This window comes from Brachyistius frenatus, unplaced genomic scaffold (genome assembly GCF_029030835.1).
Source record: "Brachyistius frenatus isolate BFR_SWC_R1_liver_20210118 unplaced genomic scaffold, ASM2903083v1 Contig_16, whole genome shotgun sequence".
Taxonomy (NCBI): Eukaryota; Metazoa; Chordata; class Actinopteri; family Embiotocidae; genus Brachyistius; species Brachyistius frenatus.
Genome location: NW_027210615.1, coordinates 4163125 through 4739840, shown reverse-complemented (window position 1 = coordinate 4739840; position 576716 = coordinate 4163125). Strand labels below are relative to the sequence as shown.

At 40.6% G+C, this 576716-nt stretch overlaps 8 protein-coding genes across 14 annotated transcripts; 4 read left to right on the top strand and 4 right to left on the bottom strand.

Moving 5' to 3' along the window:
* Positions 1-47056: 47056 nt before the first annotated feature.
* Positions 47057-131872, bottom strand: chchd6a (coiled-coil-helix-coiled-coil-helix domain containing 6a). Of its 2 annotated transcripts, XM_069694101.1 has the most exons (9): positions 131692-131872; positions 129889-129982; positions 128845-128950; positions 127947-128091; positions 104527-104550; positions 101257-101340; positions 86063-86133; positions 73695-73830; positions 47057-47727 (listed from the first exon to the last, which is right to left on the bottom strand). In XM_069694101.1, the coding sequence occupies exons 1-9, from the start codon at positions 131773-131775 to the stop codon at positions 47704-47706; spliced, it is 768 nt and encodes a 255-aa protein (XP_069550202.1). In that variant the 5' UTR covers positions 131776-131872; the 3' UTR covers positions 47057-47703. The 2 variants fall into 2 exon arrangements, with proteins under 2 accessions (XP_069550202.1, XP_069550203.1); XM_069694102.1 differs by lacking the exon at positions 104527-104550.
* Positions 131873-132892: 1020 nt separating this feature from the next.
* Positions 132893-139105, bottom strand: LOC138618351 (E3 ubiquitin/ISG15 ligase TRIM25-like). The gene is made up of 4 exons (XM_069694055.1): positions 138479-139105; positions 137442-137581; positions 135338-135505; positions 132893-134397 (listed from the first exon to the last, which is right to left on the bottom strand). The coding sequence occupies exons 1-4, from the start codon at positions 139103-139105 to the stop codon at positions 133689-133691; spliced, it is 1644 nt and encodes a 547-aa protein (XP_069550156.1). The 3' UTR covers positions 132893-133688.
* A 7990-nt stretch (positions 139106-147095) lies between these two features.
* Positions 147096-155777, top strand: LOC138618359 (NLR family CARD domain-containing protein 3-like). Its single transcript, XM_069694071.1, has 11 exons — positions 147096-147477; positions 148383-148485; positions 148598-148792; positions 149352-149465; positions 150022-150076; positions 150221-150443; positions 150717-152493; positions 152582-152755; positions 152880-153053; positions 153957-154003; positions 154160-155777. Exons 2-11 carry the CDS (start codon positions 148397-148399, stop codon positions 154690-154692), a joined length of 3381 nt encoding a protein of 1126 aa, XP_069550172.1. The 5' UTR covers positions 147096-147477; positions 148383-148396; the 3' UTR covers positions 154693-155777.
* Positions 155778-156492: 715 nt separating this feature from the next.
* cep104 (centrosomal protein 104) lies at positions 156493-189161 on the top strand. Its single transcript, XM_069694073.1, has 22 exons — positions 156493-156543; positions 157418-157544; positions 157934-158107; positions 158516-158654; positions 159702-159764; positions 162605-162681; positions 163100-163268; positions 165512-165667; positions 165865-166092; positions 166905-167120; positions 167545-167712; positions 168477-168650; positions 172688-172864; positions 177236-177436; positions 178396-178491; positions 178765-178852; positions 179514-179586; positions 179846-179954; positions 180069-180207; positions 182537-182604; positions 186021-186108; positions 187138-189161. Exons 2-22 carry the CDS (start codon positions 157432-157434, stop codon positions 187266-187268), a joined length of 2847 nt encoding a protein of 948 aa, XP_069550174.1. The 5' UTR covers positions 156493-156543; positions 157418-157431; the 3' UTR covers positions 187269-189161.
* A 223-nt stretch (positions 189162-189384) lies between these two features.
* On the bottom strand, positions 189385-191638 carry b3gnt7l (UDP-GlcNAc:betaGal beta-1,3-N-acetylglucosaminyltransferase 7, like). The gene has a single exon (XM_069694092.1). The coding sequence runs from the start codon at positions 191364-191366 to the stop codon at positions 190131-190133; it is 1236 nt and encodes a 411-aa protein (XP_069550193.1). The 5' UTR covers positions 191367-191638; the 3' UTR covers positions 189385-190130.
* A 1232-nt stretch (positions 191639-192870) lies between these two features.
* On the top strand, positions 192871-198110 carry cunh1orf174 (chromosome unknown C1orf174 homolog). The gene is made up of 4 exons (XM_069694054.1): positions 192871-193181; positions 194453-194521; positions 194665-195036; positions 196282-198110. Exons 2-4 carry the CDS (start codon positions 194453-194455, stop codon positions 196426-196428), a joined length of 588 nt encoding a protein of 195 aa, XP_069550155.1. The 5' UTR covers positions 192871-193181; the 3' UTR covers positions 196429-198110.
* dffb (DNA fragmentation factor, beta polypeptide (caspase-activated DNase)) lies at positions 197388-202546 on the bottom strand. Its single transcript, XM_069694053.1, has 7 exons — positions 202358-202546; positions 201301-201427; positions 201003-201188; positions 200415-200494; positions 200134-200307; positions 199822-199922; positions 197388-198573 (listed from the first exon to the last, which is right to left on the bottom strand). The coding sequence occupies exons 1-7, from the start codon at positions 202478-202480 to the stop codon at positions 198333-198335; spliced, it is 1032 nt and encodes a 343-aa protein (XP_069550154.1). The 5' UTR covers positions 202481-202546; the 3' UTR covers positions 197388-198332.
* A 1886-nt stretch (positions 202547-204432) lies between these two features.
* Positions 204433-386492, top strand: nphp4 (nephronophthisis 4). Of its 6 annotated transcripts, none has more exons than XM_069694067.1 (29): positions 204433-204731; positions 205258-205383; positions 231338-231507; positions 231910-231974; positions 244602-244751; positions 249143-249279; positions 268589-268767; positions 272321-272456; positions 295695-295913; positions 297462-297585; positions 302963-303015; positions 317905-318042; positions 324068-324225; positions 326639-326830; positions 332014-332201; positions 342865-343025; positions 343879-344062; positions 355180-355314; positions 358492-358709; positions 360438-360649; positions 367902-368091; positions 368780-368863; positions 373131-373287; positions 373901-373965; positions 374252-374337; positions 376111-376282; positions 378774-378953; positions 381184-381327; positions 385037-386492. In XM_069694067.1, the coding sequence occupies exons 1-29, from the start codon at positions 204555-204557 to the stop codon at positions 385175-385177; spliced, it is 4341 nt and encodes a 1446-aa protein (XP_069550168.1). In that variant the 5' UTR covers positions 204433-204554; the 3' UTR covers positions 385178-386492. The 6 variants fall into 6 exon arrangements, with proteins under 6 accessions (XP_069550168.1, XP_069550167.1, XP_069550169.1 ...); XM_069694066.1 differs by having other exon boundaries at positions 268586-268767; XM_069694068.1 differs by having other exon boundaries at positions 268583-268767; positions 358510-358709.
* The last annotated feature ends 190224 nt before the right edge of the window (positions 386493-576716 follow it).

The window sequence follows — 576716 nt, the reverse complement described above, 5'->3', positions numbered from 1 at the left end:
CAGCAATGACATTTATGTATTGGCTCATAGAATGAACGCCACTCATAATATGTCACACACAATTCTGTTTCCAGCTCAAATGAAGAAGACGATCAGGATACACAAACATGAGGAGAAGCATACATACTTCCTAAATGCTAAATGTTCATCATCCAAACTTTATTCAAGGTTTTACCATTTTAACTGCACGACTACCACAACCATGTTCAATGAGATCTCGATCATTTCTGATGCTGAAATCTAATTGATTAATGCTGTGCTTTCAAGTTATTGATTGTGCCCACACTACAGGCTATTTTATAAGATTCTGCTTTTTTCTTTCCTGTTAACATTTAATAGAGATTTTTTTCAAGTCAGTTAATTCTTAAATACTAGATTGTTCAAAATGTATATGGAAATCTTTGAAGTGTCGGTGCTTGTTTGTACCATTGTGCTCGACCACGGAATAGTTCCTTTCACATAGTTTTCAAGCTCTTTTCAACTGAGATACAGACTCTGAGGTCTCTAAACTGGAGTTTCTCTGAATATAAAGGGTCAAGGTTGCATAGAAAGAACCAAGACCTTTAGTTTATAAAGCTTTTCTGTATACTTTTGTACTGCTTTCAAACCCTTTTTACTTCTGTCCACAGAGGTTCACAATAATGTGGCTTCACTTATAATGGCAGCCCTTACTCAATGGAGGAGTCATTTTATTGAGATGGAATTCACAGTCCGTGTGTGTATGTATTTGTCTGCCTACACAGAACAAGTGCTCTTAGTGAGATGGAGAATGTCAGGGTAAAACGGACAAAAATATTTGTTTTCTGAAAGAAAAATAATACGTATCGCAAATGACTGCACATTAAAAGCTGCCACTCAGGCCGAGGTTGCCCTCACATCATTTCTCATCAACCTCACACCTGGGGCAGAAAACTGAATTTTTAATCTTGGTAGCTTGTATTTGCTACGATGTTCTTTACTCTAGCTCCAAAGTTTGGAGGGTAGCAGCCATGTCTGACATTTGTGTTTACAGGTTACATTCAAGAAGAAACTACATGTCACTCAAGTTGAACATGCTGTGCTAGAAATGTTTACGATACAGGATGTTAATGATCAGAATAAACTCCAAAAGACAGATATCAGACCTTTACTGCAGACTCCAACTAAGAGTTTAATCAACTTTTTCTCTTTCAAAAGTTTCTTACAGTTTTTCAAAAGACCAAGGACAAATAAACAAACACTCTGGTATTGATGGTCCACTCAAGTCTTTGACTACTCCATTCAGCCCATAAACAAAAAGGAATGTGTTTCTAAAGAAACGAAAGGACAAGTACAGAGGAAGGTGATGCAAATTAAGGTCAAAGAAAGTGGATGAGCAGCAACATCAAATTGCAAAGATAGAACTGTTGAGTCCAAAAATCTGATCACGAAGCATTTAAAATCCTGCATTGTTACTGTAAAGGCCCAGTACTCCACCGTACAAAGCTTACAACCACTGAACCACAAACTAAATATTTGTGTCTTATTGAGTTTGCGATGATGTTTTAGTCCTGAACGGTTCCACGCCAACCTGCCGCTGCTGTACACGCATATCCCTGCTGTGTACTTCAATGTTCAAGGTTGCAACATGTTAGGACAGAAAACACAGCTTAGGTTGATGTATAGCAGCAAAAATATATAATTATCTGATGATCTATAAAAGAAAAACTAGTTCCTACCAACTAAACACATACTTCAGATTACATATGAACAGCAGTGAGCTGTGTATGATGTGATGAAATGGAGATGAAAGAAAGGGGGAGAGACTGAGTCTAATGTGTTCAAATGGAGGTGAGGTATTGTACAGCTCGACTCTGCCCCTTTGTGCAGATTCATAACATGACATATTATTATAAGGCAGCCTGGACAACTGTTAAGCCCGAATATTACTCTATTACCAGACAACAATGTTGATAATTGACAGTTCTTTAAGTCTAGATTCTGTCCGCTGCCAGTGATTTTATAATTCTTGTTTTCTAGAACACTTAGCAAAAGATTGCAGCTACTGTAAATATGGTTTGGGTTAAACATTGAGTTCACATTGTAAAATCCATGTTATATTTGAGATGCAAAGTCGGATGAAGATCAGACACAACCCAACTGCTACTCTGACCTCCACACCTTTAGTTTCTCAATAGCTACATGAGAGGCAGCACTATTTGTTGCAGTGGCACTGAATATTGGCTTTGGATGCAAGTTGTAAGGTGTGACTTTGCTCTATGTGGACCTCATTGAAAAGTAGACAAGTTTAGTAATACAAAAGGATCTGGGGCCTCATTTATAAAACATTGCGTGGGATCCATACTATATGTGTAAGTGCGCACAAAAGCAGAAGGCGTGCGCATAGAAATATTCAGATTTATAAAACCGTGCTCACTCACACCTGCAGGCAACGTTGCCTTTATAAATCATAATCCACGTTGAAATGTGCGCACGTAGGTCAGCCTCGCATCCCGCCTTCAACACGCCCACACTTAACCATGAATGGTCAATGCAAAGCATATTATAAAGGTGGATACATCAAAAAATTAGCCATGTGGATCAGTGGTTCTTTGGTGAATCGTGTAAACAACGGAGAGGAAAACCCGGAAACAGAATTTTTCCGACACATAACTCGAGGTGTTTGTGGAAGAGGTGGAGGATATGAAGCTCATATTTGTTCTGTGGTCACAGCTGTGAGTTCACAAACTAAAGAAAATGCAGCGAGTGGTAACGTGTTGCTGCTACAGTGATAGAAGTTTCACCGCGATGTCTCCATTACGCTGCGCTCTGTGCGCCTGAGGAGCACAACAATTGCAATTTTTCTTTTTTAAACTGACGCTCTGTTTTGCAGTTATTTAACCTAATGCTGTTTGATGTTATCTTGGATTTTTTTTTTTTTTTTCACAAAGGATGATGATTAGTTTGGAATCTAAATGCGGTGAAAAGGAAAGTGTTGGGGTGACCGCGCGTATTAAAAATATTGAGCAGAATTAAATGAGATATAGATTTGCTTCTATCCTTTACAGTTCAAAGTTGCTTATGGAATGACTATAGGTCACGAGCAAAACTGACCCTGCTGGTTAGAGTATTCATGATAAAGTGGACCCATGTCCAAATAAAATGTGATATGAAGTGAAATTAAATGAGTGAGAGACTTCGTTATACGTATCAAATTGTCTGTCAAATTTAATTTCTACAATCTGGCTTTAATTCACCACCTGTGTCGCCAATTGTCCCCGTCTCCTAAACGCGCATACGGATGGGTCAGAGTTTGCTTACAGGTGCGCACTATTTACCGTCAAGTTTATTTGAATAAATCCCGACTTTTGCTTGGGGAGTGGAGTACGCCTTTTTCAGGCCCTGATCACACAACTACCAGAGCAAAACTACCAGGAAAACACAATGCAAAACAACCATCGAAAATCAATCTACAAGTCAAGAAAATAAAGGTCCTTTATTTTACACATTTATGGTGTTTTATTTGCAGTCTTGATGTCTATAAGAGGACATTTTTGTGGTTTTAAGTATCAAAAACCTTCTCAGTCCAGTCTTTTCTCTGAAGCTTCTCTCTGAAGCTCTAGCAAGAACAGGCTGTGTTGTGTCTGTGACTTCAAAAGTGCGTTGATATCAATTACCCTCTATTCTGATTGACTGACTCTTTTGAGTGACACAGGCTGAGGACAACCACAGGTTTTTATTTTTGTCTTGTTGCTTGCTAGCTCCCCAACAGAATGACAACTTGATATTTTGGGCTAAGGGTTGACACAAGTGTGAGTTTGTGACATCCCAAACTTACGCTCAATTGCTGAATACAGGCTGAGCGCACTTCTCCACAAACTAGAACCTTGACCTATATAATCAGAAAAGAAATGGAAATCTGAATTTATAGAACATGGAACTTTTAAACAACAAGATTTTCTGTGTTTAAAATTGACTATCCATGTACATCCATACATGGATATTAAGATGTAGCTGACGACATTGTGGGAAGCATACTGATTCTGAAAACCCCTGATGCTCAATTAAATCAGGTAGTACAGCTCTTCAAATAATTCAAAAAATGGTTTATGTTAAAAATGTTCTGCCCATGCGTACTTTAAAATCACGACTAGGCAGAAGGATTACATGTTTCTCTTATATAATTAAACTACTCTTATAACAACACTGAACAAGTTACTGTATGTTGTCACCTAGGCTTGACAATTGGCACGCTGAACTCCCAGTGTCAGGTGTCCGTGCTGTGCTTTGTACACATCCCCCTCAGCCTCTCGTGACTTATAATACAGCGAATGTGCCAGTGAATAGTACCCAGGCAGCAACTACCTTTCCTACCAAATTTGGCAGATATATAATCTATTCAGAATTTGTATGAGACAGGTGAAAACAGAAGTTAACGAAAAGAGCAGACACATCCAGGGATGTGAAGAATAAAACTTTTACTTTGTGACCTAAAGCTGACTCCATCTGACTAAGTACTTCTGCTAACACTACCTGCCTATTTAAAGCTTGATGAAGGAAGAAAGTTAATGAACCTGGAAACTCTCTCGCTCTGCTTTTACGTTCCTCTTTTATTCTCTCTCTGCTTTTCTCTGGACATGCAGTGAATGAAAGTGAGTCATGAGATTTTGGCCATTAAAAAAAAAATCTCTCAGGGCGTAAAAAAAAAAAAAAGAAAAAAAGAAATCCCCTCCTGGGCAGCCCCCTGAATGGTTGCACAAATTAATCCCCCCTTCCCAATTCCATCATTTGCCCCCAGCTCCCCTTTCGGAATTATCCCTTTTCAATTATTTCTCCCTCCTTTTCTAATTTCTAGTCACCATTGGAAATATCACTGGTGATGAGAGAAGAGGAGTGAGTGCTTTATTAATTGCTCTGATGTGGATTAGATGTGAGCTTCGTGGCCACCCCTCCACCCCCTATCCTCCAATCACATTTCAATTAATAACAGTCAGCCAGGCATCGCCTCGAGATGTGCTTGCAAGATGATTGGCCTGTCAGTCAGAGCTGCTAGGGAGCATTTGCAATTTGTCACCAGTTTCCTCTTTTTTCATCTCTTTTCACGATCGCTCACTCTTGTTTTTTATCTCAATGTTTTTCACTCTTCCCCTCTCCTGCTCCTCTCATCTGCCTCTTCACTCGGGTATTTTTTTCTGTCTTCAAAATCATGCCACCTGTCATCCATTTATTCATTTTATCTTTGATAGCTTGGTCAGCATTGAAAGGAACTGTCTAGAGGTATGTGTGTGTGTGTGTGTGTGTGTGTGTGTGTGTGTGTGTGTGTGTGTGTGTGTGTGTGTGTGTGTGCGCGTGTGTGCGCGCGCGCGTGTGTCTGCTAAGAGGTTTTATCCTGCCTGAAATGGCATGCAACTTTAAAAACTGTCGTCCTGCACCACATTTCAAATGCGATGGAAGACAACACAGCCATTTTCTATTACGTCCCGCATGCTCTCATGATAACCTGCTTTCTACCACAAGCTTCCACTGATATCTACTGTACACAAACACTAACACACTTCAGTCATTTGTCTTGTATAAATGTCCTGCAGCTGTCTTCTTTTGTTACCTGCTCCTGAATGCGTTACAGTTACACGTTATTATACTTTGGTCTGTGTTTTTGAATTAACCTTTGTAATCCTCTTTAACCATCCTAGTTTATATGGACACGGACATACTTCATGTATGAAATATAATGCTTCATTGGTAATAAGCATAAAACACAGTAAGGCTTGTCCAGGCTGTTTGTGGAGAAATAGGAAATGAGTGTTGCAGGTGGCTGACAGTTTGGATGTATTTACTCAAAGGTAACTTTGCCCCTCTGATGCAGCTGTCCAGAAATCCCATCCTTATAGTTGAGCTCAGTCTGATAGCTGTATCAGTAGTGGAAGAAGTATACAAGCAAAAGTCATCCATGAACAATTCTACTTCAGTAAAAGTACAGAAGTATTAACAGTTAAATGTAGTTAAACTATTCAAGTTAAAGTACTTGTTTGGTGCCTTTGGCTTTATATAATAACTATATTATATTTGTATGACATCATTAGCCTGTTAATACTGAAGCATCAGTGTGTAAGCGCATGTTAATGTTGTAGCTGCTGTTGGTGGAGCTGGTTTGAACTACTTTATATCCACTTTTATATCCAGGGACAGCAGATAAATCGGAAGGACTGAATTTTAGTGAGACATTTTATCATTTGAACATTTACTGAAATGAAACCATGTTAGAAATGTAGAGGGAAGATTCACTATTTGTTGGAGCTGTTCTACCACTGACAATAGCTAGCAGCTAATAAAGCTCAAGATGTAAAAAAGACAACCTTGTTACAGCATCTCACTGTTTGCCCCTTCATCAAGCTAACATGTCCTGAACCAGTATACACAGTAATGGAATTTATTGGAGCAAGAAAAGTAAGTGAACCACTTGGAATTATCTGCTTTTACGAATAAATGCGTCTACAAATGGTCAGATTTTCAGTTAGGTTACAATTATGAACAAACAACCTACTAAGCAATAAATAACACGCAACTCATTTTATTGTTCTTGCCCTGAATACATGAAACCTTCACAGTTTAGGTTGAAAAAAAGTACTTGCTGCCTCTGGACAGTCGGCCACTTTCAAGGGGAAAAATAATTCCCAGCTTTCACGTTGCTGAATAAAAAGAACCACAATCCCAATTAACAACTCCAATGATCATGAGCAAGTCACTTCAAAAATGTTGAAAAAAAATGACACTCAGACATTTAATGAAAACTGTCAAATAAGTTCATCACGTTACACGTCTTAGTACAAGTAGACTGCTCGTTGTTCTGAGACATTTACTCTCCAACAACCTCCAGCTTCACGTGAGCCCCGGTGACTGCATGCCCCATTTCAGAGATCCAAACAGAACATTAAAGCTGCAGGGCTCACACACTCAGAGTCTGATAAACCAAGAGATTCCTGAATGTAGGCTCACCAGTGGTGAACCTCAGCGAGCCAGCTCAAAGGCACAACAAGTACATCAGACAACTTACTATTGGTGCATTTCTCATTACTGGGAGTCAGATTTCTGCTTTTATTTGGCAGAGACTAACAACCTTCCCCCAACTCAACTCTCCCCACTGAACTCAATGGAATCCAAATATCAACACCTGTCAATCAAAATCCCAATAAGATGCCAAACACTCCAAAACGGTTACAGTGGCAAGCAAACACTGGTATTTATAACAATTTAATTACTGAATTCTTAATTGTAAAAACTTTTTATAAAATAAAGCAATCCCATCACTGTGATAAATATCCACCACTGCATACCAACATCTAGCCACAGGATGGATCACAATTGTGCAGTATATTTCGGCCCAACAAAGAGATTCCAATGACATGCATTCATATGGAAATGTTGCAGATCATACCTCCAAATAGACAGGTAGTGTTGACGGATGCCTTCAGCCAAGCACCACAAGACTGTGTGTTAGCCTTTGTCTATTTGTTTTGCATCCTGATATTTTTCCCTAACTCCCTCATTCATTGCTCTCTCTCCACAACTGTGTTTTCTTTCTTCCTACACAGCATGCTTTGACTCAAATTCAGTAATTCCCCTCGGTCTTCCATCCGTGAGGTTTAAACAGAATGACTGGAGAAAATAACCAGAAGAGCTTTCAGCCCACTTTCCTATTGTAGATGTGATGTTCTTCTGACAACATTTCGAATTGAGTTGCTTGTTACTGGTGTCTCTGCAGATGGTTGGGAAAGCCTTCAAAGTGTTTTATTAACTATTGTATCTCCTCGTGTGATGTTCTGCTTTGTTTGTGCCTCGTTTGATATGTTAGGGCAGCTCCTGCAGGAATAACAGCCAGACTAAAGCTTGCGTTTCTTGACCGGTGTGTCAGAGGCCAAGCAGCACTATGGTGCAGTAATCTCAGGTCATATATGTTAAGAAAATCAACACCGGGTCAGTTACGAGGCGCCGAGGTCAATATTATGTTTTTAAAGTCATATTTAAGCTATTTTTTTCTAATAGAGAAGCGGGTTCTCAAAGGTTTGACTTCTCTTAATTAGTTTAAGTCAGTGAATAGTCATTCAGTTCTACCATCCTTTATCAAAATGAATGCAAACTGACTCCACTGAGCTCCTTGCAATGCTGGCTTGTTCTTGCAATCAGTAATTTGGTGTGACTTGGAGCTATGCTGTTGTTTTTTGCTGAAATTGCATCTGCACCAATACAAGCTTGCAACATTCAACTTTCCATCTGTAAAAGTACAACCACAGTCAGCAGCAGCGTCCACGGAGCTCGAGAACATTTTTGACACATGGTTATCCCACTATACACGGCTGGGAAATGGATTTTTCACAGGTCTCCAAATGGAAATGACAAGACAAATCCGTTTTTTGTTTTTGTTTATTGAAACAATCATCTCCTTTTTCCAGTTGGGACAGATGCTGCATGCCGTCTTGCAGATACTCACAGCACAAAAGTCATCCTGATAAACTTTACTCTCAAACTGTAAAAACACAACATTGTCTCAAACTAAAATTATATTTAAAAAAAAAAAATAAAATAAAATCATTATTGTTAAAGAAGTCGATAGCTTCTAACAGTGGTTGGTAATTGAAGTTTTCAAGTGCAGCCTCAGATGTGCACATCTATGAAAACCATTTGAAACTAAATAGCTGATCCTGTGACTGCAACAATGATTTGAACATTTTCTCCATCTTTGTTTCAGCTTAAGATGAGCTTCTTGTCTGAAAAGCACCATACAGTCACTGCATTGAGATGTTCAACATGAACAAATTAAACCTGTAAAGCCTAGACTGAATCTGTGTCACTCACCAAATCAGTAGCTTTTTCATTGGAGCTCCAATCATTCACAAGACTGCAGAAAAAAAACCTGCCAGTCATGTTACAGACAGGTGGCTTCTGAGCTGCTGACCTACAATCAGTCTCTTTTGTACCGAACTGAACACAAACACACCACAAGAACTTCCTGAAGAACTGAAGGCAGCGGGGAACAGTGCTGTAATGCCTCCGCATTCTGAATAGTATTATTGATACCAGTATCAATGTGTTTTCAGATGGCAGCGTGTTTGCTTTGTTAAGAAAAAAATATCAATAAAAGGAATCAATAGGATTCTTTAAACGAAACAAAGCTTTTCAGAATTTGCACCTCTCCTTTCTGTGACTGCTGAGCAGCGCTGGCTGACACCCCTCCTGCTGACAAAGTTATACCTGTACATATAACCTGAAATGTGAAACTGGGCTATAGCAACATATAAGTTGACTGAATAATGTCTAAAGCCAATCACAACAGAGATATGTATCAATTTAAAGTTTGTGAGACTCATATTGACAGAGAATAAGAGACAAGGAGAGAGGAAACACATCTGTGAGCCAGTTTTTGAAAAGACTGAACGCTCAGCCTCATCTTGAAAAGGTGTGGAATCCTTCTGATTGACAAGCCAGATGTCCCCTCCGGCTCCCCCATGGAACAGCAGGCACACAGCTGAGCTTAAGGAAGCAGGAATGTGAGAAGAAATGAGTAAAGCCTCGGCCTATCTTCTTTTTTGCCGAGACGCCTTTCCGGCTGCTCTCTCTCTCTCCCTCCACTTGCTCCCCTTTCTTTATTTAAAAGAAACACATGTAGTGTCGGGGCGTCCAAGTATGAAATTCAATTCTCATCCCCCAAACGGTGTTTTTATTAAACCCTTTACTATCACGGCGAGCAGGCGGGCCTGGTCGGCTCAGCTTGGCTCGGCTCAGCTATGAGAGAACATACTGTACAAGGAGGGAGGGGACGGAGAGCATTAGCGAAGGAAAGTGTGGGAAGGAGGACGAGAGACAGAGAGAGCCTGCGAGAAAAAAAACAGAAGAGAAAGTGTGAAGAGTGTGAACAAGGCAGCGCAGGATCGGGCCAGTCGGCAGCAGGGCAACAGAGAGGTTTAATTTGCCCAAAAGGCAGCTCAGCCTCTTATGCAATTTAACTAGGACGTGCTTGACTTGAGCTTGGGTTAGTGCCCCGGCACGGCCCGGTGCACAGAATCAATTGCACATTGGACAGAGAATTATGCTGCAGTCTTGTTTGTGCTGTGTATATTATTTTTCATCACTGCAATAACATTGTCCTCAATTATGACAACAGCAGCAGAGCATCATCATCAAACGTGTTCTGGCTTAAAGAAAGTTTTCAGACATTGAATTGACAATTATCATTCTTCATTTGTAACAATTCAGATTCATTTGTGCATGAATTTGCTCTATTCAAAGACAGAAAAAGAAAATGGGTCTTCTCTAGAATTGACAGTCAGACCCTTTTTTTGGTGCTTTGCTCTGAATCAGACTTTTACGTCATGATGAAAAATTATTCCTCAATGTGCCAATGTTCCATAGCAACCGTTAAAATAACTGAAGCCTATTAGCTTGATTACTGGGATTTACACTGTCCTTAGCAACACTGTCCGTGCAGCTCTAGGGAAGGTAGTTTCTGTCAGTTGGCTGGTCAAACATTCGTTCCACCACTTTGAGCCAAAATTAATTCATGGCAGCTATTTCATACATCGCCATTAAACTTTGCGACGCGTCTTTCCGACAATATGAAATAATAGTTCATCCATCATCAGGTGGTTTGTGTTTAGTGCAAATGTTAAATTATGATGGTGAGCGTAGCAATTCTAACTGGTAAACAGCAACATTTTAGCATCATTATTGTAAGCATTTTGCAAAGCTGACATAGCCTGGCTCCGCCCACCTAGTGCTTACAGCTTCAGTTTTCTTTGCTGTGATCATAGTGTTGAAACCATAGACTGTGTAAAAGTAAACACAGCTTCCAGGTCTGAAAAATGAGGCCAATGCGGAAGTGCCTTAAGCTGCAATACCACCGAGTGCCACTAGAGATTGACTCTAAAAAGCCTGCAAGACCACAGACTTCCAGTCAACTACTCAAAAACTTCTCAGCCATGCATTTGTTTTGCAAGTTATTTCAGTTTTGTTAGCTAAAGTCGCTCCTTCTTATTAGTGTTCTGGCCTTCCATTTGAAAATAATCAGGTCATTAATTAGAAAATAAGCTTTGAAAAGCAGAGGGTGACTGGCCTGTGGTGCAGTCAGGTTAAAGCTATCGGTGGGCGGGATGTAGTAGCACCGGGTTTCCAATCAGATGGAGTCAGATCCACCGCTCGCTTTCCCCCAGCTCGCCCAACTTCTAGCTGTAAACCGCTCCGCTCAACTAGCGAGATGGCGCCGGGCAATATCTGAATTCGAGGCTTCATTACGCCGCTCAAAATCCAGTGGGTGTCATCACTGTTGGTTGCTGCTTGGTTAAAACCCTGTGCGCATTATATTTGCCCAGCCACGCTGCAGGGCCGCCCAACCAGTGATCAGTGAGGGTGGCTTTGTGCAATGATGTTGAAGTAGTTCCAACAATGGTGGCGGTGGAGTTCCGGCTCACTCTGTGCCTGAATGCAGCTTTCAGAATGATTGAACGATTCATTTTTAGGCTACCTTGAAGTAGAAACAGAACTGGAGATTTTTCAAGGGTTTTTGGCTGAACAAGAGTTCAATCCTGCTTTGCAAAGTGCAAAATGTTTCTGTTTAAGTCCAGCAGACCAAATCTGCCTGAATGTATTTTGAAAAAAAAAAGAAAATTGTATCCTGAAGCCTCAAGACTGACTCCAATCATCCATCAGAGCAGCAAAAACACAGACCTCATAGTGACACATCATGCCTTCACCATTTATATGTTCCACTTGAATTTAGTCTACTGCAGCTTTTATTCAGTATTATCAATAAAAAAAAAGTATGTTTGTGTTCATTTTAGTCTTGTGTTTTGAGGCGTGATATTATAAAAAAAAAAAAAGAAAAAAAAGAATTAGAATCGTCCAACAGTCAGACACTGTTATATTGTTCTTCCATGAATCGGCCCCGTCTCTTTCCTGACAGTAAATACACAGTTGGGGTCAGTTGACCCTGTCTATGCCTCAGAGAAAACAACGCATTATGGCTAAACTATTCTGACAGGCCTGCCCTTTTTACACGAGGAAGACGAAGAGGAGAAGGGAGGGCTGGGTAGGTGGCTCGGGGTTGGTGGTGGTGGTGGTGGGTGTGTGTGTTGGGGGAGGGGTGGCTGGAGGGGGGTGGTGATATGGGAGCAATGCAAACAAGTGAGAAGAAAGAAAGGCAGAAGAGAAAGAAGAGAGCGTGAGGAGCCGACGATGGAGATCATGGTGGGACTGAGGAATACAAGGAGGGGGCAATGACTGCGAGGCTGGCGGTGTGTCTGTGGCTGGCTGATTAGGTGGGAGGCTGTATCATTGGTTGGCTGAGTTTCAGGCTTGCAGGCTGCATGGCTGACTGACTGGGTTCCTGACCAACAGGCTGGCTTGTTGACTCGGTGGCCAGCTGCGCGGCGGGCTGACGGGCTGACGGGGGCCTTTGACAGGCGCAAAGGTTGGCTGGTTGTCTCTGTGGATGGCTAGTTGGCTTTCTGTGCATTCATTATTCATCTTCTGTTTCTGATGATGTGGGTCAAGCTTAGTTCTAGTCAGCTGGGGCAGCAGACAGACAGGCTCCACAGCAGGCAAAGCCTTCGAGCTACAGCCTGCAGCAATACAGCACAAGCTGCAACATAAGCAGAATCCTAATATACTGTCGTTTACTACTTGTTTGTTTGAACCCAGGACATCACGTAGATGCTGCCAAACTGTGCAGCCATTTCAACCCAGATGAACTATTTGGATTTAAAAGGAATAGCTTAACATTTTACGAAAGTTTCTCAGTATATTCTGTGACAGATGACAAGTCTGAAAATGAAGCTACTGTGAGGAGATAGCTGGCTTACCCAATGATCTCCACGTACGCACATTATGTTATAGTCAGTTTGTGCAGTACAGGCTTCGCTGCTACGATGCAAAGGTAATGTTAATTGTTGCGGTATAGCTGTAGCGATAATTTTTAGGCAACTTAAGCAATTCAAAAGGCGTTCACTGAACCGTGTCCAACCCAATCAACTCTGAGGAGAAATGTCATTCTTATGTAACAGCTGTGACCTAAGGAAGCAGACAGCCTTTGCGTCCCTCTTTTTTTTTTTTTTTTCTATCATTGTCTGTGTCTTGTTCGTTTTCTTTCAGATCAGATCATCATACTGTAGCTGTATTAAATGAAGACATCAGGGCAGCAACATTTTCGAGATTTGCTTTGGCCAAAACAGGGTAGGGTCTACAGTATGTATTCTGTGGATCTAAAGTCCCTTACATCATTTGAAAACTATTTTGTGGGTGTGAGCAGAGAGCAACCACATGGCTGCGGCATCAGATCAATTAAAAAAACATGTTTTAAGTATGCAGAATGGGTTATTGTTTGTGATATGTTACATTTTTCTCATTGAAGGACATTATCCACAATTATTTACTATTACCTATCTGGATGGATGGATCAAAGATGTATTTTTCTGTAGTCATCGTTGCCTGAGCCACAGCCTCAATCATTCCTTAAAACACAAAGTTTCAGCAAGACGGCTTCGTGGCTGCAAGTCCACACTCACAGTGGGCAAAAGTAACATTTACATTTAGTGTTGTACTTAAGTAGAAAGTTGAAGTACTTGTACTTTAGTATTTGATGCTTTAACCTTTCATTCCACTACATTTCAAAGGGAAATATTATACTTTCTACTCCACTATATTTATGTTACTGCTTTCCTTTTAACAGGAAGATCTGACACAGTGAATAATATAACAAGCTTTTAAAATGCGACACTTTGGTCAAGATTAAACTCAGTGATTGCAATGTTTTTGTGTGTAGTCGGGGTCACATTTCAGATGTCTGGGTTGTTAACAGGTCAACTAAAAAGGAGCTTCTCACATGGCTTCATTTCAATAAATGTTCAAATGATCCAATATCTCAGCAAAAATCTGATTTGTGGATCAGAACTTTTCTTCTTTCCTCTCTCAGTAATCATCTGACAACCCATCATATTTATCTGCTGTCCCTGGATATAAAACGGGATATAAAGTGATTCAGACCAGCTCCACCTGCAGCAGCTACATCAGTAACATGCTGCTTAAACACACTGATGCTTCACTATTAATAATCTAATGATGCCATATATAGTAATATTTCAGTCAGAGGGACCAAACAATTTTTTTTAATACTTATAGTTTGCTGCCAAAACAATATGTATTTTCACTTAAGTAGGATTTTCCATGAAGGTCTTTTGTTGGAATGGTTTATTTCTACACTGGTATACTGGTACTTTTACTTGAGTAAAGGATCTGAATAATTCTTCCATGCTGCCCTCTGAGATTTAGCTCCTTGGAAAACATCTTAAGGTTGGGTGCAGGCTGCACGCCAAAACCTTCATTTTCTACCCTAATCTACCTCGACCATCCTTTTTTATTGCACTTATCTACTTGTCATTCACTCTGTTAGCCCTGACTTCACACTATGTAACCAATTTGCTGTGCCTCCTCCCCTCTTCTTTGTACCTGAACTGCCTTTCGTCTGTCCATGCTAGAAGTCAAATTCCTACCAGTGACAGAAAAATACAAACCCAAATAATTGCATTGCTTTATGCACACACTACATGTCATCATGTAAAGGAATGCAATTCTCAAGTTGAATTTGACATTGGTGATTTTGTTCTATAGCACTATACTACCCAGTTATAAATACCTAATGTAAAGAATATATTTACTTCTATCTCTCTGTGTCCTCTTTCCGTGACCTGACTATCCATTCTTGGCAGCTCAGAATCTCCCATCCTTCTCCGACATCTTGCATTAATTCCAGATGAAGTGAAGAGTTGCGATGGAGATTCCCCCCGTGGCGAGATGGAGATGCTGTGATTAATACGAGAGAGACAGTGGGCTGGAAAAGGAAGAGCACCAGAGAGGAGGACAGTGGGTATAAATGAAAGGATAATGTTGGAGAAGAAGACGGGAATGGGAAGGTAGAGCATGAGAGGAGAGAAGGTGAGGGGTGAGGTAAGGACACAGCGCAGACTGCAGGTGAAGAGGAGATGGACGTTGGATTAGGGTGACGAAAAGGTGAAAAGAGGGGAGAAAAAGAAAGGAAACCAAAGTGGACAAATGACTCATACCCCCCCCCTATTATGCAGAATTGAGCAACGAGGGCACCCTGGGAAAAACAAAACATTAAAATGTGAAGTACATGTCAGACCCACACACACAAACCTGTCAAAGCATTTTAAGCCTTATTTTCTTTCTCAATTGACTTTTTAAAATCAAGAAACGAGGTGAAATTAACTACAGAGACACTAACTGTCATGAGGCAGAAAAAGAGGCAATCTGGCTTTTGTTACCATCACTCCAAAACAATGAGTTATTTTTCACTGGTTGGGTCCAGACTGAAATCTTTCACAACCTACTGGATGGATTGGAAAGAAAATTTGGTGCAGACATTCATAGTCCCCCTAATGATCTAAGATATATGCTGATATGCTATGTAGCACCACCACCAGGTCAAAGTTCAACCTTACCCTGTGAAATCTGACTACATCTAACATGGACTGGTACTTAATAAGGTACAGATATTTTATGTTACCTACTAATGATTGATCCCTAGAAATCTCCAGTGTTTTGGTTTATGACATCAAAATGATCCAAAGCACAAAACGTATTAGTTTCCCAATAACAGCTCAAAACATGCAAGATGCCTATTTGATAGAATCAGAATTCAAAGAAGTAAGTTATGCGAGTATAGAGTGGCAAAGTCCACATTAGGAGGAAGTCAGGGTGGTTGGATGGATCAAACACAGAATTTTCACCCAAAAACATCCACATAGATTTGTATTAAGTTACATAAGTGAACTTCCTGTGCAATGGTTAGCACTGTCGCCTCACAGCAATAAGGTTCAGGGTTCGAATCTCACCTGGGGCTTGGTCTGAACCTTAGCTGGGTCCTTTCTGAGTGGAGTTTGTATGTTCTCTCAATGCCTACGTGGGTTCACTCCAGGTACTCACGCTTCCTACCACCATCCAAAAACATACATGTTCGGTGATTCTAAATTGCCCATACGTATGTGTAAATGCGAGCATGCATGTCTTTCTGTGATGGACTTGTGACCTGTCCACGGTGCACCCTGCCTCACGGTGCTCCAGCTCCCCCGTGACCCTGTTCAGGATAAAGTAGGTATTGATAATGGATGGATGGATGATATTTTCTGAAACCTATCCATGGTGTTTGGTGCTAAACCTAAGATACCTTGAGCGCACATGTGAGATTCCAGCAGGCTTTGACAATCATATGACATGGACTCAGACTGATAGAAAAAAAAGGCCAAGAAAAGGCCACCAGGGTGAAACTAATGCATTTTGTACCGTAAACAAACATAACTATTACACATTTTGATGTGTGACGAGGTTGTTTATTACCAAATACATGTATAATTTATGACATTCTCATCAGCCTCAGCTGTACTTTGTGTTTGATGCTAAAAAGCAAACGTCATCATAATAAGATGCTAAACTAAGATGGTAAACATTATCTGCTAAATACCAACCTCGAAGCGTTGTCATTGTGATCATGTAAGCTTGCTTGTTGGTATTTCGACTGGAACATCACTGTGCATTACAACTGTGGTGGCACACTCTTTAACCAGATTCATAATTGACACAACTGGTTCCCAGTGTTGGATTTCTTCTGTTGATAGTGTTGCACCAAAGCTGAAGAAGTGTACTGTGCAGGATCTGGCTATGTTCTCCTTTATCCCAATGGCAACACTGTTAAGAGTGTTTTATTTTCTTTGGGGTACGAGTTATGGTGAAGAACCGCCTGTGATTCATTGCTGAATATGTGACTATTTAGTGCGATTACTGTCGTTTCGGTCATCGTGACAGAGAGCAGTGCTCACAGTAGGCAGGAGGTTTTCATCTTTTTTAGATGTAAGGAGAAGAGAGCTGAGCCACTTTTCAACTTGTTTCATGTCCTACGTATAGTCGGAACATTCACCAACATCTGACTGGCAGGAAAAAACGGTGAATCACAGTTCTTGTGGTATCACCTCATCGCATGCCTGATTTGTATTTACATGCTTTAGGTGGCACACGCATGCAACACCGTGATCTACTGTGTAGCTCCTAATCCCACATGTCTTACACCTGTGGCTTCTGCTGCTGTGGTCTAACCCATTATTACTGAAGTATGAATTCAGCATCTGTTGTCCCTTCCAACAGCCTGCAGGTTTTATTTCAGCATCAAAATCCCAAAAATGATTTCACATAGCTTCAACCAGAATGAAGTTTTTTATTTTTGTATTTTGTGTGAATGAAAACTAACATATCCTCTAATGCTAGGACACCGATGGTTTAGAGAGAAGCAAGAGAATACATTTTGCTGTAATTGTTTCCGAGCAGCATTAACTCCACATGATTTTTACGGCCAGTGGTTTCCTTGATTTGAATGTGTCGTAAGTACGGCTCTGGACCTGCCTGTCAGTGCGAGAGTGCTCCGTCTCCCCCGTCTCCAATCCAGCTCCAGGAAAATGCCAGGTTGAATTTTCAGCCTGAGTGCATGGGATGTGCACGGTGAAACCATCAGTGTCAGCAGAGTACAGTACCTGGAGCAGACCCAGTCAAAACGCTGACAGACTGGAGAGATGGGAAGTGGAATCAACCAGCAGTCGAGCCAGTCACTCAGCAAACTTTAAGTGCACCTAAATTATATTAAAGACTTTTTCTCTATGACATTTTTTCAATATTTCTTTCTTTCAGTTGTTTGATTGGTGGCCACATCTGAAATATGGTCCAAGTTTGGAGGTCAGCTAACTTTTAGCTTTTGACCAAAGGATAGAATCCACCTGTTGAGCAGGTCACTATAATGAAGACAAGGGTGATTGTGGCATCTGATTTCAAATGACCTTCATCATCAAATAAAATTGAGCACGCACACACTGCACTTTAGTAATTTTTTTGGAGCATCATGTTACCTTTCAGCTACCCATGTTCTCCACTGCAGAGAATATTCACCAGCTTCACTCAAATACAGCTCACTGTGGGTTTAGTTTGATGAGCAGCTTTAAGATTGGACAAATTTCCTTTGTTAACATAAAAGAGAAGATGGTGACATCCTACATTAACCTGTTTACGTTCCGCCTTTTAATTTCTACAAAAGAAATCAAGTAAAACACCTTATTTAACATATTTTATTTTGTACATCTATATTGTTGAAAGGGTCTACTATTCATATATTTTGAGAACTATACTGCTACACGTATAGTTTGGGAGGTCTAGTGAGTAAATTTGTGTACGCATATTGCAAAAAAATGTGAGATTAAAAAGGTGAATCCTTAACTAATTCCTACTGATGTCCATATCAGTTTATCAGCCAACCAAAAGTATTGTAAGATGCACAGCCCTCGACATGTTTCTGCTAATTCTAGTTTACCCCTTTTACATATGCCAGAGAGCTGACCTGCATGATGTTGTAAATGGTCTGTACTTGTATAGCGCGTTATCACCTTTCAGTCTCGAAGCACTTTAACATGGTTTTTCCATTCACCCATTCATGAGACAGATCACCATGCAAGGTGCTGCCATCAGAAGCACATTCACACGCTGATGGTACACCATCGGGAGCAACTTAGGGTTCAGTGTCTTGCTCAAGGACACTTAAGCATGTGGACAGAAGGAGCTGGGGATCGAACCACCAACCTTCTGGATTAGTGTGCAACCCGCTCTACCGTCTGAGCCACAGCCTCCCTAATGTTCCCTAATGTTGTGTTTTTTCCCTGCTCTTTTGTTGCTGCTTTGTTCATTTTCAGTGAGATTGTTCTGTGCATTCAGTCTTTAACTTTCATTAACTTTTAAAGAACCATTCCAATTTGCTACCAATTCTGACAGAGACATACTAATCCTGAAATGCAATTTTTGTTGAGTCTGAGATCATTTAGTTCTTGTCTTAGATTAGTTTTCATCATGGCAGGTTATACATTATCACTGTGGATTCAGCACACAGACAGGAGTGTTTTAATGCTTTACAACTGGCTCTAAAATCCAGTAGATAAAGGAACACTAAAAGTAAAACAAACAAAAAAAATTATAACTGCCTATGAATTTAAAATGCATCAAACAGACTAGCAAAGCAGTGCGCACCCTTCTCTCGAATCTGTTCAGATTTACCCATCAATATCTACTGATAATTTGGTGGATATGTAAGTGTTCTTTCTTATAAATTTGTTGTTTGGCGATTCCCTGCAGGCACTTTGAATATGAGTAACTGAAACAAACCGTTCATCGTCACAAAAGGAAGCCAACACAATATGCTGTATAAGGTTCAGCAACATTTTGAACTGAATCAGGTGTCACACAAGAGAAAGATCGCAGAGTCCAGACTCTTTCCAAAGCCTTCCCCCTGCGAGGAGTCATGTTGCTGCCTGTCTGACTGTGTGAGTCCATCTGCTGCTCAGGAGGAGATAACTGAGCTTTTTGCTCAGGTTTCTCATCCCAGTTTTTCCTTGTAGAAAAAGTACATCTCAGCATTTTTGCCTCCTCCCCATTAAAACCTGTGTCCGACAAGAGTTTCTGCAGATGCAGTGATTTTCTATCCTCCTGCCGTTACCCATCATTGTCCTTCCTTATAAATACAGTAAATTATAAAAAAAAAAAAAAATGTAGCCTGGAGTTTGACAATCTTTAAACACTTTCTACATTCATTTTCTATTTTTTTCTCCTTTTCCCTCCTCTCCCTTTTATATCCTCCTTAATTCCTTCCTTCCTCTACTTTCTTCCCCTCAGAACTCTGTCTCCTTCTCCCAAAACAATAACAACAAGCTTAGCGATGCAGCTCACTGACCGGCTCATACGCCAGAAGAAACTGAATCCCACAGCTCAACACCAACATATAATCCTCTCCGCGAAGCCAGCCTTCCCCTTCTGGAACAATGCTCTCATTTACACCAGAATGACCCTCAGCATAGTGCAGGAAGAGGCTGAGCGGAGGGGAAGATGGAGGGACAGACTGTCAGAAGTTCAGCTTGGAGAAGAAACTTGTTAAAAAACTAACTTTTTAGTCACATCTGGTATTTTCTTCTGCTTAAAAGAAAAAGTCATGACTCCAAGACTGAACATGTCTGCCAACCCCGTCACCAATCACACAGCAGTCGGACAAGTCAGAGGTTTCAAATTCACACACACAGAAAAGCACAAAATGTGACTGTGGGACACCGGAAACCTCGCGGCTCCGCATTCGTCCTCAACCTCTGATGACTGCCAAGACAAACAACAGCAGCTGTGAGGCCCAAACAAGAGGAAGCATTATTAGGCTGCTCTTCAAAGCCGTAGCCACGAGCTGGACCGGGTCAGATCACAACAGGGCACAGACGACCCCGGTATCGAGGTTGTTCTGAGGGTTTATCAAACAGAAATGTGTCAAAACCAAGCACGGACAATACAAATCCCCTTATCTCTGACATTACCCTCAGGTACATGTAGTTCCCTGACTTTTATCTAGGTCTAGTAATGAAGTCTCACAGTAGGACAGGCACACAACGAAAGGAATACCACACAAATAAATAATCCAAACAGCCAGCAAACTCTACTTTAAGTGCATCTATCCTCCTGCTTCATGCTGCGGCTCAGTCGCTGCAGGTTTCTGTATTTACTCGTGGCTGTTGTCTCTTAACTGAAGCCTGAAGATATCTTCTTCCTCTGAGTGAGGCTCCTCTCTCCGCTTCAGTCCGAACCCACCCTCACAGCTCCTGCCTGGTAAATAAAAGATGGCCGCTGTTCTTCACATGCCCCTGGAAGGCAGTGTGAAAGAAATGACCTCGCTAGTGCTGCTGTTCTTCTGCAACTCTTAAATCATGTGACCCCAAAGAGCCCAAATAATGTATCAGCTCAGCTCACTGCATTATGAGCATTGAAGCTTGTATTCTGTGTACCCCAGGTAATGTTAACCGAGCAGGCCAAACAGCTACTACTGCACTAGTATAGGTTCAAACTTTCAGTCCTGATGCAGCAGCAGGTCTTCTTCTTCTTCTTTTTCCTCTTCCTCTTGAGGGTTTTGTGGCAGTTGGCAGACCAACTTTAAGGTGCATTATTGCCACCTACTGGACTGGAGTGTGGAGCTTGGCAGAAAAAAAAACAACCTAAATTCTATTAGAGACCAGTTTCATAAACAAAATACATTACATACAGAGCTGTATACTTTTAATGAGCCTTTCCCAAACATATTTTCTCGAGGAATCCTAATTTTGCTGCCCTGAGAACTGAGATAAGTTTTGTCCTTTCTTTATTACATTTATGGCAGTCTGATAACACATGTTGAATTGATTCTGGTTGATCACAATGTGCACATAATCCTGTAAGGTGTTTAATATCTTGTAGAGTATGATTAAGTCCCGTATGTCCGATCCTTAGATGTGTGAAGATGGTCTTTTCCTTTCTGTTCCTGACCATCATTTTCACTGTGCAGATTTGCCTCTGTATATGATGTAAATGCCTTCCTGCTAGGCCCTTGTGTATTAGTTTGAGATTTTTAACTTAATTATATAGTCTGTGAGTAAAGTGATTGTGTAGCAAAAAGCTTATCTACTTTTTCATTGCCTTCTTTGGCTACGTGGCCGGGACCCACAGGACCCACAAGACCCACAATCTCTGACCCCAATCATGCAAATTTAAAAGTTTATGAACTTTTTTTTGCCTACGCTGTATAGGCAAAAATAGTTCATAAGCTGTGTGGCTCATGTTATGTATTTGTCAAATTTTTATACATAGCTGTATTATTATGAGGAAAAAACAAGGCACAGCTTGTTTGTGCAGTTTGAATGATACGTCATCTACAATGTTTTGGTCCATATAACATGATATTTAAAGGAGTCTGTTTTTTTAAGCTTTTGTTGGAGGCTGGCATCAGTGTTAGGTACTATGAAAGCAGAAGGTGTTACGATTGGTTGGTGATAGAAACACCTGCTGGCTGTGAGCTCACTGCTTCAGGTGAGGTCAGAATCTGCAGCATACAAAAAGCAACAGCAGTTTCTTATATACAGAGGCACCCTGGCAGCCTAGTAGGGTGCTCACAACAAAAATCCAACGAGCGCTGTCTGCACATTTTGGCATCCCTGAAACGTTGGATTTTTTTCATTTCATATCATCATATGCCAATTAAAATAATTTGATGACATTTAATTGTTTTAAATGTAACTTTATAAAATATCTGTGTCATTCTATCACCATCATTTTTGTACATTTTTCTTTTATTCATTTAACTTTTATTTGAACCAGGTAAAAAAAACAGTTTCCACAATTTACCTGGCCGAGAGGCAGCAAAGTTACATGTCAAGTGCACGTTGATTAAATACATACAATAAAATACAAAACAAGACATAAGAAGTTTCACCGAGTAAAAACTAATGTTCTTTCATTCCATAAGAAATAAAGAGTACACCGAAAATGTCTGACAAAATGAATAAGCCTCGTTCATAGCATATATTTTGACTTGTCATGGTATGGACTACATAGCTGTAATAATAATGCTCAGTTCCATTAAATGTCCCAGTAAGCCATGACAGTGAACCACATGCACAAAAGCAGGACTTCTCTTAAGTAAAATGCAGCCATCATTAATACACTTGTGCTTTCCATACAGTGACAAATGAAACTGTGTGCTGTGAAAAAGGGCTGTGTTAGATTGTAGCAATAACATTGTGTAATGGTGTTGTGTAAATAACACAGGTGGCATATTTAATCTGAGATTGTAGGTATTTCTGTGTAAATACAAACCATTATGTTTCGATTAAGAGTAGTTTCTGTCTTATCTCTCATGTCTTTCAACCATTTACAAGGGGTGATATAGAATATAACCCAATTATCAACAACCATATATGATTCTAACATTATCAGGTTGCTGTTCAATATGTTCAGTCTCCACATCAACAACAGTCCCTGTCATTTTTGTACCAGTATTTTTGTATTGCTTTTAATTGTGCCTGTCCTGATGATATTTAATAATGCAATAGTCATTTTTATTCTATTTTTTTCCTCACTGAATAAAACTTTCAAGCACAGGAGAGCATGTCAATGTAAATCTTTTGCAGCAGAACTGCCTGGACTGGATTCAGCCACATATTACAGGAGCACCGTAGAAGTGTTCACCTGCTGAAACATGAAAACAACTGCACACTCGCTCCATCTTCTGCTGTTATACAACTGAGCTGCTATTTTTTATATACAGTATTTTGTGTCTGAGCGGGTCAATTGCTCAGAAAGCCTTCAGTGTTTAAATGATCTCAGTGGGTTTAAAAATGGTCATTCCAGGAGCAAACATCTAGATTTATGGCTGTTTTCTCCCTGACAACATCTGTGACATAATAATTAACTTTGGGGTGCAGATTATTGTTTGTCATCATTGGTTTTCTTCAGTTAAACTTACTGAGTCACTGACTTACGTGACTAGACCTGAGAACACACCTGCACACATAAAGTATTATCCATATTACAATGATGATTCATCACGGTGGGTATCATATTTCAACTCCAATACTGGTCCATAATGTTACAGGAAATGCAGAAGTCACAGTTTGTGTTCCTTTAGTTGAGGGGAGCGCACACAGACCTTTCCAAAATCACTAAACAACTTTTATGCATGTTACCTCATTGACATTGCTCTAAAATTGTATCTGTTACAAACTGAAACATCCATAAAACCATAACTTTATTGCGATTAAGACAAAGTGTGTAACAGGTTCCCTAAATAAACTCTAATAATGAATGTACTCCAGGTAGTGACAACATTTTAGCAGGGGTGGAACTTCTGTTTGTAACTTCCAGCTGTTTGTAGGAGCATTTTCACTTAGTTTATTAAATCTGTTCAGCATCAATCAGCAGCACAATGCTGCACAACATCAGGAGAATACGTCCTCTTCTCACTCAGAAGGAGGTGCAAGGTGATGTACTGTAGCTGAGAGTATGGACCGACACCTAAGGACTGCAGGACCAGGGTTCATATAGTCTAGCGAGGTGATTAGTGAGATGAGCAACCTGTAGGTGGTGATCAGCTGGATTGGTGGGAGCTACTCAATGATGAGGGGCGTGGCCATGGGAGGTGACTGGAGGCGGGCAGAGGAGGACACAGAACAAAACACAAGCACATGGCCAAACACAACAAATACACTGGGGAATGACAGAACAATAGGAAAGGAGATCAAAGGTCAAAACACACAGGGTCAGATGGGGATCCTGACAGTACAGCTTTGATGAAGCACAGTAAACCATTAGCTTCCAACAAGTAGGACAACAACAGTGAATTGAATTGACACATTTGTGAATTATAGCTGAGTAGTTGATGCAACATTTAGGTTACAACAACACTTCAACTGAACCTCGTGCTTTTCCGCCACAGTAAAATGAGTGCTGAGCCCCAATAATCAAAGGAGAAATAGGAGACTAAGGACAAATCAGACTAACACCGACCGCTGTCCAAAGTCCAACTCTGCTTCATTTAAATCTGAGGACATTTATGTCGAAGTGCATCAGGCTGCACTTTGACATTACAACTCCCCACCTTCCTCCCCTGACGCTCTCATCTTCTCTCCTCACAACCTGCAGCCACTGACTCCATTAGACAAAGGGTCATACACACACAACACACACAATGACACAAGGCTCTGGGAAAGTGAGTCACAGGGATGGTCAGTGTGTCCCTACCTGTCAATCAAACCTCCATTAGTGGCTACTTGGCTGGGTGGCTCGAGGTCCGCTGCTGTGGATGCGGATTGGAGATGACAGCACTGTGTTTCCTTCTCAATATACACATTTTCCATCGGTGTGTGTGTGTGTGTGTGTGTGTGTGTGTGTGTGTGTGTGTGTGTGTGTGTGTGTGTGTGTGTGTGTGTGTGTGTGTGTGTGTGTGTGTGTGTGTGTGTGTGTGTGTGTGTGTGTGTGTGTGTGTGTGTTAAACCTTGCCATGGCCACACAGACTATGTACGCAGGGGCACAGAGCTAAATTCACACATGTGGTGCACGTGTGACAGTGTTTCAGTGTTTCACTCCTATCAGGAAAGAGAGACACTTTTCCTTGTTTTCCTCTCGGTTCTGTTTGTGTGGTGCGTGCATGAACACGTAATGTTACCCCGAGCAACTCCACATCCCTTCTGAATTTAAATTTTATGTAAAAATTTTAATCTCATTTTGTGGACTCAAAGCATTTAAAGTGTTTGCGAGTGTGCGTGTGTGTGTGTGTGTGTGTGTGTGTGTGTGTGTGTGTGTGTGTGTGTGTGTGTGTGTGTGTGTGTGTGTGTGTGTGTGTGTGTGTGCCCCCCACATCCCCCTCCCCCGCGCTCCCTGCAGGCAGGTCGTCATGAATCACGTCAGAGCAAATCTGTTGTTAAAAGGAACCCTCCGCTCAGTGGAAAACACACACACACACACACACACACACACACACACACACACACACACACACACACACACACACACACACACACACACACACACACACACACACACACACACACACACACACACACACACACACAGTGGCCAGTGGCTGGTTTGTAGCCAGCAGTGGTGAATCACAGCGGTCATCATTCGGTGTTTCATATGCGGAGCATGACAGACACAGATAACTGGCATCTGCTCTGCTCTCCTATATGTTCCCCCTCTTTTCTCTTTCTGCCTCCTTTTTTTCATCCCCTTACGGGACCGTAAGTCTTGTGTCATGCTTCCCTTCATTTTTGTATCTTTTTTTCCTTGCACCTGTTGCTCTGTCTTTAATGACATCCATTCCTGTTGTCTCACTTTCTTTCTCTAGTCCCCTCGGTGCCTCCTTTCTTTGCTCCTGGACATTAGTTTTCCTTTTCTATTTTCTGGTAAGTAATGAAAAGAGGTGCAGAAGACAACAAAGATAACTTCTTTGCTCCTCATTTTTTCCTCCAACCCTCTTCGCTGTAATTTCCTGTTTTACACATTTCTTTGTCTTTGTTATTTGCACCTTATTCCTGTTCTCCTTACTTCTTTGTGCTTGCTGTCTTCTGCATCTCCTGTAGTTAGAACCTAATTTGTTCTGTTCTGCACCTTTTTAATCTACTTTTCACATGATTGCCTCTTCTTCCTCTCTTTTTTTTTTTTACATTTATTACCTCTTTTATGTGTTCTCTTTACATGCCCTTTTCACCTCTGCATTTCCTTTGTTTTCTTTCTTACCAACCTCTTCACTTTGTATCTTTTTTTCAACTGTTTCACTCTCCCCTTCTCAGCTCTTTCTTTCACTTGTCCTGTCGCCCTTTGCCTCTACTTTCCGCCTCTCCTCTCCTTCCATTTTCCCTTTTCCCATCTCCTCTTCACCTCTGTGTCTCTCTGCTGTCATCTCATTTTCATCTTTTCTCTACCTCTTCCACCCTCTCCTTGCCTCCATTGGCAGCCCCAGGCACTACACATCTTAAGTCTATATAAATAATGTGGAGTGGAGTGGTAATTTATGGAGGAATGGTATATCTATATTATATGATGTCATCAGATTCCTGCAGGGTTCAAAGCAGCATCAGCAAATATGGCCAATTTAGGCAAAAATAAATCAATCCTGATGAAAATAACACAATACATGCTCGATAAAAAAATTTAAAAAAGACATTTGTAATTGAAAGTCTTGGTTTGAATCTGAGTAATTTCTTCATCGAATTTAACCTTGTGTGATTAATGAAGTGCCGGGTGCCTCCAGGTTGCCTCGTCGATGCTGCATATGCATGTCTAAGTCGTTCAGAGTGGATCATAATTTCTGTTAATCAGCTTTGGATGAATCCTGATGATTTTTTTCTTGAGGGTAAATTCTATAATTCCTTTTCAAATGTTATTCTCTGTTCGTCCTGTTTTCTGCTGTTTGTTCTGAACGTGAATGTTTCAGGTGTGAAATAAATAAGTACAGAATAATAATAATAATAATAATAATAATAATAATAATAATAAGTGAGTGTTCCACTGCCAGGCTTGGCATGATGTTTCTGTGTGTGAGCTGGAAAGTGAAGCCAAGACTGCCATCTATCGTTCCCACATGATGTCACTGCACTGAACTGGCTTCCACTGTGGAGACACACACGCAGCTACACCATGGTGTTCAGTTTCCTGTTTAACTAGCTCATAGCCGGGGACTCATTCGCTTATGGAACACACATGCAAGCCAGTGATGCCAAAAGTGATAAAGACAGAATACTAAAGGCTTGTATGTGGCTGCGTCACTTCCTCAAACACAATGTCTTGTGGGTGTGCTGTGTGTGTCTTTTCCTCTTTGATCCTGACACCAAAACTTGACATTTGCTTATAACATTCTTTTAAACATTTTATAAAACGTTGGAACTTGAGTCGAAAGTCGAGTTTATTGAATTTTTTTTCACCTTTAAATGATTTGGCTTTGGAGTGTATAAATTACAAGAAAAAAACTACTATTGATTTCCACCTTTCCCCCCACAATTTACAAATCCCTCTCTAAGATGCTTTCTCATTTTCATGAAAGCAGTGGAACTAATGGCTAAAAGCACTAATGATCATGATATTTAAGTGGAGGCCCTTCATGAGCTGAAAAGCCTGAATGTGGTCAATTATTAAACAGCGGACCGGACGATAGACTTTCATACACAATAATTAAAAGTCATAATTTCTCTCTTGGAGGATCCTCTGTGCACAAACACATGAAGAAAAACTTTGTTATTGCTCAGATTCCTTTAAAACTCTGCAGCGAAGCTGTTTGCCTACAGATCCGATATATGCTGCAAGATCTAACTACAAAGTGCAATGTGATGTTTGGTAAGTCTGAGCCTCTGAGTCAAAAACCAATATATTTCTTTACTTCTGATTCAGTAAAGTTCTCCAGGAGAAAATTGCATTCCTCCAACGTGTGTTGAAGCTCAAAATTATCTGGTGAGTTTTGCTTCAATTTTGTTGGATTATGTGATTGGCTTCGTTGTAAGAAGTTGCAGCAGACTAATAGAACCAGTTTCTCCAAATGTGTGTTTGCAGCTTTGAAAAACTACCAGTGTAGAAGCTGCTATTCAGTTCATATCCAAGTTTGTTATTATCACAGATGCTCTGTGCTTTAGCATTGATTGTGATGGTTGAACAGGATGTGCAGATGCTATTTCACAATAAAAGTAATAAACATTTCTAAGTGATCCATAGAAACAGGGTAAATGTTGTTTCACTTTTGTTCACCTGGGACAGATGTTTCTATAACTACAGATGAGATTAACAGAAAAATGCAAAAGTGGTTATTCATAAATATTTTTACAAGCAAGAAAAACATTTCATTCTTATTAAACAGTTTTAGAAGTTGGTCTTGTGTCTCTAGCTTGAAAGATATTTCCTTGTTATTCCGATTGTGTTTTAGACCTCTGTTACCCACTGGTATGTTGCCATAGCAACCTCTCGTTAGGCAAGAAAAATACTACAAGGTTTTGATAAGACTTAGCCCCAATTAAGTCGGCCCACACAAATTTAGAAGGCCAGAGTGGAAATCGCAGAGCCATTCTTCCCAAAGGGCTTTTCATGCCAGAAATCGAATTTTACATATTTGTCTAAAATAGGACTTTAACACAGTAAAGCCTAATATGATTAACTATTTGACTAGATCAAGGCAGAATTTGAAAAAATGTATCCATACCTAGTGTGTGTGTGTGTGTGTGTGTGTGTGTGTGTGTGTGTGTGTGTGTGTGTGTGTGTGTGTGTGTGTGTGTGTGTGTGTGTGTGTGTGTGTGTGTGTGTGTGTGTGTGTGTGTGTGTGTGTGTGTGTGTTAGTGAATGTGTGTGTTCATGATATCTTAGACAATAAGAGAAAACATACTGTATAAACCCCAAACACATAGACACACGCTTTTCCATCCATTTCCCTGTGATCACATTAAAAAAAAAAATCTGTCGGGACATAGATAACATAAAAACATACCAAAACAAACAAACAAAAACGGTGTAAAAACTGGGGGATTGACTTGGAAAACATAAACAGGAGTGTTTTTCCTCAGTGTTGTGTCAAGTGCCCATCTGCCAATCAAGAGACCATAGGGGGAGGCAAACCAGACACTTGGTCATACATCATTAAATAGGGCTTGCTTCGAAAAGCTGTGGATATAGCATTATAAAAAATGCAGTCTTGTTATAATTGGGTAAATAATGACATGTCCAGGGGGCAGTTTGAGGGAGCATAAGACTGGCTGGTAGCAAATAAATAGATGTTTTGGCTCCTGGCTCCTTGTTAATAATTGATTTTTTTTTTAGGGTGCAGGTAAGCAGAAACTGCATTCCACTATCCTCTTGTTAAATTTGACACAGCTATTCAAGTCATCATATAGAATAATAACTACAGTTTTTCTGTTAATAAATACATTATATACAGTATCCCCCAATTTAGTGAAGCTACATTAAATTCATTTTAAAAAAAAAATCAATAATTATGAGATGTCTGTCGCAGCAGTACAAGGGCTCAGGATACAAATGTACAATCAGTTAAATAATTATATGACATTTAAGCACATTCCATAAAGAAAACCAAATGCATACTATATAAAACATTACAAAAAATATATGTTGGGTAGATGAAATATATTACTGTATGTCTGTTTCAGCTCTGAGAAACTCTTCATCTCCTCCCACCTGCACCACTGACTTCATCACTTTTTAATAAGAGTTGATGACTAAAGATGCCAAGATTTCTTGTTGACACTTCTTTAATACATGTGGTTGCTGGTAGCAACAGGTTACCCGCTACCCTCTGTTGGCTACAAAACATCAGAACATTGCATTAAACTCGTCCTTAATGGCTCCGATTGAATAAGAAGTGATATTGTACATGCAGTCTCGCTGACAGAGTCACTGTAGCTCTGGGTTTTAAACATGAACACCTCGACAGAGTTCTCATTAAAAGGAAAAAGGAAAGAAGAGCTAAAGACATATTTTAAGATCAAAAGGTAACATCATTAAAACTGTGGACATCAAGCCTTTGACCCTGTGTTCATAATGAGAGTTGTGTTCCAATGTGGCTTTTCAGTCCAACCGACACAGTCTTCATTATTAATGCTCAGTCTCTTCATGATACACCTGCTTTTTATTTCCTCACCTCATGCTGTCTTGCACATCCTCAAACGCTGCCTATTTCTCATTCAAGAGGTAGTGATCAAGGGCCGTTTGGAAGTACTTTTATAGCATTGTAACGGATGGACACTTCACTATAGAGTGACAACCAAAAGCTGACAACACAACTGAGGTCATCAATATCACTGAAAGGTTGACTTTTTTAAAACATAGACAGTCCAAACAGCCCTGGAGAGTCATAGCCGAATTATCGGACCGTGTCTGAACATCTTTCGGAGAATGCAGTTCACAAGGATAAAGTGCACGCAGTGATGATCAGCTGTCCCAAGTGGACGCAGGGTCACGCATTCACAGTATGAGCCTCTCTGACAGAAACATTGTGCAAGTCAAGGATTTTGTTGTGCCTAGTGGGGCGAGAGGCACAATGATGAAAATTTCTGGGCGTTTTTGACATTGAGCATTTGTTTAGTCTCCATAATGGGGACCAAACGTACAAATTGTTTTGTTCGTGTTACCTCGGAAAAAAAAAAAAAAAGTGATATCCGTGAGCCTCATAAAGCATTAAAACAAATAACAGAGGCACATCTGCAGGGCTGAAAGACAGCGGCGCTATATCTTTAACCCAATCTGATCAGCCTTGATGGGGAGAGTGTGAATGTTTTAATACCTTCATTTAAGTGGCGACCATCTTCTATTGATCGGGGGGGAATCCATGTGTCACAGAGCATGACTAAAGGTACGTTCCCCCTTTCAATTATTGTATCTGAGTCCCTCCCAGCCAAGCATACAGTATCTACGAAGGCTCAAATGCCTGTATTTGTGAGTTTGTGATTATAGTGCACATACAGTGAGGCTTATTTTTAAAAGTTCTCCCATCTTAGCCTTTTTCCTGACCTTCTCACTCCCCACAATGCGTCCTACTTTTGTAGAAAAAAACCATCTGACAAAGATGTTTCGAGACTGACACAGCAAAGCATTGAACAGCAATACAAACACAGATTTCACATTATACCAAATCTAACAAAAACTTAAGATAGGACAAAATTTGACAAGATTGCAAGAAAGAAGACTCATACTTGCAAACAATTCAGAGAAAAGCGGTTCAAACGTAACAAGTTAAGACTGTTAGTCCGAAGGAGACAAAATGATCAATTTACTGTTAGGGCTGACATCACGAAACACTAGGCTCTGCTGATTGCTCTTCAACATAACTGTCTACAGCCGGGATACAGTTGTTACGATAACAACGTTTTGGTAGCGGGTACCAATACCACCTAAAATCAAGTTCCAAAATCACAGCAACAGAATTAAACAAGGAAATTTGTGTTTTACCCTGAACTCTTTTATTTGAAAAGAATGTTCCAGGCGCAAGAGGATGAAGCCTTCAAGTGATAAAATTATATCACTGTTATTTGAAGCAAAAATAAAATATTATGGAAAAAACTAAAACGTAACTGTCTTTTTTAATGGCAACAGATCAACAGTACTGCAAAGCCCAGCAGCCTGAAATATGAAAGAAATAATGCAACTAATAAATAGCCTTGGTGTATTAAAAAACAAGAAAATAGCAGTGGCACATAGTCTTCAAGTATTACAAAATTACTACTTATGGCACTTATGATACAGCATTTTAAGTGTGATACCGAGCTAAAACATCACACACAAGTAAACATGTTGATGAGAACAAAAAGTCTCACACGGTTCCAGGATCAACTTCAATTCCAGCAGTGGCAAATGACCTTTACATAATAATGCACTGCACACAAGTACAAGGACCTGAACGCCAGCCGCTCCTAATGTCATGAGCTATCGCTTCGTTAGCCTAAACAAGCCAACGGTAGCCTCTGTGAACATTATCTGTGCAGCATTGCTCCAACATAAGCAGCAGTCACATTTCACCAACAATAACAGTACCATTTTATGAGGTGAGCATTGTGACTGACGACATGTTAATATACAGTTAGCAAATAAAAGTCTCTCAACTTGAATTCTGTGCACAGATCCGGATGTCTATCTTTGAGCCGTTCAGATCCACTCTTCTTTCCGTCAATACCTTTAATACCACAGGGACTACTTCACATGTTCAGAATTTTGTTACTGAATTGGTTCAAAGAATCAGTTCTCATGACAACCCTATTCAACTCACTGGCCAATTAACAGGCTGAAAAGAACCGAGATTCTTTGTTTTTGAGCTTTTGTTTGCTTTCTTGAGATGCTGAGTCTGTTTTGAGTTCCATTATTTTTTATAAACTGACAACATATTAAAAATCTGAATGGTTTAATTTGATCTGCAAAAAAAAAAAAAAAAAAAAGTTATTCAAAATCCTGTTTTGGGCCACAGTAACAGCTGTAGAATTAAATTCATGGCAGTCTGGCTGACATCCTCCACCAACTGCCACTGTTTGAGGCTAAATGCAAGCTGAGAAGTCCACACAAGTCAGCTCCCAAAGTATCCAAGATAAAATACTTCCTGACATTTGGACTGCACTTGGCTGGAAGCTGACTTTGGACTGGGACACAAATGGAGAGCAGCTTCTGGTCAGTCACAACAAGTGAAAACACTTCCCGTGTGATTTTAATTTGAGTTTTTCTTTGACAATAGGCCGCCCTGCTCAGCTAACATTTCTAATTTAACCCCACGCAGTGTTCGGCATCCAATGGCACTGGCCAAATACACCAACTCATCAGACGCCGTTACATCATTGACCAACTCGCTCTTTTATGTCTCCTGGTATTTCATGAGCTAATTATATGTTTCTTTCTTCTCTGAAAGTCGTGCAGTCAATCAGAACATGTTTCATGAAGTGTCTCCTTCTCCGTGTCACTACACGATGATTATATACTATACTAGGGGGAAAAGATTAAAAAGAAAAAAGTTAATTTGCAATCTCTAATTAGTGGGAATTTAAATAATTGCATGTGATTCTTTGAAAGTTTGTATTGTTTAATCAGTCCAATATCAACACCTACATACAGTATAAAACTAACGCCACTAACAGTGCATCATCTTCAATTATAATATGAGCTTTCACTGCTAATGACCATGAAGAACAGCCATTATTTACAACATGACCTATTCTTCATTCTTTTTTCTTTCTTTAGTACCAAGGTGTTGAATGTCTCTTCCACACATATCCAAAAATACACATCCAACACGCGTATAATCACATGATGCAACAGAAGGCAAGAGGTGGCTCTATATTGAGGTGTGTATGGGTCATTGTAGTAGACATTAACCACAGTCATTATCACCCTTCCTGTGTGCTCTTGTATGATTATTCCCTTTAAATCTGATCATACCGGTAGATGTAGAAGATACAGGCATACAATTTTTACACCAAAACACACACACACACACACACACACACACACACACACACACACACACACACACACACACACACACACACACACACACACACACACACATAAAAAAATATCACAGTAGTTTGAACTACTATGATACTCTGGATCCAGTTAGCCTTTTTAGAGGTGCACACACATCCATGCACACGTACAATAACCAAGTATACCACAACTCCTGCTGAGGAAGGAATAATATAATATCTGCATTAAACAGTAATGCATATAAATGATGGGTGGCAGGTGTTACAACAACAATAGTCTTCATCCTAGTCCAGCACGTTCACAAACAATTTTTAAATAGCATTAAATACAAACTACACGAGGCTGATGGAATGTCAAAAGTTTTGCAGAAATTTGGTCAGAAGAAGTAGAATCTTTATTTTATGCCAGTATGTTAGACACACACACAAGCACACAAACACATGTAAACACACACATACACAGGGCAATTGGCAGTCGCAGCTGAAGTACCCAGAGCAGTTGATGATTTTGTAACTTGCTCAAGGGCACATCCACCATGGAATTTCAAGGAAGAGGACACTAAAACTTGCTGTAACCAATATTTTACACTATTAATGTATTAACATGAGAATGTGGAAACAATGGCACAGTGTGAAAGGGGAAGCTGTTAATGATGTATGTACCTGTTATTAAGATAATATGCGGCTTCTCTCAGCATTACCAAGCTTTACGGTAAGTATCAGCTCATTGTTTGTGTGTCTGGACAATAACTTCACTGATATGGTTCACTATTAGTGCTTTCACAGTGCTTTTCAGCCTCATGGCAGCTCTTGTCAGGGAAAAAGCTTTTGTACGGTACCTGCTCAGGACCAAAAGACAAACACTGAGAAAAGCAGGTCAGTATAGTAGAGCTTTCAGCAGCTGAAGAGTCACATATTTCCCTTCATACCAAAAGTGGGCAAAAAGGGAATATTGTTCTACGATAATGTTGCTCTGTAACTTCTGGATGCATAAATACGCAACTGTTTGCTAATAAGTTAAACACTTCCTCTTAAAAGGTCTTGACAGCCATATTTGTGTTAACAGCATACACTTTATATAAAAATAGATGGAGTCTCTGTAAAGTAGTCAGTGCAGAAATGCCTATATATGCAATACCGCTGAGGGCCACTCGGGGCTGGCTCCAAAAAAGCATCTGGTTCCAACAGACTCCCATTCAAAAGTCCTCAACTTTTTCCCGTGAAATAAAAAGTCAATACTTCTTTTCTACAAGTGGTCATGCTATCAATAGCTTGATTAACACCTGATCAGTGTTTTGGAGGTTCTTTTGAAAATAATCCCATAATTAATGAGATATTAGAGCTCAAAGAACGGTATGTTTTTGGGGTGTACCTGGTTGGATTGACATGGCTGAGGTTCAGTGACATTGCAGGTACAGGTGTGTGTCCCTAAACACCTCTGATTCCCTACCTTGTACAAATATGGTCACTTTGGCTCCAAAAAAAAAACAAGAAAGCAACAGTCAAAATGCGTCAAGGCTTCAAAACAGCCGTTCACAAACTTCACAGTGAAGTTACTACGTACCTGTTCTTTGTGAATGAAATCTCCAGAACAGCCACCAAATAGTCCTTGTGAAGAGATTTTTGTGTCATGTCGTTTAGGATCCTCCTCCAGCACTCACCTCGACGTTCTGTGATTTGGCCAATCACTGGCGTATTATGCTTTGCTGCACAATGAAAGCAACATACATTTTTCTACACATTTGATATTTGTTGCAGTAGACTTTTCAAAATTGAATTACAACCAAGAAAGTGCTGCAGTGTTTCTTTATGTTCTCCATTATCTTCTGCAACACTTTTCTTTGCTGCCAATGAGTAAACAAGCAGAAAGGAAAAAAAAAATGTTTTTATTAGCAGAAAATATAAAAATTCCCTTTAACAATTTCAAAACAGCAGTTTTTGCAGTAACACCACACAATCTGTGCTCCTCTTAATTAACTGAATACAATCCCTTTTATTCTGCATGTGGCCCCGGTGGGAATCGCCCCTCAACCCAGAAGTGCTCCGCAGAAAGACATTTGTTCAGGTTTAACAAGGCTGGTGGACACTATATGTGTCATTTCCCTTTTCGCTTTTCTACCTGGAAAAATAAAACTGCATTTAATAAGGAAGCAGCAAGTCTGAAATGCCTAACAAGGCAGATGCCATTTAATGTGAGCCACCTGACAGCAGCTGGGAGAGCAAATATTTTGACAGCAGGTATGTGGTAGTCAGTTTGTTAAAATTTAACAAGGATGGTGGACTGAGGACTTTGTTGATTCATCAGTCCATCCGTCTGTCAGTCTGTCACACACGCCATCTCAGATGCCCCTGATCAGACTCTGGGAGCCTGGACGGATGATGAATGTCACTGGGGCTCCAGGAATTTCAGAAATTGTACTGCCCAGGAAGTGATCTCTAATTAGAGGTCAAACCTAACTGTCACATGGGTCCCTGTTGCTCCATTTGGCTCAGATTAGTGCTGCATAATTTCTCTTGATTGGTTGACTCAACATTCACATGTGTTCTCTTCTTCATGTTAATGTGTTAATTACTGGGCAGCAACCAGGATATGAATAGCCTATCTTAAATAAGGTCAGGATGGCCAGTTTAAAAATGTATCTTCCAACTGTTCCAGCCCTGAATTATGTTGGGTTGTTTTTTTTTTTTTTTACGTACATTGAGACAGCTATCTATGGTTTTGGGTCGAGTTAAATGGAGTCCTTCCTAGTTAAACTACAATGTAAAATTATTTCCTCGCAGTTATATATGAGCCTGTCCAGACATCCAGATATAATATATGTAGTGAAGACTTTGAAGGAATCTTAATAATATGTGTTCAGTTTGGCTAATAAAGCTCATTAATGAAAAAGCAATGCTTCAAATATAGATCTTCTCCAAAGATGCAACAAATTCTAAAACATGGATGCTTCACAACAGCACAGAGCACACAAGTTTAGTGTCACCAATTCAGTACCTGACCAAATGTTGAATATGGTCACAATCTCCCCTTCTGTTCCTGACTTATGGTGCTGAATAATGGCAGGAAACCTGCTTTTGCTGACCCTTTTTATGTTACATAAAACTAGACTTTTTTGATTTAAAATGGGTGGGTGTTGTCCTCCGCCAGGGCTGTCCTTTGTCACCGATCCTGTTTGTGACCTTCATGGACAGGACATCTAGATGCAGCCGGAGGGAGGAGCACGTCAGGTTTGGGGGTCTCGGGATCGCCTCTCTGCTGTTTGCAGACGATGTGGTCCTGTTGGCCTCTTTGGACCGCGACCTCCAGCACTCACTGGGGCGGTTTGCAGCCGAGTGTGAAGCGGTGGGGATGAGGGTTAGTACCTCCAAATCTGAGGCCATGGTTCTCTGCTGGAAACCGGTGGCTTGCTCCCTCCAGGTGGGGACGGAGTGCCTGCCTCAAGCGAAGGAGTTTAAGTATCTCATGGTTTTGTTCACGAGTGAGGGGAGGATGGAGCGGGAGATCAACAGGAGGATCCGGGCGGCTACAGCAATAAAACAGGCGCTGCACCGGACCGTGTTGGTGAAGAGGGAGCTGAGCCGGAAGGCGAAGCTTTCAGTTTACCGGTCGATTTACGTTCTGACCCTCACTTATGGTCACGAGCTCTGGGTCATGACCGAAAGAATGAGATCGTGACTACAAGCAGCTGAAATGAGTTTCCTCTGTAGGGTGGCCGGGCTCAGCCTTAGAGATCGGGAGGTAAGGAGTTCGGACATCAGGAGGGACCTCGGACTAGAGCCGCTGATCCTTCACGTCGAAAGGAGTCAACTGAGGTGGTGCATCTGATCAGGACTGGAGGTTTTGCCCAACTGACAGGAGACCCCGGGGAAGACCCAGAACTCCTGGAGTGATTATATCTCCCAGCTGCCTTGTGAATGCCTCGGGATCCCCCAGGATGAGCTGAAAAATGTTGCAGGGAAGAGGGAAGTCTGGGCCAACTTGTTTGGCCTGTTGCCACCGTCACCTGACCCCGGATAAGCGGAAGACGATGGATGGATGGATTTAATATGTCATCACTTCATCATAATGAAAGTATTGTATTAGACATTCATGTAAAAATGTCAAAATTAGTAAATTAACTATTGACTTATGATCAGAAATGTGTGTTGTGAGGTCACTGATCTTTGGTCACCAAAATCTGATCAGTTCATCTTTAAGTCAGAGTGAACATTTGTACCAAAATTTGAGGAAATTCCCTCACATTTCTGAGATATCACATTCGCAAAAATGGGGCAGATGGACAGACGAACAGAACTATCGCCGGTGCAAAGGCATAAAAATGCAGAGTGTAGTGACGTGAACAACTTACAGACCAAAAACAGTGCTCACTGACTATATACCGATATATCTAGGTCTGCGTAGTGATGCAGATAGATTAATGTTTGCGGATCAAGAAAAAGTTCACTTCACGTTCCGCAAAATCAAAAATGGTAATTTTTTTATTCCTGTCATTCTATGGTTTAATTGAATTTGCCTAAGACTGGTGTCAGGATCCCTGTCTGACCCTGTGTATTTTGATCTTTGTTTCCCCAGATCTCCTTTCTTCCTGTGCGCTGTCATTCCCCATTGTTGTTGTTTGCCATGTGCTTTGTGTTTTGTTCTGTGTCCTCCTCTGCCCGCCTCCAGTCACCTCCCATGGCCACGACCCTCATCAATGAGCAGCTGCTAATCCAGCTGATCACCACCTGCAGGTTGCTCATCACACTAATTACCTCCCTAGACTATATCAACCCTGGTCCTGCATTCCTGAGGAGTCGGTCCATACTATCAGCTCCGTCCACTCACCAGCAACCTGTCGCCAGTGCTAGCAGCCATCTGTCCTTTCCTGTCCGGTCCTGTTCCCGTTCCTGTTCCTGTTCCGTTCTGTGCTGAAATCACCTGCTCCTGAACGTGGCCAAGACCAGAGAGATGGTGGTCGACTTCAGGAGGAAGACGAGGGCTCCACAACCGCTGAGAGTTCTGGGAGAGGAGGTGGACATGGTTGAGGAGTACAAGTACCTCGGTGTCTCCATGACAACAGACTGAACTGGAAGACCAACATCAACGCTGTCTACAAGAAGGGGATGAGTCGACTCTTTTTCTTGAGGAAACTTCGATCCTTCAATGTGTGCAGCAAGATGTTGGAGATGTTCTACCATCTGTTGTGGCCAGTGAACTGTACTTCGCTGTGGTCTGCTGGGGGAGAGATGGGGGGGGGGGGGAGCAGCATTGGAGCCGGCGACACCAACAGACTTAACAAACTGGTTAAGAAGGCCGGCTCCATCATTGGCTGCAATCTGGACAGCCTGGAAAAGGTGGTGGAGAGGAGGACGTTGAGGAAACTGTTATCCATATTGGATAATCCTGACCACCCTCTCCACCACCTGCTGCAGGGACAGCGGAGCACTTTCTCTAAAAGATTCCTCCAGCTCCGCTGTCACAAGGACAGATACAGGAGATCATTCCAGATACAGGAGATCATTCCTGCCCACTGCAATAAGACTGGACAATAACTCACCTCTGGCAAAATCCATCACATAACAATAACACTGCTGACTGTGTTCCTTGGTTGTTTGTATATAATATATACTGTACTGTATATACTGTGCATTTTCTATTTTATATTTTTTACAGCTATTTTACTGCTATTTTATTGCTTTTCTATTATTATCTTATTACTTCTGTATGCTGCTGTAGCGAAAAAAAATTTCCCCTCGGGAATTAATAAAGTAACTACCTAACCTAACCCAAACCTGACGACTTGCCGTGGACAACCTCTACCCTGCCTGCTACCCTGTGTCGGACCTCGGGAAACCACGCAAGTTGATCCAGTCTGTTGCCCTCTTGTGTCGGACCTCGGGAGACCACACAGTGAACCTGCTCCTCGTCCTCGTTAGGACTCCTGGGGCCCGCCAGCCTGCCTGCCTGCCCCGCCCGCCTGATCCTGCCCGGACCAGAGCTGAGTGCGTTGCTGCACCAGCTAGCCCCGCCCCCCGGTGAGAGTTCGGTGGAGTTTCCCTCCCGACTCGGGAAGAGGAGAGAGAGCAGGGAAGAGCCATTGGGCTCCTGGCCACCAGTCAATACAAACTGTTTTTGTACCTGAACTTGAGTCTATGTCTGTGTTTGGGTCCAGTCCAGCCACACCTCATAACAACTGGAGCTTCCCCCCACTCCTAACTGCTTACTAACCACGCAGACATAAAACTGATCTCGATGTTCTCATCTCAAGATATCTGCATATTTTCCCCAAATGTTTAAAGTGGCTAAAGGGCTCTCTGCAATATCAGGCTGTCATTAAGTCTATAAATGTCTCACAACTCTGACAGACTAAATGTTAACGTTCTCTACACTACTACAGATGTTAATATGATAAAAAGCTGAACTAAAATGTTTAACATGAAAAACATTACCCGCTCATCAGCATGTTAGTGATGTCATTGTGAATTTGTATTTCGCCAAAATTACCACTGTACCTGCTTTCAGCCTCCTAGTGCAAAGTCTTGATTACCCACAACAACAACAACACACACACACACCAATGTCAGAACCATTTTAACTCCATGGAAGCCTCACTATAGGAGCCCTTTGTCCCTAAGAGAGAATAATGACAATGGGCAGATAAAGGGAAGTCACCACATTAAACAGCATTAAGCCACTCCGTGCCAGACGCATTACAGAGACAGAAAGAGTGGATGAATAAAGGGATGAGAGGGGAGAGAAAATGACAGCGAGGCCCTGAGAAAAGAGCAAGGCAGTGATAAATCGGAGGATTAATCCGGGCTACTACAGAGGGATTAAATCATTCTCTCGCTGAACGTTTGCCTGCTCCGTCAGACGGCAGAGGTTAAGCAGACCGCTCGCTCCCTACACTGTTTTGCTGCTTTCCTCTCATCCCCTCAACCACGTTTTCTCATCCTTTTAATGGCATTAGAGGGGTGGAAGTCTTTAATCGGGGGAGCAATGTAGCAGGGAATGCCTCACACACACACACACACACACACACACACACACACACACACACACACACACACACACACACACACACACACACACACACACACACACACACACACACGAGTGCAGAGCAGATGGAGTGTTGGGCTAATAGATGTCAGTGTTTCTGATAATCTGATGGAGGGGAAAGATAACAGAAAGACTCATTGATTTCCCTTGTGGCAGGCGTGTATAAGTGAGTGTGTATGCCTGTGTGTGTGTGTGTGTGTGTGTGTGTGTGTGTGTGTGTGTGTGTGTGTGTGTGTGTGTGTGTGTGTGTGTGTGTGTGTGTGTGTGTGTGTGTTTGAATTGGATGGGGGTTGGAGATGGCTTGCATTTCAAATGGGTGGAAAAACAAATGGCCTCAGAAATGAAATGATAAAATATTATCCTGAATCAAAATCAAAATGATGAATTCCAAAGATTGTTTTTCAAAATGATCCTGTTAAAGAATTTCATGCAACTATGTATATTTCTATGTAACTGTTGTAGATTCAGGTTTGTACAGTGTAATGGTGACAGGGGCCATGTGTGATAGTGGGTTAAGGGTAGGATAATTCAGATTTCGATATGCTACGAGTTACGTTACGAACAAACAGTTTAATAACAAAGATGTCATCTCCTTGTTGTTCTTATCCTAGTTCCATTCATCATTCCTATGTCCTTATCACTATCAAAGATAGTTATTCTTTACCCATTGAGTTCATTGCTGTAATCAAGCCTTGATTACCAACAATTTTGGGTTCAGTGTTCATCTCAACAACATTAAACTGAGAGCAGGAGGAGCTTCAAACCAACAGCCCGAGTGGTTATTTAATACACCGCAAATTGGAACCACTTAAGGATATTATAAACTGAAATGATCAGGTCTGTAAAACAACACCTGTATTATTATGTAATCTTCAGGCCTTGATGATCCCTGAGAAAATAGTGACATGGCTAAAAAAAAAAAGAAGAAACACAATCAGTTGTATGATCTAACGGGTTTTAAAAAACCTTCAGGTTAGCCAGACAAAAGACAATATGATGGGAAAAAAAAATCTGATTTCAGACAGTCATTTATTATCAGTATCACCTCAAAATAGGAAGGTGGATAAAAAATAAAAAAAAAAACTCCCCACATTGCTCCTGATAAGCACAAACAGAAAAGTGGACGGAGTAGGGGAAGAGAACACCTTAGAGAGAAAGTATTTCAAATGACATTGCTTGATCAACATCAGAACCAAGTGTGACAAAAAAAAAAATTCAATGTCACCATGAATTCAAGCAAAGCGCACATCAAATTTTGTTTTAAACTCTGAAAATTGGCAACAAAGACCCGTAAAATCCTTCAGAAAATCTACAGCAACAAAGCAATGAACCGGGCACGGTGTTTAAAATGACATTTGCATTTCAAGAGGGGCAAAAAGTCACTGTCCAATCCTGAAAAAGGCTTATCAGATCAGGAGCAAAACCCGGTGGGTTGTCTTCTTCTAACATTCGCAGGGTTGTGCACCGTGAGTTCATCCCCCAGGATCAGACTGCAAAAACAGAGCTGTACTGTTATGTTCTGATAGCCTGGCTGCATCGACTCATGCGGAGAAAACTTTAAGTTGTGAGCCACTCACGACTTCAGTTTTCTCCGCCGTCAATAACAGTCTGGCAACTCAGCTCGTATTAGCTTTTGCACAGACCGGGCGGAACAATCAGCAACCAGTGTCGGTGGTTAACCGCACGTGTCCCTCCCCTCCCTCACTGTGATTGGACGGCTTGTAACAGTGATGAGCGCGGCGTTAATGTTTCAACTCTCGCCGACCGGAAAAAAACATCGGTTAATGTTCAGGGTGAGGCGCAGAATAAACCCTCAGCACCTCTTTAATCTGCTTACGTTCATTAAAACAATGTTATTTTTAAAATGCCGTACTCGGGTAATAACGCTTTGGTGGACACAGGCCATAGGTAGTTGCAGCGGTGGCAGAGTGTCGGCTTCTTTCGACGCATGCTGATTGGTTCAAATGAATCCAAGGTCTAAGCCTAATACGATGGAACAACTGGTGATTGGAAATGAGTGGAGTATTGGCCAGACCCATATTCACGCAATGAAAATCACATAGTGACAATTGGTCTGGATCGCACAAGGCTAATGTTCTGAGGCTTCTGAGTGAAAACATTTGGAGCAAACGACCTGAACTGTGGCGCGGTGGCACTTTGGTCCTCCAACCTGACATGAAAACCGATGAGTTTCTTGCCCGCAACAACACAATTGTAGATTGATCAGGTTTGTCTCCCTGCCCCAAAACCTTTGATGTGTGCTCTCTGTTCCAGGTTCAAGTCTACAGTGAAATCGCTGACGTGTTGGGACCAGTGGTGACAAAAACATGTGTAACAAAGGTGCTGATGTAAACCAAGTGACGTAACTTGGAATAGTTAGTCACGGGGGTTTTAGCGTCTTCTGAGGTGTGCGCATCATGGTGCTGTGCTTAGTTTGCGCGCAACTGGAGCAATCTGTTTTTGTATACACATCATCTCATTATTTCCCTGTGACTTTGCTGTGACTCTGTGTTCCACGGTCTCGTTAATCACTTTTGTGAGGGAAATATGAGGAAAGAAATGGCCAGAACTTTGATAATAAGACCCAATATACAGCAAATGTTATGTTGCCACTTTTTGGAGCACTGTCATTAAAAGAAAAACATCCCAAAGCTGTATTCACCCTCACAACACTAACATATTATTACAGCACAAAACACACACACACACACACACACACACAGAAACTTGTTTCAACATTATACAGAGACAAATATGTTGTGTGTCTTGTCCATACACTTTCCACACACTCCTACGTTTCACAGAGAAGTCCAGCCTCCCTAAAACCTTCAGCTGCCTCACAGAGATCTCTTGAAGCTGCAGATAAAGAAGGATGTTTGCCACAACCTTCCGAATGTAAACGTGTAATGACAGGCGTGGGTGTTTACCTCGGCACGTGCAGCATCCCTCTGAAAGGTTTGAGCAGACACCCGAACCCTCCTCCTCCTCCCCCTCCTCCTCTCTTTCCTCCTCCTCCTCCTCCTCCTCCTCTCTGTATTCTCCATACAACCCCCACCCCTGCATCCCCTCGCGCCGCTGCTCCCTCCTTCCCCTCGCTGCAGTGGTAATTGGGTATGACACGGGATCAACAGGGAGAGAGCGAGGACGCATTTGAATGCGTCGGCTGTCGTCTTCCTCACTTCTCTTTCCTAACCTGCTGCCTTGCAGCTCCCAGCCCTCGCTCACCGCTGTTACCATAGCAACATCTGCGTGACCGCATCCTCCTGCCTCCCTCCTCCACCTTCGTGTCATTTCTTTTATTAAGATTGGCCGTCGGTGCCTAAGTGTGTGTGTGTGTGTGTGTGTGTGTGTGTGTGTGTGTGTGTGTGTGTGTGTGTGTGTGTGTGTGTGTGTGTGTGTGTGTGTGTGTGTGTGTGTGTGTGTGTGTGTGTGTGTGTGTGTTATAGCTCAACTGTGAGGTGCATAGCAGCAGAGCATTGCCAGCCTAACCCTGCGCTCCAAGCCAATTACCGCAGCCTCACTACACATTTTAAAGCTACAACTCGGGAAGAATTACCCCGAGCGCAGAAAATGTGGCCACTTGTGTCAAACGTGTTACGTTAAGTCAATCAAGTACATTATTGCACACCTGGGTCCATCTCACTGTTGCTCAAAAGGGATATCTCCAGCTGAACAAGTGACGCCGCTGCTGCAAATCAGTCCAGCTTCCCATCCCCACATTTCTTCTTCTTCTGTCATCTTTTTTTACAGGGGAATTACTGCATGTTGGAAAACCCTTTTTCTTCTTCCAGTCTAAAACATTTTCATTACATTTCAGGTCAGGCCTAAGGACTATGGTTCCTGTCATCCTAATTACTGCCATGTTTCCCACAAGATGAGGAGGTGTTTTTAAGGATCGTGCAAAAAGGGAATCTTTTATTTCAAAATGAACTTCATGACAATTTACTAACTTTTAAGGGGCTCTGGTTCAATATTCATTGCCAGACATCGCTTGATTTTTGCTTCAGACTTTCTGATGAGATTTCTTCTTTGGTTCAGAAACATGAAATAGCTAAAAGCTGTGCTTTATTTTATATGCGCGTCTTTTTGTGATTATCAGTTTGAATTATTTCCACAAAGTTCTGCCACTGAGTTCTGAAATATTCCATTTTTGTTAGCTGTTTTTAATTACGTATAAGAGCCTACTCATAACCAATGTTCTCTTCTTGTACCTATTAAATAATTTCATGTCTTCTTTCTTGTTGCTGACATAAAACAGGATCTGTTGATCCTCAGAGATAAACAGTTTTAACAATGTTTGTTTGTCTGTACTTAATGTTGTTCCTTCTGTGAGTGGAAGCAGTCCCTCACCACGGTTGAATAATGACGTGTCAAGCTGTGAAGCAATTTTGGAAAAGCATCAGTCATATCAAGGAAGTCAACATGATGTGGTTTGAGCCCAGAAAACAATAACACTTCACTCACATATAAAAACTTGTGGATCATAATTTCAAGTTTTAATGCCTGATTCCAGTGCTGGTTGATTTGGTGATAACTGTAGTAACACCAGGTGCAGTTTAATACAACAAGTCCCTTTATTTTGGCAGCAACAAGAGAAAAAGCTGGTATGTCTGCACCGCCAAAACAAACACCTCATTTCAATCAAGAAGTCAGCTGAAATACTTGTTTTCTGTGATCAGATTTCATGCTGCACACGTCATTTATTTTCTGCAGAACAGTAGGGCAGAGTACAGATACCTTACTTAGGAGTTGCAGCTCATGTAGTTCCACATACAGTATAATGACTCAATGGCTGCTCTCCTTCTTGTTACTTTACTCCCTAGCAACATGAAGATGCAAATGCACAGCATTTGTTTGAACTGTTTCATTATAAAAGCCATTCGGTTTTGTCTTTGTTTGTTCTTTGTCTTCTGTCCCTAACTGTACATAAAAGTGGACGTAGCTTTCGGGTCTAAAAAATGAGGCCAATGTCGAGGTGCCATAAAGTGCAATACCACTGAGTGCCAATAGAGGCTGACTCCAAAAGGTATCCGGCGCCATGGACTCCCATTAAATCTGTCACATGAAATACAAAGTTAATCATTTTTTTCCACAAGTTCTTCTGGTGTCGTTATCTAACGTCACTCTTTATTATTAGTTCCATCTGAAAAATTGGCCACAAAAAGAGTTGTTTTTGGGGGGGTGTCTGTTTGATTGACATGCCTGTAGACCAGTCAGGTTTCCGTTATTGGGGGTGGGACATTGTGTTGTTAGGTTTCCTCCTCCCCAGCTCGATGAAATATGGTAACATCTGGCTCCAAACCACTCCGAAACCAGCAAGATGCTGACGGCTGTAAAGTCAAGCTTGAGGTGGATCATGTGCATCGTTTCCTTTGAATCCTTTGCAACCCAGTGTGGACAAGGTGGACTCCGGCACTGACATCAAAAGCAACTATATAGAGATGTAATGGTAGATTGTACGTTATTCTTGAGCCATTCATGTTTTGCCTCATTCAGTACCATGTCCAGAACCATCAGTTTTTTGTCTCTTCGTTTGCTGACTGAAAACATTTTCAAGTGTCTTCCGTATCATCGTACTTCTTCTCCTCCAGCTCCCTTCTTTCTGAATCTTAATGCTCCTGCGTTTCCATCCACGTATTCATATGCACTTCTGCACACAAAGCCACCATTTAAAATGCCCCCCCCAAAAAATGTTTAAACCCTGAAAAATGGTTTTCTGCTTGGCTGAAGTTGAGAAATTGGTGTATCAATAAAAATAAAATTAAAAAAAAAAAGTCCAGCAAAGTGCAGTGGAGAGACTTGTTGAATAGAGAAGCTTCTATAGAAGAGACAAAAACTGCAACACATGAAAACACCAGATCTATGCAGAGCAGTGAGGAGACTGAGATGCTCTTCACATTAATACATAAAGCAAACAGAAATGCTTTTTTACCAGAATGTTTTTTACTGTTTGAGGTTAGATATCAATCTTGTTGTGCTCTCTTTTTCAGCAATAGTTTAATGGCACTGACTGGAGAGTTCATCTCAACAAACCAACCTCTAATATTTGCACAGCAGTAGTTTATGAAAAATGAGCATTAATATACATTTCTCTTGGAAATTTCTCGAAGTTCGAGCTCTATTTGAATGGAAACCTGGTTACTGACACTTTATGGCCCCCTGCACAAGTCCCCCTGATTGACTTTTTTCATAACCCAGGAATAAATCCAGGTGATCCACATGATCGGCAGCTTCCTTTTCTAATTCCTTTTATAACATGTTTTCCACAGTCCCAAAAACAAATGCAGTATGTTTTTGATTGTCCCCATTTCATAGTAAAAACAAGTTTGACTTGAGTTGTAGTCTGACATGACTAACTGCAGGACGCCCACGTGTTGGTTTGTTCTTTGTCCTTCGAAGGTTCAACAGTGTTTGGTAGTACGTGTTGCTCACTAATCTTCTCGGGAACCAAGGTTTTATTTTCTTCTTTTCATTATTGTTCTGTGAAGTACATTCTCGTCATTCATTTGGAATGTGGCTTGCAAAGAAAAATGATGAATTTCTTTAAGGAAATGAGTAATTCACTTAATTGACATGAAGTGTACTTGGCTTTTAAAAGTGAAAAATAGGCATACATCGCATATAAAACTGACTGTGTGGGTTGGAGAGGGAAACTGAAGACCCAAAGAAGAGACACAGGATATGAATGCTTTAATAAAATCATAATACATCACAGGTCTGATGAATTAAAGTCATGGCCAGGATTACCTGAGCTTACTCCTGCGTAATGCAAAAATGGCAAAACCATGAAACTCAAAGAAATACAACTGAATCAGTTCTTTCAGTCAGAGATTAAAACAAGGACGGTCCCTCTGCACTCCGTAAACCTCACTTCTAATACTCTTTTCATCGCTTCAAAAGCAGCAGAGGTTTGGACGTAAACTGAATTTCACATTCAGCAAATGGAGGAGTGATGTAAAGAAAGCATCTTTACATCTCAGATCTTAAAAAGACTATATGCTGATCTTGTTCATGACTGAATAAAAGTGAGTTAGTGAAAGTCCATTGATTCAGACGGTGAACCTAACACACACACTCCTTTATTATTTTCGTTTTCTCAAAAGCTTCCCTGTAGGATGTAGCAGTGCAGAGTAATAGAGCAACTTAATCGGATGATACCGCGGATAAATAATATGATAAGAAAGTCTTAAAAACAAGGCATGCTAACAGCAAATCAACTCTCTCGTAAAACAAAACAGGAATGCAACCAGTGCCACTCTTAGTGCCTATGTACGTAGAAGCCTTCGGCAAATAACGGATTTACCCTTTTCCTCCCACTCTTCATCCGTGGTTGACCAGCAGGTTCTAAGAGAAAAACATTTAAAAAAAAAAAACAGGAGAGAATCAGTCCATTTGTGCACCTGTGACATCTTGTGACATTTGAGATGCTCTTAGTTGCAATAAGTGTTCCTGCCCCTGCACAGTCTGTCACCTTTAACTGGTCACAACTGATAGGTCAGACCTGCTAATAGTAGGAATTAACTCGACTTAACATCCCCACGCTTTTTCATTGGGCAACATTATTTTGTCTACCAGATATATACTTGCTATTTGTACGACCAGCACAATACAAAATAAATGAGGGGTAATACGTTAACAGATGATTGGCTCTCAATAGGCGCTTTCGGACCGGAGGGACTATTTCACCGTCCTAAGAACGGTGGGCGGGGTTTCCCCCTTTTTTGTGTGTCGCACCGGGGCAACTTAGAACCTTTTCGTTCCTATTACTACATTTTGTGGGGACTTTTTTTTTTAGCTCCTAACTCTGACTAGGTACTCCCCCGTTTCAATAGCAACTGTCGTGACACACACAGGAACAGAGACAACCGCCGGGTTTAAAACACACAGTTAGCAGATAAACTACAGCTACGAACGAAGCCTTTTAAAACAGCAGAAGAAAGTTTAAACTGGAGGCACGCAATACTGAGAAGTGGGCCGACAACAAATGTGCCGGCTTTATTAAGCCGATACACATCAGGGGAAATACAGCGTGACTTCGATTCAACAAGGAGAAATAAAAAAGCCACTCCGTTTATGTGCTGCTGCAGCGGTGTGATGCTGTTTGAAGCACCAGAGGATGTTGTGGATTATTCATGTAAAGTGTGATCGTCTGACTTCAGGCACAACACATTCCTGCAAATGTTTCACAATGAAGGCCGTTTTATGGGGAGTCTCCTTCTTATAAAAGGCTGGAGGGCTTTCAGTTAAAAAAATACAGGAAGTGTTGCATATCTATTGACCCGTAACACAAAACTGAATACGCAATCATAAACAAGGTTTCAAGTGAATCAGTTAATACATTTTAAATGTAACTGAGTACTGTGACTGCTCCATTTTTATTTTTTTTTATTGGCCCTCTTGAATAAAACACTCTTTGGATCTTCAAACTGATAAAATATGTACATGAATTTCAACCGGGTGAAGTAAACTGTCATTTCACAGTTCCCATTGGCAACCCTTTTCATTCTGGGGGAAACGGAGTGGGGGGAGCTCCTCCCAGAAAGTCCCTGGAACTGTTTGGTCCGAAAACACCTAAACATTCTCAAAAAGATATTCTCATACTCATTCTAACAATGGGAAGAACAGACAAGCCGGAGTTACAAGGTACAAATCAATCACTTCACAGTCTCAGGCAGAGAAGATGTTCTTTTTTTTTAGCCAAATACAAACTATTTTACAAAAGTCCTGAAAATGAATGAGGTGCAAGTTTTATTCTATAAAACAGTCTTGTGTAATTTTAGACAATTTTAATAGACCCTGACTGACACAACTGATACTTTATAATTAAATACGGGTAACAATGTATTGGAAAAAAATTGGTTTATCATTACTAATCCAAGCAATTTTTACTTCACAGTTACAGAAATGTGTCCATGCTCTATGGTGAACAACTTATTTAAATATGAAACCATGTCTAAAATATTGCTGGTGTGTGTTTAGCATTTCTCTTGAATGCATTCTGTTCCTCTGAGAAACAAGATGAACCCCAATATACAGTGACATCAATGAGGTCCTTGAAACCGGAGCAGCACATCATCCCGGCAAGAAGACAACAGCTCTGACACCACGACTCTAAGCTGTAAGACCTTATCAAATGTACCGTGAGAGGGGTTCACTCGGATCGTGTGCTCTGCCATGCAATGCCTATGATCAATTAACTCCTTGAAAAGTTGAGAATGTGATACAGAGAGACACCACTGACAATTTAAGGTGATAACAAGCCACTTTGACTGAAGCTGTGCCACCACGCAGACTAATTCCTACAACTTCGGAGGGAGACCTTTTAAAATGTTAAATAAAAGCTACTATTAAGTTATGGAGTACGGAAAGATTGGTCACCTAAAAGATGATTGGGCTTCCAAGTAAAGGTCAGTAATATATCTTAGAACTAATGCGTTCAAATTGAGACAATACCTAACAAGCTGGTTATTAACTACTATATAATCGCTAACTAATACACTGTATAAGCAATTTTAGTGTGTTCAAGACATTTTTCTCACAAGACTGCATATTGTTTTAAGGGAAATCATGCACATTTTTGGACAACCTTAACAGTGTGATTATTACTCCACTGGATTTAGTAAGATCTGCAACAATCAATTTAGAAAAGAAAATGCTCCATCTCTGAAACACAGGCTTTTACAGATGACATTTCCACAAGCTGCAAGAAATGTTGTGATGGAAAAGTAGAACAAGTGTTAACCTTTATTCTGTTGAGAATTAAGTATCATATTTAGGGTGATAATCGACTGGTGAGACCTAAATTCAAAGTGTGAATATATGGGTCTGCGCATGCTCCATTTGAAAATCATCTCCAGCATTCAACTGGACGTAGACCTCAGGTTAATGGAGCATTAACACTGCAGGACACTGGAGCAGCGTTTAACCAATCAGCACTGACCACTACATGTGCTGAAACTGCCAACGCTGCAAATACATTTAGAGAAAAGGTTTAGACTTCAACATCATCGCACTTCGTCACCCCCAACGGTCCCTGAATGGTCCACCCTTCAAAGAGGCTGAGCAAACCTTGATGTGAACAGGGTTTCCAGACTATAATCACAGCAAAGAAAACTGAAGCTGTGAGCAGTAGTGAGGGTATGGTGAGAACCTCATTGAAAATATCTAGAAATATGAACTATAGCAGTTACCCAGCATGATTAAGAGTCCATGCTAGCTGCTCTGTGAGGCTGTATTTTGTGCTATTGTTGGGCGTGGTTACCAGTTAGCAGATCATGTTAACCCAGAACCAGTTTTGAGAATATGTTCTAATTATTTTGATCCAAAGATTATTTATAACACCCCAAATCAGTTTGGTGTTTTTGGTTTTGAAATGATTACTGGAACAATTGGATGACATTCATGTCCCCTCCCCAATAAATTGTAAAGACTGATCCTGTTTCTCTGATATTTCTCAGTTTAAATTATCCATTACTTTGAGTTACGACCAATAATTAATGCAATAGTTACATCTATTATTAATCCAAGGCTCTTTATCATAAAATCAAACAAACACCAAAATCTCGAGCAAATTTGCTTTGGTTTTCTGGTCAGAAATTGATCGAGCTCAGCCCTGCTTGGCCTCAAAGGCTGGGGAGTCTCAGGGAGGACGGAGTGCCCATGTGGAACGATGCAATGAGCCCAATTGACTAAAGGCCGGGGGAGCATTGACCCTGAAGGCAGCTCATAGAGAGACACAGATTGTGTGTATGTCCTGTATATACAGTATGTGTACGCGTGTGGAGAACATGTGCTCCCGGTTCTAAGCACTGCACTGTTCACTCCAGCTGTGAAACTCAAACCATTAAAACCACAGAGAGACTTACAGAGCAGGGTGATCGATACGACTCCCCTCGTCTGTCCTCTCATCTGATCCCGCCGGTTTCCTCTCCTCACCTCCCATCCTCCTGCTCCCTTTTGACATATGTTCACTTCTCTTATTCACTGCTTTATCCTCTGTCTATCTATTGTCCTCCGTGCCTCCCTTCAACAGCTTTCCTCTCTGCTCTATTCACTTCATTTAGCACAGTATAGAAGTCACTGTTTATTCTTAGTAGCGATCACTTCTAAGAATAAACAGTTTTGCGAGAATGTACCTTTTGGCGGGTTATAAACACAACTGCTTGCTTAAAAGAGAAGCCGCAAAAAAGCAACAGATGCAGGACTGAGACCCCTCAAAGCAAAAGGGAAAGAGGGAGCTGCTTCCATACATGTACAAAAACACTTACCAATAGAAGGTTTTGACTTTTTACCAATGCAATCACAATTCATCTGTTCAAAAGTAAACTCTCTGATGTGGTTGGGGACTTATCTAACTTTCAAAATTAAGGATTGTAAAGCCACTTCCAAAACCAATTTAAAAACTATTCATTCTTTGCAAAAAATAAAAAACAAAAACCTCCTTTGATATCTAGAATGAAGAAATTAGATTGACTTTTAAATAATTAATTTTGAAGACTACTTTGAAGATCTTTAAAAACGTAAAATGTACATAGATTATTGACTAAATACAACAGTCCCCCTCTCTAAAAGACAGTGCTACTCTGTCCATCAGTTTAGACTGTTGTTCTTATATTTATGTCTACCATTGTTACATACAAAAGTAAACCTCCTCTTCTAAGGCACACCTTATCTAAAATGGTCTTTGCAGCAAAAAGTGAGGAGCTTTTAAATTAACATGGACGAAAAAGGGGATCAGACAAAAAGACATTTCAACAATTCTCCCATGTTCTAAGTTCACCTGCTAACACAATTCTTAATATGATTGAAAGTCAAGAAAAGCATTGAAACGGGCCTCGTAGTGTGATTCTTCTGTGTGATTGAGGGATACGGCTGGATTTTGTCTATAGTTTTCTTTCTGTCAATAAATCTCATGAAAATACCAGTAATGTGTTACTGCACTTTATAACACTTTCTGACTTCTGTTGTTGGACTGGGTCATGATGAAGATTGAATCATTAAAAACTGTAACAAATATTATGTTTCATCATGTTTAGGATAGCCTACTGTCTGACTACATTTAACTCACAGAAGCAAGAATACAATGGGTTAATGGTGTACTGACAATAACATTAGCAGTCAAAGTAACAACCACTCCAACTGGTTTTGAAGATGGTATCTACTTCTACTGCATTAAAAAAATGTTATAACGCCTCAAAACTTCACAAACCTCACAAACAAACTAATGGATTCGCACCTGTTGTTTAAATTGGAGATTCCTCCTGAGTTAGTCTTTAGGACTTGCTGCAGTTACACTGCCTACCATGTTGGTATTAGTATGGACTTTTAAAATAAGCTTGTTTCAGTTCATGTGGCTCTGAACAGCAGATCGCAGAGACAGTTAAGGGACTGGAGAGAGACAAAGAGGGATCGGGGCCAAACGCTGTAGGAGATAGAAAGAGAAAAACAAATAACAAACAAAAAGTCAGGAGAGGTTTAAGAGAAAAAGAAGTCAGCCTGCTCCCCCTTCGGCAGAACCCAGCCTAGGAGCCTTGACTCAATTGGAAATCCATTTTATCTGATGACTGGCAGGCAATTGGGGCTCCCGGGTGATAGGCTGAGGCTCTGCGGTTGATAGGCCTGACCACTCCACTGCTGAGGGATGGGGGGATGGAGATCGAGAGGAATGTGAAGAAGAAAATGTACGATAAAGATTGGCTCCACTAACAAAGTTCATTTCAGGCTACCGAGATCTTCAGCTGCGCTCCACTTCTATCAATAATACAGCAACTAGAGTGGCAACTGGCAAATATTTGCAATGAGTCCAAAACCCAAAGATATTCCATTTACAGAAGTGTTTCCTGCACATGGACTTTACATGGTTTAGCCGCCCAAATATATCAACAGTCACCCAAATATACAGTGGGTACGGAAAGTAGTCAGACCCCTTTAAATTTTTCACTCTTTGTTTCATTGCAGCCATTTGCTAAAATCAAAAAAGTTCATTTTATTTCTCATTAATGTACACTCAGTACCCCATGTTGACAGAAAACAACAGAAATGTATAAATTTGTGCAAATTTATTAAAAAAGAAAAACTGAAATATCACATGGTCATAAGTATTCAGACCCTTTGCTGTGACACTCATATTTAACTCACATGCTGTCCATTTCTTCTGATCCTCCTTGAGATGGTTCTACTCCTTCATTGGAGTCCAGCTGTGTTTAATTAAACTGATTGGACTTGATTAGGAAAGGCACACACCTGTCTATATAAGACCTTACAGCTCACAGTGCATGTCAGAGCAAATGAGAATCATGAGGTCGAAGGAACTGTCCAAGGAGCTCAGAGACAGAATTGTGGCAAGGCACAGATCTGGCCAAGGTTACAAAATAATTTCTGCAGCACTCAAGGTTCCTAAGAGCACAGTGGCCTCCATAATCCTTAAATGGAAGAAGTTTGGGACGACCAGAACTCTTCCTAGACCTGGCCGTCCAGCCAAACTGAGCAATCGTGGGAGAAGAGCCTTGGTGAGAGAGGTAAAGAAGAACCCAAAGATCACTGTGGCTGAGCTCCAGAGATGCAGTAGGGAGATGGGAGAAAGTTCCACAAAGTCAACTATCACTGCAGCCCTCCACCAGTCGGGGCTTTATGGCAGAGTGGCCCGACGGAAGCCTCTCCTCAGTGCAAGACATATGAAAGCCTGCATAGAGTTTGACAAAAAACACATGAAGGACTCCCAGACTATGAGAAATAAGATTCTCTGGTCTGATGAGACCAAGATTGAACTTTTTGGCGTTAATTCTAAGCGGTATGTGTGGAGAAAACCAGGCACTGCTCATCACCTGCCCAATACAATCCCAACAGTGAAACATGGTGGTGGCAGCATCATGCTATGGGGGTGTTTTTCAGCTGCAGGGACAGGACGACTGGTTGCAATTGAAGGAAAGATGAATGCGGCCAAGTACAGAGATATCCTGGAAGAAAACCTCTTCCAGAGTGCTCTGGACCTCAGACTGGGCCGAAGGTTCACCTTCCAACAAGACAATGACCCTAAGCACACAGCTAAAATAACAAAGGAGTGGCTTCGGAACAACTCTGTGACCATTCTTGACTGGCCCAGCCAGAGCCCTGACCTAAACCCAATTGAGCATCTCTGGAGAGACCTGAAAATGGCTGTCCACCAACGTTCACCATCCAACCTGACCGAACTGGAGAGGATCTGCAAGGAAGAATGGCAGAGGATCCCCAAATCCAGGTGTGAAAAGCTTGTTGCATCATTCCCAAGAAGACTCATGGCTGTATGAGCTCAAAAGGGTGCTTCTACTCAATACTGAGCAAAGGGTCTGAATACTTATGACCATGTGATATTTCAGTTTTTCTTTTTTAATAAATTTGCACAAATTTCTACATTTGTTTTTTTCTGTCAACATGGGGTGCTGAGTGTACATTAATGAGAAATAAAATGAACTTTTTTGATTTTAGCAAATGGCTGCAATGAAACAAAGAGTGAAACATTTAAAGGGGTCAGAATACTTTCCGTACCCACTGTATTTGCCCTCATTGATAACTCTGAAACTGGGAGAAGTTTGATATTTGGGTTCAATGTCAGTCCACTTGTTGTCTTTTACTACACTTTTATTGCACTAACAGTAACGTAACGAGTCTAGACGTAGTCAGTTTTAATGGGGCCCGAAGGTAAAGGAAACACTGGGTTTCAGCTTAAGGAAATATTATTTTGGAAGACCACGGGTTACTTTTTTCAAACAATTGTTTTGCCACACACGTGTTGCGTGCACTTCAATAACTAAGTGAGGACTACAGAGACTTCCCTGTTTGCAGCCGCTATAACGTCTACTGTGAGCTGCATGTGAGGTGTTGAGGGACTTTTACAGGGATTCTGGATCATTTAGATGGGAAAATATAGCAAATACTGATAGTAAGTATGTAAGGTGTTTCGGGAACGTCTGTAAGTTGTAGCTATAAAAAAAAAAAAAAAAACTACAATTACACTTACCCCTCCAAAACTGCAAGAGTCTTTGCGTGCATATAAGTTACACACACAACACTGAACCACAACAATTCAACTTCATTGGCTCACACACATCAGTGAAGAAAATTGTGCTCTGCAGATGAGCTACAATCAAAATACACCGTGCAAATTTTTTAAGTTGAGCTTTAACATTGTAACATTAAACATCCACATCTCACCAGGATGCAAGTCATTCTCCTTTGGGAAACTGAGCAATCAGAGTTATGTACAGCTGACTGGAAACAGCCCCTCTAATCTGATTTTGAAAAGGTGTTCTGAAGCTATTAAAGTGCAAAATCCAGAAAAGTAGCGACAGCACACATATGAACTACTACAACAGAAAATATCCCATAAAAGGGTGACAAGCCTGGATGAGATGGCACATCAATCAAAATAATAACTGTTAAATGCAGATTCTTGGACTGTTATAAAATTAAATTACTAGCAGCTTCTAACAACGCTAGATCCCACCAGACACGGGCTAACATGAATACAATATCTGACTAAATAGTAAAACCAAATGAAAGACTAACGAGTCAAAACACTGTGTAACCCACTGAAAAGCCAGGTGCTATAAAACACTGGTTATCAGGGTGAACAACTCCATATTAATTGCTATACAAAGTTGCACTTCCAGCTGTTACCTTGAGTGCCTTAATAACTCTGCTATGAAATGTATGACATAGTGAGTTGCTAAAGTTGAAGTGTTACCTGTTTCAAATGTGATCAAATCCCATTTTATAACAAATACAAAAAAACAGGTAATTTGACAGGCCCTTTTCCTTTTTTTGCCACTGTATCAAATGCTACACTCAGTACAGCAAAACTTTAAATTACATCAGTTAAAGCCAAAGACAAAGATGTAAAACTTACTGGACAACAAAAAAACAATAAATGATAAGTTCACAGGTCATTGTTTGGTCCAATACAAATAATAAACTGCCTTTGGTACATCCATAAGACAAAGTACTTTAAATGCCTGCAATACAAATATAGAAAAAGCAATTTTTCAAGTTTCACATGAAAGTGAACTCGTCAACATAGCTCTGCGAGCAAACAATAACACATTGGCATTTATTATTTACAAAAAGGCTGGAGAAAAAAAAATCAATCTCTTTAGGAATACAGGGTGTGAAGTGGAGAGCAATCACAAAAGGAAAGGCAGTCTTCAAATCATAAAGGAAAAAAAAATGAGGAAGTGGTGAGACAGACAGATTGAGTGACATCGGGACACAAAAGAGAAGCTGGTAGAACTGTTCCAATAATGTTGTGGCTGTTTGTCGGTGGCAAAACCCAGTGAAAAACCCACCTAAAAGCCCTGCTGTTGTCCTCTCTTATCCCAGCTGGGGGTCTTGGTTCCACAAAACCCTTTTCCTAACCATGCGCGAGAGAGTGGGGAGGGAGAGAGAGAGAGAGAGAGAGAGAGGGGGTATAAAATGCTGACCAGAATATCGGTGTAGTGCACGCCCAGAAAAAAAACAACTAAGTGTGTCAATTGCTTATGGAGCCGAGATGGCTTTCAACAGAACACAATACACGGCTGTGTTGAATTATTATTGGGACCCCCCATTGGAGAATACAGAAAGAGGCAGTGCGAGTAGGGGGTCTGGTGGCGCGAGCCGACAGGAGCGGTGGCGCTCAGAAAGGTCAGGGTACAGCGAACGAGGGTTATAAAAGCTGCTGAAAATGCCTCACAGGAGGCAGTGGTGAGTAGCCTCAAATGTACCCCCTCCCGCCATGTCTCCACACCTCTGACTTTTCCCTCGTTTGAAAGCTTTGACGCGTCTGAGGGCAACACCGGGGGCCACGAGACAGATGAAAGGGGAAAAACAGAGGATCAAGATTTGGCTTGATGTGGCGTTCGATTGCACATTGCTGCGCCACAAAATACATGGAGTGAGAAATACGGCGAAGGGGGGGAGAGAGGGGAAGTGTAGGAATTGAAAGAGATGCGGCAGATAAGAGACGAGTGTCACGTCTCTCAAAGAAAAAGGCAAAGTGTGAGGAAGTTCAATGTGTAAAAAAATGGCTAGGAGTAGTGCAAGTATGTACTGTTATTGTCCTGAGAGACGTCGTGCTGAGCAGCAACCATGTAAAAAAAAAAAATGTACAAATGGAAAAAACACAAAGAGGAAAAACTCAGTGGTGGTAAATAGCTTGACATGCATTGTTGCACCAGGTTACAGTAAAAGCACCAACCGTCAAATTATGTTTGATCATGACTTTAAATGCAATTTACTGTATATCCAACAACAAATACTCATTGGTCATTTAATTTGTCAGCACTAAAAATATGAAATAACACAGGAGTAAAGTTTCCATCTTGTTCCTAAATTTAATTCAACCCCTTTTCCACTGCCACTACTGCCTCTACTTTACTCGCTTATGGCACCACGTACTTTTCAGTATTTAGTTTTAGCAGTAGGTAGCCCTTCAATGTGGAATCGTTACTATAGCTACATCACATGAAATAGCCATGATTAAATGTAACAGTCGCTGGATCCTTTTGTTGGCAAAAAACACAAACATCTGTCCCTCCTCAATTGACCACAGCATAGTTTTACAGTTTGCCATGAGTGGCTTGGCTCGTTAAAAACGGCAGGTTTGTGTTCTTGTCACGCGATGATGACACAGAGATGCAATGACATAACTCATGAAATGAGTGATTCTCGCGAAAAAAGTTGTAATCTTTATGTTTCATTTTAATATTGGCTAAGCTAGCCTGGAACCTGAACGATGGTGATACCAAAAAAAGTACCAGGTACTAGGAACTATCTACAACTTTTGCCCAATGGAAAAACTAAAAAAGAGTGAGTAGTGTCAAGACAAGACGAGCTGGAACAGGTAGTGGAAAAGAGGCAAACGTGTGACTTCTCTTTAACCTGATTTAGTCTCATAACGACTGAACTAAACGGTATCGTCATTAAAAATATTACATTGGTACATAACTACATTCAAATGCCATAAATGTCAATTCAATCTAACCACCTATTTACATGAAATATTTTACACAAACAGGCACTTGCATGGGCGGTAAAAGTTGAATTTGTTTGTAACAAAAGAATTAAGGGATTGATCAATTATAAAAGTTATGTGATGCAGTTTCCTTTGAAAGTCCTCTGTTTTACATAAGTGATGTGTTTTTTTCACAATACTTAAGAACCTGAGGAGGGTGGGGGGGGGATTAAGTCACTACTTAGATACCTAAATGCACGGGGCTGTTATTTCACCAGGGTACTGAATAGCTAGATTAAAAAAGACAACCCACGGAGCACACAATACACGACAGACGAACAACAAAAGAGAAAGAGCGAGAGAAGATAATGATGCTCGGTGGAGATTGGTTGTGATCGGCTGTACAATGATCAATGCCGGCTTGAAAGGAGGCAACGCTCATGGTTTATGACGGAGAGAACAACTGCCAACAGTATGAAAATGAAATCAATAAGTCAACTGTGGAGCAGGGAGAGAAAAATGAAGGAAGCGGGCGAGAAAAAGAAGAGAGGGGTTCAGAAAAAGACAAAGAGATTGGAGACAAGATGGAATAAAACAAGAGAGACAAAGAGATTGGAGCAGACAGAGAAAAAGAGAAAGCAGAGCTGCAGACAGACGAAAAAGCTAGATGAAAGGTGTTGGTTTAAAGGAAGCACAGGCAGAGAAACATCAATGACAGATGAAGGAAAATTCTTTCAAGATACATAAAGGCAAAAACAAACTGACGAACATTCAGATAAACCGAGTGACAAAAAGCGCTGTATAAACTGTGGATGCTGATGTAAATATACTTGGCCCTGTGTGTTGTGTATGCGAGTGTGTACAGTACGTGTGAATGTGTTAGGGTAAGCACAGACATAAACGGTGCTGCTCAGCATCATGCCAAAATGTATAATAGACCCCATCAGTCCGCCATAAGACAAGTTTCACGTTTTGCCCCGTCTAGGCGTGAAAAGTACACGTATGTACGACGAGCATACTGCCATTCCCAGAAGTACAAAGAGTGACAAGCCCGTGTACGGAGGACAAACACGGGACTTACACCCAGGAGACTGGTGTTCGAGTCCATGAGAAAGCAAAAGTTAATGTAGCATAATTAAGTTACATATACAACTTAAATAAACGAACATACATTAAGTAACGTTACTTAATTTTACCCAAACCATGATCTTTTTCTCACCCTGACCAAGAACTTTAGGTGACTGAACCAAACCCCGGCTGCAAATGTTTCTCATGTTTTCCTAAACCGACCCCAAACTGAAGGCACTTTTCACTTTTCACGCCCAGGTGATGCAAAATGTGACGCAGAACCGTCTCCCTCGCTGGGCTGACGGATGTGTCACACTGTGGTGTGATACTGGGTTGTATGGTGGGTTGCTTGACAAACATATTTCCTCTATGCCCTTTATTGTGGACATTTTAACAGGTCGATAAAAAAATACTTCCTGCCCTGAAAGTCTGCACCGCCAACCCTGATAACCAAGTTGCCTGTTTTTTGGTGACTCAGACATTTATGACTCAAGTGTCAAAGAGTCTCAGTGGAACCCAAATATTTACACACAGATACACAAAAACACTGTAAGTCACAGAGCCAAAGAGAAATCACCGGTTTGTTGTTACCCGAGTCACATTTGGTACATTTGTATAAGATTGTGTTAGCAAAAAGTCCAAAAAGAAAAAAAAAAAGAAAGAAAAATGCAATGCCGGAGTACGGAAAAACTAGGAGTGAGAAATTCTACTTTATTTGTAGAACATACATGATTACGTTACTGTAACAAATCCAACTAAACACAGAGGACTTTCTTTTCCAATTTCTGTTTTATTCTGCAAGAGAAAGAAGAACACAGAAACTTTCTCCAGCTATCAGCAGCCTTCATTATGTTTGGAGTCAAAACTTGTACAAAGTCAGCTTGTAAAAATCAACCATGCTTGAAATAAACCATGACAGCTATGACTAGATTGGAAAGTAAAATATTACCCTTCTGCACGGTGCATCGTCTGTACAGAGCTTCGGTAGCAACTTCCCAAAACTTTAAGGCTGCCTGGTTCTACAGTGAAAATCAGTCACTGTGGCTAAGTTGCCACATAATCCATTGTTTATAGTCACCTGCAGGCTGAGTGTGGAAATGTCTGGACAATACTTGGCTAATAGTTTTGATTTGATTTGTGTGTCCTTGCTGGTCATCATTGTGTAGAAGCAAATTGCTGAGCAGAAATGGACGCTTTTCATAATGATTAATTACTACACTTCATGAATACAGAGATGAAAGGACAAGTAGAGTAACGGGAAAAAAAATGTCTCGAAGAAACTAACACACACATGCAGTGTGTGTATTGCTAGCTGGCTGTGGCTTACATCTGTACAGTCACTCCAATGACTTTCGAGGCACATAAACCTGAATGGTACAAACAGTCCAGCAGTCAAATTAGTCCTAATGTGAAAATTGGCCATTTGGCCGACTTGTGGTGGTGCCAAGGGGTGCATCAAAACATCCTCACTCTAGTTTTTTTACTACCAGTCAAACATAGGAAACAAATATAAAAGGCGAGGAGGACATTTGAAAAAAGAAAACACTGTCACTGATAAATATTTTTTTCTGTTGGCTTATCCGTAAACTGGCCAACTGTTCTCTTCGCAACCTCTCCATTGTTTCCCCTACCATTGTCTTGCCCCCAACGGGACCTCCCGCCCCTGAAAGAAACCAAATACGAACTTCCTCAAAGAACTATACTATGTACTATATATGTACTTAGTTCTTGTGCACTCGCTCATTTCAGCTCAGTGTGAGATTTGCTCATGAATTTTCCTGGTACTGAAGGTTGCACTAACTTATCTGTGTCTCTGCTCTGCGGTGTGTCTGGGTTTCATGAAGGACGAGGCGGAGCCTCACAGACACGCAGCGCAGCAGAGCAGAAGGTGGACACAGGTGAACGTTTCTCGAGTTGATGACAGCTACAGTTGTGTCGTGATTGAAAAAAAACCATTAAAAGATCTGGGACAAAGGTAAAACAGGATTAAGGAGGCAGAGTACTCTGTCTAAAGGGCTTGTTGAATGGTTGGATGGCTTCAAAAATCGCCTCTTAACTAATTTCCAATGTCAGATAAACATGACTGTGTCCAACCGTTTCTATAATTTCCTGAATTTGACAATCCGACAGATCCACCCAACTGTGATTGGTCAGCTGTGCAGAGGTGAAAAAGAACACTGGTTTAGGACGTCTTCAATCTTCAATTTGTTTCATGAATATTTGTTCAACTTTTTATGTGAACAACAGAATTCAAACTACTGAAGGTCTTATTAAAGAGAAACAGTAGGAAAATGTGTGCTGCTGTCCAACATCTAGTTTTCACTGGGCATTTGAGTGTGGCAACTATAAATATGCTTGATTTTTTTGAAATGGTCAGACAACACAAGGTAGATAACCAAGTTCTGACAGTAAATAGTCTTACTTTACATTATTTAAGCTGCAGTTTATGCCTTTGATAAATAACAATAGTTGACAGATAAGAGAAATAAGGAAAAAGAGATGCAACACAGGTCCTCGGTTGGACCTTAGAGGGGACTTCGGGGTTTATGGTGTGTGTCTTAACCTCCAAGCCACCGGGGCGCATCACATTCATTGTTCTGCATGGGAGCTCACACTTTAGCAGCATTTTGACGCATGTCAATATGTCAGACTGTGTCACTGCAGTACTTCCTATGGATGTCAAAGGTCCAGGAAAGCAGCAACTTTATCCTTCAGACCCATCAACCGTATGCTCTTCTGTCCGCAGGATTTATCCAGTTTTTGCCGCAGGAGTCAAATGATGCAATGCAGCTAGTGAGAGTTAAAAATCTCCAGATCCACTGTTTGTTAGATTTACAGCTTATTTAAAAATGTAATAACAGGAATTGTATTCGAGATAAATATATTACACACTATATATACCATTTTATACTGCTGTGTTATGTCTACATAAACTTTTATTCTGAGTCGGAGAGAAACAAAGTTCATTCCGTAAGACTTTTTTTTTCAACTTGTCTGGAGGCAGTCACAGCTAATGAGGCACAAACAGACCTTCAACTGAGATCATAAGAGAAACAAGAATCTAAGAAAATGTGCTCCAGAAGAATGTCACCTTTTTTTCTAAATGAATTGAAACTACTACAGTACATTTTGTTACAATTACAATATTTGATTTGTAAGTTTTATATGATTTTCTCTAGTGGGCCGGAAGTCTTAATGGTTAAGCAACAAAGTCACAAATAGACAGTCAAAGGATGAAAAGTAGTATGTGCTCCACGGTGCGCCAACTTTGTAGAAAAGTTCTGCATTTTGAAAGAGGATATAAAAATTTAAAAAAAAAAACACTGCAGAGACTTTATCCCCAATTAAAGTAACCTAAACTCATTTAGAAGCTTGGCGTGAAACGCCTATGCCTGAGTTTTTAATCTGAGATGATTTCTTTCTGAATAAATATAAAAACTGAGAGAAACTTGAGTTGTTAATTAGGTCTAGTTTAAAGAAAGCTGCAATACACTTTGTAATATTTATTCACGCATAGCAATGAGGGGAATAAAATTCAACTACTTGTTCGCTTCATAAATTTTGTGTCAGAATTTGAAGAGTACATACTTAGATGAAAATATGTGAGACGTTTTCCGTTCGAGTGGTCAGCGCGTCCAGCTCGCAGCTGAAGCCCCTCGTTCTTCTTCATTAGTGTTGACTGCTGTGGGGCCTACTGTCTCTCCCTTTCTCTCTCTGTGCATCTCTTCATCCTCTGTCCATCTGTCCATCCCGTCCTCCAAACACACTTATCTCCTCGTGGTATCTACCCATCGTTCCCTTCTCGCTCTTTACCACCCTGCTACTCTCCTATTTCTCTCACCACCGTCTCCCTTCTCGCCTCATGCCTCCTCCTCCACCCGACTCTTTCTCCACCATCTTTCTCTCTCACCAGCTCTGCTTCCCCATTGTCTGCCACCAGCTCTGTTCTTTAACCATCCACCTCCCCCTCTCCATCATTTTCTCCTCCCTTGTGTGCATCTATTTTCTCCCTTTGTTTCTTCAGTTGCTGCATTTGTCATCTTTTTTTTTTTTTTTCTGTCCTTGACTACTGATATTTTCTCAGGTCTCTTCTTAATTTGCTTCACATTCCTACAAGGTGCGGTGAAAAGTTCTGAGGCTGTTTCTATAGCGTAGGAACGGAATGCAGCACAGTGATGTGCTCAGAGCAGAGGGAGGCAATAACTTTCATGAGTAAGTAATCCAAGTTGATCAAGTTGGTCTGTGACAGACGTTTATTGACCACTGGGTTGTGCACATGGTTTTGAGCAAAGAGGGTACATCAAATGTTGTGTCTTTCATAAATGTTCACAAAATAAAAAATATTATTTCATACCCTAGTCATGTGATTGTTAGAAATGTAAAGTCTGTCTCCTCACGTATTGAGGGCCGTCCAGTGTTCCCAACTTTGTCGCAAGATTTTCCCGCCCTTCAGAACAATTCAGCCATTTTCTTTTTTCAAACAGGCACCTCATGATAAATCAAGCAACTACTTTCCATAGAAGAGAGAGGCTGACGTTGCACCTCTCTGCGTCTGACCTGAGTGGAACAGAGGCTGTGCGCAACGTGAGAGACCCAATAAGAAAGACATTGTATCGCTTCTAACTTTCTTTCTGAGATCATCTTACATGTAAATGTGGCCAAAATCTGTGTCAACATTTCATCTCAGCTTTTACTTTACACCTAATTGTTTCGTCTTCCATTGTGCTCTTTGGCAGGCCTTAATGCTCTGCTCCTTTTCTTCCTTTCTATTTCTCTTTTTCTTTGTCCATTGTTTCGCAAGGCTTGTCTGTTTATTTCTCCTCGGCCTTTCACATCTGCCGCTCTTACTTAACAGTCATCAAATCTATCTCTGTGTATCTACAAAGTGGGGTTTTTTTTGTTCTTCAATACAATGTTTTGTCCGCAACCTCATCTTTTTATTTTTCTTCTTTTTGTTTGTCTGTATTGTTATCTACCAGCAGAGTGACTGAGCTGCTGTGATCTTTGTACCGGCATGACTCCTGTTCTTTCAACAATACAACTGAAAGATGAAAGAAAAACAGAAATCAATATTAGGTTTTATCCTGCTGTGATTCACTGGCTTTGTGAAAGTCAGCGTGCATTCAGATCAGCAATAGATACAAACGTATTATCAGTATTGTCAATAGGGTGAATCTCTGAGAATAGACTTATCCAAAGTTGATGAAACAATTTTGTCTTTCCTCTTATCTTCTGGTGTGCTGCCCACGGGGAATCATACTAGCAGACTAAGCACGGTGCAGAAACACTGCACAGGCTGGGCCATTATGAATCCCAAATATCTTCCTAAAAATGCCATATACCATCACTCTCCAGGTCCACGGGAAGTTCCCCTGCATTGACTACGACACAGCCCTACTCAAATGTTCCCTTCAGTTCCCAAATTAGAGGGACTGAATATTTGCACTTTCTACTCAAGTCCATGATGAAATTACAAATGCAATTTTTTTACAAAATCGTGTACGTCAGGAGCTGATTTTTTTCAAGTGACTTATCTTGGAGTACTTGCACATGAAGGATATAGCTTCCCACTGCTCTGTGCACGTCACGATGCTGCGCTTCGTTTGGGCGTAATAGGAGTGGCCTCTTAACACACACTTTAAAAAATGTTGTTGGGTAGATGTAGGATTTTGCCACAATGAGAAAGGCTCAATTGTAACTTACCGCCTAATAATCCTCTAAACTGGTGTGTGACGGACAACAGCCATGATTTATCATCACTTAAACGTCTTACCTGCTATTTTACTTACATGTAACCCTGGATGGCCTGACTGTTGGTGGCAGTCCAACACCCTATTGTTGGATATTGGATTGAATTGTTATCTATGTTCAACAGAGGGGGACTTAAGGTATAAATGAATGCCCTCCCACAAGACAAGGACAGTCAATCTTAATGTGCTTAGTAATTTCAGACATTGTCTTACAAAATGGTAGCTGACAATTCTGACATCTCATCACCAAGTCCTCCTACTCCGTACTGTACCTCATCATGTCTGTCTGTCAGGGACTAGGGACTCCAACAGCTTGGACAGGTGACACAGCACATAGGAAAGGCATGATTCCAAAAGACAAATGGAATTAAGTAAAACTGTGTATGTTAGGTAAAATACATGGAATGCGCATTTCAGTATCATTTATCATTTGCCACAACTGTGCACATAGCAAGCAAAAAAAGTACTCAGTCAGTTTTCTGTTTAAAAGTTGTAAATCTGGGTCCTTTAACCAGCAGTGAAGCTATTCAGACACACTAGCCATAGTTCAGTTGGAAAGGAGCACACGAGGGAGTGGGTTCCCAGCTCCTCTCCAGACAGCACAGTCAGCCGACATGTTGATCACAGTGGACGGCAGGAGACAAAGTGGTGGTTTAAAGGTAGTTTAACCAAGCTCGCTTGCATTCAGCAAGCAAAGTCTCACTAGTCTCTCCCACCGTTGCTGTTCCAGGTCCCCTGTCACTCTGCCCTACCTTTCATTCATTTCTTTTAGTCTGTATTATCAGTATTTCTGCAGTTATTTGACTTTAAGATATTACAAATTCAACAAGTGTATTTCTTTCCATGCTGTTCATAAAGGGCTTTTCCCTAAACTTACTAGGAACATTAACAGTCACCCCTTTCTGTCACTAAAGAAGACGAGAAGCTTGGAACCATTTTGCTTGTTTGACTCTTATGAGGAAAATAGTGTGGAGCACACAGTGATTCAACAAGTATGTACCCCTGTTCATGACAGAAAAGGTAAGAAACGTCCCCTTTGCTGTGTACACACTCTTAAAATGGTTTACTCTGTTTTAAACACCGCAGGAACATTTTCACTTGGCTCAAACACCTGAATTAAAGAAATACAGAATTTTGTTTTTGGTAACTCATTTGGCCAACTCGAGATGTTGACGCTTCATACTAGCTTTGGCTGAACTTTCTCTATCCGACTCCCTCTCTCCCTCGCTGTTTCTATCTCTTCTGATAGGCAGCTTTTAACTTTCAGCGTAACTCATTGGGGAATTAGACCCAAAGCCTGCTATGTCTGTACTCCCCAGCAGGGCTTCGGATGTATAAGTGAGTGTGTGTGTGTGTGTGTGTGTGTGTGTGTGTGTGTGTGTGTGTGTGTGTGTGTGTGTGTGCGTGCGTGCGTGCGTGCGTGCGTGCGTGTGTGTGTGCGGCATTTAAAGTTTTAGAGGTCCTAACTTGCAGTCGACCAGATGCCGGCCTTGCTCGTAGCTCCACATGTATCTATGATCAGAAACAGTGTAGTAACAGTCATCTTTCTGTGTCCTTTAAAATCTGGTTTTCTATTTAGACTACTCACAGTATCTGTCCTTCATCAGCCCTTATTCCAATTCATGTATTTCCATTCCTTATCTGCTGCCTGTTCTGGAATTCTCTGCTGAGGTTTTCAAAATGAGTTTTACAAATCTCTTTTCAATCCCTTTTACACCGTCTCTTATGTCTGTCTCTCACCTTCCCTTTCCTCTCTTCTCTCCATCGTGAGCCGACCCTCTGACGGTGATCAGAACTTGGCTGTCTCTGATTGGCGTAAATGACTCGGGAATCCCACCAGGCGTACAGACACTGTGTGTGTGCGCTGTGTATGTAGTCACATCTGAGGGTGCAGATAAATGACCAGAGAATCCCACAGAGTGCCTGGACAGTGTGCATGCCTCACATGTAGCGGCGCTCACGTCAGGCTCTGTCTCCGAGAATAATGACTGGAGGTTGTTTGCTCCGTCGCTACAGGCTCTGTGGGATCCTCCCCTCATTTGCCATCAGACGCACATGCTACTATACACGCACACACATGAAGACGGTGGCATAACACAGCAGGAAGACTGGGATGTGTCGGCCCGTCAACTGACCCACAGTGACACTGATCAAAACACATCGCAGTCACTTCTGTGGAAAGACAAAACGAGAACAGGACCAGCTTCTGTTCCAATGAAGTCCTTTATCTTTCATTTAATAACTAAAGAATGACAAGTCATTATTTGTTTGCTTTCCCCTCTTCCTTATTTAACTTCTTTAATAATTCTGATTAACTAAATAAGTAGCTGTTATGTAATCACTCTTGCTTAGTGAAGGCCACTCCAAAAATGTTTACAGGATTAAAATGTACGTTTGCAGCACAGAAGGCATTACTCATCAGCTCTGCTTATAAACACGATAAAAACAGAAATGAAAACAAATTTTCCCCAGGCTCACAGCTCTCTAACTTTCCTTAAGATCCAGTCATTTAATATGCATTACACAGAAGAGAAGGAAACGATGTTTGGCTATATTAAATGAACACAGAAGAATCCTCACAGCATCAACATTTTGCACCAGTTTGTTGGACTCCAACATTTACATTTTAAATAACTAATATGAATCATTCACGTTTTCGCTTCAATTCTAAATTTTGACAGGCAGAAAGCAAAAAGTAGGAAAAGGAGTGAAGCAAAGATGATGAAGTACGTAGTGTTGTTGTTCTTCACTAGAAAGGTCAGTAGTGTGAAGTGTTCAGGACTGGAATAAATTAATCATTTACAGATAAGTGCTGATAACTTGGAGAAACTGCAAATTAAAAACACCTGTGTGCAGTTTAAAAGAGAAGCTGCAGGCCACAAAATAAGCCACTTATAAAGGTTTTGTTAGTTATGCCAAGAAGATTATGTTTTTGATGCAGTTTGCTACAGGTAGCTCCTCAGCTACTGGTTGACTATGTAAGTTGAGTGTGTGCGTGTTTGTTATCTATTTGTTATTGTAAGGTGGAGCTCAGCTATGTGAATAAATGCTACAGTATCCGAGAGCTACATGAGGAGCTCTTAGACACCCCTGTCCTGGTGTATCGGTACGGCCACTGGCATCAGACAGCCTTGTTATAGGAATAAAAACCACCATTCAACCTTCTCTACTTCTATATTTTCTAACCTATGGCCTTTTTATTTATCTTTGTTTGTCCATGTTTTATTAAATATTACTTCAGTAAATATTTGGATCCATTACTTAGACCTATTTAATTTTGTATCTCATTTTTAAAAATTAAGTAGGAAGAAGGCATGATGGGAAATGTTAATTTATGGGGCCAATCACATTATGCTGCTGCTTCCTGGTAGTTAAAAAAAAAAAAAAAAAAAATAGTCCACTAAATAAAATTAGGAAACTGCGAGAAGAAAGAAAGGCTTTCTTCTTTTGTGGGAGCAACTATAGTCCTGGGTGAAAAACTGCAACTCTGGTATGTTTTGTACACTTTGCTGGGGATTTCCTACAAAGAAAGACTTCAGAGCCATTAAACATATCAAGACAGACTGAAGAAGAATCCTCAGAGGAAACACACTGACAAGGCTGCTCTTCATCTTCGGTAAGTCTTACATTAGAGGAACTTACGTCACTTCTTTAATTTTTTGACCACACATCTGTCTGAGTTGAACTGCAGTGATGACAAGATACATCGATATGCGCAGCTGCCAAACTACCGAGGCATTTCAGGTCCATCGGTAAACTGTATCATCTACCAATAGTTTGAATGTGAGGCGTTTCTGGGACATCTGTGAATGCAGTGCCACCCACTACTGAAAGTACATTTTCAACCAGTGGGAAACATTGAGATCTCTCTATCTGTTTATTGAAGTTTATTATTAAGGTCACTGATACTTGTTGAAATGTTATCATCATAAATTCTGTTCCTACATCATAAACAACCAAATCTGAAGGAAAATATAATGTTGAATGTATTTTGCATAATAAACGAACAAATTATGGAACAAGTTTTTTTTTTGTGTGTGTGGGGGTGGGAGTGAAAGCGGGGGGGGGGGGGTCATTTCACCTTAAAACACAATAAGTTCAGCATAAACTAAAAATGGTATCTTGCCAACGACTGTTTTCACTGTGCTTTATGCCATCTATTGCGTTTAGTGAGTTGACAATCTACGCTGCTTTTCCTCCACAGTAAGTTATCAGTGATACCCAAACTAAGTGTGACGGCATTTAAAGACACAAAATGGAGGATGAACTTTTTTAAACTTTGAATTTGACAGGGTGAAAGTCACGGAGATGCCTCGGGGGCCAATCAAGAGGAAGGACCTTGATGTGTAGGTTAAAGCAGGCTGCAATGTAGCAAGCTATTCACGCACCACAAACACGCACACAGACACGTATTGTGTATGATCTGCTGTAGTCTTTTAAAGACCGTCTTCAAAGAGTCTTCACTTCACTCCTCGTTATCTCACACCAGCTAATATGGGGAAGAAACTTTCTCACACATGTGTGCGCGCTCACCAACGCACGCACCCACGCACCCACGCCAGTCCTTGTAAGGTCATTTGCATCTCATAAGTGTTCAAATACTGTATCAGAACACAGACATAATGTGTGTTTGTGTCTGCACAACAGCATACAAAGCACAAACAAATGTTCACAAAGGGAAAGTGCCCACACATACATATGGCCATGCACACACATTAGTACAACAGCAGAGGAATTCATGTTGAGCAAGCTGGCTATCACATGTTACATTACTTTATTCCAGGAGAGACCTCAGTGCCCCTGAGCGATGCAGAGATGTGAGCACAGACTAGCATGAGGCAGACTAACACGTTGTTTGGGTGCATGATGAGCAGCTACACCTTCAAAAGCCTCGACTGCACAAACTTTGGAAGTGCAAGCTTCCAGTATTCTGTCCTCCAGCTCCTCCTCCTCCTCCTCACATTCTCTCTCTAACTTTCAGTGAATTTGTTACTGCTGCAGTGAAGCACATAGGAACTCGTCTGTGCTTTTGAATAATAAAACAGCAGGTCCGATTGAGCATCAGGGAATACCGAAAAGTCAAGTACAAAGGCTAAATCTTACTGAGTGCATGCATAATTACTGGTTCTTCTGTTTTTGTTGTGGATATAATAAAAGACAATGCTGTATATTCAAAGACAATATTTCTTGACTCAGGAAATACATACTTTATAAGCCAAGTCGACTGCTCAAAGACAAAGACTGTTCTACTGAAAGGATGAAGGCATTTGATCAGTTGTCTGTGGTGCTCCAGCTAAATATATATATATCAGACAATTAATGATACATGTATTAATTCAGAAACAAATGATAGTTTGTTAATTCATTAAAACAGGTTGCTTTACAATTCTCCTTTAACCTCCAAACAGTTGGCTCAAACAGAGAATGATTTTTGTTTTTCCTTGTACCTCAAATTAGTTGCTAAAATGGTGAAATGGTTATTTTCTTCCTGGTTATTTAGCTTTTACAAGCTCCGTCTATTTAGAGCGCATTTTTTCTGTGTTTTGAAGTTCAGCTTGGAAGCTTCCAAGTAACAGACCACTGCTTAAGACCAACACACACATAAAATAAGAGTTTGGAAAACATAAGCAGCTCAACAAAAGAAGAGAGACTAATAAAGTCTTAGTTTCATTGACTTATTGGAAGAACAGTAACGGAGAAAATATAGCCTGTTTTCTTCTTTTTACCAACTAATTGGAGCTTAAATAAAAGTTATTAACTTTATATTTCTTTTTTTTCCTTTTTTTAATTATTCAACTAAATGCATTAGTCTGTTATGTAGTCTGTGATAAACTTGTTTGATAACCATTAACCCCCTTTTGTAAATTGTAATGCTTTGTATTAGCAGCATCTCTTTACATCTATCTCATTATACCAGCGCTGCAGACCTTAATTGATTATTAGGTCTGCCTTGCAATTTCATATCACTGTGTTACGCTATATAGAAGTGACATCATTCAGCAGTGCAACAGAAAAAAAAATCTCAAAAAAACAAACATCATTTGCATTTCGGCTGATTTATATCACTCGCTTCACATACAGCAGGCCAATTCAATCAGCGGCTTGCGGGCCCAATATGGCCCTTTTGGATTCTATTTTATAGCCAGCAAGAGGCTGACGTGAGTTATGTGATAAATATATATACTAAAGTATACATTTCTAAGCTTCTTCATGTGAACCACAGTCATATAAGGATGTAAGTCAGTAGGAGTATGCATCTTGATTGATACACAATCTATGATGGTAACCTGGGGTGACTGGATAGTTTTGTGGACGGGGAGGGGAAACCCCGTGTGTGTGTGTGTGTGTGTGTGTGTGTGTGTGTGTGTGTGTGTGTGTGTGTGTGTGTGTGTGTGTGTGTGTGTGTGTGTGTGTGTGTGTGTGTGTGTGTGTGTGTGTGTGTGTGTGTGTGTCAGGAAATGGGATGACACTTGCATTGCATCAGCTAAACAAGAGACTTATCTTTGCTAAACTAAAAGCCTCATCTATCAAAACGTGCCTTTCACTGACAGAGAAAATCTTTGAAAAGCAGAGGTTATGTCTATTGCTGTGGACGAATCAGCTTATTGTATCGACATGACCCAGATATGCATCCATGTCAGGTTTTTAGATGGCGTGCCCTTTGGGGAAGAACTTCTGGGGTGTATTTCACTGGAAGGGCATACTGCAGGTGATGTGATTTTACAAAAGAGCTTGATTTTGTAAACTTGATTTACAAGAGGTTTGCCAGTTGGTTATTGATGATGCTCCAGGTATGCTCGGGAGAGTGCAAGGGCTCGTGGTGAAGCTACAAGCAGTAGCCCACATATGCAGAGCTTTGTACACAACGCAGACTGAATGTGTCTGAAAAGCCCCATTGCACGGCAATGAACTTGGTCAATTTAATTTTTCGCTAAACCTGCAGCCTTCACATTTGACTTTTCCGTCGGCTGCTTGCTGAAAAGTTTGAAAACACACTGACTTACCTAAATCACTAACAACGTCAGATTGCTCAGTGAAGGAAATGTTCCGGGCCGATTCAGTGAAATCCGCCAGGAGATTGTGTCTTTGCTTTGCATGTATAAACACAAACAAGCAACAGACCTCTGAGAGCACATCTTTGACAAACGGTTCATGTCATAAGTCAATTTCCTGTTTGACGTTTTTAGATACTTGAACACTCTAAATGTTGAAGTGCTGGGGCTTAAAATGACAGAAGTCATGTGTGATAGTTCTTTAGTGGTTACAGTTATTTGTAGTCATTAATCAGCAAAGTATTCTGTGCAGCCCTTATGCCTCCAGTGATTTTCATATTTGGTTTCTTCCTATTAAGTCGAGCAGCCGCGACACACAGTACATCCTCCTCTTGGCTGTGATGAAAGACTGCGTTAAAAGATGAGGTTCTGAGCTTAAAAACACGCAAACATTATGCAAATAAACATAAAGCCTTTAAAAAGGCCTCAATATTATATAATCCTATTTAATGTCAAACGCAGTCTACAGTGCAAGCATTTCGCCTTCATACCCTCCCAGAATTCTAATGATGAGAATGCAGACATTACTGCTGCATCAGAGTGGATAACCCCGTCTTGTTTACTTGGAATTAAGTGAACCACCTCCGTTTCATTTTCTTCAGATCAAAAGCAGATGTTTATCCATGGCAATGTTAATGTGTTTCAGTACATAATCATATACAGAAAATATCAAAAATGTAAGCAGTGTTGTTTGGGAAATCATTTAGTTTTACAGCTTGTTTCTTTTAGACTTCTTCTTCCTTTTCTTCACTCAGTTAAAATAATGTTGTGCCTGTAAATTACCTAAATTTAGATCCAAAACAGTGAAGGCTGCAGTGACAAGGTGAACTATGACTTATTTTACAGCATCCAAAACTGTGTTTGCCTTTGAAAAGGTGTCATTTTCAGAATTGTTAGGAAAACAAGTTTGAGAGAGCAGCAGAACTCGGATTTCGTACTTTTACAACACATACTAACTCTGAAAGCCAGTTTTAATGACAAGCTGTCTTTGTGTAAAAATCTAAAGTGACAGCAATCAAAATCCTATCAATGTGATTTTGTTCTCTTTTGGTCCTCAACTCCCCCAGAATAATCTTGAGAACATGAGGAAAAATATTATTTATTTCTTTTACATCACACATGACACAGTACTGCTCTAAAAAAAAATAACAACATCTCTCTCCATGGAAAACTTCAAAAGCCACCATTCAGACTGGAACGCCGCATCCCAAACTTCCCAAAATTCTTCCTTTTTTGAGTAGTCATGTGAAGTAGGCTGTTGGTCTCTTATTGTTGGCAGAAAGTTATTAGTAAAGCTATTGATATATCTTTAGAAAGCAATGTTCAAAATGAAAAGGTAAAATCTCTCAGCTGAATAGGTGTGCTGACACAACAATCACAGTACATGGTAGCACTTTTGTTCCTGATATTTCAACCCTTCAGATCTGCCCTGATATTTCAAAGTATGTCCCTTCCAGGTTTGACAAAAGCTCTCACCGTCTTTGCAGCGTTGATACACTGCATGTATTCTTTGGCCAGGTCTGAACACTTTAAGGTCTGGTCTCCGTTATCCTTGTAACATGATATAATCTGAGCCTGTAGACCAGGACACACCGGGCTGGTATTGCGAGACCTGAAAGAAACACAGAGATACAGAAAGATATAATTATGAACAGGGTTAATGTTTTCTCCCCTTTTTCTTACTGATAGTGAGTTTGGGCTTGTAGAGAAAACAAGAAAAAATTATATTGTTAATATTTAAGTTTATGTAAACTTAAAATTACCTGAGAGCAGATTTTGTGACAAAAAGGCAGTAAAATGAAACATCTCTAATATATGTTAGTGTGTGGAAGTTCACAAAAAAGTCGGTCTTAGAGATTTATCATCTAATCCTGCTGCTCTCCTCTGCTTTTCAGAATTTTATACGGACTATCAGCTCAGTGTTTTGACTTTCAGGCGTGCGACTTTACTATTTTTGGTTCTCTCTCAACACTCTCATAATATTGTTTTTGACGGCAGCAAAGTTTTGTTCAGCACCAAATGACTAGGAAACTAGTGGCGCAATTAGCAGGACTTGGTGGAGATCAGATCAGAAAGGGGGAATCAGAGTGAATATTAGATGAACATTCAACAGGTCATCGGGCAAGGGGCCTGTTTTGGTTGTCTCAAAGAACCAAAAAAAAAGGTGGAGGAAATGCACCTTAAATTGTTTTGCCAACTGGCATTAAGCAAAAAAAAAGAATAAGGAGAAGAACAGGAGATTTAGAAGAAGTTTGATGTTAGATGTGCAGAGCAAATGGCAGCCCACATCTCAAAGATGAAGCGAAAGACGTGCTTCTCATCTGGGTTTTGGATGTCGAATTGCATTTGTTGAGGCCAGAGTTTATGGCGTGAGTGAGTCTCTCTCTTTATACGTGTGTGTGTGTGTGTGTGTGTGTGTGTGTGTGTGTGTGTGTGTGTGTGTGTGTGTGTGTGTGTGTGTGTGTGTGTGTGTGTGTGTGTGTGTGTGTGTGTGTGTGTGTGTGTGTGTGTGTGTGTTTGAGGGTGGACTTATATATTCTCAAAAATTACTGAATAGTATTATTCCTTGAAATACCCATTAAAAACTGTCAAAAAATTTACACTTGTGAAAGTATAATAAATGTTACTGTCTGAATCATTAGATTTTCAAATTTCAGTAATATGGAAGTAGACAGTCTTAACACGGCATTAAATAAGTGTAAAATATTTTTCTTGACATGACAATACCTAAAACCTAACTGATTTAACAACAGCTTTTGCCATGTGTATTAATATACAACATGAACGTTTGTATCCTACTTCACGTGTCTTATCCACAGTGAAACAAAATTAGAAAAAAATGAAAGAAAAAACATTCACAAGAATGACAAGGTCTGATTAAACAAGGCAAGACAAAGATGAAAAACAATTCCCATCTACATTCACGCCAACCTGCTTAGCAACTTATGGGGTGGATGGTACGTGCTTCATTGCAAATCATACAATTAGCGCTAAATCACATCTAATTGAGTGGGTAGGATCATTCTGATCAAATACAGCAGAAAAGTCTGCTTTGAGAGATTGAATTAGCCTTGCTTAATTTGATATGTGGGCTGTATTATAATTTGTCTTTGCCTGTCTATCTGTGTGATTGTTAACTATGACAGGCTTGTTGCCTGGGATCCTCACTGTAATGGATTCTGACTGATTGAATCAGAGACATGCGAGTTGTGGACACCCACGCAGGTGGAGACAGGCACGTGCAACAGTGTACACACCCACACGCACTTTGTAGTAGACAGTAAACATCCAAAAACCGTCAGTGCGCGCGCGCGCACACACACACACACGCACGCACACACATTTCCCTACACGCCAACACAACTGTATCCCTGCATGCACACTTTCTCTATAAGCAGCATTTAACACCATATTTATTTAATTGGAAGCCAAATTAAAGGCTCTTTCTGGCTTTGACTCATGGTGGGGACATGGCCCCATCGTTTCAATTACAGCATATCCGGATCCACATAGGCGCACACGCACTTTATCATCAGCAACAGGATCATAGATGCAATGACTGAGTTTATCTGAGCATTGGTGGGGGGGAGGGGGGGGTAAAGAGGAAAAGGAACAGGGACGGGGAGAAAAAGCCCATAAAGGAAGGAAGTGAGATAAAACGATGAAAGGAGTGGAATGAAGCATCCATTGGCGTTCTTTCAGAAGCCCATTTTAAAAAGATGACGGCCTATCAGATTACTCTGTTCCCCCCCACACAACCTCCAATGCTTTATCTCGCCTGTTTAATCTGTCTTCTTCCACTTTTCGTCTTCTTTCCAACTCTCTCCTTTTTTTTTTTTCCTTTCTTACTCCCTCCCTCCTTTTCTGTCACCACATTAACAACACAGAGAGTACGACACCAAAGCGCGCCATCTTTATCGCTCTCTCCGTTTGAGGCCGCTGAAGATAAGGAACTCTCCTTTAATTTGAAATAAATGGCCTTCATCAGGGAAGCCAAAGCCTCCTGATAGTGCTACGTGGTTTATTAAAGGCGCTTGAAGCAGAAAATTGGTTCAGCTGCAGCAAAAGCTAAAGCTCTGTCCACATGCTCCACCAAATTGAAGGTGAGGTCTTAAATCAACAATATTAACTGAGCCGCTTACAAAAATAAATAAATAAAAATAGTGTGCTTCGTTTTTAACTGGAAACGGGTAAAGCAGAGTCCCCGTCAGCTGGCTGAGCCATGTATGAGGTTGTTGTTGCTGTTAATGTGCGTGTGCTGTAAAAAATATTTGAGTGTGTGGATGCGGACGTTTTTTGGGGAGTTCTCCACGCATCTGTGAGCGGCAAATATGACAAAACACAAACAGTCAGATTAGTTGCTTAATTAATGGTGCTGCCCATTATTTTTAATCTCCGGCAGCGAAGGCGGAGGCGGGCACAACACAGAGGCCTCAGACTTCTGGACCACACAGCTTACCAAGACAAAGGGAAAGAGGGAAATGAAAAGGGGAGAAATTGGAAAACGGAAAAAGACACAAAACACACCAGCAACTACAAAAGCCTCTGGCAAAGCTCCGAGACCGATAAGGAAGATGCTTTTATCGCCTCTAAACCACGCTTCTCTCAGAGTTAAGAGTGATGTTTTTGTGTTTTCCTTAATGGCTTTGGCCATACATATGAAGCATTGTTTGTCCTATGCGCTATTTTATTCCTATCCTGTCAACTACAAAGTATTGGTATCTCTTCAGTGTTTCAGGCAACTAATTAGAAAATCTTGTTAAGCGCTCACAGGAAGTAGCACCCAAAGAGGAAAAACATTTTTAAATTCAATATTGAACTGACGTGAGGAAGTCTGCAACATCTTTTATTCGCCATTATTTTTACAGTGGGCAACTCTTATGGGTCACAACACTGGCTGCATATTTTAATATCAAATTGCAACAGCTGCATTTTCCAATGAAAAGACTGTTAAATATTTATATAGAAATGCAAGGAAATTGTGTAAGTGTTGTACAAAACACCCTTAATCACAATTCAGATGGCTTCTCACGTGGCAGCCAGTTAGCTAACAACATTATCCAACCAACTTTTCTTTACGAGAGGGAATCAAAATTTCAGGCAGCTGCTGTCGCGCTCGTGATCTCCAAAGGGAAGCTTTAACCTTTGTTAAAAAATATTCCAAGTTACGTAGCTTGATAAAAAAAAAACAGCCCTTGTGTTACACATGGTTTTGTGAGCAGTGCCACTCTCGCAATCACAATTTGATCATGGTCTTCAGCAGTGAGCGCACATGCGATTTTGTATCATATTCAGAAAATATAGAAAAATCTTTGACATTCGAGGGGTTGTGCACTGTGAATTCAAGGATCAGATTGTCAACGCCGAGTTTAATCGCGGCGTTCTGAGGTTAGGTAAAAACTTTCGGTGCGAACAACCTGAACTGTGCCGCGATGGCACTTTTGTATTTCAACATGCCCGCTCACCGCGCATTAACATTTCTCGTCCTCAATAACACAATCGTCACTCCCCACCACTCTTAATCACTGGATTTTCCCAAAAATTTGACACAAAATCTGAATTCCACTCTCTGCTCAAGTTTCAGGTCCAGGGTGAAAAAATGAAGGGACAAATCATTTTTTTAATAAGAATCTACTGGAGCCAGGTTTTTTTTTTTTTTTTTTTTTTAAAGCCAGCCCCTCTGTGTTATTCCACTTTAAGCCATTTCCACATTGGCTTTACTTTTCAGATCCAGAGAATATATACATTTTTATATAAACTATGGGTGCTCCTAAATTAACTTATATCCTTAACTGCTGCGAAATGTGCTGTGACCCAAAAGGTTTGATGACTGTTATGAGATTGAGCTGTTAGAACATCGTAGTATTTAGAAAATTAAGGTATTAATTATTGATTATTTTTAAGTGGAAGTGTCATGTCCAATCCAGCCACATTTTTCTGCTAAAATGAATTGCATGTGGGTTTGTTCGTGGATGATTAGTTTCAGCTTTTTTGAAACCTTCAAGTTTCAAGAGGTTCTAGTTCAAGTTTGCCATTTCAGCATACACATACAACTGACAAAACATAAAAAGTAGTAAAGTTGATGGTTGCACCAAAAGCTGAAAACTGAGCAATGACAAAAATAATTTAGCAAGAGACATCAGTTTATTATGGAATTATGAAAGCCCAAGAGCAAATGTCTCCATATTCAAATACTGCACGTCTTTTGCCAACTATATCATGCCTATGTTACCAACCATGTATATGCATACGCACGTTGTTTTTAAAACATTTATACTGTAGTTTGTATATGTGTGCATATCGGCCAACATATCCGCCAATGCCTATATATCTGTTGTAGGCAAATATCGATGGATAAAATCAGCCGGACAATTTATGGGTCAGGCTCTTATACAGAAAATGATTTTGCAAGCTCTAGAATTTGCTAAGCATAGCTGATAGGTCCACTAATGAGAAAACCTGAAGGGCAGCAGGAGACTGAGAAGTGAACACGTCCATCCTTATCTACTAAGGCCGGAAATGACGTTTGACATGTTCGAGGGTCCGAATGCCTAAACAGACTCCTTAACCATTACTGCTTTGATTAATATTAGTGCAGTGGTGAAAAAGTGGAAAAGGGAGATGATAACGACTGGGGTATCAGGAGTGGAGGGTGGAGGGGGGGGGCAGGATAGGTGATTAGGAACAGCTAGAGAGAAAGGGCTGCATGCCTCTTATCTCTAGCTTGTAGCTTGTATGCACCTGCACCCTGACAGCTTTTCAATTGACCAAGGGCACACATCCTCTTCTGCCTTATCTTGTGTCTCTACACCCCTCACTCATCCTCTCCCATCTCTCCTTCCCTATCACACCTACAACCAGGAGGAGAGGGTCCTCTTTAGACGAGTACTCAGACTTGACTTTGTCTCTCGTAAACACTGGACTGAAGGCAGAGTACCACATTCCTCTTAATGCCTCTCACTGTTACCAGTCCTTTGTCAATGTACTGGTGAACATATTTTCTTTCAAGCTGCCACAGCGGCTCCGATGAATGTGCATAGCTTTTACAATACAAAACTCTTCCATAACCTCATGCTGTTTTGCTGCCCAGAAAAGTAGCTTTGTACCACTGTCTGACAAATTGGAAAACAAAATACTGTAAAGCAACCCTGGTTGTAAAAGTGTAAAGTGAAAGATCCAATCCCATTAAAAATAAATGTCCCAATTCATGTCCAACTATATACTAGTACTAAAAATGAAAAATATTCATTAGATATGCATTTATTTTTCTTAATTCTATGCTTGCTCTTTATTTCTCAAACTGTCACCTTATCTTGTAATTACCCACTTGTAAGTCATGTGCTCATACCAGTGGTTCTAAACCAGTGGGTCACTACTTGGAACCATTTTGATTGGATCACTAATAAATAAAAGTCAAACTAAATTTTAGGGATGAACATTTCCCATGATGCACTGGGTATACAGCAGCCATTTCCTGCCAAAGTCTTCCTGACTGTAACAACCAAAATTAATGTTGCCACATTAGTAGTTAGCTCTAAATCAAGCTTTTGCTGACAGGTTTAGGATTAGATAAATCAACCTTTGGTTTCATATTTCATACCGTTCCATTTAAATTATTTACACTTCATGAGGACCACTTAAACTTGGTTGAAAAGCATATGCGCCTTGAATTCAAGATGAATCCAACTTTATATTTTATTGGGTTTTTAGCCTGAGTTTCATGTTTGCTTATTTGTTTGCTTTTGTTGTTATTTGCTTCATGTTTTTAACAATGTCTTATGTATTACTGCACTATTTTTTGTGAAGTAAATTTGAGTGGCTCAAAAATGACAAAAATCTGGATTGCGACTTGATAATGAACTAAAAGAAGTATAACGTTGAATGTATTTTGTGGTGGCAGGATTGCACAGTTTTCACAACATTGTTAATAGAGGTCCTGATACTGATGAGAGTCACTTTTGTATAAATGTAGCCAAAGTTTTAAAACCAAAATTTGTTAGTTTTAATGTAGCCTTGGAATTGAAATTCAGAAAAGAATGATGAGACATTTTTCATAGTAGATAGCCTGGTCTCGAAGAATTTCGGTTGGTGCCATAAAAGCATCAACGTTTTGTACCCAGCCCTAAATCTCACTATAAGAAATGTAAAAACACATTTCTATTCATCAGGTGAATGTATGACGCAAATGTCTGCTAAAACAGGAAATAAAATGTAATTAGCTTACAAGTCTGTCAGTTGTAAATCAAAGCAGGGTGAAGCTCCACGTGAGGGTGATGTGGGACTAGTTTTAGAAACTGATTCCAGTTGACAACCTTCAGGACATACTCACTTTAACACTGTTCTCTTTTCAGTTCAAAATCAAGTTGCTCCAAGTGTTTTCTGCAGCCAGTTGAAAGTTAGGGAGCATGTAATGTACACATTTTATATGTAGCTAGGTCGAAATTCACTGAACCACACCTCGTGTTTTTGATTGGCTTTTTTCTTACAGCACAGCAACAATTGCCAAGTAGTCTGCTTTTTAACTTGGACCCTGGACTTGTCAATGTTTCCAACCTTATCACCGAGTGATCTCTGTAAGCTGATATCCGCTGACACAGGCTGGGAGAATCTGACAAAGGGTGGCTATTAAGGCTAGTTCGACTCCTACTGTAACAGACAGCTGGCCTTGTTAAAAAGCCTTAGAAACTGACCTGAGCGGTCTGATGTGGGTATCTGTCTTGTCTGTCTCCATCTCACACTCATTCCAACACTTTAAACTGTGAAGAGGAGGCTGTCTTCCTCACACTCACACACACAAAATCTATCTGGACTGAAAAGACAACGGTTTCCATCCTCATGTCTTTTTCTCTTCATCTGTATTTCCACAGCTAGCTAGAATTTAGCAAGTGAGCAAATGCATAATGCCATTGCTAAGTACATATTGTTTAAGTGTCGCAATTGCCACATCCAAGTATGCCAGTTCCAAAAAAGTTTTGTTACAACAGAAAATTGAAGGGAGGTATCCTACTTGTTGTGGCAGCTGATAAATAGAAGACACACGTGTGACGCACCGATCGTAAAGCTGAGCTATTGCAGAGATCTGTTTTGGTTGGTTTGAGAGCTATTAAATGGTTCCCCGTACATCCTATCTTAGGTTGGCTTTCAATGTAAGACATAGTAAGTAATGACCGGCCACCACCAGAGCTTGTCTGTCTTCACCTACGTCCACAGCGAGCTTCACAGTAATACCACAAACCAGGCAATCATGCAGCAAACAGGCTATTTTGAACGGGCACAAGTAGTAAATAATCCCCTGCCACCACTTGAGCTTAAGGCTGATCATATATGGACTACCATATATATAGAGAATTATTATTGTAGATTTAAAGGTTTTTCAGTTTTGGTGGTGCAAACCTGAGTCACATGTTCAAATCAATCCGTCATCTGGCAAATCCTACGGTTCCTGCAAGAGTCTTGTGAGATTTTAAAACATGTATGTGGTGTCAATCAAGATGGGCCATCTTGATTGACACTCCATCCTTCAGCCTCCCAGGTACCTGGGCTATCCAGAGCTTCCATCATTTGATATGATAATATTTTCACATTTTTAATATTTATGATGGAAAAAGAATTTGAGCATAATGAAATTGTATAGTTTTTACAGGAATCTGCTGGTGGTAGAGATATCTTTTCATAACTGTGTGTGGGAGATTCTTTGAAATCGTGACCAAATAAATGTCAATGTTTTATTCACTGAAGCCTTGCACATATTTTGACCACAGCTTTGAAAGAATTGTTATGAATACATTATTCATTTATTATTTTACAGGTAATGTTCATGGGCATTTTACGCCTTTTTTTTTTTAACAGTGGCAGTGGAGACTGAAAGAAGATAAGTGGGTGGAGATCAGTGGAATGAAATGCAGCAAAGATACGGCTGAGAGCTTACTGCACTCAAAATACTCTATCTGATAATATAATACAGAAAAAACATTTACTTTAAGATTTTCTTTCCTCTTTATGGGCTTTATACATTCTAATTTGTGGGGTGTATAGCTATTCAGTTATGTACAATTGATGCATTTTATACATTTTTGCCTTTTTATTTGTATATGTATTTGCATAATTGATATATATATATTGATAACTGATATTTAAAGTTTCTTTTTAGATATTAACTAAATTATTCCTAAATTGAGCCTTTTGTTGTTTCTATGGGTTATAACACTGCAACTTTGATAGACATGTAATTGCACTATTTATATATGGCACTTCTGATACTGTTGGCAATATGACAAGCTATTTACTCCCAAATTGTCTTGTTATCACATTCAGGCACAGTGGTGAGACATAGTAACACTAAGAAGTCTGAACGCATTGAAAATCTATAATGAAAAAAAACAAAAAACATCCATTTGTAATTGGCAAGTTTGAAGGGTTTGGACGAAGATGGAAATGCAAATAGAGAGCAGCACACAGAGTCAAAGAGAATGATGGGAAAGTTGCTGAGGCTGTTCTGTTATGCTCCATTGAGTTCGACATATTACAGTGCTACAGGTTGCAGACTTTTTTGCTCTTTTCTCTGGTGCACACGCATGCGCACACACACACACACACACACACACACACACACACACACACACACACACACACACACACACACACACACACACACACAGGGCAACAACACACTGGCCCTGTGCTCTCTGGCTTCCTCAAACCCCAGAGTGCTGCCAGCCAAAACCCAGTTTTTTTTGCTCCAAGGATTAAACTGTGGATTAACACGTCACACACATGCACACGCATACACGCACGTCTATACACATACTTACACAAAGCACACAATAACATGGACAGTGGAGCCTAGCGGAGGGTTAGAAGTCATGCCCACATCTTATTTTAGCGTAGCTTTGTTCTGCACTGAAAGAAACTTCACTCAAATGGTTTCTCACATAAAGCCAAGTTCTGTCGAAAGTTTGTGAAGTGAAGTTCTTAAAGTGTTTTCAAAAGTACACTGTTTAGTTCTGTTAAAGTGGAATGATTCCTTTGTATCATTGTGTAGAATTAATTTGTGTTACAACACGAAGTTCCGCAGCGGAGGCGGGCGACCTCGCCTCTAATAAAGACAATGTCCTTTAAATAATAACAAATGTGTACAATTTCCGGGGCGCCCCTTCTGAAAGTCTCCAGCCTCTGCGGGCACCCCAACGCCCAGTCCATCAGCCCCTGGAGCAGGCTGCCAGGAGTGTGTCGCTTACAGGTGGAGGTGATGGAGGTCAAAGGATTGTCTGGCCTTGTGCGAGGCTCAGTCTAAGGGGTGTTCCCTGCTAGCCGCAGCTTCCGCCAGGGGAGGTCTGCAGGTTTGGACCAGAGGCCAAGGCAGTGAGGCACTCGCAAACCTCAGGTTATCCATACGAAGGCCACAGGTTAAGCAACGCAGGGTGACACCTCCGCTGCACGCCGCCGACAGCGTACTGGGCAAATCTTAAGAAGAAAAGAGTGTCCCGTTGATTTTGTGACATAGTTCTGTACATCAAAAAGGAATAAAGTATCTTGTATAGTCATCTCTGTTGTTGAAGCCATTACAAGTCAAGATGGGTCAAGATCCAGGTGACTCTGAACCTCTGCAGTTTCTTGCGGGTCTTGTTACGTATAAAAAACTCTTCAGAAACTTCTCTCGCGAAGACTTGAGTAAAAGAAGTCTGATGACTTTAGTTGATTACCTGGTCAAAAACAAAATTCGCATTCATCTAAAAAGCACTGTGGACAATGGGTTTAATGTGATAAGCCAAAATGAGAGACCACACAGCTAAGGTGAAGCCAGGCACTCACTCGTTTTCATTGCAATCTAACAAACAACAAGAAAGTGCACACTCGCTACAGCAAGTGACAACTTACAGTTTGTTTGTAATAAATAGCAGCAAAAAACATTTAAACTAAAAGTCCCTAAAATAGTTCTCCTGACTTATGTGATTTACCAGTTACATACTTACATGCACACCAGCAGGCGTCTTATAGCAAACAATGTTATTCAAAGTCAGAGGCATTTTTTTAAAGCAGACATTTTGACTTTTCAAATAACATTAACCACGACTCCACTCCATTGAACCATTGTACTTCCTGATGTATACAGGTCGACGTTGAATACACCCCATTTATTTAGGATATTTCAACACCACACGTACAGATATGCCTTTTCCCCTCAGACCTTAATCCACTCATTAAAGTAACACTCCTGAATCCCCCGGAGGTCAGGGTTAGATTTGATTATGGAATGAATGAGAGCATAATCCTCTCTCAAATACATGTAAGAGTAACATATAATTGACCACAAAGGTAGTTCCATACAGGAAGCTGGGATTACTTTATCTTCTCTGATAAAATACTCATGGATTTACAATATCTTTCTTCCCCCTCCACACATACGCACATGCACACACATGCGCGCGCGCACACACACACACACACACACACACACACACACACACACACACACACACACACACACACACACACACACACACACACACACACAAAACATCTCAACGAGCTGTGGATTAGTGGTATTACTGAACAGTATTCCCCAGAGGTAACATCACCTGGTCCTCAGTATCAACACAGATCAAAAAGAAGCCGGTGTTCCTTGAAATCTGTAGAATGTATATATATATATATATATATATATATATCTATATATACATATATGTGCAGGGACAGGGGCAAGACTAGACTGGAATCAGGGCTTTGGTTTGAAAGTGTAGTCAGAAAGTGATCCTCTAAGTAAAAACCTACTTAAAAATAAGCAGGTTTTTGTTTTCAGTTCATTTGCTACTCATCCAGAATGAACTGACCATGCAAGTGCAGCAAATTCAGACTCTTTTGTACAATACCAGTTGTCTTCTCGTTGTATTCAGGCAATGAACAAGTGTTAATCATCCCTTTTTCCAGTTGCAAGAACTCTTCTTAATAAGTGAGCATAAAATGGGATGCAATATTAGCACAGCATAAGCAATAACTGTACAGGACAGCTATGCTCACACAACTGCTGTGCCAAAGGTAGGTCAAAGCCAAAGTCTGTAAATCTGTGATGAATTTAACAGCAAGTTGTTCCCTTAATATTTCTGCCATTTTATTTGACACTTTTATGATCCTCTGACTTCATTCCTTGCCCTGTTAAGAATTCCTTTTAACAAAGTTGTCTCACTTGTTGAGTATGACGTTCTAATTACCATTAGATGAGGCAAAATAACATTTTAGTCATTAGTAATCATTTGCAATTGAAATATGTTAAGATTCATGCCCACATAAGAAAAACAAAGATTTCACAAACATAAAGCAAATCACAAGCGAAAACCTGCCCTCAGAAATAATAACACTCATTATTTTGTCCTCAGCTGTACATACAATACCTGCATCCTGCATTGTGAAAGGTTCTTGACAAAAACAAATTGCAGTGGCAATAATTAGCTCCCTTTTGCCTTTTCCCGACTCATACCAAGATGGGGAAATAGGGCATTGTTAAATTCAGCTAAATTCAAGCAGTCAAAACATTTGCTTCATTTGTTAATTTGCCATAAAGAATGCATTCATTTAACTGAAAAAAAGGAAAAGAGAAGATCAGTTTCTACTATAAGTCTGCGGTGTCCATGCTCATGTGTGTTCGTGTTTGAGTTGTAAGTTGGTGAGAGCGTGTAAAGGGCTCGAGGGAAAGATATCATCTTACTTCGGACTGCAAATTAATTTCCGTGTGTGTGTGTGGTGTGTGTGTGTGTGTGTGTGTGTGTGTGTGTGTGTGTGTGTGTGTGTGTGTGTGTGTGTGTGTGTGTGTGTGTGTGTGTGTGTGTGTGTGTGTGTGTGTGTCTCACCTGACGTTTGCTTCGGTCTCAGAGGCAGCTTGGTGGAATTGCTCTTTGCTCTGTTCGTATCTTTCCAAATTCTACAGACATTCACACAAACAACAACACAGACGGACACAAACAAAAAGCATTAGTAACTTTTACTTTTAACTATAACAAAATTTAAAAAGATGTAATCACTTTTTAAATAATTACCGGTGAGAAATGAGCCCGATACAATTTTGGTTACAAACACTCACAGCAGCTTTCTGTGTAAATGTTTCAATAGATCAGTGAAAGGAAAAAATCAAGTGTGTCCGGTTTTGACGGTTTGGGAAGTCAGATAACAAAACACTGCACTCATCTGTAAAGCCACAACTTGCTCTTTTAACACGCAGGTTTCCATGTGGATTACACAAAAGAAATGTAACATGCTGATTAAGGAGGAAACAGAGGGGCGGCAGAAAGCTCAATGGTTCGAGCGCATTATTCCTTGATTCCCAGCGGGCCAGACCACTACTCAAAATGCCCGAAAACTTCCTGACAGCGTTAAACTGGTCATCCTCCTGTTTCTATTGTTTATGTATAGTCATTTAATATATCCTCAATGGAGACTTCCTGCTGCACTATGAACTGTGCATACGGAGCGCTGCACAGTAAGGCGCATGGAGCAGGGGGAAGCTAAAGCTTCCGTGAGTACGAATTTCAAGTTACATTGCTTGATCAACATCAGCACCTGTGTTACACACATTTTTATAACAACTGGTATGTGTGCATTTGCGATTTCACCATGGACCTGAAACTTGAGCAGAGACCGCACATAAAATGTTGTTTTGAACTCAGGTAAATGGTCAATGGGGACTCTTCAAATGTTTAAGAAAGCCGGGTCAGGTGTTACGAGTGGCATTCACATTATAATTGGAGCATAACGTCACTATTCAAGACAAAAGAAGGCGCGTCATGTCAGGAGCGCAGCCAGGTGGGTTTCTTTGACATGCAGGGTTGTGCACCATTTATTCTTTTCCCAGGGTCAGACTGTCAACAAAGACTATTGAGACTATCTGTGGAGCAAAGGCACTTGAGCTCTCCAACATGACAACGCAGCCACTCGCAGTGCATTGAAAACACAAGTTTTATGTTGCTCCCCACCAAACCTACTTGCCAAATTTGGTCCCGTGGGACTTCGTTCTGTTCCCCAAATTAGGTTCAAGCACAGGGGTTGCTGTTTTGGCACCGTGAAGAAGATCCAGCCTGAATGACAGATGGTGCTTGAGGCACTTACAGAACGGGACTTCCAGAAAGCGTTCCGAGCATGGCAGGAGCGCTGGGGACGGTTTATCACTACACAAGGGGACTACTTTGAAGGGGACGGCAGCCAGAGTTAAATGAGGTACACTTTTTGGTTGTTATAGGCACAGTCTTGGAACTTTTTGATTCCACCTCATCCAACATACTAATCACTAAATGAATCGCGATCTTTCTCAGTCTTAGCTATCACATCAAATTGCCCTTCTTTGCTTAACTGGTGTCATTTCACTTTAGAATATTCCCATGTGCGACCCAAGAATTTATTTTCTATACTTAATTTCTTCACTTTTATTTTTCCCTCATGTGCACCAGCTTCCCTTTCACCTTTGTCTCTCCCACTTCTATTTTGTGCCTTCCAGTCTTTGTAAACACTTTGTGAATTCAAAGTCAAATCTCAGACTTTCACTAAAATTCTCACAACATCAAAATAATGAAAAGAAAAGTTGTGGCATAGTACGATATGCATCCTGAGGAAGGTTTTTCCGTTCCAGCCTCTTTCAGTAAAAATAAAGCTCGGCAGTGATGAGCTGCATTGCTCAAACATCGTGATTTCTGACTTTGTAGCCTGCTTGGTGAGCACCAAAACCCAAGCAAGCAGGCAGTGGTATTATGATAAAACAAGCAGCTAATCCAGAACAACTGCAGCCTCTCCTCTGCTGATCCTCCTAGCTTAGGCCTTTCAGCACCCGGTATCCCACCCAAATATTTAACCAGCAAAGTGTACCAGCTTGGGGAGGAAGTATAGGAGGGAAGAAAAGAGAGAAAAGGCTAGAATTGAGGTAAAAGAAGAAGAAGAATAAATAATAGAGGGAGGAAACCTTTTGCTCGGGCTACTTGGGGTTGGATCGGGCTCTATGTGTTTGAAGTGTGGGCATGTGTATACGTGTAATAAAACAACCTAACCCGCTAGCTAAACCCTTTTATGGAAAAATCACATCAGAAATAATCACAAATTATTATTTAGTGAACAAAGCTGTCATATGTGACCCCAGGTGACTCTCTAACACACAGCTGCATTACAACCAACACTGAACCAGAATAAGCTTTGCGACTGTGCCGTTTATAATACAAATTGGATGCCTACCAGAGTGAACTAATTTAGACTAAGACTATAAGACAGACCATTTGCTCTTAATATTGTTAAGTGCGTGTTTAGAAAGGAACTTTTAAATAGAGCACTGATACTCAGGGTCTCATTTTAAGAAAGTGGTACAAGAGTTGGGTGTAAACAAATCTTGGTGTCTCCATGTACCACTTATGCTTATATTTCACGTATCACTTTTAAGACATCCCTGTTTTTAAAGTATTGACTTTCAAGAGTAAAACATGAGCTGCTGAAATTTGATATAAAGGTTGAATTATTAAACTCTAGTTCCGACCTCTCTCACAAGTGTTTTTCCAGAGAATGTTTTTTCAGTGCTGTTGTACAGAGCCCACAAAGACAGTGTTTGAGAGCATCAGCTGTGGACTAAACTAAAACTAGTTGACAACTAGCTTTTGACAGCAAAAGGGTCTCAATATGGTCCGGGGGGAACATATTTTATCTATTTTTTTAATAAATAAGAAAAATAAATAACAGGTTGTGGTTTTTCAACATACACTCACACATTAGTGAGTAAAGAGTGAAACAAACATGCTCATTGATGAAGTAAGTGCCATGAGGTAAACCTAATTCAGAACTGGGTTGGAATTCATTTATATCTTAAATAGAAGTAAATACTGTTTCTACAACAACAACAGAATTGTTTACAACAGCAAATGCACTATTCAAAGTCAATAATATCTCAGTGGATACAAATCTAAAATGTCAACAATGTAAATAATATGAGATCAACAGTTTGATTACAGCTTTTGTTTAGCTCAGCGTGCTGTGGTTGTGTAAAATATACCGTTGGTGGATGGGACACTAGTGCCACAGCTGATGCTTTTTGACATGTTTCTGCTTTCTGAACAGGCGGTTTGATAAAGTGCTTATTGGGTTTTTAAATCACAAAGGTTTTGTGCAGTTGTCGTGGACTCGACACTTCAGCTGGTTGACTGTCTCCATCGCAGAGGCTGCAGCACCACGGGCTGCAGTCAGCTGCTCTAAGAGCAGAATGTGCACGTTGTTTGTGTTCATTATTAATTACAGTACGTACAAAAGGAAATCTCTGCGGTGGTCATAATTTAGCAGCGACACTGCACAGTTGTTGAAAGCATGCAGGGGAAATGCTGCACATGCAGGCACAACATCCATCTTAAGTGTATAAAGGAGTGTGTGATTATTTTGTAGCAGCCTGGTGGCATTTGATTGTGATTTAAGCAAGATAAACACTGTGGACATTCATGCATAACGGCGCTGTGCTCCGGTGTGGAATCTAGAATCAGAGGCTGCAGATTTATCAACACATCCATCCCGCGGCTTCAGATGGCTGCCGGGATTTAATGCATTGGATTAGAAGCTTTCCATTCGATGTAAACTAGCTCTGGGCAGCGGACACTTTAAGAAACACCTATTATAATTCATAGATTAATGATTGGAGTGTGTCTAATTAAATCGCTTGGTTTTTTTACATTCCAAGTATCATTGTGCCATTTTTGCTCCAAGAACTTAGTTTGCTGTTGCTGACCAAGCAGAAATGGTCATAAATATTTTAAACACCAAACTATTTGTTTGCTGACACCAAAATAAGGCCTCAACCTTATCTGCTCTTCATAGGCCCTTAGGGAGGAAGAGAACAAATTAAATGAGGAAGTAAAGCATCATATGTTCGAGACTCTGCCTCGGTGTACCCTCATTAGTGCTTTTTGGTAGGAATATTAGAAAATCTGGGACCAGGTGCTTCAAAAAATGTCTCTTGACAATTTCTACAGGTATAATGTATGTGTATTCATGTTTTCCGCTATTTTCATAAAACTGCATATTGCCGTTTTATAAACTCTATTCGATGTGAAACTTTCCACTTACACTTTAGGCCATTAATCAACATAAACATGCCCTTATTCATTTGTATATCAATACGTCTGCCAGCTGGGAAAAGTGGAGCGAGCTCATCGCAGGGGAGCTGTCCTTACAAGCAACCTTTCGGTATGTCTGTGGCAACTACAACACCTGTAGCAATAATATATCCCATCATCCTGTACCAAGTGATATCTCTTTCACCGTCATTAAATGTCAAAAAGTTGATTAAAAATGTATTGAAAAAGATCAAATACATTATTAACACATACTCAATGCATAGACAAAAGGTTGATTCAAATTGCAATGTTAAGTAATGTATGTAATGAAATGCATATTTTTCAACCTTTTCCAGGAATTTTTAAACCCAATTCAGACTACACATTTGTGAAAAGACTAAACTGTTTTAGAAAGTTGCAGGGAAACATTGAAGCAGTGTGAATTGGTCGGTCATAGCTCGACTCAGGCCAGCTGATAGTGTCGCCTGGGCCTCACCTCGTTAAGTCAGGAGTGGGCAGTTGTAGAACGTAAGACACGACAATTCATATTTTTTCTTATTATTAGAGGAGACACCAACTCCTCTAAATGTTGGAACTGCTCTGGAAAAAGAGCAGCTCCAAATTCCTTTCTGTCCTTGCAACTGTCGCAAGTAACTCACTATCACGATATTCATTAATGATTTAAGATGCTATAGATTATATTCAGCTATGAAAAAGCCTGAAAAGCCCACAGTTGAAATGGAAGTACAGAGAGTTTTTGTTGTGGAGATTTTACACAGTCCAATCTAGTTGCGTTGGTGCAAACTGGCAGGTTTAAGAATGTTGCAGACTGATGAATTGCAAGAATAAAATCATCCAGTTGTAAATCTTCGGTCTGTACTGGCCCTGACAAATCTCACATTTAGTAAACTTAGAGAACAAATCATTTTTGTTGTGTAGATTTCTCACTATGTTTTCATCTCCAACCATTTTCCCTCCCCAACATTAACTGTCTTCAAAACCATTTGTAGTACCCTGCACATCCTATTTCTATAAGCACGACAGTGTGTGTGGTAAAATACCATGTGCCTGGTTTTTGTCTCTACACGCAGTACGTCAAGCCTCAGACATATTCGTAAACATTTTGCCAAAAGCCCTAAAAACAGAAAGAGACCTAACAAGGAGAGGAGATGTTGCTTGCTGAGATCAGGCTGTAAACCCTGTTATTTATATTTTCTAGATATGACCTGGTTTATATAATTTTTGGTATTTTAGCCAAGTATTGCCCACACACACCAGGATCAGTTTCAGTATGTATATTTTAAGTATCACTCTTACATAAAAAAAAAAACTGTAAAAAGTAACTTTCATTTATATGATGAATTATCATGTTGTATTCCTCAATGAAAAAAAACAAAGGGAAAATGAAGTGACATTATTGGTTGCCATGGTGACACTACTAAATTAAGCGTTGTTTACTGGATTTCTGATCCAGCAGCTGTCATCTTCAGTATATCTTACTTTATACACTGGCGCTGAACTGTCTCCATCCCCCTCTTCCTTCTGTTCAACATATTTCCTCCAATCCGTCTTTTCTTCTATTTTAAAAAAAACAGCTTCTTAACATCTTTACACAGACAACATTCTGTAAAGTCCTAAAGTCATTTTCCAACATTCATCTTTATTATAATTACTTAAGCATACACATGAATTATACTTGCAACTACGGATGAAGGAATGCACTGCAAAATCATCCTAAAAATTAAGTTAAAAATAAAATTTGAACACATTTACATTACCATTCATAGCTTTAGTCCAATATTACATTTAAATCCATATTTTGCCGAACCATATTTGTCAAACCATACTTGCCAACATTCCTGACGGTTTTTGTGTTTCCTCATATCTGCACTTATATAATGGCCTTTCAAAATTCTTAATTCTAATTGACTGGAAGGCATGGATTAATTCTTCTGACTGGTACAGCAATCTCCCAGTTGTAGCTTTTAAGACATTATAACATTATTTTAATATGTTCAAATTAACATTTTTCTTTCAAGACCCAAATAATTTGGGGTGCTCTTAAACTATACATAAATTTAGAGCAAGGGTTATTTTTGTAACCAACAGAACAAAGCCAATAATTAGCTCTTCAGAGAGAACTACGCAATTTACACTTGAAATGTTTTTGATATTTGCCTGAATCTGTACATCCAAATTAATGAACCGTAGAAAATACAGGCGTATGTCTCTCCACCCCCTTGTACTCCCTGCTTCTCTGTTCCTATTATTGTTTAAATCTTTCAACTTACTTTCCTTTTAAATGCTATGCCATCCGAGAGAACATAAAAGTGCTGAGGAATCTTGTTCAAGAAAAAAGCTGCAGCATTTAACACATGCTCACCTGATGGACAGCATTTGGTGCAGCTTAACCTGTGTCACTCCGTTGTCAGGGATTAGACGACAACTAAGAGGCCACCAGCAGTTTCTTAATTGCCGATTACCCTTTTTACTGCCTGATCATTATGTTCACTCGCTCTTCGCCCTGTAGACCTTTCTCCCTCTGACGGTCCCTGCAGGCTCTTGTTGTCAATGTTGCATTGTTTTCCTACAATGTCAATCTAGTCTTCAGTCAGAATAGGTGGACTGAACATCTTGGTAGCACCACAGGTTACTCAGGCATCTCTCTGTTTTCCTTGTGTTTTTCAAGGGAATACTCAGGCGAGGATGAGAGATGTTTATATTTTAAGAGAATTGATAAAGACAAGGTCACAACAACACCACTGCGCTCTGAAACCCATCATTTGCAGTGGCTTGCGCTGCGCCCGATAGCTTTTTGGCTGCGCCGAGCAAAGCGTAGGTTGAGCGCTGTGCAAATATACCCGTGGCATGATGGAAACGAGGCAGATATAAAAGCACAAAAGCAAAATTGAAAAGTGTATATTGTACGTGTCTGAATCTCTGAAATTGTACAACATAAGTTTGTGTTTGTATTGAAATCTAACACGTTTTTTGTATACACTGGGCAATATGTGTAGTGTAGCCTCTGAATGCTTTTCTTAGTTTTCCCTTAACAATTCCTACAATCTAGGCGTTTTGAAAAAACTCTTCCTATTTGGTTTTATACTTTGCAACTTCCCTGAACACCTAACCAGATGTGCGCCAAGCCAAGCGGTGAGCATAGCACAAATTGAGTTGCTTCTGAAAGGGCCTTAATTGTTGGTCTAGGTTAGAGATAAAAGAGAGGAGAAAACTCGAATGCATAACATAGAAAAAAGAATGAATAATGGTTCATTATTTTGAATGCCTGTCTAAACTTAGAAAGTATTAACAGAATTGTATGAAGCCAGGAAAACGCAGCCAATGTGTGGAGAGCCAGCAAGCTTATAAGCTTTGAAAAGGTGGCAACAGCTGTACTTGCAGTCATCACTCATCAATAGCCAAACAGATTCTGCTTCCCTGCTGATGATGATTGCAGCCATTTTCCCCTGCTGTATACACTTGTTTACAACTACTCTTTAACTATGGAAATACATTTCTTAAATTTAGTGCTTGAAGAACATTGGAGTCAATAGCAAGCTCAAAAGCAATTAGGTAGCTTTCTTTTCTCTGTTTATTTCCATTGTTGCTGACTCATTAAAACATTGTAATTTTGTTAAAAGGTAAAACTGAGCTCGAAGAACCGAACTTGCAAACTGCAGTTTAGGACATAAAGGCTATAGTTGGTCAGATTAGAGCACAGATAAGGTTGTTCTGTTCTGACTAAAAGTTTGTGCCATAGCTTAAGCAAACTTTTGCGCACTGCATGATAAGAGAATCACTGACACTTGGCAAAGCTGCAAAAAATAAGTCTAATATTTGCAGATATCACAAACATTGGTTTAAAGGTAGGCGGCACACATGGACACACACAAAAAACACACGCACGCACGCACGCTCTTTGATCCACCTGTAAAAAGAGCAGTCTTTTAACCCACACACACTCCCACTTTATCCAACTCTGACCTGACAATGGCAACAGCATTCACCGAACAACACAAAAGAGATTTCTATGGTGGCACACTATTGACCCTGGGCTCCGTGTGTGTGTGTGTGTGTGTGTGTGTGTGTGTGTGTGTGTGTGTGTGTGTGTGTGTGTGTGTGTGTGTGTGTGTGTGTGTGTGTGTGTGTGTGTGTGTGTGTGTGTGTGTGTGTGTGTGTGTGTGTTTATGTGTGAGTTTTGAAGCACATGTCATTGTGTCTGATTCTATGTGCTATATGCTGAAATGTATGTACTTTCATCTACCTCGGCATTGTTTCTTATTGTCTCATTCACATTTTGTGATATAACCATTGAAGGGTCAATGAAGGTCACTAATGGAATACCTAGTCAGCTCATCATTCTAACTGTCAACTCTGTTAGCGAATTATACCATATTACCTTGGAAAATATTCAATGACTTTGCATTTCATGAGAGAAGTTTATAGGCCAGAAGCTTTTCGGTGCCACCCCCTTTATAGCATAGACCGTATATATAAGTGTAGCTGCCGGGTCTGAAAAATGAGGCCGATGTAGAAGTGCTTTAAGCTGCAATACCACCGAGTGCTACTACTAGTTTGCCTCAAAAAGCTTCCGGCTTGATAGACTCTTATTCAAGTAAATAATTTTTTTTCACATGCTATTTTTGTTTTGCTAGCTAAAGTCGCTTCTTGTTATTCAACCACCATTTCTGAAAAAGTTCGGACTCTGTGTAAAATGTAAATAAAACAGAATGCAATAATTTGCATATCCCCCAAAAACATATTTAAATTGCAAATAGACCAAAGACACAAATCGTATTGTTTTATGAAAAATATATGCTTATTTTGAATTTGATCCCAGCAACGTGTCTCAAAAAAGTTGGGACAGGGGCAACAAAAGACTGGAAAAGTTTGTATAGATTAAAAAAACACCTGGTCGACCATCTCACAAGAGCATTTCAGAGAGGCAGCAGTGAAGATGGTGAAAAGTTCACCACTTTGTGAAAGACTGCATGGGAAAATAGTGCAATTTAAGAATAATTTTCCTCAATGTCAAATTGTAAAGAATTTGGGGATTTCATCATTTACGGTCCATAAAATCAATCTCCGTACACAAGGGAAAAGGCCAAAAAACATTTTTGGATGGCTCTGATCTTCGGGCCCTCAGGTGGCACTGCACTAAAAACAGACATGATTCTGTAGCAGAAAACATTGCGTGTAAACAAAGTTCATCGCTGCATCCACATATGCTGGTTAAAACTCTACAATGCAGAGAAGAAATCATAATATAAACATGATCCAGAAATACAGACTCAGCTCATTTAAGATGGACTGAGGCAAAGTGGAAAACTGTCCTGTGGTCTGACAAATCAAAATTTGAGATTCTTTTGAGGAAATCATGGATGCTGCAACCTCCACGCTAAAGAGGAGATAGGACCATGTAGTTTGTTATCAGCGCTCAGTTAAAAAGCCAACATCCGTGACGGTACAGGGATGCATTAGTGCACATGGCACGGGTGGCTTGCACATCGGGGAAGGAACCATGAATGGTAAACGATATAAACAGGTTGTGGAGCAGCATATGCTGCCATCCAGACAACATCTCTTTGAGGGAAGGCCTTGCTTATCTCAGCAAAACAATGCTAAATCACATTCTGCACGCATCATAACAACATGTTGTTATAATGTATAATTCTATAGTAAAACAGTCCAGGTGCTAAATTGGCCTGCCTGCAGTCCTGACCTGTTTACAATTAAAAAATTTGGCACATTAACTAAAATGAAAAATATGACAAAAGAGACCCTGAACTGTTGAAAAGCTAAAATGATATCTTAAGCAATAATAGGATAATGTTTCACTTCCAAAACTCCAGAAACTGGTCTCTTTAGTTCCCAAACATTTCCAGAGTGTTGTAAAAAGAATAATTGATGTAAAACAGTGGCAAACATGCCCTCTCTCCCAACTTGTTGGGACAGAAATGTTGTGGCTGGCATCAAATTCAAAATAAGCATTTCTTTATTATAAAACAATAACTTTTCTCAGTTTCAACATTTTATATATTGTCTTTGGTCTATCTGCAATAAAATATTGGTTTATGGGATTTGCAAATCATTGTATTCTGTTTTTTATTTACATTTTACACAGCGTCCCAACTTTTTGGGAATTGGAGTTGTAGTTTATTGGCGGTCCATCTGAAAATAATCCCGTCATTAATTAGAAAATAATTCTAATTATTTCTGCAGTAAAGCAGTCTAGACTTATTTGTATACAGTCTATGATTTTGGCTTACTTAGATGTGGGTTAGCCAACAGCACCAAGAGTGAAGTCAAACATAAATTACACTGCATGGTGTATTTCATGAACGACAGGTCCTGTTCTCATAAAAGTTAGCACCAAGGCTAAGTCACAAAATAGAAACAATACATTTGACAATCACTTCAATTGTGATTTTTACCACAAAATAAAAATAAATCTAAAACGATTGTTTTATTCAGTGACAGGCAAGCAATTGATATATAATGTACGTGTCTGCAGGTATGTTATCCCAATATGCAAGGTTATATGTAGAATACAGGCACAGTACATTAGACATTGTCAACAACAAAAGTTTCTCGACATCATTTATCGCTACACCTTTATTGATGTGTCCATATAATTTTTATATTTTTCAGTCTCATTTTTCTAATCTTTCATCTGAAAACTGCATACTTAAATTAAATATTGTCGTTTGAACTCATGGTGAGTGTTCGCCCCTGTTAAAGAATGTACACAAGTACTTCTTTTGCCCAGGAAAAAAATAATGAGGAATGTTAGCCACAACTCTGGAGTATTTAGTAATGTTAACTTATGAAATTCATATCTTCATCTCCAGATGAGTGCAGCCTCAGTGGAAATACTGCTAACAAGCTAAACTAATAAGCAGATCCGAAGCCCGCGCTGCAGCATATTGAGCAGATAGCTTTTCACAGGATGAAAGCGTTAAACTTTGACTTGGTCTCCATGAGGCCCAGAGCGTTTGCATTTCCATAAGAAAGTGCAACACAGCAAAAAAAAAGTGGAGTTTTTTTAATACGGTACTTAAAAAATAAAAAAAAAAAAAAGTTCTGATTAGAACACCAGCCCACAACACAACACCCATCGTGGAGGGAACACACAATCACAAACAGTGTGTTGACAATGCGGGTGCACACGGTCATAAATGTATACACAGGTATGTTTGTGTGTGCTTGTAATGTTGTTGTGTGGGGACAAAAATCTGTTTACAGTCACACTTTGGGAACAACATGATGGAAATCCTTATCATGTAAATCATTACATTTCAGTCTGAAGAGACAGTTTAAAGTTAGCATGAGGTTAGGTTTCGGTTAATTCAATGTAATGTCCTCTAAAGTGCTGGACACAACTGTGTGTGATGTCTTTGAGTGTGTCTGTGGACTTCTTTTTATATCCTGGTGAGAATTTAAACCTGAATGTGGACTAACTCATGGGCACTTGTATCGCTGTGGGGAGAAAAAATGGAGGTCTCCTCGGATAAAGTCTGTTTCTTGAGGGTTAAGTCTTGGTTTAAGGGTTCAGGTTAGTGTGAGGTTAGGGTTCGGCATTTAATTGTAATGGTTAAAGGTTAGGGGCTAAAGGGAACGCCTTGTGTCAATGAGTGTCTCCAGAGGGATACTGAAACAATTGTGTGTGTGTGTGTGTGTGTGTGTGTGTGTGTGTGTGTGTGTGTGTGTGTGTGTGTGTGTGTGTGTGTGTGTGTGTGTGTGTGTGTGTGTGTGTGTGTGTGTGTGTGAACACTAATCTTAAGTAAGTCCTCTGCCTCTCTGTTTGGCCAGGAATAAAGGTATTGCCTTTGGCATTATTTGGAGAAAAGCAGTAGTGTGTGTGTGTGTGTGTGTGTGTGTGTGTGTGTGTGTGTGTGTGTGTGTGTGTGTGTGTGTGTGTGTGTGTGTGTGTGTGTGTGTGTGTGTGTGTGTGTGTGTGTGTGTGTGTGTGTGTGTGTGTGTGTGTGTGTGAGAGAGAGAGAGAGTGTGTGTGAGTGTGTGTTTAGTGTGCAGATATTTCTGGTGCACTACATAAAGGCCCCTGCTGACAGCCTGTCAAGCAACCTGTCAGACTTGCAGGAGGATTATTATCTCCTTCTGTACGCTCTATTTCCACCAGCTTCAAACTGCACTCCTCTATGACAGGAGTGTGTGTGCGAGAGAGAGCAAGACCACCGGTGAGAGGAAAAGACAAAGGAGGAATTAAGCAGATGTTAAGAGGTGCTTGTGGAACTGACAAAAAAATATGCTTCCATATCAAATACATGTTTCTGGTGATTTTCTTGCATGCTGTTGAAATTTTGCAGCAAATGGAAAGACACGTGTGCTTCTTATCCCACAGGTAGACCTCCAAACTAAACTTCATTAATATTAAGCAAAAGTTTTAGTTGGGTTTTGAGTGTCGGCTCACGTTCGTATTTCATTTTTTTTTTACTAGAAAAGCAAAACAAATGCTCAGTAACATAGCAATAAAGTATAAATTGAACAACATCTGACGCTGTCTCATTCTGTATTTTACAAATGTATTCTAAATATTTGCAACCAAAAACATATATTTTTGTAGATGTGTTTGTTTACAAGTGGGCTCGATCCAGCCTGTTTGGTCTGTTGATTCTCAGGTGTTACATTGCAGAGGAAATCACAAGCCTTTCTTTTAATTCCAAATGTTTAATGACAGGATGCTTTGCTACATCCAAATCCGTGCTGGGTTTGGATGTAGCAAAGCATCCCGTCATTGAACACTTGTATGTTAATGCAAAGGGTGAGATAACATTAACATAAGCCTGGCTAAGTTTGGCTCGGCTCATCATGGGTGTAGTTCAGTTGAAAACTAAACCTCAAGCACTGCGAACATTTTGAGCAGTCAAACAGACCTGGGTATTATGTGGCTCCTGGTGCAGTCTGCAAACACAGCGAGCCAGCAGATAGACACAGACATTTACATATACTGTACACGTGCACCTGAATATACAGTATGCATGCAGAACCTCTCCCCACTCTGTGTTGTCGCTCACGCACGCACTCATAGCCACACATAGAGGTCTGTCCACAAACATCCTAAGCTCAACAGTAAACACAGCTTGTGCCACCCGTATGCCCGCCTGCCAGCCTCCGACTCCCTCTGCAAACCCAACCTGATACTAATGAGACGAGCACAAATAGCCAGGCATCTGACACCAAGACCTGTGTGTGCGAGTCTTTCAGATATGTGTAGAGACTATTCATCGAGGTAATAAGTGTTTATTTAGTCTGACTGCATGGTAATTAAAATACAGACTTTGTGCGGAGGTGATTTAAGCCTGCTTGTGTTTGTCCGTCTGTTATTTAAACTAGACAGCCACAGATTTACAGAAAGAAAGAAAGAAAGAAAGAAAGAAAGAAAGAAAGAAAGAAAGAAAGAAAGAAAGAAAGAAAGAAAGAAAGAAAGAAAGAAAGAAAGAAAGAAAGAAAGAAAGAAAGAAAGAAAGAAAGAAAGAAAGAAAGAAAGGTTGTGTTCTTGTCTTAAGCAGAAAGTCTTGAAGGACAGGATTGGACATTCCTAGTGTGGAAAATCCCAAACTTCAGATTTAACCAAATAGAAAAAAGCCTATTGCTTGAGCCACTGACTCTATCCACTTATTGTAGCTTATGGCAGAAACTAAATATACTGTAGCCTTTACTTACATCCACACAAGTACACACTCCAAATCGATGGGACAACTATTGAAGATTTGTTACTTGTTGAAACACTCCGATTTTTACAGAATTTTCTCATAGCAATTAGAAATAAACAAAAGATGAACTAACAAAAGATGAACTAAATGTAACAACAGCAAAGGGAAGAAATAAAAAGCTGAGTCAGTGAGCGAGTGTGAAGTCTGTCCTCAGCTGAGATGGACTGTAATAATGACGGCTGCCCCATGCGGCTCCATCTACTCCCATCACTCCCCGAGAAGGACAGGCTTGAATTAGCTACGGTAAACACAACATAATACTTCGATTTTACACATTATGTTCTGTAAAGGTCTTCTCCATCTCAGAGAAAGAGAAGTGCTTCCCCCCAGAGAGCCCGTGTAAAGGTCCTTCTTGTGTGGCGCCTGGCGAGGCTGAGACTTAACTTGAAGCCACACCTTTTCTGCCTGGCAAATGTCAGACAGAAAAAGATGAAGGGCTTGTAAGGGCTCTCTGGAGATGCTCAGGCTGGATGAAATCGGTGTTCCCTTTTGAAGCACATTCATGGATACACCAAGTGCACTGCTTTTTCTACAGATTTGTGTGAACGATGCACTTGCTGTCTTTTTCTGCAATTTCAGCCAAGTTAAATTCACTGAAGACATGTTTGTACACTTCAACACATAAAATTGACTTTTTTATTTAGCTGAATGAACGTTCCTGTTATGGATGGTATCCAGTGTATTGCCACTGTACACAAATAATGGTATTAATATATTAAAATCCTTAATGGCATTAACATGTGCCCCATTTGAAAAGATTTCAGCAGTCGTACATTAACAGTAGAGGACACCAAACCTTGCTGGCCAACCACCATGCTAATGGGACAGTCACAGTCATTTTGCATGGTACTCGATTGAGACTGAACATTCCCACAATGAGAGTTAGAACATTTAAGTCCAAACCTTTCTGTCACAGTGTTGCAGCCGAGTCAATATGTGCAAGCATGGGTGTGATTGCATGGAAAAGTGAAAGTGTATCTGTGTGTATACACACATATATCTGCAGCAGTTTTCACAGTACGAAGTATGTATGCGTATGCGTGGCCTTGTCCTCAGTACTGCAACTTTGTAAGTCCTGGAAAGTCAGAAATGAAGTCTTTGCAGGCCTCTGTTTCCATGTGTGTGTGTGTGTGTGTGTGTGTGTGTGTGTGTGTGTGTGTGTGTGTGTGTGTGTGTGTGTGTGTGTGTGTGTGTGTGTGTGTGTGTGTGTGTGTGTGTGTGTGTGTGTGTGTGTAAATGTTGTACCCTTTTCTCCAATTGTGCCAACTGCTCCTTGTAGAAGGCATCCAGCGCTTTCAGCTGTGAGTCTTTCTTCTGTAGCTGCTGAGCCTGCAAGAGGACACACACACACACACACACACACACACACACACACACACACACACACACACACACACACACACACACACACACACACACACACACACACACACACACACACACACACACACACACACACACACACACACACACACAGCCGTTGATTAAAAACTGTGTATTGCAGTGTTTTCTTACAGGGTCAGAGATTGCTGAATAAAACTAGGTTTTTGTGTTTTGTGTGCTTTTTTTTTTTAATAAGAAGTCATTGTCATGTGCTATGATAAGATACACTCAAGTCAGTGGTTTTCAACAGTCTGAAGGGTTACAAGATCATTGACAGGATAGTAGAAAAAAGGGTAAAGTTGTAGGAAGTGCTGCTCGATCTAAAAATGGTCTTCCCTGTTCTTTATTCCCATTTAAAATGATTTGTGAAGTGATACAACCAATGTTACGTAACATGAGTCCTCTATTTCTGTAGGTGTATGTTATGATGATGATGATAGGGTATGCTTTGAATGATGTGATGTTATGACCAGTTTTTGTTTGTTCATCTATATTTCGGTGAAGCCATGTCTTATCTGTCAGTTTGACATAGCAGATGCCTTAAAATGCTCCCGTACCCAGGACTTCTTTTCCTGTTTTTTTCAAGTAAATTGATTTAACTAGAAGATTGTACTTTTTAGTTTTCAGGTAACGTGTTTTGCGTTTGGAAGTGAATTTGAAGCTTGGTGATTGGATGTTTCTTGCCAAAGTGCAGCCTGGTTGTTGTGCTCTTGTGAATTTCTCCTGTTTTTACGTGCACATGGTTGTACATTTTAACCTTTTATTAAAAGAGCGGGTATTTTCTAGTCATTTAATTGTTTGCTCCAATTATTCAAATGTTTTTTTTTGTCTATAAAAGCTGTTGAAGTGCTCCACACAATACTGTTAATTCTTAAAATAAACAGCATCTTAATTTCCAGAAGTCCTGGAAGTATTTTTTTCAACCTAAATTATAAAACCTCCCCTCATTATGACACATTTCACATAGCAAACTGAATATGGTGAACAACAGGTCATAGAAGGCTACAAGTTGATTTGTCAGCTTGATGAATCATTCAATCCACCTGAATGACATCTGAACTCTACTTCAATAAAAGAGTTACAACTCAAGGAAGCCTGACCTGAACATACCATGAATCTGCTTCCCTTTGATTACTGACTTTTCAGTGTCTTTATGTCCTCAAAAATTCTGGTTATTTCGAGGTTTTAAAAGAAAATATGACATACTTTTGATGTGTTGTCAGATCTTTGGACCCCCATACACACCACTGGTAAATACATGCAGTGCAGATTAGTGTAGGACTCTGTTAAAACAGTGCTGTAAGATAATGCACTATTTTTATTCCATCTAAAACTAAATATAAGCATTTAGGGGCCAAGTCCAAAACACATCATGTATCACCGTTAGTCCTTTTAAGAGCTTGATGATTGCACATTATACATGTGAATACTAGAATGAGACTGGTCATATTTCCATTACTTTAGAGAACGTTACAATGACTTATATTACTTCCTTAAATAGTATAGCCAGAACTTACCCAACACTAACCTTAACACCAACCTAAACCTGACCTCACTCATAAACCCAATCTTTAACATAAAAGGTAATGATTTATATTATTGGGACTCACTACTTGTCCCGAGAAGGAAGCCAAGTCCCCACAATGTGACTGCGTGAACAGACTTCCCCCACAACATGAGTGATGCAAGTACACACATACAGACGTGCATGCAAACACTCTCCATCTGTCTGTCTTTTGCTCTCGATGGTGCTGTGTAAAGTCTAGTATATGGGAACCCTATGGTATTATTAATAATAACAATAATAATACAAACAATTTCTAAATGCCACAATCAGAAAGCCACAACCCTCATATTAGGCCTTGGCTTTTCACAGCTTTTTACCTGCCTCTCTATATTCACCCACCCACCTATTCATCCATATCCATCCATTGTGCTTATGTTTGTGCAAGCACAGAAAAATCACACCATCACGCCGCAGATTATATGTTATTTTCAAGTAGTTATGAAGCTCTGAAAGATGACAAACATACACATATTATCACGACAAATATGCACATCCGCATTTGGGTGAAAGCATGCTGGAAAACTGATTTCCAATACATACACGCAAACATGCTCCACACCGAGTGAGTGAGAGGAGAAAAAAAATGTGTGAGGGAGTCACAGAGCGAGAGAGGAATGGAAAAAGATGGGAACAAAGGTAGCGGAGGCAAAGTGCATTTAAAAAAATGTAATTTACATTTTAAATGAAACCAACTTATTGGCCATAATTTTTTTGTTTTCTCAACAGCATTTCATTTAATAACTGAAGGACGCAATTCTAGACATGCACAGCTTTGTGGAAAAAATACTTTCCATCTCGACTTGTTAAAAAGTGTGGTAATAGATATCTAATGGAGAGAAAAAGGATGCATGGAAATGATGGACAGATGGATGAATAACAAGGATTTACTGTATACAGAATGGGTAAACAGGTGGGAAGATGGGAAGGGAATATTTGAATGAAGGGGCTGGAGGGATCATGGGACGGAGAAAGATGAAGAACTGAGGACAGAGAGGAGTGGACAGAAAATAAATAAAGAAGAAGGAAGGAAGCAAAGGGGTTCAATTTGTTTGAAATACAATCTAATAAAAGTGGATTTTTATCTCAAAGATATTGCAATTTAGAGATATCTTAGTTTTCCAAGGTAAAGGTTTAGTGTGTAGCATTTAGGGGGATCTGTTAGCAGAAATACAATACAATATGTATAATTATGTGTTTATTAGTGTATAATCACCTGAAACTAGAAACTGCTGTGTTTTCTTTACCTTAGAGTGCGATAAAGGTAATTGGTCCCCCTCCATGGAGTCCATCATGTTGCAAAACCATGTCTCTAGAGTAACCCAGTGAAACAGTGTTTCTTGTTTAGATGCCACTGAACCCTACACACTGCTCCTTTCAAAGATATGCTTAAGAATGACCATGCTGATGTGAATTTTACTTATTTCTTTCTTAGTGTTAAATTGACCCTCATAGTGACCCTTAGTCTGTTCAAGAGGGCAATGGGACACAGAGTTAGAGAGAGAAAACAGCAGAATAGATGGAAAGGACAATGAAGGGGAATTTTTGAAGGTTATAGGGAAGCTTACCATCACTTCTATCTCATCTGCAGACTAGAGAGGTTGGGGAGTAGCGACAAAGAAAAAGAGAAGAGGAGGTAGAGAAACAAAGGAGGATAAGAAAGAAAGATGAAGGAGAGAGAGCGAAGCACAAACAGTAAGGATACAGCAACCACTGGGTTTGAGTGTTAAAATATCATAATATGTACGAGATTTTTTATTTTATTTTTCTTCCACAAAAAAAGTTAAATTACCCTGTAAGGAATTCTTAAAATTACACCCTTCACTGTCTCATTGAAAATTCTGAATTTATTGTTTTCATTCATTTCAAAGGTTGAACTGGTGAAGAAGATGTCCCTGACTCCTACTTCTCTGAAAAGTACATTTTTCAGAGAAGTAAAATGGACTTTTAATAGTGTGTACTACAAGTTTTAAGTTTACAAACTTGTATAAATTGCTTATATAACTATGATTGGTTTCCAAACTAGTTATAATGTCACAAATAAGACTTTAATGCAAACTGGCATGTATGGTGAGCACAGGGAACCCCCCCCCCCTTTTCCCAGAAAGGGAAATGGTGTCAACCTCTACACAGTGAAGCTCAAACATCCGAGTCAAGTTATGATACAGTCAACAGTTGACTGAGACCAAAGCCAAAACCAAAACCCAAGTCCAAGGGATAATTAAAATGTAGCACCCAGACGGATCGCAGCACTGATGTACATTTGCAGGTGAAAGCAATAATCTGAGTAAGTATTCCAAGTTACGTCACTTGATCAACATCCAGCACCAGTGTTACGCGTGCATTTGCAATTTAATATCAGCAACAGAGACCAAAATGCATCAGAAAGCATACAGTAATGATGCGTCCAAGGCTGAAGAAGGTTCATCAAGTCAGGAGCGCAACCAGGGTTTTGTTTACTTTGACATTCGTGCAGTTGTGCGTAATGAATTTGTTCCACAGGGTCAGACTGTCAACTGTGACGTTCAGAGGCATCTGAAGGAAAACATTCAGTGCAAACGACCTGAACTGTGCCGCGATGCCATGTAGGTTCTCCAACATGACAATGTTCCTGCTCACAGCATGCAGCAACACAATTGTCGCTCCCCGTTCCACCTTCTCACTGGATTTGGCTCCCTGTGACTTATTTTTGTTCCCCAAAAATTTGGCACAAGCATTTTGTGCGCTCCCTGCTGAAGTTTCAGGTCAATAGTGAAATCCCAAATGCACACGTATTCGTGGTGTCAGAAGGACGTGTAACACACGTTCTGATGTTGATCAAGTTACTAATTTGAATACTTTTCAAAAGTTTTTGCTCCTGCTCCATGCATGGTAATGTACTGCACATCCATTTGCACCAACAGGATCAGTCTCAGAACTTTTTGATTACCCCTTGTTGTATCAACATTAGGCAAGCTTCATGTAGTTCGCTGCAGACACTACAGGAGCACATAGCTCATAAAGCTTATTTTGACACCAGATGGGTGCATTTGTCACACTGGCAATTTCAATATGCATAAAAAATATAATGGCTACAAAGCAGCTCCGAAAGTGACATGTTGTCACTATTTGAAGTTCCCTAATGTGGGAAATCTTACACATCTGGTGCTCCGAGCAAATTAATGCCAATCAATATCTTTAAAGCTGTGGTGTCGCAGGTCTCACTGAGAGCACAGTGGCTCTGAAAAGAAGCAGCGGCGCCGAGTTACTGAGGGGAAGAGCGTCTGCACGCACACATGCACACACATACAGAGGGGAGGAAGATTCATCATAATTATCAGGGCTGCTGAACGCCAAATCAAATCAGAGCCAATCGTCTGTGTTTCATAAACAGACCTTAACTGAGGAGAGACAAAGAGCGAGAGGGCTTCTGATGTGAGATACTTCTACTGTCGGGTGAAAAGCTGCAGCTGGTGCGTGTTAATGCAGGTGAAAAGATAGACTGAAATTGCTCATGTGTTCATTTTATGTTAGACAAGTATCAGTTTGGCGAGGATTAAGCAGAAACAGAACGGATTTTAATTAAAAAAAAAAAAACACAGCTCTCCTTCCTATCTGTGTCTCTCTGTGTTGGTCCTGTTTTAATTTGCAGTCAAGAGAAGAAACTGCAAGTGAATCAGATGACTCCTCTGGTGTCCCTCCAGGGACCTGCAAGTCTATGGTAGATAAGAGCCAGTGAGGCGTGATTTTCCACACAACACACCGCCACACCACACGAACACATCCAGACACACATACACAGGGTGGCTGAAGCTTACAGGCTCATATTTGTTTAGTCTGTCTCCCTTCTGGGACACCTGACACTGTTTATATCTGCCACTCGTTTTTTGCCGACAGTAATATGTGTCAATGAGTCTGTCAGCAGTTCTGTCTCACTGCCTCTAACTGTGTTTAGACCGACATTAGCGCCGCAAACTCCCCTTCATTTTCTCTATTGACGCAGTGGAGGCGCTAAATCAGAGTGCTCAGTACACAGAGTCACACTTCAAAAAAGAGGCAGAAACTGGCTCTGGTTTTTGTCACAACACGATGACACCTAGTACCGTGGACTAGCCAGTCAAATCCATTAAAGCAAACATTATTTTGAAACATAAGCAGATAATGATACCATCTACCTCATGATTGTTAGAAAAAAGGACTGCTGATAGTCGTATTGAAGGTAACTGATATTACATTTTGAACGAAAGGGTTAGCATACTGTATGTCTTGTATTGTACTTTAACGCTTTGGCTGGTCCGGAGAGTGATAACCCGAAGGTTATGAAATGTGATCTGTGCGACATGTTTATCATCGTTCCTGAAGAAGATTTTACCACTAGTGCTTTTATCTGCTCCAAATGTACCAAGATCAACCACTTACAAGACCTCCTTATCGAACTGAAAGGCCACATCAAGCTGCTAACCTCAGCGAAATGCCATTTTAAAGGACCAATCCAAATTGCAGGACAATTTTAACAGCACTGTTCTAGTTGGTTCTCCTGGGCTCGGACCTCTTCATTCTGCTCTGTTTGCTGCTACCTTGCCACTTCTGGACCCTCCTGCCATCGCTACCAGCACCACCTCTCACGCTGCTCTACATGGTCCTCCTGCCATCACCGCTGCTCCCCCACATCTCCCTTGTTCACCTACCCTGACTGGTCCCACAAATTTCACCCCCCGGTCCCCTCCTGGAAGATGGTACCATGGCGCCACGGAAGAAGTTCACAAGGACAACATTCGTCACATCACCCTTCTCTCCAGCTCTCAAACCGGTTCAAAGTACTGACCTCAGATGAGGACCGGTGCTCTCTGTCCCACTCCCCTCACCCTGCTCCTGGCCCCCGTGCATCCAGACAGCCTGGACCCTCCAGACCCCACCCGACCCCCTCTCACCCATCTCAGTCCCCTCGGCCCAGACTGTCTGACCCAGATGGCCCTCTTCCACCCTCTGTGGATTCTACCACCTCCACCCTGGTCATCGGCAGCTCCATGGGACACTCGCCTTCACCCCTCATCCGGCCCCTCTGAGACCCTATGTTTCCCTGGTGCCCGCATTCTTGACATTCAGCGCAGACTCCCCACCATCCTACCTAAATATCCCAACATCAGCACCATAATCACCCACATCGGAGCTAATGACATCAGAGCTGGACAGTCAGAGGTTTTAAAACGAGACTTTCAGGCACTCCTCAATTCACTGTTGGACACTGGCAGCAAGATCATTGTCTCAGGCCCCATCCCCGCCCACAACAGGGGAATCCAGAGGTGGTCCAGACTTTTTTCTCTACACACCTGGCTGAAGGACTACTGTGCCGCCACTGGGATCCCCTACATCAACAACTTCGACCTGTTCTGGGCGAGGCCCATCCTCATGAAGCGCGATGGCCTCCACCCGAACAGAAGGGGATCCCAGATGCTGTCTGAGAACGCGGACTCTGCACTGAAGAAATGACACGGCGGCACGGTAGGAAATGTTGCAGCACCCCCTACTCCTGTTGCCGAGTCCACTCTCCAAAACAGGACTGGTGCACCTTCTTTTATTACCACCATCATTCCCTACCACAGATCCACTGCAGCACGCCCAGTATCACACCCAGCTGCTGCTAATTATAATAATTTGAGTTCCTCTGTAACGTCCCTTACTATCTGCAAATAATAGTAATCTGGCAAACTTTGGTCTTTTAAATATCAGATCCCTCAATAATAAGTCTTTTTTATGCCATGATTTTATTACCGATAACAAACTGGACTTTTTTTTATTATCACTAAGACATGGTTATCTGAGGGAGACTGCAGTCCTCTGATAGAGGAAACCCCCCCTGATTTAACACACCTTCATCAACCCCGGCTGTCAGGCAGGGGAGGGGGGTGGGGGGTTGCTGTTATTCACAGAAAAGATTTTAAATGCGCTTCCATCTTACGTAGTAACTTCACATCTTTTGAACATCTTGGTTTTATGGTCAACTCGAAAGCACGTGTCATCATTTTAATAATCTACAGACCGCCAAAGCCGAACATAATTTTTATCCACGAGTTTGCCGAACTTTTAGCTTATTTTATGTCACAGTATGACAAAATTCTTATTCTAGGTGATTTTAACATACATGTCTGCTGCCCATCTCAGACTCTTGTCAAAGATTTTATGGATACTTTGGAATCTTTTAACCTCACTCAGGCAAAACAACAACCCAAACATTCAAAGGGTCACATCCTTGACCTCGTCCTGTATAATGGTCTCAGCCCTGAAAACTTTAAAATTAAGGATATCTGTGTGTCTGATCACAAAGCAGTTTTATTCAACGTGGTTTTATCCCAACCTCCCACAAATCTCAGTTCACCTGCCCGTTGCCGGGTTTTTAACTCCATGTCTGCTAGCAAATTCTCAGAGCATTTTACTGCTGCTTCTTTAACTGCTTTTAATCCACATTCTGATACAGAGGAGCTGGTCTCCCTTTTTAATCACACCTGTCAGACTGTCCTGGACTCTGTTGACCCCTACAAGGTCAAAAAGTCAAATAGAACACCACAGCCCTGGCTAAATGAATCCACCCAAGAACTCAAGAGAGACTGTAGGAGAAAGGAAAGAAAATGGAAAAAACTAGCCTACATGTATTTTATGAGATCTGGAAAGATGCAATGAAGAATTATCAAAAGGCAGTTAAAGAAGCAAGAGTTTCCTTCTTCTCCAGTTTAATCTTAGATAATCACTCGAACCCCAGAGTTTTATTCAAGGTCATAGACTCGGTCATAAACCCCTCCCCCTGTCATTTTACTGATGCCTCACAAGAGATGTGTGAGAAGTTTTTAAATTATTTTATTAATAAGGTAAAGGAAAGTGCAGCTTTTGACACCATAGATCACACCATTTTAATCGATCACCTCAAAACCTGGGTGGCATCAAGGACGCTGCACTTAGCTGGTTTTATTCTTACCTTTTAGAAAGAAACTACTCGGTCACCATAGGTAATTACTCGTCTTCCACGACACACATTACCTGTGGTGTACCACAAGGTTCAATTTTAGGTCCAATTTTATTTTCTATCTACATGCTTCCTCTCGGCCAAATCCTCCAACGACACGATGTATCTTTTCATTGCTATGCAGACGACACACAGATATACCTTCCGCTGAGACCTGGTGACCCAAAGAGCCTGGATGCTGTCTTAGATTGTCTCTCTGACATTAACTGTTGGATGGCTCAAAACTTTCTTCAGCTCAACAACTCAAAATCAGAAGTCATATTGTTCAATTCCCCAAACAATAACACCAGTCTCATTAAAAGTCAACTTGGTCCCCTGTCTGCTTATTTAAAACCTGTTGCCAGAAACTTGGGAGTAATGTTTGACTCTGAGTTAAGCTTTGAAACACAGATAAAAAAAATTTTTTTTAAAAATAGTCCAGTCCAGTCCAGTCCTGCTTCCTTCAATTAAGAACCATCTCCAGAATCAAACCCATACTGTCACACTCTGACCTGGAAAAAGTAATTCACGCACTCATTTTCTCTCGACTCAACTACTGCAACTCCCTCCTTTCTGGCATAAACCAAAAATCGATCTCCCGCCTCCAACTAGTCCAGAATGCAGCAGCTCGGCTTCTTGCTGGTTTTAACAGACGACATCACATTACTCCAGTTCTGGCCTCTCTCCACTGGCTCCCGGTTGGTTTTAGAATTGATTTTAAGATTTTGTTGACCACTTTTAAGGCCCGCCTGGGTCTGGCCCCGAGCTACATTACTGAAATGTTAGCCCCATATGAGCCAACTCGCAGCCTTAGATCCTCCGGTGGGGCCCTTCTGGCCGTTCCAAAGTCGAGACTTAAATCAAAGGGTGACCGTGCTTTTGCCATTAGAGCCCCTCATCTTTGGAACGACCTACCTGAGGAGATAAGGCTCGCAGAATCATTAACTTCTTTTAAATCACTTCTTAAAACACATTTTTATAGAATTGCTTTTAAGTGATGTCGTCCTTTTATGTCCTTTTATGCAATTATTTTGTTCCCCTGTTTTTGTTTGTTTATTTTATTCATTTATTTATTTGTGTGTTTTCTATTCCATTTGCTCGTTTTGGTTATTTGTTTGGTTTTCTTGTATTCATTACCTTAATGGTATGGTCTTTTTTGCCTCCTGTTTTCTTAAATATTGTTTACCGGTATTGACGTTATGTATGACTATGCTTTGCTTCTCTGTAGAGCACTTTGTGAACTCTGTTTTTAAAGGTGCTATATAAATAAAGTTATTATTATTTAAATTTTCTATTGTAAGTTGCTAAATCTAATTTTGTTCAACACGTTACTTTTTGTAAAGCCAGCAACACTCCCATCAGCCTCAGCTGGACTTTGTGTTTGGTGTTAATTAGCAGATATTAGCATTGACACTGCATAACTTAAAGTCCTATTACATTAAATAAAATAAGTTACATGTCTCAGTATATAATCGAAATCATCATCTAAATACAAGAACTAGGACAAGAATTACAATCTGTAACTAAATACTGTATATTCAGTCTTTCCACTGCTGTTGCCTGGTGGGGCAGCCCGCCCATGAGACAAACCAATGATTTCATCTACGTTAGTTACCGAAGTTATGTGCAAAAATTTGCAATATACAGTAAACCAGCAAGATAAATGTGTTCATGGAAAGACTCCAAAATCCAGAAGTGAAGGTCACGTCTTTTAAATATATCCATCCTGAATCTGCAACATTGGCGAGGATGTTAATGTTAGAGCTCTGCTGCAGATCATGCTAGTGTTTCTGCCCAGAGGGCCACCACCTCTACCGCTGATACATCTTCACACACCGACAAGCACAGGAGGACAGGGTTTGATCCATCGTGGCTCGGAGAGGAAAAACTCCCGGATCTAAAACATCCATATTGGTAAGGTGAGGAGCAAAATTAAATAAAAATGTACACTTAGGCAAACTCAACTCAATGTAATATTGTTGCACTCAGGCCGTGATCATCCAAACCAAAGGAAAAGAACATTCATTGAACAATGTAATATTTGACTGTATTTCTACCACAGCGACATTAGTTTTGGCGGTGGTAGACAACGTTTTTTGTTACTGCCAAAGCTACAAATCAAAGAAACCGTTTTCACCAGCACAACCAAGGACTCCAATGATTTTCCCAACCAAGTGATTTCAAACTAACTTTCAAAATGAGTGCTCGGGCTGTGTGTTTGTTCATTTTGAAATATGGTATCTGAGTCCCACTCAGCTTATTTGTGTAAAACCAACAACAAAAGGAATTCAATTTCATGAGATGCTCAGTCACAAAGACGTGTAAAATTACAGCGATATTAAGCACTGTGCTTCCAGACGAGCATCAAAAAAATGTATCCCCAGAAAAAGGTGTTTCATTTTATTCGGAATTTGGGTAAAATAGATGTTACGCATATAGAGTAAAGAAATATATGCACCTGTAAAAGCACCATTAAGTTTACAATTAAAAAAAAATATATATATATATATATATATATATATATATATTTGTGCTTAAGATGACAATGTCGTAATAATGGGTATCAAATTCATGTTAAAAATAATAAAACCTCACATAGGAAGAAACGAGAAGAAGGAACTGAAAAAAACAGGATATAGGATGTAAACAAGAGCAGAAAAGTAACTTCAGTTAACAAGGTGCATAATTGAATATGGCAGCTACTAGCCAGGAGCTAAACAGGAGATTATCTTACAAACGTATTATCGTATGTTCTTCCCTCTCCCGGCACCTTCTGCATATAAATCAGTTCAGTACACAGCTAGATGTGTGAAGCATCCACTTCGAAGCTACAAGCTGAGAGAAATAAATGTGAGACAGATAAAACAGGCGAGAGTGAGTGAGGGAAAGTTGAGCTGAAAATGATGAGACAAAGTAGGAGACAGGTCTAACATATTACAATTATGAAATTATAAAAAATGACACAGGAAGACCAACCAAAGTCACAGCAAGAATGAGAGTGAAGCTGTTGTGGAAACATCTGACAGACGCACTAAGCCTAAAGAGAAGTTTAGGGCATGTTACCTTTTTTTTTTTTTTGATAAATGAAAACATGCCTAACAGGCTAAAAGCTCCAATTGCTGGGCCATGAGACTGAACCTAACCATGCATACCAAATCGATTAAAGGGATGCGATCCAGGCAAACAACTAAAACAGTCAAGTCATTAAACAGCAGGCCTCCCCAGCCCCAACCTTACAGGCTAAAGCCGTTACAAGTGAACTGAAGCCTAAAGTACGAGTTGTTTTTTTTGAACACGCTGATGACTCACTCAGCATGTTATTAAAATGACGTGAATTTGCGGCAGAGCTCGATAAAATAATACAAAGAGTTGCAGCAGATATCAAAGAATTGAAGCCGGAGGAAGAACAATGCCCAATTTAAAAAAGAAAAGTGTGAAATGGTCATTTGTTAAAATGGCATGGCAATCTGCTTACATTGAGGTCTCTGTTGTTCACAGCTTGGTGAGTTTCGGCGGAGAGAATACGTCATATGGTGGTCAGTGCTGATTGGTTAAATGTTACTCGAGAAAATAACCCTAAGTCTGCGCCCATCTGGGATGACAAAAATACCCAATGGAGCGTAGCCAGAACGAATCTATTCACACAGTGAAATCGGGTCTGCTTATAGCGAGATAAAACAAAGTGATAACTGAAATTGTTTGTGGGTGTCCAGTCAACAGTTTTACACGTCTCTTTTATATACTGGAGGCCTATGGGGAAAATGATTTTTGGTCACAGCTCATCTGCTCGTTGTAGTACCATAAGTGGCATATATCCATATCTTTTAACGCATCAATGAGTCTAACCCTAAGCACTTGCCAATTTGCCAATTTTGGACTGGTATTGAGGTTCAGTCTCGTGGGAGTGTGAACAGAACATGTGAAATTTCGCTTCAAAAAAAAAGATTTCATAGAAAGAAAATTATACTATTCACAGGCAAAAAAAATATGTTTTTTGAATCAGTATAGACACTCGGGTGTCATATTGGTACCAGCCAATAGCTGACAGAGGCAAAGATTCGCACCAATGCTTAAATTCAAACTAAGCATACAAATATCAGACATGAAAAACTGCCACCTCTCAAAGAAAACCGAAAAAAAAAAGCATCTTTTTACAGCACTGCATGTCTGCTCTACAACAGTCATACCATACTGCAGGTTTTGAGGTTAAGCTTTAGGGACAACAGATGGTGGCTGGTTGAGCTGTTAGTCAGTGTGTCTGCTGGGTAAACGCCACAGTGATATCAGCTATGGAGGGCCAACTCCCTAATCCAGTATAGAAGGAACACATGAAGACCGCCTCAGCGCACCAACGTTAACAGTCCAATGGATCATCAGCACACCACATGGGCACGGAACACAAGTGTTTGGGCGAGCAAGTATGTCTGGGACAGACACGAATATACACTCACGCATCTCCCTCTCCCCCTGTGGGAAATGTGTGTGCTACGTTGCCATCTGATAGCAGCAGCAGCAGTCTGTTCTCTCGTTCCCTCTTTCTCCCCCTCTCTTTATTTACTCCGCTGCGTTTATTTAACACATAGCTCCCAGCGAGGCAATAAATTAGCACTCAATAATAATCTGACTGATAATTACAGTCAGGCAACTATGCAGAAGGAGGAGTGGGACAAAATGGGCCACTGGCCCTTCTCCGCCACCTCTACGCTCCGCCTCCTCTCCTCCATCCACCGCCTTTACTCTGACTGCTCCTTCTTTCATTTCACACTGGATCTTTAATGTATTTATGTGTCATCACACTGTAATCGTGAAATGTGGTCTCATGTAGCTCAGTTCAGCAAATGAGCAATAAGAGAGAGAGAGAGGGCTTTTTAACACAAAAAAAACATGCAGTATTAAGACAGTATTTAAAATGATCATGTAAATGTGCTATCTGCAACAACAACAAAAAATAAACTCCATAGAATCTATTGAGTTATTTTTGTTTTCTATTTTGTGCTTAAGCACTTATTGAACAAGTATCTAAATCATTATAATATTCTAGATTAGCAACGGATGACAAGTGAGAGCATCCCTGAGATGCTGGTGCAATGTTCTGGTATCAGGACTACATAGTTTTAAGTGTCAAAGTACACCTTGCATTACACATGCTTTGCAAATTTGCCAAATATAATCATTTTAGACAAGCGTATAAGTGCTTTATGTCTCAGAAACCCAACTTTCCGTCTGTCTTCCTTCTTATTTGGCTCATCTTCCCTCACTATCTGACATTGCAGTTGGGGGAAGCTAGCTTTTGAGCCAAACAGCTTTACATGCAGAACCATGTCAGTTCCTGCAGATTACAATTACTGATACAACTGCAGGCTTATCTGTACCTCCTCCACCACCTCCTCCTCCTCCTCCTCTATCCAGTCCGTCACCCACCTCTTTCACGGCATTTCCTTCAATGCCACTCCAGCCAGCTCCCCGTTTCCTCAGCACTCTCCTCACCCTTTACTGCTCTTACTGGTTTTTTTTTCCCTCTTTTTTTCTGAACTAACAATGGAACAAGATCTGTGATTACCTGTGTGTAGGTTTCTAAAGTAATCTTATACAATATGCAATGCCATCACGGAAGCGGCTGATCTTCAGCGACAAGACGAAAAAGAAGTCCTGCAACAGACGGCGTGAACTCCACAGAGCCCCGATCTCAAAGTCAGAGTCAGTGTGGGATTACATGAAGAGACAGAAGACAATGAGACAAATACATTCACAGATGAACTGTGGCAAGTTATCAAAAATGCTTCGAAACAAGCACCTTGAAAAACTGAGTGCAAGTGTACATCAGACAGCTGGTGCTGTTTTAAAGGCCTGTGTCCTGTACTTGTATGAAAATGATTGATACTTTTGTTAGAGTTTGTAAGTTAGAGGAGACCGTTCTGAGTGACAGCAGTGATGTTTAGTTGGTTCTAGTTTTCATTTAAGTATAATCAAGACTCATCTTGGACAGTTAGTTCATGAGGTTGGGGCGACTTTTCTGTACCTTTACCGCACATCCAGGGAATCAGAGGAGTCTCAGAGTATGTCAGGCCTGAGCAATAGAAACTTCCCTGGCAAATTTGATCAAATCCATTTTAAGAAAAATGGAATTACATTGCACGCTATGGTACAGATACTTTTCACGCAATTTAGACGGTGAGAGTGTAACCCGGGGTTTTTTTCTGCACGTACAATTAGGAGATTTCCCCTTAACGCCTCCCATGCAATCAATAGATGCTAACCTGGTGGCTGTGCAAAGACAAGCTTCTGGTTATTGCAGCTCACACAACTTAGGAGATATTGTATGTGGCCAGAAATTTGTTTGAAAAGAGTGAAATGAGGGATTTCACCTGTGAGCAGGCCGCCCAACTAGATCCAATTTATGAGAAGTGCTGCGGCTCACTGACACAGATGAGATTTACTCCCGCATAAACAGGGCAAAATGTATGCGTTTTAAAACAAAAACGTGTTGCTGTGAATGTAGCCTTGATATCAAATTTGGTACTGCACGACAAGACGTTTTTTTGATAGGAGATAGTAACGAAGCAATTCAGCCCGTACCATGAAGGCATCCGAGCTTGGTGCACAGCCCGATAAGTATCTATATGTAGAATATGTCTAAGTGCATTTCTATATTTATAAAACCTTTTGCATGGTACATGTACCCATGAAAGATCAATACATTCTGTATTCATTCAGTAATCATGTTCAAATTGCTTAAGGGACGTAAAAGCATTGAAATTCAAGACAAAACATGTGCACTGAGCAACTCATTGAACCTTTTTTTCACTCATCTAAATGGCATAATAGCTGTGTTACCATATGTCTGACTAAATAAGCAGTCAGAGGGGTACATGATAAAACATCAAGCAATTCAGCAGCTCATATGCACTGCTATAATGAAGCATGTCCCATCTGCCTCAGTCTGTTTCACTCCTATACACGCGTGTGTGTGTGTGTGTGTGTGTGTGTGTGTGTGTGTGTGTGTGTGTGTGTGTGTGTGTGTGTGTGTGTGTGTGTGTGTGTGTGTGTGTGTGTGTGTGTGTGTGTGTGTGTGTGTGTGTGTGTGTGTGTGTGTGTGTGTGTGTGTGTGTGCATAAACACAGCTGTTTCTCTCACACCCATTACCAAAGTCTGAATGAGTTTCCTGAGTGTGCAAGAGAGAGACAGCACTGTCGCTCCATCAGCAGAGAATCGCCAACTGATTACATGGTTTTAGGTATAAACAAGAGAGGAAGGTTTGTCCAATCAGAGCCAACATCTGGCTCATTCCAGCACCGTTTCCTGACAAACACACAGACAGGAAAGAGGGATCCCAGCGCCATCGTGCTCTGAAGATGCCTCGCCACCTCAGAGAACTGTCTATAATTAAATACTAGAAACATTTGGCCCTGTGGTCATGGCTGTAAAGGACTTCATAGTATCGTCAAAGGGAGGACTCTTGAGCAAGATGGATCAAGCAGAGACTGTGTACAGTCCCAAAACACATTTCTTAAGCCTGCAATAACTGATGCACATCATCGCCTTCCCAATTGACATGGCAAACATGTTAACAGGCAGTTTCATATTTCATCATTTAATTTTTCATCATTCATTTGGACTCATGTTTCTGGGCACCTGGCAAACATAATATTCACTTGCCTTTACCTCTGTTTTTGGTTCTTACTGTGGATTGCACAAACTCAAGAGGGAAATATCTCTTTTTGCTGAAAACAACTGCCTGTTGAAGCTGAAAAAGATGATGTCAGCAGTTAGATTGAACCGAAGCAGTAAATCTATGGACGACAGCCTGACTGATATTGGCCTATTACAGATATATTGGCATCGGTAAATAAGTTGGCCAATATAAAAAAAAGTTTTTTAAAGAACATAATACGAAAATGTATTCAGAAGGTTGCCCAATTATTGCATTTTTTTTTTTACTCCCTTGTATCGGTAACAGCCCCAAAAATCCATTATCGGTGGGGCTCTAGTTTAAACCCAGAGTTTTAGCAAAGAAAAACTTTAGATATTCTGTAGACCCGCATGAGACCGAAAGTGCATCACCACTTTTCCAATATCTGCAATTCATTAATAAACATAACATGGCAAATAATTTAATAAAATAACAAAATAACCCTTCTGATGTGATTGTGAATTCAACAGGGTTACCTTGGCTTAGACTTAAAATCTCTAACAAAAGGCCTGATTACGAGGCTGAAGTCTACTGCAAGACGCAAATGGGTTTCATTATTGGGAATTCAGTCTCTACAGCCTGACCCACGCTATTGACTTAAAAAATTGGCCTCAACTGCTTAGATTTTAATAATTCTTTCAGTGCAATATTAAATAATTGGAGCCTTAAAAAATAAGACATGAGGAACCGACAGTACTTTGTCTGTTCCAAAGTGTAATATCTTTGGTTTGTCAGTATGAACATTCTCCACGCTGGAGTATCCCACAGCATTTTAGAGTGGAGACGTGTCACCTCGCCTGAAACAAAGAGTTCCACCACTAAATCATAAGAAATTATTACACTTTTTTATGAAATGCTTACCAATGGAGAATCCCGATTGGTGCTACATTAAACAGCAAAGGGCACATAATTAGAGCTCAACCGATACTGGATTCTTTAAGCCGATGCCAAATACTTTACACAAAGGTATGTAATGAAGGAGAAATGTTTTACAGTTTAACAATATTACGCAATTGTTCAAAATAACATCTGTGCATTTAAACACTGAATCTCAAACCACTCTTAATTACCCCAAGCAGCTTTTTCTACAGTATATTCTACAACAAAAAATACGTTTTTATATTGGTGCATTTCAGGCAACATACGTTGATACTAATATATCTGTCATATATATATATATATATATATATGTATGTAACCATAATTATCAAAGCCGGGGAGGAAAGGGCCCAGATAGGCAAGCTTTTAGCGTGTTAAATAAAAGGTAGGGGCCGGGAAAGCCAGGCAGGTCTGGGGGGAAAGCTTGAGATTCCACAGGAAAAGTTGTACCAGGCTGAGACCAGACATTGTATTGTGGTCGGGTAGACGGCGAATAGTTTATTTCATTAACCTGACAGTGCCATGAGAAGATAATATTGATGAGGCCAATGAGTGGAAAAGAGAAAGATATCACAAACTAGCGGCTGAAGTAGAGTGGCGGAGGTGGAGCACAAGGGTGAGTCCAGCAGAGGAAGGTTGTCGAGGGTTCACTGCGTGGTCAATATCAGCACTATTGTGTGAGCTTGGAATCCGGCGATGACAGAGATGGCAGAAGCAGCTGAACAGGGCAGTCTTTGGATGTTGTGGAAAAGGAATGGTATTGTTGGTCATGTACAGCATGTTTGATCTTGCTGCTTTGAGCAAAGATTATGTTGCAAAAGTATGTAGGCACAAGTCAACCAAGAAAGGTCATCTCTGGTTTGGCAGATAAGGAATAGTAGTAGGGGTCAAGTGTTGCAGGTACGAACTTGTAGTTTTGAGGGAAGATAATGTTGCGGAAGTATGTAGGCACAAGTCGTTCTAGTTTAGATGTTGAATCAGTTGAGCCATGCAGTGTTTTTATGTGTTCCTTATGTGTACTTGTAAACACAGGCTCTACACTTATCCAATGAGTCAGGCAATAATTTGAGATGAGATTTGTCCAATCAAGCTCAGCAGCACTTGATCAACTTAGGAGAGGAGGTGATTCAAAAGTTGTGCATTCATGTTGCAGTGGCTGATAAGAACAGCATGTTGCAGTGTCGATTGGGTTGTTGAATTGAAAAGTAGTAAACAAACAGCCCAGTTAAACACAATCAAGTGTACAACACAGTCTGCAGAGAGTTGAAGTTAGTTTTGTATTGTTTTGAATTTGTATCGCTGGACTTGTATAATCTGTGATTTCTCTGCTAACCAATATCATGGAAGAAATTTGCTGAGGAGCTTTAAAGAATAAAATGCCGTATCTGTGGCATCACTTCCAAACACCGAGAAGAGAGCTTTTTGTGATTGAGGACAAGATCAGCTTCATTTTTTTTTTTTGTCTTTTACTAAACTGTCTATAACCATATATGGGAAATTGTGTTGTAACTGCAAATGTGATCAATACATTTGAGAGTGACCTGCTCAATACAGGAGAATGTTGGAGTTTAATTTATTGAATTTTTGTGACTTTTTGGGGTGCGACTTTTTAGCTGATTTAGTCTGTACGACGAAAGAAAATGGAAATGAAACTGATGTTTGAACAACTCGACAGAAGCGCTGGGTTTAAATTACAGGTAACTAGAGCCCAACTGATTTATTGGCATATTTGGCTTGTTACAGATATATCTGTATCGTGTATATGTTGTCCAATATAACACTTTTTTTTTTAACGGAACGTGATATAGAAAAAGTTGCTTGGGGTAATTTAGAAATTGTTCTTTGTTTGTGTTTTTAATTGATTTTCTTATTGTTTTTTTATTTACAATTATTATAGGTTCACTGTTTCAATGTACTCATTTCATTTTGGACAATAAAGTTCATCGTAAAAAATATCCTGCCTCCAATAGATGTCTTTTTCACAAGTGTTTGATAACCACATTTCTGTCAATATGTCAATAACAAAATGTCTTTGTTTCTTTATATCTGTATCAGCCCCCCAAAAAAATCTGTTTTGATGAAGCTCTACTGGTAACATGCATTTTTATGACATTAAACGTGTTGTTCAGCCAGCAAAGAAATCCAAGTGTACACAAAGGTGTGGATATTCACAAGTACTGAAAAACTCCCTCAGTTAACTGTTGCAAATTTAAATGAGGCTAATTACTTTCTGTGCAACACCACAGCAATAATCTTACAATCCATTTAAAGCAGCCGAGACAAAGAACATCAAAAGCTTTTGGAACATGACAACTTCTTCAGGGCTAAAGTGAACTGAACATTACAATAAAATGTTCCCTGACACTGTGACGCTCTTCAGACAATTTTGATGCAATAAAAATAATGGGAGAGATGAAAGGGCATTGTACAATGAGAGATTAGGAAGAATAGATTAATACGAAGGGACTTGTGCAATAACATTTGGAACTGGTTTTCCAATGAGAGAATTTCAGACTTGAAATTTACCTTGATAACATGCATGATGGGCGCAGAGACAAAGCAGCAGACTGAATAAGAGAGACATAAAGAGGGAGAGCCCCTACTTGAAGCCCATGAAACATGAGATGTGGTTTTGTTGCCATCTAGTGTCAATTTGATAAACTGTTTAACCCCAAATTTAAAAATTGTAACTGACTGAACACATAGTATATCTTTGTAATTCATGTCACTATTAATGATTTACACTGAACTAGACGACCTTTTGACCTTCAACTCTTCACTTTTATCTTTAGTTCTACCGCTGCCATTACAATCCCTCTGTGGTTTACATGAAATCTCGATTTTCAGTTCCTGGAAGTCTTCAGTCTTCTTTAATATAAAACTAGGAACCAGTGGTGGAGCTGAAATTGGCCACCTGAAATATTCACATCTAAAAGTTAGACCACTGGGATCTAGTGGTCAGAGGCAGCTGAGCTTTTGTGTCTTTTTATCCTTTCTACCCATATTGTTTCAATAAGGGGAAGAAAATCAAATGCTCTACAGTCAGCATTAAAGCAAAATCCTACAACTTCCTCTCAAAAAGTATGTTTAATATGAGTTTGTGTTATGGTATTTGTGTTAAGGGGTATTGCATTGATCTGTAAAGTTGAGGGAAACCAGATTAAAAAAAAGAACAGTCAAAATTGGAGCTGCAGTGGCTTTGATATGGCTGGATTTTAGTTCCCACTGTGGGGAGAGCCCAAAAACCACTGGATCCTACATTTCCCATGATCCAACCTGACAGTATCTCTTTCAGGGAATTAACAGGGTGCGAAATCAGTACCAGCCACAAGCCAAAAGTTGATTAAATATAAAAGTGGCTGGTAGTGACACAAAATATGATTTATTATTGAGTGGCTAGTGAATTTGAACTTCTTCTTTTTTTTCTCAGTGGCTGGTAAATGTTCACAGTTTATTTTCCAACCTGGTAAATGGCCACACCTGTAGAAACCCCTCAGTTGGTGATTAAGGCTTTATGCTAAAAATCTTTAGGGTACAAGAAAGAATCCTGATCATCATAAAGCTCATGTGCCACCTAAGATATACATTTTACAGCCTGCATACAACTCCTCATGACGAGTGAACCTAACCTGATCTGTGAAAACTGGTGCCCCTTTAATCTTGTTCCCTGAGGCCCTTTAGGTTTCTTATTGGGCAGTAGTTGGGTAATTGGATGCACGACATTGATACCTGATGGCACCAATTTCCCCCCAAAAAAAGGTTCATTAATCAACAGAACCCAAAGCTATCAGATCAATTTTAAAATTACTACAGCTTAACCACATGAAAAATTCAACACAATTCATCTCAATGTCACATTAAGTCCACGTAAGATGCAACAAATTCACCTGTGCATCAAAGGAGTGTTCCAAGAGCGAGGAAAGCATGGCTGGCATTTTGTATTAGCTGAAGCTCCATCAGAGGAAGTTAAAGGGCAGCTAATAAAATAGGTTTCCTAATTGTTCTTGTGAACAGAGAGACAGAGAGAGGAATTTACCATATGCTAATGTGACTTATAACCTTTTTTTGCTTTCAACTGGTGCCAAAAGGCCATTAATACATTATAAAAAGAGAAAATCCCTTTCAGCCCTTTAGTTCAACTTGCTTCCTTTCTTTCTATTCTCCCATTCCCCTTTCTCATTTTGAAATTAATCTGCAGAAGATTTGCTATTAACAAAGACTATTCAAAGAGTGCGGCACAGTGGGCGAGGGTCTTGGCTGAGAGAAGGAAGAAAGGGTCGAAGGAATGGACGGATCAGGCGGTTCACTGGGAAGAGGACCAACGACAGGAGCAAACGAATGAGGGAGTGAAAGGCGGAGAAAAGATAGAGGCAACTAAATAGCAGATGCCACACATTTGTGTGTCTCTCTCCGACGTGTCACCGTGTGCTGCATAAAGGACCAGAATCACCGAGTAACCTGGAGCATCTTCTCTCCACTTTCCTCACATCTTTGTTCCACACTCAAGGCTAAACTCAGAGCTTTGTTACTGGCTGCAAAGTTATTAGTCACACATTTAAGTAATAACTCTCACCTCCTCTCTTATATCTCCTCCTACTTTCCCTTGGTATCCAAATTCTGCAGGCCACCGGTTACATCCTCTTTCCGTCTCATCCTCACATCTTTCTTGCGCCAACAATTTTCCATGCAATAGTTCTGAACTTTGTGGGGCATTCGTCATACGAGGGGCAATTTGAAAGTTTAGAAACTGTTCCAAGTTACGTCACTTGAACAACGTCAGCACCAATGTTACACTCATTTTTTGTGACCACTGGAAATGAAAATTTGCAATTTCACAAACGATCTGAAACTTGACCAGAGAGCGCACATCAAATCTTCGTCACATTTTTGGGAAACAGAAAGAGGTACCGGGGAGCCAAATGAACTCTGTGTTGACAGTCTGATCCTGGAGGTCAAATTCATGGTTCACAACCCCACAAATGTCCGAGTTGTCCTGGAACCCACCTGGTTGCTCTCCTGACATGACTCGTCTCCTTCGGTCTCGGACAGTGACGTTCTGCCCCTCTTGAAACGCGAATGCCATTTAAAAGAAAAATCCCAACCGGCTCATTGCTTCATTGCCATAAACTTCCTGAAGCATTTCAGGGGTGTCCGTTGCCAATCTTCCAGAGTTTGACAAAAAATCGGGTGTGCACTCCCTGCTCAAGTCAAGTCAGTGATCACACAAACGTGTGCAACAGGTGCTGATGTTAATTAATGGACGTAACTTTGAATATTCACGAACTAAGCTCGTAGTTTTCCCGAGTTCCCTGCACATCTCAGTGCTGCCTTCCATTCGTGCAACAGGAGTGGTTGGAACTATTCAGTACCGTCTTTCAGTCTTTACCCGTTTGCCTTCCAGTAATCATGTACTAAATAATCAGGTACGTCCTTTTATTCTCCTCCTCTACCTTCATTGCCAGCCCCTCACCAAGTGTTTACTTGTCTGTGAAACGTCACCTGTTTTTCCACTCTTCCTTCTCATCCTTTTGTCCTAATTTCAAGGTAATGGCTGGTTATGTATCACTCCTGTGTCTTCTCTCTTTGACCGATGCTGAGGCATGTGTCATTATCATTCTTCCTCCTCGCATCGTTTCTTCTCTTTCCTCCTTGTCCTTCCTGTCCTACTCGTCTAACTTCTCCGATAATTGTTCAAAATGTTAAGTCATCTGTTAACGCTCTTTTTAATCATACTACACTGACCTTTTTCTTCTGAAATACATTCTCATAAAGCAACAAAGCAGCATTACAAATAGTCGCTGCTTCCGTCTCATCCTCCCATTGTTGCTCCTCTCCTCCACCTCCTCATGACCCTTCAGGAAATGTTAAATCACTTTTGAGGACTTCTTTTTCACCATCTGGTTCATTCCCTTCTTTTCTGTTCAGTTCCACAGGAAATGTGTTTCATCTTCTCTCTCGCTCCCATTCACTCCCAGCTCCTCTTCATTCTTCATCCTAACTCTTCACAAAATGTTCCGTCACTTCTTTTTCCTCCTCATCCTTCCTGCTCCCAATTACTTCGTAAATGCTTAATCAGCAGGCAGCGCCATCTTTCATCTTCTCATATGTTCAGTCTTCCTCATCTTTTTTTTTTTTTTAGGGAATATTGCATCACAGTCATCTCTTTAAACATTTCCCTGTGAAATTTTACATAGGCCAGCTGCCAAATGTAGGTTGGTTCTGACCATATAGGAGCCGACTAACGTTGTTGCCATACTGGAAGAGACTCTAAAATCCATGTGAATTCTTGGACAAATATCTTTACAATACGAGTGAATGGCTGCTCTATTGCGCAGGCGTTTATAATGTCTTGAGAAGAAAGTCATTTAATTGATAATAAATCAAATATATGAAATGTACTTTTGAACAATAACGAATATGTTCGCTGTCAATGACCATTGCTATGTGTTTAAACAGACTTTTATTCATGGTGTTCTTTTAAAGCTGCACTAAACTCCTTTATTACATACTATAGCTCACATATGTGTAACATGAATTAAATCATTTGTTGTGATGAAATGTGAGTCATTTAGCTCTGCAGTTCACTTTAGCTTTATACAGCCTTTTAGGTTCTTTTAGCAAATGTTTTGACTTCATGGCCCTCAAACTTGAAGTCCTACTTTTGCTTTCAGTGTCATTTTACATTAAAACTGAAACCGTTAACATAAACAACGACTGGATAGGAAATGTAAAGCCACACATACCTCAATTAAAACATGAAACTAGATCAATAATATTGTCTCGAAACATACTCTATAGAGCTTTCAAATAGAACTTGTAAGCTCGCCGTTGTGACATGGGAAGTTGTGCGCACCAATGAGGGACAAAGGCAACACGGATGGTATCTTGCGTCACCGAGCTAATAAACATCACAATCACTTTAATTTGCTCGGCTCCACAGTGATTCTGCAGAAGCTGCGGAGGACAATGAGCTGTAGATGACGGGTGATCATGCCCTCTGATTCCACAGCAAATCTCATTTGAGTTAAGAATGTGAGCAAAAATCGAGCCACACTTCATGTATATATGGGTATATGTATTCATAGCACAGAAATCAGTAATTACAAGGAGCCCTGAGCATCAGGAGGTCCAGTCCTGCTCAAGCGGTCATTCTGCTCACGACGTCCCTCCAGCAGCTTTCTATTAGTGGTGGGAGTATGTTGGAGTGGAGATAAGACAGACGCTACAGCACGTCTCAACACGGGCGGAGAGGCAGGTGGAAGAGGAGGTGAAGGGGGAGGAGGAGTCACGTGAAACGGGCACCGGCCAGCGTTTACAACAAGCGCTCCCCTTCCCACGCCTATATCTCCAACCCCTGCACCACTCCTATCTGCAGCTCCAGGAAACTCTCAGGGAGCAATTTACCGCTTGCACTACGCTGATAATACTGTCTCCAGGGCAGGAAGGAGAGTGATGGGCTGGGATAGAAAAGAGAGGAAGACAGAGGGAGATAGATGGTGGGGGTCGGAGAGAAGAAATAAAGAAAAGCAAGGAAATGAGGGAGCGAAAACATGGTCAAGAGGAGGAGATAGGGAAAAGAACAGGCGTGTAATAGGTGAAAAGAGGATAAGGAGGAGGAGGCGGCAGGAGGAGGCAGAGGGAGTATCAACATGGAAATTACAAACGCAATCCCAAGAACCAATTTGTGTCTGTGCAAAATTCTCCAACATGTAATTCAACCAGAGAAAAACTCACCAGACTGAATCATGACTTGACCCAACACAAACTTATCTCTTCCCACTGAGAGACACTCAAATTAATCCGCTTTTACACAGCTTTATCACTGAACTCCTGTTAAGGCTTCAGTCAAAAAGTACGAGGATGACTGCTGACCAAAACTCTAAAGGTAGGGGATCAGTGCACACAGACGACAACAGCTCCCCCAGCAGGTCACAAGTGGTCACTGCAGAGGGAGGATGATTTTCTTTTTTTTTCACCAGATCCACCACATCAACTACTAAACAAATTTAAGTGACAAAAATGGCACATTAGGATTCTGTAAACTGTGAATGGCATTCAAAGGTAAAGTAATTTAAGCTTGTAAACTGTAATCAGCCAAACCCGAAGTAGGGATATTTAAATTAAAGATCAGACTAGTCATCTCATGGCATTAAAGTCTTTATGAAGCGGTGTATAGTGTGCTGTTCGATATTGTAAAGGCAGCATTGCACCAAGGAACAAACAGGAAATAGATGCACCACAAAACCTACAACAACAAAGTGCGATGATGACCACATTCACACACACAAAAAAATACTAATTTCAAATTTAATAAGTACAGTATTTTAAATGAGGCCAACTAGAGACCATAAGTATGCCTCTTCCCTCCATTTGAATTGTCTGTAAAACTTAGCTGAAAAAACCTTCCCACTTCCAGCATAGGCATCAGAAAACAGTGTTATTAGATTAAAACTGTGATCATACATCATCCTGCAGAATAAAGCTCAAAAATCATAATTCAGAGAGAAGTAACAAATATTGGCTTGCAAGTACTTCATGTGGTTAAAACTGCAATCAACCCAAAAGTTAGTTGTCAATGCACAAAACGTGTCCTCCACAGGGCACATTTAATGTGCTCAGTGCAAAGCATACCATTGACAAAAGAAATGCTAAAAACCGCATCTATTGTTTCAGGACAAAGAACATACAGACGACGGTAGCAAGTGCATATACGTGTGGGCACCCCTATGTGACGCAGACGTAACTCTCTGGACTATCAGAGTTCAGATGACACACTGATGTGTCTCTGTGCTGCATGGCTGGTGTGTTTTGACTTGACACATATGGGTTTTTACTGCTTTCACCAGTTCAATTTCACATCTTTAGGTGTGATGGGTTTTCTTCAAGGTGACCAGAAGGACAATGTCCAAGTTAAAAAAAAAAAAAAAAAAAAAAAGCAGTTGACCTTCTGACAGTGAGACTCACACTAAACCTTAAACAAATTCAAATTTCTGGATTTGGATTTGCTGCTACTCTGCAGATGAGTAGCATGTTTTAGACGGCCACCGCTTCACGTACTTATGAACTGAAGAATCAGAAAACTGATACTCGTAGGAAAATTGCTTCCCATGCAAAACATGTCCAAAGAATGATTTGTTCTGTAGCGTGACTGGCTTGTGTTTTTGATATTGATCAACTTTAATGTAAATAACATTCTAATTGATTAGTGATTAGCTGCTGGTTGTGCTGATCAACAGTCACATATGAATGTTACCGTGTAAATGAAAAGCTGAAAAACAGAACAGTTAGCTAATTGACGTTGAGACGCATTGCAAGCTTCTCTGCTTTTACTGCTGAAGTTGCAATTGTTTATCAAAACTATTACTGTGGAAGAATTGGCAGCATGTGTGACAGGAAACAAGAGAAAAGCATGAAAATGAGTGCATGTGTGTGTTTGCATGTACCAGTTCTTTGGCCTTCCAAGCCTCCTGGCGTGTGTGTTGTCTTTCCCGGCTCAAGGTTTTCGTCATGTTCTCCCTCACTGCCTCCTTCTCCTTTTGTGCCACCTTGGACAACTCGTCCTTCAGTATTGTCTGCTGGCGTTCATACCTTCAGCACATAAATGAAAAACCAATACTAACATTCATTGCATAATGCCATTAATTTATGCTTTCCACAGTCTTGATCCCAGTTAAATGCCTTAAACATGTTTGTCCACAAGGGGGCAAGGTTAAACCAAATTTCAGACCTGAACCATTTTCAATTCATGAAAGTTGTAACCAAATGTTCATCCTTGTATATAGAACTTATTTTTATTTAATTTTTTTCCTCAATCTAAACCTCAACCTCTTAAATGTCAAGTGATGCCTACCATATTTTTGAGTATTGAGCAGTGCTGGAGAAGTATTTATGATGTACTTAAATATCGATAAATATTTGATGAATTACAAGTAAAAGTTCCGCTTGAAACATATAACTTAAGTACATACTGTATGCGTTAGCAGAAAAATGAAGTTCAGATATGCAGGTTTGGTCTCTCTGACGGATTTATTGTACAAGACATAATTAGATTATTAATAGTGAGTAGCCTGTTAGTGTTGTAGCTGGAGCTAATTTGAACAACTTGATATCTAGTTTTATATATTGGGGGAGGAGATATATCTGAGTTGAGATGATTACTGGAAGAGGAAAGAAGAAAAAGCTCAAATCTGGTTTTAAGTATTGGACTTTTCCTCTAATCTTTGATTTTTGCAGAGACATCAGAGCATTTGAACATTTGAATTTACAGTGTAATGTAGCTATTAATACCCAAAGTTACTTATATCATCCAAGGTGTATGTATGCACATTTCCTTTAACCCACCTCTTCTGTTCCTCTTTAGCGTAGGAGGCTGGTTTGCTACTGGGCTGGGCTCGGTGATGTGGGCTCTGCTGAGGTGGAGAGCCTGGGCTGGCACTGCGAGAGGCACCTGTATGAGGACAAAGTGAAGTCAAGCAATTATAAACTACACCAGTTTGTTTCCATTCATCTGTATAAAAACAGCTAGATGAAAGTAACTGTTTATTTTCTTTTTTTAGTCACTATTTCCACGTTGTTTTCAACTATTTGAGGTTTGACTGGCTTTTTTTTTTAATTGCCTCATCTTGCCAGTTTCTTTTGTTGTAGTTTAATGGAACATAAGTGGAGAAATAGCACCATCAGCTGTTTATCTTGAGGTTTTTAAATTCTTATATTCAATTAACCGTGTTTGGATTGAATGAGCAGAAAAAGATGTTCAGATCACCATTTTTTTTAACGACAATAATTGTCAGCTAAAATTCAATGATGGTGACAATCCTAATGACATGAATTGCTGGCCAAATGGAAATGAATGCCTCATGACTGAAAATGAGTAAAAAAAAAAATCCACCAATGTGACTAATTTATCTTGTGTTTCAACCAATGCATTGTATTCATCAATAAGGTTGAACTGTTTTAAGTCTACTGATTACTATTGATTATTTATGGGATTGATTAGGATTGGTGGGTAAGTAAGACATTACAAACATAGTTTTCAAAACAAAAACTTTATATGAATCAAGCTTCAAAAATGGTGGATTCTACAAAATTAATGCTCATGTTTTTTTTAGCCACTTGCATCTTACAGAAGCAGCTGCTCTCATCTTTCAATCTGACTCCCCCAGTTTGTGACACAGGCTTTCCGCTACAACCCTGTAGTCTCCAGGCTGAGAGAAGATTAACTACTAAGACACGTTATTTTTTTAATTTCCTTTCCAGGACACACACTGCGTTCCCTTGACAATATATAAAAGCACATTCAGCAGCAGCCAGCAGCAGCCTTTGTGTTCAAAGTTTTGTCTTGAGGAAAAGTTGTTGTCATGGAAACAGTGGAAAGGTGCATGATACCTGTGTCTTTCTGAGGACTTGAGGTTGATGATGCTGTACGTTCTGGAGCAATGTTGGCAACTCCTCTCATCCTCTGGAGAACATCTTCGGACAGCTGGACAGAGGGAGAAAGAGCAAAGACAAAAAACCAAAGACTATTACAAATTTAAATCAGTATTAATTGCCTCCAATATAGGCATCTAGTCTGATTAATACATGTATTATTTGATATTGAAACAGTAGTCTTATGTTGTTGTTGTTGTTTAGCCTTTCGGAGGCTATTAAATTGTTAAACCAGCGATATCTATTTTATTAAAAAGAACGGTGAGTATACTGTTGGGAAGTGGTACCTGCTGCATAATCTGAAAAGTTTATGAAAAGAAGAACTTCTGAAAAAGTATGGAAAAAAACAAAAAACAAAGGGTAATTGAAGCTCCACTTTATTTGTGCATGTCTGTCTGTGTGTGTGTGTGTGTGTGTGTGTGTGTGTGTGTGTGTGTGTGTGTGTGTGTGTGTGTGTGTGTGTGTGTGTGTGTGTGTGTGTGTGTGTGTGTGTGTGTGTGTGTGTCCAGGATAATGGTTAAACACAGCTACGCCCAAAACCACAAGAGGCAGCACCATCCTCTGACTCGCTGTTTCTATGATTCACAACATTTGAATGTGGGTCTTCAAAAATGATTCTCTGTAAAACTTTTTGTTTTTACAAAAAAATTCTCAAACTGCTCACAAGTCATTGCATGGAAGTACAAACTCTTAACTTCACTTAGTTGATCTCTTATATTTAAATTGGTGTTATATTTAAAGGTACCTTGAATTTGCTGGAGTGTAAGGGGTTTAATGGTGCATTCAGGTCCGATAGGAGATTTGGAAATTATATACAACAATTGTAAATTTCAAAAAGTAGGAATGTAATGGATGTAGTCATACTACATGCTTACATTTCCAGATGTGTGTGTGTGTGTGTGTGTGTGTGTGTGTGTGTGTGTGTGTGTGTGTGTGTGTGTGTGTGTGTGTGTGTGTGTGTGTGTGTGTGTGTGTGTGTGTGTGTGTGTGTGTGTGTGTGTGTGCAGCATTACCATTGCATTGGTTTGTCATATTACAAAATGCAGACGTGTGTGATAGCACGGGAAGGCAACAGTGTCAAGAGGCAGCGAACAGCGTACCAAACCTCATTCAAAATATGCTCATTTAAAGCCACCATGATATAAAGAAAAGTATCCTCTGCTGCAAACAGCATTTGAGGCACGTAAAACATGAATGCAAATGTCTCTTTGATTTTGTGATACATCCATCGTGCAGCTGACGTGTTTAAATGGAGCAGGAAGTCCAATTTAGCGTTTGGTTCGCATCTTAACAGCGGGCTGAAAGGATTATCGCTCACTGTTAGCAAAAGCCAGACAGTGGCGAGTACGTTTTGAAACGTGTTATTTCTACTAAAGTTTCAACTGCTGGGTAGATGATATGTACGCCGAATTTCTTAGACGACCCTGGGGTTTCTAAATTCAGTTGACTAAGTGCCAATTTGTTTTTTTTATTTGCTGATAAACTAGGCGAGCTTCGGTCTGCACCTTTTTACGAGTGGAGTTTGGCGTAATGAGAGGGGAGGGGAGGGGGGGGGGGCATCGCGTCTTGTTCATCACCTGCCCCGGCTTCCTGCACCCCTTCACACCTTCATCACCTTCACCACCTCAGCTGTTGCTTCACGGTTTGTGGACATGCTGTCCGCGAAGCTCAGAAACGAACTGGCCACACGGTGTTCAGTGTGGCACCGTGCTAACAGTGACGTTAGCACGGCTGGTCAAACGCTCGGCGCGTTAGCATTACCTTGACTCCACGGAGGATCCTGACTCTGTCCTCATCGTCGACACCGAAAGACACTTTTCTGGTCCTACTGTCTCCCGAGCCCATGTCTTCTGGTGTTCAGTGACAGCTGTGCACAGAATAATGTCACTGGCGTGAACTGGTGTTCGTGTCCTGCCCAATGACAGAATGTGTGACAGATGGGTTATTGGTTGCCAGAGTCTTCTGACAGCATCCCCCTCTCGCGGGTTTTTGTGTCCAATTCAGAGCACATTTTCCTCAAAATAGATGAATAAAACGGAGATAGTAACTGAAAATATTCATACGCAATGTATCTGCATGTGCTTTAAAGGTGCATTTGGGTACATTTAAAATGGTTAAATCACTGTTTGTTTACCGTTTTATAGTCAAACCTGGCAACCCGTGTAGTACACTGACGGGAAGCACCCTTGAATGAATGAATGAATGAATGAATGAATGAATGAATGAATGAATGAATGAACTGTCCAGAGCCAATCATCGATCGTATCCTTCCACACATAATACATAATAATAAATAGAAATAAAATAGTTTTATATTTCTGTTTTCATTTACTGCTGTATATTTGTATTAATTTTCATATTTAATACTTTCACTCTAATTTTCTATTGTATTTAATAACTTATTTAAAAATATATATTTATTTAATGTCTTTATTCTGCTTTATTTTGCCTTTGCATTCTGTGCACATAAATTCCCCTAAATCTTTTTATTTCTGTATTTTATTTTCACGTGTCTATGTATTCATGCTCCATTATGCAAAGGACAGGGGCTGTCATTCAAAGTGTGTCATGGGGGTCAACTTTTCACCTGTTGGTTTATCGTTGTTTAGAGATTGACTATACATGTCTTGCTCCCACACCCTTGCCCGGACTAGGGTAGAAGTGTTTGCTTTGCCCCTAAAGCATTCACATGAAAGAGTAAATAGTCCTGACTGACACTTGAAATGACAGCCCCCTCATTTGCATAATGAAGCAGACATTCGGAAGGAAATGTAAAAAAAAAAAAGACAAATATAGCCTAAATAGATAACCTTAGAGAAATAAATAGGGGTGATGCAAAGTAAATATGCAAATAAATACAGAAATGAATAAATTATATGAAAAATTTATAAACAGAGTCACGAAGAATTTAAGGCGAAATTAAATAATGCACATTAAAACAAAAATATGAATTTATGTCCCATTCCATCGGTTAATGAATGTCCACATTTATTATTAAAATTATTTTTTAACATATAACATCTAATGGTATAATGATTTATCAATTGAGTTATTCATTTATTTATTTACATTTGATATTGACATTTTTGGTCCTCCTTAAACAACCATGGATACACTGACATTTTGTCAACAGATACACAAACATTAGCACCAATGTTTATTTGTTAGCAAAAACACAAAGCATGTCTCAGGTTCAGCCTAAATGTCAGTGTTCACACACATCAATGTTTACCGCAGGCTACATGAAGAAAATATAAATGCAACACATAACATCCAAGACATTAAGGTAACATTCAATAAGCTTACAAAATGGAAACATACTAAGTGTTAGCCTCCCACAAAGCCTTTTATTTTATGGAACACTTGTATTAATCTTTATGCTCCACAAAATCCCCCAGATTGTGTTCTGTGTTTTGTAAACACAATCCTATGATTATAATTGACATAATTGCACAAAAACATCATGAAGCATTATTTTCCAGTCATTTAGAATTCATGAGTGGTAGCCAAAGCTCAGAATTTTGGGACTGAACAGCTACACAACATTACATACATACCTACATTTTCAAACTACTTTTTGAGAAATAAATGACACCTTTTGTCAGAATTCTTGCGAGAAACAAACTGAAAGACTTTTTAGTGTTCCTTGAAAGCAAACAATAAATACAAAAGTACAAAGAAAAAACAGCTGGAGGCCTATTTTCTTGGTTGGATACCTAAACAAGTTTTATGTATGGGAGACATTAAGCAGAATTTGTTCATATTCCGCTGTGCAGTGTGAGCCAGGACTCTGGTGTGTTTGAATGAATACTGAATGCTGGGTAAACTGTCTCCTTGAACACAGCCCTGAAGGTGTGCAGGTGCTCTCTGCGCCCTTTGATACTGTGGAACGTTAACGTCCCCGCCTCATAGTCCAGCGCTATCTCAATTCTGTTCGGGTGAGTGATCGTTTCCCGCAGGGCCACATTACTGGAGGACTGGCACACTGTCAGCTTGCCGTTTTTCCACTGCAATCTCCAGGATACCGAGTTGTGCCCCAAACGACTGTGGTCCCCACGACGAGGGATGCTCTTGTAGCACACACCCAGTGACCACATGCTGTTGGGCCCAACTTCCACCACCCATATGTGCTCGCCACTCGAGAAACCCTGACTGCACAGGGCCTGCGGGGCCGTTGTGAAACGCTCTGGGTGCTCCCCGTACGACTGCTTGATGGAGCTGTATTTGACTGTGCGCAGGTCGTTGGACACCAACAGGCTGGGATGGGCGGTGCAGAGGTTGAAGGTGAGCTCCAGCGGGTTAAGGACGACTTGGAGAGAATCCAGCAGGTGGGTCATTTCTAAGCGGAAGTCTTGGGTTTGGAGACCTGCATGGAGACGCTTGGTGTTCAGTGAAGCCTCGGAGGGCATCTTGAAGGGAACATCGCCTGAGACGACTTCTCTCAGCTTATGTTCAATCAGAATGAACCTGGAGAGAAAGGAGTTTCTTTTGTTTTTACGTATGTATAGTAAGCTACATGAAAACCAGAAACCATCTTTATGGCTTACTTTTTTTTGGATGTGTTTCGACTTATCAGCACCCTTCAATTTTCACTAGCCATAATAGCTAATAGGGCACTTCTATTGTTAGGTTCTAGCATGATATATTACCTGAGGTTGTGTCACATCAAAGCAGTACACCCACCAGTCCAGTGGTTCCTGTGTCAGTGTCACAGTTGCATGTATGACAAGAGTCTAAAGAAGAGGTCATGTGATGAAAGGCAGCTGACGAATTACAAAGTGATGAAGTCAGAGTATGGAAGAGGATGGAGATGATGAGATGGAACAAACACAGGACATTCACGCAAGAGACTAGTGGTCCAGTCCGTGAGAAAGCAGAAGTCAACATGGATTTCTTATAAGTGAAGTAATCAGGTACCTTACATAATGTTATGTATTCAACTTAAGTGATGTATGTTAAGTAACTTAAGTGGTTTACATGGTATTACTTTTGTAAAATTACTTATTTTTAGCCCAAACCATGATCTTTAACTCTAACTCTATTCAACTAGTTTAATGCCTAAACTTTGGGTATCTTACTTTTCACGCCCAAGCGAGGCAAAACGTGACACTGACACGGTATCCTCCAGTGGACTGACAGGTGTATTACACGCTAAAGCAGGATGCTGGGAGGCCGTTTGTGAAACTTCACATATATTTTTGTGGTGTGGACTAATCTCTTTATCTTTAGTCTCATCTATCAATATTCCATGAGATAGTATAAATAAATAAATGCGTATTGTTAATTTATCAGGGAGTATACAGAATTATCCCCTCTATTTTCAGATACTGTTTCTTTCACCAGATTTGAAGTTAATTTATGCATCTATTCATTTTCGTTGTAAAAGCAGTGCAGGCTTCTGTTGTACCTTTTTATGAACATGCATGTGTCTGTCTCGCCGAGGGCCTGTGTGAAGCTCCTCTGGGCCTCCAGCAGCTGATGCTGTTGCTCTTCCAGCACGCTCACTCCAAGCTGCCAGCTCTTTCTGCGCTGCCCTCTCTCCTCCTCCAACAGCACACTCAGACGATCCCTGTACCTGAACACAGCACACAGGGGGAACTGATCACTTTCCATTTCCTTCTCCTATCTTTACTAGCTTTGCCAGTATATAAGACTAATATGTGGGTTGATACATCCAAGTTTAATTAAGTTGGAGCTGTTTGCTTGAAATATGGTGTCATTTTCAAATTTTGTACATATTTATTTCCTTGTTGGATAACTGCGTGACTGGATAAATTTTACAATGTTTAAGTTCAGTTGTGTAAATTTTGGTTTAACTATCACCTTGCTTTTCTGTCCTTGCCGAGTGCCACCGTGAGGTTCACGTTTGTGTTTTTCAGTGAAATGTCCAAACAACTTGCCATGAAATTTGTTGCAGACATTAAGGCCTCCTCACAATAAATGATAATAGCCCTGGTGATCAAATTCCTTTCATTTGGTGTCATAATCAGGCGGGTTTTTTTTTCTTTTTTTCTTTGTTCAATAGTTTAATTTATTACAAAAATCAGCAAAGCAAATGACATTTCCATCAGCCTCAGGTACTTTATATTCTGTGCTTATTGGAAAATGTTACCATGCTAACACACCAAACAAAAATGGTGAACATGATAAATCTTATACATGCTAAAAATCTGCATGTTAGTACTGTAATGTCATTGTGATCGTGTTAGCAGGCTGTTAGCTTTTAGCTCAAAGCACTGCTGCGTTCAACATACAGGCCCACACAGCTCTTAGCTTAGCTGTAAAATCTTAATCTTGTTGGCACATTTTTCAAAGACAAGGTTGTGCAAAAATATTGGGTACATGTTTTTGTACATAAAATGTAATGTTATTTGTATTTTAGTTTTATAGATGGCCATGAACAACCAGTAACAACATTAAACAAAATGTTTTAAAATGCGGATTAACTTGAATCATTACATACTATCATTGGTGTGCTGAGTTTTGACCTGAATTTGACCTCCATTACAGGATGTTCCTGCTCTTCAAGCCTTTAGGAGGAGGTGATGTTGAAAATTAAATCTGATGCACAAATTATGTTATTCTATTGAGAAATTATTTCCTCATTATTATATATTTTAGCTATAATACCGAGATATAATACTTGAAATGAAAATGAATGGAGTTTAATAACTTTACTGCCATCCTCTGTATTGTATATAGTCTCTAAATCTAAACTGTGAAATATTCATGTCTGAATTTAGATTTAGATTTTAGACTTTATTGATCCCACAGTGGAGAAATTCGGTCGTCACAGCAGAAAGAACACAAAGGTGCACAAAATGTGAAAAAGAGCAATTCATGAGCTAGGACCCCGCCTCGGCTGGGGGAGAACCTTCATTGATTGGGGGAGATTGAGCCAGGGTGAGAGTTTCGCGGTTTGGGGGAAGGCTTAGTCAAGGATCCACTGCGGCTCCCGGGCCTTGCAGATCCCCGAGATCTCCATGTGGGACGGAAGGATGAAGGCTATGAAACATGATAACCATAAGTGAAACGGTTTAACAAGAGGGAGGGAGGGTGGGATGCAGAAAACGTGAACAAAACAATAAAATAAAATAAATAAAAATTGAAAAAGTGACCAGTGCAATAAATTTAAATGAAATGAATATGAATAGTGCCACGTTATTTTATGGTGGTGTTGAAAAGTCTAAATAAGTCTGTTAATGTAATCTGCCTCATCAGGAATGTGTGGGTTGGTTTTTTTTTTTTTAGATTAGAATGATAAAGTAATTCTAGTCTAGTTCTCACAGCTCTCTTCAGATCCTGACTTCCAACCAGCACAGAGAGAAAACAGCACAGACAGATTTCACATGTGAATTATGGGACCTGTGTGGCAGAGATTTGTGTCTCCACACTGATTTAGCTCATAGGAAGACACTGATTGAGAAACTCTATTTTCAGGGACACTGAAAGGGATCTTTGATCTGGGTTTGAGGACATAAGTGACTACCAGCACTTGTGCAGTATGTTACCTGTCCACTAGTCCAGCCATGCTGTCCATGAGTGTAACAGCCTTGTTGACCAGTTTGTCTCCAATAGCTTCAGAGGCTCCCTGCTCCTCGGCTGTCTTCTGCAGGAGACTCTCCGTCATCTGCAGTCTGCTGGAAACCACCTGCAACCACACATTTAATATGTTCCAGATCGTTTGTGTTTCAAACAAAAGGAAAAAAAATCTGGACTAACTGGATTTCCTTTTCTTCTAACTGACATTTGGAAAATATGCAGCACATGTTTTCATGCCATAATCCGTCGGGTGTCCTTCCATTTAATTTATGTAACTAAAATAAGATGGAGAGGTTGACAATATGCTCATTTTCCGATCCTAAATATAACATTTTCAGTGATGACTTGGCACTTCTGCTCAGCACAGAAGTGTTTAAATCGGTCACCTAAAATTAAAAACTCTCCTCAACCATCAGAAGTCACTACACTGTTCTCAGTTTTTGCTTTTGCATTTTGTCTTTTACCAGTTTTCAAAACAGAGTGGCAATGAGCCGGTCACTTAATTCAAATCTAACGTGTCATGTTTCTATTGTTTTCCCCCGTGGGAAGAAAATGCAGCCTTGTCATTGTTACACAACAACCTGTTTTCTAATGATTTATTTTAAAGGTATATGATTGCTGAGTAATAGGTTTTCTGCATACAACAATGTATATTTATGACTCTACAATTGTATTATTATGACAGAGAATGCATTTTCCATGAATGTCCAAATGTATTCTTTGCTTGCAGACATATTTCACATTTTTCAATGTTCAACTGACCCTGCTGTGTACACTTTGTATTTCTTGGTTGCCAATCTAATTTAAATCTCCATTTTACCCAAAAGAATTATTTAAAAAAAATAATACATTTGACCTGTAAAATGAAATGTTACCCTGTGTTTTACTTGACCAGAAATTGCCCACAGTGTGCATGATTGCAAGACCTTGTGTTGAATTAATGTAACAACATGTCTATGGCATGAAAGTCAGGTTGATTTCAATGACACCATCAAAACGCCTCTACCTTGGTGCGGCTCGCCAGTGCCCGTCTCATCTCCTCCTCAGCGACACTGAAGGTGAGAACATCGTGGTCCTGGTGGTGGCCTTCTATGAAGCAGGTGCTGCACAGAGAGGTCATGTCATTGGAACAAAAGTACTCAAGGGGACGCCGATGGACGGCACAGCATTTAACTCCCAGCTCACTCTGGGGCTCCACCAGCATGTGTGTCCTGAATGACTCCCTCTCATGGTGTCTCTGAAAGTGCCTGGAGCACAGGGACACCTCACACATCAGGCAGATCTTCACAGCCACCGTCTGCTCGTCTATACAGTGGTCACAGAAAACCTCCATCTTCTCCTGCTGAGTCTCAGGCTGCCTGTCCATCAGGGATGCGGCCGCTCGGTAACCCTCAATGATGCAGCAAAGTTTGAAGTTTTTCTGCAGGGAATCCACACCCGGATACTCCTCGCGACACTCTGGGCAACGTGGAAGCACTTTGCCACCTTGGTCTGTGGTGTCAGTGGCCTTGCAGATACAAGTGCGACAGTAGTTGTGTCCACAGGGGAGAACCACAGGATCACAGTAGAACTGAAGGCAGATGGGACAGCTCAGCTCGTGCTCCAGCTGCTCCTCTTGTTTGAACAAAGACATTATGCAAAGTGATGGAATTGACCGCCTCTTTTGTTATTTCTCTTCTCTCGTCACGCCTCTTGTCAAATACTTCTGCCTATCTTACTTCATCAACCGTCTCTTTTTCCCACTTGGCAACCTTGCAGGTCAGTCTGCAGTGACAGCAGGTGACATACAAAGCAAACAAGGAAGTACACAGCCCTTACTTATCAGAGAGGATGGAGGTGTAGCCTGTCTATAAATGTGTGCAGGACAACATTCCTCTCCCAGTGGCCTAGTTGTGTATGCTGCCAGGAATTCACACCAGCATAGTGGTAGCTGTGGACAGTAAAAATATGCAACACAGCTCCTCAGAACTCATTTTAAAAAATTAGTCAAGAGTCCACGACAAAGCAAAACCCAACATTGGTCTCTTTTGTAAGTAAGTTGCTTGCATTACATAATAAATTTAACTTGCAAACATAATGAATTTAACTTACTCATCACTTCTGTGACGTATGAAACGTTACCTCAGTAAAATTATCAAATTTGACTGCAACCATGATCTGTTCCTAACTCTAACCAGGTAGTTTTTGTCCATAAACTAAACCCAATTATCTCATTAAAACATCATCTTTTTGTAAACGTAAGCATATTGGTGGCCGAACCTTAGGCACCTTACTTTTTACACCTAGGCGAGACAAAACATGACGCTGACATAGTAGAGTGAAAGGTGTATTACACATTTTGGTCTGATACCAGGTTGTTCTAGAACCAGTGTTTGGTTTGTCCCTGTGGAGGAGAACCTGCTACCTGTGTAGATATGAAGAGCTCATTCTAAAGACAGTGTGTGTATTTGGTTTCTGAGTGTGCTTGCATGTACAGTAAATGAGGGCAGCTGCTATCGTATACATACACTCACATGCACTGAAATCTCCTGCTGGCTGTAAACACTGAAAGGGGAAACTCACACAGCTTACACCTCCTGTTCTTGTGTTGTTACAGTTTACTAAAGAAACTAGAGGAGGCATTCAAGAGACTTTCTAAATGAGGTCAACATCACAGAAAAAAGGTCAAATGGGGAAAAAGTCAAATGAATTTAAGTAAAACTATCATAAACTGTCAGTGTGTCAACAATGAACTCTCGCCCACTACATGGGGAGCAGGTAAAGACACATGATAGGAGTGATAATGCCCGGACTATAAACCAAATGCAGCTATAAATAAAAAAAATCTCTAAATCGTTTAACATTTAACCATTAAGTGACAAATAGCATTTAAACTGACACAGTTGTCCAAAGAGAAAAAACAATACACAAAGGAACATTTACCAAAATGGAGACAAGTCAAGTTCTCCATTCAAATGTAAGTGACAGTTAAAAGGAGAAAGCTCTAATTAGCCATTTAACCTTTTCAAAATGGCTGCTCCGACTGTTTCCAAAATAGCCAACAACTGCAGGTATTGTATCCATTACCTGTACCCTTATTTGACAAAAACACAACACACAGGACCTCATCAGTGAATTGAAACACAAAATTCATTTCCAGGTTGTTCAAACATTGATAAGAGACATTTTCTTGTTATCAACATATATGTTACTGTATTATCTCATTACTGGATTTTGTCTTTCCCTTATTGTTTAAGTTGAGACGGTTGTAATGTGTCATTGCTGATGAGTGTCACTACAATCCTCTGACGTGTTTGCCAGCATATGTATGAGTGCTGTTTTGGACAACAAACATATCACGATAAGGCTATCATGAAGAACATCTGGAATCGGAGCGGGGAAGGAATTCAAAAAGTATGAAACATTACGCAACAATAATAAAATCAAACAATTAATTATGTGAAATTGAGCTTAAAAGTTCAATTTTTTTTAAATTTGGTAACAGTTGATGACAATAAAAAATCTAAACTTGCTTACTTGCTCTGGACATTTGTCTCACATGGTTTTCATCACCAGATTGACTTGTGTTTCAACTGTCAATGATGAATCCTCTTTGGCTTAAATCATTACACAGCACACGCTGTCCAAAAGCCTCAGCAAAAGCAAGTGGACCTCAAATACAGTATATTGTCATAAATATTGTCAAATAAAAAATTGGTCAATAATTATTTGACATAAATGATGACACAAGACTCTAGAAATGAGATTGTGTAACAAAAATCGATTCAAAGCAATGCAGAATTCAACAGATGATAAGTTACAGATAATGAAATATCCCCAAAAGGTTAGTAAGACTTCGAAATTAACTTGAAAAGGGAGTTTTTGAAAGCAACTAAAAAGTCCATTTAAATTAAACATTTTGCAAGTCATTTTGCCGTCCATGTTGACAGGCCAAAGTAGTCACACAGACCGCGTATGACATGCACCATTACAAAATCGACCCGACGCCTATTTCTCAGTAAAAAAAAAAAACAGACAGTTGCACAATCTAAACATAGCAAAAAATCTGTGAAAAACATTTAAAAGTTCATGCTACACTTTTCTGTTTCATACATGGGGTGAAATAGATTTAATCAACTAAGCTAATAAAATATCACTAACCCAATAGAATGAATCACTCAGGGTAGTTTGTTAAGTATTACTGAATGTTACTCAACCAATTTTTAAACACAGGCCTGTTTCAATAAAATGCCTCTCCGAGAATACATAAAGACAGTTTTGTCTCCTTGTATTTCCCAGCTGCAGTGAAATGATCCAGTTTTGTGAATACATAGCTCGTGACAAAAATAAAACAAAACATTCAAGTACATGCTTCTTCAATATCCTGAGAGGTGGCAGACAGGATGCCGCTGATATCTGATAAAATGTGTGTTTGCTGGCACAATAAGAATGTTGACAATCAGGTTCTGTGCTTGTTGATCAAGAAGTATAGTTACACATATAACTTCCAGTAATCTGCACACAGGGGCTGTACTTTACAGGAAGAACAATGAGAGCAGTAAAAGAATGCATTTGCAAAAGGTTTAGTACATTTTGTTCAGATGGCTATAAAACCTGAAACACCAGTCCGTGGCACGAAACGATGATATGACATGTTAAGTGTCTGACATATCGATGGACTGCTTGCTGGATGAAATATGTGGCTATGCTGGATGCATAAAGAGCAGCTTTTAAGGAAATGAAATGCACTGATTTATTGTCATCGTTATTCTTACACAGAAAATACAGTAGAAAACAGAATTAATAAAAATAACACCAAAGTCACACAATAACACAAACTAACTAACTGATCAAGGCAGCGGTAGAACAGCAACTCGTGCGTGTTCTTTCTAAAAAATATATATATATATATATATTTTTTTTTTTTTTATTGTCAGCATCACAGATAATAAAGGTACATGCCTATTGCCAGACACCTTTGACCAATGCGTAGTGTGACAGACTTGGCTTCAATGAGTGTGCTGTGTGATATACATTTTAGAAAGACTACACAGATAAAGCAGTCCCTCAGCAGCACATCACTTTGGCAAGATTTCATCAGCCAGACTAAAACATTTTTTAGCAGTCTTTAAACACTTTCTCTGTTTGGAACTTTCAATCTGCACTCATGTCCTCAATATTATGAATGAATGATGATGTCATTTTTTTTCACAGAGAAATGTTTGGTCAGGGGGCAAGCTATTTAACCAGTTTGATCCAGTCTTGGACACTTTTCCTGCAGCATAGGCTACCATGGTGACCCACTATGACTAAATATGAGCCAGCGACTTGACACTAGAAAACCTGTTGAAATAACTCATCATCCATCATGACACAGGGCTGGTTCTATGTTTAATTCTAGATTAATTGGTGAATCTAAATTAACTGTAGGGGTGAATTTAAATCAGAGGTATGAATTCTATATGTGATTGTGGTGAGAACAGGGTGTGGTTAGAGTTTTGAGGACATTAATCATTATTATTAATAAGAGTACGACAACGCCACCTTAGGAATTTCACCTAAAGAATAAGTTTTGCCCCACAAGTATCAAGAACTCTGAAGGCACTCAGGTTCATTATACTGATGAGGAAGAGACATGGTTCCATTACAAACAATTATTCTTTATTATGACAAAATTAATATTCAACACTGGTTCAATAAAATATAATTTTAAGCAGTAACTCCTAATAAAAGAGCCTAAACCTATTCAATTATTTAAAGAGATGATCAGGGCTGCGGCTTATCAGTGGAGAGGTGCACCATTAAAGATGAGGATCCCAAAAAGAGGAGGCACAAAAGAGAAAACAAACCCCAACAAAATTATTCACTGGCTGGTCATCCAGGTGGGAAGATCAGATACCCAATTTACTTAAACAAAATTACCGGTGGGCCTAAACCTCCCTTGTCAGAGTACACGCAGTTAAAAACGGCTTAAGCTCCAAGTAGTTTTCTCCATTAAATCAACAGCATTGACATGAAACAGCACTAAGCAGGGCCGCAGTGCTGTGGAGAGTCAGAAAAGCCAGTAGATGAGCAGCGTCAGGCACCGGATACAAAGCAGGGCAGGGTCAGATGAAGCCCAGCAGGCAAAGCAGCAGCTCCTTAAGAGTGAGCAGGGTTAGCTGGAGACACTTTCTGGCAAAGCTACGCACCGACCCCGCCAAAAGTCCCCTGTGATACAGAATGAACATTAAGTTAACAGAATAATAATAGTTACCACTAAAGTTTATAAAACTAACATAATGAAATCACATGCCGATCAGGCAACGTTTGTCCGATCCAGAAGGGGAGAGGAGGGCATGTAGGGCTGCTGACGGCAGCGACAGTGATCTGTGGGTGTCACCTGTGCAGGATGGGGGGAGCCAAAGAGATCGTCTGCAACTGCAGTGGAAGTCAGGTAGACCGGAAACGGGACATGCGTTTGATGTCAGGGGAGAGCTAATGGAATCCCCACCAGCATTTATATGCTGCCCGCCTACAGGGCTTGGCTAGTGATTGCCCTGTGATTAAAGATGCTGTAAAGTAGAAATGAAAATGAGTTTTAAGTTCATCACACCACAGAAGTATGGGTTGTTAACTACCCATCCAAATTTGAATGAAAAAAAACACAGACAAGTTTGTTAAATTGGGCTTTGAAATCGTGAGAAAATCATCAGTCTTCTCTGCTCTGAGACTGGGGGGGCGTGTCCTGAAGGAGCTGAAGCTCCGCCCACTCGCTGGAAGGTGTTCAGTGTTGTGTATGACAGTCCTGTGGCTGCAGTTCTTTTCCCCACTGAGCGGTCCGTCTGACATCCAACCTCTCGGTGACTTTATGCGTGATGTCCCACTGGTCCTCTGTCTCTCTGGTGGACGGAGCAGCCTGCTTTGGGAAAACACTATAGAATCAGAATTTATTTGTCCAATGAGTGAAACATACAGATGCATATAAATGAAGCTTGTCCCCCTGAGCTGTAACACAGGAGTCAAACTGGACACATCAATTCATTACATCACATCAATTCATTACATCACATCAATTCACTACATCACATCAATTCATTACATCACATGTCAATTCAAACTTTGAACCTGCTCAGGTCGAGCCGAAAGTCTTTCTCTTTCACTGATGTCCCTCCACCTCCACCTCCACCTCCACCTGCTCTTTGCACATGTAGTCGGGCTTGTTTATCCGGACCGGTACCGGTACATGTAACCGAGAGGGTCGGTGATTGTAACATTACACCGGAGCACAAAAACAACAACCCTCATTAATCGGGAGGATTAGATCTCTTCTGGTCCACGTCACCTCGACATGTAAAATAAAGTTACATGTGTTATAGTTCCTTATCGTAGCTATATTGAGACGCATAAAAAATCAGCGGTTAACGAAGCATTTTCCTCTGAAAAGGTTATCTAGTATAATTATAACAAGGACACAGAACTTACGCTGAGTGGTGAACTGGCGGTGGCGGCGGACACTCTGCCGGCGGACACACTGTCGGCAAAGGGGCCGAAGGGGCACAAAGCTACTCATAGGGTACCAGGGCCACGAAGCTCCTCTTAGGATACCAGGGGAAAGATGCTCCTCATAAGGCACCAGGGGCACGAGACTCCTTTTAGGTATACCTAATACTCCAGGTACCCTAGGTAACAAAAATTGTTGAATTTAAATGTTTTTCTGCTGTGTGGACACCGAGTCTACAGTTTGTTTCCAGCTGAAAATAGCTCCTAATGAACAAAAACTGAAGTCTGTATCAAACAAATGCAGCTTTCAGAATTATTGACAACTTTGTTGATAAAGTTTATAATAGCTGCTGTTGGTTTTTTATTTATTAAAATAAAATAAAAATCTATATTTTAGACCTGCGTCAGTCCGTCCGATCACCTCACCTGATACCTGGGAGGTGTCTGGAGGCGGGCAGGGGAGGACATAGACCAAAACACAAAGCACATGGGAAACAACAACAAACAGGGGAATGACAGAACACATCAGGAGAGGAGATCGGGGAACCAAGAGGTTAACACACAGGGTTAGACAGAGATCCTGACAGTCTCACTGATGAATGTTTTGCTGTAGATGATGTGGTATTTATAGAAAAAAAATTAAAAAAGAAAAGCAAGATTCAAAGTTCTTTTAATGCAGCTATAAAGTGTTAAAACCTGCTGTGATGACATCGTTATCATCCATCACTGATTAAACAAGCAAAGACATCAAATACGACACGACTACAGAAACGGTTTAAAAAGATGTTTTACGCCGATGTCATATTTCAACATCAGTGACTCTTAGAAACTACAGCTGTGTTGAATGTTTTCACGGATCTGTTCAGACTCTCTCAGCTCTTTGTTGAGGTTCAACTCAGATGGAGGCGTCACTGAAAAACAGCCTCAGCTCCTCCAAATGTAACAGATTTGACAAATAAAAGGAAATCTTAACTTTTATCGAAAAGTTAAAGACTGTTTAGGTTTAATATTTTTACGGACTCTCTGTACTTTGCTTCTTTCATGTAGCAGATAGAAATATTGACATTTATCTTTGGACTGATAAACAGTGGAAACAGATTTTACACTGAGATATTTTATTTTTTTGTGATCAGAGTTGAACTCTGGTTTTCTGTCATCTTGAAGTTTCCAGTCTTTGACATTGAGGTTCTGAGAGGATGATGAAGGCGTCAGACTGATGATGAAGCAGAATCAGCAGCAGCTTCTCTCCCCGTGTTTCCTCTGCAGGTGAACTCTGTGATGGGATCTGAATTGACCTGGTGAGGATTTCATTCACTTCTGCCTGAATTCATCACATCACCTCCCTTTAAACAAGTGAAACATAACTTTTACCAAATAGATCAGAAAACACACCTGGATAGAAATGAAGAGAGTTCATAACATCCTAACATCCATCCTCAGTGGAAATCTGAACGTGATCTGAACTGTATTTACTTTGGCGTCCTCTGGTGGTGGAATCCAGAGTGACACTTGTAGTGTGAATGTTGTTGTACGTACTGAGCAGGTTGTTGTGTTTGTGTGAAGCTGTGGGCTCTGCTATGGATCAGTGGAAGGACAGAGAGGAGGGAGTCCGTCCCTCTAAAACCACTCTGTGTGGGGAACATGAGAGCCGGACCGAAGCTCAGAGGTGAGATGACCGTCTCTAACTGTCCACGACTCTTCTCCACGTCACAGCTCAGCACTCACATCACCGCACCATCATTATTCTCACTCAGAGCTCTGTGTGTGTTCTGTTGAAGAACAAAGCAGCAGCTCAGACCTGCTGGACCTGGACCTGGACCTGGACCTGGACCTGTTCCCAGCTGTGTGTCCATGAAAAGTGACCGGTCGATGGCTAGACCTATCTTCTTCAAAGATGGAGACTGTTAAACAAAGGTAATCATGTGAAATATTTGTTATTTGGTAGCAAACCCTCCTGATGTCCTCACATCTTTGTGTTGAACTTATTATTCACCTCGATAGAAGATTGGAGACATCTGGAGAGACAGTTGGCAGCTTTATATACAGTCTCTTTCTGGAGACAAATGAATAAAAAAAAGTGTTAAAGAAAAGTGTTTGGGATTAAAAGTCCATTTAAAGCAGAGACACCTGGAACCAGGACTGAGGACCAGATTTCAGGTCCCTGGCAGGAAGCTCAGGCTGCTTTCTGCCTCATAACAAACCAACATGTCCAACATACAGTCCTGTATGTGGTCCAAACTGCTGCTGCTTCATCTCATGTCTCTGTGCTGATCTTTGGTTGGTTTGTCAGCTCCATCTAGTGGACAGACAGCAGAGCTGCATCATGTGATGTTGGATTTCTCTGCCACAGGTTAGACTGGTTCTGACGTCACTCTGATGCTTTTAGACTCGGACTCTGAAGTTATGAGGAAGTGACGGCGTCCTCAGATCAAACGCTCTCAGACACCAGGACTGACGAGGGACAACGAGCAGCTTCTTCTCTCCGAATCTTTCCTCCACACACGAAGGTGGAAAGTGTCTGGAAGTGGACCTGAAGTCGAGCAGGTGAGAATCCTCCCAGAGAAATCTGTACATGTCTGATGAACTCTGACCTCACCGTGTTGGATCACTGACTGGACCCTAGAAATGTTTCCTGATGTCAGATCGATTTTTCAAAAGGTCCAAAATTCCTTTCAAGGAAAAGTCTCCTGGAGCTGTCAGGGTCCCACAGAGGAAATCAAAAAGAGGAATTATCCTGGTTCATGTCATCATATTTAAAGACATGTTTCTCCATGGGGGTACCTTGGAGACAGACGACAACACGCCGAGTCACAAAGATTGGTTTATGATTACCTGGTTCAATCCACATCAGTCTGACTGTAATCTGATCTGGAGTCTTCAGTGAAAACATTCAGAGAAAGTCAGAACTGGTTGGACAGCTTTGATCAACTGTAAACAGAAGAACATTTATTTTAACCTTTTAATACCTGCAGTGTTCAAACCACTCCCTCACTCTCTCCCCCCCTGCAGCTGAGCTAACCATGTCTGCCACCACACAGGCTTTTATTTCCTCTTCACACCCAGATTTTCCCTGAATGCCTTTTGTTTTTCAGCACATTGGACAAACTAGAATCACACATTTCATTCCTTTAGTGACCAAAACAAATACCAAGTTTGTTAGAAAATGTGAAAAAAAAATATGGAGCAAGAGGAACAAATTTATCATATTTCTGGTTGCTGAAATGAAATTTAGGATTTTACATTTTATGCCACACCAAATGTTGTGACTGTGACATGTTTATGCAGCACTGAGAGAAGAACAGTGACGACAGGATTATAATGTGTTTGCAGCAAAGGTGTCTGTCAGTCCTGAGTTTTAGAGCCATGTTACAGACAGTGATGAGAACTAATGTGTCCTGTGCTGTGAATGTTGTTGTACGTACTGAGCAGGTTGTTGTGTTTGTGTGAAGCTGTGGGCTCTGCTATGGATCAGTGGGAGGACAGAGAGGACGGAGTCCGTCCCTCTAAAACCACTCTGTGTGGGGAACATGAGAGCCGGACCGAAGCTCAGAGGTGAGACGACCGTCTCTAACTGTCCACGACTCTTCTCCACGTCACAGCTCAGCACTCACATCACTGCACCATCATTATTCTCACTCAGAGCTCTGTGTGTGTTCTGTTGAAGAACAAAGCAGCAGCTCAGACCTGCTGGACCTGGACCTGGACCTGGACCTGGACCTGGACCTGGACCTGGACCTGGACCTGGACCTGGACCTGGACCTGGACCTGAACCTGGACCTGGACCTGTTCCCAGCTGTGTGTCCATGAAGAGAGCCGGGTCTATTGACTTCAAAGATGGACACGACTCTGTTAAACAAAGGTAATAATGTTTAAAGTTTGTCTTTTGGTTTCAAACCCTCCTGATGTCATAACGTCTTTGTGTTGAACTTATTATTCACCTCGATAGAAGATTGGAGACATCTGGAGAGACAGTTGGCAGCTTGGACAGATGATCTCAGGCAGTTGAGTCTGTATGTTCGTTGAAAGGAACCCAACTGTCTTCACACAGAGATTCAGAAGGAAATCTCTTCAGGGAGCTGGAGAGGAGGAAGAATTGTCTGTAACAAGTAACCCTGCGTGACGTGGTCCTACAGTCAGAAACCTCAGAGCAGGCCATCATGTTTGACCTGACAGTGAAGATTAAATTAAAGAGACCCACAAGAAGAAAATGGTCAAAGGTCACAGGGGTGGGATCACCTCAGCTCAGAGTATCAAAGGATGTCAGACTCAGATTCTTTAGTCTCTTTAGTTCAGCAATGCCAGTTTGTTGGAACTGCAGGTTCATGGAAACACACTGTATTCATGTTTCTGTTAGCGTCCAACAAAACACACAATCTGCAGGGTTAAAACTGAAAGCTACACATCTCTGTTTCCATCAGGATCCTTCAGCAGGAACCAGATTCTCCTGCACCGAGCTGTGTGTCCATGAAGAGTGACTGGTCTAGGGACCAACCTCTTGCATTCAAAGATGGACGCCAGTCTGTTCAACAAAGGTAATAATGTAAAAAACAATGAAGATTTCTACCCGGACCTGTATTCAGGCAGCTGCTTGTTAAGCTGATTGAACCAGCTCTCTCTACATTTCAGAAATGATTTCAAGATTTTATTACTCATTTTTAAAGCACGTTCACACTTGACATTTTATCCTGAGTTGTAACTATTGAGCATCTGATCCACATCACACATTCTGAGAGTCTGGAGAGTCGATGACGTTCCAATAACTAAACTCCAGACATCACCATTATTGACAGGCTGAGCTTTGAGTGAGTTTTTCTGAATCATAAAGTAGCAACAGAGAATCTCCTGCACATCACCTGCAGGATTTAAACCCACTGAATCCGAAGGTTGATAAAAGTCTGCTGATCAAAGGTAAGAATGAGAAATACTGGCGTCTGATTGGATTAGCAATTTAAAATGGATGTTTTGTCTTTCTGTTCAGCTTCTGTCAGGTGTTGGATATCTTGGTAACTAAAAACATGAAGTCTCTTTACTTTATGTTCATGGATTAATTCTGACCAAACATCTTCTGTTTTGATGTTGACTTTACAGAGTTTGTCAGCAGGACTCAGACGTTCCTGAAACAAACCTGGACTCCACATTTCTGGTGTGTAAACACACAAACTAAATAGTGAATTACCAATACGTACATTTTCCCTGCTGCACTCTGTAGACCAGCAGGATTTCAGTCCATATTTAAAATGATCTGATACCTTCTGTGCATTAAAGTTGATATATTTCTCTGTTTCAGCTGCTGGAGGAGAACATGATCAGTTTTGTAAAGAATGAGCTGAAGAAGATGCATAAAATTCTGAGTCCAGACTACCCAGAATGCTTAGAGAGTCAGGGTGAGGATGAGGTGTTGGAGGGTGAGGATGAAGAGCAGAGGAGGAGCAGAGAGTCATTTTTGAAGATCACACTACACTTCCTGAGGAGACTGAAGCAGGAGGAGGTGGCTGACTGTCTGCAGAGCAGTAAGAGGATTTTAACAGCTGGAACATGATGGAAAGAGGGAACATGGGAGAAACTTAGATTTCCAAACTCTGCTGTTAATATGATGCAAACATCTTCATCACATCTGTGAATTCTTGTGGACTGAAAATAGTCAGAAACTGTTTGTCCACAACTGATGTGCAGAATTGATTTCATGGTGACAAAATATTTACAATGTTAAAAGGTTTATTTTCAGGTTTACGAAGACATTCACTTGTTTGTTTGTTTGTTTGTTTGTTTGTTTGTTTGTTTAGGAAGGAATGCTGCAGTGTGTCAACAACATCTTAAAACAAACCTGAGGAAGAAGTTCCAGAGTGTGTTTGAGGGGATTTCTAAAGCAGGAAACCAAACCCTTCTGAATGAGATGTACACAGAGCTGTACATCACAGAAGGAGGGACCGCAGAGGTCAATGATGAACATGAGGTCAGACAGATTGAAACAACATCCAGGAAACCAGACAGACCAGAAACAACCATCAGACAAGAACACATCTTTAAAGGCCCACCTGGAAGACATGAACCAATCAGAACAGTGCTGACAAAGGGAGTGGCTGGCATCGGGAAGACAGTGTTAACACAGAAGTTCAGTCTGGACTGGGCTGAAGACAAAACCAACCAGAACATCCAGTTCATGTTTCCGTTCACTTTCAGAGAGCTGAATGTGCTGAAAGAGAGAAAGTTTAGTTTGGTGGAACTGGTTCATCTCTTCTTCACTGAAACCAAAGCAGCAGGAATCTGCAGCTTTGAACACTTCCAGGTTGTGTTCATCTTTGACGGTCTGGATGAGTGTCGACTTCCTCTGGACTTCCACAACAATGAGATCCTGACTGATGTTGCGGAGTCCACCTCAGTGGATGTGCTGCTGACCAACCTCATCAGGGGGAAACTGCTTCCCTCCGCTCGCCTCTGGATAACCACACGACCTGCAGCGGCCAATCAGATCCCTGCTGAGTGTGTCGGCATGGTGACAGAGGTCAGAGGGTTCATTGACCGGCAGAAGGAGGAATACTTCAGGAAGCGGTTCAGAGATGAGGAGCAGGCCAGCAGCATCATCTCCCACATCAAGACATCCCGAAGCCTCCACATCATGTGCCACATCCCGGTCTTCTGCTGGATCACTGCTACAGTTCTGGAGGACGTGTTGAAAAGCAGAGATGGAGGAGAGCTGCCCAAGACCCTGACGGAGATGTTCATCCACTTCCTGGTGGTTCAGGCCAAAGTGAAGCAGGTCAAGTTTGATAGAGGAGCTGAGACAGATCCACACTGGAATGAAAAGAGCAGGAAGATGATGGAGTCTCTGGGAAAACTGGCTTTTGAGCAGCTGCAGAAAGGAAACCTGATTTTCTATGAATCCGACCTGACAGAGTGTGACATCGATATCAGAGCAGCCTCAGTGTACTCAGGAGTGTTCACCCAGATCTTTAAAGAGGAGAGCGGGCTATACCAGAACCAGGTGTTCTGCTTCGTCCATCTGAGTGTTCAAGAGTTTCTGGCTGCTCTTCACGTCCATCTGACCTTCATCAACTCTGCTGTCAACCTTCTGGAAGAACAAAGAGAAGAGAAACCTGATCCAACATTTTTCTATCAGAGTGCTGTGGACAAAGCTTTAAAGAGCCCAAATGGACACCTGGACTTGTTCCTCCGCTTCCTTCTGGGTCTTTCACTGCCGACCAATCAGATTCTCCTACGAGGCTTGCTGACACAGACAAGAAGTAGCTCACTGACCAATCAGGAAACAGTCCAGTACATCAAGAAAAAGATCAGTGATAATCTGTCTGCAGAGAGAAGCATCAACCTGTTCCACTGTCTGAATGAACTGAATGATCATTCTCTATTGGAGGAGCTCCAACAGTCCCTGAGTTCAGGTCGTCTCGCCAAAGATAAATTGTCTCCTGCTCAGTGGTCAGCTCTGGGCTTCATCTTACTGTCATCAGAAGAACATCTGGATGTGTTTGACCTGAAAAAATACTCTGTTTCAGAAGAGGCTTTTCTGAGGCTGCTGCCAGTGGTCAAAGCCTCCAACAAAGCTCTGTACGAGGATTTATGAACCATTTCAAACATGTTTCATTTTGTAAATGACAAATCAAACAGTTTGTGTTCATTGTTAATTCTTCTCTAGGCTGGCTGGCTGTAAGCTGTCAGAGAGAAGCTGTGAAGCTCTGTCCTCAGTTCTCAGCTCCCAGTCCTCCTGTCTGAGAGAGCTGGACCTGAGTAACAACGACCTGCAGGATTCAGGAGTGAAGCTGCTGTCTGCTGGTCTGGAGAGTCCTCACTGTAAACTGGAGACTCTCAGGTCAGGAAACAGCTGGTTGTTGATCACTTAAATTATCCGTAAGGTTCATGTTGGTGCAGCTGTTCAACATCTGTAGGATTTTCCTTCTTGTTTCTGGTGTTCATGATATTTTTCTTGACTCCAGTCTGTCAGGTTGTCTGATCTCAGAGGAAGGCTGTGCTTCTCTGGCCTCAGCTCTGAGCTCCAACCCCTCCCATCTGAGAGAGCTGGACCTGAGCTACAATCATCCGGGAGACTCAGGAGTGAAGCTGCTGTCTGCTGGTCTGGAGGATCCTCACTGGAGACTGGACACTCTCAGGTATGGACAGACAACCAGAGCTCACACAGTGCAGGTTTGTCTCATTGATTTGACTTCATGTGTTGTTGCTCAGGCCCATCATCATGAAGGATGGCTTGTTTCTCTTGTTTCTGTTCAGAGGAGTGAGGAGGTCTGAGTTAGGAAACATGTGGATCCTCAGAAGCCTTTTATCAAATGGAAACAGCTATTCATTAGAAACACTGTGAAGTATGTGTCAGATCCTTCTCACCTTGAACCATGTTATCAGCTTGGCTGTAGGGATGACAGTGCTCATCAGTCGATCACCACTTTGGTCCAAACTGATTCATCTCAACAACTAATAAACATAATGAGATTAACTTCTGTTCAGACAAATTTTTGAAGTTCAGGACTCAAAGTTCGGCCTCAGCCTTCACTCTGAAATACAGTCGTTTGTATATGAAGTTCTAAAATCAAGTCAGTTTTATTTTTCAGTCCAGAGTTACAACTTTTCCTCCCTTAGCTTCAGTCTCTACAGCTGACTCCCTCCATCGATTCTGAACATGTAAATTATACAAACCAACTGAATGTGGTGGTTGGACTGATCTGTGAACAGTCTGAAAACAGTTCAGCTGTTCATGTGAATGTTGGTCAAACTGTTCATTTTAAGGGACAACATGCAGAGACCAATATTTCACATGTGGGAGGACATCATTAAAAACAGAGCAGATCAGTGGAGACCGAGTTCTCCGATTATTCCTACATCACTCCTTCTTCAGGTGTTTTCCTCACAGACAGCAGTGAAACCATCAGAGAGACAGTTGACACTGAGTTTCAGCCTGTTTCTGTGTCTCACTGACAAACTGAGGAACTCTGCTTCATGTTGGACAGCAGTTAGGACTCCTGTTGGATAGAAAGTCATTGTGACTGTGTTTCTTCCTCCAGGGTGGACCATGGTGGAGAGCAGTGGTTAAAACCTAGTCTGAGGAAGTGTAAGTTTGACTGATACACAAGAGAAGCCTGACAAAAAGTATCATCATTAAACTTTCTATGAATGAACAACAAGTCAGTAAGTAAAGAAAGAAAAAAGCCATCAGATGTGTCAGATGATAAACTGCAGCTGTGTCGTGTCTTTTTCTCTCCATCAGATTTCTGTGAACTTGAACTGGACACAAACTCAGTAAACAGAAACCTTAAACTGTCTGACAACAACAGGAAGGTGACGCTGGTGGCAGAAGATCAGTCATATCCTGATCATCCAGACAGATTTGACTACTGGTGGCAGCTGCTCTGTAGAACTGGTCTGACTGGTCGCTGTTGCTGGGAGGTCGAGAGGAGAGGAGATGTTAATATAACAGTGAGTTACAGAGGAATCAGAAGGAGACAAGTCAGTGATGACCTCAGGTTTGGAAGGAACGATCAGTCCTGGAGTCTGTTCTGCTCCAATAGTGGTCGTTACGCTGCCTGGCACAATAACAGAGTAACATTAATCTCCTCCTCCTCTGTCTCTAACAGAGTAGCAGTGTATGTGGACTGTCCTGCTGGCACTCTGTCCTTCTACAGCATCTCCTCTGACACTCTGATCCACCTCCACACCTTCAACACCACGTTCACTGAACCTCTGTATCCTGGATTTGGGTTCTTGTCAGATGGTTCCTCAGTGTCTCTGTGTTCTCTGTAGGACGAAGAGTCTGTGGAAGTGACAGCAGCTTTAAATGTTGACTGTGGACAAAGTTTCTCTTTGGTTCACCGTTGAATCACTGATTGTGATGTCAGAATATGTTTTGTGTCAGAAGTAGTGAAATGATCTCCTCACCTCTGAACTTTGACCTTCACTTCCATCTGGACAGATGAAGGTCAAACTGAACTCTTTGGCTGCTAAACATCAGCAGATTCTAGAAACCTGCTGCAAGACGGCCTAAAAATAACTTTTACACTCGTCATGAATCCTGTTGAGATGTTTTCTGTGTTTGAGTTGATGAAATAGAACGTGAATATTTGAAGAAAGTTTCATTAAATGTGTGTTTGCTACCAGGTTGTGTTTAATATGTTGTTTGAACAAACTGAGTCCACTCCTGTGTGATCTCCCTGAAAGGTTCTGCTTCTGTTCTGCTTCTTAATATGAGAAAACCAACAGCGACGTCATCCGTCGGTTTGTGAACGGACGTTTTAAACCCTCCGTTATGACATTCAGCCGTCGCCATCTCGGCCAGAAGTGACCATATTTGGACGAGCTGCGGAGGAGTGAGGGGCCTAACGGAGACAGAAGACACTATGCTCCGCCCACCTATACCGGAAACATGACTTCCTCCCAGGCCTGTCAATCAAATAGACACGCCCCCAAACATAGCAATGTTCAAGGTATGAACTACTGCCCGTTCTGTCATCATCAGCTACAACACGAGGTCATCACTTGCCGTCGTCTACGTCCAGTCGTCCTTTCTTTAGTCTTGTCGTCGTCTACGTCCTGTCGACTGAAGAGGGAGCGCTACACAACACGCAGCATGCAGCACTTTATAGAAGTCACAACACACGTGAACCAAACAAAGCTTGTAGACTGCTTCTCATGGAGAGCTGCCAAATCCTCATCACCTCATTCTTGTCCTTGTCTTTCTCTTCTTTCCATATACAGTTGTTTTTAAATAATTAAACTTAGCAAAAGAGTTCACTTTATTCTATCTATCTATCTATCTATCTATCTATCTATCTATCTATCTATCTATCTATCTATCTATCTATCTATCTATCTATCTATCTATCTATCTATCTATCTATCTATCTATCTATCTATCTATCTATCTATCTATCTATCTATCTATCTATCTATCTATCTATCAGAACTATCAATATGTCAGGTTGATGCTGTTTCATTGAAAATATACAGTATTATTAGAAGTGAACAACTATACAGGGCATTTCTGTGGACGCTTTAACTTCGCCGCTGTTGCTTTAACCAGGAATGTCGTGAAGTAAGTCTTCACGGTTAAAGTGTAAAGACCTTGAAGAAACACATTACAGTACTAGTGAAGGGTATTTTTGTTGGAGTTGTAACTTGCAGTTTTTACATTCTAAATCCTGCTTGTTTGTATTTTGTACATGTCAAGTTGATACCGCTACATATTTTGTTTGCTCTTGTTCCGAATACCAGGTATTACTTCCTGTTGTGGCATCGCTCTGGTCCACGCTGGAGCATGCACCGGAGTACCAGGAAGAAGTTGTGAAAACGTACTGCAAAACGTTTTTGAATGTTCATTTTTTTTTTTATTCCAATCGTTTTCAAATATATAAATAAACATATACAACCTAATGTGTGCCTCGAAGTAAGACTGCTGAAAAAGAAAGCCTAAATGTTGATGTTAAAAAAAACAACAACAACAAAAAAAACCTAACTGTTAATAAAACTACACAGACCACAATGCATTGGGACTGACTGAGAGTCTTACGACTGCGCATGTCTGCGCTGGTTGTTGTCAGCGGTGGTTATGGAGATGCGATGGGACTACGAGCTGTCAACACGGCGGTAATGTTCTCGGTAAGATCTCTGAAATAAACGCAACGCAACGTCTATTTAATCCAAACTGAACACTAAGAAACCACAAGACATAAATAATGATAGTTGTCAGGATATACGTTGGATTTTAACTCGTCAAAATCCCTTTTTAAAACTAGACCGTTGAGACGTGAGGTTAGCTATGGTGGCTGATTGAGTACTTAGTTAACGGCTAGCTAAAGCCCCCACTTGAACACGTTCAAGTCAACAAGAGGTTTTCTGTTCGACCCAAGAAGATTGTGAATGTCACGTACACGAGATTTCATGTTCCTCAAGAGAACCATTAGAGAAAACATGCCGTTGATATGTTCTGTTTTTCTGTTTTACGGTAGGTAGAAAGGTAGAAGTCAACCCTTCTGCAAATTATTAAGCCTTTTGTATTCGGCACACTTACAGCTACTGGAATATGTACTTTTATTACACATAAAGCACAACTGCTACCCAATCAAAGGTTATTTGCCTTAATATTATTCTTTTTTGTTGTTGAAATAATCTTTTCCTATTCTGTTTTTATTAAAAGTAATAATTAGTGGTATTTAGTAAGTTAGTAAAGCATCATTTGGTCAAAATAAGTGGAGGGACGTTAATCAACTGTCTTCTTGAATTCTCTTTAAACGTGTTTGGAGGATGTAGTTTTGTGGTTTAAATTAGACAAACAATACAAATATGTAGTTCATTTTTCACTCATTATATAAAAAAAAGCAGGTCCAGATGTCCCTAAACACAATTTGGACGGTTCAGGCCTGTAATATAAATCGATCGACCCTTCACATCCTCTGTATCTGAACTTTGCACTTTTGAATACCAGATATAGGAAGAAAAAAAAAATCAAATTTGTTGTTTGTGATTTTATCAGCGTCCATCAGAGGGATGCCCAGGAAGATAGGATTCATTGTGGTCAACTCTTCAAGTCATGAGGACAACTTCAATGCCAAGGAGCTCATGGTCCACGCGCCCACAGTCAACGGCTGGAGATCCAGCAGGTACATTAACACAGCGCCTTACATTCAAGAGCATGTCAGAGATCATTTCTGGTAGGTTCATGATTTTAAGTTTAAGATTTTGACGCATAAGATTTAATGATTTAAAAATACAGTATAGAGGGGAGGCATAGATTAACGACAGCTGAAGGTTTCCACCACTGACTACTATCAGAATGTACTTCAGAGAAAATAACCTGTGAATTTCAAAATCTTTATGATGGAATCTGCTATTCCTTCTCCTCCCTTTCTTAAAACAATGACACTGTAGTATCAGTTTTCAGTTTTAAATACATTATACTTGATATCTCGTTTTCTTAGATTACTTTCAAATGTGTCCTTTGCTCATTAAAGAACAAAACTCAACTGTCTGTGAATCACATGTTGTGCAGGCTGTGCTCCTACCCTCAGCATGTCACCCTCCAGCTGGTGGAGAGAAGTAGGGTGAGGAAGCTGCAGCTGCTGGCTCACCAGTACCTGATCCCGGCCAAGGTTGAGTTCCACATTGGAGACACTCTCCCTGAAACCAGCCCTCCGGGGTTCCCTGGGCAGCTTCGCACACTTGGGTGAGACTCGACTCGCACTGCACTTTAGGTTAATACAAGATGGTTTAGGAAATTGAGATTTTTCAGGATACGCAAACAAAAGTAGTTTTAAAGTGTTCAAGTGATCAGTGCTGGCAGTCAAAGCTTTATAATGTAAAAGCCATCTGTTGCAGTGAGGTAGCCAACAAAAAACATCAGGTAGACATCAGAAGGTACAGTAGATAGTAAATTGAATGCTGAGGTTCTCTTCACTTCTATTAAATATCTACACTAGTATAAATGACCAGACAGGGATAAATCAAGTTCCTGTATCGTGTATAATCACCACCTTGAAAAGTAGTATTGGATTTTTAGCCTTTTACATCTCAGTTACTTGAATTCAACAGCAGAGAAGTTGATCTAAAATAACAACTCTGTTCTCTCACTCAGGTATGTGTCTTTGTCGGAAAATGAGAGGACAGGTTTCAAAGCACGGGAGCTGAAGTCGGTCCATGTGGACGCCATTGGGACGTACCTGAGAATCACCTTCCATAGGAATCATGTCAACTGTTACAATCACTACAATCAGGTACTCGACGCACCAAGATCCGTTGTTTTCTGGTGCAGTCAGGTACTGCTCTGAATTTGGGAGCAGTTTGATTGATCTGTTTTTGTATTCAGATTGTGTTTTGTAGAAGATTATTTTGGTTGCTTTGCTGCGCTCCAAATCCAATTAGGCTGCATCAATGAGAAAATACCAACAAAACCTAAATAAAGTATTACATTTAACTTTTAACAGCAGCAAACACTGTGTTGTAGGTCATGTTGGTCCAGTGTATGAACACAGTTATTATTTGGTCCTGATTTCTGCTGCGTGAGGCTCTTCTGCCATCAGCCAGGTTTCCAGTGGCAACGCAGGCTGAAGTGTGGCCCTCTCAGATGCTATTTTAATGTCTTTAAAATAGTTTGATATCACCACAAGACATAAAAAGACATTAGAGACGACTGTAAATTAGGCTGATTGCTAGACTGTTAAAAATATGTTTTAGGGTAGTTGAAGAACGATGTGGTGTGTTTAATGACTAATGCTGTGTGTGATTTATTAGACACGCTTTAGAAATAATTTGCTGATATCATGTCGCCAGGTATATTCTCAACTTCATAAGCTTCATTTGTATTTTCATTAATGCTGAAATAATTCATCACAAAACTGTTTAGTGGACAGAAACAGAAAATATATTAATTCCAATTTTGATTACAATCAGAGGACATTTGCTGGTTGCAGCTTCTAAAATATGACGATAGCTTCTTTGTCTTTATTTCATATTGTTGTAAAACCAAATACATTTGACCTTTACACTCAGAATAAACTGCTGCATGGTTATGATGAAGGAACCAGTGTGTTTGCTCTTCCTGTCAATGTTAATCAGTTCTTTGTTGATTTTTAGTTTTTTTATGATTGACAATGAAAAATAAGAGTCTATCTCCTGCTTATTTCCTCGAGCTTTAATCAAACACATCCACTATTAACTTCTCAGCACTCGCCCACCATTTATCACATGCATTGATTTTTGATTTACTGCCGCTGTTCTGTTTCGTTCAACTCACCATCATCAACATCTCTTTATGATTTCAGGTTGCTTTGGTTGCCATTAATGTTCTGGGAGATTCTTTGGATGGCAATGCTTTTAACACAATAGTAAGTGAGCGCTCTCTTCACCCATCAGCCATTGTGAACTTGCGTGTGCACAGCAGTAGGTGGCGATGTTGTGCTGTGAGACATTGCTCTGTCAGTCACCCGGAGGAGGGTTGATTGATGTTTCATCTTCCACTCACACTGAGGGGGAATTCAAATTAAAAAGGGAAACAAGTCGATTAAAGAAACGTGGTAAAGAGAGTATTCCTCCCATGTCGTGTACCATCATCATCATCCATAAAGCAATAAACGGAGGTCTGGGCTTCTGGTTTTCCTGTTATGGTGATTTTTGCTCTTGTTACTTGTTAGAATACAAAATAACTACTACTGGGCATTGACAAACAATTGAATGCTGACACAATATACTGCAAACTGAGTTGTCCATTAACTTATTCATAGGACTTTCTGAAGTATTTGATCATGTTGTATTACATACATTTTTGGCGAGTATATACTATATTTACCAATACAAATACACTGTCTAAACATGTCTCTATGTACACGTGTTTACCTGAATGGTGTGCGTGTGTGTAGGTGTGTATATATGTGTCAGGCATGTAGTAATGAGACACAAAGGGAGGGCAGTATGTAAATCAAACAGGAGGCCTTTAGTTAGTGAGTGTAATCAGATAGTCCTGCGGATGGACAGCTCTTGGAGGAGTGAGAGCACCTTAAAAACACACACACACACACACACACACACACACACACACACACACACACACACACACACACACACACACACACACACACACACACACACACACACACACACACAGAAGCAGAGACACGGAAAGACACGGGCACACCGCCGCACAGATTCCAGTGAACAAGCTGTGCATTGTTGGTCCACTAATCCGACTCTGAGCACCTCCATCACAGCGGTGATCTTGCCTGGAGGGTCGGCGAGATCTTGTTCTCCTGTATCTGCTCCATGGGTGGAAGTTGAGTTTGTTCTGTGGAGGGACATGCTGGTGTGAATACAGAGAGAAAGCTTAATTATTTGCTGCTATAAAGGGTTGGTTTACCCAAACTATGACAAAAAAAAAAAAACCATCTCCACTTACTGTACCCGCGTTTAAATTACTCTCCTTGTAGTACTGTCAATGTCCACACATACTGAGATGACACGGACAAATCTTTTGGTGTTTACACGTTAATGTCGTCAATGGCATTGTTATCAACCTTTATCGAACCATTTTTACGTGACACAGCAGGAAAAGCACAGGTGTTACTAATAACATTAATGATGGCTCTGTTTGAAACAATAGTCCCTGTATGCGATAACCAGTGAGCCAGCGTTCACAATACCAGCACCCTGATTGTGTAAGCTGCCAAGTGGAGTTAAGCCATTTCATGTTTTACACCTGTGCTTTTCTGTTGTGAAGTGTCACAATGACTTGTGGGAAAAAGGCCTTTACTGAGCGGCATAATGATGACGTCAAGTTTAATCTCTCTGCTTGTTTGATTGTTGACTACTAATCCTCAGTTGTTCTTTTTAACTTTTTATTAGCATTATTGACAAATTTCGGCTTTTCTTGTTGAATCCAGTTCTTACTTGATAGTTCAACTGCAGGTATTATTACAGTTTGTACAGTTTGTTCTCATTGGGAGCATGAGTGGTCTCTTTCATAGAGACGTGCCCGTCTGGGAAATTTTAAATGATAATTTACAGAATACACTTTCACCCTTTTTGATTGGGGCTTTTTCTTTGGTTCACTGCATTTTCTGTGGATCTAAAATCAACAAGGACCGACATTGTTTCTGGAAATCTGTGTCACTTTTGAATTTCTGGACATATATTTAAATGCTCTGCACTCTGCACACTTGATACCAATCACCTTTCTCATATTGGGACAAGACAGATATTTTCAAATCTGGACAAATAAACCAAAAATGATCTGCGTGACTTTACCTCAAGGTGTATTTGTTCTTTCTTTTTTGGGGTTTGGGTGAACTGACCCTTTAAGAAGTAACACTAGAAGGGTAGTTTGTTGTCATGACATGCAAATATGCTTCTGGCATTAACAAAAACAACAGTTTTAATCTGTGTCTTTGACTAATGAAGATGACGGGACAGCTACTAACATTAATCCATCACATAGATTAACCAAGGGACTATCAATCTCATTTTTTTAATTTCTTGTTAGAAATGTTTCACTATATGAGAGTGACTTATGTGGCTTTTCACTCTTGTATTATTTTCTATTTTCTCACCGAAGCCAGAATAACAACACACTGTACGGTTAGTGTGTTCGGTATTGTTCTCGTTCCTACTTATTACAACAGGAAGTCATTCTCTACTCTACAGGGAAGTTTGTAGTTTGTCCTTCGTCATGTGAAATGTGGTACTGAAGTTTGGTGTCATCAGTACAGATGACACCATCAGCACTGTTTCCTGTCCTGTGATTAGCATTTGAGGTAATAGCAGTGTGCGCAGTGGATTGCAAGTCTCCGTGTGTATCCGTAGACTGAAGGGGTTGATTAAGGGGTGGGTTTGGGGCTGTGTGTGTGTGTGTGTGTGTGTGTGTGTGTGTGTGTGTGTGTGTGTGTGTGTGTGTGTGTGTGTGTGTGTGTGTGTGAGAGAGAGAGAGAGAGAGAGTGAGAGAGTGTTCTTGTCTTACTGCCATTGGAAGGTCCAGAGAGTTTGTGGTAAAGTCATCCTGTCTGATCCACACTTTTAAAAATGTTACAGTAATGGTTAGTTTCAGGTTAAGTTACAGACTGGAGTTGAGGGTCACCTCAAAGATAAAGTAATTAAGAAACGAATATGTCTTCCTGAGAACAGTAACACGAGAGTATATATGCCTGTGTGTGTAATTTGTCCATCTGTTTACCCCCAGCCAAGCAGAGAGCAGCTGATCGAACACTACCTCAACAGTACCCAGCTGGAAGCCGCCTTGGACACGACCTTTGCGGGGTGAGGCTAGGCCAATGAACCCTGGTTTCTTTGTCTTGTGACAATAACATTGTTCAACAAAGCCATTTAGTCTGGAAGACAACCAAAAAGGCATTTAAGGTCACATGCATTTGAAGAAAATGCAGGTGGCGGCCCCTTGCAAAGAAAAAACATATTTCAAAATATATTTTTTTTGATGTGTCAACCCCCAAGGGATGCGTCGCCTCAGGGTATCACTCCTTGGGGGGGTTGTTTTTCCCCTTTAGTCAGAAATTGCACAACAACCAACCCATTTAACTGATAATGACGCATGTATTTCACACTGGCACTGGCTCAAATTATTAAACTGTTTTCTATATTCAGGTGATTCGACAATGTAACGATCCCAGACATTAATGTTTCAAAAATTTATCGTCTTTTTGTCCTGTCTTGCATCCAGCAAATGTGAGTCCATCTCCCCCTTGGACGACCTGGCCTTCGATATGTACCAGGACCCTGAAGTTGCCCACATCATTCGTGTCCTGGACCAAAACAAGCAGGACATGGTCCGGCAGGAGAAATATGAACAGGCCAAGAATCTGAAGCAGGCCATCGCTGACCTACAAAAGGTGGCTGCCCCGGAGGCACACCGGCTAGCTACAATATAATTATGCCAAAAAATGTTGTATTGTTAGGTTAGGTTAGGTTAGGTAGTTACTTACTTTATTAATCCCCAAGGGGACATTTTTTCGCTACAGCGGCATACAGAAGCAACAAGAAGATTAAGAATTATTGTTAAGAAGATTTACCACACCAGAGCAGCATTTTAGGTTGCGCAATCGTATTCAGCCGTGACGGTTGTATTGTCATCTTAATTGGATTTGGATATGATTGGATTAACAAGTAGTACGTGAGCGCACAGGTGCCCAGATGCTTAAACTAATACACGCTAACTACCCCCCGTTAACGGAGGCGCATTTTACACCAACAGGCAGTCGATTTTGGCAAAAAATATCCAGGAAAATACCAGAACCTTTTAATCTCGGTAACCAACTCTATTTGGGCTCCCGTTAGTTTTCTTTTCTCTACTTATGACTGCTGTTTTTACTCCACAAGTACTCGCTAAATGTCGTCCCAGCTCCAGTTTTCCAGCAGCAGACTTCCAGAAGACCCCCTCTGAATACGTAGTGATTATTTTGGATGTCTGGCACTGCCTCACAGTGGCACAGGGGGCAACAACAGATGCATACCACGTGCAGTAAACTAGTGCATTGAAAAATACAAAATGCTTTTATTGACATAAAGAAATTCTTTAAATCCGGTTATGGTCATCCAGCCCTGGCCACTGCTACTTATAATGGGTTTTTTTTGTTTTCCTGCAAATCTCAACTTTGTTTTATTGAACAAATATTTGGTGTATGTTCACCACTGTTTGTGACAGTAGTTGTTAAACATTGTTCAGATTCCTGTTACTGACCTCCTTTGTATAGAGCGTTGCCATGCCAACCATGAATTCTTAATAAGCTCGACAGCTGCACTTTGGGTAGTATCTCTCTGACTCCCAGCCACAAACCCCTCTGTAACCAGATAACACACACACACACATATGCTAGCACCTTGTTAGCATGGCACATTAGCATTGTCGTAAAAGCAGTTGCCAAGGTAGTCAAGCTGAAAATCCCTTGTCATCGCACCCCCAGGATGTCAGAGGATGGTTTGTGGTGTTACATGATATTTAGAAATACATGACAGCAACAAGACAGCACTGAGGGCAGAGTATTGGCCTGCTGTAGTGCTTCTGCTATTTTAATAATGGACTCCGAAATCAGAAAGAACTACATGCGGTCAATCCGCCACATGCCATGTATGCTGCATTAGTGAATTTGTCCACAAAAGAAGACTCATAAGGCTTTGCAAGTGAGACAGTGTCAGTTGGCATCTGGTTTGCTATATAATTCAACTTCATGGAATTTCCTCGCAGAGAAATTCCGTGTCTGACTTACTGGAAGCTGTCGTCGAATTTCCATCTTGTAAATCTCAATGATTCACCGTGTGGCACTTTAAATTTTTGTTGCACCGGAGCTCAACTGTCGTTGGAAACCAGCTGATGGTTTAAGTCACTTCTTTGGAGGTGAAACTGAAAGTGAGGGCACAGAAATGCTGGTAGTAATGGGAAACTGAACAACGACAGAAAGCAGGGTTGGTAAATGTTGCACCTGTAAGCTTTGATGGATGTTCACCTTAGTTTTGCTTTTAAATAAGTTTGGCAAACAGATTGTTCGTGTGAAACCTATTTGATTGTCCCACTACTTGCATCTCATGCCCATCAAACTTCTTTTTAGTGAGGCTGTATTTTTTTTTCTTTGGCGACACCACCACGTTTCCAGATCAGAGTTAGCGGTAACATGGTCACTATGACGTTATTACAAACTGGTAGATAAGAAAAAGGTTTAAAAGTTGTGACGAATTGGAATCGTCCAGTAAAAACAAAACACATCACAAAGCAAGAAACAAAACCAAAGCATATAGAATTCTATAAAAAGCTCTTGAATAGTTTACAGAAACTTTTTAAAGGTAAATATATTGATTTATAGGTTCTAAGTGCAGTAAATCAGCTCAACTCTCCCCCACAAGATGGAAAATGAACAAAAAAAATCCTTTAAGCTGTCAGCTGCGCTCGAGAAAAACAGTAAATGTCAAATTGCATTTATTCAATACAGGCACAAACTTGCATAAATGAAAGACGGCGTGGGCTCCGTGACATTATGAGCCTCATAAACTGCTCTGCTGTTTATCTGTTGAAACATGCAGCGTAGGTTCAGCGTGTACCTGCAAGGCTGGTTTTATCTCTCCTTATCGCCGGCTCTTCCAGGTGGGGGAGCGTTTGGCTCGATATGATGTGGAGAAGCGATGTGCCATCGAAAAGGAGGACTACGACCTGGCCAAGAAGAAGAAGGACCTGATGGAGGAGTACAGGAAGAGTGTCTACCAGCAGCTGGAAGTCCACAACCTGCTGGACATGACAACGGTCAGTCACCAACACCTGATGACGCTGCACCTACATACCAACAGCTGGAGGATTGTTTGTGTGTGATGGAAAAGATGTATCATTTTTCGAAGGCGTCAGTGTTAAACAAGATGATGAATCATGAGATATGGAAAAGCATCATGACTCCTTCGTGACTTATTCTGCCTAAACTAAATTCTATTCCGTCTGTCGACCAGATCACCAGGGCAGCAGATTCATCCCCGGCCCAGTATCATCCCCCTCTTCTGCCTTCTCCAGGTCATCGGTCAGTCCCCACCAAGCCCCCTCTGTCCACAGACACCTTCAGGAAGGGGAGGAATACTAACACTCAGCAAAATCAACAGCCAGCTGCTGAAACTGTTGCCCCCAAACTCAGCAGCCAGCCTGACACACCGTGCACCCCGGCTACGATACCCAAGATTGACGTAAGCATCGCACACGTGGCCACATCGTTACTCAGTTTGAAACATGTTTGATGTCTGTAGACACTTAAAGGAAAAACAACTCCTCCAGTACTCATTTGATTACGCCTCCGTGGTTGGTCGGTCATGACAAACTCAGTGTTTTATCGTTATTGATCCAGATGTGGACAGCTGTTCTTGGAGCGTGTCCTGCGTATATACAATCTAGCCCACTGAAGCACATTGGGAACACGTCTCCTGCCTAAACCTTTGTTAAGGCCTGCAGCACACAGGGAGATTAAGACCAGCGGGGGCTTTTATGCTTTACTCACCACCTGCTAAGACCGGCCCCGCTACAGGTTTGGGTTTCACTATTTAATTAAAAGCGTGCAACAGTTGGTTGACTCCAGCGGCTGCCAACCTGGCCTCAAGGCAGGGCTTTGAGCCTCGCACCAGGCAGCAGGGTGCCAGTTGGCCCAGCGGCGCAGGAGACAGTGCTCACTGGCTGGAACTTTGGTTTGTATAGAGGGGGTTAAACGTTCATTGTCAACCTGATGTTGAATGATCGACCTATTACGTGATCAAATGCTAGTGAGAGTTAGTGAAAAGACCGAGGGGCGGAGGTGATCAATTTTTCAAAAGAATGGACGTCTTTTTCAGCCTTGAAAATGGAGAAACATTTTCTTTGAGTTTTTGAACTGTGAGACCTTTAGGACATACTTTATTTTCTCAGCTGAAACATACATATACTAATAGTAAATGTAAAACTGGCACTTTATTCTGCACGTCTATATATTCTATGTTTAAACGCCAGTGTTTTTGCCCTCTGGTGGCAGGTAAACAGTGTGCCTTATGACGAGAGGCCGCTGCCAGCCCTTCAGAGGAAAGATCCGCCAGCGGAGGCCATCCAGAGCCCAGCAGGGGAGCTCTCCCCCAAATCTGACGTGCAAGGGACTCTACACAGCCCTGACATGAGTGGAGGGCCAGAGCCCCTGACAGAGAAAGCCCAGAGAGAGGCTGGCCTTCCCGTGGAGGTCTTTGGAGAAAGTCTGGTAAGAAAAAGCAAGCGTGGAACATGTGGCCTGCTGAGCTAACTGCAGGATTTACTCTCTCCTAACTTTCTATTTCAACATATGAAAATCATTTTTGTTTGTCCCTTGGGGATGTTTTCTAGCATGCACCACAGTATATCTTAAAATTGAAGCCTTATTAGTGAAGTCAAGTTGTCATTCCAGCTGCTTTAAATAACCTGTTCCATGGTAATATACGGTAGATATAAAAAGTCTGTTACCCTTAAGTTCACACACATGCCTCTTCAAAAGTACCCACAGGTGATGTTCATTACAGTAATGATCAACATATCTCATTGCCATTTAAGCGAATCTCTCGTCCTATTTGCTGTAATACACATTTCATTAATGTGTGCAGTATCTTTCCATTCCCTTAGCCACTCGTCTGCCTGACATTCACTTCCAGGTCGCTGGGGCATATTCTAAAAGCTGGTGCCACAGAGAGAACGCTCTGCTGTCTGTGTACAAGAAGCTCCAGGAGGTATCACCCAGCACCCCCAAGGAGGAGCTGAGAAACATGATAAGAGCCGCAGTCTTCCTGGTCAGGAGGGCCCTCCTGGATAAAGTCACATCTGTGAGTCATTTCTTCAAAAGGAAATTGTCTCCGTGTGAAAAGCAGCCGAATTAAGGCACATTAGATATGTTTACTTCGTCACTGTTAAAGTCATGTTCTCTGAATTCCTGTTTCAAAGAGAACTGACATCCATGTTGTCAAAACACAAGCGCACCCTCACACATGCACACCCTCAACAATGTTGCCCCTGTATCACATGCAACTCCAGTTCTCTCTCGCAAAGCTGGCTTCTTTAAACAAACAGTTTTGACAAGGACGGCCTTGTAATCCCTCTCTGGAAGGTAATGAAAGGGTAGAGCTGCAGTAATTCTGGTGATTTCTTTTCCAAGCCACATTGATACGCAGAATGCTGCATTAATATGTTTGCTGGTTAATTTGCAGCTGCAGAAATATGCTTTGTCAGTTAGTCACGTTAAATACACCCTATTAAATACACTATTTACACCCTGGGTCTCTTTTAAATGCACTCATCATATCCCGAGCCTGAATGTAGCCCCGGGTGTTTGTTATATACTTTTACAATCTAAATCTAGGAAACACAAAATTACACAAATATTGACCTTGCATTGTTAATTTAGTCTAGTGGATATGTCTGAGCTTAGCTTGAAATGAGTCAAATAGAAATGATAAAAGATGCTCCAACATCCTCGATTTACAATTACTGATTGCCACACTCAATATAACACCTGAAGCTAAATATTGCCAGCTTGTGTGTGTAAAAAAAAAGAAGGGTAATGTGACATTATCCTCAACTCTCCCCCGAGGTTTTCAACGCCTCCCTGAAGCTGCTACGGCTAATGCTGAGCGAGCTGGTCCCAGGTCTGGGGCTGGGCCGGGCCGAGGTGACCCACTGCTTGGAGCACACCTGTCCCAACCTGCTGGCCAGGACCGGGGACTCCGCTAGCCGCGTTCGGGCCACAGTCGTCGCCTTCATACAGGTATTGTAGCCAAATGGACTGACGTGTTTGTTTGGCACCAGCGATAGTGCTGCTGCTGGTGTTGGACGCCACGTTTTCCAGCCTGCTCTCTGCCACCTTTGCAGCTTTTCTTTGTTTTGTTGTGTTTTGGAAGAGAAAAAGATGCAATAAAGCTTTCCATCTGCATTCACTGCTCTGCCAACTTCTTTCTAGAGCTATGTGAAAAAGCTTTTGTGTGCTAGTTTTGGAAAATCAGAACCTCTGTCATTTTTAAAACATCGTCACTTCAGCTTCAGGCGGTTTTTAATGTATCGTTGACTTCCTGTTTGATCATGGAGCTTTTTCTGAGTCCTGAGGCTGAATTTTCTTTCTTCTGAGTAATTATTTAAAGACACTGATGCTGCAAATATGAGCAAACTTCAGTTCAGTATTATTGTGGTTTTAAGAGTGTCATTAGTCATGACTAAAATTGCCAGAGGTTATGAACACATAAAACTGAAGGGAATTCAATGGCAGCAACTGTGTTTACATGGAAGACACATTGATTATTTGCATATTTATATAAACTGTGTTTCTTATGTGCATGCAAACATGAAAACAGTTGCTGTAGTTTCACAGAGGAGGGTTTTCTTTTTATAAAATCAATCTTTTGGACACTATCCACAAAGAGATTTGGGGATTTAATTACAATGAGCTGAAGCTTAATTTATATAAGACCTACATTGGGACCAGCTCCAACATGTGCAACAGTTAATCCAAACTTCCACCAACGGCAGGCTTCGGACGAAACATTCTTGGTAGTGTTACGGATTGAAGCAGTGGAATATTATTGCCACTGATGTCGCTTGTCGTTTGTTAAGCGGAGTAGTTACAAAGCGAATTTATAACCCCGTTTCCAAAAACGTTGTGCGCTGTGTAAAATGTAAATAAAAACGGAACGCGATAATTCGCAAATCATATAAATCCATATTTGATTGCAAAGAGACCAAAGAAGACATATCAAATGTGGAAACTGGGAAATTTTAGTGTTTTATGAATTTAGAATTTGATGTCAGCAACACGTCTCAAAAACGTTGTGACAGGGACCTGTTGACCACAGAGTTGCATCACCTCTTCTTTTAACAACACTCTTTAAACGTATGTGAACTGAGGAGACCAGTTGCTGGAGTTTTGAAAGTGAAATGTTGTCCCATTCTTGCCTGATATAGGAATTTAGCTGCTCAACAGTTCTGGGTCTACTTTGTCGTACATCTCATGCACCAAATGTCTCACCGGGGGACAGGTCTGGACTGCATCAGGCCACTGTAGCTCCCAGACTCTTCTGCTACGTAGCCATGCTGTTGTAAAACGTGCAGAACGCTGTTTGTCGTAGGTTGTAAACATGCATTTGTGGATGCAGCGATGAACTGTGTTCAGAGACAATGTTTTTCAGAAGTGTTTCTCAGCCCGTCCAATAGTTTCCACACCTGAACTGTGTCAGTTTTTAATTCAGGGCCGCCTGAAGGTCAGACGATCACGACCATCCATTATTGGTTTTCAGCCTTGTCCCTTGCGTACAGAGAGTTCTCCAGATTTCCCGATTTTTGTAATGATGCGATGTACCGTAGATGATGAAATCTCCAAATTCTTTGCAATTTTACGTTGAGAACTTTAATTGTTGCACTATTTGCCCACGCAGAGTGGTGAACCTCTCATCATCTTCACTACTGAGAGACTCTGCCTCTCTGAGATGCTCTTTTTACACCCAATACTGTTACTGATCTGTTGCCAGTTAACCTAGTTAGTTGAGATGTTCCATCAGGTGTTTAAAAAAAAAAAAAAAAAAATTACACAACTTCTCCAGTCTTTTGTTGCCCCTGTCCCAACTATTTTGGTGTTTCAAAGTGAGCATATATTTTTCATAAAACAATAACAGTTCACTAATTCAACATTGTTTTCTTTGGTCTATTTTCAACTAAATATGGGTTTATGTGATTTGCAAATTATTGGATTCTGTTTTTATTTACATTTTACACAGGATCCCAACTTTTTGGGGAAATGGGATTGTAAAACACTTTATAATCACACTAGACGATGTGTTTTAGCTGTAAACATGTTGGTTTGTCTTTGATTGATAACAACAATAGTCTGTTCCAAACCGATTGTCCTCAGGGCCAGCTCGTTTTCTATCAACCCTGATTATTAGTAATTAGTAATTAGTAGTAAGTCATTGGTATGATTAATATTTACTTAAGATAAGTACACTTAAAACACTTAACAGGCACTGATTGTGGATACCTGCAACTGTAGGATGCAGTGATTATATAACTTTTTATGCTTATCTGGGCTTTCATGTGCATGTTCACACAGATAATGGCTGCGGTTAAATGTTTTGTTCCCTGCATGTTACAAGAGTCAAATGGACAATGATCAGATCTTTGCTTTATGGACACACCCCACGGTAGGCAAACAGAATGAAACAGATGCAAACATACATCTAACTATCCTCCAAAGGAAAACAATAAAGATGACCACGTTTGCTTTGTAATTTCATTGGTCTCTCTCAGGAATTTTGGATTGGGGCGAGTATGTGCAAAGAGAGGACAAATATTTATGAGGTCTAGATTGTAAAAATAAAAATATTGACCAACCTTGACCAAATGTCCTTCTTTGATAAGAACAGGAAACGAGCATTAAGTGTGAATCAGAACGCTGTCAGTAGTTAATCTTTTGCAATCCTATCCCTCCTCTTGACACTTTATATAATAATTCTTCAAATGAGAAAACATTTGTTGCTCAAGTTGACACATTTTCACCTTCTAAATACCCCATCTGTTTATTTTTTATTAGTAATAGGATTTTTTTTTTTCTTTATTTTATCGAATATACTGTAGTTTGGAGGCAGACTAGAAATGTGACGAGACGAGGATGACAAACAGCAGCTGTCCCGTGGCAGGATTTGAAATGGAGGCGTTGCTGTTTAAGTGGCATGGATCTTAGTCAGAAAGCCATTTTTTGTGTTTGAGTGTCCACGGCTCATCTGCTTGAGAGACTCGGAGGACATCCATCCATCATTCATTATCTATACCCGCCTTATCCTGAACAGGGTTACGGGAGGGGAGGAGGGTGGGGCTGGAGCCTCTCCCTATACACCCTGGATAGGTCGCCAGACTATCACAGGGCCATTTTAACCAACTTGAACGTTCAGAGTTCATGTGTGAAAGTTTTTGTTTATAAAAACGGAGCTTAACATAAAGCGAGTTCCCTTTTTATCACCTGAGCGTACATGCTGTGCTATAGCTTGATGTACATGGTGAGTAAGTAGGTGTCTTAGTGTCGTCACGCTCTGCAACAACCTTCAGACAGGCCTCATGTTGTCATCGCCCAGGCTGAACTGAACTGGTGTTCTCACACTCTTTACTGCTGGGAGAGACCAGAACGTGTTACTGGGCTGATGAATGGAGAGATGACGTACCGTGTATGTGTGCGGCTGGTTCGGGGAGCCTGTCATAGTCTGCTCATGCATGGGTGTGTGTGTGTGTGTGTGTGTGTGTGTGTGTGTGTGTGTGTGTGTGTGTGTGTGTGTGTGTGTGTGTGTGTGTGTGTGTGTGTGTGTGTGTGTGTGTGTGTGTGTGTGTGTGTGTGTAGAAAGGGAGGATGTCCATTAGCTCAGTACCTCACAGACATACAACCCAGCCCTTCTGGGTTGTGTTCAGAGCTCCTGTGAAGGAATCACTGAATCCCTCTTTGTGTCAAGGACAAGTTACACTTTTTTTTTTGTGTCCCATATTTGTGACCCGCATTCCATTCACCTGATGTGGTTAAAATGGCAAACAGAGAGTTTTTTTAAGGACCTTCTTCCGTCTTCCGTTAATAATACACTTGCATTATCTGTCATGACTTCTTTCTTTGCCAGATGCTTGTGTTGAATGATAAATTACAGTGTGTCGCATCACTCAGATTGAGTTTGTCACGGTTACAGCAAACACATGAATTTAAAGGTGCAAGTCAAACATATCGCATGATTTCAACACTGTACATTTTAAAGTCATTGTCTCTTTCTCACGTGCTTCGTTTAGGAAATTGCTGTTTTGAAGGATGTCCGGGCCTTGCAGGTAATCTCCAGTGAGCTGGTGAAGCCCTTCAAATCCAACTTCCCCACTCGTCTGGCTCAGAGTCAAGCCGAGCTGCTCGAGAAACTACTCTCCGAACTGGGCACAGAGAACTCTGGCTTCAGCCTGGACAATGTCATGACGGTAAAGTACCTAAAACATACTGATGCATCTAGCCATTCTTGTTTTGTATTTTTTTTTGTATTTTTTTTTTTTTTTAGCAATTTTTACATCTTTACATTATTTGATGTCTCTGACTAAGCAAAGATTGGCTGTGGTTCAAACCTATTTGCTCAATATCACAAGTTCATTTCATTATCTTCAGAATTCAATGTTTTGTTTGCCTGAGAAACCAAATTGTATGACAACTTTTTCAAAAGTAATCCATTCAATCTTGTTTTTTTTTTTTCTTCTTCTTCTTCTGCCATGTCAGAAATATTCAGGAGCTTGAATTTAACATTTTATTGGATTTTTCGGCTGTAAAATAAAAAATATGTAAAAACTCTGTTTTTTCCCCCCCTATATTATCAGTAATAGCCCAATAATCCCTTCTGTGTATCAAATATTTCTGTTCTTAAAGGAGCTCTGCTACATTGATACACTGGAAATCCTACAGATCTTGTGGCATGTTGCTGTGAGGTTGCAGATTTCCATCCAATGTACAACCGTCCCCTTATATTACATTTACGCCCTTCCAAGCTTGCCGGGAAATCTATGATGGCAGAGACACAAGATGTGAAACGCCCTCCCTCAGGAGCCGGTCTCTGGTTTGTCCCTTCCGGGTTACTGTAGAAACTTGTGGAAGAGGATCCGCCCTGATGTAGATCTGAGGGGCTCATTCTAAGGAAATAAAACACATGATTCTTAGTTTCAGGTGATTACACACTAATGAAAACATAAATATTATATTCCATTTCATTCCAATAGATCCCCCTTAATCCTACAGACTGGACCTTCAAGCTGTTGAATGCTGCTTCTTAGCAGTGCCTCAAACCCTATTTACCCTCTTTCTAATTTGGATGTAGAAAGCACAACATCCCTTCTATAACATGACAGAACAAGAACTGTACAAGACACATGCAGTATCACGTCAATTATACTTTAAGCATTGGCATCCGTTGAGCAGATTTTCCGTTACATTTGACTGAGTAATTACAGTGTGACCAACTGGAAGGCAGCAGTCCCCCGCTGGCTTTCTGTGGCCAACTCAGTTCACTGAAACAGCCTGTCGGTAAGCTCCAGTCAGCTGAGTCAATGTTGTCACCACTGGCACCCACTCTAACATCCCCTGCACTCTGTTGGTTTCCAGCAGTGACCTAATATCTACGTGCAAACTCTCCAACTGTGGACCTGGCGGGGCAGGCCAACAAGCTGTCCTGTCCTCCCCTCTCTAGTTTACAACCGCTCCTCCTCCCTATTCAGCACTCCTCTTGACTCTGTTCGGCTTTTATCAGTGAGAGCAAATTGTTAGGTTTGTCCTCTTTGAGTTTCTCCACCTTCTGAAGCCAAAGCCACACAGGTGGCACTGTGTGGCCTGTGTTTGCACGTTTGGGCCTGCTTGCTCAGCGTCTGACCCCTTTGTGTTGGCGGCCACGCGTGTTTGCTTGGAAAACATTTCCAGTCTGGATTGAGATGTGACAGGACGGCGGGGCTTTATCCCACAGCTTGTTTTCCCTCCTGACTGCCACTGAATCATTTGATGAGGAGCATGGAAGAGACACCAGGTTGAAACTTAAAAGTCAGTTTCAGTATGGAGCTGTTTGTCAATGAATTGACATGTCTGCATATCACAACGGATATACGATAACGCTGGCTATCGAAATGAGGACAGACATCCCCAAGATTCTGAAAATGTTTTGGATCCTTGATTTTTCTCTATATGGATGTTTGTAACCAGACAAATAGAAATGGTCAGACCTGGTCTCATTTTGTTACACGGCAACAAGCAATATATTCTCTTATTACATATGAACTGATTCAAGTGTTGAGGATGTTGACTTGATTCCTCCAGTAAAGGTTATTGTGCAGACACATTACAGATAGCTCTTCCCTTCATCGCGGCACAAAGCATGAATGAGCCAAACACCCCTATCGTATCGACAGCAAGAACAAACAAAAACCCACTACCCATGTGTTTCTACTGTATATATGTCCCTGTATACATGCAGTATGTCCCTCAGCTATTCTTTCTCTGCCGCAGCTGCTCTGCCGGCTGATGGGATATGTGCTGTACAGTGTGTTCTGGCCAGACAGGTTCAATCAGACATTCACTTTCATTTCTGTGCTAGTGTGTGTATGTGGAGAGAGAAAGTACTCCTCTAAGGTAGTGCATAGAGGCAGATACAGTATGCATGTAACATTAGGTTGGTGGGGGAAGGGAGTTAGATTTGACCATAAAATCTTTGTCCAAATGTGAATAAAAACAGGCACATCTTTACAGATTTAATTCCACCAATAAGTGTAAAAAGCTGCATATGTCTTTCCTGTGCATTTGGTACAGTAGCCTCTAAAGAGGTTGCTAATCAGACTCAGGTCGTATTGGTTTAATATGCTCAAACAACCGTTTAAATTACAGGCTAAATCCTGAAATTCACAGCTGAAATCTTCACTGGTATGTTTTTTTTTTTTTTTTTTTTTTATTGGCTCCTTGAGCTCATGTGACTACCCCTCTTGACAGCTCTACAGTGTTAGCTCAGCTATGGTTGAAACATTTTTCCTTTTCCTGTGCTGTTACCTGGGTGATCTGCTCAGAGGTGGGAGCCAGAGTGAGAAAAGGGGGTGATTGAATTTCCTGTAATTAAAATGAGAAGTGGTCGACAGAGACAACAGAGAATGTTCCTGAGCCTGTTGAGAGAGGGATGGGTGGCCTTTGTACTCAGTTTACTTCTGGACGTTAATGTTCTCCACTTGCCATTGTGTTGTGACTCTTTTCACATAGATTATGTCGGATAATGGGTTCTCTCTACGTCATGATACGCACTTCTCTCAAAGGACTTTCTCAGCAATATTGTTTTGCTCATGAAACTAGACTTCAAATGTAGCAAATACTGCTTCATGAAATCTGGACTTTTTTATGTAAAAGCAAAATATCTTCTGTGTTAGGGATTCATTTTATGGCAACTTTCAAACGCAGAAGGAGCTGCAGAGTGCAAAAGTGCGACGAGCTTTTGGGGTTCATTTAAAATCATGAGGCAGTTGGGTCCTTCTGTTTTGTTGACTGTTTCCTCGAGAGCTAACCATGTAGTAATAAAGTCTTCAAGCATGTCAGAAATGTACTTTGGTCCGAGGCTGTGAGGGGTTTTGTATTTTAGTTGAAGAGCAGCAGCACTGAAGAATCTGTTCTCTGACTGACTGGAGATCAGTATAAAGGTTAGAGAACAGGGCTAAAGTGCTCAGTCCCGCTGCTTCTTTTTAGCAAACAAGCTGAATTTGAAAGGTAGTGGCTCTACAATGGACCCCTGTGGACTCCCACGTGTCATGTCGTACGGTTATATGCACCCAGTAAATCATTTCCTTCCAGCCTGCATGTGGATTTACAAATATTAAAATGTTTACTTTGAAAATAAATTAATAATTAAGAAAATTGTAGATGCAAGGGGGGTGTAATAATGTCCTCTCTTCATCAGTCAACTTGCCGTAATGTTCAGGGTTTAGACAAAAAGGTAAACATTTTGGTTAATTAGTGTAACTAAGATCATCTTAATAGATTCAGGGTTTATACATTAAGGTAAAAAAAAACAGGAAGAAAGATACAAAAGCTGAAGCATTTTCAACTTTTATCTTATTTATCAAATCAATCATTATTTAATTTGGTTAATTAGTGTTTCAGGAAGGATATCTTTTGGAACAAATGTAATGGTTAATCAGACCATGGGCATCCAGTTTTTTGTGAGCGTGAAGGTGAAGGAGGAAGTTTCCATGTTACGCTGACAAACAAGTTTCCAGATTCACAATAGACGAGATGAACTGCTTCTCCGCATCAGATGAAAACTATCAACTGTAGTTTCCAGTTTTTACGGCTGCTGTTCAGCTGAACATCTGTTGGGTTAGCGACTAGAAATGGAACCAAAGTGAAAAGTCCTTCACAACCAAAAAACAAAGGTTTAACTGGACCAGTGTTGATATGAAAAATGGGTTTAGACCTGGGAAAAAAAAGGCAAAACTTCACACCAGCGTATTTAAATATTTCAGACTGAAATACATTTTTTTTTAATAGAATCATTGTTGTTATTATTTGACTTTTTGGAGGTCAAACTAAATTAGTTGTGAATGAAGGGTTCAACTTAATTGAACTTTGAAATACAAAGTTGTGAGGCTGATTAGGTGAAATCATCTGGACAGTGCTGACCTTTGAAAAAATGGTGAGCGAGTGGAGAGAGGGTATTGATCACCGATTGTAACTTATAGGTTGATTTCAATTTATTCCTGTATTTAAAATTGTTGTATTTGAGCTGTGTGTTGTAATAGTAACATGTCGTCATTCATGTTCATAGAAGGCCTTTTGTCGTCTGTCAGTTCTGTGCAGCAGCGATGGAGCACGGTGCATCAACGGTTCGAGAACTGGCGGTGCGCATCATCTTATCCATGTACCAGCAGCACAGAAGTGCTGTTCTCAGCTTCCTTCCACCCAACGACGCCGCCGCACGGAAGCACTTCCTCTACAGAACCCTCTTTGACGGTTTCGCCAAGATTGATGGAAAACTGGTGGACACTCAGGCAAGTGTTTTTTTTTTTTTTTTCCTTTCGGCAATTTAATTTATTTTTGATACTTGATGTTTTCCTCACTAAGGAAAGAAAATGAGCAATTTTCATTTTCTGTACATAGAGTGTAACATTGTAATAAATAAATTTAATAAATAAATAAACATTCATAACATTGGCATCAAATTGCCGGGCCAAGGGTGTGTTCACGATGTGCATATCTTTCAAACAGATTGTAGTCAGGGAGGAGCAGGTGGTAGGTGGATGTTGAAGCTGTCAGACACAGCAGATGGGTGCACTCTCTCAAACTGAAACGGGCAGTTCAGCTTTTTAGATGACAATTTATGTCTTTTTCTTTCTTCAAGCTGACAGTTAAATGGAGAAGGAAGCTGGTTCATGTTGCACGGACAACAATTTGCCTTTTCCAAAGCCAGCACAGTCTTTTCTTTCTTTTTATCTCCTGTTTCAACAAATGACCAACGCCACATCCACACATGTAATTGTTTGTGGTATAATGTTGCTGGTGTTTTTTCATCACCACCACTTGTAGGGTTTGTTTGCAATAAACTCGACATTTGCATATTAACCAGACAAAATGTCATAAAGTTTAAGCTTGTTGTCAACGAGTGGAATTACAAAGTAAAGAAAGTGTGATATTGTGTACTGAATTGTTTATGACTCACTCAGGGACCGAGCTTTCTTACTACCTTATTAGAGGCCTAGCTTTCCCATTACGTAATGGCAAAGCTTTTGAGTAGCACTCATTCATGCTGAGTTGAGTTGAGTTATTGCCAACGCAACCACAGCACCTGAATGTATCTACAACAATCTGCAGAGCTTCAACTTAAATAAAGAAACAAAAAATGGTGTGGGAAGCAAGACATAATATGATGATAAAATGTTGTTAACAAGTGAAAGAACTGGATAAAAAGGAACTCTGACAAATAGACTTATGGGTGGCACTCTTCACTCAGACTTTGAGGAAGGACGGTGTTCAGCTGGAGGGGCAAAAGGAGAAGGAGGAGATCCACTCCCTACAGGAGCAGCTGGCCGCCCTAAAAGAGATCACAGTAGGTGGAGCTGTCTGCAATTACACCACTTCTCCTACAACTGCTAATTTCAATTTATGACTCCAAACACACTTGGTAAAATCTTGACTGTATAGGTGGTCAAACAACACAACACAACACAAATATATATTTGACAACACTGGCAGATTATTTCTCCATAGGTAATGTGTCATTTATCCTGACTTAACTGTCTGCGTGTGTCATTGTTGACGTTGTGTGGTTGGATCTGTGCTTTCTTGACATCTGATCATATTTGTCGGTCTGATTGTCCAGGAGAGAGGGGATGAACGTACCAAAGGACAAACGGCCAAAAAGGAACCTCACAAAGTTGAGAAAGAGTCCCAAAAAGCTGGAAAAGCAAGTATGTCCACATGTTCACGTGGAAATTGAATGAAAAAAGTGCACTTTAGTCCCTTTTCATATCATCATATACGGATGGCTTTAAAGTAAGAAGAGATACATCTTTATGGTACAAAACAACCATGGTGTGCTGATGTACTTTTCAGAGGTGAAAGCATTTTTTTTTTTTTTTGGTTCTTCAGCATGGAACTGACATATAAAAGAAAAAAAAAAGAAAATCATTGACTATATTTACAGGGATAAGTAGCCTTACACATCTACTTTTGTTGTCAGTTGCATAGCAACAGCGCTTTCCTTGAACTACAAGCATGGCGATTGTCGTAACATGCCAGCAGCAGAAAACTCCAGTTGAAGGCAATATAACGGTGTAAGACTTATAACAAAATGTAGAAATTAGATTTGCTGCTACTTTAGTTTTAGTGATACATCTTACTCTTGCTTATATATCTTTAAAGCTTGACATGTTGGCATCATTTATTACTCAGCTATCAAAGTCTATACATAAAAAAAACTCTTGTTAACTGAATGATGTACCCAATGTGATTTTTAAGTTCTGTAAAGTCTGTTATTTGATTTTATTTGTCATTTGGTGCATTCTTGAAAAGGTGACCTCCAATTTTGTGCAGTTTTGACAAATAACAAACTGTCTTGTTCATTTTCAGCTATTACAAAAGGACCCCAGAGCAAGATAAGAGACAGTGTAGATGTCCAACAATCTATCAACTATTTGGACAAGTAAGTAACTCAAAACCCGACGCAGACCTTTAAAAAGTCGGTGCAGTAATATGAATGTGTATCGACAGGCTTTGGCTTATTAGTCTCACGCCGTGTTCCCAGGTTTAATGTTTGGTGTGTAGTGTCACACAGTCAATTCTCTTTCCAACTGAGGTGTTACATTAACTTTCACTTAATGTATTACTTTTTATGTTATTAGTGTTCCAGTAATAAGCTGTGACAGGATGTGATCTAATAGGATCTCCACTTTCTGTTTCAGCTTGTGTATATTCTGCAGTAAAAAGGATGAGTCATTCACAGAGGATGGATTGGACCTGCACTACTGGAAACACTGTCCGATGCTGCGGCGCTGCGACGAATGCAGACAGGTAGATTGTTCCAGACTAAACGGTTTGGCGCTTTAATCAAGTTGAAAAACATAATCACCACGTCAGTAATACGGCGACGGAGACTTTATGTCCGGCTCTGCTTTGTGTTCACAGGTAGTCGAGATAGCCAGCCTCACAGAGCACTTACTGGGTGAATGTGAAAACAGGTCCATGTTCAGCCAGTGCCATCGCTGCTCAGAGGCCGTGGCCACCGACGACCTGACTTGTCATGTTCAGAGTCCCGCCTGCAACCGTGAGTTCTCTCTCACATTTTGCATCCATTAAAACAAAAAGGTTTAACGTAATTGAAATAAGGCGGTTTGTTGGTATTGTTTGAAAACAGTATTATTATTTTTTTTTGTCCTCTCTTATATTTTAGTATTTTGGATGGTGAAAGTGTAGATACAGACAGGAATAATTGGGAGGAAAGATGGAGGAATGAACCCAAAGTCTCCAGGCAGAATTATGGACACAGCCAGGATGTGTCATTTATTATGTGACAGAAAATTGACAAGAAACATTTCAGCCTATCTGACAAAATAACTGCTTTACTGTTTACTGCAGTAGTGCAGAGTTTTACCTACAGCACTCATCAATCCACAGGACGTGAGCAGAAATAGTTAATTCAAATTCTAACTCTGCAAATGTCCAAACAAAATCTCGTCAGACATGACCTCACTCAAAAAATGTATTACCGATTTAACAAACTGGTGTTTTCCCTTTAACTTTGAACTTTTCCGCCTTCCAGCGTACGGGGCTTACATTTGAATACGCTGTTGACATATTAATGGGTACAGCAAGCGCAATATTACAGTGACTAAAGTTTTGTGCTACCTCTCTGCACGTCAGCTAATTAGGTGGGAAACTTCACAACTTTCTTGTTTTGATTGTGTTTTGTATTTAACAGGAAAAACGCATGGTCATTTGCACAGAGGTCGGGTCTCTGAGTCTGCCAATTAAAGAACAAGAAAAAATGGGTTGCTTTGATGCATGATCAGGTGAACAGTCAGTGTTAGCTCGCCACGATAGCCCACAAAGCCAGCTGGCTTCCTGACTAACTTGCTACGATAGCTAGTTTGGTCACAAACCAAATGTAAAGTAAACAGTTTATTTGAGAAAGATCATGTAATACAAACAATCACTCCTCCTCACGACCGATTGCAAACCATGTCTTTTATTGAGCTATAAATATTAAAAGTAGAAAGTGCACCAAAACTAATGTCATAGGTCTTTCTGTCTTCGACTCTGCAGTTCACCATTTTTTTTAAAGGTCAGCACTGTCCAGATGATTTCACCTAATCAGCCTCACAACTTTGTATTTCAAAGTTCAATTAAGTTGAACCCTTCATTCACAACTAATTTAGTTTGACCTCCAAAAAGTCAAATAATAACAACAATGATTCTATTAAAAAAAAATGTATTTCAGTCTGAAATATTTAAATACGCTGGTGTGAAGTTTTGCCTTTTTTTTCCCAGGTCTAAACCCATTTTTCATATCAACACTGGTCCAGTTAAACCTTTGTTTTTTTGGTTGTGAAGGACTTTTCACTTTGGTTCCATTTCTAGTCGCTAACCCAACAGATGTTCAGCTGAACAGCAGCCGTAAAAACTGGAAACTACAGTTGATAGTTTTCATCTGATGCGGAGAAGCAGTTCATCTCGTCTATTGTGAATCTGGAAACTTGTTTGTCAGCGTAACATGGAAACTTCCTCCTTCCCCTTCACGCTCACAAAAAACTGGATGCCCACGGTCTGATTAACCATTACATTTGTTCCAAAAGATATCCTTCCTGAAACACTAATTAACCAAATTAAATAATGATTGATTTGATAAATAAGATGACAGATGAAAATGCTTCAGCTTTTGTATCTTTCTTCCTGTTTTTTTTTTACCTTAATATCTAAACACCTGAATCTAAGAAGACAATCTAAGTTTGGCACCCATGACCATTGACATGTCCATTTCTTTCCATATATTTTGCTCATTTTATTGAATATTTAAGTCTTGACTGGTAAAAACAATTTAGATCCTAAACATATTCTCTATGTTCACAGTATTACTCCGAACCTTTTCTGTAGTGCTGTCTTCAGTACATTTGTGATAGAGTACAAAGCCCTGTTACCAGTATTTACTAAACTAAGGTCAGATTTTCTTATAAGATCTTCAGTTTTGTTTTTCACGTGTTGGATTCTTAGAAAGAGGCTCTCAACATCGGTGCTCGCCACGTTTCGAGAACCTGCGACTTCAATATTCCTAAAATATAAAGCCAGATAATGCAAGGCTTACGCTTCGTCCCCAACACCAGCCATATGTTCCATAAATAATTTACACCAGTGAGCCTTTTGTATTACCGTAAACTTAAAGTCTCTCTTGCTCTGATCATTACAAGTGATAAAACGGACGCTTGATTCGTGAGCTATGATAGATTTATGTTGACCAGAATATTCCCGATGCTCAAAGGTGTGTCGTGTTCAACGCTGTTCTCCCTCAGTGGTGCAATTTCATCATTTTGTCTGGTGTTTCGGGACCTTTTCTGTAATTGTACGACAGGCAGCTTAAAGGTGTCGTGTTTCTGTTTCAGCCTCCGTCTCGGGTAAAGGCTCCAACCACTGTCCTTTGTGTCACAACAACTTCATGCCTGGAGAGGAGGTGAGATTCTGCACATTCAAGTCACAAATATTTAGTTATGAACTGATAAATAGGCAAAAAAAAACTGGAACATGTATGTCCCAAATCAAACATCTAGAGATGCTTCCCAGGTAATAAAATAGTCAAATCTGTGAGAAGAAGAAGAAGAAAAAAAAAAAAAAAAAAAACCCGTCTGAATGTGGATTTGTTTCACTGACCTCCGAACTGAACGTCACTCAGGAAGCTTTTCTATCTCTTTCATATCAACACAGAAACTAAAAGCATCTAATATGAGGCTTAAGGAGCAAACAGGTGTTGAGGTAAAACACAACTGTTGTTGGCCTTTAGGGACTTCAAAAGAGGCGAAGCCTTTGTCCTGAATGGGCTGCATCGTTTGTCTCTAGATGAAGAAAATAGCATCACATGCTTCACATTCCTTTTAGTTTCAGGAGAAGTAAAGACCACAGCGCTCTGATCACATGTTCATAGATACAAAGTTTGATATTTTTTGATAGCTGTGTTTTCCTTCACTTGTTAGCAGTCTTTGTGGTTAACGATAATGTTGTGCTTTTGAAACTATTCACAAACTCTGGAAAAAAAAGTGCTCCTGCTGATTTGTATGTTGGCAACTGTTCATCTGTTGCAATAAAAAGTTGCCAGTCAAGATTTACTGTTTATCTAAGCTCAGTATTAATCAGCAGATTGTTTCAAAGAGGAAATGTAATCAAACTGCAAACTCCAAAACATGAACATGCATTGGCTACAACCTGAGTGTTGAATATTACATAATATAACTTCAGGGAAAAGCCATCGTTCAAATGTATTTTTTTTGAATATACAATAGTCATGTTTCCTTGCAGTTGCATACCCAACGCTAATCCTTCGGGTCTTTGGGAAGTACAAGATTCTCTGCTTCACAAACAGACCTAACAATGGTGTCCCCTTTCATTTCCCCTTTCCGTTCTGACTTCTGTCTTTGTCGAGCCTAATGAATCATGCAAGTCGTCTTTCAAGGAGGCACTCTTCAAATCAGACTCAGCCTGAGCAGCACACGTCCTGCCGGCCTGGCACCGATGTAGGGACAGGGACCTGATGTAGAGACGGGGACCTGATGTAGGGACGGGGACCTGATGTAGAGACGGGGACCTGATGTAGGGACGGGGACCTGATGTAGGGACGGGGACCTGATGTAGAGATGGGGACCTGATGTAGAGACAGGGACCTGATGTAGGGACAGGGACCTGATGTAGAGACAGGGACCTGATGTAGGGACAGGGACCTGATGTAGAGACAGGGACCTGATGTAGAGACAGGGACCTGGTGTAGGGAAAGGGACCTGGTGTAGGGACAGGGACCTGATGTAGAGACAGGGACCTGGTGTAGGGAAAGGGACCTGGTGTAGGGACAGGGACCTGATGTAGAGACAGGGACCTGGTGTAGGGAAAGGGACCTGGTGTAGGGACAGGGACCTGATGTAGAGACAGGGACCTGGTGTAGGGACAGCGAAGAGAGCAGCAGAAAAGGCAGATTTTTCCTTGATAAGTTCATGGAGTTCATCTATTCCGTAATGCCTCTAAGACAGTGGTTCTCAACTGGTGGGTCACGATCCGAAAGTGGGTCACATTTTAAATCGTCCACAAATGTGTGCGTGAAAGAACGAGTTGAGGGAAAAGTCAAACTTTTACTTTGAAGTAATCCAAATTTTTGAAGCAGCTTTTTTTTAAATTTATTTTATGTTTAGCGTGATGTAGCTGTTTGCTGCCAGCGTTGTCATGACTACAAATGTCACATCAGTCTTTAGGTCCCATTTGCGCATTTGTAAACAATGTAAGGAATAGATCTTGAATTCAATAAGCAGTCTGACTTTTTATTGAATTCAAGATAAGTTTGCCTTTTATTTTGATGTAGGTGAGTGTGGATTCTTGAAACTTAATGAGGAGCACCAGTTCAAACTTGTTTGAAAAGCTTATCTGCCTGTATTTTAAGATAAGTCTGGCTTTTCTTTCATTGGAGTTTTAGCCCCAGTTTCACTTGTGTTGTGTTTATTTAATGTTTTAACGAGCATAAAGGCAGTTCATATTATTGCTCTATTTTCTTAAAAAAAAAAACATTTGCATGGTTAAAAAAAAAAAAAAAGTCAAAAAAATTGGCTCGTGATTTCATGACTAAAAAAATAATAATATGCGTCACAAGGCTTGATCACTTGAGAACCACTAGTCATGTTAGGTGTTGTTTTCATTTTTGTAATGTAAAGGTGTGCTGGCAGAATTTGTAGACAAGACTGTTGCTCCTGATTTCCAGTTGGCCAATCTGGATGGAAAGAAACGACCTGCTAAACAAAAAGTAGTGAACATAAAGTAATCGTCCTTTTTTTAAAACGCAAAACAAAGTTCAGTTTTGCTCACTTCTACCAAATAGTGATGGTTTGCCTTGAAATCAGTTCATTACTATAAGCGGTGAATTTGATGTTAACACAAGCAGTAGCAGCGGTTGGTTTGGAAAAATATGTAAAAAGCTGAAGGACTGTAAGAAGTCGCAGCCTCCACCCAGTAAAACGTTGAACAACCAGTCACTTATGTCATTTATTGGAGTGTTGCCAAATACTTAACTGTCAAAATATCTACAGAGAAATCAGCCTTCTTTCACAGAAAACATTTATAAGTAAAGGCTCAGTTGTAACTAACATCGATCTTAATTTGTCTTCCATAATGATCTTTGTGTTGTTCTGCTACAGTATGACATAAAGTTTGATGTTAAAATGTTGATTAGCCTTGTTAATCTTCATAAACACAAGTTTGTGTGTCTTTTTCAACATTGCTGTTGGTCTACGAAAACATTAAAAGCAAACCAATAATAATAATAATAAAAAAAAACATAAAACAAAACTCAGAGAATAATTATGATTAAACTTAAAAATGTAATCATATTAAATTTGTTCTTTTTTTTTACCAGCCATTTTCAAACCCTGTAAAGCACCTACTGTCCAGACTCGGCAACAGATGAGAAACAGATTGTGAAGATTACGTCCAACTGTAAAGTGGCACATGCTGCTCGGCTTTAGCTGTAACACATCTGTGTTCTCATTAAATCTGAATCACAATCTGGAGTTTCTCACCTCACACACACACACACACACGCACACACACACACACACACACACACACACACACACACACCCTCACAGATGGGTGACAACAAACATGTACAGAAAGTTGCGCTCTCTTAGCCAGAGCTCTGAGTGTGAACCCGATGAAAGACGGCAGTGTTGATGTGAAGGGGGGGAGGGGGGATATAGGAGGAGGAGGAGTGGGGCTGGGGGGGGGGGGGGCGGCCAGTCGGGGCCCTGACTGGACCCACAGTCACCCGCGGTCGTCCCAGTCGAGAAAGTACCCGCGGAGAGGAACGCGCTCACTGAGCTACTTTTGTCCCTGTTCCAGGCCTGGAAGACTCACCTCATGGGCAGGGAGGGCTGTAAACAAAACTCACGCAGGACTGCGGTGTCCCACAGAACCCAGCCAGCACAAGGTAAAGCATTCATACACCCCCGGCCTCCGCCTTACCTCCCCAACGCTGACTGTGGGAGCTGCAGAAAGTGGCCACGCTCGTTGGTGAAACGTCAGGTTGTAACTTTTCCACTACAGCTTTCTTGTCTGAGCAGAAAGGGGCACGTAAAAATAGTGACAGATCAAATTGGGAGTGTCGTGTCGCGGACATTGCTGTTTCCATTTTTAGTGACGTTTCGCAAGAATGCGGCTTTTTGTACGTGCGGTTGATTTTTATTAAGCCAACGGTTGTTTTATTGTTAGTTTTTTTTGATGCCGGACTTGACCGTCGGTGTCGTGCAGTCACACCAGCAGACCGATGCTGAAAATATTGAAGGTCACATCCTGAAGGTTGTTATTTACATGTAACCCAGGTTTTTGTTTCACGGTTTATGGTGAGCATGTTTTTAGCAACGACCGTTTTACATAGTCACAATCTGTAACTGTCTCTCCGTAGCACGTCTCATTTTTACTGACCACCTTTGAAATCTCTTCAAATTTCACACGGCCAAAACCCCTTTAAGATGACACCAGTTCCTCTACTGGTGAAACACATCTGCCGTTGCTACCGGCAACCACGGGTGCCTCCAAATCAAGTAGTCTATTTAAGTAAAATGTTAAATGCCGGACCTTTTTTTTTTTTTTTTACTTGTAATTAAGTATTTCAGAGGGGCATTACGACTTCAGTAATGGATCTGTACACTTTTTCTATGGTAGATTTTGAGTGATAATTGACTGATAATAAACTAGTAAACTAATAAACAGTAGTTCACCGTCTGATGAAAGAAAGCCTTGTGACAGCAGCACACACTCAGTCACCTCACAGTCCCTAATCAAAGGGCACGATCTCTCCCAGTGTGTGGTCACATCACCTCGAGCTGCTGACATCGAGGAACCTTCCTGTTTACGCTCGCAGGTGATGCAGGCAGTTTGTTTAGTGGAAAACAGTAGAGGAGAACACGCAGGTCCGATGGCGGCTCACCGGACGGATGCCGTCTGCTCGTGTGTCCAGGCAGGTCCGTCGGCGGAGCCGGGCTGAAGCGGGCCTGGTCGGTCGGGGCCAGAGCCAGGCCCGGGGGCCGAGGCAGCCGGATCCCAGCGCTGGCACCGCCGGCCAGAGGGTGTACACCGGGGAAACGTTGAAGTCGGGCTCGAAGCACCCAGGAGACGCCCCCTCCACCCACCCCACCCACCTAAAGGAGAAAGCCATCATCAACAAACAACCCCACCCTCTCCCATGTTTCCTGCATTTCGTCACTTTTAGAAAACGCAACTGGTAGGTTTCACATGTATCCACTTACATATGCAATATATCAAAACAAATATAGTTTTTGACTGAAGCCATCAATATATTTGACATCTTTTAAGATGACCAAAAAGGGACCACGCCAGTTTTATCAGCTTGTGTACAAACTGGACACGGATGGTGGTCATTAAGATTCACCGTGTTAAAGGATATTGCCGTCCTGTTGTGGTCAGTCAGACTCGCGGGGCTCGTAAACACGAGTTCACCGTGTGCTCATTACTGACTAATCCTTCCAGGATTTCTGGGTTTTGAGGTTCTCCTTTTTCATAACGCTCACTGCCGTTCGGGGCCTCTGTTTACAGCTAAAAGTAGTAGTTCAGCAATTTTATACTTCCCTTGAGGTTGGTTTACTCACCTTTTAAACAGAAAGGGATTGCTAAAAGATACAGCTTAATTAGCAGAAATATTCAGACTTTCAGTCCCTTGTAAAAGTGCTTGATCCTACATTTCCCATCATGCAACCAGTGGCATCTTCTCATTAAACTCTTATCTGTTTGGTAAATACCAAGAATTTATTAACTCCATATCCTCAGATAGCTCTTCAGGCTCTACAGTATGTTATAAACGTGTTGCCTCCGAACCCGAGCTGAGACAGCCGTGATGACATCACTCTGACATCATCAGGGCTATGTTCTCACACTCCCAGTATACAGATGTTTTTAAAGGCTAGAGAAACCTGACGTTTTCTGTCACTGCTGCACAAGCTATCCAATGCTGCTATAAATGTGAGCATTTATTTTCTTTTTCACCGTTTTCATAAAAATGGGCAATTTTATATTTATAAATAAAAGCGAGCGATCACTTGTGCAGAATCAGCCTACACAGGATGAATCAGTTGAAGAAGGATAACCAGTGTCGTGACAGTAATCCATCAGTGCATGCACCGCACACACACTCTTCTTCTTGTCGTGGTAATCAGAGCAGGAATGAGGTCGAGGTTGAGTCACAAGCAGAAGACGTTCCTGTCCGGGCAACTCTCTCGCAGACCGACGTTCAGTCCTCAAACCTGAGAGCAGCTTTACTGCATGTTTACATGTTTCCTCTCCGTCTTTAATCAACTATAGAGAAGGAATGAAGTAGCACTTTGCCAAAGGGACGATGTTTCACTTCTGAATGTTCAGTACACTTAACTTATTTCCCTGCTTAACGCTTACTGACAATCTGGAGCGGAAGTCACGGAGACATAAAGTAGATAGTTTAACTTTATACAATTGTTCAAATGAAAGTAAATACTGCAGATGAATGTACAGTTGAATTTCTTTTAACTCAAATCTTGATTTCTGCTCAGTTTGACACTCAAACAAGCAGTTTGAAGCACTTCAGTGGCCTCAAACTGATATAAACACAAACTCAGAAATAAAATAAAACTTCAATATTTTGTCAAAGTCATAATTATCTGTTGAATTTGACTCCTCCTCTTGTACTATACAGTGTTATGACGATGTTGATTGTAATATATCTGAACAGACACATCCCCAAAACAGTCTCAGATGTTCTCAGACTGTGATTATTATTAGCGGGGAAACAACTAAAAAGCTGTTATGATGATATGTAAAAGAATCCATCATGTTGGCTTCAATATGCTTCTTTACTGACAACTATAGCAACAGTGGATTATGTTCTCGTGTTGTATGTGCACAGTAGTCTGTATTTTCTGATTCATAATTTTGGCATCAAATGGCTTTTATTTTCTGTATTTGCATTTGTTAAATAAAGCTACATTAAGCTGATCTCATCAGATGTGATTTTACGTTACCTAAAGCGGTGGGGACCTGATTTATGTAACAGCCCCCTGATATAAAAAGAGACGTGTGTTGTACTTTAGTTCATAACAAATCAGACTCTTGACTGCAGACCTTGAGACACTGATGTTATTCTAACTCTTTACCAGAGTGCCGTTCAAACATCCGTATCACTCAAATGCTGCAAGTCATTCTGTACTTACAAAGCTGATGGAGCTCCACTTTTATTTACACTGTCATACATGAATCTACAGCCCGCTAGTTTCTTTGGTTGCAGCTTCTCTAACGCAGTGAATTAAAAAATAGAATGTACAATAAAACAATATATTAACTTTAAAAAAAAAAAAATCATTTGATTTTTATACAATTTCACAATGCTCTGCAAAATAATCACTTTACTATGAAGGCAGATGTTTCTTCTGTGCTCGAAGTCAATGTAAGTTCACTTTGCAGTCACAATGAAATCCTGAAATCAGAAAATGAGGATGAAATGATCGGCCTCGGGGGGGGGGGGGGGGGGGGGGGGGGGAGGGGGGGACACCTGGATGGAACAAGTTGTCTCATTCATACCTGTACAAACTCAAACTCCACGTCTTGACGACCAAAGGAATCACCGGGTTTCAAATTAAGACAATACAATCCCAAAATGGCACCGAGAATCAGAACCCTCTGCCACCGTGGAGCTGTGTGGTAGTGGTTTTACAACAGGGGGAAACAGAGAGAGGAAATCCAACCTGTTCAGTCAACTGCAGAAAGCTCTGCAGCTGAGAATTTGCAGTATGTTCCCTAATATCAGCGCGAGTAGTGACATTTGAACGTTGACTGGATTAAAAAACTCTGCGATGAATCGCGCAGATTCCATGAAATGCATCAAGACATGCGATCAATATGTTCCGAGACTCTTTCTACCTGTGAGCTCAGCCTTGGTGGAGTTGTTTACGTTATACAAGCTGTCAATCATACGGAGGTCCTTTGCGCGCAAACCAGTTCCTCGTTGTGCACCACGCTCCACATCCTGATCAGCTCCTGCGCGCTCAGTTTGTGCACCACGATGAGGTTTTTATAGAAGCAGGGCTCGCTGTTCATGGGGCTCACCCTGCGCCTGGTGATGCCGAATGTCCTGAAGCCCGGGTGCAGCTCCGGGGCCAAGTGGAGCTTCTGCAGGCACATGCCCAAAAACACGTCGTCGATGGGGTACAACTCCAGGTCCTCCGAGACCACGAAGAGCCTCCGGGCCAGCTGGGAGGACATGAGAAACCCCCCGCCTCCCACATAGGGCGGGTACGGCTTATCGTACAGCTCTTTAGGAATGTAGTATTTGCTCTGGCGGTTTCGGATGGGGATGGCCTTGGAAATGGTGTCCCCCACGAACAAGCCGGCCTCTTTGCGCTCCTCCACTTTGAAGCCGATGAGCTCCAGGAGGTTGTTTGTGTTCACAAACACGTCGTCATCTCCTTTGAATATAAACTGCACGCCGGGGCAGTAGATGTCGAACCATTTGAGAAAGTTGACCTCTTTCAGGGTCAGGTTGAAGAAAGTGTCCATGAAGTCCCACTGCAGGATGTCCCCGTAGATCTGGTCCTCGTACTCGATCAGTTTCTGGAGGTTCTTGGTGTCTTTGCCCGTGGTGGGGCTTCCCAGTAGAAATAAAGTTGTGATTTTCTTTCCACCCACGGTGTGCTCCTTGCCCCAGGTTTTACGTACCGCCTCGCGCCGGTCGTGCTGCTCGATAACGGACTTGACCACCATGAGGAGGTGCACCTCCCCGTCCGTGCATTTCTCCGGGTGGTTGATGAGCATGGGGAAATACCTGCAGTGTCTGTGCAGAACAAACTGGTGAAATCTCGGGTCCAAGCGCCGGAACCAGTCCTGGGTCCTCACCGACGCGTCCTCGCTGCAGTTGAGAACCTGCGCGTCCCAGGAAGCCGGAGTCTTGTTGGAGACCCGCTGCGAATCCAAATCGTTACCGGGCACCGGAGACTCCGAGCTCCCCAAACTACTTTTCACGACTCCCTTCTTGAATGAAAAACACTCGGAGCCGCACCAGCCTGCATCCCTCACATGTTTAGCTCCCACTGCGTCTTTCTCTGACAGTTTCAGCTTGTGGATCATGAGAAAAGAAGCAAACACCAGCGACAGACTCAGCAGGGGCTTCAGCAGACCGACCCGCTTCCTCCGGAACAAGTGATCCATGACTGTCACTGCGGCGCGCAGGGACCCTGAGATGCTGGACGTGTTGCCTTCATGGCGTTTCACAACTGTGCGTCCGAGTGGAGTCCAGCGCCGCCGTCCCTCCTCATGTGGACCCCAGAGGTTGGGCCCCTGGATGCGTGAAGTAGCTCCGGGGCCACTTTAGCCCATGACAGCGCCCGGCGGAGTCACACATCGCCCCCTCCTTGCGGGAAAACGGTTCCGAGTAAGCAGCTTGTCTCCCGGGACCTCTTCTCTGCGTTTTGTCTCCTCAAAGACTGGAGACCAGCTGCGGGACAGCACCGTCTCACCCGCACCTCCCCAAATATCTCCTCCCCCTAATGATGCACACTGATCTGGGACCAGCCGGTTTACATTTCTCCCACACACCAGGTGTCCAGTGCCGACCATCGGCCACATGCTTTACTTTTATCTGTTTATATTTATATCGGCCGTGTTAAGAAATTATGAGAATTAGAACTAAAATTGAAAATATTTTGAAAATAATGGGCATAATTAGGCTAAAAAGTGAACAGTAATACACTTTATTCAAGTTTTATACGACTGTGTGACTGGGTACAGACAGCTATAGGGATAAACACAATAAACAAATACAGAATATAATAATAGATACCCTGCAAAAGTAAAGTGATGTTGTTTTCAAATATTATATTAGACCAAATGTTAAAAAAAAAAAAGATCAGTTGTGATCATTTGCTGCTGCACAGTTTTAAAGGTACCTCGTTGTTTCAAGCACAACTTGTTCTTCTTCTGAAGGTAGTTATTGATGCAGGCACATAGCATACAGTAGTCAGTTATGTGATGACAATAAACACCTGCTCTGTAATATAGAAAGGATATTTCTTGTAATCAAAAGTCCTTCACAAACGTCGCCACGCAGAGAGCATTAAAAATCCTCTGGCGCCATCTTGCGGACATCTTCAGGCATTACATGACGTTTCTCCCCTAACCTCGCGCGACCTTGTTAAACCAAACCACCAACTTTGCAAATCAGAAGTTCACGAAGTCACCATTAATCTCACACATGTACACCGACAGAAACACGGAGAGTCCACGGTGGTCCCGTCACCGGGCCACGTCCACATGAAAGACACCAAAACTAGTGTCTTGTGATGTGATGAGAGAAAAACATCTGCTGCTCCCAGCCGACCATCAGAGGGCTGAAACACGGAAACCACCGCGTTTCCTTTCAAAATAAATCATTCACGTTTTTATTGAATACCGAACAAAAGTTTAACACGTCGGACATAAATCAACTTATTTATTAGAGTTAGGTATTCAAATAAAAGTCGCACAATAAGTGAAAAACAAAATCTGAAATGCACGTTTACGTGTTGAGCCTTTACTACTTTAAAAAAAAAAGAAGTCTTTTACAGTTAACTTATTTAAAGGTAAAAATGTGCAAGAACCGTAACGGCGTCACAACCTCGACTCCACCAATGTTCCTCCACCGAGAGGCGGACGTGGCGGTCCGCGGTCTGCGGTCCGGACGTCCTCACGACGTCCCCGTCACCTCCGAGTGAACCCGTCCGCCAGGAAATCCGCCGGAGCGGCAGACGGACTGAACGCGGGCGGCGCCGCCTCACATCGGGACGTTATCGCGGGTGGTTTTTTTTTTTGCAAGCCGAGACCGGACGACGGGGGAAGCTCGAAACGGAACAAAAACTGCCCGAACTTGGGGGGGAAAAAAAAACAACAACCCCGAGGTCGCGGAGAAACCTGCAAATGACCCACAAAGGTTGAAGCGTTTGGATACAACGCGTAAAAGGAGCCGGCAGCTCGCGACGTAAACACATCGTGAGTTGTTGGTAGCGCTTAGCTCTGCTGCTAGCCCCGTTAGCGTGTAGCTGAGACGCGGGGACGTGACTGGACCGCATCTTGTCACCCGAGCTGGTTTTTCCTTTTCCACGACCTCCGTGTTGGTGTCAGTTGAACGACGGACAAAGCCCGAGTCGTTTGTCTGCCGTGCGCGCTGCGTAAAACAAATACTCCGCTCCCTATCGCTAGTGTCTTTGAGCGACAATGTGTTGTTGTTGTTGTTGTTGTTGTTTTTATTGGCGAAAGCTAAATGAGCTCCGTTAAAGGACAACGTGGTGGTGTTGTCGGAGTTAAAGCACCATCTGTCTTCTCGTGAACAGTAATTCGGCGCGGTCCAAAGTGTCTTAAATGTCCAGCTGGTGGGGGTCAGAGGTTCAGGGGCTGACGCGGCGAGCGGCGAGCAGCGGGACCTTAAATCGCCCATTTAACGGGAGGAGTTTGGTCGGAGGGGTGCTCGGGCGTCGTCGGGGTTTCGAGCAGCTCGGGGGGACTTTCAGGTTGGGTTTCCAAAATTAATCAACTTGAAACAGCAACTCGTGAAGTGTGACTGCGCCCCCTTTGAACCTTTTAACGCAAATCGTCTTACTTTTATTGATTTTTTTTTTTTTTTTTTTGCTCCTCGAAATGTGAAGACTGCGGCTCCATATTAATCCCATATATTTTGAGCAGGGCTGCAAGTCACGATTATTTCATTCACCAAATAATGTTGACAGCCCGCAGCCAAACGATAATCACTTTATTGCCGCGGAGGATTACAGGAAGCGGAAACTATTCGCGCTGAAGAAGCTCCGCGTAAATAAGTTTGAGCTTTTTCTTCATTCTCAAATGAATCAAACTGGCGATTTGGTTCACTGGAAATAATTGGCTCGTCATTTTCTGTCAATCAAGCAGTGCATCGTTTTCATTAAGAGTTAAGACGATGACGATTATCTGAAGGCACAAATTTAAGCATCTGGATTCATTTCTTACACTGAACCGTAACTTTGATCCTATTTCAGCATGGTTTTTTGTTGTTGTTTCTTTTATTTGAATGTTTTAATGTCTTTTTTTTTTTTTCTTTTGCTTGATGTTTTGATGCTTTGACTGTTTTTGTGTGGCTTGTTTAAAACGGTGCCGTGCAAATAAACCTGCCTTTACCTGAGCAGGAGCCTGAGAGCTGCTGGTGTCCCAACAGCTGCCTGAAACCGACTTCGTTGGAGTGAAAACATCGTGACGCGCGATTAAAAGCAACCGCTCGCGTTGCTTTGCAGATGCCTGGACAACTCGACGACGTGAAGCCCAGGAAGAGGAAGAGCGGCTCTTCCAGAGGCTCCAGGAAGGTTCGTGTTGCCTTTCTAAAAAAAAAAAAAAAAACTAACAAAAAAAGCACCTTGACGGCTTCTAGACTTCGCAATTGCACCCGAGGCGCTCCGGTTAACTGTCCCGCCGTCCTCACCCTGTTCTTCCAACTGTCCGTCCCCAGGCTTCTCCCCGAGGGAAGAGATGGATGAAAACTCCAAAGACGCCCTCGGCAGCAGAGAGCAGCTCGACCGATGGCGGTTTCGGTAAACCGGCGGGTGCCCTGGAGAGACTGTCCCGCATCAGCTGCGAGTGCCACCAGTCCGCTGGCAGGAGGAGGTGCTCGGCGTCCCCGGAGCGCGAAGGACGGGAGGGCAAAGAGAACGAGCTGAGGACGGGGCAGGACTCGGACGGCTGCGGCGTCAACAGCGCGCGGGACAAACAGGAGCCCGAGCACATGGAGTACGAAGAAACGGCTAAAAACCTCTTCCCGGATGACGACAGTAACCAGATTCTTCCCGTGGAGCAATTCTTTGGGAACTTGGACACCGTCCAGGTGAGGCGTCTTCGTCTTCCTCCCCGATGACCTGCGGCCGGATTCAGTTGCTCAAAACAGGTTTTTATAGCGTAAAGTTTCCAGTTTGGAAGAAGTACCTGCGTTTTGTTCTGCTTTCACAGTGTTTTTTTTTTTTATTATTTTTTTTTATTATTGGTTTTGTTTATGTTTATTTGTGTCGGGACGAGTATGTAGAATAAACAATGTGACACACCACTGCATTTATAGCTTAAGCTAATTTGCAATGCCCATCGCCAGACGGGCCTTTAAAGTACAGGAAACTCAACAACTCGTAAACCACACGCAAACGACGATCCAAATCACAGACGACAATAAGTATGGAGACGCAAAACACAAAACTTAACAGGAAATGCAGACGCACTCAGAAAAAAATGGATCCGATCCCTCTTTTAAAAACCCTTCCAGTTTGAGTTTAAAATGATCAAAGTCAGGATGGACTTCAAGTTCTGTTGGTAATAAACTCCACATGCTGATTCCCAAAATGTCCAAATGAGGATTTACGTCGGAGCAACTTGTAATTCCTGCTGGATGTTTCAGGCGTTACTGAAGCTGAGAGGAACCACAAGGTCACTGAAGCATTTATCAACGAGTTCAAGATGAGCTAACGACGTGACCTCATCGGCTTCCCGGCAAAAACGCGCCGATTGCTCGACTGCGTCGTGACGAGAGGTTTGTTTGGACAAAAGCTCCGTTTTGTTCCCGTCCGGTCGCGCGTCGGAGTAAAGTCGCAAACTCGTTCCGCTCCCAGAAATCAAGGAGTCCAAAGAGAGACGCGAAGGGAGGAACGCCGATCTGAGACGTTGCTCGGATGTTTGGCGCGTCGCCGTCCCGCGTGCGGAGTTACAGTCTGCGCTGCGTTCACAACCGATTTAAGAACCTGTTATTGGCTAATAAAAGAGCACACCGGCTCGTGTTGACGACGTCATCATATCGAGAGCTTCTCGGCAACCGAGGACGAACTGAAGCTGCAGAGGAAAGATGCTTTCACAGCCAGTTCCAGCATTAAAGGTTAAACAACCGACTTCCGAAGCTGCACAACACCGACATTAAATCTCTCCACGGATGCAGACTTTGATTATTTTTTTTTTTTCCCGGGCGCTTTGTGAATGCAAAATGTTTGTTCCTTTTTTTTTTTAATTGAAGGACTCGATTTGGTCAAATTTGACGGTTTTGAAATGACGATCACGTCGCGCTGACTGCGTTTCGCTCTTTCCTACCCGACAGGACTTCCCTCAAAGACCGTCGGAGACGTCCGCCGGCGTCCACCGGGGGAACCGGCGGCGACATTACTACGCACGGGAGGACAGCGACGACGAGGAGGAGGCGAGCCTCGGCGGCACGCAGCGAGACGACGGAGCGGCGCAGCGCTAGGCGCGCCCGTCTCCGACGGCGACGGAAGTCCGCCGAAGTAAGAAAGGAACACGTACGGGGCGAGCCGACGCCGTCCGAGCGAGCGAGCGTCGCCCGCCGTTTGCCACGAACGCAAATATCTCGACGTGCAACTTTTAAGACCCGGCGAAGGACCGTCCAAACGCACTTGGAACGCCAAATTGCTTTCGACCCATAAAACATTTGGCTCGATACCTGACACAGTTATTTTTGTAACTTAATAAAACGAGTACGTAGATCTCGTGAGCCAACGCGGTCGTTGCTGTTCAATTATTTATTGCCGAGTTTCTGCTCACGTCGGCCCGGCCGTGACGTTGACGGGTTCTTACCCGGAAGGTGCCGACGCGGCATTTTTCAGTCCCTCCAGAAAATCGCAATCTTGTGATCGCAGTGATAATTAAAGCCATTTCCAGCCTTCTCGGCGATATTCGCCTCGAGTTCTCTGTCGCAGTCACAGACTTCCGTTTTTTTTTTAACGCGACGTCCCGTCGATGAGTTTTTGTTGCAACTTTGAGCACCGTGGTTCTCAAATTCAAGAAAAGATGAAATAAAACGTTCCAACTACAATATTTCTGTGACGTGCAGCATCATTAGTATCACAGGAACTGATTACATATCATTGTTTATCAGGTATTGACTTTCAATTTTGCCTATTTCCCCAAATTTTACCCCCCAAAAAAACAACTCACTTAAAACTCGGTTACATCGCAATTTTTTAAAATAAAATCCACCGTAAAATAAAACAAAATGTAACGCAACAATCACCCAAAAAAACTGCGAACTCCTGGAGGGACTGAATTTATAAAGACAAATCAATCCCGAGAACAGAATTGCTTCACAATCTGAGTGCGGCTTTACACTTAGAGATTTAGCGTTGCGAGATGCCAAAGACTGCTTTAATTTAAACTTCAAAAGTGCTTTTTTTTTTGTTGTTGTGTGTTTGTTTTTTTGTTTTTTGTTTTTTTTCACCCGCAAATCTACAAATTACAAACACAGTTTCTAACATGCGGATGTCGAGAGACGCGGCGCGCCGACGGTTTCCTGATCCGAGTTCGGATGATGTAAATGTAGAAGAACGGAGCTCCCGCCGAAGAGCAGTTCAGGAAGGAAGAGTCTTTAATGCCATAAATTCATTGTTTATGATGAAGGAATGATTGTCGTTGATCACCAAGTGTCAAATGTTCCTCCAACACATCTATGCATGTTCAGTTTTCATTGGCAGCTTTGTACCGTTGAACACGTCTGTCTGTACACATACATATCAATGCAGCTAACAGTTTTCCCTGATAAGGTTGGGCTCATATTTGCAAAAATAACAATTATATATATAAAAAAAAACAATTATTGTTGAAACACACTGGAGGTTCACATTAAAATGTCCAGTCTGCAGAAACCTGAATTTGAAAATGTAATATTAACAGTGATTGCACTACTGCTGCTGCATCCACACCTGTTTGGACTGTTTTGTATATACCTGGTTGTTCTGACCGTCCAATCAAATCTTTTCTATATATTTTTACCGCCTTATTTATGTAAAATGCTTTTCATATTCTCCTATGCAACTCACTGACTGAGCGAGTGCCTCGTTCAGTCTTTGTAACCGAGTCGCGTATTGGACGTCACCGTGCCGACGTTAAGAACAAATAAATGTTTCTCATGGTGTCCAGGCTCGTCTCCGTGGAATTACTTCCTTTCGGACTTCAAACAACAAATTGAAGCTCCGCGAGGAACGCTGGCAGGAAATCTTAATGTTTACATAGAAGGCAACTTCTGGAGGTGATTATACTGTAAGTTGATCAAACGTGTCCCAACGCATACACATGATAAAAACATATATATATATTTTTTTTAAAAACACATCTTTCATAATCAAGTGTTGGAAATCTTCAAATCAAGCGTCTCTTCTTCACTCCGGGCTTCCGCTTTGTTTTGTCCGCTTTCCCGAAAACCTTCTCGGTGTCGCACGACAGGTTGTGAGCTCCTTTCTTGTGGCAGACGATGTGGACGAGCTTCAGGTTCTCTCTGGTGAACAGCAGTCGGTAGAAGTAGCTCAAGTCTACGTCGGCGCTCCTGCGGTCGTGCAGCGCTTCCAGCAGAGCCGGGACGATCGCCCGCTTCTTCTCCACCCTGGACAAGGGGGGGGGGGGGGGGGGGGAGGCGGAGGGGAGCAAAAAAACAACGCGTGAGACCGCGTCTGGTGTTAATGCGAAAGCGTCTGGTGTTAATGTGAAAGCGTCTGGCGTTAATGCGAAAGCGTCTGGTGTTAATGCGAAAGCGTCTGTTGTTAATGCGAAAGCGTCTGGTGTTAATGCGAAGGCGTCTGGTGTTAATGCGAAAGCGTCTGGTGTTAATGCGAAAGCGTCTGTTGTTAATGCGAAAGCGTCTGGTGTTAATGCGAAGGCGTCTGGTGTTAATGCGAAGGCGTCTGGTGTTAATGTGAAGGCGTCTGGTGTTAATGTGAAGGCGTCTGGTGTTAATGTGAAGGCGTCTGGTGTTAATGGGAAAGAGTCTGGTGTTAATGCGAAAGCGTCTGGCGTTAATGCGAAGGCGTCTGGTGTTAATGCAAAAGCGTCTGTTGTTAATGAGAAGGCGTCTGGCGTTAATGCGAAAGCGTCTGGCGTTAATGCGAAAGCGTCTGGCGTTAATGCGAAAGCGTCTGGCGTTAATGCGAAGGCGTCTGGCGTTAATGCGAAGGCGTCTGGCGTTAATGCGAAAGCGTCTGGTGTTAATGCGAAGGCGTCTGGCGTTAATGCGAAGGCGTCTGGCGTTAATGCGAAAGCGTCTGGCGTTAATGCGAAAGCGTCTGGCGTTAATGCGAAGGCGTCTGGTGTTAATGCGAAGGCGTCTGGCGTTAATGCGAAAGCGTCTGGTGTTAATGCGAAGGCGTCTGGTGTTAATGCGAAGGCGTCTGGCGTTAATGCGAAAGCGTCTGGCGTTAATGCGAAGGCGTCTGGTGTTAATGCGAAGGCGTCTGGCGTTAATGCGAAAGCGTCTGGTGTTAATGCGAAGGCGTCTGGTGTTAATGCGAAGGCGTCTGGCGTTAATGCGAAGGCGTCTGGCGTTAATGCGAAAGCGTCTGGCGTTAATGCGAAAGCGTCTGGCGTTAATGCGAAGGCGTCTGGCGTTAATGCGAAGGCGTCTGGCGTTAATGCGAAAGCGTCTGGCGTTAATGCGAAGGCGTCTGGTGTTAATGCGAAGGCGTCTGGCGTTAATGCGAAGGCGTCTGGCGTTAATGCGAAAGCGTCTGGTGTTAATGCGAAGGCGTCTGGTGTTAATGCGAAGGCGTCTGGCGTTAATGCGAAAGCGTCTGGTGTTAATGCGAAGGCGTCTGGTGTTAATGCGAAGGCGTCTGGCGTTAATGCGAAGGCGTCCGACCTGTGGTCCAGATTCCAGGTGCTGAAGACGATCCTGCTCTCTCGGCTGCCGTAGGGGTTGATGGAGTGGAGCGACCGGCACACCTCCTCGTCGAAGGAGCCCTGAGGAGGTGAGGGGAGAAGAGGAAGAGGTTTAGACGGAGGTCAACGGCAGCTCCAGTTTTCTGTCATGGCGTCCGGGAACGACGCGACTCTCTTGTTGTTGCCGCGTTGTTCGTCGGCCAGACCTCAAACAATCCGTCGGGGTCAAAAGGTCACGTCGTCCGCATTTGGCGTCGGTTCGTCCCTGCCCGCCGTCTCCTCCCCTCAGTACCTGACAGGTGAACCATCCCTCCGGAGTACAGAGGCGGTCGGGCCCCTTGTCGGTCCGGTCGAAGTAGCGGCCGTTGTATCTGGCCGCTTTCAGCATTTCCACCATCCGCTCGGACGCTTTCCGAAACGCCGTCCTGACTTTAGCTCTCTGTATCGTTTTGGCGGCGGCGTCCACCTGAAATCAGACACAGAGGAGCCCGACGAGAACAGAAGTTAAAACCGCCACCGTTGGACATCGTGCCACGTGGCTGACCAAAGGCTCCGGGCGCTCCCGAGTTTTACCTCCTTCACGTAGCCTCGTATCCGGCTTTCACAGTTGAACTTCATGTAGGCGGACTTTGTTTTGAAGCGAGCGTCAACACCTGAAACGAAACCCGTTTCACTCCACGCTTGGTTTTTTGTTTTTTCCTCGAGCCTTTTAGCAAACGGGCCGGAAATCTAAAGTTTGACCTGAAGAGCAAAGTGTCAGCAAATTTATTTAAAAAAAAAAAAAAAAAGGACGTTTTTTTGTATACTTTCCCCATCCGTCAGTAAACAATGGTGTGTGTGTGTGTGTGTGTGTGTGTGTGTGTGTGTGTGTGTGTGTGTGTGTGCGCGTGTCATCTCTGCTGCCCGCAGTCTGGAATACTTCTTCCTGGAGATGTGGAACTTCTGCGTATGAATGCAGACGGCCTCCACTCCTGCGTGGGTCGCGTCGGCCAGGACGTTATATTCAGACAATATCCCGCCTCTCATGACGCGTTTACATTTTGCACAGGATAAACAAAACTAAAACACACAACTCACGACGTTCCTGATTTCGACTCCACAAAAACTACCGAGGCGGTACTTCTGATTTTGAACCAGAAGCACCGTCGCCGGCCTCCGTACCTTTGAACCAGTCTTCGTCCTCCGCCCGGCTCTCCAGCTCGGACGTGTCCTCCAGGTTGAGCAGCAGGTCGGTCAGGATCTTGCGCCTCTTGGAGGAGGTCTCGTCGCAGAGCAGCTCCTTCGCTGCCTCGATGAGGCCGTCGGCGTGCCTGCCCGTGCTCAGTAGCTGCCCGATGTCGCTCGCAACTTAAAACGAGATGCGCAGGAGTTAGAAAAGCGAGACGCCGTCGTCCATCTTCAGAGGGGACGCCGCGTGCCCTCCTTTCTGTGGCAGCGACGCGGAGATCGGTTCGCGTACCTCCGACCCACGTCTGCTCTCCGGACAGGAGGACGAGTTGGCTGTTATCCGGCAGCGTTTTGAAGAAGTCCTCCGTCACCATTGTCCCGTCCTCGTACAGACAGACGCGAGCACCGGACAGCGGGAGCTGTGAACGACAGGATGGGAAACTTTGAATATGGATTATTTACATTGACGTGTTCTTTATGCTTCTGATTGTTTATCACACGGGTTGATTTTCAATTCACGAGTCAAGACAAAAAGCCCCTGAGGTCATGAACCACAGGCCGCCATCTGTTCACGAGAGGCGCTCCGGGGTTTTAGGAGGCTCGGCACACAGTATGGAGACGCTCGTTGACAGGAAACACGGATCTGCATTTTTTTTAAACATTTTATTTAGATTAAACTCTCTTTCATTCGTCACAGTCTGTTCAGATTAGATATATTTATCTTGGGTTCCCTCAAAGCTCACGCTGAACAAACTGACTATAACCCGAGGTTGTATTTCCCACCCACACGTCCTCCTCCTGTTCGTTAGAGATTAAACAAAGTGTGTTTGGTGATGCAGCTGTGCAGAGGAACCCGTTTTAAACAAAGTGTGTTTGGTGATGCAGCTGTGCAGAGGAACCCGTTTTAAACAAAGTGTTTGGTGATGCAGCTGTGCAGAGGAACCCGTTTTAAACAAAGTGTGTTTGGTGATGCAGCTGTGCAGAGGAACCCGTTTTAAACAAAGTGTGTTTGGTGATGCAGCTGTGCAGAGGAACCCGTTTTAAACATAGTGTGTTTGGTGATGCAGCTGTGCAGAGGAACCCGTTTTAAACAAAGTGTGTTTGGTGATGCAGCTGTGCAGAGGAACCCGTTGTGGCTTTCTGCTCCTCGTCTGTATGTTCCTGACGACATAAGTGACTAATGTGCTGCTGACCTCAGCATTTAAACATCTGCAGCGGTTTTTTTTTTAATTTAATCTCCTGTCACAGCTGCGTGTTTCTCCTGTTTACCAGCAGCGGTGACGTTTCTCCGTTTGATCTTGTCGCACAAGATCAGCTGAACGTGTTTTGATGTCCAACGCGCGGCTCACCTGGAACAACTTGCAGCCCTTTTTGAGCAGCTCCTTCACATCTTTCGCCGCAACTCCGTACTTTTTACCTCCACGGAAACCCCTGATTTTCACAGGCTTGTGTTTCCCGAAAAGTCCGAACATATCTGTTTTTTTTGTTTGTTTTTGTTTTCCTTTCTGTTTTGTACGTTTATACCTCCCCGCTTCCTTCCTCCCTCTTCTTCCGCTTCCTCCTCTCGAGGCTCCGGGTGGCAGCGGTGGTCTGTTGCTGCCCCCTACCGGTTCTCTTCCGCTATTGTCTATGCTAGAAAGTGAGGTATTTTTTTAATTTTTTTTTAATTAAAAGTAGCTGTATTAATTACTACCAGCAGACACACACTCACAGTATATTAGGTTCACTTGACAAACATTATGACTGCTGCAAAACATCACATGTGTTTATGTTGGAGGGTCTAATTTGCTACTTGACACTCACAAATGTTTTTATTATTTTGTGCACCCTATTTATATCAGTGAGGGCAGGCAACATGACCTAACTATTTATATTAATGCTTTAAATAATAAATATTTGTTGGTAAATAATACCTGTTGCTGTCATAAACACGTATTGGGGCAACACATTAAATATTCGGTGAAGGCATAAAGTGTCAGGAAATGGTCAAAGTGAACTTCAGCTAGATACTTTGGTATTGAGACTAAATTATGTTCAATCACAGTGTGACAAGTTGTTAACTGTGATGTGAATAAAAGTGGAATCACACCTCAGATCGTCCTTTAAATATTTACTAAAGAGCGCAGAAATTGGGTGAGCAAATGCATTCTTTCTCAATTTAAGTTCATTTCACGTTTGACTAGAAGGGACAGATGACTGTGGTGCCGTTAGTCAGACAAGGAGGCTGTGCATTACTGTTAGATCTTGACAAATAGACTCGTGGTATATCATGAGTACATACACAGCGACGGGATTTTACTAAAGCAGCTTGAAGTAAATTCAACATTACATTGAAGTAATGTTGAGAAACTAAACATTTTAATTTTTAATAAATAAATGGACTCTAATCGTTCAAGCTTTCTAAACTTATGCCCAAATTTTACTGCAGACCGTGAGAAATGAAATGTCTAATGCATGTTGATGTGAAAACGACAACACCATTGAACTTGAATTTATATTTCTGCCCACAGGTTAAACGTTTGTTCTTGCAGGATACATCTTGTACAGGATCTGTACTTTTTCAGTTGTGGCGCTCGGAGGAAATCGTTGTGTAGCAACGGCTTAACCCCATTGTCTGAAGGGCTTGCCTAAATCATTTGTTATATCTCCTTGGAGCGTGCAGCTGCAGCGTTATGTACATGGAAGTGATATCCTTGACTCCACGGACATTATCGAGACACTCATCTCAGTTACAGCCAGACCGACCATTTCCCACAGCAATCTATTTAATCTGCAATCATCACAGACACAGTGGGGTCAGATAAAGTCTGCACATCATAATCTTAAAAAAAGGGCCTCAGGCCTTTCTACTGTAATGGGGACGCCTTTAAAGTTTAATTTTAAATTATCCGTTTAAATATCTCCTCTTACAGACTTTTGTAGGCTACTACAACTACGCCTAATAATTTATACATATTTTAAAGGTAGGTAGGTATTTACTTTATTTTTACTTTTACTGTAAAGACAAAATATTCAATATTTGTATATTTAAATTGATTTTGAATTGTGTTATTTTAAGTCGGGTATGTTAGTGGAATAATTGCGGAGAACAAAATGCGCTGAATGTTTTCTTTTCTATTTTTTCTTCTAAGTTGAGACATGCACATGCAACGTGAACGTTACCATAGCAACTGATGCAGCACTGTGGAAAATACCAAATGAAAGGTTTTGGACGAGTCAAGGCAACGATAACAAAAATATGTTTAGATTTTCAGTTTCGGGATAAAACAACAATTTGCACTGATAACCGTGTTGCACGTTTAATCCATTTTATCTATACAATTCTTTTACTCATGTATGCGCCTGTTGAAATCAGTGATTTATTCGTCTCTCCCCCTCCGCACCTGAATGGTACAATCCGATTTCAATATGGCGGCCACTGGTTTGAAAATCCAAACGGACAGAAAAGACAACATTTGTGAGTGACGTCTCGACTGCGCTCTACGTTTTTGAGGTTGTTTTTTTCCCCCCGTTATGTCCTGCGCAGTTTTCTTTTAACTAAAGGATATGGTAAAAACAGAAGACATATCCAGCATGGCCGACGGCTGGACAGACTTGTTTAAGAGAAGCCGGTTCGTCCCTGCGCCCACCCAGACCGTCCGACTGGCCGCGGAGAGCCTCTTCACCCGGCCTCACGGCTTCCAGCTCAGCCTCAACCGGCTCACAGCAGCTCACCTCCCGCAGGTGTGTTACAAGCTCAACGCTCGGCGGAGATATATATATATATATATATATATATATATATATATAAACCTGTTTGCTCATTGGCAGAAATGCGGAGAAACATGAATTCCGTGTGTTTACTTTGGGCCGTCATCAAACGTGATGACGGCCTGTACTGAAGAGAGCTCCGCAAAACCCCCGTAGAAAAGTTTTACAATTGAATTAAACGGACCTTTACAGCATCCCGGTGTGAGCACGTCACGGATCCTCTCGTAATTTCGGGTTTGGAGATAATCCATCAAACACTGCCGCGGTTGGTGTAACTACCGGACACCCAGTGCTTCTCGGGCCTCTCGTGGGTTTATACAGACATGCGAGGTTCAAATCATATGAACATAGAAGTGAAACTCTCTCTTGGATGGTTTAAAAAAAAAAAAAAAAAAAGTTTGTCAATGTTTAACTGGAAGATTCAAAAGTTTTAAAATCTGCCCGTCCGGGGTTGAACAGCGACTTTAAAAATGCTGTTCTGTCTTTTTTGTCCCCTCAGGAGGAACAAGATGAGACCCATCAGCTGCGAGTGACACTGTTTGATAGAAACCACCAACAGTTCTTTGGGACGACTTGGAAGAGTTCAACCCAGAAGATGAAAAACAACAAGATCTACTTCAATCAGGTAACTTTTTGTTCCTCTGAAATAATGGTGGATTGGTGATTATTTAGTGAAATTATTACTCATTCAATGCAGAGATTACATTCATTTAGCGCGGCCATTATTTCATTAAAACCAACTCAAAAGATTTACCAATCAAAACATCTTTAAATTAGCAGCGATGATTGGACTGCGTTCAGCTTTGCTCTTGAAAATGTTGCCAGCCTAAACACAACGCATCAAACTGAAGTGATTCCCGAAAAAGTGATTCCAGTTGCATTCGATGACTTCCAGCGTTTCAGTCCATTTTCTCACCCTGCAAGTTTAAAGAAGAGTATATTTTTATGCAGTGGAATAACTTATGAGAGTTATTACAGGGAATTTACAGAGAAACTCTCAGAAGAGTGTTATGGGGGTACACTACTTATTTGTATCAACTATATTTACAAGTGCTTTATGGTATTATGAGATTTCTAAAACATGTAATATCGAAAGAAATAGGCAATTCATTACATTTATGCAAATACTGTATACAAATGCAATATTGCCACAAAGCGGTCTGACTCTCTGATTTGTAAGATTGCCCACAATGACATCATATACCCAACTTTTTTTTTTTTAAAGGGAAAACTGTCATCCAACCATAAAAAAGACACCTGAATGACATTTTCGGTCCAATATTGCTTTGCTGTGATTGGTGCAGTGTAGTACGTAACATCACATTTTTCCAACTGAGCTCCGCCCACTTAAAACCAGTTAGAGGAAGACAGAAAAAAGCAGCACTAACAGTTATCATTTATGTGAAATTATCAAAACTGTTCAAACTCTTTTTTTTTTGGATTCAGTTTTTTTTTGTGGACATTTTAATCGTTAAATGACAGACAGGAATTAAGGGCTGAGAGAAAGGTGGGTACGACAGGAAGCAGCGATCCCTGCCTTAAATTCAGGTGATTAAATTGTGGTTCATGAGATGCACGCCTGCCTCTTTTGTTGTCACTTACCTTGGCTGATCAGACCTCGTCTCGGGTTGAAATGTTGCGGAGCGGTATGCTGTGTGAATGTCGCTTAACTTTACAAAACCCAACAAAAGTGATCCCCATCGTACTGAAACAGCTGCTCGAAAGGAAAAGGAGTGTCAAACTTTAGTCAGTCGAGCACCATTTCTATTTCACAATCAAACAAAACAAACCAAAATCTGCTTGCTGAAATTAACTTGCGGTGCTTCAAAAAGCAAAAGGGGCAGGAAACGCCTTGAGCAGGGCTTGTTAACACAAAGTTGAGCTAGCATGGATAGTGTGAGAACAACAACAACAACAACAACAACAGTCTGCAAACTTAGTTCAAATGCCAAAGTGCAGCTAAAATGACGTTTTCAGCCAGTGAAGTGTTTGTGACCGTCAGTAAATGTGTCTCACTCTGTTCCATGTGCAAATTAAAGCAGATTTTGGCCCTGTTGGGCCTTTAGTTGAGGTCCAATCAGCTAACCCACAGTGTGAGTCATGGTGTGAGCAAACCAAAGTCATGTAGATCAAATAAAAAGTCATTTCTATTTATAACTGTGTAGGTAAAGTGGTACTGAGAAAGGTATTGTCTTTGTAGCTCTTGTGGTTGAGTTTGTATTTCTGTAGTTTTTGGAAGGACCCAGTTAAAACCATGACTGCACTTTTCATTTATCATATAGCGACTGAAGTATTGTGATAATATCGTGGAGTGACTGAAGTATTGTGATAATATCGTGGAGTGACTGAAGTATTGTGATAATATCGTGTAGTGACTGAAGTATTGTGATAATATCGTGTAGTGACTGAAGTATTGTGATAATATCGTTCTATCTAACCCTGGCTGAGAAGCAGCGCTTCTTTGTTAGCAGAAGATGCAAAAAGTCCAGTGAACTGAAAATGGACCATTTGGCTGACGTTCATTTCTCAATCACCTTAAATATCACAACGAACTTGTGTCGAGCTTTTGGTCCTTGACGCGTTCTGCTTCAGAGCGATTAGCACTGCAGCCGCGAGTCCCAACCAAAACGTTCTAGTTTGTTCATTTTCCACGATGAAGGTGAACCAGCGGGCGAATCGTGTCACACCTTCTTACAGCGTACTGCTGGTGGGATATTGGTTGATCTCTGTAGTAATCAACAGTTATGCTGCTTTGTGAAGATTTCGAGAGACGGTGAGAAAAGTCTGTTGGTTTGTTTCGATAGAAGAAACAGTTGAAGTATTTGTTCACTGGTTTTGACACGGAGACTACTTGTTGTACTCTTCACAGCATTTTTGTTCTGCATAATTTTACGGAGTTTATTTGAGTATACTTGATCCATTTAGTTGCTTTTTTTTTTACACTAATTTTTAATATTTACTTTATTAATCCCTGATGCTATTCCTACTGTTTCTGTAGCACGATCAGCTGGTAAAGAAACTGAAACAAAATCGTAGTGGGTATAATTATTTACTAATATATGTGATGCTGAATCAATTAGTGGGTTCACTAATTCTTCATCTAGCTTCAAATGGATTGATGGCTGTTTTGTTAATTTATTAGTCTTTTCAAGTCTCTATATAGTAAAAATGTCAAATATTTAAAAGGAGGATTTGCAGCTTTTTCACGTCACTTTTCTAAAGCGCTTTTGATTTGACTCTTTTGATCAAATGAACTTGTGATCATAATTCAGAGTTAGTGTGACATTTTCTAGCCCACACTGTTCAGTGGTCAATTAAAAATGTAATTAACAAATGACTTGATAAGAAAACATTTGTTAGCGGAAGCTGTAAATACGTCTTTGTTGGAATTAGCCATTCTCCACTTTTGTGGCTATTGTAATGATAAACGACCTTCAGGACCTCAGTCCTTCACGGTCTGGAGGTAAATCCGCCCCTTACTGTTGTGTTTATTGTAAGTGAAGCCAGTCTTTCTGGAGGTCATCTTTCTGCTGTGATGGAGCTCCTCTAAACAAACACCCGGAAAGACCTCCAGGTTTATAGACTTGGGATTTGAATTGTAGTGTATTTTTTACCATGCAAATTCATGTGGATGCAGTTTTTAGTTTTGCACTTTTTCTTTCATTTCTCTTCCCAACCATTGTTCTTTCCATCTTTTCTTCTCTGTAATCATTATTAGCCAAAGGGAACATAGAAACAAATTGCAGATGTCCAAGTGAGCGCTGTACCTTTTTGAACGATGTGCTTTGATGATGAAATTTCCAATTATTTATTGAAAATGCTGAAGAGAATGTCGTAAGAACGAAGGACTTGAGAAACAAAAGATATAATAGTCCACACTGATATTGAAATACCCTACATGTCAGATTATCTTCATGGTTTCCATTCAATTGGAAAGGACTTCTGTTTTTTTTGTTTTTTTTAGCTCGGCCCCCTCTGGATTCCAGCCATGCTGAAATGAACGTTGTCCTCATCACTTTTCAGTCCAGAGCTTTTCTTCTCAGCTGTGAGATGAGATGAGGTCTACTTTGCTAAAAGCTATGAGGATTTTTGAGAAGCATTTCACTTATAACCTCAAGCCATCTTGTTAATAATTATGTTTCATTGAAAAACCATTAGTAAGGCAGAGTGGAATCTACAAAATGAGCCCTTTTAAAAAACATGTAAGCATCATCAAGAGGTATTTAATTTGAAATGTTACATGAATGTCAAGGAAAAGTCGACTCTTTTTAGTTTAAACAGGCGATTTTATTAATGCTGTCGTTATTTTTAGAAAACCTGAACACGACATATTGTAAAATCATGATATGCTAATCGTGCACATTATATAAGCCAGTAGATTAGTCTGTTAGTCGGCCATTTCATCTTACTTTCTGATTTAAATGTGGATTTTAAATACTTCTCAAGTGAAGTGCCTCCAACGTGTAACATATGAATGTATGAAGTTTAGTTTGTAAATGATGCCACGCGTAATTATTGGGACTAGATGTCATATTTCAGTTACACATTTGCATTGTCTTGTCCTCGTTTCCTTCTCTCCATCAAGTGTTAGTCTGTGTAATGCTTTATTTATCTCAAGGGCCAATACAACACCTGAAGAAATATATTTTTTGTTTTTTAAGCCAAACTGCTCAAATGTTAAGTACCGTCAAAACACAAACATCTTTTCAAGAATACAATAATACAATACAGTCTGAAATATGCCAAATTCTTCCTAAATCCAGGAGCTATCGGATAAGTGAATTTGGTAATAAAATTACAAATCCAGCCAGACATTTCAAAAAAACGTTTCATATCATTTTAAAGACTTCGGAGTTCCAATTACATGGTTTGAGTATATTGAGAAATGATAAGCTTCTGGTCCTGAGATTAGTCTTTGTCCTGGTGGTACTAAGTAGAGCCGGAACGACACTGGATCATTATTGCAGATAAAAAAACATCTGATTTTAATATGTTGACTAATATTGTTTATGTATTGTTTGTAAACACAATTGTTTTTTTTTTTTGGTAATGAGCCCTCAAATGTGGTTATCAAACACTTTTGACACTCGTGACAGAGATGTAATATATGCAGGATATTTGACAGTTAATCGTCCAGACTGACATCAGTGCACTGAACCAGTTAACTTTACTGGGAATTTAATAAGAACAACTATTCAAAAAAAATGAGAGAACGAAGCACGTTTTTATTTTTTTTATTGTTTTCTTAAAAAAATAAAAAAAATAAAGGCATATCTGCACATATTGTCAAATGTATACGCAGATACAGACATAAAGGGATCTGTGATAGGTCAATATTGACCACTATAATCGTACGGCTGATATTTAGGTCAGGCTCCAATAGGAAACTCCTGTTTGTCCATGTGAAACAAGAAACACGGCCAAGATGTCGACTAAAGTTATAAAGTCATAAAGAGAAATCCTCATCGGAGGGCAGAACAGGGAGTTCTGCAGCAGAGAGGATATATGGCCCCCGCAGAGCAATCAAAGGGTCACACACAACACACACACACACACACACACACACACACACACACACACACACACACACACACACACACACACACACACACAAACAAACTCCTTCAGTCTGAGGGAGCGCAACATCCAGCAGCAAATATCTACCCTCTCTGATAGATGCAGAACAGCATCCACGATGACGGCGGGGTTTTGGCATCTTGCGGGCTGATGAAGTGTGACAACAATACCTGGCAGAGAGTTTGTTGTGAAAGGGCCGGCGGTTTGTGCCCCCGTGTCGTCTTATCCCTCGAAACGTTGTCTCCCGGCATCATGTTTACCATCTTTTCTGAGTCATTTTGTTATTTTTGCGCCGGTATCTGAGGAGCAGCTGGATGTCTGTGTTGTCTCTCCATCAGATATCTGAGGGGGTCTGTGCATCCTGGTTGGAGGCCGGTCACCTGCTGTTTTATTGTCGCGTTAGAGCAACGCCGACCTCCTCGGCGGCTTCCGGTGTTGAAGATGCCTCATCTGCTTACTGTGCTGCTGTACGAGATGTTTTGAGAAACTCTCTCTTTTTTTTTTTTTTTTTTATTGGAAAAAATACTGTGAGCTGTAGCTGGCTGGTAAATGCAGAGTGTTGCGTAAGTCTTTTTTTTTTTTACAGAGACACCAATGAGTCACAGCTATGGTACATTCTGACTTCCAGTTTTGTCACCATCTGTTTTCTGCCGTTTCCTCCGCTTGATGTTCTTTTGATCGAACAGTCTCTCAGTGTATGGCCTTACTGTGATCCACCACAATAGTCACAGCCTGTATAAAAACCCACTTGGTACCCCCAATAAGCATCCAAATCCCATTATCCATCCAGGGTAATAATATAAACCACATCATATCCTATCAGGATGATAAAGTGGGCCTGGCCCTGTCTGTGTCGTTCCGCAAGAGCTGCACCAGCTTTTTTATTGGATTTGGCCCGATGCACTCGCATTCATCGCTGGTGTTTATGAGTGGCAAATTGCTGTTTGATATCCAAATAATGTCAGAGGGGGGGGATCCTCTCCTAAGTTACAGGAGCGCCGTGAAAATTGCGAGCCACCCCCTCCCTCGCAGTCAGCCGTGATGGATCGGTTTTAATATCTGGCGAAAAGCAAAGATGCACAATGATTAAAGGCGGGAAGAGAGCGATTTCTTACTAAATCTGTTTTCTTGCTTTGTCTCTGCATCTCTTTTCTTCCTCAGCAGAGGTGTGGCCTCTTGATAATGATGTTTGTTGCTTTTTGTGTCGGCCGCTTGCTCTGCGAGTTGTTTTTGCGTCGGCAAGTCAGACTTATTAGGCTTTTATTTTGAAAGGAGAGAGCATTTTTCACTTTTGCAGTTTGATGAGCTTTTTTTTTTTATTGCTTTTCATTGCTTTGGATTATTGCGAAATAGCTTTTAGGTATCGAATGCAGAATATATAGTCCAATTAGGGCTGGATGAGCTGGGGAAAAAAAAAAAAAAAAAAAATCACATTTGATGTAGGCAAATAATACAACTGTGATGAGTTCAGGAAAGTACATCACTTTGATGTAATGCAGCCTTTAAAACCAGAAAAAGATGACACTTGTGCCATATCATGATCTCAAAACATCCAAAATCTAAGATGATATCAATATCATATCAAGATATTGATATGATATTGATTTTGGCCTGCCCTGAGGATACCAGTTCAATTCCATACCTTTACCTGTCGATTTGCTTGTTTTCACAAAGAAAAATTGTGTTCATTTGCTTCTGATACGTCTGATAATCAAATCTATTTTGTTTTATCGTTGACTTCTGTTCTCGTTAGAAATGCCCCTTTAAAGAAATGGCTGTAGACGCATGTCTGTTGTGTTTTTGTGGATCTTTTTGTTCTGCTAACTCTTAGTGTATCTTAAATTACTCGGGTTACACATTCCCTCCACGGCTCACATTGTTTGACAGCAGTTGTTAGGGTGTTTGCTCCAGGATCAGCTCTCCTCTTTGCGCCCAGTCGGAGAAAGCTGTGGTCAGTAGAGGGCAATGTTGTGCCACAGATGAGCTCACGGCAGACTTGGGAGACGGGGAGGAATTAAGAGCGAAATGTGCATCTGTGCATTTGAACTCCCTGCCTTCACGGGGAGCCGGTGGTTTCTTCTTACGTGTGCAACATTATCAGGCCGACAGCTCGGCTTTGGGAGAAAAGGCCAAGCTTCGTTCCTGTCCGTGCAACCTCTTGTTTTGCTTGGTCTCCAAATGCCGTTTGGCACCGCGTGGAGTAAACTCAGGGTAACGTACACACATACATACAGGCATATTTTATTCTTTCTTTCCTTTTATTCCTTTGTCCCTTCTTATAACCTTAATCACGTGTCTGGACCCGACCCTGAGGCTAACCCTCTAAAACCCGAAGGACCCACACAGCAGCCACAGCAGGGTGAACTGTTGTCTTACATCCCCTCAGTGTGATTGAAAAAAAAAGACAATACTCTACACGCACACGCACACGCACGCGCACACACACACACACACACACACACACACACACACACACACACACACACACACACACACACACACACACACACACACACACACACACACACACACACACACACACAGACAGCCTTTTTACGTGACTTCAAAAAAAGCCAAAAAGCAGGAGAAGACAGCGCTTCACCGATGGGAAAACATTTGATCATCACTGGTGCAGTTCTTCTACTTTCGTTTCTTGAATCGTTGCTCCCTGAAGAACAAGCTGGTTTCAAAGTGAAGAATCCCGCCTGGTTCAAAACGTGGGCTCGGAGTAATGAGTACATGACAGCACTCGCATTCATCCAGCGGAGCATAAGTTTCTCCTCTCTTAAAACATACAATAGGTTGCCAAATTTAAGCTGTCAGTGCCGTAACAAAGCTCCAGCCTCGCCTGCTCTCCAAAAGCAAAGAAAGGCTGAAGAAACACTTCTCTCTGAAGTCGGCTGTATTTGTTGTTGTGTGCTCTAAGCGGTGTTTTGCGGGCGACCACGTGTGATTGCACACACGATTCCCGATAATTTAAGCGCGGAGATTTAGCCGTCGCACAGGAGGAAGCTGTGCCCTTTTGTCCTTTCGTTGAGGGAGAAGGGGCCACAACTTAACTCTCATGTCAATTTATCATTTCATTCCTTGAGAAAAGAATTTGCCGTCAGAGAATAAACTACCATCCTCCTTGTTTATTTGAGGTGTCTTGGACTGGAGACAAGTCAACATCGTGGTGCTTCTGTGATTGTCCTCCAGATTATAGGGTGCATATATCCTGATGGTTCTGGTGGTAACCGTGTCGGGGTTTACATATTTTGATTCAAACAACAAGTGGTTGATAGGCTGATAGCTGTGTGACAACCCTTTGAACCCAGCTGGTGTTTTCATGAACAGATATCTGCTTTGAAAATCTGGAAACACTCAGGCAAGAAATAAGCTTTCGTAATGAAACTCTTCCTATTTAAAAAAAAAAAAAAGAACAAATTATTATGGAGCCCAGATTGACTAAATAAATGTCACGACAAAGCCACAAACATGTATGTAAATACAGGAAAGCAAAACCACATTCGTTGAGTTTGTTAAAGGTAGCCCGCCCTTTTTGCCCACACATTTGTCCCTGTTTGCTGTAACTACAGTCCACCGACTGTAAACACAGTGGAGTCCCACACCGGTGTTTGTTTAGTCAATAAGATGCTCCACGCTTTAGCTCCCCCACCGTTAAACAGTTTATTTTAGGAGCTCATGGACAACAAGACAAACAAGATCATCAACGAGGATACAAAACAAAAAAAAAACACTCTACGACACAATTCCTGCAAGCTGCTTTCTCAGCTGCAGCTACGAAGCAGCGGAATGCGATTCCTGCAAATATTAGAGAAAGTGTGCTCGTTTTAATCAGTTACAAATTCACGTTTACAAAATGGTTGAAAGACAAACAGTCTGTCATTTGGAATGATTGTTTTTAAGACATTGTTACATGTGGATGTAGGAATTACCATTTGTTATGTGGATGCCGCGCTCGGGGACGACGGATGTAAATGAGCGTATATGTGCTATGTAAGTCACAATACATTTATCGCGCGTGAAAAATGACCAGGTGGCTCGATGGGGAAAAATGTTAGTATGACGGTCTGAACAAGCCCCACAGAACAAAGGGGGTACAGATAATGGATGGATGGACTCATTAGCTCGAGTCAAACATGTAAAGTAGCAAGCTTTGTGTTAAAGGCCCTGAACACCAGCCGTCCACCCAGACTCGTGTATCGTTGCCCGATTCAACTTTCCGTTAGCGTCGGTGTGAGCAAAATGCTTTTAACAGGTGTGATGATAGTTGAGGCAATTCATTTTTTTAAATTTTTTTTTTTACTTTTGATGAAAGATAATTTTTCTGTTAACCATCCAAGCTGCTAATGAACTAAACTTTAAGTGCATCTGTAGCTTTAGAGAATCTCTTTAGCTCCGCAAGTATTTGTTTTTGCCAAAATCGTCTTTTGCTACAGGGGTTAGTTAATAACATTATTGTGGCGGGACAAAAAAAAAGTAGAACACAACTGTGAGGACACAGTACAGCGCTCAGTGTATGATGATACGAGTACTTTGCGCCTCGTATTCGTCACACTAACTTTGACCCACAACGGCTGCAGCACTTTACAGAACTTCAACCAGCTCTGATGAGGCAAAGAAACGAACTCCGTCTATACAGTGCATTTAAAAGACCTGCAGCCACACAGCATTGTGGGTAACTAGTGTTTAGCAGGGAGGCTGTTTTACACTGCTGCAGACATAATGTTAACAACTTCACAGCGGAGCCGTCCAGTTTATATACTAACACACACCAACCGGTGTTTTTACAAAACACATTGAACCGGTGATGTCGGGCCGTAAATATACATCACTGAAATTAAAAAAAAAAGCTTCATACTCACACACACACATTTCTCTGCTTACTTCTTGTATCCGGACAAAGACCCTCATCAAGACCAGTTAGTTATCAGTTATGCTTAATGTGCAGCACAGTTTTTGTTGTTGTTGTTGTTTTTATTAAATCAGAAATGGTTTTGAATAGATTCTGAATATGGTGTCATAGCGTGACATCAATAATCAGAATCGAATGATGGGAATGCAAAAGATTCTCCCTCACTGATGAAGGAGCTATACGTTCAGGGGATAACCACGGTGAAGGGCACATGGATGTCTGTCCCTAATTTTTATGGCAAGCCATCCAATAGTTGTCAAATGTTTCACTTTAAACTGCAAATGGTTGTCAGAAGGAAAAGTCAGTTGAAAGTCATCTTCCGGGGGGGGGGGGGTGAATGTCAGTGCAGAATTTCATAGTGATGCACCTAATTCTTGTTGACAGATTGGGCCAAAGAGGTGGACAGACCAACCCAGCAGAGTAACATCGCCACTCCCGGAGCCATGCTGGTAGAGGCATGGCTAAAAATGGACCCATTATCACAGTCATTTAGAAAAACACCGTGGACACACTACTTGTTTTTGTCTGTGTAATCAATTTGGCAGCAGATTATTATTTTATTAAATGAACCTTTTATTTGGATCACTAAAGGAGCGTGTTAACTGTGTGGGTGCCGTTTGCACCGATGTTGCAATTATCACCTTTTATTTTGAATGCTTGGCTTCCATTTTGTGGCCCATGGGCTCGTCCACTTGTTGTGGATTTATATAACTCGCTGAACTGGAGAGCGTTGATTGAATTAAGACCAACGCCTGCTGGTTGCATGTAGAAGAAAGACAATGATGCATTTCTTTGGGGATATTTTTCTTTTGCTTCAAATGTGTTGGAATAATCAGTGCATACACACGACAGGTTGGTGGCATGACATTAACACGCGCGCCCAACACCAGAGAGCCAGATGATTGATATGGAGTCGGTGCCGCCTCGCTGTGTGCGTGTTTGTGTCTACGCATCGGACCTGCTTTGGAAATGTTTGATGCCTGCGAGCCGTCTCCGAACGTTTCAGTACGTTTCCCATTGGCCGTGTCTGAAACAGCAGGTGACGTTAATATAAACAGGATACTCATATCTGCACTGCGACTTTGAAGTCTGTTGGGGGAGGGGGCGGGGGGCTGGGAGGGGGGGGGGGGGATCCACAATGTGTATCATGCACAGCGATATCTAGCACGGTATTATGGTGTTTTTCATACTTGTATGATGAGCTGAGTCGATGTGCTGCCAACCTTTGGGAGTCTTAAACTTCCCTAATCACTTCTTGAGGACCGGATCCGGTGGCCTGCTCGTGACGCTGCGTTCTCTGCGTAGTGTTTCTGATTCGTATCTTGTTTTTCCACGAACACCGGTAACTAACGGGAAATAGTACTCATTACCACCACGTGGAACACGTATTGTTGGGTTTACAACTTTCATGCACAGAAAACAGGAACGCGAATTGGTGATTGTTGTTAGCCTTAAAGGTCCAGTTCGTAGGATTTAGAAGACTAAATTGGCAGAAGTGAAATCTAATATTCATAACTATGATTTCATGAGTGTTTAATCGCTTTCAACTAAGAGTCCTGTTTTTCTTTACCTTAAAATGGGACCTCCATGGAGTCCACCATGTTGCACCACCATATTTCTACAGCAGCCAAGAAGGGACCAAAGTGTGTCAATCCGCTTGTGAAAATAAGTACAATCTACTTCTGTTTGAGAAACATTTGTCATCAGCTACAGTTGCCAACTTTTTTAGGGGGAATTATGCAGATTTTTATAATTCTTTTTTAGTTATTATTAGTTTAATATAAGTGGGAATGCAATCAAACCAAGGAAGTGACAATATTGACAGATGGACTGTCAGGTTTTGGGTTTTTGGTATTTTCATAAGATTTTTTGAAAACAGCTAAAAAAAAAAAATACTGCAGCTACACCAGCAAGACCAATGTGTTGACTTGTGTTCCTGTATGAATGCTCACTGGTCCAAAACGGCCCAAAGGAATCGTGCAACCCTTCATTGAACTGCTAAGTGCTCAGATAAATGGCTAGCTGTAAAACATGAACCTATACTCTTGTCTTGTTACGTCCTGTCTTCCTTTCTCTATTTTCTTTTACGAGACATGGCACTTCCTCGACCAGAAGTAGCGAGCCTGTGAAAACCGCCTGTGTGAAAAGCCGTGTGATTGATGGACAAAGGAGCCGGTATGGCAGCACAGACGGGCCTTCAGCTTACCTCGGTGCTTAATTTCTTCTCCCAACTGGCATTCCACACGAAGAGATATACACTTCAATTATACATGGGGACGGCGGGAGCGCTGCCTTGCCTGAGAACTGATCAATATTTCAGCTCAGGGGGGACCAGACATCTAGCGGAGCAGCTGCTGCTTAACAGCTTTACACTGTAGAGTGGCACAGCCCCGTAATACACAGCGATATACGGTGTGTGTGTGTGTGTGTGTGTGTGTGTGTGTGTGTGTGTGTGTGTGTGTGTGTGTGTGTGTGTGTGTGTGTGTGTGTGTGTGTGTGTGTGTGTGTGTGTGTGTGCGACCGAGGGAATTCGAGGGCCATAAGAGCTTCTGCCGAGGTGACAGTAGGGAGAGATGAGGGGAGGTTTTAGGTGTGTGTGTGTGTGTGTGTGTGTGTGTGTGTGTGTGTGTGTGTGTGTGTGTGTGTGTGTGTGTGTGTGTGTGTGTGTGTGTGTGTGGGGCTTATATCTATTGTATACGGTGCGTATTGACTTGATTCTTACTTCACTGTTCTCTCTCCATCCCATTCTCATTTCTCTTTCCATTGTTACCACTCTTACCGCCACACACAAACACTCACAGATTCTCTCTCACACACACACACACACACACACACACACACACACACACACACACACACACACACACACACACACACACACACACACACACACACACACACACACACACACACACACACACACACACACACACACACAGAGAGAGAGAGCTCGTCCCTTTAATTCTGCTATCAGCTCTCCCTGGGGTCTGCATTGAAATTGAAATGCATTGAAAATGCAAAGAAATTTCCCCTCGGGGATTAATAAAGTGTATAAAATCAAAAAAAAAAAATCATTGTGTGTGTGTGTGTGTTTTGAGACAGAAGCAATGACAGAGAATGTGTCTGTCTTGTACTTTGTTGTTTCAGGCTTTGACACGTCAATTCCTTCTTTATCCTTTTCAATCTAAAGTCTGGCAGAGTTCCTCTATTTTCTCTCATTGTTGTATATTTCCTGCTTTCCTCACACATTGTGATGCATCTCCAGCATTCACACTGTGCCCACAGTTTGTCTGTGGGGTATTTCAGACAGGATTTACCAAATGTCAGGAGACCAGAACCTCAGTGACAAACTGAAGGCTTTACCTCGCGAGTGCTGAGATCTGTTGTTGGCAAAGCTGGAGATGTTATAGACTTTTGTTGGAGTCAGAGACAAAGCAGCGAGCACCAGAGGCACAGAAGATGAAATCGAGGAACTCAGAGAAAAGGCTGGTGAGAGATTTGCTGATAAGGAGGTTTCCATTGTGTGCAGGTATGTATTATGGAAATTGGAGTCAGGGGTGATGCTGACAGCAGTTTGGATCGGTACTGTACCAAGTTCACTTAAAGGAAAATGTCAGAATATAGCCCGTTTGTTTTTTTTAGCTCGTTAATTTCTCATCTGCCTCAGACCAGCCTTGACTGTGATCTCTTCAACCTGTTCGGACACGTGTAAATCGGAGTCCACGTTCCCTCCGCGCTCAGGCCCTTCAGTTTTCTACACCTGTTGCTCACATGAATCAGTGGAAGCATCTCCCTCGGTTTCTAGCTCCCCCATATTTGATCCAGAGAGAAATGGTCTGCTTGTTTCTTTAAGATAATAACAGACTGTTCAGAGATATTCAGTATCGATTCAACGATACCGTGGACTTGTCTTGCTGTGGGACCCGTGGATGATCAGTTTGGGCCAAAGTGGTCTATTTGGGAAAAGTTTTCCAGATTAGCATGAAATATAATATAAACATTCCGTATAAAGTATCATCCAGCTGGCGTTGAGTAACGTTAACGCCAACGTTAGCCAGCCTTTATACCTGAAACGAGCTTTCCCCTGAATGTACAGGTGAACTGTTTCAAAGTAGTCATAAGCTGAAGTGTAGCCGAGTTTAATTAACCAGCCTGTTCCAACTACATTTCAGAGTAAATACATTTCTGGGATGTCAGACGAAGCCATCATCGCTCTGACAACTGTGTCTTCAATTCCAATCTTGTCGTCAATAACATGACAAACCTCTGGCCGGTGGCCAAACTGCCCGCCTGTCGCTCAGTTAGCAGGAGCTGACAATCAAGGTTCGCGGAGGTCATGTGGGTGGGATTGCGTTTAAAGTGACCAATCGTAAGAGGTTTATCGCCTCCCTTGGTTTCCGCACACGAATTGCCAAAACTCAGGTTGTTTCGCACGATCTCAGCTCAACTGCGAGACGGCAGTAAAGTGCGTGAGAGCGTGTGTGCCTTGTATCACGAGCCAAGCAGAAAGTCCCTGGTGTGTGGTGGCTTCTCTTTGCACTGGCTATGCTGATCTTTTAGTCTCTACTTACCACAGGGTCAAAAGTAATAGCTGTGTACTGAATTTAATTACCGCTTATTTTTTTAAACGCAAGCGCCGCTTTGCCTCTCTCTATGTTTTGCTTCTGGCTTACAGCTGTCTGTACAACTGTGGGTAATTTTATTTGTACACAAGGACTTATAACATGTGGATGGAAATTAGTATTTCCATGTATAAAATGATATTATTTGCTCATGAGCATGTTTTATTGTGCTCATGACATAAATCTAATAACATAATTCCATATTATAATACCTGTCGCCAATTAAGCAACTTAACTGGAAACAAACCTGAGTGTTGTATTAAAGATTATTATAAATATTTTCAACATTTCACTGGTCTTAAATGCTTCACAACTTGGTCAACAACACGACAAACGGTCCTTTCCTGCTCGACCTTGACTTGTTTTTGATGTTGCTGCTTGGCTTGACATTGACAGAACCCAAAACATGCCAGACACAAAGAGGCACAGTGGCTCACTATTTAAAGTGACTTTTGTGAAACCAAGTGGTAGAAAAAAGACTCACGGAGGTAAAAGAAATACGCAGGAGTGTACAGCATTGATGTTGCGTTGATGTGTAATTAATGCAGCAAGATGGTCAGCCATGATAATTGTTATCGATCCAGTCCTGCAGGATAGTAGAAATAGAGCCAGTGGGGCACAATCAATCGACCTGACGTTTTCATGCGCTTTTAATGCTCATTAAATGTGTTGGTTACGGTTGGATACTCTTTTGAAATAATTTGATATTACTAATTTTATTTACTAAATACCATAAATATCAACAATCTATTTGTCACTCTCCTAGCATTCATGCAAATGTGATGACGCTCTGTACCTAAATGTATTTTTAATTTATGAATGTGGCGCTAATTCAAATGGTCCATGCACAGTTCGTTATTAAAAAAAAAAGTGAAAAATGTACAGCCAAACAATCACCTAATATAATCAGTTTAGACAAAAGCATGAGGCCACTACTGAAAAGGATTTGGATTCTTCTACCCAACAAAACCCGTCTTTATTGGTTGGTAATGTTTCCATTCTCTCCATCCCTTTAATTATTGCCCATGCTCACGTTGACTATTATCTGACATTTATATTTAAACCAGGAGCTATTAGATCAAACAACAAGTGAATAAGATCATGAATTTGACAGTCAATGCCAGTTTGGCGGTACAGACGCATTTGAATCAGTGCTAGAGAATATTGAGGTTCAGTTGTGTATGTGCAGCCTCATCTACAAACAAAATAAAAGCTTGGTTATTTCTAAATATTTCCGTGGCTGTTTGACCTTTTGTGTTGCCTATAATAGCTTAAGATGCAGATTTTTGAAAAATGAGAATTACTGCTTTGTGAAAGTACTTCACATCACTGTCACCCTCAACCCTTGGAGGGACTCCACATAATTGGGCAGTTTCTCCAGTAATTGCTGCAGTCCTCTCATCTTTGGCTGATAGCTCAGCTTTTTCTTGTTCTCCACCGTTTTTTTTTTCCTCCCCCCCCCCTCTCTCTGTTTTGTCCTTTCTAACATATTACGCCACTTGTTTTTAACACTTCAGCTGCGTTGTTCAGCTGAGGGGGCGCAACATTCACTCCCTTCATGAATGCAACCTGAACCTCTTTTTAAAATGTCCTCAAATCAGTCACCGAGGTGATAGAAAAGAACATCTTTTCTTCCTTCAACTTCTCCATCACCTCCATTACACGTCTTGTTCTCTTTCACCCTGCTTCAGCGTTTTCACCATCTACCTCCTCCACCTGCACGTCTTCCATCCGTCCCATCCATTTTCTGCCGCTTATCTTGAGGTCGGGTCACGGTGGCAGCAGGTTAAGCAAGTGAGCCCAGACCTCCCTCTCCCCAGGAACATTTTTCAGCTCCTCCCCAGGCCAGATGAGATATAACATATCCCCGGCGTGTTCTGGGTCTGCCCCGGAGTCCCATCCCAGTTTGACGTGCCTAGAAAACCTCCAATGGAAGGTGCCCAGGAGATTTCCTCATCAGATGCCCCAACCACCCCGACTGGCTCCTTTCGACACAAATGAGCAGCGACTCTGCTCTGAGCTCTCTCTGGATGCTGGAGCTCCTTACCATATCTCCAAGTTCCTCACTTGGCCACCCTGCGGAGGAAACTCATTTCAGCTACTCGTTTCCTTGATCTCTTTTGGTCACGGGCCAAAATTTCATCACTATAGAAACTGTAAGAATCCAGCTTACTCGGAAGCCAACACATCTTAGTGCTACAAAGTGATCGTCCTTCTCCAACATATAGATGCTCAGGAGTGTGTTATGATAAAGAAATGCAGGTATGTTTGAGTCAATTTTGCAAGGATCCAAATTTACCCACTGGAAAAGAAAAAACCTGCCCCCTGGTTGACGCCGCTGCTCAGGTGGGTGATCATTTTCCTGACACCAAGTAAGATCATGTCTATGAACATATTTGTGAATTAGACCCAATATGCCTCACTGTACACAGTAAAGTAAAACGGTAAGAAGGATGGCATTCTAATGAGTGGGAATAGTACAACAACACATGAGGAAAAATCCACTAGGTCTGAGTACAGGCCTTTACTCAGTTCCACAACTAACTGAGACACAATCAGGGACCGGAGTGGCTTGACAATCAGACTAATTACCATCTTGTTTCTCTTCATTAATCATTCAGACATCTTGTATGTGTTAAAGATTTACTCTTTAGATGATTGTATTTAGATGAGCCAGTGGTGGCTGACATATCTATCCTTTAAATGGATTTTGGAGTTGACGCAGAAGCAGCTAGTATTTGCTAGGAGCCATTAAGTATTCCTAAAAGTTTTGGGCCTGCCACGACATCACATTGAAAGTCTGTAACTGTCACACATATGCATACCAGTCCTATCTGCCCAGCTGCCATCCATGACCTTACGGGCCCTGAGGAAGCCTGAAACCTCTATCCCTGTGTCTGCCTCTCTATCGTCCACGCCGCCATCTCTCATCTCTCCTGTGCTGGTGACAGTCAAAGAATTTCACACCAAGAGGATTTGTGCTGCTGATACCCGCTGGTTCTGTCCCCGTAAAGTGACTCGCCGCATCGCTCCCTCTCGCTCTATTCCGCTCCCCCTTCACTTCCCTCCACCTCAAGGCGTTGGCTATGCTGCCAAAACTAGTATCAAAGCATTGCGGTCAAGAATCTTCCTGAGTGCATATGCTTGCTTAACTTTGTAAGCCTTCATGAGCTGAGTTACATGACTTTGAGTTTTTGACAACAAAGTCCCAGCGTGAAGACGCATGGTATACAACAAATGTCACAGTTATACAGCAGCGGCTCACAGTTATGTGAACACTTGTATAATGCAGAAGCCTGATTGTGTATTCATGTGATTTGTCTGCTATGCTGACAGCTTTTTGTCAGCTTCCACTTGCAGATACATGCATAACATGTGAATAGCTGATCGAGGCATGCAGACACGGGGAGCCAGCCTGTTATCCAAGTCCCAGGTAGCTTACACTTAGGCTCCCAGCCTCCCAAACAGTGTGTCCGCTAAATGGAAATGCCCCGTTTGCTTTTCTTTTGGGAAGACTCCACGGGTCGAAGAACAGGTCCATGTCAATTACACTCCAGTTGCTTGGGACCTGCCTTTGCAAAACTAATGCTCATTTGCAGCCTCTTTGTTTTGTGCAATCCCCGTGCACCCTGCTTTCAGTGCTTGCCCAGTTGCCCACAACTCGAGCATTTCAATGACAATCTTGAGGGAGGAGGGGTGGAGGGGAGGAGGGGGGGGGGGGGCAGAAAGAATTAGCTTCAGCTTTTATACTTCGATTGCAGTATGAAGGGGTCATAATTGCTTCTTTAGAACAAATAGCCAGTCATTGGACTGTCTGAAGCCGTTATACAAGTTTTTGCTGATACTTTCCAAAAGCCATAGCCATTTATTCCACCATTTTAACAGGATGATACGATAAAACTGTAAAACAAATCACAGCAATACATTAGTTCCGCTCAGAATAGCGACTGTGTTATGCGGTAGGATGTTTCGATACGTTCATTTTCTTCACTGTAGAACTGATTTAGACAGAAAGCAGTCAAGAGAACCCAATCAGCTTGTTAAAATACACAATTACCCCAGAATATAGCTCTTTCTTTACCTTCGTTTCGAGTGTAGCTTTCAATCTCACAACATTGCACCCTCGTGTTTCCATTTGCATCTTTCCTGTCATAGTTAAGTCCTCTGTCACCAACAACGGCGTCTCACCAACACACTCCCCGAGGCTGCAGACAGGCTGTTCCTTGGTGGTGATTGTGACTTCCAGCTACATGCCTCCGTGCTGATGATGTTTTAATGTCACCCCATTGCTGTTCTTCCCTCTATTTCTTTTTTTTTTTTTTTTTTTTTTTTTAAGTCAAGTTCCGGGGATTGGATATTTACCCCTGCGAGAATCGATTACTGCTTTGTTGACAGTCGCTGCGGAGTATAACCTCTCATTAGGGCCGACATATGCTGCGCCTGGCGTTGCTGCCGATGCAAGCTGTTCTCTCAATGACATTTCCCAGGATTCCCGTGGTGTCGAAGGAGCAAGATCTCATAACATTGCTGTAATGTGAAGTTCTGGTAAAAGCTGTAGAGCATCATTTTGGTCGTGAAATGGTATAAATTTAGTTTTCAAGTCAAGTGTCAGTGTTGAATAGTTTATTTGAAAGTAAGTACAAATATATTTCCATCACTGGAGGTGTAAGAAAAGGCAAAACACGTTAGCAAGTTATTTTTTTTTGTTCTTTTAAAGAAAGTTTGGAATTTTGTACATTTAAAAGGGGAAACAGGGCAAACCGAGAGACTTAAAAAAAAAAATAGTTATCAACTAACTTACAAGAAAAAAAATAAGTAATGATAATACAGTCTGTCTACACTAACCTGATTTGAAAACAAAAATACTAACTGTCCCTTGTGTATCTAAACAAAAACATAGTTCTGCTATGTGACCACAATCAGAATAAAGACAAAATAAACCTAAGCCTGGGCCGGTCTCCCGGTATTTTCTCGCACCTTGAAACAAATTCACAGACTTTAATTACATTGATAACTAACAATCACAAATTAGCTTCAGAAAGGTACTTTGATCCACCTCACATAGTTCAGTCCGTTGCCGTCTTCTCTTACTGGACCGGGCGCTGCACCAATCAGAACCCACGACAGGAAGGGCAGCCTGACCAATCCAAGACGGGAGGCCACACATCCTGCTTAGCATACGCAGAACTACACGGAGGGTTAAACACCAAAGGGGAAAAAAAATGGCAGCTTCCGTAAAAATGTCCAACTCAGAATTTTCTTTTTCTTAAAATTCCTGAAGTCTTTCAAACATTTCCACATGATCAATACGTTTTCCAAAACAAAACTCCACTGACAGTCCTGGCCTCATTTCCTGCTCGCACTAAACATCATTTTTGTTTTGTTTTCTCTTTTCCACTACTTTGAAAGAAAGACAGAATGCTCCCCACAAATACTAATAATAAAAAGGATATTTGGTGTTATGTTACTTGCCCTACATTTAAAGGCTTTTACTGAGTGACAACTGTAAGTACTGTTAAACAGAGTGTTGAGGAAGAGATCAACATGGCAGGAAATAGCGTAGGAATAGACGCAATCTCGTAAACACATCTACTGGGAGCCGAAGATAATAACGCGTTCAGTCTTTCTGCCTCCTGACTGTGACAACCAACTCGGGCGATGCAGTTGGTCGAAGATGAAGCGCCACCATTGCTCTGAAGCAGGATCTGAACAGCACGGGCCAGCTAAGGAATCTCCAGCTGTGAGATCATACTGGAAAGAGACCTGAGAGAGGAGCTGTGAGTTGATGGCTAGGTGCAGCTAAAGAGGAGCAGTGGCAGTCAGAAGTGTTTCATCCTTCAGCCTGTCTGTCTGAAAATGTTCATAATCAGTCATAGCGGATTTTGTTGATTTATTTATTTTTTATTTTTTTTTTATTTTTTAGCTTTGACTACATCTATCTGTAAATCTGAATTATTGCAAAATGAATATGGGAGATATTTCCTCCGTGGGGATGGAGTACTTTTATTTATTTATTTTTTGCCGGAGATTGGACCAGAATCAATTTGGAGTTGCATCAAAGCAGTGGAGCAGATGAAAAAGGAATTCCAGCTTGGATTTGGAAATCCGTCATGAACAATGTCCACGTTTGGATTGCTTTGAGACCCCCCCACCCCCCTCCCCATCCACTATCTCTTGTTTGTACAACTTGGGAATGGTTCAAGAGAAGTTCATTCAAAGATGAGGCTTTGTGTTGCGAGTTAAGGTTGGAAGGAAATAAATAAATAAACTGCGTGAAAGTAAAGTTTTCAATCTATGAATACTGAATGACATGCATCTTGGGATGGCGGATATTTTTACTCACTCAGCTCAGCCAGTGTTTGCTGCTGCTACAATATCTGTCTGATTTCCGGCTCAGCCAACAGAGTAAACGGCCGGTGTCTACATCGTCATCCCCCCGAGTGGAGAGGCAGATTTCAGATTAGAACAGATAGGAACATCAAGATGTCACGAAATTATAATTTTCTCTCAAAAGTTTCGCTCAAAATCTCATCAGTGACAGTTTCCTCACAAATCTCGATCCTTTCTGTTCAGGCCTTGCACAAACATGTTTTAAAATTGAATCACTTTTAGCAGGAGACTTTTATTTTAGCAGACACACCAGTTTGTGAGCCTTCCTACTTTGTCTCAACATCCTTGTCGACAAGGATGTAAACAAGAAAACAAGAAGACAAATAGCTAAATCAAACCATGGTTAGACGAGACCCTTGCCTCCCACGTTTTACATTTGTATTCAGCAGTGTTTGTATTTGGAAAACCAGTAATTTAAAGTCACCGTGCACAGAGATAAAAGTCTGATGTGGTTGAAATAGGAACGCCTCAGAGGCTTTGAATTTGAATACACGGCCCTGTGGTGGCTGATAGCGAGGTCTAAAGATGAACAGGCTCTGCCACAGTGGGCTGGGAGAAATTGCTTCTGTATTTCAAGGTAGCTCATGTCTACTTATGCCATTTTTTTCTATTGATGCCGTCATGTTCTCCTTTATGGTTTTGAAAAATAACAGGCTTCATTGTGCTCAGGGACCAATGGATCAGAGAGAATTTGCAGGTCTCTTTATCATATTCAGGTCTTTGTGCATGTAAATCAGTGTGGCTCCGCTGTAGGTAGGCTATTATTTTCTATTTGAATTGCACAGCAGAGTCTGTAAACAATTGCACCTACCTGGCACGGACTACAAACAGGCCCCCAAAAGGTTGGACTGTCTCCCTCTGAACTCGTATAAAAATAGCGAGGTGAACCCCCCCCCCCCCCCCCCCCCCCCCACATAATCCTAAAGAGCCTCTGCACCGGGGGGACATATCCACCTCTTGAATGTGAGATTTTTGATGTCGCATCCTCACCAATCAGGTATCCCTGTCAACACTGGATGTTTGGCTCAGTATTTTTAGAGACCTGCAATATGAATATCAACACCAGCGTGTTTGGTGTGACCACAGAGCATGAAAAAGCAGCATAACAGTTGGATGAAAAAAGGCTTTATTCATCTTTCTTAGAAAAGGATAAAGCCTAACAAGGTGTATGTCTCAGGATTATAATGGAGACAAACAATCTCTGGCAGTTACAAGGAGCAAGTCTTTCAACCACAATGGAAGAAATGTGCCTGTTTGAGCTGTTACCTCTGGAACCTGACTTACAAAAGCCTGAACAGCTACATCTATCTCATTTGTCACCATTTTCCTGTCACTAGTTTTCATGAATGTAGCTTGCGGGGAAGATGATTGAAGTGGCAACCCACCGTGATGTCAACCACTGGTTTGGGGAAGCCTGTCGTCTTACATTTTAGGTGTTGCCATGAATGAGGGCTAGATCTGACAGATCCTGAGGACACTATGCCCATGTCAATCAAATCAGGCACGCCCCCAAACATATCTCTAATATCTAATCCAGGGGTCTTCAACGTTTTTCAGTCCAAGGACCCCCAAACTGATAGAGAGATGGAGCAGGGACCCCCTACTACATACACTGCTAAAAAAAAATAAAGGGAACATTTAAACAACACATCCTAGATCTCAATGAATGAACTATTCCAGTTGAAAATCTTTATTCATGACATAGTGAAATGTGTTGAGAACAAAATAACATAAGAATGATCAATGGAAATCAAAATAATTATCCCATGGAGGTCTGGATTCAGAATCATACTCAAAATAAAAGTGGAAAAATCAGATCACAGGCTGATCCAACTTCTGTGGAAATTCCTCAAGACAAGTCCAAATGAGGCTCAGTAGTGTGTGTGGCCTCCACGTGCCTGTATGCACTCCCTACAACGCCTGGGCATGCTCCTGATGAGACCACGGACGTTCTCCTGAGGGATCTCCTCCCAGACCTGGATCAAAGCATCGGTCCACTCCTGGAAAGTCTGTGGTGGACGTGGTGTCGGTGGATGGAACGAGACATGATGTCCCAGATGTGCTGGATTGGATTCAGGTCTGGGGAACTGGCAGGCCGGTCCGTAGCATCGATGCCTTCATCATGCAGGAACTGCTGACACACTCCAGACACATGAGGCCGAGCATTGTCATGCAGCAGAAGGAACCCAGGGCCCACTGCACCAGCATATGGTCTTACAATGGGTCTGAGGATCTCATCCCGGTACCTAATGGCAGTCAGGGTACCTCTGGCTAGCACACGGAGGGCTGTGCGGCCCTCCGAAGAAATGCCTCCCCAGACCATCACTGGTTGATGTTGCAGGCAGCAGAACGTTCTCCACGGCGTCTCCAGACGTCTGTCACATGTGCTCAGTGTGAACCTGCTCTCATCCGTGAAGAGCACAGGGCGCCAATGGCGAAGCTGCCAATCTTGGTGTTCTCTGGCAAATGCCAATCGCCCTGCACCGTGTTGGGCTGTAAGCACAGGCCCCACTTGTGGACGTCGGGCCCTCGTACCACCCTCATGGAGTCTGTTTCTGACAGTTTGAGCAGAAACATGCGCATTAGTGGCCTGCTGGAGGTCATTTTGTAGGGCTCTGGCAGCGCTCCTCCTGTTCCTCCTTGCACAAAGGAGCAGATAGCGGTCCCGCTGCTGGGTTGCTGTCCTCCTACGGCCCCCTCCATGTCTCCTGGTGGACCGGCCTGTCTCCTGGTATCTCCTCTGTGCTCTTGACACTGTGCTGACAGACACAGCAAACCTTCTTGCCACAGCGTGCATTGATGTGCCATCCTGGATGAGCTGCACTACCGGATCAACTTCTGTGGGTTGTAGACACCGCCTCATGCTACCTCTAGTGGTGAGGGCACTGGCAAAATGCAAAAGTGACCAAACATCATCCAGAAAGGACGAGGACAGAGAAATGGTCTGTGGTCACCACCTGCAGAACCGTTCCTTTATAGGGGTTGTCTTGATAATTGCCTCATTTCCACCTGTTGTCTGTTCTATTTGCACAACAGCAGGTGAAATTGATTCACAATCAGTGTTGCTTCCTAACTGGACAGGTTGATTTCCCAGAAGTGTGATTGACTTGGAGTTACATTGTGTTGTTTAAGTGTTCCCTTTATTTTTTTGAGCAGTGTATATTGTATAAAATTGTGTTTTATATTAAACTGGGCCTACTGCCATGTATAAACATACCTTGTTATTGTGCATTCAATACTGAGCTATTAAAATAATACACAGGTTCATATGTTCATTTTTTAAAATTTTAAACATGTGCAAGGTACAGTGAGTAGGTTGGCCGTGCCACTGCCATTTATAAACATACCTTGTCAACTGATACCAATGCCAAAATCAAAACAAATATATGAAAAATTGTCTAATCAACCAAAAACTTCCTGACCCCCTGCAGTACCTCTGCGGATCCCCTAGGGGTCACGGACCCCCTGTTGAAGACCTCTGATCTAATCCATTTTGGAGTTCTTTTCAGCAGGACCACCAGAACACTGCTCAGAATGCGTGACTTTAGCCGTTAGCATCATAACGACTTGCAGAAAGAATTCATTGACTTTGTATTTCACGAGAGAAATGTGTTGGAGCCAGCCCCTAGGGGCCATCAGTGGTATTGCACTTGAAGAGACTCCCGCATTAGTCCTGTTGATACCAAATAGGTTTGTGCTAACTGTGGTATCGTAGCAGCATTTCTCTCTTCAAATTAATTTTTCCAACAACTCCCAAATGTTGACCTGGGCAGAGTGAAGACAGGCATGTGCCTTATACACAAAAGAATAATCCCAATTATTTCCACGGTCTTTAAAGCCTTTATATGTAAATTGTTATGTAATCATAGCAACCTTCACATATTTTTTTAATGCTGTACTTTTTTGTGTAAAAAAAAAAAAAAACCAACATAGTGACATTTTTGGTGTTTCCAAGACCTCAGACTCACCATTTAAATTCAATGTGTGTATGCTGTTTGTATTTTGACTATCTTTGGACTGCAGCAACTTAAAAAGACAGCAACAGTTGATGCTTCAAGCCAACCGAGGTGCCATGGGACGATGTACCATCTGTTATTGCTTATAGGTCTTTTCCCTGAAGTGAATCTCAACATGCTGTCGATTGGTCATTATTATTGTACACGTCATCTTTCTGCAATATGCTCACTTTGTCTTGCACGAAAAGAATACATGCAAAGTGTGGAGGATATATTACATCAACTTTTTTAACTCGTTGTTTATTCCTGTCTCTCTTTGGCATAAATGACTCGTGTATATATTTTCTTTCCTTTATTGCTGAGCTGCTTTATTGACAGACCAGGGTCCTAATGTCAGTCCAATATATGATTGTCTCCAGGTTGTGTTGGTTGCTGTATGACGGTCGTGGTTGCTGTAACCTCTGGAGCGTACATTTCAGTAAAGGCATTGAAATTTCTCGCTTGTCAAGTTGTTAGCATCGTGTGTACATATGCAATGTGTGTGGGAGTCTTTGTGAGTTTCCACTAGTTGTGTTGTGTGGCACCATGTACACATTCATACCCTCAGTTTTTTTAGTTAATGAAATCTATGCGTGACGTATGACGCGAGTATATCAATGAAAGAACTTGAGCAATGATAGCAGTATCACTAAGACAAGTTTAAAACTGGCCGTTACTATAGCTTGAGCACATCTAGTTAAGGTTTTAGGGTAATCAGGGACTGATATACTTACTGTAAAATAAAATCTCATTTCATTGAAATGGTGTGTAGACTATAAACTTTGGAATACATGGAAAACATCAGTGTTTTATGGCTTGATGGAATTGTGTGAGGATTTATTGGATAACTTGTTTATTTGCTTTAAATGTTGCTTATACCTGCAAAAGCTCCAGTTCAACGTCCTGGTGAATTGCGTGTTTTGTTGGCAACTTTCTTTGTTTCTCCCCAGGAAAGCTTACAAGGTCTCTCTTTTTTTTTTTTTTTGGAACAAGATGAAATCCAAGCTGCATCTTAAATAAAATAAAGTTGTAGTGTTGATAATGTCGTGTTTCATTCCTTGTATACGTTTCCCTCAGGTCCTGTACTTCCATACGTCTCTGCTGTTGCCCAGCACGCTGGTGGTTCTGGAGCTGGTGTCATTGTCACCCAGGCCAGACGGCTCCCATCAGGCTCTGGGGCGAGGCTTCACCGTCCTGGAGCTTTTCACCAACAGGACAGAGGCTCTGACGACTGATGGGGACAGAAGGTGATTAGCCCATTCTTAATTACCCCAGCCAGGGACTAATGAACCTTCTCATCAGAAGATTATTGAAGGACAGGTATATTTATAGTGAAGGGGTTTCTGCTTGAATTTATCCAGGGACTTATTGTCCAGCCAGCTTCTTTGGCCTTAAATATTTACACCTGTTCAGCTTTTGTATCAATGCGTAACAAAGAGAAAGCAATTATAAGCGTCCGGCTTTTTACTGCATCCATTCAAAATCACTGTTTTATGTAAGCTGTTTAAAGCAACCAGGGTTTACTCTGTTGTTGGACAGCAGAATTGAAAATAGATAGCACATTAAGAGACTAATGTTTTTCATATGCAGAGACCAATAGCAGCTCTATTAATTTAAGTCATTCAGGTTGGTCTCAATTCCTCCCCCAGGCTGAGTCTCCACCATGGATCACCGAGAGGCCTGCTCCACCCCCTCCTGAAGGACACTGCTGACTGTAAGAATCTGTTTTCAAACACTACTTTTGCATGTATTTATTAGTTATTTGTCCTTCGAGTGATCCAGCATGAACGCTTAGCAGCATTTATTTCCAGGCCAGTAAGGCCACCTGTGTTTTTCTGAGGTGACAAAATTCAAACAACCGCATAATTGTTAGCACATGATGACACAGTCGTCAAACAAAAGTGCACTTTTTAACTTTACCATGTTTCATGTTGCAAAGTGCAATATTCCAGTGATTCATTTGCAGCTCATACTGCCTGAAGGGATTATGTCATCGGGTGTAAACTTCGCAGACTGTAATCCATAACGGTGGTGACCTGTACTGTCAATTTAGCTTTGCGGAGAGTGAAACTGCATAGATCTAACAATTACTCATCAACTCAATATAGTACTATGAAGTACCAAATACAGAACGTAGTCAAGAAGTAGAAAGAAACAAAAATAAATAGTTGCAAAAGTAATTGAGGTGAACTAAAGTGCCGCCACCATCCTGAAACCTCACTGACAATTTGGTCAAATAAACCTTTTTGAGAAAAAAACTAAATTAAATTTTGGTGGAGGTGAGGAGCATGTAGAGTATTTAGTGAGAGGATGGGACATCACTAGTCATTTTGTGGGCCCTCCGCCATGCCAGATTATTCAGTGATTAGATTTCTATTAACTAGGGCAAGTCTTTGCCAGGTACCATCACAAAAAGATTGGACTTTGGTCAACTGCCATGCAAGGTCAGTGTCAAAGAGGGAAAAGACACACACCAGTCTGTAGCACGGTTAAGGTTTGGTTCATGGGCTCTCCAAACTACCATACTGTTTAGAAATCGGGATAACAATGTGCAATACACTAACAATGCACCTGAAAGCACCTCATGTTAGGACCAACACACCCATTAGTGCTCAGATAGGCGCACATACATCTTCCAGTTCAACAATGTGGGTGCTGGAAGGGAAAATGAAAACATTGTCAGTCTGCAACCTGTCGCCATCTTGCTATTTTGGAAACTGGAAGTGACCATATTTGCATAAACTGAAGAGGAGCAAGTGGTAGATCTGATTGGAAAACCGAGGACACGTTGGCCCGCCCACTGACGGTGAAACCTTATTGTACCACAGGCTTGTCAATCAAACAGACAAGCTCCCAAATATACGCTTGCATTAACTAATGTGAGGCATTAAGGGGCATTGGTAAATGGTGGCATCTAGTGATAGTTTACATGTGAGGCGTTTAGGACACATCTGTGAATTGTATCATTTTACAATAATCTGCTGGCGAGGCTGCAAATGAAAGTACTATAACCTGGGTTACTCTCCCCCTCTAAACTGCATGAAGATTTGAACCGTAATGTGTAATATCCTTTTCTTTTTGTTAAAATGGATTTTTATAAAATTGGAATTGCAAGTTGTGCGTTCCAGGTGAATTTGTCCATTTTTGTTACTCTCCTGTCTTTGTTTTAGAAATGTTTTTGCGTATTCACAATTATTCCTTGGATTATCTTTGACTATTAGACTCACATCAGTTTAGAAATTGAGAATAAACCTTCTTGAATTATTGACTTTGCTACTGAAGCTCTGGGTTGGTCTAGATATGTCCTTGCTTGGCTTAAAACCAAGGCTATAAATTACAAAATACTGTAGTGCCTCAGTATGAATAACACTGAGCCCAGTGAGAGCCAGAGTTCCTGTCTTGGCTATCATGTCACATGAATATTAGAAAACCTTCTCTCAAACGGACTCTTATGCTCGCTGCATTATTAACCACGTGCCTGTTGTTTAGTGGAACGTTGCTTCTCTGTTTTAAGAGCCATGTTTCTGACACTCCCGCTGCTTCCCTTTTATGGTCAAAACCCACTTTTTCTACATCTTTTTATCACTTTTAGGGCCTGATTTACGAAACCTTTGCATGTGTAAAATCCACAAAATACCAGCAATTAAAAAAAAACTTCTTACGACTCAGCATTTTCCTGCCTCCGGGTCGTTCCAGCGTATCGCTGCTTGGATACTCCCGCCCGGTCCCGCTATTCAAGGTGTGCTGTCACAGGTGCTGAATGTGTCCCGCAGAATTCACAGGTAGCTTCATCAGGTTCACGAGCACTCGCGAGGCACTGAATGAAAAGTACCCACAGAAGGATCTGGACCTGCTGATCGGTGTTTGTCAGAGGATCTCATCCACCGTCCCTCCTGTTTTATTGCCGACGTTTTATTATGAAGCCTTTTTGTTTTCCCCACAGTATTGACTTTCTTGCTAATAATCTCCTATAAAGCATTTTGTTCTTGTTATATTTATATTTCTTAATTTCAATGGGATCAGATTTCCTTTTCCGGTCGCTGTTTTCCTTTGCTGGAATCGCTTTAACACACCCAAACACCTCATTTAAATACAGCGATTTGCACCAGATTTCAATGACGCAATTACTCCGAGTAAATCACCTGCAAAACGGGTGCAAAGAAAAATTTGCAAACTTTTAGAAGGAACATGCAATTTAGTACCCGTTATTTGAGATCTTAGTAAATCAGGCCCTTAGTCTCATCTACTGTGACAGGGACACGGTCCGTGTATCTGCTGACTAATGTGAACCACTTGGGTCTAGGAATTTATAGACGTAAACAAATATCTAAAACTGTTTTTTTTTTTGCTCCGATGGAAAGAAATACATTCCTTATGGTGGTCATTCTTTTGTGATTGTGTGAAAGAGTTATAATGAGAAAACATCCCCTGAAGGTAGAATTTGGTTTGTCTTTCATTACAAATTCTACATTATGCAGTTTACTTCACTTTGTTTTCGGAATCCAGTGAAGATCTTCATTATTTCTGTTCTTGCTAATAAAGTTGGGGTTAAAAGTTTAATTGAGCAGTGAACAAACCTAAACTCTAAACGTCTGTATTTCCACTTGTCTGCCGTATTAAAGTTATTGCAAGGCATGACACATCATTACAAGTAAATAGAGAAGCTGCTGTCCTACCGGGCAGACGCATAATAGACACGGACAGTGAGCAGGGTTCGGTTTATACCACATTTGGTGTCTGTTTGCATGGATGTGTTGGTGCATGTTTAATTGGCACGTATCATCTGTGCAGTTATACATTTTTAACTGCTTTTGCACTTTGCAAACACGGAGGGTCTGAGGACAGACGCGTCAAATGCCGTACACATAGCTCTTGAGGCAAATTGGTGATTTATGATATTTAACTATACAAAACTTACCTGACAGATGAAAAATTGTACGTCACATTCACCTTTGTGGCCATACGCACCTACAGCGTGTGGAATATGGAAACTATAAGCTGAACTTTTGGTGTTACTCTCATGCAATGGTTCCTAACCGTCAGGTTGGGACCCAAACGTGGACCATTTTGAAATTCAGGAAATTGTAGTCACACGCTACGCACTAGTTTTACATGATTTATGGATAATGTTGCATGGCATATTGGGTTCACAAAGTTTATTGGAAATTTTGACATAAGAGATCACCAAGTCATGTGTGACCATGAATGTACAGTATGTATGAAACCTCCTTTTTGTCTGTATGAAAACATCCTTTTTGTGCACTGTATACCTCTTTCTCTACAGTGTTACAGCGCTTGCTCGGCACCCTGCTAGATAGTTGAGATCATGGCCGTGCACAGGATTATCATCTTTGTCCAGATGGCCAAAGTGGAAGACAATGATTCTTTTATCTGAGCATAGCAGTGTGAATATTGTTCAGTATTGTTCAGCATGGAAACCTTGACATTGTAAATCAAACATTTAAATGGAGAAACCTTTTTCCACCTTTTCAAAATTGAGTATTTTGAATGTTGTTGACGCATTGGTACTTGATGGTAGGTTGGCATGGCAACATGTACATTAGTTAAATCGAAAGCCTGTGACACTCTCACTTTCCAGGACTTTCAATTATGCAGGACATTCACAGATGTGACAGGAAACACTGGAAATGGAAACACAATAGAAAAGCAGACTTCATTAGAGTAAATCCTGCACAACACAATTTAGCATCACAGCAGTCAAATTTAAAAAAAAAATAATAATAAAAATAAATCACAATTTTTTATATATTATAATATTCATATTGTTTATCATTATTGACATTAGTTAGAAATAAATCTATTGTACAGTCAACTTAACTCATGATTTTAAGTTCTACCGATGATAATTAAGCAATTTAAACCTGACACAGATAAATGTATCTAATTATCCGGACTTAATAACAACAGAAATGTTTATTTGATATACAAAGGATAAAGTAAACATCGAGTAAAAATTTGTTTTCCTAAATTGCCCAACGAAAGCACACGTGAGAATCATTTTGTACCTTTGAAAGTAATTACAGAGTACGATTCAAAGTTGTTAGAGTTTATTCACTTACATTACGAAAGTGAAATGAAGACATATTTAGGAGTTTTTTTTTCCCCAAGAATAAAAATCCCCCGAGGCATTAAAGTGGCTAAGTTTTGTCTTTGTCTTCATTCAGTACCGGCGGGTCCATAAATATGCAAATAGTCCCCGCCTCTATCTCCACCCAACCCTCTGCCACTCCTCTGCAGCTTGAGACGGCAGTTCCACGATATTTAAATCTCCACCCCGAAAGTTGATGCGATTGGTTTCTTAGGTATGTGATGTCGCTGTCTGAATCCGTTTTTGAGGCTGTTATTGGCACACTGCAATTTCAAAGTGGAAATGCTCATTTTGCACACGTCTACTAGCATATATATATATAAAAAAAAAACACCACATATACATGTTGACATGGTTAAAAACACAATTTGTTTTGGAGGGCATGTTTACATGTTACATTATGTATGTCAAAGGATATTTTGTAAGGGGCTGTTTTTACATAGCAACACATTTGTTGAGAGTAAGAATACAACAATTTTTTTAAACTTACACGCAAAATCCAAAATATGTATGTTGGGAGGCCAAGACACATTTCATTTCAATTTGATGATATGTTCACATGAAAGGTACATTTTAATGTGATTTTCCACCATTCTGTCATAACAGAATCTTTTTGACAACAGGCCTTGCTGAAGTGCCACTGACAGGGTATATAGATGTGAGTGTAAGCATATATATGTGTTCGTGGTGTGTGTGTGTGTGTGTGTGTGTGAGGGGGAAGGAATTGGCTGCCAGAATAGACAGGCAGAGTATATACTGTAGGTGGCTGCCAAACTCCACGTGTTTCTATGTTCTACTGCCTAGCCAGGCTCTCTGCCACTGGCTGAGTAACACACACACACACACACACACACACACACACACACACACACACACACACACACACACACACACACACACACACACACACACACACACACACACACACACACACACACACACACACACACACACACACACACACACACACACACACACACACACACACACACACACACACACACACACACACACACACACACACACACACACACACACACACACACACACACACACACACACACACACACACACACACACACACACACACACACACACACACACACACACACACACACACACACACACACACACACACACACACACACACACACACACACACACACACACACACACACACACACACACACACACACACACACACACACACACACACACACACACACACACACACACACACACACACTCTCCTCTCCTCTCCTCTCTCTGGGATTAGGGTAATTATTGGATACATGAAGAAGAGGAAAACGGAAGCTAGAAAGTAGAAAGGGTTTGCTTTGTCAAAAATGGAAATGCAGTGATGATGCCTAAATTCTTATGACTCTAAATACAATTGTTGTGAAATTAAATAATTGATCGATTTGACAAAAAACACAATTTACCGACCTGCTTCAAATCTACAAAGTGGTGCAGCAAAAACGGAGGAAACCATAAGCTTTTTCATAACCTGCACATAAACCCACATTCTACTTTCAAGCAAAGAACACAAGTAGGATCTATCAATAGCTAAAACACAGTTTTAACCTGTGAAATACAATTGTACCAAAAGACCTAGGATTTGTGGAGAAACACTGAACGTGGAAAGAACAATTTGGTGTTAACCGACACAGAAAAAGGAGCAGTGACAGCACACAAGAAAGAAGTGGTGGCGGCGGCAGAGAAGTCAAAACCCCTCTATTTTCCAGAGCTGGAGTCGGGGTCAAGAGGCAGGAAATAGGAAAAAGGAGGGAAGATAGAGGGAAGGAAGTTGCCTCGGGGCTTTTGAAAGTCCTAAAGGATGGGAGGCAAAAATAGGAGGAGGAAACAAGCATGAACGGAGTCAGCAAGCTCATTGGGCTTGATCTAAGCTTCTCCTCTCAACCAACTGGGAGGAAAAGTGAAGGAGCAGAGAGATGTAAAAAAAAAAAAAAAAAAAAAAATGAAATGAGAAGTATGGAGGGCCTCTTAATGTGATGAGAGGACAAACAGATGGTACATTGTGTTCACATTAACATATTTTAATTCGAAGCAACACCACGGTGCATTCATTTATTGTGTGTGATGTTGTGTTGGGGACACAAAGGTAATGCCATGACAGATTTTTGTCAGTGATATACCAACAAGCCTCTCTGTGGCTCTGTTAAAGAGGTTTTTGTCAGTGCCTTCAGCTGGGTTTTCCCTGTATCTCAAACTGTACGGCATCCCACATAAGTGTTTGTTTTCACCGCCTACACCAAGCTTTATTGCTGTTTGGGTGGATTTCAAACACACATATTGAAGGTAAACAGTGCTTTCACCCTGATCCGACTCCTTCACTTGTACTTGTGCCACTTAAGGCTCAAATTGAGCTGTGGTTAAAAAACAACAACTCTGCTTTACGACTTCATCTGCAGTGATGCTGCAGGGTTTTCATGTACAGCTAGTGGTATCAGTGGATACAGCTAATTTACAAAATCCTAAGGATCTTTTCCACTGGAACCGTCTGCCTCAATGTCCGCTGTCATCGTAGAACAATGCCTGCGATTCCACCAGACGCACTGAGGTGTGCTAGCAGTGTTTCAGAGTTGGCTCGGCACTCTGCTTCACTAATAAATACGCGCCTAATCTATTTTTGATGGAAACGGTCTCAAACTGCATCAGTGTGCCCGTATCGGATCAGCCGGAAAGGAGGTGAGAGGAACGCCATAGAAGAGCCGATCAATTGTCAAAACAAAACGCCCCGTGCAGACTCCCAATTGTATATCGCATCGCTGTGACGTGCATAGAGCAGAGATAAGCTTCAACATTTGTGGAGAAGTATTCCAAGTTGATCAAATTCAGCACCTGATTTACACACGGTCTTTTGTTAGCGCAGGTCCGGTTGAAGAACCGAGGTGCCATCACACCACAGCTCGGGTCATTCGCACTGCATGTTTTCCCTCGGACAACTCTGAACAGCACAACTCGGTGCTGACAGTCTGACCCTGTGGGACCGAATCACGGTGCACAACCCTGCGAACGTCAAAGAAAACCCGCCCGGTTGCGTCTGACCAGATGCGTCTTTTGGGGTTTTCAGTGTGATCTGGCTAACTGAACCCTGGTAGCAGCTCAATACAGCAGAATACGTCCGGCCTTCGAGACGAGCCGATGTGCCCATCAGTCAATCCAAGGTTATCTTTGTGATTTTAACACAAAATGACTACAGTTGTAGTTTGATGTTACTTCCAGCCTATTAAAACCATGTTGAGGTGATTGTTGCAGTTGTAAACGTTCATCATTGTGGACGCCACTCTACAGAAATATGAATATAGTAAAACAAGGTTGATTTAAGATTAAATTGACATAAACTTAACTCGACTGGCATTGAGGAGTCTGTGAAATGTGTTCAATATTAATATTGTTAAATAGTGTGTGAGTTATACAACAAAGAATCTATGTAAATTGCTCCCACCTTCATGGCTTCCTTCTCTCCCACACAACCTTCTCCCAGAACCACTGCCTGTGTTTGTCTGATGCTGAGCCATTTTGGGTTTTTTCCCCCCACTTCATCGTGTCACATCTCTTGCCAAGTTGCTGCTCAAGTGACTCCTGAGGTACCTCACCACTGCTGTAAGGAAATGTCGGGCTAGCTTTCTAATCTATGCACAGCATCTGACTGAAACTCGAGCTTGATGCATAATGAATAACAAGAAATAAATGATGAAAAAGTTGCCGACACCTGGGCGCCATCTGTGTCAAGAAAGTTCTACGTTTGATTTCCCATCCTACTTTCTTTTTTTTCCGGGTTTCATGGCAAGAAACACCTTTTCAACGAAAGCTGCTGTTGCCACAGAACATGTTTGTAGAACAGAGTTGGAGCTTTGCTGCAACCTCAGAGATTTCCCCCAAACCATTTTCCTTTTTTGGCTTTGGACATAAACAATTTTCTTTTGTAGTAAGTTAACTGTTAGACAGAGTTAAAGGATTTGACTGAGATGAATCGCGAGCAGGGAGGGGATGAGAACACAGTGATATACTCCATCATCTTCTTTCCTTCTCAATCCTCTTTCAATGACTTTAAAGATAAAGGCACTGGCTCTGCCCTGAAAATGGATGAAAAGCTGTTTGCAGTCGAAATGGACATCCTGCCCATCGTTCCTGTGAACCCATCAGCTTTCTATAATTTAATGTTTTTAATATGACAGAAAAAGAACCACTATATCAACAGAACTTTTCCTCGAGTTTCCAAGAAAACAATTTATTTCAAATAGATTTAAAACAACATATATTTTTTATTTTACTTGTTCATTACAGCTGATCTCATAGTGATTCATATATATTGTTTTGTTGGTTATATTTTTTTTTGCCAAAAAGATTACATATGTTGAACTTGTCTTGTTCTTAAAATCACATAGCATCATAAATATAAATAGTGTGTACTTTCTGTCTCAACTATTTCTTCAATCTGTTCAATTATTGAATAACTGCAATATCATTTGTTTCTTCTCTAATAAAATCCTTATTTCTATACCCCTGGTATGAAAGGTTTATTTTGTTCTGGGCACAGTTTTGATGTTTTAAGAGATAACGGTAGGGGTTGGAAATGTGGACCGAAAATATTATCACAATATTTCTGCAATAGCTCTCCTTGACAGCAGTAAAAAAACGAAAACCTGAACAATATTGTATTATTACTTTCAAGAACAAGTGTTGTCGATTTATATCTCAGCACAGGTGTAACAATTTACCTTCAAATATTCTGCCTGACCTGCTTTCAGCCACGACTGTTGTTGCCGTGCAAAAGTTGTGCATGTAGCTTATGTCACACTGTGACGCTCTGGGATGGTACGAGTTTTTATTTTTTTTGTATGATATTTTAAATGATATCAATACCATATGGCAAACACATATTTATTGAAGAAAACACAGCTTCTGTGTGGCTCACGTTCTGCTTTCCCCCCCCCAGACTTTGGGCTTCTGGGTAATTTTTCTTACAACTGCAGTTCTGTATCATCATATATCATTGTCTGGCAAGGAGTTCTTTGTATTCCGGCGTACAAGAAGACTTGGACCTTTGTGTTTGCGTACATGCACACAGCTTGTGTGGTGATACATTTTGGGCTTCCTCTGCACACGAGCAGGAAATGAAGGTCACGCGAGAACCGCCTGTGCGGTAAATTGTGTTGCTGGACCGTTTGAGTATGTTTAGGAAGTGTTTGTGTGACTTTGAACAACAGTTGAGCCTGACACTTGAAGTGGGAAAGAAGAAACGTATCTGATAATGGTTGCACAACATGACCTCGTGTACTCACACGCACCGATGGAAATAAAGCAAAGCGGTATCAGTAAACAGGGTCGGAGCCACTTTCAGGACAAAGACTCACCGGGGATGCTAAGAAATGACACGACTGCAATCCCGGAAAACGTTGCCAGCTGAAGAGTTCAGAAGCTTGTTTATTAGAAGTTGTGTCGCCTGCCTCCAAACATTATAGGTCTTTCACCATAACTACAACACTGTGCGTGCTGAGTTCACTTCTCACCTTGAACGTGGGAAATGACACTTCTGAGAAAACATGTGGCTGCATAATGATGAGTTGACCTTCACTGACTTGTAATTTTTAATGATGGCGGTTCTTCTGTGAGGCTATATTTAATGTAAAAACAACTTGACAGTGATACTGACGGAAATAACAACAACAACAACAACAACAACAACAAAATATTCAGTATATTTAAGACGAGATAGAATTTGATACTAATGAGTCCAAAAACGTTTGTTTACATAAGCTCGCAGTCATTACATTTTCAATTTGATCCGCCCGTTTCATGTTGCTCACAGCTTGAACCCTGGTATGGATTCTCTGAACATTGCAGCGCTCTTTCAGGGGATCCAGCAACGTCTTGTCATGTTAAAGTGCGTCTAATTTTTTTTTCTCATTCTGTATTTTCCCTGAAATGTTGGCTAGCCAAAGTACGGTGATCGTGGAGGGAAAGGCTTGTGAGTCAGAAATCCTTGCTCTTGTTTGGACTTCAGACAGACCCGCCGGTGCTTTGATATACATTTAGGGTGATTGTTCTGCCTGTCAGTCTTCAGAAGGTTGCATGTCAGAGAGACAGAATAAATTGTTTGTTTGAACCATGAGGGTCGACTTTATTGCGTCTGTCTCCTTCTGTAAGCTCTCCAATTACAAAACCATACAACAATGCTGCTCGCGTTCCCTACAAGCAGTCTGGTAAACGTTCCATCAGACTCTGAGCGGTTGCCCCTGTGTTTCTCCCCCAGTTGTGTTGGTTTTGTATTTTGAAAGGGTGCTGCAAAGAAGACCAGGTGAGGGCATGGAATAAAGGAAATACGATCCAATGAAAATAACATGTTTATTTAAGAAATATCATTAAAACATTTTTACTGAGCTAAACCAAATCAAACTTTGAAGCTGCAAAAGCATTTTATAATCGCTTGTATGTTTCTCCAGTGTCAGCGAAGAATGGAATGAAAACTTCAAGAGACTCGGATATTAATATATTTAGCTCCAATATCAACTTCCGTGGTTGAATTTGCCAAATGTTATAACGCTGAACCATCTTGACATTGCGTTGGCCATTTTGACGTTGGAAACATTGCAGTGTACCTGTTTTTAGTTTGATAACAGCGCAAACATGTTGGAACATTGCACGGCTGGCGTAGGTAGCAAAGTGCAGAAATACTCCGACTACTTGGATGGCCTTAAATTTTACAACTGTTTATGTTTGTCTAGGTACAAAATTTAGATTGTTTATGGCAGTGACTGATGTGCTTTGATGTCATCTAGGATCAAAAGACGTTCGGTACCAAATTGTAATGACAAGGCTACATCCAGCTGAAGGATGTAGCCGTCGTTCCATTGACTAGAGAAGGGGTCTCCAACCCTTATCTTGCGAGCTACCAGTAACTCCTCACCTGTTTCTGAGTAGCTCATGGAAGGTCTGGACTAAATGCAGTGCTTGCCGTACATAGACTTACTTGGGCGGGCCAAGTGACTTGAGAATCCTCAGGACCCCTGGACGAGAGGCTTCTCTGTGACGCTAGGTAGCATTTAGGGAACATCGGTAAATTGCAGTGTCCAGCGACAACTTGCATGAGAGGCGTTTTGGGGGACATCAATTAATTGGACTTACAAAAAAAAAAAAAAAAGACAACCAGCTACACACTCTCCCCTTCTAAACTGCATGAGTAAAATGGATTTTATTGAATGGGTATAGACATTTTTTTTATAATTCTGGAATCGGTATCGAGGTCAAAGTATCAGTATCGATATCAAAAATGTCTGAATGATACCCAGCCTTAGTTTTATCTCATTTTGATACTTTATATCCACAGTTTCTGTTTGAATACGCCCCCCCCTCTGTTTCTTCAGAACTGCTGTACTACTTTCATACTATTACCCTACAGTGTGTAAAGTTTTCCTTTCTTTCTGTAGTGATCACCCCACTTTGTTTACCATAATAATTATGTACCAAAATATACCCCATCACTTCACAGCTCTCGGACACCGCCATCATTTGACTGTTTAGAATGTGTCACCTTCAGATCACCGAGTGCCGTCTTGTTGAAACTGCCTTTGGGGAGTAAATGGAGCTTCTTGTATTGATTGTCACTGATGCTGTTGAAGGTGTAATCATTAACCCTGTCAGAGTGAAAGATTGTGATTCTGTTCAGGCTTGAAGGAAGCCAACATACGCAGCGCATCAAACAGCATTTTACTCACCTTCTAAATGATCTGTGCTTTGTGTTGATGGCGTGAGTTGCGGGTCGTGGCTTGTCATTGGATGACCTGCTTGAAAGATGACAATATCTACCTCATTCCTCATACCTTGTGCTCCATCTATGCTGCAGTGCACTTCTGGACCAGTGCGTTTTCCAAGCTGAATGGTTGTCATTTCAGTTTTAGCCCTGGGAAATGATGCTTTCAGTGTAATGGTACATTGCACCTAGGTCACCACCAGCCAAATGGAATATTGAAAAATGGAAGTGTCTGCTTGTTGGATGTCATGTTGTCAGGTGACTCCCAGCTTTCTGGAGAAATATTAGACTGATGCAGCGAGGAGACGGATAGCATTTCTTTTCGAGGGTTGGGAATGATCGCGGGGTGAAATATCATATCCAACTCATTCGTATTCAGAGGAAGAGTTTGCTTGTTTGTCATGAAATGCATGTCAAATATTTTACATAGATTTGTTATGTGTCTCTTTTTGCAGACAGCAGTCTTTTGAAGATTATTGATGGAACACATTTGTCCTGTGGGGTGAAAAACCATCGTGCATTGGTGTCTGTGATGCACCTCCTCCCAGAGAATGTCCTTGTGTCTGGAGATGAGAACATTCCTGGACTCGCAGTTTCTCCAACAGGTAAACTTCAAAAGAACAAAGGTCTATCTAGACAACAATAGAAGACTGTAAAGGTGATGTGCTGCTCCTGTGAGAATAGGTGTGGATATATGGAAATGTAGGAACGTCGCTGTTGGTTTACAAAGAGCCTCTATATTCTTTTTATCTTCTTTGTTATAATTTTTAAATATATGAAGATAAATGAAAGGGATAACATAAAAACTCCCTAACGAAGGTTAGGATGGGCTTTTAAAAGCAAAAATACTGTTTGATATTTGCTGGGAACGTTTCAGTTATTTGTCGAATGCCCCCCACACACACACAAACACAAATGGAAGGTATTATCACGCCATAAACCCGGGCTCAACAAATGGCATTAAACTTCAAAAACCCTCCAAAATCCAATAATTATTCATGGCTCATCGTCTGCTTTGTGCTTCGCTCTAATCTCACCACTCTTATGTCACACCGGAGCCTGGTAGTATCACAATCTTTTAGTACTTTTTATGCCGATTGGTGAATGGCAAACAGCTTTTGGGTGCATTGCTGCCACCTTCTGGTAGTACTGATGTATTACTGCAAGGCGCTGGTCAAAACTGGGTGAAATTATTCTAGAAGACTATTTCATCTTGTGTTTTCCAATTTTAAAAATTAGAAAGTCATGACCCCTCCCTAAAAGATGATCATATGTGTGAGTTTTGTTTTTTTGCAGCTCGTCGATAAAAATACAGAGTGGTTACAGGTTCAACTTGTTTGCCTTTTGCTCATGTGGTGGCCTGGTTATTCTCTTAAGATTATTTTAAACACATCAGATTTGTATAACTGGAATCAGGTTTGTTGACCTCAACTGTGGAAGCAGGAGAAAACTGGCCAAAATTAAAAAGGCAAAGATGTTTGAAAATGGTTCATGTTAAAGTGAGTGAAAATATATTTTATTATCCCGATGACCCACATTTCACTGAGGTCTGAAGTCACCTGGAGTTTGCCTCTTTCTTGTAAAGTCTTCTCACTTTCAGATTTTTCTGCACTTTCATAGTCCTTACTGACACTTTCTCTTCACCATTTTAAAAAAAATAATATTCTCTGCTTTTCTTTTTCACTAATTTCAACATGAATTTACAAGATAACAAGGAGTCTTTTTTTTAAATTCATGTTCTGGTGTAGTCACACATATTTAATCTTCTGAAAAGGGAATTTTAGTCGTGTACGAACGGGTTGGACCCGTGTGAGTTATTAACTGAGGTTTAGCAGAAACCTGGAGGGACACTGACGAGTCTACCTTAAAGAATTTACTAAGACCAGAGTAGAAAAGGAGATTTAATCTCTAGTGTATTCCTGGATAATATTATAGACTGTGTGAAGTAAAGTTCGAGAAAAGTGCACAAGACGTACAACTGAAACAACTGCTTTTCCGCTACTTCATATCATGAATTGAATCCTAGAGAACGACCCAAATCAAGTCGACTTGTATTTATTTTTATGCATTTTTATCTGTTTATTATGATTTGATCTGTTTCTAATGCTTTTTATCTGTTTTATCTAATTTCTCGTCTATATTTTTAAATGTTCCTTTTTATCTGTTTTACTGTGAAACACTGCATGTTATTCTCTTACTGTGAAGCACTTTGAGCTGCATTTCTTGTATGAAAGGTGCGATACAAATCAAGTTTTATTATTATTATTATTATTATTATTATTATTATTATTATTGTTATTGTTATTGTTCTGCAGGACTTTAGACTTCTCCCATTGAGACAACTCTAATCAACCTACCTGTACTGTCCTTTCACTCATTCATTCAATATGTGCTTGTTTCAGACGAATCCATCTATGTTGGTGGTAACAGACGTGTGATGTGTTTGTTTCCATCCCAAATCTGTGTTGACTGCAGTTCCATGCTGCTCATGAGATTCAACAATTAACAGTGGAGCTGCATTTATTTGTACTACCACTGAACTACACTACTCTTGGTGCACTTTTAGTCCTCATTCAACTGTCAATAGTTTAAGAAAGAGCTAAAGTCAACAAAGAGGTCACCTGCACTCGAGCTAGATTAATATGACAAGGCTCAGCCCAACGCATGAGGCATATCAGGTGTAATCGTACAATACATAATTCAACAATGACTCACTTCTCTTCCTCCAGCTGTCACAGGAACATACAGGACATTCATCATCGTACTCAATGTGGGCCTTTTTTGGATGGGAAACTTAGTTCCATCAGAAGTTAAAATGTCTGCAGTACTTAGGAAGTAAGTTTCTAAGGGGGAATGTAATGAAGTCTGACAGTGCAGCGCTATAATCATTGGGAGTCGGTGGGAGGTATGGTAGCAGGCTAATCCTCTTCATGTTCTGGGGCTCTGAGCAGCAGAGACCTAAGCTGCCTTTTAAGACCACAGCCACCGGCTTGATATTCACGCCGCATTCAGAACAGTCCAACTCTGTGCTCCAGAGACAAGGGCTGCAATGAAACGCTTGATGGCTGCATTACTCTTGAAGAGATTACAATCACGCTGGCTGTTTTTTTTTTTTTGTGTGTGTTGTGTCTAAAAGAGCTGATTGTGGACTTCACAGACTTTCCCGCTTCACCCATTGACTGTGATGCTTTCTGCAATCGATTATAATTCAATTTACGCCAAGTATTCAAATGGAAACAGTTTTTGTTGGGTTGTTTGATGAAGGCACTGATTTCTCAATGTGGTATAATTATCCCAGTGATTGGCATTAGGCAGTTTACCACCAATCAATGGAGCAGCTATTTAGCTGGAGCTGCTATATGTTCAGAATCAAAGAGCGAGAAATGACAGTATAAACATTTGCTGCCAAAAAGAGGAGTGCCTCTCCTCATCCAGTTCATGGATATCTCCAAGTTATCTTTCACAGAATGTATAATGTGTATGGAAAAAACGGTGTGGTCCATATTTGCCACAATAGACAAAATAAAAACAAACATACACAAAGTAACTTTTACTTTGAAAAACGTTTATTGGCCTTAATATTCTTACTGGAATATTTAAACTTAAACTATAGAAACACATTATGTTCACCATATTACGTAATTATGACATCCTAAAAGGTTCTTATGATTATGAGGAATAATACATGACAAAAAAAGGTTGCAGGGACATCGTGTTAACGTATATCAGGGATGAGAGTGACATGATCTCACATATATGATGTTGGGAACGCACAAGAGCACAGAAAACGAGGGATATCCATCTTTCACAAGCAGTCGAAATCTGTGTTAAGCTGTTAGCCTGCTTAGATTCAGTCGTCTCAGACTGTCGCCACTTTAAACTATTGTTTGAACAGAAGTGGTGGTTTGATGGACCCACCGACTGACTGGCTGACTGACTGATTCCCTCGCTGACTCACACTTTCTCCTGTCAGGCTCTCGAAGTGGCCAAAATCACATTCTTTGACAGCTGCCATTTGTCAGACTCTTTTTGAGCTCGTCAACAGCGACAGCTATAATTCTTGGCAGACTTCAGCAAGTGCTGTGAACTTGTTTTCAGTCGTTCTTTGCTCTGTGGCATTAGGACACTTCCACAGTAGGTCCGATTAATCTATACATGTGCCCGAGTACGATGATCCCCCCCCCACCCCATCCCAACCCCTCCTCTCGCCAGTCTTCACATTAACTACGCTTACGTCATCTTCCACTTGACACTTGTTTACACAGTAAAAATGTGCGCTGAATCCATTTGATTCGGTTCGTACAGGTAACTTTACAATGGAGCACGGCTTCATGTTGCTGCTGCTCTTCGTCTGGGTGCGAAGGGAAGGAGGACATCATCCGTCATGCAAGAGAGCAGATTCCAGTGTTGATCTGCAGAGAACTTGTTTGAAAACCTCAACATCTTTACTTGTGTGTACATGTTTCCATACTTGACAGTGGAAACACACCTGTGCACTCAAAGTAGCACGTTTTCAGTTTGAGACACAGTCGTGGTCTTATTGAAGAAAATAGTTTTCTAAAGCATGTTATTTGTTGAGTTCATGTAGAGCGACTTGTCCATAATACCGAAGAACATTTTTTTGGCCACCCAGCAGTGCTCTGAGACGACACACCTCGGTAGAATCAGCATGGCGAGAACATCGTATCAAACCATGTATTTCCACTTGACCTTTCTTTTAGAGCTTCTGGGATGCCTTGATAATTTTTCTCAGGGTAAATGTTGGTGGATTTTTGCAAATGGGTCAAAACAAAAACAAAATATACTGAAATGCATTTCACAACTTATTGAACAGGATTTTCCTCAGGACAGCCATTTTCTGAGCAGAAAACAGTCAACATTTTAGACCAGAACAGACCATGTTAGACTCGGCAGTGCTCTAAATATGATTGAAGAAAATCCTGTTGATACAAGGGCATGTCTTCACGTTGATGTTATATGTTCACACTGTCACCAGGAGATGCTCTGCTGAGGCCTCAGCTGCTCAAGATGCTGCCCTTCACCCTGAACAGACTGACTGTCTCCCTCCAGCCGTCCCTGCAGAGGTTCGAGAGCCAGCTGCTGCAGCTGATCAATGCTGACTGTCACAACACGGTAAGGCCGAGCTTCCATAACACACACGGCCTTGGCGGTTTATACACATGACGCATGAGGGACAGTTTATCATGAGAGGTGTGCAACCATCATCTTTTGATCCATATTGCACACGGAGCTCCACAGCTTGTGCGTTTGCATTATTTGTGCACCGAAGAATGAAGGGAAATGTGGAAGTCATAAAACAAATATGTCTTTTCCTCATGTCATGTCCTTTAAATGCACAGAGTGTGGCGTGCTTACAAGGGAAGAACAAATCACCTTCTCTTCTCTAAAGGCGCAACGCATACATTTAATCCTGATAAGGTTTCATCCTCCTGAGGTAACCGCTCACCACACTCCTCAAATTAAAGATGGCCACGATGGCCTTGACACACCTCTGCCAAGATTATTTTCTCCAGCGTGATGCTGCCCTTTATCTCACTTTCCGTTGCTTTAGTGTGCAAGCACAAGCCCTTTTTACAGCTGCCACTGCAATTTAAGTCACATTCCCTCCCAAACTAAACAGAGCTTATCTATTCTCTTCCCTTTTCCTTGTCTATGGAAACCCAGATGGTTAACCGTATTTGACAGGTGCAACTTTTGACTAGCAATTATACGTGCAATGGCTTTGCACGGGCTCTATCTGTTCACTTCAGCCTAAGTGAGATGTGTCTTTGGTAGGGATGAGAATTGATACGACAACGCTGTCACCCTGTGTCTATTTCCCGCTGCTCTCTGGTACTGCCGGGCTGGATCGTCAAACGCAAATGCATGAGACCGAGAGAGTGTTTAGAGTTGATTAAGTTGAGCAAATAGCAGACACCAGTGCCTCTACCTTGTAAATGTATGCTAAGTGCACCTACATTAGAATAACTGCCTGACCACTGGTGTATTTGTATCCACCTGCAGGTGACTGACAGTCGGTGCTTATTTTGCCTAATGAGTGAAAGTGTAGAGTGCGTGTAAAAGCCTGAACCCTAAAATGTAGGTTTTGAAATTTCTATGGCACTGCAGATAATTATAATGCAGCATTTTTTTTAATGAACTGTGTAGGAAAATGAAAAGAATATGTTCAATGTACTGGACCCTTGTATATTTTAAATGGCCCGGATTTGTCCATAATCTTGATATTATTCTACTTAATAAGTGACGACCTCGTACTGTCTCTCTTTCTCACACACACACACACACACACACACACACACACACACACACACACACACACACACACACACACACACACACACACACACACACACACACACACACACACACACACACACACACACACACACACACACACACACACACGAGATGAGATGATACTATGAATAACAGTCATGTTTACAATCAGCCCTTTCAGGGAATTGCCAGGAAATTGCACAAAACGCCACAGTAACTGTTTTCCATCCAGGAGTATTGTTGCTTCCACAAAAGAACAAAAACCCTCTTTCTTTTTGTGACCTTGTATGTTTCTTTACTGGTGTTTTTTTTTTTTTAGTTCTGGTAAAAGGCTAAAACGGGCTTGGTACACATTCCCCACATTTATTTCTGTGAATTATGATGCTTTTCATCATCTAAATTGAGTGGTCCGGGCCACGGACCGGCCTATCCGCTCGCCCTGCATACACTTTCACTGCTCTGGGCCAGCAGCTGTCTCCCAACCTGATGCTTGATAATGGCTTTGTTTTTTTTGTTTTTTTTTACTTTGTGTTGCACTTTTCCCCATAATTCACAGTTCCTGCTTTTTAAAAGAGAAAACATTACTAAAGATGGGAAATAGCAAACGCAACCAAAAAAAAAGAATACATGTAGGACCAAATGAGTAAAAAAACAACAGATCTGTAACATGTTGAAGGCAGATTGATGAGAAGAAAACATGATCTGACATAATTTTCTAGTTCCAGTTTCTACCCATGGTAACCTTTGGAGGAACCCCCACCAAAAGATACAACACCTTACTGCCGGTGCCACCATTAGGGAAGTGATCATGACAGCCTGCGGGGAAAGCTAGTGAGGCGAAGCACTTAATATATTTCACCAGGTGTTGTCTTTTAGCCAACATTTTACAACGCCATTAACATAGTTGTAAAACAAATGCAGGGGCCCCTTAATGTCTTTGATAGCAGTCTATGTTGCATCCACATGCAGCCACAAACCTCTCCCTAGAATATTATTGATTAGTCTGTGATCAACTGTTCAAATCAGCTGGAGGTTTGGTTTTAGATGTATTTCTGTCCACTAGTTCAATAAGAAACATCAATGAAAACTAGAAAAAGAAATGAGAAAAGGATTTTTTTTCTCTTTGAAATGATTTTCCTCTCTGTATTCTTTTTAATATATTGATCACATAATTCTGACCCCCCTATTTTGACTCAAATTATTGGGCAGTCCCTGCCTCCCCTCTCCCCTTTTCCATCCAGACCCACAGGAGGGACACAGTTCTTGCGGGACCGGTAAAGCCTTTAATGTTTAGTTATATTCAAAGGGAGGCTTTGTGGAGACTGAGCCCTCCCTAACTGTCCATACTGTTCTGTGCCAATGCAGTGAGTCCTGAATTCACACCATGGCAGAGGCAGCAATAAATGCATTTTATGTGACCAAAAGAAAAAAGGGCAGGGGAGAGAGATTTCTAATTTAATTGGCAAATTGCTATTAACATGTTCTGAGGCACAGTTTGTTCCCCTTAAGGTACAAACCCCACTGAAAGAGCCACCCTCAGGACAATGGCTATTAAAACCTCTTGGAATGAACGAATTTGGGTAATTTTACCAGCCTTGTGCATTATATTCGAAGCTCTAATCAAAGAAATGTAACACTGCAGTGTCAAAATAACACACAGTATATTAAAAATGCCAAGTCAGAATATCCATACTGTAGGTATCTAAAACTGTTATCAGATTAATCGGGGTCCGTTAAAGAAGCCTTGTGTCCAGTGTGCCTGAGTGTAATGTGTATACCAAATTAGAGTAAACAATAGCAACAATAACCACAAACAAACCATAGATATATAGAAGTGGACGTAGTCTCCCATTCTGAAAAATGAGGCTGATGCAGAAGTGCCTTAAGCTGCAATACCATCGAGTGCCACTAGAGGTTGGCTCCAAAAAGCCTTCGACTGTATAGACTCCCATTCAACTGATGTCTTAAAATTCATAGTCAATAATGTTTTTCCACGAGTTATCTCGGTGTCTCAGGGCATAATATTGTCAGGTTTCCAATCAGATTGAGGCAGATCAGCTGCTCGCTGCCCCCAGCTAATCCCAAAATGATCCCAAGCAAGATGGTGACGGCCAAAATCCGAAGTCGAGGCTTCATAACAGCCGCTCACAAACTAATGAGTGCCACTTGCAAAAAAAAAAGAAGTAAAGTGAGACATCCATTTTCTGATTTTCTCACCTTGTCTCTAAGAAATAACTCTACCAATGAAACAAATGTATTATTGCTTGTTTATGTGATCAAATCTTTCTGTGCTGACGGACATACTGCCATGCATCTTAATGAAAACCGTGGAAAGTAGATTACAACTTTCTTTTCTGAGGTAAGTGTCATGTTGCCATGAATCACTTTCTCATTTAGTCAGTCACAGTTTTTTTTTCTCATTCTTGAGGTGTTCGCTAAAGAGCCTCGCAAGCAGCCGAAATCACGTAGTCTAGTTAAATGTTCCAGACTTTTATAACTTCACTGATATGACGACATTCTCACGCCTGTGAGAGGTGTTATTACATGCAGAAGTCAGCTTGATTGCAGCTTTTAATTAAAGTGTGTGTGTGTGTGTGTGTGTGTGTGTGTGTGTGTGTGTGTGTGTGTGTGTGTGTGTGTGTGTGTGTGTGTGTGTGTGTGTGTGTGTGTGCGCGTGCACGAAACAGACAGAGGAAGAAAAAGAGCATGTGTGACCTTTAAAAGTGTGACTCCTGCTGGATTGTCATCAAGCTGTCTCTGAAGTGATGCTTACACCTCACCCGTGTGTGTGTGTGTGTGTGTGTGTGTGTGTGTGTGTGTGTGTGTGTGTGTGTGTGTGTGTGTGTGTGTGTGTGTGTGTGTGTGTGTGTGTGTGTGTGTGTGTGTGTGTGTGTGTGTGTGCGTGTGTGTGTGACTTCACGCCAGCGTGTCTGTACTTAAATTGGTATCGAGGCAGAAAGAGAGTAACGAGAATGAAGGGGAGTCGGGGAGGCAGATGAATGTACAGTGCAGCGTGAGACGAATCCTTTATGCTGGCTGCTCGTCTGACATACAGTCTTCACATAATCTCCCCATAAGTATTGCTATTTTTAGCTCGCAAACTATCCCAGAGTGTGTCTTCTTTTTTACAGTCCCCGCTCCCATGTAATACAGTGTACAGCCAGTGCCCTGGTAGTTTTAGCGCACTTTAATAAGCACTCGACTCATTTAATTTGTGCTGTTGAACTTCTCTAAACACACTCTGACCTCCAGTCAAAAAAAACAACTAAAACTGCTCATCTTCACTAAGTTTGGGTGAAGCCAGAGGCGGCGTCACCCAGAATGACCCCACAGCACCTGTTCACCTACATCTTTAAAATCTATCTATATCTGTTACTCCTGGTGAAAGGGCACGAGATCTCATCAGAAATTATGTAACATCTTGGCTCGTGATCAAAAGAACCGGGGAGAGCAGAAGATGATATAGAGGAGGAGAGGAGCAGGCGAGGACCAATGCCGCGCCGCAGGCAGAACAAAACGCCTCGGGCTGATTTAATGAATGGAGAAAGACTCTGACAACAAAGCTCCAGGAAGTTTTCATTTGTCCTAAAAGAAGAAAACTCGCTCAAAGTGGGACTGCCCCTGTGGACGTGCTACTATAAAAAAGACAAGGGAGGTTGAACATTTTTGAAACAAGGAGGCGTCTCGCTCGTTGTTCTCTGAGGACTCCCAGTTTGGCTGCAGGCTGCTTACTACTGTAACCGATGCAGCGCAAAAGAACAGGCTTTAGTGCGCTTGGCTCACATCAAATATTCATGAAATGCAGGTCTTGGTAGTGATTGACGATCCAATCATTAGATGAAATAGACTGCGACTGGTTATGGACCCTATAAGTCAAACAAGACAGGAAATGCACAGCGGTTGAGTGAAGGAAGACAGATTCATAAACTTTAAAAGTCATAGTCACTGTTTCTTTCTTAGTTTTGCTTTCTCTGATAGAGTGATGTCTGGTGTTGGGAGTCTTTTGGGGGTCACTGAAAGCCTTTTTTAGGGTACATATATGCCATATCACACAGGAAGGTTTCTTATTGTCATCTAAACCTAATTTCAGTTAGTGGGCTCCAATAAAGAATGACTGATATTACTGTAATGCACGAGTGGATCTTCTAAAAGTGCAAAGAGTTGTTGAAGAACAGACAGTTTGGTTATCATCTCATTCCAAATATAAGTATGACTTGACACCTTCCAGCACTGTAAAATACACTTTATTGATTGTATTCAAGGAATATCAGACTGAAATGTCACATTGATTGTGTTCCATCAGGCCTTCATTAAGGGATTATCAATGCAGGCGCTGTAGTTCCAGATACATTTACTGCTGCTGATAATCAGCAGTGATTAGCACATTTACATCTGAGCTCTCGTTCACTTCACTCTGGCTGTTTCGTTCATGCACTGTTGAGGAAACTGAATTCTCTTTCTGTCACAAAGCATTGCCTGTGCAAAGACTAACATTTTCCGGTAACCTCATATTCTGCAGAGATACCATGCTTGTAACTTGTATATGTAAATGATAGAAGTTACCTTTTATTTTAGTGAGCACAGAAGTATCCTGGTGATCATTATCCAGTGTAAAGAGAAGCCAGAACCTCCTTTGTAGTGGTTAACTTGCCTTGTTATTTGGAGTAAAGAGCGCCCCCTTAAACTTCTGACAATTACCAGAAGCATCAAAGATTCAGCCTTTTTCTGGCCAGAAGAAAACGCTGCCACTGAATCTTTAATTGCCTCTCGTGTAGCACTGTTTAATATCTGTGGCTTTCTGTGCTCAGTCTGGTCACAAACATTTCCTGAGAGATGGATATTGGTTTCAAAGCATGTAACCTCCTTTTGCAAATCTTCTTCAGTCTTTCAATTATTTTTCAAAGTTGATACATATAATTTAAAAAGATGCTGCAGATGATATTCTGTTTTTGTTTGTCAACCAATTTCTTAAAAAAAAAAAAAAAAAAAAAAAAAAGGCCCAGTGGCCGAGTGTTTCGGGTTCATAGCACACAGACACATTTCCTGTCTATCTACACTACACTTAAAAAAAAAAAGAAGCTAAATGGCCAAAACAAAGACACAATGTATTCATGTATTGATTGTACTAATATGTATTACACGTGCCAGAGAGCACCATTTTCCACACTATTTATGTTGTGTTGCACTGAGTGAAATGTTCATTACTAGAGCATGAAAACTTGAAAATCCTCCCTAACAAATGCACTCCTTACTCTTGTTTGAGTCATATTTACAGTGCTTTTCTATATCACACATTACCGTGTATTTCTTTTGGAATGCAACAAAATATTTTTGACACATTTTCAAAGACCGACATCTTTAATATAAACAAATGGCCTCAGGCCAAGGAAAGTGGAGTCAAATTATACATATTGTTGGTTTTAGTCTTTTCATGGAGTTTGTTGACAGTAAGTAAAGTATAGAATAACAGCAGCCTTTCCCTTTAAGGTTATGATACAGTATGACACGTTTGTGTCCTTTTGGTATTCATAGTTGTTCGGGGTTTCTTTCCAAGTGGAACCAACTGTACGACAACATAATGTTCTCCTGATGCTGCGCATATGCGGTTCTGCTCGGGGACCAAATTGTATGAAATAGGTAGGGAAACAGAGCGGCAGCGGTGCGAGTGTTTGACTTAATATTTTGGGTTGTGTTTCGGCAGTAGGGCCAACAGTGATTTATCGGTAGAAGCTGTGTGCCAGTTAAAATTTGTTAAGGAGCAGGGGAGTGGGAGGATGAGAGCGGCATGCTAATGATGCTGCCACTGTTTCTTGCCATGGATGACTCACTCTCAATATGGGGGAGCTAACATCCACTGTGTGGGTAGCAGGCACATAGGCACACACACATGCTCGCTCGCTCCCTCACTCGCCCGCTCCCTCACTCACTCACTCACTCACTCACTCACTCACTCACTCACTCACTCACTGAATGCCTTGACATGGGTGCGGATGAAGAAAAATCAGGGCTGCATATGACTTAAATGTCTGTGAAGGTGGAGTCCAATATATTAGAGATATGACTATCAGAAACCATTGTTGGTAGGTCATTGCTCTGACTGCTGTTATCACCTGCTTCAAACGGATAAATTAACACCTAACTAGCATATTCTCCCAGAGAGATTTATGATCACAAAAAAAAACAAAAACAACTCAAAGAAGCCACCTTTGTTTGCTGTTTTTCAAAGGTAAGAGGAACATGCCAGAGTTGTATAACTCACTTAGTAATTGGTTTATACAAAACTCATGTGGGACATAATTTCACCTGCTTTCTGTCACACGCTGTCTTACTTTTTTTCTCTCTCTCTCTCTCTCTCTCTCTCTCTCTCTCTCTCTCTCTCTCTCTCTCGCTCTCTCTCTCTCTCTCTCTCTCTCACACTCACTCCCTTTGAGATGACAGTTGCCATCTGTAGGGTTGTTATTACCTTTTACAACAGCCTACACATTGATTTCACAAAGTACCGCCATGAAAACTTAACAGATGAATAGATGACAGCTTTTAATGGTCCCTTATGGAAACAACAAAATCAACTTTACAAAAGCTATGAAGGACCAACAGCATGTGTATTTAGCTTTTAGGTCTTTTATAGCTAGTATAGGTCCATTTGCTAGTTGTTTTTTTCTTTTCTTTTTATTATAAAGAAATAATTTAATAAGCAAATATTGAAAAGTGCAGTTTTGATTGTATGAAATACTTTTTAAAGATGCCACCATCTCTAATGCAGTCAGGTACCATCACAAACGTAATGATTCAGTTGAAGTCTTTTTGACCTGACCTTGACTTCTTTAGATAGATAGATAGATAGATAGATAGATAGATAGATAGATAGATAGATAGATAGATAGATAGATAGATAGATAGATAGATAGATAGATAGATAGATAGATAGATAGATAGATAGATAGATAGATAGATAGATAGATAGATAGATAGATAGATAGATAGATAGATACTTTATTAATCCCACAAGGGGACATTTTTTCACTACAGCAGCATTATAGGTACAGGAAAGCAATAAAACAACAGTAAAAAAATATTAAATATAAAAATGCACAGCATATGCAATAAAATAGAATACAATAAAATATAATAATTCAATTAAATTAAAAAATAACTAAACAATAGTGCAAATATTGAAACAAACAAGAAAACAGACAACCAACGGTGTTATTGTTGTGTGATGGATTTTGCCAGAGGTGAGTTATTGTACAGTCTTATTGCAGTAGGCAGGAATGATCTCCTGTATCTGGAATGATCTCCTGTATCTGTCCTTGTGACAGCGGAGCTGGAGGAGTCTTTTGGAGAAAGTGCTCCGCTGTCCCTGCAGCAGGTGGTGGAGAGGGTGGTCAGGATTATCCAATATGGACAATAGTTTGTTCAGCGTCCTCCTCTCCACCACCTTTTCCAGGCTGTCCAGTTTGCAGCCAATGATGGAGCCGGCCTTCTTAACCAGTTTGTTAAGTCTGTTGGTGTCACCAGCTCCAATGCTGATCCCCCCTCCCCCCTCTCCCCCAGCAGACTACTAGAAGTACAGTTCACTGGCCACAACAGATGGTAGAACATCTCCAACATCTTGCTGCACACATTGAAGGATCGAAGTTTCCTCAAGAAAAAGAGTCGACTCATCCCCTTCTTGTAGACAGCGTTGATGTTGGTCTTCCAGTTCAGTCTGTTGTCATGGAGACACCAGGTACTTGTACTCCTCCACCATGTCCACCTCCTCTCCCAGAACTCTCAGCGGTTGTGGAGCCGTCGTCTTCCTCCTGAAGTCGACCACCATCTCTCTGGTCTTGGCCACGTTCAGAAGGAGGTGATTTCTTCCCGCCCACTCCACAAAGTCCTCCACTACTGCCCTGTACTCGTCCTCCCGTCCATACATCCTACCACTGCAGAGTCATCAGAGAACTTCTGTAGATGTCTTGACTCTGAGTTGTACTGGAAGTCAGTGGTGAAGGTGAACAGGAAGGGAGACAGAACAGTTCCCTGAGGAGCTCCAGTACCACTGACCACCGTATCAGACAGCACACTGCCCAGACGGACAAACTGTGGTCTGCCTGTCAGGTAGTCATTGATCCAGGAGACGGTGGACGTGTCCACCCCCACCACCCGCAGCTTCTCACTCAGCAGCAGTGGTTGGATGGTGTTGAATGCACTGGAGAAATCAAAGAAAGGGATTCTCACAGAGTCACCGGTTCCATCCAGGTGAGACTGAGCTCGTTGCAGCAGGTAGATGATGGCGTCGTCCACTCCCACATGAGGCTGGTACGCAAATTGCAGAGGGTCCAGTGAAGATTTCACCAGCGGCCTGAGGTGGGCCAAGACCAGCCTCTCCAGCACCTTCATCACATGAGATGTGAGGGCAACCGGTCGGTAGTCGTTGAGGCCGGATGGAGTCGTCTTCTTCGGTACAGGAACCAGGCAGGACGTCTTCCACAGCACCGGGACCTCCTCCTGCTTCAGGCTCAGGTTGAAAAGGTGTTGTAGGACATCAGCCAGCTGGACGGCGCAGGTCTTCAGGACCCCGGGGCTGATGCCGTCAGGCTTGCACTGGTGGAGTCTCTCCAGCTGTCTCCTAACCTGGCCAGTCGTCACAGAGAGGAGGGGGAGGGGTCATGGTGTCGATGGTGGGAGAGCCCTTTGAAGTTGAGGGCTCTGTGTCCATGCAGCTCACCAGGGGGGACAGATGGGGGAGAGGGGGAGGCAGCAGAGGTGTTTGGGAGGTGTGGTGTGTGGAGGAGACAGATGAGGGCGGTGAACTAAACCTGTTGAAGAAACAGTTTAGCTCATTGTTCCTCTCCAGGTTCCCCCTGGTTGTCTCTCTCTCCTCTTGAACCCAGTAATCTCCTTCATACCGGTCCACACCTCCCTCACGTTGTTCTGCTGGAGTTTTGCCTCCAGCTTCCTCCTGTAGGAGTCCTTTCACTCCCTGAGCTTCTCCTTTAGGTCGTGCTGAGCTCCTCCCTGTCCCCAGACCTGAAGGCTGCTTTCTTCTGATTAAGAAGCACCTTCAGGTCACTGGTGATCCACGGCTTGTTGTTGGGGAAGCAGTGTACAGTCCGGGATGGTACGGTGGTGTGTTCACAGAATTTGATGTATTCTGTGATACAGTCCGTCCTGCTGTTGATGTCCTCCCCATGTGGTCCACACAGCACATCCCAGTCCGTGGACTCGAAGCAGTCCTGCAGGGCGTCTTTAGCCTCCTGTGTCCACCGCCTCACAGTCCTGGTGGTTACAGGCTGCCTCTGCACCAGAGGAACATACTTGGGAGTCAGCAGGACCAGGTTGTGATCAGACCTACCAAGGGGGGGAAGGGCAGTAGCACTGCATGCATCCATGGCATTAGCATACAGGAGAGCCAGAGTTTACAGTTTGTGTTCCCACAGATGCTGACATCGTGTAATAATACCATTGCCAAGGGTTCATATTGGGCATTCATTCATTATAAATAAATAGAAGTAAGTTGATGCAACACTTATTTGAGGTGCAGAAGAAAACAGTGCAATAAACAAACACTCAAGCTCCTACATGTCTTTGTCTTTAGGTGTTTTTGCCCGTTGAGCTCAGCTTCCACTTCCACTTGGCACCTATTTGTTTCTGCCCCCAACACTACAGTGCATAATAAAACGCTGAAGAAAGCCCTTTTCTGCTGGAGCGTCTCTACACTTTATTGCCAGATTAATTTTTGAATGACTTTATGAATAATTCCGGTTGTTATATAGTTTCTCAGGCAAGCATAAGCCTGCAGCTTCGTGGACTGGTATCAGACACACAACTGGTGACCTCAGTTTCCCTTTATTTCAAAGGGAAACTGAGGTCACGTTGTTTGTGTTTTACTTTGAGTGAAGCTAATTGATAAATAGTTTTGGAATATTTAATATTTTGTGCCTACAATGTAAAGTACTTGTTTACTTTTGTTCACTCACACACAAACAAGCAGCAGCGTTTTGCTCCAGATTATCAGCATGAGATAATGTGGATGATCGGAAACGAGGAGGAGCATTCTTAATTATATTGTCAAGATAAGTAAGAAAATATGTCATTAGTGTGTGAGTCACAGGATTATTGAAAATATTTGGCTGATTATATGTCTCAGCAGTCACATAAACATGACGATAGTCTCCTCTTCGTGTGATGATGATTACATTTAATTGACTGTTAACTTTCAGCCCAGAAAAGTACAACCGGGTTTGTTTGGCTTTCCTTTGAAGAATTAGTAAAGCATCTATGAGACCCGGTTTCAGTGGAGACTTGTCTGGAGTACATGGATTTAGGGGAAGGATGGTCCAGCGCGAAGCATTGTGTGGCGGGATTTTTAGTGCGCCCAATCTGAACGCTACTTCTTTTGTTCTGTTGTTGGGATTTTTGAACATGTGCATAAATATCAGAGTGTGAGTGAGACACTTGAATAAAATAGAAGAAAGTACACATAATTGAGGTAAGTATCAAATAGGGAGTCATTTTGTGCCCAGCCTTAAAATGTTAGTGAGTGAACTCTATTCAAATGGCCCACACTCCTCTCCTTACCCCTCTCTGACGTCAGAATGTCTGTACGTTTCCAAATCCAACACCCCCCCCCACTTCCTTCAGTTATTGTCCAGGTGTGTGGAGAGAAAGAACCCTTCTGATTACCCCTCACTCTCATTTTCATTCTGCTCCTTGCTACAGTATTTATGCCTCTTTTCCTGTTTACAAGCAAAGCTATTAAATGTGAGCTGTTATCCTCACAAGATTATCATCCTCCCTCTTTGTAATGACAGTGGACTTTTCACCAAACCCTTGAGTGTGACCGCAATGACGCTTTTGCCTTCCCACACGGTCGGATAACAACCAGCATGAACTGGCTCTGTTAAAGCCCACCTGATTCTCCAGCTATGAATTCATGTCTGAGGTGGACTTTATGCCATGCATTTGGTCAATTTTGGTCAATGGCTGCAGCTGAAGATTATTTACATTATGATTTTTGATGTGGTTCTGATCAATTATATAAAGGTTTAGTAATTGAATATTAGAAAATAATGGAAAAAAAAATGCTTTTTTTTTTTTTTGGAGAAAACAGTCCCCAAACTCCAAAATATTGTCACCTCGTCTCTGTTGAAAGATGATCTTTGGATGTGAACGATATCCAATATTACCAAATTGTTTTTGGGTCACAGGGTTCAGAAACACTGTCGTGACCCTTAATAAAGTTCCTCTGCAGTGATTACCGGGTCAGGACCCGTTTGCTGTCTCCAGCTTGGTAGATCTCAGCTGTGGCCATTAAAGAGAGCTTGCTGTGTCATTTCATCTCCTGGCTTTTGAGCACAAAGAAATAACCTTCAGAAACTAATTCATGCTTCTCTGAAAATCCACACTCATTTTCCTCAAAGTCGTGCAATAAGGCAGCTGCCGCCTGCTTTCCATTTCCCTTCCAACTGCTATTATTTCTAAATTTGCTCTAAATGACTTTCTTTTTCCTGCACTTCCATTTTATTCAAATGGCAGTGTCCCTGACTGAATCAGTTTTGCTTACTAATGTTTCATCCTCACCCCTCTGTCTCCCACTGCCTCACCCAGCAGTTGGACCGGTAAATTGAATTGAGGTGAAGAGAGAAAACAAAAATCATCTTCCGGAATAAGAAAACGTGTGTTGGATACACTTTCATGTGGCCTGAAATCAAATCCAAAGTCTTGTCCGTAATCATTACGCACCACGGAAATACACGGCCTGCGTTTTCTTTCCAATATAAAGTTTCCCACAAGTGTTATCTTTGACTTTCCGCTGAGCACTTTATCCCCCAATTTTTTCCTGGAGACTGCAAACACATTAGAAATGTGGGGTTTTTGCAGTTTAAGAAATATTTCTGTTGAGCCCTCGAGGCTGTATCAGTTTTTGGCTTGACACACATCCATGAGAGCCACCATCACAGATAATAGTCATGCGCTGGCTTAGATACATTTTCTACCATTTCTATTTTTTTCGAGCAGAAAATGGACGGTTAAGCAGCATGTTAAGTTTCCCTTTTACCCTGCCCACACGAGGGTGACTCTTCTAATTGGAAGACAAAAAAGAACCGCCACCTCTTCCTTGTTTACTTTGTTGACAAAGCTCTAAAACAAACTGCCTCCAAAACGCATGCAAATTAGCCTTGTCCTGCCTCCCCCTTCCTCTTCCTTTAATGAAACAAACAGTGTTTAAGGGACGTTAGCACACAATAACTTCCACTTTTCTCGAACGCTGATGTCAAATGTACATTATAGCTGAAGGGATCGTGTTGATTGGTTGCCGTGCCCATGTCTGGCTCAGCGACTCTGGAAGCTAGCTCTGGGGGGATATCACAAATATGGCACAAAAGCAGGAGACAACAAGCTTATGAGTGTGTGAAAAAGAGAAAGACACACCCACGTGGTACCGGTGCTCTCGTCACTCAGAAAAGTCCCTCTTCTGTGACTCTGGAAATGGAGTATAATTTAACTTGGGGGCCATTTCATTGTTCCCTTTAAGCTTCTTAGCTCTAAAATATTCATATTTCAGGCGAGGGAGGAAGAAATCTGTGACGGCAGCAGACAGAGGCAAGAGGGAGAAGAAAGAGGATAGCGAGCAAGATAGGTAGAAAGAGGAACTGACGGAGTGAGAAAAAAAGAGCAATGAAATAAATGAAAGAAACTCAGAGGGGGAGAGACAGAGTACCGTTATAACTGATGTTCTCTTATAAACAACTTTCTCTCTGTCTTTCTTTTATTTTCTCTTTGAAACATTTCGTGGCAGACCTGTCTGACAAAAGACAAAGCCATTTCTCTCATCTTCCCCGGCTGCTGTGGAAGGAGAAGGTGAAAAGGAAGAGACACAATCAAAATTATAATCTGGATGCCACAGAAAGCAATTATTTACAGATATCCTGTCACACTGCTAGCTTCTATTCACTAAAGGCACAATTTTTGTTGGGTATATTATTGTAATTTGAACGTAATGTTTTACTCAATCACAATCAGCTGTGTGAAGCTGGCCACAAATGATCCGACACAAGCCCGGAAAAGCTGTACTGCACCATACAATATATAAGGTGTGATCAAAAATTCAGAGACTGTGCCTGCAACAATGAAACATTTGACCTGATTTAAATCTGGCCGCCATCCCCTTCCAAGTCGTCCCTTTGTGCAGCGATATGTCGCGCCCAGCGCTCCTGCCTCTCTCGGAGCGCTCCCCGGAGGTCCCGTTCCGTAAGCACGTCCGGTACCATCTGCGATTCTTGCTGAATGTCCTCTACAGTGTCAAAATGGCAAGTCTTCAGCTTCAACTTCCTTTTGGACAACAGAAAGAAGTCAGGGAGAGACAAATTGGGGAAGGAGGCAGGTTGGGGATCAAGAGGTGGGTTGTTGCAGACGCTTCGTCATGTTGGAGAACTCAATTGCCATCCCGACACAGTTCAATTCGTTTTGCCCAGAATATTTTCCCACAGACGCCTCAGAGCATCCTAGAGGAACTCGGTGATGACAGTCTGACCCTGGGGGACAAATTCAGGGTGCACAAACCCACGAATGTCTAAGAAAACGCACCTTGCTGCATTCCTGACCTGACGAGACTTCTTTAGACTTGGACGGTGACGTTCTGCACCTCCTAAAACATGAATGTCGCTCAAAACGCCTCGTCTGGCTCACTGCTTTGATGTCATAAGCTTTCTGAAGAAGTTCAAAGGGCTATGTGGGCAATTTCCTGAGATTGACACAGGCTTTGATATGGGCGTTTTACTCAATATGTAACGGAGCTGCTGATGTTGATCAAGTGATGAAACTTTGAACCACTTTCAATCATGAACGTTATTTCTGTTCCGTGTGCTTCACCTCGTTCGTGTGCACCAGGAACAGTTTTACAAACTTTCAATGGCCCCTCACATGGTACATTTGTAATGAAATGAAATATGCATTCAGAATACAATAAAATAAAATACAATGAAAAAGATATTGTAAATAGTAGATTAAAAAAACTAAAATTAGCATTTTTGTTACTGTAAGGTTTGTTTATATCACTCCCATCAAAACCACAGAAATGTCTTTCACAACTTTACCATGTGTTCCAATATGACTGTGGAAAAAACTAAACCGTCCATAAAGCTGCATATTTCTCACAATATTAGTGCATTAAATCTATAGAGGGAAATTTTACACTCTGGTAATAATTAGTTTGTAGAACTGCACAGAAACCGAATCTGTGATGCCAAAATACCAAACGAAGAATATATCAAATATGAATGGTTTATTAAAAGTGAAAAAGCACTGAATTATACAGTAAACGATTGATGCCGCTTTTAACAAGTTTGCTCGCAGAAATAACAAGACTCAAATCAACATATTTCTTGTACCAGCAGTAAGTTAACTAATACTTCAAATCCTCAGAGACTGCTGCTGCAGCATGTCGCTTTGAAAAGATGTGTCCTGTATGTACGTCTAAACACGGACATGATGGCAGACGGAAATGAAAAAATAAAAAGCCCATAAAGGTAAAGTAGCTGTTGATTATCACATTGAAAAAAAGAGGTTTATTTATTTCCTCGGGAACTCTCATTAAGATGAAGAACTTTTTAACAACACTGAGCTGAGAACAAATTAGACACATCACAAGAGCATCCAGTCACACAAAGCAGTGAGTCAGTCTGAATATGGAAATACATAAATGTCTGATATTAAAACCATGTTTGTGTCTATTTCCAACACAATGATTTATCATAAAGATAGATGTATCTTCATTTTTTCTACCCACCTGCAACGCCTCCCCTCGCACACAGGGATTTAATGAGTGTTTGCTTTCACCTAATTTTCTCTGGTAATTATTGAGATTATTACCGTGCACACATGGCACATGCAGTCGAGTCCTGTGTGATGTAGACTTCTCCGCTCGGGTGCATCTCAGTTTTGGCACTCAGACGGCACAAGTTAATTGATTAGAGACTTAGCCTATATGTGATCTAGCTGGAAGACAGTTTTGTAACACTCTCACAGCCAACAGAGGATTGACACGATAGAAAACACATTATACATAGAACGTTGCATCAGTGAGTCATCACATCTTCTTATAGAGAAATAAAGTACGCGTCTACAAAACAAACCAAAGAGGCCCTGTGGACCAGGCCTGCTATTCATAATGAGAACTTTAACATATCACCTTGGATTTTTTTTTTTTTACCTGTGGCTACTGAGTTGCAAGTAAGAGATAAATGTATTACCAACATGGACCTTTCTTGCCACAAAATCGAGCACTTGAAATGAGAGGATAGGTTTTACTGGAGATATTCTCTAAGAGGAAAGATAGAAAGGAAGGAATCCGTTGAGGTTAGGAGAAGAACCCTAATCTTCCCTTCCCATCACCAAAAGAAAAATATGGTAGACTGCTGAGCACATATCGGCTGTTGCTTGTAAGAGAGAATCAGTGACGATAAAAAGAGAAGGTTAGTAAACAGGCAGGCAGACAGAGAGAGATGGAGTCAGTCGGTGCAGAGATGTAACACGAGGAGAGCAGCAGTGATGTATGTGGGCTGTACAGTATCCAGGCAGGCTGCTACTCCTGCTCCCGCTGCTGTCGCTGTTTTAAAAAAGAAAACCAAAGTGAAATTCAAATGCTAATTTGATTGAGAAGGTTGTGGGTGGATATGGAGAAGGTTTGAAACAGCGAACGTGGGACAGAAAGAGAGAATGACAACGAAAAGAGAGGAAAAGAAAGCGAGAGTGGGAGTAGGAGAGAGGGAAAAGATCGAAATGAGACAAATTGGAAGGAGTGGGCTTTGCATTTTTGGGGTTAGAGAGTTTATAGTCAGTTGCTGAACACTTGTCAGTCAGCTGTGCATAAGCAGCAGCGGATACGAGGTGTTAGTACGGTCTCTACCGGCACCTGTCGACACATTGACTTGTTTTTTTGTTAATCGTCTCCTACATTATCTTTTGTTCCTCACCCAGATGATCTTAACCATTTTAATAGTGAGTGAAAAAGAAAGTGAAACCCAAAAAGTTGCCTCATCCAACATCCAACACCAAAAGTTGTGGACACAACTACAGTGTGTATGAAGGACAGTTGGGGTAATTGTTTCACGTTTCACCTGCATTTTCTCTTCCAAGTAAGTTTGGCTAACCTGGGGATTTGTTTACAAGCTGTCTGATTGCTCATTTTTTGTGCCAGTCAGACTCATTTTAGCAACTTTGCCATGTTGACAGTTCTCAGCAGTTCACTGAAGGGTACAATATAAAGCTTCCTATTGCTTAAAAAAATATTTAATACCCGAGTTTTCATTACCAAAACCAATGCAATATTTTTTTTTTTTTTTTTAGTACAACCTTTGTTTTAAAAAAATAAAATAAAATAAATGTTTGTCACCTCATAAAGCATTGATTTGTTTTGTTGCCAGTTATACGTTTCTGTTTACGTTTTTGTGGTGAATTTGCTGGAAAAAGGTTCCCATTTGCACCCCATCAGACACAGAGCAACATTATGCATTTGGACACATCTTCCTGGCCACCTGAGGCTGATTGTTACACCAACAATTACTCTCCTGTTTACTCTGTTTTGCAGGCTGTGAAACCAAAATAATGAGCTTAAAGATGCTAAAATGCTCTGTTGAGTTGAGAGTAACGCTCACATTACACATATTTTTACTAAATATTGAGGCATGTCAGCACCTCTGCTGGATGCAGCATGTTCAGCATGACACTGCTAACATGTTGAGCACATAATGTTTACCATATTCATCATCTTAGTTAAGCATTAAACCTCTGCTAATTAGCACTAAACTCAAAGTGCAGCTGTGGCTAATTGGAATATCATTAGTTTTATTTGTGTTTAATCATGAATCAAAGTACTTTGCAAATGACAGTTTTTCCCTGATTAAGACTCTTCATAAAACATAATGATTCAAACATCAGCATTGTTAAAACGTGGACTGGCCGCCATCGCTAGAGCCGTGTGGTGCACAAATTGTACATTAGTGCAGTTCTAACAAACACGCTTTTCAAACACAAGAGTCGTACATGAACATTGGCCAAAAAGTTGTTTAGTTGGCAAAACATTCGATTGCATCTTTCAATACATGACAGTTTTCACACATTAGATTTGTTTTAAATTTGTATTCCATCAGAATGAATAAATTAACAACTGTATACTATTTCCTACTTGGGTTTTACCAGTCTGATGCTGAAACTAGAACTTATACATATATTAGTATTTTTACCAACGTAATTGCCAAATTATCAAAGTCTTCCCTGCATTTACTTCCCCCGTTCAGACAGAAAAGTGCCTGAACAAGTTCTCCCTTGATATAATGCTAAGCCTCTTTTTAACAGTGTGCCAAGAAGTGCAAGAGTGGTGCAATAAGAGTGCTTGACCACCGAGAGTATGTCCATAAGGGTGCAGAATGACCTGAGGAGAGTGTGAACAGATAATTGAGACAAACTATCACTCTGATTCCTTGGAATTGCCTCGGAAGAGATCATGGAGCTGCTACTATTGCTTTTTGTGTTCCTAACATTATATGTTTCTTTTTTTTTTTTTTTTTTTGACTCGAAAATGGTATTTCTTCATTAAATATGTTTTCAGTTATCAGACAGATTAACAATAAAAGGGATAAAAAGCATAATCCCTTTACAGGCATCTGTGATTGTTGAACATGTCATGCCAAAATCATTGGCATTATTCTGCTGTTGTAACTGCCTCCCCTCCTCTGGGAAGACTTAGCAGCAGATTTTGGAACCTGTTTGCAGGGATTTGCTCTCATTCAGTCACGGGAGCATCAGTGAAGTTGGCCACAGTTAACAGTTTGTGTTCCAGTTCATCCTAGATGAGTTGGATGAGGTTGAGGTCAGGTCTCCAAACAGGCCAGTCGAGTTCTTTCTCACCAAATTGGGAAAGCCGTTTATGGACCTGGCATTGAGCGCAGGAGCATTATCATGTTAAAACAGACAAGAGCACTCCCCGGCCTGTGACTGTAAAGTAGTTTGGAAACACACTAATGTAAACTGAGGACATGTCCCATAGCTTTGAGGTTTTTCTTCACTGGAACTAAGCGGCCGGGCTGGAAAGTACTCAACTTTAGCTGGTGGTTTATTATCTGTGTGTGTGGTAATCCCTCTTTCTGATTCTCAGAAGCAGCCAGGACCAGAAGGTACACTCAGGACAGTTGTCATCCAGGAAAGGAGGCTCCACGTCGGTGTCCACAACGGCTGGTGTTTCCTCGACAACCCCCAAGTGGTGGTGCTGGAGCCCCGGGCCTCAGGGGTCAGAGGACAAGAAGACAGCAGCTCCAAACAGAGCACGCTGGTCAAGGACAGGTGAGCAGAGAGAACACATGTATATGTCTGCAGCGGAGCTGCAGGCTGCCGGGGATGGGGAGCATAATTCTGCTGTCAGACAAAATCCACAGATATTGTCAGGAATGCTTATTTTTATGGTGTTTCACGATCCTCTCCAGATGCTGGTCCTCCGGCAAGTGATTGAAAGTTCATCTTGTTAGGCAAAAAAATATGTCTTTTTAAAAAAAAAAAAAGCTGGCTCGGTATACATTTCATTTGTGTATAATATTAGTCTGGAGATGTCTGGAAAAAAAAGTGTAACAAGCAGTCTGTCTGTGTTTCCTACATTCTGACATCAGCAGTATACTTGGTGTATTTCACATTCTGCCTTCTTTATTAAATGTCGGGGTTTAAGAGAAGTTCACATTTCACATACAAGTGACATTTTCTAATATTGAGGTAATGGTAAAGTAGTTCTCTTCTCTCTGTTGTCATATGACAGGAAATCAAACACGCTCCAGTTTTGCATCGTTGCTGCAACACATAGCTGGTTGTTTGATTGCTGGATTCAGTTACAATTTTAACTGTGTAAAACACATGCAAACTAAGGTAACATTAATATATGGTTTGGTCATGTTTGCCCAATACCCAATAAGGTATAAGCAGGGGTAGAGTACTGGGGGGAAAGCCGGACTGACGACATAGGTTGGGGCCCTATGTAGTCGGGGGGTGGGGGGAACACTTGAAAAGCCTGGAATAAAAAGTTTGCTTTTGTTGGCAGGTTTTTATTTCTAAATATTTAGTGTTATGGCTGAATAGAAATCGCCTGAATAAATCAGTTAACATGCTCACAATATATGAAACAAAACGGCAATAAATTCCACTGTAAATACAGCTAATCAAGCCCCGAGCGATGGCTAACGCTGGAGCAGGCAAAGGTTCGCTGAGGTACCAACAAAACAAAAGAGGAAAAATGAGGAAAAACAACCGCTGACAACAGAAAGGTGAGCGCGACACACGGACCTACACAGGAGCATCAGGGCATTTCCCGGTCGCCTGAGGGTCATTAAAGATGAATTCTTGCGTGCAGATGTTGGCCAAGATTTGTGTCAAAAACATTCAGAAGATGTGTTCAAGACATGGACACAGAGGGCCCCACAGAGACTGCTGATGTACAGGGCCGAGAATTATGTGCAAGCCGCCTGAATAGAAGTACATGCATACATACATAAAAAAAACAAAAAAAGCTACACGTTGACAGTACAGCATCCAATTGAACTGAAACCTGCTAAGTAGCAGATAGCTGAATAGCCTAACATAACCTCTTAGATTTGTAATTGTATTTTGTAGGAACAAACACACAGTGCTTGTATTTTGTACGTGACTTTGTTGCATTCCTGATAAAGCCCTCCCGAGTCCTCACAGAACCCCAGCATCATAATTTACAGGCCGTGCCATAGCACACCGGCTTCCTCCCTCATAAAACAACCCTGAAGCACATTCCAAAGCGTGCTAGTCCTCTATAACCAATCAAGGAGATATGGCTCCGGCTGCCTTTGGCCCTGGGTTTTATTGAGGCACCATGAGACTCCATGCTCACCTTGTCAGAGCGGATATGCTGATGTAAGGTCATCAGCGTCTGTCTTACATCATGAAGCTGTAGAGGTGCCACAACCAGGATATGAATCCCAAGTGATGTTAAGTAAGAAGATAAATTCTAATTCCATGAATGGAAATTGCAGTGTACACACACAAGTGTTTGCAGATTCAGGTGCTCAGATTCAGAACTGTATTTTGTTGGTCATATCCCCTCAGATACTTTGTGTTTTTCAGCTCACTTTGCTCTGCGTACACCAGCTGTCACCAGTTCCTCCTTTGCAACCCGTGAACTTACTGGAAGTGTTTCCTAAGACGAATGCTGCGGCTGAGCAAACCTCTGACCAGTTCAAGTAAACAAAACGGAGCACTTTCAATTAATGAGTTGTGTGGGTGCATCAGTGGGCCGTGAAGTGGAACTGCTTTCCAGTTAAAATACATGATATATTTTGAGTCCATTTCTGCGACATTGTGCACCGGTGTCATTCCTGTCACTTTGTCATTTTGTTCCTGGTGGTTAAACCAACACCTTCCTCTCCACAGATATTTTGCCTGCTAAACCACAATACAAAATATCACAAGGAATCTTTTCAGAATGGATCGTGTTATTTTTTTTCATGCAGCTTCACGATGATATTGTGATAAATGAAAAATAGTTTGGGGGTATTCTGGTTGCAGTAACAAAAATAATGAGGTAGAGGATGTTATAGTTGACACAGAGATATTTCCAAATTTGATAAGATAAAGTCATAATTTGGATACTTTTCTGCGCTCCAAGTTTGTCTCCTCTTAATGATATCCACTGCGAGACGATGTGAAGAAATGTGTTTGTGCTGACAGCGCTGTCTGCAAAAAAATGCCTAATTGGTTTTGTGTGCGCCCACGCTGTCGGTGGACAACAGAAGCCGCCGCATACACTGAATGACAATATTTCACACTTTTTTTTGTCAGTGTGAGCACTTTTATTGGAGCTGTGGCCATCAGGATGATCAGGTGGGATGTTTTGTCCATTTAGATGAAACAATTATACAAAGGACTTCTGAGGAAAGGATCCAATAAATCAAATCCAATCAAAGCAAATAAAAGCAAACGTGCCCGAAATGATGCTTTAAAGCTCGACCGACGTCGCACAGTTAGTCCGAGGTGAGCCTCTTCCTCACTGCGTACCTAAATCAAAATGCATTGTGTTTGCTACTTCAAATCAGACACTAGCTGATATGGTGATTATGTGGGTGTCGCATTTGTTCGAGAAGGTGTGCACAAACATGCAAATGCACAATCAGCACATTAAAACGCTAACCAACAGTCTGTCCTCAATTACTGTATTATCTGAATAACAGTAATCATCCTAATATTGAATGTGTTGCGCTCCGCTCTGCTCTTTGCAGAGGGAAGTGCTTGTTGTAAATGCGGTTTAGTACGATAACACCACATTGTAGGCAGTAATTATGATGTTTGACTGTTTTTCGGTTGATGCCAGTGAGAGCTGCCAGTCTGTCTCGCCTGTGTTCTGTCTGACGGTTTCAGACAGCAGAGAAAGAGAGAAAAATACGAACCCCAGAAAGTCCACGACGCGGAAAAAAGAACAGGCGCCTGGCCCCACCTTGTGACATGCTGGCGCGCCACAATATGCTCCCGCCTATGGTGTATACAAACTGTGAATGACGAATACCAAGAGTGCTGTTACATTCCTCACACAGGAGGCCACCGCTTGCCAGGGAGCATTTAGCAAGCGAGTGTACATCCTGCAACACATTGATTTCTACTCTTTCTAATGGGAAATATAACTATAACAACAGAAATAAGAGGGCCGTGTTCATTTGAGTGAGGTTTTGTCATTTCCTTCGGTAACAGCTCACATCCTTCACTGTGTGTGTGTGTGTGTGTGTGTGTGTGTGTGTGTGTGTGTGTGTGTGTGTGTGTGTGTGTGTGTGTGTGTGTGTGTGTGTGTGTGTGTGTGTGTGTGTGTGTGTGTGTCTCTTTGCTCTCTCCGCAGCTCTGCGACACCATCCCGCCCTCAGACACTCGGCCTTCGCAGCAGCCTGGAGCTCAGGTTGACCAATCATCAGGCTTTGGCAATCGTCTTTCAGCTTGAGTATGTCTTCTCTGCAGCAATAGGCCGAGAGACTACGGTAAGATGGGTGCACAAACACATATATTAGATCTTGTTAATCCTAAACCGAAATCTCAGCCTGTTACTTACAGGTACCTCCTGCTGAACTGAGGACCATTCAGAATAACCTCTTTGTTTAAAATTCTTCACTTTGGACCTCCAACGCTCATGCAGGTCACCTCAGTAATACATGTACACAAAATCCCAGTGTCCTCTTCTCATTCTACCTTTGTTTTCTCACCACCTCGTTCTTGACCTTTGAGTATCTCTCCATTCATCGCTTGCCGTTGTCTCCCAGAGGAAATTACTGAGAGCCTCGTAGGCCTTTGTAAAGGAACTGAAAGAAGTATGTATGGAAGGATGGTAGTGTGAGACTGACGTAAGGAACCAGAGGAACTCAGATTTGATCTGATGTGGAGGTCCCTCTGTGCTTTAAGTTTTGGTCTTTCATTAAGGCAGCTATGTCACCTTGCTTTACACGTTTTTCACTAAGCCTATAAATAAGAGATTTATCTTGAAACACGATTCCTTAAACTACATATGACGTTTTCTTTATAGATGTTATTTTTAATTTCCAAAACAGATTGTGTGAATGTTTGAGCTTCCTTCCACATAAAACATTTGCATAACTAAGTTTCATTTTTTTTTACATCCTGCATTGCGTGCCATTTGTCCACTTCCCTGCTATTGATGGCACATTGCAGTACATCTTGGTGTTTTACTGTGACCTGTTGATTAGTGTTAATGTGTGAAACCACATGTTAGGTTTCACATAATCAGCACGAGTGTGCACATGCATGTGTACTAAATACACATAATGGCTACCCTGAAAAATATTTCCATAGCAGTAGTAGAGCTCAAAAAGTCCTGCTTTAATTCTGGAGTCACCCTGAGCTGTGGTGCTGGCTGCTGCCAGTCTAACCCCGCCACTTTTCTGGCTCCAGTAAGTAACAAAGGAGCAGTGGCCAGTAAGTTCAGACTCCAGGCTTAAAAATGTTGCCTCGGTGATGGGTGACTTTCTTGACTCGACAGTGTGTGGGCACGATTCACTTCTTTCCTTAGAACAAGATACTGCTTTGCTGAAATGTAGCTCGCATAGAGATGATTTTCCAGAGCTGTTAAAAATCGTTCTGATGCAGACATGTAAGGTTTTGGATAATTTTGCTTTATTCTTTGTGTGGGTGATACTATTTAATATTTTAAATATTATCCCCCATGAGCCCCCATGAGCTAACACGTACATGAAACCCACAGTAATAAAGTAAAAATACTTTACATTGAGGAACAGAATAATGCTTTTCTGCAAAATCCATTTTGCGTATATCACACAAAATATGCCAAACTTGTCTGGTGGGTTATGTTTAATGCTGTGTCAACACAATAGGGCATAAAGCCAAAATAAAATAGTCTTAGCAAAGCTATTATTTGAATTAGGAAACATTTGAGCAGATACTTAACTCTAATTCTCATGTCATAACAGTTTTTGATAGTCAGTGTTGCAGACTCAGTCAGTTCTCACAAATAATTGAGTTTTAACTCTCGGGTCTTATGAGATGATTTCTTGAAGTCTCTTTGTTTCAGACATCTTCTTTCAGTCGGTGTCTATGTACATAGAATTACTAGAATTCAGACATAATTTCTCTTTACTTTGCAGCTGTCTGCAAAAGTTGACAGTGAGCTGTATGTAATCTATGTCTCAGGCCGCAGGTCATTTCACCAAACCATTATATTGATTTGTCAGTGTAATGGGCAAATATTCAATCAAAAATAGATGAATGGTCAGTCATGCTGGTACAGTGCTAAAATGTTCATTATTGGTAAGATGAAGAAGTTTAAGGAATATTTTTGTCCATCAACAATATTTTCAATAAAGCCAATGATCTTTTAATTTGAATATAGTTTAAGTGTTGCACAGTTTCTACTGTGATGTTTTAATTGAACAAAACAAAACACATTTTAAATCAAAACAAAATTCAGCTTTCTACATGTAATTCCATAAAATATTCTCATTTAACTGAATTGTAATCTGAAGTCCGGTCACGTCTTACCTCTGTTCGTGTGAATTATGTGGACCTTTTGCGGGCACTTTTACAGACCCACACAGTCAACATGTCCGCAGGGAAGTAAATTCCAAATTGAAACCATACCACCGAACAACCGCTCATGGCAGAAACAACCACAGAAAGACTGTGGTAATTATGTGCGTGGGTGAGCCTTCAACACTTAATGCATGCCAAGGCTGGGCTCTTACCGTGTTACTGCGTATTGTGTCCTTGTACAAGCAGGGGTCACCAGATCACCAATTAAAAGCAGCAGCAAAACAACCAGCCACTCAGTCATTACAATGACATGGTACATTTGCATTTATGTATTAATTCACCCATTCTTACCTCTGCAGCCACTTTAGAGGCAATCATCCATTGTACATGGACAGTCCACCCTCCCACCCCCACTTTTTTTTTTTTTTTTTTTTACCATATGATTATTCCATGGACTTATTGACACATGATGGATTGGTTTAGGGGGAAAAGAAACTGTTTCTACAGAATCGTTCATTCCAATGCATGAAACATATTTCATCTTGCTCAGAAGTGTTTAAAATATGTTATTATTATGTTTTGTGACAAGACAGCTCTACAGCTGAGCAATCAACTCTGTGAGCAGTTGAGGTTGACAGAAGTTACATTATTTATGCACCTATTTTGTCGCAAAGCATTGGACAAATTTAAATTTTGACCTGATGGTGGCAGGTGAGCTGAGGATCTGCAAAGTCATTACAGTGTTTTCCTGAAGAGGACACTGATTCCTGTACCAAAAAGTATGGAGGCCCGTTGAAACATTTCACTGAAAACCACAACCTGCTGTTAGCACTTGATTAAATGTCAGGGAACCACCAAAGTTTGACCGACCACAGCTGTCCTGCTGAAATGGCTAAATTATATGTCTGTATGCTCATGCTGTATTGAGCTCCTTTTGCTTTTTTCAGACTGCAGTCAAATCAGATTTGTTTCTCAAATCAGATCTTTGGGACAAACTGTCCACACTGTTATTTGCAAGTGAACGGATCGGATTTGGTGTGTCTAGACATCACCATCCTATCTGTGTTGGTTGCTGTGGTAACGATGTAGACATAGCTATGCTGATGATGCTGATTTCCAACACAGAAGCAAAATGGCAGCATACAATTTATTTTGCTGTCTCTCCGTGGACTGTTGTTCTCGTTGTCCACAATAGCGCCAAAATCGACACTCTGATAGAACTGCGCTAGCGCTGTGATTCCTGATTCTGTTCACTCTGTCGCTCTGAAAACAATGTTGTCATTGTGTTGCACTTCGAGTGACGCAAGACATCCGATCTGAGCCCCCAGAGCGTCCAGATTGAGATGCATCTGTAGGAATCTGATTGAAATCGCATTTCAATGACCTCCAAATGTTGTTTAGGTCCGATTGGCAAAAATCACATTTTATGAGGTTCTGCCCAAACTTCCAAAAGTCAATCTGGATACAATTTGGACAAAATACTGATTTTGTGATGGCACTCTGAACAAGGCCTTTATAACAGTTGTTAGTCCAAAGGTAAAGGATATAGTGCATACTCAAAATGAACAGTGTCGTACAGCGTCTTATTTACCACACTGCAAATCTCAAGTAGGGCAAAGTGGCTGCTTATGATACTGGCAAAAAAAAAAGTGGTTGTCATAGTGAAAAAGGAAAACTGAGGTAGCACATTAAGTTGGCTCAAGATAGTAATAAACCGGCCTCAGACAGTAAAACATTGCATTTACAGTTCTTGAGCAAAGAGCTTGATTCAAGTTTCTGCTGCTGTTCGACTCTGACCAGCATTTTAGCATCACATCATTGCACACATGGCCAATCTCTGTGGACAGCAGGCGTGACTGTGGGCTTGTTGGCTTTGGATAATTCACGATTTCCAGACTGCCTACATGGCACTTGTTTTGAAGCACTGGCCTTGGTGGTTGGTCTCTCCCTCAAACTTATTGGTGGAGAGGTTTTTGGTTCCCAGAACATGTTTCTGATGCACCCTGGTCTTTCCTACCTGTGCCACCATTGGTTTTGAACATATTTATGATCTACTTGTCTAAAATATCACCTATGGAAACAAGATATTTCAAAATCTACTCGACATATTGCTTTGCAGTTTATTGAGAACATTCACGCTCCCAATGGAACATAAACAAGTTCACCCAAGTTGAGAAATTCTAATAAACCTGATAGAACTATCAAACTGTCATTCTCATCATCCCAGAATAGCAATGGAGGGTGACAAAAAAAAAAAAAAAACCAGTCTACTTCACCACCTTCACCTTCGCTGGCATGCATGTTTGAATGTTTGATGAGGTGAGAGATATTTAGCAGGTAGAGAGTAATTTCTGTCTGAGTGGGAGTGGAGTTTGTGTTTGTGTGCTGATTGGTGCATATGCTATTTGGGAGTGTTAATCCAGGAGGTGATCTGTCTCGGGTGTTGACTGATAAGGATTTGATACGAGCCGCCTCTTGAAGAAAATCTCACCCAGCCACCCGCCGCATCTCGCAAAAGGATCTGGTGTTATCGCCTGACTGCTACAACTTCATGCTCTGTATCCTCTGCGACCAAGAAGCGTGCGATGGGACAGTATGCGTGTTCCCGCACTGTGTCGCAGCTGTCAGAGATGTGAGGCTTTTGATGTGTTGTAGCTGTATTGAGCTAAGGTGTGCCTTCAGGGCAGGCAGCTGTACACTGTCAACAAGACTTCACACTGCTTGACACCACTTGGGAAAAAAACAAACTCGAAGGCTCACGTCTGATGGCCACCACAACCTCTTCAAAGACTTTTCAAGCCCTTGTAGAACTCTAGTGTTGCTTAAACCTGTAAAAATCAATGCTTTTAAGTGGATTTTTTTTTTTTAAATCATGACTCCTACTTTACTTAGTGCAGTCTTAAAAATACACCGGACACCTTGGCTTTTGATCTCGGTGAACAGCACCTCAATAGCAAGTCCACCGAACTGGAAAATCACCATTCAATCATGGACCATTCATTATACTTTGCCAGTCAATGGCTATAAATACATTTTATAGTAAAATGTTAATAGAGATGTTACTACATGGAAAAAAAACCTAGTAAAACACATCTCTTTTCTTTTACTTGGATGGTATCGATACATTTAATACCAAACAGCAGCAGTACATTGGTTTATTACTTGTAACAGGCAGAGTAAATAAATACCATTAAACACCAGTTAGTCATTTCAGAACTCTGGAATCTGCAGTTTTTACAATCAACTTCACGTCTCCTTAAGACAAACACTTGAAACTTGTTGTTTGTTTAGCTAACAGAAGTTTTTCGGCAGCTGCCAGCCCAGAGTGCAACTTGAGGCTTGACTAAGCGAATGGCAGGTGCAGAGTGGGTGGAATCCTCTTGCAGTCAATCACAGCACATGCTGTCACTAACACACGTCTGGGGTTTCCCTTATCCTCCCCGTTCCCACGCTATCCGTTCGCCAAGGTATTATCGGTGACTCAAGATACAAATGCTGCATTCAAATGCAGTTGTGTTTATTGTGTACACGAGAATAATCCATATGAACGGCCCCCTCTTGCGGTATTTACGACGTCGGAACTCAAAAGCTTTGATAAGCCTCGACTTCACCAGTTGTGACGTGTTTCCTGCCTCAACAGAGTTTTTTGTTGAATGCTAAGCTAATATATTGTAATTTTAGTCATGTAGAGTTTTGCTTTCTAACTCTTATAAAGCATATTAGGAAAATGTTGATATTTCAACAGCCTCTTCTCCCTCTGTCATTATGTTTTTGCATTTCCCTCATTCTATCACTCACCTGCTAGTTTGCTAAATTGTTAGCCTCTGTAGCTTCTACACACCATCCATGTTTCCGTTTCCTAGCAGCAATGTTCTCATGACTTAACCACTTGAACGACAAGGATACGGTGAGCACAACTTCCTATGTTGTAACCACAACCTCGCGCTTTCCATTTGAACGCAGCAAAACTCCTCCTACCTCACATCCCTATAGGTCTTTGGTTCCGCCTGATTTGCAAGCAGCCTCTTGTCAGCCATTTAACAAAGGCTCGTATCCGATGCCATTCAGTCAAAAACAAAACATGTTCGTACTTAAAATACGGCTAGTGATGGCTTCATCAGTACCGTTGCATCTTGTTATACGTGTTTGGATTTCATGTGGAATCATGAAACTTAAGATAACACCACAGCTGCATTAATACAAGTTTATTTAGATAAAATTCCCAAAGTGAGCCAGCTGAAAATGACCAAATTGGTGAAATTGTTTCGGTGTCTTAAAGATTACTTAAATCGTACCTGAAATTGAAGTACTGAAAGGCATTGAAGTGCAAGTTCAAAGTGAATTACTAAAACAAGTAAATAGCATGTAAGACTGAAGCTCTGACACTTTAGTGTACATGGAGTTAAGTTCAAGCAGTAAAAGCAGTTGAAGTGCAGGCAAACAAAGGCACAATAAGAAAAATGTAATACACGTATAAATACATGTACAACATGTGAAAAAGAGGTAAAAAGATAAAATAACATGTAGAATATACAATATAATTGTAAGATAAAAGAATGGCATAGAATAATGTATAAAACAACAACATTTAATGAAGTAGATTGTTTTGCAGAATAACTTTGGAGGATTCAATCGCATCAATGCAGATGCATGTTGTGCTGTCGGGGGATAAATGTCTGAAGTCTTCTGTCTTATTGTGTGCGTGGATTCATCCATGAGTTACATCTTTATACTGTCATTGAACCCCCTACAATGGAGTACTAAACCTGTTCTCTGTCATTTCCCATGTTGCTGTGCGTTCGACTGCGTGCACTGACACTAGATGGTGCTGTGTAATGCAACTTGAAGGAGCCGCCTGTGCTATAGGGCTGTGTTCTTGTTACAGGACACGCCGGCTGCCTTTCTGTTGTTCTTTCCTCTGATTAAATAGAATTATGTCCTTTGATGTATTCTGAGGGGGCTAAGGTGGGTGAAAAAAGTCAAACAATTTTGTTGAATTCCCTTTTCTCTCAAAACATTACCGCTGCAATACAGAGGCAATCACCCGGTGCTCTGAGACTGCCTACATGTCTCACCCTTGCTGTGTTGAAAGCGAGCCTGCTTCTCACTATAAGACAAAGAACAAGGATGTCCTCTTTTTTACAAAATTGCAATGCCCTCATTGCCTTTGGTTATGAAGAAAGAAACTCACTTGGTGTCGTCATTTGTCTTCTTTGGTATTTTTTGATTTTACTTATGATTGGGTTGCTCTTTCTGTCTTGTCTCCCTGTGTCACATCCTCTCTCTCTCTCTCTCTCTCTCTCTCTCTCTCTCTCTCTCTCTGAGGCTTTGAGCAGAGTTTTTTCATGCTCCTCAGCAGCAGTCGGAAGGATGGAGATAACAATTTAAATGAAGGGGAGGAGGTTGGGGAGAGGAGAGGAACTGGGAATTTGTCTGATAGGCTGTTCTCAGAGGGTGTCTGGGGTCGACAAACTTCAAATAATCAACTTTTTCTTGCAGTCAAATACACCGTGTCCACTTCGTGACATCTCTCCTCTTCTCGCTCTTGCTTTCCTGTTTGCTGTTGTGCTATTTCATTCTCTGCCTCTTATCCCTTTCTCATCAAGGGCTCCATTGTATTGCCCGGTATACTTGTCAGTGCTCGTGCCTTGATGGGCTGCTCACAGGGAAACTCTGCCCTTCCACGTCCACTCCAGCACTCTCTTCCACATCACTCTGCTGCCCACTGAGAAAGAAGCTCTGAGAAGCTGTGGAGCAGAAGAAAGGCAGGATGAAAGTATGCTTGAGAGTTGCAATTAGTTGCTCCGCTCACTGCTATGCTCGGTAATTATGAGGCGACAAAATATTAAGACGATGGTATCCTTAATTCCCTGTGTCTCCCACCATATTATTACCGTGATTGCTCATTTATGTACTTTATTGATCTGTGGTATGAAACACGGTATTAATTGGACATGATGAAGAACATTTTAGTTTGACTGATCCACGGATCTAGTCCAACAATATTTAGGGGCACAGGGAGGTAAATGTGCTGCCATTCACACCACTTGGATTTTTCCTGAAGACAAAAAAAACAAAACATTGTGTATTTCTTAATTACCTTTAGTGGTATCTTTCCGTGCTGATAGTTGTGGTATTTGTTCAGATTTTAAGGTGTCACTCGCTGACATTTCTGCCTCTATCCCAGGACAATGTGAGTAAAAAGGAAGAGCCTTGGTATTATTGAGGGCACATCTGTAACCATTTAAACGTTCGATGAGTAGGATCTTAAAGGGCTCTATCAGCAGAAATGGACATGGAATTCATAATTACGTTTTCACTAGTGTGTAATCACTGTAATGGCAATCGTGAAGCTGGTGGACTCCATGCCTCAGAGGGCCATCTCGAGTCTTAAACAGAACGATTTATTGACATACTAAATGAACGAGTGAGAAGAGAAGTCTTGCCATTCTGTCTCTGAGCTCCTTTGTCCTTAGTAATCGTTAGTGTTGTCCACTGGAATGTTTTACATTTCCAGATAAGGAGAGGCGTCATTCTCATCCTTGACACACCAGACACACTGTCTCTTTCTGCAGTCACAGGAAACATTCCTTCACTATCAGCTGAAACCAAAAATGTGTATTTCTACTACTCAAGAATGAGCCCTTTATATCTATATAAGAAACGGGTCCTCTTCCATGTTCCACTGCCATGTGCCATGTACAAACCAAACACTGGCTCTAAAGAGGGCCTTTAGTAATTCATGAGTTTTGTGGCCACCGTAGATTCTCTGACACACTTGGAAAGGGAGGGTGAGGGGAGGAGAGGTCAGTTTGTTGCAATCTTCAACCTCACTGCTAGATGCAACTAACTCCTACACACTGATCCTGGAAGGCTTTCCTCCACATCTGTGTGAACAAACACAAAAAAGTCAAGAACATTCACATCCAGTGCCAGCGGCCATCGTCGAAGAGGAACAGGTGTTACAGTCGGATCCATCTCCTCTATGTCATATAACTTGTTTACCATATCAAGTTCAAAAATGTACCCTGATGCTCTAACCAACCAGACATGGTTTGATTACTTTGCCCGTTTGCCAACACTGCAGAATAAGCCCTTTTTCAGATAAGTCAGAAGGACATTGATAAGAGCAAATAGTTTTAAAATAACACCTGTTAAATATTTTGACCTTTTCAATCGCTGTTCTCTCGCCTCCTTGGCATTCGCATCTGTTTGAGAAGTAAAGAAACGGTATCTATCACGGCACATCAAGCATTTAGTTACCCACTCAAAAGTGTAAGTGGGCGCCTTCCACAGGACATGATTTACTCACTGTGAAAATACTTGGGTCACTGACAACTGACGTGAGGCAACGACGTTTCTCCTAATTGCGTTCTGTCAGCACCAATTTAGCGCCGCCGTAACTTCATCTGAGACATTTCCTCCCCGCCCCTGCTCACTGATCACTGCCGTTCTTCAACCACCGTTACCTTGGCACCGCTCATCTATTGAGCCATGTAGTACAGCTATTGTTTTCGGCCTTCTTCTGCTGACAAGCACTAGCTCATCACTAAAGGAGAGGGGGCTGGTGTGTGTGTGTGTGTGTGTGTGGGGGGGGGGGGTCCCCTTTGCCAGGAAACACTTTGTCGGGGGTGTGTGACAGCTGCAGCCGTCTGAAACACTGACACAGAGGATGAGCGGCTGCTCGTAGGTCACAGCCTCAGAAAGATGGAGGCAAAGCAGATAGATTGATGGACAGAGGAGAAGGGAGGAGCATGTCGAGAGGAGATACTTGGTTTCATCCTCTCACTAACCTCTGCTTTGCTTCGGAGAGGCTGTCAGACGCGAAGCACATCCTCGGAACAGTAATTGGCGGCTCTCCCGGGCTGTTGCTCGACAACGAACTTATGGGAAAAAGAAAAGGATGTTGCCAGTTTTGATTTGCGTCATGTACTGAAATGCGTTCTGTGTTTGAGGAACTGGGCCAGCGCACACCCAGTAATGGAAGTGTCACCCGCATCATATTTTCATATTTTCACCTTTGACCCTGAGTGGGTTTAGTGAGTGGCACAGTTGATTACAGAGAATCTGAGGAAGTGAACGCATTAATGCATGACCTTTTAAACACACTCACAGTTCTGCCCTTTACCGAGCTCTCATCTGGATATGCAGACATAGGACTGCAATTGGCAGCATGCCCATTTCTTATGCGCTATATAGAGCAAACGCTAAAGAAAACATGGTCATCTGCAAGAAGTCAGAGTTGGGTAGCATTCATGAATGTTGTCTTATTTTATATCTGGGGTTTATTTAAAACTACAAACCAAAAACATCAGTCAGCTGTCAGAGAGGCAACAGAAAATCATTTCCAAATAGAGACTGATAGGCACAGTGAATCCAGAACTTATGGAGACATTTGCAATAAACACAGCCGGCAAAGGAGAACATCCTGCTACACATATCAACAGTAAGGTCATTGACACGGCAAAAAACTGCATGAGGACAAGAGAGCGTTTTAGTCAATAGGGACTTGTTTATTGCAATGTATGCAGCATCTAAAATCAAGTCACTGGTTTGATTTTGCTTTAGATCCCACTGTTTTGGACCTACATGGAAAATTAAAACAGTACAGAATGTTTTTAATTTCAGTTTTGTTTTTATTCATAGTCTAGGCTTCTACATGAATCTGAAAAAGTGCTTCTTTACATCATTGTGCAAGTAACTGCAACAATTCTTATTTTGGGAAAATTCTACCATGATACTTCCACTGTTACTAATTTGTTTATGCATGCAACTTCATGAATGAAGCATTTTTTGGTCACATCAGTGTAGACTGTCAAATAGGGGCTCAGGTCTTTATTTACCTCCACTGCAGAGTGGTGGGTCTACAGAATGATTGTTAAAGGAACTAATTACAAAACAGCAGAGTTGAAACTCAAATAAGCACAGCTGGGAGTAATAAGTGCTGTAGAAATGTACATTATGGTCAGTTTATCGTTAAAGCCGTCTCAAATAATTCCAGCCCGTCTCAAAGTGCTTTGACAGCCTTTTGTTTGTTCATGTGACGAACCTGTTGTTCCATTTTTACTTATTCTTTGACCTTTTCCCACAACTGACTGCTCACTAAGCCGTGCTCCCTTAGTAACCGTGTCAGACAGTGGTAGGCAAAAGCAGGCATCTCATTTTTTGCCGGCAACTATCTTGTTTTTAGGCAAGAAACTGAATTTTGCTTTGATTACAGTCTGGAAACTCTGTTCACATTAATGTTTGCGCCGCCACTCCGAAGGGCGAACCAATCTGCGATCAGTTGGGGTGGTTAAGTACGATGTCATATGGTGGTCAGTGTTGATTGGTTAAAGTATGCGCCAACAGTTTCAACATTAACCCCAGTTAACGTTTAAAGTGTTGGCCTGGTGCTCCTGATGGCTGGTCCAACTGGGCCTGTTCATTATTATCACCGGTGTCATGAAATGCTGATGGCCCACACATATTAACATTCACTTATCCTGAGGTCACTTTGCCTCTTCCATTGTTTAAAATGATCACAGTCATACATCGTGTTTGCGCGTGTTGGCTGGAAGACTCAAACCCATACTTATATTTATATTTATATCAGGTTTCTAGTCTCCCACAGCTTTCTCTCTCTCTAACTCTGCTTTTTGACCTCTGCCCTGCATCATTCCTCGATATAGACTATAATTAGAGTGGAAACAACAGAAACAGCCTCTGCAAGACTATTGGTAACTGCAGTAGGCTCTGTTTTTACAGCTTGCTTCAGGTTTTGTCTGCTACAGTGGTGTTGTAAATCTTTTAAAATCAAATTATATTTCTGAATAAATATCAGCTTAAACATAATTTTTACTCCTAAATGCAGTTTAAAATAAGCCATTTAAACAAATTAGACCAAAATATTGTACATTATTATTTATTGGTTGAAGAAAATGGTCCAACATCACATATCTGAGGGGCAGACATATGTGAACATTTGCTGGCAGTATCTGGTGTGACCCTGCAAAAAACTGTAAATACAAGTTTCTGGTAACTGATAATCAGTCCTGCACATTGGCTTTGAAGGAGTTTTAGTCCATTATTTTGTACAGAGCAGCTTCAACTCAGGGATGTTGATGGGTTTCCTCGCTTTAAGTCCTTTCTAAACATTGCTATTGGATTGAGGTCAATACATTGACTTATTTTCCTACTTGAACCATTCTTTGGTAGAATGATGGTTCTGGATCACTTTGACCCACTTTCTCTTGAAATTCAGGTCTTGGACACGTGTGCTGACATTTTCCTTTAGAATCCACCGGTAAAATTCAGAATTCATTTTTCCATTAATGATGACAAGTCGTCCGAGCCCAGAAGGAGCAAAACAGGCCCAAACCATGATACCACCACCACCACCACCACCATGTCTCACGGATGGGATGAGGTTCTTATGCTGCAATGCAGTGCTTTAATTTCTTCAAACACTTTTCATCTAAACAAAAAAGCCATGTTTTTGTTGTCCACAAAAACATTTCTAATATCCCTCTGGCTTGTCTACATGATCTTTATTGAACTGCAGATGGGCAGTAATGTTCTTTTGGGAGTGCAGTGGCTTTCTGCTTGCATCCCTGCCATGCACAATGTTGTTGTTCAGTGTTTTGCTGATGGGGGACTGATGAATACCATTGGACAATGTGAGAGAGGCCTTTATTTCTTAGAAGTCACCCTGGGTTCCTTTGTTACCTCGCAGACTATCATGCTGCTGTTGCAGTGATCTTTGTTGGTCAACCACTCCTGGGGAGGGGAACAATGGTCCTGAATTTCCTTCATTCATACACAACCTGCCTCAGTGTTATCGAGTCATATTACCGTCAACAACCAATTTTCTTCTCAGGAATCTCCTTTATTTGTGCCATTATACACCTCAACAAACGTATGTTAAGACGCTGAGACATTGATAGATTCCTAATCTTTAAATACAAAACAGGGCGCCCAACAATTAACTGCTAATGCTAGAGGTTTACATACTTTTTACACTCACAGATATCTATAATTTGATCATTTTCCTTGAAAGTAACACCATATTTTGGTCTCATTTGTTTAATTGGCTTCTTTTCGCCTACGTTTAGGACTTGTGTAGAAACGTGTAGTAAATATCATTATTATAGTATATCTTAAAATGAGTTGTGAACATATTAAAATGTTTGCTAGTAGTATACAAAAAAAAATATCTTGATTTCTTTAGTTGAAGGTGAATGTCTTTAAATATTTCAGAGATAATTGGTCTCTTAATAACACCGCCTATGACAACAGTTGAAGTTGCGTTCTTTACTCTGCTAATTAGAACATCAAAATATTAGAAAACAGACAAATTAAATGAAAACGATAAAAAAAAAATATATACTAAACTGCTCCTCTAGTTGTATTTTGAACCAATATAAACCAACTCTTGACTGACTGCTTGGTAATTGTGGTTTAGACATGTGTTTGGTGTTTGACAGGCGTTCCGTTTGTTGAGCTATATAACCATGTTGACTCTCTTAATCATCTTTTTATTCCTCTCTCTGTCTCAGATGTCAGTGCCAGGGGCAGGGAAGATAAACCGTATGTGGAGCAGAAAGCGGTGACATGGCTAGCGGCTGGGTTTATTAAAGGTGTCGATGTACAGCTTCTCCTCTGTGCCACAGAGACTTGTTTGGGTTTTAATTGGCTCTCAGACAGGTACATGCTGTATAGATTGTTGTGTGTTTTAAGTGTGTGTGTGTGTGTGTGTGTGTGTGTGTGTGTGTGTGTGTGTGTGTGTGTGTGTGTGTGTGTGTGTGTGTGTGTGTGTTAAACCCCTGCAGGCTTTAATGATGTTTGCTGAATGAAACGTCTCTAGTAAAGCTTTTCCCAATCACATGCTCATTAAAATGCCTTCTTTACAATGAGACTATCCCCTGAACGTACGAACCCCTGCAGCTCGGTCCTGGTTTTCCTCGACTACTTACATTACATGACGTGTGATTAAGGAGTCCTCCCGCTGGTGTGGACCTCAACCTCAAAGAAACCAGTCATATATTTGTTTGGTTCTGATCTGAAATGTCATACAAATGTTAATTAAATGTTAATCAAACATCTTAAACAGACTAATGTCATCTGGATTTAGAAGTGATATATTTAGCTGATTTGTGGCCTATTCTGGAGGTCAGTCCTCCCTGGAGGCCCCCCTTCCCTCCTAACAACGAGAAAAGAAGTTGAGGATGAGGCGAGAGAGGCTACGTGCCGCAGAGACAATGTTTCGCCCGCCTAATTAAAATGAATGTCAGTTTTCCCCCCACTGAGAAGTGCATCAATCTCCCCCTGCGATGGGCCCAGAGTGAGTCTTACCCTGTCACTGCCTGCCAGCAGTGTCATCCTTCTCCAGACTGATGCAGCGCCCTGGCAGCCAGAGAGGCATTGGTGATGATGTTTGCACATCTAATGGTTGTCTTGTGAATGGCCACCTCGGAAAGAGGCCCATCTTTTTAGACGGAGGGGCTTCAGCCCAGACTAGAACGATTTTCATTTAAAACAGCAGTTACATAAAGTGGTCAGTGGCATTTTGGAGCCATTTGAAGCCATAGCAGCTGTAGGAAGTCTATTTTAGCTTTCTACTTTACTGTTCCATGTAGCAGGCTACAACCAAAGCCAGTAGACAAATCTTTGATGTGTGTTTTTAAATATAACAGTATATTGAAAATGAAAAGATCATCAGAAGATTAATTTGAGTGTAAATATAAGCTATCATGTTGACAGGTTTGTATGGTATACCTGCTGTGTACTTGATTAACTTTCAGCAAGTAGCCTCATAGTATTGGTTACATATGATTTTATTATCATTATCTGGTGGTGATTTTTACTTCCATGTGAGGAGAATTTGCTGCTTTGATGAGGGGTTGATAATCATCTTTGGTACTTTATATTACTGGGGTCTAATGTGACCGTATCAGTCTCAATAAGGAAGTTACTGATTATTTTTCCCCACCACACTTTAATAAGATGTGTCTGTAAAGATAAATTTGTCTTTGGTGGAAGTTTTCTCAAAGCTAAACGATATGTCAGAGTATGTTAGTGACTCTGAGTTGGTAATCCTCAATAAAGGGGATTTGTGAACCTTTTTACTATGAGTTTGTTATTTAGCTGTATCAAACTGTTTCAAAGTGGTGAACCAGCTAAGTGACGTTAACGTTTCTTTCATCTTGTAAAGGGCTCATTGCATGTGTGGGATATGGTCTCAGACCAAAATGTAAAAGGAAAATCTCTTTCAAAACATCATTTTAATTTTTTTTTTTTTTTTTTTTTTACATGACAGTCTGTATTTAAAATGAACAACATGTTACGACCCACACAGGTCTTCATTAGCGTCACTATCAGCAGTAGCGCGCATACCTTTATTGTGATGAACTTTAGTGCGCTGGTGCATATGACGGAGTGTCATGGCTACAATGAGGGAACAAAATAAGGAGCGAGGAAGATTTTACTCTTTGTCGAGAATAAAGTTGAAATTATATTTCCAGGATAAAGTTACATTTCAAGATTAAAGTCGAACTTGTGAAAATAAATCAAACTATTTGCTTTGCGCATGTGATTCTACAAAATGCCTTGTGTAGATTAACGTGCAATTTTACTTAAGAATCGGTAAAGGAAAGGACATAATGTCTCTTTTAGCACATAAAGACAGTTTGGCGATGAGTAAAAACTGTATCTGTTCAGAAGGACAAACAACACAAACTTAGAGGAAGTGGCCGAATTCTTGCAGACCGAAATAGCTGCAAATGGACTGATGCAAGGTTATCGGCGGTTACACCGTCGACAATACAAAGAAGATATGTTGAATCACAAGACACAATAAGACAATTGATTCAGTTGTTTGTAGAGTTCAAGCGCTGCGTTTGAGGCGCAGGCATCATCAAACAGAGGTCCAAACACACTTCCTTTGCTTTGCAACATTTTGACTTTATACTTCACAATTTGACTATATTGTGGAAATGCAAAATTTAAATAAATCGTCACACTCAAATGTTGTTTCCCTCAATGTGGCCCTAATACTCAATCACAAGTGCAACACAACAAAAAGATGAAGTCATGTAATTTTTTACGAAACCTACTGTGAGCTTTAAAGGAGAATTGCGTTTTACATTTAGGTGTGAAACCATATCCCACGCATGCAGTTAGCTCTTTATGAGATGGAAGAAGCACAATACACCTGAAGTATCCAAAGAGCACCTGCATGTGAACACACAAAGACCCAGCAGCACTTCCACTAATTTGTATTAGTATTTTTTCAGTGTCTAAACCGTTATTTTCTTAAAAGCAAGTGAAATATCTGCATACGGGTTTAAATATTTCACCACAGGATATTTCAGTAAATCTTTTTCAAAAACATTCCAGAATGAAATTTAAAGCAGTTTTTACCATCATAGCTATGTTCATATTCTGCCTGTATTTACGCTTTGGGTTTTTCAGAAGAACATCTGACTGCTCATAAAAAAAAAAATGCACATTCACAGTAATCTGGCTCGAGATGTGAAAATTACTTTCATGAACGACCCCTTGAAGTTTTGCTATCAACAACTCGCTCTGAGAGTGAACACAATTCTTGCCCCGCCGGATTTGGCCTCGGTGAGCTGAATAGAGCACAGTAGCCTGCTGGGTTCATTTGGACCACTTGTGCAAATGGATGAAAATGTGATGTGTGCTCTTAAGTTAATGATCTTGGTGCATGTTCTTTCGCTCCCTCATTGTGGAGAATAAGTAGCGGGAGCTGTGGGCCGATGCCTGTCACAGGGTCTTGGCTGAAATAATGACTTGAACAGCCCAACAGACTGCGGTAATGGTAATAACTGTCAGACTTCGTCTCCCATCAATGCTCACATCCCCCTAATTTAGGATTAATTCCTGCTGTACTCCAGAACACTCTAAGTTGCTGAATGTCTCGCCGTTTTCTTTGAGCACAAATATAGTATGTTCCTGCAAACTGTTTCATCTCAGTTTATCACAAACCTGCCCGTTTTATATTAGGACATACAAGGAAAATTCAAACAAGCATAGCAACAGCAGCTCTGGCTTAGTTGCTGTCTCTGAAATGAGTTGTATTTTTACTTGATGTGTAGGAAGAGGCCTCTCTTGGTTCTCTCCGTTAATAAGTGGCATTGTCTGCTGGGAAATGCAGTTTCAGCTCTCTTTGATGTACAAAAACTCCCCTTCTGTCACATTTGGATAATTTCCATTTTTTTCCCCGCCCCTCTCTCCTCAGTGTCCCCCAAAAGTTTGATGATTACTTTTCTCGCTCCAGGTTACAGACATGAGATCTCAGTTTCCACCCTGTAGTATGTTTGAAACAGACACACTTCTTTTCTTTTTTTTTTTATTTGTCTGGAAACGCAGCAGCATTATATTTTACGCTTCTAAACAAGGTTGATAGATTCTTCCCCTGGAAAATGCTTTGCCAGTCAGAGCAATTATATGTGCAGTGACATCGGCTGTTATTGTTTTCAGTACAACTTCATGAAAAAGTTTGCTGCTTCCTTGTTTTTGCCTCGGGCTCCTGCTTCTATTTCTTTTTTCTCCCAAGTGCACAATTGAAACAAGTGCTGGGTTGCTGTCTGACTGAAGGTAATGACTCGTATTTTAAGTATAGCCTTTAACTCTCAAATCAACAGTGTAATCACACTTTGAGGAAATTGGCTATTGATCATTCTGACCTGTCCGACATAATGAAGCAGTGCCGCAGCAAACACTTCTAAAAGTTAATTCAAATGGCAAATTCTCTGATTAATTCGAATGTTTCCTGGTCAGAACGGTGCAAGTGCAAAAAGTCATACTTTATTTCCCCTGAAATATCATGTCATTGATTGGACGCCTCGCTGTTGTCACCAGCAGACTTTGGAATTGATTAAGACTCACTAACTTACTGTGCTGCTCAGAACAAGTCGATTTGCTTGACCCTCCTGGCGTTTTCTTGCTGGAGGCCTTCAACACATGCATGCATCAGCTAACTGCCTCCTCCAGCGCTGCGCTTTCACCACGATGAAATCAAACTCCTTAAACCCGCATGTAGATGTAACATTGACCTTCACCGTCCGATGATCAAGGAAATGCATATTGTAGTTCCTAAGCTCTTGCCTGTGAATGTGGAGTGGAAGGATTACATGCATAATGTGAATTTTCTGCTTTGACAGGAACTATTATCCTGTTTGTTTACTCAAACCTTAAATGAAGAGTCTCTGAGAATCCTTCGCTCGTATTGTTTACCAGTGCTCCACACAGTTCATATGTAGATCACACTGTCCTGAAGCATTCTTTAAAACCACTGCTCTGAAACCGTAATAGTGATTCATGCTGCTACCAGCTTTGCGTCTCCAAGGGAATGTTTACTTCGTGCTGTATCTCAGTTCCGTTCTTGTGATCGACGGATTCCGTTTTTGACAAACTGCTTGAGAGATCTTCCATTTTGACCTTTAATAAGTTATGACTTCTAATAATACTTCGCCTCACGTGTAGTTATGGAGAAACATGTGAAGTTTTGAAGGGTGTTTAGCTCGCTGCTCTCTCTTGTCCTTTTATTTTTTTTTATCCTCACTCGAATTGCAATTTTAAACATAATGTCATTCTCCGTTTCCTGTTATTGCAAGACTGAAAGTGTGTGATAAGCATTGACTGTTGGACAGATAAAAGCTTTTTTCCAAAGCTGTAGGCGTCCCTATAGAAAAGTGGCCCTGATTGGTCTTTTGTCTCTCATTCTCAGAGCTCAGCCGGCGTTTCTGCTCCCGAATCACTTCTGCAATATATTCACTGAATAATACAAGAAGTGAGCGTTGGGTCATGTGCTAGACACTCATTTTGCTCTCTCCGTTCATGCTCTGTGGGAGCACAGACATGTAGGAGACAGAGGGGGAAAAAAACAGACACATTACATAAATTGCCTCAATTTTTTTACTGGGCCCTCCTTGTGCTGTAAAATGATCTTTCTCTAGTTGGATCATTTTTACAAAATCATCACTTTGAAAATAGACTTGTTTGATTTAATGTTTCATATAAAGCATCTTATTAATTCAACCCCATGAGATGGGGAAAAAAAACAGACGATGCCTCAAGGGGGAAATATACTGCTATCTGTTTTATGGCAGCCGTATATTTCTAGAGTTACAATTCAGAGAAATAGCTGTTAATGTCTGCGCTACTTGAGGTTCAAATTATAGTCTGAAAACCAGCTTCTTCTTCAGAACGATGGAGTATTGAACAGCATCTGGGCCACTTGAGATGTGTGATGTTTTAGAGAGGTCTTTTTAGATGTGCACTATAGACATGTAATGATAGCACTACTGTACGTGCTCTCCCTCTACTTATGTGTCAAACACAGATAACAGTAATACTCTGTATATGATGGACAAATCTGAACGTATCTGAGCCACAAATCAAACAGACAACGCCGCGCCGGAGTTTAAAGGCTGTTACTGAATGTCCAAATAATAACTTTAAAGTGTTTGAGATTTACTTTGCATAATGCATTATAAAGTAACATTTTGAAGCTGCCTTTAAGCAGAAATATAAAGACAGCTTTGGTTATTGTTCACAAACGAAGAACAAAACGATCAGAGTTTTTGTTTATCTAAAAAGGATCCCTTGTGGCCGGGTGAACAACGGCTGTTGTTTGTCAGGAGTAAAGGGATAGTCAAGAGAGTGAGAGTATAAAGTTAGGGAGAAGGTTGGTGTAGATGGATTGGTCAAGAAATTACGACTTCACAATAGATGGTATTTATCTTTTTTTTCTGTTAAACAAGACATCAATCCTTTGTAGTATTTTTTTTTTCATTCAAAATATGATCCTTATCCAACTCATACCAACACTTTTGTGTCTAAATCTCGTCGAACCTTAACTGCTTGGAAACCAATAAAAATGAAGTCCTCTTAAAGGTCAATGAGGGTCATTTAAAAAAATGCAAAATTTGAGCATAGAGCGCATATCAAACTTTTTGTCCAATTTTTTGGGGAACAGAAAGAAGTCAGCGAGTCAAATCCGATGTGAAGAGGTGGGTGGGGAGAAACTCAACTCAATTTGAATGCGCTGTGAGGAGGCAAATCGCTCAGATGGTTTGCACGAATGTTTTCTCTAAGAGGCCTCTGAGCGTCACAGGAGAATTGAGTGTTGACAGTCTGACCCCGGCGGATAAATTCACGGTGCACAACCCAGCAAACGTTAAGAAAAACCAACCTGGTTGCTCCCCTGACCTGACACGCCTTCTTCGGTTTTGAACAGTGACGTTTTGCTCCTCTTGAAACGTGAATGTCGCCTGGCTCCTTGCTTCATTGCCGTAAGACTTTCTGAAACATTTCAATCGTATCCGTTGTCGATTTATCGATTTTGACAGAAAATGCGATGTCTGCTCTCTGCTAATGTCCATTGTGAAATCACAGATGCACCCAGACCAATGATCATGACAAAACTAGGAATACTTGTTCACAAACGTAACATCTTCCCCCTGCTCCATGCACATCGAGGCGCTACTTACCGCTCACGCACAACATCAGCGGTCTCTGAACTTTTTGATCAACCTTCGTACGCTGGCCTATGTTCATCCTCAGACTCCTCTTCTCCCGCAATACGTTTCCGTTTCTGCAAAGATATTAATCAAAATAGATTAGAGAGATGCCTGACAATACACAACAACTTCACACTAATTTTGTCTTTGGTGTGCACCTGCTGCAGCATAATCTGTGCCAGCTGTCATTCTTTAGTGCTGTGAACTACAAAACATTGTCTGACCAGCTTTTTCTGCCGCTTACAACTCCATCTCACAGTAGTCCTCAACAAACAGTTTGTCATCATACTGTTTGGCCTTCAGTAAATACGGAACAGTGGTCACAGGATTACCAGATGGTAATACTGGACTTGGAGGGAGATCATAAAATCCTTTGTCCAAAGATGACTCCTCTCAGACTGACTCCTGGTCACGGGGTGGAACTGGTTTCAGCTTCATGTTAACAGACGTCTTTTCCAGTCTTTGTTCAGTCTTCTGTCAAAGGTACTTGTTTGTTTCACCAGAGTAGTCTTCACTACAGTTGTTGCATGTCATGTAAGACACCACCCCAGTTTCCCCTCTCTGGGTTACTGCCACAAGTACCAATGAAATACTGTATATCAGTGAACTGTCCGGTTTCTGCGGGCAGACGGTGCTGCGGTGGTCGGGGGAAATAGAATAAATTAATCAATAAAGAAATACAATGTTGTTTTCATCTGTACTTTTCCTGGTGGAGCTCACTGGAAATCTGTTTTTGTCCATTAAATTTGTGAAATGATTCAGCTCTGTGAAGACTGTGAGCTACTGAAATAGCAGCTGCTTCTGTGAACTGTGACAATGGCCAAAGTTCAATACTTCAATACTACGTAAAACTTTCACTCTTCTTTACAGTCCAGAGATAAATATGGTACTTTCTACTCCACTACATTTACCTGACAGCTTCAGTTATATTTCAGATGAGCATCTGACACAATGTTTAATATACCAAGCTTTTACAATTCAACACATCATTAACAATAAAACCAGTGGTTTCCAACCTTTTTGTCTTCTGACGTCTTACAAAAAGCAATATGTAATGTAGTTGAATCCCGTTTCAGATGTCTGAGCTGTTAAAAGCTCCACTAAATAGTGATTTCTCCCCCTAAACTTCTGACATTGTTTCATTCCCATAAATATTCAAATAATGAAACACCTCACCAAAATTCAAAGATTCAAGTCCAAAAACAGAACTTTTTTTTCCCTTCTTTTTTCCCAGTAATCATCAAATTGATCTGCTCGCCCTGGATGTAAAGTAGTTCAAACTAGTCTCACCTGCTGCAGCTGCAACAGTAACATGCTGCTTTCACACTGATGTGTCACTATAAATGATCTAATAATGTCATATATAATAATATATCATTCAAAGCGACAAAATATTTAAATTCAATATTTTAACTACATCTAGCTATTGATACTTCACTTTTAATGCAGGACTTTTGTTTGTAATGGAGGATTTTTGCATCTATCTATCCATCCATTTATCCATCTATCTATCTATCTTAATACTTCTCCCACCACTAACTGCATGTAGACAGTATTCAGAGTCTGACACAGAATTTGAAGAATTATATTCTGAATGTCATTATATTTTCGAGCCACCACTTTAAGAGCAGTTTAATGTGGTTTTATGATTATAACACGCAAGTCAGCACAATTTGCTTCAAGGCTGTTGCATACGGTTCTTGTTTCCGATAGTACCACTTAAAAGGCACTGCATGACATTTAGAATAAAGACAATACTCATATGAATGATGACTTATAGTATTAAATAAGGGTCTTACAGAGGAATTGTAAGCATTGAGCGAACCATTATTTTCTCCACTTTGTCTGGAAACAGTGTGGAGTCCCACAGCTCCTTGTGTATTCTGTACTGTCCTACCTTTGATTGATTACGATCGTCTGAGGCTGACCAGCTTATTAATCGATTCAGCAAAACCCCCTGAGTCCTTCTGTGGATGATTTAAAGCAAAAGGCTTTTTTTTCTTCTTTTTTTTTTTTTTTTACTTTCCCTGGGAAAGGAAGGTACGGTGGTGCTGATTGTAAATCATACTAAAACACAACAAGGCTGCTCCTGAACCAGATGTGCGACCAAAGGTTTAAATATTGGTCACTGGTGATAGGGTGGGTGAAAAGAAAAACACATTTCAAAGCTTTCTACAGTTCATTTCTGTGATTAGTGAAAAAGTCTATTGATACATATTCAATTCTAACGCTCTGCTTTATTAAAATAATCTATTCATCAATTGATCACCGTTAAACACTGTTAAAGTCTGTCATTACTCCTTACGTTGACCACAGTCTTATAAAATTCAGACAAAACTTTTTTTTTGCACTTGCTTAAAACATCAGTGAGATTGTCCTACTGTCTTATTACTTGATGGGTATTTGTTTTCAGAACAAAGTACACACACAAATGCTGTTTAAAATACACACTTGCTCATGCAAGCTCATGAAAATTGTAAATATTTTGACCAATATTATGTGCAAATTAGAACAAAAGTGTCTGCCAGGATCTGAACGCAGAAAGTAAATACAGGTCTTTTTCTTTACTTAGGAAAAGGAAAGACTGTCCTCAAAGGAGTTATAATGCGGTTATTGAAGATTGTTTCCATGTATGAAAACACTGTATCGGTGTCTGACTTCTCTATTCTTGGATCTTGTTCCACTGCACAGCTGTCTGCTACCTCCACATCCCGAGCCGCCTTCTTGCAGAGCCTTCGTTGGGGGATTTGGTGCCCGTTCCAGGAGCCTGCTGACTGGAAGCGAGAAGAGATACAGCTTGTTTTGCAAGGAGGTGCGAAGCCAAACCCTCACGGAGTCATGGTCTACAGCACGGCGGTGTCTTCCAAACCTCAGAGCCCTGCACCAATCCCAGCCGCAGGCACTGCTCAGGTAACACAATGGCACAGAACTGTGTCTCTGTCGAAGAAGTAAAAGGAAAATAATTCACTGACAGGTGTTTAGACAAAGAGCTTTTTTCAGCACCCACACAGAAAACTCATTATTTATATTGTTTCTTGTCTCTATTGCCCGGCCCTCGTACAGTACCTGTTGAAGGTCAAGTTACATCATTCATCATTCATGCTCTGCTCTGGCTATCTTCATCGTAGTTTACGCCACACATGTAATAACTGTCTGCTAGTTACATCTTTGTAGTGACTGTACCGAAGATTTCAAAGGGCAAAACAGTCGTCATGTTGTGGTGACTTAACTTTTAACACCTTCACTGTGAATTGTCACAGCGCGGTTATTTAGAAATGACTCTGCGTCACCGCCACTCACACAGTACTTTCTTCTGTGTTCTCTCTCACTCACTCCCTATTTTGTCCTTTTCCTGCAGAATTATTTTGGTGTGACATGTTTGAAACTTTTTCCTCTTGAGGAATGTGACAGTAAACTTAGTAATAAGCTTATGTTTTAATATTATTCATATGTTAATCATCTATTCATAAGTAATCATTTGCTTTCATCCATCTATTCGTGATAATTTTCTTTCGAAACTTCGGGGACTTTGTGTCTGTGTGAATAAGTATTTTTAAGAACATAGTGATGTCATTTAATCTGGGCCAGTCAACATGTGTCTGTATGTGTTATATGAACTTGGTAAGAGGTTGAACGCCAGAAGCCCAAGGGGCTAACTGTTAGAATTTTTGTTTTAGAGTCATCGTTCATGGTTAGGAAAATGATGAAGTCTATGTTTGTGCTCCAAATGACACACTTCCCATAGTACACTAACAAATAGCGCACCTACATGTTAGGACTCTTACTGGTGTACTGCTTGAATGTCACCAGGGTAGTGTTGTCTGTCATCACGCACTGATGTTCTGCACCTACCCGGAAATAACCGTAGCAAGTGAATGCATCATCCCCCAACATATCTGCCAGCTGTTATTATTGTACCCGGAAATGAACAGTTTCACACACTCATTAAACACACAGATGCTATTAATCCAACTGCGGTATCGTGATACATTGTGGAAAATAAACACTTTTGTGTGGTGTTCTGCAACCGCTTCCTCAGATGCCTTAATTTGAAAATGCTTTAGGTTGGTAAGCCCTCCCTTTCTGCTCCGTAGCAAAGGTAGACACTGTCGAGTGTGGAAAGTGTCCAGCATTTTGAGTGCATCATCCGGGTACTTGTAGTGCACTGCATGTTCCCATGCTTGTCAGTGTGAACTTATTCATGCGCTGAAAATGATGAGTGTTAGTTCGTAGATATGCCATTTGGAACACAGCGTATGACAAAGTAAAACTGACCAATAAAATGGGATGTTTTTAGTGACTGTATAATACATAAGCAAGAAATGTTCTGTATGAGCTTTGAGATGGTTTTAAGGAAAAACCTCTCCATAATATGCTGATCGATATAATTTTAACAACCACAGCAGGTGTTTTGTGTTTTTTTTGGTGGTGATTGTTGATGCAGTTTTCGCACGACAGGATACGATAACATTTTGGCTGTCGTCCAGCCTGGAGAGGAAGGCGTCCAGCCCAAAGGCATCTCTGAGGACAAAGCAGGAAGATGTGTCACGTCAGAGAAGATCACCTTCATCACCTTCAAAGGGTAGATATCAACATCTAATCCATAATGTATTTTTAAGCAGATATTAATAACTGAGGAAGGAATAGGAACAAGCTCACATGAAGAGTTGTTTTCCAAGAAGCAGGTGAGAGGCTCTTTACTGCTCACAGCTTTAAAGGGACCCAACTTTTGTTTCTCTATGTCAAATGTTTTGCTTATTAGACCACAAAGTGTGTAGTCTGAGTCTGCTAATTGTTTGTGGGTGCACCTCAAAGGTGCAGCAACACCCAGGTGTAATCAGCTAAAGTTCTAAGCATCAAACCAGCTCGTCCTCTGCATATATTGCAGCCCCACACTCAAACCTCTGCAGTGTTATCTCAATGGCAGCACCTGCTCTCTGCATGATTAGCACGCTTCATGATTGAGGTCTGAGGGGACTAAAGGGATAAACTCAAAGTTTGAGGTGAAGACTTTGGCGGTTTGTTGGGCTCTCTCGATCTTGAACAAGCATTACTTTCTTTAGAACGGTGCCAGAGGACAAACACAATGAGATAAGTGGTATTACTATTCTTTTCATTCCTTTTTTGCCATTTTAAGTCCTGCTAATTTAGTTTTAGGCTCATAGTAAAAATCACTAATAATGGAGCACTTAAAGCACAATTTAAGTATATTGTAAGAGTAAAATCAAATCAATTGGATTGTGGCAAATTGTTTTGTGGTTTGACCATAGATATTTATTGTTCACTTTGTCACATCTGTGACCAAATGTTCCAAACTCAAGGATTAGCTTGCTTTTTTGTAAGGTTTTGACCGTATCTCATGGCCTCCTTGGAATGGACCTTAGTCAGATCCTGTAGCACGACCTAAATACAGTAGGTCACATGATAAGGAGACCTCACCACCCCATGCATAAGGCTGGTGTCAGAGTGGATCAGCAGGAAGGGCGATCTGCTTTTGCTTGGTTGTTAGGAGAGTTAAGGCTAGGGTTAGGGATCAGTGAAACAACCAATGACAGCAGTGGAGAGTTTAGACCTACACTGGTTGATCCAATATAGCAGCATCGTATATATAACTTGTACTCAGGTCTGTACTTAGATCTGTCGTTAGTTTATATGATGTCATCGAAAGCAAATTCAGTTTGAAAAAAACAAGCTATAAGTGAACCCCAAATCTGGTCTATTGTGTAAAAGATGTTCCCGTTTTTGACGAAAGTGAAAAAAAATTACACAAATTAGTAATCTCACCCCCGACACCCTCTGCAGTTCCTTCACAGACCTGCGGGGGTCACAGAACTCCGCCTGAGGACCATATCTATAGAGACTACAGCTTCCCTACAGTATTCCAATGCTAAGTAGCTTCCCAATCAGTAATTATGCAATTCACTTTCTGATCAGAGGCTTTGTGATCCAACAGTGAACTGCAATGGTTTTTTGATCCCAACTAAAACTATAATCATTCAACTGTTTTTGTTTTATTTGTCCATCTTTTAATGTAGAAACCGTTGGTTACTAGTGTTGTAATGACATCAGCAACTATCTCAACCAACCTTTTAGAGGTCTGGAAAAAAAAAAATCCCTTCAAGCAACAGGCTCCAGTTCTTCCCAGTTTAAAACATATTGGTGTGAAGAACAGACTGTATATTAAAATGTGACATCCCACAATGTTTCTGTGCTTTTTTCCCCCACAACTTTTGTTTTCAGGATTCTCCCAGCCTCCATAAACTTGGTGTCAAGGGTACGCAACTTTAGTGTTGGTATGAAAACTCATCAGATTTCTTGAAACCCTTTCTTAGGCTCCAGCTACATAACATCCAGTGACAGGAACATACTGTGTCAGTGCAATAACTCTTGTGTGCATTTGAAAAACAGGTTTATAGCATCACATATCAGCCACTCGCATCGCTAACAATATTGGCTCTTTCTTTGCTTTTCATTAGTGCAGTAATTAAGGATGTGAAAACGAAAATGAACCATGTCTGGGGTTTTTTCAGATTTGAAGAGGGTTATCAATGAATGCTGCTGATTTTCTCTTGCAGAGGCTTTTTTTTATTCCATCCTTACCAATTAAGCAAGACCAAATATAACTCCTGAACTCCAATCTTTAAAGAGGCCTCCCACTGAATCGAAGCTCTGATTAAATATTCCACTTCCTGCACACAGCCAAAGATAAATGATGTGCCACCGTCTGCATCTCTTATCAAAACCCAAACTAATGATTTAATCTGTGTCTGTCAGTGAATTAATTAAAAGTGTAGTAAACATTACGTACAGCCACTCCATCCCACTGACAGTAGAAAGAACTGGAGTGGGCCCCGGTTCTATACTCGCTGATTTGCCCTCTAATGATGCTGTTTACGTTTCTTGGTAGAAGAACAGCGTTGATCAGGGTCTACTTCACGGGTGTGAAGAGAAGGCTTTTGGCAACATCTACTACTGACAGTTTAATCAGTGTTGAAGTGTCCTCTGAGGGTTCCTCATGGAGCCTCAACTATTTGAGTGAGTGTTCAGAGGAGATGGATATCATACATCTCTGTTATTCTTTGATTTCAGCACCTTACAGGAATTAAAGTCCTGTTTTGCTACAATGGATTTCCGTTAAAAGGCCATGTTGCTAATTAGTCTGGGAGTACCAGACCCAAATTCACTGTGTGAAGAGAAAGGGTCAGGCAGGGCTCCTTTTGGGATTGCTTGCAGTCGTTGCATCCTAATGGGTGTAGACCTTGGGTTAGTTTTACATCTATTGGAGCAGCCTTTAACCAATCGGCATCAACCACCCCATGATGTATGTCGTGTGCCAAAACCAGCTAAGCTGTAAGAAAGGAGCCATAATGTGACAAACTGCAACACCATGTTAGGAAATGAGCCTTGCAGCCTTTGCCAACTCTTTCTTCAATTCCTCGATTTTTGCTAGAAAGAGCCAATATTGTTAGCGATGCGAGTGGCTGATATGTGATGCTACAAAACTGTTTTTCAAATGCATACAACAGTTATTGCACTGACACAGTATGTTCCTGTCACTGGATGTTATGTAGCTGGAGCCTAAGAAAGGGTTTCAAGAAATCTGATGAGTTTTCATACCAACACTAAAGTTGCATACCCTTGACACCAAGTTTATGGAGGCTGGGAGAATCCTGAAAACAAAAGTTGTGGGGAAAAAAAGCACAGAAACATTGTGGGATGTCACATTTTAATATACAGTCTGTTCTTCACACCAATATGTTTTAAACTGGGAAGAACTGGAGCCTGTTGCTTGAAGGGATTTTTTTCCAGACCTCTACAAGGTTGGTTGAGATTGTTGCTGATGTCATTACAACACTAGTAACCAACGGTTTCTACATGAAAAGATGGACAAATAAAACAAAAACAGTTGAATGGTTATAGTTTTAGTTGGGGTCAAAAAACCATTGCAGTTCACTGTTGGATCACAAAGCCTCTGATCAGAAAGTGAATTGCATAATTACTGATTGGAATTGTTTATCTAGCTCTACCACTGCCACTAATGTTGAAACTACAATTTTAAACAAACTTCACTTCAAAGTCATCACACTTAGCCACCGCCACTTGTGGCTGATTAGTCAGGGTGGCTGAGCAAACCTCAATGCTACCAGGGTTTCCAGCGCACGCTGTGAGCAATAGCTGGGCAGGGTCAGACTAGTAGTTAATGACCCAAACCCAAGTACTCATGTAAACTAAGGGTATTTGCTCACTGTTTACTTTTTTCTCACCTGTCTCTGCTTTTTTTTTAAATTTTTATATGAAAACCTACAAGAAGTGACTGCATCGTGGACAAAAGCAGCCACAGCTCCCACCTTTTCAAATAAAGATTAAAAAATACAAGACAGACTTTACAAGTCCTGATGTAATGCATCATCTGTAATCTGTTTAGAATGTGTAGATGGGAAATATAAAACTCTTCCTCGAAAAAACTAATTCAATCAGAATTTGTCTGGCTTTAATCCCTGTGATCATCTTTGACTTGAGATTGAGATTTTTCTGAGATTGTGTTTGCATGCACCTGAAGCCCGTGAGTGTGCTGCTTTCAATTTTCGATGAACATAAAATTCAGTTGGTCAGTCTGAAATATGTAATTCTTTGATGCATGTATGTATATGGAGCTCGCTCATTGCATTCCGCAACCGACCATTTGTTAGAAACAAGCACTGCACTTTGCCAGTCTCAGACTGACCCTTTAACTTATTCATGACGGGCATCAACATGACTTCCAATCAGAGGAGTGGAAACTCTCCTCAAATCCACACATACATTTTCATTAATCTATAATTTAGCTATAGAATCCCTTGTTGTTTACATGACCCTCACGCATCACTCTGTGCTTCTAATGATGTGCTGAGTGGAAGAAATTATGGAGAAGATCTTGCCGCTTTGACATAGATGCTCTTTTTGCTGAATTCTAATACTGTATCATCTTTACATATTTATCGGTATTCTTCGTCTTCGTCATTTCCCTTGTCTCGTGCTCGTGAAAGCGCTTGGATCCACCACCTCCCGTACATCCTGTAGTTCGCTCAGCTGTCGAGAAGACTATTGATCACAAATAAACAGCCTAGCAGTCCACAGCTAATGAGGTTAGACATGTTCTCCATGGGCTCGACAAGTAAAACAGCAAGAAAGCCCTGAACAGGTGGAGGGTGAGGTGAGGGTGAGGGAGAGGATGAGGGTGGTCAGGTGAGGGTGAGGATGAGGGTGGTGAGGTGAGGTGAGGGTGAGGGTGAGGATGAGGGTGCCAGAGCACATTTGTGACAGAGCCAGCCAGTCCTGCACCATGTCCACTCTGTGTGCATGTAGTTTGAGCAGATGGGAGCTACAGTACGACACCCCGGGCAAGTGAAGCAATTTCCAAAAGGCCAGTCAAGCCCGGCACAGAGAACGAGAGCGAGGAGGACAAAGCGATGCTGGAAAAGCCTTTTCATTTCAGCATTACCATGACTACCGACCAAAAAATCTCAGGAAGAATTGTCAGACTTTAAACTCAGTGTGATATCTAAATCCAACTCGGCCTCCTGATCTGTGTGAAATTGGATAGATTTGTTATGTTTGTAAATAGTTGTGGTATTCCAGCATTCAGTGGGCTTATTTACTTCAGTACACACTGGTACAGTAGATTCTCCTACCTCAGGATCCCAGCTCACTGCAAATCCAATCAGCAGGAAAACAATTACAAAAGACGACATTTTACAGTTAACCTCTATTTCGTCTCACAAACTAATAATCCATTACATTTCCAACCAAACTATAAAATAACTGTGCACACAGCATCTGGAAGATATAATGTTGATAACTGAGCTTGTTTATAGCCTGACGACTGCAAAAGAAAACTTAAAAAAGTGAAATGAAATAACAAGTTTAGATTTCACAAGGTGGTTCATCTTTATCTTCTTTGTCTCGCTTGTGTTTTTCAGGTCAAAAACACATTCAACCGGCTTCTCCGCCAGATTCTCCTCAAGGCCCCGGGGTAAGACACCTTGTCACCTATTGAATTTTACAGGCGAGCTATAATACTGTCTGGAGGGAAAAATAACTTCTGTCTAAAGTTTTTACTACAAGCGAGTCAACACAAGCATTTTACGTTTGTACTTGTTCTGCCCTGAAAAAGGAACAAAGTCCCGTGTCAGTAGGTCCACACAGGCCTGTGGCTCAGCTCCTTCTTAACTGTGTGTAACTCTGATCTAGTGCACAAAAGATTCATGGATTAGTCTGTCACCTGCTCTAATCGTCTGTTGTCATTTGAAGCTACTGTGATGGACTGTTTTTAGGCTCTCGCTCTTCTTTGCTCCGTCTCCACCATTTCCTAAAAGAATGCGTGACCCTTCCTCTGCTAACTGGAACGTTTTCTTCTCCAGTTAGTTGTTAACTTTGTCTGTTCGCCTGCTTTATCTGGAAACAAGAACAATTGGACAATTGAATTCAGTTCTGTAGACATGATGTATTCAGAGTAGCTTTAGCTGAAGGAATGAAGGAAGGGACATAGAAAAATGTAAAAATGTACCAGCTTTGCATTCTAGATTAAATTCAGAAAAAAGTTCCCATGTAAGTTCATAGGTTTCATTTTACAGTCTGCATGTGTGTTGTTGAATTCCTGCAAATGTTACATTGATCAGCAACAGAAAGAAAAAAACACACCTGCTGTGTGGTCCACCCAAACAGTAGGATTTTTGTTCCTGACCTTGATCATAACAAAAACTAGTGATGAAACTTTTGACCTCTTATTCTTCAATCACCTGAGCAAAGAAACAAAAAACACACTTTTCGTTGTTTCCTGTCTGTATTTATCAAAGGAAAAGATTATGCAACGACACAGTTAGGTGTGGGCATCTTTCTGGGGTCAGCACAGTAGCCTGGCTCCACCTGGCTCTTGCTCACAACTTCAGTCTTCCTTCCTGTGATTATAGTCTGGAAACCCTGTTCGCACCAAGGTTGGTTCAGCCAATCAGCGACCAGTGGGGCAGACTAAGTGCAACGACGTCAAAATAGTTCCAACCATGGCGGGGGTTGTAGAGTTTCAGTGTACACCATATGTCTTTTTTTGGTCAATGCCGATTGGTTAAAGGCTGCTTCAGTAGTTCCAAATTAACTTGATGCCTTCGCCCATCAGGATACAACAACTGTAAACAATCCCCAATGCAACCTGACCAGACCCATTCAGTCACAAAGTGGATTCAGGTCTGGTAATAGCACGGGGCGCCCGTGAGAAAAAGTTTGAAATGATGTAATCTGTGCAATTGTTTCTCAGTTACTCTTTACATCAATAATATCATGTCACTGTGTGGGTCCAACAACCTCGTCGGCGTCGGTGCCCAGAAGCTGGAACTGCCGCCACTGGCATTATGAATGGGTTTTAGTTAACAGCTGACCTGTAGTGATTCCTGCCTGAGTCATGAAGCCCCTGCAGCAAGCCCCCTGTACACGTTTACAGCTCTCCTCTCCTGGTCTTTACACAAAGATCATGAATCTTGACGAACCCACACTTAAGCTGTGTCTGGACAGATGGTGCAGGTCAAGTCTATATATTTTTAAGAAATGGCAAGAAAAACACATTATCTGCCCCAAATCTCTACAACAATGTGATTTGAGGCATATTTGAAGGGAGGCATGTTTACAGATATTTGTTATGTTTTTTTTTTTTTTTTTTTTTAATCCTTTAACTCACCTGTATGAGATTCCAAATAGATTGGGTGTATCAAAACATCCTGCAGCCAGAGTCTTACTGAATACGTATGCAGCTGCCTTGGCAAAGGGAAATGGAAGTGTGTGGGTGCATGTCTGTTGAAAAATGTTATTCTAGGTGAGAGACAACAAAATGTCTGTGTGTGTCAGTCATGGAACACGTAAATCACTACTAAAACCTCACAATTAGATGCAATACTGACGAGGATAATCAAGCCTAGTTGCATCTAATCACATTAAACGTCACAGTAGCATCAGTGTATATTACAAGCTTCTCACAGGCGACTGATATCGACCTGATCAATCCTCCAGTAATTATGTAATACATTTAACTGCACCATTATCATCCATCCATGACATCTGATAGATGTGGGTGACGATGATGCATTTCCACTTCTTAGTAAAATACCAACATGGACCACATGTAACATGTGCCAACAGTGTGCATTGCTGTGTGTGTATATTGTGTGTCCATTTGTCCTGGCTGAGCTAAGCTGCAGGGCGTAACCATCATCTTTCAGCTTGAGTGGAAGTGCCAGTGGAGACTGGAAGTTGTGATAGATGGTGCTCTCTCTCAGGTTGAGGCCAGGGACACACACACACACACACACACACACACACACACACACACACACACACACACACACACACACACACACACACACACACACACACACACACACACACACACACACACACACACACACACACACACACACACACACAGTAACATAGAACCACAGAGCGGAGGAGGAGAAGAGAGATCAGCTCTGTTTCACTGTTAGCTCTCTGGGCCAAAATGAGTCGGTATTGTCGACTCATTTTAAATTGAACCAGCAGGGGCTGCGAGCCGTGGGAGCGCTGCACCCATGAACTCCACAAATCGACCCTCATTTTGATTAAGCAGCGAGGGCGGTGGAAGCCTACAAGTGGGCAGCTCCCTGTGGCTGAGAAGAGACAACTGTGGTGTCACGCTGGGCAGCTCTGAGGGGATGGCAGTGAAAGAAGGTGGTGCTTACCTGGATGTACTCCTCTATATACAGTTGAAACCAGAAGTTTACATACACTGTGCAAAAAGACACATAACACTTTTTTTCTCACTGTCTGAAGTTAAATCAGACTAAACCTCTCCTGTTTCAGGGCCGTTAGGATTACCAACATTATTTAACTTTTGCTAAATGTCACAATAATGAGAAAGATAATTTCTTAGAGAATTTTATATTACTTTATTTGAGGTCAAAAGTTTACATACACCAAAAGTACTATGTCTTTAAACAACGTGGGCAAGCCCAGATGATGATGTCATGGCTTTTGAAGCTCCTGATAGGTTAACTGACAACATGTGAGTTAATTGAAGGCACACCTGGGGATGTATTTTAAGGCCACACCTCAAACACTCTGCTTCCTTGTTTGAAATCATGGGAAAGTCAAAAGAAATCAGCCAAGAAATCAGGGAGAGAATCGTGGAGCTCCACAAGTCTGGTTCGTCCTTGGGTGCAATTTCCAGATGCTTGAAGGTGCCACGTTCATCTGTGCAAACAATTATACGCAAGTATAAACATGGGAATGTCCAGCCATCACACCACTCAGGAAGGAGACGGGCTCTGTGTCCCAGAGATGAACGTGTTTTGGTCCGACATGTGCAAATCAACCCCAGAACAAAAGCTAAAGACCTTGTGAAGATGATGGCTGAAGCTGGTAAGAAAGTGTCATTATCCACAGTAAAATGACTCCTGCACCGGCATGGGCTGAAAGGCTACTCAGCAAGAAGGAAGCCATTACTCCTAAAGAAACATAAAAAAAAGCCAGATTACAGTTTGCAAAAAGACACCAAGACAAAGACCTTAACTTCTGGAGACATGTCCTGTGGTCTGATGAAACTAAAGTGGAGCTGTTTGGCCATAATGACCACCGTTACATTTGGAGGAAAAAGGGGGAAGCTTGTAGACCTAAAAACACCATCCCAACTGTGAAGCATGGAGGTGGCAGCATCATGTTGTGGGGCTGTTTTGCTGCAGCAGGAACTGGAGCTCTTCATAAAATAGACGGCATCATGAAGAAAGAACATTACCTGGAAATATTAAGGCAACATCTCAGGACATCAGCCAGGAAGCTAAAACTTGGGCGCAAATGGGTCTTCCAAATGGACAATGACCCGAAGCAGACTGCCAAAATAGTTAAAAAGTGGCTTGAGGACAACAAAGTCAATGTCTTGGAGTGGCCATCACAAAGCCCTGACCTGAATCCCATCGAAAATTTGTGGGCAGATCTGAAAAGGCGTGTGCAAGCGAGGCGGCCAACAAACCTGACTCAGTTACACCAGTTCTGTCAGGAGGAATGGGCCAGAATTCCAGCAGAGTACTGTAAGAAGCTTGTGGAAGGATACCCAAAATGTTTGACCCAAGTCATGCAGTTCAAAGGCAATGCTACTAAATACTAAGGAACTGTATGTAAACTTTTGACCCTGAAGAAAGTAATGAAAAATTCTCTAAAATATTCTCTTTCTCATTATTGTGACATTTAGCAAAAGTTAAATAATGTTGGTAATCCTAACAGACCTGAAACAGGAGAGGTTTAGTCTGATTTAACTTCAGACAGTGAGAAAAAAAGTGTTATGTGTCTTTTTGCACAGTGTATGTAAACTTCTGGTTTCAACTGTATCTCTCTTAAGAGTCTCTTATCAACTCTTAATTCCAGAAACATCTCGTCTACCAAACAGGCAGAATTTAAAAAAAAAAAAAAATGTCGTTCCAATGTTCCATTCCATTCCTTAATATTTCTTCTTGTGTCCACTGTAAATTAGAAGATGGTTGTATCATCTTGGCCATGTGTAAGTGTTAAAGTTCAACCGCATGTTCCCAAAAGGACTTTGCCCCAGAGTGGGAACACACACATCATAGGACAGAAAAATGTTTGCAATTTAAGAAAGTGCTGATGAAAAATTTGACAATACATAAATAAATTGTTACCACTGTGGCCACAAGTGGCAATTAAAGCATAATAGCACACTGAATTCAGACATCATCATTAGGCAACCTCATTAAGCAAAAGACCTCTGGCCTTAGTCATAACGCAAACTAATATGTTTTCCTCATAAAATTGCATTATTTGTCAAAACAGGTGTTTTAGCAACGTTTTAGAACTGATGTCCGTCCACGTTCATGTAGCTTTAGGTCGTGGTTGTTCTTTTTGACATTGGCTCAGTAAATTGCTCCAAAGCACTGTGGCACACAATGTGTTCGGTAGAAGTTCGTGACAACTTCAGGCTCTGTAATCTGTGTTGTGACTCTGACAGGTGCTGATGGCTTAACTGACTTTGAATTGGTCTAGTACGCCTGATTAAGGTTGCATGAAATGGGTCGAGAGCTCTTTATACTGCCACTTTTACTGAGTTTTAAATTGCACTATATATATTTTAGACTAATATTGTTTTGTCCTTTAAATACAGTGTAATTTGAGTTTGTTTCAGCCCCTGTTGGCCCACCCTTCGATGCTTTGCAAACACCTCCCTGAAGATTCTCAGTCATCGTGGGCTATCCAAAGAAAACTGGATTAGTTTTAGTTTCTTGAAGAGATTTCACCTCTGCTTTTTGAAGTCTTAACTGACAAGGAAGTATATTTCAGGTTTTGACCTCTTGTTGGATCGTTAACACCTTGACAAGCAGTAAGGTCACGTGGTACCCACCTGGTGAGTCGTTAGGGTCAACAGCAGACTTGATATGAATGGGTTTTAGGTTGTTGACCGTCATGTGAGTTGTTGGGGTCAACAATAGTCATGTTATGAATGGGTTTTGGTTTGTTGAACCATCCTGCCATCATTTGAGTTGTCAGGTTCCTGGTGTGAAAGGTTGTGTATCTTCCTGGGCAGAGATCTGAGGACTGCATTGTAAATGGCTGATAAGGGGTGTATCAAACCTCCTCCTTACCTCACGCCAGTTTAACATAGATGGTTTCTTTAACTCCTCTTTTAAACCGTTGATCTTCCCTGTCTAAAATGTACTTTCCATCCTTAAATGCGTGCCCTTTGCCCTTCAGATGAAGATTCACAGCTGAGTCCTGTCCTGAGGAGTTGGCTCTCCTGTGCTGTGCTGTGTGCTTGTTAAGTGGTTGTTTTGTATTCTCAATATACAAGTCTGTACTGCGTACACTACATTGCTCTGCTTTTAGCCGGGTGTTCTGTCCTTGGGGTGGACAAGCTTCTGCCTCAGACTGTACCTCTGCAACACACAGGGAACAAAACACATGACTAAGTTACTAACTAGCTGGTGAAGAATGTCAAATATCCAGTGGCTAAAGGGACACATATAAATATGCTAATGTGGCCGAGTTCTGCATGTGAGGCAATTGCTCTCTAAAACGCTTGTCGTGTCAAAGGTGTTAACTTGTCAAATGTTGTGTTTTCAGTTTGCCCTGTCGCTCCCAAGCGGCCAACAACATCAATTAATGCTGCTTTAAGTTTGCAGTAAATGCACTGCTCGTTTTGCTATGTGCTCATATTCCTGAGTAAATGATGGTGTAAAGCAGCATTCATTAGTGCCCTGGCTGCTCAATGTGCAGAGCATAGATATGCATCTGATGGTCATCCAGGATTCTACAAAAAGAAATGAAGCAGAAAACAGTGTGTGAAGCCATGCCACTGCTGTTGGCAGTCACCCTCCAATTCATCACGACTCGAGCTGCTGCGAAATTCACAAACGCAGTCTCTCGGTCTCTCCCCGTCTCTTTTCTCCCACCCTTTTCAAACATCTTGATTAAAAAATACACTTGTTCAGTCCAACAGTGATGTTCCTCGTTCAACAAAAAAAAAAAAATGTCCTCTTCAACATCGCTGTCAAGTGCTGATTAATCAATGGCATTTTTCTCCGAGATGCCTCTGCAAACAAGCTGTCCGCTCCAGCTCTGTCTGTAATGTAGGCATTGTTGGATCTGACAACTTTCTCTTGCTTGCATAAATTATTGATCCTTGACACTCTTGCTTTGCCGCGGTGCAGAATGCTAAAGATCCGGTGGTATTTATAGCCCACATTTGAAGGAGCAGCTGAGTTTATTTGCCTCTCTTGATGAGGATTTCTCTCGCGGTCATGTTTCAAGGTCGCGCTCGTGTTCTCTCGACCCAGATGGTCTTGTAGTCCGTGGGCCGAAGGTGAGGCAATGTTTCAGTTTGTTGCTGGCAGAGGGCTTGTTTGGCAGCTGGCACCGGCTCAGTCAGACCTAATTTTTGCAGCTTTCCTTCACAGGTAAAAGTTGGTGACACAGCCTTGTAGCAAACGGAAGAAATATGAAGGATTAATTTCTGAGCTATGTTTATTGTATGACTCCATTTTTGCATTCCAACCTTTACTGTGTGTGGAAAGCGGTAGAATGTAGTTATAATTATGTAGCTGAACCTCTATAACAGGTTTTGAAGTCAATCACAAGTTATATAGATTTGAACTGTTCAGATCCATTTTTAAGTCGAACGAAGCAATTTCTTTCTCAGAAACCACAATGGATGTCTGTTACTGCTGCTATTAAACAATCATTTGACCTCAGAGGTTAAAGCTGAACCACTTAATACTACTACAGTGATTACAGGAGGAAAAGTGCTTTCAATTCAACATTCACTTGGGTTTTTCGAATTGATCGACTCTATTTCTCAGATATTTGTGATGTCACGGCACATGAGCTGTAAATGACATCAAACTTAAAGCTTTTGTATTGTTATTTTAGTGTGTGTGGGAGGAGGAAAAGGGGGGGGGGCTTATGGTCTGGCTCTGGGAGGTCTGAATAGAAAATAAAGAAGTGCATTTGAAAGCTGCCAAATCATTTGGAACACTTACGATGAAGAAGTAAAGAGCAAAATATTTCATTAATTTGCAGTATTACAGAAGCATCATGACTTTTCTGCCCAGAGCCTCTGAATGTGCGGAAGTAGAAATAACTGTAGTTATTGATTTTACATGTCAGGGTGGGATTACATTTGTACTTGTCAACACCAATACATCCTGTCTAAGTGAGGTTTATTATGTTCAGTTTTTGTTGAAAGCATCAGTGAAGTACTTTTTAAGGCCAATCAATAATAAAGGCACAGCGTGTGGAATTTCAAATTTGAAAATGTCTTATTTTGGTGTCCTTGAGTGGAACTCTCAAGAATAATAGCCAGGAAGAGAGCATTTTTGTTATTCTATTTTACAAATCAAAGTTCAGTCTATTTCAATAAAATACCTTAATAGTATGAAAATTCTGTATTTCATTGCTTTCCAGACAAGGTTAGTCTCCTAGGGAAGTGAATCTAGAGTACTAAATAGTGTTGCTTGTTTAAGGCCAAAGACTAAACGAATGATAGTTTTTGCATAATTAACAGTATCTTAATAAGCTGTTGAAAGTTGATTTCAGTGGTTATTATGAAAACTGTCAACAGCAAATTCACTCAGCTGTAAAGACCTAAAAAAGGTCTAAAAAAAAGGCAACGTGCTCGCCCCATTTCGGTGTCTGTACTGTTAAAGTTTGGACAAAGATGGTGTCAAAAGAGTTTAGAAGTTAATGTGTGAATTACTTGGAGCATATCTTATTTAATTCCATCTAGACCACAAATACAGATCTGTAATTTAGAAAATCATCACAATGTGAATACTAATCTCAGTACTGGACAGAAAAAAAAAATCACTGTTCTTCTTTTGTGTCTTGTGGCATTTCACTGCATGTCCTTACTTTTTACTTTGTCTCCTCACACTCTCACACACAATTATCACTCATACGTACTTCACTTCCAACCCCCCATTGTTCACACTATGACTTGATACTACGCTTTTTTCATGCATCTCTGATATTTTCCACTTTAGTTTTTTCCACCTTTTGTTTGGAATATTTAATTCCGGTAATCTCTCCGTCCTTTTCATTGGATTTCCTTTTTTAATCCGGCTTCCTTTTAAACCACACCTGTCTTCCAATTTTTAACTGAGACAGATGGTAAGGTTTCTCTTACGATCAGGAAACAGGCAAATGAAGCTCTTTGTCATTAAAACACCTCACACAGACAGGAACGATGTGGGACTAGCATATATACTGTAGTTTATGTACACCCAATTAAGTCCTCAGACTCAGATGGTGTGACTACGACTGTAAATCACCATTTGAGAGTCCATCGCCACCGTGTTAAAGTTTCTACCTGTTATTCCTCTGCTGTCTTCATCTCTCTGAGCCGTTGCAGTCAATGATTTTCCCCTCCTGTCCACCAGATGCCCTCGGTCTTTCTTATCTGTCCCGCAGTAAGCACTTTTTTCTGGTCTTTACCTGTCACCTGACCTTCTCCGCCCGCTTACACACGGGTTCCCATTCCTCCAGTGGTCCCATCACTGCTTACTCCGCTCGAGTTGTTACTAACTCCTTCCCATCGTGGTCGAGCGCTACCTGTACCCGTTTCCTGCCCGATCTGCATTTGGGTCGTCTATCCTGTACTCGCTAAACCAGTCCAGACACCCGGGTTTGTAAGAGCAGAATTAGATTTGTGTGTGACGGAGGACATATTCAGCAGCACAACGGATCATTTTGCATTCAGTCAGAATTGTGTAGCAGTAAGGAGTCACACGGTCATGATGATCAAAGGTGCATGTGCTCACTTCTGGCTGTCTGAATCCCCTCAGGGTAAACTCAACTATAGAAAGAGTCACATGTTCAATTTCAGCTTGACATGAAGGGCCAACCTGTCAGACCTTCTTTATACTTTCAAAATAAAAGATGAGACAATGGCATTTTTTTAGCCAAATATGGAGACAATGAGCATTATTTTTAATCTATTATCTTATCAATCAAAATGATTCAATGAAATGATTAAAATCACATTTAATTGAATTTTAAAGCCTTAATGGCAGAAACATTTCGAGAGTACAAGAAATGAAAAAATACTTAAAACTACGGCTGTTTCAACTATAAAATTTTAGTTTAGGATTTGTTTGCATATAAATAATTGTGATTATCAATTTCATTGTATTTCTCTGTTCATTTTATGCACCTATTACAGCATCAAAACAGTCATAAACAAGGAAGTTGTTCTTCTTCTCCAACAAATCAATGCCTGTGAACCCTGAACTGTTGATATCCAGACTGAGCACTGCTCAGAATTAGTTTTGGGCTCAAATCTCTGGTCATCAATATATACTTATATAACACACACACACACACACACACACACACACACACACACACACACACACACACACACACACACACACACACACACACACACACACACACACACACACACAACACACACACAGAGGTCCCAATATACCAGAATGGGAACAGATGATCTGCTCTGCTGTCAGGGCAAACAGGCTGAGTTCAGAACATTGGCAACCACAGCCATGCCACTACTAATTGCCTTGCTCCACGTATTCTCTTGGTGTGTCTGTGTGTGTGTGTGACATCCTCTCATGCAGCGTCTATATCTGGTGTCTTTCACACCCTCTCTGTGCAGGACGTGGTGACTCCATGTGACATCACAGGCATGTGTGGGTAAAATGTGATTTATCCTGGCAATACTTGCAAGGGGGCTGACTGGTGACAATTCACTGGTCGTAACATTTTGGAACATTTTCAGTTACGAGGACGTTTTGACCGATCCGTACAGCCAAAACGGCTCATTTCAGGGTTCCACGTACACCTAGAATAGTATTTGTAAGCGAACAAACTGTGGAGTGGCCAACAGACTCTAATGAAGATCCACTCTGACACTATATGTAAGTAAGTCAAACCACATTGGTTTAAAGTTTTTCTTCTTCTCTATTACAGTGACAGTGAATTTCAAATGTAACACTGCTATACTGCATTTCAGAACTGGTATTGTCTAATATTTGCTTTTTTGATAAATGACAGATATTAGTCTTGGTTAATTTGGTGACACCATTAATAGTAAGTGTTCCTTAATACATCAGCACCAGAATTCACTTAAGCAATATTATGAGAGGGTGTGCTTTAACGTCATTATTGGCACGACAGTGATTCGGTCAGGAACACACCCTCGAGTGTAATATTCTGATTATACAATAAGTTGCCATCTAAATAAAATATGTAATCTAAATGTATTCATACTGTGGGGCAATTAAAAATGTAAAACTTTTGGTTAGCGTAATCTCCATTTCCATGGCGATACATGGGGAATTACTAAGAACTGGAAAAAAAAAATCAGTCGTGTGAGTAGACGCTCATGTAATGTATGCAATATTTACCACCCTGGGAAGTAGGCTGTCCCTTAGTAACGACCCTAGCAACAGAGATGATTTCTAGTCCGCTTTAACGCTTTCTAGAGATCCTTTTTCAAACTGAATAAATACAACACATAGAAACACTAAACTGCTTCGCTAGCTCAGTCTTGTTGTAAGTAAGGTATCCGCTAAAAAATATATATCGATGGACTCATGTATTTTTAAGTAATTGGCACCATGTCGTGTTAAAACCGAACCAGTCAAGCTGACCGCAGCCAGGATTTTAGGTGCGTGACTATCTGTGGTGTTACGGTACGGGTGCTCGGAGCGACAAATATGGACCATTTGATGAAATGGTGCAGAGATCAGAGCTGTCAGTTTAGATATTTCACTCAGTGTAAACATCATGTATCCTCCGTGGGGACTTGGAACAAGCTCATGGCGAATGAGTAAGATGTTTTTTTCTTAAAGCTACATCATGCTGCTGTTACAGATTTCGCGAAATGGATCACATTTAGCAATTAAAAACAACATCGCATTACATTATATACAATATATTATATGAAATCCAATTCCAATATATTCCCATTGAGAAGGGGGAGTGATATTTCTAGTGATGAGCATGGTGTGCTGTTATGCAGATTTTTTTTTTTTAGCACGTTCCGAATGTGCCGTTGACCAATCAGATCTCTGGGTCGGAACTACTCGTCTAAGTGGCAGCAGTCACTCCTCGAGTAGCTACTAACACACAGAAGAGCAACTGGGGCATGTGTTTAGAGTCAAACAAACAGATGCTGTTTCAATGAACAAATCTGCCCTTTCACACCACGCCATGAGCAGTCGATTGCATTTGATTTCATGCTGCACTCGCACAACAGGCCACAGTAAAGTTTGAGTAAGACGTTTGAGGTGTGTGGCCTGTCACTGACCTGCTGTCACTTTTCAATATAAATTACAAGTTCAGGTTCAGCTTATTTATTTATTTATTTTTTTTACCCGCTGTCAAAAAACGCAGAACCATGTCTTGTTTTGTAGACTCTTTTTTTGACTGTGGTTAGAGGTAACCATGGCGACAAACACCATGTTTCCCAAGGCATCTTCACAACAGAATTTGTCTAAACTTTGGATGTTAGGTTTGCATTTGCTTCGATATGGTGTAAAGAGAATCGACTGTAAACAAACTTGCAAAAAAGAAAAGAGCACCCGGAGGAAAGCGTTCAGAAACACAGAGAATGTGCAGACTCCTGTTAAACCCAGTGGGGACTGAGACGAAGACCTTTTTGCTGAGCAATAGTAGTATTACTCAGCAACAAGTTACAAATAAGAGTAAGCTTTAACTAGGCCACTTTTCAGACGAATGAATGGAAAACATTTTTACTGTGCTGCAATATCTTATAGTGTCTGTCAACTCTCTGCATGTTCTCCTTATTTATAAGTAGCTACTTTTAATACAACGGTTAGGATTAGCTTAATCCTACCAGCCTTACTGACTTGCTTATGGGGTCAGTCATTACAAAGTCATGCTCTATAGCCAAACATGGTTCGGACCGGCATGCCTTGATTTTCCCATTCTCGTGGACATCCTAATGTTTCCAAGGAGACCAGAAATGTCAGGAGGAATTTTGGTCAAATGTGTATCGAGGTACTCACGGGGGTATCTGTAATATTTCCATTTGATGAAATGGTGCAGAGGTCAGAGCTGTCAGTTTAGATATTTCACTCAGTGTAAACATCATGTATCTTGAATGGGTATTTGGAATAAGCTCATGGCGAATGAGTAAGATGTTGTTTTCTTAAAGCTACATCATGTAGCTGTTACCTGCGTCCATTTACTTACATCGCTAGGAACAGTTTGACACTTGTCGTTGTGGATACCGCTGTAAACAGTGCGTCCATCCATGCCATTAAGCAAAATGTTTTAAATTACCTTACCTTTAATCAGGTCCTTTAATCAGTGCTAAAATGTCCATATTTGCGAATGCTCTGCAGTTTGCCGTCAGTGGTCCGTTGTGAACTACGCGTGTGTCACAGAAGCACATCAGAGCTACCTTTTCTGCTCATATTGAAGAGAAGGTTTGGAGGGAATTGCAATGTCTGTTTTGGTCTGTTTGAAGCCCCATTGGTTTGAGTGGGCCGTAAATCCTTGAACCTTATAGAGCCTTGTCCTCACCAGCGTACCAAAATCAGTGAGAAACTGTGTGTCCAACAGGTCAATGGGTAAGTGAGCATCTCCTCTTTTATTGCTCAATACGGTTCAATGCAGAATCTTTATGGTCACCTGGAGAGCCATTTGTTTGGACCAAAGCAGAGTCGGTAAGGGTCGCAAACAGACTCAAAGAACCATTAAATTGTTGAGAAATACTGGGAACACAAGCCGTACAGTGACACTTGGTAGCTTTAAATATGGGAGCTTTCTTTCTCTGTTATCAATAATAAATGTTTAGCCCTAATTTAGAATAATTAAACTATTGATCTGTTGCTGATTGATCTCATATGCAACAGTATTAATCATGCTAGTCCTCCTGGTTTTAAGAAAACAGTGTCTCTATTTTGGTTTTGGTAATCAAGGTAGACCTAAATTATGAATTGTGCTGCAACAGAAAAGACTGCCTTATATCTCCATTGCAAACAGACATTCCTCAATTGGAAGCAACACATTTTTTGTGTTTTGCCCTGGACAAAACAATACTTAACCAAAGTATTGCAGCCTTTACAATCCAAAGTATCAACCCACTTTATCCATGTGGGGTGAATTCCTGCAACTTTGAATATAAAGTATCTAAAAAGTCTCTAATAATGGGGAACAGGGAAGGTTTAGAGAGCCACTCAGATCATTTCCTGTGACCATAGGGCCAAAATAACTTCTGCTCATCCATGTAGGGACAAAGTAGAGGACTCTGCTCAGAGCTTTGAGAGGCAATAGATGTGGTTGGGGCCCCTCCTGGATGCCTCCCTGTGGATATCCATCTTGCAGGAAACCTCCGGGCGGATTCAGTCACGCCAGAGGTATAATATGTCCAGTGGAGCACGGGGAATGCCTGAGGATCGCCCAGGATCAGCTGCAGGTGGCCAGAGAAAGAGCATCTGAGCTCCTCCTCCACCCTCCCCTGCTGCCACTGCTAATCGAAACAAGATAAATGATGGAAAACTGCAAAGATGACAGCAATTCACCGACAAAATATATTTCATAATTATTACAAGATTCCAGTCATTAGGCAAGACACATTACACATTTGGAGCCGGTATTGTGACTTCAGCATAATGTGCATTTCTGCAGCGCTACTTCAATCACTGTACAGTAACAGAATCATGTTGCACTCACAACTCGCTCTTCGTTTTTATTTTCTTACAGACACACTCATATCTGTTCCAGTCTCTTCAATATAAGAAATATGAAAAATATGCCTACAAATTTGAGAACAAAACTTTTTTCAGATACATCTGTTCTCTCCGCAGTTTAAATAAAAGGATGAATTTAATATGCGAGTACTTACAGTACATTCCTCCCTGATCAGTCCTGTGTGTTCTGCATTGTACATCCAGTGGTTGTAGCATTCAACCTCAGTTTCGAGCGAACCCTTTTGCTGTCGAGCGTGAGCGTGGGGCCTTATACTGCTCAGCTGTTTTGGAGCAAAAGTCCCTCATCGGTAGTGACCGATTTGTCTGTGTAATCCTTAAAACAGCCGTAAAGAACAACAAAACCTCTCATATCGTTTGGTACGTTTCCTTTTGTCTCCAGTCACAAGTCTTCGGAGGCAGAACGGAGCAGACAAACAGTTTTGGATTCGACCTGCTTGGGGATGACAATGTTAAAAGCTTGTGGGTGGGGAAGCAGGTGGAGTGAGGGGGGGGGTTATAAGTGCCAAAGCAGTGTAATGGGCCGCGGCTGTCATCTGAGACAGCACATGTGTCTCTCTGGCGTAAAGTATATTCCTGAGCCCTGTTGTTCATAATCATAATAATAACGGCGAATCATTTGCATTGTTTCTACGCAGCTCTCGTTGTCTCAGCTGGCAGCTACTTCACGCTACCCGACCATCAGCCACTCCAGTTCGGCGTTACCGTGGCAACAGTCATTTCCTTCTCTGCTCCATCCTTCCCCATTGGCATCGGCCCACCAGCTGTCACATGTCGTAAGATTTCCACCCCCGGTCGCTCACACACACACACACACACACACACACACACACACACACACACACACACACACACACACACACACACACACACACACACACACACACACGCACACACAACCCATCACTGAACTCCAGCCCGGCACACTCTTTGTCGTTGGAGCAGCTGGAGGTGCTGAATCTGGTCCTTTTCATCTTCATAATAAAAAGAAACATTATTCTTTCACTTGACTTTCAATTCTTCAACAGAGGTTCCTTCATTTTTTTTTGAGGCATCCAGCATTCTGCATGAACTCATATTTTACCTTCTGGAAAAAATAATAGGTTTAATCTGTCCTGGACTACTTTTATTAATACATTTGATAATCAGCTACAGCATTTCTGAATTATCAATCGTTATTTTAAAATACGGTATCTGGCCGTTATGGCGGTCACAACAGAAGTGAATTTCAGAGATACGTTTTTTTTTTAAATAATTTAGCAGATTTGCTTTGAACCACCAAAACGAAAATGTAAAACAAAAACGCAAACGATGTTTTTCCTCGCTCTGTTGGAGTTAATATACATACATCCCAGTGAAGTAGAACAGAAATTATAATGGAAATTACATCTGCAAAAATATCTGACTGGCTCTAATTGCTAACAAGCTTTATGCATCTGCACAAAGTCATTGCAGCCAGGGGATACACAGCAGCAGAAACGGGGAAGTCAGCTATACTGTGCTGATTTTAATAACCCTGCTGAATAATTTCCTGAAATGAGGCAGCAGTAACCTGTTGCTCACAGCTGTAGGTGTTTGCTGCTGAGAAATCGGCTGGCAGAGTCATTTTGCCTTTGAAAGCAGCCTTGTCTTTGCAAAATTAGACCATGTTCACCCACAAAGATGCATATATTTGGGAATGAGCGCGCTGCACATTAGAAACAGTGGTGAAATCTCTCAGAATGGCGAGGAAATTCAAAGACTGTAATCCTGGGATTAACCCCGGATCTTTTTCTGCTTATCAGAATCGTTTTGCACATTCTTGTTTGATATGTACGTTGTCTCTTTGATGTAGAAAACTTGCAACATATAGCTGGTGTTTAAATATAGAGACTCAGTTCAGTTCTGTCATATGCTGAAACTTGTGACGGTGCCGTAGACTGTTTTCTCATAACGTAGGACGTGCAGGATCGCTCTGTTGCCTTTTTTCATTTAAAATCTTGTCGCAAAGTAGCTTTTCTGGAAATACGTTATTAGTGGAGTCATAATATAGTATAAGCAATCTGAATCTTGTAGACTTCTATCATAGCCTCTGTGAACTCACTGTTATCAAATGCAGACTTTAAGTGTTGCCATAAACATGGTTTATACTGAGATCTTCACCATCTCTGAGTTTACTGCATAAACAAACTATAACACCATCAGTTATTAAGCAGGCTATTATGAGTTGGTCTCATTGTTACATGAGGAAGTATGCATATTGGTGATAGCGCCTGATCTACGAGTGAAAGTCATTTACCAAGAAACACACTATTAAATGTATTTTGTGTTTCTGCATTTCTTTTGTTCTCCCACTGGTTGTGGGTTCTCACTCAGAGCTGCCCTGGCTGATCTACCTTCTTTTACGCCTCAGCACAGCTAAGAAGGATTTTGCTCATATTCTAACTAGTCAGCCATAGCTTTAATGGGTTTCTCCAATATTTCCTGCACAAAATCCATACAGCTTAAACCATGAATCATATTGCAGGAATAATCCAGGAACTGTGGATCAGGCTTACTGGAGATAACAATATAATCAGAAACACAATATGGCTAAAAACAGGCTCAATTCAATTTGACGTTGAAAGACTGTCGTGCTGTGGAAAAAAATGTCAGAGAAACTTATCTATTTCATATCTATAACTACGCTGGTAGTCATAAGTTGAGAACACCCTGTATTTGAGTTATTGTGATTAAGTTCCAAGCAATGTTCTCCCTTCACATTAATTTAGTGATGTCACTGTAATTTGAAACATACCTGTACACATGTCCACAACATTTAGGTCAATTTGGCACATCTAATATAGGTTGGCCTTCAACTGAGTTGGATTAGTTTTAAATCTAAAACTTTGAACCAACATTAATTCATCGTTACTTCATCGTTAAAACAGGATTACAGCTAGCACAAGTGGAAATGAATGCTAAAACAGAATAACAGAAGTACAAGCATAAAGAAGCCATAAAACAATCTGACCATTAATATCATATTTATCTAAGCTTTGTTGACTTTATCCACCAGAAGACACCAGGCATAGAAGACCTAGTGAGGATGTACCCACAGTGTACTGAACTGACAGTGGGTGTGTTTTTTTACTTCATAAATTCGTGGGTTATTTCTTCTTTCAGAGTTTATTTAAACCCTCTTTAAGGGTCACATCCTGACAGCATTGCAAACATGTTTTTGTAAGTGCAGGGGACTCAGTGAGCTACTTGATTGAAGTTGTTTGTTTCCTACCGTAGAATGCTTTGTTCGATTTCATATAGTGGCCTGTAAAAACGCTGTCAACATTATAGTCATGGATAAGTATGACGCATCTTATCTTCAGCCCACTGGCTGCCACGAGTTTTCAGTTCGACACAGTGCGTGAGTTTCTGTGACATTCTTTCTGCGTATATTGAATCATTAAATCAGCTTTTAGAATGTATTGTTTAAACCTCCATTTGTCCTTGTAAACTTACAACCTGAACACACCTACCCATAAAAAGCAGTCCCTCACATGTCATCACACTGCGTAGGCTTGATGGCAGCAGGTTCTTATACAGTAAAAATCCATTACTTTGAAGCTTTTAAACGTGCGAAGGATTCTCCATCATGCCGTCGCATCCTTTTCGGTTATTATATTGCGGGCTGTTTGATCAGAGGAGGAACATGCATGTGTATGTTGTATATATGTAGTGGCATGACTTTGGTCGAGGTTACGACCAGCGTGTTTGATAGGAGAGACCAATAATGTGGAGCCACGCATGTCCTGTGATAGGCCAATTGAACCACGAACATGTATCAAAGACCAGAAAATAAAAACACACACTTGACTGGAAAATGACACCATTAGCACTTCTTAGCTAATTATCTGTGCTAATACCCTTCCAGCTGTGTGGCTGCCAGTGACAATGAAGAGGGGATTAATGTTTGCCACAATTCTTTTCCGAAATGTTGAATTGATCCGTAGGCATTAACGATGCCATTTCTCCTCATAAATAACTAATATTGTGAAGTAGTGTTAAATAGAAGAATGGTGTGAACTGAATTACAGATTAAAATGCAAAACTCCCTCTCAAAGTCAAAGAATAAACAGTAAGTCGTTGTCACTCGTTAGTTCAGTCTTGTTTGGTTTTTACCCAAAGTGAATGCCAATTTTACACACAATTCATCATCTTCACACCTCCAAAAAGGAAGTTAACACTTTGCTTTGTGTGTCCTTTCCAGTTTACGGCAAAAAAAATCATGTAATTTGGTACTAATTGTTAGAAAAAGTTAATATACTTAAAAGCGAATCTTCTTTCAGACCAAAGCAAATATTCATTCAGTATTTCTGTATTGATAGAAACAGTATGTCAACATCTTTGCACTGACTGTAACATTGTCGAGTTTACACTAGCTATTGAGCTTGATAGCAATTTGACACTGCCTTTATTTGCCTTACAATTAGTACTAAATTACATGTTATTTTCTAGGAAACTTTCTGCTTATTATTTTGAATTATTATATTTGTAAAATTAAGTTCTAAAAGGGGAAGCACTCTTTAAAGAAGAAAGCTGAGGATATGTTGTTATTTTCAAATCTCATATAATGACTGAAACTGACAATGAACTGATCCCACTAACAAGTATTGTGTGTGTATCCAAAGCCTAATGTCGCTAATTCCTCTTGGCCATACAAATCTATGTTGGTCATTGATGTCATGAACTATCAAAAACACGTCAATAAGCTCCAGCAATGAACAGAGTGACCTGATGTCTCCTCATTACAGTGACCGTTAGCATTTCAAATCAATACCACATCATAATCCCCAATATACACACTGTTTACTCCTGTGAGTAACATTTGCTAAAACCTACGTAGCCCAGCTGTCATAGGATATTACTGAGTATTTTATTTTTAGAAATTAAACTACATATGTATGAACCACTTGAATAGATTTGTACGTTTGGTAGGAAGCAGTCGGCTCTGGGCCGCAGGCTGAGAATGGAAATGTAAAAATATCGAAAGATGGATTAACACATTGCTGGTTCTATTCTGTTCATGGGATTTGTAAACAAATTATATAGAATGAAATGTTCAGTTTAAGACAGTGCAATCCATCAAAACTCTCAATCTCATTTACCGTGATGTGTCTCTGTGCCAGAGCACCTGCTGTATGGGAAAGTCTGATTTGGATATCTGGTGAAATTGAGCGATAGCAGGTCACTGGGGTTGACTGCTTGCAGTGAATCCAATGTTAGATTGTGACATGCATACGCTTTCTGTGTTGCAAAGGTTACACTATCTGAGCTGATTCCTCTCTTTATTCTGGTCTTCGATGGCTTCAGAAATTACATTGGCACACTCAACCACTTTCTCTTTGTGATGTCTTGTGTTCATCTGAAGTGTGTTTGCAGAGCGTTTTTTTTAACAAACAGGCGTGTCAGACCAGTACAGTAGAGGTCTCTGCAGAAAACCCATGACACAAAACACCCAGCAACACTAAAACACAAGCGTAGAAGCAACATGTGAAGAGAGGTCATATCAAATCCAGGACGACAGATGTCAACTTTTAAGATTTAAACCAACATATTGAAAGTAAAGATTTGAATTATTGGACGGGGAGTGACTAATATGGTGAAGACACTCCTGCGTCAGACTTCCTGTTGTTTTCCAAACACGTCACATTACCAGAAATGGAATAGTTTCTGAGATTCACTTGTCACAGTCAGAATTATTCATTCCAAATAAATATAATCTACGTTAACCTCTTGCAGCTTTAGACACTGACTCATATCCTGTTGAAAGCAATGATGACACTTTAATAGTGCCGACCGAGAAGAGAGTATTGGTGACGAAGATTGAATATTCATTGACACATATATTTAATGGGTAATAGATGGGCCTTCAGAATAAATGCAGACATTCACAAGTAAACCTTGACCAGCGTGAGGTCTTTATGTCTTCTGTGACACATGGCTCCCGTGTATGAAATATACACGGAGTGTAAGTGTGGGGCTGGAGCAGTCAGGGTATTAGACAATTTTCCAGAAAAACTTCCCACAAATCCACCAAAAGTTTTCCCTTTTATTAACTTGTTGCTATAATCCACACTTCTATCACACAATTTAACTTTACATGTCATTTGCACACATCCAGCTGCCAGTTGTGGTTTAGAGTTGTTTTTTTTTGTTTCCTTTCCACACTTCTGTGTAACCAGATTGTAACTAGATCTAATTGCTATAACTCTTTCTGTGTGATACTTAAGAATGGTAAGCAGTCTTTTTTAGTAACTTATCAAGGAAAATAATAACAACAGCGCATGTGTCTGGAGTAACGAAAATCATGATGCATTGCCATGTTGCAGCAATACTACTAATTAAAACTGTAATCAGGGACCAGTTGTACAAAACACTTTTTATGTTTTTCTCCTTAAGTATGTAACTTAGCTGAGGGACTTCAGGATGTTGCACAGAATCTCTGAAGAGGTGTCCTCAGTTTTTGGAAAAACGTTCAGGCAACCTAAAACTTTTACAGCAGTAAAATGCTAGTTTCCATGGAGACTGTTTGCTCACTTGCACTTGCGCTTGTGATAACCATCATCCCTCACCTGTTATCATCTCGCAAAGTTAGTAGAAAGTAAAAAATGGAAGAAGAAAATAAGACAATAAAACCAAATGGGTCAGAGGAGGAAAATGTTATACTTATGGAGGGATGCAAAAACTTAAAGCACATTCTGAAAAGAAAAAACAATTAATGGAGGATGAATTTATTGGATTATTAACAATTTATTGCATTGCTATCTTCTAATTTTGTTCTAGGCCTGTTCAGCTGTCAGCAACATTGCCCACCTGGAGATGGACCTTCAGCGAGACGGGGATGTGCTGCCTTTGATTCAGGACGAAGGAGACCAGCTTCAGGAGCTGCCCTTCACCCCTGTCCATGCCCCTGTCATTACTCTGGGGATGAATGTGCCCAGGTGAGCCCCTCCTACTGTCTGCTGCAGACGTGAGCAATGATCTGGCTCAGGAAGTAAAGATGATTTTACGCTGTTACAAAGCCTCCATGGCACTTTTTGTGTCATCAGCAAATACCATCAGGTTAAAAAGCAGTTAGGAAAATCCCAGACCATCAAGTCTAACATTCAGTGGGAGTTGCATGGAAAGCCTTGAAAAGTAAAACAAACAAATAAAAACAAGAAATTAAAAAATGTATCTGTTGCTTTGACTCCAACAGTAACACAGGGCAACTTTCAAAAAACATAATTTCCTTAAACATGTAATTTGGTGGCATTCTTTTCCACGCTCTCCACTTTGCTTCTGAACCATCATGACTCATGTTTGGTCATGAAACTGGTCATGATTTCAGTATGTGGGACCTCTCTGCTCTCTGCAACCCAACGCCGCCTCTGATCCTCTGCGAGGAGGATATGGATGTTGTTGCAGGCATCAGCTGTGGAGCATGAATTACAATAATGCAGCCAGCTGTTATTTGTGAAACACTAAGCAGTGAGAGATGCTCATGATGTGTAGCCTTGAAAATCAATTTGCTTAATTCAGACTTGAGTGGAATTGAAGTAGTCGTCAAGACTTTACTCCAGACACATGAAACTAGTACATTTTACTTCCTGGATTAATACATATAGAGTTTGCTGCTCATTTTCTCTTCTTTCTCCTGGTTGTACTTTCTCTGATTAGCACCTCTCTGCAGTTTCTGGTGTGGCAAACCTCTCCGCTCCAACACATGAGGGTGACATGAGTGTTAATTCATGTTTGATAGGAGACATCAGTGACTGAAGGCACTTTTAACAGCCTTTCAACATGCTCCTGTTGTATCTCACCTGTTATCTCACACTGTAGCCCAGTTCTTTATTACCCCAACAGCTCACTGTCTCACTATCTACAGAGGGATATCGATTGGCTCACTAATTGGCAACATGTGTGCACTGGGTAGTATAACGCTGTTGCCGGTAAGTAGGAGCATCCAGCTCAGAGCCAATTTAAAGAAATCGTTTTGGCAGCCTTTGCATCCCACTTTGGGTAATGGTGTCAGCATTTTCTGATTGTGTGAATATTCATTATTAAATCCTGCTGTAAGGGAGAGCTTTTGATTTTGTTTTAGTGGAACAGAAAGCAATGAACTGAGCTCACAATTTGCAATCACGTCTGTGAAATAGTCAGGTCTGCAGAGATGGGGAAACAGACAGAGAAAGTACATTCTGCCAATAATGGGCTTGGTAACTCAGAAACAAGGCGTTGTATTAGCACAGAGAGTCTGTAAATAAGCAGCTGGCACTGAAGCAGCTTCCCAATCCCTGAGTTTGGATCCAGACACGATGCGGTTCAGTTCAGTGGGCTGAAACATCTCTGCCTCTTCGCTCGCAGCCAAAACATCTTTTTGACTGTTTTCAGCCTGGAGTGACCCACTTGTTTGAGAAGAACAATGAAGTCTAAAGAAGTTTCATTGAAATTGCTGTGCATATCTGATCGAGCCCCTTTTGAAATAGAAATGACGGCTTGAATATCAATCCACTGGGGCTGAATTAAGACTCAACTTTGAGCAATGGGGAGGAGAAGGAAAGCATGAAATTGACACAGCTGCGCAGGAAAACTCAATCGACTGCCGTCTTCACTGCTGTTACCTTAATTAGTTTGATGAGGGCTTCATTCTTTCACAAATTGGACACTGTGGGCTCGACTGTTTACCGAACGGACACCGGCACCGGCACCGTCATGATAAGCCCAAACATTCCCATTCATTTTCCTGTACTTTAGCCAGCCATCTGTGTGTTTATCATACCCAGAGTGTTGGGTGTCAGCATTGAAAGTATAAGTTATGAATGTTACCAGAGTTGCAGCATAGTTGCAGCAAAACAGGTGGCCACTATGATTAGAGATAACTGCCAATTATGCTCGAAAATCCTGAGGGAGCGCTTTGGCACCCGTTCTCCCTTCTCTGGATGCATTGTCGCGGCGCCGCTGCTTGACGGGTACCGCTGACATCCTTATGTTGTCTAATCATCGTTTCAACACATTTCTGTTAAACCCAGCCGGATATTGAAATGCAGGTACAGTTGAACAGGATGAAGTGACTAAATTGAAGTTATTTCCCAAAAGATAAACATCGTGAGTCAGAATGGAATGGAGCCAAGCTGAACAAAGCTGCCTCGAAAGTGATAAAACAGCATTGTCAGACCCAAACAATTTTTTTCCTGCCTCATCCTCAACCACAAATCACCCGAGTGAGGCCAGTGCAGCAGGCACGAAATACGTTACCCCCTGCTGCTCATCAAAAAGCCTCGAGATCGCACTCGCTGTCGTCTTTTCAGCTCGGTGAATGATCGATGTCTGCCTACGAATCTGAAAGTTTCCTCTGATTTTACCCTCCTGTAGTTCCTGCTCGGTGAGCTCCAGGAGCTCGCTGGCCCACCTCTTCTCTGCTGGCTTCCCTGACATCGTGGACTGTAGTGGGCAGGTGGCAGAAGTCCTGGATCCCACTGAGCCGCTGCCGTTTGACCCCCGGCGGGAGGAAACTGACCTACTACAAGGAAACCTGCTGGTGTTCCAATTTCTGGCGTTTACCAGGTGAGGCTTGCAGCACTGAGTCACATGTGCCCACAGTGTTGCTGCTGACTGGTAGCAGCAGCTCCCGCAGCACAGTGTTGTTGTTGACTTAAAAATTACTACCGATAAACAAGGATAGATTAAGTCTAATAATACACTGCAAATTGAATTATTTGTGAGGGGGCTCTGATCAGGATTTTTGAGGCCGATCACAGATCACAGGGTCTATTTGAAACTTTTTATTTATCGTGTTGCATTATTTATTTATTCAACTTTTCCTAACAACACTGTACATTATTTATTCAAATCAAGACATAATAAAGATTAATTAATTGACAAATGTTTATTTATTGGAAAGTAACATGTGCAACATATTCCACCTTCTCTTTTAGAGGCCATGGCAGCCTCTGCTTGATTACTGGGAACAGGTTATTCAAAGAGAGAGAAAGAGGGTGGACAGAGATTAGTTTCATTGATATTTTATATTATTCAGATCAATCTTACCACTCAAAGCTTACTTCATAAGCATTGATGCATTCTTATTTATAAATACAACCATCTCTGTATTTTTTTCCAGGCAGTTTGTTTCTCTTTTTCATCAACAATAATCCCTGGTGTGCTCAAAAGTCGCTCGCTATCTACACTTGCACGAGTAGGCTCATGTTACTTGCGCGTGACCGGAGAAGCAGCTTTTATTGCGGCTGTCCGCTTCGTGTGCACCACTTGCTCTGATAGCTAGAGGTTCATCTGCCGCAAAAACATTGATGTACCTGTGTAACGAACTGCTCCGGTGAAGGACGGACAGGACACAAACTACGCAAGTCACCACCTCTAAAGAGAGAGAGCGTCCATTGCGCTGTGGAAGCTTGGGCTCGCTGGGTGTTTTCATTTCACCTTTTAGTATCGCCTCAGCTCACTTGGAATAGTACCAGGTACCAGGAACCATCACAAACAATGGAAAACCAAAGAAAGTCAAGCAGAGTTGAGCCGAGCTGGTACTGTCAGTGGACAAGGGCTCTAAGTGAAACATAGCTGCCATTGATTTGACAGCAGCTTACCAACACCTTCCTGTACACTGAGCATTGGCCATTGATCGGTATAGGGGAATTGATACATGCTTTAGTGGTTTTGGTTGACGGCCAAGGACGACGCCCCCTGCCCTGGGAGTTCTCCTTATTTTTGTCTTGAACGTTCGCCAAGATTTCGATGCACTTAAACCAGGCATGAAGTCCTGCCAGTCATCCTCTAGACACACACGCCAAGCACGTACCCATACACAACATGCACTTATACACTTACAAAGACACTTCTCCCATCAGCACGGGCTGAATATTATCTCCGTCAACGCCCCATCACAAAAGGCCCGGAGCAGGCATCCCCTCTGACAGGAGCTGACAGTGAAGAGGAGCCGCTGAAGGATGGCTACAAAACACACCACTCTTTGTGTCCTTCTATCTTGTCATCAGCTCTGTCAGCAATGTCTACATTTGTCTTGTTCATCATGGACTCACCACCACGGTGCCACGGCCTGCCGTGTACCAACCTCAAGCCACGGTAATTTCTCGCTGTTTAGAGACACGCGATGGCCAATGTTGTTCTCAGTTAAAAGATCGATTTGATTTCAATTGCAATTCTTTTAACCCAAAGCATATCATCATCACATCATTTCAATTCAAATTTCACAGATGTGGTCATGATAGTTGATTCATGACACTGACTTGAAATTCCAGAAATGTAATTATGTTTGATATTCCACATGATTGCACGTGATCAACAATGTAGCTGCAAACTTTAAATGAACAAATTTGACCAAGAATTATGTCACTTGTGTGGATCTTGTTTGTTTGAAATTTTGGTTTGTAAAGTAGCCCCGAACCTCAGATCAATTCATGAGCTCCTCTTTATTTTGACATCTGTCTGTTTGGTGTGTCCAAAGTGTCCGTGACACATCGCTACATGACATGATGCTATGCGATGACGTCAGTGGAATCTGAATTCTAACCATCCTTAAGTGCAGCGGAGAGGAGGAAAAAGTGACAGTGAAGAGTGTAAGCAGCGACATCAACCACTTGAGATCTTTTAACAGGTCAAAAGGCATTTAAATCAGTTGTTCTGGTCCAGCCTCAAGCCACAACCCAAATGTTTGAAATGTTTGAGCCACTCAAATTTATGTCAGAGAGAAATAGTGCAGTAACTCACAATGCCTTCATGTACTGTTAAAAACATGAAGAAAAAGTGTAACTGGGCTAGAAACCCAGGGACATGAGACAGCAATCTTGAATTCCTGGATTACAGGAATATACGTTTTTAAATCTAAACACGTTTAAACTTAAATCATCATCAAGTTTCAAGGAACTCAATTTAACTGTATGAAATATGAAATTAAAAGGCAGACTCTTCTCAAACTGAATTAAAAAAAATCGGATTTGCCAAACCTTAACCGTGTTCATAAGACCGCACTCACTGCACCATTGGAAATGTTTAATCTTCAAACTAAAAGTACAGCATCAGAAATTATTTAGACTTCAAAATATGAATTTAACCTTTTTTCCCTCAACTTTGTTCCTTTTTTGCCAAACATCCGCAACCCATTCAAAATGACCCTGTGTTCCACATTTGGGTCACAACCCACCAGTTGAGAACCACTGCTTTAAAAAAATGTGTGGTGCTTATCTTTCTCCTTTTTTTTATCAGTCCATTTTTTTTTATCTTTGAAATGTCGGATATTAGTGAAAATGCCCCTCACAAATGTTCAAAACCGAAGGTGGGGTCTGCAAATGAGTTATTTTGTCAGCTACTCTAATTGTAACATTTAAATGTCTTCTTTTTGCAGTTAATCGTACTGTATGTTCCAGCCTTTGATTAAATCTCTAAAATTTTATTTTGCTGCATAAATTGCCTTCATATCCTCAGATTAGCCAAATATATTTAAATGAGAAATCAGTGAAGTTATGACCTCACACAGTTTACAGACTGACTTCCTGTTTCAAATTTACCATGCTAGTGTCGTTGTGAGAGCATACATCCACTCATAAAGGCTGGCAATGAAATCACAAAGTTTGGTAGTAAAAAAACAAATTATATCGGAGCGTTAGAACGGCGAATGTTTCCAGCCTGCGGGTAATTTGAAACTCTATCACATTATCAGTTGGAGACAGTGCAACAATCAAAAGTATTGATTTTATTAAACATTTTCTGTAAGAAAGCTTATTTGATTCCTCTGGTTCTTTTTTCAAGGCCATCTTGAGGCAATTTGAAATGAAACCTGAAACCACATACTTGAACATAAATTGCCCATCTCTGTGGCTCGCTGTGCAGTGAGGGTGGGTCACCTCATAATTATGACAAACAGGCATGGCAGGCGGAGGTTTAGACAGCGGCAGCAGTTGCACTTAGGCAAGCTGGAGCCCGTGGATCGGCAGTGTAATTTCTCCCTCTCACCCGGGCTCCATAATTATCAATCTTGTCTGTTTACAGAATGAATATTAATGCCGGCTCCTCTTTGAAGATCGACCACGGCAGCATCTTTAACGGTGGAATACCAGACCGTGTGATTGACTGGAAGGTCACGCGCCGCTCTTATGAGATTCCACTTTGACTTCTGTGGCTCCGACAGTCTGTCCGTGATCATGGGGGAGGGGGCCTCCCAGCACTCCCTGCTTCTTTTCAATTGCTAATCTATTCGTAGGATGGAAACAAAAAGAAAACTTCTTCATCATTTAAAGAGCCAATATGTAACCATTAGGTGCCGTCTTCTAATAGTTTTGATCCAGTTTGGTCCAATTTTCTGTATTGTTGCCCTTCTCATAGTTAGCAGTTGGCTTTTTTTTTTTCTGTAATTATTGATTGTAAAGGTAGATTTTATGGACCCAGAAAAGGGCTCTACCAAAAATACACCTGGTTTGTTTGCCACATGAGATTGCTTCAATTTGATAGATAACTATGACGAGTTAATCGATTGTGTCACATTCAGTTATTGTAACTGCTGGAAACTGCAAATCAACAAACAACTAACTTAGTAAACATATTTACACTGTCTGTGATGTTATAGAATTGCATGCCTCTTTAAGCTATTGCTACAAAGCCACCATTAACATTAACAGCTGTTTACTTACCAGTCTAGGAGAAAAGATCAAACTTCATTCCTTTACTGCTTAGCAGCTGTTGCAGCAGTGGAAAGCAACACCAACAATACCTCTTGTTCAGCTTCTATTTTGGCAAGAGTTTCAGTCATCATTGCGTTTATAGTTTCATTCATCATAACAAGAAGTTAGAGTACTACAACTGTCCAATGATGGAATGTCCAAACTGCTTTTTCTTCACATTTTGTGGGCAATTTTTGAATGATTTAAACTAAAAACGTGAACATACTGCACCTTTGTTTTGTTCAACGCTAAAATGGAGTGCTTGACTTTTTGTGAGAAAACCTTAGTTTGAAATCTGGGATTAGAAATGTGTACGTGTGAAATGATAGTCCAAGGGTGGTGTTCATGTGAAAAACAATACGCACAGCACCGCGAGCTTCTCATTGCTCCTGAGAATTATTTTTTCCCAAAGTAGGAGTTGCCATGAAGAAGAAAAAAAGATTCCTTTTGTGTTAACAGATAACTGAGAAACAAACCATTTTTACACACTTTTTTTGGGGACAGACATCTCTTCCACAGATCTCTTAACAAGTTTTCATGCTGCTTTTAACTTTTAAGAAGAAGCTAAGCTATCCACTTATTATGAATCACAGGTATAATGTTGAGTTTGTACCCACTCAAGCAGCACTCTAATTTACAGCCACTTCTCAGGTGTGATTTATTCGCTTAAATTCTAATCCTCTTTTTGATTATTGGGTTTTCAGTTTTAAGTAGCTATAAAACTGAATTACAGACTGATGGGACGTGCAAAAAATTCATATTTCATTATTTTTTCCTTTCCTGGAGATGTCCCAGTTAAATCATGAGCTGAAATGTGATTTACTCTCCCAGGTTTAAAATTCTCAAACATTAATTTTTAAATATGCATGCCACTCAACTCCCTGATTTTGTGGTAAAAATATCACAGTTATTATTTAATTATTAATATTCATGGTAGCAAATCATTCAGTAACTCACATTTACATGTATTTCTATGCAGCACGGCCCTGTTATTTTCAAATATTGTACTATGAGCAATCATTATTTTTCAAATAATCATCGACCACTGTCTTTTGACAGACTACCCACGGCGAGTGTTGGTCCTGATTGGCCCGAAAACATCTACGTCACTTTCCAGTTCTATCGATTTCCACCAGTCACATCCCAGCAGCTCCGGCTCCTGACCAGTGACAAGGTTCATCACAAAGCTGGTGATCCACTTCCCTGCATCCTGGCCTCCATCAACAAAGACGGCACTGTTAACACCGGTAAGGATTCACCACTGAAAAAAAACACCAGTGTTTCTTTCCTCACTGAAATGGATATTCATATTTATTGGGGTATATGATTGAGAATTTAACTGAAGTCATACTTTTTGGTGTAATCATGTCCATGTAGGAGGGCGGTAAAATACATTTATTAATACACTAACATATTGTATGTTTTGGTACTTGCCCTCACTGGTGTGTAAATCTTCACCACTGATTACAACCATGTGTTAGAGCTGTATATCTGTTCTACATCCTGCATCCAAGCTGGGCTGTGATTTATTTTAATACTCTCCAGGTTAACATTTCACAATCACATCCTACAAACTGCGGGCTCGTTCCATGATGCTCCATGATGTTGTCTGATGCCGAGGCACTTCTCTTTCAATCAGCCGAACAGGCGCTGATTGATGTCGAGTCTATTCATGTAGCAACTAATGAAATGGAAGAGATATTACAGCTTCTGACAGAGCGTGATATTGAACACACAAACACCCCCCCCCCCTCGCTCTCTCTCCACTATCTCACCACCCACCCCACCTTATTCCTACGCCTACCCACATTCTCCCCAGGCACACACACTCCAGTCTAACTCTTGTCAATATTTCTCTGTCTGTCTCCGCATCTGTCTCGGTCTATATGATCCAGTGTGTACTTCCTCAAAGCCCTCATACATCAAGACAAATCCTTCCACATATTCCATGGCTGGGTGCCTTTCCACCTATTTACAAACAGCTGCTGAACGACTAAAGCTCCCCTTTCTAATTCAAAGATTAAACACTGAGGTTATCATGTAACACTTTATTCACAGCTTGTCTAGTCACTTGTCAAAATCTGACTCGTGCGTCATCGCAGCTTTACTTCATGAACCACAAAAAAGTTCCATATTGTACAAATAGGTACAAATACATTACCATTTTCTTAATGTTAGTGTACTTTGCTGTGAAACTGCATCTCAGAGAGACTCTAAACCAAATTGAGTTTCAGTTTCATTAATTAAATATATAAAACTACATACACAGCCTGAACAAACACGGTAAAAACTGGGGGTTCTTTGTATCTGATTTTATTGGAGTTATGGCAACTTTGTTTAATGTTTAATGTACTGCAGTGTTAATGGAGCAACAGTTATATAACCAAAGTAAAAAAGGATAAATAATCTTACTTTTGACATTTACATAATCTTACCTTTGACATTTAAAGTGAGTAAAAAACAAATCAAATTAAATGTTGAAGTCAACATCAATAAAACACAAGTTTGTTTAATTCAGTAAACTCAGGGACTTTTATTGCTGCAGCCTTATTTTTGGTTTGTTATGACTACTACTTTATTACAGCTGGTGTTAGCTAATGTGTGACAACTTATATATATATATGCTGCATAACTGACATAACTTTGCTGCCTATATGACGGTTCTTTGCTCGCACTACTGTCACTTTTCAGCATGTCAAAAATTAACACATAAAACAAGAGGAAACACATTTTATCTCATGCATATTTGCTCAGGCATATTTGCTGCTTCCTGTTTGTAGTCTCATTCGACTCGTTTTTAGGCAGATCACATAATGGTCATGTCTCGGAAACAACTGACTCAAGACAAAGTAGAAAATTCAAGGGACATTCGATGTTTCACTTGTAGCACCAGAGTTTTCATTCAGTAAATGTTTCTCAGTCTTGTTTGAAAGCTCCCTAAATCAAAATCTTCTATATCAACAATGGAAGAAATTACTGGGTGAGACATATTTTGTCTTTAGCGGTAGTGGATTGTTGGTGGGAGAGCTAAGAGCTGACTGAATCCTGGACTGAATGGAAGTGTTGCTCCATGTCTGCCAGGTGGGTAAGTGAGCCATTGGTTGCCAGCACCATCAACATAACAACTGTTTAAGGGGATACTATGCCAGTGTTATGTTTCCAGCTTGGTTTGTTCTGCCACAAACATAATTCTGCCTCAAAGTTCCACAGTCTCAGCAAAAAGATTTAAAGCTTACGATTTTGTAACTGGCAGAATTTTCCTTTTATTATAATAATAATAATAATAATAATAATCAATAGTTGTAGCTACAATACAGACCTTCAGAGCAGTAATAGTTCAGTGACATTTTGAAATTGTGTGTATGATTGGCTCTACTCCAGTCAGTAGTTCGAGGGTAATGATTTTGATTTTGCCACTACAGTGCAAATTATCAATATAATAGAAATTCATTGGTAAAATGTAAAGCACTGAGTTGATTTTTTTTTTTTTTTAAATGTGTTTTCCATTCTTTATGACTTCATACCGTGAGACAATATTATCTGCTTCTGCCTTATTTCTGAGATGAGCTGTTGGCCTTGTTTTCAGTGTGGCCTTTTACAAAATTAGCATGAGCAGTCGTGTTTTGCTTTGTGGTGTCCTCCACTTCTTTTTCAGTCTTGTCATGTGTCTGCGAAAATGACTGCAGATCCCTGTCCAACCCAATGAGCTTCAACCACACACTGTACATGCAGAATCACTGACACTTACTTTGATAAGAGGATGTTTGACTTCAACTATTGTGACAATCAGCCTCTTTATGGTGTCCCTACCTGGAGGTCATATCTTGGATGGAATTGACTCCGATTACCAAAGGTCACTATACACCCACGCACATCTTTTTCTTGCCTCTAAGCTGAATGGGAAACTACACACTCAAATTCAGAGAGAAACCTCTATCCCAAAGAGTTGGTACTTTGGGAGGTGAGGTCTTGTGGTTATTCGCCAGGTCAGCCTTACGTCATCCAGATTAGGCTCTCATCACCATGCCACTTTCTGGGGCAAAAAAAAAAAAAAATCCAGCATACTGCATAGATGGCAACGGTGAACCGAAGGAAAACTGGTTTAAATAATAATGCCATGCTGAAGAGTTGTTTTGTATTTAGTTGCACCAACAATAAATGAAAAAACGCTGATGTCCGATTTGTTCCAATAAAAACGATCCCTATAGAAGGGCTTTGTGGCGCAAGCTATACAAAGGAAAGACAACGGGATGCTGTGGGTTATAATGTAGCTCGGTCGATTGTCAGAACACAGTGCTGTTGTTAGCTAGCGCACTATTTGTAGAGCAGGACTGAAAAGTGAACTTTTTCACCAGTAATTTGGTCACGTGGAGACTAAGTAAGGTAAAAATAGATGTCTGCGAAGGACACCTCTGACCGCTGAGGTGGGTTATAATAGTTTGGGTCTGTCCAGCTATTTGGCATGAAAGTCTATGGCGAGTGTCACCTGTTTTCCCCCAAAAAGGGGCGAGGATGTGCTGCAAGCCAAAGCTCCTGGATGTGGAGGTCTCATATGTGTTGGGTGTCAGGGGACAGGGGCAAACTGACCGACTGCTGATCAGTGTGGTGCAAACGGAAACACGTACAGCTTGTCGTCAGAGCCTTGAGAAACTTCTTCCTCACTCCCCTTTTCCCCCGCTGGAAAGACAGAAAACCTGGCTCTTTGTGTGTGTGTGTGTGTGTGTGTGTGTGTGTGTGTGTGTGTGTGTGTGTGTGTGTGTGTGTGTGTGTGTGTGTGTGTGTGTGTGTGTGTGTGTGTGTGTGTGTGCCTGTTGGGGAAGTGTCAGTACACAGAATCAAATTTTGTTGGCATACACTGTACCTGCTAAACATTATGTTAGCATTGTCACTGCCAGCTTGGTGGGATGTTGGCATTCGCGTTTAGCTCAAAGCAATGATTTAGCTGTTTTCATCAATTCTCGTATTCAGAATCTCCCAGCATGATATGTGGTGATGATGTTAATGAGTCTTTGAATTTGTATTTGAATTAGCAGATGTAGTACATCAAGCCGTGTTGTTGTGCACTTTAGGACCTCGACTTTTTTGTTCTCAAGTTATCAACATTTTGATTCAAATTTATAGTAAGTTGTACTCAGTTGACAGCATTGCATTATTGTATACAAACTACCAATCCTGTTATAATAATACAGTGACAGATTTACAATATTATACTTATATCGATTAGGGGACTCGGTTTAATTCCACTTTTTTAATAATTATTTGTATCGATATATTTGACTCATTAAACACACTCTTTATTGACTAGAGTTTAAGTGCTCTATATAGCTGAGAATGATCCAAGAATTTTGTAAGATAAATGATCGACAGACTGGTGTGGGTTTCCGTTGCATGCGTGTGCGTGTGTTTGTGCGTGCGTGTTTGTTACAGCAGAAACAGACTGGTTTAGAGAGAATATGGAATTTGACTTTGAGCTTCAAAGCTGCTGCATTTATTGAGCTTTGTGATTCAGTGTCCTGCTGTGGGGAAGTTTCCCCGGAGCCCAATGAGTTCCTCAATCCTGCCGTCGTGCCATCAAGTTAGTTTTACAGCTACCCTTGATCAGGTTGTATATAAATAATACAGTCATCTACTGTATTCAGACTGAACCCCGTTGTAGGTTAGGTTAGGTTAGATTAGGTAGTTACTTTATTAATCCCCGAGGGGAAATTTTTTCGCTACAGCAGCATACAGAAGCAATAAGATAATGATCTGCTGTAGCTACAAAAGACACGCGGAACCTGATCAAACCTCAGAATATTTTCTGGTATTAGATCTGTTTCACTGGCAGGTATTCATTTCTCAACATGGAAATTGACAAATATCAAATTTCAAAACTTTCTGTCAACAACAGCATTTGCAGATTTCTCCGTGCACTGATCAACGAATGGGTTGAGCTAACATTGTTAAGTTGGGCTCCTAGTCATGCCCTTTCAAATTCCATAATAATTCCTACCAAAGTAAGAAAAACAGTAAGTTTCTCCCACTTATTTTATGATATATACACCGTGCGACAATCAGCTCCTTGACTTTAATTTTCTATTACCTACTGTGGCACAGAACACTCAAAGACTGAGAGAGAAATGAGGCACAGTTTGGTGCCCCATTTACCTGAATGAAGTCAGCACAGAGATTGAAGTGTTCTGTCTATACAGCTGATTTTGCTCAGGCAATACCATTTTCACAATTATTTGCAGGCAATTAAAATGGTTAAACTGTAGGTAAGAAAAATTAAAGGAGTTCAAAATAAAATAAATGAAATTTAGTTTCTGTTTGATGAGTTGTGTCCCAGACAGGAGAGAAATTGACATTAAAGACAACAGGAGGACAAACTGAAGGAAAATCTGAGCTGCTAATGGTAACAACAAATCAATATATGAACTGTTATTTTTAGCAGTTATCTATCAGTGATAAGAATGATCCTTAATGAGCTCCACTCAGCCAGAGTCCACCCACATTGTTTTTATTTGCTTCTTGGTTAGAAGTCTTCTCAAGACCACATGCTTAATTGGCATGTCTGTGACTTTCTAGTTGTTTATTTTTCATTTGTTAAGGTGAATCCAGATCTATAATGACGACAGATCAAAATCCTACTTGTCTGTTGTCGAGCTTGTGTGCCTCTTTAAGCTGGTATTTGTACTCAGCCTAAGATCAGTATTTTATGATCGAAGTAAGAATATTTAGTCAGAAACACTTGTATTTTTAGTTGTTGCCCAAATAGCCAGATCTTTGAATACTACCTCACTTTTGTTTTTACGAAAATAATATTCAGGTAATGACTACGTACAAACTTTTTCAACACACTGTGAGCACACACGTTGTCGTGTTGGAGAACTCAAGTGCCACTGTGCCACAGTTCAGGTTGGTCACACCAAATGTTTTCCCTGTGAGAAAATCACAGTTGAACTTGATGTTGACAGTCTGACCCTGGGGGATGAATCCGTGGTGCACGACATTGGACCCTTTGAAACACGAATGTCACTCAAAACACCTCGCCCGGCTCATTGCTTGATTGGTACAGGCTTCCTGAAGCATTTTAAGGGTCACGGTTGCCAATTTCCCAAGTTTGATACCTACCTCTACTCATTTCCATGGAGACCAGTCATCACAGAGATGTGTGTAACTCAAGTGCTGAAGTTAATCCAATGAAATGTGGAACTCTTTCTCTCAGAAGTTATAGCTTCCCCTGCTACATGTAGGTCGCAGTGCTGCGCTCCATTAACTCGCAAAACAGGAGCAGTCTCTAAGCTTTTTTTATCCACCCTTATATATGTTAATGACTTTGCTTTTCAACTGTTTCTTACAACAACATATCCTCCAAATTAAAGAGCAAAATACAGTTAATTGTTTGTACCTGCCTTTCAGAACAACACATACAATTGTTTTCAAATTAGATGCCACTATTGGTAGGACAACATTGTGCCTTCCAAAAATCATGAAGGTTTGGTTAAATATAGACACAAAAATGACTTGATTAGGTATTTGGGGGTTCGTGTTACATAACGGATTCACAAGGGTACCTTAATCTCTTTGATTATAATAATAACAGTCTCTTTTGGAAAAGTCCAATGTTTCTTTGACCACCCTTCCACTCTAAACTGTCCACTGCAGACTTTGTACCTCTAAAATAACAGCACTTTAATTCCTTCTTTGCCCACGACAAGACAGGAGGATTCCTACTGGCACTCTGTCACATACACATGACCATAATTTGCGATTTGGCATTTGCTGTAATATATCACACATTATCAATGCCAATGTATAGGCAGGTTGCTTTAGGTAATGTAACATATTACAAAATAAATATCAAATTTAATAAGTTGCATCATATCCTTTTAATTTTCAGTGAGATATTTTTGTTGTCTTCTTTTTAACAAAATGCCAGTTTCCCACAGATATATTGGTAAACGTGTACTCGGTGTACCACAATACTTTGGGGTTGCGTCAGTCTCTCCATCCATCAGTAAACTCTGTGCATCCTCACTGTTTTCTTTGCCTGTAGCCTTCACAGTGTTGTTGATCCCCAGCAGGATATTTCAGCCTGCTCAGCCTGCTGTGTACACACCAAGCTGGCCATCCAGGTTAGGGGGGAGTCTGCTGGGTGCCGCTCCTCGTCCGCAGACCTAGCTGCACACACGCAACCTCGCACAACCCTTGGGCCAGATCTGTCAGCTCTCCTCCCCGCTTCTGAGCACAAACACACACAGCACATCTTGTCTCACTCTCCCGCTCTCCCTCTGCGCTCTCATCACCACCCGTCCACAGCACACAAGCCCAGAGCATGCTGGGAGAATTAATGGTCCAAGTGGAGAGAGTTGGCGGGTGGTTGGGGAGAGGGGAGGAGGAGGAGGAGGCGGTGAAGGAGCCTGGTTAGGTTAGGTTTAAAGGGAAAAGAGTTCTGAAGAAGCACAGAAACATCAAGAGTGCTTTGGTCTTTGTCTTCCATCCTGATCCTTCTTAACTTTTTCTTGAATACTGTCAAACAAACCCGTAATGGCCTTCAGGTACAAATCGTCTAACATCGCCACTGTTGCCTCCTCTATATGAAACAGAGATTCCCCTTGTCAGTATGTTTTTGTTCTTTTTAGTTTTAATAGCATGTCAGATAACTGATCAGAGAAAACGTCCCCTGGGTGGAAACATTCTCTGACACATTCACCGTAACCTACCTCAGTTCATTTTAAGGAGCAGCAACTGACCGAAATTCATTTAACTTTGCCTCCTTTGAAGAGTTGTACTGTCTCTTGATGGGCTGAATATTGTTTCAATGGTTTTTCCATCTTGATAAGAAGGTAAGAGTTTTCTAGATGTCCAAAAACATTAAGGTCAAAGGTCCACTCACTAGCTTTCTACAAGACAACATCAGCTGTCTGTGAACACCAGTCCAACAGCGAAGTAACTGAAGTAAGAAGTAAGAAATATCAATTTCACCTGATTTCCATTCATGAATGGTGACAATGAGATACTCCAGAAGATTATTATGGGCCCATTGAGATGTTTTGGAAATTGACATCTACATTTGCAGGACAACTGGACCAACTTCTTCTGGTAATGAAAATCATGTGATCTGATCTAAAGTTTCAGAAAAAGCTCACGAATGGACGTCATGGACCTTATTGTTTCTTTAGACGTTTTCACACCTGAAAGTCTGGACCAAGATCCAAAACCAAAGTCCAAAACCAAGTTTAATGTTTTTCTAACATTTGATCCTGTTAATTTTAATTTCACATTGCAATTTTCACACTAAAGAACTTTGCATGACTTCTCTACGTCCTGTCGTCCTCATGTACTGTATGTGGGCTGCGTCTTTACATTAATTCTGAAATTGGTGTGTCGTCAATACGACTGGTGACCGTTTCTGTTTGAATAGAAAACAAAAATAAAATAATGAACAGATTCAGTTTGTTTCCGCTATACTATTATTTTTCCATCTTTAATTTTAGCACTTTGTTCCGGTCAGAAAATAAGTTATATGTTTCCTCATTTTGATTTAGTTCTTGAAGTTGACCTTTCAGTTTTTATGGGACCAAATTTCAATTAATGACTTTGCTTCTTCATCCCCTGTGCTACTGCAGCTCAGTTTGACTTCTCTTCTGTTTCTTTTTAGAAGAGCCTTAGATTAAGGCTGCCATTCATCTAATAAATTATTCAAAAGGAATCCGCTTTTAAAGGTAAATCAGCTGAGGTCAGATTCAGTGAAGTCCTGTGCAGCGTCAGCTTTACTTAAAGGTATTTGTCTTCAACCAACACCCCCAGGCAGCCTGGGGACAGACTCTGTCTGCATGCATGCATCATGGGAATACTGATGTGCACGAAAGAAAGTTTTCCCTCATTTCACGTGTGGACAGTCGAAGGGGCTTCCTGGTCTCTTTAACACATCAGGATTGTCACCAATGGTTATCATTACGATACTTCTATCCGGCCAGCTGCTTCTCCGCACACTCAACTTATGGGAATATAAACAGTGTGGGGGCTTTGACACAGACTTGGAGGGATGCTGTGGGGGAGAACTCCGAGTTGGCACACTCAACACCTTTTAATACACACAGGCAGCACCATTAACAAACCGCTGCAGGTTGACTTTGGGCTACATGTCACTGTGCACCGTACACACCCACCAGCTGAGTGAAATCACTGATGGGGTCAGTTTCATTTAAATGGCTTGAACTAAGAGGATGAGTCAGATATCAAGTCAATGCACCGCAGAGCCGTCATCAGAAAATCACAGGGGTTCTCATTATACATTCTATGACTGAATCTGTGCTTTTACTTTCAACTGATTTAATCAAAGTGAAACAGCTCATGTTCTTTTCTCCATGTGACCTTGCAGGAGTGGACAAAATAACAAACAAGTACTACATATTTAATGAGATTTTTGGTTGCATATGATCCTCAAACTAGCATCAAAACTCAAACTGTGTGTTCAGTATTTTCTCTGAAAAGAAATCCTTTTGTTTCTCCCTGATGAAGAAAGAGCGAAATGTACTCCTCTTAAGTGTCAATTGCGTATGTGCTGATTAAACCACAACTTTATCCCACTGCTCATGGAATCACTCGAGCTTTTTTGGCAGCGTGTTGGCACCATTATCATCTTGAATTACGGGAACCCTCGGGTGCTTCTGATTTTGTGAAATAGCTTCATACTCCACAGCGTTGTACTCTCATGCTGTGCAGCCATCAGTCCTAATGACTCCCAATGGATGGCCACTACATCAGTTTAGATCTGTCCACATGGTTGACAGCTGATCACAGATATTATGGTTCATCCTCCAAATTTAAACCCATCTGGGTGGAGAGAAGGACTTTTTTCTCAGATTGTGCATGCTTACATGTTTTGTTTTCTGCAGGAGACATTCATTTTGAGACTTTTATTCCCAAGTATGGGTCAAACTAAATGTCTCAGACAGCTCTGTTGACATCCTAGTCTGAGTTTGTTGTTGTTGCCCTAAACAATCCCAATCAGTCCTGTTGACATCATTTTCAGTTCAAGAGCTGATTTAAACCCATCTGGGTGGAGAAAAGGACTTTTTTCTCAGATTGTGCATGCTTACATGTTTTGTTTTCTGCAGTCAAAATGAATGCAGGAGACATTCATTTTGAGAAGAAGAGCTGAAAATGATGTCACTTAAGCCGCAGAAGTGAATAATACGAGCAGTTAACGAACAATCAAAGAAATATGTCCTGAATATAGTCTTTATATCTGTTTGTTGCCATGTTTGTGGCATTTTTCTGTCTTTTATATTGGATTTGGCAACAGATATGATGTTCACCTTCTTAATCCTTCAAAGCTCTGAGTGATTGGTTGTTTTTCCAGCTGGAGGATGTCAATAGCCGTCATTTACCACATTAAAGCATTTATTTTGAACCAACACTGAGTCAACTGGACGTGCAGGCAGAGTTCAGCAGCCACACTAGGACATAGGCAAAGTAATAACACAGTTTAATGCCATGCCTCTGATTGGTAGTTGATGTCAGTAACACTGCAAAATACACCAAAATAAAGGAAAACAAACATTTAGCTAGACAATGCAGCTATAACAATACAAAATTAGAATATCTTAAAGTTTAATCAGCAAGTGCATTCAACAGGTTTATTTGGCCTCAAGTATAAACACAATGCATTCAGGTGTGAAACACTGAGTGTAAACATAATTGTTTTTTTTCTTTAAAAAAAACCCTCTACAAGATACTGTTGACTAATTTACTAAATTGATATTCAGGATTTTTTTTTTTTTTTAATTTTTACGGAATTATACAGTATACATTGAGGTCCATGAATATTTGTTTTCCAGGTGTTTGGATGACAGTGTAGGATTCATTATTGTCTTTACATACAGTCCCTTTTTCTAACCAGTCTCCTCTCTCCTTGTTTAGGCTCTCCAGGTCTGCAGCTGCAGTTCAGAGTAGATGACAGTTTCCTGAGGTCGGGAGAGAAGCGCTGGTTCCTTCGCTACTTGGCCCTCCACACCATGCACATCGACATCTGGGACAGCGACTCGTTGCTCCTCATAGGTTCTACTGCCATCGAGCTCAAGGTAAACGACTGAGACGGATGCAGTCGACCTAATTACTTTTCAATAGGAGGAAATGTGATTATTAACACAAACTCTTAACTTGTAAACCCACCTGACGTTTTCCAGAACTTTCAGAGTTAATCATCGACAGTAGAAAAAAAAAACACACTCTGTTTACACATGCGTCATCGATTCATGACACACCTTCATCACAATGTGCCACATCTGTCATGGATTCATGCACGTTTGCGGGTTGTTTTAACACATCTAAAACAGAAAACTGATGATGATAGTAGAATGTCATCGCGCTGTATTTTGGACACAAAAAATACATTTCATGATAGCTGTTATAAAGTGATCACTTTTACTTGAAATATACAGAAACAGTGGCATTATGTAAAAAAAGAAATCTGTAAAAATATTAATAATTATTATGCACAGTGTGGCTCAGGCTGTTTTACACAAACCCAATAATATCTAGTGTTGCTCCTGTACTGTGTGTCCAAAGATTTGACCAACACAACATTTCGTCTCCTTTTAGCCTCGAAATAAAAAGGAAACAGATTAAAGACTTTTTAATTTTGGTCTCTTCAACTCTCCTGCTAACCTCCAAGTGTAATTGATTTGTCTGAAACTTTGTGTAATTTGTAAAACATTTAATATGAAGGAATTAAGGAAGTAGTTTACAACTGGGCAGAGCTGTATTGAACATGCAAACTCCCAACGGGTCCTAAGCCATCGATGTATGCATACATTTGGTTTGTTTACTCGTCTGTCTTGTGTCGTCATTTCCCTACGATGTCTAGACCAGTATATTTGTGTTTACGTGCAGGTAAATGTCCTTTTTTCACACTCACACATTCTGCATCCCCAGTACATGTTGCGTCAGAGTAAACCAGCAGTACAGGCCCTTCATGAGGTGGAGGTACTGACCACTGATTACGTGGGAGAGGACACCTTACTGGCGAGCACGGATATGGGTCGACGCTCAGCCTCCAGTCCCATGAAGGTTCACACCATAGTCAGAGGCCGGCTCCACATACGCACAGGCAACATAGGCAAGTACTGAATTGTTGAAGTTTTACTTCGTATCCTACGTTTTGACACGACCATGACCGACACCACTGTAAAATATCCACTGATTCAATTCTATATACCAATGGAATCGAATGAAAAGGCTGAGGGCGGAGATATACTTGCTTTAAATGACGTGCTCGTGTGCGCACGATGGCTGCCTCGTTAATCCTGCGTCTGTTTGGAGCGTTGGTTGTGGACGTCCTCAGAAATTAGCGCAACACGTGTGCAAGATGCAATATACACATGACCAGTGAGAGGGGGTTGTAGCGGCAGTACGGAGATGTGACAGGATCACGGACCTGCGAAACTAAATGGAAACAGGTCCGTAAGTTTTGTCGTGGACAGCGAAATGCTGAAAATACGGAGTACCAGTGTTTTATCTCCTGGTGATTTAGTAATCAGCAAAGTAGTGATCCCCTCGATTGTCGCCATATTTATTGTTTACACCAGGAAAGTCAGGATGTGTTCATGGTATCCTTGTCATCAGTCAGTCATGATTGTTAATGGATGTACAGTGTGTGGGAGGCCTTTGATATTGTGTACTGACATCCAGTACTTGGGGCACATGGAGTGATTATAAGATGCTCTATGGGCATAGCCTGGCTCCGCCCACGTTTTACTCACAGCTTCAGTGTCGCTGTGATTTTAATCTGCAAACCCTGTTCGCATTAATGTTTGCCGAGCCACCCTGAAGGGTTGAACAATCAGCGACCAGTGGGAGTGGCAAGGTGAGAGGAAGTTCAAATCAAGAGTTTGTTTTGAAATGTATTTCCATCAATGCCGGCGGCGGTTAAGCGAGATGAAGTGATTCGAACAGTTGTAGCAAAGTGTCTGCAAAGTCTACAGTGGTCATTTACTGACATGGCATTGCACTCTGCTCACATTAGGGGCGGGTCTTTGTTGTTTACAGCTTGGTGAGTTTTAGACCTCTGCAGCTCATCCAGAATGCCGCAGCTCGACTGGTCTTTAACCTCCCGAAATTCACTCACACGACTCCGCTCCTCTGCTCCCTTCACTGGTTACCAGTAGCCGCCCGCATCCGTTTCAAAACATTGGTACTTGCGTACCGTGCTGCGAACAGATCGGGTCCAGTGTACATCCAGGACATGGTCCAACCTTACATCCCAGCCCGCTCCCTCCGCTCTGCTTCTACCAATCAGCTTGTTGCTCCTCACTGAGCTAAACACTCAACAAAATCACAACTGTTTGCTGTCCTGGCTCCTAAATGGTGGAATGAGCTCCCCACTGACATCAGGACAGCAGAAACTCTGAACATCTTCCGCCCCAAACTAAAAACACACCTCTTCAGACTTCACCTTGAACAGTAGAACTTTAGTAGCGCTTAAAATGTCACTTACTGATAGCACTTTGTAGTTTGGCTTTCTTGAAGAAATTGTATTTCCTTGATTCCTGTTGTTCTGGGTTTTGTACCCTCATGGTTGAAATGCACTTATTGTAAGTTGCTTTGGATAAAAGCGTCAGCTAAATGAAATGTAATGTAATGTAGAGCACACACAGGTCATATGGTGGTCAAAGCTGACTGCTCCAAAAGTTTGAAAATTAACCAGCCCATTACGATTCAACGCCTGGAAACAACCCCCAACGGAGCGTATCCATTCATGCAGTGAATTTGTGTCTGGTGATACCAGGCGAGTAGAGTTAAAGCACTGGAAAGAATTCATTGGATTTGCCAGATAGTTGTATTTGTACTGCTGTTTGCTCTCACTCCTATGACACACTCATAAAGACTCAACCTAGTATTGCTTCCATTGGGACACAGAGGAGGGCTGAGAGAGTGAATGCACAGGATCAAATGCAAATGCAAAAAGCTCGGTAGTTTCCCTCTGAAAACATGAAGGTGTCTGTGAGCAAAGCCAGGAAAACAAGAAGTTGTGTTTGCTTTAGCTTTTGAAAGAAAATCCATCACCAAACTCTTCTTTTACAGCTGAAATATTTATGAGCGTTTTACATTCAGGTCATATTCCATTTGGAGCCTTAGATTATGAAGTAATGTTGTCTGTTTACTTTCACTGATGTGTAGATTTGGGGAATGACAGTGATTCCCCAGGACTGCTGCTGCCGCTGAAAGTTCCCCTTTTCAGCAGCAGCGAACGGAGGTGTGCAGACTTGCAAAGCAAACACTGCGCCAGAGCAAGAAACTATCTTGATGTGATAGTTCCACTCCGTCTAGCAACTGAGCACCTTTCCCCTTCCCTTGCACTCATCCAATTTGGGCCTGGCGTGCCCCCGCGGTGAGATGGCAGCTGATGATAGCCCGCTTGCCATTAATCAACTGTTGAAACGATCCTCCCTCTCATAAACAATGCATCCTTCTCCAGGCTTTAGAAAGTCTTCGGAGTGCCATTGTCGCGGCTAAATATGCCGGCACTTTCTCATAGCGCTTATCACTCAAAGCAGGTTGAGAGCAGAGTGGGTTATTGGTGTGCTGGGGATGGAGAGGGGGGGGGGGGCGAGGGGTGTGTGTGTGTGTGTCTGGCATGTAAATTCCAATCAAGGCTCAGATATCCATCAGGCGCCCCGGCCGGCAGTCAGAATCAATTTGGGGAGGGAGTAGTCGCAAGCACTTTTCTTTGTTTCTGCTTCCATCTGTCGCTGCCATTCTCACACTCTCACTCCTCTCTTCGCTCTTTATCACTGTCTTCCTGTTTACTCCTATTCATCCATTCACCTCTTCTATCACACACTCTCTCTCGCATCCTCTATCTGGCTGCTCGGCTTCTTCTTTCACCTCTTCTGTATCCGCAGTGTTTCTCTTTCTCAGCGTCTCTGATCAGGTCGTAATGAATCAGCGCTGTTATTGGGTGGGTTTTAAAGGAAGCAGAGATTTGATGGAAAGGATACACACACAAAGAGACACACACGCACACACACATGCGAGCATGCATGCATATCAAATCACTCGCACATGCCAAGAAGACGTGCGCTCATGCGTACGCAGACTTATAGACAGGCAGGTGTAACAGAGCGTGGACAGGTGGTGTGATGAGGTGGGATGGCAGAAATGAGAGGCGGACAGGTAGAGTGTATCACCGCTATCATGTGAGAATCCTGTAACTCACATATTTTTGTGATTTGCAAGTTCAGTAGAAGGATTACATGGATTGGGAAATTCTCCTCCCTTTAAATCCTCCCTGGATGGACTGGAGAAGCCACACAAGCCAAGCTGAGAGACAGGCTGTATTTCTGTGTTGACACCGTGCAGATGCAGCTCCCGGATTTCAGCTCGAGAGGTGAAGGGAGGTTGTTTGAAAACGGTCGATGATGCACAGTGCCAAAGAAAGGAAGAAGTGTGTGGCAGGAAAAGGAGCAGTAAATCAGCACCATCGAGTGACAATGTTGAGCAGTTTGATGTGTACCGTAAATCTTTGAATATTTTCCTCGGCATTTAGTTATTTCAACTGTGGACAGAGTTTTTCATTACTTCTTATATTATATTTATTGATAATGCTCTTTTTTCTGATGTTTTAATTTGTTCTTAATGCAACTTGATATTATTATGTATCCAAAACTTCCTCCACACTTACTGTTGTTTTGATTAATTTAGCTTAGGTTACTTTCCCACAGCACTACTAATCTACTGCTCTCAGCTTTTCCTCTGACAAAAAAAATAAATCCTGTTTTCATTCACCATTTGTAGTTTATTACTATTGTGTCCTATTCAATTTTGTTATATTTATTGCTCTAAAGCTATTGTCAGTGCCACTCAACCCTTCTTTTGAAAGTGTTTCAAAAGAAGTTACAGGACAGAATGGCACCCTGTGTTGCTGTTAGGCTTTTATTTTGATACAGCTACAGGAAGTGATGAGTTTCATTGCGAGGACCTTCACAGTACTCAGAAAAATAATCTAATAAAACTAATTGAACTCAACTAGGACAGGCAGCAACCCACCCATTGGTTTATTTTTAGGTCTCGCATCTGGCATTTTGGCGGTCGCCATCCTGGTTTTACGGAGGCCAGAAGTGACCATATTTGGATGAGCTCAGGAGGAGGGAAAGGTGGCTCTGAAGCCCATCTATACCGGAGACCAGTCAAATCAGTCATCAGAAATCAGTTAAACCAGCACACCCCAAACATACCTCTCTTTGATGCCTGATATTTTTATTAATTATGAAATGATTATGTGAACCACCAGAACGCTGATCACAAGGAGTAAATTTAGCTTATGACAACATAATGGCATGAACAAAAACGACTGACTCTAATGGAGCCTGCCCCTAGTGGCACTCAGTGGTATTGCTCTTAATGGCACTTCTGCATTGGCTTCAATTTCCAGACCCGGACACATTGTCCATAAATACAGTCTATGATGAGGACAAAGAGAAACTCGGAGCAGCAGAGAGGTGGAAATTATGTGACTGTTCTTTTGTATTGATGAAATTACTGCTGTGGAAAGTGACATTGTTCTGCATTTAAATGTGAGCCCCAGTGTTACCTCAATAAAGAATAATTAAAAGATTTTAGTTATATAACCAGGTTGCCTCCCCCCCAATGTCATTATAATTCACAAGCATTGCAGTCCTGACTACATGCTGTTCTTTCTCTTTTCTAATTTTATGTGTTTCAATCATGCGTGCTATTAATCATGTCTTTACTTCGCCCCTTTGGGAATTCATCAGAATGAGGCTTTATTGAACAAAAGTGAGTGGCAGACTGTCATTTCAACTCAAAAAGAGTGAAACACCAAATGATATCCTTTTTAATTATCACAAGGTGGGATTGACAAGTAATTAATTAAATGGTAATGATATACGCTGTCAGGCCTATTCAATCATTCTATAAAGCAGCTTTTATTAATAGTGTCATGAAGGACAAAAGCAAGTGGCTTCGTTGAATAAGAGAGAGTTGTGAAATTGTGACGGCAGCATCAGGGGTTTGGTTTGCAGCAATATCTAAAGTGTTGAGGAAGAACAACTGTGCTCTCACTCAGAACACTGTAGGAGCAGATGAGGAGCGTTTAAACCATGACGACCGCCTGCTCGTCCCATGAAACGGATTGACTGGTGAATCCGGAGGAAAACTACAATGTTTTATTGATTTCATCGGCTAAACCCACAATAAACTCTGAGGGGAGCGAGGAGATGAGGCAGGGGAACACAATGCATTAAAGGAAGGTTTTTAACTCTAATGCAGTTGTGTAACAGCTCAACATTTTGAAGCTGATGCTAATCTGCCGAGTCAAAGCAGACTCATTATTATGTGTGAACAACTTGATCCCAACGATAGAGAATAGATAACAATGAACAATTCTTGTAATCAAGTATGTTATTATGATTTAAAGCCCAGACATTTTTCCAAAGACTGATACTTTGAACTGAGTGATGGCTTGTTAACAGTGATTCATATATTTTGTCTATCTTAAACAAACCGGGAAAGATAGATAGATAGATAGATAGATAGATAGATAGATAGATAGATAGATAGATAGATAGATAGATAGATAGATAGATAGATAGATAGATAGATAGATAGATAGATAGATAGATAGATAGATAGACAGATAGACAGATAGATAGATAGATAGATAGATATAGATAACAGATGTAAAGATAGTAAAGGATGGATGAAATTTAAAGGAAATAATGTGAGAGGAAAAGAAAATTCTTGAAGTTGATAGTGCCTTTAGTGGGATTTGAAATGTTCTCACTTGCCCTAAAAATGACAGATTTGCATGCTTTTATTTATAGTTTGTCTTCTGCACGTCTCCATTACCACTTCTTAGCTTTTTCTCTCAGCAGTGGGACTGGAGGATAGTGATGTTGCACTCGGTCTGTTCAATCCTTTGATTTAGAGTTAGTTTCATTTTGCTGACAATTCCTGGCCTTAATGACATAAAATTTGACGGGCGTATTCATGGTCCCAATAGGATAATTCTCAATGATATTGGAGCAAAGCCTCAGCTATTTTCCAAGCTCCTCCATTAGGTCAGATAAGACCAGATTTGCATGGTCACAATCAAAGTAGTAGTTTTTTCAAAACATTTTGAGCTGCCCTCCAGTAACTATTTTTGTTTGTTTGCTGTTCGGTGCTGGACAAGTAACCTGTTAAGGGGCCATCAGTACCTAAAAAACATTGCCTGCCTCTGCTGGAAACACGGTTGATGATAGAAGAGGCTGCGAGGCAAATAACCGAAACAACAAGCTAAAACAGGCTGAAAAGCTTCTGCAGCTGGAGTGTCAGATCATAGATTTATAGTTATCATTAAAAGTTTTGATTCAGGCAACTTTACTGCAACAAACTGGTGCTTATTATGGCTGAAAATAACATATGTTATTGTGAGTACTCCCAAATTAGTTTATTTGAGCCACAGCAGTAGTTTACATAATAGTTTTTGAACAACCAACTCTATCTTTCCCACATATTGTTTGAGTTCTGCTTCATAAAAAGGTAACACATACAGCATTGCCAAAAAAATAGGACAGTAAGCACTTTTAAAATCCAATTTGGAAACATGTTGGTAATATTTGCCAACAGTAAAAAGGCCCATATGTGACAGAAGGGAAAGCCTATTAATATAAAATCATTTTGCTGACTGAGTCGTGGCTATATCCTTTTCTCTCTAACTCTCACTTTCTCTCGCTGTCCCTTTTTCCACTCTCCACACACACACACACACACACACACACTCTCAGGCACATCACACACAAACTCACACACACAAACAGAGAGCATGTATCTGCTTCAGCACAGTGGAGAAGACAGATTAGAACCTTCTCCAGACCTCACAGTGCTCCTCATCTGCAGCCGCCTGATAAGCCCTGGAGAGACGGACTGTTGCAGCAGCAGAGAGTGGAGAATTCTGCCTGAAGCAGTCACAAGTGGAACAAAATATCAGTGAAATTTACCTGACAATTAGCTTAGCTATATGTGACTTCCCTAAGGGGAACAAACACACTTCTGTACGTCTCACTCATTAAAAGCTCTTGCTGCTGGCGCATTAAGGTGGAGCTTTATCAGCCTTGCTTTTAGCCTTTGAGGTGAGAGAGAATCTGCTTATTCTGAAAGGTCAGTGGCCTGGAACGGGGAGGCAGAAGGAATCGAATATTGCAGACTACTTTGAAACCCCCTTGGTGCCTGCTCCCATTTGTTCTGGGGGCCAGTAAATCAGTGGTTTGTTGTGGCCTTAGCCTCAAGAACTGCAGCTGAGCAAAGAGGGCGGGCAGGTGGGGTAGTGCCGAGAAGGGTTATTGTCATGCAACAGCCAGAGACAGTCGATAAATTTGATAGAGTTCAGCCCCCTGGCACTTCGTTCACAATTACTCTCATCCACAGACAATGCTGAGCAGCAAACACTGTGCTGGGCTTTATTTTTTGCAACAACAACCTTGGAGTATTAGCTTACATTTCAGGGATGACATTCCTCTGCTCCGTCTTAACATTCTGCCTGTTTCATGCAGCAGTCAGGGACGTATTATATGACAGAGAGCAAGATATCCACGTCAACCTGGATAAGCACTAGAGAGTAGGTATTATCTGATGAGCCTAATGGTGATGCTAGTGATAGCCGATTCATTAAGATGATTGAATGATTAAATCAGAGGTTCTTAATTGGGTTCACCATCAGTCCATTTGTTTTTTAATAGGCACATAGCACTGGGTGTTCATCTTGTCACATCCTTGAAGGCTTGTTGTATAATTCTATCCATCAACAAAACATTCCTCGACACTAAAGATGGCCAACAGAGAGGTCCATAATGAGGTGTTGGGAATGAGATCTTCATGGCTTTGTTATTGATTTAAAGTGTATATATGCGACGGCAGAAATAACATGTTCACAGTCATATTTTGGAAATATATTTCCAACAAATACATACCACTGAGTGGTGTGGCTGGGCCCGGGTGATGGATGATGAAGGGAATGCTTTGGGACGGCGGACACCTCACCCATTAATCTGCAGAACCGCGCCGTCTCTGTCTGTTTGCATGGCAACACCAGCTCCCCATTACTCATTTAGCTGCTGCCCCATTATCAGTTTGTTGATGAAGGAGTTTGCCTCTAAAAGATTTGGAGGGTGCTTTTGGTTCCTTCGTCTGCAACTCCTACAAGCTAACTGGGGTGTCAGTTCTGGGCAGTGAAGCCAGTTAATTGCTGCACTCACCATATTTCATATGAAAGCAATCATGCATGAGGTGTCCCTCAGCCTCTCAGAGAAAACTAAAACTTATTATGTTACAATTAAGTACCTCATTTGGGTATGTTGGGATTCCAAGTGATTGGAGTAATGGGAGCATTGTGTCAAAGAGCACTATAGCTCAGCTGTTGTAAAATGTATGCAACTGATTCCATGTGGCGGCCTTACCTGTAAATTACTCAAAACAAGTCTTTTGACCTGTGGTATTTAAAAACGCTCTTACGAAGATGGTACATGGCTGCAGGCTAGATTCTGAGCAATAATCTGTCACACTTCCATAACCAGGCGTTTTGTGTGTGAAGCACTGTTCAAAGGTGTAAACAAGCCTTTCCCACAGCAACGAGGCTGCAGGGGCTCTACACAGGATGAATTAATCTTAGGAGGAACTGCTATATTGACCATTATTCACTGTCTCAGTACAAGCGTACCCTGAAGTGCTTACTTATCCATTTGTCTTTAAAAAAAAAAAAAAAAAAAAGAGAGGAAAGTTATGATTTCGCCATACAAGAAGAGAAAGTGGAGACAAATAAGGTTGAATGCTGAAACGAGACTTGTTATCAAGAGTCAGGTTTAGCCGCTCACAAAGCCACTGCAGTGACACGACTAATTAAAAAATCAAATTGTTTTTTAAAAGAGGAATTTATAAATATGTGGTCACCCACACCTCCAGAAGCGCTGGTAGCCAGTTGCAGGTGCAATGTAAAAAGCTTTTGTGCTGTGTTTGTGACAGGCACCACGCTATTCATCAATCAGCATGACTCATCACGTTGCCAGCTTTTTGTGTCCAGGCTTCACTGGCAATTTCAGGCTAATTAACCGCTGTAGGCTTGTCTCCATCTATTGATCCTGCCTCGAGGGGTCTTCACCAGAGTTGGACTGTGTTCCATTTGGCGCTGTCTACAATGAAAATGTGTTGCTGTTTCACATGTGACTTCAAAGAGAACTTTGGCCAAAACCGTTTTTTTTTTTTTTTTTGCGGGGGGTGGGGGTAGCAAATCGACCTAGGTTTGGCTTCTAACTTCAAGATGTGGCAAACACCCTCGTCTGAAGCTACTGCTGGAGTTTCACAGATGTGGTTCATACAAAGATAATAGTGCTTCTATAACTCTGTTGTGATCCTGATACAGTGGTACGCTCATAATGGGTGATCAAAGAAGAAGAAAGACGTTGTTACTCATTCTGCTGCTGCTGCAGAGTTTGCCTCCTGGCTGTGTTTTCTTGCAGTTAGAAACTTCTTTACATATTCATACGTTCTTCATTGGAGAAAAACAGGGAAACGTCGTCATCAAACCAAAGCGCCTGCAATCAAACTTGGGTAAGATCCAGTTGTGGAGCCTCAGTGGATCTCCTCCTGCTGGTGTGAAACATCATGTTTCAAATTATCGTGGCATTTTTTGTTTTTTGTTTTTATCCTCAAAAATTACATGATAATGGAGAAGACCTTACAAGCAAAAACTAATAATGATGAAAATAGCTTTTTTAATATAATGAAAAGAACACAAAATAGTATTTCCCAAATTATTATGCAGGATGCTGTTTAAAAACATCTAATTGCCAATCCATGAGGTTTGCTGCATCAAACTATTATTACATGAGCCCTTCTTGTATGTGTAGTTCTGCCTGTATTCATTTTGAAGATACCAGTAAAGCGTCTCAGAGCTTTTCGGTACACTTCTGGCCACCCTCATAGATTTTGCTGATCATTCCCTCATTGTTTTGCTGTTGTTTTTTGCAGCATGGTATGGTGCATTTTCCTGCATGGGAAAAATATATATTCTGGCAAGACTATTATTTTGATACCATGGCAGGAACTCTACAAATCTTGTCATTTTGACACCCCCAACGACCCTAAAGGGACCTACCATCTCATTTCCCAATATTTCAGGCCACATCATTACTTCCCTCCTTCCTGGCTGATGTCACAGGCTTGTTTGGAGCAATATAACATTTCACCACCATCCAGAATTCCTTCTGTCTGCACCATCCAGCGCAGCGTGGCATCTATTGGTGAATAACAGAGCTTGAATATGAGTCTATATGTGAGTCCACTGTAAATGTTTCTCTTTGTGAGCTTTGGTTTCGGGTTGGCCCAGCTTTATGCACTGCTGCCAGTCTCTGAAGGATCCTGCATCAAGAGATTGATGGGACTCCACAGGCAGTATCACTTTCAAGTACTTTTTCTGCTGCTCTACAATGACTTTTTATAGCTGCCTATTAGTACTTATAATTTGTCTTATTTTTTTACCTTCTTTAGCCCTTAGAACCTTTGTGTCCAAATTCCTACCCCTCCTTCTCGGTTGAAGTCCATCACAGAGATGCTGCACCTGTGAAATTGCACAACCTGAGCTTTCCAACAATATCAGCGTGGTAGAGAAGGTCGACTTTAAAGTTGCATCAATCTCCATCTCCACTCCCATTTCTCTTGATTGAATGACGCACAAAGTCCCGATCGCTTCCTAACGTTCCGTATATCAAAATAAACTGCAGACCTTACCCTTTCTGATGATACTCTTTGTTTCTTTGTATGACAAAGTTTTATACTAATCCCCTTTTGAAATCACATTGGATAGCCTAGAAGGTCCTGAATAAAACAAGATATAGCATTAGGTTAGCCACTATAATGACCAAGATATGAGCTTAAAAGCGAAGGTAGTGAAAATACCCTGACAGTGGCCGACAGCTCAGAGGGTTATAAGCCTTTATTTGTCTGTGCTCTGAATCACACACTTCTTTACACAGTTATTATTTTCAGAATAATTTGGAACACAGTGAGTGACTAAAGTAATACCTTTTCTTAAGAAGAATCTGCAGTCTGTTAAATAACTGAATAAATGGGTGTGTTAGTTTGAGTTCATGTATTATTGAAGTTCTATGAGTTTGTTTTCATGTAAATATTGTTCAGTCCGATTCAAAGTACCAAACTTAAAACTGTATTTGTCTCCTATAGGGTGCTCAGTAGACAATAGCCGGAGGAGGGCAGCAAACGTGATGCCGTCTCATTCTCACATCATCACACCTCGTGAAGTCACCAGCGGCTTCAGAGGAGGACGACTGTCCTCCAGAAACATCTTCCAACTTAACGGTGGGTGCTTTTATCCACAGTAAACTGAATCTGTTTGTGCTTATGTTTTATTAAGTAACTTTACTTTCATGAACTGTGCACTTCGTGTTTTTCTCCACTCCCCTTTCAGTGTATGCCTCGGCACATATATGTGTGGTTTCTGTGCCACACAGTAATTGGTGTCCTTCATTTGGGAGGCGACCATGCGCCTGCCTTGAGCAACTCAACCAGATCCATTTCACATTCTGCCTGTTGGCTGCACCACTGAACCACTCAATTTTCAACTTAATTGAGCTTGCAGAAGCATCTCTGGTGGCTAGCCACAGTCCTGTTTGTGTGTGTGTGTGTGTGTGTGTGTGTGTGTGTGTGTGTGTGTGTGTGTGTGTGTGTGTGTGTGTGTGTGTGTGTGTGTGTGTGTGTGTGTGTGTGTGTGTGTGTGTGTGTGTGTGAGTGTGCGGGTGTGCGTGCGTGCACAGTCCGAGCACACTGGGGAAACCAATTTTTTCCTCAATTAGACAAGCCATCACCAGTCAACTGGTGTGCAATTCCTAAATTTGTCATCCAGTGTGGACTATGATTGAAACACAAACACACACACACTAAGAGGTATAAGATAAGAAACAGATGAAAAACAAGCAGATAATTGCATAGAATAATATAAAGTAGGTCTGACAGGTCGAGAATTACATCAAAGACCTCCGAAATGCTGCGTGATTTCACACACATTAGTCCTGAGCACTCCACGTTCTAATACCCTGTTTAACAGTTATGTGGAAGCACAAGGAAGCAAACATGTAGTCTGTAAAACCTATTTACAAATTAATTCACGGATACGTTCGCCCTACATGTCTTCCACAAACTGTTGCAATCGTTTATTCACCGCTTTTGTTGCTTGTCGCTTTTGCTCTGTTTCTTACCTGTCCCCCCCCCCCCACCACCCCCCCACACACACACACACACACCACCACCACCACCACCACCAGCAGCTCTCCACTAGTCGTGTCTCTCTTGCACACTGAACTCTTTCCTCTCTCCACGCCACCTTCCCACGCCGCTTAAACTCGCTATACAATGTGCCTAATTGCTTTCACTGGAGTCCAGTCACAACAGTAAGCCTCACTGAACAGAGCTACTCTGTGTGTGTGTGTGTGTGTGTGTGTGTGTGTGTGTGTGTGTGTGTGTGTGTGTGTGTGTGTGTGTGTGTGTGTGTGTGTGTGTGTGTGTGTGTGTGTGTGTGTGTGTGTGTGTGTGTGTGTTCGCTCTCCTGTCCCACTTCTGCCTGCTTGTGGCTCTGAAGGCAGCAGTGTAGTCAGACACTATCAGGTTAGGCAGCTGGCAGTTGATCCAATGCCTCTTTGATAATGAGACTTGGGAAAAATGTCCAGGGATGAAGAGTACTGGAAGAAGACGACAGAGAGGGAAGTGAATATCAAAGATTATATGTGTAGGCACAACATTTTGATATTCACTTCTGTGGGTAAGTGATATCAGTGTTGTATGACCTAAAATTATTATTAATAATAATAATAATAATAACGAATGCAATAAAAAAATATTTGTATATGTATTTATTTTCTGGGTGTGTCTGATCTGTTTATTCTGTTAAATTACAGTATTGCTAGTTAAAGGCCATGTATGTTACACTTCTCAGGTGTTTTATTTGCAATCTTAATATCCAAAATAAAATATTTTTGTATCTTTAAATGTAAAAAAAACATGTCAATGTCGTTTAAAATGTTTGCTGAAGCTTATCTCTGGAGCTCTACCAAGAACAGGCTTTTTTTTGTGTCTGTGTCTTTAAACGACATTGATATCAAAGACCTTCTCCTCTGATTGTCTGACTTTTTTCTGAGTGATGCACATCCAGTCTAAGCACAGGTTTCCTTTGGTCCTGTAGCCTGCTAGCTCTGCGATGGAATGATCAGGATTTTGTGACCTCACAAACTTACAGAATCCAAAAAGTTGCTGAACTCTGTGCATTTCTTTGTGGACTGAGCATTTTTGAAACGTTCACAGTATTTATACAGCAGCGAGACCTGCTTTATAATCAGAAAAGAAACACGGAACTCTGAATTTAAACAAAATGGGACCTTTAAAGATGCTGAACTGTCAGGTGATTGGTTGGTTGAATTTCTTGTTCGAAAGTCTGTGGCTTTTGACACCATTCTGACAAACAGATACTTAACATTGATTGAAATAACAAGTGAATTAAGAGACAAGTTGACCAGTTAGGCAACACACAGCATGTGGCATCAACAAATGCATTGCAAACACAGACACATTGCAAGTAGCACCAAACAAAGCAGAACTGGGTTGTTACACAAAAGAGATTTCAGGGAACTGTAAAAAAACTGATGGATACATGAGGAATTAGTGAAAGTCTAATGTCTGGTTTATAGAAACTACAGTGGGTAATGTTCCGGAAGAGCTTAACTAACTTTACATAAGCCTCGTTTCCCTTTTTCTCTGTCATCCTCCCCCTTTTTTTTTTTCTCTGTCAACCTCCCCTTTTTTTTTTCTTCTTCTCCTCCTCTATCTCCCCATCTTCCTTGTCCTCAATCCACTGATGCACCACTCCCATTTTCTCTCTCCACGGCGCTGCTCGTTTCTGTTGAAGATTTGTGGCCACTTTCAGTCGGCCTGGGTTTATCTAACGCTGCTTGCCGCAACACGTACTCCATCACATGGCAACAGACTGAGGGAGCGAAGAGTGAAGCTGTGTTTAGATTCCAAAAATATGGTTGGGGCACTTCTGAGCTCTAAGTTTGATCATGTCTGAATGTTGTTCAAAGTGCAGGATTAGGCTAATTCTCTTGTCAACGCTTTTAAAGAACACGGGTAATTTGCATGATCCAGTCCAAATGAGGATGGATTATTTGGTGACAAGCAGATGAATCAGATATTTTAATTAGGTATTTTGGTGCTTGAGGAGTCCACATTAGCATGGAGGTGAACAAGAATTTAGGAGGAGAGGGGAGTTTGTTTCCCCAGCAGTAGGGCTTCGGCCCAGTTGTAGCGGTGCCAGTTGTTTGTCTGAACTGTTGTCCGTGAACAAGCTGTTGTTTCTTGTGTTCCAACAATGCTTTAGTTTGTCAGCGTCTCTCTCCCTTGGACATTTGGAGGGTTTTTAGAACATATGTTTAAAATGGCAAAGAGATTAGATTCCACTCTGTTCAGTAAATATATTCATGATTGCAGCCTGCTTCAACTTCACAGCGAGGAACGCTGCACAAGCACACAGGCTGGAGATGGATGGGAATCGGGTGTCGCTGTTCAGACGCAGGATCAGAGCTGACACCATCAAACCCGAAGAGCACAACCTAAAGGAAGCCGACAGTGGGCGCCGAAAGCTCAGCTGCATGGCTGCCGTGCATCAGCGGGAGGGCAAGGAAGGTGCTAAAGCGGCTAAGGTCACGGTGAGGTCAAACTTTGCGCTTAAGCCAACAGGGAGACAAAAATAGCAGCTTTTATTTAAAGCACAGCCACAACTATCTGTCCCTGTGAGTCTTCTTCACTGAAATCTCACACAACAGAGCAACAGCTTTCATTCCTGCTCCACAAACATGTCATGAGGGAGCCTTCTCAGAGGTGTGGAGCCTTTTCCCAGAAAGCCTCCCGGTGTTATAACTCTCGTACCAACGTGCTCTTCAACCCTCTGTGTTGTTGTGACTGTACAAGAAGCTATTAATTGCTCTTATACCCAAAGCCACATCTTGTACTTTTACCCATGGGTGCACATGCCAAATGTAATTCTGGATTTGGTGTGTGTCTGTCTTGAAACATTTTACACCTCACCCTTCCTCTGGTAAGACCTCAGCCTTAGTTGTTTCACACCTCTGTAACAGCCCACACTGTGTGCAATATAACCTGCTCGCACAGGAAGGGGATTTTTTTTTTTAGTTGCTTTGCATTTCAATTTGGATTTGACTTTTCTAGGCTGATAAGCACAACTTCATTTGGACCAGGTTTATGACCAGCATAATTTCAGGAGGCTAGACCTGTGAAACATCTTAATATTATATTTTGTCACACACTTAGCTTCACCGCCCTGATTTTGAAACTCAATTTCACAACTTCAATTTAGTTTTAAGACAAATCTACCTACTGGCGAGAATCCCAGGCATCATGTGATTTTGTGCCATTTATAATATTAAAGAATTAAAGTCCTCAGCAGACGGTACCACAACATGCTCATGGATTCAAATGCAGTTGTATTACATAGTTACATTCATGATGGCATGTTTTTCATAGACTGAAAAACTGTTTCTCTTCCATCTGCCTTGGAACTCAGTTTCCGAAATTTATCATTGAATATAACATTTAATTATTTCACCAAAACCCGCTCTATGTTTTAAAATGAATTGAAAGCTTGGATCTGTGGAATTTTGCTGGGAAAACATTTAATTGTCTTGTGAAGCAAAGTGTAAGTAAGTAAAATGTATTTATTATAGCATCTTTCACAGACGGTCACAAAGTCCTTCACAACAATAAAAACAAAAGAAATCAACATTCACGACAAACACCAACAGACCATTGAAACACGAGCACTAGACAACATGAGGTGTGACAAAGATGAATAGATGTGTCTTAAGTTATTTTTTGAAAGCGTTAACAGGAACTGCAAAATGTAAAGCGAGGGGAAGAGCGTGACATCAAGCTTGACAGCTTGCAAAATATTCAGTCAAACTACACAATAATTGTGTAATCATAAAGCAGGAAGTCAAGTGTAATCACTGAAATGTCATGGAGAAAATTATGGTTTACTGCAACCTGGCTTTTATTTTTTTTTGTTTTGGCTGTTGTTATGATGACATTGTACTCAACGAGTCATTTCTGAGTTCAGGGAACACAGCAACAACTGTTACAACAACAAAAACCAGAAGGTTTTTAAACTACCCAAAAGTTTCGCTAAACCATCTAAAACACTTAAATTTGACGTAACACTGAATAAAATGTTGGTTCTAATCTTTAATCGCGCGAGAAAACTATGTGTGCAAAATACTGTAATGAAGTATATGAAAACTGAACAGGAAGTTGGTCTATAAACTGTGATAAATGTTTACAGGGGCAGTTTGGGTAATAATCATTGTCGTGTGCTTAATGCTACACTGGAGCGTTATTCAGCTAATGTTCTTGGGTTTTAGGATCGGACCAAAGAAGCCCAACTTTGTCAAGTCCAACCCAGTGAAGAGCACAGCAAGGCAGAGGGCATCGCCAGCATGCTGAGCCAGGCCATCACCACTCAGCACCTGCTCTATGCCAGCCTGGGCTCCGCTGAGTACATGGAGTTCGTCCTCAAAAACCCCTTCAATGTACCTCAGACCGTCAGCATCCACATTGATGACCCTGAGCTCAGGTAAGACGCCTCAAACACAGAGCTGACAGTGACCGATGCCCCATCTTAAACTGTTGGTTTTTATTTTGATTAAACTGGTTAATCATCGTTAAGGTTGGATGGGTTTTACAAGCTTGTAGGTGTTTCCCCAGTCTAACACGCCAACTCTGAGCATGTGTTCCTGTACTGTGTCTTGAGTTTTCCATTATCAGACCGTAACAAGTCATGCTCCACCGTGAAACTGTGTTCACACGTTCTCAATGTGTTTCCAAAGATGGTGGTAAAGCTCTGGAGATAGTTTTTAGAACCTATTTTCCTACTTTAGGAAATAATGCTGCACCTCACACTTGACCCAATACAATGCGAGACATATGCAAACCGGGGCTTTAACTCTTTGAAGGGAAGGTAGTGTTATTCACCTATTGCTCAAGAGTGTCAACAGCAGTTTTGGCTTCAAGTCTTATCTTAACTTGTAAAGACATAAGACTAGGGTCTGATTTACTAAGATCTCAAATAAAGGGTTCTAAATTGCGCGTTTATTCCAAAAGTTTGCACATTTATTTTGCATCCGTGTTGTGGGTTATTTACAAAGAGTAATTGCGTAACTGGTATCAAGTGCAAATCACTCTATTTAAATGCGTGTGTTAAAGTGATTCCAGCCATTAAAAAACAATAACCGCAAAAGCAAATGTTATCCTGTTGAAATGAACAATTATAAATATAACAAGATCACAACTATATGGGAGATTATCAGCGAGGAAGTCAATGCCGTGGGAAAAACGAAAAGATCAATAGACGGTACTAAGAGAAAATGGTTTAATAATAAAACGGCAGGAAATAAAAGAGGAGGGACGGTGGATGAGATGCTTCTAACAAACACTGAGCAGCATGTTCGGCTCTTTCTGTGGTGAGCAGGTGAATTAGCTTCATTCAGTGGGAACCTGATGCACCTGTGAATTCTGCGGCACATCGCATTCAGGACCTGTGACAGCACACCTGAATAACGGAACCGGGTGGGATATTCCTGCAGCGATACGTTGGAATGACCCACAGGCAAGAAAATGCTGAGTCGTAAGACGTTATGTCATTGCTGTTATTCCGTGGCTCCTCCTTGTTGATGGCTGTAAATCACCATTCAGTTCATTCAATAACTCAGAAATGTTTACACTGGTGGGAAAACACGTTCTTTACGTATTCTTTGGTTTCCCTGCGTCTCCTTCTCACCACAATAAGAGCGGCCGTCTCTCCTGATATGCGCATCTGATGTTCCCTCACAGTGTTTTGCACATTCAAGTAGAAATGCCCAATATTACATATTCATTCAGGAAGAGAAGCAAAATGGACAAAGTATGTTAAATTGCACATTTGAAAGACGCAATCCTCACTGCATGTCGTAGATCAGCTTGGACGTTTTTTTGCACGTGATGTGAAGTTTGAACGGGATTTTACACACGCAAACCTTTTGTGAATCAGGCCTTACGTATTAGAGAGCTTTGAAGAAACGTTAATTTATATATGATCCATCATTAACGCAACAGGAAGAAAGAGGAGGATCTCTACATCTGTGTTAAAAGGTTTTTACGCATGGCCTCTAGTCTGTCGTTGGTTCTGTGTATAATAACTAACAGGTAGCTGATTCATTACATCATATTTCTATCATTAGGTTATCAAATTGATTGCAATTATCCTCGCCACCTGTATACTGGATTTTGTTTCACCAATATTGTTCAGCTTTATCAGTTCGGTGCACAGTGACCTCGTTGTAGCTGAATATTAACACAGCATGGGTAATGAATCTTTGACTTGTCAAAGTATGAAAATGCACAGATGCAACTGATAGCATTAATGAGGGTTTGTTCCATCCAAGTGCTGCAGTAAAACAAAACAGTGTGACCAAGCATGCATAATAATAGGATCCTAAAACTGATGAAGCTGAATGGAATTCAGCCATCATTAATTTTTATATTTACGTCTGTGCTGCTCCGAAGTGTCCTCCGCATATAATCTACGGGCAATAACAATTAATTTTTTTTGTGAACCAAAGGTCTGTAAGAACACACAATTAATTGGAGTGGCGTCATGTAGTATCGTCGCGTTTTCAATCAGATTGAGTCAGATCCACTGCCCACTCTCCCCACAGCTCATCCAAATATGGTCACTTCCAGCTCCAATGTGCTCTGAACCAGCAAGATGGTGACGGCCAGTACCCGAACTCAGCATGGTAAAACACAGCTATTGTGTTTCAGATCAGTTGATCAGGTTAAGAGTGATATCATCTTTCATATTTGCACTGCAGCTACCTTCTTTTCATTTCTTTCTTTGACAAAATCCTCTTGTTGTTGGAACATGGTTGCATGCTCAGGGAAGCTTTCAGAGTTTGTGTTAGTTATGCAACATTTTCTCCCATTTATTGCTCATGCAGTGGAAATAGAAACCATTAACAATATCAGAAGTCTTGATTTAAAAGGTTCCAGGTGGATACAATTTCAAGGAAGTAAATTATGCTGCACCACTCATGTAATGATGGAAGCCAAAATGCTTTAAAAAAAAAAAAAAAAAACCATTAAGCCATCCCTTCATCCAAACACGGTTTTAAATAATTGAAAGTGCATCAGCACTGGAAAGGTGAAGTGATAAAGTCCTGAAGATGTTTGCTTGTGTGAATGTGCATTTTGTTCAGGGTGTGGGAGTCTGATTCACAGCTTGCTCACCGTTTTGAGATGAGGCGTGTGTGTAGGTGTGTGCTAATGTGCGTGTTTGCATGTGAGCTGTTTTTAGGGTTGGAAATTGTTTTTCTTTACTGTATTGACACATCTGGTTTATGTGTGGTTGGTGCACTGTTTAGTCTTCGATTTTTCCATTTTGAGACGGCACGTTTAGTTCGTGTGCGTGGGCCTTAAAGGTGTTGATTTTCTCCTGTGCTGAGTTTTTGGTTATAATTGAGTTTTCAGGGCAAAAAGCAGCCACCTATCCAAACACATTTCCCATCTACGTGTCAACAGGAATAAATAAGGAAAGTGTTAGCACCCGCCAAGCATTATGTTTGCAAACATAATGTCGGTCCACAAACAAAGAAGATTCTCGCTGCTCTGCACAAATAGCTGTCCTTGACACAGATGCAGACGTGATGCTGTTGAGATGCCAAATACCCCTTTAATCCACACGTAGCAGCCATTATGGCTGCTGTTTCCTGGATCACCCGTTCTTGGTATCCATGCTGTGTTTGTTTCCTTCAGTTAGTATCATTGTTAATCCCTCCACTCTGACTCTTTTGTTATGGATTCTGCTCATGCTGCAGCATCGGATTAACATATATCAATGTTGATCAACAAAGGCTGCAGCGCGCCACGGATGAATCATTATGGCATTAGCCCGGCCACCGGTCCTACCAAGGTCTAATTGAGAGTCATCAATCCCTGCATCTGTCCTCCCGCTGGCTTAGCACCCTGTTAGCTTATTTATTTCTTGATGAGGCAGTGAGACGCTTTACACCGAACCGTCTGTCACCTCTACCAACAGCCTGAAATGTGTAAATTTACCAGGAAGCTGCAGTTCGTGTGCTTCTGCTGCAACACTTGCACGAAGTTCGAGTTCACGAAGTACAGCTCTGCCAAGGACACGTTGATTCTTTATGAAACAACGGTATTTTATTATAGATCAGCAGTGCTGCTGTGTGTTGTTGCAATGTACAGGTCTGTATGTGACTGCGGTACCGTAGAGGAGATGAGGAGACATGAAGGAAGGAAAATTTAAATAAAGTCATTTTAGCTTTGTTTATTTTGGTCTTACGATGTTTGAATCACCATTTTCTGGGTTTATCTAACTTGCTACTGGAAACAAAGGGATTTTACAGGATTTAGATGCAATATTGCTCTTCGCTCTGATTTGGGGATGAAAGCCTGATTGTCTGATGAATCCATTTGTTCAACTGCTTGTATAGTTTCTCTTTTACAGATTTTGCACTCTTTGTTCACATTGAAACATTTTGCCACAAAGCTGCACTATAAGCTGGCACTATGACACATTGTTGTTAGAAAGTAGGCTGCAGGGTTGCAATTTAGTACATTTGGCGGTAGGATAACACACGGGTGGACATGAACACAAATGGCTCAGAATTAAAAAGCACAACACGAAAACAGTCAGGTGAAGGTAAATATGAGTTTACTTAAATCGAGTTTTCCTACAAGCCTGCAAAAACAGGCAGGCATTCAAAGCAGAGGAAGCAAGCGACACCAGGGGACAAACAAACATCTGGAGCACATTGGGTACAAAAACAGTCTTTGAAATTGATAGCAAGAAGCAGTCGAACTAATTGGGGAAGCGAGGCGGGGAAAGTCGGGTGACACCACTGGCGGGAAAGCAGGGCAGGTGTGAAACGACACAGGAGTTACACAGTCAGAAGGAATGAAAGACGGCAAGCAAACGATGACAAAACTTTGATACCACAGGAATATTGGACTATACTCAATTCCATGTTTTATATGTCAATTTATGTCTGTTTTTGTGTTTGTATATTGAGAGAGTAGGTTACAATCGGAGTCAAATTCCTTGTATTTGTAAACAAACCTGGCCGATAAAGCTGATTGTGATTCTGAATATTTACGGCCAAAGAAAGTATTGTTTAGTGAGAATTCCAGAAAAATCTCTGCAGGCAGTATTCAGCTCTCATGGATTGAAATTCGAACATGAATTTGCTTAATGAGGAGATTCAATATATTTTATTCCAGTAGCCATCTGCTAAGTTTTCTCAGGGTTTGAACATGTGTGAAAAGAACAAAACTAGCCCCAGTATCTTTGTTATCCCGGTCTACATGAACCCCAGCTTGGTCGGTGCACTGAAGTTGCTCTGCTGTTATTTCCTCATCAATATTTCAGCCAATATTTGACAAGAAGCTTTCCTGAGAGCACAACACGGCCTTGGGTCAACTCTTTGTTCTATAGAAACAAACAAGAGAAAAAGTCTGACCCCTAAACCAAATCCAGCATCAGACTCTGAAGGGAGCGTACTAAGTGAGAGGCTGAGCTACAGTAGCTGGAGCTTTGATGTCTGCTGCGGTTTCAGGCCCAGAGGCTCCTCTTGACGTGGAGGACACGTTTGCTACCTGTTGCCATCCATTTTCCACGGCCACCTTTTTAAACTTGGCCACACAGAGCCAAGTCTGGTGGACAGCAGAGAGATAGGAGACTGTAGAACTGCTCAGCTCCGGCTTTCACTCTCATTATTTCTCTCCCATTCTCTGTCTTCCTTCTCTTTGTTTTCACAACTCTGCATTCATTCTTTTCTCTCTCCTGATTTCCTTTTAATCATCAACTTTATTTTGTTCCTTATCTCTTTTTACTTGATCTGTTTGTCCTCTCCGCCCCCTACTGTGTTCTATTTTCTTTCTGTAAAAATAAATCATCCCATGCTTTTTGCCACGGAGGCTCGGGTGAAACTGACATACTCAAACACTCTTTGTTGTAATGATAAGCCACAGGCAAAATTCTTTTATTCCAAGTGCACAGGTGGGAATCTCCAAATAAATTTCACGGAATTGACTGTTGCATCTTTCCCTAATGTTAGCGAGTGTGCGCCCTGAAAAATTCATGAACTCTCGCTCTCCTATTGAGACAAATTCCCTCTTTCTGTGCCCGTGGCTCTGAACCTTTGAAGTTTAAAGCAGCACTTCCCTTTATGAATTTGGGCGTGAAATTTTTGGCATTCAAAGGAAGAGAAAGGAGTACAGACGAGACCTCCCTCTGTTGGGACATGGTTATCTGCTCCTGTTCTTTTCTCCCCAGAAATCCATTTGTTGGGGAGTGGAGGGGCGCTTCCACTGACCTCCATACACTTTCTTCATACCTGCTGTCTGTAATTAAAAGCAGAGCATTGTGTTGCAGTGGTGCGACTGCCTAAATGTGGAATTTTGTTCACTTGCACTGCTGGCCATATAGTGAACTTTAGTATTCTTCACTTCAGTGTTGTTATTTCCCTTTAGTGACGACACAAGGGGAATGTATCGTTTCTAGTGCTTTTTATGTATATCTTAGACGGACATAAAACATAAAGGATGTCTTCTCCCTTGTATAATAATAAAAACAAAATGTTTTTCTAAAATATGTGTCTCTAGTTCATGATATCGGTTTATTTGTTTTCTTTCCAACCATGTATACTACGGTATATTTTGTCATGTTTTTCCTCGTCTAGACATGAAAAACCACATGGTTCATCTTAAGCAAACAAAAAAAAAACATAGTTAAGGTTAGGAAAATATTTTTTTCAAGTATTCCATGTTTCTGGAACATCTATTCAAACACTGCTCTCCTTGTTGAAAGTCTTGAGTTTGATTCATCAAAACTCAGACTCAGTATGCTCTAGTGGACTGACAATCATATTACACCCTCGGGCGTCATACTGGGCTGAAGCATGAGAATTAGTATCAATCTCATTTTATGTCTTTATGCATTAATTCAGAGGCAGGATGTGGTGAACTCTTCCTCTTTTTTTTTTTTTTTTTTTTTTCTTAAAGCTGAATTAATACCTTTATTCCACCTAACATACACTCAACCCACTTGCATTTTATGTCAGCATCTCATTAACATTCATTCTTTCAATGGCTTCTTGGGAACATAAGAGGAAGTTGAAGAAGCGCTTTGGCATTTAAGAAAATAGGGATGAATTGCATCATTGAAAAATGTACCACAAATCATTTGGTGTCATTTGTAATGCAATTATTATATTAATGGCACTAAACAGCATCCTGTTTCCAAGCTAAACAAATGCTTTATGGTTATTCTCACAGACTTCTCTGCTAACTGACACCATTACATGTATACCACTTTAATTCACTGTCCTAATTACATGTTTTCTTAAGGCTCGTGCTGTCAGTAGATTATTCTGTCCCAAACTTTGGAAAAACATATGAAAAACTCTCCACAAAGAATATTCAAACTCACCTGAGGGTGAATTTTAATGGACTCTGAGACCAAAATGCTTTACTGCAATCAAGTTATTTCAATTCATGTTCCTAATTTGAGAGTAAACTTATTTTAAATGACGGCCTCTTCTGTACCACCACCCTCAGTATTTTTAATCACACTTGAGAAGAATCATGTACTGTATATTGTTTGTTCTAGAACGTCTCGTCATTAACACTGCAGCATTCAGCAGTGGGAGTTTAGCGTTTCATTTCTGATCGTGTAAAAAGCTCAACTCTGATCCTGCATGGATCCCCTCAAAAACGTGTAAGAGGCTGCTTTCATCTCGTTCATGTCCTTTAATCTTTTCATCCAGTGTCATCACTGACACAGAGGAGTGGCGCTACTTCAAAGCACTAACCAAAACTCCCACCCCCCTGGAGGAGAACATGTTCCACTTGGAGGACGGTGCCCCGGGTCCCAGGGTTTACCTCCGGCCCAAAGAGAGCATCCATATTCCCCTGAAATACCAGAGCTTCCTGTGCGACCACACCATGGCCCTCCAGGTACACTGCAGACCAGAGCGGTTCGTTATAACTGTGAAAACCATGTTTAAGGAATGATAATTATTGCTGGATTCAGCATTTTTAGCAAAACCAGATTCTATTTCATCAGTCAAATGTTGTGCTTGAACTCCTGAAGTGGTTAGATTTGTTCTGCAGTAACGGACAATCATCGCATCTTTCCATCACTCCGGATCAAAGTGACTCTTCGAACTTATGATTTCATTTCATTTTTCTATTCTACATATCAATTTCAGTTCAAGAAAACCTTTTAAAACTCGCTGGCTTTGAGTTTACCCAACATGTGCTTTTGGTAAGAGAACACCACGAGTAATTAAAGATGGAGCCGTGATTAAAGTTGACTATCATTCATATAAATGTCACCAGCCATAGCTGATCCATTTCAAGGGCGAGTTCTATACACGTAATGGCAACTCAGGCGTGTTGTTAAATTGATGTCAGAAGTACAGTTGAGAATAAATTCCATTTACATAAGCTGTGCTCTTATCTTCTGTAGATTTTTTTTACACCCTTTGGTCATATACCTGCCTGTTGGGATCATTTACAGTTTTCTTTCTGGGTGTGCAGATGTAAGGTTTTCTTTGCAGTCATTTGCTTTTTTTTTTTTATTTATTTTTTTGGTTGATGCTCAGTTTTGATAACAATTCTGTATCTTATCAAATCCTCACAGGGACCGAGCTTCTTACCTCCGGGCAAAGGTTCTCCAGTGGCCAAGAAGAATCTGTCCAATATTGTTGCTGCCAAAACTTTTAAGGTACAGAGTGCTACTTAATGCCACATGTGATATTCTATACATATTGGACCATCTTTATCTCTATTTGAACTCTTTGGCCTCTCAGTCTTAGATTTATTTGTCTGCAGGCTATAATTATAGCAACCTATGAATTTAAGGTGCACGGCAGATGTACTGTATGTTTTGAAAAGAGCTTTTTAATACATTTTAAACATTTTCTCACATCCTCAGGAACATTAATTGATTGTCAGATTTGAGAAAGCAAAGACACCTAAACTCAGTGCATAGTGTGAAGCTTTATATTTGGAATTTGCTCAGGTTAACCCTGTGCTACATCTCTAAATCTAACATCCAGTGTACACAGACACACACACACTCCCAGACAAATCTCTGAGGAGTGGCAGTGCGCCGCCTCCTCCCTCCTCTCCTCTCCCACACAGCCACGCAGACACAAAGAACACTTTGAAGTGTCAACTATTTAAAAAGTTACACTCACCAGATGAGATTGTCAGGCAAAATTATATGCCGGAAAATCACTTTTATCTTACTCAACATTGTTTATCTTCCCCAACTGGCAAATGTCAGGCTGGAGGCTGGAGAGTTAAAACTATCTGGCATACAGGACAGCTTGACATGTCTGGCTAATCTACTTTAAATGAACCGTGCATATACAGTAATACTCTAAAGTTAGTTTACTATTTTAAGCACTTATTACACTGAAGTTTAGAAGAGCTAGAAACAATGTGACTGTGGTTGTTGGGGTGGATGTAGATGAGACAATGTGCTATATATCTCCCTGTGATGTAATGTTCTCTGCAGCCTCTGAGTGCTACAGCTGTCACTAAGATTTACTTTTGTTTCCCATGAATCCATTCAAATTAAAATTTCGCCCCCTCGCTATAGACTTGAGATTAAATCAGTGCTTCCATTATTGGCACAGATTCATTCTGCAAAAGGATATCCATCACCGCTCGCTAACCTGCAATACCTCACAATAATCCTGTTGTTCATGTGGAGTACAGTACCTTCAAGCTCTCCCATTGCACAGGGTGATGAAATATTTGCCAATCTGCCAAAGTGTGTGTGCGCGCGCGTGCGTGTGTGTGTGTGTGTGTGTGTGTGTGTGTGTGTGTGTGTGTGTGTGTGTGTGTGTGTGTGTGTGTGTGTGTGTGTGTGTGTGTGTGTGTGTATTGAGAGCCAGTGTCAGCACTGCTGCTCTGAGCAGAAATCCTGTCAAGAGGTCAAAGAGGTCGGGTCTGGATCAAATCTGTGTCCCGCTAAAACTGACAAGCCCCAACAGCAGAGCTGTCAGGATGCCAGCTTTGGCACCGCTGTCAGTCAGCACACATCACCCGAGCCAGATATGGGCCCCTCCTGCTGGTCAGCATGGGCCCGCAAATCTGACGCCTCAACGGTTTGGATCGCTGCTGTGTGCTCAATGACCAGATTGGGGGAAGTTAACTTCAGCGTACAGGGCAGTTCTCGTGACTGGATATTTGAAGCTGTTATTCAGTTGCAGTGAAGTTCTGATTGATTTCCAGGAATTTTTTTTGTCGTATTTAATTGCACTAAGTCTAAATTTATATATTAAATTAAGAAATAATTGCAGGAACAGCGGTGGTGGAACCAAATTTAATGAGATTTGCATTTTTTTTTTTTTTGTGAAATAGCACTCTACAGTTTGTAGCACAGTGGTTTCAGTAAGAGTTCAGACCCCCTCACCTTCTGCTGTTGTTGTGTAGCAGACTGGATTTTAAATGGGTAATGTGGAGATGTGGAGATTCTATGAGGTTTTATTCGGGGCTTTTTTGACCGAGCCACTCGAGGACAGTTTTCCCTGAGCCACTTCAGCATTGTCTTGCTTGATGCTCCGGGACATAATGCTTGAAGTTCTGCCTAAACAGCTCTCATCACCCCACAAAATGCGTTTTACTCAAGAGTGGCTCCTGTCTAGCCACTCTGCCAATGAGGCTTGATTTATGTAGTGTCTGTGAGACGGTTGTCCTCATGGGAAAGTGTCCTGTTTCTGCAGCTTCTGAGGCTCTGTTAGAGTAATCATTGGTTCCTTGATCACCACGATGACCAAGGACCTACCGACGGACCTCCTTTAGTCTGGTCTGATAGCCAAGTCTAGGAACTGTCCGGGTGGTTCAGACTTTAGTTTCATAATTAACGAGGCCACTGTGCTCCTGGGAACAGTCGAATCACTAGAAATAGTTTTACACCCTCGCCCTGATATATGCCTCACCACAAGTTTACCAAAGAGGTTTATAGAAAGTTCCTTGGACTTCATGGTTGGTTTCTTGTCCCGACATGCAGTGTGAAATGTGTATTCACAATGGTAAAGCCAAGACGATGCATCTGCCCACATCTTGGTGTGCCACAGCTGAGGGCAATAATACATGTGTAAATAAGAGGTTTCAGTTTTTGATTTTCAATAAATTTGCACACAATTTTTTTTTTTCTAAAAGCATGTTTTCACATCATCATCAATGGCTACTGAAGGAAGGTTGATGGGCAAAATCTAATCCGGCACCTTTTGCAGCAACTCTGCTTTAGTTGTTTGTAGCGTTGTATCGTAAAAATCATTTAAGATGGCGTTGAGTCTGAAGATGCGTGAGCAGGATAGCAATTCCAACGTGTCCCCATGTGTGGTGATGTGTGTTTACATCAGCCATCATATGTAACCATATGAAATTAATGCATATGTATGTTATGAACCCATTTGTGTTGATTTGCACAGATCCTCAGGGCTATTTTAATGCAGCAATCTTCAAAGCATATTCAGCTGCTCTGCGGGGGTTTCAGTAGTCGTATTGCAGCTAACTTTTATATTCTAGCATGCACCGTGCTCCATCATCATCATCATCATCATCATACCCTCTGGTGAATTTTTAAATAAAGCTTCTCACAGGCTGCTTTTTCAAACACGTTATATGTTGTTTGGAGCTGAACTGCCTCAGGAAGAAAACATGGTAATTACGGTTCTGCATTTCACTAAAGAGAGTCAAGGAATTCAAATGTAGAGGTTCTTTAAATATGTAATGATAGCAGAGTTTGAGATCTCACACACAGAGAGAGCTAGAGAGAAAGCTCAGTTACTACCTAACATACATGACCTGCCTAAATTAAAAAATCTTCATGAAATGTTGTTGTTTTTATTTTATTTAAAAATAAAAAATCTAGTTATGAGAACTGTGATCTTATTTTTATAAATCCAATTCTTGATTCAGATAAGAAGTACAGCAAAGTACTCGTAGAGTTTTAAAAGAGTCTCTAAAATGTTCAAATGATTCACTGTAAACATTCATTACAGTGTACAGCCTGACATCCTGGTTTAATTTTGACCTACTGACGTACTACTGTACTAGACAACCAACATCAGGTCAGGTATGCTACGAGGTAACATAAATGTGACTGGCTGTGCACTTGTTGTTTTTTGACCCCTCCCCTTTCCACAAACACCCCACACACGTGACATATCACTAATAGAGTTTTGGAAAATTTCAATAAAAAAAAAAATGATGATACACAAAAAAGGCTATATCTTAGTGTACAAGATGGGAAGGTCATATATATATATATATACCTATTGCACTCAGTATAGTAGGTGTGAAATATATTTAATCTCTCAGGTGTTGACTTGACATGGCTCATGTGCATATGGTCCCACCCTGAAGCCCTCCCGAGTAGTGTTATGCCATTGCAGCTATGCTTACTTTTAAGATTTACCTCCTGAAACTCTATCCTTGGTGTGCAAAGATAAATCTGAGTGTGACACACAATAAGACAAAATATAAATCATTTTGCGACACAAAATTAGTCTCTTGAACATTTCTCCAAATTTAGCTTTTTTGGTGAAAAACTGGATACTTTCTTCAAACATGCAGACATCACTCGAGTTGGACTGCGCTATGTATCTGTATATGTAAGGCAATAAATTGTTAGGAAATATTGGTATGTCTAGATAATTTTGTAAAGCTGTTTACATGATTTTATAACCAGTCTCATTACTGTTTTAATAATGTCACCATATTTCCAGGTCTCAGCAATTACTTAGTGTTACAGTCGGTGACTGAAACAAAACTATGAAGACAAGACACATTTATAACTTGTATGTCTCCTTGAAAAAAAACTTAGAAGCCAGCTCTGACTGTTTTGGTTGCTCCACGTTCACTGAGTCTCACTGCGAATGATGTAAATGCTGTTTCACTGCTTGGGATATGTAACATCAGGCAGCGAAGTAGCCTGCTGCTGATACCGCTGACTTCTCACCTTTCCTCCGCAGGTTACATTCAAAGCGGAAGACAGCAAGCCGATGGCCATCTGCCAAGTGAATGTGGAGCCAACACCCCACGTTGTTGACCAGACTTTCCGACTTTATCACCCTGAGCTGTGTTTCCTTAAGAAGGCCATCCGCCTGCCACCATGGCACGACCCCGCAGGTTGTCCCCCACGAACCATCACTCTGCCCCGCAGCTCCTATTCATCCTTCACTGACTGTGTTTAGATAGTTCTGAATGAGTTTTATTTCATTTTAATATTTTGCAGTTTCAGTATGGGTTTCATGCTTGAATGAGAGAATACATCTTTAATAGGTACTCTTACTCTGTAGTATGGGCTTAAAAAGGTGCATGTAAATGTGCAAATACATAAAATACAGTAACATATTTACATGACATAGATAGGCGAATGGGAATGAATAGTGTATTCTGCCCTCATTTCATTGTGCTTTAACTAAAATAACAATCTTCCAAAATAATACAATTTTCATCACAAAAGGTACGTAACAAAGGAGACGTACAGTATGTGGAAGTAAGGCGGGAAATTAAAAATGGATCAAATGAAGAAAGTAGTAAAACATGTACAGCACATACACATGTTTGTGTGTCTATATTATGGATGCATACATAAAAAAAACATATCAGATTGAACTCTTTCCTTAATATTGGCAACCCTGCCAATATTAAGGGAAGAGTTCAATCTGCTGTTAGAACTGTTCCCATTCATAAACACTGCTTAAATACACCATTTCCATATTGTTTGTGGGTTAATCAGATGGAGACACTGACATTTCCGTGCGCTGCAGCGACCCGAACATCATCTGCCAGACAAGGATGCTGGTGAGAGAATGACATTATTTTATTACACCTTTTTAGTTCCTGCTCCAAATAACCAGCACTAATATTAGCAGGGGATTAATTCATGGGGTGATAACTGTTCAGGGGGAAACACTTTATTCCAACTCTCCTGTCATGAATTTCTGCCGTTTTAATAGACAAAAGGCTTGCCCTTGCATCATACCGTACACTTGTAGCTAATGTGGGGTTTCTTTTATTCCTGCTTCTTTTACTCTTTTTGAACCTTCCATTTTAATATCTTTCTGCCTCTTACTTTGTCTCTGCCTAGGTGCCAGGGGAGCCTCAGGATGTGTACTTGAAAGTGCCGGGGAGTCCCAGTCCACACAAAAAAAAATTCTTTGTGATGGTTTTCACGTATGTATTATTTACTGACCAGGCGCACTGTACAGAGTGAGCACAAACACACACACACACACACACACACACACACACACACACACACACACACACACACACACACACACACACACACACACACACACACACACACACACACACACACACACACACACAGCTTAGCCTGAAGAAGCATTCTATTTTGGACTAATTAAATTGTTCATGCAGGCTTGAATTAATTAACTAATTAGATGGAGGTTTGGTGGTCTGACTGCCTGAAGTAACAGAATCCATCCTCTAGTCCTCCATCATTATTGTGTGGGTTTGTTAATATGTAGGTCTAATGTTTTCCTGTCATGAAATGTCAGGGCTTTATCATTCAGCTCTGATGTCATCGGTATGATGAAGTTCTGACTTTTATTTACATTCAGTGTTTCTCATCAAAACACTGTGTGTATCCTTGAGGCCTGACTAAAGTGTCAAATATATTTGTATCGTCATAAAACACCTGCAAAGACTATATTTGAATAATGTTACTGCTGCTGTCTGTCAGTTAGTTGAATGTGGATGCATCATGCATATACTCATTTGCATGCAAGACACAGACAAAACAGAAACATTTCTACACAGCTCTACTGGTTGTCAAAAACTCTTCCTTATGAGAGTTTCCTTTTTCTTTTGATCATGTGCCATCAAAGTCATGTGTCTGTACAGGAATTAAGCCCATTGACAAAAACACAAGTAACACCTAACATATAAAATAGAGTGCAGCGGGCACACGGCACCTTCATCACACGCCGAGACACCGGGATCATTCAGTCCTCCTGGGTTGAAGTAAAATCAATCAGCCCTACATTTTCAAGTGTGTCAGTATTTTTTTTTTTGTAATTGTATTAAACACTAACTTAAATGGAAGTAATAATGGAAGTTAAAACTAGATTTTGACACATGGCAACTCAACTGGGGCTCAAAATTATCTGGTTCAATTCAATTCACCTATTTTTATATTGCACTAATCACAACATCCTGTTTGTCATTTGAGGATACTTTACATATTAAAGTTGAAACCTTACGATAATACTGAGAAACATGATTCAACAATTCCTACCTTCAACAACAAACTCTGACAGACAGAGATGGGCAGGCATCTGCATCAACCGGTTAGGATGAGAGGAGAGCAGTGGGTGTCTGACAAACTAGGAGCTGGTTCCAACAGAAGAGGAGCCTGTTAGCTAAAGAATCAAATTAAATGGAATTTAATTGACCCTTCTTAGTTAATATTTAACTTTCAGGTTGTAAATCCCCAAACAATTTAGCAATGAATCAGATTATCAACATCAAATGGCACCCTGTGAATCTGTGAGGTTTTGGATCCCGTAGAGTCTTGTTTGAAGAAAATATCCAAGGAAAAAAACATCAACAAATGTCAACAAAGCATCACTGGAGGATTCACTGTGTACATTTGTTACAACGTTATCATGTTGAACATCCCTTATCAGCTGCTTCAGTCCAACATTACTGATGTTGTGTCTGTCCTCTAAAACTCGTATCACTTCAATTCCATTCCAAATATTTCTAAATGCTCCTTGAGAGCAGATGACTGTATGGCCTCCCACTCTTATAGCCACATATCCTTCATCTCAGCAGTGAGAGGATGATGATGATGATGATGATGTTCCTCCTTATTAAAATGCCGTGGATCAGCCCTCCTCATCTGCGATCTAATGCTGCTCCCCCTCGGTCTCCAGGGGGCCTCAGCATAATTGTTCTTGATGTTGTTTTTCTCTGTAGTGATAAGTGGATGGCAGCGCCCTCCCAGATCTGGCAGATGTACGTGCATTTCCTGGAGCGGGTGGACGTCAGCTGTGTGACTGGCCAGCGGATCTGTCAATCACTCGTTCTGAGGGGCAAGCAGGCTGTTCGCAAGGTCAAATGTTTCTCATCACACCCCAAGGAGATTGAGGTACACTTAAATTCCTCTTTTCAATTTGTAAATAATATAAACAGTAACTTATGTAACATATTTTACATCATGTTCTCTCTAGTTTGGGCTGCGGGCCTCTATCAACACATATGTTTCACAGAAATCATATTGAAGCATTGTGGGGAGGAGAGGGCTTCAGAGGTCCACTTAGTTTCTATGAGCAAATACTTAATTGGAAAGATGACAAAATAATACTTTAAATAAGGGAGGGTCTTGTTTTATTGCTGCAGCTTTCAGTTCTGAGTCTCAAAATGTCTCATACCTAAATGGAACCAAACACCTGCTTTTCCAGTTATATTTCTGTGTGTGTGTGTGTGTGTGTGTGTGTGTGTGTGTGTGTGTGTGTGTGTGTGTGTGTGTGTGTGTGTGTGTGTGTGTGTGTGTGTGTGTGTTCCATCTAATGTAGTAAAACATTTGTATTTTGTGGAACATGTGTGGAGTGCAAGAAAAAGAATGTATTATTGCTCTTTTGGATGGCAGCTGCCCTTTAATTAGTGGAGCATCATGCTCCTGCAATAGCTCTGTTGGTGTATTCGAGGCTGTCTGGGTAAACTGCATTTTGGAACAGGTTTTGTTTCCCTCAGGTCTGTTCAGACTTTAGGATAAGCCATTCAATTCAATGCAATTTTATTTATATAGCACCAAAACACAACAGGTTATTTCAATGCACTTAACACAGTAAAGTCTTGACTACAGAATTGTACAACATTATACAGAGGAACCCAACAATTCAACATTCCCTTTTAACAGAAAGAACCAGGCTTAGAGGTGGGTGGACATGTGCCTCGATGTGCATAATTTAATTTTCTATGTAAATTAAATTATGCACATTTGCCTAAGGTAGTTTGTCGATGGGTCCAATTTGAATTTTAGACCCGTGAGGACCTCGAACGGAGAGTTCCATTCAAATCTTCATAACTACAAGAGAAAATGGAAAACCAGGCACTCTAGTTAAATACATGAATCTTGTTTGGATTTAATTTAGAAAGAGACAAAGAACATGCAAACAGCTGGAGTAGTTTAAGGTGGTGGACTAAGTGTTACATCTTATTTACCACCTGTACATGTTCCCTCACACATTTGTCCTGCTACTTAATCTTAGCTTATGGTCTGGACAAGTATGACACTGTACCAGCATATTATTAATCAGGTGGGCTTTGGATTTGGATTGCCTTGTTAAATATGTGAAAACAGCATGCTCAAGCTAAAATAAAACTATTTAATCTTCAAATATAGTTTTATGTAGGAATAGTTTATTTCATTCGTTTTGTTCATTTGTTAATTGTACAACATGACAGAGATATGAAGCAACACAGAGAACAGAGAGAAAGTGGAATCAAAAGAACTCAAACATCAAGTCTTACCTATCTAAAGAGAAGTTGATCATTTTCTTCTTGACAAGTTTCTTCCCGTATTAGCAGTTTTCAACTTGCATATCCAAAATGATATTATGCAAATTGCTCCACTAGCAGCAGGAAACAATAGAATAGCGACACTCTCTTTTGTTATAACCCCAGGTTAAGATTCAAATCATTATCAAGAACATCCAAATGCAGATTGACAGCATAATGAGTCGTTTCATGTCTTTTCATTTAATTTTATTAGGTTCCCTCATCACTTTCTGCAATCATGTCAGATTATGTCGGGACACAATCTGAAGAATTAGCGATGGTTATATGCTCTCTGAACATATGAAATGATGTTCCAGGAGTGTCAGATTGCCCTCTATTTTTAATAGATTTCTTTCTTATTCATAACCGAGTACAAAAGCGGAGGGAGTTTGACAATGCTTCTCACTCAGAGTTGCAGCAAAATGGCATTTCATATTACTCAATCATGGTAAAAAAAAAAAGTCATGGAATGTCACAGCCACCGTGGGAGCATACAGTACGACCCAAACTTTCCCCTTTAGAAATAGGGTACCAGCTGAAAAATAGACAGATGTATTTTTAAAAGGTTTCACCGTATGCATCAGCGGTCGCTTTGATCTGACTCTCTCGGCAGGTCTCGGCACTGTGGAATGCATCGGGGAAGTCTTATAAAGCAGGATAAAGCTCAGCATTAGAGAATAGCTTGGCTTTTCTCAACAGATTGAAAAGGAGCTGCGCAGTAAATCTCATTCTCATGTCCTTATGTCTGTCACTTGCCTGCCTCTACTTTCTCTCATTTCATTGTCTGCTGCTTCTTTTTGCCTTTTTCACCCAACCTCATTCTCTCAGCCACTCTCCTGTAATCTGTGCACCACCTTTACTTCCCTCTGACTCTGTTAAACACCTTTTTTTTTTTTTTTTTTTTTTTAATCTCTTCTTATTAAACGTATCCCTTCTTCTCCACACTGTGTCACACTCTTTCTGTCACTCGGTCAATGCCTCTCTGCCGTCTGTGTGTCTTCTTCATTCTCACAACCCATCCAATCAACAGCATCGCTTCACCTAACTGCCAAACCCAATCAACCTTTACCGCTCTGCAGGTGGACCCGGCGGCTGTGTTTGTGTTGCCTCCAGCAGCAGTGCAGGAGCTCCAGCTGAAGTTGCAGCCGTGGCAGGCCGGCAGCCGCTTCCTGTACGTGAACGCAGTGGACGTGGAGCACCGGCGGCTGGTCACTGCCTGGATGATCTGCCTCAATGTCCACCGTCCCGTCCTGTCCAAGGTGGGAGGCTTTTTTTTCCCCCCCTGGCTTTACTTCATTAAAATGTTTGACTGTGTGTACTTATTATCCCATCATAGTCATTATAAACCCCCGCACTGCCCTTCTCACAGAGTGGTCACCATTCTCCAATGAACTGTACTTTAGTAACTTTATGTGGTGCCATTTTATTCGCTTTGTCAGCAGCAGGTGTAAACACAGTGCCATGTGTCTGCTTCAACACCAACGGCGAGAGTAATGCAGTGTCAACAGACCTGCTCATTACAGTTTCATCCATCTGCTCCAAATGTTGAAATTTTAGCCCCCCTCCCATTTGGTATTGAACAATCATCATTTGATTATTTTGCAGTGCTGAACGCTACAAAGAATGCGTATATGTTGGAAAAAAAAAAAAAGCCCTGGAAAGCGCTAGAAGCCAGAATTCAGGGGAACAGTCTCGTCACTGTACAAGGTCACATGCTAACACGAGCATGCTACGATAGCCCGCCAAGCCAGCTGGTTTACAAACTGTCAGTAGAGTATTGCTGGTTAGTTACCGAGCTTGGTTGCTACTAGGGCAATAAAAAATATGTATTTGTAGCATCTACTCTTGTCTAATAACTGAGTAGTTTGAATTCCAGCTGTGCAGGCTTGCATTAAACTGGAAGTCGTGGTTGAGCTAATTTGGTATGTTTCCCACCATTTTGGACTTTCCTAGTCTTTGACCTCAAAGGTTCACACTGTCAACACAATTGGTCAATAGCCCATATTTGACAATCAAAGTTCCTAATGCAACAGAGTTTTGTTGTTAGTATCGTATTAAATCTCAGTTTGGGACTTCAGGTTAACCTGTCGCGGGAGTCCATACTTTTTACAGATGAAAGTCCTTTTACATGTCTTAGGTAGAGCTACTGCATGTGTGAAAAAAGTTCTGTAAAGCTTTTGGTGTGTGAAAGGGAGCTGCATGAAACTTGATAAATGTCCTCAATTACTGTACTCAAGTCAGTGCTCGTTGGAGGCGTCTGGAAAAAAAGTCTGAGAGTCCAAAAATGAAAAACAAAAAAATAAATCTGGGGCTGTGGAGTTAAAAAGAATTGAACTCACCAGGCACCCGTGGCCGATTACTCACCTCACCAACAGTTAGAGACTACATTACTCACTTAACACACCAGAATATACAAACAAACTGGCCCTGGCCCATTTACACTGTGGATAAAGCGGGCATTTTGCAAAGGACAAAAACGTCACGGCATAAACAAAAATGATATCTCTTTGAAGCTTTATGTGGTAACTGTCAATATGAATTTAGTTGAAATTCATGCTGCAGCTTTTTTTTTTTTCAGTTCCTAAAAACAGCGGCATGATAAACAATTCTCTTATTCTGCCTAACTAAAAGCCACTGGTGACTCAGAGTCATACTCAGTGCTTGAATCATCCTGGTAGTTCCCTCGGCCTGCTGAACATTCCCAATCCCTTTATGGCTTTTGTCATGAAATGGATAAGTCTAGTGGATCCCAGGCCAGCACTCAGAGCCAATCCCCTCTGTATCTGGGGCCTGCCTCTCTAAACCAAATGTCTAACTGACTGACTGTGTACCTGACCAACTATCAAAGATGTCGACTTTACAGCTAATTCATCTTTTTCCTTTTGTGTAAAATGCATGTTCATGATGTTGTAATCAGTGCACACAACAGAAATAAAGTTAATCAGCCAACCTGCCGAAAAGTCTGGTGATGTGAATTTATTATGAAAACAGACCAAGGCAAAGAAAAGAAATTGTATTATAAACAACCAAGGAAAGTTTAATAATTCAACATGAGACATGTTGAGTTTACCAACAGGAATAAATAACTAAAATTAGTCCAATATTGCTTAATACTGCTTTATTTATATCCCACCAAAGATTTTCAAAGGGATTCAAATCCGGCCACTCAAGGTCATTTCAGTAACAGTTCTTAAACCAAGCAGTAGTTCACCTTTCCATACAACATTTTCTTGCATATTCAAGTTTACTCTTTTGGTCAGAACGATGTGCAGGGACTCTTTAGTGTTCTACATATAGTCTGCTCTGATAGTTTTATTCCTGACTTCAGTTGCTGTTTTTTGAACGTCACATTTCCCTTCCTTATCTTCCATACCCCCAAAAATTGCTGCTGTGGCACGAGTTTTAAACTTGTGTGTGATACTGAAATTGGGCTCACCAGTAACTAAACAGTATGGTGTCAACCGTATGCGTGTGTGTGTTTGTTTGCAGGCGTTCGAAGTGTGTGTCCCAGTCGGTGGTGGGCGTGGCAGCTCCAGGAAAATCACCTACACCAACCCTTACACTAAAAGCCACACATTCCTGCTCCGCTCGGACCATCCAGACATGCTGCAGTTCAAAGAAGACAAATTCCAGGTAACACAACACAGGAAGTCGTCCAGCTCTTTAACTTTTGATAGAGTAAAATCAATTAAATTTGATTAAAGGCATCTACATTGTTAACATGAGTTTTAATGAAAAGTGCTGTGGACCAACAGATTAAACAGATCCATGATGTGTACGGAAATATGGGGAAAGTGAAACATCCGCTGTTTCTTTGCCTGTGTAAGCAGCAGTATTGACATAAATAGAAGTGTATTTGTGAGACAGGCAACTGAAAAGGCGGAAGTTCCTGTGTAGACAAACATTTTAAGTCTTCAGTTTTGGTGGACATTTAAACATGTTCCTGATGTTGTTATGTTTCAAATACATGGGCCAGACGTGGCCATCAAACAGGCGGGATGTGAGGGGTGGGGGGGTCTGTTGTCTGGTACAATGTAGTAGTTCCCGGAGCTATTCCTCTTTTTGCATCCTGAATATGGGATGGAAACAAAACAACGTTGGTCCCCTGGAGAGGAAGATCACTGGTGGCTCAGAGACTGCACAGAATATTTTTTTTTCAATTAATGACAACAAGTAACTCTTTGTGTTAATAGATATATTAGGCCATGGAATAAACTGATCACACACATCCTTTTTATGGTATCAATTTTAGACAGCAAATTACAAGGTAAGCATAGTAAAACAGTCTGGGCCTGTTTATGATGCTATCAAAACAATTCCAAGCAGACAGAAGGTGCTTACAGCAGGTCCATGTCTATATTTATATAAGGTGAAAACAGTAATATACTGTAATATCCAGACAGGCATCTTCACACGGACCACAGAAAATTTCAAACAGGCCTTGTCTTGCCCGTGGGCCAGAATTTGAATAGACTTGGCTTAAAGCCATCTCCACCAACTTCAGTCTGATCTACAGGCTCGAAGGAGTCATCCTGATGTAGCACACAGCTGTTGAGCAGGTTCTTGATCAGTCTGTTGGTGATAGGCTTCATGGTTTCAGAAGGCCAAAACTCGTGAAAGGTCACCAAGAGATCAAAACATCAATAAACTGGGTCAAGAGTGCAGTGATCAGTCCGATAACATTAAACTCTGGAGGAGCTGCACGGCTGAATTATTTGATCTCTATTCAAGTTAGCATCGGGCTAATCCAGCATTTTGCAGGCTACAACAAGCAGAAGTCTCTGGTGCACTGCTCTGCCTAAATGTAACAACTCTGTACACTGTGAAATACAGAGGGGTACTTGTGGCGGTGATGGTTTAATCAGCATTGTTTGAATCTGTTTCATAAGAGCTTGAATATCATGAACCTTCATAAATGTGTAAAAGTCCTGCTGTATAGTTTTAGATTACAGCACAGATATGATGAAACTGTAGATGAAAGAGAAAACAGTTGCATCATGGTGTGTATGAGGACTTAGATATTCCAGAACTGTATTTTTCTGTACTACTGAGATTTTGGCCTGATATCCGCCTCTGGATCAGCTTTGTTGCACTCCTTTTCAAAATCATGAATTGTCGATGCTGTAACATCGCTGATTAAGCGTTGTACCAGTGCACCAGACAGACATTGTTGAACCTTGAGGAAAAATTCTGACCAACATGCTCATTGTGGAGAGTCACGCGATGGGAAGCGCAGCCATCCTAAATAAACTTGACTTTCTTGTCATCCTGACCGGTGAGTAAAAGACATCAATGACGTGTCGCTTCTCATGATGTCTGTTCGTTCCTCTGCAGTTTCATTGTTTTTCTCTCTGAACACAATGACAGGAATATAACAAAGTAATCACTGCTGCTGGTTTATTGTTATGTGGTCAGCCTCTCCGTCTCTCGTTGCTGAATCACTCACAGACATGAAACACTGGAGTCACTGCTGTTGCTGCCTTTCATTTGCCGAGGTGTGATAAAATAGCAAAACAAATGGGAAGCCATCATTTTAAATGAGCAAATAAATGAAGGAGATGCAATGGGACCCTATTTCCACATAAAAAATGAAAGAGCCTCACTGTTGTTGACCAGAAGACACTGCATCAATTAGACAGGAGGTGGGCAGAATGAAAAACAGCCCATTCCTTTTTCCATCTTGTCAGCGAGGCTCTAGGTGTCTTATAAAGAATTTACTGTGCCCGCAGCATTAAGCAAATTTGGAGAGACCTTTCTCTTTTTTGACATAACTACCTCTATAAAAAACCAGCTGTCAAGAGGAAAAGCAAAGTTTAATACCGTAGTGCTTTTGGGGAAGATTACAACATAAATCCCCCAAATTGACCCATATTTCTGTTGTTGGCTATTACAGGAAACGTAAGAAGACACTTCAGGTCTGATTGAAATACTGGGAGAACCAAAAAAATGACCAAATACAGACCTTGAACGCCGTTTTCCTTGAAGAAAAACATTACAACATAAGGCATTGTCTCCCTTTTAATTAGAGAAAAGAATAATCAAATTTGCACTCTGCCTGGTAATTTAGACCAAAAAACAAAACAATGAGTGGGATGTCAGGAGGTTGGAACAATTGTGAATGCAAACCAGTTGGTGTTTCCTCGTGTAATTATTTTCTTTTTCCAGACACCTCTCCTGAAATTAGGCAGGGGAAACCCACAGTGACGATACACAATAACCTGGATAAACATCCAGCTCTGTTTAGAGGACATTTATGTTCTCTGAAAATGTTTTACCTTCTCCAGACAAATTAGTATAATTACTGCAAATCTAATGGCCTGCACTGAAGACGCTGAAACAAATACGGTTTACTGTGAGTTTTACTTGAAAGGAGGACATGGCTCAGAGGACGAAGAAATACGACAAAACAAGATGGAACAACCTGTGATTCAAAATTTAGATGTTATATTTCCTTGTGAAGAAAGACCCCAAAGCTTTTTAACATCGTTTTAAATCTGTATTTTATTTAGTTTGGAGAAGTAGAGTCTCCACAGCTTTCAGGTTTTAAAGTATGTAGCAGATTAAATCTTTTTCCAATTGATGCACTGAAAGACAAATGTTGTTTTTTTATTTTGAAAATCTAGGTCCCTGACTTGAAATGTATGAATACTGTGAAGTTTGGTGACAGATCTGTAACTGGTGTATTACCTATACTGTATGTTTTATGTGCAAAACTGTTGTTCTTATTTACTGTGGAGGTTTTAAGAGATTACTTTGACATATAGCTGTAATTTAGTGTATACATGATAATGAGGTCCTGGAGCTGTTTGTCATCACAAGTCAGTTTAGCTGTGGCTCTTATTGGGCTCTCTGGGGCTCATTTGGTTCATGTTATCATATTAAGTCAAGTGGTTTTATGTATATAGCACAATTATACACAACAGCAGCTGACCACAGTGCTGCACAACATCAGACAACTAAAACAAAACAAATAGAGTTAAAAAAAAAAAAAAAAGCAATTAAAAACAAATTAAGCAATAAAACAACATTAGAAAAATACCCACCTGTGTTTTCTCTGTATTGGTATAGCTGAACAGTAGTTAATACTCAAAAACTATAATAGCATATTCAGCTCACAGCTACAAGTTTGTGCCATCAAATCAAGGTTTGAAGCATTGTTGACTACAGATAAGGCTTCTGTAATAATGTGAACAGTGCACATCCAATCAGATTTCATCTTTAATATGAATACACATTGCAGAGAGATTTGACTTGTTGATGCAAAGAGCAGCTCTACTGTTCAAAATGTAAAAACAAAGCATTCATATCAATGAGGTGTGTTTGTTGTGTTCTCTGCGGTCAGATCGGCGGTGGAGAGAATTACACCATCGGACTACGATTCGCCGCCAGCCAGAGTCCAGGCTCAGCGGAGATCCTGGTCTACGTGAACAACCTGGAGGAGAAGACGGAGGAGACGTTCTGTGTTAAAGTCAAGTATTCGTGAGCTGATGGTTGTTTCAAACAGCGAGTCAAAGCTTCTGTCTGGAAATGTTGACGGATATATTTGAAACAAACTCAAAAGAGTACAAATCAGCTGTTTTTGGTTAATGGCTAGTGGGTATAACTTTGTATTAGATCAATATTTATATTTTTTATTACATGTGTTTTCTTTTTCAAGTTTTTGTACAAGGTAGGATGTAGGAATATGAAGTATGAATGAAGTCTGTCTGCTGGCTCAATGAGCTTCACTGAAATGAGGTCACGTCTCCAGAATCGAATATATTGAAGGCAAAACAAGCAGCCAAAGCTTTTTTCTTTCAGAAGCTTTGAACACACAACACTTCATACACTAAAGCGGAGCAGAAACTAAGCTCATCCGTCCCTTTACGCACAAAGGCTGAAATTTGGCTGCATGAATGAAGCAAAAGGAAGTAACTGAAGTCACACGAGTCCTATTTTGTTTAAAGCAAAGCAGCGCAAAGTCTGCAATTTCGGTGGCGAGGCCGTTTCCCAGTAGTGAGCTGTCCTCATGCGAAACGTCCGCCGAATGTCTGACAGTTCTGCCCCGGCCATCCGGAGGTGGGCTGAGGGTGAAAGCAATAACATTTTATCGACTTTAATTACCCAGCAAACCCACTCGAATGCCACTTGATGTTTGAGTTTTAATCTAAGACAAGCCAGGGGTCCGCTCTCCGTGTCCCCTCACCTCCCAAACAACTTATCCTCATCACCGGCATTATTAGGAACAGTGCCCGTAATGAGGTATGATTTTCCAGCGAGGCGCACATCTCTTCACATCGCCCTCATTAACACCAGCACCCTTTTAAAACCCACCACGTTCTCCCTCCCGCCCTCTCGCTCGCTCTGCTGTGTGTCTCTCTGATGGAGGCGGAGGGAGGGAGAGAGAGACGGCTATGCATATTGTGTTATGTAACACGGTTACACAATCCCTCCACGCTCCCTCCCTCCGTCCTCGCTTTCTCTCTCTCATTAGAATGCAGGCTGCAAAATAAGCCTCAGCACATCAGCACAGCCTAATAAAATGAAGATACCAGCCGAGCCTGGCGCACTTCATCTTTACCGTCTTTGGCACGGTGTCTGAAGCAGAAAGCCTGAACGTCCTCTGTGTTTCATGTTAATGTGGTAACACCATCCAAAGATGCATGTTAAAGCTGTATTCAGGGGATAATTCGTTCCCTGTAACGTTCGACAATATACACACTGCTAACATGAGAAAACATGTGCAATTTTACATATTCGGCTTAAAGAATGGTTTGAATGTTGAATTAAAGTGTGTCTTAATACAATGCTTAAATGCCTTATGTATGAGTCATTGGCTGAAGTGTTTGCTTTCTGGCATGGCTGCGATAGAAGAAATGGGACAAAATTCAAAATCCTGATTCTGTCCAAAACCATAAAGTTCAGTTGAGGATACTTTGAGGCATCAGCTATCTAATTTATCCCCTTTCTTTTTAAGAGATAAGGTTTTTTCAGACAAAATTCACTCCATAGACTATATAAAAGATACATATATATATATATATATAAAAGATATATATAGCTTCCAGGTCCTAAACGTAAGACCAGTGTTGAAGTGCCTTAGACTGCAATACAACCGAGGGCCTCTAGAGGTCGACTCCAAAAAGGCTATGGCTCCATAGACTCCCATTCAATTTCTTCATGAAAGACAAAGTAAATTGTTTTTTTCTACAATACACAGTGGTGTTGTTCCCTGAAGTCCCTCCTTATTAGTTTTCTGGCGGTCAATCTGAAAATATTTCCATCATTAATTAGATATTAGGCCTCAAAAAGCGGTATGTTTGGGGGGGTGTCTGCCACAGGCCTGTGGTGCAGTCAGGTTTCCACTATAGATGGGCGGGGCATGGTGTCCTCAGCTATCAGATCGAGTCAGATTCACCGCTCGTTCTTCCCCTAGCTCGTCTAAATATGGTCACTTCCGGCTTCAAAATAGCAAGATGGCGACGGCCGAAATGCCAAACTCAAGGCTTCAGAACGGTAGTTCACAAACTAATCGGTGACGTCGTGATTGGTTGCCATCTGTTTCCACCCTTTAAATGAACGCACTGGCAGCAAACCTACATATGACGACCAGAAGGATGGTGGTCACTTGATTTTAACTAAAGTTTTGCTGGTAATATGAGCGGCCTTCAAACGCATTTATTGAAACTGACTTTGTGTCCATGTTCAAATAAGACAGGACTCAAGGCTGTCTTGTTTTGTAGTTGTAGTTTTTATTGTTTTGTAGTTTTGTTTTTCCTGAACCAATCAGTAGGAAGAGTTATATTCGTTCTGTGGACTTCAAACCTGCAGAGCTGCTTTTCAGCCGCTGCGAGTTTATGAGATATAAGATGGAGGGTACAATCGCAGCACGGGTAACGTTTCCTTTCCCAGTCCTCACGGCTGGTGTCTGCTGTGGGTGGAGATGGTGAGCAGCCGTCATGTTTCCGTGCATCGCTGCCTCTGTGCCGAGAAGATTTCCTGCTGCCATCCGTCCCGATTTTGGGATTTTTCGCGTCTGTGTTTTCTATTGTGGCTCTACTTTGTGTGAAAAGTGTTACTCTGGTGCTTTTAATACCTGGATCGTGCTCGGTGCAGCAGCCCCATGTGTAAACTGCTGTGCTCTCTCACTGAGGGGGCAGAGCCGTGCTGACACCTTATTAGCAGCGCAGGTCCACTTGTTGTCGGTTCCTCCTGAAAGAGCACAGACGCCCGCCACAACAGCTCACACTGTCTGCTCACCTTGTTAGTGTGGTTAGACGGCTCCTGTCTTGCTGCCCAGCGGAGGGGCTTCCTTCATATTTTTCCTGGCTGGAAGGATGCCTGTTGTTGCCCTGAATTAGAGAGAACCAGGCCGACCCGTTGGTGCATGTCTGTGTGTTCGTGCGGTCTTTGTGTGTGTGTGTGTGTGTGTGTGTGTGTGTGTGTGTAGATGTGTGTGTAGGTGTGTGTGTGTGTGTGTAGGTGCCTGAATGGCCTAAGCCATGAGAGTGGGTGCATGTCTGTGAAAACATACAGCAACGCAGGTATCAAAGAGCTGTGTAACCGAAAGAATACGCAACCTAGCAACCAGCTCTTCTTCCTCGTGTTCACCACTGGTTTGAATAAGGCAGTCATGCAGAGACAAGAAGGGAGCGTGTTAATGTGACTGCGATTCCCTTCAGACTGAAAACACACATTACAACACAGCGTGTGATATTTTTATGACTAAAAATCTCAAATTCACAGCTTCATTTCTTTCCAGACCCAATTCGCTGATTTCGTTTTCCGCGGCTTTGAAAACAAAACTCCTGCTGTGACACCGCTGATCAGGGTGTGGCTTGAACTGCAGCTTCTTCGAAGGTTTCCGCCCACAGATTTTACCCGCTCTGAAACATTGACACGCAATCCGTGTAAAAAGCGGGAGAACCTGTGAGAAAAGAAAGCAAGAAAAAAAAGAAAGGCGTCTTGAAGAAAGAGCTCTTAACGAACTGAGATCGAATCACCTCGTTACCCGTCTCAGCGGGACCCGCCCTCAGACGTGACTGAGAGAGAGAGAGAGAGAGAGAGAGTTCAGCTGAGGGAGCGTCGCTGTTCCTGTCGCTGCAAACATGCACTCAGACCGAAGACGCTTCTCAGTAGATGGCAGCCTTACACATACAGCAACTTCCCACTCTTGTTCTTCCTTCTTTCCTCTCAAGCAGTCGTAAATAAAAGAGTTAGTCAAAGCTGACCTCCGACCTGAAATGATCATAAAGCACAAATAACTCTGCTGGCAAAAGCAATACGTTTCTTCTTTTTCCTGTCGTTTACTTTGTTTTCTCCATAAATAGATCAATCAGCTTTGCTCTGTTTGCTTGTCTCTACTGTATGCAAACTGTACAGTGAGCATACAGCGGATTTCATTTGATAGGCCATCTTGAAAAGGAAGATAAACACTATTCCATAAATAAAATGGAGACTAAAAAAGCTTCTCTCCTGCTGATTTCCTTCTCCTTCTCCCTCATTGGGTTTAGTTTCACTGCTCTAACCTCCAACTGGATCAGGTACAGCTTATATTTTATAAAATGGATATTTTCAAATGTATTGAGCAACCGTTATCGGAGTTGAGCTGTGTCACAGGACATTTTAAAGTTAGTGGTTAATGTCTGGGAATGCTGACATGGCCAAAAACATGAGCAGTTTATTGATCGAACAAATGTATCTGGAAGACAAATTGGAGACAAGCAATACATTAATATCCAAACTGTCCACTGTAATGTCAAATTTGCAGACAGACTTCCATCTTGAACCTTACTTTCAACCATAATTAGTTTTACCTCTGAATGAAGTAGTCAGGTAATCTGGTTAATAACCCATCCACCAACTCAATTGACAGGCACCACATGAATACGTACATTAAACTATCTCTTCCTTATATTTTAAGCAGAAATGATGAGGGACAAAATCCACAGTCCCTGTTCTCAGTAAAAACTGACTGTTGTGGTGAGAGAGACTTTTATCCTTTACTTAGTGTACTAAATTACTTTGGATGAGAAAGTAATTTGCATAATGCAGAAGATTGTTGATAATCCACATGGGTTCGGTGAATTTTGAATGCAGTGGCTTATCAACCATATGTGTAGAGCTGCCAGAGCGAACAATGCCCTGCCACTTTTATTTCACGAAGTGAGGAAATAATCTGTTTACAGTTCTCTTTCTCCAGTTGAAATGAATTTGTATTTTTAAGCATTTGAAGATCGAATCACCTCTAAAGCGTTTATCATGCAACAGAGACGAGAACAACGGATGGAACGGTCAAAGTTGTTATGTTGACATTTAAGGTGTATCGATTGACTCAAAATGTCAACTCAAAGCCTCGTTTTGATCTGCTACCGTTTACCCCGTTAAACTCGCAGCATCGTTCGTTAATACAAACTCAACATGTCCTATATGCATTTCGAAGTAAAAGAAAGTATTATGTTGACAAGCTGATATTAGCTATCTGGTTATGCTTACATGTTAGCTGCCATTACAACAGATAATTCTTGTGAGAAAACATGAAACCTAAGCCTACATATGGTGAGAGCAGGACTCTTGATTGCCTCATTTGTCTTCCAGTACAAAAAAAAAACAACTGCATTTCTTTTATCTTTGGTGCTGTAATTCTACAGTACAGGATACAGGAAGTCGGTATCTGTGTGCACTTAACGTCAGAAAACACACTGAATCATGGAGCAGTAATGGTCCCATTTGATGGCTCCCGTTGAGTTTGGTGACCATTTCACAAGCAGACAAAAAATATAAACCTGTGCATAAATATCACATTTTTCTGAGCTAATTGCAAAGACGTTCACTGAGCACACTCGTGCTTCCATGTTTGCTTTAAATCACCCTTTAAAAAAAAAAAAAGACATGTTTTCTGTCTGCAGGGATAATGCTTCAGCTGGAAACCGCCTGCTCTCTGAAAAGGTTGAGGGCGAGGGTATCTTCGGTCCATTTAAATGTGAGGGGTCTATGTTGCTACAGGGCACAGATAAAACAGAAAATACGAACCAGTCAGTCCGAGTTTATTAAATGCCAAGAAACCACAGGGTGGTTCGTACTTTACCATGTTCATACTTTGAGGTCTGATGCCTCAACATCAGTCACTCATCTTGATGCCGGCAAAGGAAGCAGCAAATTTGCAAAATACTACGAGGCCCGTCTACCTTCAAACTTGCTTGGATTTTTATCAGCCATGACGCTGCACCTTTGTTGTTGTTTTTTTGCACCTGACCAACTTTTTTTGAGCGTGTTCCTGAGTTTGGCTTGTTTAACCTCAGTCCTCTGCTGCTGCGCCTCATGCTGTGCCAGTGCTGTGGTCTCATGGAAGGGAATAAGAAATAGCTGTTTTTTTGTTCCTACAGTGCTCTGAGGGATCATAGGTCTGTCTCTGCAGACATCACAGGTTTCTTCCACAAGAAAAGCATCAAAAGCTACTGCGAAGGCTGCAGGGAGCGTCAGAAATCATACAGATATTATACACAAACACTGTTTATCTATGGATGTTAAACGTACAATGACTGTGTGGCACCAAAGCAATCAATTCAATGTATAGCTGAGGATACATGCTTCGCATAATGTCATGGTGGTCTTCAGGAGAGAGATCCTCCTCTAACTGGGTCAGTGGTTCATTAGCAGTAACAGCTACAAATGATGTCCATTGCAGGGGACCTCTTCCAAGTGTCCTTGAACAATTTGCGGACCCAACCCGCTCCCTCACTGTTAATTACTAGTAGGACTGTCAGCTAAAAGCTTAAATTGAAACTGTAAATTAGCTGAAGTCAAGAAAGGAAAGGGCCAGTGACTGCAGTTACAGTGGGAGGTAAGGTAGATCAAAAGCTCTGCCAAATAAATTGATTGCACCCCCCTCTGGCTTTATAGTTGTGGTTCTGTAAGAAAGAGAAAACTTTGCATTCTCAGCTGATTGCTTTGGCTGCTGGGTAACAATAACTCCTGTGGCCATTAAATAGAGTTTCATGTGGGTTTATAGGATATTAAACCAAAGATATATTGAAGGCCGGTGCAATCTGAAAGATTGTGTGACAAACGTAGCTACACAAAGTGAATGACGATGCAACATTAAGGACTGTGTGATCATATTTCCCAGTTTGCATTCTATCTGCAGAGATTTGAATATGTATATTTTTATGCATCTGGCAATGAGACCACCACAGTCTGGCGCACTGCAGCAGCCTGGGTCAGTCGAACCACAGCACATCAGAAAAGGGAGAAATTGAATTAGAGATCCTGGAGATATGGAAATGTGGAAAATATGGTCTTTGGGATATTGCTTTTTGGGGACTTGTTAAATGAAAGTTTTGGATCAAAGGTAACACCACGATTTTAACACATTCCCTTTTGATTACTGCACTGCCATCTGTATTAAGTGAGAGGTTTGATCCAAACGAGTGGACTCCTTGCTGCTAGACACTAAAAATGTTGCCGCATTGAAGGAAGGAACATTTTTGTCATCATACGTTTTTGGTGACGCATATAGAGAGAGTGCATTTTCGCATATTTTTTTTTTAATGGTATATTACTAAAAGGAGCCCTCTGAAAGTCTGCACTAGAATCAAAGAGAATAGTGATAGACTGTGGAAGCAGAGGGATGTTCTGTGCATGCTATGTGCTACTTGAACATACTCCGAGGCCTGATTCACCCCAGTGAGGGGTCACTGATCATAAAAGACTCAAAACAGCTCGTATCACTGATACTATGTCTGTCCAAGTTAGAGGGTGAGGAGGAAGCTGCGTCTTTGATGATTTCTTATGAGCAGAATTCTTAATGGAGATGTTTTTGCAGTAGCCAAGTCTGGTAATGACGGCTACAAATCCACAGTAATGCTGATAGCAGAATAAATTTGTGGCTGCAGTAAATCTCTGCTGAGGCAATTCATCCATTTGTGGATTCTTAAAGTAAAAAACAAGTGAATACACCCTGCAGCAAATGCATATAGAAAATGAACCTTTGTTCAAATGCACTGTTGGTTTATATTTAATGAACATTATTTATAAAGTAAAGTAAAGTAAAGTAATTGTGGGCTCTGTATGAACCCCCAACTCACTGTTTAGTTGTTAGTTTAACTTTGGTAAATATCACAGCTTGTAAACCTTGTTTTGTTTTGTTTTTTTCTTTTATAGCTATAGCTTTGAGTCTTTCTATTCTTGATTTAGGAATTTTCACCCACTCATCCTTGCAGATCATTTCAAGTCCTGAAATATTTTTTCGGCTTGAACCGGTGCATGTTCAAGAGCTACTCACAGAGGTGCTTTGAGAGCTAACCCAAAAGCTTTAGCTTGGGTTTCTTGAAATAGTTTATAGTGCCTTTTGAGGTCTGCTCTGGATCGTCGTCCTGCTGCAGAAAGCAGCCTCGTTCCGCTTCCTCTCTGCCCGCGTGATATTTGCGTCCAGAATTTGTTTGATTTTTAATAAGATCTATTCTTCCCTCTATCCCTGCAACTTATCTAGTACGACTGGCTGCCACACAACCCCAAAGCAGAGTGTGCTGTATGTCCTCCCCCGTGCTCAATAGTAAGCGTTGTGTTCTTTTCACTAAATGCTGCTGCTTTCGTTCTCCAAATATATATTTGGTGACAAAGAGCTCAGTTGTCACGCAATCTGTCCCCATTGTTTGTTTCCAAAACCACTCTGGCAGATGTTACTTTGGAACACATCAAATGTTGACTTTTGCGATGAGGTCACAGGTCAGGTTTCATTCTGCAGATTGATCCATGTAGGTCCTGTGTGCAGCATGGCTCAGTAAAACGGAGCACTTCCTCTTCTGTGTCAGAGCTTTCTCCTGGTCTTCCACGGGTTCCTTTAAACTTTCCTGATGAAATTCCAGACTGTGGAAATTGGAAGCTCTTTGATATGTTTTAATATTCTTCCCCTGCTTCATTGGCATCAATTAGCAGCATTTTAAGATCCTCCGTCAGTTAGTCCGAGGCGCCCGTGGTTGTTCAGCGTTACCGCAACGTTTGAAGAGTCAGAGAATTTATCAGCTCTGAACTTTCATCAGCTGAAAACTCAAAGAACTGACGAGTCCCAATAAGTCAATGAAGTGCTAATGAGCCAATGGAGCTCTGAAAAAAAGGGGGTTGAAGGGTTGTGTTTACTTATTTTTATATATTCATAATCAAGAAAATGTTTCTTATCAACTGTATTTAAGGTAAGTGCTAATGTCAGCATGGAAATATCGCCATTCACTGGAGCACCGCCGCTAACATGGATTTGTCTCAAATCACATACTTGCGTACTTACGGTTGTTATTTTGAGTAAGTAAGTAAAATTTTACTTCAGAAGTAAGTTTACTTCTTTTCTACCGTGAGTTCGCAGGCTGTTTCAAACGTTATCTGCTGAAAACTACACGTGGAAATGCAGTGTTCAATAATAAGGACTCAATTTCATCCCTGCGATGGTCGACATGGATGATGACGAGGTTGTTTATCCTTCTTCTGTATTCAGACAGTAGATGGAGCAGGTTTCCTGTGGGCTGCCATGTTGCCTTTTTGTTGTTGCCATGTGAACGCTCTCAACCGGGAAGTCGAAGGTTACCAAGTTGAAACTTTCCCACTGCCCAGCTGCCTGAACGCCCCGTTGGGTAAAATCATTTTAAAAAGCCAGCAGATGTGTTTTTGGGAGATGCATTCAAATGTTAAGGTAAGTGCAGAATGGCAAGAAGCAATTTGAGACGACACCTCGCTGAAACTTCCCTGCGTAGGTCTGCTACCATGAGCTAAAACTAGCCACTGTACGCTTCTCTGGGTTTGCATATTAACTGCAGCAGAAAAACCCCTGAACGCATTGAAATTAACCGTTTTTTTTGTATTTATTTTTATTGTTACTGGGTTCAACTTTGCATTTTCATGAAAAATACCTTTTTTCTTTGTGCGTGTTTAAATTGGACCAACTTTAACTAGTTGAACATGTACTTTAATCCCACTTTCACCGGGGAACACTTCATCTGTCAAACACGGACATTAAATTATATTCTGTATTATAACATTTTATTCACTGCAACACATAGAACAGGATGAAAGCGTTAGTGGAACCAGGTTTTCAACACTAATCTGCACAAAGCGTTTTCATTTATTATACACAACTCTTTTAAAATACAAGCAACCAGGGAGGTCAGATAAATGTAATTCCAAGCAGCAGTACATTTGTATTATGATTGCCAAACCTTTTAGAGCAAAAACACTCAGAAGAGTCCTCCGACTGAGTTTGCTTGCTATCAAATTGAAATGAAATGGATTGATGCAGTTAAAGTGAAATTATTCAATCTGATGCAGATACAAACTGCTCAACCGGTAGAGGGGATTCAAATTACTTAAGTGTGAGCCTGTTATGAATTTTAAATGGGAAATCATGTCCCATTTCCTGGGTTTAATCAAGCCTCTTTGAAAATCAGCCACCGGATTTCTGGTTTAATATACTAACGGTTGAGAAAGAGAGAGAAGGGAAATGAAATATGGAGTCCTGATTGGGTGTCACGGTGCACTTTCCATCTGTCAGCAGAATGGCCTGGCATAATTAGGAAAAGCAGCACAATGGAAACAGCAAGTACTGTGTTCAAAGCCAAGAGCTCCACTCATTTTTTTTTTTTCCTTTTGGCTTCACACATCCGGGCCTGTTGGAGACCTATCTGCCTGCCGTTTAACCACTGCACATCGGCCTGAGCAGCCACTTAGAGCGGTTGGGATGTTCAGAAACATGTTCAGTCACATCAGAGACACTACAAAGCAGGTTCCCGCCTCTGCCTTGTGTATTTACAGTTACATATTGCATTTAAAGTCAAAACGGCCCACAGACAAAGATGATCTTTTAACCGTCTGTCAGCACACCACTTTTTAGATTTCTTTGATCCAAAAACATTCTTTTTAACCTGATCAGATCAGGCTGAGACAAAAACTAAATTGCAGTTATTAACCTATAGCTTCCATGTTGATTACAAAGTACAGTCCTGTTGACCCGAGTGCACCGCTGCGGAAATATTCTAAATATTCATGAGTGAGCAGCAGGTCTTTGGGAGATAAAATGGGCTTTCGCCTGTGTGCCCACCTTATCAAGCTCAGGGTCAGAGATCAGGTAATTTCTTAAGGCAGTGTGAAGGCAGTTCAGAACCTTTCCATAAAATCCAAGCCAGAATGGAGAGCTCACCTCTTACATCACTCCTCTATTTCAAGGGCTCCTTAGAGCAACAAAAAAAAGGAGGCTCCTTCTCCACTTTGTTGACGCAGTCCTGCAGGACCTTCATCTGTCAATAAAAACCTGCTGTCAGTGTGCCTGTTAGCTGACCTGGATTTCTCTTTCAGCTTTTGTCAAACAAGTATTTACATTCTGTGGTGTGTGAATTCTCATTGAGAAGTTTAAATGGATCGTAGAAGGATGGTATTATAACATTAGTTCTGTCTCAAAATGACATGGAAAACATGCATTATAACTAGTTTACATGTAACTGACTTCCGTGTATTTAAATTACAAAATAAATGTAACATGAATGAGTTGCAGTTACTGAGAAAAAACTATATGAAATTAAGTTACAGTTACTGTTCAAAATGTTGGAGATTACGAAGAAGTTACACCCGAAAATATTCTTATTGGTAACAAGCTTATGTGGAATATAATGTTCATTCTGCTGCTTTGAACCTCTGAACCTTTCGCCGTCTGTCTTCTAGACAGGCTCCAATCATTTGGCAGTATGCGCTCACATTTTAAGTTTTTGGTTCTCTGGTTTGAATTTACACCACTTCTCATCAGCCAATGAAATCAATAGCATTGCTCGAAGGAAACTACGCCACAGAAGTAGATCATCGGATTCGTGAAGTAGAAGAATGAGATATTTAAACGGAGACATTCAGGTACCAGTGCCTATAAAATGTGAACAGGAGTCAGCCCTGTTGATAGTTGTTTCATGACTCAGCATTGAGTTGAACTGAATGGAGACTTGGTCTGAGGTGATGGGAGCATTTTTCCTTCACTGCTGTCAGTTATGATCTAAATACCTGTGATTTGTTTGGTGTCTGTGCTTTAAAATCAAAAATATTTCCATCTTAATTCGAGTTATTTTGAAGAATCTTTAATAGGTTTGACAGTAATCCATGTTGAGTAATGATGTGAGGTTTTCACTGCTTCGGTTACATTTATTTTCAAGATCTTTTCTGATTAATTGCCCAGTTTAAAACATTTGTCAGAAATTGAATTAAACGTGATCAAGGTGATCAAGTTACATTCATGGAATGAAGCAATGAAATAGTTACATTATTTATGACATATTTACCAGGGTAATCTGTAAGATATTGCATTTCAAAAGAAATTTAATTAATGAATATAAAAAATGACTCACTCAAAGTGTTGCTTGTAGTGATGAAGCCACAAGTCAACCTACAGTTTCTCTCATTTTTGCTGATCATTGTTTTACTTTACTTTACTTTACTTTACTTTGGTTCAGTCTGAGTGTTTTATTAGCCGAGTTTCAAGCAGCTTGTGGTCATCACTGGATGATACATGTGCCTGAATGCAGAATGAAATGTTGCCACAAGCTTTTCTAAGTAGTTTTCAGGCTTTAACACAGTTCTTATGCGATTGTTTTCCCTTTCTTGATTTAAGTTACCATCGCTGAACCAGTGAACTCTGCACGCTACAGGACACAGTAAAGCATTCTTTGTGGATTGTACAAGCAAAAGTTTAATGTGAATTATTTTAGCATTGCAGGCAGTGTTGTCATCAGCTGTCCTTTTCCATTGATGCTCAACCTTTCCTCCCGCCTGTGGCCTGGCTGCCATTTCCTTCCAAGCCCCGGACCCTTCAGTGACCTCACAGTCTCACTTCCACATCTCTCACCGTCCAGCAGCTCTTACACTGACAGCACATTGATCTCACACTTTGCTATCCTAAATTAAGATTAAAGTCAGTGTTTGATCTTTTCTCACTGTAGACTTTGATAGTACCCGGTGTTCCTTGAGGTCAGCCCCGTCTCTGTGCCACGGAGACTCCATGTCCTGGATCTGGGCAGTAGGCCAAGCATCACCATCCACCGCCGACCAGTCGGCCTCCAGAGTCTGGGGTCAACGGAGGTTCATCCAGCCTTCAGAGGGAAAGGGATCCGATGTGTGTGGACAAGCTCACAGCTCATCAAACAGCAGGCGCCCCCTCCCACACTGAAATCAAATATGCACTGATTATTAGAATGGACCAATGTAGTTAGACGGACTAATGTGCATTTTGATAGACCGGGGCTACATAAAAGAGACACACTAACGTACAATAGTTATACTCTAGTAACATGGTATGCTAGTTTGATTGATAAAATATTCATTTTAGGATTAGTAAATGAATTGATGTTTGGATGAAATTCCGCAAGAATGCGTTAAAAGGTTCATTATTGGGTTACTTAGGTTTAATGGAGAGTTTTAAAGCTCCATGGTCTGACTGCTAATTCTGGGGCTTTTTCAAATTAATGGAAAATCTCAGGGAAACGCATGAAGTTTGAAATGGGCACTTCACTGATATAATGTTGCACTTCTACAAAGTTGGAGGACTCACAAGAGAGCGATTAAAACTGAGTGGTCAAAATCAAAGCAGCAGAGGCGGACACATCTTGACTTATGTTCCATCATGTAGATCAGTGGATCCGCACACATTCAAGCTCCAACACTGGTTTGGAACAAAGACTTTTTAGTAAAAGTTGGTGGTCTACAAACTTAAGATGAGTTAACACGGATGAGTTTTATCATCAGATGAAAAGATCACTTATTTTTTTTTATGTAGAATTCAAATGCTTTGGCAGCTCGGGCACTTTATAATTTTCAGTGTTTTCTGATAAACTGTGACCTGACGTGCAAGGCTGAGCTACTACGAGCACTAACAAGCCAATCAGCTAAGCTAACAGGCTTACTGCCAGCCAAACCTATTTGGCCAAACAAGCTTCTGTCACAACGCTGGCTGAGAGATTTACTTTGGTTTTGAAACGTTTAGAAAAATAAATAGACATTTCATTATGTAAAACATTTGCATGAAAGTATACCAGATTAAAAAATAAAATAAAATAAATCCTTGTAGCATTTGAACTGTGCCTTCTACATGATGATATTTTCTCTTGTCAAACATTTTGAGTATTGATCTTGTACATTAAAGAACCTGGGTAGAATTCTGTGGAAAATACAGAAATTACTGTTGACATTATTAGTTATAATAGTGAGTATGTATTGAATAAATCCCTCATTGTTTTCAACGTCTGATTAAATGTAAGTCATTTTTTTCATGAATATTCATGAATATTGTAATATCATATCATATGGTGGAAGAATGTTAATTAGCTTCCAATATTTATTTTTGCCTTTGTCTGTTTCTCTTACAACACCAGGCAACAACATCTTAAATTAGTTTTGTCCAATAAACTAAGAATAAACTTTGCTGAATTCAAATCTGTTTTTAGAATTGCTCTATCACACATTTTCTAATCTTCAGTGTACATTACATATTCATAAATAAGGCTGTTGTTACACTTGTGATCTTGCATGTTCATACGGATTTGCGGTACCAGGCAATGGTGACCTTACATTTATTTTCAGTCAACCATAGAAATTCACTACTTGCTCCACAAATATGTATAGGTTTACTTGTATAGGTTTACTTGTATAGGTTTACTTGTATAAGTGTGTCATTTTCATATTTTGGAACATCTCTATTTAATGTCCAGCACCAGTCTGCCAGCCTGAGGGGCTCCACTGCTTTTCTATGTTCATAAGTATAATGGAAAAAAACAAAAACAAAAAAAATAAAACTATAGGTAACAGACAAATTCTGAAAACATGTTTGGATTCAACAAATTTACACCAAGAAGGTGTAAAGTGTTATGTATGAGACAGGGATATTTTTACATCTGACAACTATACGGAGGAATTAAATTGCTCTTCCTCAATGAATACCAACGTAACAGACAAGGTTTGCATGGCCCGTCTTGCATGACACGGTGGTCTTGAGAGTTTCTCGTCCCACCTCTGCTTCACACAAGCTTCCTTCCTCTTTTCATCACATTTAGATTTTCTTGCGCTGGTACAGAAAACTCCAGAATACATATTAAAAAAAAAAAGAAGCCAAGAATTCACTTTAAACAACAGAAGTAACTTATTGTGATACTAACTTAAAGGGGCACTTACACACACGTCCTGTCTGCCGCCTTCCTGTCCTCCTGTAGAAGCGACTGGCTGGGCTTTTAAAGTAAGTACAACGTGATGGTTGGGAGCTGGTGCGATGTGTTCGTGGTTCATGTTTCCTCTCCGGTCGGCCCGCCTGCTGCAGCGGCGCTGTCCGTGGTGCTGAAAGTCGTCTTCGCAGTGAGCACTGAAACCTCTTTACATACACAGCATGTTCTTGCTCCTGGATCCGCTCCGACTGCCCAGAGAGGGAACAGACCTGGAAACCACGTCCACAGCTATGTCAGCTTTCTGGGGGAGCTTCTGATTACGGTCCGTTATCGGGCCTCATGTCTGTTCTCGTACCCTTTGCATTACAATAATTTGAATGTCCTGGCTGCTCAAGGAAAGATGGAGAAAAAAAAAAAAAAAAATCCCATTTTACTATTTGGTTTGTCTTGGCCTGCCTCTGATGCTGTTTTACATGGAAATCATTTGAAAACAATTGGATTTGCTCTATCTTACACCCTCCCTAGGCCTCCCCGAACATGAAATTTCACTTCTCTGCTTTATACCTCACCTGTTTAGGCTGTGTGCTATAAATAAAATCAGGGCTGGAAAAAAGGGATAGCGGGCATGCTGCCATACAGCTCAGCAATGAGCTGTGTTATAAGTCGTTAAAGATTTTTGTGGAATGAATGCAGTATATGGTAAGACACCTGCTTCAGAGACGTGCGGTGTTACAGGTCTCCTATAAGGTTTTTATTCACTATTTTGATGACGAATCTGTGTTAACCAGCTTTATGAAATTCAGCTAAATTAAAATGTTTGAGTCTGTCTCGTGTTAGCTGGAGCACCCGCTTTTTAATGAGGTAATTATTTTACACTCGCCTTCACTCTTCTCAAAGCAACACAGCAAACAGCATCCATTTTTCTGCATTATAAAATGCATGATTACAGTTACATTGTTCATCACACTCATAATGAGCCCAATTGCATGTCGTCGTGTATGTATTTAGGCAAAAGTTTAATGTTTGATGTCGTGAACCCGACTCGCATGTCATTAGATGCCGACTGATTTTCTGATCAAAATAATAATAATAATAAAAAAAAGAATTTAAATAAACAACTTGCTATTTTAACAGCCCACACTGCGATTGCTACTGAAGAACTACATCTCTATTGATCACAAATGTAAAGCAGGTTTATGGTAGGTCATGTTGAAAACAAAGTACTAAATGGGTGCAATGCCAATTCAGATCCTTCCAGTCAGAGCACTCTCATCATGATAAAGTGCGTGGCTCGGATCCCAGAATACTCAAAGTAGCAATTATAAAGACAACTTGTGGTGCATAAGCCTAAATCCAACACAGAATTAATTAATACTAATGTATAAGTACTGATAAAAGAGGAGGCTGGCTTGGCGGAAGATAACAGCGCAGCAGCGGTGATGTATGCAGGGTGAGTATGTGCCAGCTCATGGTTGTATATAACTGACTGATATATGACTCCTGCTTCCTGCATACCAACCACAGAGCTCCAGTCTGGAAAAGGTGGTGGAGAGGAGGACACTGAGGAAACTATTATCCATATTGGATAATCCTGACCACCCTCTCCACCACCTGCTGCAGGGACAGAGGAGGACTTTCTCCAAAAGACTCCTCCGGCTCTGCTGTCACAAGGACAGATACAGGAGATCATTCCTGCCCACTGCAATAAGACTGTACAAATCAATCTCACAACAATAACACCGTTGCACTGTTGTTTGTTTGTTTAAATCTTTGCACTATTGTTTAGTTAGTTTAATTTAATATTATTCTATTTTTATTGTATATATTGTGCATTTTTACATCGTGTTATTTTTTATTGCTTTACCCTATATCTATAAATGCTGTTGTAGTGAAAAAAAGGTGTGATACAAAACAGATAACTGTCACAAACTGGCTCAGATAAAGTGACAAGTAGGGAGTCCATGCAAGAGATCACTGAAATCAAGTTTACCAGATTAAAGTTAAACTAATACAAACCAAAAATGGAGTGTGAAACTTGGCTCTATCAAAACTGTGAGCAGTGAATTGATGTGTGTCGTGCTGTGGAGATGTTAAAGGTGCAAACGCATAAGGAAGTTGATGGATGGAAAAGACAGAGATTGAACACATAGCTGAGCCTGGAGGGCCGAGCTGAGCTGCATCAGCTGACCGTCATCACGTCAGCTCTGAAGTAAACTAGGTACCGTAATATTAATTTTATTTCTCTTTCTTATGAAACTGTGTGGCCACTAAAGTTTGTGTTAGTCTTCTGTAAAGTGTCTTTTTTCATGTAAAAGTGTTCGATGAGCCTCTACATCACAGATTATGTTCCGTCTGTGAGGAAAACTGCAGTCTGATTTGAAGAGTGGCGTTACTCATAATCTAAAAATGCCTTTTGATGACCTATCACTCAGATTCTTCTCTCAGTTGAACAAGTTGTCAAGCTTCCAAATACTTCTGGCATTCAGAAATGGGTGATCAAAATGGACTGTGGATCTGTAATCGGTCTGACATGACGATATAAGGAATTACTTGAAAATGTTTGTGGTCCAGATCTAGGCCAAACCTACACACAATGCTCCCAACACGATTTTGTGAGAGGTATTGAGAGATATTTCTATCTCTCAATACCTCTCTTAAGGCAAAAATGGAAAAGTGTTTTCAGAACTAATACTGAATGATGTGGGATTTAAAAGATTAGCATCAACAGAAGTTCACAGAGCTGCAGGAAATCCAGCTGTGGAAAGACAAAGCAAACAAAAAATGTTTACATTCATTGTTACAGTTACAAAAGAAAATCTTAAAAAATATCTATCTAAAACACCTTCAGCAACTTTTGTAGCCCACTTATCGGAGAAGGAAAGGTACTGTAGCAAAGGGTTAAATGATGCTTTAAGGAAAACAAACATGCTGTATCTGTATGCTTTGCACTAACTGAGTGTTTATCTCTTAGTGGTGAGATGGATTTAATTGCATCTTTAATTGCTTACAAATACATTTTGAAAAATGTATGGCATTTTGAAAAGAGTATCTGCTTTCCATGTGGTTCAGCATCCTCATATAAGTGTTATAACACACTGTGGACGAAGAACTTTGTTGAATCTAAATGGGAGCACATTGTACACCAACCGGACGCAATATTAAAACCACTTGCGTAGTGTATTGTGGGTTTCCGTCATGCCACTAAAACAGCTCTGACCTGTTGAGGGACAGCGTCTAAAAGACCTCTCATGGTGTCCCGTGGTATGAGGCACCAACACAGCAGCAGCAGATCCCGTGAGGTACGAGGTGGGGCGCACATGGATCAGACTTGTTTTTCCAGCACAACCGACAGATGATTAGTCAGACTGAGATCTGGGGAATTTGGAGGTGAAGTCAACATTTTAACTCTTTGTCATGTTCAAAGCAATTCCTGCAATGCAGCAGGGCACATTATCCTGCTGAAAGAGGCCTTCGCCATCAGAGAGTACCGCTGCCATGAAGGGGTGTGTGTGGTCTGCAACGGTGTGTAGGTAGGTGGTGGATGTCAAAGTAACATCCACCTGAATGACTGCAGTTTCCCAGCAGAACATCGCCCAGAGCACCGCACTGCCTCTGCCGGCTTGCCTTCTTCCCACAGCGCATCCCGCCGCCATCTCATCTCCAGGTACCTGACGCGCACACACACACACACACACACACACACACACACACACACACACACACACACACACACACACACACACACACACACACACACACACACACACACACACACACACACCCGGCCGTACACATGACGTGAAAGACAACATGATTCATCAGACCGGACCACCTTCTTCCATCGCTCCATGGTGCAGTTCTGAGGGTCATGTGCCCATTGTGGGCTGATAGGGGTCAGCATGCGTACTCTGACCCGTCTGCAGGCGTGTAACATATTACATAGCAAGCATGCTGTACAGGGCTGAATTCACATTCAAATCATTTTTATGTAAAATAAGTGAAGAGCGTTTCTTTGGCCTCAGTATTTTTATGTTATATAGCCATGTATGACTATATACATGTACTGTATGTACTGTATATTTGTTTTTTTTCTTTAAGAGGTGTCCAACACAACAATCCAATCAAAACATCCTCATATTGCTGCTCTATACAGTCTGTGGCTCTGTGGCAGTTTTTCAGTGTGGAGGAGTTACAGTGCTTTACCGGCAGTAAATAATAATAATAATAATAATAATAATAATAATAGTATTCTCCTAGTTATGTTTTGATTTGTGTATAATCACCCGCCACTAACAATTGTGATTCTGTTGCCCTAATGAGCCTTTAATATCTACATGGGGGGGCGGGTCAAATGCTGCAGAGCCATGTTGCACCACCATATTTCTGCAGTAGCCCAGAAGGGACAAACCACACATTCGAACCTTAAGAGTTTAACGTGAATTTTGCAGCCACCACAGATTCTCTTACATGCTGAGAAGTGGAAGTGAGGGGATGGAGGAATGTTCATTTGGCTGCTTGTAACAACCTCGCGGCTAGATGCCACTATCTCCAATGCACGGTTCCCTTAAGTAAAGGTTACACCCGGAAGTGGCTCGTTATCAAGAACGGCAGAATCACGTGTGCACCTGATCGCACCAGTTCATTGTTTGTGGATGCGACGCCCACCACGTCAGTGGAGCAGCTACAGTATCTGATGAAAGGATTGTGTTCCCTGGTCGGATTTATAGAGTTTCCAGCCCAAGTGAATACAACACCAGCCCTTCAAACCTGACTGACAGATGATCTAAGGTCTCCTGTTGACAATGTTACTGTACTTTTGAGCTGTGGGCATGAATGCTGTCAGTTTGGTTTCTTGGTTCATGTTGTTTTGTATGGTGAGCTGTAAATCCTGCAGGAGATTTTATGATGTTGGCATTTTGCTTGTGCAGAGCTGGACTGAACTCAGAACAGAAACTTTAACAGACGTCCTAATTAGTTGATTTGTACTCTAAGCTGATTGTGTCATTCAAGTGCAGGCACTGTTTTGGTTTGTGTTGTGTAAATAATTACCAACAGAAAGTGGACCTGATGTCTTTGCCTTATGGCTGCGTTCTTGTGAGTTTGTTGCTGGGTTGCTTTGCTAAGATGTAGCCTCCTTCATAATAACTTGTACTTTGAGGGGTTTAACTTTGACAACTGGACAGTCGTTGACCCATGACTATTACCTTGTCAGATTTGACACTAAATTTCATCCTTCAATAAGCAGCTCAGACAGAAACTAAAAATAAATGAAACACAAGCTCTTAAAGCATCTTCTTCAACATCTTACTCCACCGCCTGTGGGAATGGCTTTTCCACAGCAGAGGATTGAGGGACACTCTGTGGGACTGTGGGTCACTTTGAGTATTTGGGGAATTAATTTGCAGTGTTCACTTTCTTGTATATGTCGACCCAGCAACCTAACACCTCAGCAGTGGAACAGGATCTTAACTACAGTAGGTGCTCCTTGCTGGTGGGAGACGAGCCAAACTGTCCCTCACCACAAAGTGGTGTTGCTGTGCAGCGTGGCTCACTTAGACTATATAATAGACAAGCTGCCAATTTTTGATTCTCAAATTTTGGACAAGAGTTGTTAAGTAATTACAGATGCACAAATAACCTACGAGAAGCTATAAAGTGCAATACAAACGTTTTTTGTTTTTTTTAAGGAGGTGCCAAACGTCAATCAAAGCTTTACTGAGAAACCATGTCGCAAAAAAATCTGGTGACTAAATGTACCATCAAACACATGTTTAAGGATGTCAAGGATTTTATTACATCAGTGGTGTAGGCACAAGGATGCGTGGAAGCTGAGACAGGAAAATTAGCCTTAGAGCACACAGGATATGCTCACACTCCTAAGCAAACTGCTCTGAGTAATTCACAAGATGTGGAAGTCTCAGACACTGCACCTCCAATCAACAACAAAATGCTGGGATGCTACATGCAATGACAAGAAACTGGTGTTGAAGCCCGTTAAAACACGTGCATGTAGTCAGAGTTCCAGAAGGTTGTGTGCTGCCTCATTATCTGAGGACCACGAAGATGAACTGACACAAAGAGTGAGCGCAAGAGCACAAGATGAGGAATAGAGCATCTTATTGTTACTCAACCCAATACAGTAACCTCACTCATGGTGTGTTGAGATGGAATGACGGCCAGGCTGGATAACAATATGCACATTACTCCAAGTCTAAGAAGTCTTCAGATCAAGTCTAAGAAGTCTTCAGATCATTTCTAAGAGTTATCACCCTCACTCATCAACCCACAAAGAGTGACCAGCACTATGTGTAATATCTGTTTCCTTTGAACAAGGTCCAAAGAGATTCTGCATCCTTTGCAGTGGCAGTGGCACTCAAAACGGTCCAAAAAAAGAAGTGTGAAAAGCTGGACACTTTCCACCGTAACGGGTCGCCATCTAGGCGCCATGATGGTGATGTGTTCACATGCTCAGGTCATTTCTGGTCAGTGCAGAACTGAAGTGTGCGGATTGAAACAGCACTACCATGTCAAAAATACTGCTCTACATAAGTAAGAGTCCTAACATGGAAGAGCACTATTTGTTTGGGTACTACAGGAAGTATGTCATTTGGAACACAGCATTGGTGTGTCCTTTCCCACCTGAAACATATGTGGTTATAAGTCAGTGTTCCCAATTCTCAGGAAGTTGGCAAACCAAGCTGCTCTATTCTCTTCACTGGATCTAAAAGACATGTACTGACAGGTGTCAGAAGACCCTGACACACTGTGTGAGGAACCACAGCATTCATCTGACCTCTTTGTTCCAGTTCCAGCTCAGGCCTTTTGGATTGATGAATGCTCGTGCAACACTCAGCTGAGGCAAATGGAAAAAGCAATTAAATTAAACAGGATCTTCTGTTTTGTGCACAAATGGCTCACTGCCTCAGAAAAAAAAAGAGAAAGATCCACGTGTGGATGTTCAACAGTATAGAACTGCCTCATGTTTCATTCATACAAATCTGAAAGCAAAATTCCAGACACCCACGGTTCATCAGAAAGTTCTCAGTGGACTCTCTGGTAGAACTGCTTTATTTACTGAATCGGACACTTCTGACCTGACTGAATGACTCCATAAATATTGTAAGTAGTTATTGCTGTATTTTTGAACTAAGGTGAAGTCACTGAGGCCCTGATGTCCTGTATGTGTGTTTGTGTTTACAGTAAGTACTGTAGAGGACTGGAGTTGGTAACGTATTGTTTGTTTGAGAACCTTATGTTACTGTGTAGGAAGGCATATTGGATTGAGAGAATCCCTTTTGACAGGATGGATAGAAATGATGTGCACACTCATGACACACGTACTGCTTTCTTGGGTTTGGTTTTGCTTGTGCAAAACAGCTAACTGGAATTTGAACATGAACTGCTTGTTTGCCTCATTGCTGTGTTGACTTGTTGCTGTGCGTCATTGCTGAAATGTGACATTTATATACCCACACACACTGTTTTTGGTCATTCATCAACTGAGCCACTTTCTGTTTGCTGCATTGCTGCATTCCTGTTTTCTCTGAGTCCTGTTCCTAATGTTGATCTCACTGTTGCTTTACTATTTTCTTGTATCTTGTGTTGTTTGACTTGACGTGTCAGTTTTCCTCTCACAGTAATTACTGTCAACTCGCTGTGTTAATCTGACATGTAAAGTTATTTTCCGATGTCGTGATGCCTCATCGTGTCTTACTGTTCAATTACTGCTATCCAAGAAAGGTTTCCATGGACATCATTGTATTGTTGTTGGTATTATGAGTCATAAACACCCATCAACCGAGCTCTTGCTATAACAGACAAGCAGTATGTCACTGTTGTGTGCACCAACCCTTTTACCCTTTTTTGGGTTCACAAAATCAAGTCAAACAAATATCTCTACCATAAGTGTGAAAATGAAAGATCCCATAGAGATTCTTGGTGATAATCTGTAACCAAAGCTTTGTCTTTTTGTACATGAACTCAATCAGCTGCTGCGTGATTTGTCGAGGGATGATTGGTGAATCAATCATTCTTTCTCTACTGGATTATGGAGATGTCATTTGTGGTCATGCTGCTGCCTTTAGATCTGGTTCCTATTCTTCTCGTCTGTATCACTATATTTACCACTACAGTTATATGATTTAGTCGGTGGGTCGCTGCCTTGTATGTAATAACTAATGGTACTTATCTTAAAAACTCATATCTCATCTTTGCTTCTATGGAACATCGATGATGCTTCAGCTCCTGTGTACCAGAACTGATTTAAGTATTACTGTGTTGTCAAGAGACAACTGTTTGAATTTTTATTGTACTTTTCTCATTAGTTGTTATTCATAATCCTTACGCTTGCTACAGGGAAAGTTTGTTCCATGTTCAATTGTCCATTCTCTTTGGACCTTTCCTGCATTCTCTAATCCGTATCTGTTTCATCAGTCTTTAGAACTGTCAATGGAAGAAGCAGAATTCCCAACATTATAAGGACAACTATTATTACATTTTACAGTCCAGCAAAGTCAAATCCAGTCTGCCCTGATGGAATTGTATGGCCCACTATAACAAATAACAAGTTTGCCTCAAGAAGCTTTACAGTTTCTACATCATACAAAATCCTCTATCCTTCAACACTTGTTTCAGATTAATTAGTCATAGACAGACAACCGCAAATTTTAGGTTGTGTAGTGTATAGAAAAAGAAGAAGTCAATCGAGGAGATTTCGTTAATGTGCAGATCAAGAGAGAAGATTATTGGCTCTCAAACTGAGTAACCAAACAGTTAAACAAGATTAACTGCTTTTACAGTACAAATAAAGTGGCAACTTAATGTGGAATAAAACCGCAAGGGTCAGCTCACTCAATATTACTATCTGCCTAATGTCTAAAGTAACAAACCACCACCAACAAAGCCTCAGCAAAAAGGGGAGTGTGCACAGTCGTTCACTGGGGTTAACAAGTGGAAACCTCCCTTTATCGTTTTTTTCGTAGAGTTCGGCCCACGACTCAACAGCCGTCCTGGCATCCCAGAACTACTCCACTCAATACTCACTCCCAATACCCTGCTCTTACTGCTCTACCTGTTTAAATCTAAACTAGTATGACTTGTGCCTACACACTTTGGCAATGTTATCTTTGCTCATAGCCTCAACTTCATACAAGCTGCAGTCAGTTTGTCTAAATGGTGTCTGTCAAGCAGTGCAAAAACCTGCATTTCATTTTCATCCAAATCTAGGAGCCAAAAATTATGTGAGATCCAGTTTTTCTTGGCAGACAAACAGACATTAGATTCAAGAATGATCAACAGTTGTTTCAGGCACATACAACACAGTATCATCACCATAGCAGTAGAAATTACATCCCTCAATCTGACCATGTAAAGAGAAAAAGACTGAGGACCTCGGGTACTTTGTATTTCATGTCAGAAAAGTTTGATGTAGTATTACTAAACTGTAGGAAACACTGTTCTCTTTCAAATAAGTGAGACTTTAATCATGCAGGAGCCAGGACAAATAGATTCTCCTGTTTTTCTATAACTATACGTTGATCGATGGTGTTGACTGATGGTAAACAAAAAGTTATTCAGTACTTGTAAGTGTAGTTTCAGTGTATTGACGAAAAACAGACTCAAGAGGTTCCAGTAATCAACCGTTGACAACTCTTTTTAATACTTTCTAGCACAAAGAAGAGAAGGATAGAAATTGGTCGATAACTATTGAGAGCAACCATTAATCAAAGTGTGTTTTCTTAAGCAACACTCTTAAAGCTGGTGGGGTCAGTGTCAGTTGTAAGTGATACATTAACGATATTAAGCAGAAACGGTGCAAGATTTTTTTCAGGTGGTATAGTAGGTTTAGAAACGAGCAGGTTTCAAGAGAGAGTAGCTGAAGAAGATGAACTAATTTTGCGTCTAATCTCAATTCTGTTCTGGAGGAAATAATCTAAAACAATAACTGTTGAACATAAGCAGCTGACAGATGGCTGCTTTTGAGTAAATTTGGCTTGTATCAGACAGAAATCGAGGGTGGTGTTTATTGTTGCTGATTAAACAAAAGAAATATGCCACATTTAAAGCAGACAAAGCATGCTTGTAATTTAGCACACAGTCAAGCCAGGAGGGATACAGCGAGCTTCTGGTTTTGATTTGTGACATTTGCATTCCAATCTTGTGCAGGAGTGTTGATGAGCACACGTTTCTTCAGTAAACCAGCATTTAGAGCTCTTTGACCGTCTTGTTTTGGTGGTAAGAGGTGTGAGTGAATCCAGGCCACTGGAATAAGCTGCGTTTTAAGTCATTGGTACAGTTTTCAATTTCCAGCAGGGCCTGGAGCTGCAGTAAAAGGAGCCGGGATCACAGGCGAGTGGTAAATTCATCAGCACCAACGTTAGAAGGACAGGAGAGTGCCACTTCAAATTTAACAAGCGATGTGACACCATGTACCTGACTGGAGAGACCGTCAGATCAGAAACCACTAGCCTTTGTGATGTAACAAGTCACTGGTATTACCAATACAGTGAGTAGGTTTCAATTTGAAACAGTGTTAACTCTCAAGTATTAAGAAAGTACCAGAAAGGTGTTACGTTGGCCAGACTGTAGAGGCTTAGCTGAAAAGCCACCTAGCTTCAATGCTAACGAGACAGTAGAGGCAACACCCAAATGTTGACATTGTTCAGAAATAGTAGCAAGTCTAATATGATATGGATTAACCTCAGAGAAAGTAACTGAGTAGAAGAAATCCCAAAGAGCATAACATCAGACATGGTATCATTTGATGCCCTTGCAAAGCATCACTTGTTGTGACATCACACTAGTTATCATGAAATTTCAGGAAAAAAAAAGGTAAATAGCATGGCTACTTTGAAGTGAACGAACACACTAACAGAAAATGTATAAATGCACTTGTGTTTTGCAAGTTAGTATGACTGGTGTGCAGATTGCAAAAATCACTCGCACAAATATTGACTAACAGTTTGAATAAGAAAGTGTTGGATGTTACACTTCTGTCTGTCAGCTTTTTTTTTTTTAATTTTGTTTATCTCTACTTCCTCATATCACACTTGGATTGCTGTAGAAAACTGTTTGTAACTGCATGTCAGAGTCTGTGAATATGCCGTCATTATGAATATTGTACTTTGTTTCCACACTTTCAAGTTCATTAATGAACTTTTATGAGGTGATACATAAAAGCTTCCAGAAGGGCACAGATGCATTTGTTTGAAATATCCACTCAAACTTGTGCAAACTTCTTATTCCTAGGATAAATAGTTTGACTCACTGAGGACCACTTCCCTCCTTATCTATATATTAATGGCGAAATGCAGGTTATTTGCCTAAAGATATGTTCTTAACATCACTTTACACCTACTAGTGCACTTAAACTAGGCAATTAAGAGTTCAGTGGATGACCTCTAAGTGCTGCAACAAATAACAAACTAAGCGACTTCTTAAACTGCAGCTTTAGGGTGACTCAAAGGACATAAAAGCAAGAGGGGGACGCAGGATGCAGCTTTGGAGACAGAAACTTGGAGAAAGTAAAAATGGTGCAAAACAATGAAATAACTGGTTCAAACATAAGTTCTGTTCCTGCAATAAAATAGATCTTCTAATACAGAGACTAAAAATATACAGTATCTATATTTAGTATGTTTAGTGCAGGTGTTTACATTAGTAAAGCTTATAGACATGGCAGTAAAACGGTTTCAGTTGAGTGTCAGAAAACTGCTTTAACATATCAGATTTCTTGTTTATTCCTTTATGTATCGATCACTGTTGATGGGGTGGAGCTGTGTCTGACGCTGGAGCGTGAGACTGTGGATAATGATCTTCTTTCTAATTCAACTTGTCCATTAATGACTTGTAGTTAAACGCTGATAAAACGGGCTGTATTTTTTGGTAATTGTGTAATTACTTTACAAATGCCGATCTGATTTGATTGTATTCCTCTCATTTATGTCCTGATCCTCAACAGCTGTTGTGTTTATTTCCCCAATATGGCGCTGATGCAGACACGACTGCATAGATTCATAATGTTATGATAAACAGAGTGCATTTTTCGAAGTAAGTGGTGAGGTCAAAACGTTCATTTTATTACATATACTGCAGCTTAAACTCCGTGGAGAGAAAACTGTATATTGACAGAATTGTAAAATATTTGCTTGACGCACTCTGCTTATAAATGTTACATGTGCATCAGACTCTGACAAACGTAATGAAAGACTGTGTACAACTCAGCTGTGCTTTATGTATAAAAAGAGTAATATGCAAAGACTTACAGCAGGTGTACATACACTGTGCAGTGTGAGCAGAGTGTCTACACAGAGGGAGTTCAGGTACAGTACTGAGCCGTAGGTCATCTGCCTTTTGGAAATGCTCGGAGCCCAACACACAAATCACTGCAGGAAAATCAGACGTGTGAGAGTGTAAAAATACTCGTTCGCAGGCATCCAGTGTGAGTATGACGTCGCCTGTGAAGACAGCTGGATTGATGAAAATAAGAGCTGACGGTATGTTCTGTCAGACCTGCAGATTGCAGGAACTGTTTTTAGACACGGCTTTAGTCAATTACAGTACAACAATAGTGTCGCAAAGTAGGAGGAGCTATTTTTGGGAGTAAAAATCCTTTTGATTTTTTTTTGTTTTTGTTTCAGCTGAAAATGTGAAGTGACTCATAGCTGGCTCAGTGTGAAACACTCCCACTTAGTACAAACAACTGTTGAATAATCTCTGGTTTTCTGATGAATTGTTGAAGGTACTAGATTTTGTATGAAATATCTTTAGGGTAGACTGACTCCCAAGATGCATTCTGGCAAGAAACAACCAATCACCAAGTATTAAATTTGGCCACATGTGCTGCTAAAGTTGACCGTCAGATAAAGATGATGGTGTTGAGAAAACTTGAAATGCAAACTGCAGCTCAAATCACTCTAATTTTACATTTTGTGTCACTTATGGGTAAGAACAACAGCCAATGCCCTGTGTTGTGCTCTCAACTGCAACAATGCAGGATTTAATTCTCTCCTCCTTTGATTTGTACCTCTAACTGGATTTTTCTTCCTGGCAAAGGCAGCTGAGGCTCATGGGTGTCATAACTAGACTGCAATGTTAAAATGAAGAGAAATACACTCTAAAATGTGAAGTTCCTGCCTGAATGTTTTGTGCAGGGCTGTCATGACAATTCCCACCAGAGGTTAGCAAATATGTGCATTTTGCTAACATCAGTGTCAGAACTCATAACAAAACAATGTACAATGAAGACAGATTCAGATTTTAATTGTCTTTATTTTAACCCATATATGGATATACATGCGTACATACATACATAGGTCCGAGCTCAACTCTATGTGAACTTTAACTCTCACTTATTCACATTTCTGTCCACAAATATTTGAATGTGATGTGTTTTTCTGGATTTTCTCTTTATATGTTTTTTTTCTTTAATTATCTGAGGAATACAAGTTCATTTTTAAGCCTGTTGTTTCTTTACATACATACATACATACATACAGGATACATACATACATACATACATACATACATACATACATACATACATACATACACACATACATACAGGATCATACCTGATATTGATCATTAGCATGAGCCTGACACATCTTCCATCCTGATCATATTTTTATCCGGTAGACAATAAAATGATTTATGGAATTGTGAAATTCACCCACAGCTGCGAGGCATATATGAAAGGTGAGACAGATTGTGATTTAAAATATGTCTGCAGCTTTTTTGTTTCATAATGTCTCCGACATGATTTTCTTATCAATAATTTTTTTCTTGCCATAATAATTATTCCTTTTGGTAAAAGCAGTGTGTGTCTGGGCTGTGGGCCAAATGAAAAGAGGCTGCACAGTTTGACAAGGCCAAAATGTGAAATGCATTCAAATGACCTTAATTTCAGTGTTGAAGCCTCCATCAGAGTCAAAATGTCAACACACAACTGATCTCCATACATAGAATACACAGTAGGAGAGCATCAGGCTCATGTTCCATTGTTGTTTTAGTTTTGTGTTTACTGTCTTCGGGATATTGATTTTTCTGTCCTAGATGGTAAGAATAAATTAGAGAATGGATTCTTGAATCAGATATTGTTTGCTGTAAATGCTGCTGTTAAAACTGGTGACACATTCCAAGAAAAGCAACAAATTCAATTTAGTGAGTGCATTTCATACAGCTCAAAGTCACTTTGTGGTCTGCACATGAATGACTGTAATTTATCTTATAATAGAAGACCGTCATGCCGGCCAGCTAGTTTTTTCCACACATGACACGGTGAAAGTGAAACTGAACAGTTTTCTGTTTTCAGTGTGACAGTCATTGAATGTTCTCCTGAATAGTGGATGAGGACACCAGCTGTAAGTTTGAGCTAGAAAAACTGTTTTTGAGGAGATTTTCAGAATAAAATGTAATCCCACAGCAGCTACACTATGGGTGACTATCCTGTATCCCATTTATAACTATTTACTCTTTGGACATTACATTTAGCCATATGTGGTTGTGCATCGTGCAAAATATAGTTATTTTTGGCTTCTCTCTGCTGCACTCTACCACTTGAAATTTAGAGTCATCTGTGTATTTGTTGGAAGTTATAGTAGTTTTTTGGCATGTTTTGTTTATCTGTTGAATCGAGCTGTATACTAATACATGATAAAAAAAAAAATTAATGCGAGACTCAGAGGTCATTAAAGCGACTCCAAATAGCAATTTGGCTTCAATGAATCATAAGCACTCCTTTTGAGACATTGGTGTAATGATCTCAAACGAATGAGAGTGTGTAGCAGCATCTCCGCTGCCTTTCAGATTGAGTTTTACTAGAAATAAATTGCTTGATAGTCGTGATAGGAAACGAGAGGAGGTTGCTGTGCTCTCAGGGCAAGCACTTGTGGTAAGAATAAGAAATACAATGCGTGAAGGTGAATGGACATTTTTTGAAAATGTGTATCTCTTTGAATAAATTCAAAGAAAAAAAAACAAACACCTTTGACTGATGTATTCTCTGAGCAGCTTTTGTGTTCGGTCCCCGGCTCGTATTGGCCATGTGTGTGATTGTGTGTGTGTGATTGTGTGTGTGTGATTGTGAGGCAGTTTGTCCACAGACGGAAAGCAGTTAGTATATTGATAAAAAAAAAACATGCCACCATTTTTAATTACATTAGATTACAAAGAGATTGGGGGGACATATAATGCATGCTTTGTCACATAAATTGGTTGATTAAAAACATAGAACAAATGACATCTACTTACAAGTTAGTATTTCAAAATTGAAAGTACACAAAGTTTTAGATGGGTAGATAATTTTACTGTTTTAATTAACTCACTTTATTCAACATCAGCAACAATCCTCTCCCCACAATAATCAATCATGCTCTGTAAAATCTTGTCATTTAAGTGGGACGTTTTGTGCTGTTTGTCTTTCATCCTGCGTGGTTGAAATAAATAGTCCTTCAGGGTTCATGAACAGACAGAACAAAAGTTTCTCCCTGGATATATCAAAAAAAAAAATTGGATTCAGGTAGGTTAATCTTTTCCGGAAGCTCCTCAGAGGTCTCCAGGGTTATCTTACATTAAGTCCCCACTTACTGTAATCTGTTTAATCTGCTCATAGGGGAAAATATTTAAGGTTAAGGCCAGGTGTGAAAATCATAAATCAGGGACAAAGGTTTAAGAGGCCCTATGACAGTAAGCCTCAAATATCTTTGTCAGCTTTCATACCACAACAACAAAAGAAAATCCTTCTATCATGAGCTTTGGGCTTTTTTTTTTTTTTTTTAGATGTGTAATCATCAACCGTGTTGAAGACATGAGAACCATATTGTCATTATTGAAAAGGTTTTTTTGTATTTGAAGAATCTAAAAAAAATTGGGTTCATTTTGATTCTCTGATAACCTGACAAGGGGAAGCACACACACACACACACACACACACACACACACACACACACACACACACACACACACACACACACACACACACACACACACACACACACACACACACACACACACACACACACACACACACACCCTTCAGTAACTTGCCTCTGACTAAGCTGATACAAAGCATGTTTTTAGCTTCATCTTTGAGATGAGGGATGTTTGAGTACTTTGGTGTGGTGTCAGAGCTAAACATTGATGGTAGATCTGTGGATGAACCGTCTGCTCCCTGCTTCACTCTCAAATGACTGCATGCTTTAGCTTCAGAGTTTTTAACTGCATGTCATTATTTTGTGTTTTGAAGGATAACTTTTGGACGCATGTTGTAGTCTTGGTATATTTTTCCTGTTCGTAACATAGCATCTAATATCACAGCCCCACGCACGTTTTACTGGCCCCTGGTAGTATTGTGTTCTTCTTCTTTTGTTGTTTAATGGTGGATGGCAAACCGCTTGTAGGCACATTACCTTCACCTTCTGGTAGCAGTAATGTCTTATCACCATGAGCCAGTCAAAACAATGGGAAAATATATCTTTTAAGACATGACGATAGTCACACAAACAATTCCATTTTTTATGATTTACTGATTATTCAAAAATCATGACCAATTACTAGGATTTATCATAATTGTTTATTAAAATGGTTCTGATAGAAATAATCTGGGCTTGACTCATGGCAATATGTCATCTGCATATAGTAACATATTAGCTCGGCAATACAACTGATTTCTCAGTTGAGCAATCATGAGTAGGCCGGTCTCAATCATTCCATGATCCCCTGGTGGTGATTATTTGGTTTCATCTGTATAAAAACACCTGGATGAAACTAACATGTCATATTTTTATTACTATTTTCAGGTCATTTTCCACCATAAGAGATTTAACTGACATTCTTTTGATTACATAATATCCTTTTTGCCCCTTTCTTCTGCTATACAGTAATTTAATGGCACATGAGTGGATAATCATATTTATTTTCCTTGACTTTCCATGTCAGGGTTACTTCAGGTCAAGGTGTGGTTAACCTGCTAGGGGGGCCCCCAAAGGAGGAATGAACTGTGGAAATTGCTTCAAGGGTAGTAATGCTTTTGCAGAACATCAAAGATGCTCTGTTCTTTTTGTAAATCATTAAACTGCCTTTCTCTCTGCGTTTGCCCTCTTTTCTCTTGTTTCAAAAGCAGAAAATTAAAGAACTACACCAGGAGTAAAGGCCTCACTGCTATCTGAAAGAAGATACTAGAAATTTTGAAATAATTCCCTATCCTCCTCTCTGGCATTCGGAAAAAAACATTAAAACAGAAAAAGCAAATCGCCAATGTCTTTGTCTTTACTTGAACTGACTTTTCAGATTGACTGGTGACAAAGTATTAGATTTACCTATAGAGAAGGAAATTACATTCTGCTATATTCAGGTGAAGAAAAAAGTTTCTTCTTGTGAAGGCTTTGTGAGTGTTAACAATGTCAATTCTTTTTACAGAAGCTTCACAATGATTTGTTGCTGCAGGAGCTGAGTTACCAAAGCAGATCTTTCTGTTTGAGACTTGAGACAATAAGTCACATGTGAAGTTGGGATTAGTTTGTACAAAACAAACAACACTAATAGTTTTTCCTTGTTCCTTTCTGTCATAATGAAGTTTCTTTGCTTTTCTTTTCAAACTACAGTCAATTTTAGTCTTTTGTGAATTGTCTTATCTTTCATACTGTAAGTCCAGACATTATTATGGCCGTAAGCCTCTCGGCTGCAAAGCTGTCTCATTGTAACATTTCGTATTGTCTTTGACGTAAATGGCTTGAAGCCACGCTGCTGGTTCCTGACCTGCCAGAAAAGGTTGTTTTTGGTATCAGTAGACTGAAATGTAGTTTTCAATTTACTTTTAGATTATTTTAGGAGCTGGCAACCTCCAGCCACTGTGGTTCTGTAATTAAAAAAAAACACATTAAAGTTTGGGGTCATGAATACCATTTCACCTCAGGAGATGTGAATGAGTTTCAGTGTAATTCTCAATTTTGTATTTACTTAATGTAGTGTGCAGAGTTAAAGGAACAGGATGTGAACACCCGCTGTGCCCAAGCTTCCTTTTGGAAACTCCTTGGCTCTCTGTGAGTTGTCCTGCAAAGTGATGAATAGTTATTCAGTTTTGCAAAGGAAACTTACGACCGACTCCCCCCAGGCTTTTGGGTATGAGAGCGCATGTCTGCATGCTAATGAGTTTTAATTTGTAGCTGAACTGTGACTATTGAATAAGATCACAATGACCCTTCAGTATCTTCAGGCAGGATGCCCATTGTACACCAGGGCCTCTTCTGATACAGTTGTAACAACTGAAATGATCCACCATATCATTTCTTTTTCAGCTTCTGATTAAGCCTCCTGCACTTACACAGCAGAGGTGTAACCCTCCTGCTATGTTTGTCCCACAGGCAGAAGAAACTCAATTGTTCCCCAGGTGAGCACACGTATAGAATATTACCTCCATTCACCCCTGAAGTTCTGCTGTGAGAGACTGATACCTTCAATAACAAGCCGGCTCTCTGTTGCCACACAGGGTTGGCGTCCCTGCCTGTTTGAGCTCAGTCCCTCAGCAGCCATTAGGGCCTCGTCCAACCTCACACAAGCAAGTGTGAAGGGAGCAGAGAGATGAGCTAGACACGAAGACTCCATTGGCTTCATTACTCCCTTTTGCATGGGTGGACATTTCTCTGCTCACTGGGAGTTGGCTGCCAATAAATTCTTTCTGTACATTCAACATTTTAATAAGGGCCCTCGAAAACTTCCCTCCATTATCTAGATATAAAACGAGCAGTTGGTAACTATACATGTGCCTTTTGTGCTACAAGTTTCGCAGAATAGATCGTGTTAGAGCGAATACAATGAGCAAGAAAGTTGGTTACAACTCAAAGTCGAAAGTGATATCATAAACTGTCCTCAGGGCTTCATATGTCGAAAGGGTTCATTTAGGTCATGGAATGGGATCCATCCTGATCCATCAGGGCTGCATGCCTCGGGGAAACACTGTATACTGTAAATTACTTTTAAACATACATCCTTAAGTGAGTCATCACAACAAAATACTAATCGGAATATCAAAGTCAGTTGTACGTGTGAAGAGGATGTTAGCCAACTGAAGCTACCATTCGAAACATCTGGGTGGAGCGGTACATGCTGTATATACTGTAATATGATGGCCACTGAAAATACTGGAATAGTAAATTGTAGTATCTAGCGATAACTTGCATGTTAGAATTTAGGGGACATTTGTTAATTGTAGTTAAATCAAATCACCTTGGTAACACTCTCCCCCTCTAAACCAAATGAAAACAAAGGATTTTTTTCTTGAAATATATTTTATAAAATAAACACATTAAAAACTATTGATCAGGAATCAATATTGAAGTCAAGGTACCACTATAATTTTTTTTTTTTTTTTTTTTTTTTTAATCCCTCCATTTGATCCAGTCAGGACCAAGCCCTTTATTAGCTGTTCCTTTGTGGAAAAGTATTCAAGTCCAAGTCTGGGTGTACTACCCTGTCCAATGTTGCAGGCTGATTGACAGATGGGAGACAGAGCACAGGTCAAGCAGTGTTTTCACACAGAAGAGATTGGATTCCTGCTGTGAATAACATGTATCATAGGGACTATTTTTTTGTTTTTGTCAGTGCTATGAAAGTACACTCTTTATGAGAATAAACAAGCATAGATAAGTTTTTGATTTTTGTCATGCTCTCTTTTTCTGTCCTATTTATGACAGAATAAGAAATTCCAAATGGAACTGCCAGTCACCAGCACTGAACTGTGACTGTGTTTTAATATTCATGTACCTCCCTTGTAATGAGCTCGTCATGTCAAATGTCAGTGTTTCACAGCGGAGGCACAATCCCACCTGCGATAAGCATCCAAATGGAGGAAACACAAACAAACATAAAAAGGGATGTTTGTTATGTACGATTCCCACGGATGGTTTATACTGGCACCCCTGGGAGAAGAGCCTGTGACTGGAGAGACACAATAACCGGAGGCAGCACAGAATCAGGTTAAACCTTAAAAAAAGGTTTGTATCATTGACATTATAAAATTCAATTCCAGATGTTGTGGAGATATGGTATCTGAGCGCCGCTGTCTGCCTGTCAAAAACCAGTACATCTATAATCTGCCGATTAGTCACGTTGTCAGGCTCTCCAAGCAATCCTTTTTATTCTCTGCACCATTCAATCCTGGTTCGTATTGACTTACAGAAGCAAACCGAGCTAGACTTCCTTTTGGATGGCAGGATGCTAAGGAGGGCTTTTGGAGCAGCTCCATCACATCTGGGAGAACAGGTGGTGGAGAGAAGCCGCAGGGAAACTCCAGTGGAGCAGACCTGGCCTGGAGGCAGCCTCAGGTACTGCAGCTGTCTCACCAAAATGACAAGCATGAAGCGATTTTACTTTCCCTCTGATCTCGTCACACTTAGGTGATACCAATGTGGTGATTTGCCAGTTCTCATCTGTTCTTTATGCTATCATATGGTTTAGACTGTATTACGTTTTTTTTTAGTTTTTTTTTTTTTTATTAGATTTCATGTATTAAAGTAATTAATGCCACTGCACTGCATGTGCAGAGGTAGGATCACTCCACTCTTTGGCCCTTATGGGATCTCTTTACACCAAATAAAGTCCTCATTGCTTCTTTCTGTTTTTGAAAGTGTGCTGCAGGCATTTCTCTGTGAATGTGTTTTACACACGCATGCAGCATGTCGAAACTACCTCAACTTTTATCTTCCTGCAGTTCGGTTTTGTCATTACAATAAGAATCGCTCACTCAAGCTGTTCGCATCACTACTTGCACTTTTATTGTTCTTTACTTTCAGACACAATGATTTCCATTAGGGATGGCATTTTTAGCAAAGATATTATTAAAGAAATCGCTCAATAATATTCAACTATTAATCGACTATTTTCCCGCCACCGTCCACACGTGTGTACACACACACGCACGCACGCACGCACGCACACACACACACACACACACACACACACACACACACACACACACACACACACACACACACACACACACACACACACACAAAGAAAAGGAAAGACTCACTTGCGCTGTTAACTAAGGTTCAACAAATGCCATCCAGCTCATAAAACCTGTGCCTTGGACAAATAAGAAACATGTCTTTAGTTTCATCTTTGAGATTAGGGTCACTGTTTGTGCTGCAAGTCCAACATCAATTTCACTTTATTTGGCCGTGGATTATTGATCAGTGGATTGACCGTTGCTTGGTGCTTCACTCTAATGATTGTGCTTGGCTGTGATATACTGATAGTCCGCTAGCTTGAGCTGCATCTTCGTCTATGTTTTGAAGGAGTTCCACACAGACCTTTCTGACGGCTGTAGTGGTCTTTGCATGTTTCTGCTGTTCGCAGTGTCACATCTAATCTCTCTGTACCGCAGTTTTACCTGCAAAGCTTGGGAGCCTGTTGGCAACGTTATTCTTGTACTTATGTTGTTTCACGGCGGCTGTCACAGCTTTTAGGTGCATTACTGCCACATTCTGACAGCAGTAACGTACTACAACCAGGCACTGGTAAAAAACAGGGGAAATAAGGAGGAATGATGGTAGCATATACTAATTGATTTTATTAAAATAGTTTAATGAGTATTTTAATATTTGGAAATTCTGACCCATCTTTAATTTCCATTTATTTTACCACAAATCAACTTACAAAAACCTTTTCAAAAACTGTTGGCCCATCACACGGAACATGAACAGCCTTCAGTTACACCGTCACTGTTTCTGGAAAACAATTATTTTTCACAATAAATCTATTCAAATACAGAAGCTGTCTAATGACACAACAGAAAATGTCAGTTTGTCTCTAAAACTCTCACTAAAATTTTGTTGAAAAACAAAGAAAACCTCTGAGTTATGAATCTTTATGAAAATGTATTCTTTACATAAAGCATTTCTTGAGGTTTGACGCAGCATAATGCATATCATTTTCTACATTCCTTATATGTATGGCTACATTTAACATCCTCAGCCCGCTCATGTTTCACTGACAGTTCCTTCTTATTGCTTACGGCCAGTAGATAAAGCCAAGAACAGCTTGTATTCTAGCACTTTTGCCTGCTCTCACTGCAGCCTTGACAGTAATTGTATAGTCCGTGTTTAAGAGTGTACAACCGGGCTCCCTCCTTGAGGTGTAAGTCATTTTAATATCATCCCTGCAAAGGAAAAAAAATTACAAGAATTCTGTGTCAATGCCATTTTCTTTTCTTGGATGTGGCAAATTTCAATGAGACTTAATAAGAGTGTACATGCTCCCTAAGTTTCACAGTATCTTTCAAAATGGAGCAGTAGCGGTGGTCAAAAGCTCCCTTGCTGCTCTCCCTTTCCAGTTATCACACGTCTCAGGGTGCATTCAGTCAGCTGTGAGGTATGTGCAATGCCTTGCTCTGGTTTCAAACTGCCCATTTTGGTGATTTAGTGACTATTTTTCCTCCAGTGCCACCAGCAGGTCAAAGTTTGCACTCCGTAAAATAGCTTGACTTCTATAATACAGATTCCCACCACATTTTGTACAGATACACACTGTGAAAATCCTTTGGGAAGAACAGGTAGAGTTTCCAGAGAATTAACCTGAATGACTTTTGGAGTTTTCTGCTGACACCACCAGAAAGTTGACAGTTTTGGTTCAGAGTGACAGAGTGTCTCCATAATAGTTTGGCTTGAAGTTTGAGTAAAATATCTTGACAGATATTTGATGGATTTCCAAGAAATTTGCCACAGATTTTTAAGTTCATAAGATTAATGGGCTGAACAATGGAGGTAAATATTACTTGCTAAAACTCAGCACATTAACATGCTACCAGCACGTGACTGATCACACATTGGTATGCTGATGTTACCGTTGCTCATTGTGTTTATTTACAGTCAATGGTTGTTAAACTGGATTGACATCTGCTTACTCTAAAGCCTGTGATATATAATTTACAAAATATTCTCATCAAACTAGCCAGTTTGCATTGTGACCAGTGAACGTTTGAGACTTCCTGTCTCAAAGTCACTTAGGATTTTTCCTCTTGCCATCTTAATTCATTTGTTGATTAAAGCCAAGTAGGACTGTTTAGCATTTTTCAACATGTCACAGAGCATGACAGGACAGCAACTTTATCATTGTGACGTATGGTACACCTGCAAGGAAATATTTGCATTTGAAAGGTTTTTTTCACTAGTTAAGTAGACCTGAATGAGTCAGCCCACCGCAGGGTTGAAAACAAATCCTGCCCTAATTTTTTTGCAAATTTAAGTTGCCAAGAACAGTCGTAAATTATCAGATATTCCTTTGAGTAAGGAAGTTTGTAATTTAGTTTTTTTCCACTGGAAATAATATCACTAAGTGACTCTGAAACTCTCTGACTTGGAAACATTAAAAACGTTGGGCAATTTTTGCTGCAGGGTATGAGAAACCAATCATATTAGATACACTTCCTCCCTGTTTTAAGTTATAGTTATGCTTTTCATAATGTGTCTCTGTGGTTCTACTTGGAAACTAACCATAGACTTAGGACTTTATGTCAATTTTCAGGCATATCGCACCTGGGTCTCCTGTGACTCAGCCGGTTTCTGATTCTGTTCAGACTTCTAGAATAAACATGTTCTATTATTAAAAGAAAATCTATTACAGTATTACTAATTAATTAATCATTAGGTTTGTAAATATGTACCGTATATGAAAACTAATATCAAAGTCAACTATGCGAGTACATCGATACACAACCACACATCCTGTGTCAATAAATTATGCTGGCGGTTGCACAAAATAACCCATTAAAGAAGGTGACGAGCAGCACTACAGCTAATGTTACTTCAAAAGTACCACAGGGCTCAAGTACTCCTGGCTAAGCTTTTAATTTATTTCCAAGGGCACACCTCCTTATGACTTTGTTGAAAATGAAATGGATGGCACTGACCGAAGAACTAAAGTAAACAATACCCTCTGGAAGTATTGCTGGTGTGACCGTTAATACCGGGTACCAGATCAAATTGCTTCTTACTATCTTGTGTCAAATAAAGATTTGTCTTTTGGTACCCAATTCTGGTAGCTAGGCTACATCCACTGAACCATTTAGCAAATCTTACTCTGGATGATTTTATTTCATTCATTTCAGTTTTTCCACGTGCCTTTCTGAGTTGCGTGTGCTTCAGTAGCAGAAAATAACCTGGTTTACATGATCTCCCTCTAAACTGCACGAAAACATTTTTTCATCAAAAATGTTGTGTTGATATTTGAGACGTCATTTTCTGTTTACTAAAAACTTTTTTTTTTTTTTAAATTGGTAACAACACAAAGATATCATTCAGGAACCAGTATTGAAGTAAAGGTATCTGTAGAGGAATTTCACATTTTGGAACAATATTTATAGCCCCAATCACAGTAGATGTTATTTCCTAAAGAACAGATAGTAGATAGTAGATAGTTTTCCCCAATTTTTTGTTATTTACTCCAAATTCATACAATTTCAGATGTAAAAGTAATAACAAAAAAAACCAAACGGTAGTATCTAAACTGTAATTAATCCTATATTACATTATCGGCAGATTAGAAGCATGGCTGTATGTAGAGCTCCCTCACTGGCACAGTGCTTATCATATGAACACATGTTTGGAGAGGAGATCAGCACCTCAACATCAAAGCTGAGGAGATATTATAACTTCCTTTCAAGCATTTCACTCTTATTGTCCTATGAATTATTATTACCTCACTGCTCTCAAGGTTGTTGTTGCATTATTCAGTCTTTGATACAATATGTTCTGTTCCTTGCTTGCTGTAAAGTTAGGTGAAATTCAGAGTGAAATATTCACCTCCTTTCTTCCCCCTATTGTGTCTAAAGTGTTTTTCTTGCTAAGGGTACATTCTGTACAAGAAATGAAAATAGTCAGAATCATTTTCTGACAATGCTGTTCAAAATACAAGCCTCCTTCTCAAAACAGTTATGTGTGTAATAAAAGATAATTTCCTTCTACACCCACCTTGTCATAATCAACTACAAAACATCAAGTTCTGATGTTGGAAATGATGACAATCTTAAAATAATCATCTGTCTTTGTCATCAGGACAATACAGTGCGTTTCCAGCAGTGTACAGCAGAGAGTGTTGTTTGAAGTTAGGATTAGAAACACACGATTAAACTTGTCATGCTGCAAAGTGCTGGGATCTAGTATATGATCATTTATGCTCCTGCTGATGCTTTCATTTTGCAGTGGTACTACCATTACCGGCATAATTGCATCTTCAAACCGCCCAAAGATGCACCCTTGTTGCAAAATCCATTAACACACCACAACACTCTGCCCCTGGGATGAAACATGGGGGTTTCCAACAAGGCTTCATATCACTGAGAGTGAATAAAACGTGGACACTTTCCTCCTCTTAGCCTGCCCTTCGATGATTGTCTTGCCGACACAAGGAAAAGAATGACTCACTTCGGTTCAAAAGGCTGTGTAAAATTAAATATTGCAACACCTTGTGTGTTTCTTAAAGCTACAAAGATTTGAGAACATTTACTGTCACAGCTTAACAGCAAAGGTAAAGTTTTTGACATTTGTTTGTTACAGCAGGAAGTAGTTTGATGTTAGACCCACAATCTGTTAATACTGCTCTGTATTAAAAAAAATAATATTTCCATTCCTTACTCTATTTCCCCTTGATTATATGGAACTCAAACAACTTCTCGCAATGCATCGTGAAGAGCATTTCTCTGTTTTCTCATGAGTCTCTGGAGAAAGCCACAGCTTGCTTTCTTGTCTAAAGTCTTTCCCAGCTTCATCCCATACTGCCCTATATTGCCTGTTATGTAATTCTTACATACCACCTGAGGGCAACAGTTCTTCCAGCGGCAGGGGAAATCTCGTAAACAACCACTCTTATTTTTATTTTGCATTAAGCTTAATATTAACTTCTTTACACACAGTTTCAAACTTGTGACGTAAGAATCGAAACTTTATAAAATGGAGAAATGAGCACTGGAATATTACAAGTGCCTAATATATGAAACTCCAATAAGATAATATGTAATGCACAATGCACATCATAGACTGTGCAGGAAATTAAAGTGGTCCTTTCTCAAAATTACCGCCCACTGAGGCAGTGAAAAAATGGAAGTTCACATGGTGTCTGACACCAGCTCTGTACTAGCCTTTGTTCCGAAGCGATGCACAGGGTTGTAGTGCTATTTGTTTTCCCTGTTACGTTATGGGTGGTTTCTAAAGTAGTGTAACCAATAAATCAATAACGTAGCTTTGATATGTTAAATCACTTTGTTTTGGATTACTCATCGAAAGCGTGATTGCCCGATTTTAGTCACATGTTTCTGTAAATGTTTTACTATCAACGCCTTGCTAAGAAATTAATGGTTTCTGTCGCTAAAAAACTGAATTGCTTTTAATTTGAAACAAATACAGGAAGTGTTGAGTTTGCATTAACGTATAACGCAGTAACTTTGACAGGGCAAATTGTGGTGGATCAAAACAAGGCCAAAAGTGTTTCCATGCCTGAATCAGTGGGAGGCTTTTATCGTGAAGCACCTACAGGAAATGCTGTGCGTTTACATGCATGTGAAAATCGGTCATTTTAAACAACTAGATATTTTGGATTATTCTGTAAACTGACCACCAGTGGGCAGTGTATCTGCAGCCACTGTTAAATAACACTTAAGGTTATCATTTTACTTACCGCCTATGTTTAATAGTCACAGTTGTCTTGTATTTGGCCAATAGGTTGTGTTTGCAACAAGATTATGTACAGCTTGTAATCAAAATAATTTTTCTTGGCTCATACATCCCTACTTTTATGCGCAAGTACATGCACTGTAGAGCACTGGCCTGTGTACAAGCTAGGCTAATGGAAAAACATTCATGAAAAATCAGCAAGAAACTGATTCAAGCTTTGGATAATAACAATGTTCACTGTCAACAGATAATCAATGGCTGAGCTTCGAAATAGAATAATCATATAAACAAAACACAAATATCCTGTTACTTTTGTTAATCTTAAGAATATATGAAAGAAATGCACAGGCTCTTAAAAATTATTTGAAATGTTTAATTTATAGTTGAACAAATTATAATTAATGTAATAGCAGATAATGCTTCATAATTATCTTCATAATTCTGCGTAACCCATGCTGGTGGTGGAGCTGTAAAATGGTAGCGTTGGCCTGTCAGTTAGTGGCATGGGCCCCCACTCTGGTCCAGAGTGAAATGTCTTAACAATGACTTGATGAATGGAATTTGCTCCAGGAATTCATGTTGCCTCCAAAAGGAATTGCCCCACTGATTTAGCAGTGAGAATCCCCACTGGACCAAAACTTCAAATTGTCTGACATGTTCGTCTGCGACCCAATACCTTAAAAGTGACTTTGTTCAGGATGAGCTGTGCCTCCAGCAGAAGGCAGTGACAAAACGCTGCAGTCAAGATACATAATTAAATGTATTATTCAACCGCACAACATTTAGAGATGTTTAGGGGACATCTGTAAATTGTAGCTATAGAAACAGGTTTCACTCTCACCACAAATTCTCAATCTGTGGGAAGATTTCCGATTTATTTGTATCATTCACTTGACAGTATAACTTGTCAAATATATTATATGCAGAAACATTAATCAAACTCTGGCATCTAAACAAGAAATTTCAAGTATGGCTGTAGTGTAGCTCAGTCATGTTGACAATCTGGTTATTTGTTAAAGTTTTTAAATACTATGCATTGTTTTTAAATGCATATACCGCAGAGTAAACACCACCAACAAAGTTGCAAAGTTGGTCTGTGTGTCCTCTGAGACTCAGTCAGACAGTGTGATCTGATTTTTATGAATTCCAGTCAGCTATTTTGGTCACTGGTGGGGTTCCAGTCATTAATTGACCTCTCTCCTTGAGTCAAGCATCTGCAGTGCAGCCATCTTCACCACTGGACCGGAGGATTTAATTAGCCTGGCGTCCTCTTGCCCACTAACACTGAATGCATCAGGGCAGAGTTACTTCTCCTGGAAGGTTGCTGTTTACAACACTGCACATTATTTACAATCACAAATGTGCACAATGACTTCAGAATGTCAAAACAGGACCCGCATCAGGATACTAAAATGTTTACAATTCCCGTCTCCCTATAGTCTATCACACTCTCCCATATATAGTTATTTACAGAATAATATATGTAAGCAATTTAAACTTGCTGCTGTACATTTTCTCTGCTTTAATTGGACTTTGGTTTAAGACAAACTGGTATTGCAAGAGCTTTTAAGGGGGCAGAGTTTACAATTTTCCAGTCAATGAGCAATTCCATTCATTCAGGTGATTGTTCACTTTTTTTTTTAAAAAGAGCATATTGAAAAATGTCCCCTTTATTACAGCCAAATGTCTTGTAAGTAATTGCATTTCAAGGCTGAGACGGCACAATGACACTAGCATCGAGTGACAATGCAGTTAGCTGAAGTTGCACCAGAATTTGCTAATGACAGTGAGAGTCCATTGCTTCCCGAGAAAAATAAATAAATGTAAGAGTGTCCATATGGCCTCTTGGCTGTTAAATTACCACATACACACATTGGAGCACTGGTAGCTCCGTCTGCCTTGCTTGGAGTACCCGCCGCTCCAGTAACAGCTGTTCGCTGGTGTCCCTTGTGGCCCTCTGCCAAGCGAAACGTGCGTGTCAGCCCACGACCGCACAAACCCACCGAGAACAGTAAGGTGTGTTTAGCACAAATGAGTAAATGAATTAAATGAAGAAGTGTATTCAACACTTAATTTTCCTCCCATGAGCATGGCAGCTTCTGACTTTTAAAACATGTAATGAAGGAATGTTAGAAGAGAAGAGGAAAGAGGGAGATTATAGAGAGCAGCTTGTGGTTGAGGAGAATGGAGTCTGACTGTAAACATTGTTAAAAAAACAAAGGATTATGAGGAAATGAGCTGCTTGCATGACAGCATAAATCAGTGGGAGGCATTCGCCTCTAATGGAAAGCTGAGGCCTGTGCCGAGGACCTTATCAATCATAGAGATAGAGCTGCCACCATATTGACTATGCACCAAACAAACAATATCTAGGATGAGGTCTAAGTGCTATTCCCAATAAGGGCCACATTGTAGATCACTCCTCTGCCCACGTCTCTTGGGAGCACATTGAATTATTGAGAATGCATATATGTGTGTGTGAGTGCAGAGTACGGCCGCTTCGAAAGGAACGAGGAACATTCCTCTGCTGCCGGATTATAGCAGCAAACATCACCAGAGGTTGCATTCATTGAGAAATATCAGACTGCAATGATCTTTTAAGACAGACCGATTTTACAAAGCTGTGCAAAGTGTGTGGGAGACTAGAATTTATGCTAATTACATTTGTATAATGCAAAGGTTATGATTGCTGGCTCAGACCCAAACTTCAGCAAAATGTGAGAAACAGAAGTGACTGTTGTTTTTATGAGTCAAACATTTGGCTTGCTGATATTTCTGTGAGATGCAGTATATTCCTGTGACATGATTTACATAACCCAGCTCATTAAGTCACGAACCTGCTGTATGTAAGTGATGTTTATTTGTTAGTGTTTTCTAAAAGTTACTGGACTCCATCATGAGGGAGAGAAGGAAAAACGACAATAGGTTTGTGAAATGAAATTCCGTTTTCCCATCGAATCTCACAGGTGTTTGTATAATTATTAAGGAATATCTTAGTTTGCAAAATATTCCTGCAACTCAGCTTTGAAAGTTCTTACCTTTTATTTTTCATAGCGAAACTAGGCATATGAATTCAGTTTCTTCACAAGTTAGGCACCCGTATATTAGTCTCGCACAATCAGACTTACATCCACAGTGCCACTGCAGAACTGGAGAATAGTCTGTCTGCTTCTTTTATAGGGGGAAAAACATTCCTTGTATTCCTTTAAACCAATAACAAGTGTCCATCAGGTTAGAGCTCAGTGCCCCTGCAAAAACATGTTTGTTTCCTACCATTATGACATATCGGCGCCACACCCAAGTGTTTTTTTTTAACAGCATCTAAGCCAAAGGAACAGAAAAAAAAATACTTAAAAAAAAGATATTAGTATAATTGTGTTTAATAAATATTGTAATGATAATAATCCAAATTCATGTAAAAAATTTTTTTTTTTTTTATTCACCCCCAACCCACCTCTCACTGACCACTGAGCACCAAAGCCCTCCGAAAACCTTAGGAAAACCCTGAAATGGTTTCAGTGGGGAACTTGCTTTGGTGGAACATGTGCATGTAGAGAGATGAGCCCTGGCATTAAAATGTCTTCACCAAAAAGAACCAAACAGGGCATGCCTTATTGTATGATCCAAATCTACATAAAAAGTTGCCATTTTCAGTGTTTAGGTTGCCAGCTCAAAGGTTGTTGTTGTTGTTGTTGTTGTTGTTGTTGTTGTTGTTGTTGTTTCCTGCTGCTGCAGGGAAATTTGAAAGCGGGAACACAGAAAACGGTAGTGAAGGAGAATACCGATGGAAATAGTCGGCCAATGGCAAGTTATTAGTAGCATTTCACATCCAGTGACTGGGACTACGTAAAGGCATTTTCTTTCACACACACACACACACACACACACACACACACACACACACACACACACACACACACACACACACACACACACACACACACACACACACACACACACACACACACACACACACACACACACACAATTTGTAAGACTTTCGGGAAGCAGTCAGAAGTGTGATGTAGATCACTGTTCTCTTTCTGGCTGACCTGTTTTGGTCGGGAGTCATGTGCACTACAAAGCATGGCATTCACTGCTTAATTTAGCGATCACAGTGCAGTGGAAGGAAGACTCTCCGAAGAATTGCAAGCAGCTTCTGGTTTCAAGATTTGATCTAAGGATGATAATAATATGATAATAACCACAAGTTCTGGTCTTCCCATTAGACTGCATCATTTGAAGTCCCAGTCGGGGTTACTGTCACCAAGATATATCCACTACCCAACAAGTGTTCATGTGGTCACTGGGTACAAATCTTCTCAAGGAAGCAGTAACATCATGGAGTTTAACTGGTGCTCGGCACAAGGGCAGAAATGAGGTTTTGTGGCCTTATTGATCGAATATTTATTGATTGTGTGCATTGGCTTTACAATATACACCTCCAAATTCTCATTGTGTACAGTGTAAACACAACGCTATACATGGTACCTTCATTAAATGATTACAAAACACAACGTTTTCTTGTATAACTGAGCCACCAGACTAGGGAATAATGTGGAATATTTGCTGGTTGTTTTTGCAATTAATTAATGTCATAACATTTGTGGAACTTGGTGCTGTCTTTCCTTGTTTGGTGATCCAGACTTGAATGACATAAATCCACCTTCTGATGCTCTGACATTGATCTACATCTCAACTGTCGGATTTCCAACTTGTATTCCAGAAGATGAAATGTTGTAATTTAAAAAAAGTTGTCTTTATTCTCCCTGAATGGCTTTTAACAGCCTCCAACAAAAGGCTTCTCTCCGCTGTAAACATGTAGGTGATAGTGCAGCAAGTCTGAGAAACACAGAGACAAGGAGAGAACCATGCCACTGAGCTGTGTGACCATTTAACACCGGCGCAAAACGATGAGTCTTAAAGGAAACTCTGCCTGTTTAGCTAGGGTCAAGGTTAGGGACTGAGGAGCCCACACTGTAAAACAAAACATCTAAATCCACAAAGCATGTGTCTCCAGATACATTTGGCCAATAAATGCATTCCAGCATGATGACATCACCTTTGCAGCAAGTTCTACATCATTAAGGAAAGTCAGAAATGCTTTGATTGCTTTGTCGACAGTCTGATAACATTGTGGCAACATAAAAACAACTTGGAAACAAAAATGTAATTGTTTCAAAGACAGATGCCAGCAAGAGCCCTTTCCCCAGCTGCAACCAATCACTGCATCTCACACACGCTGCTGGATACTGTCAGAGGGTCATGAGGTTAATGATTTTGAGCTTTGTCAAATCAGATTTATTATCTGAGCATGGATTAATTTGTCAGCATTGTGCGGCCCATTAAGGCACTACCAAGCAAAGCCTTAATTAGAAGAACGTAATTGCAGTGATTACTACCCTCCTCTTGAGGCGTTATAAATGGGTGGAGGAGCAGAAATCGCCAACAACTTTTGGGAGTGACGCAAATTAAGCGTGGTGCTGTGAGAAGTCACAAACTGGAAGAGGATGTGGAGTCTTGCACTCTTCGTGTTTCCTCCAAGATGTGATTTCCTTAATCTTTTTGGATAGCCTGAACAAAATTACTGAGCAATTTCACAAGTGTTGTTCACATAGATAATGTTCTGTGTGGAAAATCGCAACAAATTAAATTATTCCTTCTGAGGGAGTATTGTATTGGAGGGCTGGAAGCGAGCTCAGCTACAATCTCATGGAAGAGGCAGGAAAAAAAAGAAGCTAAAAACACAGTCAGCTCTGTAGGCAGCACGAGTGCTTGTTTGTCTGTGACACTGATATGCATATACATCAGATGAAAAACCGGAAGGCTTGCTTTTGGATTTGAGGCAGAGCTGAGATAAAGCAGCCGGAAGCACATTGCCTTATCTCCAACCCGGCTCAACGTTGTCTTTCTGTGGGCTGTTCACATATGGTAATGCTCCTCTGCCCCATCATTCTGAAGGTAAAGCTGAAAACACAAGCTGGGGTGGTGCTGTTCAGCTGATCTGTGCTTCCTGTCTACATTTCCATACAGATTTCATTTATTCATTCATTCATTTTACAGGTTTGTTGTTCAGTCTGCTCTGCATGAAGGAATTCAATCATTTCCTGCTGGTTGTCAGAAGATGGAGAGAATGCATTAGGACAGGACATTCAGAACTAGACAGGATTAAATGATTGAACATTTTCATCATATTTAAAAGGCCAATTTGGAGCTTTAGTAATGTCTACTTGTTGCTGTGATACTATTCCGTCCTGTTGAATGAAGTATGGAATGAATTTTTTTAAGGACAAACAATTGAATTTTGTTTCAAATCTCGTGCAGTTTTGGGCTTCAAGACACTTATGAAAACAGATGTTTATCAAATGTTGCAGTTTACAGGGATTCAACAGCATGGGTAGATTTCATGATTGCATATTGTGCGTCAAGTATTTAGATGAATTGAAATGATTTATGCATTTCTTTTGAACATCAATTCAACAGTTACATAAACCCAGTTAAAGACTAAGCCTTACTTATGTCACTGCTAGGACCAAGCAGCAACCAAAGGTGATGTCACCCGTTGGTTTGTGAACTGCCGTCAAGAAGCCAAGATTTTGGATTTTGGCTGTTGCCATCTTGCTAGTTCTGAGTGGTTTGGAGCCAGAAGTGACGTATTTGGGTGAGCTGGTGGGGAATGTGCGGTGGATCTGACCCAATCTGATTGGGAACTCTAGGAAACTATGCCCCGCCCACCTCTCCAGGAAAACTAATTTCATCGTAGGCCTGTCAATCAAACAGACACGCCACCCCAAACACATGGCTTTTTGAGGCCTAATGTCTAGATGATGATGGGATTATTTTCAGTTGGACTGCCAGACAACTGATGGGAGGGAGGGACTTAGGTACATGATGCCAAAATGACTCGTGGAAAAAGTTTACTGACTTTGTATTTCATGAGAAAAGTTGAATGGGAGTCAATTAACCCAGGGTCTTGTTGGAGCCAACCCCTGGTGGCTGTCTTTGGCATTGCAGTTTAAGGCACGTATCCGCCTCATTTTACAGACTCAGAAGCTATGTCCACTTTTACATACATTCTAGGACAGGATGGAGGAATGATTACAGCTACCAAAATCTGTAAATGTGAAAATGTCACTTGGGTATTAAACCTTAATTATTTTCCCACTTGAGGCAGTGGAACAAATATGCAGAAAAATCGGGATTATTGATGCATATCACAATACATATATAAAGCTGTTATGGTGAACCAACCGCCTGTTTACAAATCCTGTTTAAAATCAGTTTCCTGAAGCTGAAATTTTATGAGTGTATAGAGTTTTGGATGGAAAGCCAAAACAATGATGTAAAACGGGCTAAAAGGCTGCATAGAGCTGAGGGGAACAGTCATATGATAATTCTCTGTAAAACACTTTTCATATTACACTGATCCAGAGTTTGTAAAGAAAAGTGCAACTTTGAATGACAAAATCCAAACCTATCCACCATCCCAGCTTGGTTTTGTGGAGGATGTGTTCGTATCAACATCAGAAATATTTCATAGAAATAACACATAGAGGGGATGGAATGGGAAGTCATGGGACCAGGTGGCAACATCAAGGAAATAAATTGGAACCAGGCAAGAAAAAAAAAATCCCCTCTCATGTCACCTTTTTGCTGCTTTTACCTGACACAATCGCATAACATTTCTTGAAATGTCCACAGATTCTGAAATGCTGGTGTGGACACAAATTCTCTGAGCATATTTCTTCACTGGTGTGACAATATTAAACGTTAGAAGCCATTTTCCTATGTTTATCATGGAAAGACCAACTTATTGGAATTTAAAGAAAATACATCTTTTTGGGTTGTGTTTTGGTTTTAGGAAGATAAAAGTTCAGAGTTTTACTTGTGTATTGTAAAGTTGTACAACTCTTGCCAGTTTCCTGTCATGTCTCCTTCATAATGCATTCATAGATAGAAGCCGTATTTCTCACTTTTGATGCAGGAAACATGGATATAAAATTTGAGTCTTTGATCCTTCCCAGACACAGTTCCCCTGGGCAGTGCACTGACTGTGACTTTTATGTGTTGGAGACAAAAAGTGCGTGTTTGTGGGCTCATGAGTGATAATCTAGAAGTAGGGCAGAGTAGTGTGTTGCTTCACGCAACCTGACCAATCAGGATCCGTTTCTCCATTCTGAAGTGAGAGCAGCGAGTCCTCAGCTCGATTTCCAGCTTGTGTGTAATACATTTTGATTTCGCCCTTTTGAAGCCTACCATCATCCACCAATGGGCTCAGGTGCCCACAGCTTCTGAGCTTTTTGCTCATATTTAAGCAGTTGATATGAATCACAAGAGATAACCAATCAATTGTGGATGGCGTTATGGAATCTAATTAATGGATTTGAGTACAGTCAACATGAAACTATAATTAAGCAGGGTTATTTGTAGATAGGAAGCTGGTTTGCATGGGATCCCTAGAGACAGGTGGAGATGGATGTGTGTGGGTGGTGCAGGGTAGATGGAGCACAGGGAGGTCAGGTTAATCCTCAGTGAAAACATGTCAGTTACATTTAATTGACAGGATGCATGCAGCTGCTTTTCCTCCAGATGTGCTGTGTGTGTGTGTGTGTGTGTGTGTGTGTGTGTGTGTGTGTGTGTGTGTGTGTGTGTGTGTGTGTGTGTGTGTGTGTGTGTGTGTGTGTGTGTGTGTGTGTGTGTGTGTGTGTGTGTGTGTGCTTTTTCCTTTCTTCTATGGCTGTAAAAACTAGTTTTAGTTTTCCACTTTAGGAATCATGTGCGTTCACTTTGTTATTCTCAACCCCTTTGAGTGGTAAGTTAGAGTTAAGGTTTACCATTAAAGTATCATGGGAAGTTTTCGTCCACTAGGTGGTGCTGCCGGACCCCACTAATTAAAAATGCTGTTGTGTTTAAATCCTGTGTTTTGCCAGGGCGCATGAGGATTCACATGCACAATGCCAGCACAAAGGTGATGCAAATTTTCCTGCGCTACTGCAGAGGCCAAGCATGCATGTTGACAGTTATGTGCTGTAAAAGGCACATGCAACAGTTGTCCTGTTGTGTGTCTGTAAATAGTGAAGCAGATGGTGCCACACACAATGTCTCTCTGCACGTAAGGCCGATCCACAAGGACCACTCACTGTGTTCTTGGTTTGAATGGCAGACTACTCCAGAACACAGGATCAAAATGTTGCCTGCAGGTTTCATGATTAGCTTCTGCACACCCTAATTAGAATATAGCCATCAGTCCTTGTCAAGGAATTTGATTGGGCCGCTGCCTGTGCTTTACCTCTACTGAAAGACTGATTCCTCTTTGCTGTGTTCTTTCAGCCGCCAGGAGTTTCTGTTTGTGATCAAACTGCAGCAATGCAGACTGAAATCACAAACCTCTTCAGATGCCTTAGGCCAGGACGTTTCTTCCTTTAAACTGTGTTCATGTGCACATAACGGCTAATCAATATCCTGCATCCAATTTGAATATTTATTGCGCACCTCTTTGGAAATAAAATCTCAGTTTGCCACGATTTTACCTCAAAATAGCAGTGAGCAGCTTCGTTCTAGTATGAAAAGCAGTCTATTTGCCAGCAGCAGCTTGTTGAGCTCCTCGTCCTCGTGGATGGCCAGCTGCAGGTAACGGGGGATGATCCTGGTTTTCTTGTTGCCATGGGCAGCGTTTCCAGACAGATCTCTGCAGTGAGATACTTCAGGACCGTGGCATCACTGGAGCTCAGCCACCGATACACTCTGCTTTATGGTGACACGTCTACAATGCGCAATACTCACATGAACAGTACAGGCAGTATGCTGCAGGATGGAAGTGTGACCGGGTCACTTTTGCACGAATGCAGTGACAATTACCTTCGTCTGTATAATGTGTTATTGCAGCTGCACAGTGAAAAACACGCTTGTCACAATTAGTTGGCATGACATCAATACCATTTTACAAGTTGAAATATAAATAGTGAAATACATTCACTTCATACTTAGAAATTGACTTCACTGTACAAAACAAAGCACAAACAGCGATTGTCAACAGAATAAGCTGGATATCTTCCCAGGAAAAGTCCAGAGTGAAAATCGAGTCTAACATCAACCTTTTATACCAATAATTCTACATAAAAAATACTTTTGCTATATGCTTATATATATATATATACATATATATGTATATGTATATATATATATATATATACTTTTGCTATATTGAAATATCTCTCTATATATATATAAATATAAAAGTAACTCACATTAATGAATCTTCAGGGAAAACAATTTACAACTAAGCCAAAAACAATTGTTGTTTATTGATTTAAAATATGACATTTTCAGAATTGAAGTTTAAATATATGTAACTATCTGGTGCAAGATAACCGTAGACTAAAACAAATAATTCAGGAGATACACCCATGTATCTGTGTCAAGAAATATAGAGAATAAAGATAAACATTTCGTTTTTTGCCAAATAATTTTTAACAAACCACATAAGAATATTTCAGTCAGATAAATTCTCATCTAACAACAGGACTACAAAAATAAACAAATCATAGGCAATTTGATTGGTTTATTTGTTGTGTTCAAAATTAATGTGGGAAGCAAGCAGGTCCTTAAACGTGTATTTTAGCATTTTGTCGTACATATAATGCTATTTGGATTTATCCTCGATGCGTTGGGAAAGTTTCTAGCAGAAACAACCCAGGCCAATAGCATCATCAAGGTTTCACAGTATCAGTGCCTCTTTCTGCTGTGCACTGACTCTGAGTTACAGGCCCAGCAAACATCTGACACAACCTTTATTTTGACTTGTGTTGTTTCTTTCAGCTAACGTGGAGAGATACCCTGACGTGTGTTCTGTCAGCTTGTCTGCTGTTTGCCTTCTGTGTGGCGTTCGCCTGGGAAAGACCAAACATTAATCTGCAAAAGCACACTGTGGCGAACTGTCAGGGTTGAAGCTTGTCCTGCTATCCTCCCCTCTGTATCAAAAAGCTTCCCTTTTCTCTTTGATGTGCCGGCACCTCTGTGCTGCTGGCTAAGATGGCCCCAGCTTTTCTTTGCATTCATCCCCTGTCAGTCCAGCTGACATCAGTCAAGAGTCTGCATAAATGAATGCTCTCCAGTCTGCATGAAACGGTTTTGTCACTCAAGAAGAACACTCAGCACTCCAAACATATGACTGCAAAACAGAGGTTGGGTGTTGATGTGAGTGTTTTGGAGAGAGGAGTGACAAGAAAAAGTCCAGATTTGTTTTTTTGTTTTGTTTTGCTTTTTTATGGCTTGCACAGTGCCAGGATAACTTACTAAAAGTGCATCCAGTTTAAAGTTCAGAACTTATCTTCAGATAAAGTTTTTTTTCCCTGCTAATTAACTATTAATGAAGCTTTAATAGGTACAAAATGTCCTCTGAGAGAACAGCATGCATTAAAGTGTCATTCATGATACTAATACACTCACCGACCGCTTTATTAGGTACACCTTGCTAGTACTGGGTTGGACCCCTTTTGCCTTCAGAACTGCCTTAATTCTTGGTGTCATATATTCAACAAAGTGCTGGAAACATTCCTCAGAGATTTTGGTCCATATTGACATGATAGCATCACGCAGTTGCTGCAGATTTGTCGGCTGCACATCCATGATCCCACATCCCAAATGTTCTATTGTATTGAGATCTGGTGACTGTGGAGGCCATTAGAGGACAGTGAACTCATTGTCATGTTCAAGAAACCAGTTTGAGATGATTTGAGCTTTGTGACATGGCACATTATCTTGCTGGAAGTATCCATCAGAAGATGGTACACTGTGGTCCTAAAGGGATGGACACGGTCAGTAACAATACTCAGGTAGGCTGTGGCATTTAAACGATACTCAGTTGGTACTAAGGGGCCCAAAGTGTGCCAAGGAAATATCCCCCCACCCCATTACACCACCACCACCAGCCTGAACTGTTGATACAAGGGAGGATGGATCCATGCTTTCATGTTGTTTACGCCAAATTCTGACTGTCCCAGCAGAAATCGAGACTCATCAGACCAGGCAAAATTTGTCCAATCTTTTATTGTCCAATTTTTGTGAGCCTGTACGAATTGTAGCCTCAGTTTCCTGTTCTTAGTTGACAGGAGTGGCACCCGATGTGGTCTTCTGCTGCTGGAGCTCATCTGCTTCAAGGATCCATGTGTTGTGCGTTCAGAGATGGTCTTCTGCATGCCTCGGTTGTAACCAGTGGTTATTTGAGTTACTGTTGCCTTTCTATCATCTCGAACCAGTCTGGCAGTTCTCTTGACCTCTGGCATCAACAAGGCATTTTCACCCAGAGAACTGCTGCTCACTGCTGCTCTTCTCTTTTTCGGACCGTTCTGTGTAAACCCAGAGGTGGTTGTGCGTGAAAATCCCAGTAGATCAGCAGTTTCTGAAATACTCAGACCAGCTCGTATGGCACCAACAACCGTGCCACGTTCAAAGTCACTTAAATCCCCTTTCTTGCCCATTCTGATGCTCGGTTTGAACTTCAGCAGGTCGTCTTGACCGCAGTTGCTGCCGTATGATTGGCTGATTAGATATTTGCGTTAATGAGCAGTTGAACAGGTGTACCTAATAAAGTGGCTGGTGAGTGTATATATGAAGTCTATGCTGCCATACTCCTTTTTTTCCCTCTTTTTTTTAACCTCTGTGAAGTAGGATTTTTCGTCTGTTTGTCATCAGTATTCCTGAAAACCTACTGACCTAATTTTCATGAAATTTGGTGGAAGAGTCTCACGTGGTCCAAGAAAGAGAACCCAGTCAGTTTTTCTGTGGATCTGAATAACATGGGAAATTCAAGAATTTTTTTTTTTTTTACTGTCATTACCATTGCAAAAAAGGCCATTTGGTGTACTTAAATGCCATATATCTTAACATTCAGTAGATGGTAGTAAAGTTCAATAGTGACAAAACATGGGCCACGCTGGAAATACAATCATTCCATATGACAGTCCACATTCACATGCAGCAGTAATGGTATGAGATACACATGTAGGCTACTTGCCGAAACTTAATGGCACTCGAGTACAACAGTTTCATTGCAAAGAACCAGAACTGGTACATTTTAACATCACCACAGTGGTTCTTTATCGTGAAAGAGTGGACTATTGGCCTTGGCAGAAGTCTGTGCTCTCCAGGTGCCCCTGTAGTTTTACTACTAACCCGAGCAGGTTGGTAAAGCACAAGAGACCTCCCTGCCTGGTAAACACTCCTCAAACTCAGGGCACTCTGTTTGACAAGCAGGCTGTTGTTAAATGAAAAAGATGTACAATACAGATGATATCATTTGTACCTCAGACTTGACTTGACTTTTGTGGTTCTCTCCATGATAAGTATATTGATTTTTAAATGTGTACACCAGTGCTCCTTTAAATTGGATAACCAACAAGAATAATATCTCTGGATGTCTGGCTGAGCAACACTTACACTTTATTGCAACTTGTGTAAGCAATTTGTTTCCCTGCAGTATATTACAACCAAATCTGCAGCATTGAACATAAAATATATTTAAGTCGTCATTTATACATTGACTGCATTTTCCACTTGGGAACCATAACGACCAATAGGTTGATGATGACCCAGGGCTGTTCAAATTCAATCCGATAGATTTTCCTACTCCACTAATACACAAGCATCTACAAATAATACAGAACTCTGTTGAGACACTTGTAACACTACAATGACCTGAAAAAAATGAAGGTTTCAACTAAAGTGTTAACTAGAGGTCAACAGTGTTTTCTTCTTCTATTTGCCCCATTTCCTTATCTGTTTATGACTCTGCTCACCAGATTCATAAGCCTGTGTCCATATCATATACAGCAGGAAACAAAGTAAACATATTCTGTATTGAAAAAACAATTCTCACAAAGTTGTCTCCTTTCACAATCCTTGACCAGAATCATGTCATTGTTTCCCTAAATCATAATCTTCCTGTACATGCAAAGTATTAGGCTGGCATTTTAAGTTGCATCACTTTTTGTTTAAACAGAAGGCCAAAAGTAAGGTGGCGCTTGAGGACAAAGCACATATAAAAGACAGGAAAACATTAGGAGAATTGCACTAAAATTGAAATGCAACATATAGGAAAACACATATAAATAGGGAAACATAAAAAAGAAAAATGCTCCAAATGTCTGCAACAGAAATGCTCCTGAAAACTACGGGGAGTAATGGACTCGACTCAAAAAAATAAATATTTCAGATTCTGCACATTTTAGCTATCCAATTAAAATTAAGCCAACATGTGGCAGTTACCATGTGAATGCCTTTGTACACAAGCTCATATTTCTTTGAGTTGCAACCATCTGTTGAATCGGCCCCCAAATGACACTCGTGTTGAATATCCCATCAGAGGCTTCTCCAAGTAAATCAACTTGTAACTATTGTTCAGGTTTTATAAATATTTCTGCCTCAATTTCCAGCAGAACACTGTTTACTACAAAGTATCAATTGGTAACAAACAGGTCAAGCTGGCCATTTAACTTTTTGTTTACATATGTCGCGTCAGACCAGATGCTCCCACTGAACCGGATTTAGCTGTGTGTGTTTATCTAGCTCTCCTTGTGTTATCATCCAGGACGCTACCATTTGTCTGATAAGAGCAGAGGATTGTTTCAAGATATGAGTAAATGGCCTCCTTTGTCTTCTTTAAATCCCGTGCGTGATTATTGTCACACGGTCAAGAGGGTTTTCCTGCAAAGGTCATTTTACAAATCAGAAGAACAATTACACTGAATAGAGGAGTGAAACCTTTAAATTCAGTCACAAAGGAAGCCAGGCTTGCAATGGAAGATTATCTGAAACTTAGTGCAATTAAGGAGAGATGGCTCTTTTACTGTTCGGTGACAGATGCTATGTGGCCACACGCACCCAGAAAGGTCAATAACATGTTCACATGGAAGCTGAAGGAAATGGCTCTCATGTATCTACATCAGTCATTAGCCTACCTACCCACCTAATTAAGTGGCAAGCGCAGTAATCAATCACAGGCCAAATTGGATTTGGATTGGATTTCTGTGGTGTCTGCAGTGAGCGGCGGATTGTCCAAACCTGGAGGTTTGACTTTGACGATGACATTCCAAGTCAGCTCAGGCAGAAATTAGTCACACGCTGTAGGAGAAATGGTGAGATAAGTAGCAGTGGTGTAATGACACACCGGGGCAGGTTGGAGCTCAAGTAATGCTAAGTATCTGCTGAAATATCATGACAAAGCTTAAAGATATATGCTGTATTATTGACGAATACGTTGGTCATGTACTTTTTTATATTATGAATACACCATGTTGGCGATAGACCAGAAATAGGAAGCAAGAGGGGATTTTATTTCTGAAGTAAAGCAACTGAAATTAATGAGGCACTATTAACATCTAAAAGCTTAAGCACATATACAAAAAGTGCAGTCATTACTGTATACTATATATTGCAAGCAGTATCGAAGTCTCTGTTAATAAGACTTCTGTGATTTCCCAACCACACACGGCAAAACAGAGAAAAACAGCAGAGCTGGTCCAAAACCTTTCACAACACTAATTGCGGGTCATATTGATTTTGGGTCTCTTTCCTAAGAGACCTATAAGAGTTGGAAACATTTTAATGACGGTAAAGGGTGCTTTATGGAATTAAGTACCATCACAAATGTGCAGTGCAATCCATGCAGTGAGGAAATAAGCTGCACCTAATGAGTTTCAATTAACCATGGTCCTCTAACAAATCAAGTCTATGTCAGTTGCAACTGGCTGAAACTTCCGCTTCCATTAAAGTTGACAAAACCCAGATTAATCTGTAAGGTGTCCTGGAACAGAGCCAAAAAATATTAAAATTGATGTAGCGGAAACATATGTATGTTTTTTTCCCCCACAAAGTTTTCTTCTCTGTTGTCAAAACCTTGACGCCTGGAGCTGCTAGCCTCGAGCAGAGATGATGAGCTGGCTTCAGAAATCACTCCTTCCTAACCCCTATACCCACACATTTAAAAACATTTTTTCGAAGCTACCAAAACTTTTTCCTCATATCCAGTAGTACTCCCCAACACCTGTAAGCAGACTTTGATGTGTAAAGTAACCAGAGTTCCTCTTTTAGATGAGGGAAAGATCATGGCCATCGAAGAAATGACTGATGCTGTCATTTTTCCTGTGAGCACAGTCTCGCCAAAACCACTTACACATTTTTTTTATGTCTTTGACAAGTGGAAACTGCCAAATTCCAAATCAGCTCTTTACTTTTTGATGTAAATCATAACTGGAGTTTCATAGAAAGGCAGTAATGATGGAGTCCCTGATGGGCGCTCTGTGCTACAAAATACTTCGGACGATGCAAATACAAAAGCAATCTCCCCAATTTGCTTCGGATTGGTATTGAAATATGAGGCGTATTATTGAAGCAACAGTATGCGGTTGAGGGAAGCTGAGATTTGTGATGACTTTTTCAATCCATTCTGTCTGTTTGCTCGAAACGATGCAGATAAAATCAGATGAATGGGGAACCAGAAACACAGGCTGAGCCGACAAAGTCAACATTTAAATCTTTTATTTATATCCACATGGAATCAATAACCTGCCAACAAACACAAACACACAGCTATTTTGCATAGTGTTGAATATACACACAGGGAAATGGGCTGAAGGCCTCAAACACAGTTGCTGAGTGAATATTAACTCACCTTGCGTAGTGTGTCGGTTTTTCTGCAGCGCCTGGGTTGTGTTCACGTTGTCACTCAGTTGGAATGCCCCCCTTTGGTTTTGATCCATATCTGTGGCAGGTGTCACTCAATATTCATCAGCGCCGCCTAGGGCTTCCCTTTTTTCCTTCTTTTTTGAGATGTGCATTTCAAAGTTCCCATTGATGATAACCGAGAAAGACGGAGCTTTGTTCTGATGAATGAGGGCAGTATTAGATTGTCAGAAAATGTTCAAACATATAGTACCCACATATCTTCAATACACATGTAGTATTCTGTTTGTAGCACAGATAAATGATTAGTATATTGAGCTAGGCATAATTTAGTCTACAGAGTTTTCAAAGAAGTGTAATCTGCATGTTCACTTGGTTGGCTGTTCTTGTTGCATAAGCTATTTGTGGGTATCTGCTTGCTTTGCTAGAAAGGAAACATATGCTTTGGCAGCTTGGTTTCAATGGCATTCTATCGCTGTATCCCAAATAGCACAGCTACACAAAATGTAGCCATCCCTAATTTTTGAATTGTTTATGCACACCTGTGCTTTCCCTAATTTAACATGTTGTAAGGCCTCTTGTTGAAAGCATGCCTTTTTAAAAGATCTGGCCAAGCCAATTGTGTGTCACCTTAATTAAAGTTTTTGTAATATTTTCACTATATTGATGGCCATTGTCCCCCACTTTGCAAAATAGGGTCAACCATGTCAGAGAAAGAACCAACCGGTATGAAAATCAGAGCAATAAGCAATTTTTGGAGAGTGACATAAATAGAAATATATCATCAGATGAATTGGAGGGACTACACAGTAAACCACAGAAAATGACAAGTTAATTACACAGAAAAAAATTAATCCTGGAAAACTCTATTACTATATTGAGCAAAGCACTTAAGGGAGGTCAAGTTATTGTTGTTGGTGGTTCTGGATTTTTGCAACTAATCATAGCCAAATATTATTACTCCCGCACAGGTAATATGAAACCAAAATATCCTGGGAAATGTATTTTTCTTTTTACATTCTTTCCGAAACCATATTAATACTGCTCACGTTTGCATGCAAAAAAATGAAGCTGCAACCAGCAACTGCTTAGCTTAGCTTGGCATAAATAGTGACAACAAGGGGAATTGGTTCTGTCCAAAGGTAACAGATTGATCTCTAAAGCTAAAGTTGGGTTGTGTGTTTAAACCTTTTTCTTGGCTGAGATCAGTCACTTCCTTGGTTGCCTTGCAAACTCATAGTGAAGTTCAGGATGTCACAACACTTATCTAAGAAACAGCCAACAGTACGTAAGTCACCACAATTTTTGGTTTTCACGCAAAGTTTCTGTCAGATTAAACAAAAAAGATACATTTGTATTAGTAAACTGTGGAATTGCTGGTAAAAAGATTTGGTTAATTCAATCAGAGCCAGCCAAACCATTTCTAACAGTATGTAATAAGTTGTATTTGCTGGCTGCTGGCTTAATATTTAGCATATTCAGCAAACACGAGTGGTATCAGACTTTCCATCCAAGGTTTGGCAGGAAAGAGATATTTTATATGTATTTTCCACAATTTGTTGAAGAGCAACATTACCAAAGCAGATAAACACAATATACAATATATGTATTTTTAGGCTTTGATGGAAAGTTACCTTCGGTGCCCTTGGTAAGAAATTAAATACAAAGGTTGTTTAAGCTTAAATTTCCCCAAACGGAAATTTGCATTATTTTAAAAGGCTGATAATCTTCGACTTAAAAGCTAAATAAAATTTAAGTAAGCAAGCCTGAAAGCAGCAGCTGCAGCACTCCTGTGGCATTGAATAAAAAGGATGAGACCTACTGTACCCTCCGACAATTCAAAAGCCACAGTAAATGCAGACTGTTTTGTCCTTCCATTTATCTAAGGTTCTTCCTCTGTGTTGTAATGAAAAAGTAACCTTCAGAGGCTTTGAGTCATCAGCATGTGATTTTCAGTGCAGCAGCATTGGTTCAGTATGTACACAACTTGACTCCTCAAACAAGCACAGTCCTCTGTCTCAAGGTTACATCGGCAAGTATGCAGACGGCTTGAGGTTCTTTTTAGTCTGGCACGCTTTAGAGTGTGAAAAGACAAACATTTTAAGAAGTAATGAAAATGCATAAACATTGACTTTGGCTGTACTGATGAATTTGACCTAGTAGTACACCAATATGAGAGCACTCATTTGTGGGCTGAAGTTTCAGTTCACCATCAATTTTTGTGCCGGTGTGACTCCTCACAGCTCCTCCACCACCACCACCCCCTCCTCCACCACCCGCACTTCTGCTATCGTCTAGTCCGGTAATGGCTTGTTGTTTGGTCTATTAACCATCAAACTACACCATTAAATTGATCAATTTTTACTCTCACAAATATTGTAGAGCTTCAATAATTCATTTATTAATTGTCTTCTTCGTGCTTCCTGGACATTTTTCTTCGTCCTTTTTGTCCGATTGTGTGCAATGGGAGAAGTATTGCCATGAATGTATCCTCTATTTTGTCAGTATCAATAAAAAAAAAAAGTATCTTTAAAATAACTGACATAACCACACGCAGCCCAAAGAAATTCTTTTGGCGTATCAAGTTGATAGCAAAGCTAATAGCAACACTTTTTTTGTCAGGTGTTTTAATCACATTTTTTTTATTTGGATGCTTGATGTACTTTGGCTCGCTACTATTTTTTGATTAGCTCGTCTCAGTTTGTTTACTGGAAATAGCTACCTATTCGCATTTTGTTGAAAGCTGTAAGACTCAACCATATTGAAAATGTTTGGGCAGAAAAACTAAACAATTAGCTAAAAGTGTCTAAAGGCTGTTGTTGTATATTTTTGTGACAATTTTTGGGGATTTTGGAACTCGAGGTGATGCACATTACACAGGATCATTTACCTTAACAATATTACTAAAAGGAACTTACGCTTACCTGCATTGAGTGAAGCATTGTACTTTTTTTTTGTACTGAACTATTTTTATGTCCATAGAAATTTCACTATATCATTATTAAACATGATCATAGCTTGAATTTGATCAATTATACAGCAAAAAAAGAACCTTTGGGAGTTTACATTAAAAGATAAGAGAATATATAATACAAAACTTAAATAATGAGTGGTCCAGCTGTGCTTAAGAGACATAGCAAAAAATTAAAGGAAGAAAGGTGATACCTATCTTTGTAAATTATTAAGTCTTAGTTTTAAACAAAGGCTTTGATTTTGGAATCGTTTCGACCCTGAGGCAATCTGGCTTTTTACTTCACTTGAACACATTTTTTTCTTCTTTTTTTTTTTTTAACCTTCCTGTTCCCTTAATGTAGAGTACACTCGATTTGGATGAGTTGCTGTGGAAGAGAATGGCGAGAGGAGGATAATGTTGTAAAGGTTTATTTCGGAGGGTCCTCACATAGGATTTGCTCTCCCAAAATAAATTGTTCCACCTGCACAAAGGATGCAATTCCTGTGAGGACTGTTGTCTGGTAATTCACCTATAACCTCCTTTGTTGAATAGTTTAGAATCAGCGTAAATTTGAAAATGTAATTGAGCGGAGATGGAGGAGTCATTCCAGACATTGTTCCATACTCTTCGCACTATGTGCTATCACTATTCTGTTCTACACGAATGTCACTGTCTAAAAAGTAAAGTTCAACAAAACAAGTTTTCCGCAGATGAACAAGACCAAGCCAGGGGATGCTGGATGGGTCAGTACAACACAAAGAAAGGGATGATTATCAACTGACTACCTGCTGCAACACTATAGGATTTTAGAGCTAGAAAAACTCTGGGATGTACTTAAAGAAAAAGGAGGTCACTGTGAGATCTAATGGGCTTTGGAGAATAGTAAAAGAATGAAAACCTTGCTCAATGTTTGCCAGGTAAGGCTGAGTAGCCAAGATACTGATTAACGTCGTAATGTATTGCCTACATTCATAAAGCACAGATTATTCTAGTACATAAAAGAACACATGGCAAGGTGACAGGCATCCTTCACCTCTGCTGGTCTCACTATTTTGTTCAACACCACAGCTTAAGACTGCTGAAAGTGATTCAAAGTCGCCTTTTGATTAAATATTCCTTTCAACTGCAGCATGGTGACACCGACGATGAAATGTTACATTTCAACATGCTGTCGTGGACATTTTTAGGACGGGCTCAAGCACCGTGACAGCGGGCCATAAGGCTGCTTGCATCACACTCGCTGAAACACAAAATTAATAGAATCTGGCAGCATGATTACTGTATAACTCCTCTCACCCAATTCAATTCCCTAACAGGAGATAACAAGATAATGGATAGCAGTGTCTTCTGTCCAAGCTTTATGGGCTGATGTGGCTTTTATTTTTCTATTTCGCGCAGCAGATATGCAGCCATGTTGGGCCTGTTATTTCTGCTGTCAGATGTGAACGAGGATAGAGGGAGATGAAAAAGGACAATTCACAGCAGGAAGACTGAACGAGGGAATAATCGTACCCACACAGATAATAAAAAGAGATCATTCACTGAAGTCAACTTTACCATCTTATGTTAGGTTGATGTTTTTCTGTTTTTGACCAATAATACAAGCTAGTGTAAATGTCTCTTTTTTTTCTCCTGGGGGATGTTTGCATTGCCGCCTGTGTCTGGCGACGGCAAGGCTTTAGGTGACGGAACTAAGTCTTAGTGAAACAGACAACACTTTAGAGGCTTGTGTTGTTTCAGACTGCCACTCTCCTCAATCTGCATAGGCAATGGGGTTAATTAGGAAACCTACTTTACTGATGTGTTTCAAAGGATGAAATTAAAAATTAACCGACAGCCCTTTCACGCCAGCGGAAAGCCATGGTGGATAAACAAGGAGAACACCCCGTCCTGGTTAGAAGCTCTCAGAGAAACGTATTTGGCTGTTCCCATGACATAACAAGGAACAGAAGTACTACAGCACAGATGTTGTGATCAAAGTGGATTGTGTTCTCCCTCAGATGTACATTCCTTAAAAATTGGCTTCTGAAAACTTTTCTAAAGTTTATTTTTGATGATAGAGAAGGGTTCTGTGTACAGTAAAGGAAAAAAAAGTAGGTAATATTTGTCCCAGTACAGAAGTTTTAAAATGATATTTGCCTTTATGGTCAGCCTGCTCTACAAGATACTTTATCTCACAATCAGGCATGCTTATCTGAAAAATATTGATTTCAAAATACTGGCCTTTGTCCAAGTTTTAAATATAAAAATTTACAATTTGATCACTGTGGTGGATGAGGATGTAAAAAGGTAAAGGCATAGATGTTACAAGAAGGTATACCTAATCACAGATGCACAGACATGTTAAAGATGTCAAGGTGTGAGATGGTGAAAAACAAATTGAATAGTAAATCACAGGAGGCAGGCACATCCTGAGACTTTCAGATGGGATTGCTTGATTTTATTGGGGCATATTATTGCAGTGTTAATCTAATAAAGTTAGCTTGATTGCGGCTAATTGAACGGTAATGGCATTATTGATTATGTTGACATTATCTAGACGGCCTTTTAATGGAAAGTGTGTTTCTGAATTCTAATCACTTTGGCAGACGGGCGTTTGGGATTCTCTTGCTAAAAGTGTGAATTAGGGAAAATGCCAAGAATCAGGCAGAAAAGATTAATGAAAGTCAGACTGTTTATACCGTGACATCCAAACAATTCAAAGGAGATTCACACAATTTTCTATTTCTATATCCTACCAGCACAGAACAACACTGGCATTTATTTGGAGTTTGTGGTGATCTGATGAATGTATACAGTATCTAATTATCACTCTCCTTTTAGCTTTGCTTTGGTCTCCACCAACTCTTGACATAAATGTCTGACCCTTTAGCTGCTCAATGCTCCAAAATGTTAAATTGTCAGACTTATTTTGCACTGGGCTGTTGGCATACAGTAGGTTTAGCAGGGCTTTTTCAGTGAAAACATGTAGTAGCTGCTGTTGGACTCGAGTGGTGAACAAAATGCTCTTCAGAGCAAAGAAGGGCCACAGAGTGACACTTTTCATATAACACAATCATTCAAGCTATTGTCAATATCAAAATATTGAGTTGTGTAGCTTAAATATGTCCAGTGTAAGCAGAATGAGCATTGAGTAGTAATGTGGTTTTTTTTTTTTTACTGTCTCCCCATTCAAAATTAATCTTGTATGTCTGCGGTGACTTGATGAGCTTACCACCAGTAACTCCACCATTACCTGATGGAGGGCTTTCAGCTGAATGGCTTTCTTCTTAATGCTTTTGAGACATTTTTCACTTTCAAGCCCTCTGAGTATTTGGGTGAAAACTTTAACTCCACCAGCTGCAGTTTTTCAGCCACTCTGTGATGGTAGATGATGCTTGATGTGAGCAACTGCTACCTTTTTTTTTTTTTACTTAGAAATGGTCTCAATCCAGAGAAAGTAACAGAAAATTGCAAATCATTATTACACTATGAAATGGTATTGTCAAGTGTTTGGATTTCATACTTTTTGGAGGACCCATGCCACCTATACTTTACAGTATGGATACATGGAACATCATTTTTCAGTTTTTAGATTGCCCTTTAAAAATTTTTTAGCATCCTCGGTGTTAATTAGGTGATTAGAATAAGATATTTTGCTGTGGCAGTGTTCCATCACTGCATGTATTTGCTGTACTATAGCTGGCTAGCTTCTATACTTCTTGCATCTAACGCATCTTGAAGGCCACTGTGGGCTTTTGGTCTATATACATTTTGACTTGGCGCTGTCAATAAAAGTGATCATATGGAAGGTCAAATGGCAAGGATCAATACCTCTTTTAAAACCAAGTGTCTATCTCAAAATGAACTTAAAAGCTGATGGTCTGCAAGCTTTTACTGCAGTACCTCCCTTTGTAGAAAACTTTAAAAAAACAATATCACTGATTTAGCTACTGTCAGGTTCCAGCTTAAAAAAAACCCCAAAAAAACCCATAACTTGTCAAAGTTTTATCCTAAATAAATATCTGATTGCTGAAGCTTTTCGATGAAAGATTCCAGGAAAGAGTCAGGCGATCATCTAACTTGTTAGCTTCATGAGTTTTTTTGGGGAGCTAAATGTGGGCAGCTAAATAATTAACCACATGCCCGTTTAGCTCTGGGTGCAGTTCACTCGAGACTTGTCCCCCTCAATAATTCAGCTTGTTAAGCCTTTTATTAAAATCTCCATCAAATATTTATCTAATGCTGGGACCTCTCGCAACCTTCCTCCTTTTATGATTGCCACTATGGGCAGTTTGGCTAACTGACAGCTATTATCCTCCTGCGAAGTCGGGCGCCGGTAAGCCGGTCGTGTCGGCTAATTGTGTTTAACACCTAACAGCAAGAATGAGCGCTGAGGCCAGTTCAAATATGTGCTTTGAGGTGGGGCTTTCACTCATGATACTTGTCCCGCTGAACGTGTCGGTGCCTCGGAAATAATTTGAATTATCCAGCGGTACATGAAATGAAATTAAGAACAATATAGTAAGGAGTCATTTGACTTGTCAAACGCTCCAAGTGTAAATGAGTAAGAGCAGTGGGTTTCGGAGGTTCTTGGCAGCGGAGCACACAGCATAAGGTGCTGCTGTGGATTTGAGGCTCTGCAGAGAATTGTCTTGTCGCAGGGCAAACATTTCACTTACAGCAGATGCTCAGCGGAGCATTAGAGTTTGTGCGGCCTCTCCAGGGAAATGAGAACACTTGTACTCACAATTGTGTAGGGAAGGGACCCAATGGGCCACTTTGTTGGCTTTCAAAAGAAATCTGAGTGGAAGGTAACTGCTGTGGTCAGATCATCTGGACGCTTGTATATGGAAATGAAGGTGTGCAGCACAATATGGAGAGCTGAAGTAAATCATCTTCTAGGCTCAGTTTCTGAGGGAATAAAAAAGCACTTCAAAATAAGACTGGCTTTTGCAATATTGCAACTTAATAAAAATCCAATCCGAACCGTAAGCGTGGCTCGACAGAAAAGGCCTTAAAAAAAATGCAATATTGTTGTTTATTTAAAGTTTTTTTTAGCAGCTTAGCAAACACTGTGGGAAATGACAAGATGTAGGTTGGAGGTTAAATGTCACCAACTTGCCAGACAGATATGAGACAGAAAGGAGGGTCAAATGTGAAGAAACATTTTAGACATCAAAGATTGCAGATAAAAAGCTTGATGGATGATATTAGAAGAAGGTAAATAACATACAGTAGATAAGGGTGAAGTGCTGAAAATGATGTATCCCATTCACACTATTATGGACAAATTTCATTGGACTTGTAGTTTCTTCTATCAAAACATATTATTTGGGTTCTTTTTCTTCCCTAATTCTGAAAAACGTACAGTTAAGCTGACTTTTTAGTTTCCACCTAGCCGACTCGCGCACACATTCCAGGACTTTTTCAGACAGTCCGATGAATTAAACCTTCCTCCACAATAGGGACTGAAATTATTTCTGTCTCTGATACTTTGACTCTGACCCGTCTCTTTCTTTTTTTAATAATCTATTTCTCAGAAGTCTTCCAGAAGTACCTCTTTATTACAGAAGAAAAAGGAGCTGGGATATCTGTATCAAGCATTTTTTTCAGTTATATTTTCTCATTCAGTGATAATATTCCAGCACTTGCTATATACTGCGAGTGTATTACTTCAAACCCTTAATTATCTCTGTTGGATCGCTGATTAGAGTCTGTTAGGTGCCATTAGATGGCAGCATACATGACAAAGCAGTCGGTTGTCTCTCAAGGTGCGTTAAAGGACAAGACAATGTGGCTCAAATGACTGCATGTTGTGAAGAACAGGGACTTCATGAGTGAATCTGTGGAGTGGGGGGAAACCCAGGAGTGCACAAAAACATGTAACATGCAGCTTTAATAAAATAGAGATAACCTCCGACAGTGTTACATGACAATTGATTGACAAACATTTGTTACCTCGTCTTCAATTGAACCCGGCAATCAGTGAAACTTTTCAGCAAAGACATCTGGACAGCATGTGTAAACCACAGAATACTTCCCACTGGCCACAGTAGCCCCTCCCGCTGCTTCCCTGAGTGACCCCGAGCTCCAACAATTACTCTCCTCAGATGTTCAGTGCATCGTGAATGCATACAAGTGCAGAGCGAAGCACGACCTGCAGCATCATGTTGAGAAACATAAGCCGGGACAATTATCTCTCTATGGTTTCTCCTGCAAACGTGCCGATTACAGCACTGCCACCTGCACAGAAATGAAATCCGGCAGGACCGCAACACCTTTCATAAACCGCGGCTGCTGGTATAGATTTAGGTAAAATTTTACAATAAAACATCTGCTTCTGGGTTATTTTCAGGAATGAGCGGGGTATTTTAAACCTCCGGAGACTCTCCAGCAGCATTCAGATAATTTTGTATTAAATCGATATACGTAGGTTAGCAGCTGTTGAGGCCTTTACGCACTCTCTCCCCTGACACTGTCAGGTGAAATCAAATCCTCACTTCTGTCATATCAATGCAGACCGCATTGACTGGCTGATACTCAGCTAATCGCTATTCAACACAGGCCTGTCACCTTTCGACAAACCGATATGTTGGTCCAACCCGGGGCGCAACATAGGAAACTCTTTGACCTCTTTTATGTTATGTCAGATCTGTTTCCTGTCACTGTTCGCCGTTCAGGTCTGACCGTCGAGCGCTTCACTCGCACAGCAACCGGATCCCTTTCGTACTGTGCCGCTCCTTCCGAACACAGCAGCATCCAACCTGTGAGCAGCTGTGTAGGGGGGAGGCAGAGAAGAAATATTGATCGTAATAACTAGCAAATGACCTCTGGAGTATTTTTAGACTGGAGCCATATGACTGGGGAGGAAGCGGACCATTTTCATGAATGAGGAATGAGGTGGTCGTTTCTCTCGTGCGGACAGCCCCCCACCTTGACGAGTGTGCAAAGCCCTCCCCTGAGGCTCTGTTAATTATTCAACCCCCCGCTACTCCATGTACACCCCTCCTCCTGCTTTGCTCCTTATCCCCTGTGCCCTCTACAAGAAAACGCCACTAAGTGATTGAATTGTTTGCCGATGGAACAATCCCCACCATCTTTAACTTAAAAGCCACTCGCCATAAATCAAAGCAAACATTTCTGCTGCCCGAATGATTAATGCAATTTAATATCCTTATGTAAATGCCTGTTCGCGGTGCACCTAAGGCACATGTGAACATGGCATGTTGAAACAAGACTAGAGCACATGGTAAGATTATTTAAGAAGCAAGTCATATGATTTATCAAAGTATCGCAGCATGCCCTTGTCAGTCTGGACACATAGTTTTTAATTACGACTGTGTCATTTTCTCTCTGATGACTCGGCTAAATGACTCTGAATCCTCTGCTTAACTGACATTTGGAAATAAGCACCTTTTTATGAATATAAAATGGGTTGTGGGTAATCCATCAATCTTTGCACAAGAGAAGAAGATCTGAAAACACTTCAATTTTCTAAAACACACCTCCTGAGCTCCACTGTTTACACAAAACCAGGACATTATGCCTGAAATTACTCTTCCAGTGATCACAGAGCCTTTTCACCATAAACATATACAGTTGTTGGTCCGTCCCTCCCTCTTTGACAGTTTCTTAAAGTAACACAGTTGCAATGAACATTTAATTTTCCCTGACTTGGTTGTTCACCCATTTGCAAGCTCTGCATCTTCACAACTGAAAATAGGTTTGGCTGCATCCTTCAGGGCCCATCCACCCCTCTAATTCCACCACACATTACTCAGAATACTGACATTAGACATTCAAACCATGACATATTATAGCCCCAGATAGGGATTTCATTTCAGTCTCCTGCTGCTATAAATTGAGGTCTAATCTGAAAACGTTCAGCTCTTAGGTCTCAGAACAAGTCTGCAGTCAGTGTCACGAGGGTATTTGGAGATTTGCAAAGCAGTGTTTACTATAACGGGTGAAGTTGTGGAGATTTATGTCATCAGGAAAATCAGAGTCACATTTTTATGCCTCTGTGACAGCAATAACCATAGCTGTAGTTTTTATTCGTTCCAATCTTGTGAACACGATATCTAATGAACACCTTGATAGAATTATTTTAAATGTGGCACAAATGTTCATTTGGTCCCAAGGATGAACTGGTAGGATTTTAAGTGTCAAAGGTTAAGATAACTGTAACCTCACATCGGTCCCATCCATCTGTCTCATTCTCGTGAATGTGTTATCTCAGGAATGCCTTCAGAGAATCTCCTCAAATTCAGCACAAATGTTCAAGTGCACTTAAGGAAGAACTAATTCGATTTTGATGGTCAAAGGTCACTGTGACCTCATGTCTGTCCCATTCTTGTGATTGCAATATCTCAGGAACGCTTTGAGGGAATTTCTTTGTCATATTACACCATTCATAATCCAACATTGATAAAACAAAAAATATTGATTAGTGCAACTTTAGATGCTTAATGTTTTTATGTCTATATTTAGACAACTCTGAACATTTAGTCAAAGTTAGGGAAAGATTGTGGTTTTACGTTGTAGTTGCACGCAAGAAAAGTCATTTCTCGAAACTGACTTGAAGCAACGACAGGTGACACATACAGACTCGTTCAATATTTATTTAGTCAAAACCATAATTGATATCCTTCATCGAGCAACACGTGGCTAAGGATGTAAACTTCCTGTGTTTCTTATGGCCAAACATGCACCCCCAACCTCTTCCATATGTCGTACTCTCCGATGTACGTAAACCTGTCATTACGTTCCCTTTAGTATGCATTTGCGAAAACAAATTAGTATTACATAAACACACTTTGTAGGAGCTTGCGTCAGCATGCTGGATGCGGATAATGCCTCTTTTTATTCTCTGGAAAGCTGTTTGTTGGACCAGAAATTTAAATGCCTCTGCAGAAGTCTATCACTGTCTTCCCTCCAAAGTTTCTCAGTCCTCCTCATTCGTCTCTGCAAAGACAACTAGCCTGTATAGTCGTGAAGATGTGCGAGTCCCCTGCCGAGTCTCTGGAAATCACAAGTCAAGCTACAGTACCTCTGATTACTTCACCTTCACCTCATGTATGTTGGTGCCTTAAAATTAGTATTTACATCTTAACTACGTTGTGTTTGTTGTGCGTGTGTCAATTCCCCACCACTTGCAATTTGTGTTCACGCAATCACTGCCAGAAGTGATTAGTCATGAATAATGCATTTCATTTTTTAAATTTAACACTCCGGGTTTGATTTGCAGTTATATTTTTTTCCTCATCTCCCCTTCATTTATCCCCGATACTCCGCCTCCACCCACTACCACCAGCAATTCTGCATTTGTGTTAAATAATTCAAATGGCACAATAATCAAATGGAATGCATCCCGCAGTCTGTGTATTCACTCCACTTTAACTGCTGGCCCGCTTTCCTTTACCTCTTTTCTGTGGCAGCCGGTAGGATGTGAGGCTGGCAGGTCAACGAGAGCAGAGAGCTGTGGAACAAACCAATTCCTCTTGGCAATCCCTGCCACTGTGATGCAAAAAAGGCCTCTCTTTCTTTTTTTCTTTTCTTTTGCTGCTTGTTATCAATCCTCATACGCTGAGGATGGAAACGGGGGAGTGTGGTGGGTAAGGGGCCGTGGGGCGGGGGAATCTGATGGGATTCCCCCCCCTCCCATGTCACTGCTGTGTTCAGTGCTTGCGTCAATAAAGCCAGCTTAAAATGCTTAATTATATTATGTAAGCTGCAAGATCAAGGAACATACTGAAAGCCTCCGTCTAAGCGCAGCGCAGCGCAGTGTATTCGTCTTTGGCCCACGTCTTCTAAAATCCTCCCCTCTACCGTCACAGGCTCCAAAATAAAATGAAACTCGATATATTCTGATGACGTCCAGGATTAAAAGAGTCCCTTTTGTCTGAATTCTGTTGCTTACTGCTACATTTTGATTGAGCGCCTCTAAAAAAATAAATAATAATAAATAAATAAAATAAAAAAATATCACTCTTTATCACCACAGAGTTCTTTATATCCTTGTCGCATAAATTGACACAAAATGAGTGCCTGCTTTTGCTCAGCACAGTTTTTTGCAGCTCTATTTTGCACACTGTATTAATAAAACATGTGATGGAGTTTTTAAGTGGCACAACTCACATTCTTATCAGCATAACGCAACAGACTGAATAATTTCGAAAGTATTCTGTAGCATCCAAAGGGAGAGAAAACATTTGCGATGTGATATAGTCGATGTTTGTTGGCATGATGTCAGTGTGCACAGGAGGTTTGGCCTCAGCGACATGTTGAAGAACAGAGAGGTTTTTTATGTCTCTTGCAAATCTCTTGTAACGACATACATGCGCTCTTAGTACATGCATCAACATATATTTTGAAGCTATGGGTACAATAGGCGCAAGTGACTTTGTGCTGAGAATTGCTTCTCTTGAAATACAAATTAAACACAACGATTGCCAACCCCTAGAAATGCAGATAATCTTCATGTGTATTTTCCTCTTCAGGGATAATAGAGTGATTTAAAAAAAGAAAATAAAATAAACTGACAGAAGGAAAACGAAGGACAGCAGGGCATGGTTTCTCTTATACTTACTCTGCAGAGGAACAATCAGTTTCCACTGTAGCCACATTGCTCACAGAATTATAAAACTCAATATGAAAGCAATGAGCCATGGAGAGGCACAAATTATAGGCAAGTCAGTTCTGTATTGACTGCAGCACCATTAAAGAGATTGTGTCAACTCTGTGCTGATTGCCGGGACAATGAAAGCTAAAACATTATGCAGGCGATGTATGGCATATGATTGCCCGCTGATCAATAGTTCCATTCTAGTGTGATATTGCATGTTATTTTCTGGACCATAATGTAACCTTTTAGATGTTCAGCATAGCTCAGACCAGAGCAAAATGACTCCATCTGAATCACCAAATGTCCCACAGCATTTCTTACTGCCTTCCACTCTTGATTGTGAGAGCGTAGTATACGTTTCAGCAAAAGGAAACCCGCATAACAGGGATTTTCTGATGTGAGCTGTTAAAAATAACAACCAGGAATGGTCGATAAGGGAGATGCATTCCCTGGGACTATGGGTCTTACAAGTTGACTGCACAGTAATTACATCTCCCGAGGATCCAGGAGAGGAAAGTTTTTCAAAAACAGGGGGGGGGGGGGGGGCTGGCGTGGCAGGAGAACTACATGCTCTGCATGCGTCGCCATGCTCTCCTCCCTTTTGAAACAAAATATGAATGCTAATATTTTGTCAGCAAACAGGCGGGGAACACTGGAGACACTTTGCGCTGGTTCATTCATTCTCTCTTCCTCATGTGTTTCTTGGAATTAAATATTTTTAGTTAATCTGGTCTAAAGGATGTCCAGCCTTGTTTTTAAAAAAAAGAAAAGAGGATAGATTTGATGAGCCAGCGTTTCCCCTGGGGCAGACAGCCTACTTGTCGGGGGAAAGTGCAGCGCTGGGTTTGACTGCCATCTTGCTAACAGAAGCATCCTTACAACTTTCAGTTGATACAGGTAGGGTGTATTTAAAAAAAATGATGATATTCTGGTCTGGTTTTCAGCAGTTTGAGGTTGAGGTTTGCCTATTGAAAGCTTTTATTGTGCTTTCTTTACAGTCACGTAATGAGTGTAGCTATCATCATCTTGAGGTATGTCCACCTGTCTACCTGCTCTGCATGTCTGTGAGGCTCCACACGCAACAGAGCAGAGAAACACAATTTAGCGTGACATTCAGTGACAGAAAAATGCATGAGTCACTCACACTGAGCTGAAATGAAACGGGTGCACAGGAATTAAGTCAATAGTAGTTACTGGACATAACTGCAGTTCTATGAGTACGTTCGTATTTTGTTTCTTTCACGGCAGGCGGGAGGTCCTGTTGTCGGGGCGGCCCGTCCCCTCATGACAATGGCAGGGGAAACAGTGTGAGCTACCTTGAGACTTAAAGAAACATTTCACTCAAAGTAGAGATAATCACTCACTCTATCCTTTAAACAAGGCCTCGGACAAAAAAACGATACCTGCAGTAATAATACATTACATTTATATTCTCGCTGCTTGTCGATCATTCTGATGGATTTAATTTGACTTGGCATTAGTCTAAAACAAACAATCTAATAACCATAACCTCTTTACACTGCAAAAACGTGCACAAACTTGTTTATTTTTAGCATACTGTTGTCTTAAGTAGAGTCTGACCTATATATCATTTGGGTATATTGGTATCGGCGAATGTGTTGGTCGATAGGAAAACTTTTTTGCACATCACAACTCAGAAAACTGAGAAAAAGATACTTGGATTAGATTAGTTGTTCTATTTTTTTTTTTTAAGTTATTAACATTTGTGTGTGTTTTATATATTTTTTTTTATATACAGTCTATGAATATAAAGAATATCAGTCGATATATCGATCTGAATTTTTTTACTCCCTAATATCAGGATTGACATTGGCCCCAAGAATCCAGTATTGGCACTATGCATCATAATTCAGTCAGAGCTCATCGTATTGAACCAACTTGAACTAAATTCTGACTTATTTATGAAACTAAATGCTGTGATATGGTAAGTTTTACAGTATTACACTACGCCTGCTATATTTCGGCACTGTGCGTTTGCTGCTGTTTGCCCAGGACAGAAAACCTGCTTTAGTACCACAAGCAGTCCTACAGCTTTTATATGAAAAATATTTAATTAAACTAATCGCCTTGGCCAGGGGCTCGGTGCCTGTGAGAATCCCATTACCTAATTTGCATTTAAATAGAAAAACACTGACCAAAATATTTCACCAGGGGGTGGGATGGCTTTCTGTCAGTTGATGTGATTTGCTATGATTTACTGCTTTTGAAATGTTTGAATTGTGTGTGTAATGATCACTGTCCCTCTTGTGTCTTGCTATGATTGATTGTTTGATTTCATGATGAGACCCCCCCCCCCTGTTTGCCAGGTAGGTGAGGTTACATTTTGCAGTGGGAATCTTTCCTCCAAATGGTCAAGAAGTCCAACTTTTTATACTCCCGAGCTGCTGAAGCAGAACATTCATTTCATCAGCTGGACCGGCAGTCATTTCGGAAATCAGCCCCTCAAATTGTTTTGAATTAGACTGAGGGCCTCTGTTGTCCCCATGTTACTGTGGCCATTATGACAGGCTTTGAAATTGTAATTAGGTCTTGTTAATGAATATTTACAGTAGTGATTGATGTGACATGAAGACAGTCATTACGTCCAGAGCTGCTATACACTGACTACATTTACTCAACATGACAATTGCACTGATGAAGACATGCTTGACTGCTTTGATATATTTTCTCAGTAAAGTTCTTGAGGTTGGACAGAGGAAATTCTGTTTGATTGTTTGTCTTTTTAAAGCAGGGCACGAGGTGATAACATTTGCATTGTATGCAGTTGACTTGATTTACAACTTACCAGACTTCCACAGCTTTACATTACACTCAAAAATTCTGTGGTTTGATATTAAGAACTGCCAGATGTTTTGACAACATAAACCACACGCTGTTGTTAAAAACTCAAATCTTAATTAAGAAAATCTGATTTTATAAAGCAACTTTTAGCAGTTACAGCAACTCTCTAGATGAGATGAAAGCATGATCTTATTCAGGCAAAGGCGCTTTTCTAATACTGACATGACAATAATGCCTTAAATAAATAATATTCTGCTCAAATACAATTCAAAATGATAACTGGCTTGACTGCTACATCTCTGTTTGTTCAGGCCATGACTGACTGTTTGAAGCTTGTTTATGTGCTTCAAACTACATTTCTTTTTAACTTGTGAAAGAACAATGATCACAATATTTCTACTCCAAATGAATTCATAAACACAGAATCTGTCAAATATACTGAATGTTCCAGACTTGAATACATTTTTCACAGTTTTTCCCTTTATGAATTCCTCAATTAGCCAGATCTGTCAAAATAACAACCAATCCTTGAGCAACAATCTTTTTAAACATAAATGGGGAAGAGATAAAGCATGAGACCGGAAATAAGAGAGCTCTAGCTTAGAGATAAAAGGAGCTCGTAAAGAAAACACAAGAACTGATACAAGGAATTAAACGCTGGGTAGCAGTTTTTTGTGATATCATTGCACATCACAAAATGAGCTGATATTCTAATAAGGCACAGTTGAGGACAGAAACTGCAGGAAACTACCAAAGCTGGGACACAAGGCACACATGGCTGTTAAGGATGAGTAACTACCGAATAAACACAGGAGGCAAATAGAAATAACAGACTAGAAACTGATCAATACTGGAATAGATTCTGTTTCAACAGTATGTTTCTTCATGTTTTTACATAAGTACAGCAGTTTTCTTGATAAACAGTCTAATATTATTGCTCCTTTTTACCAGCCTTTATCAAAAACAAATTCCCCGCAGGCTGCTGACACCCATAACAGGCTCCATCTATGTGCACTGCCACACAGCTAGCAAGCGACATGGAAGCTTATTTATCACCCATTTCAATGGATCCTCTCTCCAGAATGACTCACCGCTTCCTTCGGTAGCTTTGACATTCATGAAAAATTCACACAAGCGCATGTACTTTATTCAAAGTCGCCATATTTCATCTTAAAAACACAGTTTAATCCTTCTGGTATCTTTATCCTGATTACCTGAATGCCTGTAGCTCCTGCACAAGTGAGCTCTCCTTCCCCTCCAGGCAGTGGGCTTTTGAAAAGCATCTGTTACATTCAAAGTGCCTGGATCGTTCATGCGTTCCCCACATATATAATCTGAGTGGTAGATATACATTGTTGTCATAATGACTATGGGTGGGATTTAGGTATGAGGCTTACCGAAAGGACCGTCTAATTGTTTTATTTGTTTGGTTTATATGAAAAGAGATCTAGCGTCACTTTACCATATTCATACAGTAGCTATAAATGGTTTTGAATGATGCTGAAAATATATAATTCACCTGTCACACATGGGGTTTAAATACATCACTACTGTATACATCAATCCAAAGCGCTGTATATTAATCTCAGTGTGTGATGTTCCCAAGAAAACATAAATAAGACTTTAACCGAGCTACGTGCTAATACCACGTATTGAGTAGAGTATGGAGCATCTGAATTTCCACCTATTCCACCGATAGATCTTTTCATCCTGTTTATGTGCTTTAAGTAGAAATATACAGTCTAGAAACCTAACGTTTGGATCAGAATTTATTGATTCAGCATCTCTGAATATATTTGCTGTTGCGCAAAAAAGTTTGCTGGTGGTAGAAAACTTATATTGTATGTACAGTATCAATGGAACAGTAAGTAAGGAATTGTGCAATGTTTTTTTGCCATTAAGTTTATAAATGTGTTGTGAAAACTTAAATGTGAAATTTTTGTACCATGACAGTTGAATAAATTTAATATGAAGACCACCGAGATGGAAAATATAGTCGTTTTTAAAAATATGCAGTATACAGCAAAGCCTGCTTCACCAATCCATGCATGATGTCTGTTAATAAGCATTACATATATGAGGTTTAAGTGTCCTAACTTATCAATAAACAGCAGCACTCCATCACCATGTTGTCCACCACTCAGGTTACTTTGAATACACAGAACACTGTGGCTCTCCATTAGTTGTTATGTTTTACATTTAATCACATTTTTTTTAATAAACGTAGCGATGTACATTAAGAAGGTGTCAGTGAACGGGTAACTTCATTAGCTTCTCAGAGCAGAGTGTTGGTGCAGCAACAAACCATCGTTGTACTCGCGTGAAGATGAAATCTATACCCCTAAACATTCAGTTGAACCATATTAGCACCTAATATGGGTTGAAAAAAGAACAGATGAGCAGTTTAGTAAAAACTGGGAACACTACGGAGTAAAATGTCCAAAACAATACTTCATACATGACACTCATAACATTGTAGAAACATAATTATAAATTGCTTACCATAAACGTGATTCAAGCCAGGAGATATCGCACGACACCCACCCAGTCTTTGGTCATAATCAGTCATTGAGGACAAGAGATAAGCACTTCAATACCTGCCGAAGTGTGTTGTTCAACAATATGAAAAGTCTGTCTCGTCATTACACATGCTGCTGTGTTGATCCATATTGTTGTATACTAATGTTTTAAGTGAGCAAGAACAATTAAACGTTTTTGCTCTTTTTTTACCTTGAATCAACTCAATTTAAACCAACCATTAATTTTGACCTTCTTCCAGTACAGTGACTTTGTACGAGAAGCCCTCATATGGGTGATATCTGCATATCTGTAGGAGGTTGCGATTATGCCTGCAGACCTGCAACACATTGAGCTGGAAATTGATTAAGTACACTTTTTTTTTTTTTTTTTTTTTTTTTTTTACTCATGCAGCTTTAAGCGAGACATAATTTCCCCTGACTTTTCAGTGGATGTGATTATAGCTGAGGACCTGAATGCTGCTTTTGGCAAGTTCATGAAAAAAAATCTGGCAGAATTGTTGGGTTAAAAGTTCATTTTTAGTCACTGACAAAAAGTGCACCAGAGATCCATAAGCAGCCTACACTCATTTCCGCCCTACATGCACTTTTGCATTGATACCAATTCTGGAATAAATGTATGTTGCCCCAGATTTTGTGTGTCTTAAATGGAACTTTTTAGACTGAAATCTCTGAACCTCCTCAAACACGCTGGTTGCACTTGCACTTGCACTTGTAATGAGATGAAGGCAAGGATACTGTGGAAAGGAAACCCAGCCAAACTTTTAGCCATCTTTTCATCATTTGCACAATAGAGCTTAAGCATGTGTGCGGGCAGAAATCCTTATTGCAAAAAATTCAGAATATTCTTCATTGTAAGTTACAGGATAAAAACTGAGGGGACAAAAGAATTAAGCTCTTCTGTAAATACACCTGATTGTGTTTTTCCCTCTATGTTCTCGGGAGACCATAGTTGACCCTCCTTTTCATTTATCTTGATGTGACTGTGCATGATTCTGCAAAATGAAAGTATTACCTCAAGAGGTATGAGGTACTTGAGAAACACTGCACGGCATTCCTCACATCTTTTCTCTGTATACTGTGCTGTACAACAGCAGCAATAGCTGCAAATGAGCTGAGTGCCTCCTTGTCTGTCAACTTGACCTGACAGCAGCTGACAATTCCCCCCCCCAAAAAAATAAAAATGGAGGACTGATCACAAAGACATAAAAGGAGAGTTATGTGGGAGAGCAAGCAATCTCCGAACTACTTCGTCAGCCGAGCTGACTTGTCTTGGCACAGGAAAGGTGGTCTGAAGCTCAGAGTGCCATGTGCAGTACACCAGGCTGTGATGGAAAGCAGAGTCATTATTATCTAATTAGGCAGACTAATGACGTGCCACAGAAAGCCATAAGGCCATGGCATGCTCCTTCATGCCGTCTGTTTTTCAGTAAAGCTTGCTCTCAAAGGGGCAGGCATACCCTTAAATTTATTTTCCACCAGGGTGCAAACAAATTCCAAAATATTGCTCACGTCAGGGCCTCGTTTGCCTGATAGCTTTTTAGTTAAGTGAAAAGACAATTATTGGCAGGGAAGTAACAATAAAAAGTAGGTAATATAATATGTAGAAAATATTGAAATTTACGTTAAAAGTGGCATTTTGGGTGACATAACAGCCGGATGGTCAGGGCACACATGAGTTCACTGAGCAGAGAGTCTCCAGTTCAAAATCTGGCTGGTTGGAATTAATGAATCATGGGTTGGGGATGAATAGATGGTCAAGACTGAAGAGGGTGTGAGAAAGATGGGAACTCTGACTGTGGTCCCAATAATGTGTTCTCCTCTTAGTACATTTACTTGTCTTCTATTTGAATTTCCACAAGATAGTGTTGTCTCAGATCGCACACTGCCGTTCTGTACTTACCGGAAATAACCGCAACATTTGAACGCATCACCGACTTTGATTAATTTACCCAGGAATTGATATTTTCGTGGTCTCTTTTTTAAAGCACACAATAAAAACACTGTTGGCTTCATTCCAACAGCAGTCTGGAGGAACTTTGTTAAAGAACAGAAACACTTTTGTGTGGTGTTTTACAGTTTCCTCGGCCACCGCAGTTTGAAAATAGGTCCCTCCCTTTCCAATACATGGTGACCATCCAGTGTAGAGACTTTAGAGAATGTTTGTCGTTTCACACTTAATTTGTGGCCCGTTTTGAGTTTGTCATCTGGGTACTTGTAATGCACGCGTGTTTCATATGTACGTGATTTACAACACAGGCTCTATCTTGATAGGAGCGTTCAGTCGCAAGTAAAGAACTCAAAGCAAATCAGAGATATCAATAGGCATTATGGACACGGAGGACAACCAACGTTTAGAAGGAACAGTTTGTTAAAAGCACTTCTCCAAGCACCCTAAATGTTTTGGAAAGTAAGGGAGTACAGTGATTTAAAAGTAATTAGAAAAAGAAAATGGATGAGAGAAAAATCATTAGGACTTTTGTTACTTCTGCTGGAAAACAGCAGTTGTTGATCAGGACAGAGAAGATCCTAATTTATATGATCTTTATCTATTAAACTTCCTGATGTTCACTGGCAATTGCTAATTATTAGTCTCCACTTCCAGCTTCTGCATTGAATATTCAAGTGTCCTTGATCCTTTCTAGCTTCAGGGTGCCATTCTGTGCTGAAATCTGACCTCTGACCTCCAGGAAAATTAAAATTTCCCCTTTGCAAATGAATACATTATTAACATTATTCTCCTATTACTGAGACAGGGCGTAATAATTGGCAGAGTGAGTGCCATTCAAAATGGGTGATGGTGACAAGGGATATAAATGAAGTCTCTGTTCTGGTCATTGTAGTACTCTGTAGACACTAGAAGAGCTGCAGAAAGTCTGGTAGCAGTTCTTGCTGAAAAGGAATTGAGATTTGGGAACACAATAAATTATTAATTTGATACAGTGCAGTTGTAATCATGGCAGCTTTTTTTTTGTCTTCATGCCGCTGACAGCCATTAGTGGAGACTTTATGTTTCGGGTCATTTGTGTCAGTCCAAGGTTTGTGAATGCCTTGAGGGGATACTTTCAAATTTGGCACAAAAGTTAATTCACAAGCAAGGAAGAACTAGCCACAGGTCAAAAGTTCACTGTTACCTCTGTCCCCTTCTTGTGGGTGCAATGCCAGAAGTCAGGAACAGAAGGAGAGACTGTGACCGCATTGGTGACACTAATCTTAGGTGTTTGTCTTAAAACTGGTTGGGTTAAAGATGCGTGAAAAGCATATGCATTTTAGAATGTTTAGGTTCCTTGCAGTAACGTCCATATTGGAAGGACTGCAAACTGTCATGGCTACAACTTTGTGTTCGATCAGAATCAGATTTATTAGCAAGGCTTGTGAAAAGGTACAATCATTTGTTCAAAATCTTCCCTTCATGAGTCTGGAAACACGTCGATGTAAACTACAACTTTACTGTTTGGTGGTGGCAAACACCCACCAGTTGTGTTGTAGTTGTTTTATTTTACATGCATAACTCTTACCGAGCAGATCTCCACTGCAGATTTGATGTTATTACTTTTGGTAAGGTTATGTTATAATTGTTAAAATGATTGGATAATTGACTATATTCTTAATTAACTTCCTAAATAATCCAGGGAGCTCACGGTAAACAAAGTGAGCTCACAAACTGTGTTCATAGACTACTTTGACTGCTCTTTATCTTGTTTATTTTTTATATTTGTAACTCCTAACAAAAATAATAATAATAATCTTAAATGTTATAGATTTGTCCCATAATTGAAACAATAACATCAATTGAAAATGATTTAATTTACACATACATTTCAATGCAATTGAAATACACATATTTCATGTGAGACACAAAGCTGAAGCCTTATAGCTTAATATATATATTTTCAATACAATTTTGAAAAACAAAAATCCATAATTAAGAATATTGGTCACCTTTTTCCTGCCAGATTGTCAGTGATTAAATTCAGGCATGCAGAAATTTCCCAACAACCTCATTTGTGCCACCATCCTCCATCGCTCATATGTTTGTTTTGAAGACTACCACAAAGCTCAAGTTTGCGACTAGCTAACTTGCATTCAGTCATGGCACCATCTGCTGCCAGTGTTTACTGAAAGAATGCGAGAGGTGCGGCAGATTTTATTTCAAGATGTCAGTTCAAGCGGGAAAAAGTAAAGAATATTGTCTAAAGCAAAACGTGTGTTTCTGGTAATCATCATAATGTCTTGAAATTAGTGTGGTTCTCTTAACCTTCAGGTTATGTTCAGCCATTATTTAAAGTGCTCCCCCATTTGTGTTTTATGAATGTTTTTTTTTTAGCATAAACAACTTAATAATTCCTTCAGAATACATTTGGCATCATTTCACTTCACTATAGCTGCTCTAAAAGCCTCCAATCTGCTGATGCACGTTGCATAACTCAAGCAGCGGCATCAATTTGCACTGGATGGTTGTTTTAGAGGTGCGTGTTGTTTATTTTTAGGGATGACCAACAGTCAAGCTAAATGTCACAAATAATTTGTGTGAATTCTAATGAGGTCAGCCCAAAGCTAACGGTGTGTGGGAAAAGAGATCGGTGGGTTAATGTCAAACATACTGAAATATTAAATGAATTATAAAAACATTACATCATTCATCAGTCACTTTGGACGTGTATTGTAATCAAGCAACTGATAGCAGAGGGATTGAATCTACTATGTGCTGTATATTGTCCAGTGGTGCAGTATTTTACCTTAAGCATTTACATAAACTAGATATGTATTATTTCATGTGTTACATGATAAAGCACATGGAGTTGAATATCACTGAGCTGCTGTTATATAATTGCCTTGATCCATACATTTGTAGTTGTGCTGTATACATTGTAAATTAACAAAGGCAAGATCCAGAAAACTAAACCTTACTCTGATGCCACATCATTTTCCATAGGAGAAGTTGAAACAAAACAAAATGGAGGCTTCCTCTCTTTGTTTCTATAGTACACTGGAAAACATTTGGAGTGACTTTTACTTCAAAAAAGCTCTAACATTTTTCACACAGAAATCTTGTGTAATTTTTACTCAGGAAATACTCAAGTAAAATGTACTTACTATTAATATTTGTAAAATCAAAAGTATTCAACAAAACTTTACTAGCAATTATCTTCCTTAGACACAAAATGTACTCACCCATTCACATTACCTTTATATGTAATTACTAAACCTCAATACAAAATACTTGGTCTTTCAGGTTTAAATAACTAGCTGTTCTTTACTTTATTTCAAGAAGTTTAAGTAATATTTACATAATATTTCATCCACTCAGTACTCTACAGCATTACTATAATATGGATTTTAAATAAAGGTTACTTTTCAGGCTTCTGAAAAATATGAAATAAAACATGTTTTTTTTTTTATAACAATAACACATTTATTATGCTTTACCCAACACTGGTGAAAGATATATTTTCCCACAGTAGTCCAACAAATACAGTCAAGTTAAATCAGTGCGCTGATTTAACAACTTTCATTAAAACATTTAGTCTGACTTAAAAAAACACTTTCAAAATGGAGGTGGTGCATATGATGTCTAAAAGAGATTGTTTAAATTATTTTATGTGGGGTTGTAAGACATACATTTCAACAGTCAGTGTATTAGCTGCAGTAGACGACTGTAGATATTTGAAACTTAGCTGGCCATTGAGAACTGTAGGATCCACTCTCATCCAAGGAGGACAACAGGACTGGATCTTGAAATCCAGATGAGCGACATTAGCTGGTACTGACAGAGGATTCAACATCTGATACTTCCACAGGACCCACAGTTTAGAAAAGTGGGGAGTTATTACAAGCCTTAGTGTTGCCTTTTCTTGTACTTCTTCTATGTAGCTCAATGTGAAAAACTGTCCAAGAAAAAAATCCATGTCTTCATGTGACTGCAATCATCTCAAAATGATGCGAAGCTTTGTGGGGATACCCATCTCAACAGGAAGAAGCTGTGTCTGAAATACAGAAATGAGGAAAGAATCGGCTTGAAATAGATTCCTTGTCATAAATAAGTGAAATATCTTTGTTACTAAGTACAACATACCAAGATCATTTGGCTATCAGACGATGCACACAGCATGAGTGTGACCAACCAGTTTTGTAAAATCACCACATGCTCTTCTGCAACCGAAAACCTGGCTACAAATGTTAGCAGCGTGTGTGCTGGAAGCCACAGACTGTAGATAAAAGCTGGAAGCACGTATGCCAGCACCATAACCAGCTAACTAGCAAACTAACCTGATAAACTCATGCTGATGTGAAGTATCCACTACTGAAACACGGACTTTAACCAACAAGCAAAGAAGAATGTAAAAAGAAAATTAAGCACAGGGTTGCCACATTCACTTACGTTAGCTGAGTAAGCTTTACTTTCTTGTGTCAGTTTATGCAGACAATGCGGAAGTTAAGAAAATATTACCTTGTGTGAATAATTAAATTTACTTATGAAAATGAAGATACATAACTACAAACAAACACCAAGTAACAGATTGAATAAAAGGTGACTTTGAAGTAAAAAGCACTTAAATAATAATTTGTTGTAGAATTTTAACAAATAATTGAGGTAAAAAAAATAAAATTTTTTTTTTCAGCGTAGCTATATGACAAAAATGGAGCAAAAACACAAAGAAGAGTAGCAACATAAATGAACATTTAAATATAAATCGGCGTAAGCCTGAGTGACAGCTACAAAGTCATCATGCCACCTCCTGAAGTATAATTATTTAAACCATGACATCTTGGATTCTGCCCCCAGACAGTTTGAGGCAGGAAATGAGACCATTTTATAGAGCCACATGCATACAAGCTGGGAAAATGGACTTGTGCGAAATTCAGGACATTTGCCGCGAATGCAAACAGACAAGCGAATCACCATTAAAGTGATTTGTCAAGGGGGAGATCAGAAACGTGTGTGTCTGAAATTCTTTCTTCACAGCGGGAACAGTTTTCTGAAGTTGTGCACAGAAGCCTCTCCATACGGCGTATTGTAAATGTTTTAATGCGTTTGGTAGAGCTTGTGGTATCTCTCCCGGTACTCCTCCATCAAAGGCGAGGCCTGAATTAGTTCAGTATACTCATAAAAACATGTTTCATTCATTATTCATCAAAGATGTCCTGCATTGTGAAAGATGTGAGAGCAAACACTTAGTAAACAACAAACTGTTACTGTTGGAAATGAGTTAATGTGCCAGAAAAATATTGCTAATACTTGCATAAAATTGCACCGGCCACCCAATAGGCAGGGTTGGATCCCACAGCAGCATGTTCTAACTCATTATTCATCTGTAAATAAAGTATTTAGGAAGAATATTCTTGAAAGCACACATTTATTCTTAAATTGTTGTGTAAGCAGCACCATCAGTAGAGGTAACTTCTAATGTAGCAACATGACACAGGAAACCATGTTCGATAAACCGAGTTTAATTAAGACAACAAATTCAAATCAAATGAGCTGGTTTAGAGAGGGAGAGGGTCAGAAGAAGGGCATTTTAAGGCCCCTGATTGGTCATTAGCAGCTGCTTGTTGGAACAAACAACTAAAGCAGGCAGCCACACAGACATACTGGTGGATGTAACAATTGTGTAGTGAATAGTGACCATATCCCCTTCTGAAATGTATTCATTTGCAGATGTATATGTAAAGTATAAGCCTTATTACCTGTTTTTGTTCCCCCACAAGTTTTAGTTGCACCCATGCAAATGTTAACTTGCTTAAATGTCCTGAATATTATCATGCGGTTAAGTAGTTTCTTAGCATGCTAACATTTACTAATTATCACTAAACACAAAGTACAGCCGATGCTGACGGGGATCTCTTTTGTTTTGTAACCATTTGGTCATAAAGCAAATAGTGGACAAAATTAATTGTTTGATATAATGATGATGAAAAGTTATTGTCAAAGTTGTTGTTTTCAAGGAGACTTGAATAGTTAATGGCAACCCCTCCAGTAGTTGTTCAAATACATTTAATTATATCTACATGAAGGATTCATGGAGGAATTATTTTTAGTGTTTATGTCTGTTTAATGTTTGTGTGCATACGAGAACATATCCAATATTGGTTCAACAATAAAAACCTTTTTGTTTTGCCGGTTGCATCAGCTTATGTTTTATATTATTGCGGCCTTGCCACCAGCCAACGGTGTGCATTGTTTACGTCTGTGCTTCACCTCAACGCTTTAAATACAAGTGAGGGGGACAGGCTGTTGACATTAGCCGCTTCTGATACTTCAGTTCCAAATGTCTGTGTGGTAGCCTCTCTGCATTAATTTGCAGGATCAGGGTTATGATTAGGTAAAAGACGATGAAGCCTCACAAAAAAACACTGCTAAATACATTTTAAAGTGACTTCAATTGACAGCAGCGTAGGTCTGAAATCCTTCATTGCTCGTGTCAGCAGATCTAAACACTGCCCGACCTTCCTCACATGAAGAAGAATACTTGCTAAACAGAAAACTTCCAACAAGTGCTTGAAACTCAAAAAATATTCGAAACTCTCCACCACAATTGAATTGCCACCTTTTTTTTTTTTTTTTAATTTTTTTTTTTTAACACAGCCCGCCTGGATATCCTGAAGTCAGCTCTCCCATGTGAGATGAATTACAATAAACCATATCAGAAGTGTCCCCTAACATGCACTGGTGAATTGCAGCCACTGCACTGTTCCCTCAGTTTACCTTACCTTGGGAATCTGCAAAGGAAGGATTAGTGGATGAGATGAAGGGGCCGAGCAGGGAGGACCACAGGGAGTACGAATGTGCCGCTTTAAGCCTCCCTGGGCCTCATTACAACAGAGTCCACAGAAAGGCAGACAATATAGAGGCCGGTGCTCAGAAACTGCCATTTTAAATCTATACCAGGGTTCATTTGAGTTTTTCATGCCACCAATATTACACATATATTAGGGCTACATCTGGGATAAAAATCCAGTTTCGCTGAATCTGACCGTATATCTTATTAACCATGGTGCATACATTTATGTATTAAATTTAGCAGTGTGAAAAACTAATAAATCATTAAGTTATAAAAACAGCTCCAACTCAGGCTTTTTTTGCGATTGGCCGGCACCAAGCGGCTCAATAATAATAATAATAGTAGTAGCTGCTTGAATAAAGATGAACGTTTCTTCTAACATTGATAATTGTACAGAATCCCTGTTATGTGTGTGTGAATGAAACATTCAGCATTAGAATGCCTTTATTTTGAGGGTTTCCAATAGAAAGTGAGATGAAACAAACTGCACCTCATTAATTAGAAGGAGACACAACACTATCTGGCTGATATCTGCTTTTTCATAAAAGTTTAATTTAGTTATATCTCAGCAAGCTAATATTGCAGTCTAACTGCAGCCGACTCTGCTCGACATTTCAGAGCACATTTAGACGTGCAGGAACACATTATGCTATCTGTCGTAAACAAGACTACCTGCGTCTGCGGTGCCAAAAATTCCAGTTGTTTTAGCTTATTATTTAGCATAACAAGTAGTGTCAGCAATCTCTTTAACTGGCTCACATGCTCAATGCTGCCTAATTGCCTGGTAATAAGCGTGTAATGAGTTTCTGATGTACCAACTGTATTTCTTGGGAATTTGAAGTATCGCTCCACGTAAATTTAAGCGTGACAAATAAAGTGATTGTTTTTGTTTTTCAGGGCATCATAAAGCACTTTGAGCCTGCCTGCCAACTTAACCTCCATTTCAAGGCCTGGCAGTGCAGTCGACAGCCACAATATCCAGCTGTTTATTTCCAGTTCCCTTTCAAAGTTTATATATCAAACTATAGGAAACAGACAAAGGATTACACCATTTTAAAACCTATTAGAATCTGTCCACTTTGAGATCTGAGAAATGATTTGTTCTTAAAAAAATTAAATAAATAATGAATGTAGGATGTAATATAAAGGCTTCAAATTATTATTCTTTGTAGATCCACAATAAAGCAGACAAATTAAATGTAACCAATTTTTTAGTAATTAAACATGGTGTTTTTGTACCATATTAATTTACTTTAGGATCCAGATTATGATGAACCAATACTTATGTTCAGTGCTATTGCTAAAAAGACTTAGTAGCATTAATCTCTTTAACATTGCCAATTGATTTAATTAGATTAAAACATAAAAATACAGCTGGCAAGCAATCAGATGATGGCGAGTCCTATCAGGATCCAATCAGCAACTCGATGAGACTCAATTAGGATTGAAGCAAAGGAGAAAATCGGCTTACACCATCAAAGTCTTTCTACAGTCTCTGCTTAGAACCTGCTCAGCATGTAATTGAAAAGGTTGAAACATTATTGACCAAAGCCGGACAACAAAGTGTGAACACACGTGCATTAAATGTAGAGACAATACCTGCCTGCTGAAAGTCATTATACTATGACTTAAGAGTCATACATCAATCTTATGCATACATCCATTGTGTTGCTCACACTGGGCCTTTAAACAGCCGATGTCAGAGTCCTCTACACACACAGTTCAGTCTACGCATTGAGTCTCTGTTTCTGGTTTTTTTCTACCTCGCAGTACAATCAAGAAAGCATGTTGTCACATAGTGTTTATGCCACCCATTTAATACACACTTTCTCTTTTCTTTTATGATATTACTTTCTTAATTAATGAAAAACCAAAGTGACAGCAGCTTGTCAACATCAGCACAATGTCTGCCTGCTGAGATCATTTAAAGGTTACGTGTAATACGATCAATCAAAAGCACATGTGTGACAACTTATATCAGATTTTCTTTTACAAATGAAAGTTTTTAGGCAAAAGGTGGAAATTGTGTTTAGTCACTTGGTCCAACACTTTGACTGAAATGTTTAGATATTTAAATATCTAACTGTTGGACAGATAGAAATCAACTCTTTTTTAAAAAAATTATTATCACGCACCAACAAAAGAAAAACTTGTGACCAAGTGCCTTTAAGATTCAGGACATGCCCATCAATTTCAGCTGAACTTTTTGTTTGTCGCAAATTCATGTTAGCAAATGTTAAGATGCCAAAATGCTAAACTAAAAAGCTGAGATTTGTTGTGGTCGCAGACCTGCTGATGGTTTATTATTATTATTATTACTATTTCTTCAGTAGAAATTTGTCCCAGTAAAAACTGGAGACACTGTGTTGTGGAGGTGTGTAGATTTGGACTGTGGAGAGCAACACTGACTGTTTCTGGACAGAGATGTTGATTTTGAAATTTCAAAATGTCACTTTTAATGTTGTACTTCAAATTAAAGTCCATTCACATCCAATGCCTTGTTGAAGTTTCAGAGACAGTCCGATCTGGTCTAATAATGGTCTTTATACAACTATTTAAATGGCACTGTCACCAAAGAGAAGCAAGGATATTGTCCTTTCATTTATTTATTTGCTTTTAATTCTTCAGGAAACTATGAAATTCTTGACTGTGTTAAAATGGGCATATCTGTGAACTAGGCAACTACTGTATCTTTAATATTAGATTGCCATTACTGCCACTGTGATTGTCAGAGGAAACATTATTTGGATTTTTCAGAAAATATAAATGAAATGGCAGTTCACCTGCTTTCTGTGCAGGAAAGCCTTTAGTCGGAAGATTGCAATAGTTGATTAATAAAGTTACCGCTATTGTCCTATTTGTGTACATTTCTCACATCCTCCCTCTTCTGGTTGGTCCTGCTGCTGAGTGATGGCAGCATCTATTTAAAACAGTCAAAGAAGCTGCAGCTGCAGACATTCTACATTAAGTTTAATCAGTATGAAACGTGTCTGAGGAGATGTGTAGAGAGTTGGCAGTGATACTGAAGGGGGCAGAGCTGAGCTCCCGACAGGATGTAATTTGGATGTCAGGAGGTAAAGCTCTGCTCCAGTAGGCTCCGGCCCAGTTTAACCCCTGCATACTGTGGGTCTTTAGACACAGATTAAGCCACATAAGGAAATCACAATTTAATTAGTAAATGTACAAACATTTAAGTTATAATGTTACACTCATTCATGGCTGTCTGAGAAAACAGTTTTGTTTTTCTAAATATTTCTCAGTGTGGCCTGTCATATATAATGTTTACTTCTTATCTTACACAAATGTTTTTGTAATTTTGCATCAGCTGACACCAACAAAACAGACCTTTGTCAGCACAGTAACCTAATCACAGTCACAGTTCTTATTATTTCATTACAACTGTGTGTACTGCTGCAGAGTTTGCAGTCCAATCAAAGGCAGATGTGAACAGCTCAAACGTGGCACCTCCAGCATTCACTCACTTGAGACTTTTGGAAGTCATGGCAACTTGTTTTTCTTGTTTCTCTTTTTTTTCCATGGCCACAGCAGCCAAGGTTTTCCAAGAAAGGACAACACCAGGGAGATTTTCTGGCTTCCACGTTCCACCTGCTCATTTAAAGCAGCAGGATTCCCTCATCAATCCATATCTGGACAGTCTCAGCGTTTTAGAGCTCATATTGTCGGAGCTAGCGTCATTCTCATGCTCCAGTTCTGATTATAAATCATCTGAATCACAAATGGCACAAAAATGTATTTGTTAAAAGGACAATTAGTTACGTAATATTATTAACATGCAATCATCATGCTCATGATTAGCAATGTAACCTGTCTGTGGTCCTTTAAAGTAACGGAGACCCACTAATGAGGGGCTGAATGAAGAATTCGTTTGATGCTTTTCATACATTTTTAATTACTTAGGCAGAAACAGGATTCTTCTTTTCCACGCCGTACGATCTTAAGGATGAGGTTATAATTAAAAGGGTTATTAGACGATGCAGCTTTAATATTCCTCCACATGACTTCTGGACAGTTATTAGTTGTAGGGTATCTTTGACATCTGATATAGATCTTGATTGAATCTCTGTCCAAATGTGTTGCTCGGTGGTGACATTTCTCTCTGAAACCTGCTGTGCTAAAAAAATATTAATTGTGCCTTTATTCACATTATAATAGCTATTCATGTGGTTAATCCTCTTTATGTTCCATTAGTTTTCTTTGAAACTCCAAATCCAAAACCTGGGATTGACTTAAATCTCATAATTTTACTTGACCTCACACAGATCTCAATTAAATCAATGTCAGTGAGGGATTCAAATATGACACTTGGCTTATTCCCCTTTTCCCCTCTCCTGTCAGCTGACAGCAGGGTTCCCTTTGTGCCAGTTGATTCAAAAGATACGCTTTGTCCGCTTTGACAACAAATCATGTTCATATGTTGGACTTTGAGACAGCAGGGGAATGTTTGGGTGGAATGTGTTAATCCAGATAACATCTGTCATCTTTCTGATGCGATAGCTCAACCCTCAGCGTTGAGGAGGGTGTTACAAAAAAATTCCACTGTGAGGTGATTATCATTCTAAAAGGGCATCACTCTTTGAATTGCAGCCAACTGGTTTTCCTGCGATGCAGACAGACTCTCTGAAAAGAAGACTACTTTTGACATCCGGGGATGTATTTTATTTTTTTCATCTTAAATGAAAGCAAAACAAGTGGCCAGAGAGCGAACAGGAGATGTATCTTAGTGACGAGAGCCGGGGAATACTCAAGTACAGCCAAATTTATCATCACATCTCCCTTTTAGAGAAATGGAGAAAAAAAACATATAATTCCATGCCTCTGAGATGTGGATGACCCACCAATACACTCTGCTTTAAAGCACACACTCAAGCTTTATAAGGATTCTTTAAATTGAAAAAAAAATACATTTATGCAAAACCCAGCATTTTCAGAGCTATTATCCTTTCAAGGACCATTTTCATTTTGTTTCAATAATGGTGTACCGGCAGAAATATATAGGCTACAGTTGTTCTGAATTAAATTGTATGTTTTTTCTTAATCTGGATTTTAACAAATTTACCAAGAGGAGTGAACATGAAGTCATGAGGATAGATGGGTCACTAACTGAACACTTTTTGTTAGGTTCAGCCTAGTTTTAGTGAGTTAATTTGTTCTCTCATTTTCATTCCATTGGGCGTGTTCTCGTGAACGTGATATCTCAGGAAGGCTTTCAAGGAATTTCTTTAAGTTTGACAAAAAAAGTTCACCTGGACTCAGGAGTTATCTGATTACATTTTGGGGATCAAAAGTCACTGTGACCTAGTTTGTGGCCATAACGCTAATGGAATAAAATGAAGTGATGACATTTTATATTTGAAAGGTCAAAGGTAAACTTCGCTGTGACATCATTATGGTCTGCAAAAACATCTTTACAAAAACACACTTCACATTTGGTCAGATGATTAATTGGTGACAGTAATCTTGGTTGTCCAATATGAAACAATGCTGATTGCACAGCTTTTCTGTGCTGTCGGGTTGAGGATGTGTGTGAAGCATCCGTGTTTGAGAATTTGTTTTGTCTTTGCAGCAACATTCATATTTGAAACAGTGTCTGTTGTCACGGCTACAACATAGTTATCTATCCATAAATATCTTTATCCATTTTCAAATTGTCACGTTTTTTATTTGTAACTGTAAAACATTTCCTTACAATTTGTATTTTCAGTTGTTAAGTTTTAGACTATTTTTTTTTTTTCAGTTTTTGCTGTAAAGGGCGCGTTGTTCGAGTGTCATTGTGCCACAAGTCAGGTTGTTTCCACCTGAATGTCCCATTTGAACTCGGTGTTGACAGTCTGACCCTGGGGAGGGAATTCACGCTACACAATATCGCAAATGTCAAAGAAAACCCACCTTTTTGCACTCCTGACCTGATGTGTCTTTTTTGGTCTTGGTAGATAATGTTTTGCCACTTGAAAATTGCTCATTGCTGTAGGCTTTCTGAAGCATTTTGAGGGTCTCTTTTTCTGATCTCCTGACTTTCACACAAAAGTTAACGTTGAGAAATTGCAGATGAGCCACACCATTAATCACAAAAACACGAGACTCAGGTGCTGATTCTGATCAAGCGATGTAATTTGGACTACTTACTCATGAAGGTTATATCTTTTCCCTGCTCTGTGTATGTCACAGTGCCGTGCTCCATTCACGTTTAACAAGGACAGTGTCTCAGCTATTTGAGCCACCCCTCGCATTGTTCCTACTTTCAACTGTCTGCCAACACAAGTGTCCTTTTTCCAAATGGTAAATCTCTCAATTAATCTTCAGTTGTGATCTTTACGTCAGTTAATCATTAACGCTCCATACTTGCTTGAAAATGTATGTTTATCATTATGATGTCATTGTGTCAGATTATGACACACTGTGTGTCTTCACTGGGCTTAGAATAAATGTTGTTTTGAAACTAGTGCAAGGCCAGAGAGTGAGTAATATATCAGCGAATCTAAACTTTTGAAAAACTTGTCCCACACTTATCTCTCTTAGGTCTGATATATCATTTGTCTGAAGTCCTGTTCCCCTTCAGGCTCCACACTGCATCTGCCAGACTCTATTACAGTTAACTGATTCAATATAGCAGAACCTCACAGGCTTTTGCTAGTCTTTCCTTTAACCTAAAAACATTATATAACAAACAAACTTTTATATCTTTATGACTTTTTATAACTGAATTTGCTAGAGCTGTCGAGCTTGGTTTGTTGTCAGGTAGGTTTAAACATTAAAATTATGGCTCAAAGCACGTTAGCTTTCCCCTGAAAGCTGAGTGCAAGCTGAGTCTGTGTCCCAGTTCATGTGCTGCATCCTTCAAAGTCCACATTTCCAGCAGGAACACCCAAGATATTTTCTGTTACAAAAACTCTAAGAAATGTATTTGTGACATGCATCTTTGCCGTCACTGTGGGTTCTATTGGCACGAACGAACCACGACCAGTCAAAGTCCAGTTTTGATGAGTTTATTAACAAACAAAATAACTCTCCTGCCCAGCCTCCGAGCACACGTCCAACGTCGTTTCTGCAGGCAACCTGCGGCCCGGTGTCCTCCAGGAGTCCTCTCCCTCTCTGGTGTCCTCCCAGGTGCTTTTATGTGGGGAGAGATGATCAGTGATTCCCTGCAGCTGTGCTAATTAAGCCTCTTCCAGGCACCGTTCCCTGAGCCGCTCCCCCAATCAGTCCCACCTGCAGCTGAGCCCAAACCACACCCCACTCCCACAGTATTTTTCTTTTGGAGGACAGTGTCCTCCATAGAAATGTGCAGCACTGTGGGGAACATACATGTTGCAGGATTTGTTCTTGTTATTGAAGGTAGTTCCTGTAACTGTGTGTGTGTGTGTATGTGTGTGTGTGTGTGTGTGTGTGTGTGTGTGTGTGTGTGTGTGTGTGTGTGTGTGTGTGTGTGTGTGTGTGTGTGTGTGTGTGTGTGTATTTTTGAGGTCATTGCAATGCTGCAGAATAAATTTGAGGCAGATTAGATGCACCCTGTGATGGTATTTGTGTGATAAATCTAATCTAAACTTCCTATCTACTAAAATGCCTAAAACATATTTAACACATTTATTATTCAGTAGAATGTTTATAGCCAACACGAAACGATTCAAATTCATATTCAATTTATTTGCAAAACATTTACTGCCAATGAATTTCATTTGTTTCTCCAATAAATCAAGTATAAAGGTTAAAGTTAGAAAAGATCAGGCCAGAACGGGAAGAAAAGGAGAATTTCAGCTGTGCTCCAATTCAACTCTGGTTTGATTTGTTTGTTGTTCAAATGCAAAGCAGACAAAAATCTGGATTTTGTGACGGTAGTTGTACATTAAATGTTATCTGCTGATTGTGTACTATCCAGGAACTTATCTCCTCAGCAGTCACTATAAGCTCTGTGTGCCTCCCAGAGTTCACACAAAAACACATGAGGTTTATTAAAGGAATGCATGAATTCTTCAGTCACAAAATTGTATTCGTTCCCTCCAGCTCTATGTAAGATTGATGATTCAGGTTGACACTCCTGAAAATTGTCCAATTTAAACTCTACTTGTCCAGCCAGACAACTTTTGGTTTGCTTGTCGTAAGTCTGTGAACATAAAATGGCCTACAAGGGACAGCCACCATTCTTGTTTTCCTTGCTCTGGATGAATTGAACTGAGCTACTGGTGAGAAAGCGACTGTGTGACGGTAAAACAAGGCATCAGTCATCCCAGACGTTACAGGATTATTGATACCTAATTATTCCTTGTAAAGGTATAATAATATTGTATGTTTTTTCTTAATGCTGATGGTTTTTAACAAATTTACCAAGAGGAGTGAACATGAAGTCATGAGGATAGATGGGTCACTAACTGAACACTTTTTGTTAGGTTCAGCCTAGTTTTAGTGAGTTAATTTGTTCTCTCATTTTCATTCCATTGGGCGTGTTCTCGTGAACGTGATATCTCAGGAAGGCTTTCAAAGAATTTCTTCAAGTTTGGCACAAATGTTCACCTGGACTCAGGAGTTATCTGATTACATTTTGGGGATCAAAGGTCATTGTGACTTAGTTTGTGGCCATAACGCTAATGGAATAAAATGATGAAGTGATGACATTTTATATTTGAAAGGTCAGAGGTAAACTTTGCTGTGACATCATTATGGTCTGCAAAAACATCTTTGCAAAAACACACTTCACATTTGGTCAGATGATTAATTGGTGACAGTAATCTTGGTTGTCCAATATGAAACAATGCTGATTGCACAGATTTTCTGTGCTGTCGGGTTGAGGATGTGTGTGAAGCATCCGTGTTTGAGAATTTGTTTGTTCTTTGCAGCAACATTCATATTTGAAACATTGTCTGTTGTAACGGCTACAACATAGTTATCGATCCATAAATATCTTCATCCATTTTCAAATTGTCACGTTTTTTTATTTGTAACTGTAAAACATTTCCTTACAATTTGTATTTTCAGTTAAGTTTTAGACTATTTTTTTTCAGTTTTTGCTGTAAAGGGCGCGTTGTTCGAGTGTCTTTGTGCCACAAGTCAGGTTGTTTCTACCTGAATGTCCCATTTGAACTCGGTGTTGACAGTCTGACCCTGGGGAGGGAATTCATGCTACACAATCTCGCAAATGTCAAAGAAAACCCACCTTTTTGCATTCCTGATCTGATGTGTCTTTTTCGGTCTTGGTAGGTAATGTTTTGCCACTGGAAAATGAAAATGTCAGTCAAAATACCTCGCCCGACTTAATGCTTCATTGCTGTCTTTTTTGCCGATCTCCTGACTTTCACACAAAGGTTAACATTGAGAAATTGCAGATGAGCCAGACCATTGATCACAAAAACACGAGACTCAGGTGTTGATTCTTCCAGGATTATTGGTGCCTGATTATTTCTTATAAAGGTATAACACTATGTCCACTACTGTTATCTGACAGTTGAGAACTGGAATTTTGAAAGGTGAGCTGGGTTAGCTAAATAATTCAAAATGTATTTAGCACAATGACCAGTGGGAAGAAATGTAGAGAAGGAGAAAGGAAGAACAGGGCTGAGAGGAGAAAATTCATTATGTAGCGCAGAGGCCGTGTCATGGCCATCGCCTCTGGGACAACAAATCAGGACGGGAGGAAGAGAAGTGAGACAGGAGAGGACAGAGTGCAGTAATAGAGACGTGTGATCTGAAAACAGTGGACAGCTGCGGTGGGTGGGGCTGGTTTGGTCCAGTCAGAGTGGCAGAGCTACTCAGAGGGGCTCCCATCCATCCACAGAGCACGGACAAACACTGGAAAGTCTTCCAGCCACTCAGCCCAGCCCAGGGCACCTTTCTCTGGACTGTGAAAGTGAAGGAGGAGCTGCGTGGAACACCATATGGCTTCAGCAAGCCTGAAGTAGATCACTCACTCTAGATACTGTACATAATACTTATCCTCTGGCATCAAGTAGCAATTTCAATTTCTTTTGTAAGCAATAGGATTAGTAGCTTTATCTATGCCACTGAGAAACATCTTCACATCCCTATTGCAACTTATTGGCTGAGTGCTTCTAATACCGGAGGTGATCTGAGCTGGAAATGGATTCTCTGATCATCCAGCAGTTGAAAAAAAAAATGCTTTCTCTGAGCAGTGCAGTTTTTGGGATCATATCAGGGAGTCTTGCATGGTGAACCAAGAACTTCTTGCCACAGACCTAGAAGCCATCTGACAGCTGTTTTTTTGGGTCCTTTAAAAGAGCAAGGGAAATTGGAAATTTGATAAGCTGGAAGAGAGAGAACTGGAGAGGGGAATAGAGAGGCCTGGAGCTTCCTCTGAAACCCTACTGATGTGATTTTTCATCCTGTTGCAAGCTACTGGAGCTGCTGTCTTTGATGTCGAAATGCCACCCATGTTTTCCTCTTTGACTTGCATTACACCCATTATTACCAGACATTATCGTCATCATTGATGCACGCAATTTGATGGCAACTGCAGAATTTAAGTTGCAGCCACTGAAGCTTTTGATGTTTTTGAAGCTGGGACATAATTTAAGACTCAGCACTAGAAAAAAAAAAAAATAGCCTGCGAACCAATGTATTGTGGTGTGGCTTTAAATGTATTCCATGTGTCAACACTGGATCCATCCCCTTACACTTCCAGCATGCATACCAATTAGGATATCAGACAAACACAACATAACAGCCAATTACATTTTTTTTTTTCCATTTGCTATTAACACGGGGGATTTTCTGCGATTACTTCCTGCTTACATTGCCTTTGGGCTATTTATTTTTGCTGGATTATGAAATGATCCTGTTATAATTGATAAGAGTAGCATGCTGCCACAGCGACTGTCCAAAGTTTTGAGACACTTGGCCCCATGAGCCCACCTGCTGCTGCACTTCTCACCACGTTCATGCAGTTATACAAGAACCTCTGCAACACCGCTGCTCTCCGTTCACCTTCTTTTCCCCATTTTATACAAGCTCATAAAAAATATATTTAAGCACTTCTGCAATGCTGGATGCTCTGTTGCCCTGGCAACCAAATTCACCCACCAGTATTAGGTGCCTGAGGCCTGGTGCTGGTATGATATTACTTCACTTCTTTTCTCTCATACTCATACTCATTTTTTTAATTTTTTTTTTAATTTAGTGATATTGTTCTCTGTGCCTGTATAACAAATCGCATCCAGTGACATCACAGTGGCACTATACCCTGTTTTTTTCATTAATAAATAATGCTTACAAATAAAGATTATTGGGATGCATTATAACCAGTCCAAAGCAATATCAGGAGGCTCTGCAATATATGGATGATGTGCTGTACGTGCTGCACCCCAGGGTGATGCAAAGGTTAGAAGTTATGACGGCGAGGTCACAGGTTCCACTTCTCAGACCGCCTTTAAAAATATAGTCGAAGTGAACAGCACATACTGTACACTTTGGCCTGACAGCAATCAGAGGTGTTTGAGGCACTTAAGCACCCCCTTCCCCCCCGCCCTTCCAGAACAGAACTGAGATGTTAGTGAAGCACTTAACCTCTCCAGCTGCCAATTACTAAGAAGACTCCTACCAAGCTTGAATATGTGGAGCTGCATGAATGTGAAGCAGGGTGTTAAAAGTAAAATATATAGGCCCATCTTGTGTTGATTGTTCTACAAACATCGACCCAGCATGCATTTATGCCTTAATTATGGACACAGGGTAAAAGCAAGCAGCAACACCCTCATCAGCCATCAGTACAACATGCTCACTCAGAGAACTCAACACGTGCAGCAGAAAATCGCTTCCAACAAGCTAAAAGTGCAAACAGAACGATGGCTGAAGGTGTTTGTGCCTTTTTAGAGGTTGGGTTGGCCACAGGTGTGCTCCTGGAAAGCCCTGAGGTCAGAAGGAGGACATATTTGGGATAAAATAACCATGTGTTGCTCTTGACACAAGGCGTATGGTGCAGTCATTTGCTGTGCTAAGCATGGTTTGCACACTGTTTCTTCAGGGAATTGAAATTGCCTCACACAAAAAGGATGTTTTATTACAAGGTATATCAAGCCTACTGAATCTCACTGAACAAGGTCGTATAAGGGAATTTTTAACGAAGCTTAAAATGATAATAATGTTGTGTCACAAGCATTGTTTTGTAATTTACTTGTCAAAAAAAGTGAGATCAATTATCACTGCAATGGTATGATCAGTCATTACCCAATAAAGCCCACTATAACCTATAATAACAAACCAAGGTAAGGCATTTCTAATAAGTAGAGTTGTTGAAAGTCAAGAATAAAACTCCATTTGATTATGTATTGCTGAAATGTTGTCTGCAACAATCACATTCAGTGACTGAAATACACAAAAAGTCTTCTGCAGTAGTTCATTTGAAATGTGCAACATGGACAGCCCAGTGGCCAAATGATGCAAGGTGAAAATTTTGCTTCATGTGTAGTTGGGTATTACCTCAAGCACTTAAGAGTGCTAACATTAGCCACTATGAGCTACCAGACATACACGACCAAGTATTTTTTTTCTTTTAAATGTCACCAGGTCTTTAAGTCTCAAAATGAAAATAGTTTTTGAGGATGCTTTCACACCTACCTTGTTTAACGTATAACTTGTTTAACTTATTTTCTTAGAGGACAGTAAGTGCTGGTTGTAATAGACTATAAAAGCTATAATAATAATAGTATAATCCAGGGTTCTCTGACGTTTGTTCTGTCAAGTTATAGGGATGTAGTGCTCTTTCAATTTTGCAAGACCACTAAACAACTGTTAGACAATACAAAGTTCTTTAGTGGGCTCACAAATTTGTAATGTGAAACTAAAACTAACCATATCAAATGTGTATTTTGTAACAAAATCATTAAAATCTTGGTCCGGACTTTCAGGTGTGAAAGCACCTTAACACAGATCCTCATATACTTAGCAAATGCTCTGGGTTGTGTTATGTGACCCTGAAACACTTTAACTTGTTGAAACCACAATCATCCATCAGCACAGAATGATAATCTGACAATAAAGTATGCTGAAGCAAGGAGGTTTGGATCAAAATTCAAGCCCTTTGCCAGGTATGTCATTAGGAGAGTTGCACTACGTTTGAGAAGACCATTACACCTCCTGTCAAGTCTGTGGTTTGAAGTGATCGAGCCTGACACTGACAGTGGAACTCTCCAAACAGGAAGAATGGGTTTGTTTGGGAATGAGATGTATTCCTTCTATTACCTATTCATGACATAGAATCAATAATCCCCTCCATACTGTGTGTGCTCCTCTGAGGTCAAATGGATTATTTTGGTGTGCTCGTTCTTATGTTTAGACACTGAATGTTACAAACTCAAAGAGAGAACAAAAGATAAGGAGAAGTCTTGGAAAAAGTATTGGTTTGTTGTTTATCAGTGATAGACGAGGCAGAATACGTGGATTTTATATATTCTGACAGTGTAAAATTCAATGCCCTTCACTCAGAGTGAAGTGCTTGAAATAATACAAAGAAGCAGACAACACAAACAGCAATAGGAGAAGAATTGGTGGACTACGGAGAGGCTGAGAAAAACCTAAACTCTGCTTGGTATCACTCCCTCCAGTATTTATGTTGTGTATTTTATCAATGTAGTTACCAGCTACTGTCCATTTGAGCGAAATTATGCAGCTCATAGTATCATAATTGACTTTAACCAGACAATCAGTGGGCCTATGAAATATTCAGCTGAACATAACGGTCTGTGGGTTATCTGTCGCTCTCTGTGGCCGAGCACAAAATGTACTTGTTGAAGGAAATCACTGACGAGCGTTGACTCTTATTGAAAATTGGTGTTGGATTCCCCTTTGTGCCGTCCAGCACAAATCAATTTATTGATGGGTAATTTCAAAAGAAATTCAAAAACACATTGATTATTGCCTCTGCTACATTTTAGAGAGGCTCATCTGAAGACCAATGCTGTCTTCCAAATGGTGTACCTCTGCACTAACACTCACTATTTTGAGAGCATAAGTGAGTTCACACTGTCAAGTACAAAAACATGCAGTTTCACCCTTAGGGTCGCCATAGTGGCTGCGTAGAGGAAGGGGCGGGACCACCAGCGTAAATCATTTTCAAATTAAGGCGACTGAGGAAGCTGCAGCTGTTCCTGACCACCACACAAAAGTGTTTCTGGTTCACTACTGCTGCTGTATAGATGAATCAGTGTGTTTACTGAGTGTGTTAAACAGGGTACGAAAACACGTTCATTTCTGGTTAAAATAATTAAAATGGCAGATATTTTGGCAGGTGATGTGTTCACATGCTGAGGTTATTCCCAGTCAGTGCAGAATTGCAGTGGGCGATTTGAAACAACACCACTCTGTCAAATTTCCTGCACTACACAATTAAGAGTCCAACATGTAAGAGCACTATTTATTAGTGCACTACGGGAAGTCTGTCTGTCTGTCTGTCTGTCTGTCTGTCTGTCTGTCTGTCTGTCTGTCTGTCTGTCTGTCTGTCTGTCTGTCTGTCTGTCTGTCTGTCTGTCTATCTATCTATCTATCTATCTATCTATCTATCTATCTATCTATCTATCTATCTATCTATCTATCTATCTATCTATCTATCTATCTATCTATCTATCTATCTATCTATCTATCTATCTATCTATCTATCTATCTATCTATCTATCTATCTATCTATCTATCTATCTATCTATCTATCTATCTATCTATCTATCTATCTATCTATCTATCTATCTATCTATCTATCTATCTATCTATCTATCTATCTATCTATCTATCTATCTATCCAGCTATCTATCTATATGGAGATGGAGATATATATAGATAGATATAGATGTGAAGAAATAACATCCTCTGTTTACATGCCAAGTGCCTACACCTGGCTGACTGACCTATTGTGAATTCTACAAGTTGTGGAGGTTAAAAAAAAAAAGGCCAAATGCAAGCAGAAACAGCCCAGCTGCTTACAGCTGTTTGTTTAATAGAGCTCCCAACTGAGTGGGAAAAGCTGAGATGTCTGAGGTGAAAGAATCAGGGTAGAGTGTATCTGTCTGGGCTTGAATTTCTAGTCACATACTGAATTCTGTTAGTTTACTGTGTGACTTTGGGATTCATGGTCAGGGGTTACAGCAGGGCACACTTAGTATGGCTGAGAAGAAGTGATATGAATCAGAGTTTGGAAAAAAAATGAAAATCTATCCTGTGACTTTTGGAAGAGGTTTATGAGGCTGTGTGATGGCAGGGGTCGATCGACAGGCCTAAAGACAGGCACTTACCACCAGTGTCAGGCATGACTTGAGTTTCAGACACACTTTCAAGATCATAAGGAAATCTGTTATCTTTCAGGATGTTAAGAGTGCAGCGTCATCACCGCATGTTTAATATGATCCAGTTTTCCCTAAGACAACTCCATCTAGCCTCAACGACTACTGACCAGTTGCCCTCACATCTCATGTGATGAAGGTGCTGAAGAGGCTGGTCTTGGCCCACCTCAGGCCGCTGGTGAAATCTTCACTGGACCCTCTGCAATTTGCGTACCAGCCTCATGTGGGAGTGGACGACGCCATCATCTACCTGCTGCAACGAGCTCAGTCTCACCTGGATGGAACCAGTGACTCTGTGAGAATCCCTTTCTTTGATTTCTCCAGTGCATTTAACACCATCCAACCACTGCTGCTGAGTGAGAAGCTGCGGGTGGTGGGGGTGGACACATCCACCGTCTCCTGGATCACTGACTACCTGACAGGCAGACCACAGTTTGTCCGTCTGGGCAGTGTGCTGTCTGATACGGTGGTCAGTGGTACTGGAGCTCCACAGGGAACTGTTCTGTCTCCCTTCCTGTTCACCTTATACACAACTGACTTCCAGTACAACTCAGAGTCCTGCCATCTGCAGAAGTTCTCTGATGACTCTGCAGTGGTAGGATGTATAAGGGACGGACGGGAGGACGAGTACAGGGCAGTAGTGGAGGACTTTGTGGAGTGGGCGGGAAGAAATCACCTCCTTCTGAACGTGGCCAAGACCAGAGAGATGGTGGTCGACTTCAGGAGGAAGACGACGGCTCCACAACCGCTGAGAGTTCTGGGAGAGGAGGTGGACATGGTTGAGGAGTACAAGTACCTGGTGTCTCCATGACAACAGACTGAACTGGAAGACCAACATCAACGCTGTCTACAAGAAGGGGATGAGTCGACTCTTTTTCTTGAGGAAACTTCGATCCTTCAATGTGTGCAGCAAGATGTTGGAGATGTTCTACCAGTCTGTTGTGGCCAGTGAACTGTACTTTTAGTAGTCTGCTGGGAGAGCAGCATTGGAGCCGGCGACACCAACAGACTTAACAAACTGGTTAAGAAGGTTGGCTCCATCATTGGCTGCAAACTGGACAGCCTGGAAAAGGTGGTGGAGAGGAGGACGCTGAACAAACTATTGTCCATATTGGATAATCCTGACCACCCTCTCCACCACCTGCTGCAGGGACAGCGGAGGACTTTCTCCAAAAGATTCCTCCAGCTCCGCTGTCACAAGGACAGATACAGGAGATCATTCCAGATACAGGAGATCATTCCTGCCTACTGCAATAAGACTGTACAATAACTCACCTCTGGCAAAATCCATCACACAACAATAACACTGTTGACTGTTTTTCTTGGTTGTTTAAATATATATATATTAAAAAACAACAACTTTGCACTATTGTTTAGTTAGTTTTAATTTAATTATTCTATTTTATTTTATTCTATTTTTTTGTATGTACTGTGCATTTTTATATTTAATATTTTTTACTGTTATTTTATTTATTTCTTGTATCTATAAATGCTGCTGTAGCGAAAAATGTTTTCCCTTTGGGGATTAATAAAGTATCTATCTATCTATCTATCTATCTATCTATCTATCTATCTATCTATCTATCTATCTATCTATCTATCTATCTATCTATCTATCTATCTATCTATCTATCTATCTATCTATCTATCTATCTATCTATCTATCTATCTATCTATCTATCTATCTATCTATCTATCTATCTATCTATCTATCTATCTATCTATCTATCTATCTATCTATCTATCTATCTATCTATCTATCTATCTATCCATCTATCTATCTATCTATCCATCCATCCATCCATCCATCCATCCATCCATCCATCCATCCATCCATCCATCCATCCATCCATCCATCCATCCATCTATCCATCTATCTTAAAGGGTCAGAGCAGTGCTGAAGTTTTAGCCACGACAGCAGCATTACTCAGTCAGCTCGTTCACCCCTTTGACTGATACTGAAATATCTTCATTAACTAGAGTTTAGTTGGAGAATATCTAACAGCACCAGTTTGATTTGTAATTCCTCTGATAGACTGTCACTTTTTCTCAATTACCATGAAATTTCAGTTGTTCCTGTTCTTTGGTTTATGACCAGATTTCTGCAAATTAATGACATTCTCAACAGCGTCTGCTGCATTTGTGTTTAATGCTAATAAGCAAATGTTGCTAACAAACTAGATATCACTTTATAATCCTCAGTCACTACACATGTTCCATCAGTACATTACATTTAATCTCCCTTAAACTTCGAAGACAGAGGCAGGAAGCTTCTGCAGTCCGTGGTGGGTTATTAACCTTATAAATTAGGAAGGATAACAACTAACCTATTCTATTTTGCAATGCTTTTGCAGACTATAAATGCATCTGGTTTTCTGTATTTGTCTTATATTGAAGACAGTTTCAGACTTGTCAGTGTGGCTCTGTACAGGCGCCTGGTGCAGCATCTGGAGCATCTGTTAGGATAAAATAAAAAGAAGAATGATTGGACAGACAGGTATTTCTATGTTACTAACACCATATTTAACAGAAACAGCTGCTGGAAATATGTTAATTAATATTTTAGGTCTGTTTGTTATCAATAAAATAGTGACTTTCTTCAACTGTCTAGGCTATGCAACAAGCATGGGCTGCATAACTAAGAGGAGGGGGGTCAAAATATGTAATCCTCTGTGAATTTGTATGTGTTCACAGTTCCAGATGTACTGTAGAAGACGTTTCATGTGACAGTCCTTGTCAAGATTTGAACAGTGGTTTGATGTGTCCCAGTGCCAAGAGTTAATAAAATGTCTTGATCACTGGACAGGTTTATCATCCAAACTGTGTGTGTACATACAGTCAAAACCTAACCTAAATAACATTATACCTGCTGTGAATTGGTGAATGGACAAGTAACCTGAGTCATTATTTGTTATTGTTAAAGCATACTATATTGTAAGAATAAAAAAAACTGTGTTTGTTGATACTGCCAAGTTATCCAGCTAAATACCTCGAGGCTCAAACAGTTACAAACCTTTTTTCTTCATTTTTGGAAACATCTTTTTAATGCTTCATTTCTGCTTCCTCATACAACAACCTCTTGGTAATATTTAGTTCATCACCCAACCTCAGACATTATGATATTTTTTTTAAACTCTTTTTTGAAAGGCATTAAAGAACAACGGTGCTGTTTAATCTAAATAAATTAGCCCCAGTTGGAGGCAGTAATAATGGAACACTATAAGCAATAAGCTGCTGTCTCAGAACAAAATGAAAGCAGTAAATATCCTGTCTGCTCAGAGCTCCACTCTTTTGGCGTAGGGAGGAACGGGCTTCTCTCTGTCTAACACTGAAAGCATTAAACCTAATTTAAAGCTACTAATATGAGTTTGAGAGGAAAATAACATCGGAGGACCGCTGGTTTCTCATCACAGTACTTTTGCTGTTTCTCTCCAACCTCATTTTACACAGGGCTTTGTTTTGTCAGATGACAAGCTTAATGGCGTCCTCTTTTCCCCATGTGGCATAAAAACATGTCAGCCACTACAGGAGATGACATCTTTTTATCTCAGAACAATTCCAAGTCTTCTGCTATCTTCTGTAATTATGTGTGCTACAATGCGCAGCAGAACTCTGCCTGTCCACATCTCATATGCTACAAAAAGACAGACATGTCAGGATTATCATAGAAAACCAACATACGGCACCATTAGAGCAATTAATGTCTGTTTCGTCATTTGTTATTTTCTCTGCTGTGGTTTGCTGCACAGAGTTTAGGATTTAATGAGATCATTCACAAAGTCATGATTGCAATTTCACCAGGTCAGACCCAGAAACATTTCTGTAACATTTCCAACATGGCTCAAGTTTGACTTGAATGACATCACATTACAGGAACGGATACAGCAGTACTGGGTTTAAAGAAAAAGAAGGGGATTTGTGCATCTCATTCTGCCTTCTTAGGAGCAATGAAATAGATTCATCACTTTACCTCTTATGCACCAGGTCCTGCTAGCTTTATCTCTACCGCTAATGGTCGTATCATATTTTAAGACATCCATTATGGAACATTTACTTTACAGAGACCTACTGTACGCCTGCTAATGCCATTTCATGTCTCAAAAGAGCGAATGGAACCTGCAATACACTTTTTTTTCAGTTTTTATATGTAATCATTGTTTCCAATATCATTTTAGAGATGTGCCTTACATCATGTGTGTTTTAAGCCCCTTGTTTGTAATGAACATGTCTCACTTTCAGCCTACATCTGGACTGGAAGTTGTTAAAGCAGCCAGACACAACTGACACCCTCCAAAGATGCAGTTTGCATCTCGCTTTTCAGGTTTGTGTTCACAAGTCAAATAAACTGTTTGGAGTTCATTTGAGCTGAATGAAGTTGTACTTCAGAGGCACTAAAACTCACAGGTATTTAACTGAAATACACAAAAGTTGTTAGGTTTGACTCTGTACCACATTTCAGTTTTCCTCGTCTTCCAGCTCACATCAAACTCGTGTTAACTTTAACCTCTGTGACACCAACCCCTCTCTTGCATCCCATCATGCCCAGGGCTCTGCTGCACCTTGTTGGCAATTAACCGCAGAGTAACTAACTCAAGTAACTCTCCACCACTTCAGTGGAGAGCTTAAATGTGTTTGGTTCTTGAAAAGGACCACACCAGTGTGTTTGCAAGTGGAACCTCCTTTATGCTGGTGATTTTCAAAGTTTTGATGAGTGTTTTTGCTGGAATACCAAAACAATGAGCTACAGGAGTCTAAAAGGACCTAAAGAGCTCAGGAGAGCTGCAGAGTTTTGTACAGATTTTGGGAGATTTTTCACTATTGATGACACCTATCACACTACACATAATCATTCAATGCCCTGGTAATATAGAATAGCTTCAATTGCCTATTAGTTTGAACTGTCTGCTGTGCATTAATGACAAAAAGTCCATTTCTAAAACAAAGTGCCAGTGTTTGCATACATGGTTAGCAGTGATCAAGACTAGTTTGTAGTGTAATCCTATGATTGTGCCCATAAATCAGTTCTTTGTGTGCAGGACTGAAGACGGACCCGTGATAGATACATGACTAATATTTTTAGCAGTCACAATATAATAGTAATTTTACTCCACACAGTGTGTATAACTGTGTCTCTCCCTTTCCTGTAAGCGGGCCAACACTGCTGATAAAGAACTCAGACAGTGTCTAAAGTTGAAACCATCCCAGACTGCAGGCGGTTGTCTGTGGGAGTGTCCAGACAGTTATGCATTCAATCAAGTACATCAACACAGTCTCCTGTCTCCTCCAGCACTGAGAGAGCCATGAAACTGAACATGTCGGTCTAGTTGCTCTACGGTAACAAACAACATGACTCGCGCTCGCTGCAGCTCATAAGTGTGATGCTGCTCTGCTGGAGTGATTATACATGTTTTGCTCACCTGGCAGGCTTCACGTGGGGCAAACGCAATTATTCAGCAATGCTCGGTGGAGGGTTAGTGAGCTTGGATGGGTACAAAGTGAGAAATGTTTGGACACGGCCGATCTGCGGCGTTTGTGTGCTCTCCGTGACCTCAGGGCAGCGGCCTGCTCCTGTTAAAACAGGGATTTGGAAGGTGCTCTTTCAACTAGCCACATGTCACTAGTTGATACACAATGTGCCTTGTAGGCCTTCCTGGTCCCCTTCACGCTCCTGCACACACAAACAAACAGGCCAGCACAAGCATGTTTTATGCACATCACGCTTAACCACATGCATAAATTCACACTTAATGAGAACTGAAGGGCGTCCTTTGTAGGTTCAGGAACATTAAACAGTTATATTTTTGGATAAAGATGCTTTTCCTTTTAGTCCAGATATTTGTCTTTTCCAGGCATGGCAGAAAGGTCAGTAATGTACTTGGCACTGTGCTGCTCAGTTAATGTGACCACATGCACAACAGTAGCAATATTGAAATTGTCTGGAAATACAGAGTTTCTGTGGCAGCAGGAGTCAGAGATCATTAACCTTTTGATTAACCTTTTGATTCTGGCGGCTGCTGGGGCTTTTCAACAGGTGGCGGATAGGGTGGTACTAATACTACAACATTTAAGCTGCCATTAGGAACATAGTAGAAACTAGAAGCAATAGAACAGAGACGGGTGCCGAAAAGACACCTTTAAACAACTGTAAAAAACAAAACAAAAAAAAAAAAAACTTGATCATGTTATTCCACTATTGAAGGTTGATGTTTTTGTTGAAGAACTTATTGTTTAAAGCTTTATGCTATCACACCATTACAGTGGACCAAATATTAGTTATACAATACACAACACTAGACTACGTATTGTACCAGGAATTAATATCTTACATTTAATATCATACTGCAATCAAATGGTTGTATTCAAGTATCAATGGCCTATAATTCATCTGATGATAGTCAACAACATTAAAACTACTGTGAGAAATCAAAGTAATAAAAAAAAGACATAAAATGAATCAATAAACATATATGAGTAATACGATGTGATTCAATACATCAGCCCTGTCTGCAGTAAAGGCAGCACGGATGTTTTGTGTTGCATCATATTGTGCAAGTATTGCTTTTACTCCTTACATCCCCGTTCTAGAAACAGATAAATAACAAATAAAATAGTTTTGTTTTCATAAGGCCAGTTCATGCCATCAGTGACAGGGTGTCCAATGTTTTAATCAAAGGACTCAATTTGGTCCCTCAGTCTCATCCTAATGGCCGTCAAAAACAGATGACCAAACAGACACATACAGGCAAGTCAGAAAAGTAATTACAGAACGTTTTGTCACTCTTACATTCTGTGGCCAGTTTTCTAACTGGATCAAAGGAAGTGGCTTCCCCGGAAAAACAAGTAAAATGTTTTGTAACTTTCTGCCACAATCCGATAAAGAATCCTATTTCATACGCCCGCTGGGTAGATGTGCGGAGCTGCAACTTTTCTCTCAAACTTTCTCTTCAAACAACCACGTCCATCAATTCACATGCACCGAGTGCACAACCCTGTTTTTACCAGTTACCTTGTGCTGACAAATGTTATCGTCTTGATCCGGTCCAGAGCGCTACGATTATTACCTGCTCTGGAGTGACGTGGAGGTATTTGTTGGAGATGGTGGGCGTACGAAGCAACAGAAGCAGTTTAAGGTTTGAGAACGATGCTGGTTTTGGTTTAATGTTAATAAACACATTGTGTCTCAAGTCACGGTGGCTTTTATCTATGTTTCTATCCCTAATCTTAACCAAGAAATGCCTAAACATAACCATAAAAATATTTTATTAATGGATTTTTTTTTTTTGTGCACAAAACAAAAGAAATTTGTCATCAGTGACCACATTATTGGTGAGCTCGTCAACATTTTTGTGCCAAATATGTTGATTAACAACATTACCTCATGTTGGTAGACACTGTAATCCATTCAGTGTTACATTTCCTTCAAAATACATCTGCTGCTGCTAATTAGTTCTATTTAGAGGTACCAGTGGATTACGGACAGGAAGAAGCTTTCCTGTGGTTTCTTGTAACCCTGACCACAAGCTTTCTCCTACCTCAAACAATTAATCTGTCAGATTTCATCCTTGATCTTGTAAATAGTAGCTGAACAAAGTATTTCAAACTGAAGGTCCAGATACTGGCATTTTTCAACTTCAACTACTTCAATGTCAATCCACCATATGACATACAGACATACCGATGGATCGAAAAACTGTTTCTCACAGTCCCACTGTGTGCAAAATAAATAGTAAGAAAAGCATAAATATGCAACAACAACAACAACAAAAAAAATGGAATTGATTTGAATTTTAATCAGATTATTTGTGCATAAAACCATTTGTTAAGTTTTTAGAAGGCAATATCACCCAATGTTGCTCTGACCAAATTGGTGGGATATTAGAAAAAATTCATGAGGCTTCTTTGGTTGCTCGGTGACACGACTTGTTGTAGAATTTATTTTGAAGGACTTGTCGGGTTTAAAATCATGACTATTTACCTCACTGATTCCCCTGCTGTTTGTCTGCAGCAGTTGGCATTTAAATTAGCCGTCTGATGACATCACTCCACGTTCAACATGACAGCATGTTGTCACTGCTCTTCATCAGTCGTCCAGGTAGGCTTGTTGGTAGTTTGGACAAAGGTTCAGAGACACACAGGTCCCATCAATGAAGGTGTGCCCCAGCAACTGCAAAGAAGGCCGATGATCTGGTCGGAGTTATTTTACCGTGAAGGCTTCTTCGCTAAATATACAACTGTCCACAGCGTACGTAGAAATCTAATCAGTGGCTATATAGAAAACGATCTGCTTCAGGCACTCAATATGTTTACTCCAGTACGATGTAGAATGTGATGCAACAGTCTTCTCTCTTTGAAGCAGACATTAATGTTGACCTCTTGTGCAGAGAGTAGTATTATTATTCCAGAAAAAACAGAGAGCATGTCTTGGGCAAACACATAATTTCAAATTAAAATATCAGAAGAAAAAAATCATCACAGCTGATCATGCTGTTTTTTCAATAATATGAAACATGGAAGCTGAAGAGCTGTTTTGAAGCTACTGGCAGAAGATAAAAAAAATCAGTCACTCATATTATCTGTTGGCAGGGTGAGGAAAAAAGATGAGAAAAACGTCTGTATAACGTCATGTTACTGTGCTTCAATTGAATGACATTCTGCTACTCAGTGGTTTAACATCACCCTCAGTAATGCAGCACATCAGGGAAGATTTGCAGAGCATTGGCAGAATCTTAATGCCCCCATTTGAGTGCTCGCTGCATCGTTGTAGCGCTGCCAACTTTGCACATCTTCCAAGGAAGTTAGTAATTCCGAAGCTTGTTTTTATAAAAAACTGCAAAGGCTATTAGGTTTCAAATTTTTTTTAAATACAATAGAGATAATCCACCTTCTAAAAGCTCTATTCACAAAACAACTGTGTCAAAATCATTCTCAGGGCAACGTTTCAGTTTTTTATGCGACTGCTTTTCAAACTGCAGTCGATGCTGGAAGCACTTTAAAAATCAGGAGCTTGAAGTGTGATGGTGGCGTTTTTGTGGCTGGGAGGCAAGGTGGTGGCTGCTATCGATCGGCTTGCATTCTGAGACAATAATCAGGAGGCTGATGTCAAGCGCACAGTGGATCTACCTCCAAGGAATTGATTGCTTTGAGCTGCCGGCCATTGGTATTCTTGTGCTGGTAGACAATGGTAGACAGACAACTGGGCACTCTGTCTTTCAGGGACATGGAGAGGATGGGAGCAGATAACAGAGAACAGAGAAGAGGGCAAAAGAAAAAAAAGAAAAGAAGAAAAAACACAGAACGATGAAGAAAAAAAAAAAACTGAAAAGAGGGAAAATGCCAGCAGTGCTGTCATCTTCACATGACTTCAGACAGCAATCCTCAAAAGACAAAATATTTCTTTGCATGAGTGGATTTATTCTGCTATACACTCTAAATATTCAAGTCTTTGGGGTTATATCCATACCTTGAAAAAGTCAGGCTTCTCCTACCATATTTACTGTCTACTGGACTATGAAGCTGTGCAAGCTGTTGGTATAGAGTTAACTTACAGAACACACTGGATGTGGGTTTGATAATGCTGCTTTAGGAGACCACTACAGTTGGATTTAGGGTCTCTGAAATGCATGTCGGATAGCTCCGGAAACCCCACACATCTTTTAGACAACAGATAAGTGGCGGTATGTGTAACTTTCTGAAACTGATAATCTGACATTTGTACCATAGACTGTATATAAACGTGAATGTAATTTTCAGGTCTGAAAAGTAAGGCCAATGTGGAAGTGCCTTAAGCTGCAATACCGTCGAGTGCCGGGAGAGGTTGGCTCCAAAAAGCCTCCAGCTCCATAGACTCCCATTCAACTAGTCTCATAAGATTCTCAGTCAACAAAATTTTTCCACGAGTTATCTCGGTGTTGTTAGATAAAGTCACGCCTTCTTATTAGTTTTCTGGTGATCCATCTGAAAATAATGCCATCATGAATTAGGAATTAAACTTCAAAAAGCTGTGTTTTTGGGGGGCTGTCTGTTTGATTGGCATGCCTGTGGTTCATTGACGTTACGGCTATCGGTGGGCGGGACGTAGTATCGCTGGGTTTCCATAGAAATCGAGTCAGATCCACCGCTCGCTCCCCACCAGCTCGTCCAAATGTTGGTCACTTCCGGCTCCAAACTGCTCGAGACCAGCCACATGGCGCTGGCCAAAATCCGAACTTGAATTCATAACGACCGTTCACGAACCAATGGGTGACATCACTGTTGGTGGTCGCTTGATTTGCACCCAATTTACACTGTGCAGGGAAAAGAAGGAACTTAATTTCTACTTATCTATCTCTTTGTGGCTCTTCTTCAAATGTATCTTTATTTCTGTGGAGACATTATCGGGAAACTATATCGTGTCTCCCCCTGACCACCTCTTGTCTATGATGGGTCAACTTTTCACTGAGAACACATTTAATTTGTTCAATTATATGTCGGGCAGCACATCTTAAGAATGAATTGTATGAGACCACAATCCTCCCTGAGACTAAACTATACAGCAAATATATACTGTAAAAACAAAACAATGAGCTAAAAGAGGCTAAAATGCCCCATAGTGCTGCAGAGTGGGACAGAGAAGACCCTGGACTCAGTGTGTGGTGATATTTTTTTAAAAGGAGAGTGCCTCGTACTGTACGGATTTGTTTAGAAACAGCTTCCTTTCTATTTCCTCTTAAATCGAACATATAGTGAGGCGATGCCAGCACGGCTTCGTGTGATATGATTTCCTACTTGTCCCAGTTAAAGTGCTATCTCTTGTACTATGAACAGTGAGATCCTTCTGGTTGCTGCCAGAATTTTGCAGCAGTGCTGTAGTGAATTAATGTCATCACGTGATGGCATATACTCTAGTCTCTCTGAAACAGAAACACACTGCTTTTTTCCCCCCACCTTGAAGTTTTTATTGCAGAATGCAGCCGCAAGACAAGGCTCTGGTCACGAGAGACCAAGCTGCATGACTCATTTGTTTATAAAAAGATGGCGGCTGTCTGCCACAGATCTGTCAGAGCCTATGATCAAAGAGGAAGCGGGCTAATGTTGAGGAATGAGAACTTTTCATACGCTGGCAGAGCCGTCGGCTGCAAAGCTGCTGTTTATTTCCACTGAGCGCATGATGACGAGGCGGTGACAAAAAGCTAGTTTGTGACTGACTAAATAAGCATTAGTGCACCACTTGAAGATGTATCAATGGGTACTGTATCCTCATTTTCTTTCAAGCTTAATTTCCTGCCAGTTTGTATACTGTCAAGTAGCTATTTCAGCTCAGAAGAGTTCATTTAGTTTTCTTTGTGTTTCCATACTAAGAACATTGCAGGTTCCTCTGTTCCATTTGTGTGCTTAGCCTGAAAGATTTCTACAGCTAAGCAGTGATTGCTTCATATAAAGCAGTTGGTTGTCTGTGCCGATGAAGTTTTTCCTTTTATTTTTGGTTAAATCGTTTTACTGAGGGAATTATTGATTTAGATGATCACAGTGTGGTTCCATTACTCCAGGAGCCATGTCTCTTCTCTTTGTAATCTTTATCTAACTTTTAATCAACTTTTCAGACTTTCTTGACTTTTTTTTCCCCCAGAAATGAGTGTTATCTCTCTCTCCTTCACAATCCAGATTCATTTCGTGGGATTTAACATTCCACATGGGGGTCTGCTTTACTTTATGTATTTAGATAAAACTGCCTTTAAAAAGCTGACCTACAGTACTGTGTATTTCCCTGCAGCGTCAAACTTTATTTTGCTTTTGTTCAAGTCTACAGTTCAAGCAAGATAACAGTCAGAGAAGAAAAGTAAGTACATGCCATTGAAACTGTTTGCTTTCTTTGACAAATCTGGAAAATCAAACATTTGTCCTATTTGAGTCAGTACCTAAATGGAATTTTATACGCTGAAAGAAATGATAAAAGAAATGTACAATTTGTAGAGTTTTTCATTATCTTGAAAAACATTTTTTTTAACTGATATTTTATATGGAAAAAGGAAAAACATGTATTGCTGAATCGATTTGTCCTATCTTAACAATGAAAGTTTAGATCGTCCAATGTTCTAATTGTTCAAATACTTACTCAAAGAAGTGAGCAAAAGTAATTGCTAACTATTTTTATATAGTCATTTTCAAATAAAAATGCCAAATATGACTTTGTTGTATTCTCTATAGAATTTGCTGCAGGTCTAATTTTCATAAACATATTATAGTTTGGTATCATTTTAATAATGTTGTTCTTTGCACAAGCCGAGAAATGGCCTTGGGAATCTGCAGTGCAGATCCTCCTCACGATGTCGGAATTTTTTAATCTTATTTGTAAGGGACCATGTACAATAACAAGTGTTACCATTTGATGCGTAGTACCAGAGTTCGCCTCAGGCTAATTTTCATCAACAGTCCTCTGGCAAGTCACAATAAAGACATCCACTCAGTGACACAATTACATGAAGCAGATTACACAAAAACAGCAGAACACAATACAAATCACATACACACACACACACACACACACACACACACACACACACACACACACACACACACACACACACACACACACACACACACACACACACACACACACACACACACACACACACATTGTCAGTACCATGAGTCTGTCAAGCAAAACAATAGAAAAATCTTCATCAAGAAAAACCTACAGAATATAAAGATGGCAATTGACAAATTGAGAAGCTTTCAGCAGCTGTCTTTCAGTTGCTTGTCAAGAACAAGTGAGTTGAAGACATCACCTCAAGTAATATCTCATAATGTATACAGCTCTGTTTCACCTTTGTCTGAAATGTTTAGGTTAAAATGAATAAAGTCTAAATATTTCAGTCAATACTTCCTGCCTTAGCTTTCCTAGTTTAATTGGGAATCACAGTAAACATTAAGCTTTACCTTTTTATGCTTTAACTTGATGTCTTGGCTGTTTGACTGGCACATTCCCTGTCTTTTTCTAATCTGAAAATATTAGTTATTAATGTCAGAGGAAGGAAAATACCTAAGTAATATTTATTTGATTCACTCACGTTAATATAGCTGGTCATCAAATCCTTCAAAAGTTGCAGATGATCTGAATAGTGTAATATTATTCTGTACTTGGAAAGTATTGTTCAATACCCAGCCCTTTGAAACAGTCAATGTTTTTCAAACAAAAATGATCTTCGCTGCAGCCTTTGAAACAGCATTAGACCTCCACGTTCAATGATGAACTGGAAATATAATACACCAGTTAATTGAATACATCAAACATGAAAAAGTATGTCAGAAATGTGTCTTTTCCTTGGTACAGAAGTTTTAAAGGATGCAGAGACCAATAAAGGCTCTGAAAATAGATATATAAAGAAATACACATCAATAAGAATAAACTGATTAAAAAAACAGTCCAAAAGTATACATTAAATAGATTGAAGGGAAATAAAATAATGAATATTAAATGTTTTTGTATGTATTTCATGTTGCATAAATGTATTCATTTTTTTTTCAAAAGAAAAGGACATTTAAAAACAATTAAGAATTAAGAACAGTGATTAAAACATTAAAAACAGTCATTAAAACATTAAGCAAGCTAAAAATAGGATAAAAGTTACAGTGCAGTTTAAGACATCCTCAAATCTGATTCAGTGAAAGGCAGCAGCAAACCGAAACGTCTTCAGTCTTGATTTGAAGCAGCTGAGAGTCTCAGCAGACCTGCAGGTTTCTTGGAGTTTGTTCCAGATATGTGGAGCAGAAAAACTGAACGCTGCTTCTTCATGTTTAGTTCTGTCTCTGGGGACAGAAAGGAGACTCGTCCCAGATGACCTGAGGGGTTGGGATGGTTCATAAGGTGGCAGCAGATCACAAATGTATTTTGGCCCTAAACCATTCAGTGCTGTATAGACCCACAGCAGGATTTTAAAGTCAATTATTTTTTTCGACAGGAAGCCAGTGTAAAGACTCCCGAACTGGAGTGATGTAATCCACTTCCTTGGTCTCAGTGAGAACTCGAACACGATGACATCATAGAACCCACGAACACATCCACTCCCCCATACACGCTTACTTATTTGAATTACATGTTGGTTAACTGTCATGACTTACTGCGACCCTGAACGGAACTGGGTCGTCATTGATAAACCTCTTCAATGACAAGTCCAAAAAAGGGTATATGGGTGCACCGTCAAAAACTCACCAGGAATACATCATATACAACAATGTAAGTGAGTCAATACAGAAGTCCAATTAGCCCTCCACTTTATAATATTTAGATTACATTGTTCACTCATTACTGTCCTTAAAGCAAACGGCACAAAATAAACATATCTATACACAGAGCTTATGGAACTGAATAACTACCAGTTCTGGGAAGACTCATCTCACTGCTACCTCAGAGTAACCAGCAGCTGTGTGTACTTTAGCTTGTGTTTTTGACTGACCTGGTCCGTTAGTGGTGAACATGTTGCTTATTATATCTGCGTCTATGGCACCTTTAACTTTTTATTCTCTTCCTCTCTGCTCCACCTCTCTTTTCTTCTGACAGTCATTTTGCCAGTTATTTAAAACTTGTCTTAAATAGCAACAGGTGAGAAGCAGGTGAGAAGCAGGTGAGTGCTGCTATGTGCGTCGCAGAGAAACATGATGACTTTGTTGAATCCACCAGTAGCACTTGATTCATTAAAGACGAAATAAAATAAAACATTGCTTTCCAACCTTATCCTTAGGAAAACAATGTAGTCATATATAGACTTAATTTATAGAAGTTGTACCTCTGCAAGTTTGGGCTCAAGGATTTGTTGCTCTGCAGAATTTTAACTTATTGAAGAGATCCACGTTTGTACCAAATCATCAGCTATCAATTTAATTCAGTTATCCACATATAATGAATAATACCAAATTCAACAAACATGTCTTCTGTTCCAACTTGACAACCTCAACTTGCAGCCAGAGGTGGATGCTGCTGCTTTTGACACCTGAATTGGCCTCATTTATTGCAGAAAAATGACCTCAGTTGACACTAACAACTGCAACACATTAACGGGTGAAGATGGATAACACCAGAGCGTGGGAAAAGGTCACGGTAAACAAGCCTTGACTCTCCAGCCTGCATTACACAACAGAGCTCCCTCAATAATGTCACAAGTACACATACTGTATGGATTTGTGAGAAAGGACACATCAGAGAGTCATTTTTGAAAAGTTTGGATGAGAAAAGTTTCTGAAGAGGGTCTGACATCAAAAGAGTGCCAGACGGATCTTTCATCTCTGTGTTTCTGCACTGTACAAATAAGTTGGGGTATAATGCACATCTCGAGCTGAACAAGCACAACTTGTTCTACCTTCTGTTTCCTGTATACATGTTGGAAAGGTCACTTAGTGGGTGGAAAGAGAACATCATCTATATGCATATGCCCATCAGACCAATGAATCCGGATTCTCGCCAGTTGGCCAGTCAGTCTCGATTAGCAGAAAGCAAATGGAAATGAGAAGTGCAAGGAGAATTTACCCGGTGACTCTGACAAAAACAAAGAACCTAAGATGCATAATTAGGCTGCAGTCCAGGCTGTGAGCAGAAATATGCCAGTTGGCAAACTAGGCACTTAGGCTCCTGCTGGGACATCTACCAGGGAAGCTGGGTCTGCAAAGACCACAAACAACAAGCACTGTGGTGACATTTTCTGAAAAACCTGCACTATAACCTGATTTGTACTGTAGATATGACTTTGTGATCCCCCCCCTAAACACACTAAAGCCTCGCAGCAAATATTTTGACATATAAGTAGATGTTGATACAGCAGTGTGCTGCAGTGCTAAAAACGGCTGTAAACACAGCGAGAAAATAAAGCTTCAGACATCTGTCATCCCGAGCCGCTGTACTGGCTGTTTTGTTTTATGGAAATCAAGAAATAAATATTTTTTTTTGGTTTAAGTAAAAACTGGCCTCCAGTTCTGCTTCAGTATAAAGTTTTAACCTTGCCTGCATGAAAGCCTGAAAATGTCTGTGTAAAATTAAATCATGTTTACATGTTGTGATGAGAAGTGGGAGACAAGTTAATATTGTGTTGTCATATGACACCAGATATCATATAGCATCTTGGTTCTGTAAAACTATTTTTAAAGTTATTTTTCCTGTCTTGAAGGCTGGATTATAGCTAACTGGAAGCTTTGCTTTGATTTAAGCCTTACAGGCTGCTCTACCCTCTAACTGCTGCCTCAGTGCTTCAAATCTGCAGTAACAACTCATGGTTGAAAACACCATTAATCTGCTACTGTTGTGTGTGTGTGTGTGTGTGTGTGTGTGTGTGTGTGTGTGTGTGTGTGTGTGTGTGTGTGTGTGTGTGTGTGTGTGTGTGTGTGTGTGTGTGTGTGTGTGTGTGTGTGTGTGTGTGTGTGTGTGTGTGTGTGTGTTTGTATAACTATGAAGCAATGCATTCTGTTTTACGTTGGAATAATACATCCGTTTCTTTATCAAATGTATCAACCAATATGATATTAAATATACAATACCAATACAATACAATGTATTGATGTGTGTGTAAATCTGCTCAAAGCAACATTGTTCAATGTTAAAATATCATCAGAAATAAAAAGTAAATAATTGGTGGCAGTGTTGTCCAGCACCTGACCTGTTACTCATTTATAATCAGAAATCTTTACTCCAGGTAAGCTTCAATGTCTATTTAGCTATGATTTATATCAAACCTGACAGTTAAGAAATAATTAAAGAATGTAGTGAACAATATACAGCAAAGGAAGATAAATGGCTCTGAAAAGAATACGGACAAATTGAGGCAAGACTGCATCAATAAAATACATTAGATAAATACATCTGTTTAAAAAAAAAATTAAAATACACTGACCTGACCTCCAGCTCGGTCAGCGTGTTCTGATGGCCTGAGAGGATCAGGTCTCTTACTCATATATGCTGGAGCGGAGCTGGGTCGGGATTCAAAAGCAATTATAAGGAAATCATTCCTAAATTTGACATGAAGCTGGTGGAGTAAAGCCAGCCGTGGGGTAATATGGGGACTCTGTGGAATCTTAGTAATCATGCAGAGGATGTTTGACCTAATCAAGCAGCAGCTTCTTGGTTTAAACTGACGCATAATAACAGTCAGGAGAAAACAAGACAATGAATTCTTTTGTTTCCAATCTCTTAGAAAAAATGGGTGCAGTTTAGCAGTGGTTCTTAGTTAGAAATATTTTCATCCAAAGATGAATCCAAAGTTATTGAAATCAGCTTTTAAGTTATCAGCCAGGAGAATATATATTAAGAGCTGCTCTCTATACAATATTAGGAAATATATTAGCATTGAAACACAAATGCAGGTCAATGAAGCATGTTTTGTATCCTTTGTTTCAAAATATTTAACACAGTTTAATGTGTGGGACCTAAAATTAACAGTTGCACATAGTCACATGTGTCACGTATTCTGTAATGCAAGTCAACAGTAGCACACCATGAGCTGAATGTTGCTGTTTATGTCGCATGATGACAAAATAACGACCCTGGTATTTATTTCTAAGCACTCCTATGTTACCCGTTCGGGCTGTCCGAGCTGTTCATTGTGATCATAACATAATAGAGGTTAAAAGTTATCCAAAGTCCTTGGTACTTTAAGTAGTAAATGACCACTTTAGGCTCAGTGCTTTACATTGTGTGCAAGGCAATGGAACTGTCCAAAGTGCTGAACACATTGTGAGGCTGTCCGTGGTATCTGAACTGTAAAACTCTAAGTGCTGTTCACATTTGTAGAATTATGCAGAAGGTCATAAACATTTTCATTTGGTACCAGACAAGGATTTCAAAAAAGAACCCAAAAGTGGTATTTGGATAGACAATAACATTAAAGCGGTCTCAGTTCAGTTGGCATTTTGACTGCTACTTTAAAGACCCTACTCCAAAGTAATGATCAGAGTCAGAGCCTCATAAAACTCTCACTCACCCAAATTCAGGCCAAGCTATTCCATTCCAGATCGGAGTCATTACTACAACCTGTTTTGAATAATATGTAGCTGATGCACAAACGCTCTCCACTTTGTGTAGATGGCAGGGTATGGTATAAAAGGAGAGCAAGTATCGCTTTAGGGGTGAGAGGAAACTGGGAAATGAATACATCAATCAAAATGTAGGGATTGGTTATGAGTCCCAAAGGACAAATGAAACCCACAATAGGGGGATAAAAAAAGAAGGCATACAACCACACAATAATCCAACAATGCACAACAAACGATCGGATACATTTGATAAAGATGGCAATCTCCAAAGACTCCTCAGGCCATGACTAAAAGATCTTGTTCAATAGTAAGAAACAGAAGTCGGTAGAGGAAGCGAGGTAATAGAACAATAAACCTTGTCAGCAAAGAACATCAACAAAGCAATAAAGCAACTTTTGTGAAATTGTAAATGCTAATGACATAATTTTACATTTTGTAAGGTTGCTGTGCATTTCCTCCTGAAACTCCCAAAGGTGTGTCGATGTACAAATAGTTATTTCCATTTGGGCCTAATTTACATGTGAACAGTGGATCTTGATTGGTCCAGTTGATCTGCTCAGTGAATATTCTTGGTTTTGTTGTGCAGTCGTTGGCTATATGTCATATTTGAAGCACCGGTCGTTGGTCTCGTCTGCACCTTTACAGCTCTCATCAGTAGTCTGTATGTCTGCATTGTGCCATTGGGCTTAACAGTGTTCGTATGGAACTTTGGACATTCAGTTTGGAAAGTGTTGGGAATATGAGAAGCTGTGAGGCATTAAGGTCTTGGTCTATAAAGAAAGTAACTGATTCATTGAGCAACTAATTACATACTATTGCTTTTTTTTTTTTTAAATCAAAACTAAACTACCTCATATTACATACTTCAGACATACTACTTCATCATAAAAATGTGCCTTCAATTTTGACCCTCTTGGTCATATCCTTCACGATCCATAGCATTATATTTGAAGTAAAAAGAAAATAAGGCAATTTGAAATGAGTGCGACACTTAATGTTTTAATGCCTATTCTTATTATTCTTATTATTTTTGCAAATTGCAACCATGCCGAGCATGAGCACCACTAACTCTCTCAGAAAATGAGTGCATTAATGCATTAAAAGGAAATGTAGCATTAAGAGTAGAACTTTTTTATTTTACTTCAAATGTTTATGAATCACAACAGATATGAACATGAGGGTCAAAGTTCAAGGAGCATTTTTATAACAAAGTAGTATGCTCCAATTCTATGCATACAGCATGCAGCAGTATATACTTTGTATGAGTATCTGAGGCACAGACTGGAAGTAAAAAGAATAAGTAGGCAATCCAGAATGTAGTTATGATATTTAGAAAAAGCTATTTACTCGCACAGAGTGTGTGTGTGGGAGGACGGGGGGATGCACAGAGATGGTTGTGGACGGGTGGGAGAGTAGTCCAAAAAGCACCTCCACAGCAATGACTTAAGGTCTAATGGATCAGAATCACTCAATCACTGGTAACCTCATGGCTCTACAGCACACCTTCACTTATCTCACTTTTGTCTCACTGTGTGGTTTTGAAGTTTAAGAATCTCTCCATAAAATGTGTAAGTCTGCAGTGTCCTCTCTAATCAGTCTGGACAGTTGGAGCATCTGAATACTCTGGACTAAGGTTCATCAGGTGCTACTTTTTAGCTGTGTTCAAAACATCTCCCCCTCCCTCTGTCTCTCTGACACACACAAACACAAACACACACGGGCGACGCATTGTGGCAGTAGAGGACATCAGACATTGTCTTTGACTTTGCTATTTCTTGCCGGCAGTTGTGGGAAGGAGGGAAGGAGGGAGGGAGGGAGGGAGGGAGGGAGGGGTGACAGGTTCTCTGACCAGCCGAGCTTTGCCGGCTATAATTGGAGTTCAGGAGGTAGCAGAAGCTGCTGGCTATAATTGGACGGCAGCCAGGAACTTGTGTGGATGGTTGCCTAAGCCTCACTCCCCCTTTTCACTAGCCATCTCAATTACTCCATGGTACAAGACTCCTCACTGCCGGGCCATTGACACAGCAACCTCAATTTCTCTCTAAAATGTGTGTTAGTGTGTGTTTGTTGTGCGTGCGTGTGTGTGTGTGTTTGTTAGGGAGGGGTTTCATGAGCCACAGTCGTCATCCGGACCATGGAGAAAGCTCTGGGAGGATGGCTGGTTTGCTTGAAACATATGTGTTCAGTCATACTGTATGTGCAGAAGAATCCCAGATTTATGGGCGTACATCGAATTTTGGGACACAAGTTCTCCAACACTCCGCGAAGACATACAAGGCCACACACACCGGTGCATCTTCAGTGCTCAAAGAGATGACAGTGATTTACAATCACACACACACACACACACACACACACACACACACACACACACACACACACACACACACACACACACACACACACACACACACACACACACACACACACACACACACACAGAGAGAGAGGATGATGGCAGTAATTTACTGTGCTTGTTTGACTTTTCCCAGCCTGGAGACCTTTATGTGCTGAACGCCCACCCAACTCTACCCACAACAACCCTCAACAACCCCCCCCCCCCCACACACACACACACACACACACACTGGATATAATTAAAGCTCTTTTAATTTACAATGGCCAGTACTGACAGGGAATGAAAGAAGAGCATTGTTCGACCCCAACCATTAACTCTGACAAACGATTAAGCAGTATGCTTGCGGTGCTTAAGTATTTTGGTTATGAAAAGCATTCTACTTTTTGACATGAAGACACTGACGTTTTTGATACATGTCATAGTGCTGAGATTACTGTCTGTAAAAGAGTTGAGCAGAAGAGCACACAGACTCACTCAGAGACGTGGCTTCATGGCAGAGAGGTACATGTGTGATGGTCCACTCCATTTCTGTTTTCAGTGAGAACACCTGAGGACCTGACCTCAATATCTCACTGTCACGGGTCAGAAGCACAACTTCTATCAGATCAATTAGGACACGAGAGGAGTCTGTTATCATGAGCAACCCGTGCTGCATCCTTAACCGGACACAGATTACGGTCAGTGTTTATTATGTTAAAGATAGAATTATCGAGCCACTTTGATTTCATGCATCTTAATTACAGCTGTTTGTCAACATGCTTTAGGTATAATGTGCAGGTGTTGACGGAAGACTGAGGTGAGGTCAGTGTTTGCATTCTGCAAATACATTTTAGTGGTACACTGACCATTTAAACAACAGTGCAATTACTAGCAACGGAGCCATTTATTTCCACATAGTGGCTGGTGGTGTAATTCAAATACATATTTCAGTATACATCTACATTACGTTCAATTTTTTTTATTATTGTGCGGCATCTTGCACAACTACCATTTCTGCACTCACACCTGCCGTCTTTAGCCACTCATATAAATTCAGCTGGGGATCAAAGCCGGCCGCCTGGTTTGACATTATGAAGCAGGGACTGTTGCACAGTCTGAAGACACATCTGGTACTGACGAGCTGGTCAGCAGGGTGGGATCTGGTCTGGTGCCGGTGTTGACTCTCTGCTCCATTATGTCGACATCCTCCTGCAGGTGTCGTCAAGAGCCTTAAATAGCGTAACCAAGGAGATGCCACGTCAGACTTGTGATTCATTTAATGACTGACATTTAGAAGTATTTTAATTACTTTTACAAAGTGACAAAAAGCAGGTGTAAACACCGATGACACAAGTCTGACACATTATTTTTTTATTAGACTAGTTAACAGTTGCTGCTTCTTATTATAAAATTATTGTTTTATCTACTTTTTTTTTTTTTAAGAAGTTTGTACTGTACTTTCTACTTTACTCGGAAGTGTACTTTGTGTTACTGTAATGCTAATGTTGCTAAAAAACCTGCCACTGGTTGGCTATTGCTGTAGACATTCTCCTCCCCTTTCAAAAATCCAATTGCTCTGGGAAACAACAGCAACAGCCTCTGAACTAACAACCGACACACTGAAAACTGCAAGTTTTGACAAAGATTTGGATCATCCAGTCAGGCTTTGTTCTTTTCATTCTTTTATTTAACCATTTGAATGCCAGGGCTCATCTCTATGTACAAATGTACCACTAAACAAGTTCCCTCAACACTATTTTGTAAGAGCACCAACGCTGCATGCTGGGTTTAGCACTGCCTACAACAATTTTGATTGGTTTAAAGAAATACAAACAAGCCAGAGCATTTTATTTACCCCACTCCAGAATGAAAATTTGTATGCAGCCTGACCACAGACTGGCACAGTGTGATGGAGATTTATGATATTATTGTAGCACTAATTCATTTCATTGAAGTGAAGCCTTCCCAACGCCAGTGGAAACAAGGCCCGAGATCAGTGGCTTCAAAGTTTGGCACTGTGGACCACCACATGCATATAAAATATCATGAAAAAATAGTGTGAATGTTGACAATAAATATAATGTTGCGATCGAGTCAGCCGGTTGGTTGGGTGCTACAACCTGAGCCCTGTTTATTTAGCCTATAGTTGTTCAATATGGAGCGGAGCCAAACCTATCTATTCATGCAGTGAATTTATTTTACAATTTGAATGGGATTTATGAAGGTTTTTGGACATCTGGGTAAATTATATTCTCCAGAATAATTAGACAAACTAAGTGAAAAAATGTGTGTATCCCATTTGTGTTTTGATTTGACATAGTTACGACTCCAAGAAGGGGTATGATTTTATTTTATTTTTTTATGTTAACGGATGCAAACAGAGGTTTATAAGGATTTTAACTAGCTTCTAACTTCTAAGTAGCTACTGCTATTCTCAAAACCCCACATGCACCCCATGCTGGGTCGCTGCCTCAAATCTCTCCCTTTGAGCCGCCGCTGCAATTCTCCAGTACCCCTCTGTGAAGGCACAACTCAGTTTCAAAGGCTCTAAAAATTAATCAGTAAACAAAAAAATAACTATTTCTTCGAGACTTTTGTTGAGCTCTTGTTTTCTGATGGTACGTTTGAGCTAAATTGAAATGTTGGTGCAATAACCCTGATTATTTTTTTGGTTTGATTATAATTTCTTAGCATTTTGATGACCTCGAGTTTCCTCCTTAGTCCCTTACGAAGTGTAAAAACATTGAAGTCAAGTGGATTAAACTGCTGAGCTACAGCATTAATGTCTGTTAACAGTTTCCTGAGGTTTGACAGGACAACGCAGTTCTGTCAGGATCAAATCATTTTGACCTCACTCGCTCCGCTGCAAACATTTTTGATTGAAACATGAAACAGACATTTGCATTTAAAGTGCGTGCCACCTCAGACCTCCACAGGTTTCCTTACCTCCCGACAGTGCGTGCCGGGATGAAGTAGCGTGTTGCAGAGCTGAATCTGCAGTATCATGCTGACAGTATGTGACAGTATTATGATGCAGCAAAATGCTAAACATCTTAAGCATTGGATGACTGTGTCACTCCAGAGTACATGCATTTGTATTTTGCATGGCAGACAAAATAAACACGCAAAGCTAAATTGTTAGAAGTGTTTAATGGAGACAAACTCCTAGGCGTCCCACTTTCCTGCACGTAAGATACCATTTAGCGATGCATAGCAAATGCTTTAAGCTGTGTAAGCCTGCAGTATCCTTGCTAGTGAGGAATGAATGGATGTTCTGGGAGTAAGAACTCATGACAGCTAATTAGTGAGCCGGATGACAAGTATGCATGTGTGTAAAAAAGAAGCAAAAAAAAAAAAAAAGAGGTCTTCTTTAAAAAGTGTGGGCACCACATGCTGTCATGTTTGAGCTTTGAGTTGTCAAAAGCAAAAATGAAGAAAGCAACCTAAAGAAGATTTAGAAATTGATTCAAATTATATCGTTGGGAAAAAAAGAACATGAACTCTCCCCTTAATTTATGGACCCACATGACAGAGATCAAAAAGGCCGCTGCTTATTTACGAGCCCAATTGACATGCTGAGAATATTTTAATTCAAACTCTTAAATTGGTTCTCAACTGATGCTTCTGAGAGAGCCAAAGGGGTTATTCATCTTCTCCACTCAAGCCTTTATCCCCTTCACACACAAGCATCAGAGCTAAAAGCTCTGCTCTTTTTGCAGCCACCTTCACTTCTATTAGGGGATCAGAGAGTGTGCAAACACTGGTCTGATGGGAGCCATAATCAATCCCTTAAGCACAGAAGCTGCTGTTGGTTAAAAAGAAAGACCCGCCTCTCACTATACCATCTATTTTCCTCCCGGGGACTCGACATGTCTTTGGACCTGTGGGGAGAAAAAAAAAAATATTTTGGAGGAAGAAGAAAAAAAACAGATAGCTATCTTAAATTCTTTAATTGGGACGTGTTTGGAATTGTTTGAGGTCAGAACAGTTAACCCCGCTGGAAACACCGTGCCGTTAACCTGAGTTAACCTGGCCTTGTAAGTCTGCGTCACTTGCTGCTGATGGAAAAATATGGGGGGCTATTAAGCAGAGACAGACCATCTGGGTCTGTTACGGGCAGCCTTGAGGGGCTGAGACGTCTTGGGGGGAGGTGGGGGTGGCTGTGCTGTTCTGCTCCCCTCCGCTCACCCTCGTTCTCCTTCTCTGCCTTATTCTTGCTCAGGTCAAACAGACAAATAGGCTTAAAGGTTAGTCCTTTTCCACATGGTAAAAGATTCAAGAGGTTTTTCATTGTGCTGTATACAAGGGTTTAAAAATGTATGAAATGTCTCCAAGCCAGCAGAGAAAATAACCTCAGATTTTGCATAAATCCCTGTTGGGTAGAGAATAACTGTTGACTTGAGGTTGTGTTTTTAATATGGCAAGTTGAGCACACAACATCTGGAATTCAAGTCATTACAACACCGCTGTCAGTTGACTGGCATCGGACATTGGCTCTGTCCCTTTTACCAGAATGGTAAATTGTGTCTATTGAACGTCAGTCTCTTATTGAGTAGAAAGAAGTTAGACAGCAAACAAGTGTTTACTGCCATGCTCGTAGCAGATCTATTGGTACAGCAGTGCTTTGAGCTACATGCTAACACCTGAACGCTGTCATGCTGTTAGTTTAACATGTTAGCTGTGCAAATTAGCACTAAACACAAACTACAGCTGGGGCTGGATTAGTACATATATGGCATGGCACCAACCAATTTGCCTTAGTGATATCTGGTATTAAAAAATGCCTTGTCATTTGTTGCCAAATTTCAACACCTCGGCTACATCCACACTTTGGTATATTTCATATTAAAATAAATAACTGTTGCTTCATTAACGCAGAAGTAAATCTCATCAGTGTCAGTGAGCCACAGCATTTGACGTGTAGCCTTTACTTGGCGACCTGCTTAAATAAAACTATTTTTGGCCACAAATCTTTCTGTACTGCAGTAATTTTATCCTTCTCTTTGTGCAACTAGCATCTACTGATAACATAACATTGGACAGCGGAAAACAACAAACACCTCAAGATGTCCTGATAAAACGCCTTGACCTCAGTCTGTCACCCAGGTCGTGAAAGTTAAGGTTGATTGAGGGCCAACGTGTTGCCCGGCATGTCTCTCTGTTAAGTCACAGTAAGAATTGATGACTCTATGATTGCCCAATATACAGTGACCATCTGAAAAAGCTAAAGTTTTTGACAACCTGATGTCCCTTCAGTTTAGTATTTCGATGGCATTAATTATACGAGAATTACCAAAATACTAAATTGTAAAATCTATGAGATCCATGTAGAATATTTATCAAATTGTTTGTTAATTTGACACGTTATGACCGTTTACAGCTTCATGACCCTGATCAAGGATGGGCACTGACTTGTCTTTGCCTCGGGTGTGCTCAGTGTGGCCTCGGCCTTTCTTTTTTCCTCCCTCTGTTTGTGCATCGTCTTCATATTGTCCTCCTGTTACCGTGGCTACCTGACCCATTGCCTGTCCCACCCACCCTGTTGCAGAAGAAACAGTGAGAAGCTCAATTTAGAGACACCCACAGAGCACGCTCAGAGAAACTTCCCCACTAACTCCTCCGGCAAAATACTCCCTGCTTATTTCTTTCTTCAGCCCATCTGTCTTTTTTATCTTCTTTCTCTATTGATGTAAATTACTTCACTACCCTTTGTCTTTGCAGTCACAGGCAAATCTTTCTCATTGAAGAGCGTGTGACTATCATTTTAACTGATTCATAGATCTGGTCAATACATCATAACACCTCTTTGTGTTGAAGCAATCAAGAACGTTTTAATGTAAATTATCATCTGTTTAATGGGATAAGAGGACAAGCTGCACCAGTTTTGTGTAAACATAAAACAAAGAATTGACAGCTAATCACTGCAATATTGTTTAAAAGACAAGTCTAATGTTGACATGTAGGATATAGAGCCACAATTTTAAGAATGCTGAGAAATAGTGACAACATTGACTGGACAATTTTTCATTTTTTAATAAAAGGCTTACATTGATGCCACATACATAGATGAAAACTAATATATCTCCATAAAGTAATGCCTTTCCCTATCTAATGGAAAAGCACAGCCCGCTCTACAAGCAGCACAACCTCCTCACCTACAGGGAAGGGAACTGATGTGGTCTGCCCACAAGTGATGGCTTCTTTTGGCTTCTAACCAGACCTTTTTATCACTCTGACATCCTGGTGGCACATCTCTGATAAGACAGATAGAGAAAATGTTCCTCAGGAAGACAGAGTGAGAGGAGATGGATTCAAAGCATGGGCGAGCACCATTGTTGTCACCAGGCTGTGACCTATTTGGTATGCTGTATTACTAGCAAACCCTGTCAGGGATCTGGACATTTGGCCTCTTTCATCTACATTACAAATATCTTTGTGCTGCCTGGCTTTTCTCTGCTATGTCCTCCAAATAAATTTAGAACTTGAGTTCAAGCTTGTAACACCGGCCAAGTCTTGTGGCTTGGGGAGTACAAATCGCAGGCTTATCTGCTGCTGCCATCCGGCTGCTCTTCCATAAGGCTGGCAAGTGACAATAGGCTAGCAGAGGGTGTCTGGGCACTACTCAAGCTAGACATGCATTGAAACAAGTTTTTGTAACTCATGTTAGACATTGTATATATACAGCATTGTAGAGCTAGACAAAGCATAGATTGCATTAGCGTTGTGATAAATTGTTCAATTAAAAGGATACTTGATTTTTTTTTTCTCCCCCAACTGGCTGTGCTCTATTTGTTAAGGCCCACTGTCCTCTCTTTTTACATAGTCATGCTACATGTAGTCTGGCGTGTAACCAGTGGTGTCCTGAATCAAGAAAACATTGGTTGAGTGCCTCTCCTTGAACTCTCACTGCAGCCAGGCCCTTCCAGCTTTCACTGACTTTAAATCAGGAAAGTTTGATTCTGAAAAATACCAAGAAGACTTTTTGTTTGCCTGCTGTGAAGATAAAATGATCAAACTATTCATCAGCAATCCCACTGCAAATGATATCCTGCAACCACCTCTGTCAGTTTACAATAATTGTGTGATTCATGGAGAGTTGTCTCCTTGGATGCTGAAACATTACCCATGAATACATATATCTGTAATTCTACCAACAATATTATGTACTATTGTTCAGTAATTGTAGTCATTACCGTTGATGCTTGTGAACCACAGTATAAAGGCAGTGGTGTTGCAGAGAAGCTGTGATGTCGGCTTCAGACTGACTTCAGTGAATGCCATGATCCTGTCATGAATCTTAAACAGCTTCAGGGGAAAAAAAAAAAAAAAAAGAGAGAGAAAAAAAAAAAAGAATTCCACAAAGAAAAGAGTCCAAGGCCACAATCTGTTAGCTTATCAGTGGAAACCACAGTTCAATATATGAATAATACACTGTGCCCACTGTGTGGAAATTTCTCATTTTTGAGTGCATACACTTCCAGTATCACAAACAAGTTGACTTATAGGTACATATTTTCAAGCTCTGTGCTGATATAACGGAGAAATCCAATTCCACAGAGAGCACGGGCCAATTCAGGTTAGTCAAAATGCTAAATTATAACTGAGGACCAAGGTCAGAGAAGTCAAACATACCCGACCACTCAATTTGAAGCCCTGCCACCCCATATGTTCCTTTGTTTTTGTGATGGTTTCCACCCATTCCGCTTTCTCCTGTCTGACTTTCTACCCTTTCATCTTGCAAATAGGCAGCAGAGACCTGCAGCTCTAACTGAGTCCAAATCAAAGCCTTCTCAACATACAATCATACTTTTATAGCACAACAAAACCATATTGTTACATTTGCCACACCTCCTTTGGAAGACTTTTAGTTCAACGACAATATGCTTTTGAACTATATTGTATCTTTTGGAGTATGTATTTGATGTAGTCGGATTTAAGATACAGCTTTGTGGGTTGTTGATGTAAGCAAACCGTCAGGGTTTAAGGGATTAACAACTACAGTATGACTATTGTGAAAAAAAAACATGTAGAGGGTTAGGGTTGTAAATTTGCATGCAATATTGTGTACATTTTTTACAGCAGTTTGCATATATTTCACATATTTTCAAAATTCTGTCAAGCAAATTTACCATCAATGTTTTTTGTCAGCCATCAATTTACAGTGAAATTCTGTAACTAAAAAAAGTCAATCAAGTCAGAACTGAATTTTTTACATGGTTTTGTAAAACCGTATTTTACACTTAAATTTCATATTAACAGCATACATTATTGCTAGAGATTATATTATACAACATTAATGCATTTTTACCGTGTAGCCTTTGCTTGTTTTTTTTTTACGTTTGTAGGTAGGTTGTTTCCTAAAAGTGTCTGAAACCTTAATTTACTGCTCAATATAAAGTAAATGTTTAATTTGTTTGTGTTTTGCATGGTGAATATGTGTAAGAGGAAGTGATTTAACATGGCATATGGCCAACGTTGCCCTGTACAACTTCTTCAGGGACCTGTGGGCCACTCTCATCCACTTTGGGGACCAGTGCTCTAGATAGCGTTGCAATGCATGTAGAAGCCAAAGAAAATCCCCATGCAGCCTGACCTGTCCTCTCTCCTCCCCACCGCTGAATGATTTTTCTGTTAATGTTTTATACAGGGAGGCCAGTTCATTATTTACTCTGTATAAATTAAGGTCAGATAAAATTGATTAACCCCCCCAGCTCACAGTGCTGCCCTTTAGATGTGTATCTACTTGGGACTAAAAGATATTGACATGGTAAGTCTCTGCTGACAAGCATGTGGCAGAAAGGCAAAGTAGCTGCCACTCAGCCCGGGCAGAAAATAAACTGTTGACAGGTAGCGGAGGGGACAAAGTCAAATAGCCATCCTGCAGCCGCTCAATCTGGAAGATTAAATCAGTGCCTGGTGCTACAATCGGGATGGGGACGAGGGGTTCGAAAAGGTGTGAAGAAGTTTTTTAAAGCTTGTTCTTTTACTCGTGACTGACAGTACTTTTCATTATTTTAAGAGCTCTGCAGACATGATTGCTCATGTGCCACCAAAGTTCAGTTAATATTGACACAGCTTAGAAAGGGATTTTGTAAAAGATTCCCAAATATTTCATCTGCTATTCTTTATAAAATGAAGCTTTTCAACATTTATAGTGGTGGGACACTCCGATGGGAGCTGAGCTGAAACGATTCAGGAGCACGATCCAGACTTGACTGCTGTTCCATTAAGATCAACATATTTGGACAGTAATGCATAATGTAAAGGTTTGCAGTTACTTCACACAAAAAAATGCAGTGAGTGTCAGAAAGTAAGAGGATACTAAAGTAACACTGCTAAGACTTACAGTGTGTAAATTGTGATCCACAGTCATATCAATGGAATATAATTAATTAAAAAAAAGCTTTGTAGGTTTTGTTAGAGTCTGATAGCTAATATCTTTCATTTTTTAGTAGAAATATCCCTGAATCTTGTAAATATTTTTGCCACAAGATGGATGCTTTCATCTGATAAAGTGTAATTTCTCATCAGAAACCTGTAACAAGAATTCACGTGATAAAGTATAATCAACGGCATTAACTAAGAGAGCCGGGACTCTGTCGCATCTCACCTCAAAATATATACAGTGAGTGTGTGATGTGAGTAAGATGGTCATTAGAAATGCTTTAACCCAGGTTGACAGAACTATGAAATCTGAGGTTTCTAGCCTGGTCACAGTTGAAAATCCCCAATAAGACACAGTCAGAGACCGAGACCGGAGATTAACATGAAACGCACTGCCACAATTACGAGAACAGCAGGGTTCCAGCACAGAAACAAGAGCATCATTTTTTGATTATTGAAACTCCCGCAGACATAAAAGTACACCTTGACGAAAAGCACCCAGGAATAATAAAGTGAGATATTAAGGATGTCTACATGTGAATGACACCATTGCAGATTTCTTTACTGTAAATGCATTTTTTTCTGAGGACAAGTAGTGGCCAAGGATTTGCTAGCTGGAAATGCTATTCTCTTGTGCCCTCAAAATGATTTCACACTTTCTCTCAATTCATTGCCTTCCGCTGGGGCTCTAGCAATTACCATGAATTCTGCGAGACTGATTTGTTAGGGGAGGAAACTGCCATAACACAAGTATCTTTTATAGTGCCTGACTTGGCAGTTATTTTTATGCGTTTTTGTTTGCTGTCAGTATATTTCTGGGGATTTTATTTGGTTGTTAAATTTGATGATTGTCTGAGTCAATGGTAGGCCAACTATTAAACATGACAAATGTTGTCCTCTAAGCCATCTTTCCGCACGAGTAGTTAAATGGTTGCAGGTCCGGGTTGAAAGGTCTGATCTGTGACATAACTCTTTGCCCTTATGTAACCACGCCCTCAAATTATGAGGTAAATTCACTTCTGGATCATCTTTTGTATGTAAAACAGATTAAAGGAACTTTGTCTTTTAACCCAGATATATCTATTGGATTTTAAAATACAGAAAAATTGCTCTACTTTTACATTATCATTTGATGAAATGATATTTTTGTACTGAAAACGGGTTGTTTGTAATAAAGAGAAGAGATTTATCAACTAAATATACAGTTACATTTTTCTTTACAGTAAACACAGATACAAAGGGGGGTTAGACGGTGTGTTTGTATGAGTGACATAAAAGAGAAGGTGAAATATGCACATCATTCAGAAAGCCAATACCACACACCCTATGGCATGCAATGTGTTACTGGTCCAGAGTAACCATGGTGCTGTCTTTATTCTAGCTTGGCTCGTAGCTGGCAGCCATAATCCTCTGTGTACATTCTTTGTAAGAATATTTATTGTTGATAAAACATGCAGTTTTGGAACATTTCAACAAAAACAGATCCAGACAACCTTCCTAAAATAAGCTGTGACTTAAAACCATGAGTGTAATAGGTGGTAAGATGAAATAAAGAAGCCAACCTGTCAGACAACTGCACTTTGACTCTACCAAGTGCAAAAAGAAAATGTGACTGCAGGATTTGGCCTGCACATACCCGACCAGCAGGTACTTGGGAAGCTGAAAGCTAAATATCGACCTCGCCTGTTGTGCAAATTGTGTATGTACATTGAAATGTAATCCTGCTGGCGCCTCTAGTGGCCGATAACTAGCCTTTACTGCCCAGACCAACTCTGTAGTGATGAGGAGTGGAAGAGACACCATTGTAACATTGCATGAACCAGACCTATATTTCCTTATCTGGGGCAGTGAACATAGTCCACAATGTTTGGAAAACTTGGTCAACTAAGACAGTTCTTGTTGACTAACTGTTAGTCAACTATTTGAGGGCAGCTCCAGTGAAGATGGTCACAACAATAGCAGTGGCTTCATCAAAATATGCGTCCATAAGTCACATTCATATGAATGAATGTGGGCGGCATATTTGAATCTGGTATCCGGCTTATCTTAATACGTCTGTGATTTCCATATGATAAATGTTAGTGACCTCAAGTTTCCAAAAATATAAAACAGATTCAAAGGCAGAAATATTTGTCAAGAAAAAAATTCAGAAGAGCCCAGTATCTCAGAGACTTTGGATTTGTTTTAGCTCAAAATGTGGAACCAGGGCACAAACAGTTGTTTTCTGCTGCCTTTAGTTTCAAGAGTCAAGACTGAGTTGTTTTACTATTATTTGTATCTTGTTTAATCCATCCAAGCAAATATTTCTACTAAAACAATAAGACTTTTGAGGTTTTGCTACAGTCGCTCCCAGTGGGTGCCAAGTAACAGTTCTGATGCTACTCCTCCAAAACCATGATGTCGTCTTTCTTGTTTTTCAAAGATACTTCAGTGTTTAAAAAAGGCAGCTTTTTAGTTTCTGTTTGGCATATTTACATACTTTAGCCATGAGGTAGCCAAGTTGTCACTTCCCTCCAACTTCCTATGTCAGCAAATATGATTGACTACTTGACTGTACTGTAATGGGTAATGAATGTAAAGAACAAACAACAGTAGTGAAATTATTATTTATTATTTACCCCATCATTCTACTTCTTTAAAATAGTTTAACCATGAAATTACCACCAACGTGTCTGTAATATATATTGTTTTGAAGCCTTACGTGTTTGAATTTAAAGGTATTTCCAATGTGACCATTATTACATATGGTTTATACGTAAACTCATTTTTATGAGGCAGATTGAACAAAGTGGATAAAAAACAACAACATTTAGACATATTTAGACAGTTATTTCTTTATTGTCACTGAGGTTCATATTACGTCAGACTTTTTGCTTTGAAGTCACTTTCATTGCTCTTCAACTCTCCTGTTGTCACAGTCTGTTATCCCTGCACTACCAACAAGCTTGAGGGCACAGACTCTCACATTATATCCCAGGGTGGCAGCTGTTTGCCATCTCTATTAATGTTATCTGCTATACATGACAAGCGATATGAGATGGAGATGTGATGATTAAAATGTCCCTCTTTACTGGTGTTAGGGGTATTCACTTTCACTGCCTGTGGAATTGTATTTCAAAGCAGAGACATGTTGTTTTTCCCCTTTCTCTTTGAAGCCAGTCGTAATGATGTCCCCTACCTGTCAGCCTGATGATGGCTGAATAGCAGAGGAATGCGCTGTCACATTTATAATAAATAACAGAGACATCTCTATGCCTGCAAGTCATCAATACATTTTTACGTACTCAGAGCATGTAGGTATGTACGTTCCCACGCACGACTCATCTACTTAATAATGAAATAGACTTCAGTTCATTAGGCTTTCTGGTCCACGGCTTGTAAAGGCACCGATACGCCCATTACGTTCACATTTTTAGTGAAAGGACTCTGGTGGAGTCAAAACATAATAACACAACCAAACCTAAATACATCTCCTGGGGATCCTTAAGAGAAACTGGTCTGTTCAATAACTCAGCCTGTTAATTCTCTTCTCCCTGCCCTACTCAAATTTTACTAGATTTCTGACAATGGTCTTAATGGACAATGGAGACTTAAAAGTGATCAAGATCATGATCAACTTCTTCCTGTTTTATTTATTTTTGTTTGGATTTTGAAATTAAGTATAAAAAAGAGTACTGAATACATATACATAACACAATTTGATTAATTTAACACTAAGTTAAAGTACAGTGAAATGAGGTTTTTTTTTTTTAATAGCATTGTGACTCTTATTGATTTAATGACACCTTTAACCTTCCTGACTTGATCTTTCCTTCACATTAGCTACAAGTACCTAACCTACTACGAGTTTTAGTTGCCAACACTAAAAAGACCTTCAATTATAATCGCTGTAATTTATTGAAATCACATCTCTATTTTACACTATTTATGTATTTATGTATGCATTTGCATTGCGTCTGCTGTGGCCATTCAGTGTATTTACCTCTAGTAATTACCTCTTTATGTCATAGATTTGATTGGTTGTGATGGAGTCCCAGTCTACAGGCGATGGCTTTTATTGTGAAACAGCCTCAGGAAACATAACATCTTGTCAACACAGTTAGCGCTGACCGTGACGGTCCACCAGGAGCTCATCTACAAAATAATAGTTATCTTTGTAATTTCTTGTCAGTTAAAATACTCCATGGTTCTGTTTTATAAGCCATAATCATTGAAGTAGTGCAATTATGCCTTAAGTGTTGCATCAGCAGTGTCCTCAATCAATGCCAGAGCATCTGCCACTACACATGACTATAACTGCTTACATCTCCCATATCATTTAGGCACCTTTGATTGACGTTTTTCAGATTGCAGGGTCCTGCAAATGAACAATCAGTGAAAGTCACTGATAACCTTAATTTCATGGTTCCACCTATCACCTCTACCTTCTCATGTCACCTCTCCTGATCACCGTCTGTAACTGTGTGCACGAAGAGTAGACAAATTCTCACTCCACATTTGATTTTTCATAACTATCGCTTCATAAGTGGTGAAATGGCATTTGCATGGTTTATTTATTTGGTCCCTGGAGTTGAACGATACCGTGTCACTGCCGGAAGAACACAGGAGGTTGAGGAGTGGAAGTGTAGTGCAGAAATGAAGTATCAAAACGAAAGCTGAGAGCAGCTTCGACCGGCAGAGACAAGATGATTGTTTACAGTATCAAAGGTCATTTCAAATTTAGATTGATTGAAGCAAATAGTGAGAACCTCCAGCTGATTGACTGAGTTGATAAGAGTAAGAAATAAGGCAGAGCTGGAACCTGAACTGGGAGTGAATCTGTCACTCACAAGAGTGAGCAGCATCTGGGCTCATTAATGAAATAAAATTAATGTGAAATTAATGTATTACTTTACTGCTACTACTGTTTATAGATGGTAACATTTACCAAGTTGTTACTAGTGCCTGAAAAGGGGTTAGAATTAGGATAAGTATTATTTGACCAATTTCTACACGCAAGCAATGCAAATATGAGGATGCACTGGTATCAGAAACTCTCATTGTGGTTGAAGAAATGAATATTTCCCCCTACTGTACAGTACCATAGCAACTGTTCTGTACATTTGTCCCAAACTGTTCTCAGGGAGATTTAAATACAGTCCTAAAGTTTGCAGCAGTGTTTTTATGCCACCAAGTTCAAGGATTTTGTTGGAAATCCAAGCAAAAATTGTGTTTCTGCTACAGGATGCAATGGGATTTGGGTGAAATGTGGTCTTAATTTTGAGAAACATAATGCGGTGCCTAACACTTTTTAATCCTTGTGTGGGCGGACTCGATGGGTGCTTTGGTGAGGCGTTTCTCAAGAACAAGCCTTTGTGAAAGCAGGAGCCACCATACTGGAGCTAAGCTCTTAAGTTTTTGTACCATCAATTTGGATATTAGAAACCTTTTCTAACAGTGTTTTTTTTCTCCTTCATGTAAAACCTGAGGTGTGAGACTTAAGCCGAAGTAGAGGATACTGTGTTGTGTTAATGCAGGTTTAAAAATCAACTGATAACCTCCCTGTGTTTTTAAACATTTCTAACTTTTAGATATTTTGATTTAGACTAAAATAGGTCTCGCTCAACAGAATCGACATCTCTTGCGCTATAAAGCAACACCTGTCTTGTCAGTGCCAAAGACGAGCCTCTGTACCTGCTATTGTAATAAGGACATAAAACTGTCATTTCACACGGCCTACGGTCCTTAGTTCGAAATAATTTCATTGTTACTGAGGGACATGCTTGACGACAAACTTTAGCCTTTGACTCTAGTGCCATATACTACTCCGTGTGAAAATTTTCAGAAATGTCTGGTTACTTCATCTCAGAGAGGATGAAGGCCCGAGGAGTAAAGCAGTTATAAAGTAATCAATCAGCACTCATGTTCTGAAATGTAGCTGAATTTTAGACTCTTCTTTGATATGTTACATTTCATTTGGGGTCTAATTACCAGGCCTTTTCTGTACCTATCAAACACAGTTGAACGTGTTAAATATGAATGTAATATGAAAAGTATGTGTAACAGCAAATTTGATACAAATTTTGATCTCAGCCAACGTCTCCGCCAAAAGAAGAGTTTATTTTCTTGGCTTCTAATTAGTTCTAAAATATATGAGCAGTTGATTCAAGCATTGATGTAGCTGGTGTAACATATGGTGAAATTGCAGTCTTATGCTCAGATCCTGCAAATGGAAGTGTTTCCTCAAGGCAGGTTAATAGAGTATTGTACATGTATAAACCCGCACTTGATGAAGACGTAGTGCCTTCTGAAGGAATCACTCTGTAGAGGGCAGTGCAGCCTGCAATCATGTTTCATGTTGGCCATGAAGCAGAAGGCTGGGTGATGCTGCCCAAGGACTTCTCATCCTGTTGTTCAGAATAATTTAAACTCTCTGCGGATGGAGACGAATCATGTGAAGAAATATGTGATGTCACCCACCGAACAACACAGCACACTGTTTTTCTGTACGTTTCCCCTGTCAAAACCAGCAGCAGATACTGCATGACACAGACTATGGCCGTGGTCATGGACAATGTGCTATGTATCACTCAGCAGGACGCTTGAATGGGGGGGGAAGATAGATGAGATGGGTTACAAACACAATATACAGTAAGAGGACTTAAAGACCTAGTGATAGACACGGTATTACTGCAATCCATCATCCAGGCCATTAGTTCCACTGGTGATGAATGGAGATACACTGTAAACTCAATCGTAAAAGACATCTTATCTACACTGTAAACACTCACTCATGCATAATGGCGGATGTGCGATGTTATTCTGTGGATGCCAGTAAATGTGTGCGAAAGAAAATGACAGTTTTAACCAGCTGCACATCCTAATTAAGCGTCCGATGGGGAATCTAAACTGGGACAAACCTCATCATCGCTGATGGCAAACACGCTTTGATGCAATTCATGGCTCCTGCAATTTTAGAGATACCTCGCATAGTCACATATATCTCTCCAGCGCACGGGGAATGTCTCTCTCCCTCTCGATCAGAAACACACCGTCTTCTCAACCCGCTATGCAATCCATCATCCGTCAACAACCGCAAAGGACCAGAGCTGAAGCAAACCCTGACTAGCAGTCTCCTCCTTTTGTGCGAGGCTCCTCTAACGCTGAGTTAGTTTGAAGCTTGACTGACCCCAGTTACTGTACTTAGCAGGGGGCGAACACAAAAAAGACATACAGCTTTTTAAAGGCTCGCCCTGAGGGCCCGAGAGGCAAATGGGGCTCAGAAGAGTGAAAATGAATGGAATCTGATAGAGTGGAAAAAGTCTAAAAAGACACTTAAAAGAGTCAGAGATGCCAAGGCAGCATCATGGGGGCGGGATGTGAGGTGAAAACACCATGAAAACGCTACATTAGCTCCCTCTCTACTGCTGGTGGAGGCATCAGCCATAATCATTTGCTCGTCTAATGGCAGTAAGGCGGTGATGAGAGCTAATGCATACTGTCACAGGAAATTAAGGAGAGGGAGGCCATTTTGGAGCATAATTCCTTCAGTTCCCACCCCCTTTTTTCATGGTTCCGCTTGATTGATAGTCCTCTAAATGTTGCTCTACATTTAGATGTAATCAGGACAGTCTTATCAGAAAAGATGAAAGACCTCTCTATTCTGGGGTTCATTCCATTTATACTCCACAAATGACAAAGCCATTTAATTTATCAGTGCAGTATCTCAGCCCCGCCACAATGGGGAAGTGGCATAATCCACGACGCCAAAACTGGCAGTGAGAATGGCCGTCCATATGGGTGAGAATTATAACATTTATGAATAATGCAGTGGGGGATGAGGCGGGGGGGCTGAATGTGTCTGTGATCTAAACGTAATGCGGCAGCTTTAATTACATTTCAACTCGTTTTGACATATGTTCCTCAGAAGGATTGTGTTGCTTCCGCAACCTCGCTTGATCAAATGTTTCATTTTGTGGGCATTACATCAAATTCAGCTTCAGGCCGATGATTCAGTGGTGTGATGAGTGGTGATGGTACAAACTTAAACAGAGAATGGAAGTGTGGAAGAAAAGCAATCTACACCAAACAAGTGGAGGGCTCAACAGAGCAGGCATTTTTAAATCCTCCAACAGGTCACCAGCCATAGGTGAATATCAACCTGAAGATGTTATGATAAAGCTCCAATAACCTTTCAATACATGGCACTAACACTATATAAGAAAGATTAAGCCATAAACTAAAATCATATTGTTTGTAACATTTTAGAGAATATTATTGACAATACTAATGAATGGAACTCTAGCAATTTATATTTGTGTCAGAAAAAAATAGTTTTTTGCAAATGTTTGAATATATCAATTTTCCTGTGTGTAGACAGATCTATTTCATCTTATCTTTGGCACAGCTAGCTGTAACATCTTCAACACTGACAACTACCAATGTGGTTGAAGTTATTTCACGAAATGTGTGCTGATCTATTTCTCACCACAGCTTTTATGCAAACTAAAGACTTTAGCATCAGTACTCTTTTGAAAAATATTGCACCTCTTCCCTTTTCTCCAGCGACGTATACGAAGTTGGAAATTTGGCCTACTGTAGCGGTAGGGTCATTCAGTTGATTTACTGTTTATGAGATTCACTCATCAGTTTTGTTAAGGGCCAAAATGCAAAGTGCTTCTTGTGCAACAGATCAAGTGTCTAAATTAACTTCTGAACAGGAGGATATTTTGTGGCAGAGAAATAAAACTTTTACTGATCAGCTGATCCAGTGGGTGATTCCAGATGCATACAGGTCACTGAATAAGACTCTAAAACAATAATTATTTCAAAAGTAAATTCGTCAAATTGTCAATTTGTTTAGTTTTCATCGCAAAAGCTGGAGTCCATTACAGAGTTCATGTTTGGACAACTTTTTGTTTTTGTTTAGCTTTTGTTGTGAAAAGTAGCTTGTCAAATGTTGACAATTTTGTCAGTCAGTTTAATGTGAAATATCCAATATATCTGAGATCAATAGAGCAACATTTTCTTGCAGCTCCTACAGCGACAAAAAAAGATAGATTCAGCTTAATCTTTATATCTTGATAGATAAGAACAACACCTGTAGCAATGGCAACTATAGAAAACAAAGATGGCAACAGCTGTATCTTCAGAGCTTGGAAGAATAATAAAAAAAAGCATGACAAACAGGAGATAAAAAAATTCTGACCAAAAGTGGACTGGATTGTTTTGTTTTTTTGTTTACTGAAGCAAGACTGACAAAATTAAAATGACTAAAACCTTAATTATGCATAATGTCAGATTTAGACTAAAATGAATCAATCCAACAACAGTAAATCAAGTGCAAAATAATGTTAGAGTAATTCTAATGACGTGTTAAGAGTTGAGGCAAAGCAACAACAACAACAAAAAAATTGAAATAAAACATCAGTGTTAACATTTATAAAACACATTTTACTATGAATATCATGGTTAAAGGCCAATGCAGCGAGGACCTAATGGAGAGGTTACCTTGGCTGCAACAAATATTCCAACAGTCAATTTATTCATGGCAGGGGTCACCTTCACCACAAACAGACCCTCTTCAAACCCTGTTTTTACAGACTCCTATGATGTACAACGCTATGCGAAGGCTTAAAGCACCAAATGTCAAGTGAGGATGCTTTCAAAAATAATGACATTTTTAAATTCATCAATTAACTTCATACCAAGTGGAAAAAACTTAATGAAATCAATACATGTGACCACCATTTGTCTTTGAAAGAGCACCAATTCTCCTGTGAATACATTTGTGCAGATACTTTTGAAGATACTTGGCAGAAAGTTGTCTTGAGCATCTCAGAGAAATTTCCAATTTATGTGGATTTAGGGTGTCTGGATGTCTTCTGTCGCTTCATGTAAGCATCTCAGCAGGGATTCAACACAAGCTGTAACATCTCATACTGAGGCTAGAAAACACAGGGGAGGCCATGCAGACAGGAACATCTGCCATATATTGTTCTAAACTTAGCGACTTGAATGAATGAACCAGCAGCATCAAGGTGTGCTCAGACAAAGAAAATAGAATTTATACACAATAAACTAAATAGTTTTGCCCTGGGCGGCACAAAGCGAGACAAAGATACGAGCACGACAGCTGAAAATGTTTCAGCTTGAGGGAAAAATCTGCTCTTATTCCAAATCTTTATGAATCGACTTCATACGCGTACACTTACCAGAGAAAAGAAAAGAGATTGCAGGGAAATAACAGATTTGAAATAATGTATCGTGACTTTGGAGGGTTAAACGTGTCCCCCAATTTGAAAAAGAAACTGTGACTTTTTAATTTAAAAGGGAGACATTTCAACTAATCCCTTAATAAAATATATTATCTTGCCAAATGCCTCTGCATGCGTATCAATGCAGCAAAAAGACTAACAGCTCTCTCAATAGTAATTCATCTTTACTATCAAGAGGATTTACTTGGCAGTTTCTTTTCTGTCACTGAAAATAGTCTCATCAGCAAAGATTTGCAAACTTTTCCCTCAGCCAATGAAGCAGTTCAGAAAGCTAAAATGGCAGCAAACGCTTCCCAAATTGAAACAGTGGTATCTGATGGAGAAAAATAGATCCTTCTTTTTCTGCCATTCCCCACACACTGGGCTCCGCAGGGTGGAGAAAAAAGTAAACAGCAGCTCAGAGGCAACTCGAATCGAAGAGCAGGATCTGTAATCATCTTACTGATGAATGACTTTGCACGTCTCTGTGGGTAAATCATTGCTCAGAAAGTTATGTCCTCTAGCAGGAAAAGAACATTGGCTTGTGATAGCATAAAATTACCTGTAACACATCGTCATCCTCACATTTATTTCAACATGATGCTACAAGATGTGATCACAGCAACAGGGGAGACAACGCCGTCACCTAACTATCATCAATGTCAACGTCTGATTATTGTCAGCCTCGACCGATTCACATGAGGATGAATGCTTCTGCTACCAGGCTCTTACTGGGTTGTGACTTCATGGCTTTATTTAGCCGTCATTAACTATTTGATGCAGAAGCAAACTGCTTCATGATTTCGTGTAACGGCAAAGTTAAACACCCAGATGTGAGACTGCTCAGTGGCTGTACTAATCCTGCCTTTAACCACCAGACTGGCCAAATCATACCACTCCACAGCAGCAAGTGCCAACCCATTGTGATGTCACCCATTGGTCTTTAGACTGCCAATTGGAAGCCTCAAGTCTGGCATTTTGACCATCTCTATGTTCGCTTTGTGGAGCCAGAAGTGTGGATCTGACTGACAACCTGAAGACAATAGACCCTATTCCAGCAACCTGACTGCACCCCAGGCATGTCAATTAAACCAGGTGTGCCCCCAAGCATCTTTAAGGCCTACTATCTAATTAGTTATAGAGTTATTTCAGAAGGACCACAAGAACACTGAATCAGAAGGAGGGAATTCAGCCATCATGACTTGTGGAGAACATTCATTGACTCTAGTATTTCATGATAACTTGATGCTTTTTGAGTTGTAGTCCATTGGAGCTAGAGTTTTTTTTTTTTTTTTTTTTTTTTAAAGCCCCTGGTGGCCCTCAGTGGCATTGCACTTTAAAGCACCTCAGCATTTACTTCACTGAAGTTTAGCTTACATGGTTGAAATTGATACTTCACTTAATACCTCAGGATCATAATAAAAACTTGACTCTGCATAAAGCTATTTTATCGGTTACCAACTCTTTTTGTGGACAATACATCGTAGTAGGCAATTTTATATCAATGTGTACTAATGTAAGAGATTAAACTGTTGACATATTGACAGGACTGTCAAGGTGGTTGTGTCCACTACAAATGTCATTGAACTCTCCTGCGCCTGCTGCTTTCCTCAGGGGCTCCTCACCTTGAATCAGTGAGCTGTTGCTAGCAGTGGAGGGTCTGCCCATCAAGACTGTGATTTGGTGCCATACATTTACTTTCTGCAAACAACTGCTCTGAATAGCTTTTTTTTTTTCTGCTTCAAACTGCAGTATGGTACTGGACTGAAGCAAAAAAAATTGACTTGTGTTATGTGATTTTTCTCTGCAACAAATACACTTATTAAACTAGGGTTTACAGTCCCCACAGAAAAGTCAGGGTGCTGTGCATGGATCAATGCCCTGCTGAGATTGAGACGGCAGCAAAGAAAATCATTGAACACAGATTTACAGTTTTTATTAACCTTTACTGACCCAGAGTAGATTCACCGACTGTGATTGAACAACCGGCCCCATACTGTGTCTTTTTCTCATGACTAGACCTGAACCGCCACAACACTGCCTGAACATTAATAGTGTCGCCTGATGAAAGACACTTCAGCCAATTAAGCAACTGCACAACTACAGAAAGGCAATGCTAAATCATGCCAGTACAAAATGTGCCGGCACACCATTAATGAATCACGCTCTTCTAACCTGCAGTAGTTATAGTTGTGCACTGTATTTGCCAGCAACCTAAAACAGTCCATTAATCCAGCAGCTCTCATTTTCATTACAGCTCTCAAATCACAAACTGAAAGGCCGAAATTATTGGATTATAGTTGTTATCAAAAGATAGTTAGTGTAAAGGTTAATGTAGCCGAGACGTAACATGCGTCTGGCTTCACCACTCCCAAGAAAGGTGCACAGAATAAATCAGATAAATCAAAGTTCAGTGCAGCAGTTTATTAAGAGCTGAACAATGCCCAAAACAACAAACTAAAGTTCACTAACTAGGCCCAAACTTCTGCAGCAAAGAAAATGCAATGTAAACAAATGATGTGTCTAACGAAGCTCCCAAACCTAAACATGAGTAAAAGTTGTAAGTAACAAAAAGCTGCTTACTCTTAACACACTGCTATGAGATGCTCCATATTTACAAGATGCTAATCACTAAAAGCAATGTACAAACTAACAGTTCAAACTCAACAAGTCTACCCCTAAAAAGTTAATGTAAAGGTTCCTCTACTTCCAGAGTGGTGTCATGTCAATGCACAGAACTAGGTGGCGGTTCATTGTTGGAAGTGATAGAGGTGAAGGGGAGGGACGGTTGTTGTGAACTGGGGTTTAAAAAGGTTACATTAACCCACTGGTCCAATCAAGAGTCAATATTCTCGCAGCAGGTCCAGCTCTTTCTGTGATGGGCAGGTGAATTAGTCTCATTCAGTGCCTCTAGAGTGCCTGGGAACCCTATGAAGCCTATACAGTACATGAATTCTGCGGCACATCACATTCAGGACCTGTGACAGCACACCTAAATAACGGGACCAGGTGGGATATTCCTGCAGCGATACGCTGGAATGACCCGGAGGGAGGAAAATGCTGAGTCGTAAGAAGTTATGTCATTGCTGGTATTTCGTGGCTCCTCCTTGTTGATGGCTGTAAATCACCATTCAGTTCATTCAATAACTCAGAAATCGCTGGACAAACAATATGTCTGAATAATGTTCTCACGGGTGGAAAACCACGTTCTCTACGTATTCTTTGGTTTTCCTGCGTCTCACCACAATAAGAGCAGCCGTCTCTAAAGATGTGTGACTCTGATTAATACGTTCCTTTCAATTGTACTAAAATACACACGCAACCACTTCTCTTATTTCTACTTTCAGGTTTAGTAGATATCATTGCGGATGCTAAATGTATTTATTTGCATTTCCCCTCCCAGTATTTTGCATGATCAAGTAGAAATGCCCAATATTACATATGCAATCAGGAAAAGACACAAAATGGACAAAGTATGTTAAATTGCACATTTGAAAGACACAAATCTCACTGCACCTCGATCAGCATGGATTTTATTTTTTTGCGGGTGGTGTGGACACATGATTTTACACGCAAACATTTCGTAAATCAGCCCCAAAGTGTGGAAAAAGTCAAGGATACAATCTAAAAACACTATGCTATACCTCCTACAACAGTGGCTCAGTTCAGTTTGTCTCTGCTGCACTTTGTGTCCAGGACAGTTTCAAATTCACCGACATTGACCAATATTTCACACAAGATCGGGCTCTATATCTTCAGCATGTGAGCGCAGGCAGATTGCCTTTGACATGGTGAGTAAAATCTATGTAATTGACACAGCAGTTCTGCTCCACTGCTACGATCTAGTACCTGATGATTTGTCCGTTGTACAAAGAGAAATTTCTATTTTTTTAAATGAATCTGTTCTTTTTGTCTCAAGTGTGGCTTCAATCAATTTCAATTTGTCTGCAGTCCGACATCTTCAGCAGGCTGATGTTGGGAAGAATCGGAGTAATCAAGCATCGGAAAACATTATTCGATGTTTTAAGAACTCTTTTTCAGTGATAAAAGAATTGACCTAAAATAGCAAAACAAAAAAACAAGGTTGTATTTAAGTTTGATTCAACCAATAGGATCAAGAGGGCCAGACAGAATCATTCTTCACAGTTACATGCCATTAAGGGAGCAACGGGTTGTCAACAGTATTGTTCTCAAATGTATTCGTATTATCATAACCTAAGTGATAAACTCGAAGATATATGGCTCATACAATTGTGATTAATTGGTCGCTGGCCATATTCCGCAACATTAAAAACCGTCATTAAATTGTAATTAGTTCTACATGAAGGAACAAAAGACCTGGTTACTTTAATCATACATATTTATTATGCTCAACTTGGAGAAACAGTGAGATAAATAAACAATGGAGATAATTGCCCAGGAAAAAAAAAATGCACCCACAGTTGAACACGGGCTCAACGTACATAATAATTAGAAGAAACATGTCCCCCCCTATGGTGAGAAGCAACTGTGAGGTTGTATATTTGACTATAAAAAATGTGAATAATCTTGTAGTGATCAAGCCAAAAGACGAATGTTTGTCTGGTCAAAAACTCTAACCATGTCAGAGTAGTCAGCAGCGTTTGTGCTTTACTGTCAGGCCACTTTCAGGGGATTTACCAGCTGGCAACCACAGAATGATGATCTCGCACTGATTTGACGACAGATTTAGGAGCTTCGCACAAAGTCCTTGGGGACGGAAAATGACTTTAAGCAGCTCTGAAATGATCCAGTGACTATCGGTTTAGTAACCTCCGAGCGCTGACAATCATAGATGTTCTGTAAAGGCCTGAATTAACCGGTCTTAGGATGGTTAACTTTCTGTGCCTCATAGGTTTCTGAAGAAGATGGATGGGGTTATGTAAATCGAGGCTTATTGTGGGGAGGTCAGTCATAGCTCACTTCTCTCAGGGGAGGACTTCCTTGTTCATGTGTGATCTCTAGCTGAGCCATCACTGACAAAAATGTCTCCTAAATATAACAATCACAGATACATGCAGTTACATCTGAAAAAGATTACACCAAAATCTATCCATTGATCTTGTGTTGGTGTCTTGCCCATTTGCTGGAGATGCAGCAAAGCATAGGGCATCTTCATCTTACATGAGGTGTGTTCAGGTGAATGTTTGGAGCTTTGCTCTCTAGACGCAGCAGAAAGTAGTTGTCCAACAAAACCTGGTCTTAAGTCCCTCCCGCAGTATTTTACTGTTATTTTAGGGGTGCATTATAAAGATAGTAAAATGTACCTATATAGGTAGGTGCACAATGTGTGTATACTCTGCTTGTTACACACACACGAGAATACTAAAGAGAACATGAGAATGTGAACGATAATTATTGGGAACATCAATCTTGTCATAATGCAACGCGCTTCCTTTGCAGATAAATGGTCTTTTCTTCTACCTAGCAGATCCACCATTACAATAGCAATCTGCCAATGTGCAAGCACACCTGGCTCTTGAAGGGAGATGATATTCTAATTGGTTAATACATGTCATACCCAAATACATCTATGATTAATTCGACCACCAAGTACCACTCCTTTGAACCAGTCCCCTATCCACCGTTAAAATAACAAAGTGGCGGTGGACACAACCTAAATGCACTTTAGACCGTGTTTTTAGATGGTTAAAATGGACCTCATCATCTCACTTTGTTGTCTTTGGGATGCACGTCCAGTCATATATTTTTCAAGGCCCCCCTTTTTCTCCAATTTGGAATGACTAGTTGCTCATATCCTGCAGCACTCTTTGTTGACCGATGACAGTGCACCTTTGTGTCATGTGCCTGTAGAGGTCCTTGCTGTCAATCCCAGAGCCCACCCTCCTTTTGTACCTGCACCTAAATTACTTTGCTTTAACATGATTCTCCACAGGCTTCACACGCATGAATCAACAGTTGACAGAGTTTGTTATAACAGCTGGTCTACCTAGAAATACCACAGCTGGAATCTGAATGCAACTATGTGCCATCTAGGTGTTCACTGCAGCCACGTTTGAATGGGAACCGACTTGAAATGTCTACTTCATGTTTAAATGGAGTTTTTTAAGTTTCACAGGGTTTGACGCCTCCAAAAATGGATCGAGTGAGTTTAACAATTAAGAAAGACAAACAAAAAATGGGTTATCTTCAAGTAAGTGACTGTAAATCAGCAACATTAAATGCACCAGCCACAAGGGCTAAAATATGTCATCCTACTGCACAACAAAAGGCAAAAACTAGTATTTACGTTGCTCGTACATTACCTCTTAGTCGTTAAACCTGTTGACACAATGTGACCCAGTCTACTAAACCAGATTCCTGGAATTCCTTTTGGTTGCTAGAAGTAGTCAATAAATGTGATCTGTCAATAAAGTTTGATTAGGTAATGTTGGTTTTATCGGCATTCAGGACTGAACGACTTCATCCAAGCAACAAAGTAACTTTTATCATTACAGCTGCATTTAGATTTGTTATCGAGCATTTCACAAGCTACGCAATCAACTGTTAATGGCAAGCCTATGTGGAAAGCATATTGTTGAGGCCTTATTGTCCTGCCTCTGGTCCCCACTTACATTTACAGGTTATTGACTTCAGTCACAGACAACCTGCGATCAATACACGAGAGCACTACAGACACAGCCGCATTCGTTGCAATTTCATTGATCTTCTATTGCGTTCCACAAAAGGTTATAGAAATGGAGACCGAGGCAACCGGCGAGGCTGCGGTGCACACGCAATTTCAAGGAGCGGGAGACGGCCCTTTTGAGCAGTGATGCTGTTTGTTATTTTCATATTTCCAAGAGACTCTTTTGTTGAGAACATCAAACAATTGCTCTGCAGATTTGCTCCCTATACTGAAAGAGTACTGGATTTTAGAAGTAATCACTTGATGTTGAGGTAATGTATGCTGGTATTGTTTGTTCCTCTGTAGATTCTCCTCACATCTCATCTTCACCTTTCCTTCATGGCAACTTCTGTTCATGAGTTTCATGTTAGTTACCATTTCTCTTGCTGAACGGAGATAAAACATTGAGATAAATGACGGTGGAATTCAGACCAAATGGCAACAATGTCCAACTCATAGGTCAAGTATGACACATTTGCCTCGCTGTCCCTTGTTCATGTCATGGCGTGCATTGTGTTCCTCAACAGCGTAATGAGTGTGTTTGCCAGCGTTCACACCACACAGCTGGAAACCTGCCTATGATGTGAACCGTGGTGCTTGTCGCTGAGCATCAGAAAACGGTCCCACTCACTGGAAAACAAAAACAACACAGATGCTGCATCCACACATTACATGCCCTGCTCTGCCTAATGCATATTCAGTACATGCAGACCCTGAAGTAAGCCTTAATGCAGTCTGGCACATTAGTCCTGCAATAAAGGCAACATGTACATATAGTTCTGTCACAGCGTAAAAGCATTTTGCTGTACCTGAGAGGAAAGATGTGTATTTATATAATCTACCGTAATGGGTGCTGCCTTTTGGAGACCATCACAGCTGACAGCATTTCAATGGCCACATCTATCGGTCATACAAGAATTATGAACTCTTTAGACAAGACCTTAAAGTGTTTCCAATGGAAGTGGGTGTAATTTGCAGTACTTCAGTTCTGGGTTGTATAAACTGAGAACAACCTTTGTTTGTGTCACGATTTAGTCTTACATATTGCTTTTTTAAATGAAGGGGGATATTAGGTGGAACAAGAAAGCTCTTTTGGGCTAATACAGAGTTTGTTCAGCTTGTCAGCTTCGTATGAACGCACTATTGACAGAACAAATTATCTTATATTTCTTCAGAGATGTCTGTGCGTTTCTCACCCATTTAAATCAGGTGGAACTTTAGTGGAAGGAAGTGATATGAGGTTATTTCGGTTCACATCTAAATTAAAATGCTTCTTTTCGTAAGCTTCTTTTTACCCTCTATATAAACAAAACAATAGCTTTCCTGCTAACTGTGCTCTTCCAAACCTCGAACGTCTGTGAACTGCAGATGCACAATTGATTGCATTAAAAGTGTAATCTCTATTCATTTCTAAATGCCAATGATTCTGCCACATTCTAATTTGGGACAGCAGCTCCATCAAAACAAGTGCTCCTAATTTCACCAGAAAGAAAAAGAAAACATAGAAAAATACTTGTTTAAGGGTTGTGTTTAATAAAAGAAGACTGAAGACTGAATTCAATTGTTTTTATGTTCAGTATCAGGTTGTGGTCCAGTTCCCGCTGCAATAAGAGCGCTCCGATTCTGTTGTCCAAAGTAAATGTGCCAGCGTCATGCCGAGTTCCGCTTATCAGGAACTGCATGCACCTCACAGGACCCCATACAGCCACCAGGAAAACTACCAGACTTTTTTAATGATTTGGCAAAGAAGTCAGCCTCCTTTTTAAGAACGATGTCATCTTCTTTGTGAGGTTAATCAATGATGATAAATTGTGCAGATAACACCATTTGATTTCTATCAAACCTGGATTTGAAGTGTCATTATTGAGTGATAAGGGAAGCATTCATTCTTCAGCAGAACTGATTGTAGCTGTTGGGTAATGCATCCCCTTTTATTTCAGCTCATTATAAAATGTGTGGAATTCACACTGTCGAGAAAAAAACGGCCCAAAATATGAGAAACATCTCGCAAACTAAATGCGAATCTTGGCAGGCTCCATTAAATTGTTTTGAGTTTTCTTCTGTATCACTAAATATTTATATTGATAAAAAATTGTGAGCCATATTCTTTATCTCAACTCTTACAAAACAAATCATGGTTCTCATTTTATCCCAACTCTGAACACGAGTAACATGCTAAGTGCTGCTGTTCATCAGCTGATTCTTGAACATTTCTTTAAGAGCACACAATAACTCTGTCAATCTGTTAACACGATCAGGTATTTTGAGCCTGGTCTAACTACATTGTACCACTTATTGTCATACCCCTTATTAATTATAATAATGTTAGGAATTTGGTATGATTTTTGTGATCTTGTTACTTAATTTGTCTGAAGTTTCTTTTTTTTTGTGCAGAGGTTGAGGTCTTTCTGTGGCAGTCTGTACTCTCATTGGTACCTTTGGGTTTTTGCAGCAGCTGATCCCTTAAAGAATTCAAAAGTGTCCTCTTGAGGTCACCAAACATCCGATTTATAGAATTTTTATGAGGGTAGTGAATAGATTCAGCATGTGTGAAATGTTTATGGATGCCCGCAGTAAGGTTCGGTGAGAAACATATCATAGAATCCCAACCAACCATTGACAAGAAAAGAGGAGTAAGCTGAAGTTTCCTTTTTCCACTTTCTAGCCAACCAGTGAAAAGCACACTGTAAAGTAAGATGTGGAGAAACAGCAAATTAATCTCGTTTATAAGCTGCGGTTTGGTGTTACCATTGAATTGTGCACAGCTAAGGAGAAGGAAATGAATCCCAGCTGATGGAGGGCAAGATGAGCTGTGTCTGCTTGGCCTACTGTGGACTCAGGTGTTGGAGGCCTGAGCAGCTGTTGTAGGGCCGGCTCCACACGAAGCAGCGCTGCATGGCTGCCACTCTCCAGCTGAGGCGAGGCCTGTTGTCTGTGCTATATTTGATACCACAGTGAGTAATTAATATGGTTCTATTAATAACAGTGGGAGCTGTAAAAGATCCCCTTTCTCCACTGCTCCCCTCTGCAGCTTTTGGCGCAGCCCTATTCACTGCTGTTATTGAGCCAGTAGCAGCCACAGAGCCACTGGGGTGAGGACTCACTTTCTGTTTCATGCACTGTTTTAATTCCACTGCAATTTAAGTGATGGAGCAGTAACTAAAAAGGTGGGCAAAGATCTGTCAATAAATCATCGAAGGAAATGTCTCCACACATCTGGATGAAATGAGAATCACAATTTCTTGTTTAGAAAAGAGATTACGATTCACTTGTTTTTTTTTTTTCATATAGGTGTTGATTGCTTTTGTTTACCTGATACAGTAGACAACTAAATATATAATGGTGCCTGATATAGGATATATAGAAGATATTCTAGTAAAATCACATCAGTTGAATGCTACTATCAAGTCTAATAAAACATTAGGAACCCTAGATGTTCAAAAAGCGACAGTCTTTGAATCATTATCATCATTGATGAACTTGACAGAGAATATATTTACTTTGATACTTTGTGTTTAAACAGCAGACAAATCATTACAGTCTCTGGTAGTTTTTGCTGCTGCTGTGAGCGGTCCTGTGAGGTGCATGTAACTCTGTGGGCAGGCAGAACTTGGCATGATACCTGTCATGATACCTGCATATCAACTCAGGACAACAGAAAGGTAACACTCTGTTTTGGGCTTCATGAATCACTGGACATTAAAGCAATCAGCTTTAGTCTATTGTCGTCTTTTATTACACGTTTGGACCAGTATTTTTTTTAACTTTATCTTTTTTTGGTCTCTCACTCTCTCACACTCAGAGCTTAATTTGCTGCTGACATCCACTGCTCTGCATTACATGATGTAACACCACATAGTCATTTGATGATGGAGCAGGGCACGATTGTTCTTTATGTAGCTGATGTCCAGATTGAATATGCAGCAGAATTTTTTATTTAAAAATAAGATTGCATAGAAATATGAATCGAGATTGTGATTTTATTACAACTAATTGCGCAGCCCGGTCCTGCCGACATTCAAAACTAAAAAACATAAAACCGCATCATCTACACCTAAAAAATGTCCAAACGGCATCAATATACGGTTTTTCTTTGGCTTTTTTCTTACTACTATGGTCTTGCTAAAGATATTCCAACTCTGAGAGACTGGCTGAAGGCAAATTGCCTGCACACTACACTGACTCACTATTGCCTCTTAAGGTACAAAGTGGTATTACAAGATGAGACTTAAATATTACATACTGCACCTTTAAGTGTTATACACTTAATCATTGGAACACTGAGATAGATACAAAATCCTATGAAATGTGGATGTTATTGGAAACTTAAGTGTTTGCATTTGCTGAATTGTGTATTTTATACAAATTATAACATTTTGTAAAAAGTTTTTTTTCTGTAAAAACCTGTCTTTGTGAGAGTGTCTCAAACTGCTAATAAACAGCTGTTATAACAATTAACAATGGTTTCTGCTACATATTTAAACCACAAACACGCTGTACAGTTAGGCCACAGCTTGAAATCTTTGTGCACATGTAAGCATAGTATGTATGTATAGTATTTATTATTCAGGTTTGACTTCAGTTTTCACATTTTATTAAGTGTTAATGCTGTTTTGAAGGCTGTGTATTATTTCCTGCATGCTTCATAGCCATGTTTGTATTCCTCCCACTCACAGTTCATCTACATTATACATGTATTTCCCTTCAATGTCAGCCTGAGGGGCATTTAAGTTTGACTGCGGGACAGTCCGATTTTTACGATTTGGTGGGTTAAGAAATGTGGCATGAAAATGTTCAGATTAAAGATGCAGCAGATCTATTTTTAATATAATACTTATGGACATCTCAACAGCTTGGCAGCAGAAAAATCCCACTTTAGATTCCAGTGGAAGTGCCTCCACAGGCCAGGTAAACATGGAGATGTTAAATATTACATGAAAGGCTCGGGACTCCCAATGGGATGTTATATTCTAGATAGTTGCTATATTATCTCTTCAATGCATCCCTCAGGTCTCCCAGTGTTCCATAAACTGTGTACAAGTGGTAAATGTCAACACTTGGGTTCAGGTGACTTGCTGCACTTGCCCTTTAGTGACCCATTAAGCAGCCCTTGAGATGGAGAGGAAGTCACCTGGGTGTACTTTTTAACTGAGTGAACTTGACTGAGTCCTGAGATTCCCTGGCTTCATCCTGACAAAACTGGGTGTGCTATGATTCATGACCCAACAAACCCTGAGGGCAAAGTAATGGTGGGGAAAAAAAAAAAAAAAAAAAAGGCAGGGATCAGACAATAGAAAACTGTCACTAGGGCTCAAATAAAAATGTATTTCAAAAGAACACCCATTAAAAATATATTGTAATCGGGTTGATGGATCACAGTATGTCATGACAGTGGCTTATTCTGAAAGGTCTTCATTTATTTTGAGTGGGCAGCTATCATGGAATTTAAATGCCATTGAAAGTTGCCAAGTGCCGGTACAACATTTTACAAATGTGAATAGCAGGAAATGAGTGTGGGCTGAGAGAGCTAGTGAGTGGTGATGCTGCAGTGACAGTTATTTCTGCCCAGGCAATGACTGGCTGCCCACTATGTTGGCACTGTGAAGCCAAATCAGTAAACTGGCCTTGGGCTACACAGCACTGTTGTTGCCATGGTGAACAGATTATGTCTTTATAAGAACCCTCCACTCTTCCAACTTGGATGGGTGGTTGTTTTAGCTGGTAACCTTTAAGTGCATCACCTCTTCTTTCCTTCAACTTCAGAATATATCTTCAAGTTTTGCCTAAAGTCAGCAACACCACAGCAGAGGTCAAACATCCGCTGGTTAATGAGAGCTGTTAGCATAGAGTTAATGTAATGATCATTCATATTCATTCTGTGCTGATGATGATGGAACACTGTTTGGTTAGGAGGTATTTTTTTTACAGTATCCACATTATTCCCAGCCCCATGATGACTTCAATTAATTATGGGTGCCGTTAAAGTTTGTTCCTTTCACTGAACAGGAAATGAATGATGAAGAAACACCTTCGAAGGGGTAATGTGATCATACCTAAACCATTTACTGCCTCCTATTTAATGCATCTTTCAATAACTAATGAGTTATCTGACGATGTTCTTACACTAGCTCATTCTTACCTTCATATTCCACTAAAGACGGTTCTGTGATTTTGTTCCGTCCTCTTCACGGCTTCATATCACCGGTTGCGTGTCAGAAGCAGGAAGGTTTTCTCTGCCCGTTTTATACTATCTTACTTACTTCCTGATTTGGTCATGTTTCCATCATTTTTTTGCTTCTGTTATGGGTAAACTTTGTTAAACGGCTTCTTTTTTTGTCCGTTTGTGGTTATTGTTGTCATTTCCTACTTTGTGCTGCAGCAATACGGGCTGCTGTGGTTTAGTCATTAAAAACATTATTCCTCCTATTTATTGGGTAACTTTTTCACATACCGTGTCTGTAGTGAGAGGAGAACGCATTTCTTCTCCATTTAGAAAGACTGCAGGGTTAGACGGTGATGTGTTTTACGACCACACATGGGTGTTATATTTTTTAAATCTATTATATTTTCTCTACATACTTCCTGCCTGGCCGATCTGGTCTGTTCAGCTTCGAGCGGCTTCCGTCAAAAATAGACTCGCTGCCTTTCTTTGGCAAAGCAGCCCGGCGACCTGCTTCTGGGACGCTGCTGAGGTCCGAGGCACAGATCAGTTAGACGAGGGCACGGTACGCGTCCAGTGCGATTGCTAACATGACGTCAGTGATGCTACTGTCCCAGTTAACAGACATCTTATTACTACTTGGATCGTCCGTCTGTCACCTACACCCTCTTTGTCCTGTATAGGGTCGAGGGGGGGCTGGAGCCTCACCCAGCTGACTTTATACGAAGGCGATATTCACCCTGTACAGGTCGCCTGCCTATTACAGGGCCAACACTCACAGACACACAAATCATTCACGCTCACATTCCCACCCACAGAAAATGTATAATCACCAATTAACCATTAAGCACAATGTGAGCGAGAAAGTGGGGAGGGGAGACAATAATGTTTGGGCATAGTATAAGGCAACCAGACCTAATGTGAATTTACCCTAACTGTCCGCACAAAAACCCCTCATAAAATATCAATTTGTCTCAGTTAATGATCTGTTTCTGTAAGAATTAGACAAGCAAGATACAACGTGATAATTAGTGAGCTCTAGATGTGCTTATAGATGGCTGGTTAACTGGCTGGCAGTAGATCATTGTCATAGTATGTTGTTTTTTTTGCATTTTAGTCTCATCAGGAAAGAGAATAAGCATATTTCCCAAAATATCAAACTTGTTTTTGTCCCCTTAGGTGTGGCAAGCTGTCATCCCGTATTTCACAGCCATAATTCACACAAGGCAATACATGGAAAGACAAATGGAACCCTGACATTATTTCCACTACCACAGCTGTTACTTGTCCAACCTAATGCTGTACGTGCAGGACATGGACTTGTTCCTGATGTTAATTAACCAACCAATAACTTCATTTGATTGCAGAATTCAAACTAACCATGATTTAAGTTAAACAATGACCAACCAATTTTTTCCTTGTGAAGCAGTCCATTTATTTGATCATATCTTTCTTCCTCGACAATGATTCTCCAAAAGTGTTCAGACCACGTTACCTCTTCAGCAGCATTGTCACTTACATGTCATTTTTGGGATATTGTGGCCATTTCAAAATTCCACTCGTTCAACTCGCTAAAATCAATTAAGTGTCTGAATCCGACTGCGTCAAGCTAACGTTAGCTTGATGCAATGTTAGACATAATATCAAGTCACCTTAAGTGGCTGAGTACGGGCAAATTTTATTTCTTAACTATTCAAATGATTAACAACCACTTTTTACTTCATTGAATTGTGATGTGTATATGCAAATAACTTTTGTCTATCACAAAATTAAATTACTTTTTTTTTTTGACTTGGGCCAGTCTGTAAGGCCTTCCAGCAAGGCTCTTGTGTGCCACCAGGTGGAGCTTCAAGTACCGCTAGAGGTTAACGTACCACAGTTTGAGAATCACTGCTCTATGTCATCTTTTCAACTTTCTAACCAAAAATGACATTTAGCTATCTCCGTCCCACTTCATGACAGTAATGTTTAGCTGTGGCCACTTTGGCCGCTTCTAATATTGGCCAATATGTTGTAAAAGTGAACTGTGAATCAAGCAAGTTCATATAGTGGTTTGCTTTGCATTATTAGAAATGTCACAATGATTTTGAACTCGATTGCACTTGCTTCTTGAACAAAATCCAGAAGATGCTGTTTCTCTGCAGTCTCCTGTATCTAAATACCTCTGAAGTGTTTGTTTGCCATTCTAACGTAGTATTATAGTTTAGATAGACAGTAAAGCTAGGGAGCTTTTATGTAGCTTTCTATTTCTACACCCAGACAAACATAAAACACATCTTGTATAAGAATGTACTGCTAATGAGCAACAAACGGAAAAAAAGCATCAAATAATGATCTGGCAAAATCTCAGGAGAGGAGGATAAACATTAGAAAGTTACAAACTGATGAAAATGTTCATGGATTTTCTTCCAACAAAATTGTTAAAACACTGACCAGCAGTTCTACATTGTCTTGAACAAAAAAATCCTGAGGGATCCTGAGGGATTTTTTTTTTTGTACCCACTAAGCAGATAAAGAGCTGAGGACACCTATATCGATACTTCAAAACCAGGGACGGAGTAGTCTCAGAAGTCTTTAGGAAGGAATTAACGAGCATCCCTCTGCCTTCATCTTAACATGCAGCAGGTTGGGCTCATCTTGTTCAGATTTCAAGTCATCAAACATTACAGGAAAAGTGGCAAAGATGTGAGAGCTCACTGTGTTCCTATTTCTGAGGCTAACCTGAAACTAATGAAAAAAAAAAAATCACCTGGACCGCCTCTTAATAAAGCTGAGGTACAGGGGATATGCATGAGTAGGTCCGGAGTTAATATTTGGTATTTAAGCTCTGACCCATCCTTATCCACTGGAATACACCAGGCTCAGTACAGCCGGGATAGACGAGTGACAAAAGTGACGATTAGGTTTTGTCAAACTAAAGCTCATCTCTCAATTTTACCAGTTACAGTCTAGGAACATTTACTCCTTGTTGGGTGTTACCCCTATTTTTCTTACAGAAAATAGCTCTAGTTTTAACACACTATTTAGTCCTGACAGTAAATTGATTCAAAAACGCTCACTGATAAGAAAACGGTGCTTACATTTGTACGGGTGAAGGCCTTCATCAGAAAAAACACAAACTCAGTCTAAAATCAATGGATAGACCATTACCATGGGTCAACTGAACACATTACGGAGTCCCTGACATACCTCTTTCTGTTTCTACCATCTGTATGTTCTGGAATTAACACACAAACTTTAGCAAATTCCTGTTAATTATATATATCATCAACAGCTTCCCCTCTGCTTCTCTACGCTTCCGCTGACCTTTTTAAGAAACTGTTTTGTTCAGTTTCTACGTGGATAATGAGTCTCTGTGGTCCAATAACTTAATGTAACATTATATTCCCACTGCATACTAATACTTTTAATGGCAGCACTGCTTTGTCAGTTGTCTTTTTTAATCATAATGAACTGTCTGCTTGATAGCGCGTGTTGTTGTTAAAAAGTGTTTATTATGGTCAAAAGCAATTTCAGAAAAGAGAATGAAGTTGTCTGTTTAACCGTGTGATGTTTATGCAGTAGTGTGGCTGGACGTCACTTACAGGTACAGATTACAGGTCATTATTGGGAAACCTTGGAAGTGGTGCCCCCTTTAGTGTTGTTCTATACCAGGCCTGAATGTCTAGTGTGAACACACTGTTTTAACAGTGATACTGTTTTTGTTGGGGAGGTGTGCTAAGTGAAAATGCTGGCTGGCAGTCAGGTGTAGATGGGACTCCAGAGTAGCACTTAATTGGTTTGCTGCAGCCATGGCTGACTCAGGGACACCAGGGGACATATATGCCCAGGGAGGAGAAAAGGACTTTCCTAGGTATGGGATTACAACACACAAGAGATTGAGGATGTAGTAACAACATTGTATGGCTGAAATCCTTGCAATTCTCATAAAAAAAAAAAAAAAAGTACAATCTGTCAGGCAGAATCCCCCCGAGCCAAGGGATTTGTCAAGATGGGTAGTCGGTCTTTGCTTTGTTTTTATGTTTTTTGTTGGCTGGCTTTGTGATGCAATGAGGAAGTTTTGTCTCTGTCTTTAGCAACGCGAGCAGTGTGGCTCCAGACGAGGCAGTGTAGGCTGGGTCAGACCACAACTTTGCTCAATAACTCATGGACTACGATGACATATTGTACAGATAGTTTTGGTCCCTGGAGAATCAATCCTACTGACTGAGATGACCTTCAGACTTTTCCTGCAGCTTTACCGTGAGGTGGACATGCTTTGTTCTGGATGAAATGTTTCTGCAAATATTGGATTGATTTCCAGGCATTTTGGTGCACACATGTTTTATGTAGGGTAACTGAAGCACCGTCATCATGACACAATTCCAATTTGTCCATGACTTTGTCACAATGATTTTGAACCCAATCTACTTGCTTCTTGAACAAAACAGAAGTTGCTGTTTCACTGTGATGTTCTCTATCTAAATATCTCTAAGTGTTTGTTTGCCATTCTAACGTAGTATTATAGTTCAGATAGATAGTAAAGCTAGGGAGCTTTTATGTAGCTTTCTATTTCTACACCCAGACAAACATAAAACACATCTTGTATCACCAAACCAAGAATGTACTGCTAATGAGCAACAAACAGAAGAAAGCATCAAATAATGTAAATAGAAGTGGAGTGAAAGTGATTTGTGACCAAAAACCTGCAAAAATATTCAGCCACAGCTGTACTAAGATATTGACTGATGCACCCTCTGAGTCAGGATGCAGCCTCACAGGGTTGTACACCCATAGTCTTGTTGTTGTTGCTCATTTATGATAACTTTGGGCATTTTTAGACCTGAAGGTCCGGACCAAACTAAGGCTTGTGTTTTTGTTAAATTGTATACTTTTAAACTGGTTAGTTTTGGTTTAACAACATAATTTTGTGAGTGCAGTGAAGAACTTTGCATGATAACCTTATGTCCTGTCGTTACCTACGTTAGCTTTTTCTCTCTATACTCAACACTGATTGGTTTATAGATGGTGTGTGTTTGATGTCAGTGTGGTCAGTTTCAACTGGTATCCTTGACCGTTTGCAGAAACATTCTATTGCCATTATACTATTATTTATATATTTAATACCAGCACCTATTTTCCTCCCAAATGATAAGATGTAAATTGTTGTCTACATTTTTATGCATTTTCTGAAGTTTTGAGTTCTTAGTGGGACCAAATTACAATTAAATACTGTGTCTCTCCTCTCCCAATGTGCTACCGCTAAAGGGAGAAGTTTGCCATTGTGGATTTCTACCAGACAGCCTTGATAGCAGAATACAAGCCTTCTCTCCCTAACACCGACCCTCTCTGGAAGAAAGCCCAACTCTTTCTGTCAGAAAGCCCTGAAGGCAAACTTCTCCCAAAGCCTGTGCTTCTGCGGCTCATTTTTACTTCTGTTCTGGTGCTTTTTCTTCTTCTATTATTTAATGGGTGACGATAGCCTGTCTCAACTCCCTGTAATTGGACCATCCAAAACGTGTTTTCACACTGCAAATAAACCGAACCAGACTGAGACCACCCCCTCGGTCGCACCTCCTTTTTGTCCCTCGGTGCGTCCTTTGGTCCGAGGCACCTTTCACACCTGCTATTTTGACTCAGACCAAACATGATATGTGAAAGCACCCTTAGCCTCCAGCACACCTGGATGATTTATAAAAAACAAAACTATTTGAAAGGAATTGGATTAGGACCTTTCGCTTAGTTTCTGACAAGTCTTTCAGCAACAAGTACTGATGAGTTACAGCATTGTAAACATGATTCACTCAAATCAGCTACAAAACATCCACCTCATAAACATCTGCAGAGAGCAGTCCCTCCTTAGATGTGAAGGAGAAACATTGTAATTGATCATGTTTAAATGTATGTTGATCTTGATTTGAAGAGCCATGTATAATTCTGAATGGCAACTTCATTATAATCACCAATCTCATCTTCAAAGTCTTTTTTTTTATATGTTCTCATTAGGGATGGCTGATGAAGTTCCCAATCAATATGCAGATTGGCAGCACATCAATTTGTTTAGATTCCCTTGTCATCATTTGTTTCAGCAGAACCCGGCAGAAATGAGTGAAAATGTTACCACCACAGATCTGTTCCTCAACCGTATCACTGAATGATGCATATTTGTGCTGCGATTAATTACAAGTGCGTTTTGTTTTAGGGAGTTGAAATACTCTCTGGATTATGCATGAGCACTGACTTTCACTTAATCTGAATTTGGCCACTTCCTGTCCAATGCTGTTGACCTGGGTTTGTCAGCAATTGACAAAATAAAGCATTCTAATAGCCAGCAGAAACATGAGAAAATCTGTGTAAAATCTCTTAAAAAGAACAGAAACAACTGCAGCTGCCACCATTAATGTTTACGATCCCTGGAACACATTTCGGGGCTCCTCTCCAGCTCTCTGTGCTCTTTGAATCATTCAGGCCCTGACCTAACAACAAAGGGGGTCCTGCCCTGCTCTTTGGTGGAGAAGAACACATCTTAAAATCTAGCTTTATACAGTTTCATATTTTCATAGTTCTCGAAGGATGTTTCCCAGACATTAGTCAGTGTTATCATCAACACCAGATGTCTAACAGTAATATCTGTTTTTTCTTTATCTATATTTTTTGCCCTTTATATGCATATTTTATTGTTTGACATTTTGTTTTTAATGTGGTTAAAGAAAAATACTCTCAATTATATTGAAGCTGTGACAATAAATCTGCCAGCCTGATATACTGGCTAATATTGGCTTATCATAGAGTCAAATCCAAAGATCTGAGATGACAGAAAATATTGAGACAGATTTAGAGACATTTAAAAACATCAAAGGTTTTGACATCTAAATTAAAGGAGAAATATTCTAGATTCTGCTCATTTTTAGGTGAACAATCAAATTTAATCAGATTTGTGGCAGTGACCATGTTAGCTGCTTAAAAAAAAAGGTCAGATTTCTTTGAATTGTATCCTTCCATCGAAACAGCCTTCAGATGACACTCAGGTGGAATCAATCGACTTTCTTCAAGCAAATCAACTTACATGTCTTGTCTACATCCGAAAAATATGCTTTGTCTCAGGTTTACAAGCATAGCATTATTTACTAAGTAGCATTGTGACTGTGTGAATTTCCCCACTGTGGGATTAATTAAGTAAAATGTAATCTAATGGCACCAGAACTAAGTGAAAGTGTCAGAAGTCAAGTTGTTATTCTAGACAAACAAGGGTTTCTCTCAGTGTCGAATCCTGGCTGGACTGAAGGTAGCAGTGGGACTGTTGCTGGGTTCAAATGGAGATCGTGAACTCGTGGTTACAACATTGGAAGTCGTGTGCACCATATACTTGGCGTAAAAACACTGTTGCTAGGCAACGGCAACGTGGGCGGCGTCTAGAAGCCACACAGGCTTCAAGAATTTAGCAAGCTAACAGGTGGCGAATGTAATGCAGGAAATGAAAAGGCACCAGAGGAAAAAGATGAGAAGTTGGGAAGATCAACTTTTTCCTCAGACGTAAGCTTTAATCTAAGTTATGAAGACAAACTCTATGTGATTACAATTTCATTTACTAGCTTAACATCCAATGAAAAAATTAACTTCCATGGCCTCTTTCATTTCTGTAAACATCAGCAAGCATGTCACAACTCGTGAACTTGATGCTTAGAGAGTTTGAGTTCGGACATCGTGAATACCACAAGAGGGCGATGTTCATATGGACTCTGTCGTGTACATCCTAAAAACAACAACTACGTTCAAACTGCGTAGCATTTAATACGCTTTGTGGAAACTGGATCGGTTGTAACAAAAGCACAATCAGGCAGACCAAAAGAGACATCACCATCAGAAGATCAATACATAAATCTTTGTTCACCGAAACCTAGAAAAGCAAATTCATGACACATACCTACTTTTCTAAATAAAGAATACACAGGTCCTATGAGAAAAAGTCCTGTCAAAAGAAGACTGTTGAGGGGTGATCTCGGAGGACGAGTGGTGTCTCTAAACCAAGAAACAAGGCCAAACGCCCGGGCTGGGCTCAGACACTTCAGCATTTCACAGTGACTGATGGGGGGAAGAAAAGCCCTATTTATTGATGAATCACAGAGATTTGTGACAGTAACAGAAGGGTGTATGTAAGAGACAGTCAGGAGAGAGAATGACACCGCAGTGTGTCAAACCCACAGTTAAACATGGAGGACAGAATATTCAGGTCTTTTTTTGGTACTCTGGAGTTGGACACCCAGGAGACGTAGCACTTCTTTCTTCACAGACAGACCCCGCTGACCTCTCCTTTGTGCCATCTTTAAGTAAGTCTATCGTTTACCAAAGGCATATGAGGCAGATTACCATAAAATGTACTGTGTACATTCGGGCTCCCAGAGGAATAAAGCTTTTTCTTCTAATGGCCTTTCCTGTAGCAAGTCAAGCAAGGACAAACTTCAAATGAATTAATAAACACTGCAGCCTCTGCAGCTATCAGGGCTTTAGGCTTTTAATGTTGTTATGCTAATGATACTGGATGGTGTTTAATATTGTCTTCAGCTTTTTAAATGGGCACAGGTCATTTTTCTTGACCTACAGACAACGCTGTGTAATTTAGTGTTGTTACACTCGCACCCTGAATGCTATCAGAGCTTCTTTGCTCGCTCGACAATCTGCCCCAGCTTTGAAAAACCAATTCACAGGCCAAGTAGCCACTTCACTTAAGTCATTCAGTTGTTTTTTTTTATTGAATTTTTTTTTTCGTTTTTTTTTTTTTACTAGTACATGATTTCTCTCATCTCTGCGTGCTCTCCCCGGCTCTCTGTGGTCATGGATGGAGCTGATCCCTGTCAGGGAGGTCTGACTCTCTGTACATCGGGACTGAGTTATTAAGGTGAAGGTGGAAACCACCAGCTCAGCAGACGCGACCAAAGAGACAGATAAAGCCTTCTTCACACTCTCATCATCCTTAAACCTCTGGAATTTACTTCCTGTCAAGCGGCCATCCCTGTGCAGCATTGACGTGCTGAAGCAACAGAGTTTATGACACCCGAGTCAAAAGGCATGCATGCACTGATACAGCAGCTCACGGTATGCATGTAATGAAGAGTAAAGAGCACTCTACAATAATCACTGCCTGACAGATTTCACAGACAGAGCTCAGCCAGTGTGAAAACAATCCACCAATATTTTACTGCCTGCTTGAACATAGGTTCTTTTTTCCTCAGATGACGGTACAGTAAACATGCCCACCGATGCAAAGTAACACTTCGAATAAGCAGAAAGTTTGCATAAAGGCTGAGTCATGTAAAACACCATGTTGTGCGAGTGCAAAGTCTTCGATTAGCAAGAGGTAATTCACTGATGTTGGGATTTTCTGAGGTCAGGGCCATTTGACACCAGAAGAAAATATGATTCACAAGTGTTCTGAGAATTGTTTAATGCAGTGCTGACTGGAGAGCAGGAATTCTGCTGAAAATGCCAAAACATGTCCGTCACTTCTAAACCAAACAAACAAGGGCGTTTCACTTTTCTCATTGACCAAAAGATATACAGCTAACACAATCTTAACAAGGTTAACATATAATTATACAGTATTTTTGGTCCTAAGCAATCTTAGGATGCATTAAGACTCAGTCAAAATCCAATTTATATGCATATCCAATTGGAATCTGATCATACGTATAAGTATGAACAGACAAACAATCACAAGACCCAATTTTTACAAATCTATTTCAAACCACAGGTCAAATCCAATTTTTGCAAATCCCTTTAGGTCCAACTGCTTTGATTGGATTTGGGGCATTTTTTTTTTTTTCAGTCCGTAACTTCTGGTGCCATGTAAAGTTCACATGCATATCACATGTTCAAGAAACATAGTGGCAGTTTGGTGGTGGAATGAGCCACTTACTGTACCACACATCTTTCTGGACCATGTGACAACCCTCCATGACTTCAGACATTGGTTTTTAAACGGCCAGTTTGAATCCTCGGAGTCTGGCGTTCTGGCCATTGCCAGCTCATGTTGACTTTGCTTTTTGAATGGTAGTCTTTTAGAGCCTGAAGTTTTGTGGACCCAGCCCCTATTGGCCCTAAGTGGTATTGCATTACATAGAACTACTGCATTGGTTTTAACCCACTCAGTGACCAAAGGTGTCCAAAATGGACATATGTTGTACCTTACTGAGTCTCTAGGTCAGCAAATTGCTGGTGAAAAATGTGTTTACAAATAGTACGCTAGCTAACAATAGCAGTGTGCTCTGACAAGTGACCAAGGTACATTATAACCTACAGCATCCTTGTCTATCCTTCGTATAGCTTGGCACCGTGAAACCCTTCTGCAGGATTATTTTTTTGGATAGTCAAGGGCAAAAGTAGTCAGTGTTTTTTTCCATTATTTTTGGTGCAACTATGTACTGTACACAGCAACTCTTCAGCACAGCCTTATTAATGAAACCAGTTATATTAAAGCAGAAGTTTGGAGAAAGAGCTGCATAGTGATGACGCAATGCTGTTCTGATCTATACCCTCCATTTGTTTAGTCTATGGCAACAACTTCTACTTCCTGCTGCAAAGTCATTACAATGTCAACCAATTTGGGCGGCACGGTGGTGCAGTGGTTAGCACTGTCACCTCACAGCAAAAAAGGTTCCGGGTTCGAATCCTCCTGGGCCTTTCTGTGCAGAGTTTGCATGTTCTCCCTGTGCTTGCGTGAGTTCTCTCCGGGTTCTCCGGCTTCCTCCCATCATCCAAAACATGCACCTCAGGTCAGGTTACCTGGCGCCGCGCTAGTGGCAGCCTGCTGCAGCAGCTCCCCCCTGAGAGCCCCCCTGCTGTAGTGAAGAAATTTCCCCTCGGGGATTAATAAAGTGTATAAAATCAAAAAAATTGGATGGGACAAAAGATGGTTTGCCACCTGGACACCCAGATCTGAGCTGACCACTTGCAATAAATAATGTATGAACAGCTAATTGGGAAAATTGGATTCTGATCAGATATGCAAAAGAATGGGATTTTGACTAGCAGTCTGAATACAGCCATTGAGAGAGGGTCAGACTTTATTCTTCAGCCCCCTTTGCAGATATTTCCATCACTCGGCTTCAAAAATCATTTCCAATGAGGCCGTGTCCTCTACCACTCTCAGCAGAGCTGTCAAACCACCTCTGAGATCTACACTTTGCAAAAACCCCTTTGGAAGCTACTGCATCTCCATTACAGTAATCCAACATGTCAGTCAGTCTGACTGTAGTGGAAACAGATGTATGCTCGGCAGAAACGGGGCTGAAGACAGGCCTTGAGTGCAAATGATTTTTACCTCGTGTTCTTAAATGAGATTATTAACATATGACATATAAAATTAAGTATTTTTGTGGAGTCCAGACGAGATTTTTTTACTGCATTTGACTCAGCATTGGTTAACAAACAAGACAATATATTTGGTGCTTCACAAGGCAGGAGGTGAGCAGAAGTTTCTGCTTTGACACAATGTCCTCATGGAATAACACTGCTGCTAGATGAGTATCAGCAAACTCTTTTCTCTTTTAACATTTGTTCTCAACATTCTGTCTCAGCTATCAGCAAGTTATTTTTAAATCATGGAAATTATGAATCAGAGACAAAATGCTGTAATGTTTTACTGTTAGTTTACTAAGAAGGTCCATGCTGTTTGTGTGTCCGTCAGTGGCAGGTACCGCATGAGTCAGTGTGGGTCTGTGTTATTTTTGGCACCCTATTTTGACTTTTAGTTTTAGTCTGGCTTTAGTCAGCAAAAAGAGACTTTAGTCTCTTACATGGGTGTTTATAGTTGTTTACAGGTTCACAGACACAGCGTCCATGTCACTCCTCTGCAGTTATACAACACCAAAATATCTCTCTTTTGTACATCCAGCTGTCATCTCCAAACTCTGGCAGTTTCAACAAAAGCACTTTCTCCCCCTGTCATTCTTGCTTACTCAGCACTAGCGGAGCTGTGTGTTCTCCAGTGTAGGGCAGCAAGTCACCAGAAACTGGAAGCACTCACTTGTTCACTAAAATACTGCTTATTGTCAGGGTTTAATATTTCTTTCGTGAACAGCCAGAGGAGGAAAGATGGTTGATTGATTTACTGATTAATCACAGAAGTTATTCATTCTTTCCAGTTGCAAGATGAAAGACAGCTGGTGGAAAGTCATGTTAATGTTACATCTACAGCAATAGGTGTGGCACACAGTACATCTATGAAGATTTTGCATTAAAATAGTAATTAATTTATGTGTCCATTTGTTTGTTTATTCAAATTACTATTTCATATTTATTTGTAAGTAGATTGTTATAGATTTTGTAATTGTTTTGGTTTTCAAGGTTTTTGTCATTTGTTTTTCTGTAAAAAAAAAAAAAAAAAAAAAAGCTACTTTTTTCCATCATACTTTTTGATGAAATAAACAACAGCATGATACAGGTGTAGATAAAAGAGAACTTGGTGCAGGATGACAGGGTTAACTTAGGTTGAGCTTGACAGAGGAACACTGGCCGGATCAGCAATCGAAGTTGGGTCGGGAGGTGTCACAGCAAATAAATAAGGGAATGTTATCTGGCAACATACAACCAGACTTTGTTGTGTTCGTCAGTTGGAAGCAGCTTGAAGGTTGTCAGTTTTGTTGGGACATGAGAGATATCCAAAGCGCATCACTAACAGTGAAAAGGAATGCCACGGACATCACACGTCAGGATTGTGTTGGATTTGCAGATAATTAAGGAAATAACCTACAAACAAAAGTAGGGGTTGAGAAAAAACAAACAAAATGGTGAAAAATACACAGACAAAGAAAGTTTCAAGCACTTATTTGATGTTTGAAGGCATTGATCAGTCGAGTTTCTGTCTATCAATAGTCCTCCCTTCTCTGTAAAACCTCATTTGGCTTCTCTAGGTGCACAACAACATCCCCATTCTTCCTCTATGCGGCGCCGAGACGAGGTTAAAGCTGTAAAACAAAGAAACAGCTTCAGAGCTATAACAACTTCCACAAAACTGTCAGTGCAACATACTGTTGCGTCTCGTTGCAAAAAGAGTTCAGACCAAACTTTTGTGTGTGTAGTGCTGCAAAAGAAGATTTGACACACTGATTACAGACTCGCTGCTGTCTTTGTCAGAGTGCCTCTCATCCTATAAAAGTCAAACATTTTGTAAACATGCACTTACCATTATTTGCATGTCACTCAGTGGTTATTTTAAGGCCATTATGTGCTTTACTTCAGGGCCGTTCAAGCTAGTTTAACACCTCGCTTTTCTTTGGGAAAGGTGGAGGGTTTGGGTTTAGGGGAGCAAACATGAAAAATACATAATTCCAGCAGTTTCAGAGTTGCAGTTAAATATGTGTATTGATTTTTAACAGGGGAAAAAACTACTAAATGTGCAAAAAAAAAAGTTATCATTCTAGAAATAAAGATTTGATACTCTGTAAGGAAAATAAAGGTGGCTTGAACTGCAAAATCTGGACAGAATTATCAGCCAACTCTGCCGGTATTTTAGTGTCTTTTATGCTCATTGTTTTGGTTTTGGTTATCTCCATTCTCATTGACAGCATTTCCAGCAACAGGTAGCTGTGTTCAGTGAAGGTTTTATCAACTGTGATAAATGGCAGTGTAACCTGTGTGCAACTCTATCAATGTAGATCTGCATTGTATTAAGGATGAGGAGAGAATGATGGGACTGTACTGTCCTTTTACTGTCACTCTGGTTAAAATACTGTATTCAGACTATGCTCCCTCTATACGGCCAGAAAAATGCTCTTCGCTCCTTCCATCTTCTCTGAAATGGTAATTTTATATTTAAAAAAAAAACATACGTATTATGTAGTACTCTACTGCAAATGTTTTGCACTGTTTGTCCATAAGAGATGTGCATACTACTTTATCTGTCCTCTTGTTATCAGTGCAGCTGCAGAAGAGACTTCCTTTTTTCACAAATCTGAGCAGCTCCAGTCGATTCATTCAGACAGAAGACATCACACATACAGGAAAAGCTACATGCACCAATACATGTGTACACACAAACTGTCCAATACAGACAAGAAGAGATGTTCTGGAAAAGAAAAGGAAATATAAAATTATTTGGTGGAAATGAGTCACTCATATTAACTTGTTATACCATCATAGTGGAACATAGAGGAGATTTAACAGCAAAGGAGCCAGATGGACATTAGGTGGACAGAAACATGAGTTTGTGGCTGCTGGAAGATAAAATAGGAACTTGTTTGCCAAGATGTCTGCCAACAACATCTTTATTAAGTGGAGATCTGCAGTGTTTTCAGCTCCTTTAGAAAAGGCCTCAAGACATATATACGAAGGTATTAAAAGAGCAATGATACTCATGTTTGGCAAACATGCTTCTGATGGTGTGGACAGGTGGCTGTTAGAGTCGAGTTTATCTTACAGTTCTGTTTGCATGACATAGCCAGGGGAATACACTGGGGAGTAGCTTAAGTTGTGATAGATAATTAACGGCTGACATTTCAGCTTAGGGTCAAATTAAAAGGATTTTACACTGACTTCAGTTTCCACGCGAGGAAACATAATGAGAGGGCACAACTTTGATAGCATGTAAAGGAAGCAGCTCTCACTTGTCCTCATCTGACTAAGTTCTTTTTTAGTTTTCCCTTTTTATTTTCTGCACCAACAGCTCTTTCTGCACTCTTTTTTTTTAAAGTATCCACACTCTGCACTGTGTACTGAAATTGTGTGGACCACAAAACAAAACAGTGAGGTTTAAGCAGTCAGCCAAAGTCTTGAGAGTGCTCACTGATTCCTGAATGTTGACTTACCAGTTGGTACTGCAGCTCGAGCCAGCCAAGGTGACACAAAATGTAGAGATTACTTTGGATTCTCCTATTTAGCCGTAGGCGAGCTGTTTCCTGACCTGCCTTCCCTGTGAATGTGGAGAGATTAACTTGATAGAGAACTCCCATAAAAACAGCGAACAAGCCAATGGTGCATTCATGAGCACCTGGGAATTGGGAAAGTTCTGATTTCTGAGTGGGAAAAACACCTAAACACCTGTGAAACTTAGAATATCGCTCTAGAGAGGAGGGAGAGTTTTGAGAGTACAGAGAAGTAGGTTTGATGTCACTTGACAAAGCAGCATCTAAAGTAAAAGGAAGAAATGCACTTGCTCTGAAAATAAGGTGAAATAGTCAGACTTGGTTAGCCTTGCCTACTTTGTTTGTTCGCTATGTTAAATGTTACAAACTGTAGTACATTAAAACCCTGCAGAAATGTAGGTACAAAAATAATGACTTACTGTTTTGGTTCGTATGGAGTATGATGAGTTTTTTGTCACTTTTCTGTATTCTGACAGTAGAAATAGAGCAGATATTCTCAGGGCGGTCATGTTGCCTGTCTATGAACTCTCTTCACAAAGAAGTGGGGCATTCCCAAATGGTAACTTTTTCAATTCCTGCTGCCTGAGAATATGATGACTCCCAAAATCACAAAGTAGCACAGAATTACTGCGGTTAGTAATTATGAATAAATATCAAATCTCTTTCACGACTACTGAGAATGTTACTTTTGCTATGTCAAATATTACAGATTACCACTGAAAAATGTAATACGTAATGTAAGGAATTAATTCATTAAAGTAATGTCACTGTTACTATTTCTAACAAATGTTTTAATCTGGGCAATGTAAAGTGAAAAGTCCTCAAAAAAAAGTATTTAAACTAAGCCCTGTAAACCTCCCAACATCACTCAACACTGGTTATTGTCAAACTTTGATTTAAAGTTCTTCAATACAATTTATAATATAACTTACATATATGTAAATCACAAATGATTGGAACTTTCTACGTATACTCTTTGTGATGACCAACATTTTGTACAGTACCTGTAATCTAATCACTATATAGTTCTTCTCAGGAATTGTAACTGATTACAAATATGTTTACTTTGTAATTTAATTACATGTAACTAGTTACTCCCCAACACTGACTGTTCATGCCTAGTTATTGCCGTACTGTTTCCTAATTCAGAATTTATCCTGTATTGAGTCTGGGCGGACAGCATTCGCTATCAGCTTTGACACATTAATGAAGTGTCTGGTATTTCACCGAGTTTCTATTTGGTTGTGAGCCATACGCCTGCTCGTGTGGTCCACTCTCCAGCCCACTCACCAAAAGCATGAATCATAATTCTTATAGTAAACTATGACAAAGACTTTCTGTACATTCATCCAGCATGAGAACAACACGCATCAACAAATATGTCATCTCACATTATGCATCTCCCGCTTTGAGCATTTACTGTTCGACACTCGGAGGCAGGGAGCTGGCAGGCACTTATGTTTACATTTTCAGAACCCCCACCCCCCTCACCCCACCCACCCATTCCCACACCCCACCTTCCTCTCCGTCTTGCATTAGATAGAGTGTCCTGCAGCGCAGTGTATGAATAGTCTCCTTACATTGTATTCACTCTCTGAACCTGTGTGAATAAATGGCCTTATCAGCAGCACGCAATTAAGCCTATAGTATGGAGCCAATTCATTTCACAAATGACTTTCTATACAGGATTGTCCAATTATAGAGTTTAAAGGTAGAGGTGGAGGAGGGTCAGGGCCTGCTGACAGAAAGTCACTTGCTTGCTTTTCATCTTTAAGCTCCTTTCGATACTTCCGTGACGACTCTAACCTCTCCGTGAACCCACAGTGCTGTAAAGGTTGATTAATTATGCCGACAGCATCTATGAAGAGAGTTCACACTGTAATTGCAGCCTTGTTTCTTTTCTCACATTGCTGCACTTTGGGCTTCTGGCGAAATGACACTATTGTGCAAAGTGTCATACGTGATGGTTCTACGTAACATCACAAACACAGACCAATTAAGCATTTATTGCATTGCAGCTGCCAGATAATTAGTGGATTTTGCTCCATTTGCACTTTAAGCACAAAGAGTTAAAACACAAGGAGTACAAGCGGTCGTTTCCAACACTCAGGGATCAATTAAGTATCTTAAGAGGGATAATGAGTCTCTTGGTTATATATATATTTTGCTGTGTGTTTACAATATCAACATTTGCTTGTTTATAATGAGAGGTTTGGACCAGAGCAGGGGCAATTTAATCCATTGCTGATTGTTTCATCTGTTGCAGATTGGACATTGCAAAATAGCCCACATTGTACTTTCTACCAAGTCCTCTGCATTGAGTATTGCTTGTGTTATAATTACTTTGCACTGTTTTCATTATATTTTAAACCTCAAACAGCCTTTGATGATGCTTTATGAGATTGTCTCTGTTTATTTAGCATATTGTTTCTCTGCTGATGTCTAAAATAAAAATAAATATGTTGTGAAATTATGTAACTTCAGTATGCTGGCTGCTGTATGTGCAATGTTGTGAAATGTCAGTGCAATTTTTCTCAACTCTTGGAAATCCAATATGTATTTAATGACAGCAGAACATAACAACCAACAAGAGTGATGTCATACCGTGATGGAGAGCTGAAATTCAAACAAGTTTCACTTACAAATTTACTGATGAATAGTGAGGGGGAAAATGTAGATACTCGGACGGATGTCATGATCTCGGGTGACATCGACCATGTTAATCCCCTTGATGTAGTGTCAAAATGTGATAAATTAATAATGATTAATTCATGATATATTATTTCCTTGGTATCTGCCAGGTTTGCCGTAAATACACAGAGCCTTTCCAGCCTCAGAGTCGGCTATACAAAAACAAACTACACACAGTGGAAACATTACAGTTGCACAAACTCCTTCTATACTGCACCAGTCACTGTGTCAAAGTGCAGTGTACGTTTAGTATTGCAAGTGGTGACATGTTTTCCCCTCGGGACTCACCATAGCTGTACAAACTTACAGCACTTCCCTCAGGCTTGTTTCTTCTGGCAAACTTGAATAGTAAAAACCTGTGAGATGCTGTAGGTACCACTCATTCAGACGCCTGGTGTTTTCCTCAGTGATTCAGAAATGTTCGTCTCCTAACAGTTCATCTCTCGTTGTCTGTTTCAGATTATTTTTAAGGTAAAAGTGATGTATCGTTGTCACGTTGTTGAAGTGTCACTTCACAAGCGTGAAGGTAATTATCCATTTAACTCTTCGCACTCTGAATAAACAATCAACAATCAATTATTTTATTATTAAAATATATTATTGGCTTTCGATGAAATTGAAGGATGCAGAAGAAGTTCAAGAAAAATGATCATAATTCAATTTTTAATCATAAGGCTTTTATCTTTGATGGGGAGGTTATGGCAGGCTTGTTCTGGCCACAACAATTAATGGAGGTCCAAATGATAAGCTTTAATTAAATCAAAATTTAAATTCAATAACTCATAAGAAACTCAACTTTGTATGATGTGAAGTCAGTTGTCAGTTGGTGTTGGAGGTTTGGGATACACTGAGAGCCATTTGCGTGTGAAACTTGTGCTGTACTGGCAAAAACAAGAACAAATCGCCCAAAACCAGAGGAAGCTCGGTGCCGTGCTTCCAGGGAGAGAGGGAGATTGCTGAGGAAGCCGGGCCTGCAGTCGAATTGTCAATTTTGCTTAGGAAGGTTCCTAACTGAGTGAAATGACCCGGAAGTATCCGAGTGGCAGCCATGATAAGAACTGGTCGAATTCTCTAACTGCTAAGGAACTGTGCTTCAATGCTTCTTTTCTTATCTTCTTCAGCATTGGACACACCGGACCACCCTTTACAGAAGGAAAAGAGATAATGCTGTCCAATTCATTTTGGCAGCAGCATTTAAAGCAACTCAGGTCATTCAGTGATGATCATACTGTATCAATGAGGATACTGTATGTACAGTATTTGATCTGTAGGCTTTGACTATCCAGCATGATTTTAAGAATGATAACAATCATACTAATTGGGATTCATTTTAATAAATATAAGTAGAAAGGAGGGTGATTGTGTTCAACCATTGTTTATATGATAAACTTTTCATTTCACTTTGGTGACTCTGTTTTTTCCCTCCAGCTGTTTGTTAGTCTTTCCTCTGAGTTTATTAAATTCTTGCAGCTACATCAGCACGATACTTATGAGCATCTTCAAAGCAAGATATTTGCGCACATTTACTCATTTGACACCCTAATGGTAACTTCATTAATAAATATGCCCAACATCATTTATCAGGATCTAACGGCAAAGGGCAGCGTGCAGCGTAATTTTCTTCCCATCAGACAGGTGAGCTGTCACACAGAGTCACAGTTTATAAACTGCAGTTAAATTATTGTTCCACAGCGTCAGTCCTCAGGTTGGAGCTCAGTATTGAGCTCCGTCACAACTGTCGGGACATTTTTATTTCACTGTTAGTAAAAGTCTGATCTGTTTACTAAAGTCAAAGATATTTTTCTGTTATTTCAAGTTTTTTATGACCAAGATTTTTCTGTATCACGGTCTCTGGATATTTGCAGTAGTGGCATTATTGAACGTATAAATATGGCCTCATAACAGTTTACGTAACCTCTCTAATCAATAAAGTAGATTAACAACCTAAATCGGGCAATTGGTAGCTGACTAACAATAAGAATGTGTTATTCTACCTGAGTTGCTAGTTAGATAAATTAACAGTGTCTTTCAAACTCTTCATACAGTTTGCTTGTGTAATGAAAATCTAAGTAATTTGCTCAATCGCAGATGTCAGTGTTTTTTTTAATTCGGGTTTTCTTACTCTGGGGGAAAAAAACTAGATATTGTAGTTTCATTTTGGCTTTTTCTATAAAAGGCTGCGAAAGTACCACCACACCACTGCTGTCTCTAAAAAAATATAAAGCACAGTTTTGTAACACATCAACAAGGAAGTGAGTGAGCAGGAATCTTATTTTTTACTCAGAACAATAAGGGAAAATGGCAATTCAAACAAAACAATTCAGACACCAAACGTTACAATGAAAGTGTTTGTCACATCAGCTACACCTCCAGGTTGAAACACAGAATCTCTGTGAAAAATCAATAAACCTGCCAGATGCAAGTGAAGGTTCAAGATACTGCCACAGGCTCACTCAGTCATTCAGATCCTTCCCAAACAATAAAAAAACGTGTGAGCAGCTGACCTTTGTGCACCATCTCACACTCTATTTTACAACACCATCAACAAAAGTGGTGTAATGAATTCGCTTGTCATTCGCTCCTCATTCTCTTCCCTCAGGCTGCTGTATCCTACCTCACGACAGCGCTGCCTCTCTGACTGCACTTTAATAAGGCAATGGAGGCTTTGGCAGGATCAGTACATTTGGGAAATCCACAGAGGCACAGGTGATTGAGTGCCAATGCCAACGCTAAAAACCCCTCGGATTGGAGTGAAGGCTGATGGGTAACAGATTTGATAGAGGGCAATGTCGCTGCGTTGTTTGATAAAGGATCATTGTGAATCACTGTGGGTGGGTGGGCAGGCTTTTGTTCTCAGAAAGTTCAACTCAATATATTTACCTCCCCCCTGCTGGTGCAAAAAGGACAACTCTGCAGTTTGGCTATTGCTCTTATGGTTTCTTCATCAAGGTCTTAAATCTCAAGCATGCTGTGGATGGGAGGATGGTAGAAGGGCTCCTAAAAGCCTATGTTCATCATAACTACAGAGCATAAGTGCATGGGTCAATTAATACTTAACAAATTGCCCTTCCAAGTTTCCCTTCCTTTAAAACAGCATTGCCAATGAGGACAGAATAGAAAGTAGTTCTTGCATATGGTTAAAGGACCTTCATGAATATACAACGAAGGATGAAGGGGAATGTTCATTTCTCAGTGAATAGGGAAGATACTTAGGAGGTACCTGACAGGATTAACCTTCTCTTTGTCTGTGCTGGCACGACATCAGCGACATCATGATGAGTGGTCTGTCCTGCTTTGACCAATGAGGTCTGTCAGTTGGCCATGCATCTCACATTGCAGCAGAACAGCAGAAAATAAAAGGGCATTTAGGGAAACCATCACTTCTCAACACAAGTATAACCTACATGTGGGAATTCAGACACATGGTCTGACACAAAACGATGCAGAATCATTTGTAATGGCACAGTTAAGCTATATACTGAAGGCACCTGTCCTTGTTCATAAAACCATCTCTTCTTCATCAAGGACTAGTTTGGGGCTAGAGTGTGCTTGGAAGTGGCATTAGCTGCGAACCCCGGTGTTACATCATGTTGATTGCTGCTGTCAGTGCTTTTATCATGTGTATCACTCCTATAAAGTTGTAGCAAGGTGTGTGGTGCCACGGGCGGATCTTCTATTATGGCTGTCGAGGACAGCACACAGCAAATGTTTCATAATGTTTCAGGTAGCACTGAATATGGTAGTCTGACATTTCCTTCACTCTACACTTCTTTCAGACAGTGTAAAGTTGTAAAAAATAAGTGCCGATCACGTTAAGACATAATGATAATAGTATAGTGGCAAGGAAATGAATGTGTTTATTTGTTTGTCTCTATTCAAATGAAAAAGGCTACCGGCTGAATTGACAGCATGCCAATCTCTGCAACCCAATCAATGTCAAGTACAGTGATGTATCTAATACAAAGTTCATGAGTAATCTTGCAAAACTGCAAAGTGAAATAATGTGTACTGGCTAATACAAAAATTAACCTTTCAGGGGAGAAAACGCCCTGACTTAAAATAGAGAACCTTTGTTGTCATAATTACAATAATAAACGGTTGAATAACAGCCATGTTTTAACAAAACATTGACTTTCAGTTTGAAACATGAAAAATAGTGTAAAAGTGTTGTTTTGTCACCCCATCCATCCACACTGAACTCTTTCCTACGTAAACCTCGTGGCTGTAGAACTACATCACTTCACTTCACTTCCTCCTTTGCTACTGTCATTACTGGTCTATAGAGGTTGCTGTCGCAATGAAATGTAAATATGGGTCGTGATAAGCTGTTTGCCCAAGAAACATTTGGGAGTGTTTTTATCTGGAATGGCAGTCTCTTACAACCTCATGGTTTGGGTTCAAATAAGTAATTTTAAGTAACATTTCACGTCAGTAACGTTTCACGTCAGCAACATTTCACGTCAGTAACGTAGCATATGTCACGCAATTGACTTAAAATACTTTATTTCACCTAAGTTACCTACTTAACATTACATTAAAGAAATCCACATTGATTTTTGCTCACAGAATCAAAACACTGGTCTCCCCCAGTGAAAGAAGATTTGATCAGTTTTTGTACATTGTGACATGACCTCCATCACATCCTTCTTTAACCCGGGTCATACTTGCATGTACTTGTCACCCCTAAGCGAGGCAAAACAGTTCCCTGACCCTGACACCCTAGTGGGTGTATCATGCTCTGCCGTAATAATTAGGAATTACACAGTTTTCATGGGTTAAAAGTAATTTTATGAAAACACTGTTAAACGGTATTTTGCAGATTATCTACAGTAATGGGGGAATAATAGAAACACTGTTAAAAAGAGATGTAGCTTATTGAGTTATTCAAGTCATTTTTCAAAGCTCTGAGCATCAAAAAATGAAATTCCATTAAGCCACATCACACCAGAGTAGAGAAAGAAATCAGTCCGCTTTTCTCTAAATCATTGTCCACAGAACACACTATCAGTAATTTCAATAGTTTTATGGTTTAACATTTCTGTCGTCAAAGTTTTTTGTTGCTCATTGACATTTGTAAATTCTTTGAGTACAGCAAAAATAAATCCCATTTATCTCTATAATGTTTTTGTGATGGCAGAAATCTCACAAAAATTTTGGCAAATACTAAACTAATACTGTCTGCATAATTAGATACAACTAGCGATTAGTTATAACATGTTTTTAAAGGTGTTGTGTTAGACTGCTTTAGTTCAGGTGTACTTAATAAACCAGCAATGATTAAATGATTGAAACCATGAGGAAACGGACCTTGTGGGTACATTAACACATAGTATATATTAAGTTATGTTCTGACTTAGAGAAATTTAAAAAGTGCCTTACATACCTCATCAAATAATGTAAACTTTGCAAACCATTTTTGGGTAGTGTATGGCACCATTTGACGCTGAACAGTAGTGGTTGAACAAAAAGAAAAGAGACGTCCATTGTTTTTCCCCATCTTCCTTGAATCAATGTTTGGCACCACCAAAAATTAAAGGCGTTTAAGAGACACAAAGGATTTCCAGATTTTTTTTTCCGTAGATTCTCGATTGTAACAATCGATAGTGTAGCTGACCTGGAACTCATGCGGGCAGAAGCCTTCAGGACCTCTCCAACCATGACCACTAAACTGGAGCAAGGCTTTAGTGCACATTACACAACCATTGATCAACACAAGCTCAATGCCGTTATGCTTTCCATTTCATTTGAGGACATGTTTCAGGCTCTTCAATGCTGTTCTGTAACAGGTAAACACAAATTGCTTTTCATTCGTCAGTTGTCGATAATAAGTTTGCGTCTTCATAACCCCGGGGACAAAGAAATCAGTTAGCAGCAGTCACACAAATGACTAAGGTAAGCATAATTTTGAAGTCGATACATATTCTCACGGGAAATAGAGAAGGAGGTTTTCTAATTATGTTCTAAACAGAGTGGTACAGAGTTGGGAGGAAGCAAATGCCACAAACAAAACATAGAAATATTGGTTCAGGATTATATTAGCAGGATGTAGAAAAGAGCCACTATGAAGGCAAAATTAAGACAATTTAAATAATCTTGCTCAAGATCCAATTCTTACAGGAACAAGCTTACCGACTGCATTACATGCAGTGCACCAGAAGGATTGTTTGCAAGTAAAGACACTGAATGTTTAGAGGAGCAAATGTAAAAGCTTCCAAAAGCTGAAAATAGGTTGGATCTCTGTTGCATAGCAATCGGTGATAGTTGCATAACTTGTTTGTTTTGATGAAAAATACTGCAGATTTTTTAAAGAGCTAACTCTCATCTCTGGGTTTAAAGCGGCCATGGTGTTAGGCTAGACTAGTGACAATGACAGGCTGTGCTGACTCATTTTTCCTTCCTCTCAGTTCACCAGCTTAATTCTGCAGTAATTCCACTGAAAGCTGTGGTGTCAGACTCCTGTGTCTGTCTTGTTCTCTGTCACTGTAGCCTGGCTGCCTTCAAGTTACATGCCGTTTCTGTCTCTGTGGTGAGGGTGTGTGTGTGTGTGTGTGTGTGTGTGCGTGCGTGCGTGCGTGCGTGCGTGAGTACGTGCGTGCGTGTGCGTGGGCGGACGGGCGAGTCTGATTCATGAGCCTGATTGAAATGGAGCATCGCAACCCCCAGGAGCATCGCGAGCCCCTCTCGTCTGGCAGGGAGAAGCCACAAACGGAGGGCTGTATATCATAACAGAGATGATAGTGGGTTTCCTAAGATAGCACAGAGGGGAACAGGAGGGACATTGAAAGACAGGCCATAAAGGCTTCATTCAAGCTCCTGGCAAAGACCCTCCGTAGCACCCCAAGTGCACCTGCCGCTGCCTAGGGGACCCATGGAGAACCGGAGAGGCAGGCATGGAGAGGGAAAGAGGGCAAAATCACTGAAAAGGCCGTGGGAGATGGACAGGGTCTTAGCGTGTGGCTGACGTTGGCCAGCAGAAGGGACTGTCCTTTGGGTTTTCCAGTGGAGCAGGAAAGTCACACAGTGTTATGGACAGTAATTTGAGCAGAAAGAATCATCGTGCTACCTCCCTCATGAGGGCAATTACGTCGAAGGGAAGCATGACCTTAATCAGCACTCATTGTCCTCTAAAAGACACAAAAAAGAGTTATTCATATGTGGTCTACAACTTAAACAAATGATTTTTGAACCTTGACTTATCCAGCCGTTCCTTTTTTTTTTTTTTTTTCCTCAAAGCTTTAGAAAAGATAAAGCTACTCCTACAACTAAAAGAAGTGGAAGGAATGGAAAGGAATTTGTGTGAAGATAAAAATACTCTTATTTTCCTGCAGGGGGAAACTTACAGCTGTGGGGTTTCTGCAGTCAACCTCACTCAATAAGACATTCGCAAGTCTTATTCATGCTCGGCTGACTGTGAAATGATCAAAGGAAGAATCCAGAACAAAATATTTTTGCAATGTTGAAACTAAACAGCCACAGCATTTGCCAGTGTCAATAGCTGGGCAAACAAAATATGACTAACTACTGTATGTTTGAGTTTGATGGAACAATAAGGCCTCAAGTCTAAGGCTAGTTCTGCTACTAGCACTTCAATTTAGTCGGATTACTCATCATGGTTAGTACTACGCAGGTACTGGAAGCAGTATAATGTCTTGTGTAGGTCTGGAGGGGCTTTGTCTAGTCTGAGGAAATAACTCCAGATTGTGTCATAGGCATTATCCTGGCTCATGCTTTAAGGCAAGTAAAAGAGCCAAAAATGTAACGTTTGACCTTAGGATGACCCCACACACGACGTCGTGGAAGTCAAGGGTTTGTCTATGGGATGCAGGGATGTGTTGAGTAATTGTCTTGGCAATTAGCCTGTTAGATTATGTCATTTTTGTTTAAGTGAAATACAGTAAGTGGGGCCAGGAGATTGAAGACAGATTAAAGGTCAGAAGACACAGTAAACATCCACAGAACATGACCTAGATATCCAGCGATGTGATTTGAAGATACATTGCACTGAACTGCGGGAGCAAAGGTCAAAGCGATGTTGTCATCTCTAGACTGGAGTCAAAGATGGTACTTTTTTTTTTTGTAGCACAGTAAATGTCGAATTTGTCAAAAAAAAAGTTTAAATATTTCATTTTGGATCAAAGTGGTGGATCAATCAATGAACACAAAGGTCACGCCGATGTTTACCGCGCACATAATAGAAGATTGCGAGATACTGCACCTGTTTCCCCACGAACAGTGCCAAAATAGACCTGAATGAAACACAGCATTATGACAAGTTGCCTTTCGAGTGGGAAGGGTGACTCCGGTTTTTTCACCTGGAAGATCTCCAGCAGAACTGTTGCATCCTCCACCTACATTCAAAATCATTCATTCAGGCACACTCTCTGGGGTTCGCCAAAAGGCATTCTGGGGAATATAGGTCAGTGTAAGTTAAAGTTGAGTCCACAAACAAGAAACTTTCTGATAAAAAAAAGAAAAAAAAGTGGGATGTCACACATTACTGTCTCAAACTGTGGCTCAGGAAATACAAATCTTGACTTTGCTTTGACGTGTTCTTTCAACCTCTTATCCAGTCATCATATTTTGTATTTTGAAACATTTTGGGGGTGACAGTACCTCTGTCAGCAGATTTATTGAATCAAATGTCAACCCCCACACACTTCAAGGCTGTAAACAGCAAGAATGTCTCAAGTGTTCCCACCTCTGTGCAGCCGGAGGAGTAGCAGACCATTGGTATTCAGAGTACTCATGAACAACTGACTGATTGCAAAGTGGGAAGCAATAAAAGCACCGTGAGCTTTAGTCGGGGCTGCCGGGGTCAAATTAGAATGCAAATTGAAATTAAACTCAATTCCATAAATTGAGTGCGCTAACAACAGTGCATCAGGATTGATTTGAATGATGCATGCTTTCCAACTTAGTGCTTATTTGTGCATCTGTGGACATTTAATGAAAATGCCTTGTGCTTACCCTTCAGCAAAATTAGTTGACTGTTTACCTCAGGCTTCATCAGACAAGTATTTGGAATAATTTCTCTTTTGTTTACTTCTTTAACATCAACTGAATGGCTGGAGGTACATGGACACCTGAACGAATGTGATAGGCGTTAATGTGCTTCTATAACAGCTATTTCCTCCCCGGGGAGACTTTCCACAAGATTGTGGAAGCTGGCTTTGGAGATTTGCTCCCAGTCAGCCACAAGAGCATCAATGAGGTCAGCAAGTGTTGTGGATCTCTTAGGACCTGACTCACAGTAACAGTTCATCCAGAGGATGCGGAGTAAGTTCAGGTCTGAGCTTCTGAGCAGGCCGGTGAACTTGTTCTACAGCAAACTGAGAAAAATGTGACGGCAGGAAAGGACCTCTTACAGACTTCTGTCACATTGTTGGTAGCAGACTATGGTCTATGTAGTCAAATTACTAATACTAATACAGTGCCTATTGTTTGGCAGTATGATTCCTGGCTTGTGGTATTGCTGTGGATGTAGGTGTATACAGGCTTCACTATGTCACCAGAAATGTTCATTTTATATAATTTAATAAAAGGAGGAGATGGGGAGGCTTTACTGCTGGTGTGTGATATCTCAGGCCAGAAGAGGACCGTGGACAGGTAAAAAAAATAATTGGATGAACCTGTGTACTTTTAGCCTGCATTTAGTATTAGCTACTTCACAACAGGTCATGTAAGTTAAATGTCACTTAACTAAGAAAATATAACGTTATATTTAAAATATCTAGTGGTGGAAGTTAAAGTACATTCACATACATACATATATGCTGCTCTAATACAGTTGTACTGTTGATTAAGCCTGTAGTTATTCAAATTAGTACAACCTTAAACATCTACAGCAGTAACATACAACATACACATAATGCAGCTCTTCGCTGGACCTCGTCACGGTGGTAGTTTTTTCTTTCGGCTTATGTGAAATTGAAAGTGAAAGCACTCAAGCGCTGCTGCTACGTGTTTAACAGGAAGGAAAATCCAGTTTTTTGGGAAGAGCTCGCTGTGGAAAGACTCAACTTTGCCTGTCTTGATGCTCTGTGGTCCTGGCAAAGTAGGCAGAGTCTCCGTCAAACCTGGCAACCCGTCAAAGCAAGCTGCCAGGTTTGTTTTTCTCACCCGTTTTGCAGTCGCCGTCTTATGAAAATGTATTAATATCGAACGTGTCGCATGTTCTAATTGCACAAAAGACACAACCTTGGTTCCCCAGCCACACAACTATCGAGTTTGAAGCGGGTGGGATGAACGTTTGTGGAAATATGCCGAAGACAAACAGCAGAGATTTCTGAAATTATATAGAGATACTACTGTATAATACCAAATAAATCTGGAATAAATGGTTTTGAATTTAACCACGACCACCTACTCTTTCTAAGATGATCAGTTGAGTTTATAAACTGTCATGGACCAATACTGAAGTCTGTTCTTCTTACTAATACTGGGAGAGATCATCTCACAGTGATTGTTATCGTGCTATTCAGAGGTGCTTTTCACACTGAGATAAGCCAATGAATTTGCCCCTGATTACTGATGTGCCTATTAGTTTTCTCCGTAATGGCCGCCCCAGGATTAGCCGACAGAGTGTCAGCCTGTATTTAACTGTAATAACCCTTCATTTTGGCTCTGTGGCTGAGACTCCTACTCCCTACTGTCCACATCTTTATCTACTCCATTATGATGAAAAAGAAAGAGCTAGAGGGCACAGCTCTGTTCAAAGCAGATAAGGATGTGTGAGATTCAAGCAAGGGACAATGTTAAGGATTTGATTAGGAGTATCTGTCTATCCATCTATCTATCTATCTATCTATCTATCTATCTATCTATCTATCTATCTATCTATCTATCTATCTATCTATCTATCTATCTATCTATCTATCTATCTATCTATCTATCTATCTATCTATCTATCTATCTATCTATCTATCTATCTATCTATCTATCTATCTATCTATCTATCTATCTATCCATCTATCCATGCACACAGACATCCACACAAAGGTTCACGCAGATTTTCATTGTGCTGACTCGCAATTCAAGTGGATGCAGACAATATTAAGTGGCCTTAAAGCTCCTGGTTTTAAGAACTAATACTTTTAAGGACATTAGGAAAATAAAGTACCTTAGAAATCTGTTTTATATATTCAGAGAGGACGGATTTGTGAACACTTTTATAAGGTAGGTAGGTAGGTATATACTTTATTAATCCCCGAGGGGAAATTTTTTCAAATTTTTTCAAATTTTTGGGTTTAAAGTATGGAAACACTGGGAGTAGAATTTGAAAAAAGGTTCAGAGCTGAAACTTACTGTGAGAAGTAGTTACAGAACATGTGTTATTGTTTAAAAAGGCTGAAGCGACATTTGTACTGATGTGTAATTATTGTCCACGCTACTTTTGAAAACTCTGTTTTTTTGTTCAAACTTCAGGGTTGCATTGTTGTCGCTGTCTGGTATTCTCCATCATATGAACTTAAGCCTGTTACCACAATGTCTTCTCTTGTCTTATATGTTTGTATTTTATATATTCTTTTTGACATTTTGGTTGAAGCACATTGAGTCTATGCCTGTCATATGAAATGTGCTCATAAATAATGGTGACTTATCAGTTTTGACTTTCCCTGATTTGGTACATCTGCATCATGTGATTCTTTTCCAGAAGACGAACTTCATTATCCTTGACCACAGTAGTTAATTCAATAATGGATTATAAATTCAAAGTGTAACTTACCTCGAGCTGTTGTGCAGTTATTTTATTATGATACTACTGCCTCCATTCACAGGAATCAAACTATCATTCAAATAATTTGGGACAATTTGTACAGCAGCATGATCACTCTTCCATGAAACCCTGGTTTTGTCGAAAAGTAATGTGTGGATCGTGATTGTTTTTGGTTTAAAAAGATCTGTTAAAGTGAAAAGATATTTGTATTTGTAGATGTAAAAGAAATAGTCAGCAGCTACCTGGCCACTCAGCTGATATACTTCACTTTTCTATAGCTGTGAGATGTAACACAGTAAATATGCTCTTTGTAAACGGGGCTTTTTTTTAGTTTAATTTTGTGAACCCACGAATTATTATGGTTAACATGTGCCAGCGGGCTTTGAAATTAACATTCAGTTGCAGTCGGTAGTAAACTAGTTAGCTTTGTCAGTATGCCAATTAAGGATTTTTCGGATTTTGTTGTTCCGATTTTGCTTTTAGATAAATTATTGTTTTAAGTGATAACAACAGACTAATTTACACACTATATCCTTACCAAACTATGGACTCATACTTTTTTTTTAATCTTCTTCATTGAGGGTGTTTGCATCAAGGTTGGCCTAAATAATCCAGATGATTAATAGAAAGCAAAAAAGGTTCAGTATAATCACACTACACACCTGACACTGGGCACCTGGGTTCACAAGCTTTCCCCTTGTGTGTGTGTGTGTGTGTGTGTGTGTGGGGGTGTGGGTGTGTGTGTGTGTGTCTCTCTCTCTCTCTCTCTCTCTCTCTCTCTCTCTCTCTCTCTCTCTCTCTCTCTCGCATAGGTCATATGTATGTATGTCTGTGTGACCCAAACACCTCTGCCTCACACTCCCCACACACAGACACACCCCACCACACATCCATTCTCATCCCTCCTGCTTGCATTCCCTGGTGCTCCTAAAAGTAAAGTGCTATTCTAGGAGCAAGGTAACAATCAACATGGCCAAGATCGTTAGCCTCAGTTTTCCCCGCGGGCCAGACACAGAAAATAACTTTCTTTTTTCCCTGGCATCTGCAGATACTGGGGTAAATGAAGACATACAGCCCCCAGGTTCAGCGGCCTGCTCAAGGTAACCTCTGCTGTCAGCACACATTTACTAATGCCGCCTGTCGAGGGGATGGGAGGGGGGCACCGGGAGAAGAGAAAATAATATGGCACCGAGGTAATGCCCCGTGCTTCAGATTTTAATAAATAAATGCCTCTGCCTGATCCCATTCCATTTCCATGAGTAAATTCTCAAAGGAGAAAACCACCTTGGATTATTCCACACAATCACTGATTTTCCTGCAGCGGGAAGTCCCACTCGCAGCTAGTCATCGCTTACGCAAATCCAAATCCTGGACTGTATGTTTGGTCTTGTGTTGTAGTTTTCTCTGACCTCAGTGAGGGCTTTATGCCAAAAGAAAGGTATTTTCACATTGTACAGTATGTTTGGTCTCATGTTTATAGAGAAGAGGCAGTTCATATGTATTTCTTTGAGTCACGTTGAGGCCCCTAATTATACAAGTATATATGTGTGTGCCGTAAACCAGGATAAACTGATCAACAAATAGTTTATATTCATGTCCTTTTATTGCCCTTTAAACAGCATTTGCGCACAAATCTATGATTTCAGCAGCCAGCCACTCAGTTAGTCTATAGGCAATTATAATGAACCTTAATTTATTATTGAGGAGATGGTCATGTCGACTGTGAACAGTATTGACACCTTTATTCCGATCAGTCCTCCTGTATTAGGATGAGCAGTGATCGGGTGTAGCCACACTGAGCTGAGGTGCAGATGTGTTCACCTCATGTGGCCCCGCTCTATCGTCTGTATTTTCCTGAAACTAGGTGAAAGAGCCAGCGCAGGTGGCTGTGACCAATACGTTGTTGTCTTTTTTTGAAGATCAGACGACCAGAGGCACAAGTAAAATCCTGGGCCTATATTTATCGTGTGTCTCAGAGCGGGAAATCACTCTGAAATTCTCAAATGCTTTTAGGGTAAATTTGTTTTATCAACTTTGTTAACTTACAAAATGACAGTCTGTTGATGTTTTTGAGAGCTCTGCAGAGCTTTCCCAACCTGCTGGGAAATGCCTGGAGGTGACGCATATTCATGTTTATGACAATTAGAGTATTAAAACAATGCTGTGGCATTTGTTTTGATGCAGTAATAAAAGCAGTCATACATCTAAATTTAACTTTGATTGCTCGTGCAGCTCCCCAGATAATGTGCAGAATAATTAATTTATTTCGCCCCACCTGTAAGGACATGTAAAATAACAGGTCATCCGTATATTTGTAATTATACCAATGCCTGCAAGATGTGGGGTTAATAAAGGCATTATAAACTGATGTGATTGGACAGGGTTGGCTAGAATGTGTTAGTCAAGGAAGTCAAATCATTATTTTGACTGGACATGTATTCATTGCTCAGGCCATATAAATGGGATTGCAGAGTTTACTTTCAACTTCTATATAAATGTCTTATTGGTTAGCATTTACCTGTTTGCATACACAATCTAGGTAACTCTTTTACATTCAAAAACAATGTTATTGTCTGCATTTTGATTTTCACCTCCGGCTAATACCCCAAACAGCAACTGTCAGGAAACCACAAAGGTGAGACGGGGTGTCAGATGCTGGTAAATAACACTTAAGCCCTATTTTATTGTAGGAGTGTTTTTAGTTCTACTTTCACTTTCAATTTGATTCTTAAGAGTGATTGGAATGTTCTTGAGGCAAATTTGGGGAAGAGGCTAGAGCGGGACGGATGTCAGCAAAGCAGGCAATATTTGTCAATCAGATCAGCTTCTTTCGTTCACTGTAACAGCAGCAAACAGCACCTCTAAATTTAATATACGACAGCTAAATATTAATGCTCAGAATTTAGTTTGTGGCAGTCACTCAGTTTTCTGTGTATGGATAAAAATGTAGATGTAAGAGATGTAGAGAATATTTTAGATGCGGCAATATCTGTGCAGTAAAGCCAAACCTGTGATTTTACTATTATAACAAGTCAACATATCTGCAAATATCTGCAAATCCATATTCAGGCTGGTTCAGTCTTATATCTCACTAGTGAGAAGAAGAAAGAAAAATAAGACAGAAATAACTTCTTTTCTCCAATTTTCTTCTTTGTTCTTGAGGGTGTATACACCTCATTTTCTTCTGCTTCCTGTATCTGGGAATTGCAATAATGATGATGAAATGACAACAATTCCATTCAGTGTCAATACTTCTCCTTGGGGAAGCTTATGAGAACCATCCTGCTGGGTTTTAACAACATTATGTATTCTACACAAGCAGCAGCAAGCTGGAGGCTGTGGCTGCAGGCAATAGTACTCAGTGTAATAATTAAGCAGATGCTCCTATTGTCACGTTCCATTTCTATACATGTAGGCTGACACACAGTTGAAGTAGTTCACTGTGCCGTTTCAGCACCATGGATAGCTACTTTAAAATGGCGCACAACAAGAGTGCATTTAGCAAAATACACTGTAACTGTAATTCCAGCATTACAGCAAAGTAATCGCTCTTCAAATATAATTTCGTAATAGCACTCCTCTCTCATAGCAATTACATTATCACAGTAGGACTTTGTTTTTTATAGCCCTCTGAGGCCCTGTTTACACAGGAATGTGACCTGGGATATCCCCTGATTTGTGAAAACTGGAGAGGCTTTATTATTTTTTTTTTATCCTGGTTGAGTCTGCGATGGGGCAGCTCGGTGGTGCACTGTTTTCTCATAGCACAGACGTTGACCTTTTTGTGGAGTTTGCTATGTCTCCCTGTGCCAGTGTGGCTTTTTTTTCTCGTGTACTCCAGCTTCTTCATGCGTGCTAGGTTAATCGTTGATTTTAAATTAACCGTAAGTGTGAATGTGAGCATGAAAGGTTGCCTGTCTTTATGTGTTGGCTCTGTGATGGACCGGTGACCTGTCCAGGGGGTACCTTGCCTTCGCCTGAGGATGGATGGATGCATGCAGTCTGAAAATCCTCTGTTTCATATCATGAAAAAGGACGCCATAATAAAATCTAAAATCTGGAGTTGTTCCAACGATAATTAATTATAGTGGAATGAAAAATATACCCACATTAACATAACCCAAAAATAAAGCTCTTTGTCTGCAGTGTGGAGTCACTTCCATAGTGGCCTCAATTCCATTCACAGAGAACTACATTCTTGACCTGGTTACTCCAGTAACCTGGTTTTGGGTAAATGCCTGAAAAAAATAAATGGGTTAGAGTAACCTGAATAAAGTCATCTTCCGATCAGGAGAAACATGATCACTCTCATGCTACATTTGTAGCACAGAAGCAGCCTTCACTGGTATTTTATTATCAGTCTCTTACACCCTCTGAAGAGTGCCAGATCAATATAAAACAACCCTCTGGACTTGCAATCATTCTTCTTTATTAGACCCACCCTCCTACAATATTATGTTCAATTGTATAACTGAGAGAATTCATGTCAGGTTTGTGTCAGCGTCAAAGGGCTTAACCAACACGTGAAAAAAAAGAGTTAATGTCCGCATCAGGATTTGCCTCCTGTTTGTCCTTCTGTTTCAAACTCAATCTTGAAAAGTTCAAGATCCTTATACTAAATTGTCTCTGTAATTTCCCTTTTAATTACTCTTGTGACAGATGTTACAGGGTCAAGCTAAGAGTAGCACGTGCAATATATCTGTCTAAGAAGACTGTGTAGCCCTTGAAAGAAAAACAAATTACAGTCTTTCCCTTATAAATGAAATGTTTAATTCATTACACCCACCTCCTTCACAAATGTTGCAACGAGAGGCACACTGTCCGTAGTAGCTTCTGGTGGCTAATGTGAGCTAACATTAACAAATGTTGTTTTGTTTTCTGACTTCATAATGTTTTCCTCCCCGTGCTTTTAGGCTATACGATATTTGAGCAGGTCACAGTTGCTTTTACTTTAAGTGGATTTATTCTGTATAAATAGGAGGTAAATACACAGCAGGACAGCCAAAGTGCTGACATTTCCTCCAGGCTAGTTGCTCTTCGGCGAGCTTCTATCCAGTAGCGACTCTCATTGAGGGCTTATTTAATGTGTCTTTCCAAAAAAAAAGTCAGTGTTATTTTAAAGGTTTATTATTTGTATTCTGACATAAATGTGGACAACATGATTTGCTTCTCAAAATTCAAGGCCTTTGTAATTTTAACAAAATTAAACTATAATATTACTACCAAAGCAAGTCTCAAAAAATGTCATCGCAGCGAGAAATTTGTACGTATCCTTGAGCTTTACATTTCATCGGAACAGACCTTAATCAATCACTCCAGGGTTTCATTGAGTTTGTGTGATTGTTGTGATTAAAAATAATTGACTTTGCGGCAATGTTTAAAAATAAATTGTAGCAAAAAAATTTGGGGAATTAGTAAAAATATATATATATATTTTTTTTTTAACTACTACCTAACTAAGATTCATATGTAATCACTTCCTATGATTAAAAAGTTGATCCTATACCTCATTCTCATAATAAGACGATATTTCCTATAAACCCTATCCCTTCTGGCTTTTGTGGTTGTTTCTGTTTTTCCAGGTCAACCAGCATGTGGTTTGTTTTGATGATTAAATGAGAGGTATCAGAGCTTTGCTGACTGTAAATGAGAAGTGATTGTTTTGAATAAAGAGAGTTTTGTTTGAAAAGGCTTATTTGTTGTGTAATAGCTTCGGCAGACCCTTTTTTTTTTTTTTTTTTGCAGAAAAACTGTCTTTTCTGGTGAAGACTTAAGCAAACGAACCGGTCTCGAAGCAAAACACACTTTACAATGTAACAACACAATACAATGGCGGTTCAAACCGCGCAACATAACAGGACTTGGTGGTCCATTTGAAAACAAGCTTTTCCTAAAAGTTAGCAAAACACTTAAAAACCTGTCTCTGTCCAGACAAAAGAAGCCTCATACTTCTGATCGCTTGATAAGAATTTATACTGGAAAGTCTGTCTGCGTCGCGAGTTCACTCTCAGCAGGAGGCAGTAATGGGGCCGATGTTGCTCTGTTTGTGAGTCGCGGCAGCTGATGTCAGTATGGCGGTTAGGAAAAGTCAACTGTGGTGAAAAAGAAAGTGCTCGTCCTTGTGGTACTGGTGCTCCTCTCATCTCGTGAGGAACCTGTCAGGATTCCTGTCTGCTCCTACTGTTTGCTCCTCTGTTTTGTCCCCAATCACCTCTCCTCATGTTTTCTGTCTTTCCCCTGTCTGTTTGTTATTGTGTCCCCATGTGTTCTGTGTCCTCCTATGGCCACACCCCTCTCCCCAAATCACCACCTGCAGGTGGCTGATTCCACTGTTACACCTCACCTCATGACAGAACGGACCGACCAACTATGGACCCAGCGGCCACAGACTCGGGTCCGAAATACATGACTTTATTTCAGTATTTTGCCAGTCAGGCCCACCAGAACTCACCCGTTCCCGTTGAACCCAGGACAGGGTTTGAGGGAACCCGCCTGGCCTTCAGGGACCCCCCCAGGAGGAGGCGACGCCGGGGTCACCGGTCCTACTGTCCTGCTACGCCCCTGGACTCTGGTTTTGTAGCAGTCAGCCGCCACGAGCGAGCCTTCAACCCCGTCAGCCACTACCGACTCTCTGGCCACTACTGGCTCTCTCGCCCCCGCAGCTCCAGCAAGAGATCCAGACGCCATTCGGGCCAGGGAGTTGGCCCGCTGGATCCTACAGGGCGGCCTACTTGGCGGCAGCGCCGCCCCTCCGTTTCCTGTCACCGGACGGGTCGCCGACGTTGGGCCACCAGCTTCCGGTTGGATCGACGACACCGTTCCTCCGTTTCCTGTCGCTGGACAGGTTGCCGACGCCCCGCCTCCAGCTTCTGCCTCCGGCTGGGTCGACGCCCCGCCTCCAGCTCTGGTCGTCCTGCCCCGTGGCCGTCCTCCGGAGCGGTCACCCCGGTCCGTCCTGCCCCGTGGCCGTCCTACGGAGCGGTCACCCCATGTCCGTCCTCCGTCCACCTAGGTTTCCCTCCTCGTGTCTTGTGTTGTTGTGGTCCTCCGTCCCTCCTCCGGTCTCCCTCCTCCGGTCCCCCTCCTCCCACCCGGTCCGGTCCAGTCTGGTCGCCGAGAGGCTCCCTTTGAGGAGGGGGGGGGGGGGGTACTGTCAGGATTCCTGTCTGCTCCTACTGTTTGCTCCTCTGTTTTGTCCCCAATCACCTCTCCTCATGTTTTCTGTCTTTCCCCTGTCTGTTTGTTATTGTGTCCCTATGTGTTCTGTGTCCTCCTCTCCCCGCCTCCTGTCACCTCCCATGGCCACACCCCTCACCGGTCTCAGCAGCTGCCACCACTCTCCCCAAGTCACCACCTGCAGGTGGCTGATTCCACTGTTACACCTCACCTCATGACAGAACCAGCGATCGGGTCCTCCTTCTGCAGGGAGTGCAGAGCAACGACTTCTACGTCAGCTCTTCATCAGTATCGTGGCTCGTCCAGCGAGTGAAGGACTGAAGCGTATGCTTAGGAAAACAAGAGCTTGAACGTTCTTTGTTGCGCCTCGCCTCTCCGCGTCCATGGACAGAAAAGATTGACCCCTCTTCACAACACGGTCCGCGCAGGAAGGAGATAGGAGACCTCTCTTTGCAGTAACTGCGATAGCACTAAAGAGAATTAAATGCCCAGCGGTCCTCAGCCACGTCAGGCTTTACACTGTGGTGTGAAAAGCAAAGCCTAAGGTGACCTGTAGTTACTCTCTCTTTGTGGTCAGGATTTGACTTCCATGTAGTCCTGTCCATTGTTCCTCATCCATGTGGCTTTAGGTTTAATCCCCAACAAGCATTTAACATTAAACATACAGCATAGAGAAAAACAAAGGGAAACTGATTGAACAGGAAGTTTATGCAATAATGTTTTTAAATGAGATGTATTAGGGAGGTTAAAAAAAAGGTTCAGACATCTGTCTGTAAGTAAGTAAGCGGTGCTACGACTACTAAGAGCTAGAAAGCTCTTAGTAGACGTAGCACCGCTTACTTTTCCGCCAGCTGTGGCCAGCTGTGGCCAGCTGGAGGCTAATGTTTTCCTTCAGTTTGCACTGTCGTGAGATCTTCTGGCTTCTCAAGCTGAAAATTTGATGAAGAAAACTATTTGTGAGGGATTCTCTCATCAGTCCTAATTTACCCTGGGACCGCTAACTGGAAGTACTTTGACCGTTCAAATCAAACTGTTGTCATGAAAACTCTCCATTATCAAAGGAAATGCACCTCTGAAGTAAACCTGTGGATTAAGTCATTTTTCAGACTTTGACGCTAGTTCATTGCTGAAGACCAGAGGGTTGAGTTTTTGATTGAAAACAGTTAATGAATTAAATTGATGTTGTATAGACTCATGTCACAATAATCCAAGGTGTGCTTTAGGGGGTTAAAGCTACTAAATTGTGGGAAAATTGTCTTGTGAGCAGTAGTAACTACAGTTGATACATTTAGCCTGTGAATATGACAGGTTTAATATGACCATCCTCGACATCGCTGGTAATTGACCCTCGTGTGTGTCTGATGAAATAGTCTACACGCATGCAATAAC

Excerpts from the sequence above, each read along its gene's own strand:
- LOC138618351 (XM_069694055.1), bottom strand. The coding sequence starts at position 139,105 with ATGTCTTTGTTCAAACAAGAGGAGCAGCTGGAGCACGAGCTGAGCTGT. Across the intron at positions 137,582-138,478 it reads CACTGGCGAGCCGCACCAAG|GTGGTTTCCAGCAGACTGCA; the intron begins GTAGAGGCGTTT and ends GTGTGGTTGCAG. Across the intron at positions 135,506-137,441 it reads ATGGCTGGACTAGTGGACAG|GTACAGGGATCGTCTGAGTG; the intron begins GTAACATACTGC and ends TGCTGTGTTCAG.
- nphp4 (XM_069694065.1), top strand. The coding sequence starts at position 204,555 with ATGGTAAAAACAGAAGACATATCCAGCATGGCCGACGGCTGGACAGAC. Across the intron at positions 204,732-205,257 it reads CAGCAGCTCACCTCCCGCAG|GAGGAACAAGATGAGACCCA; the intron begins GTGTGTTACAAG and ends TTGTCCCCTCAG. Across the intron at positions 373,966-374,251 it reads TCTGCCAGACAAGGATGCTG|GTGCCAGGGGAGCCTCAGGA; the intron begins GTGAGAGAATGA and ends GTCTCTGCCTAG.
- dffb (XM_069694053.1), bottom strand. The coding sequence starts at position 202,480 with ATGTTCGGACTTTTCGGGAAACACAAGCCTGTGAAAATCAGGGGTTTC. Across the intron at positions 200,308-200,414 it reads TACGAGGCTACGTGAAGGAG|GTGGACGCCGCCGCCAAAAC; the intron begins GTAAAACTCGGG and ends GTCTGATTTCAG. Across the intron at positions 199,923-200,133 it reads AGGGATGGTTCACCTGTCAG|GGCTCCTTCGACGAGGAGGT; the intron begins GTACTGAGGGGA and ends TCACCTCCTCAG.
- chchd6a (XM_069694101.1), bottom strand. The coding sequence starts at position 131,775 with ATGGGCTCGGGAGACAGTAGGACCAGAAAAGTGTCTTTCGGTGTCGAC. Across the intron at positions 128,092-128,844 it reads GCTAAAGAGGAACAGAAGAG|GTATGAACGCCAGCAGACAA; the intron begins GTGGGTTAAAGG and ends TATGTGCTGAAG. Across the intron at positions 47,728-73,694 it reads GTATCAACGCTGCAAAGACG|AACCTGCTGGTCAACCACGG; the intron begins GTGAGAGCTTTT and ends TTTTTCTCTTAG.
- b3gnt7l (XM_069694092.1), bottom strand. The coding sequence starts at position 191,366 with ATGGATCACTTGTTCCGGAGGAAGCGGGTCGGTCTGCTGAAGCCCCTG.
- cunh1orf174 (XM_069694054.1), top strand. The coding sequence starts at position 194,453 with ATGCCTGGACAACTCGACGACGTGAAGCCCAGGAAGAGGAAGAGCGGC. Across the intron at positions 194,522-194,664 it reads CTTCCAGAGGCTCCAGGAAG|GCTTCTCCCCGAGGGAAGAG; the intron begins GTTCGTGTTGCC and ends GTCCGTCCCCAG. Across the intron at positions 195,037-196,281 it reads GGAACTTGGACACCGTCCAG|GACTTCCCTCAAAGACCGTC; the intron begins GTGAGGCGTCTT and ends CCTACCCGACAG.
- cep104 (XM_069694073.1), top strand. The coding sequence starts at position 157,432 with ATGCCCAGGAAGATAGGATTCATTGTGGTCAACTCTTCAAGTCATGAG. Across the intron at positions 172,865-177,235 it reads GCCTGGACAATGTCATGACG|TTCTGTGCAGCAGCGATGGA; the intron begins GTAAAGTACCTA and ends GTCGTCTGTCAG. Across the intron at positions 182,605-186,020 it reads ACTTCATGCCTGGAGAGGAG|GCCTGGAAGACTCACCTCAT; the intron begins GTGAGATTCTGC and ends TCCCTGTTCCAG.
- LOC138618359 (XM_069694071.1), top strand. The coding sequence starts at position 148,397 with ATGGATCAGTGGGAGGACAGAGAGGACGGAGTCCGTCCCTCTAAAACC. Across the intron at positions 148,486-148,597 it reads AGCCGGACCGAAGCTCAGAG|AACAAAGCAGCAGCTCAGAC; the intron begins GTGAGACGACCG and ends GTTCTGTTGAAG. Across the intron at positions 153,054-153,956 it reads TGGAGACTGGACACTCTCAG|GGTGGACCATGGTGGAGAGC; the intron begins GTATGGACAGAC and ends TTCTTCCTCCAG.